The sequence below is a fragment of the Ovis canadensis genome, chromosome 6, assembly GCF_042477335.2.
Source record: "Ovis canadensis isolate MfBH-ARS-UI-01 breed Bighorn chromosome 6, ARS-UI_OviCan_v2, whole genome shotgun sequence".
Lineage (NCBI taxonomy): Eukaryota > Metazoa > Chordata > Mammalia > Artiodactyla > Bovidae > Ovis > Ovis canadensis.
The window spans coordinates 87,789,216-88,340,343 of NC_091250.1; the positions used below are offsets into that span (position 1 = coordinate 87,789,216).

The following is a 551,128-nucleotide window of genomic DNA, read 5'->3' on the forward strand; positions in this document are numbered from 1 at the left end:
TCTTGCTTTTTCCATGATCCAGCGGATGTTGGCAATTTGATCTCTGGTTCCTCTGCCTTTTCTACAACCATCTTGAACACCAGGAAGTTCACGGTTCATATATTGCTGAAGCCTGGCTTGGAGAATTTTGAGCATTACTTTACTAGCGTGTGAGATGAGTGCAATTGTGCGGTAGTTTGAGCATTCTTTGGCATTGCCTTTCTTTGGAATTGGAATGAAAACTAACCTTTTCCAGTCCTGTGGCCACTGTTGAGTTTCCCAATTTGCTGGCATATTGAGTGCAGCACTTTCAAAGCATCATCTTTCAGGATTTGAAATAGCTCAACTGGAATTCCATCACCTCCACTAGCTTTGTTTGTTAATCCTGAGTCCAGTTAAATCAGCTTTAGTGGTTCAGGTGTGGTGGTGCTGGTGCTCAGTCACTCAGTCACGTCCCAGTCTTTGTAAACCCATTGACTGTAACCCACCAGGCTCCTCTGTCCACGGGATTTCCCAGGCAAGAATGCTGGAGTGGGTTGCCATGCTCTTCTCCAGGGGATCTCCCTGACCCAGGGATTCAGCCCATGCCTCCAGTGTTTCCTGCAATGACAGGTGGATTCTTCACCACTGAACCACCAGGAAAGCCTGCTTCTGTGCCTTCATGTTGTCTTTTCTCTGCATGTGTCTATTTCTCTTCACATAATGTGTTCTTTTTTACCAGTACATCAGGCATACTGGATTAGGGGTCCATTCTATACCAGTGTGACTTCATCTTAATCAGTGACACCTGCAATGACTCTATTTCCAAATAAGATCACACTCTGAGGGGCTAGGACTTCAACATATGAATTTCAGGGAGGACATAATTCAACCCTTAACACTACATAGAGTTCTATCACAAAGCACTCATTTAAATTCATTGAAATGCTCTCAGCCAAGAACTATAAAAATAAGAAGAAAGGAAAAACACAATTTGAATAATCTGGGCAGTTTTGCCCACTATTTTATAATACTTTATGCTATCCGGGGAGACTAAGAGGGAAGATGAGACTCTGCTGTTCACTCAGTCAGATGCAATTTCCTTTTACCTCTTGGGAACTCAGCATGAAGTCACTCAGAATATGATCTAGTGTTAAAAAATATGTATTTGATAATATGTGATATTTTCCCTAGAGGCTGGCTTTATTATTTCACTTTTGATGAGAGGCTATTTCGTATTTTGCTGGGCTGCTCTAGTTCGCTCTTCAGGGATGGTAGGAAAATGCTTTTACACTTCATTGAATTCTTTCACTTTTACCTAGACTGCCTCCTCCATCCCTCTTTCACCTCAGTCATAACTAAACAAATAAGTCAAGGTGGAAAGCTTTCAGCTTTTCAGTGAAACAAAGAGGGAGTGAAGGAGGGAAAAAAAGAAGGAAACAAAAAATGAAAAACCTCTATGCAAGTATAAGGCTCTATCGGCTATTTGATACAGTCTTTTGTCTTCCTGCTCACCCAGACTAAATAAAAATGTCAAAAACTAGGAGGATATGGTGGTGTGAATGGTAGCCCCCCCAAGAGATAAGTCCATGTCCTAATCCCCAGAACAAGTAAATGTTACCTTATTTGGAAAAAGGATCTTAGTAGATGTAATTAAGTTAAGGACCTTGAGGTGAAGAGATTACCTGCATTATCTGGGTGGGTCCTAGATCCAATGATAAGTGTCTTTATAAACACCACCCTTATGGCAGAAAGCAAAGAAGAACTAAAGAGCCTCTTGATGAAAGTGAAAGGTAAAAAAAACTGATTTAAAAGTCAACACTCAAAAAATGAAGATCATGGCATCTGGTCCCATCACTTCATGGCAAATAGATGGGGAAACAATGGAAACAGTGACAGACTTTATTTTTCTGGGCTCCAAAATCACTGCAGATGGTGATTGCAGCCATGAAATTAAAAGACACTTGCCTCTTGGAAGAAAGGCTATGATCAACCTAGACAGCATATTAAAAAGCAGAGACATTACTTTGCCAACAAAGGTCCATCTAGTCAAAGTGATGGTTTCTCCAGTAGTCATGTATGGAAATGAGATTTGGACTGTAGAGAATTGATGCTTTTGAACTGTGGTGTTGGAGAAGACCCTTGAGAGTCCCTTGGACTGCAAGGAGATCCAACCAGTCAATCCTAAAAGAAATCAGTCTTGAATATTCATTGGAAGGACTGATGCTGAAGCTGAAACTCCAAAGCTGAAACTTTGGTCACCTGATGTGAAGAACTGATCCATGGGAAAAGACCCTGATGCTGGGAAAGACTGAAGGCAGGAGAAGAGGATGGCAGAGGATGAGATGGTTGGATGACATCACTGACTTGATGGACATGAGTTTGAGCAAGCTCATGGGAGTTGGTGATGGACAGGGAAGCCTGGCCTGCTGCAGTCCATGGGGTCACAAAGAGTTAGACACGACTGAGAGACTAAACTAACTAACAGAGGATTTCTCTGATGGTCCAGTGGTTAAAACTGAGCCTTCCAATGCAGAGAGTGCAGGTTCAAGCCCTGGTTAGGGAACTAAGATCCCACATGCCTCAGGGCCAAAACACCAAAGCAGAAAACAGAAATAATATTGTAACAAATTCAATAAAGACTTTAAAAATGGTACCCATCAAAAATATTAACAAATCTTAAAAAAAAAAAAAGACATGTGGGAGATTCAAATATACAGAGGAGAATAAAAGGTGGAGGCAGAAATGGGAGTGATGTTGTCACAAACTAAGGAAGCCAGAGAATGCCACCATGAGCTGGACAAGGGAGGGAAGGACACCCCTCCAGAACTTCTAGAGGGAGCACAGCCATGACAACACTTTGATTTCAGACATCTGGTCCCTAGACCCCTGAGAGGATACATTTCTGTTGTGGTAAGCCACCTAGTTTGTGATCATGTATAAGGGCAGCCATGGGCTTCCCAGGTGGTGCTGATGGTAAAGAACCCACCTGCCAATGCAGGAGACATAGGAGATGTGGGTTTGCTCCCTGGCTAGGGAAGATCCCCTGGAGGAGAGCATGGCAACTCATCCAGTATTCTTGTCTGGAGAATCCCATGGGCAGAGGAGCCTGGCGGGCTACAATCCACAGAGTTGCAAAAAGTCAGACACGACTGAAGTGACTTAGCATGCTCGTATGCACATAACGGCAGCTGAGGAAGCTAAAGCAGGGAGTAAAAGCATGGAAGGGACAAAATGGACTTAATAGAATCAGTGTCAAAGCCCAGAGTCTAGGAAATCCCTATCTTCCACACCCCACACACCAAGCAAGCAAGAGCCATACACACCAAGCGTGTGTACTACCATGTCTAGAAGCTTTCTCAGCCATCTTTCTCCTTACTATTTGGAGAGGCTCACACATTGAGAGCAGTCAGTAAATAACTTGCTGATGCCCAGTATGAATAATGCCTGTTTGTTTTACCCACAGAGTTTGCTTAGCCTGCCACTGATCCATCCTGCTGTGGACCTGTAATGAAGTAACAAAAGTCAGGAGGCCAAGCATCTACTCCTGGAGAAGGCGAAACCACACAAAACCAGCTCCAGACTGTCTACGGAGCAAGACAGCAGGAGGCATTCTACCAAAACGAGCTGTGCTGTTGTTGGCTCCAGCAGGGCTACCTGGTGCCCCCAGTCCCCGGGCCTTTGAGGTCTCTGCAGAATAGTTAGGTGGCTTCTTCACTTTCCCCACTGCTGGTTGGGATTCAAATTTTTCAAGCCTGAGAAGTCAGTTTCCTGCTGACAACTGCTTGCCAGCCCCGAAATTTTATTGATCTCGTCTCCACTGCTATTCTCTTTGTTCTAAAGCCTTTTAAAACGTATCTTTAAAATTCCTTTATCATCATTCTAGAAGGATGAAGGAGAGAGGGATGAAGAGAAGGAAGCAATGAGGGAGGGAGGAAGGGAGAGAGGCTAAAGTTAACGTATACGTTTAATCTGCCATCTTTAACTAGAATGATGCAAATTTTTCATCTGAAGATTTGTACCTTGATTCAGTTCCGGAAAATTCTTAGCTATTATCTCTTCAAATCTTGCTTCTCTGCTGAGTCGTTTTTTTCTTTTCCTACAGTAACAAGTCACCATAAACATAGCAGCATAAGACAACACAAATTTATTATCTCATAGTTCTGTAGGTCAGAAGTCCAAGTGGGCTCTGCTGTCAAAATCAAGGTGTCAGCAGTCTGAGTTTTTACCTGGAGGTAAGAAAATAGAGGAAGAAATCTGCTTCCTCGTCCATTCCAGTTGTTGGCAGGCACTCAGTTCCCTGTTCCTGGGGCTGAGGTTCACGAGTCCCTGCAGGCTGTTAGCCTCCAGCTCTCCTAGGATCCCCACACTCATCACATGCACCCACCATCTTCAGACCCCCAACATCTGTCAAGTCCTGCTCACACTTGTTTGCTTTTAAGGGTTTGTGCAAATACATTGGGCCCACCTGAAAAATTCAGGACAATCTGCCTATTTTTAGGCCTTTAACAACCTTAATCACATCTGTAAAGTCCCTCTTGCCAAGTAATATAACATATTCATAGGTTCCAGAAATTTGGGTGTGGATATCTTTGGTGGGGAGGTCTGCTTGCCATAGCTGCTATTCCCTCAAGTGCCTCTTTTGAATCTCTCAAGCTAGTATTTGTATTTCTTAATTGTGTTCTAAATATATTTGTCTGCAAAGAAATGGGTTCTTGGTAAATTCTCTGATTCTTTTAACTATAATCTACATTTCATTCCACTTAATAATGTGAAGTTTTTGATGACTATAATTTTAATTTCCAGATTTCTGACTGGTTCCCTCTCATATGCATCTGTTCTTGTTTCATTTAACAATTCTTGTTCTTTCTAATGGCAGTTACTTCTTCCATCTATCTGGACCAGTAATTCTCAACCAGGAGTGGTTTTACCTCCCAAGGGACAGTCGGCAATATCTGGAGAGATTTTTGGTTGTCACAACTTGGTGGATGGTACTGGCATCTAGTGGATAGAAGCCAGGAATGCCACTCGACATTCTACAATACACAGCACAGGCCCTCTGAAACAAAGAATTATTCAGCCCATAATGTCCAAAATGTATTGAAAAACTTTGATCCAGATCACTTTAAATATATGCATTTTAAAAGTTTCATCAGCCTGTTTCATCTAGAGAGAATTCATGGGTTTTAAAATTTTTATTTTTTTATTTATTGTTGGCTGTGCTGGGTCTTTGTTGCTGTGCAGACTTTTCTCTAGTTGTGGCGAGTGAGGGCTGGTCTCTAGTTGCTCTTTGGGCTTCTCACTGAGGTGGCTTCTCCTGCTGGGGAGCATGGGCTTGAGGACATGCGGGCTTCAACAGCTGGGGCACACGGGCTCAGTAGCTGCATCTCCCAGGCTCTAGAGGACAGGCTCAGCAGTTGTTGCGCATGGACTTAGTTGCTCTGAGGTATGCAGAATCTTCCTGGATCAGGGATTAAACCATGTCTCCTGCACTGGCAGGCAGATTCTTTACCACTGAGCTACCAGGGAAGCCCAAGAATTCATGTTTTGATGTTTTATTTTGTTGGCTTATGTTAGCATCAGATTTCTTGATTGTTTTTGGTTTGCAAGCTCGTTTTCAGAGAAAGGTTCTTTTTCTCTGGGGCTTCCCTCGTAGCTCAGCTGGTAAAGAATCCACCTGCAATGCAGGAAACCCCCTTTGGATTCCTGGGTCAGGAAGTTCCCCCAGAGAAGGGATAGGCTACCTACTCATGGGCTTCCCTGGTGGCTCAGATGGTAAAGAATCTGCCTGCAATTCTGGAGACCTGGGTCTAATCTGGCTCTACCTCCTTCTGATTATCAATTTTGAGGGTAGGCCTACCAGGATTGACCCCCAATTCAGGACTCCTGTCCCCTGGTGATTTGGGGAGAGCCCAGAGCAAGCTCAGTTTCTACTTCTTTCTGCTTCCCTAGCCCTGATGCTCCCCTAAAGCCTAGGACCTGGGTGGTGAGGAGCAACAAGTTTAGATGTGCACCAGGGACACTGACCCCAGGCCTTGCAGTCCAACAGTGAACTTGCTCTGGTCTTCCATGTTACCTGGAGCAAAACTGGTCTATAACTTCAGTATCCCACTTACCTTTCAAAATTTCTTTGACTTTGGTTCTTACATTTTCTAACTGCTATGCATTTGGGACAAAGAGTTATCTGGACTGGATGGCCACTGCGTAGTCATGTTGCTGTGATTTTAAAAAAGATATTTGTTGTTCAGGAAAAAAAATGTATTTAAATGTACATCTTCAAGACTACAAAAGCCATCTACAGAGCTTAACTCACTTCCCCTTAGAAATTCCACAAAACAACTTTTTTTAAAGCATGCTGGAAGGCAGACAAGACACAACAGAAACGGTTAAAACAATGGGTACAAAGTATTCACAACCCACAAAGCAGTTAGGTAACATGCGAAGAGCTGACTCATTGGAAAAGACTGATGCTGGGAGGGATTGGGGGCAGGAGGAGAAGGGAACGAACGATAGAGGATGAGATGGCTGGATGGTGTCACCGACTCGATGCACATGAGTTTGGGTGAACTCCGGGAGTTGGTGATGGACAGGGAGGCCTGGCGTGCTGCAGTTCATGGGGTTGCAAAGAGTTGGACACGACTGAGCAACTGAACTGAATATGCAAAGACAATACATTTTCAGAATGAAAGTCCTACTTGCCAGAGCAGTAATCAGAAAGGAGGAAATGAGCTGTCTCTGATCATCCAGAAGTTTTCACGCGAGAAACAGAATTCTACAATTTGACCATGTGTTTTCTGTTTATGAACAAGCTCTGTAAAACTAGTTGATTTGAATTTAATTCCATTCACAAATGTTTATTGCGGTTAGTGCTAGAGAAACATAGCTGAGTAAAATAATCTCTTACTCCAGGAATTCACAATTGGGGACGGCAGGAAGAGACATACAAATAATTACGTTTTGAAGGGATGAGTTATAACTGACGGGATTGAAACATCATGATGTTATATCATCATAGCGGGTTGAGTATATTATAAGGGTCTACACATCTGGGCATGGGTGTGGGAGCAACAGTTAATTGTGTTGCGTGGCTGACAGGGAAAGTTGCAATTGTGCCTGTCGTTGGAGTTTAGGTGAAGGCGTCCCCCTAACGGCTGAAGGCTGATCCGCGGTAGGGACCAGGGCCGGGCAGGATTTTAACCCCGCGCCAAGAAGGTCAAGCGAGGCACGCGATCGACTTGGAGGAGTCCTATCGCCGGCACCCGCTGAGGTTAGGGGTTCGCCGGCCGCCAGGGGGCGCCGCGGCCTCGCGCCGTGCGGGCTGTTGCGTTTCCGGGCACCGGGGCCTAGCGCCGCCATCCCGGTCGGGCGCGTCCCCGCTGCGCGCGGCGAAACGTCGGCCGCTCCCGTTACCGAGGCAACCGCGGCACCTCCTCCGCGCCGGCCCGGATCGTCTCTCCGCGCCATTTTCAAACTGTCCTAGCGCTGAAGCCGGTGTCTGGGCGGAAGGAGCCAGCGAGGGAGGCGAGGCGCGAGGGAAGATGCGACCGCAGGCAGAGGGAGCGGCGGCCGGGGCTGCGGGTGAGCGCGGCGCGGGGCGGGAGGGCTGGGCTGGGCCCGGCGGCGCCTCCGCCTCCCGGGCGGTCCCCGCGGGCCTGGCCCGGGCGCTGCCGGGAGGGAGGCCGCGCGGCCTCGGGAGGAAGTGGGCCCCGGGCGGGCGGCCGGGGCGCGGAGTTCGTGTCGCCTCGCTGCGGACACCTCCTTCCCTTCAACACCCGACAGCGAAACTGCGGCCCGGAGGTCGGCCTGGGGTTGCCCGGGCTCCTGTTTCCTCCCGCCGCGATCGCCGCGGGTCTGTGCGGTTCCAGCAGATCCGCCTCCTACAGACTGATGGGTTGATTTAAAAGTTAAAATATCCTTTCGTATAAGAATCATACAGGCTCTTTGTAAAACAAAAGTGCCCCAAAGCCTAGGACGAGTCATTTATTAACCTTTGTCCAGCACCTTAGTAAACATCCCCTCTTCCACTCTCTACTGTTTTTAGTTCAGTGAGGGAGGACTCGCGAGATAACCTAGTTAATGTTGGTTTGGGGTGTTTTGTTTTTCTAGCCCTTGTGCATATATATTATATACATAGGAGATTACGCACACACACACACACACACGCACAGGATACTTTTGTAAAAATAAGGTGCACTGGCTTTCAGACGTAAACTCCCCAGAGTTAAGCCAGCGGGTAGTTCCAAAAACGTTTGCTTGGAGGATCTCCAAACCTTACCTTTTATGTGGTTCTGCTGGAAACCTTTCGGTATGGCCGCAGTGTTGGGATGATGTAGATGGGCGTGTTGTGTTGGTGGTGAAGGACAGCAGCCCATGCATGGGTGGGGAAAGCCTAATACATGTTTTTTTGTCCTTCCTGGGAGGATTTTAATCTTTTTCATCTGTCGTATCTTTTTTTTTTTTTTTTTTAATACTTACTCATATTGTCTCTCAGAAGGATGTGAGGGTGTATTTGGGGTAACCAAAGTTGGTACCAGACAAAAAAAGAGACATGTTTGAATTGTGAGGCCCTGCTAGTTCTTCGGAGAAGGCAATAGCACCCCACTCCAGTACTCTTGCCTGGAAAATCCCATGGATGGAGGAGCCTGGAAGGCTGCAGTCCATGGGGTCGCGAAGAGTCGGACAGACTGAGCGACTTCACCTTCACTTTTCACTTTCATGGATTGGAGAAGGAAATGGCAACCCACTCCAGTGTTCTTGCCTGGAGAATCCCAGGGACAGGGGAGTCTGGTGGGCTGCCGTCTCTGGCGTCGCACAGAGTCGAACACGACTGAAGCGACTTAGCAGCAGCAGCTAGTTCTTGGTCCGACAGGTGCCCTTCTGACTTCTTCAGGACTTTTTCTAGAACACCCTGCATCAGTCAGGTCCTTCTTGTGGAAGGAACCTAGAAAGAACCTAGTATGGAATGGGAACGTCATTCAGAGAAAAGGCTAACAAGAATGTGGAGGAGAGATTTGTAGGAAGGAGTTATCAAGGAGTGGTACTAAGTTGAGGCGGCATAATACAGAAACCTGAGTAGTGGGTCAGGACTCAGGAGACCTGACTGCCCATCTTCTTAGTGGCCTTGTGATTTGGAAAAAGTGACTCTCTCTAGGCAGCCTTTCCTCATCTTTGAATGTGGAGGGTGTCCTTGACCCTTTTCCCGTCATAGTAGTTGTGAGGATCAAATTTTGCATATATTCATATCCATGCATGTTTTATATAAATTGTGAAGAGCAATACCAATGTAAAACAAAGTTCTTGTTTGATTTAGAAATATGAGTACTAGGATCATATTTACCTGGCAAAGTTAGAAAGGAGCATTTTTTTTAAAGAAGGGATCTTTGGATAACTCCATTTTAGGGTGCATTGATAGATAATATATTCATAGATGTTTAAAAAGATGAGGATAAAAAGATGTCCAGAGACACTTACATGTTAGGGTCTTTCTATTTTAATGTAAATAAAATTTACATATGCTATCTGAAAAGCTTTGATAAATGTATACATTGATGTGGTGTCTGTCCCCATTACCACAATATTTTCATTACCCCCGAAAGCTCCCTCATGCCCTTCCAGTCAGGCTCCAACTACCCCCATGGCCCTGGGTGACAGCTGTTCTAATTTCTATGTACATAGTTTAATTTTGCCTGTTCTTGAACTTCATACAATCATGGCTTCTGTTGCTCAGATAGTGTTTTTAAATTCATCCGTGCTGTTGACATGTGCCAGTTCTGTTTTATTCTTGAGTGATATTCCATTGTGTAAGTATAGTGTACTTATCCTTCTTCTGTATAGTTTGTTTCCAGTTTGGAGCTATTATGAATAAAGATGCTTCAGATATTCTTGTAGAGTCTCTTTGTAGATGTTTCTTTTCATTTTCTTGAGTAAATACCTTGGAGTAGAATTACACAGTCATAGGCTAGAGGTATGTTTAACTTTATAAGAAAGTGCCACACTTTAAAATTTATTTTTAATTGGAGGATAATTGCCTTACAGTGTTGTGTTGGGTTTTTCTGTACAACAACGTGAATCAGTTATGAGTACTTATATATCCTGTCCCTCTTGAGCCTCCCTCCCACAGACTTTTTCCACAGTGATTTCACACTCCTGTAGCAATGTGAAAATTCCTGTTACTCCAAGTCCTTGAAGACATTTAGTATTGTACCTTTGATTTTAGCCATTCTAGTATGGACAAAATTATATTTCATTGTGGTTTAATTTGTATTTCTCTGATGTCTAGTGGTATTAAGCACCTTTTCATATAATTATTCTCATTCAGATATCTTTTGCAAATCTTAGCCTTGCATTTCTTATTGGGTTGTCTTTATTGTTGAATTGTAAGGGTTCTTTCTGTATTTTATATACAAATTCTTTGTTAGATATTATGAATATGTTTCTCCTACTCTTTTAAGTTTTTATTTTGTCAAATAAAAGGATATATTTTGATGAGCAGACATTTTTAATTTGAAGAAATCCAATTTATCAAGTTTCTCTTTTATATTTAAAAGAAAAACTTAAAAGAGGCTTCTCTAAGTATTCTCTGCCTGTCTCAGGCTTGGAAAAATATTCTTCTTTCTTTTTTCTAGAGGTTTTATAAATGTTTTAACTTCTGCATATTAAGTTTATAAGGGGATATTTATTTTAATGCAGCAACATGGGTATCATTAGCATTGGATTTAAATCAACCTAAATATTCTAGAGGGCTGTCTGCCTGAAAAGAAACAAAAAAATAATTGCTTCATATTAAAATAATATTTTTAAAAACAAATAATAATAACTGATAATAGAATCATGTTTCACTCTTTTCTTATAGGATTTTAATTTTTGGAAGTGAATAAACCTAGTTTGGAACACAAGATGACTACAGCTGCAGAAAGAAAGTATCTTAATATTAGGAAAAGATTGGATCAGTTGGGATACCGCCAGACTCTGACAGTGGACTGTATACCTTTGGTAGAAAAACTTTTCAGGTAAAGATGAAAAGACTATTGCAAACCTGTGTGACCCTGAATCCCATTTATCTAGTTTCTGATTGAGCTTCATGCTTTAGTTACAGAAATGGGTAGACTTTTTAAAAGTCCTTAAATCATCTGAAGCTTCTCTCTTCTCCATGTTGCAAAACTCTAGGGTCACCATTCACACTATACTATTTACAGTAAATGTTTCTGAGAGTTTTGTCTGTGAGTAAAAGTACAATTTTTAATGTGATTTTCTGATCTAGTTAGGAGTTCTGTAACTGCTTTATTCACTGGTTTTTATTTTATTGAAATGTCGTTGACATGAGATTATGTTAGTCACTGGTCTTTAATTGCTACACATTTATAATGCTTCTCTAAGGTGGTTGATCATGACTTTAGCTGTTAACATGTTAATTTAACTGAAAGATTCTATGTCATTTTTATTCTTTTCCACATAAATCCTAGTACTGTGATTTGAGGCTAACTAGAGCAGAGAAATGGTCTAGGAAGTTTTTGCAGTAGGACTATAAGTGATAATGATGAAAAGAAGCGAATGGATGAAAGATACTTTGTGGTCTCTAGTATGGCCTCCAGAATCCTTCTTTATCTAGTTCTTGGTCAGCAATTCAGAATTATAGGGTGGAAGTATGTTTAACTTGCCTAGAAACTGACAAGCATTTTCCCCAGTGATTTCACACTCCTTCACCTTCCCTGTGTGAACCACCTAAAGCTCCTGAACACGTGTTCACTCTCACCCTTGGTCTCTCCGTATGCTGTTCTATCTGCCTGTAAAGTCTCTTTCTCCTCTCCTTCCTGCTTTGTCTTTATGCTCAGTTAGCTGTATGGCCTGCAGCTCTCTGTCACATATGCTGCACGTTACCTTAGCTGTTATTATTGTTAGAAATTTGTTTTACCTTCCCATTAGAATGCAAACTCCAAGAAACTAGAAACTGACTGTTTCACTGCCATACCTAGGACAAGCTGAACACATGGTCAGCACTAAAATATTTATTGAGTTTATCACATAGTACTGTAACTTCTGACAAATTGTTAGTAGGATATAAGCTCCATGTCAGTGGGTTCTTTACCATGTTCCCTGCCCAGTAAATGTTGATGTAGTGAATATTGTGTTCATCTGTGTTCTTAGAGGTAGGGAACTGATCCGTGTTTGTTGCGTCCCTGACACTTAGCATGTAGCAGGCATTCAGTAAATGTTAAATTACCAAATAAGGTTCACATATTCCACAGGTGACTAATTAAACATGGGGGATGAGTGAGACCAGGTTGAAAGATGATTCTGCCTATGTGTGTATGCTTTATAACTTAATTATGCCAGGAGAGTTTTGAGACCTTCCTAGTACCTTGAAAGACCTCTCATGTTTGTTTTTTGTATGTCTGATTTTTGATTTGATCTCACTTAGTATTAACATTTAAGTTCTTTTAGAAATCTGTTTTTAGTTATTAAAAGTTAATAGAACGTTTTCTTGTATTTGCATTTTCCATTCTTTAATATTAGTGATCTAGTTCATACAACAGAAAGTCTTCGGAAATCAAAATTATCTGCTGTGAAAGCGGAAAAAGAGAGTGCCAATTTTGATTTTGTATTGGAACCTTATAAACTTGAAAATGCAAGGTTGAATAAGGAAAATAATGAATTATACCTGGAATTAATGAAACTGAGAGAACAATCAGGTCAACATATTAAAGGTAAATTTTTGTGACTTTTGGAATTTTTGCCCTTTTCATTTTATATGTGGGAAATGCTAGTCTACCTTTGAAACTATTGGTTAGAAAATGTGATAGTTTTCCTACTGACAGTTTCTGAAATATTATAGGGTATGTTGCGGAGAAGGCAATGGCACCCCACTCCAGTACTCTTGCCTGGAAAATCCCATGGACGGAGGAGCCTGGAAGGCTGCAGTCCATGGGGTCGCTGAGGGTTGGACACGACTGAGCAACTTCACTTTCACTTTTCACTTTCATGCATTGGAGAAGGAAATGGCAAGCCACTCCAGTGTTCTTGCCTGGAGAATCCCAGGGATGGGGGAGCCTGGTGGGCTGCTGTCTCTGGGGTCGCACAGAGTCAGATACGACTGAAGTGACTTAGCAGTAGCAGTAGCATAGGGTATGTTGAAGAGTTTCCAAAAGAAAAATAAATTTGCATTCCACAATTTATATTCATCTTCACTGAATGTGGATTAAATTTTTAGAATTAAAATTGCTGTAATGGTGGTGGTGTGCGCTCCGTTGTGTTCGGCTCTTTGTGACCCTGTGAACTGCAGCCCACCAGTTTTCTCTGTCCATGGAATTTTCCAGGCAAGAATACTGGAGTGGGTTGCCTTTTACTTCACCAGGGGATCTTCCCAACCCAGGGATTAAACCCGGGTCTCTTGTGACTCCTGTGTTGGCAGGCAGATTCTTTACCAACTGTGGCACCTGGGAAGCCCAAAAGTTGCTGTAGAAAATATTAAATGCTGGTACTGAAGAAAAATGTTCTTGTAACAACTTCTGTGTTTCTGAGAAAAAGCTGTATATCTATTGTTCTGATTCTTTTATACCCTGTTTTTGATCTGGAAGATAGAATGATTTCAGAGGTACTAGGCAAAGGCTAAATTATATGGCTAACTTATTATAAAATCTTCTTGTATTTAGTAGAAAGCCCTGGCTAATACTTGGCATGAATTGATAATCCCTTAGTTTCGTATCCAATTTACTGGATCAGAAGCTCATATTAGGCTCATCACAGAAGAAAAATATAATTCCTTTTTGTGCTTAGTGACTTATTTGCAGTTTTGTTAATGGTAGTAGAAAAGTTATAACCTTCTAACAAATCATATAAGAATCAGGTGGAGCCTTTCTTTAATTATTGTGACTTTTTTTGTTTTATGGAATGGAAGAACTTCTAGATGTATAAAATACTCTTTAAATCTTTTTCATTTTAAGAGTTGAAAACCACGTTGAAAAAGTGTGCACGTGAAACAGCTGATCTGAAATTTCTAAATAATCAATATGTTCATAAACTCAAACTTATGGAGAAAGAAAGCAAAGCTAAGAATGAGAAAATTCAGCAGCTTCAAGAAAAGAATTTGCAAGCTGTAGTTCAAACTCCAGGTGAATCTGTTCCCTGTCAAAACAAATCATATACATCTAATGTTTTAAAGATGTTAAAACTGTTGACTGAAATGGGACTTTGGGTACTCATGCTTTAGACTTTAGTATTTGAAAAGATATATTTGGATAGTCACAAAACCTTTAAAATTTATTTCTGAAGACCCAGCTTATATTCTATACATGTGCTTAGAAACTTATATAACAGTAAACTTCTTAGGTATAAGTTGTCTAACCTCAGTGCCTAGGGTTTTATTTCCTTTATTATTAGTTTGAATTCTTTTTTCTATTATTATCTTAATAATTTTCTATTATTATCTATTATTATCTTATTTCTATCATCATTATTAATTATAAAAATACTTCATACTCTAAAGACTTTGAAAATGATACACCTCTTATTTCTTAGTTTTACTCTTCTTAGCCTTATGCTCAGTAGCTCTCAAGGAAGAAAACAGAAATGATGGGCCATATGCAGAATTAGTGGTTCTCCAGGCTCAGAGTTGATGGAAGAATCTCCCGATCGTGGAGGTGTCTAAACCATGAGACTAAGGTTATGGAAGCAAAGGAGGTGAAGGCAGGTGCTGAACTATGAGACTTGGTAGAGACTGAGGGATTAAAGAACATGGGGAGGACCAGTAGTAATTTGGTCAGAATAAAGATTGCCATCAGAAGAGAGTTGAAGATATGGAAGCTGGCTCAGTTCTATCTGGTGACACAGTCCAGGCTTAATCATATTACTGTGTGCCTGTAGCTGAATGAAGAGGAGACTCTGAGAATTGAAGAATGGCAAGCTGGGAGGCCAGGATCAGGGAGGAATCCGTGGGACTTGAAATGGCAGAAAATAAGCTGGGAGAGGGAGGAGCGTGAGCCAAAGGCAGAAAAGCTGGGGAAATGTGGGAGAGAATCTCAGAAGTAACTAGAAGATTAAGAAAACCAAAAAAGGAGGATAATTAGATTTTCTGAGAAAAGAATGAGCCTAAATCAAGAGTGATTTAGGAGGTGTAATCTCTAAAATTTAGTGATGGATAAATTTAGTAAACTTGGGATGTAGAGGAATTTCCAAATTTGTTTGAAGTGAATAAGTGGATGAATGAGGATATTAATATTATTTCTCTCTTTCTTTTTTTTGGCTGCACCATGGGGCATGTGGGATGTTAGTTCCCTTAACCAAGGATCAAACCTGAGCCCCTAGTCTTAACCATGAGACCATCAAGGATGCCCTGGTACTATTTCTTAAGATAGGGAATATGGAAAACTGAAGTCCACCGTTTACAAAGGGTTTGTTGAGTATGTTATATCCACGGGACCTTCACATTGAAACTCCTAGTATGCCGTGAAATATGTAGATCTATCCTTAGAAATATGGTCCTAGATGGAGATTCACATTTGGAAATCATTGGAATATCCTGAGAATGGAAGCTTTGAATGTGGTAGGAGTTACTAGTGAGATTATGTAGATTGGAAAGAGAGGAGAACCAAAGACAGACCCTAGGAAACTGTCTTTTAAGGCACAGATGGAAGGAAGAAGAGGGTCTTTGAAAGAAACTGAGAAGGAGCAACCAAGGAGGAAAACCAGGAGATAAGGGAAGAAGAAAGTGGTTTACCTTGTTCAAGTGTGTAACTACAAGCAGGTCATTTAAATACTTCTGACCTAGTTTCTTCATCCTCAAAACAAGAGGCAAAGAGTATGAAAAAACTTGTTAGGGTTCTAAGGAAGACAGAGTTGTGGGTTGATTGTTCTTTGCGAGGGTCAGTTAGTTTTCAAGTACATGTCTAATCTGGGCCAGGTACTGCAAAAGGTAAATTATCCTTGTGGTTTGGGCCAAGATGGGATATATCTAGTCATCAAAAGAAATTACGCCTGCTGGTTTTAAGGATAATTAAGAAAATTCCCCATTAATTCAGGATACATATTCTGCTACAAACTAATTTTGATTCCTAAAGTTTCAGTTATCTGCTCCTTTGGCCTTGCTTAATAAACATGTTTATTTTAGTTATCATTGCCTTCAGCTTCTCATTTGACAGTTTTCTGCTGTTGATGACTTCTTGAGCTCTGTTATGTACCACAAGGCACACTCAGCTTTTAATCTTGCCAGAGTTTGCTCCCCATCTCATGAAGGAACAGATTAAATCTGGGCATATATACCAAGCATGCAGAAAATGAAGCTTGCTTTCTAACCATGTCTTGTTGAGGTTTTCAGAAATGAGTCGTTTAGTTAAAGATCAGGTGGGTGTTTATATATAAGGGAGAAAACATTTGACCTGGCTCTTATGTAATAAGAGCTAGAGACATACTTTATAACAAAAAGACTAGCCTTCTAAAGTATTTAATTCTAAGACAGTGTTTTGTTTTCAATTTTTTGAAATACACGTTTGCTTTTTTTTTAGGTGGCAAGAAAAGAAATATTGCTTTCAGGCGCCAGCGGATGCAGATTGATGAACCAGTCCCTCCCTCTGAAATCAGTTCATATCCGGTTCCTCAGCCAGATGACCCTTACATTGCAGACCTCCTGCACGTGGCTGATAACAGGTGCATTAAAGAATTCTCTGTTGGCTTTAGTTAACCGATCACTTGGTTAGCCCTAAGTTTCTTGATAGTAGGGTTTTGTCTTCTTAACTAGCCTATCTCTGGTGTGTAGCACAGAATTTTGCACAAGCATTCAGTAAACGCTTTCTGAATATATTCTGAATATAGAAAGTTTTCACTTGTTTTGAAATTTGATTTCAAGTAAATCATATATCTGAGGTTTCTGTCTATATTTGCTTTAAAACAATTTAGTGCCACCTAGAGCCTATCCAGTAGAGTTGCTTTGACACTCAGCTTTATCACCCAAGTAAATCTTCTACAGACTGTCTGTTACTTCAGATTTTTCTCAAATGCCAATAGCATGAGTAGACTTGTAACTGGCTTTGAAATTTTTGCTTCGTGATTCTCTAGCTTTGTATGTTGGTGTTTCCTTAACTTGGAATCAGATGTAAATTCTATTTTAATTATAACTTCAATAAACTCTTTGGAAAAGGCTAGGTAAGTGTTCTCGGGATGTAAAGATGCAACTTTTGAGAAGCTTACAACCCGGTAAGAAGATGAGACGAGGGGAAATACACAGAATGCCACTGAGAACATCTTAAACGGTGCAGAGGAGTGAGAGAGCACTAGTGACAGCCTCTCTGGTCACGGCTGCAGAAACAGTGTAAAGTACAGAGTACACTCGTGGAAATGGTTAGTGCAGCTAGCTTTTTACTTTGTAGATTATGTAGACAATATGAGAGAGTTTTCTACTTTATTTTTAATCTCTATAGCAGTTAAAAAGAAAGACATTGGTTGGGGGACTAATTAGGGTGTTTAGCTCAGTTATTCTCACACAATATTTTGTACCTGTATTTATACACTTACTTGACTTTACCCATGAAATATTTTGTGTCTTGTTTTTCTGGTACTTATAAACTAGGACTTAGACAATATGTTAGTATTATTTACCGAGTTTTAGAGGGCCCTGTATGTATTCGATTCAATGGACATGAACTTGGGCAAATTCTGGGAGATGGTGAGAAACAGTGAGGCCTGGGATGCTGCAATCCATGGGGTCGCAAAGAGCTGCGCGCGACAGTGACTGAACAACAACATGTGTGTCATTTTCTGTCTTTGTCTTTGCCTTAATATTCTTCTTTTCTATCAAGCCATCATAGGTAGCATTAGTCTCTTGATTATCTTATTTGTTGAATTTGCACATGCACATTTAACTGTATTTAGAGTCGTTCACACATATATGAGTGTGGTTGCACACATACTGCTCTCCTACTCCTAGGTTAGTGGGTAATGTTGGTTCTAGTGATATTAATAGCAGGTACAAGCAGTGTTCAGCCGTGCTCTATCTACCCTATGGAAAAGCTCTCTTAAAATTAAACCTGGCTTCAGGCTTTATTTTTCCAGTATGAAAGTGATTGTGACTTGTTTTGTTAATGCTTGGCAAAGTGTGATGTAGTACAGTACATTTAGGATTCATATAATTCAGATGATTTAGACAAATCTTAATTCTCTTGGAATTAACAAGTTCCAGGAAAGAGTAGGTTTTTTGTTTTGTTTTTTTTTTTTGCTGTAGTTACCTGGAAAATTGGTATTTCTCAGTATTTTTCTTCTCTCTAAGATTATAAGATAGTTCCTTAGAAAATGCAGGGCCATGTGGGGTCAGAAAACATGTAGTCCCTTATTTCACTTAATAGTATTGTGAGTTTGGGACTCGATGCTTAGTTCCCTGAACCTAAGAATTGGCAACAGTACCCAGAAGAATTTGTCCTAAGGATCAGAATGCAGTAGGAGACATAATGTATCAGAGTTTCAGATTATTTACCACTCAGTTTTATATCTGTTCTTATAGAATTAAATCTCTAAGATGATGCACTCTGTGCTGTGGCCTGGGAACCCTTTGGCACAGCACCTCCTGCCTCACTGAGAAACAAAAAGTTGAGGGTTTTTAAAAGAAGGCATCTAATTTCACTTTTGTTATTTTGTATTTCTTATCAAAAATATATTGACATTACTTATAATTTATATGTTTCAGAATTCAAGAACTTCAACAAGAAGTCTGCCAGTTACAAGAGAAGTTAGCAATGATGGAAAGTGAACTGAGAGATTATAACAAGCAGGTAGGATTTTTTTTATTTGCCTAGTTGGGATTGAGGTGAGTGTGCTGTGACTGTAAATAGAATTGGGTTATGTTTAATATTTCTGATAACTGAGTTTTTAATACAGCTTTTCTTTTTAGTAAATTCATTAATAGAATTTATAGATGGAATGGCGTAGATGGCTTCAGAACCTTCAGTCCATTCCCTGCATTATGCATTGAGGTGAATAGTAGTTTTTTTTTTTAAGGCGAATCATACATCTCCCCGAATATTATAACCATATTAACTGTTTCCATCTCAAGAGGTATTTTATTTGAAGTGTATTATGCTTTATAATAGTATTTTAAAAAACTTTTTTTTACCCTTTCTGTAGATTTTATCGTTTTGAATATGTCTTTGAAAGTTACTCTTCCGAGTTACCATGCTTGTTGAATGTTTTCTCTGTAAGCACTAGTACCCCATACAACAGTTTTCTAAAGAAGCAAGGGAATGAATAGATTCAGGGTTACATGAAAACTTTGAACAAGGTTTGTTCTTTTATACTTTCTTTTGGTGTCTTGGCTAAATTCTGATTTGGGTAATTACAGGCTTTCTTTCTTAATATGCTTACTGAAGTTTAAATCAGGTAACATGTTTTCCATATTTTGCACATAACTACGTTTTTTGGAGTAAAGAAATCTGCACATACCAGTATAGATGTAACCTATGTATTGGTATAAGTGCTAAGTTTATGAAGTCCTTTGACGATCACTTGGATAAAATGGAGTTAAAAGGAATTGTAGTAATGTCATCCAAAAAGCTTACTTTATGGAGAGATGTTGAATATATCAAATATGCATATGAGATGAATATTAATTAATATTTTTCAATTTATATTCAGTCATTCTTTCATTACATTTTTTTCTAAGTACTTTATGAACATAAACTGACCAGTCTCTATTGTCTCCGTGAGGTGGCTGAGGTGTTTGAAGAAAATAGCCTAACCATTCTGATTGAAATCACCAATTTAAGTGGTTATCAATCTTGATTGAGTCTACTCTATTCTCTATCAGTTTTTTTTTGTTTTTTGTTTTTTTTTTTGGTGGGAGTTTGTTCTGTTCTTCTCAGCATATATTCCAGATTTTACTGTACTCTTCAAGCTCTTTCCATGGCCTATAACACCCTCCTTCTCAGGATATCATCTTCTTTTTCAGTTTCCTATCTCTGCCTTTAAAATGAGCAGTATTCACAGGTTCTCCTTAAGACTTAATGGGTAGGATGATATTCTTCCTGTTTAAGGTTTCGTGCACTTGGCCCCATTCCCTCTCTTCTCCTTAGGATATTGCTTTAATCAGTTATTCTTTAACAAACTTATATGGCCATTTTAATGGCTATAAATTTTTTTCAGTCTTCATAACAGTACTGTGAGGAGATGCTTTTATCATCATCACTAATACCCCTTAAAAAATCTTTGAATTACCTTTCCCCTCTTGCTAACTAAGGCCTTCTTCTCCCTGATGCATACTTCTCTAAAGGGTGTCTTACTCTTCTTTCTCTACTTCTTCACATCCTGTTCACTTCTTAACCTTCTGTTGGCTTCTGTCCCCCACTATATAAGTTGGTCTAGTTACTGTTACTGCTGACATTAATTGCTGTATCCAGAAGGATACTTTTAAGTCTTCATTTTCCTGACTCACTCTGCAGTATTTGACATTATTGATCATTTTTCTTTGAAACTCTTCTGTGGCTTCATTTTCTTTCGGTTTTCCTTTTCTTGCCTTTTCTTTCTTTTTTTTTTAGCCTCTTATATCGTCTTTGCTCTTTTGTCTGCTTGCTCCCTAAAATATCACCGATCCCCAAGGTTCTTTGACTTCTCCTCTCCATGTTTTCTCAGATAGTCTCGTCTACTCTCTTAGTTTATTACCTGAATATTGATGACTCCCCAATCTCTCAGGCTGACACTTCTCTGCTGAGTTCCATTCTGATATGCCCAGCTTGACACTGGCATTTCCACTTGGATGAATGGTGTCTATACACATATACCTAGTGCTGAACTTTCCAGCTTCTGTCTCACATTTGTTTCTCCTCCTGTATCCTCAACTTTGATTGGAACCTTCAGTATCCATCCAAGCCAGCATTCTGTAGTCTTTATATATCTCATTCTTTGCCTGTCACATACCACTCACCATGTTCTATCAGTTCTTAAACTTACGTATTCTGTTCTGTCCCATCCCACTGTTTCTTAGGCTCTAATCATCTCTTGTACGTTCCTATAGTAGGTCTCCTTGCTTCTGGTCCTATTCTTATCACATTCACCCTTTAGTCCTGAATAATATTTCTCCCTAGTGAAGTATACAGTGCTTACCATAGTTAGTTCCTGCCTAATTCTTTGGACTCATCTCCAACTATTAATTTCCCTTGCATGTTTTAATTCAGTCATACCGAGTCATTTCTGCTCCCTTAAACATATCGTGTTGCCTTGTGCTTCCCTGTCACTGCCTGGAATATCCCTCCTTTCTTCTCTGCCTAGCATATTTTATAACTTTTTTGGGCTTATTTATTCCCTTGACTACTTTGGTACTGTATACCTGTTTCTATTATTATATCATTGAACAACGTATTAAAGCAGTTATTGGCTTACTTTCTTGGTTTTCCTGTAAAGCTGTGTGTTCCTGAAAGTAAGGGATCATGTTTTGTTCATCTTTGTATATTTAGAACTATGCTCAATAATTGTTTGTTAAATTGAATACTTGGTTTTTGTTTTCGATTTTTTTTTTTTTGAAAAGAAAACCAAAGTTTGAAAGTGTGTGTGTTTTTCTAGATTCTTGCGTGGGAATTCATGGTTGGTAGTGATGTTTTTGATTGTATATCTGTTTTTTTCTACATAATAGATAGTAAAGCAAATTCATTCCGGCCTCATATCCTTTTTAATACTGAGTTTCAGTAGCAAATCACTTCCTTTTTGTTTTATATTCATTTGTTTATCTCCCATTTATTTCACCAGGCACTGAAGTAGTTCAGACTCAGTTCCAGGACTTAGTTTCTTTTTGTATAAACATTGCCTAATCGTAGAGGAGAGAAGAAACAAAACATAAAATTGGAAAGAATCGCTTCAATAAAAATACTTATGAAACCTGTGTTGACAATTCTTAGGTTGAGATTTTGTGTATATTTTTGCTCTGTGTAAATGGATCTCATAATACCATTTATGTGTCAGTAACATATATGAGTGTTAATCTTTTGTATACATCGTGGGCCATAAGAACAGTGGAAGTATATTCAAATAAACATTTGTCCAGTGTTAATCATTTCAGTTCAAGACCATATCTTTGAAAATGATAGCACAGCTCTATGCTTTCAGATTGAGCTTAGAGAGCGAGAGATAGAACGGCTGTCGACCGCACTGGATGGGGGCCGCTCCTCTGACATCCTTTCTCTGGAGACTAGAAATAAAGCCAACGAAAAGCTTATTGCTCATTTAAATATTCAGGTAAGGACTTTTATAATTATTTCACTGAGCATATAAAGTTGTAAGTGTTTTTAATGGTCTTTGGGTTTATAAAGGTGAAAGGGTTGTTTAGTTGGGTGTTATCTACAGCAGAAAAAATTTCATAGAGTCAGAGTATCCAAAATTGGGTACAGCGGTTGAAAAATCCTGTTTTTATATTTAATGAGGTGTAGGAATTGATATACCACAGTGTTACGTGTTTAAAAGAAGAGAATAAACTATAGGTAAAAAGTAATCCTCAATTTGCTTTAAAAATTGCGTATATACATTCAAAGAGAGAAAACACTAGAAGAAACTGTGCCAAAATACACTAATAAAGGTTTATCTTTGTGTGGTGACATAGTCTTCTCTATGATTTTCTCAAAAATTTTCAAAATTTTTTCAAAATTTGTATTTCCTTTATAATATAAAAAATATTATTTTAAAAATAAATACAAAAATTAAACGTAGAGTTTCTCTTTAACTCTGTAGTAGTTTGCCTTGCCATGCCTTTGACCTAAGAATGAAAGAGCAAGGGACTTCTGTGAAACATGACAAATGACCTTCAGAAAATTTTTTTTTAACCGAAGCATAGTTAAGTTACAGTGTGTGTTAGTTTCTGGTATGCAGCAAAGTGATTCATTAATCCATATTATATGTGTAATACTTTTCATATTCTTTTCCATTGTGTTTTTTTGTTTGCTTTTAACTGCACCGGGTCTTCTGTGCTGCACATGGGCTTTGGTTTCGACGGTCGGGGCTGCTCTCTAGTGGCAGCATGCAGGCTTCTTGTTGAGGTGGCTTCTCTTCTTGCCAAGCTTGAGCTCTAGGGCACATAGTCTTTAGTACTTGCAGTGGGTGGGCTCACTAGTTGCATTTTTCAGGCTTAGTTGCCCCGTGGCATGTGGGATCCTAGTTTCTGGATGAGGGGTTGAACTAGTGTCCCCTGCTTTGGCAAGTGGATTCTTAACTACTGGACCACTAGGAAAGTCCTTCCATTGTGTTTTATTGCATGTTATTGAATATAGTTCCCTGTGCTATATGGTAGGACCTTGTTTATTTTATACACAATAGTTTGTATCTGCTAATCTCAAACTCCTAATTTATCCCTCCCCAATCCCCTCTCCCCTTTGGTACCCATAAGTTTGTTTTCTGTGTCTTTGAGTCTGTTTCTGTTTTGTAAAAAGCTCATTTGTATTTTTTTTATTCCACATATAAGTGCTATCATATGGTGTTTGTCTTCTTTCTGACTTCATTTAGTATGATAATCTCTAGGTCCACCCATGTGTCTATAAATGGCATTATTCCATTCTTTTTTATGGCTGAATAATATTCTATTGTACACACACACACACACACACACACACACACTACATCATCTTTATCCATTCATCTGTCATGGACATTAGGTTGTTTCCATATGATCTTTAGAAATTTAGATATCACTGCTGCCTGGACTGCAGCCAGAGTAGATTAAGTCCCAAATATTAGCAAAGCTCTTGAGCAGTGCTGTTCAGTAGAAATAGGATATGAGCCACATATGTCATTTAAAATTTCCTAGTAGTCTGATTAAAAAAAGTAAAAACAAAACAACTGAAATTAATTTAATAATGTATCTACTTAAATATATCCAAAATGTTATCGTTTCAACATGTAGTCGATGTTGTCAAATATCATTGGCGTATTGTACTATTTTTTTGTTCTAAGTCTTTGGACTCCTCTTTGTATTTATATCACACCTCTGGACTAGCCATATTTTAAGTGCTTAGTAGATGCTAGTGGCTACTGCATGGTACAGCACTCCAGACTAATATTATCATCATAATGGTAATCTTGTCATATATTTAGAACTCTATGTTGGGAAAAGGTTAACACAAATTTCTTACTTATCCTTTCCTTCCTTGCTTAAAAACTGAAGACATATATATATTTTTACTAAACCACGCATCAGCAGTTTTGCAAATCAAGACAATATAAATTTGAAAATGTAAAATAGCGGGAGTTTTAACTTTCAGTATTTTAAAAAACACAGTATTTTGAAATATTTTGAAAGTTCAGTATTTGATAATTTTCCAATTTATTAACTTATGAATTACAAATTCAATTTAGGTTGACTTTCTTCAGCAAGCTAATAAAGACCTGGAAAAGCATATACAAGAGCTTATGGAAACCAAGGAAACAGTAACATCTGAAGTTGTTAATTTAAGTAACAAAAATGAAAAACTCTGCCAGGAATTAACTGAAATAGACCAGTTAGCGCAGCAGTTGGAAAGACATAAAGAAGAAGTGCTCAAGACTGCTGACAAAGAACTTGAGGAAGCAAAGGTACATCTAGGCTATGGGGGTGCTCGTTAATTCTCCTAGAAAGGAGTGAGCTTGAGTTCTTTTGATATCCTATCCAGGTCCTTTGGTTTGTTTTGTAATTCAAGTTTTTTTAAGTGTTATTTACATGCTCTAAATGTTTGCACTTTGTCCAGTTGTTCGCGTGTCTTTCTGAAGCACATCTATTCTTATGGCAGTTCTCCAGGTTCCTTCCTCTTTTCATTCAAGATTTTCATCTGTCCTTTCTCTGCATTATGAGCAGGCTTCTGAAGTTTGTCCTCTAGCTCATTATATGCTCACGAACCCTTTAAAGGTATTTTTTGAAACTATGTATGTCCTTGCACATTTTTAAGTTGGAAGCTAACATTTTTCATCTTTAAATAGATGCAAAGGATGTAATTTCTAATCAGTTGTAAAGATTGATCTCTTAAAATAAAATTGTCATATTGTTCATATAAATATAGCCAGTAGAATCCATATGACCCTTCTTGAAATCCCCACAAAATTGTATCTAATAAGATACATACATATTTTTTATCTTATTATAACATATTTTATGCTTGAATATCTTTTTATGATAACTATCAAATGTCTCTGCAATTTAAAACATACATGAATTGAAATTTTTTTAATTTAAAAATATCCTGTGACTATAACGTTCAGAATGTTAGCATTTTCCTGTAAAACGTGTTATTATAATTATTAGTAGTCAGTGGATCAAAGTGACAGATGTAGCACAAATGTCGGTAAATACTTATCAAATAAAAAAGTAAAATTGTACTGAAAATACATCTTTTAGAAAGATATAATGGGAGAAAATAGCATCTTAATTAAAGGCTTTGACCAGCCCCAACATTTCAGGTGTTGTCTGGTACTTCAGAAGTTTTTTATATGTAGAGATATAGTATGAAATTAGAAGCTTGCCTTTCTTTTGAAAAATGGGCAAAAGGCAATTGTGGAAGGGTAGGTGGGAAAGAAGAATTCACATAATACCTAGACCACAGGTTTTCAGGTAGATAATTTTTAAGAAGGATATTTGCAAATTAAGAATCCAGATATGGGTTTCATAAAACTGTATGTATATGATAGTTTTGCATAATATTGAATAATCTTTATATTATCCCAAGCATGAGTATAACCTATTAATAATTTTAAGATCACTACTTTACATCAACTAAATAAAATAAATTAATCTTATACAGTGTCATCTCCATTAATTAGTAGAATAGAAAGAAACTACCTCAACATAATAAAAGCCATATGTGAAAAGCCCACTGCTGCTGCTGCTAAGTCACTTCAGTCGTGTCCGACTTTGTGCGACCCCATAGACGGCAGCCCGCCAGGCTCCCCCATCCCTGGGATTCTCCAGGCAAGAATACTGGAGTGGGTTGCCATTTCCTTCTCCAATGCATGCAAGTGAAAAGTGAAGTCGCTCAGTCGTCCGACAACTAACATGATACCCAGTGATGAAAGACTGAAACCTTTTCCTCTAAGATTAGAAACAAGACTAGGATGTCCATTCTCCCTACTTCTGTTCAACATAGTACTGGAAGTCTTGGCCAGAGGAATTAGGCAAGAAAAAGAAGTAAAAGGCATTCAAATGGGAAATAAAGAAGTAAAGTTTTGTTTCCAGATGAGTTGATATGTGTAGAAAACCCTAAAGATGCCAATAAAAAAAAAAAAAACTAATAAATTCAGCAAACTTGCAGGATACAAAATCATTGCATAAGAATCTGGGTGCATTTCTATATTAAAATCCAAAAAGAAAATTAAGAAAATAATCCTGTTTACAATAGTGTCAGAAAGAATAAAGATCTCAGGGATAAACTTAACCAAGGAGGCAGAAGACTTGTATACTGAAAAGTATAAAACACTGCTGAAAGAATTTATAGAGACAGAAATAAATGGAAAGATATCCTGTGTTCATGGATTGGAAGACTTTATTGTTTGAATGTCCCTACTACCCAAAACAATCTACAGATTCAGTGTGATCCCTCTCCAAATCCCAGTGATATTTTTTTTTTTTTTACAGAAATAGGAAAAAAAAATCCTAAAATTCATATGGATCTCAAGGGACCCAGAATAGCCAAAACAATGAAAATGAAGAAAACATAATTAGTGCAATTTTTTAAAATTGTTTATTTTACCAGGTCTTAGTTGTGGCATGTGGGATCAAGTTCCCTGACCCAGGGATCAAACCTGGGCCCCCTGCATTGGGAGCATGGAGTCTTAGCCTTTGGGCCACCAGGGAAGTCTCAATTAGTGGTTTTAATTTTGCTTTTGTGACTTTTAGTTTCTTCGCAGTATTTCTGTTTCTCATTGCTTTCCTTTTCTACTTTCTTTTGCATATTCTGTCATGTGTGCACAACATACTGAACACAATTTCACATGTCACATTGGCAGTAGTGGAGAATGACAACTTGTCTCAGTAAAAGATTCCTGTTAGGTCATAATATTGTAATCCTGGCATTCAGCACTCTTAGTTGCCATTCAGAGGATCCAGGTGGATCGTCTCCTGGATGAGGGCATGGCAACCCTCTCCAGTATTCTTGCCTGGAGAATTCCATGGACAGAGGAGCGTGGTGGGCTACAGTCCATGGGATAGCCAAGAGTTGGACACAACTGAGCGACTAAGCACAGCACAGGTTGATAGTAGTGGGTGGTGAAAGAGCAAATAGGATAGGAAAGTCAGGAAATGACAGGGCCATAAGAGGAATCCTGAAAATCAAGACTCAGGAAAAGTCCTACAAGTATACAGACAGAAGAAGATTTTCAAGGGGCTCTCTTGTTGCACATGTCACAGATAGGTCCCTATAAGCATTCAGGATACCAGAAATTAAAGAGAAACCTAAACTTTGCCTCCTCTTCATTGAAACTGAGGCATAGAGCTGGCTAAAGCTTTAGCTCTCACTGATGACAGGGAACATAAATTACTCAAAAATGACTTGGCCTCATTTTCACTGTCACTTAGTGTTAAGTATTCTTGACTTTTAGGTATGTACCTAATAAGCTTTTTATTCCTAGAAAGAGATTAAAAAAAAACTTTCTGAAATGCGGAATCTTGAAGAAACGATGGGAAAACTTCAGCTGGTGAGTAGGTTTTGTATTGAATTGCCAGAATTTTCATTAAGGAAAATTTTATGTTTTATTTTACATTTTTTTTACTAATTATAATATACCTATCATAATATTTACTGTTTTAAGTGTACAGTCCAGCAGTTTTGGTATAGATACAAAGAAGTGCAGCCATTACTACTAATTCCAGAACATTTTAATCAGTCCAAAAAGAAACCTCATACCCATTAGCAGTCACTCCTCATTTTCCTCTGCTCCACCTCTGACAACCACTAATCTGCTTTCTGTCTCTGTCATCTACAATTTGCCTGTTCTAGATATTCTGTGTAAATGAAATTATACAATATGTAACCTTTTATGTGAGACTTCCACTTAACCCATTGTTTTCAAGGTTCATGGGTATCATAGCATGTGTCATTACTTCTTTTTTATGGCTAGTAATATCCCATTGTATTATATATATGGTTACATTTATATTTTATAATTCTTTTTTATATTTCTAGAAATTAAAAAAAATTTATTGTAATAGAATTGATTTACAATGTTGTGTTAGTTTCAGATGTATAGCAGAGTGAGTCAGTTATAACATACATATATCCACTCTTTTTTATAGATTCTTTTATATATATAGGCCATTATAGAGTATTCAGCAGAGTTCCTTGTACTATACAGTAGGTCCTTATTAATTTTCTATTTTATTTATAGTAGTGTATATATGTCACTCCCAATCTCCCAATTTATCCCTCTCCCTGCCTACCCCCGGCTAACTGTTAGTTTGTTTGCTACAGCTATAACTGTATATCTGTTTTGTAGATAAATTCATTTGTACCCATTTTTTAGATTCCATATGTAAGCAATACCATATGATATTTGTCTTTCTCTCACTTATTTCAGTCAGTATGTATATTTGTATATTTCTTTAATCTCATATATAATAGGTAGCAAGTTACACTCAGATTTGGAAAGCCTGTTAGGAATTTTATATTATTTAAAATGACTTCATGACTCATCAGTTTACTAATATTAAAACTAAAAACTGATAATTACTTGATAAAATGGTTGACCTTTATTTTTAAAAAACTCAATTTTCTTTTAATTATTTTGCTTGGCAGTACAAACCATCTTACTAGTCATATTGTTCATTCTGGTGGTCTTCAAATGAGAAAACTAGTAAGCATCCCAGCAAAAACCTGGATGTAGCCTAACCTAGATATATAGTCTAGAACCGGCAGAAAGAATGTCTTCTGTACAAGTAGAAATTCCTAGGTGGTCACCTGATAGATTATTGAGAATTTTTTAATAGCTTGTTAAGTTGGATGAGTTTCCATTAATATTGGAAACAAAGACTAGTACTAACTTCCAAGTTTTCTCATTAATTATACTCTTTACAGTTTAGTATTCTGGTGGCAGTCATGAGGCAAATTAAAAAGCGAAGCCTTTTGTGATACACTGGCTCACAGTAGGTGTTCAGATACTTAACTGGTTTTTGTATGTTCACTATGAACAGCGTATCACAATGACTTTCTATTTTATCCAACTACTTTATCAGGTAGTCCGTTCAGCTGAACACTGAATAATTAGCTAAACCTGCTAGATACTGTCCACTCTTGAGTTTCATAGATATATAAAATTGTCCCATGAAGTCATGAAATGTAAAGTAGATGTTTTGATGATGTTTTCACTATAGTGTAAGCTCCGTGAGGACAGGAATTTTTGCTGTTTGTTCACTGCTGTTTGTAATGCACACTGTTTGCAGTTGTATGTGATTTATAATATTGTCTCTGAACTGTGACCAAGTTTCAATATTGTTGCCTGACAGCAAGATGTAGTTACTTTCTGACCTTTCTTATTTTTTCCATTGGTATTACATTATATGTATTTTTAAGATAAATGCTGACAATATTATTAGCTAACAGTTATTAAGTACTTGCCATGTGCTAGACACTGTACAGAGTGTTTCACATTCATAGAATCAGCCATAGATGAATCTATAGATGAATCATTCATAGATGAACCCTCAGTGTCTAGGTGCTGGTTTTATCCCCATTGTGCGGGTGAGACTGAGAATAACCCTGTACTTATGTATACCTGTGGTAGTCTTAGAGCACTGTCTTTACTTTTGCTTTTCTTTAAACATAAAAACAGTTAAAAATTTTTTATTGAACAAGTCGTATTCACTTTTTTGAAAGACAGTGTGCTAAACAAATTAAAAGAAAATAAAATCCAATAATTCTACTACTTTAGAAAGGAACACTGTTGAGTTTGGGTTTTATGATGCTTTTAGCCTCAATTGAGAATTAACTTTAATTGAAATGATATATATTTGACTGACTAAAAGTGTGTGTATGTGAATTACTCTTAAATAAATGTGTTTTCATGTTTTGTAAAGTTGCTAGAAATCTTAATTTTAGTATTAAAATTTTCAGGAATTAAGCTTATGTCATAAAGAAAAGGAGAGACTGAGTGATGAACTCCTTATAAAATCAGACCTGGAAACTGTTGTTCATCAGCTTGAACAGGAAAAGCAAAGACTTAACAAAAAAATTGAAAGTTTTGCAGTTACAGGTAAAATATAAAATGTTAATAACTTAAAAAGTATGATTTCCTCTTAATGTTTTATTTTTAGTAGTAGATGATGTTTCTTTTTTATTTATTCATTCAATAAATATTTGTTGAGTGTTTGCTGTGTATCAGAAACCAGACTAGGCACTGAGATATAGTAGAAAATCTCTCTCCCTCAAGGACCTTACCTTTTATATTCTGACTAGTTGGTACAGGGAACCCCGATTGAATATTTTCCAGTGTAAATTTATCTTTCTTTGAGACACATGATAATAGAATCAAGACTATGAGGAACACCATTATGAAATAGTGGGAAATTGAAGTACAGAATCTTTTTAAGTAAATGCAGTTTTATCACCTTCAGGTACACACACACTCTTACACACTTGAAATAGGCTAACTTTCTGCCAGGTACCTTATCCTAAATGAATTGGTTTAAGGAACATGTAAGAATTCATTCATTCATTTGACAAATGTTTATGAGCCTGTAGTGCTGAGATACATAAGGTAAACAAGATACACAGGCCCACTGCTCTTGTGGAGGCTTTAATCTAGTTAGGGAGACAAACTGGTAGCACATAAGTGAAGAAATTAATTTCAGATGGTAAAGGCATTAAATAAAATGGGAGGGTATGCTACAGATCAGCTGATCAAAGGGCTTAGTGATGGAAACCAAGCCATATGACAATCTGGGGCAATTTTCCAGGCAGAGGGGATGGCAAGTGCAGAATCCTGGTGCCATCAAACTCCATGTGTCTGAGGAAGTGAAGGAAAGCCAGTGTGCTATTTTAAGAAGATGCTGTATCCTAGGCTCTTTAGCATCTATGGGATTAACCTGTCTGACCCCTTCTCTGCTTAACCAGCTGTATGACTTGAGCGTGTTACTCAACGTTGCCTCGGTTTCCCTATCTGTGTGGTAAAGATGGCACCTAACCCAAAAAAGGTTGTTATGAGGATTAAATGAGTTCATATATTATTAAAGTGCTTAGGGGATGCTGGGAGGGGTTGGGGGCAGGAGGAGAGGGGACGACAGAGGATGAGATGGCTGGATGGCATCACCAACTCAATGGACCTGAGTTTGAGTGAACTCCAGGAGTTGGCGATGGACAGGGAGGCCTGGCGTGCTGCAATTCATGGGGTCGCAGAGTCGGACACGACTGAGCGACTGAAATGAACTGAACTGAACTGAGGCCTACATTAGAAGGTTTGCAATTTTACTTCCTTTCATGCTATCTCTATCCTGCCATTTCAGCATAATCTTTCAGATACCTGAAACTCCCTTGTTTCTTTGTTTTGAATGCATCCTCCTACCCACAATCCAGCCATGGATCAACTAAAACATTTACTCGTGAGCAGCTAAGCACTGCTTGCATGTGCCCCAGTTGAGTTCAGTTCAGTCACTCAGTCGTATCCAACTCTTTAAGACCCCATGGACTGCAGCACACCAGGCCTCCTTGTCCATCACCAACTCCTGGAGTTTACTCAAACTCAGTTCCATTGAGTCGGTGATGCCATCCAACCATTTCATCCTCTGTCGTCCCCTTCTTCTCCTGCCTTCAGTCTTTCCCAGTATCAGGGTCTTTTCCAATTATTCAGCTCTGCACATCAGGTGGCCAAAGTAGGGGTTTCAGCTTCAGCATCAGTCATTCCAGTGAATATTCAGGACTGATTTCCTTTAGGATGGACTGGTTGGATCTCCTTGCAGTCCAAGGGACTCTCAAGAGTCTTCTCCAACACCACAGTTCAAAAGCATCAATTCTTCGGCGCTCAGCCTTCTTCACAGTCCAACTCTCATACCCATACATGACCACTGGAAAAACCATAGCTTTGACTAGACGAACCTTTGTTGGCAAAGTAACGTCTCTGCTTTTTAATATGCTATCTGCTAAGTCGCTTCAGTCGTGTCCAACTCTATGCGACCCCATAGACGGCAGCCCACCAGTCTCCTCTGTCCCTGGGATTCTCCAGGCAAGAATACTGGAGTGGGTTGCCATTTCCTTCTCCAATGTGTGAAAGTGAAAAGTGAAAGTAAAGTCACTCAGTTGTGCCTGACGCTTAGCGACCCCATGGACTACAGCCTACCAGGTTCCTCCGTCCATGGGATTTTCCAGGCAAGAGTACTGGAGTGGGTTGCCATTGCCTTCTCTGAATATGCTATGTAGGTTGGTCATAACTTTTCTTCCAAGGAGCAAGCGTGTGCCCCAGACAGTAGCAATAGCATTGGAAGTTACATGGTCCCGAACCACAGTGCCCCTTTCAGTGAGGTATGGAGATCTTACTCTATATTCCGTACTGTTTGATCTCCCACTCTGCAGGGAACATATAAACCCATTCTGAGTAGATGATCTTACCTCAGTTTTCCTAAAAGAACAAGCTGTCAGGGAGGCATTCCATGTTTCCTGTCCCCAGATCTTGAACCTGTCCACCCTTATCTTCCCTGTTAGAGCAGAGCCATTTGGCTTTTATGATAGGCCACTGCCTCCATCTGTTCTCTAGGCAAGAGATTCTCCAGGCAAGAATACTGGAGTGGGTTGCCATTTCCTTCTCCGTTTAGCACCTCAGTCCACTCCAGTTTGCTTCTCTCCTCTGCTTCACCAATAAAACTGCTCTCGTTAAGGTCACCTGTCACCTCCATTATGCTAAATACAGTGAATACTTCTCATTCATCAGTTTATTTGACTTACTGTTTAAGGCGTTTGCCCATTCCTTCAGCTCTCTTGCTTTCTTAACCTCTCTGGTCACTCCTTAGAATGAATTCTGCTATTCATCCTCTGGATTGTATTGCATGCTGTTCTTTTGTGACTTGTCCTGCTACAGTTAGAATAATTATTTGACCTTGGGCATGTTCTTCATACTTGTATTCTTAGCTCATGCTGGACATACAGTAAATGCTCAGTAATTATCTGTCAAATGAATGAAAGAAGATTGTAAGTGAATCGGAATATGTCTTGAAAATCACTTCATGCTTTTGAATTGTAAGGAACATCAGTTAAATTAGAGTGAGCTGTACAAAATTGCCAATATTAGGCAACTTTTGGCTTCCCAGGTGGTCCTACAGGTGAAGTACCTGCCTGCCAGTGCAGGAGACATGAAAGATGGGGGTTCCGTCCCTGGGTTGGTAAGATCCCCCGGAGGAGGGCATGGCTACCCACTCCGCTATTCTTGCCTGGAGAATCCCGTGGACAGAGGAGCCTGGTGGGCTACAGTCCGTGGGGTTGCCAGGAGTCAGACACGACTGAAGCGACTTAGCATGCATGCACATGCACAGGCGACTTTTGACTCCTGAAAAGGTAATTTCTATGGTAAACGTGAATGATTCCGCTTGTTTGAGGAAAGACTAGTTGTTTTGTGTATACTATGTTAAATTTAAGCTTAATGTTAAAGTCACACATATTATAACCAGTTTTAACAGGTAAATTTTCTTTTAGTGCATTTTCGGGTCACCAGAGAGTAAGTGCCATGTGATAATTTATTGTTCACTGTGTAGTACTAAATAGTACTCAGACTGTATATGACAAAAGCAGCACTTGACTTACTGGATTTTATTTAAACTTTTAATACCATTTTTGGTTTTTTTTTTCCTCTTTCAGCATTTACCTCTTTGATATTTGGCAGTTGTAGGTGATATGCAAAACAGCTAATGATTTTTAGTAGCTTTCATTGTAAAAATTATTGATATAATTTATTTGGCTGATTGATATAATTTATTTGGCTAATCAACAAAAATGTTGATTAGTTTAATCAACTTATTAAGTAGAACTAAGTGGATAAGTGTCTCAATACTTTTATATGCAACATTGTTTTAAGATTTTATTACTGTAATTTGCAGAAAGAGAACTCACTGTGGAAGTTGAGAGGATGAGACTAGAACACGGAATAAAACGACGAGACAAGTCACCTTCTCGTTTAGATACATTTCTGAAAGGTATAGAAGATGAACGAGATTTTTATAAGAAAGAACTAGAAAAACTCCAACATATAATACAGCGAAGATCTTGCTCTAGAAGTCATTCTACATGTGAAAAAATGCCAGTATTTAAAACACTAGAAAAGGTAATATCTCTTTGTGAGTGTTTGATAAGGCAAGAAAGATCTTTATGAGCAAACTTTTGATTTATTATTGTAATAATGTAATGTTACTCTTACTTATTTTTAAGAAGTCTTTCTTAATTTTCATTTTTGTAGTCTTCTGTGACCTCTGTGACTTAAGGAACACTGCATTAATTAGGAAAACTACTTAAGAACAAAGTATAACGTACTGATTCCTGGAAATTAAGGGAGATTAAGTAGCTAATTATATATATGGGAAGAGTGCAGGGGCATCTGAGCTTCCAGAAACTGAATCCAGGAACTCCTGCTACTGGACACTTCCTCTCTTTCTAATCTTTACTTTTGGTATCAGCTGCATTTTCTCTCTCTGAGTAGAGTGGCTTTGTCTATATGGCAGGCTATGTGGCTTCATGCCATTCCCAGCCTTGAACCCGTCAGAAAGGCAGGCCATATTTTCCAGACCAGGCATCTTCCATGATAACTGTGCAACAGGAAAGGGTAAATGATGGCAGTGAGCACTGGACAGATCATCCCCTTTGTCCATCACAACCACATTTGCAACTTGATGGTCTAAAGATGTATTAAGCTAACGATGATGCATAAGAGAGTAAAGGAGAAGGCAATGGCACCCCACTCCAGTACTCTTGCCTGGAAAATCCCATGGACAGAGGAGCCTGGTGGGCTGCAGTCCATGGGGTCGCTAGGAGTCGGACACGACTGAGCAACTTCACTTTCACTTTCATGCATTGGAGAAGGAAATGGCAACCCACTCCAGTGTTCTTGCCTGGAGAATCCCAGGGACAGGGGAGCCTGGTGGGCTGCCATCTCTGGGGTTGCACAGAGTCGGACATGACTGAAGTGACTTAGCAGCATAAGAGAGTAAAAACATGTCCTCATTTTATGTCTTAATTATTTTCAACATTTTATGACTATCATTTGGGTTCTTTAGATTTTTCTTTCTTTTAAACGTTTGAATTAGAGTATTCCTGGAGGCTTCTATGACCCTAACATTATCTATATACTGGATAAAATTAGAGAAGTTGGAAGTACAGTCATTAAAACTCAGGACATTTGATTTTAGACTTGGCTGCATTTCCCAACTCTGTCATCTTTTTCCTGAAGATCTTCTGCCTACTGCCAAGTGGTTTTGAGACATTTTCTGATTAGACTGCTTTTTAACCTCATTGGCTCGTGACTGAATTTGATTTAGAGTGTTAGTTTAAACACTGTGCTTTGTTATCTGTTAAGAGCACAATGAATTGGTGGGAACATACAGTGTAAGTTAATTTATATATACTGAGTTTTTTTTCAAGCTCCATGTATACTTAGGAATCAAGACAAATAAATCACTGAATTGATCACCTTCATTGTGTAAAACAGTCTTCTTCAAAAATGTTGATTAGTTTAATCAACTTATTAAGTAGAACTAAGTGGATAAGTGTCTCAATACTTTTAAATATTGGATTTGTTTGCTTGGTTGAAAGATAAGTTGAGATACGGGTTAGGTACAGGTAAAATCAGGAGAGGCCTTACCCCCTTCATCTTATTTAGTTTCTTGAAAGTTCTAATGATACCTGACGTAATTCATTTTGTAAAGTTTAGAAAGTTGGGACCTTGGTAGCATTTTAGAGTCCCAGTAGTAAATTTCAGGCGTTGTAGGGAATAATGGGTGATGTACATGAGTGAAATGGGTGGAGTAAATGGGTGTGAGTGCTGTGAACTAAAGAGTAAATTCCAGCCTAAAACTGGGTGTTTTAAACATGCTTAGAAACAGTCGTTGGCAGACAGCATAAACCTCTCTCAAGCTAGATTTGGTACAGGCTGAGTTTTCAACCCCTGCTTTTTATAGCAAATTGTTGGGCAGAGTTTCCTGGGATTGCTGCAACTCAGAAAAAATATTGACATTTTTCATATCAGTGATTTTTGTCAACAAGATACCCAATGGTTCTGTGTTATCTGTGTAGGGACAGCACTGGTCTCTTTGACCTTATACTCACCAGACTTCCAGATGTGAGTTTTGAGTATAGTGTAATGGGAAATGCTTTGGAGTTGGAAACCTTATAGAAGCTTCAGCTCCACACACTGGCTTTATGACCTTAGACAAGTTACCTAACTCATGGAGCCCTGGCTTCCTCATTTGCAAAGTGAGGAATGTGTCTACAACCTCTAATGAAGATTACATGACATAATTATATATAAGGGTCCAACATAACACCTAGTTCCTAGTAAATGTTTTATTTCTTTATTATTTGCTGGTTCAAAGCACGTCTGCTGTTGCTATTGCTTCAGTTGTGTCCGACTCTGCGACCCCATAGACAGCAGCCCACCAGGCTCCTCTGTCCCTGGGATTCTCCAGGCAAGAACACTGGAGTGGGTTGCCATTTCCTTCTCCAAAGCACATCAGGGGTAGGTAGAAAGTTAGGTTTAATTCAGTAGATGTATACTGAGAGCATGCTATGAATGTGGCATCCAGGATACAAGATAAAGAAGACCTATTTCCTATTCTCTTTCTAGCATTGTGGGTATGTGTGCATGAGTTTGGGTGCGTGTGTGTCTGTGTTTAGGAAAAATGGAGTGATAAAAGGGAATTATTAACACAAATACATACATACAAGACATATTTAGAGAAGTGGGGAATTCATTCATTTTACTGAATTACATGCTAACCTCCGAAGATGTGGTGAGAAGGACCTACTGTGTCTCTGAGGGCATTTTCATTTTAGTGGTGGTGATGGTGGTTCAGTCCGTAAGTCACATCTGACTCTTTGTGACCCCATGGACTGTAGCACACCAGGCTTCCCTGTCCTTCACCATCTTCTTGAGCTTTCTCAAACTCATGTCCATTGAGTCAGTGATGCCATCCAACCATCTCGTCTTCTGTCATCCCCTTCTCCTCCTGCCTTCTATCTTTCCTGGCATCAGGGTCTTTTCCAATGAGTTTGCTCTTCACACCAGGTGGCCAAAGTATTGGAGCTTCAGCTTTAGCATAAGTCCTTCCAGTGAATATTCAGGGTTGATTTCCGTTAGAATTGAGTGGTTGGATCTCCTTGCTGTCCAAGGGATTCTCAAGAGTCTTCTCCAGCATCACAATTCGAAAACATCAATTCCTGAGCTCTCAGCCTTCTTTATGGTTCAACTCTCACATCTGTACATGACTACTGGAAAACTAGCCTTGACTATACAGACCTTTGTCAGTGAAGTGATATCTCTCTTTTTAATACCCTGTCTAGGTTTGTCATAGCTTCTTCCAAGGAGCAAGCATCTTTTGATTTCATGGCTGCAGTCACCATCCACAGTGATTTTGGAGCCCAAGAAAATAAAATCTGTCACTCTTTCCACTTTCTCTGTACCTGTTTGCCATGGAGTGATGGGACCAGATGCCATGATCTTAGTTTATTGAATGTTGAGTTTTAAGCCAGCTTTTTCACTTTCTTGTTTCACTGTCATAAAGAGACTCTTTAGTTCCTCTTCACTCTCTGTCATTAGGTCAGTAACATCTGCATGTTTGAGATTGTTGATATTTCTCCTGGCAGTCTTGATTCCAGTTTGCGAGTCATCCATCCTGGCATTTTGCATGATGTACTCTGCATATAAGTTAAATAAGCAGGGTGACAGTATACAAACTTGATGTACTCCTTTCCCAATTTTGAACCAATCCGTTGTTCCATGTCCGGTTCTAACTATTACTTCTTTACCTGCATACAGGTTTCTCAGGAGACAGGTAAGGTGCTCTGGAACTCCCATCTCTTTAAGAATTTTCCGCAGTTTGTTGTGCTCCATATGATCCATACAGTCAAAGGCTTTAGCATAGTTAGTGAAGCAGGTTTTTTTTTTTTTAGTTCTCTTGCTTTTCCTACGACCCAGTGAATGTTAGCAGTTTGATCTCTGGTTTTAGTGATAAAGACACATTAACACCCAGTTGTGTAAATAACTTTATAATCTCATTTATAGTAAGTGTTAATGAGGAAAGAATACGGGAAATATTCAGAATGCTATGAGAGTATATGGAGGGAGATCTAAATTATATTGGAGAATCTGGAAGGACTCCTTACAGAGAGTGGCATTTAAGCTGAGACCAAGACAATAATGAAAACAGACTGTCAAATCCTTATTCATTGAGCTCTTCTTTTCTAAAATCTAGGCATACCACCTCCTTTCTGTAAAAATATTTTTATTTAAATATGGTTAAGTTATAGGTTTTCTTTTATCATTATTTGTTAATTAAGTCCTCACCCTAATTGCTTTTAGCCTGTAATACAGATACGTTTTGTCCTTCAGGGTGTCCAGATAGCTATTCTCATTCATTTTCCCTTGACTTTTCTTGCTTAACCAAGAGGATAACTTATTTCCAAGTGGCAGGTGAAGGATACTTCATGGATATTTACCATTTGCCAAGTGTCTTTGGACATGGCGTGTGCATAGTAGATATTAACATAGATCAGGATGCTTACCAATGTAGCAGAATACCAGATTGTCACTATCTGGGGCTTCTGCATATAGTACTTGAACATTAGTATACCATAGACCCCAAGTATACATTTACCATATTTATTTTCTACAGTAGCTATGAAGTTAATGGGTTTTTTTTTTTTTAAGTTGTAATGGAATAATAGGCATAATCTTGTTTTAGGAATGTTGGAAGTACTTGCTTATTTAGTGAATATCCTAATGTACACCGTCTGGTAGAAATATTTATATTTATCTGATTGCAGAAAAATAGACCTCACATAGGTTTGGTGCTGGGACAGTTGGGGGATGGTATGCCTGAGAAATTGATCTTGGATTTAGTCTCAGAAAACACTGAGGAATACACTAGGCTGTTAGAGTTACTTGTGCTGGGTGAGTGGAGAGGGTTATAAACTAGTGATTTCCAACTCCAAATGAATCAGAATCACCTGGAGGGCTTGAAAAACCAGTTACTGGGCCCTGTCCCCAAAGTTTCTGATTGGGTAGGTCTGGGATATACCTCAAAATTTGCATGCCTTGCACGTCCCCAGATACTGCATGCTTCCGATCTGGGGATTATACTTTAGTTACAACACCAGTATAAACAACTGGGGGAGAATGACAGTTGAAGCATCTGCTGGGATCTAACCAAGTAGGATCAGTGGCAGCTGGGTCTCTTGCCAGGAACTTGAAGGCCTGGAAATTTGCCCCAGTATTGCCAGCATTCTCTCTCCTGCTCTCCTTATAGATTAATAATTGTGTTCCTTAATTACATTAAAGGAAGTTGTGTTCTTTTTGTCTGTTCGCATCTTTCAGTCAGTCTCGCCATCAGCATCCTTGTGGCAACCATGTGGTGATAATTACAACAAATGATAACTTCTGTCTTGAATTATGTTTCAGGGTGATTACGACTCGGATATCGATCTCATCACAAGAGAAAGAGACGAACTTCAGCGTATGCTAGAAAGATTTGAAAAGCACATGGTGGATATACAGTCCAATGTTAAATTATTGACAGCAGAAAGAGATAAACTAAGTGTCTTATATAATGAAGTAAGATATTGATTGTGTAACACCAGTTACCTATAATGGAACCAGTGTATATCCTTTATATTACTGTGGTGTATGGATCTTAGGGATATTCCTTCATAGTTAGTAGTTTCTACTATCATCCTGTTCCCAAAGCAGAGATTTCTATTTTTCTTTTTTTCCTCTTTTCTAGCCTATCTATGGGTCAGGTCACTTTGGGATAATTCCCTATTTCTCAAACTACTGAATGGGTCTCAGCCTGACTCTGAGTCAAGTGTTTCCTTGGGATTCAGTCATGTTGGGTTATGTGTATCTTATAGTGGGTAGCACTAACTAATTGGATACATTGGATATTAAGGACTTAGCTTTGAGGGATAGGGAGGGGAAATTCACTATAGGTTGGATCAGTTACAAGCCTCAGTTGTCAGAAGGCAAGGTGAATCTGAGCAAAGCATGGTGTTTATCACCAAAATTTGTTCTCATACCAATCTCCCATGAAATCCTATTGCTATTTTGAGAGGAAGAGAAAGATATATGAGTTAAAAGGCCAAGTGAAGAAGCTTTTTTTACTTTTGGAGTTTTTTTGGGATTCTGCAGTACAAATTGATCTACTTTCTGGGCTTTTCCTGCAGTTGGCTTAGATTTCAGCTTTCTTGGGTCTGCTTACTTAATTAGTAGTTGTCCATCTGCTATTTGGCTTTCAAAATTTTATGGTTGGCACTTTTCTCCATCTTCTTGTCTTTTTGTTTTAATTATTACTATTATTACTTGAATCCATTTACTCTCATTTTGGTGGCATTTGGGAAGAGAGCAAAAGTAGCATATGTTTAGTTTTCCTTTTTTTAACTGGGAGCATATCCAGTGTTTTTTAAATTATATCTTTTACTACTTTAAGGCTCAGGAAGAATTATCTGCACTAAGACAAGACTCTACCCAAACTACAGTCTCACATAATACTGTTAGTCTTATAGAAAAGGAAAAAGAACTTGCATTATCTGACTTAAGAAGGATTATGGCAGAAAAGGAAGCTTTAAAAGACAAGTTAAAAGTAAGTAATTAGATTGACTTATTTTTAAAAGGTAATTTATTGAGAAAAAGGGAGGTCTTTTTTTATGTTTTCCTGTGATACGACTATTTTGAATCTAGATCAGGAGTTGGCAAACCATGGCCCATCAGCCAAATTCAGAACACAGAACACTGTTTTTATATGGCCAATGTACTAAGAATGGTTTTTATATTTTAAAATCATTGAAAAAATCTAAAGAAGAACATTTCATGACACATGAAAATTGTGAAATTCAGATTTCATTGTTGATAATACTTACTAGTGTGAATACTCATTCATTTACGTGTTGCAGTGGCAGAGTTGAGTAATTGCAGTAAAAATGGTATGATCCACAAAGCCTAAAACATTTATTATCTGTTTCTTTATAGAAAATAACCAAGTCTGATCTCAATAGGAATTCCCTCATATGGAGGAAGGTTATCTTTTTTTCTTTTTCCTTAAAAAAAGCTTCATTGAGATATTCACATACCATAGAATTTACCCATTTAAAGTGTATAATTCATTAGTTTTTAGTATATCCACAGACTTGTTCAGCCATCCCCACAGTCACTTTTAGAGCATGTTCATTACCTCAAAAAGAAACTCTTTAACTGGTTAGCAGTCACTCTTAACATCTCCCAGCCTCCTCAGGCCTAGACAACACTACATTCTATCTCTAGATTTACCCACTCTGGACGTTTCATGTAAATTGAACCATTCAGTATGTGTTTTTTTTTTTGTCTGGCTTCTCTAACAGCATAATGTTTTCAAGGTCCATGTGTTAGGTCATATGTATCAGTACTTTATTACTTCATATTATGGGGTAATATTCCATTGTATGGATAGACAACATTTTCTTTATCATTGGGGTGGTTTCTGCTCTTCGGCTGTTACGAATAATGGTGCTGTGAACATTTGTATACAACTTTTTGTGTGGGTATGTTTTCCTTTGTCTTAGATGTATACCTAGAGTTATACGGATAACTTTAATCATTTGAGCACCTGCCAAGCTGTTTTTCCAAAGTGTTTGTGCTATTTTTAGTCCCACTGGCGAGGGTTAGAGTTCTAATTTCTCTGCATCCTTACCAGTATTTGTTACTATCTATCTTTTTTGTTATCATCATGCTGGTGAGTGTGAAGCAGTATCCTTTTTAATTTTGATTTGCATTTCCCCGATGACTAAAGTGCTTATTTTTATATGTTTATTTGGCCACTTGTATATCTTTAGGGAAATGTCTGTTCAGCTCCATTGCTCATTTTTTTTGAATTGGATTATCTTACTGAGTTGTAAGAATACTTTATATATTCTCAATACAATCCCCTTATCAGATATATGATTTGCAGATATTTTCCCTCCCTCATTCTGTGGGTAGTCTTCTCATTTTTTTAGTACCGTTATTTGAAGCACAGATATTTTAAAATTTTGATGAAGTCCAATTTAATTTTTTTCTTTTGTTTGTGCTTTTGGTGTCATATCTAGGGGCAGTATTTTATTTCATAAACTCTCCAAAATGTTAACATACATAAAGCACTTAACAGTGCTCAGTACATTAAAAGAACTCAATGTTAACTATTACTGTTACTATTATGGAGTCCATAGTTTACTTCCAATAAATATTATTGATGTTTAGAAATTAGTACCTAAAGTTAAGAATAAGAACTTTTAAGTATTATAAAGGTGGTCTTTATGTCATAGATTTTCAGTTAAAGTTTTGCCCCAACAGAGTACTTTTCATTTGAATCTTCTGGAAAATTGCCTTCCAGAAAGTGCTTTTTTTATAAAAATAAGTGTCGCAGTTACCAAATGGAAAACTTCTGTGCAGTATGGCAACTTTTAGTACAAGCTACTGATTTATCCTTCATATCTGTTGAAATGACTAAGGAATGTAAAAGTAGGTTAAAAAAGTACAGTAGTACCAAAAACTCAGAAAAGGTGACACTCATTACCAGACTCTTTCTGGAGTACAGGAGGCAGGATTTATGAGTTTACAACAGATTTTTTATGTAAAAACTCAATTAATCCTCTCAGTCATTAAGTCTCCTCTACTAGTTTCCTGTTTTTTCACTGCCCAGGCATCATCACCGAGTCCTCTCTCCCTGAAAACTCCTCTCTCATTTAATCGCAGAATCCTACTGAGCTACCTTTAATAATACGTAACATGTATTATGCCCTTTCCATGTGGGAAACTCCGTTCTCAGTGCGTTTTACAAGGGCTTTGTCAGTAAATCTTCACAGTTGCCTTTTCAGTAGGCAATGCTTACAGATGCAGTATCTGAGTTACAGTGAGTTTAAATAATTTGCTGAACCAACAGACACGTGAAAAGATGTTCAACATCGCTGATCATCAGAGAAATGAAACTCAAAACCACAATGAGGTATCACTTTTATACCTGTCAGAGTGGCTATTGTCAAAAAGACCACAAAGAGCAAATGTTGACAGGGATGTAGAGAAAAGGGAATGCTTGTATACTGTTGATATTGTAAATTCATGTAGCTACTGTGGAAAACAGTTTGAAGATTCCTCAAAAACCTAAAAATAGATCTATAATAATATATGATCCAGCAATTCTACTCCTGGGTATATGCCTGAAGAAAATAAAAACAGTAATTTGAAAGATATATGTTCATAGCAGCATTATTTATAGTTCCCAAGATATGAAAGCAACTGAAGTGTCCATCAGTGAATGAATAAGGACGCTGTAGTATGTATATTCAATGGAGTACCACTTGGCCATAAAAAAGAACTAAATTTTGCCATTTGCAATAACATGGGTGGACTTGGAAGGCATTATGCTTAGTGAGATAAGTCAGAGGAAAACAAATACTTTATGTTATCACTTACATGTGGAATCTAAAAAAAATGAAACAAGCTAGTCTGAAAGACTCAGACTCACAGATACAGAAAACAAACTAGTGGTTACTGGTGGGGAGAGGGTGGGGGGAAGGGGGCAAGATGGGGTAGGGAATTAGATTTCCCTGGTTGTCCAGTGGTTAAGACTGCACTTTCAAAACAGTGGATGTGGATTTGATCCCTGGTCTGGGAACTAGGATTCTATATGCTGTGATGTGGGCAAATACAAAATTAAAGAAAAAAAAAAGAGGTACTAATGAGTTTGTATAAAATAAACAAGCTACAAGAATATATTGTACAGCACAGCAAATATAGCTGGTATTTTATAATCATAAATGGAGTAAATCTTTAAAAACTGTGAACTATTATGTTGTATACCTAAGACCTATGTAATATTGTGAATTAACTATACCTTAATTAAAAAAATAGTAATAATGATTTGCCCAAGATTACCCAGCTAATGAAGTCAGAAAGACTCTGGCTCCTGAGCTCACAATGGTTTCTCTTGCATCACTTTGCTTGTTTCTATTCCCCTGCTACCATCCTGTTCTGGCCATTATTCTCTCAGCTGCACTAGTGTACCAGTGGCCTCTTAAATCTGTATTTTACACTGAAGTCAGAGTCATTGTTCAAAGATATAAATCTGCGTACTTCACTTCCTGTTTTAAAATCCACTAACTGTTCTCAGGGACTTTTGTGATTGGCCCTTGCTACATCATGGTCAAGCTCAGCCCTCCCTACTCCCCACCCCTCATTTTCTCAACTCCAGGCTTAATGGACTTTCTCATGGCCCTGTCTTTAACATAGGCTATTGAAAACTCCTTTATCCCTTTCAGTCTCCTCACCTGGCTGATTTCTATTCATCCTTTAGAGCCAGGTTAGTCATTTCCTTGCATAGAAAGTGAACTCTGGATCTCTGATTCCCTTCCAATATGTTGCCTTCAAGTTCCTTTTCCTAGCAAAATATTCATGAATTTTATTTTAATATCTTGTTTGAGGTTTATCTTTACTAGACTATAATGTCTATGACATCAGAGACTTTATCTGTTTTACTGTATCCCTCATACGTTACTTGGTGCTTAGTATATAACATGTACTCAGTACTGGCTGAATGATTTAGTAAATAAAAAAAGGCCTACAGCAGAGTGACTTTTTCAATGAAATATATAATCCAAACGTCAGATGTCTTAACTTATTTTTAATAAATAGTAGTCAAAGTGTCAGTTGTGTTCAACTCTTTGTGACCCCATGGACTGGAGCCCGCCAGCCTCCTCTGTCCATGTAATTCTCCTGGCAAAGATACTGGAGTGGATTGTCATTTCCTTCCCCAGGGGTCTTCCCGATCCAGAGATCTGGTTCTCTTGCATTGTAGGCAGATAGATTCTTTACCATTTGAGCCACAAGGGAAGCCCATTTTTAATGAATAACATGGATGGAAGTAAGAATTGGCGTGAAAAATTCTCTCAGAGCACCAGCATTATTATTTGTCCTGGACTTAGCATCAACAAGAGTCAGATAAGTTAATATAACCAAAACTAACAACACTGGTGTTTATATTATTGACCAGCTCACTCTTGAAACTTTGAACTCTTGCGTCACCCTCTAGTATTGTGTTTTTTGTGTCTTCCTGATCCCATCTGTTGTTCCTTTGTAGTCTGTTCCTCTTACGTCTCCTCTCACAAGGGCATACTTCTGGGCTTACTTAATCTGCTGGGTTTTTCCCTTTATGGTTGTGCTAATGGATTGATCCGTATAAATCTTTATAAATGAACCCATATCAGTCTGTGTCTTCTGTCACGGTCACACACGGAGGTAGAGTGTAAAAGATGAAGAACTCTTGTTTTTGTTTTCAACCGAAAGCATTTTTTTTGTAAAATTTCTAGTGATTTTCTTTCTAAAGCATTTCTGTGTTATAAAAAGACAAAATAGTGCTGTAGAATTGCATTGCTTATGAACATCTTCTATAAAATTCTCTTACAGCATCTCCAGGAAATGAGTATTTTTGGAAAATCAGAATTAGAGAAAACTATTGAGCATTTGACATGTGTTAATCACCAGGTAATTTGTCGAACTGGATTTGGGGTATATTTTATTGTATGAATGACTATTTCAATTTTATTTTAATGTACTATATGTTTTTAAAATTACAAGATAATATTTTAGAGAAGCTGTGTATTGGTGACTGACTAGGAGTATGTACTCTGAAGATTGACTACATGGGTTCATATTGATACATCTCTGTCATCTGTTTTCTGTAGGCAAATTTCTTAAACTTTTTATCTGTTAATTTCTTTGTAAGATAGAAATGGTACTCAAACTTATTTCTTAGAGTTTTTGTGAAAATTAAATGAATTAATACACATCAAAAACCTAGAATATTCACTGCCATATCATAAGCATTCATTAAGTGTTAGCTCTGATAGTTGTTTGCTCTTTTGTTTTTTTAAACAAATCATGTAGTATAGGCTTAGAGTAAAAGTGAAATTCTTTTTCATTCCTTATTGCTCTCACTAGAGATACGGTTTTTAACAAATTGTTAAGTGTTTTGATAGTTGTTTTTTTTTTATTCTCACTGTGTTTTCTTTTGGCTAGTTTCCTTTTCCATGTCTTCACTGTTTTTATTTATCTACTAATTCTATCATCTGTTTCAATCAATCCTGGGCCAGTTGATTTTTTACCTCTTTCACTTAGATTGTTATTTTCCTGCTTCTTTGCATTCCCAGTAATTTTAGATTGGATGTCAGACATTGTCTATTTTATTTTTTTGGTTGCTGGAGAGCTTATATTCCTAGAAACACTCTTGAAGTTTGTTCTATGATACGGTTAGGTCAGATGGAAGTAGCTCGATCCTTTTTGGTTTTGCTCTTAAGCTTAATTAGGTGGGACTAGAGGAGCATTTAGTTTTGGACTAATTTTGTTTTACTATTGAGGCCAAATCTTTTTGGGTACACTTGCTACCTGTTGCCCCATGAATTATGAGGTTTTCAAATGACTGATGGGAAAGAAACTATTCCTGACTTGGCACGAGCCCTCAGTGCAGTTCCCTCTAGTTCTTTGATGGCTCTTTCCCTGGCCTTGGGTAGCTTTTTGTGGGCTGCGCTTCTGCTCAGCTGAAGATTCAGGGGTGCACTTTGTAGATCTCTGGAGCTCTAACCCTGTGCTCTTACTTCTCTAGTATCTGCCCTATAAATTCTAACTGCTCTGGCCTCCCTTGACTCTCAGTCCTGTAGTCTGAATTTAGGGGAACCACCAAGTCCAGCTGGGTTCCTTTTGCTGTGCCACAGCCTAGAAATTCTTCCATCAATAAGCTGGAACAGTGAGTGACAGGGCTCATCTCATTTATTTCATGTCTCTTCAGTTCAGTTCATTTCAGTTCAGTCGCTCAGTTGTGTCCAACTCTTTGCGACCTCATGAATTGCAGCATGCCAAGCCTCCCTGTCCATTACAAACTCCTGGAGTTCACCCAAACTCAGGTCCATCAAGTCGGTGATGCCATCCAGCCGTCTTCCTCTGTCGTCCCCTTCTCCTCCTGCCCCCAATGTCTCCCAGCTTCAGGGTCTTTTCCCAAGAGTCAAATCTTCCCATGAGGTGGCCAAAGTATTGGAGTTTCAGCCTCAGCATCAGTCCTTCCAATGAACACCCAGGACTGATCTCCTTTAGGATGGACTGGTTGGATCTCCTCGCAGTCCAAGCGACTCTCAAGAGTCTTCTCCAACACCACAGTTCAAAAGTGTCAATTCTTCGGTGCTCAGCTTTCTTTATAATCCAACTCTCACATCCATACATGACCACTGGAAAAACCACAGCCTTGACTAGACAGACCTTTGTTGGCAAAGTAATGTCTCTGCTTTTGAATATGCTGTCTAGGTTGGTCATAACTTTCCTTCCAATGAGCAAGCGTCTTTTAATTTCATGGCTGCAGTCACCATCTGCAGTGATTTTGGGGCCCCCCAAAATAAAGTCTGACACAGTTTCCCTATCTATTTCTCATGAAGTGAGGGACCAGATGCAGTGATCTTCGTTTTCTGAAAGTTGAGCTTTAAGCCAACTTTTTCACTCTCCACTTTAACTTTCATCAAGAGGCTTTTTCACTTTTTTCCTCTTCACTGTCTGCCATAAAGGTGATGTCATCTGCATATCTGAGGTTATTGACATTTCTCCCGGCAATCTTGATTCCAGCTTGTGCTTCTTCCAGCCCAGCGTTTCTCATGATGTACTCTGCATATAAGTTAAATAAGCAGGGTGACAATATACAGCCTTGATGTACTCCTTTTCCTATTTGGAACCAGTCTGTTGTTCCATGTCCAGTTCTAACTGTTGCTTCCTGACCTGCATATAGGTTTCCCAAGAGGCAGGTCAGGCGATCTGGTATTCTCATCTCTTTCAGAATTTTCCACAGTTTATTGTGATCCACACAGTCAAAGGCTTTGGCATAGTCAATGAAGCAGAAATAGATGTTTTTCTGGAACTCTCTTGCTTTTTCGATGATCCAGCAGATGTTGGCAATTTGATTTCTGGTTCCTCTGCCTTTTCTAAAACCAGCTTGAACATCTGGAAGTTCACGGTTCACGTATTCATGTCTCTTAAGGGTCAATATACATCATTGCCTGATGCCCAGTGTCTTTTAAAACCATTGTTCCATGTATTTTGCCTAAATTTTTAGTTATTAAGGGTGCCTATCACTCTAGCCTTCCCAGAATCTGAAAGCATGACTTAATAAACTGGAAAATATATCTGAAGTACTAGAAGTCATTGAAAAGAGAGTTCAGTTCAGTTCAGTTGCTCAGTCATGTCCGACTCTTTGCAACCCCATGAATCGCAGCACGCCAGGCCTCCCTGTCCATCACCAGCTCCCAGAGTTCACTCAGACTCACGTCCATCGAGTCAGTGATGCCATCCAGCCATCTCATCCTCTGTCGTCCCCTTCTCCTCCTGCCCTCAATCCCTCAGCATCAGAGTCTTTTCCAATGAGTCAAGTCTTCGCATGAGGTGGCCAAAGTGAAAAGATAGTAAGTAGGAGATAAAAAATATAAAATAAGTTTAAAGCCTTAAAGAATAAAGTGAGTGTCCAACATTTATTTAGTCAGAATTCTAGGAGATTATAATAGAATATATTCTATGGGAGAGGCTGTATTTCATGACATAATAACTGATACTTTTCTAGGTATTATGGGGAATACAGAAATCCTCTGATTCAGAATGCACAGTGAATTACAGTAGCATGACAAATCAATATAGATGAAAAGAAAATCCATACCATTTTTATAGCAAGAAATAATACAAGATGCCTGTGTATAATTTTGAAGGATCTTAATAGAAAACATTTTATAACGTTATTAAGACATTAAGGAAGATCTAAATAAATGGAGTGCTGTATCAGGTTTATTAAAAAGGTGACAGTTTATTAAAAAGGTAACAGATACCATGTTTGTAAAAAAAAAAAAGTAAATCCTCCCCAAATTCATCTGTAGAGTTGATGTAGTTTCATCTGAAATCCCAAGAACCTGATGTATGTGTGTGTGAGTGTGTGTAAAAACTGACAATAGATTTAAAAATTTACATGGAAGCAGAGAGTCAGGAATCACAAAGAAATTTTGAAGAAAAATACACTGTGGAACTTGTCCTGCTAGATATGAAGGCTTTAGAGTCAGTATTTAAGATAGGGTGGTAGTGCTCAGGGATTAAGAGTGATAAGACCAGTAGAAAGCAAACCCACAAATTATGGAAATTTGACATATAGAGGACTCAGATCAACAGGATAAGAGAGAATTATTCAGTAACAGTGTTTCTGGGATGGGCTTCCTTGGTGGCTCAGCTGGTAGAGAATCCACCTGCAATGTGGGAGACCTGGGTTCGATCCCTGGGTTCAGAGGATCCCTTGGAGAGGGAATGGCTACCCAGTCCAGTATTCTGGCCTGGAAGATTCCATAGACTTGCAAAGAGTCAGACACACTTGAGCCACTTTCACTTCACTTCGCTTGTTTTTGGAACAATTGACTTCATATATATGTATGTAAAAAAGGAATTGGATCCTACCTAAAATATATACCAAACTCAAAAATCAGTTCAGGGTTACTTGCATCCTTGTGTTCAAGAAATAACTCCAAATTTTAAAGGAAAATACAAGAGAAAATCTTATTTACCTTAGCAGAATAATAATAGCAGTCATTTATATAGCATTTACGGTGTGTCAGGTAGTTTTCTCAACATTTTATATATATTCATACACATATAATTTTAATTCTCACAACAACTATAAGCAGTAAGTGCTAATATTATCCTTATTTCACAGATAAGGAAAGTGAGGCAGAGGGGAAGCTTGCCCAAGATCATACAGCTAGCAGGTATCTGATTCCAGAGTGTTTGCTCCTAAACAAGACACAAACAAGTTTACTCCTTTAAAGAAAACAGATGAATAGGACCACATTGACAGGAATATCTTTATCAGTTCAGTTCCTTTCATTCGCTCAGTTGTGTCCGACTCTTTGCAACCCCATGAATCGCAGCATGCCAGGCCTCCCTGTCTATCACCAACTCCCAGAGTTTACCCAAACTCATGTCCATGAAGTCGGTGATGCCATCCAGCCATCTCATCCTCTGTCATCCCCTTCTCCTTCTGCCCCCAATCCGTCCCAGAATCAGGGTCTTTTCCAATGAGTCAACTCTTCGCATGAGGTGGCCAAAGTATTGGAGTTTCAGCTTCAGCATCAGTCCTTCCAAAGAACACCCAGGACTGATCTCCTTTAGGATGGACTGGTTGGATCTCCCTGCAGTCCAAGGCACTCTGAAGAGTCTTCTCCAACACCACAGTTCAAAATTCTTCAATTCTTCGGCTGTCAGCAATATCTTTATCAAACAGCTATAAATTGAAAAGACAGCAACTAATTGAGAGAACAACTTGCTGTACATTTAATCTAAAAAAATGCAACAGAAGTTGTGAATTGACACTTCATGGTAGAAGAAATTATAAATGGTTAATATAAAAAGATGTTCTACCTCAAAAATAGAGGAAATGCCAATAAAAATAAAAATAAAATCATTTCACATCTTTCAGGTCATCATAAATTAACAAGGTATAGCTAGTTTTATTAGTGAGTATGTGAAGCTTCTCAGCATGCCAACTGGTACCTTTTTGAAGAATAATTTGACACTGTTCTAGGTTGGCCAATAGATTACTCTTATTAGTCAACAAATCCATTGAACCCTGAATCAAAGTCAATAATCTATGGTCCCTAGACTAATCTGGCCTCCTGTCTATTTTTGCAGTAAAGCTTTTATTGGAACACAGCCATGCTCATTTGTTAATACATTGTCTACAGCTGTTTTTGTGTTAGAGTAGAGTAGTGGCAATGGACCATAAGGCTCACGAAACCTAAAATGTTTGCCCACTGACAGAAAATAGAAAACAATCTAGATGTCAGTTGTGAGGAAAATAGATAGAGTGGTAAGTCATACAATGGAGTGTTACAGAGCAGCAAAAATGAAAAACAGTAGGCACAACCATCAGCATGCATGAATCTTACAAATACATTGAAGAGAGCATGCAGGGGCCTCCTTGGTGGCTCAGTGGTAAAGAATCCACCTGCCATTGCAGGAGATATGGGTTTGATTTCTGATCTGGGAAGATCACACATGCCTGCAGAGCAGCTAAACCTGGGTGCCGCAAGTATTTGAGCCTGTGCTCTAGAGCCCAGGAACCACAACTGCTGAGCCCATGTGCTGCAGCTGCTAAACCCCGTGGTGCCCTAGAGCCCGTGGTCTGTAGCAAGAGAAGCCACTGCAATGAGAAGCCCGAGCACCTCAGCTAGAGAGTAACCCCTGCTCTCCACAACTAGAGGAAAGCCCACACAGCAACAAAGACCCGATACAGCCCAAACAAATTATTTTTCAAAAGAAGAAGAAAGAAAACATGCAGTATGATTCCAAAACATGCTCACATAAACTGTATGTTGTTTGGAGATTCATACAGATGTGGTGTGCTAAGACAACCAAGAAATGAGAAACTCAAGACTCAAGATAGTTATTGTGGGCGGGGATTAGGGGATGTGATTGGAGACTGCTCACAGTAGTTTCAAAGGTTCACGTAGTGTTTTTTAAGCCAGGTGATTCATGTTTTTAATCTTTATACCGTGCATGTACTTTTGTTTGTAGTATAAGAATTCTGGAATTTTTAGTGCAATTTTTTTTTTCCTTCTCACTTCCCTATCCCACAGATTACCATCCACAGCTGTTTAACTTGTTTTCCTGGTGTTTACCTCCCTGTTTCTAAATAACTGATTGTGCTATTTACGGATTTAAGATTATTGAGTGAGTCTCCAGGATGGTAGTTGATCGCTTAGCACTCCCCTTTTCTTCCCCCATTATATTAACATAGTTTAATTAGATGTTTTCCTCTCTTTAATAGTTACTGTTTATATTGCTAAGACTTCTCATGGTTTATGACTCAGCCAAGTGGGACAGTATTACTCTTGCCATTTTTCTTGTAGACCACTTTGCTAGAGTTATTCATTGCTTTGTTTTGTTTCATTTTGTGTTTTTATCAAGGACTTTATTTCTGCCACGTGCCTTTCAGTATTTTTTGTTTTCAAACCTATCAGTTCTGGTCCTTTCCCCCCTAAAGACCTTCCTTCTTGAGCTTTCTATCTTCTTGCTTCATTATGGACTATGTCTCTCCATAGCTGTCCTCATAAGACTTTCCCTGTCTGCCCCGCCAATGTCGAACCTCATGTTTCCTTCTTTCTTGGTTTGTTCCTTCTTCTGGCATAGTACCTTCTCCAGCAGTTTCCTGAAAAAGAATACATGGGAGGAAATTTTGTTGCTAGTCTATTTGTTTGAAAATGTCTTTATTCAACTTTCAAATTTATGATTTGGCTTCAGCATATGGCAGTCTGAATTGGAAAATTATTTTCGCTAAAAGTTTTAAATATTGTCCTTCATTTGTCTTTCAGCTTTCTTTGAGATGTCTGATGCTGTTCTGTTACCGAGTCCTTTGTACATGACATATCTTTATTTCTGAAAAGTTTTACAGTTTTCTCTCTCTATCTCCTGTTTTCATTTCTTTGGTAATTTACTATATTCTATTTTCTCTCTCTGAAACTATTATTAGTTGGTTTTAGACTTCCTAAAAAGATCTGATGTTCTTATCCCTTCTTCTTTATTTTCTCTTTGACTTTCTCACTTTCTGGGAGATTGACTCAGCTTTATCTTTTAGCCCTTCTATTGATTTTTTATGTATTTTTGATTTCCAAGAGAACTTCCTAGAAGAGATAACTGATAGAGGAATAAAGAAGATGTGGTACACATATACAGTGGAATATTACTCAGCCATTTAAAAGAATGAACTAATGCCATTTGCAACAACACGGATGGACCTAGAGAGTGTCATACCAAGTACCTGGAATGCTCATATGCACATCCCAGTTATAGACTTGCAGCCAGTCTCCTTGTTCAGTTTTCCTTGTGACCCTCCCCCACCACTTCATGGCTTCATGTGTTCAGCTTCAGTGTAAGTCAGCTGACCTCTTACTGTTATTCCTGACCGTAGTCATTGCAGGTCAGTGATTATCAAGTGGGGTTAGTTCTGCCTCCTAAGAGATATGTGGCAATATCTGGAGAATTTTGTCTGTCACAATTAAGGGGGAAAAGTGCTCCTTGAATCTAGTAAGCAGAGGGCAGAGATAACTGTTAAACAACCTGCAATACACAGGACAGCCCCCCCACAACAGAAAATTATTTAGTGTCAACATCATTAGTTGACACTAAATAATCTAACTGCTTTAGACTGTATTTTTTTGCCACTGTGAACCACTATTCTATCTACTCTTTGTCTTTCGCAAGTTTTTCTTTTTCTTCAGACTTTAAATTTTTTATTTTGTATTCAGGTATGCCTGATTAACAATGTTGTAGTAGTTTCAGGTGAACAGGGAAAGGACTCAGTCATGTATATACACTTGTCCATTCTCTCCCAAATCCCCCTCCCATCCAGGCTGGCACATAACATTGAGGAGAGTTCCATGTCTATACAATAGGTCCTTGTTGGTTATCCATTTTGAATATAGCAATATGTACATGACCTTCCCAAACTCCCTAACTGTCCCTTCACCCTGGCATCCCTAAGTTTGTTTTCTAAGTCTAGGAGTCTCTCTCTGTTTTGTAAGTAAATTCATTTGTATCATTTCTTCTTAGGTTCCAGGTATAAGGGATGACATACAGTGTTTCTCCTTCTCTGTCTGACTTACTCAGTATGACACTCTCTAGGTCCATCCGTGTTGTTGCAAATGGCATTAGTTCATTCTTTTAAACGGCTGAGTAATAATCCACTGTATATGTGTACCACCTCTTCTTTATTCCTCTATCAGTGGGAATGTAGGTTGCTTCCCTGTCTTGGCTATTGTAAAAGTGCTGCAGTGAACATTCCTACAAGTTACTGCAGTCACCAGCTCACCCTTATTTTCTTTCTTGCTCTCTTTGTCCTTAAGAGTATAATATTATTAACCTTGTTTACTGTCATTTTAGCACTGTTTCTAGAGGAAGAGGAGATGAAAACGTGTGGTCAGTCTGCCATCTTCACTGGAAGACTTAAATTTATCACTAGTATTTCTTGGTTTTGAGTTTTATAGATAGATCCTTATTACATCTAGAATTTATTTTTGTATATGAAATGAAATAGAAATCTATCTTATTTTTTGTCTCCAATGAGTGGCTGTCCCAACTCTAGTTTTTAAAGAGTTTATTCTTTTCCACTTTCTTAAAATGCTACCTTTTTAAAATTTACATCAGGGATATGTTTGCTTGTCCACATGTGAAATTCATATTGTTTTAATTACAGTAGCTTTTAAATTTATTTTGCTATCTCATAAAACAAGTCTAGCTGCATTCTTTTTCCCTCCAGTTTTTACTATTTTTTTCCTTAACTTTCTTTTCCCCTAAATAAATTTTAGAATGAAATCTTAAGTCACTTATCTAGTTTAAAAAGATTTTGTTAGGATTCTTACTGAAATTTCATGGAATTTACAATTATTTTAGGAAATTTTAATCCATTTCCAATACTGTGTTCCCCTTCCAAAACATGGTGTGTCTACATTGTCAGGTTGTGTTTTGTGCTCTTGAGGAAAATGTTCACTTTATGTAAGTCTTGCCCATTTTGTGTTGAGTTATAGTATTTTCTGTCCTGATTTTTCTTCCATTCAGTACTATCTACTTTTTTTAGAAATTTTTTTCTGCTGGTGTTTTCCCTTCCTGTTTCATTGCTGTTACGGACATATTCTTTTCTTTTCTTGCCTTTCCTTTTTTCTTTGATTTCAGTGATATTGAAGAGGAGAGATAAATGTGTTTACCTGCTCTTACGTTTAGAACCTAAAGTATAAATACATTAAAACATGATTTTTAATGTATTTTAAAATCTAATTTATTTCCTTAGTTTTCACCCAGAAATATTATTAAAGAGTGCTTAAGGAAAAGAAACTGAGACATATCCCTATTAATTTTTAAAATTATAGCTTGAAAACGAAAAATGTGAATTAAAGTCTAAAATATTTATAATGAAAGAAACAATGGAGTCTTTAGAGAAAAAAGCAAAATTCCAAGCTCAAAAACTTAGCCATGTGGCTGGTGACTCATCTCATCAGAAAACAGAGATGAACTCTCTTAGGTAAGTTTACTGAAGTTTTATTTCACTTCTGAGAATTAGCTTGTGACTATTTATGGTTCGTAACAGTGGTGTTTTGGGCTAAGTCTTTGAAAAGCAGTAGTTCTCAAAGCTGCCCTTACAACAGAATCACTGGGGGAGCCTTTGTAAAGTATGTATTGAGGGACTGATCTCGGGAGGTTTTTATTTACTGTGTGAATCTGGGTAGGTTTTGAGTACCTGTACTTTTAAAGACTCGTAGATTGATATGGTTACAGGCAAATTTTTGTATCTGCCTCCTTCAGACATCTCCCTAATAGATACAGGCATACTTTGTCTTACTGTGCTTCAATTTATTGCTCTGTACCGATGTTGTGTTTTTTACAAATTGAAGGTTTTTGGTAGTCCTGCGTCAAGCCAGTTTATTGGTGACATATTTCCAACAGCATTTGGTCACTTTGTGTTTCTGTGTCGCATTTTGGTAATTCTTTCAATATTTCAAACTCATTATTGTTATATTTGTTACGATGATCTGTCTTCAGTGAGCTTTGACTATTATAGCAATTAACTGAAGACCCAGACCATGGTTAGTATTTTTTAGAAATAAAGTTTTTTTTTAATTAAGGTATGTGCATTGATTTTTCAGATGTAATGCACACTTAACAGACTACAGTATAATCTAAACACAGCTTTTTTAAAATTTACTTATTTTTTAATGGCTTTGAACTTTAATTTTATTTCCTACTGAAGTATAGTTGATTTACAATGCTGTGTTAGTTTCTGGTATACAGCAAAGTGATTCAGTGTACAGTAAAGTGATTTAGTATATATATATTTATATATATACACATATATATTTCATATTCCTTTCTGTTATGGTTTATTATAAGATATTGAATATAGTTCTCTGTGCTATAGGACCTTGTTGTTTATCTGTTTTTTACATACTAGTTTGTAGGGCCTTGTTGTTTATCTATTTTAAATATACTAGTTTTTATCTGCTAATCCCAGACTCCTAATTTACCCCTCCCCCTTTTCCTTTGGTAGCTATAGTTTTGTTTTCTATGTTTGTGAGTCTTAAACATAACTTTTATATGCCCTGAGAAACCAAAAATCCACGTGACTCACTTTATTGCCATATTCTCTTTACTGGGGTGGTCTGGAGCCAAATCTATATTGGGTTGGACAAAAAGTTCCTTGGGGTTTTTCTGTGATATCTTATGAAAAACCCTCACCGTTTTGGTCAACCCAGTATTTGTTCTCCATAGTGTAGAACTGCTAAAATTTTGCTAACTGTATCATTGTTATTCTCATTCTTCTTTCAAAGAAATCTAAAATCAGAATATTTATTACAGAGTGTAAAAGGTGATGTGTCTAAAAAATGGTAAGGAGGTCAGTATGGCCCAGGTAGACGGTATCTACAGGTTGGACTCAGGTTATAAAGAACATACTATGATAACTAAGAGTGAATGGATTTTACCGTATAAACGTGGAGAATAAACAAAAATTTTTAACCAAGGGAGTGACATGAGTAACATGCCTGTTAGGAAGTGAACTATGGCAAAAATAGGGAAGGCGGATTTGGAGACTTAAGAGACTGATGGAGAACAGTGGAGACAATGTACCAGGAGTCAAAGAGTGGCAACGAGCTTGGAGAACAGTGGCCAGATTTAGGAAACACTTGTTACACAAAATCAGAACAAAAAGTGTAATAAGACCAAGAACTTGCTATGTTTGTTTAATTAAGAAATACTATTTAGGAAGAACTAAGGTGGAAACTTCTTTCTCCCCCTCTTGTTTCCTTGCAAGGCACTATGTACATCCTAAGATGGAAAGCAGCCTAAATGGAATGGCCTCTTTTATTCTGGTTCGTGTCTGTATTCAGAAGTTGTTGTATCCAACTCTTTGCAGCCCCATGGACTGCATCACGCCAGTCTTCCCTGTCCTTCACTATCTCCCAGAGTTTACTCATGTCCATTGATTCGGTGATGCTATCCAACCATCTCATTCTCTGTTGCCCCCTTCTCCTCCTGCCCTCAATCTTTCCTAGCATCAGGGTCTTTTCCCGTGAGTCAGCTCTTCACATCAGGTGGCTGAAATACTGGAGCTTCAGCTTCAACAGCAGTCATTCTAATGAATATTCAAGGTTGTTTTCCTTTAGAATTGACTGGTTGGATCTCCTTGCTGTCCAAAGGACTCTCAAAAGTCTTCTCCAACAGTTCAAAAGCATCAGTTCCTGGGCGCTTAGCCTTCTTTATGGTCCAGTTCTCACATCTGTACATGACTACTGGAAAAACCATAGCTTTGATGCTGCAGGCCTTTGTCAGCAAAGTGAAGTCTCTGCTTTTTAATACACTGTCTAGGTTTGTCATAGCTTTTCTTCCAGGGATCAAGTGTCTTTTAATTTCATGGCTGCAGTCACCATTTACAGTGATTTTTGGAGCCCAAGAAGAGTCTCTCACTGTTTTCCATTGTTGCCTCATCTATTTGCCATGAAGTGATGGGACTGAATGCCATGATCTTCTTTTTTGAATGTCAAGTTTTAAGCCAACTTTTTTACTCTGTTCTTTCACCTTTGTCAAGAGTCTCTTTAGTTCCTCTTCACTTTCTGCCATTAGGATGGTATCATCTGCATATCTGAGGTTGTTGATATTTCTCCTGGCAATCTTGATTCCAGCTTGTGAGTCATCTAGCCCAGCATTTCACATAATGTACTCTTCCTTTAAGTTAAATAAGTAGAGTGACAATATACAGCCTTGATGCACTCCTTTCCCAATTTTGAACCAACCTCTTGTTCCATGTCCGGTTCTAACTGTTGCTTCTTGACCTGCCTACACATTTCTCAGAAGACAGGTAAGATGGTCTGGTATTCAGAATATTCAGAATAGGAAGCAGAATTAAAAGCTCACTGGTCAGGATGGTCAGAATCTTGAAGTATGAGGCCATTCTATAAAAACAGGACTTTGCCTTGACTGTTGGAAATAAGTTTTAAGAGAAAGAGAGTTGATGATAGAAAACTGAGAAAAGCTTTAAAACTACAAGGAAACCGCTAGAAAAAGTACAATTAATTTTATTTTTACACTATATTACTTTTTAGGAAGACGGAATATTTTGAAGAAAAGACTAATATATATAATGTAATGCCATTGATTATACTGACAGAGCTTTAAAATGAGAAAGACGCTTTTAAAATAAGCAAACTATTTTTTAAGATCTTTCATTTTTTAAAATGTTATTCCCACCAGAAATAAAGAATCCCATTTGTTTTTATCCACTGACTCTTTAGGCTACTAAATGAGCAACTACAGCAGTCAGTTGAGGATTATCAGCACCGACTTAACATGAAAAGAAGTGAACTTGAATCAGCCCAAGCACAAGTTAAAATACTGGAGGAAAAAATAGGTAAGTGTTCTTAAATTTTGTTTTTGCTGATCCTAATTTACTTTGTCTAAGAAACATTTCTTTTAATTTATAGGTAAACTACACCTCAGGATGACTTCACAGAATGAAGAGGCTCATGTAATGAAGAAGACCATTGGTGTTATTGATAAAGAAAAAGACATCCTTCAGGAGACTGTGGATGAGAAGACAGAAAAGATTGCAAACTTACATGAAAACCTAGCTAGTAAAGTATGGGACTATTAAGTAATATTATGTGCTCTCTGAACAGAAAATCTTATTCTATTTCATATATGCAGTTTTTTTTTTAATTGAAGGATAATTGCTTTACAAGGTATACGGTTCTTATTTCATAAGAACCATGCCTGAGTTCCCAAGACCCAGAGCCATCTCTTCTAATATGTTTAAATTTCATTTTATCCCAATAATTTGAATTTTTAACAGTTCTATTTCTAGAATACAATTTTATCATATATGATTACAGCAAACTCAAGGAACAATTCAGATTCTTAGAGTGGGTAGAAATATGCCAATATTGGAAATATAATTGGTACATGGAAATATCTTTACTTAGAGCCTTCTTTTATAACATGTTGTATGATTGAATTTAAACTATATAAATGTAATAAATTTTAAAATTCAACTGGAGATACTTCTACATGAATGGTTTAGAATCTGATATATTTTTATAATTTCTGTAGGAAAAAACTATTACGCAGATGAAGATAACAGTCTCAGAGTATGAATCCTCTCTGAAGTAAGTAATTGATGGAATGGCATCCAGCTTTTTAAGAAATTTTCAGTGAATGCAGCATTATCTATTTGGGTAGCAGTCTGGCAATAGGAAAATTTCTTTTTTTCACTTTTCCTATTTTGCCAGTGGCAATTATCATTTTCTCAGTCTCCTACATAGAAATTGTTATCCTCTAACTTTCTCCCTTCTTCTGTCATCGACATCTAAACAGTTATGTCTTATTAATTTTTCCTTTACATACCTACTTACTCCTTATTTCTACGGCAGTTATCCTGTGCAGGCCCTAATCATCAAAACAGATTACCTCAACAGCTAGTACTGAATTTATTCCACATATAAACCTTTTTAAGTATGGTTACAAGATTTTACATTTTGTGTCTAGTCTTGCTACTTCAAGAAAAAAAGCACTAATTGCATTTTTTTTATATACCCTTACATATTATTTTGGCCTCCCTCATGGCTCAGTGGTAAAGAATCTGCCTGCAATGCAGGAGACACAGGTTCAATCCACCGGTCGGGAAGATGCCTTAGAGAAGTAAATGGCATCCCACTTCAGTATTCTTGCCTGGAGAATCCCATGGACAGAAGAGCCTGGCAGGCTATAGTCCCTAGGGTCACAAAGAGTCAGATATGACTCAGCAACATATTATATAATAGTAGGGACCTAAAACATTTAAGTAAATATTTACCAATTGAATCGTTTATGTTCTACTAACACTTGAAAATCTTCTGTTTTTACTTTAATTTTATAATAATAAATGTATTTTAAGACTTTTTTCACATAATGATTGGTGGAGATCTAAAATGTCTTCTTCACCTAATTAGTGTCTTAATTCAGTAGTTGTCATTTCTTTTTCTGTTTTATTGAAGTATAGTTGATTTACAGTGTTGCGTTAATTTCTGCTGTACAGGAAAGTGATTCAGTTATATGTATATATTCTTTATCATATTCTTTTCCATTATGGTTTACTATAGGATATTGAATAGAGTTCCCTGTGTTACCCAGTAGGATCTTGTTGTTTATCCATTCTCGATACATTCATTTGCAACTATTAATCCCAAACTCCCAGTCCTTCCCTTCCCAACCTCCTCCCACTTAGCGACTACAAGTGTGTTCTCCATGTCTGTGAGTCTGTTTCTGTTTCACAAATATGTTCATTTGTCTCATACTTTAGATTCCACATGGAGGTGATATCATATGGTATTTGTCTTTTTCTTTCTGACTTATTTCACTTAGCTTCTCATAATCTCCGGGTCCATCCATGTTGCTGCAAATGGCATTATTTCATTTTTTAAATTGCTGAGTAATATTCTAGTGTGTGTGTGTGTGTGTGTGTGTGTGTGTGTGTGTGTGTACCACATGTTTTTTATCTGTTCATCTGTCTGTGGACAGTTAGGTTGCTTCCATGTCTTGGCTATTGTAAATAGTACTGCTTTGAACATAGAGATGCATGTATCTTTTCAAATTATAGTTTTGTCTGGGTATATGCCCAGGAGTAAGGTTGCTGGATTATATGATAACTCTTTAGTTTTTTTGAGGAACCTCCATACTATTTTCAGTAGTGGTTGCACCAGTTTACATTCCCAACAACAGGGTAAGAGAATTCCCTTTTCTCCACACACTCTCCACTTTTATTATTTGTAGACTTTTTAATGATGGCCAATTCTGACTGGTATGAGGTGGTACTTCATTTTAGTTTTGATTTGCATTCCTCTAATAATTAGTGATGTTGAGCCTCTTTTCATGTGCCTGTTGGTCAGCTGTACTTCTTTGGAAATGTCTGTTTAGGTTTTCTGCCCATTTTTCAATTGGATTGCTTGATTTTTTTTGTTGTTGTTATTGAGTTGTATGAGCTGTTTGTAGATTTTGGAAATTATGTGCTTATCACTACTCTTGCCTAGAAAATCCCATGGATGGAGGAGCCTGGTAGGCTGCAGTCCATGGGGTCGCTATGAGTCTGATGTGACTGAGCGACTTCACTTTGACTTTTCACTTTCCTGCAATGGAGAAGGAGATGGCAAACCATTCCAGTGTTCTTGCCTGGAGAATCCCAGGGATGGCAGAGCCTGGTGGGCTGCCGTCTGTGGGGTCGCACAGAGTCGGACACGACTGAAGTGACTTAGCAGCAGCAGCAGTTGTATTATTTGCAAATATTTTATCCCAATCCATAGGTTGCATAGTTGTAATTTCTTGCATTCTTAGTATATTTAATTCAGAGTAAAATAGTTTCCTTTTAAATGAACTAAATTTTCCAAAAAGCTTTCTTTATTATTGCTACCCCCCTCGTGTAACAGCCACCTAAAGGAAACATTGATTAATCGGGACCATGAGATAAGCAGCCTCCGGCGCCAGCTTGATGCGGCTCACAAAGAACTTGATGAAGTAGGAAGATCTAAAGAAATGTCTTTTAAGGAAAACAGAAGATTACAGGATGATCTGGCTACAATGGCAAGAGAAAACCAGGTATGAGCACAGTACATAAACTTTGATAGTTTCATAATACACAGTTTTACAGTATATTCAATGTTTGCTAAATTTTAAAACTCTAAATATTATGTCTTCTAAATTTTAATTATATAAATATGAGCAACAAAAGAAATAACTCTTTAAGGAGAATATTGTTTATAAAGGTATTTTAAAATGTGGCTTAGAATACTGCTGTATATTATACCAGTAATAAACCATCAGACACCATTGTAGGCCTTGTTGCAAGGAATCCTGAATCTGGGAGCATGGTGTTCTCTATGGCAGAAGTCGTTGTCAGTCTACTGCATGAGGACCTCAGTATCACTCCCAAGGCAAAGTTGCTGTGTTTTAAAGACCCATGGTAGATTTTAATTATTTGTACTTCCAGTGGCTTAGAGATTACCTACCTATAAGCTAATTAATGAATATTTTAGAATGGCAAATACTGAAAGGTATTGGCTTTGTTTGTACTAGTTTTTTTAAAGGATCATACCAAGAAAACCAGTGATTTTCTTATTTTAAATATTTTACATTTTTAAAATTACTCATTATATAGAGCACATTCCTGATATATAAATTTTTAAAAATATTAATCCCTGAGCTCTTAGTTTAAGTACCAGATATGTGGTCAGTTATATTGTGGGAGGTACATGGTAATAATTGGTTAAAAAGTCAAGATCAGTCAAAAAAAACATGTGAAAATAATACTTAACAGTTTTCCTTTTTTCTTACTCTCTCTTAGTCCCCAAATTCAGAAAGAGCTGTTTGAACATAGTAGAACTCATTAGGTGCTACATTCATTTTATATTGTCTTCAATTTTCTGATATATAGCAAATTTCATTGGAATTAGAAGCAGCAGTGCAAGAAAAAGAAGAAATGAAGAGTAGAGTTCATAATTACATAACTGAAGTGTCGCGATGGGAGAGCTTAATGGCTGCTAAGGTGAAAAAAACATTGTTTAGGTTGACTTTAAGACTGATTTTGTTTTAACTTTTTCCTGTTTATTCTGTCTCATATTAATATTAGATATTAACATATGAAAGTGGAGATTTTGCCTGTTGTCCTTGTGTATTTCCTTACATGTCTTATTTAGTATAGTATCTGCACAGATGGCTTATGCTTCCTAAATTAAAGCAAAATCGCAATGTGTTCTGTGTTTATGACATGGGTTTTCAGTGAGTGACCATTACTAATTTAGAAACAATTTAACTGTGATTAAACCAGGAAAAAGAAAATCAAGATTTGTTAGATAGATTTCAGATGCTTCATAACCGTGCTGAAGACTGGGAAGTCAAAGCTCATCAAGCCGAGGGAGAAAGCAGCTCAGTTCGACTGGAACTTCTTTCTATAGACACAGAGAGGAGACACCTTCGAGAGAGAGTGGAGCTGCTAGAAAAAGAAATTCAGGAGGTAATATATATATAATATTTTTCTTGTACAGACATAATTTAGTAAAACAGAAAACATTCAGAGGCACTTTATCAAAATGAGGTTTAAACATTGTTAAAATCAAATTGAATGGTAATCTTTCGTCATTAATTCTGATAATTTGCTTAAGAGAGCTCCATTACTTGTCTATTGTAGTAAAATACACATAACATCAAATTTACTATTTTAAGTGCACCACCATCCTTCTTCAGAATGTTTTCAAAACAAACAAACAAACAAAAAAAGAATGTTTTCATCTTCTCCACCTAAAACTCTGTACCCATTGAATGCTAACTTCCACTCACTTCCCCCAGCCTCTGACAACCACCATTCGACTTTCCTGTGAATTTGGCTATTTCATTTAGCCTTAAGGTTCACCCATGTTGTGGCATGTGTCAGAGTTTCATTTCTTTTTAAGGCTGAATAATATCCCATTTTTTGTATATACCACATTTTGTTTATCCATTTATTTGTCAATGAACGTTTGGTTTATTTCCATCTTTAGCTGTTGAGAATAATGCTGCTAAACACGGGCATACAATGGCTATTCAGGTCTTTGGTTCCTGTTCTTTAAGATATACCTAGACGTTGAATTACTAGATCATATTATGATTTTGTGCCTGATTTTTTGTGTATGACTGCCATACAGCTTTTCACAGGGTCTGTACCATTTTACATTTGTCCCTGCAATGTTAGGGTTCTAGTTTCTCCACATCTTTACCAATGCTTGTTTTTTCTGTTGGTGTGTGTGTGGTTTGTTTGTTTTTAATAATAGCCTTCCCACTGGGAGTGAAGTAGTATTTCAGTTTGGTTTTGACTTGTATTTTCTTAATGATTAGTGATGTTGAGCATATTTTTTGTGTTAATTGGCCATTTGTATATTTTTTTGAAGAAATATCTATTTAAATCCTTTGCCTGTTTTTTAAAATCAAGTTGTTTTTTGTTGTTGTTGAGTTTTAGGAGTTGTTTTTATATTCTAAATATTTCTTCTTTATTAGATATGTGACTTGTGAATATTTTCTCCCATCTAGTGGCTTACTTTGTCACTCAATCTTATCCTTAATGCAGAGAAGTTTTAAATTTTGATGAAGTCCAATTTATTTGTTTCTTTTTGCCTGTATTTTTGGTGTCATATCTAAGAAATCATAGCTAAATCCAATATCACAAAGCTTTTCCCTTTTTTTTTCCTATGAGTTTTATAGTGTCAGCTCTTATGTTAAGGTCTTTGGTCCATTTTGAGTTAATTTTTATATATGAAATAAGATAAGGTTCCAATTTCATTCTTTAGCATGTGGATTTAAACAAACTTTTCTCATAAAGAGAGTCTAATAAAAATCTCTTAATAAAATTTTGAGTTGAGTTAAAATATAGGAATCGTTAGTAAGTTAGATTGATGTAGAACTGTTGGTTATTGGTTCTCCTTTCATTTTGTTGGTGGAGTAGTGTAGTTGGTCTTCATTTTTTAGAAGAAACTTGATTACTCGTAGTGTATAGAATTATGTCCCGCGCCCCCCCAACCCCGCCCAATGCCAAATATATTTAGGTCCTAGCTCTGAGAACCTGTGAGTGTGACTTTTGTTTGGAAATAGTGTCTGTGCAGATATAATCAAGTTAAAATGAGATCCTGCTGGGTAGGGTGGACCCTAAACTGGTAACTGGTGTCCTTATAAAATAAGGGCGATTCAGACACAGAAGGCCCAGGGGAGAATGCCACATGAAGACAGAGGCAGATTGAAATGAAGTGTCTACCAACACAAGGAACCCCGCAGATTGCCAGCAATCACCATAGCTGGAGAGAGGCATGGAACAGGGTCTCCCACAGAACCTCTAGAAGGAACCAATCCTGCTGACACCTGGATTTCAGACATGAGGCCCCAGAACTGGGAGGGAATGCGTTTCTGTGTTGTAAGCTAGCTAGTTTGTGGTAATTTGTTATGGCAGCATTAGGAAACAAATACAGACGTTGGTACCAGGAAGTGGGATGCTGCTGTAACAAACTAAAAGGGTCTTTGGAATTGGGTAACAGTTACATTCTGGAAGGGTTTTGAGTGACTGATAGAAAAGACTTGATTACCTTAAAAAGACTGTTGGTAGAAAGGTAGACATTAAAGGTGAGGACTCAAAAAAACAAGAAAGCTGTAGAGATAACTTCTATTATTGACAAAATACGTAAATCATTATGAATGGAAGTTGTCCATACATAAGAATGTTTCTCCCACTGCGGTCTCAGATGCAGTTGAGGAACATGTTTTTGGATGCTGGAGGAAAGGTGATTCTTAGAAAATGGCAGAGGACTTGGCTGAAGTATGGTCTGCTCTTAGGAAAGTAGAACTTAAAAGTGATGAACTTGGATATTTAGTTGAGGAAATTTCCAAGCAAAGTATGAAAGGTGCAGGCTGAGTTTTCCTGCTGTTTATAGTAATATGTGAAGGAAAGAGACAGATTGAGGAAGGAATTGCTAAGCAAGAGAGGAGCCAGGACTCAATGATTTGGAAAAGTTCTAACCTGTACAGATAGGGTGTTTTGGAGGCAGGGCTGAGACTGTGGCTGGACAACCTCTTGATGAAGCAGTTAGGTGAGTGACCCATAGATCCAGCCAGTCATCTCAGCAGAAACACTGTCAGCTTGGGCTGAAAGGGACAGAAATAGGATGATTGAAAGGAAGGCTGAACTCCTTGGATCTTACAAGCAGAAAACAGGTCAGTAGACTTCCAAAGAATAGCAAGGAGAGATAAAAAAGCCTTCCTCAGTGATCAGTGCAAAGAAATGGAGGAAAACAATAGAATGGGAAAGACTAGAGATCTCTTCAAGAAAATTAGAGATATCAAGGGAACATTACATGCAAAGATGGGCTCAATAAAGAACAGAAATGGTATGGACCTAACAGAAGCAGAAGATATTAAGAAGAGGTGGCAAGAACACACAGAAGAACTGTATAAAAAAGATCTTCACGACCCGGATAGTCACATGGTGTGATCACTCACCTAGAGCCAGACATCCTGGAATGTGAAGTCAAGTGAACCTTAGGGAGCATCACTACGAACAAAGCTAGTGGAGGTGATGGAATTCCAGTTGAGCTCTTTCAAATCCTAAAAGATGATGCTGTGAACATGCTGCATTCAATATGGCAGAAAATTTGGAAAACTCAGCAGTGGCCGCAGGACTGGAAAAGGTCAGTTTTCGTTCCAATCCCAAAGAAAGGCTATTCCAAAGAATGCTCAAACTATGGCACAATTGCATTCATCTCACGTGCTCCAAGCCAGGCTTCAGCAGTACGTGAACCATAAACTTCAGATGTTCAAGCTGGTTTTAGAAAAGGCAGCGGAACCAGAGATCAAATTGCCAACATCCACTGGATCATCAAAAAAGTAAGAGAGTTCCAGAAAAACATCTATTTCTGCTTTATTGACTATGCCAAAGCCTTTGACTGTGTGGATCACAATAAACTGGAAATTCTTCAAGAGATGGGAATACCAGACCACCTGACCTGCCTCTGAGAAATCTGTATGCTGGTCAAGAAACAACAATTAGAACTGGACATGGAACAACAGACTGGATCCAAATAGGAAAAGGAGTATGTCAAGGCTGTATATTGTCTCTGTGCTTATTTAACTGATATGCAGAGTACATCATGAGAAATGCTGTGCTGGATGAAGCACAAGCTGGAATCAAGATTGCTGGGAGGAATATCAATAACCTCATAGAGATGACATCACCCTTATGGCAGAAGTGTAGAAGAACGAAGAGCCTCTTGATGAAAGTGAAAGAGGAGAGTGAAAAAGTTGGCTTAAAGCTCAACATTCAGAAAACGAAGATCATGGCATCTGGTCCCATCACTTCATGGCAAATAGATGCAGAAACAGTGGCAGACTATTTTGGGGGGCTCCAAAATCACTGCAGATGGTGACTGCAGCCACAAAATTAAAAGATGCTTACTCCTTGGAAGGAAAGTTATGACCAACCTAGACAGCATATTAAAAAACAGAGACATTAGTTTGCCAACAAAGGTCCCTCTAGTCAAGGGTATGGTTTTTCCGGTGGTCATGTATGGATGTGAGAGTTGGACCCTAAAGAAAGCTGAGCACCGAAGAATTGATGCTTTTGAACTGTGGTGTTGGAGACTCTTGAGAGTCCCTTGGACTGCAAGGAGATCCAACCAGTCCATCCTAAAGGAGATCAGTCCTGGTCGTTCATTGGAAGGACTGATGTTGAAGCTGAAACTCCAATACTTTGGCCACGTGATGCAAAGAGCTAACTCATTTGAAAAGACCCTGATGCTGGGAAAGATTGAAGGCATGAGGAGAAGTGGTCAACAGAGGATGAGATGGCTGGATGGCATCACCGACTCAATGGACATGAGTTTGGGTAAACTCTGGGAGTTGATGATGGACCTGGAGGCCTGGCATGCTACAGTCCATGGGATCCCAAAGAGCCGGACACGACTGAGCAACTGAACTGAACTGAGAGTTACAAACCTCTGTTCTTCAGGAAAAGGGAAGAATAACTCTGAGAGTGACTGGGAGACCAGCAGGGCTGCTCAAAAGCTTGTGGGGCTGTTGCATTACCACAGGCCCAGAGGGCATAGGCCCAGGGGACTGGACTGTTTCCTCCTTGACTCCATAAGGCAGCACCACTGCCCCTGTGGCCAAGAGGTGTGGCTGCCCTCGCAGGCCCAAAGGACAGAGCATCAGGACAGAGATCATTAATTTTAGACCCTTGAAATCTAATGAAATTTGCCCTGCTTGAGTGCAGACTTACTCTGGACCTACTTACTCCTTCGATTCCTTCTGTTTTCTCCCTTTGAGAATAAGACTATTTTATTTCTTCTCCACCATTGTATTTTAAAGGGAGGTAGTTTGTTTTCTAGCGTCACAGATCATGGAGGGAGAGGAATTTTGCCCCATGATGGACCATTCCCAGAATCTTATTGTTCTGATTTATGTCAGATGTTGGACTTAAGAGTTGATGCTAGAAATGTTGGGATAGAATGAATGTATTTTACACATGGGAAGGACTTGTGAATTTGGAGGAGCCAGAGAGTTGCTAGAGTTCTGTGCCCTCTAAATATATTAAAATCCTAACCACCAGTACCTGTGAATGTGGCCTTTTTGGAAATAGGGCCTTTGCAGGTGTAGTCAATTCGAGATGAGGCCATACTGGACTAGGTCAGGCCATAACCCAATGACTGGTGTCCTTATGAGACGAGAGAAGTCTGGACACAGAGTACACGAGGGAGAGTGCCAATTGAAGATGAAGGCAGAGATCGGAGTAGTGTGTCTGCAAGGCAAGGAACACCGAGGATTGCCAGCAGTCATAGGAGTTTGGAGAGAGGCTTGGGACAGATTGTTCCTCAGAACCTCCAGAAGAAGCCAATTCTGCCAACGTCTGAATTTCAGACTTGTACCCTCCAGAATTGTGTGGGAATAAATTTGTGTTGTTTTAAGCCGTTCAGTAATTTGCAGCAGTTTGTTACATCAGTCCTAGGAATCTAATACACTATTTCTGTGTTTTTCTGTTATGAGTATGTAACTAAAGGAATGTTTCTCAACCTCCTAATTCTCAGAAGTTATTCTTTAGCTCTTCTGTTCTTTGTCATTGTTATGTCTTATGTGGTATATGAAATTGTCATATGTATATTTGGGGAAATTTTGACTACTTCATTAATATTTGGAAAATCCAAATATTTTTCTGCAACTGTTGAAATGTATTAAATCTTCACATCACTGCATTAGACTTTTAATGTTGATGATTTCAGTAAATCCTGTGTAATTAATTTTCAAATGTGTAATTCTTCCTAAACTCTAGAAGTAGAGCTTTATATTTATTTTTATTTATTACTCATTTATTGTAATAATTACTAATTTATTCCATTTTAAAAAGGATCATTCTAGGAAAAAGGGTCTTACAAGTATTTCAAATTTTGCTCATTATTTCAGTTATTAAACTCATAAAATTGTATACTATTATTAGTTTAAATTTAATTATGACTTTAGGTATATAATTTTAAAGCAAACTCCATTTTTGAGTTAAATTCAAAATTTAACTCAAGGCAATTGACAAGTGGTAAGTATATATGTTATTGATCTGTTCAGTTCAGTCACTCAGTCGTGTCCGACTCTTTGCGACCCCATGGACTGCAGCACGCCAGGCCTCCCTGTCCATCACCAACTCCCAGAGCCTACTCAAAACTCATGTCCATTGAGTCAGTGATGCATTCCAACCATCTCATCCTCTGTCGTCCCCTTTTCCTCCTTCCTTCAATCTTTCCCAGCATCAGGGGCTTTTCAAATGAGTCGTTTTTTTTGCATCAGGTAGCCAAAGTTATGAAGTTTCAGCTTCAGCATCAGTCTTTCCAATGAATATTCAGGATTGATCTCCTTTAGGATGGACTGGTTGGATCCCCTTGCAGTCCAAGGGACTCACAGGAGTCTCCTCCAACACCACAGTTCAAAAGTATGAATTCTTTGGGGCTCAGCTTTCTTTAGAGTCCAACTCTCACATCCATACATGACTCCTGGAAAAAGCATAGCTTTGACTAGACGGACCTTTGTTGGCAAAGTAATGTCTCTGCTTTTGAATATGCTGTCTAGATTGGTCATAACTTTTCTTCCAAGGAGCAAGCATCTTTTAATTTCATGGCTGCAGTCACCATCTGCAGTGAATTTGGAGCCCAAAAAATAAAGTCTGTCACAGTTTCCATTGTTTCCCCATCTATTTGCCATGAAGTGATGGGACCAGATGCCATGATTTTAGTTTTCTGAATGTTAAGTTTTAAGCCATCTTTTCCACTCTTCCTCTTTTACTTTCATCATTGTTTTAACAAAGAGAATTTATAGAGGAAAAATTTCACTTAAGAGATCCCTATGTTCACAATCCTAAAACAATAATTTTCATCTTTGCATCTTCTTCATATATATGAGATAGTTACCATGATTAATAATTATGCATGATTTATTTTTTAAGCTTTATATAGGCTATCTTTAAATAGCAGAGAACTTCTTGAGTGTATCTTAAAATTGCAAAATTTTTTTAAATTGCAAAAATTGACTATTATAGTTTTATAAAGTGACATTGTAGCTATACAGATTCAAACCTTTAAAATTATTGAGTTACTTTAATTTTGTACTTACTTCTTTTTCTATTTTCAGCACATGAATGCACATCATGCTTACGAATCTCAGATCTCATCAATGGCAAAAGCTATTTCTAGATTAGAAGAAGAGCTGAGACACCAAGAAGATGAGAAAGCAGCAGTGCTAAATGATTTGTCATCTCTTAGGGAACTTTGCATTAAGCTTGATTCAGGCAAAGATATTATGACCCAACAGTTGAATTCCAAAAATCTTGAATTTGAGAGGGTGAGAACTTAAAAAGATTGTCTTGTAGTATACTATTTTATTTAGCCCTACTCTAATTGTTTTACTTTACCATTCACTACCCAATATATTTGTTCCCCTTTAGAGCAGTGACTTCTGACTATAGGATTTTGACAACTAGATTTGACTATTAGATTCATTGCCAAGATTTCTTTGGCAAATATAATAATGAAGTTAGGTGCTATTTTGAAGCAGATGGGTACTTAGAACATGAGTCTTCTAATTATAGAACAGGAACATATCCCACTGTATTTTCTCTGTTTAAGACTTATGTGAAGAATTGAGCAGCTTATTCCTCCCTAAGTGGAATATTTTTCCTGGTAAAAATTTTACTCTGATTTGAAAGTTGAGTAAGCTGGAACTTTGCATTCCTAAACTGAAGCACATTACTTTAAACAACCCAATGAGTATTCTTAAACATGAGTGTTTCTAGTTTTCACTCATTTAGTAGTAACTTTATTTTCAGAGACAGAGAAGCTTCAAAACTGTTTTGGCTGTGTAATGAGAATATATATATTTAATAAACCAGAAGGGCCTCCTGGCTGATAAAGCGGTCACGTTTTAGAGTTTTATGTTAATTACTCTTTCTTGACAAAACAATGCAAAAGAAAATTATATGAGGGTTGGAATGAGTCTTATGGTCAAAATAAATCCTAACTAAAAATAACAAAGATTATTGTGAAAATAAAATGTTGTTATTATACTTAAAAAAGTATTTTAGAATCTTTAGTCAGTACACAGAATAAAGCAACTGGTGTTTGTATAGCTCTCCAGATAATATTTCAGAATAAGTCTAAAATTGTACTGAAGTAATCTTACTTTGTTCTTGTAGGTTACAATGGAATTAGAAAATATAAAATCAGAGTCAGAGCTGTTAAAAAAACAACTGTTGAGTGAGAGACATACAATTAAAAACCTTGAATCATTGTTGGCTACAAATAGAGATAAAGAATTTCATTCCCATTTAACTTCCCATGAGAAGGATACAGAAATTCAGCTACTTAAAGAGAAGTTGACCCTTTCCGAAAGCAAACTGTAAGTGTCATAATTCAACTTATGTGAGGGAAATAGTCTGTCACAAATAATTTTTCAATGTGAATAGTTTTTTGTAGACTTGTAACATAAAGAAAATGATAGAAAAATACTGGAGGAACAAAAAAAAATTTTTTTTTTTTTTCAATTTTTGAGGAGAGGAGGATGGGAGTTGGAACAGTGGTAACGAACCAAAATATTTTGCTTATGTAGCAGCTCCTGTTGGAAATCCAGAAGAGACATCATGTTTGGAGATGTAATTTGTGTATGTTCAGTACAGAAATGGTACCCATGAAAGTGAATGAGTAACCTTTCAAAAAATGTCTACAGTTGAGGAACAAAGAGGAAAATCAGAGACAGGGAGAACATTTCAGAATGGGGAGAGTTGGCTGTTTCATGCTATGAATTAGGGAAATAACTTTGAAAAGCATGAAATTTGACCCTCATAAATATATGGATTACTTTTTAGGAGATTGATGATGGTGCCTTTTTAGGATGGAGAAGTTGGGACATATTTTTGGAAGAGGGAGTGAAACCCAGAATAGACAGTATAAGTAGAGTAATTAATTTTATTTATTTATTTTTGGCTGTGCTGAGTCTTCAATACTTCCGTGGAGGCTTTCTCTTAATTGTGGCCAGCAGGGGCTGCAGCTAATTGCAGTGGCTGGGCTTACTGCAGTGTTTCTCTTGCAGAGCGCAGGCTCTAGGCGTGCGGGCTTCATTAGCTGTAGCATGTGGGCTCTGGAGCGTCGGCTCAGTAGTTGTGCCACACAGGCTTAGTTGCTCCGTGACATGTGGGATCTTCCTGGGCCAGGGACTGAACCCATGTCTCCTGCATTAGCAGACAGGTTCGTAGCCACTGCACCACCAAAGAAGTCCCAATAATTAACTTTTAAAAGGAGTGAGAAATAATACTCTTCCTGAGGTAGGAGTCAAGAAAGAGCCAATAAAAATACTCTACATTTCAGTGTTACAATTCATGTCTTCTCAGATTTGCGTCTCCAGCATTGCTGGAGTGCGTAGCACATACTCGAAGCTCAGTAAATGTTTGTTAAATAAGTGAGATGAATGAAAAAGAAAACTCTGTGATGGAAATCCAGACGATTATGAAATTATTGTTGAAAAGTCTTCTTTTATCCTTATATGTCACCTCCATTTGTTTTATTAATAACAAAAACAAAATTCCATAGTACTTGACTCTATAAAACAGAGTATATGTTACTTACTTGATTTTTTTTAATTTGTTTTTAAGAAATAGTCAAAGCCGGGAAAACACCATGCTCCGGGCCAAAATGGCACAATTACAAACAGATCTTGATGTTCTGAAAAGGCAGATTTCAACTGAAAGATATGAACGGTAAGAAAATATTTTTAACATTGGACAGTGTTTTTATTTATTACCTATATTCTACTCCAAAAAGGCTTTTATATGGCTTATAAATAGCAAACTCTTCTTGGCATTAATATGAAAGATAAATTCCTTTGGTAATTTTTTCTAAAATGGCAATACATGTTGCATAAGATATTATCCCCATAATAAAATAGCAGAGTAGCAAGTATTGTATAAATAAATATTTGCTATAGCATTCCTCAGGGCAAAATCAGGACATTATTTCAAAGGATTTAGTTAGGGAATCAACAAAGTAGTAAGGATTCTACAAGAGGCAAAACTTTATGATCCAACAGGAAATTCCAAATACAAATTATTATATAAGTGATGATCATAGGGCAGTTAAAAAATACATATCATATGCTATGTATGTATCCTATTAACTGTCTAGTATTGTGCCTATATTATCATTAGAAGCTAATGTCACACAAATAGTAAATAGCAGAGCCAAGACTAAAATCTGTCTAACTGTAAACCCTGTGTTCTTAATCTTTACAATATATTCCTTCAGTTCAGTTCAGTTCAGTCGCTCAGTTGTATCCGACTCTTCGAGACCCCATGAATCACATCACAGCAGGCCTCCCTGTCCATCACCAACTCCCGGAGTTCACTCAGACTCATGTCCATTGAGTCAGTAATGCCATCCAGCCATCTCATCCTCTGTTGTCCCCTTCTCCTCCTGCCCCCAATCCCTCCCAGCATCAGAGTCTTTTTAATGAGTCAACACTTCGCATGAGGTGGCCAAAGTACTGGAGTTTCAGCTTCAGCATCATTCCTTCCAAAGAACATCCAGGGCTTATCTCCTTCAGAATGGACTGGTTGCAGGCTAGTAATTTTCACACTCACTTATATGTCAGTTCATTAGCTTTATTATGTTGAAAAATTTAATCTCCAAGTGTTACAAATAGAAATGAGACCTGGTTTAACAGTTAAAATCCAAATCTAATTTGCGAATCAATTTGTCAAGTTAACTTTTCTTCCATTATTCTTTCCTACCATATTAATACCATAGACATCAACATATCTAAGATTTCATTCTTAAGTACTGGTCAGATTGCTTATTTAGATCAACTTTTTGGGTTCTCTAATGTTACTCTTACCCATCTACATCAAAAACTTTTAAATAATATGTAATTTAGATGATAGATGAAATTTGCTAGGAAATGAATATTTATGATTTCAAAGAGAGATGAAGCCTGAGATTGCATCTTTGTCATGAAAGCAGTGTTAATTTCTTGTACTTTAAAAGATCCAGTTTCTGAGCATGCTAAACTGAATGTGTATGATGATTTTCATTTATTAATGACAGTTGAAATTCTCTTCAATTCAAGGGTCCTAAACCAAGCTCTTTATTTCCTTGGGTTAGAGACTCCCCCTTAATTCCTCTCCTTTTTCTTGCCCACGGTTCCCAAAGAAACGTCTACCCATGTAGCTGTGTCTTTCCTTCTCTTTACCATCCAGCTAAACCATGGGTTCTTAAAGAGAAAATATCATTGCCACAGGGGACAATATGGGTTCTTGGGGGAAGAGGGAATGGCAAAAAAACCTTAGGTGTTAACCGTGATTTGTGGCTCCGAAGGACCACAGTACATTAACAGTGTATCTGTGTATTAAAATTTGATGGAGGGTAGGACATCTAAGGAGACATCTAAAAATAAATTTTAGGGGATTATAAGGAAAAAAAGTTTGAGTTCAGTTCAGTTCAGTCACTCAGTTGTGTCCGACTCTTTGCAACTCCATGAACTGCAGCACACCAGACCACCCTATCACCAACTCCTGGAGTTTACTCAGAGTCACGTCCATCGAGTCAGCGATGCCATCCAGCCATCTCGTCCTCTGTCGTCCCCTTCTTCTCCTGCCCCCCAATCCCTCCCAGCATCACAGTCTTTTCCAATGAGTCAGCTCTTTGCATGAGGTGGCCCAAGTACTGGAGTTTCAGCTTTAGCATCATTCCTTCCAAAGAAATCCCAGGGCTCATCTCCTTCAGAATGGATTGGTTGGATCTCCTTGCAGTCCAAGGGACTCTCAAGAGTCTCCTCCAACACCACAGTTCAAACGCATCAATTCTTCGGCGCTCAGCTTTCTTCACAGTCCAACTCTCTCATCCATACATGACCACTGGAAAAACCATACCCTTGACTAGACGGGCCTTTGTTGGCAAAGTAATGTCTCTGCTTTTCAATATGCTGTCTAGATTGGTCATAACTTTTCTTCCAAGGAGTAAGCGTCTTTTAATTTCATGGCTGCAGTTACCATCTGCAGTGATTTTGGAGCCCCAAAAAATAAAGTCTGACACTGTTAACACTGTTTCCCCATCTATTTCCCATGAAGTGATGGGACCAGATGCCATGATCTTTGTTTTCTGAATGTTGAGCTTTAAGCCAACTTTTTCACTCTCCACTTTCACTTTCATCGAGAGACTTTTTAATTCCTCTTCACGTAGAAATCCTAGATATTGAAAAGTTCAAGTCAGAAAGTCTAGTCCAGGCACTCTGAACAACCCACAGTAGAGTTGGCAACATAGTCACTATGCTTTGTGGGACAGACCCAGACATGGGGAAGGAAAGCATAAAAGAAAACAGATGATTTTACTTCTAACACTTGGGCATTTTGACACAGGAAGAAGGAAGGGAGCTAGATTTATGTGCAAGAAGTGGGAGAACTAGGAGCAGAGAGGGGAGCCATTCAGCTTTGAAAAATCTATATTCAGAGGAGCTTTGAACAGTCTCTTAAAGTACATCTTCCTTTAATTGAAATCTTTTATCCACAACTTAAAAATTATATAAAGACACGATTTAAATTTAGTAGAAATACTAATTAAATGAAAAGAAATTATATAACCAGTAACAATAACAGAGCCTTTTATTTGTATACCACTTTTTGGTGTAATCTCTTATTTTGTCTTTCCTGACAGAGAACGAGCAATTCAAGAGATGCGTCGGCATGGTCTTCGCACGCCACCCCTTAGTTCTACTATGAGGTCTCCTTTACATTCTCCTGAACATATAAACTGATTATCAGAAAGGTATCTATATAGCACGAAGTACAAGCAAACTAATAATAATCTCTGGTTAAAAAAATTGCAAGAGTTGTTTTCTGAGTCAGTGGGGAAAAGTAGTCTCGACTAGAAAGGTAGTTGAGAACTTTTGGAAGTAATGGAATGTGCTGTATTGTGGTGGTGATGGTTACATGAGTGTATATCAGTGTAAAATCTCATTGAACTGAACATTTATAATCCATGTGTCTTATTGTATGTAAATTATACTTTAATTTAAAAATTAAAGGACAATATGAAATCTCACAGTATAATATTTCATAGAGTCCCAGACTCAAGGTACAAATAACAGATAGTGAAAGTATAGACAAAGACAGAAAATATTATTTAATATTGAAAGCTAAGACAGATTTTTTAAAATTATACATACAGAAATACATACAGAAAAGTGCTATATCATAGTATATACAGCTGAGTGAATTTTTACAGATTGAACACACCTATGCAACCTGCACTCAGAACAAGAAACAAAGCATAACCTCTCTTTCGGGCTTCCTTCTGGTCATACTTGGCTGAGACAGTAAACAATCTGTGCCTGCAGTACAGGAGACCTGGGTTTGATCCCTGGGTTGGGAAGATCCCCTGGAGAAGGGGATGGCTGCCCACTCCACTCCAGTATTTGGGCCTGGAGAATTTCATGGACTCTCCATGGGGTCACAAAGAGTCAGACATGACTGAGCAACTTGCACTTCACTTCTGGTTGTAATCCCTGCTCTGAAAGTATCTGTTTTGGTTATTCAGAGCATAAATGCCTTTTCTGTGTTCCTGGACATTTTATAAATGAGATATATTTCTGACTTTTCTTCCTCAACAATACCTTTGTGAGATTCATTTATACTGCTGTGTACTTGTAGATGGTTCAGTCTTGTTGTATTATATTCCATTGTGTGAACTTAACCACAGTCCATTTACTCGTTCTGTTTTTGATGAGCATTTGATCATTTCCAGTTTGGGCTATTATAGACAAACATGATAAGCATTCTAGACCTTATAGATACCGTACATTTCTTTGGGGTATACTCTTAGGCATGGAATTGTTAGGTCACACTGGGCACACAAATGTTCAGGCTTGAGTAGTTTTGGCAAGTCAGTTTTCCTAAGTGATTGCAAAGAGCTGGAGTATATTTGAAGAAGAGTAAAAGTGATGTGCTCATATATTGGACATGGGAATGAATGGGTCAGACCCAGAGTTTGAAAGGTAGGTGAAAGGTAGGTAGTCAAGTCTTATCTTGAAGAAGTAGTAAAGTCAATCCTCAGTCCTTTTAAAAATTATATTTTTTGGCCTCTTTCAGTAGAAATAGATAGAAAATAATTGTTTCCTTAGTGACTCAGGATCCTCATAAGAACATTAGTTATGTTCTGTTCTTTAATATACTGATGTCCCATGTCTATTGATATTTGTAAGGCCTTCGTTTAAATGATTTCAGATTGCTGTGCTTTTCCATTTATTTATTTGATTAAAGCATGTGTTTTCTTCTTTCATTTTGAGGACCACTTCCCAGTGCTGGCTGCAATCACTGTGTCCTTAAAACTTCTAAGCTGCTGCATTAATTTGAATGTGATTAGATGGAGCTTCAGCTTTTCATTATAAAGCCTCTTGGCAGTTGTGTCACAAACATTTTTTTGTGCTTGAATCACAGCTGCATTTTAGATCAAGGGTTGGTAAACTAGGGCCTAGGGGCCAAATCCACCGCACTGCCTGTTCTTGTAAATTAAGCTTCATTGGACCATAGCCACACCCAATTGTTTGCATATTGTCTAAGATTGCTATTCTGCAGTGGCAGAATTGAGTAGTTGTGAGAGAGACCCTGGGGCCCAGAGATCTGAAATATTTACTGACTTGCCTTTCACATCATGTAGCCTCTGGAAAACTTATCTGTACATTCATGAGATTATAAGAGTGAAAAAGCAAGTAATTCCCTAGTTTTAAGAAAAGAGGCTTGACTCCAGGGATCTCCACACTATACTTAGAACTACTGATCTAGAACATAGTGGATACCAGCAATCTCTAAACCTGGGATGAATTAGAAAACTTTTTTTTTAACTTATGATAAAATATAAATAACATGAACTTTGCCTTCTTAACTATTTTGTAAAGTGTGCAACTCAGTGGCATTAAATTCACAATGTTGTACAATCATCAGCACTATTTACAAAAATTTTTTATCACCCCAAATAGAAACTCTTTATTGATTAAGCAGTAACTCTCCAGTCTCATCTTCACTTCCCCTGCCCCTGATAACTTCTAATCTACTTTCTATCTCTAAAAATTAGCCTATTCCAGATTTTCATCTAAGTGAATTTATACACTATTTATCTTTTGCATCGGTCTTATTTCATTCAGGGTAATGTCTTCAGGGTTCATCTGTGTTGTAGAGTGTATCAGAACTTCATTCCTTTCATTCCTAAATAATACTCATTTGTGTTTATTCTGCATTTTGTTTTTCCATTCATCAGTTGATGGACACATAGGTTGTTTTTACCTCTTAGCTATTTTGAATAATGCTACTGTGAGCATTTGTGTACAAGAGTCTGTTTTAGTCTGTTTTCATATCTTTGGGAGTACCTGGATTTGCTGGGTCATAAGGTAGCTCTATGTTTAACTTTTTGAATACCTGCCAGACTTTTTCCATTTTCTGTTCTAGTAGATGTAGTTCAGAAAACATCTGCGACCATTAACAAATTCCCAAAGCATCCTAGTGATGTTGTTAATTACTAACACATTTCCATTCATATTTTCTAATGTTGTCACCAGAGCTAATTTTAAGGGGTTTCCCCATGAATACACATAAATGAATAGAAATATTCATATTAAGCCATATTTATAATTTCTTTAATAAATTATATAATCCAGTTTTGCTTTTGCTGTTTTGATTATGTCTAAAAAGAAATGCTCACTGAGAAAACATAATATATAAAAGTATAAAGAAGAAAACCAAAATCACTTTCTTTTTACCTTTTTTTATTGAAGTAAATGTACATAAGATCAAATTTATCATTTTGACCATTTTTAAGTATATATTTCTCTGGCAGTTAGTTAGTACATTGACACTCTTGTACAAAAATCAACTCCACCATCAATCTCCAGAACTTTTTTTTATCTTTCCCAAGTGAAACTGTACTCATTAAATGACTCCTCAGTCTTCCCTTCCCCCAGCCTCTGGCAACTGCTGTTACAATTTCTGTCTCTGAGTTTGACTACTGTTTGTACCTTATGTCAGCAGAATCATGCTGTATGTTTCTTTTTGTGACTGACTTATTTCACTTACTATATAATGTTTTCAAATTTAATCCAAGTTGGGAGTATGTTTTAGAATTCCCTTCCTTTGAGGCTGAATAGTATTCCACTCTCTATATATAACTTTGTTTACCCGCTCATCACTTGGGTTGTTCCTGCCTTCTGGCTGTTGTGAAAATGCTGCTGTGAACCCAGATGTACATGTTTAATACTATAACTCAGAGAAAATAAGCAATTAGCGTTTTGGTATATACTTCTTTCTTATGTTTGATTTGTAATAAACATGCACACATGCATAGTCATACGTATATAATTCTTATAGGAATTATCATCAAAATAAGTTTTTATCAGTTTTTTTGTTTTGTTCTGGGGGGAAATTCTAAGATACTTGTAAAAATATTTGATTCTCCCTAAAACATGCTATTTTAAGACTCAGACAACATAATCTACAATACTTGTTTGTAATTTTAAGCCTAGACATCATATTAGCTCTTGTTTTGAGTGAGTTTTCTCAATTAACATTCTCTATTACCCCATTCTTTTCACTGCATATTATTCTTTTAGTACTCATGCTTTGACATGCTTTTGTAATTTAAGAAGAATATCTTTTAAAATAGAGAACAATACTTCTTAACTTTTAAATATAACTTGATTGTGGGCAAGTTTTTATTAGAGACTGTAATTTTAGTTAAAACATTACTGAATTTGTTTTTCCTGAATGTACTAATTTTATTATTTTTTTCTTTAACCCATCTTTCCTCTCCCCCCTTTTTCAGAATGTTGGCTTTCCGTGAGTTGGAAAGGACAAACAGTAATGAAATATTTGAATTACTTGTTCCTGAAAATCATGAACATTGACACAGATTCTACCTCTGTCAACTTTTATTTAAATCAGTGAATATTTTTGTAAAAAATTTGGTTTAAAAGAGCTGTACTATGTATAAATTTTTATACGTATGACAGAACAGAATATATATTCATAGTGCTAACTGATGTTATATCTGTATTTTTATTATTCCTAACTTAAATTACTCCTCAGAGTGTATTTATACTGTGAATTAATTTATTGTTCACATTATGTTTTAATAGTCTTTTTCTTAGTGAGCCATAATATGTGTATGTAAATATTCTTACAGTGCTTGTTTTTAAAGTGTATTTGGTTTCTGTGTCTGTGTTTATAACCCATATTTTTAATGCATTCACAAAGGATGATCAACTTTGATGCTAGGCTGTCATGTTTAACTCTTTTCTTCTAAATGTGAAATCAATTATTTGCCAATTTGCTGTCTGCCATTGAGGGGATTATATTCAGGTCTATTATAATAGCAGAGGTCTTGATAAAATAATGGTTATCATATATAATTTGTTATTACCAACTATAACTATGATGGCAAAAATACATTCATATATTACATACAATATTATACTATTTTGGCTATCACATGAACTCTTCATATAACACAAATGCTATCAAAATTAAACTAAAAGCTGTATTTAGAATTTTCTATAACAGTAGAACAGAAATTTGGGATATTTTTCAGTAAATAAAATTCCTCACTGTACTAATCTAAAACTTTGAGTGCAAAAGGATATGGGGTAAATACAGTAAAACATTTTGTTAAGATTCCAATATACACTCAATAGTACTCAGTTTTCTGCTTCTAAATCTGTGTGTTGTAATTTATCAGTCTTCCAGAATAGTATGTAAACACTGACCTATTGTGGCATATTAAATAGAAAGCAGCTTTTTACAATCAATTTCTAAGTTGTAACTTTATATATATATATATATAGATATTAACATAAGAACATAAGTAAAAAGATTGTCATACAAAAACGAATCGTGTTTGAACCGTACACATTTGAAGAAAATCCTATTCTTAATAGATTTCATTATGATTTAAAAAGAACTTAAAAAACTAACATAAAATGGAAGACCAATTATTTATGATACATTTTATTTCTTCCTCTGGTTTAATAAAGTGAAGTTTGTAAATGTTTGTGTGTACCTAGGGGTGAGAAGTGCTCTTTTTCTGAAATTAATATTCTCTATATGTTTGGATTATGCCCTTTGCAATAATTCAGTATGTATTGGAGAGTGATGTGGCTTTTCCACCATCTGTGTAATTTTATGTATTCTATCTCCTGTGTGTGAATTCATGTATTATACCAAACTACCATAGAAATGGGACTACTTACAATGTCATAAGAAAAATCTTTTAATAAATATATGTAAATAATATTTAAATATTTGTCCCCTGTTTCCCCCAAAACAATAGCAAGACATATTTTGTTGAATATTTTATTTTTAATGTTTTCTATAATTAAAAATGTATAGCTTGCCATAATTGTTATTTTCATAACCATGATATTACAGTTTTTTAAGTAGTTTTATCTTAAAATACTGAATGTATTTTGTAGATGTTTTTAATTTGTTTTAAAAAATTTTAAATTATGGAGCTTGACATAGATTTTCCAATAAACTTTCCAGTCAATTTATTTTCTCTTTCTTACAAATAATTTTTTATAATGATAGCAATATTCCTAATTCTAAAGTTAAGTACAATTTATTTATTCAAATCAAATTTTATCATGTTGGGATTTGGAGAAATTTCTGAACTCAGATTGCAGGCCCTTTTTTTTAGCTGACTTACATTAATTTCCACTTAGTTCAAAATATAAGAAATGAAGTCAAAGTTTCTGTTTGAAATCCATCTACAAAATGGTTGAACAGGCTTTGTGTGTGTGTGTACAGTTTTCTCTCGTAAATACTGTTTGTTGACTACATTAATTATCATTGAATTTGCCACCTGCTACCTCACCTTATTACAACTTATCAGACATCTGATCTCATACCCCTCTGTTTTTTCATCTTAGAAAATTTTAGTTCGTGGCTTACAGTCTTAACTCCATTACTTCTACCCTCAGTCTTTATGTCAGTATCTTCTTGGAACAGTGGTTATTAACCAGGCTTGCATATTGGAGTTACCTGAAGTTTTCTAATAAAAAACTAATTCCTGAATCCTGCATCAGCCCAAGTAAATCAGAATCTCTGTAACTGAGGTGTTGAGCTCTTTTTTTAAGCTTTAGTTTCTCTAGATGACTCTTATATGGGGCCCGGATTTTAAAATGCCAATTGAGAAACTGACCCACCATATTGACTTCATGACTTATTAATGGGACTCAACCTATAGTTTGAAAACACAGCTCTAGATCTTGTCATTCATTACCTCCAAAACTCTTGTTAACTATTAGCATCGTACTTCCTCCTCTTTCTAGGTAACTCTGTTTATTATGTCTATCCTGACAACTCGTTGACTCTTAACAGGATCTTGTGACAGTTGATTCTGTCAGCTATCCCCCATCTACAAGTCCATCCCTCACTTTCCTCTTTGTATAGCATAGACATTATTTTCCTTGCATATTCTCTCAATTCCCTTGTCCCTGTGAACTGAAAACTCAAATCTTGTGCATATGAAATTACTTTAACTACTCTGCAACTGTACCTAAGTTGCTGAAAATGCCTGGAGAAAAAAACAATAACGCTGACTCTTTTCACTTGAAATATGGCCCTGAAAATCAAGGCCCACAACACCCTGTAAGAATAGTTAAAACATTTTCCTGATCAATTCACACTTTTCCCCCAACAAGTATTTCAGACCTTCTATCCTCCTTCCATCTCACTCTCAGCTTGTTTCTTTTTTCACTGTGTCCATATAACTCCCTTCTCTTGTGTTATATCCATGAACCACCTCAATCCTCTCGCTATTCCGTCTAGTTGTGACCAGTGTTCATTCCTTCTACTACTCGAAAGACTCCTGCAATTAAGCCCTCTCATTCCCAGTCATTTTTGCTCTATTGCCTTGTCCCCACTTGTATACATACCTCTCATTTTTAATCTCTCATTTTAAATCCCTTGCAAACCCTACCATTCCATTTTTTGTACTCTGCAGCAAAAATTCCTTGAAAAGAGTCTTCTGTTATAATTTCATCCCACTTTTCCTTCTTGAACTATTCTAATCACTTTATTCCCATTGCTCCAGTTAAACCGTTCTTGTCAAGGTGCCAACAATCCCCATATTTTCTTTATTTCACTATGACCTTTTTCATACCTAATATTTCCATTAGTGCTTTTTTGTTATGTTTTGATATCTGATACTACTACTATTTTTCTTTGAGGAAGGATTGGGCATAAATAAAGCTTTAAAATAGTGCACTTGAAGATAAGATTGAGGATTCTTCCAGAAGGTATCAGAAAAAGATCAACAATGTAAAAAGACCATTATGGAGGGTATGTACAGGAGTGCCAACATACAGGTAATAATGAGCCTTAGAAATGAAAAGTAGTAGAAAGAAATGTAGAAAACAAATTATTTTACATTATTTTGAACCCCTGAGAAATAATGGAGATAAATGTCCCTAAATTAGGAAAACAGTTTGAGGTCTTCAAAGAGCTCAGAGAAAGCCAAGCAGAGAAGGGAAACACACATTTAGATACAATACTGAAGACAAAATAATTTTGAAAGTTTCAAGAGAAAAACACAAGTCACCTAAAAAGGATTAAGATCAGATTTACATCTGTTATGGACAGAACATATCCCCTGGAATTCTTGTGTGGAAACCCTGTTCCTTAATGTGATGATAGTAGGGGAGGGGGGCCTTTGGGAGGTAATTAGGTCATGAGGATAGGGCCTTCATGAATGGGATTAGTGCCCTTGTAAAAGGAATTCCTCAAAGCTCTCTTGCCTCTATGCCACATGAGGACACAACATGTCAGTCAGTCGTCTGTAACCAAAAAAGCTCTCACCAGAACCTAACCATGCTGGCACCCTTATCTTGGACTTCTGCCTCCAGAACTGTGAGAAATTTCTATTGTTTACCAATGATAAGTTATTGGTAAATTATTTTAGCAATTCAAACAGACTGAGATAACATCAAACTTCTCAATAACTACCCTGGAAACAAGCAACATAGTATTTTTAGAATATATAAAGAAATGAATTGTGAACCTATTATTTTACAGCTAACTGCTACCATTCAAATCTGAAGGTGTGATAAAGATGTTCTTAGTCATATAAAGTCTCAGAAGGTTTGTCAAGTGAAGATCAACATTGAAAAACTTTTGGAGGAAGTAATGAATTAGAGAAGTATGTGTGGAATATGCTGCGAGAGATGTGAGAATTAAAGATAATCAAATAACTTGGTAAAGTCTTACTTTACTAATAAAAGGAAGAGAGACAAAGAAAAGAAAATATATAAAAATTAAGGCTAAAAATTTTAGAATGTATAACACCAATCTTCTGGATGGGAGACAAAAGAAGAAAAGAACATGAGAAGAGGGAAAATACTTGTTAGGAGAAAATGCAAATCTCAGTATTTCAGAAATCAGCAAGAAAGGATAACACAAATACATTTCTTAAGAGGAACTATCCAAAAAAACAGAAATATAGACCAATGGAACAAGATAGAAAGCCCAGAAATAAACACGTGCACCTATGGATATCTTATTTTTTACAAAGAAGTCAGGAATATACGATGGGGAAAGACAGCCTCTTCAACAAATGATGCTGGGAAAACGGGACAGCTACATGGAAAAGAATGAAATTAGAACGCTTCCTAATACCATACACAAAGATAAACTCAAAATGGATTAAAGACCTAAATGTAAGACCAGAAACTATAAAACCCTTAGAGGAAAACATAGGCAGAATACTCAATGACATAAAGCAAGATCCTCTATGACCCACCTCCTAGAGTAATGGAAATAAAAAGTAAACAAGTGGGACCTGATAAAAGCTTTTTCACAGCAAAGGAAACTGTATGCAAGGTGAAAAGACAATCCTCAGAATGGGAGAAAATAATAGCAAATGAAACAACTGACAAAGGATTAATTTCCAAAATATACAAGCAGCTCATGCAACTCAATGCCAGAAAAACAACCCAATCAAAAAGTGGGAAAAAGACTTAAACAGACGTTTCTCCAAAGAAGACATACAGATGGCTAACAAACACATGAAAAGATACTCAACATTGCTCATTATTAGAGAAACACAAAACCACAATGAGATATCACCTTACACTGGTCAGAATGGCCATCAGCAAAAAGCCTACAAACAATAAATTCTGAAGAGGGTGTGGAGAAAAGAGAATGCTCTTGCACTGTTGGTGGGAATGTAAATTGATACAGCCACTATGGAAGACAGTATGGTGAGTCCTTAAAAAACTAGGAATAAAATCACCATATGAGCCAGCAATCCCACTCCTAGGCATATACCCTGAGGAAATAAAAAATGAAAAAAGCACATGTATCCCATTGTTCATTGCAGCAGTGTTTACAATAGCTAGAACATGGAAGCAATCTAGATGTCCATCGACAGATGAATGGATAAAGAAGTTGTGGTACATATACACAGTGGAATATTACTCAGCCATAGAAAGGAACACATTTGAGTCAGTTCTGATGAGGTGGATGAACCTAGAACCTATTATACAGTGAAGTGAATCAGAAAGAAAGATAAATATCATATTCTAATGCATATATTCAAAATCCAGAAACAGGTACTGAAGAAATTATTTTCAGGACAACAATGGAGAAACAGACGTAGAGAATAGACTTATGGACCTGGGGAGAGGGGAGGAGAGGGTAAGATGTATGGAAAGAGTAACATGGAAACTTACATCACCATATGTAAAATAGATAGCCAATGGGAATTTGCTGTATGGCTCAGGAAACTCAAACAGGGCCTCTGTATCAATCTAAAGGAGTGGGATGGGGCAGGAGATGAGAGGGAGGTTCAACAGGGAGGGAATATATGTACACCTATGGCTGACTCATGCTGAGGTTTGACAGAAAACAACAAAATTCTGTAAAGCAATTATCCTTCAATAAATAAATTTTAAAAAGCAACTGTCAACATGATTTATACACACTTATATAGAACTTTATTTTTACCACTTTCTTAAGAGTTTTACATGTATTAAATCATTTAATTCCCACAACCACCATATACTTTTTATTCTCATTTATTCTTTTATTCTCTCTATAATTTAAGTATCCATGGGCAAGTCTTGCCTGTGCTAAAACAATTTAGACTGATAATCATGTAATAAACCACTAAAAAATGTGGGACACAGCTAAAGTATGAGTAATTAGAGGAAAACCTGTTATTTTAATTATGTTAATCAGGAAATAAAACTGTTCACAAATAAGCAAGCATTTAACTCAAGGAAACATTAAATGCTGAAATTTGGTGCAAGAATATAGAACTCAATGAGAACAACATGTGTTAAAGATATTGATGGATAGTCAAATACTATGTAAAGGTCGGGATTTTATTTTAGCTTAGTTGCAAGTGAATGTGTGTGTGTGTGTGTCGCTCAGTCATGTCCAACTCTTTGTGGCCCAATGGACTGTAGCCCGCCAGACTCCTCTGTTCATGGTGTTTCCAGGCAGGAATACTGGAGTGGGTAGCCATTCCCTTCTCTATGGGATCTTCCCAACCCAGGGAACAAACCCAGGTCTCCTGCATTGCAGGCAGATTCTTTACCATCTGAGCCATCAGGGAAGCCTCAGTTGCAAGCTAATAAGTTAACCTATTAGTGTTTCCTAGACACAGAAATTGCCAAAGAATGCTCAAACTACTGCACAATTGCACTCATCTCACATGCTAGCAAAGTAATGCTCAAAATTCTCCAAGCCAGGATTCAGTGATACGTGAACTGTGAACTTTCAGGTGTTCAAGCTGGTTTTAGAAAAGGCAGAGGAACCAGAGATCAAATTACCAACATCTGCTGGATCATCGAAAAAGCAAGAGTCCAGAAAAACATCTATTTCTGCTTTATTGACTATACCAAAGCGTTTGACTGTGTGGATTACAATAAACTGTAGAAAATTCTGAAAGAGATGGGAATACCAGACCACCTGACCTACCTCTGAGAAATCTTTATGCTGGTCAAGAAACAACAGTTAGAACTGGACATGGAATAACAGACTGGTTCCAAATAGGAAAAGGAGTATGTCAAGGCTGTATGTTGTCACCATGCTTATTTAACTGATATGCAGAATACATCATGAGAAATGCTGGGCTGGATGGAGCACAAGCTGGAATCAAGATTGCCGGGAAATATATCAATAACCTCAGATATGCAGATGACACAACCCTTCTGGCAGAAAGTGAAGAAGAAATAAAAGAGCCTCTTGATAAAAGTGAAAGAGAAAGAGTGAAAAAGTTGGCTTAAAACTCAACATTCAGAAAACTAAGATCCTGGCATCTGGTCCCATCACTTCATGGCAAATAGACGGGGAAACAGTGGAAACAGTGGCAGACTTATTTTGGGGGGCTCCAAAATCACTACAGATGGTGACTGCAGCCATGAAATTAAAAGATGCTTATTCCTTGGAAGGAAAGTTATGACCAACCTAGACAGCATATTAAAAAACAGAGACGGGTGTGGAGAAAAGGGAACCCTCCTACACTGTTGGTGGGAATGCAAACTAGTATGGCCACTATGGAGAACAGTGTGGAGATTCCTTAAAAAAACTGGAAATAGAACTGCCTTATGACCCAGCAATCCCACTGCTGGGCATACACACCGAGGAAACCAGAATTGAAAGAGACACATGTACCCCAATGTTCATCGCAGCACTGTTTATAATAGCCAGGACATGGAAGCAACCTAGATGTCCATCAGCAGATGAATGGATAAGAAAGCTGTGGTACATACACACAATGGAGTATTACTCAGCCATTAAAAAGAATACATTTGAGTCAGTTCTAATGAGGTGGGTGAAACTGGAGCCTATTATACAGAGTGAAGTAAGTCAGAAAGAAAAACACCAATACAGTATACTAACGCATATATATGGAAAGATGGTAATGATAACCCTGTATGCGAGACAGCAAAAGAGACACAGATGTATAGAACAGTCTTTTGGACTCTGTGGGAGAGGGAGAGGGTGGGATGATTTGGGAGAATGGCACTGAAACATGTATAATATCATATATGAAACGAATTGCCAGTCCAGGTTTGGTGCATGATACTGAATGCTTGGGGCTGGTGCACTGGGATGAACCAGAGGGATGGTACGGGGAGGGAGGAGGGAGGGGGGTTCAGGATGGGGAACACATGTATACCTATGACAGATTCATGTTGATGTATGGGAGAACCAATACAATATTATAAAGTAATTAACCTCAAATTAAAATAAATTTATATTAAAAAAAAAGCAGAGACATTACTTTGTCAACAAAGGTCCATCTAGTCAAGGCTATGGTGTTTCCAATAGTCATGTATGGATATAAGAGTTGGGCTATAAAGAAAGCTGAGCACCGAAGAATTGATGCTTTTGAACTGTGGTGTTGGAGAAGACTCTTGAGAGTCCCTTGGACTGCACGGAGATCCAACCAGTCCATCCTAAAGGAGATCAGTCCTTGGGTGTTCATTGGAAGGACTGATGTTGAAGCTGAAACTCCAATACTTTGGCCACCTGATGCGAAGAGCTGACTCATTTGAAAAGATCCTGATGCTGGGAAAGATTGAAGGTGAGAGGAGAAGGGGACGACCGAGGATGAGATGGTTGGATGGCATCACTGACTCCATGGACACGAGTTTGAATAAACTCTGGGAGTTGGTGATGGACAGGGAGGCCTGGCGTGTTGCAGTCCATGGGGTCGCAAAGAGTCGGACACAACTGCGTGACTGAAATGAACTGAACTGAACTGAACTGAGACACAGAAATAAAATAGGAGACTCTTGGATCAGAAACAAAAGCCTTTATTACTCATTGCAGCAAGCAGCATAAGCATCATGTTTTCAGTTTCTCCTTACCTCCCCAGGTCTCATGAGGTAAACATGGAGGGGCTCAGATGAGTGCTAAGCATGCAGTTTGGGAACTCTGAACTTAACCTATCTCTTTTATAGGAGTGGGATACCAAGGAACACTTAGGAATGTGCTGAACTTAGTTAACCGGTCTCTTTTATAGCAAGCAATTGGTAAGCCTGTTCTTTGCTCCAGAAAGATACATCACTTCATCCCCCAGGGTTGCTGTAAACACAGTGGGGGAGAAATGGCCTCGGTGAAGATCAATCAAAGCCACCCTCAATAAGAATGAAAGGGACACACAGGGGTCCATGGCAAGTTTCCTCTCCCAGGTTATTCTATCCCTTCACCCCATATATTCTTGGCCAAACGAGTATGCCACTCCATTGACCACCTGCTTAAACTGCCCAAAAGACCCTGGGACCAAACCTGTTCAATGTGCTTCAGACAGCATTAATTAAGGCTAATATCAATAAGATTCCAAAAGTGGAAGAAAGAGGCTAACCAGCAGTACTGACCTCAATCATACCTCCCAGACACAACTAACTGTTAACTATTACAGGGAGCAGAGGGTGTTATTTAAGACACGGAGGATGTGGTCTAAAGTCATTCTATTATCCACTATGAATCATGCAGTTTTGACTGGCTTATCTCTAGTGTCATTGCCAATGGGCAATTGAGGAGCAAAAAACCAACCTTCATCCACAATGGAGAGTACATGGCTATCTCTCCCCTACATAAAAACAGCCCAAAGATCACAAGTCACTCCCATTTGGGGATTGTTATTAACCTTGATTTGGATCACATTTGCTTGGTTGAGAACCACGGGCTCTGTCACTGGGTTGTGGTAGACTTGAGAGTTGTACATACCCAAGGCCGCTCAGCTGCCAGGAGAAGCATATAAGTTTGTATCGATCTCATTTTTAAAAGATTGTGCTCGTCTGTGTCTTCATACATGTACAAGGCAGAGTCCCTGCCTGGGAGCTGCCATCAATGCAAAACAAAATAAATGGTGCAGCAGTGGGTGAGTTTTTCTGTTTTCATAGCACGTGGACAGGGATGACAGGCACAGCAACAGGTCAGATTGCCAGCCACTGCAGTTTCTTGATGCAGGCAGACCATATGATTTTTGTTGCCAGGCTGCAATGTAGGCTCTTTGTAGGGGACAAAGAGAGCATTCATTGCTATTGGTTTGGGCCTCACTCAAAAAATGCTGATTTGTGGGTTAGCTGATATAAAGGACCAAATAGAATGCCCAAGTGAAGCACATACTATCTCTAGCTCCCCCAAAGTCCAAGAAGTGAAATCTCCTTTTTGGCTGCAGGGAGTGGGGAAGTGGAGCAGACACACAGCACTTTTTCCTGGGGTGCCAGAAAAATAGAGGGTTGTGAATCTGCGCATTTAAGTCCAAGAAACTTCACTTAGAAAGCAAGCCTCTGAATTTATCAGCCACCTCCTGGTGTGTATGATAGTCAGTTCAGTTCAGTTCAGTTGCTCAGTCGTGTCTGACTCTTCGAGACCCCATGAATTGCAGCATGCCAGGCCTCCCTGTCCATCACCGTCTCCCAGAGTCACTCAAACTCATGTCCATTGAGTCAGTGATGCCTTCCAGCCATCTCATCCTCTGTCGTCCCCTTCTCCTCCTGCCGCCAATCCCTCCCAGCATCAGGGTCTTTTCCAATGAGTCAACTCTTCCCATGAGGTGGCCCAAGTACTGGAGTTTCAGCTTTAGCATCAGTCCTTCCAAAGAATACCCAGGGCTGATCTCCTTTAGGATGGACTGGTTGGATCTCCTGGCAGTCCATGGGACTCTCAAGAGTCTTCTCCAACACCACAGTTCAAAAGCATCAATTCTTTGGTGCTCAGCTTTCTTCACAGTCCAACTCTCACATCCATACATGACCACAGGAAAAACCATAGCCTTGACTAGACGGACCTTTGTTGGCAAAGTAACGTCTCTGCTTTTTAATATGCTATCTGGGTTGGTCATAACTTTCCTTCCAAGGAGTAAGTGTCTTTTAATTTCATGGCTGCAATCACCATCTGCAGTGATTTTGGAGTCCCCCAAAATAAAGTCTGACACTGTTTCCACTGTTTCCCCATCTATTTCCCATGAAGTGATGGGACCAGATGCCATGATCTTAGTCAGGGACCTTAAAACAAAGCCTTCTGACTTGCCAACCAACAGGGCTTCACCTGCTGGGTGAAAACTTTGAAATCAGAGGGTAAAGGCACCCATGCTAAATCCTGGCTCACCTACATGTGACAAATGATAGGGAACTCATATCATAAGCATGTCTTTATTTTCTGCACTTTTGTGACTGGGATAATCTCCAAGGACCCTTACAAGTGAAAGTGTTAGTCACTCAATCATGTCCAACTCTTTGCGACCCCGTGGGCTATAGCCCGCCAAGCTCCTCTGTCCATGGAATTCTCCAGGCCAGAATACTGGAGTGGATATCCATTCCCTTCTCCAGGAGATCTTCCCAACCCAGATATAGAACCCAAGTCTCCCGCACTGCAGGCGGATTCTTTACCGTCTGAGCCACCAGGGAAGCCCTTGACACTTATAGGTTGGCAGTATAAGCATATAGCGTCTCAATTCTTACTGTTCATTCAGATGTACAAGCAACAGCAGCACACTGAATTAGTTCCACTCATAAGGTCAAATTAGCTTCTCTTCCCCATTGAGATCCTGGCTCAAATCCCATCAGTTAAATCTGAGCATCACTGGACCAGATAGGATGGTGACTTGGGTGCCTATATTCAAAGCTAGAGAAATGTGAGTCTCTTCACTCCTTGAAGTTCCTGGGTATATTTGCGCAGTGTGTAGGGCCTTCAATCCTTCTTGGGGACCATGAGACTGTGACTCAATAATTTGGTTTCTTAGAGTATCAGGACTTTCCTGAGGTCAGGAAAAAGGGCAGGGTCAGGGCACGGTGGGATCAGAGGCCGCAGAGGGAGAGAGCAGCTCCTCCCTGTGGACCAGGAATGTCACGTGCCCCATGACAGTAAGCAAAGGATGTTGTGGCCATCAAGCCATCCGCCACTGTAGTCGCCCTGGACTGTGCACCCTGAGGGGATTCAGGATGGACAAAAGCAGGATGCTGGCCCTAGAGAGCTAAGATGTATATCAAAGGAATAATTTCAGGGAGCCCAGTCTCCTGCATCTCCCCCTGCACAGAAAAGCACTAAATCCCTTCACTTATGTCAGGTTTTCTTAAATTAATAGCAATCTACTGATGTTCCAACTACCTGCTTTTTATTGCAAAAACTTATATATTGTGGCACTTATCTTACCTCTGTGGAGCAATCCCTATGAGTTAAGAGGCTGTCTTCTGGGTGTAAGTCCTCAGTTTTGTCCATCAAATAAAACATAATTCCAAACTTTTAGGTTGTACTTTTTTTTTTTCAGTCGATATCCCCCGTAGGTGAAGCTTTGCACTGACTTCTGACTTCAAGTGGCTGAACCAAAGCTCTGTGTTCTCACCACTAACAGCATTTACTCCAGCAGCTTTAATGTACTGCCTTTGGAGTGGGCCACAGGGCTTGCCCACCCGTTGTCACAAAGACATCTCTTTCTTGTCCCAACTGAGGATGAGAATACCGTCCCACATCTTGTTTCAATCCCACCAATCACTGTGCAGCTTCTAAGTATTAATAGGTAAGGGCAAGCCAGGACTCCCATTTCCTCCCCTTCACCCAGCACTTGGGGCTTCCCTTGTGGCTCAGCTGGTAAAGAAAATTCGCCTGCAATGTGGGAGACCTGGGTTCGATCCCTGGGTTGGAAAGATCCCCTGGAGGAGGGAAAGGCTACCCAGTCCAGTATTGTGGCCTAGAGAAATCCAAGAACTGTATAGTCCATGGGGTTGCAAGGAGTCGGACACGACTGAGCGACTTTCACTCACTTACTCACCCAACACTTGGGTGAGAGCATTCCCTTTGATCAGTTCCTGTGCCATCTCGCCTGTCCCCTAACTTCACCCTTTCTCTTCAGAGAGCCAAGTCTGCCAGCTATCCTTTTTAAAATTTTTTTCTCTTTTGGCTGCACTGCCAGCATGTGGGATCTTTGTTCCCCAACAAACCCGCATCCCCTGCATTGGATAGCGGATTTTTCCAATGGGTCACCAGGGAATCCCAGCTCCCATCCATCTGTTGCCCAAACTGGAGCACCGTAAGCGGTCTGAGACTCTGTTCTGCTCACAGCCTGGTAGTGTCAGAGGGCACAAGACTCCTGGGTCAGGGACAAAGGTCTTTATTACTGCACAGCAGGCAGCGTGAGTTTTATACCAAACCCTCATGTTCCCCAAACCCCCAGGAAGCACGCAGGCAGACCCAGATGGGTATTGCACGTGCAGTGGACAATAAAGCCCAGCTGAGAAATGGGGATTTAGGAAGCCTCTTCTATTAAGGGGCTTCAAGCAAACCCATAAACCTTTGTCCTGGAAGAAGATGTTACCTTCCTTATGTAGTTGTTTAGTTGCTCAGTCTTTTGCAAACCCATGGACTATTTCCACCAGGCTCCTCTGTCCATAGGATTTCCCAGACAAGAATACTGGAGTGGATTGCCATTCCCTTCTCCAGGGAATCTTCCTGACCTGAGGATCAAACATATGTCTCCAGCATGGGCAGACAGGTTCTTTACCACTGAGTCACCAGGGAAGCCCTATCTTCCTCATATTGGATGGAAAACAAAGCTGCCCTGTGCTCTGGGGTGACACTGTTTCTACCATTCAGCCTATACAATCATCCTTGAAAAGACTGTTCAGAACAAAAACTGTCTGTGCCTCAGTGATAAAAGACATGCAGAAATGACAGCTCTATATAGAATTGTCTCCAACACTTGTAATCCTATTTTTTTTTATTCTGGTAAGATACACAGGAAATGTACCATAGTAACAATTTTGAAGTGTATAGTTCAGAGGCATTAAGTACAGTCACAATGTTGTAGACCTATCACCACCATCCATTTCCAGAACTGTAACATTACTTTTAATGCACTGCTGGTCTTAATTTTCTAGTATTAAATTTGGATTTTTTTATCTGGCTTTTAGTCATCTTTTGTGTGAAAGCAGCAATGTCTGGCTCTGAGGTTATAGTTTTTCTAGCTTCCTAGAAGGGGTAGTGAAATTGCCTTCTTCCCATGCCCTGGAAACTTTTGGATTACACGGCATTGTTGGCTCCCTGAAAATTTCTTAGAACTGACTTATGAAATCACCTGGGTAGGTGTCTTTTTTAGAAGAAAACATTCAGTTCAGTTCAGTTGTTCAGTTGTGTCCAACTCTTTGTGACCCCTTGGACTGCAGTACACCAGGCCTCCCTGTCTATCACCAACTCCTGGAGTTTACTCAAACTCATGTCCGTTGAGTCAGTAATGTCATCCACCCATCTTATCCTCTGTCGTCCCCTGCTCCTCCTGCCTTCAATCTTTCCCAGCATCAGGATCTTTTCAAATGAATCAGTTCTTTGCATCAGGTGGCCAAAGTATTGGAGTTTCAGCTTCAGCATCAGTCCTTCCAATGAACATTCAGGACTGATTTTCTTTCTTTCTTTCTTTTTATTTTTACTTTATTTTGCCTTACAATACTGTATTGTTTTTTAAAAATTTTTTTCTTTTACTTTATTTTACTTCACAATACTGTATTGCTTTTGCCATACATTGACATGAATCAGCCACGGGTGTACATGAGTTCCCAATCCTGAAGCCCCCTCCCACCTCCCACCCCTTATCATCTCTCTGGATCTTCCCCGTGCACCAGCCCCAAGCATCCTGTATCCTGCATCAAACATAGACTGGCGATTCATTTCTTACATGATAGTATACATGTTTCAATGCCATTCTCCTAAATCATCCTACCCTCTCCCTCTCCCACAGAGTCCAAAAGTCCATTCTATACATCTGTGTCTCTTTTGCTGTCTTGCATACAGGGTTATCATTACCATCTTTCTAAATTCCATATATATGTGTTAGTATACTATATTGGTGTTTTTCTTTCTGGCTTACTTCACTCTGTTTAATAGGCTCCAGTGATCTCCTTTAGGATGAACTGGTTGGATCTCCTTGCTGTCCAAGGGACTCACAGGAGTCTTCTCCAACACCACAGTTCAAAAGCATCAATTCTTTGGGGCTCAGCTTTTTTTAGAGTTCAACTCTCACATCCATACATGACTAAGGGAAAAACCATAGCTTTGACTAGATGGACCTTTGTTGGCAAAGTAATGTCTCTGCTTTTTAATATGTTATCTAGGTTGGTCATAGCTTTTCTTTCAAGGAGTATGCATCTTTTAATTTCATGGCTGCACTAACCACCTGCAGTGATTTTGAAGCCCCCAAAATAAAGTGTGTCACTGTTTCCATTGTTTCCCCATCTATTTCCCATGGAGTGATGGGACCAGATGCCATGATCTTAGTTTTCTGAATGTTGAGCTTTAAGCCAATTTTTTCACTCTCCTGTTTCACTTTCATCAAGAGGCTCTTTAGTTTTCTTTCGCTTTCTACCATAAGGGTGGTGTCATCTGCACATCTGAGGTTATTGATATTTCTCCTGGCAATCTTGATTCCAGACTGTGCTTCATCCAGTCCAGAAAACATTGGACCACATTTTAAAATTTCTCCTACAAATATTCATCTATTAAAAAAAATTATTCAGCTATTCTGATTTTCTCCCCTTCTCAAATCAGCTTTGGAAATTCAGATTTTTTATGGAAAATCTCATCTATGTTTTTAAAAATCCATACTGTAATTATTTCTCTTTTTTTGTGAAATGCCTATTTTTTGTGTATCTTCACTGACTGACCTTTTCCTAAGAATCTTTTTTTTTTTTTGCTGATCAAATCTACTGTTTGATTTGTTTTTCATTCATTAACTCTTGCTTTCACACCTTCCATCTTTCTGCTTTCTTTGCTTTTATTTGTTTTTCAGCCTGGAGTTATATACTTCAGTTCAGTTCCGTTCAGTTCAGTCGCTCAGTCGTGTCTGACTCTTTGCGACCCCTTGAATCGCAGCACGCCAGGTCTCCCTGTCCATTACCATCTCCCGGAGTTCACTCAGACTTGCGTCCATCTAGTCAGTGATGCCATCCAGCCATCTCATCCTCTGTCGTCCCCTTCTCCTCCTGCCCTCAATCCTTCCCAGCATCAGAGTCTTTTCCAATGAGTTAACTCTTCTCACGAGGTGGCCAAAGTGCTGGAGTTTCACCTTCAGCATCATTCCCTCCAAAGAAATCCCAGGGCTGATCTCCTTCAGAATGGACTGGTTGGATCTCCTTGTAGTCCAAGGGACTCTCAAGAGTCTTCTCCAACACCACAGTTCAAAAGCATCAATTCTTCGGCGCTCAGCCTTCTTCACAGTCCAGCTCTCACATCCATACATGACCACTGGAAAAACCATAGCCTCGACTAGACGGACCTTTGTTGGCAAAGTAATGTCTCTGCTTTTCAATATGCTGTCTAGGTTGGTCATAGTGTACTTTTAATCTTTCTTAAATTTCTTCTAAGAACGCTGGGCTATACCCTCCAAGGTATTTTGTCATTTCTTTTTGTTATTGCTTTCTAAATAGACTCCAAATTCAGTTAAGGATTATTCATTTACTGTGATTATTATATAATTCACCATCCAAATTGGGATACTTTTAGAGTGAAATATACATATTATGTCCAGACAGTAAGTGTAAGCTAGGACTATTTTGGGTAAACCAGAAAGCATGATCACTCTATTTTGAACATGAATTATTTAAAAGGAAGTTTAAAAATTTTCATGTTGGATTTTGTTACAGATTGCTAATTTATTGAATTTTAATCACAGAATGTGGCCTCTGTGGATTTCAGTTTTTGAAATTTATTGAGATTTTGTGAGGCAGTGCTAAAACTTGGTACATTTTTGTGGCTGTGCCAAATGGTTTTGCACAGAAACCATATTTTCTGTTTGTTGGATACACCTTTCTTGATATATTTTATATCAAGCTTGCTAGGTGGCACTAGTGGTAAAGGAGCCACCTGCCCTTGCAGCAGACAGAAGAGGTGTGGGTTCGATCCCTGGGTCAGGAAGATCCTGTGGAGAAGGGCCTGGCAACCCATTCCAGTACTCTTGCCTGGAGAATCCCATAGACAGGGGAGCCTGGCAGGCTACAGTCCGTAGGGTCACACAGAGTTGGACACGACTGAAGTGACTTACCACACACACATCTTTGTCTATGTGATATGTCAATTTCTAAGAAAGGTTTAAAGCTCTCCCACTATTGCTGTAGATTATTAACTTTTCCTTTTCTTTTTCAGTTTTTAGATTAAATAATTCAAAATTTCTATTGTTAGATACAAAAATTTTCAAGAGTGTTATTTTCTGTTGTTTGCTTGTACCTTATAACATTTGATACTTGTCACCTTATAATCTCTTTTGTCATATATTAATGTTAGTTACTCTTGCTTCTCTTTTTGAACAGCTTTATTGAGATATAATTTATATACCTCCATAAAGTACACCTATTTAAATTGTATGATTTGATGATTTTTAGTATACTCACAGCATTGTACAGTCATTACCACCATTAATTTTAGAAACATCACATCTATTGAGTGACTCTCCATTCTCCCCTCTCATTCCCCACCAAGCATGATCTACTACTGTCCCTATAGATTTGTGTCTGGATGGACATTTGATATAAATGGAATCATAGTATGTGGTCTTTTACACCTAGCTTCTTTCATTTAGCATGATTTCAAGGTTTATCTGTGTAGTAGCGTGTATTCGTACTTCATTCATTTTTATTGCCAAATATTCCTTTGTATGGCTAATAACACCTTTCGTTTAATCCATTCATTAGTTGACAGACATTTCGATCATTTCCCCTTTTGGCCATTGTAAGTAATACTACTATAAACATTCATGTTTTGAGTGGCTATATACTTTCATTTCCTTCGGTGTGTACCTGGGAGTGGAATTTCCGGGTCACAGGCAACCTCCACATTTAACATATTTCAGAACTGCCAACTATTTCCCAAACCATTTTATATTACACCAGTGATGTCTGACGGTTCCAGTGTTTCTACATCCTCACCAACAATTGTTATTATCTCTCTTTTTTATTATTGTTATCCTGGTGGTATAAAGTGGTATTTTATTGTGGTTTTGATTTGCATTTCCCTGATGGTTAACAGCATTGAGCATCGTTTCATGTGCTTATTGGCTGTTTGCTTATATTTTTGTCAGAGAATTGTCTGAGGTCCCTTACCCACTTAAAAATTGAGATATTTATCTTTTAAACTATTGAATTGTACAAGTTCTTTATATATTCTGCATACAGGTCCCTTATGTGATACATATATAATTTGCAAATACATGTATCCCGTGATTTTCAAGTCTGATTTATGCCACTTCATTGTATATCAGTACTTGCTTTTGGTGACTGAAAGAAATCCAAAGAGGATATTCACCTTTACAAAAAAAAAAGGCAAAGATAAAAATAACATTCAGTGTTTTTTTTATAGCTAGCTGTTATGGAAAAGATGTGCATTCCAAGCAGCGCGAGTGGCACTGCCAAGATCCTTCCCCAGCAACTACACGCTGTATCTTGGCATCAAGCTGCATGTGAACTGTGTCTGTGATTATCTGTGCTTTATCTTTTTCATTGAAGTATAGTTGATTTACAATGTGTTAATTACTGCTGTACAGAAAAGTGTTGTTATACATGTTAATATATATACATTCTTTTTTAATATACTCTCCCATTATGGCTTATCATAGGATATTGAATAAAGTTTTCTGTGCTATACAGTAGGACTTTGTTGTTTAACTCCTTTATCTTGATTTATCTTGTGCATCCATTAGCAAGATGTGTCCTAAGGTATGTGCTGCTTTGCTTTACACCACTGTTGCATATGAAAGCTTTATAGGAATGCTCTGCTTTCAGATGCAGAGGAAGTCTCTTTTTTTGCTACCTTAAGGGCCATATTTTCACTCTCTTGATATTATTTGCTTCAAAAAAAATTTTAAAAGCTTTTACATTTTGATGCAGTCTAGTTTTATTTTTCCTTTTTGCCTGTGCTATTGGTGTTTTATCTAAGAAACCATTCTCTAACCCAGGGAGGTGAAGATTACTCCCTATGCTTTGTTTGAGCAGCTTTATCCTTTTGGCTCTTACTTTTAGATCTATATTTTGAATTAATTTTTGTATATGGTGAGAGATAGTGGTCTAGCTTCATTGTTTTGCTGGAACATTGTTTTGCTAGAAGTATTAATATTCAGTTGTCTTCATGTGCTTTCTTTTTATTAGTATTTGCCTATTATACTTTGTCATTAGTTTTTGAGCTCATTATAACTTTGTAATTTACTTTTTATTTTATTGAGATATACTTAGTTCCCCAACCAGGGATCAAACCCCTGGACCCTACACTGGCAGTGCAGTCTTAACTGCTGGACCACCAGAGAAGTCTCTGAAATATACTTGATTTACAATGTTGTGTTGATTTTTGTTCTATAGCAAAGCGATTCAGTCATATATATATATATACACACACATTCTTTTTCACAGTCTTTTAAAAATATTTATTTATTTGGCTGCTCTGGATCTTAGTTGTGGTATCCAAGATCTTTAGGTGTGGCATGTGAACTCTTAGTTGGGGCATGTGAGATTGAGTTCCCTGATCAGGGATTGAACCGGGGCTCCCTGCATTGGAATTGAAGAGCCTTAGCCATTGGCACTAGGGAAAGCCTCTTTTTCATATTCTTTTCCGTTAAGGTTTATCACAGGAATAACTTTGTAATTGATGGAAGATATGTAACATGCAACAATTCTCCTCAGTTTTACAGACTTGTGGAAAAGTCTGAAATTAAGTGAATTACTCACAAACTCACGCACAGAACAGAAAGTCAGTAGTATAACAGAGTTGGACATGACTTAGCGACTGAAAAACTATTGATAGGATAAGCATTTTCTAAGTCTCATCCCATCCCAAGTCACTGCCTGCCCTTTGAGTCATTTAAATACGTCCCCCTCATTCACCTTGAACTCTGAATAGTCACAACAGCCCTTGACTTGGAGTGGTCAGGAGGGAATTACTAACCTTATGGCTGACTAATGGAAACTTTCAGAACAATGGGCTGTTGGGAAGATGACAAGGTTCTGAAGAAGTTGCCAGGGGACGATCAAGACACTGTCTACACCACAATATTTCTACTAGTTTAGCTTCTTCCTGTCTTTATTTGTTACCTGTATAAATTTTATTTGCACAATTATTCTCCTATTTATTTCATTGGTCTCCTCTTAGTGAAAGATTTGACTATTGTACTCATTTCTTGAGCATTAAGAAAATTCCATGTTAAAAAAAAAAAGAAAATTCCATGTAAATACACAGGAATAGGGAGGCTAACACAGAAATGATGGAATATGAAATCTTGAGGCTCTGGAAGCCCATGGTCTACCTCAGGGTTTTCAACCTTGGCGCTACTGACATTTCACCAGAGAACTCTTGGTTGTGGAAGGCCGTTCTGTGCCTTGTAGGATGTTTAGAAGCATCTCTGGCATCTAACCACTAGGTGCCAGTAGTAGCACCTGTGAGCCGGTCGTGACAACCAAAAGTGTCTCCAGAAACTGCCTGATGTTTCCCAGAGGAAAAATTACCCATAACTAAGAACTACGGTGGTGTGGTGTTGGAGAAAACTCTTGAGAGTCCCTTGGACTACAAGGAGATCCAACCAATCCATCCTAAAGGAAATCAGTCCTGAATATACATTGGAAGGACTGATGCTGAAGCTGAAACTCCAATACTTTGGCCACCTGATGCAAAGAACTGACTCCTTGGAAAACAAGCATCTTTCCTGATGCTGGGAAAGGTGGCAGGCAGGAGGTGAAGAGAACAGCAGAGGATGAAATGGTTGGATGGCATCACCAACTCGATGGACAGGAGTTTGAGCAAGCTCTGGGAGTTGGTGGTGGACAGGGAGGCCTGGTGTGCTGTAGTCCATGGGGTTGCAAAGAGTTGGACACGGCTGAGCAGCTTAACTGAACTGAGAACTATGGGTTTAACTATATAATTTCATTCTCATATTCTTGAATCTATAATCTCTAATATAGCAGTTAAATAAATGGTTATTTTTAAAATTCTTACTGTTCTGCACCTTTAGTTTGTATTGCAGTATGGTCTCTGAAAATCCACGTGTTACATGTCAAAAGTGGAACAGCAGGCTGATAACCCTGTTTGATGTACCACTCCGTTACTATAGCCCTGAATGTAGTAATTAGGAAGCAGTGTGTTTGAAAAGTGAGGGGAAAAAACAGCACCCATCAAAAGTGGTGCCTGATAGCTTCTGATTTCTGAGGCCCATGAGACACAAAATCCATTAGAGCTAGGAATGCTCTAATATTAGTATAAATTCTCTAGAACGCTTTCAATAATTTATGAATGTATAATCTGGTGTTCCTTGCTCTGCAAAATTAAAATACTTTAGACCAACACTTGATTTATGTAAATTTGAATTTTTATAGCATGTGTATTCATGTCCTTGGCAAGATTATAATATGTCAAGAAAAAGACCTCAGTTATATGTTCTACACAGACTTGGTTTTTGGCTTCTAGTACTACTAGATCAAATCAAGGAGAACCTGCTCAAGCCTTCACAAAACTCTTCCTTGTGCTTATTTGGAATAAAGCAGACATCATTTGGGAGAAGGAAGCGGCCACTCACTCCAGTATTCTTGCCTGGAGAATCGACATAGGATGGTGGTGGGCTGCCGTCTATGGCTTAGCAGCTAAGTCACTTCAGTCGTGTCAGACTCTGTGCGACCCCACAGACAGCAGTCCACCAGGCTCTGCCATCCCTGGGATTCTCCCAGCAAGAACGCAGCAGCAGACATCATTTAGAATATGCAAATACTGAACAATGATCTATATTTACAAAAATGCACAACCATATTCTGGTAGTTAATTAAAATGTTCATCTAGAACAATCCATTTGGATGAGGCAGTATGCACTAGATTTTTCCACTGTCAAAGCTTCTCCTTTAAGTCAGGCACCCATATTAAAATTAGCAGTCCTGTTTTTGGCACTGGGACATCTGACTCAAGATTGAGCACCTGTTCGAATTACCCCTCATCTTCTGCATCTTTTGTCACAGAGGACTTATTTTTTGCTTTGTTTTCAATTTCTTTATTAATAGTGATACAAAATTGTTTTTAGCATCTCTGCATGCATTGTGAAGGAAAGGATCACCAGAAATGGATTTCCAAGTTCCATCGAAATAGTCATAGCAAAACATACGGGGGGGAAAAAAAAAGGCTTATTAGTGCTTCCAGTTAAGCCACAAAAGGAAAACATAGTTTTCTTAAAATATCAAAGTCAATATTTAATTTCATTCTGGCTGGGAACAATAACGCCCAATGTCAGCGTCACTCTGCTCAGATGTACAGCCACTCCGCAAAGCAATTTCGAGCCTTTCTACTTTTGTGTGGCATCTTGCAACTTGTTTGACTTTCAGGAGTCCCCATGCCATTCTTATGGTCGGGGCTCTGCAGGGGAAAACTCCCTAGGGAGTCCAGGTCGCTCCCCTAGTCTCTCGCTCATCCCGGTACCGGGGGCCGGATTTGCACCCCGTGGAGGGTGATAACTGATGGTCCCGAGTTCCTATCCCACGTAAGCCTCCCTGTGAGCCCATTACAGTAACCTCAGACCCCACAGGTCAGCCGGGCCATCCCCGGCGGTGGTGGAGAGGACACTGACCAATCCCACGCCCTTGCCTGTGATCAGCTCCGATTTCTGGGCACCACCACCCCCAGGGGAAGGGAGCCGTCCAGCGGCTTCTTTCCTGGAGGGCTCGAAAGGAAACCGGGCTTTCCAGTCCCCGTGGCAGGGCCCGGCGGTTCAGGGGCGAAGCCGGGCGGGGCCGCGGCGGGCGCGGGTCCGAGCGCCCGAGGCGCGGGCGGAGCATGTGACCACGCCGCGCGGGGCCGGGCTCGCAGTGCCGCGCGGCGGCGGCGGCGGGGAGAGCAATGGAGGCCGTGGCCGCCTGAGAGGCGGGTGCGCTGCCGGTGCTGCTGCGGAGGCTGCTGGTGCCGCGGGAGCGCCGCGGACATTGCACTGGCGCCCGCCGCCCGCCGCCCGCGCGGGATCGCCACCGCCATCTAGCCACTTTCCCATCCCCGGCTCCCGGCCGGGACGTCAGGTGAGCGCTCTCCCGGCCCGCGGCCGGAGCCAGACAATGGGTGCAGCGGGCGGGCTTCTCCCTTTCCCTGGCGACCCCCGGCCCAGGCCCCCGCGGCGGCCCGGGATTCCCGACCTTGCCCCTGCCCTGGGTTAGTGGGCTCGGCTGGGCGGGTCGTGGACTCCGGGGCGGTGTCCCCGCGCGTGCGGCGTGGACTCTCCCCGAGGCACCAGGCGCGTGGTGTGCGCGGCTCTGGATCCCACGCGAGGAACCTGCGGACGGGCTGCGCCCCCGGTAACTTGCCGAAAGCGTGGGACCTTTAAATTCCCTCTGTCCTTCCCGCGCCGCGGCATCCGGTCCTGGGGTCTCCGGCTCGGGTCCCGGCTGTGGCGGGGGTCAAAGCGAGACCTCGCCGTTTGGGATCTCGGGCGCTGACCGGGGCTCAGCCCTGCCTCCCACCGCCACCACCCCCCGCAACTGCATTGCTTTGTTTAACCTCTGCCGAGCCATTTCACACAAACTCTTGTTGCTCCAATTCTGATGAGCCACCAGTTTGATGGCTGAGGCAAGACAAAGGTTTCCCCTGTTTACAAGGGCTGCAGCCGGGACACTGCACGCTGCCAGTGATGTAAAAATGTGTTTTCCTTATCTTCTCCCCCGGGTTCTTGCGATGGTTTTCCTGGTTCTATAACCGTTCTTTCTTGCAGAGCTCTGTAGTGGCGAGATTGGACCTCCTAGCCCTACCGAGACGGTGGGTGGGGAATGGCTTTTATTCCTGCTTATCAGTAAACAGAAGGGCAGAGGGTTACATTTGAGGTGTTCTCAGAATAGAGGCATCGTAATTCTACATTTTAAGAGACAATACCAAAAAAAAAATGTTTAAAGGACACATGGATTCAGTGGATGGGCGGGGTGGCAGGGGGCAGAAAACCTAATAACTGTGAACATGTGTTGTGAAATTTTAATATGGTTTTAAGAATAATGGCCCGGAAACTGATCTGGTGTAGGTGAGGGAGTGCGTGTGTGAGGAGGGGTGGTGTTGCTGGAGAGGGAGTGGTTAGAATACAAAGAATAAGGCAATGTCAGTAAAAGGTTCTTAGTCAATATCCTGTAGCAAATTTTCAGTTCATCAAGTTGTCATTAAATCATCATTCTTCTGTAAAAATCACCTGTAGTAGTTGTTGAATTATATATAAAATGGCTAACAATTATTTGGCATTGTAATGTGACTCAGGAATCTGAAAACAACAGTCAATTTTGAGTAATTTTAAAAAATCAACAAAGGAAAGATGCTTCCACCACTCCCGCCTTTATTCTCTGAGAAAACTGAATCCTGGTTGGATATATTCAACAAAAAATTAACCTGTAAGAAAAAAAAATTTCAAAAGCAGGTTTTTTTTAAGAAACATTTTTGAAAAATGCATCTTACATAAGTGATATGGATGATTTCATTACTTCAACTCAAATATGTGAAGGGAAGAAAATCAAGGCTACTAGATTGCCCTTTTCCAGTATTAAAATGTAGTTTCTTCCAAACCCCTATATTTACAGTCACCTCTGAAATGGAGAAACTTTCACTCTAAAGACTTAGCAGTCACTTAGCACTGAATTTGGAGTTGGGAAGATAATACTGACTTGACATACTTAGGCAGTTGGCTTGAGAAACAAAAGCTTCCACTGAGGGAGGGGATGTAAGTATACTTACGGCAGATTCACCATTGTTGTACAGCAGAAAACAACACAACTTGTAAAGCAATTATCCTCCAATTAAAAATAAAATTTTAAAAAGTAAAAAAGAAAGCTTTCACATAGTTCTTTGCAAGCTATAAAGCACTGTAATAAATGTAAGTTATTATTATTGCTAGATGAGGAAGTTGTATTTTACAATTTTCCCTTACGCAGTTTCAGGAAAATTAATTGAAATTAATATGAAATTCTCCAGGGTAGGGGACTTCCCTGGTGGTCCAGTGGTTAAGACTTGGTGCTTCCACAGCAGGGGCACAAGTTCAGTCCCTCGCCGGGGAACTCGAGATTCTGAAAGCAGTGCACCGTGGCCAAAAAAAAAAAAAAATTCTCCATGGTAAGGGATGGTCTGGTACATACTAGGTGTTCAGTAAATAATTGAAGAAAGAATGAATTAATGAAAAATAAAATGCAAGTGGATAAAATATGCATACAGATTGAGTTGGTTTACTTCTTTTAGTTTAATGAACATTTACTGAAGGCCTGTTGTGTGCCAAGAACTGTATGGACTGTTTGCACATACAGTTTATAAAAGCCTGGTGACTTTCCTGTTTTGATTATGTGTGATTTATGTTTCTATGAAGACCGGGGCCCCTTGGGTCATGTTAATGATCATCTCATATAACTGAATAGCACAGTAGAACATTTCACTTGTTATACCTACAAATACTTTCTCACAATGGCCTGTAGGGAGGCAGGACAGATACTATCATTCCTGTTTTGTAGGTGAGGAAATCCAGACACAGCGAGATTAAATGACTTGCCAGCTCCTCACCACGGAAGCAATAGTGCCAGGGACAGAAGGGGACCTCATGCCTGGTGCTTTCATCTCTGAATCACATTGTCTTCTCCCCAATATGCTGCACCTCGACAAAATCTCCCTTGAATTAGACCTCATGAAAAAGTCTACCTTTTGAATAACTTTTACTTAAGGAAAAGTTATATCTTACCACCCACTAAGTGGAATGGTTGATTGGGAAAGTTCTGGAGACATGTGACTAAATTTGAACTCTGGGTTTACCACTTGTTAGCTCTGCATCTTTGGCAAGTGACTTAATATGTCTAAATCTCAGTTTTCTCGTCTGTAAAATAGTGTAAGTAACTACCTACTTGCCTTATAGGATTTGAGGCAGGATCAAATTAAATAATGTGCTTAGCATAAAGCTTAGCATAATGCTTAGCACAATGTCTAGTAGAAACTAAGCATTCAGTGTCAGCTGATTATTTTTATTCTCATTATTGTAATGAAGCAGTGGCTTTTAAACTTTTTTTTTCGCACAATAAAATGTTTTACTTTGCCATCTGATATACAGATACATTACAGATGTGTTTAGGTAAAAAAGTTAGGTTTAGGTAAAAAATGCTTAGACTTCCTATGTGTGTAATGCATTTTTATATCTTTCATTCTGTTTTATTTAGAAATGCTGGTTGAAATACACTAAATGATTTCACATCCCATTAATGCACCAGGACCTGCAGTTTGAAAAGCACTAGTGTTAAGGATAATCAGGTTAATGAGTGCATTAAAGACAAGTCTTTTTTTGAACCTTTATATTTTTCCTTCTAATTATTTACAACATCTTCTGGAATTTGAATGTTAAATTACACTGAAAACAGATTCTTACACATTTCTTAGTAATTATAACCGTATATTGAGTATTTATTACTGTCTAGATACTGTGCTAAGCAGTCTATTTTTGTACGTTATCTAATTTAGTGCTTGTAACAGCCTTGTAAGAAGGTCTTCTGTTTCCATTTGATAATTGAAATTAAGACTCAAAGAGGTTTTATGAACTTGCCCAAGGTCATAAAGTTAGTGAGAGATGAAGCAAGAGTTCAGGGTTCTTTTTGACCCCAAAGCTCTCTGCTCTTCCAGCCCCAACCCTCTGTTCTCAGGTTCTCCCAGTGATTTCTGAAGATGTGGTATTCCTTCTCTTAGATAAATTTGAATGGCAATATTGAGAACTTACCTGTTGTGGTACATCTTTTGCAGTTTCCTTTGAAATGACTCATTTGAAGAAAATTTTCAAGTTAGTAAGTAAGAAAGCATACTGCATAGACCAGTATTTCATTTTGATTTTGGCTGGTCTTTGATGTAAACATTTTGAAATAGCTTCTCAGGTTTTTATGATAGAGTCAATTAATTGGTCAGTTTTATTGAGCACCCAAAGGTTTAATATATCTTTGGAAGAGACATGAAATAGCCGTGTAACTATAAAAAGACTTCATTACAAATGAATGTCGGCTTTTGTTAAGGCACAAAATGAAGACTTAAGAGCTACAAAGAGTACTTTATAGTATATTGATTTGTTTCAAACTCACCAGGCAGTTAAGTACTTATTTTGTAAAGTGCTTGTAAGAAACCACCACTAACTGTACTATTAATTTTTTTGTTTTTGTATTTCAGTTCCTTGCAAATGTCTCTTAAAATTTTAGTACTATTTTAATTTTTTTGGTGGTCCTGGAACTTTTCTCCTCTTTTCAAAATATTGTGAGAAAGAATTAAGGAAATATATTTTATAAATAGTACTTAGAAACACGTGACAATGGAAAGGCAGATATCATTGTTTCTTTCCCCTTTATGTCTGACAGATTCAGGCTCTTTTGTTGTCTGATTGGATGCATAGGGTTGTAACTTATAAATAAGATAATTACAGGGGCTTAAAGATATATAAATACACGCTTGCTTTTGCAAAATGGCTTCCACATGCATGGAGCTTTAAACTTTCACTGGTATGTTTAACTAGTTTACTTGTTGAATTAAGGTTGGTGTTTTCAAAACTGACAGGTTTTTAAAATCAGTTTGTATAGATCATGATGATATTTTGGACAAAGAACAGCAATTTCGTGGTTTTGTGAAACCGCATATTTTCCTCAACCATCATTTTCTATTAAGATTAAAGTGAGTATATTGTTTCAGTTATTGTTGGACATCAGATTTTATCCATAGACGAACCCTCAAAAATTCCTTTTGCTTCTAATGAAATTGTGTATAATTGTCATAAGCGTATATTTTATGCTTATTTTATTAATTTATTCCTTTTGTGTAACTCTTGATTCTTAGTGGATTGGCATAGTTTTTATTCTAGTTATTGAATGGTCACTAATTTTTTTATGTTCAAGCAGGCAAATTGGGTTCTCATTACATTTTGTACTACTTTTATTCTTGATGTGAACATTCTTAGAGATAAAAAGAGGAACATCAATTTAGATGTGAACTTGCGCTAGTGCCTTCGAGGCAGATACATATGCAAATTTGTATCTACATATATGTATGATTTCCAGTTACATGAGAAGTGCATGGTTACAAACTCTTAATCCATAAATTAAAAAATAATCTTAAGTAACTTTGTGGAAATGAAAAAACTGAGTAAAAACCTTTAAGAGATGTTGAGTGCTGTGTGTGTGTGTGTGTGTGTGTGTGTGTGTGTGTGTCTGCTCCGTTGGGTCCGACTCTTCGAGACCTCATGGGATTTAGTCCACCAGGCTTCTCTTTCCATGGGATTTTCCAGGGAAGAATACTGTAGTGGGTTGCCATTTCCTTCTCCAGGGGATCATCCTGATTCAGAGACTGAACCTGCATCTCCTGCGTCTCCTGCATTGGCAGGTGGATTCTTTACCACTGAACCACCCGGGAAGCGCGTTGAATGCTTTGGTCACATGTTATCAGAAATATTTAAGAAAGCAAATAGAACATCCATATATAAAGCTTTTATGTTGAGTTTGCATGTGGAAAGGTGATTCTGTATAAACTGTCAAAAATGAAGTGCATAAATAATTTCAGTCCGATTTAAAAATCTTCACCAGCTCTTCCAGATGTTTGTAGAGTTTTTGAAACAGTATACTTTGAAGTTTGCGTGGAAATTTTAATAAAGTTACTTCCAAAGCTGGTACTATTTTAAAAATGTGTCTTTGAGGAAAAGATACAGAACCCACATTCCCCAAACACTTTGGGGAATATTTAAATTGGAAGTAAGCACTCAGCTCACTAGGGACAGGTTGTTAGAATTTAGAGTAGATACCAGCTGCTAAGAAGTATTCTCAGTAACAAGAAAGGAGGGAACACTTGCAAAAACAAAAAGGCTTTTTACTAGGGAGGGTAGGAATACCCCACCCAGAGATCCACTGGCCTCGCTTCACTCCCTTGGAGAGGGGTTGGCTGGCACTAACGGGGGAGAAGGGGAGCATGTGGGGTCGCGACGGGCAACAGAGATACTCAGTTATTGTTTAAATCTGAGATAAGCTGGATTCAATAAATAATCTGTGAAAATTCTTATATGTAATTGTTAACCCACAGCTTCCCCCCCTGGGGAGAAATAAAAACGAAAGCCCATGGCCCCAAGACCACTGTTGTTGGAAGAGGAAGCATGAGGACCCCGTTGTCAAAGCCAGTTGTGGTCTCAGGCCAGGGCCACAGCTGATACTCTTAGGGAAGCTTGAGATGAATTCAGCCGAGCTGATCAGACACTGCTGATGAATTCCAGCTGCCCTCAATGACTGCATTTTGTCTTTTCTTCATTTTGAAAAGTTCTTAATAAATGTAGAGTGACTTTTTCTCTACCACAGTATCATTGTGACAGATGCTGTGGGCTCGCTTGGCACTCGTTAAGATGCAGCTGCCCGGGCATGTTTGTGATGGGTTAACTGTTTTCTAGAGTTAATGAGGTCAGGGTCACAGGTTCAATTCCTGGGAAGGCCAGTTGCTTTGCTTTGTTCTCTGATCTCATATTGTGCTCTTAACCCGGACTAGCCATCTGGCGAAGGCAGATCGTTGATCACAAAGGGACTAATAAGCAGGACGGTGTGGGAGGAGCAGCGCGGATCTTCCTCAGTGGATATTGAGTAATTAAGAGAATCAACTACAAAAGCATGCATACTTTTGTGTTTCCTAGCATTGTCTTAATATGTGTAAGATAACGAGGTGGTCACATCATTTTCTTTGTCACTTCTGTTGAACTCCCATTTTTAATAGTTGTTTTTTCTAGTTCTGGGGCTTTGGAAATCTCATTTCAGTCGGCAGGTTTATGTTGTCTTGAATGTTCTTAGCTTCCTTGTACGTTTGTAGGCCAGTGACTCAGTGAGAAAAGGGTAAGGCTAACAGTGGAACAGACCACCTACTCAGTTGTTTGCAGATCTGACCCCATTTGAGTTAAAAATAAAAGTTAAAAAAGCAAAACACCCTTTTGAATGGGAATGAATAGACTGAGAATATCCAGGAAAATACTTTATAGTTTTTCTAAGCATACTTTATCTATAAATCTCTTATGCCCTTTATTAAAATTACATCTAGTGTCAAGTGAAATATCTGAGATCATCTAGACGAGTGCTGTCTCGTACAGTCCCTGGTCCCATGGGCATTTGAAATGTGGCCTGTCCAAATTGGGAGGAGCCCTAAGTATAAAATACACACCAGATTTCAAACACTTGGTATGAAAAAAAAGGGCAATATGTCATTGATATTTTAAAAATACTTTAACATGTTGAAATAATGTTTTAACTATATCAGATTAACTTAAGCATTATTAAAGTTAATTTTACCTTTTTTTTTTTTTTTACTGTTTTGAAAATGTGTTTACTAGAAAGTTTTGTGTTTTGTGTTGACTATAAAAGCTACAGATGTGGCTTGCATTATATTTCTGTTGGGTGGTGGTGTTCTAGACCAGCCCTTCATTTTGCAAATGAGAAGCCCAAGTTCAGAGGTTAAGTAACTGAGCTGAGTTCTTTCCATTGCCTGTAACCTCTCCCTGCTAATAGGTTAGGTGTTCAGGAAGATGGGAACTCTTTGAACCATTAGAAGACCATTTAGTGCCTGACAGTTATCAAATGTTGCAAGGTCTATGCCTGAGTCATTGCATATTTAGGTATTATGCCAGGTGTGTGTGTGTGTAGGAGGGGGGCTTTGTTTTGTTTATAATGCTGATATTTAGGCTTTATTTTACCTTCCCATATAGGTCAGAGGCCATATAGCTTTATTTAGTTCTGAGAAAAACACATTAAATTAGACATTAACAGTTGTAACTCTGGGATAAATAAGATATGGTGATCAGTCAAATGGGTACTTTATTGTGAAGATTTAGATAGTTTGAATGACCCTTGAGGACAAAGCAGCAAGCTTTTAGGGCTGTATTTCTTTTGTGTTCCGAAGGAAGAACTTACAGGCTGTTAGTTTCCCTCTCTTAATTATGGATGTGCCTGATACTCCAATCGAAAAAGAAATAGCCAGGATTGGGTGGTGTTAAGGTTGTGGCCTCCTATTGGGGCTTTCTGTCAGTTTTATGACATAATAGTCCTTAATTGGCAAAGATAGAAAGGAAGAAAACGGGGAAAATTGGAAGATTGAGATTGCCATATACACACTATTATATATAAAATATATCACTAATAAGGACCTACTTAACACAGGGAACTCTACTGAATACTCTGTAATGGCCTATCGGGGAAAAGAATCTTAAAAAAGAGTGGGTATCTGTGTTTGTATAACAGATTCACTTTGCTGTACACCTGAAACTCATGCAGCATTGTAAACCAATATACCCCAATAAAAATTAAAAAAAAAAACAAACCTCAGGACCCAATTTGTTATTTCTAGTTGAGATTTGTATTTTCCTAATCAACATAGGCAGCTCAGATTACCATCTTAAAGAAGTTTACATTATGTAGCTTCAGATCTATTCTCCCCCACCCCGCCCCAGCCCGCTCAGAGGTGTAAGTCACTATCAGTTTGTTATCAGTGACAACTTGTGAACAACAACTTTGTCAGGCCACCTCTGACACTTCGATCACTCTGATCATCCATACTAGGTAGTAATGTGCGTGAGCTTACCCTTCTAATAGGGGCATTCTGGAGTTTGAGAGAAGATACACAATTACTTCCTGAAGGGTGGTTTATAAATGTAATTCCAGATTATCATTTTTCTGTGCTTTTTGTCTGTTACAAACAACCCGGGTAGAGGATAAGTACTAGAATCAAAACAGGATAGCGATCTTTGAATGGTTACCTTGGAGTAGACCAAAAATAAATAACAATGTCCTGCAGTATGAAGTTTAATGAAAAGCCCCATAACCACCAACGTTCTGTGCAGCCTGAGTTCACTGTACAAACTCAGTTGATCTCACGTCAGCAGATGTGTGTTGAGTGTTGCGCCCCGTGGGCTGGGCACTGTGGACTAGGCATCGTGGACATAACAGGAAAAGAACAAAGGTTGAGGGAATACAGGTCACGTGAATGAGAACTTTTGTTGTAGTTTCTAGCTTGAGAAAAGAATGTAGCATTTTAACGTTGCTGCAGAATGAATGAACACATGATGACGTTCTACAAGTCACTAGTTGATTTCACGTGTCGTGTTTGATGTCATGTCCCGTTTCTAGCAGTAACTGATTTTTTTCTAAAGTTTGGGTCATTGGGACAGTCGTTTAGTATGCCAGAAGGCTTGTGGTCACGTTGACAGTCATACTGAACGTGGAAGGGTAGTACATGTCCCCTGTGTTCCTCTTCCTTTCCCTGACCCAGCTGTTCACACCAGGTACTGTGGGGGTGCTAGTGAATATGAATGTGAAGAATTCAGGCTAGCAGAGAAGAAAGACAAGAATGTAAAATGTGCTGTGAGAGAACGTCCCAGTGCTGTGGGGACTCAGATGAAGGGGTGACTGTTTTGGTGAAGGAGGACAGAATGAAGAAAGACAAGAAGGTAGTTTACAGAGGAGGTGATATTGGAGCTGGGTCTTGAAGGATGGGTAGAATTTTGACAGATGGAGAGGGAGTGGAAGGGTATTCCAGAGGTAGGGAACAGAATGAGCAAAGATACAGCAAGCATGAAGCCATGACATGGAGGTGGCAGGAGCATTCAGGCACAGAAGGGAATGGCAGGAGGCCAGACCAGACATGTGGATCAGGCAACATTTGGAGAGATTTGAAAGGCCAGAGAGTACTGACACTTTTTAAGCATCGGGGAGCTATCAAAAGCAGGGAGTGGCATAATTGCATCTACTTTGGAAGAATGACTGGGAGTTAAGCTTGGTTCTAAAGCCAACTTTCCCTCTAGCCTAGTGACCACAGGCAAGTCACTTTACTCCTCTGAGCCTCAAATAATCTTGTGTAATACTTTGGCCACCTGATGCAAAGAGCCGACTCTGGAAAAGACCCTGACGCTGGGAAACATTAAAGGCAAGAGGAGAAGGGAGCAACAGAGAATGAGATGGTTGGATGGCATCACCACCTCAATGGACATGAGTTTGAACAAACTCTGGGAGATGGTTAAGGACAGGGAAGCCTGGCGTGCTGCAGTGCATGGGGTCTCAGAGTCAGATACAACTTAGCAGCTGAACAACAACAACAACAACAAATAAAAGCTTAGAGCAAGAGTTCTCCAGTCAAACAGTAAACAAAGACAGTGCTTCCAAGGGTTTGGTCTGTGCCAGGTCCTGTTGTTGGTGCTGGAATATGAGAGCAGACCTTACAGGCAGGGCCCCTGAACTGCAGAGACATTCTGGTGGGAGAGAGGGACAAGAAGCAGTATGCAAATATGTATATAACAGTGTCAGGTTGCGATAAGTGCTAAAAGAAAGTCATGCTGAGTGAGTGGAGTGAGAAGTTTCTTGACAGAGAAACCTAGAGAACTTTGAATGAAGTGGAAGAAGCCTTGGAACAACATGGCATTTCTTCCAGAGCTCAAATCATCAGTGTAATTAAGTGAAAAGTTAGCTCTTTAACATTGATTAAAGTCAGTTTCCAAATAGATGTTGTTCTTACAGTTTCATTTAGGTCTACCAGTATGGCTCTTGATGGGAAGACTCTTTAGCATTGCATCTTTGAAAAAGCTTGACTAAGCACAGTATAATCTCATTTTAGGAAACAGTTTTCTTCATATTCTGGAAAAAAGCCCGTTGTGTGGGTGGGTAATCCCGAATGTTATCCCTCAGCCCTTTATCCATCTCCAAGCTAGTGGCAAGGGAAGATGCTTGGCATTTAAGCCACTCGATTTAGGATGGCTGTTCAATATATCAAATGACTCTTCTATTTTAATATAAATTAAAATTAAGTGAGAGCCCTGGGAAAGCTCTGTTTTAATTAGAGTTGGAATGCATCTTAGGAGACCATTTCTGCCAGTTATAATCATAACAGTGGCATTATGATTTTTTTTTTAAAGAAGCCTTACTTAATAAGCTGGGTCTTTCCTGAGATCTTCAAGTTTATTTTATAGATGATTTTTGTTGAATCAAGTGAAAGGCAGAAGAATGCAGACATTCTTCTTGGACCCTAAACCTTTTTCTTGGAGATGTGAAATAGCTGAGCAATAATCTGCAGGCGAGGGTGCTTACGACTGGCTTGTTCTTGAACATGAACCATGAGGTTGGGAAATCTGGATTTACCATTTATTGAGGACCATTCACATAGAGGTTTTTTTTTTTTTCAATATTACTCGAGTATAGTTGCTTTACAATATTGTGTTAATTTCTACTGTACAGCAAAGTGAATCAGCTATGCAAATATATACGTATCCCCTCTTTTTTTGGATTTCCCTCCCATTTAGGACACCACAGAATATTCAGTAGAGTTCCCTGTGCTATAATGTAGTTATTCATTAGTTATCTATATTACACATGTCATCAATAGTGTATATATGTCAATCACAGTCTCTCAGTTCATCCCATCCCCCTCCCTTTCCCCTGTGGTCACATAGAGTTTTGAACTGATTTCCCACAAATTGTGTCTACAGAGTTGGGAAGCTGGAGTGATAAACTGTGCCTTCAGAGATGGTGTAAGATGTGATCCCCAGCCTTCTGCTGGCATGGAATCCAGGGTGTTGCTTGTCTCCTTGCCTCATGGTTCACAGCCAGTGAGACTGGCCCCACCTGAATTATTTAACTCATCTTATCCTTAAGATAATTGTAAAGAGTTGTTCTAGAACTAAACAACGTACAAATTTGGGGCTTGCACATTTTTGTCTTTTCCTCATTTTCTTTTACTGAAGATAGAAATACCTCCTGGTCTTTGGTTCTGCCTGCTGATTGCTTATAATCCCTGCTCTGGATTACCTCATTCTGCCAGTCCCTTACAATATGATTTATCTTTTTAAAATTAAATTCTCATTATACTTCCCTATGAATCTTTCTTCCTTAGAATGGCTAGTTGTTTGGAATAGCTGAAGAAAGAGGAAGGAAGGAAAGGAGGGAAAGAAGAAAGGAAATTCTATGTGGACACTGTACTAATAGGTCATGTATATATTTAATTTGCTCATTATATTACATTAATTTTCAATATTCTATTTTTTCCCTCAAATGTTAAAAATATTTTTATTTGGTAAAATATTTACAACAGAATTTACCGTTTTTAGATGTACAGTTTATTAGCATTAAGTACATTCAGAATGTTGGCAACCATTACCATTATCCACATCCAGAACTTTTTCATATTCCAAACAGAAACTCTGTCTCTGTTAAACAATAACTCCTCATCCCCCCGTCTCCTGGGAACCTCCATTTTACTTTCTGTCTCTGATCTAACTCTCTGTGAATTCCGGGTACCTCATAGAAGTGGAATCATACAATGTTTGTCCTTTCATGGCTGACTGACTTCACTTAGAATAATATTTTCAAGGTTCATTATGTTGTAGTATCTATCAGATCTTCATTCCTTTTTATGGCTAAAGAAGATTCCACTATGTGTGCGTGTGTGTGTGTGTGTGTGTGTGTGTATAAAATGTATGTAAAATGTATTCATCTGTTGATGGACGTTTGGGTTGTTTCCACCTTTTGGTTACTGTGAATAATGCTTTTATGAACATGTTACGTAAGTATCTGGTTGAGTCCCTGCTTTCTTGTCTTTTGGATATGTAGGTAGGAGTGGAATTGCTGGATTGTATGGTAATTCATTGTTTAAGTTTTTGAGGACCTGCCAAATTGTTTTTCATGGGGACTATAACATTTTATTTTTTATTGTTTGGAATATTGTTGATCGACATTGTTGCATTCCTGGTGGCTCAGATGGTAAACAATCTGCCTGCAGTACAGGAGACCTGGATTTGGTCCCTGGATTGGGAAGATACACTGGAGAAGGAAACGGCAACCCACTCCAGTATTCTTGCCTGGGAAATCCCATGGAGAGAGGAGCCTGGAGGGCTACAGTCCATGGGGTCACAAAGAGTCGGACGTGACTGAAGCGACTAACACTTACTTACTTACTAACTATACCATTTTATTTTATTTTTAGTTAATTTTTATTGGCATGTAGTTGGTCTATAGTGTTGTATTTGTTTCAGCTGTATAGCAAAGTGAATTAGTTATACATATACATATATCCGCGCTTTAGATTCTGTTCCCATATAGGTCATTACAGAGTGTTGATTAGAGTTCCCAGTGCTGTACAGTAGGTTCTTATTGGTTATCTATTTTATATATAGTAGTGGGAGAAGGCAATGGCAACCCACTCTAGTACTCTTGCCTGGAAAATCCCATGGATGGAGGAACCTGGTAGGCTGCAGTCCATGGGGTCCCTAGAAGTCACTTTCATGCATTGCAGAAGGAAATGGCAACCCACTCCAGTATTCTTGCCTGGAGAATCCCAGAGACGGAGGAGCCTGGTGGGCTGCCGTCTCTGACTGAAGCAACTTAGCAGCAGTAGCAGCAGCAGTGTGTGTATGTCAGCCTGAATTGCTCAGTTTATCCTCCCCCCATTTCTTCTTGGTAATAACCCTGTTTGTTTTCTCCATCTGTGACTCTATCCCTGTTTTGTAAATATATTCATTTGTACTCATTTTTTTAGATTCCACATATAAACGATATTGCATGATATAAACGATACTGCATGATATTTATCTTTCTGTAACTATACCATTTTAATGTTAGAACTATAACATATACAAGTTCCCACCAGCAGTGTACAAGGGTTTCAGTTTCTCCACGGCTTCGCTGGTGATTGCTTGTTGTAACAATTAATATTCTGTTGTATATGTATGCCACATTTTGCTTATTCATTTGTCAATGAAAACTTGGGTTCCTTCCATGTTTTAGCTATTGTAAATAATCCTGCTGTAAGCATGGGTATATAAATACCTCTTTGAGAACTTACTTTGAATTCTTTCGGGTATATACTCAGAAATGAACTGCTGGATCACATGGTAATTCTATTTTTAAATTTTTGGGGGAACAATTTTATTGTTTTCCACTGTGGCTATGCCATTTTACATCCCTACCTATAGTGAACAAGGGTTCTAATTTCTCTACATCCTCACCAATACCTGTTGTCTTTTATTTTTTTATAATAGCCATTCTGACAGGTATAAAGTGATACCTCACTGTGGATTTGATTTGCATTTCCCTAATGGTTAGTTATGTTGAACACTTTCAGTTCAGTTCAGCCGCTCAGTCGTGTCCGACTCTTTGCGACCCCATGAATTGCAGCACGCCAGGCCTCCCTGTCCATCTCCACCTCCCGGAGTTACCTCAAATTCACGTCCATCGAGTCGGTGATGCCATCCAGCCGTCTCATCCTCTGTCGTCCCCTCTTCCTTCTGAAGACTTTATCAAGTGCTTATGGCCATTCCTGTTATCTTCTTTGGAAAAATATTTTTTTCAAGTCTTTTGCCCACTCTTGATGCTTGCTCCTTGGAAGAAAAGCTATGATCAACCTAGACAGCATATTAAAAAGCAGAGACATTACTTTGCCAACAAAGGTTCGTCTAGTCAAAGCTGTAGTTTTTCCAGTAGTCGTGTATGGATGTGAGAGTTGGACTAAAAGAAAGCTGAGCCCTGAAGAATTGATAATTGTGAACTGTGGTGTTGGAGAAGACTCTTAAGTGTCCTTTGGACAGCAAGGAGATCCAGCCAGTCCATCCTAAAGGAAATCAGTCCTGAATATTCATTGGAAGGACTGATACTAAAGCTGAAACTCCAATACTTGGCCATCTGATGCGAAGGACTGACTCATTTGAAAAGACCCCAATGCTGGGAAAGATTGAAGATGGGAGGAGAAGGGGATGACAGAGGATGAGATGGTTGGATATCACCGACTCAATGGACATGAGTTTGAGTAAACTCCGGGAGTTGGTGATGGACAGGGAGGCCTGGCCTGCTGTAGTCCGTGGGGTCACAAAGAGTCGGACACGACTGAGTGACTGAACTGAACTGAACTTGCCCACTTTTTGAATCAGATTGTTTGCTTTTTCATTGTTGAGTTTTGGGAGTTCTCTGTATATTCTGACTATCAGTCCCTTATCAGATACATGATTTGCAAATATTTTCTTCCATTCCGTGGTTGCCTGTTACTGAGCAGATAGTGTCTTTTGATGCACAAAATTTAAAACATTTTCGTGCAGTCTAATTTGTCTATTTTTTCTCTTCTTACCTATGTCATTGGTGTCACATCCAAGAAATCCCTGCCAAATCCAATGTTGTGAAGCTCTTGTCTTATGTTTTCTTCTAAGAGTTTTATTGTTTTATGTCTTAACATTTTGTCCCATGATTAACTTTGAGTTAATTTTTGTGTATGGTGTTAGGAAAGGGTCCAACTTCATTTTTCTACATATGGGTATCAAGTTTTCCCAACAGTCTTCTGCTCTTTTCGCATTGAATGTTCTTAGTGCTCTTGTCAAAAATCACTTGCCCCTATATACAAGAGTTTATTTCTGGGCTCTCTGTTGTATTCCATTGGTCTGTCTGTCTGTTTTTATGTCAATACTACACTTTTTGGACTACTCTAACTCTGTAGTAAATTTTGAAATCAAGAATTGTGAATCTCCCAGTTTTGTTCTTCTTTTTCAAGATCTTTTTGGCTATTTGGAGCTCCTAGAGACATGAATTTTGGTATGAATTTTCTATGTCTGCCAAAAAATGCTGTTGGAATTTTGATAGAAGTTGCATTGAATCTGTAGATGACTTTGAGTAGTATTGACATCTTAACAATATCAAGTCTTCTTATCCATGAACATGGGATGTGTTTCCATTTATTTATATCTTTAATTTCTTTCAGAAGTGTTTTATAGTTTTCATGGTACAAGTCTACACCTCCTTAGTTAATTTTACCATATTTCTTTTGATACTATTATAAATGGAGTTGTTTTTGTATTCATATTGTTCACTATATGTGTATAGAAATACAACTGATTTTTATGTTCTGACTTTGTATCCTATGACTTTGCTGAATTCACTTATTAGTTCTGGTAGCTTTTAGGGTGGGATTTTAAAGAGTCTTCTACATCTAAGATCATATCATTTGCAAAAAGAGATAATTAAAAGAATATTTTTATTTATTTATTTGGCTATACCAGGTCTTAGTTGCAGCACACAGTATCTTGTAGTTGCAGTGTGTGAACTCTTACTTGTGGCTTGTGAGATCTAGTTTCCTAACCAGGGATTGAACCTGGGCCCCATGCATTGGGAGCTTGGAGTCTTAACCACTGGACTACCAGAGAAGTCCCCCGAAGAGATAGTTTCACATCTTTTTTTTCCAATTTGGATGCCTTTTTTTTTTTCTTGCCTCATACTCTGGCTAGAAGTTCCAGTAGAATGAGAGGTGAATAGAAGTGAATCCAGTTGAATAGAAATGCTAAGAGCAGACATCCTTGCCTTGTTGCTAATATTAGGGGGAAAATTTTCAGTCTTCACCTTTGAGTGTGATGTTTGATGTGGGTTTTTAATATATAACTTTTATTATGTTTAGATGGTTTTCTTCTCTTCTACTTTTATTTTGTTGTTGTTGTTGTTGTTGTTTTAATCATGAAAGGGTGTTGGATTTAGTCAAGTATTTTTTTCTCCTTCAACTGAGATGATCTCATAGTGTTTTCCTTTCTTCTTCTTTTTTTGATATGGCATGTTACATTGATTAAGCCTCATATGTTGAATCATCCTTGAATTCTAGAAATAGATCCCACTTGGTCATAGTGTACAGTCCTTTTAATATGCTACTGAATTCTGTCTGCTGGTATTTTGTTGAGTATTTTTGCATCAATGTTCCTAAGAGTTACTGGTCTATAGTTTTCTTTTCTTGTAGAGTCTTTTTCTGGCTTTGGTATGGGTCATGTTGACCTCACAGAATGAATTAGAGAAGTGATCCCTCCTTTTAAATTTTTTGGAAAAGTTTGAGGAGGATTGGCATTAGTTCTTCTTTATATATTTGATACCTGCTACCCTCTTCTCCCTTTGCCTTCAGTCTTTCCCAGCATTAGGGTCTTTTCCAATGAGGTGGCTGTTCAGGTAGCCAAAGTATTGGAGCTTCAGCATCAGTGAAGCTATCAGATACAGGACATTTTATTTGTTGGGAAATTCTTGATTACTGATTCAGAAAAAACTTTTTGGCTTACCCAATAGAAATCAAACAAAAAGTATCGTTACAAACCACTGTTACAATAATACTAGATTTTATAATTGCCTATGTGGTGACCTTCATTGAGATATTTATTTCTCCATATGGCTTTAAGTTACTGTCTAGTGTCCTTTGATTTCACCTTGTAGGACTCTTTTAAGCATTTCTTGCAGGTTGGGTCTAGTGGTCATGAACTCCCTCAACTTTTATTTATTTAGGAATGTCTTAATTTCTCCCTCACTTCTGAAGGACAGTTTTGGTGGATATTGGATTCCTGGTTGAAGTGTTTTTATTTTAGCGTATTGAATATACCAGTCCACTGCTTCTGGCCTCCAAAAGTTTCCCATGAGAAGTCTGCTGGAAATTTTATTGAGGATCCCATGCATGTGATCCCTTGCTTCTCTCTTGATACTTCAGTGTTTCTCTGTTTGTCTTTTGAAAGTTTGATTATAATGCGTCTCTGAGCGCGTCTTCTTGTTGTTCAGTCACTGGGTTGGGTCCAACTCTTTGCAGCCCTGTGGACTGCAGTATGTCAGGCTTCCCTGTCCCTCACTATCTCCAGGAGTTTGTCCAAGTTGATGTTCATTGAAGCAGTGATGCTCTCCAGCCTTCTTATCCTCCGCTACCCTCTTCTCCCTTTGCCTTCAGTCTTTCCCAGCATTAGGGTCTTTTCCAATGAGTTGGCTGTTCAGGTAGCCAAAGTATTGGGGCTTCAGCATCAGTTCTTCCAATAAGTATTCAGGGTTGATTTCCTTTAGGATTGACTGGTTTGATCTCCTTGCAGTCCAAGGGACTCTCAAGAGTCTTGTCTAGCACCACAATTTGAAAGCATCAATTCTTGAGCACTCAGCTTTCTTTTCAACTCTCATGTCCATACGTGACTACTGGAAAGGCTATAGCTTTGAGTATCAAGACAATGTTTTTGCTTTTTAATACATTGTCTAGGTTTATCATAGTTCAACTTACTTCAAATTCATTGAACCTTTTGGAGTTTTATATTGATGTCTTTTATCATATTCATATTCATCAGATTTGGGTAGTTTCAGCCTTTGTTTCTTCAAATATTCTTTCTGTCCCTTTATTTTCTCACTCTAGGATTTCCATGATGCATATTTATTGATATTTCCATTTTGTTGATGCATCATTTTCTTGACTTTCTCCACATCTTCCTTTAGTTCCTTGAGCATCTTTAAGTTAGTTTTAAAGTCTTTGTCTAGTGTATCTGCCATTAGGTCTTTTTCAGGGACAGTTACTATGCTAGTGATTTATTTTTTCCTCTGAATGGACCTTGCTTTCCTGTTTCTTTGTAAGCCATGTTTTTTGCTGAGTGTTGGACATTTGAATCTAACTCTGGAAATCAGATTTTCCCCCTTCTCCAGGATTTTCTATTTTCTGTTACTTTGTTGTTGTTATGATAATGTTGAGGCTGTCCCTGTGCTGAAAATTAGCCTGAAGTGTAAACTCAGTATCTTCTGAGGTCTTTTCTGAACCTTTCCCGGAGTATATATGGCCACTTTCTTTTTTTGCCTGTATATGCAGTTGCTTTTGAATGTTGTAATAGTCTTCAATATCTGGCTCCCCAGAGGAGAAAATGTGAAAAATGGCAGGGGAGTGAGGGAAAGGGCACTGGCCTTATAAACTCCCATAATTTCACTTCAGCCTCAGGGAGAGGGCCTTACAACAATGGGAAGAGATACAACACTGACTTCCGGCCCCTTTGCACTTCTGTGATCAGGAGCAGCTGTCAGCCGTTATAGCACAACTCGTGAGCTCTCAAGTTGTGTACAAGCTGCTCCAGCAACCATACACAGCTATCTGCCATGTGGCTGGGGGGAATGATAACTTGCCATAGTGCTCAGAGCTGAAATTGACTTAAATTAACCATAATTTACAGTTTAGGTCTTCCCCTGGAAATTGCAAGCCTTCAACAGACTCTAGAATTCCAGATATTTATGGCTCACAGATTCTGGCAATGCAGTTATTTTCTAGATGGGGAGACCAATTCTCTGCCATCTTCCCCAGAACCCCTCTTACTTTTGTCCATTAAGTTTTATTTATTTATATAGGCCATGCCATGTGGCTTGCAAAGTCTTAATTCCTCAACCAGAGATCAAACCTGTGCCCTTTACAGGGAAAGTGCTGAATCTTAACTGCTGGACTGGCAGGGAAGTCCCTCATTTGCCCATTTTTGAATTGAGATGTTTGCTTTAATTTATTGTTGAGTTTAGGAATTCTTTATATATCCTGGATATCAATCACTTATCAGATACAACATTTTGTAACTATTTTCTCTTATTCTAAGGGTTGTTTTTTCACTTTCTTGATGGTGTTTACATGTTTTCTTAATTGTAAAAGTTAATACGTGGATGTGAAAGAGGATTAAAAAGCAAACAGCAGACACAAACTCAGCTATTCAAGTCGATGGTAATATTGATGCTGTTTGATGAAGGCTTCCAGGAGAAAACAAGATGAAGTCTCTGCTTCATAGTGTGTGTTCAGGTTCCCTGAGAGTTTGGGAACCAGTTTTCCGTTCTTCTGGAAAGTCAGTGACCAAAGTCATGAGTGAATACTGAAGAATGTAGGCTTCTTACAGCCAGGGCATTTGACACAGGGTGGAGTTGGCTATTGGTCATTCATATATTTTTCCTCCATGTTTCTTCCCAAACCTTTGCTGGTAACCTCATGTTCTGGTTTTCTTTCATATTTTCATCCACTTTGATTCAGCAGTAATATTCTGACCATGGTGTTCACCTGCTTTTCCCTGTAATATCTCCTTCTGTGCTGTTAGGTTGGTAGAGAAGTAACTGCAGTTTTGAACTGTGAATTTTAAATCATTATAACTAGGCTCAAACACATCTTTATTCATCAAAATAGGAACCTTACACTCAACACATTTTTCCCAATGAGAAATAAGTTTGTTAATTTGTGTAGCATAAAAATTCTTGCTTTAGGATTCAACAAATTCTTGGAAAGCATTGTCTGCCTCCTGCTAGTTGTGGAAGTGTTTTCCCTGCAAAAAGTTGTCGAGATGCTTGAAGAAGTGGTAGTCGGTTGGCAAGAGGTCAGGTGAATATGGTGGATGAGGCGGAACTTTGTAGCTCAGTTCGTTCGACTTTTGAAGTGTTGGTTGTGCAATGTGAAGTTGGGCATTGTCGCGGAGAATTAGGCCCTTTCTGTTGACCATGCCAGCTGCAGGTGCTGCGGTTGGCAGTGCATCTCATCGATTTGCTAAGCATACTTCTCATATGTAATGGTTTCCCTGAGATTCAGAAAGCTGTAGTGTATCAGACCACAGCAGACCACCAAACAGTGACCGTGACCTTTTTTTGGTGCAAGCTTGGCTTTGGGAAGTGCTGTGGAGCTGCTTCTTTGTGCAACCCCTGAGCAAAGTCATTAGCAAAAAAAGATAGAGTGAGAGGTGTGCATTAAAATGATGTATAACATAATCACATTTATTTAGAATGTATTCCAATATCAAATGGCAAATTTCAGCAATGCAGAAACCATAGTTATTTTTGTACCAAATCTAGTAACTGTATATTTGTCCTAGTGTCTCTTGTTGGTGAGAGAAAATCTCCCCCCAGTTCAGTGAGTAACCAGAAATAATTCTGGTTATTTCTTTTGGAGATTGGTTTATCCATTACATTTCCACTTACAAGATTTTTTAAATTATAAATCTGTTTGCAACTGCTGTCTCCAACTTTCTCAAGCAGTCAGCCTGTTTGACTGGAACTGTCATTGTTTGTTTACCACCTGAAGCTTACAGTGGTAACGTTTATGGTTTTCATTGTTAAAATGAAGAAAATTGCCTTTATTACTCTCCCCAAACTCATTCTTAGGACAAGGAGAAGAAAACACAATTGTGTCCTTATTGATTATCTCAGTCTGGCAAAGACTTTGGGGTGTTATGTGAGGCTGAGTAGGTAACAAAAAACTTGCAATACATATTTTCAGGATGTTGTCCTTACAGTGTAATAGATGGAGAAACAGCATGAGGAGATGGCATAAGTTTTCAGTATGTGATCCTGTCTTTAAGTCTCGTAAGTAAAATCAAAATAAAACAAATAGTTTGGTTATTAAGTTTAGAATTAGTGATGTTTCCTTATATGTCTCTGTGGTGAGGCGCAGATGCTAACCATTAATTGTTCCATCTTTAATTGATAAGAGGGGTGCACAGAAGAACCCACTTTTATTCATGAAATCAACTCCAAGTATAGAATTAGCATTGACATATAGGTTAATATCAAAGCAGGAATAGATATATCTGTATATCAAATAATCGTGTCGTCTTTCCACTCCCAAGGTGCTGTCTCAGTTCTCAAGAATTTCATATCCCCAGTACTGCACAGATAATTTCACCAGTATGGAATTGGGGGGTGACACTTTTGTCTTTTTGTAAGATTACAACAGTTGTTCTTAGATGCAGTTGAACCTTTATTTTTTCAAAAAGTTTTATGAAACATCATAAAGCTGCTTTGCTAGAATAATTTGAGGGTTATTGAGATTTTTATGTGTATAAATGTGTTTGTACCTTTATATGTATGACTTTGTTTTTATGCAGTCTTATTTATAAATAGTTTCTCCAAGTAGAGTATTTGTTTTTGTTGGTTAGAGAGCCAGTATCATTAAAAAGGTAATAAGGAAACAACTATTTCCTTAGAGGATATTCGGGAGTTTTACTGCGTCGAGTAATGTTTCGATGTAAAAGAAATGAGCCATTTCAGTCCCTGGCCTCAGGTTATAGAATCTTGAAGTATTTTTTGGCCTCCTTCCTTAGGTTGCAGTAATGTGTTAGTATCTGTTCCAGAGCTAAGAATAATTTAATAAAAATTCCAAACCACCCACCAACTTGCAACAAGAGAAGAAGTAAATAGGGACTTGCTCATTCTGAGTAGATTGAAACTTTCGGACGCTGGCCTTAGTGGATCTTATTTTGTGTACTTCTACATATCTTTGTGCTATTTAAAGGGCAGAGACACCTGGGACTGAGGATTGAGCATTGAGCTCATCCTCTCGTAGGGTTCTGAGCACTTGTTGCTCCGAACCTCGTGGATGAAACCTCTTCTCTGACCATAATCTTCTCACCTTTCAGTCCCATTATTTCCCCTGAGTGGTAATCTTTCTTTATTGCCGTCATTCTGAGATTTTCCTCTTTTTAACCCTGTTGCGATTGTCCAGTGCATTGGTCTCCTAGTTTTACCCCCTTTCGTGCCCAGCCTGGCCTCCGTGGACAAGCATGTCATTACGCACTGGTGCTCCCCTCCTGGGATCTGAAAAGACCCCTAGCACCAGCTGTTGCACTCCTGGAGTACTTCCTCTGCCTCCAGCCCTCTTCTCTGTTCTGTAACACATTCATATTGTCAGCCTTGACTGACCATCATTATTTGTCAGAGACATTACTTTGCCAACAAAGATTCATCCAAGTCAAAGCTTTGGTTTTTCCAGTAGTCATGTGTGGATGTGAGAGTTGGACTCTAGAGAAAGCTGAGTGCTGAAGAATTGATGCTTTTGAACTGTGGTGTTGGAGAAGACCTTTGAGAGTCCTTTGGACTGCAAGGAGATCCTACCAGTCCATCCTAAAGGATATCAGTCCTAAAGATTCATTGGAAGGACTGATGTTGAAGCTGAAAGTCCAATAATTTGGCCATCTGATGTGAAGAACTGACTCATTTGAAAAGCCCCTGATGCTGGGAAAGATTGAAGGTAGGGGGAGAAGGGGACGACAGAGGATGAGATGGTTGGATGGCATCACCGACTCGATGGACATGAGTTTGAGTAAACTCTGGGAGTTCATGATGGACAGGGAGGCCTGGCGTGTTGTCAGGTTTCAAAGAATTGGACATGACTGAGCAACTGAACTGAACTGGACTGAACTGAAAAGGTTTCCAATAAAATAATAATTAAAAACTTCAGTCACTTATTTTATTGCCCTTGACTACGTATTTTTAAAGCAGTTATTGCAAACCTTTTCTGTACATATCAAAGTGAAAGTGAAAGTCCTTCAGTCATTTCCCACTGTAGCCCGCTAGACTCCTCTGTCCGTGAAATTCTCCAAGCCAGAATACTGGAGTGGGTTGCCATTCCCTTCTCTAGGGGATCTTCCCAACCCAGGAAATGAACCCAGGTCTCTAGCATTGCAGGTGGATTCTTTACCATCTGAGCCACCAGGGAAGCCCAATGCCTTCCATTTTGGATGACTTAACCTCATGCTTTTCTCAGGAAATTCAGCATGAACTTAATTTTCCTCTCTTTTTCTAAACATTTCAAAACCCGTAACTATCTCACTAAGTTTTCCTGTAGATCTGCTATTTTAAAAAAATATTTATTTGGCGTGTTGGGTCTTTCTTAGTTGCATAATTCAGGGTCTCTGCTGAGGGGCACAGATTCTCTGGTTGTGGCGTGTGGGCTCCAGAGAGTGCTTTCTCCAGTAGCTGAGGCACACAGGCTCTCTAGTTGTCTGGATCCCAGGGGCTCAGTAGTTATGGTTCACAGGCTTAGTTGCCCTATGGCACGTGGGATCTTCCCAGACCAGGGATCAAACCCAAGTCCCCTGCATTGCAAGGTGAATTCTTAACCACTAGATCATCAGGGAAGTGCCTAGATCTCAGTTATTTTAACAGATTTTTTGGTGTGTTTTTGTTTGTTTTTTAACAAACATGTTTTGAATGGCTGCTCTGTTGGCATTTGGTGAAAACTATGACCAACCTAGATAGCATATTCAAAAGCAGAGACATTACTTTGCCAACTAAGGTCCGTCTAGTCAAGGCTATGGTTTTCCAGTAGTCATGTATGGATGTGAGAGTTGGACTGTGAAGAAGGCTGAGCGCCGAAGAATTGATGCTTTTGAACTGTGGTGTTGGAGAAGACTCTTGAGAGTCCCTTGGACTGCCAGGAGATCCAACCAGTCCATTCTGAAGGAGATTAGCCCTGGGATTTCTTTGGAAGGAATGATGCTAAAGCTGAATGAAACTCCAGTACTTTGGCCACCTCATGTGAAGAGTTGACTCATTGGAAAAGACTTTGATGCTGGGAGGGATTGAGGGCAGGAGGAGAAGGGGACGACAGAGGATGAGATGGCTGGATGGCATCATTGACTCGATGGACGTGAGTCTGAGTGAACTCTGGGAGTTGGTGATGGACAGGGAGGCCTGGCGTGCTGCGATTCATGGGGTCACAAAGACTCGGACACGACTGAGTGACTGAACTGAACTGAACTGGACACTAGTGGTAAAGAACCCACCTGACAGTGCGGGAAACGTCAAGAGATGTGGGTTCAGTCCCTCGGTTGGGAATATCCTCTTGAGAAAGACATGGCAACCCACTCCAGTATCTTGCCTGGAGAATCCCGTGGACAAAAGAGCCTGGCGAGATACAGGGTTCGCTAAGAGCTGGCCACGACTGAAGTGACTGAGCATTCACATTCTAATAACTAATGTTAGAAGGGTCAGTACACAGCACAAGGTGCCTGCGTACATGTCATCTCCCTGAATCATTACCCAGGCTCCTCTTCCTTAGTGTTCTGGAAGAAAAACTTGCCTTTTTCCAAAGGCAAGCTTTGTGTTTGTTCTCTTCACCTTATTACCTCCATCTTCTCAGAAACTTTGGTTTCAGATTATCTCCTTTTCCTCACTGATTCTTTCCCTACTTAATACAATATCCTTAGGTCCGGCTTACAATGTGAAACAGTGTTTTAAAACCAGATTCTCGAGACTTACCTTCTCTTTGAGATGCTGTTCTATCTTTATTTCTTCACTCACTCACAGGTTTTCCATAAGTACAGCCTCAAGTCTCCACTTTCACTTTAAAATTTTCCACAAATTCCTTATCTCATGCATTCTGACTTCTTACTCTCATCTTGAATGGAACCTCCATTCTGCAGATTCACCAAAAGTTTAAATTACAGCCAAAAAATTGCAGTGCCCTTTTTTCTGCCATCTGTGTCTGGTCACAGACGTTGGAAGTGATTCTTCACCCTTGAAGGCAACTGAAGTCATCGAGGGCTGGCATCGAGGCTGGGGGCGACCTGCTGTGGTTGTCAGGCCGTGGGTGGAGGACACGAGGTGGACGCAGCAGGCTCCCCAGAGCTCCAGGTGACTGCCTCTGGAGCCTCTCGACACGAGCCTTTATGGTCATGCTGGTGACTAGGATCTGTTACTTTCTATGATGGTTAAGATGGAGAGCCTTCAGTTTGGAGATGATGCTTAAGTCATGAGCATGGATGAAGTGGAGCAGGACCCTGTGGTCTTTGCCCCCAGCCTCATCCTCTGCCTGCCTTGTCTGTGGAAAACTTTAGTCAAAGAATAAGTTTAATGAGAGAAGTGAGAAATGTGGAAATGAAGGAAACCAGTCAAAGGAGCCTCAATGATAGTAATGTAGTCATTGAGCATAGTTAACGACCTTTAGTTCGTTCTCAAGGACTATAGGTAATATTCTGAGCCATATCCTCTGAGCTGTCCTAGAGCCATATCCTGTGAAACCCCAGGTGGAAAAATTTAACTGCATGATGACCAGCCTGTACCTGTGACATAAGCTGCCACAGTTCTGAGAGCTGGTCTCTAAGAAATGGGAACGAACAGACCCTGGGAGTGAAGATGAACTGTACGTACAACAAACAAGATAGCGCTGGTCACCCCATCGATGATCATTTAGAAGATGACTGTCAGAGCTGACTGCGCTGTTTCTGCATGTAGCTCCCTCCGTCTGTCTGTAAAACCTCTTGCCCTACTGATTGCCCGGGGTGCGGGGGGGGCGCCGGCGGAGGGAGAGTGGGCCTTTGGACAGATGTCCACTACCCTCCCCACACCCAGTTACTGACATCTGATACTGACATCTGAAATGAACTTTCCTTTCCACCAATCTGGCCGGTTTATTGGCTTTTGAGCAGGAAGCATCTGGACACCACCACCATTTGGTAACATGGGAGAAATCCCCAGGAAGAATCTGTCAGGAGAAGAGTCCATCGACCAAGTCCCAGGGCTCTCCTATGTGCAGAGCTTGGCTATGAGGGAGATTTAGGATGATCAACTAGTAAGCTCTTTTCTGATTGTGGTCTGGGAAGGAAGCCCTGTATCTTTCTCTGTTTCTGAGTATCAAGGAGAAAAATGGTACATTGACTTAGAGACCCCCTACGTTTAACGTGCTCATTAGCTTTTGTTCTGTTCTGCTGCTGCTAAGTGGCTTCAGTCGTGTCCAACTCTGTGCGACCCCCCTAGAGGGCAGTCCACCAGGCTCCCCCATCCCTGGGATCCTCCAGGCAAGAACACTGGAATGGGTTGCCATTTCCTTCTTCAATGCACCAAAGTGAAAAGTGAAAGTGAAGTCGCTCAGTCGTGTCCGACCCTCAGCGACCCCATGGACTGCAGCCCACCAGGCTCCTCCATCCATGGGATTTTCCAGGCAAGAGTACTGGAGTGGGGTACCATTGCCTTCTCTGTTTGTTCTCTTGTAACCTCAGATATCTTCCACCAGGGAACACTTTATGTCAGAGGAGGAATATTGGATGGGGGACCCTTTACCCTGATAACGAATGAGCCTGTGTAGAAAATGGCCAGAATACAACTGGAGCAACAAAGAGGCTGTGCCTTCTGCTTTCTCCTCTCCTACTCCAAAGAGAGAATATACCAGAATATAAAGAGAGAATACACCTCCTAATATCAAAGGAGGAATTAGAATCAATTAGAGAGGCAGACTCTTTCAAAGAGTCACAGCAGGTTGAGACTAGAAGGGGCTTACTTAATGTGATGGTGTGTGTACAAGTGCAGCACACAGCTCTACATATAATGGGTGAGCGACTTAAACGCTAATTATTATTAGTTAATAGCTGCTTTCTAATCCTAAACTGTCACTTTATAGATAAAGAAATTGAGACTCAGATGTTCAGGAACTAACAGTGATTCCCTTAAGCTACACAAAAAGAGAAATCAGTGAAAAGTCAGTAGCTCGGCACCTAAGGCTCTCTGCTTTCTGGCTGCAGCTCCATTTCCATTCCAGGTCCTTCCCCAGTACTTTTGTTCTCCTGTTGGGCCCTCCGCTCAGTCTCCAGTCACCCCCTCTGTGCCGCCACTGGTCCCTGCCCGTTCCATGCTCTCTACACGTGTGCTCTGCCTGCAGCCCCTTCCACTTCCTCTCTCCCTGTCCAGGTCCTGGCTCATTTTCACGGTCTAACAGCACCTGTGAATTCCTTCCTGACCTGTCTAGTCACATTACTCTCTTCCTCATTGAAATTCTCTAGCATGATTCCCAAGACAATATCTGGGTGCTGCAGTTATGGTGGTGGTGGTAATGGGGGGTGGAGTGCTATTAGCTTCCAGTGCCCCGTCCCTCATCTGCACATGTTTATTGCCTCTGTGGCAGAGCAGAACCTGCTGGATAAATACAGAGGAGAGCAGCCTAGGGGCTGTACGGATGTGTGTGTGTGTATGTGTGTGTGTGTGCATGTGTGCAAGGCACCCCCGTGGGCAGGTGTCCCTTTGGGCTCCCAGGGAGAGGAGAACCGTCTTTTTTGCTTGGCAGTTTCCCTGTTGAGTCCCTGTTCACAGAAGTTGTATGCTTTGTCTGATGTGGCCTGTGTGACATTGTGTCAGTCTTTATTACCTTGTAAAAAGACCTCGTAAGGTTTTAAAGTTGGATCCCTCTCATGTTAATGTCTGGATTAAAATAGCTAGCTAAATAACCTTATTTGTACTGACAGTTTCTAAGAATCATGTAACTTCCTTGGTAAGACTTCTATTCCCCAAAAGTTTTTGCACTAGAATAAACTTAGGATAACCCAGGAAAAGTGAAAACTGATTCTTTGTAAGAAAGATATTGATGACAGTGATGTGTGCCCACTCTGACTGGTATCTTTTCAGATAGACAGTTTCTTGCTTCAAGGTCTGAGAAATACTAGAGTTTCCCTGGTAACAGTAATGAAGGGTCAGTCCTCTTGTATTTACCTTAGCTCTTCGGTCTAAAATTGTATTTACCTTGTCAATAGAAGACCTAGGTGGTTTTTCTCTACCTTAATATGCTATGATGGTAACAATTACTATTAGTGGAGGTTGTATTTACGTATTTCTTTAATTCATATAAAAGTTTCAAAATTGGAATATCTGGGTCGACATAAAGTATGAACTCTGGCTAAGGTTCATAGTATGTTGTTTAGTTGCTAAGTCCTGTCCGACTCTTTGCAGCCCTGTGGACTGTAGCCCACCAGGCTCCTCTGTCCATGGGATTTCCCAGGCAAGGATACTGGAGTGGATTGTCATTTCCTTCTCCAGGGGATCTTCCCAACCCAGGGATTGAACCTGCCTCTCCTGCATTGGCAGGCGGATTCTTTACCACTGAGCCACCTGGAAAGCTCAAGAGACGTAAATTATGCTTCTGTTTATACTTTCATTTTCATAAGTATATATGTTTACATATATATGTTTTTCTATTGGGTAAATAATTTATATTATACTTTGTATATAATGAACATTGTGTGCAGGTTTGTGAGTGGATATATGTTTTCAATCTCTTGGATGTATTTCTAGGAGTAGAATTGCCAGATCATGTGGTAATTCACGTGTAATATTTTGAGGAATGGCCAGGCTTTTCCAAGGTGTTGTACCAGTTTACATCCCCGCCAGCAGTGTATGAAGGTTCTAGTTTCTCTGTGTCCTTGCAACATTTATATTATTTTGAGTGTTTTGGATTATAACTGTCCCAGGGCTATGAAGTAGTATCTCAGTATGATTTTGATCTGCATTTCCCTGATGCCTAATGAGGTAGAGCTTCTTTTTGTATGTTTATGCACCATTTGTATATGTTCTTTGGAACAATGTCTGTTGAGATTCTTCGCCAAGTTTATGTTGGGTTGGTTTTCTAAAAATTATTTTGTAAGAGTTCTTTATATATTCTAGATATATGATTTGCAAATATTTTCTTGTTCTGTGGGTGGTCTTCTCTCTTTTTTTCTTCTCACTTTTTTGATAGTGTCCTTTGAACCACAAAAGTTTTACATTGTGACATAGTTCAGTTTATTTTTTATTTTCTATTTGTGCTTTTTATGTTAAATATAAGAAACTATTGCCTAATAAGTGATCATGAAGATTTGTTCCTGTAGTTTCTTCTAAGAGCTTTGTGGTTTTATCCCTTATATTTTAAGCCTTGGATCCAGTTTAGTCAATTTTTGTGTAAGGTGGGACTCTAACTTCATTCTTTTGCATGTGGATGTGGAACTGTCCTTTCTTTCTCCCATTGGGTTGTCTTCACACCCTTGTTGAAAGTTCACTGACCATAAATGTGAGGGTTTACCTCTGGGCTGTCGATTCTGTTCCCTTGTACAGTATGTCTGTCTCTCGTATGTCAGTGTCACCCTGTCTTGATTAATATAGCTTTACTCTTCTCCTTTTAATCCTCACATAGTAAGAGGGGCATTTAAGTTGTATACAGTGGCATCATCTCTTATTGGATAAGGTAATAAAGCCAGTGGGAGAGACACCGAACAAACACAGGAGCAGTTACCTTAGGAAGGTGCAGCAGTGGAGGTCAAGTACTATTTTTCGTTGGTTCATCGCAGCCATGTTTTTACTCGTTTTTTTTTAGTTGAGCACCAGCTAGAGTCAGCTTCCATTTAGGGGCTCTGCTATTTGCAAAATACTGACCTTTAAGCATTAGAATTTCAGTGCAAATTCACATTTCCTTGCCCCATGCCTCACAGTACAGATGCTCATTGACTGGGGAGCTGGCAGAATTTTTTACACTGTTCATTCCAAGTGTCCCTCCCTTCTCTGCCACCCTTCCTCTGGCTTCTTCCTCTTTCTGCCTGGCTCTCCTCTTCCCTCCTTTTTTCCCCGTCTCCTTCTCTCTTTCTTTCGGTACCCCCATCGCCTCCCAGCACTCCTTGCTGAATTTCTGTATCTTCATGTGGCTGTGATACGACTTACAGCCCTGAATTTAAATGTATAAGAAGTGAACCAACCTCTGTCTCTTATAGTTTTTGTGTGTTTTTAATTTTTTGGCCACACTGCACGGCAGGTGGAATCATCGTTTCCTGACCGGGGATTGCCCCCTGCAGTGGAAGTATAGTCTTAACCATTGGATCTCCAGGGAAGTCTCCTCTAACAGTTTTGATTACAGCAAGGTGAAATCAACCTTGTAGCAAGCACTCAGAGGACAGGCTGTCCTAGATACTTCTGAGGGTCTCCGCTGCAGGTGGCCTGGTAGTGAAGGAGACGTTTTAATCCTCTGATGCTGTTAAAGAAATAAACCCTCAGACTTGTATTTGCACAATGAGCTGGAAAGGGGTTGCCCTTCTTCAGTACTGGCCCCATGTCCCCTCGCCTACTTGTTGAGGACTTCTTTCACAGTTAATGTCCTTGTTCATTTGTCTTGATTTCCCTCGGATGAGGCTCTTTTGAGGGGGTGGGGGCAGGGCAGGAGACCTTTCTCCACACAGCTGTTACAAACAGCTAGAAAGCAGTTGCCATACTTGAACAGCTTTCTAGAGTTTCGATTTGCTCTGTTGATGTTTATTGTGCCACGTAAGATTACTAAGATCTTTGGGAAGATCACTGGCTAGTAGGAGATGAGTGAACAGTTACATAATAAGGAGAGTTTGCTTGGTTTCCTGATCAAAGAGACTGTGACATAATCGTAAGAAATGTATGAAACTCAGAGCTAAGTATTAACAAAAAAAGTAAAAATCATTCATGTAGCCACATTGAGGTCACAAGTTATTTTAGTTCAGAATTACTTACCATCTCGTGCTCTTTAGCTGGACATTGATCTGGTTGTTTTTAAAGGAGTATGAATTCTCAATAGGGAGGATACTGCCTTCAAGGGCACAAAAATTGGTTCTTGGAGAGGCTAAAATCTTGGAGATAACTGTGGTGTGTGCCCTTCCAAAGGGCCAGAGTATATAAACATGTATTTACATTTCGTGAGTGAGGGGAGTGATTAGGGAAGAAAATGTCTTAAAAGGTTCCTTGGAGGGTGCTGCTCCTTCAAATTGATGTGTTGAAGTTCTAATCCCTTGTACCTCAGAACGTGACTAGTTTGGAGATAGGGCTTTGCAGCGGTAATTAAGGTAAAATGAATTCATTAGGATGGGCTCTAATCCAACATGACTGGTGTCCTTATAAGAAGAAGAGATTAGTACAAAGTCAAGCGTAGAGGAAGGACTGTGTGAAGACAGAGGGAGATGATGGCCATCTCCAGGCCAGGGAAGGAAGCCTCAGAAGAATACCCTGCTGACACCTTGATCTGGGATCTCTAGCCTACAGAACTGTGAGAAAATAAATTTCTGTTGTTTAAGTCATTCAGTCTACGCTTTGTTTTGGCAGCCCTGGCAGGCTAATAAAGGGAGGAAGGTGATAATGACAAAAGGTTTGAGACACACCAGTGTAGAACAACCTACTCTGTTTTATGTTCTTTTAAATTTAGATCTATTGTTTCCAATTCTCTATGTTACTGAAAAATTGCAACATTGCAATTTTATAATCTCATTAATAGATACCATTCACAAAGGAATTTATCCTTCCACATCAATATCTAATTTGAACCTCGAAATTGCTCTGTGCAGGGCTTAGGTATTCAGATTCCTGTTTTATAGATGCCTCTGGGCTTTTATACATCTTGTTCCTGCTTCCCGGAAAGACACTTCCCTGCCCCTTGCGTACCTCCCCGCCTCTTTCCTCTGCTAAATTCTTTCAGGACTTAGCTTCCCTCAGGAGACTTTTCTCTGACCCGCTAACATGCTTCTTAGCACTGTTTCCCCACCATGGTGCCAGTCACCTGAACTGTGTTGCCTGTTTGTCGTCTGTTTCCTTTACCAGACTGGCAGCCCTGTGAATGGGAACTCTGTCTCTCATCACTGAATTTTCAGCATCTAGCAGTGTTCTTGCCTGGAGAATCCCAGGGACCGGGGAGCCTGGTGGGCTGCTGTCTATGGGGTCACACAGAGTTGGACACAACTGAAGTGACTTAGCAGCAGTAGCAGAGTGCCAGGATATTTTATTTATGGATGTATCAGATCATATTGCTAATAATTTGGACTTAGTTTTCTAGCGTCTAAATTCAGCTCTTTCTCAACGATATCATGCTACTTTCTCTAAGGATGCATCTGAATTATGTGTTACAATGGGTGTGGTTTTGTCTCTAAGTACAAAAGAATGCAAGTGGGGTCTGCTCTGCATGTGCTGTGGGCCCCTTTCACAGCCTCCCAGTGTGGCATGTATATGTGCGTCTGTGTGTGTGTATAATGGACTCAACCTTGGCTTGTTCCCAGAGCATTTCATGCGACCTGTCACATCAAAAGAGGCTCTTTTGTCCTTTTATAGTTTCCTGGTAACTTCTTGGGGAAGACCCTGATACTGGGAAAGATTGAGGGCAGGAGGAGAAGGGAGCAACAAAGGATGAGGTTGGATGGCATCACCGACTCAAAGGACATGAGTTTGAGCAAACTCCAGGAAGTAGTGAAAGACCCGGTAGTCCATGGAGTCGCAAAGAGTCAGACACGACTGAGTGACTGAACAACAAAGTAGCTTCTTATTGGAGATTGTGATACAACCAGTTTCCTTCTTCCTTTCAGCTGTTGCTGCTGCTGCTTCTGCTAAGTCGCTTCAGTCGTGTCCGACTCTGTGCGACCCCATAGACGGCAGCCCACCAGGCTCCCCCGTCACTGGGATTCTCCAGGCAAGAGTGCTAGAGTGGGTTGCCATTTCCTTCTCCAATGCATGAAAGTGAAAAGTGAAAGTGAAGTCGCTCAGTCGTGTCCGATTCTTACTGACCCCATGGACTGCAGCCTACCAGGCTCCTCTGTCCATGGGATTTTCCAGGCAAGAGTACCGGAGTGGGTTGCCATTGCCTTCTCCGCCAGCTGTTGCTAGCGATGGCTATTGGGTGATATTTATGATACAGCATGAAGCTGACAGAGCTGAATGCAGCTTATATGTACAACATGATTGCAATTGTTTTGTTCCTTCTTTTCACATACAACCTGCAAGTGGCAGGCTAGGTCCTGGGATATGAAGGTGACTAAGGGAAGCCTTAGTCATGAAAACAGATGGATTCTTCAGGGATAGATGAATTCAGCAGGGACAGTGCTTCAGCAGAGATAGGAGGAGGATGCTGTGAGGTCTGACGAGCCCAGAGGATCCTTTGCCTGAAGATACTTTGGGAGGATGTTGTACATGAGCTGAGTTTGAAGGGGGAAGAGTGGGAATTTGCCAGATGAAAAGTGGGTAAGAAATACACAAAGGCATCAACCTATGGAAAGGTCTGGTCCAAAAAATAAATGTGTATATTGCAGAAAATTGAAAAGGAATAGTTGGTGTCTCATGGTTGTGGAATTATTGGTAGGTTTCTTTTCTCCTTTTTTAGAATTTCCCTTAATATTTTTGCTCTTTTCTTTTCATAACTCAAAATAAAATGGGAGAAAAGCCTGTGATGATTGTATCAGACCATTAGAGTGAATTACTTTGTCACTGTCTGTATTTGTACTTAATTTAACATCCAGATTAAAAACCTAGTATTGCCCATTTGACTAAATTGTTATTGTTTTTTTTGTTGTTGTTGTTACTAGTTTTTTTAGGAGAGAACACAGACAAGGATACCATTTGGTTCCTTTTTTTGATAACGGACCCCAAGTTTCTTTTTCCCTTGAGTGTTCATTGTCTGACTCTCATCTGGGCCACGAGGATTGACCTGGAGGGGGTTATTTGCTGAAGTACGTGGGAAAAGTGTCTTTTAGCTTAGTTGGCAGAGAGAGTTGACCCTGGATGCAATTAATGGAATGCATTCAACCAGGAAGGTGAGACAGCAGGGTGGCTGAGAGGAACCTGGAAGAGACTGGGTAATTTTAGTTACAGGGGAAGAATCCACAGATGGAACTCTCAGAGGCACAGCAGGTCCAGGGAATGGAGCAAAAAACACTAGGCAGGTGAAGTCGGGCTGCACAGGAAACGAAGTCTGCAGACACTTGGCTGGTGGTAGAAGGCTCCTTTTACGTGGAGTCCAGCGTGTCTTGCCAGGGCAGGGGAAGCCATTTAAAGGCACCATGCCGGCCCAGTCACCAGGCGCTGGAGCTTTTCCCAAAACAACTTCAGAGTGAGGCTGAATAGACTTTTCAGTGCACAGTGTATGCTGAAGGTTACCATCGACTCTGATGGTCTATACACAGAGGTGTCTTCTTTCTGATTTTATTTGTGGAAGGAAGACTTACAAAAAAGATTTTTGATTACTTCATATTTGAACTATCACACGGCTCCCCCCCCCCCCTTTCAGAGGAAGTAGGAATAGACATGGCTTATTAGGTAGGTGCTTAAGACTTTTTTTTTTTTTTGTCTAATAATTGTTGATTGTGTCTGGGTCCAAACCAAACTTATTTTTCAGGTGCTCCTAATAGCTTTTTCTTTCAATTCTCTTTCTCCTCTTTAAAAAGTGAAAAAGCCTTCACTTTGTGCAGTAGCAGATTTGTCTTTTCCCCAGTGACATAAGGCAAGACAGAAGTTGGTTTACCATTTGAACAGTTAAATACTTTGAATGATTAGAACCTGAACACTGGAAGAATGAGATGAATGGGGATATACGAGACAGGATAAGGAAAACTACGACTCAGAAGCACTGTTTTCTCATGGCTCTTGTCTTATTAGCTGAGTATTGAATATTTTAAATCACCTTTTGAAACGATGTTGAAAGATATGGTGGTAAAAAAAACTGGAAGAAATTATTTCATAATAGTAGCATTTGCTGGATATATGATCATGGGTTCTCACCCATAAAATACTATATATATATCTTCAGAGGTGGCTTAAACAATTCAAAGTTTGATTTCCACAAATCATCTTACATTATTTGTAAGCAACCATGTGTGCTGGATCAGATATTAAATTGCACCAGATTTTCCCTGGTCTTCAGGGCCTGTCATGGCATGCGTCCAGAGATCAGATGTCACCTCTGCCTAAGAAGTCCTATGTACATTTTCAGTTTTTTACAGTAATATTATAACATGCATGCATGGTACCGCATGGGTGATTACAGAAGTCTTGTTTGTCAGGTAATCCCTGCTTATAAACTAAAGTGTGGCTCCCAGTTTTATGGAACCTCCTTTGAGCTGGAGTATGGCGCATGCTGTGGTAGATGGTGGTAGCTTGCCAACTCATTAGTAAGGTCAGTTTTCTAGAAGATATGGTTACAAAATAAAGGCCCCTCTCTCATCAACAGATAGTTTCAGTGGCAAAGTCAAGGTGACAAGACTTAAAATATTTATTACCTTTAAAGGCATCCACCCTTTTATGAGCAGCAACCAGGACACCAGACCTTTATTAACAAAGATAAATGATATGTTTAGAGCAGCAATGCCTTGTCTCTAAAAACAAAATTCCAAAAATGTCTCATTTCTCAAGCTGTATTAGATCTGTACACTTGTTTTCTCTTGCTCCAGTTATCTTGTTATCATAGATCAAATTAAACACCTGCATGATGTCTTCTGCTCAAATTCTTTCATATCAGCACCACTTAATACTTAGTACTATTTTGCTAAAGACCCATCTGGATGGTGTATGGAGAATGTATCACATATAGTTTTATTTTTAATGATCTGAGCACCTGTACAGCAGGACTGCCAGAAATCCAAAGATCTCCTTGTGGTAGAATGCTCAGGCAAAAGGGCTAATTAATTTTCTGACCAAAGTAATTTTTGTTTCCTGCCTCTATTCATTCAACTAGAGGAGGTACATATTTAATATTTAAGTTAATTAATATTTGTGGTTGATAATGGTGACATCATGAAAAGTTAAATAATGTGTTAGTTGAAGACATAAGAGATGCAGCCAAACACGAAGAGTCAAATGAACACTCTGAAGTCATAAAGGAAAAATATCATTTTAGGCTAGAGTGGTAAGAGAGGACTTTGGGAGGACTGTGAATTTTTGTTCATTCATTCAGTAAGTGATACTGGGAAAACTGGACAACTAAATGTAAAAGAATGAAATTAGAACATTCTCTAACACCATATACAAAAATAAACTCAAAATGGATTAAAGACCTAAATGTAAGATTGGATACTGTATAATTCCTAAGAGGAAAACAAGAGCAGAATACTCTGACACAAATGCAGCAAAGTTTTTTTGGAGCCATCTCCCAAAGTAAAGGGAATAAAAGCAAGAATAAACAAATGGGACCTAATTAAACTTAAAAGCTTTTGTACAGCAAAGGAAACCATAAACAAGATGAAAAGGCAGCCTACTGAAGGGGAGAAAATATTTGTAAATGATATGACAGATAAGGAGTTAATATCCAATGTATATAAATAACTCATACAACTCAACATCAAAAACCAAACAGCTCAATTAAAAAATGGGCTGAAGACCTGAATAGGCATTTTTTTTGCAGAGAGGAAATGCAGATGGCCAACAGGCACACGAAAGGATACACATCATTGCTAATCGTCAGGGAGTCGAACGTCAAAACCACAACGAGATAGTACCTCACAACCTGGGTTGGGCCATCTTCAAAAAGAATGCAAGTAACAAATGTTGACGAGAATGTGGAGAAAAGGGTACTCTTCTACATTGTGAGTGGGAATGCAAATTGATGCAGCCACTGTAGAAAACAGTAGAGAGGTTTCACACACACACAAAAACACCAAAATAAATTGCCACATGATCCAGCAGTTCCACCCTGGGTATATATCTGAAAGAAACAAAAGCACTGATTTGAAAAGATACATGCACTGGTGTTCCTGAGTGAGTGAGTGAAGGAAAGTCACTCAGTCTTGTCTGACTCTTTGCGACCCCATGGACTATACAGACCAGAATACTGGAGTGGCTAGCCTTTCCCTGCTCCAGGGGATCTTCCCAACCCAGGGATTGAATCTGGGTCTCCCACATTGCAGGCAGATTCTTTACCAACTGAGCTTCATAGCAGCACTGTTTACAGTAACCAAGATACAGAAGCAACCTAAGGGTACACCAACAGATGAATGGATAAAGAGGATGTGACAGGCACACACCTACTCACAAACACAATGAAATACTACTCAGCTACAGAAGAGAACAAAATTTTGCCATTTGTAGCAACATGCATGGACTTGGGCCAAGTGAAACAAGTCAGGAAAACAAATACTGTATGATAGCACTTACATGTGGATTCTGAAAAGTATAACAAACTAGCGAAAGTAGCAGAAGAGAAGTGAACTGACAGATACAGAGGACAAACTACTAATTTTCAGTTGAGGTTGCAATATAGAGGTTGGGGGTGGGAAACAAACTGTTGGGTGTAAGATAAGATTCAAGGATGTATTGTACAACATGGGGAATATTGCCAATATTTTGTAATAACTAAATGGAAAGTAACCTTTAAAAATTGTGTACAAATATAGGAAAGTTAGAAAAAAAGAAGGTTTATTGAGATCTTACTAGTTCCTGGAACCTCTGTAGGTATTAGGCATACAGTGGTGGACAAGATCGGAGAAGGTAATGGCAACCCACTTGTACTTCCAGTACTTCTAGTACTCTTGCCTGGAAAATCCCGTGGACGTAGGAGCCTGGTGGGCTGCAGTCTATGGGGTCGCTAAGAGTCGGATACGACTGAGAGTCTTTCTTCACTTTCACGCGTTGGAGAAGGAAATGGCAACCCACTCCAATGTTCTTACCTGGAGAATCCCAGGGATGGGGGAGCCTTGTGGGCTGCTATTTATGGGGTCGCACAGAGTAGGACACGATTGAAGCAGCTTAGCAGCAGCAGCAGCGGTGGACAAGACTGACCAGTTCTCTGCTCTTAAAATGCTTAAATTCTGGTGGAAGAACAAGGCAAAAAATCTATTTAACAAGAAATATTTGATAATGGTTCTGCAGAAATTTAATGTAAGGTCGTATGATAGAACATCTTGGCAGATTGTTTTAGATTGTTGGTCTGTAGGCTGCTTGAAGTGGTGGTTTTACCTGAGACCTGAATGACAAGAAGGAAGTAGCCATCTGGGCTCTCTAGTCAGAGGAGCAGCCTGTGCCCAGGCCCTTGGGCAGCAAGGAGCTTGATTTATTTGAGGAACAAGATGACGAGATAAGAAGAGTTGGTAGGGGTCCTAGATCACATGGACCTGTGGGGTTTTTGATAGTTTTGGATTGAATGCTAATTACAGTGGTAAACAGGAGGAGGCTTTTGAGCAAAGGAGGGCCACGAGCTTGTTGCTGTTGAAGAATTTCATTGTGGACACTGTGAAGAATGAATTTGTGGAAGGCAGGAGCAAAAGCAGAGATACTAACTAGGAGGCGACTGTAGAAGTCCAAGTGAGCGACTGTGGTGTCTTCTACCAGAGGGTGGTGAGGGTGTGGAGTGAGGTGGATAGATTTGGGGTGTGTTTTAGGTATAGAGGCTGCAGGATCTGCTGATAGATTTAAAATGGGATGTGAGGCACTACTATATAGAAAATGAATACACAACAAGGACCTTCTGTATAGTACATGGAACTGTATTCTATATTTGATAATAACCTATATGGGAAAAGAATCTGAAAAAGAATATATATATAATATTAATATATATATATTAACCAAATCACTTTGCTGTATACCTGAAACAAACACCACATTGTAAATCAACTATATATCAACTTAAAAAATGAAATTAAATGTGAGGAAAATAGTAATCAAAGATGTCTTATAGGTTTCTGGCTTAAGCAACTGGATAAATGACGATGAACTTTGAAGAAAGGATGGAATTTGGAGGAAAAGAGTCAAGAGTTTCAAACATAGAGATAGGAATAGATAGAGCTTATGGGGTAGGCTTTTATGATTTGATAAAAACCAGTTTTTATCAGTGCTTCTGAGAACAGAGACATCATATTCTATTCAGTATATTTGGGAAAAGTTATAAATGTATTGTTTTTTTCATGTGATGGCCTGTCAGCAGAAGTGGAACAGGAAGTTTGGGGGAAAAGAAGAGTGGAAAATGGTAACAAGAGGAAGAAGCAAGTCGGAGAAAGACACAGGGATGGAAAGATACAGAAAAAAAATTATAGATAAAAGACAGATGCTCAAAATTAGAGACACAAAGGACACGCAATCCCACACAGATTCTGCATTCTACACTTAAAGCCAAAGATGGATGCTGAGGGCAGTTATAAGGAGGCCAGAACATTTTTTCTTTCTTGTAATTAACTGTGGAAGTGGTACTGAGTTACCGACCAAAGGCAAATGAGAACAAATCTTTTTCAGAAGTGGAAGAGATTCCTTTCTTCCATTCTTTGTTATGAGAAAGGGACTTATACCCTGAAGTGTTTCCAGGATGAAAATGTTTTTTACAGTTTGTTATGAATAGAACCTGAAAAATAAATCAGTAGCAATGCACAGTTATTCATTTTGTAAAGAAAAGAGGCTCTCCAAAGGAGTTCTTTCTCCTTAGTGGACAAAGTGAGAAATTAGCTATCAATTAACAGGCTAAGCTGAGCTGGGGGATAAACACATAAACAAACACAGTAAACTCATGCATGCCACGGCATACTCTAAACGCACCTGCGTTTAATTTAGTAAATAGGCTCCATTTAGAATAGAAAACCAATTTGAGATTTTTCTGTTTCATTATTGTAAGGGGGATCTATAGCCACCCTAGATTCATTATTGATTTTCTTAAAAATTGGTTATTGATTAAAAATGTGCTTACTAGAATGCATAAGGACCTATGAATGAATCTAGTCAATGAATCTTCTCTTAGGGAGATAAGAGAAGAGGGTTTTAGATAGGTATGTAAATAGAAGACCAAGATTTGCTATGTGCACTGTAAAAATACATGTTATTGGGACCTTGGGTTTGCTTCATCTGCAAAGACCAGTGAAATTATCACAAATAGTAAAAATACTTCAGAATTTAAAAGCCATGGAACTACATTGGACTGAAAAGTTACGAACTACACTGGGCTGAGGATTTTTCTTTGTATCCCACCTACTCATTCCTTCTTCCTTCCCTTTGTCTTTCCTTCCTGTTTTTTTTTTTTTTTTCAAATTTTTAATATTTTCTTAAGAGGATATGGAAGGATCACTCAGTTAAGATATTATATAATATTTGGATTCTGTTATTTCTGATTATGACCTAGTATCTTTGTGGAAAAAAAAAGACTGGACTAGATTTCTAGAATCTACTTTTACACTCGAAAACAATACTCAGTATGAAATTTGCATTTATCCTCTTGTTCTGGCTTCTTGCCTTTTGGAATATTTATGGTGATGTTCATAATATCGTTACCATCAGGGGCAGCTCTGCTCGGCTCCAGGACAGAAGGAGGCCACAGGCACTGAGAAATGTCTGATGAGATGACTGGGGATGTGTTTTGATTTAGAAAGACAGATAAATTATCACCATCCTTTCTCAGTGAATGATATTAAATGTCTGCCCCCAAGAGGAGTTGTTTATGAATGGCCATTCAGGACAGAGAAGTAGGCCAGAAAATAGTCTGGTTAGTAAGAAAGATTTATTCCGGGGTTGTTACCATGTGAATTTTTCTTGGACGTTTCAAGATGAGTTTTGATCATTACACATAACTTCATCAAAGGTTAGGTAAATGGATTACATAGGAAACCATTTTATGTGTTAAAAGAGAGACATGTTGACCTGAATTAACACTTAAGCCATGCGTAAATCTCTTGGGGCACAGCCTTCACTGAAGGCAATGTGATTGTCACAAAGCTTCACAGTTTGGGTTTATGGGCAAGTGTGGGTGGGTCTGAGTGGAAAGCTGGTGCTTGCCCAAGAGCAAATCCTACTTCCTGGCATAGCTTCTCTACAGACGTTCTTATCCAGGTGACAGAGATTAGATTTCAGGAGGAAAAGGTTAAGTGCAGAAGGGGAAAGCCTGAGGGATGTGTGTTGCCCCTCACTAAATAATTCCCGCCACTTTCACATCCCTCAACCAGGAGTTTTTAAAAAATAGTAGTGGAATCTTGATTTTAACATTTATTTATGTGGTTCTCTTGGAAACCTTAATGTCGCCCCTTTTTATTTTCAGGTGGGAATTACTCAGGTCTGTGTTTGGCCGACAGTCGTATCAGCTCTAGTGTGTGGTGGTTGGGAGAGTGCCTGGGACTTGGAGCCAGGGTTTCTTGTGGAAATTCTCCTGCTGAACAGCTGTGTGACTCCAGCAATGTCTGCTCTGCTGGGCACTGGAGTCTACAACTGTACCTGGGGGACAACCTTTTCCTGGAATGGAGCAGAAAGTAAATATTTTAGGTTTCCCAGGCCACATGTGGTCTCTGTTAAATATTCTACTTTGGTTTTGTTTGTTAGAACCGTTAAAAAATATAAAAAACATTCTTAGCTCCTGGGCCACACGTAAGCAAGCCATGGGCTAAACTCGGCTCCTTTGCTTTAGTTTGCCTACCACCATGTAAATAGAATAGAAAAGGAGCGGGGAGAAGTAAAAGGAGTTTGAACTGGCAGTTTTTAGATATAAGACTGAGTGAGGTACACTGGCTAAAGCACAGATTCTGGAGGCAAGGGTTTTTCTTTTATTTTAAATATTATGTATTTATTTCATGATTTAGTTTCCCTTTTGTTTGTACTTTTCTCAGTTTTAAACGTGATTTCATTCCTAAGTCCTAATCTTCATCTTTCCAAGCGTATTACTGTTTACCCTTGGTAGCTCTCCGCAAATTTCTTATTTGCTCAGAGAAGCAATCTAGTTAGAGGAATGGCTTTCTTTGCAGATGCAGATGTGACCTTTCACTTACAAAAAGGAAGCAGCCATTTTTTTGCCCCTGGAAGCCTAAGAAAAGAAGTATTAAATAGGCCTGACCCCAGCCTCTGAACTTTGGGAGGGAGCGGCTGGCAGGGAGCAAAGGATGGGGGAGGGGTGGAGGGGTGGGCAGTGCTGGTGGTGGGGAGGGGTGGGACAGGGTGGATGGTGGTGAGTGTTAAGAAATACCCCAATTCTTCTTTTTCTGATGGAGTTGCATCCTGTTGCTCACATGTGACCGACAGTCCAGAATTCTATGTATAAAGACCCCTTAGCCCATACTGGGATGTACTAGTGTTTCTGTTTCCTGAAGGACAAGACTCAGAAGAGGGCGCTGTGGATCACACACTCCAGTACCCCTGTGAACCCCAGTCCAGCACCCCTCTCGTTTCTTTCTCTTCTCAGACTACCTGGTTCAGTTCAGGAACTGTCCGGCCGCAGCACTCGCCTGTCACGGCCCGGTGAGTTCTGACTTTCTCCACTGTTGTTACTGGTGGCACAGTGGGTGAATTGGCCTAGCCTCCTTCATGCCATGGGCCCTGAGTATCTTTGGGGTTTTGATTCCAGAACCACTCTGAACACGTACCTTCTGTCCTCAGGCAGGCACATTTAAAGGAGCAGCCTACTATACGCTAATCTTTCACCTTCTTGCTAATAGCTCCCCCTGCTCCACAGAAATGCCCTGTCTCATTTTTTTCTTTTGGAAGAATGACTAGCAATTTGGGCATTGATCCTTTTCATGGACTTCAGCTCATATTCGATCCCTGTCATTATTATTATTGAAGTAATTTGTTTGTATCTGTGTCTTACTTATGGACTGTTCACTCTTCCAAGAGAAAAGAATCCTGTTTGTTCCTCAATGAATCTAAGGGCTTCCTTCTCAACAGTTATGATAACCCTGTGCAGTTGACATTATTGTACCCATTCTAATGGATGAGGAAGCTAAAGCTCCAAAGAAGCTAAATAACTATCTTGCTCAATGTCATAATGCCAGTGTAGCAGGAGAGTTGGGATTTTGTTAGCATTTATACATGCTGGTTATACATCCCAAATGAAAGAATAGTTTGCAGTTGTAAATTTAAGAAATACTTTACCAAAATTTACCTGTGATTTTTGAGGCAGTAGAAATAGTGGCATGAGGGAAGGGGGAATAGGATGAAGGCAGATAAAAGTATACTCGCCGGTTGTAAGATAATACATACTAGGGATATGCTCTACAGCATGATAAATACATACTAACTAACACTTTGTATATTATATATGAAAGTTAAGAGAGTAAATCCTGAGTTCTCAACATAAAGAAAAAATTATTAAAAAAAATTTTTTTTGTGTTGCATCTGTATGAGATGATGAATGTTCACTAAACTTACTGAGGTAAACATTTCATGATATCCGTAAATCAAATCTTTTTTATACTGTCCACCTTAAACTTAGACAGTGCCGTATGTCAATTGTATCTCAATAAAACTGGAAGGAAAAAAAAAAGAACAATGGATTTAATATCAAAGGCCTCGGCCGAAGTATTGTTTTAGCGATTTTTAGCCAAACCGATTTACGCCAAGTTATTTTTTCCCTCCGAGCCTTTGCTCAAACCATATATGGCGTGTGGAAGTGCTCCATGAGGGTTATGCAAATAGGACTTGTTACTTAGTTTTTCACTGGAGGTTACTTATGTGGATAAATCTGAGAGACCAAATTCTGGAGAGTTATTTTTATTGTTTTGGAGGAGTATACCTCAGCCTCTTTACAAATTAGAGATATTTGCCTTTAGTTTTGAGTAGTACATGAATTAATACTTAGTATCACCGGTAAAGTACAACATTTAGAATGCCCTACCAAGTGTGCGTGTCTTGAAGCGTTCACACCTTCATGCTGAAGTAGGATTTTTTGTGCCAGCTAAATTGGGTCACTTTCTAAGTGGAAGGAGCTTGTATTGCTCCAGACACTGGGCTGCTTATCCTTCGTTTTGTGAAGCTGTAAACACGATGCTTCCCTCTCCCTCACTGTTCTCTTGCTGCTTTTGTTACCTGAGGGTTCACTTTGCAGATTTTTTTCCCTGAGCCCTATCACTTTTCTTGATAGAATATCTACTGTTAAGTTGCCGCCTATGGGCACTACTTCCTGTAGGGAGGCTACCTAGCGTGTGTGCAGGAGTCATTCAGACAAGAGTGGTTTTGGTGAGCGTATTAAAGGCTTTTATGGTCTCCAACACTGGATTCCCAATTGAATTGCTCCAGGTGTCTGTTTATAAGGGAGGAGGATTTATTTCATGGGCTGATAGAGTTCCAGTCTATCATTAGTTTGTATGAAAAGTTCCTCACTTGCTACGTGTCTTCACCTTAAAATGTCATTATGAAATAGTTTAATTTATTTAGCAGAAATATATTGGAGGATATCTATGTGCCAGAAACTACTCTTGGTGAAGAGACAGAGACCAAGAACGTACTCACGTATTCCACATTCTTTGAGCTAATAGCATAACCTGAAAGGTAAATGTTAAATCAATAGTTATACTTAGGTATGATGAGTATATAAATGGGGAAATGCAGGATTTAGAGAAGCTGTAATGGACTGCAGTGGGTTTGATGCCTGGCACTCCTTTTCTAGGAGTCACTCTTTATACCCAACCATCCACATGGTTATTAAAGTTGAACCAATGCTGTTGTCACTGTTAATTGTTTCAAAGATGAGCACCTTTCAAATTGGGCCAGGACCTTTTCTTACCCAGGAACTTTGGAAATGGATCAGAGGCAAGAAGACCAAGGAATTTCTGGATGTCTAAGCAGGAATGTGAAAGCCTAGTAGCTTTTAGGGTCACCATAGGACCTGAATGTCTCCCTTCCCTGGTGGCTCAGAGGTTAGAGCGTCCGCCTCTAATGCAGGACACCTGGGTTCGATCCCTGGGTCAGGAAGATCCCCTGGAGAAGGAAATGGCAACCCACTCCAGGATTCTTGCCTGGAGAATCCCATGGACGGAGGAGCCTGGTGGGCTACAGTCTATGGGGTTGCGAAGAGTCGGACACGACTGAGCAACTTTTCACTTTCACTTTCACATAAGACCTGAATGAGGGGAGGAAGCCCGAGGAAGAGAATGGGAGGAAATGAATCTGATACTCAGAGGTGTGGGTACCAGAGATGGGGAGAATTATCTTGCAGTGTTTAGGTTTCTGGTTAGAGTTCTCCATGAGAATCTTTATATTAAATGTCCCTTCTTTGCTTAAGGTAGTTTGGGTTGCATTTCTGTTTGATGACACCAGAGCAGTCTTTTCTAATAGAGACATGTATAGCACAAGGACCTTATCCAAACCAAGGGATTGGGAAAGCCACTTACAACGTACTTTTTACACAGTGTTGTAATTGTTGGTTGGACTTCCAGGATAACATACCCATGATGATGTAACCCATAGTGTAGTTGAAAGTGATTTCTGTTTCTCCTTAGAATGGATTCATTCATTTGTATCGAAGGCCCAATGTGTCCCATGGAACTTACTAGGACCTGGGGAAGTAAAGTGCACTAGGCGTTGGAGGAGCTCTTGCTCCTCCTTCACTAAACCACTTGCTGGTATTATCATGGGCACTGTTATTTTCTGTTAGGTTTGGGTTACATTATGGGTTAAGTAGACTTTGGTGGGCTAGTCTGGGAAACTGACTCCCATATGACATTGTTTCTCTGGTAAATGTATTACCTAGTTGGTAGAAGGAGAATTTGTACCTTTTGGCTATAGCAATTGATGAGTGCACCAAAAAGTTTTTGAATATTTCCTATGTGTCGGGCACTGCTCCCAGCTCTGGAAACAGTGATGGATGATGTGGAAAAGGCTCTGCCGTCACGGAGCTTAAATTTTCATGTAGGGAGATGGGCAATAAACAGTGAACAAATACATGAACAGACAGTTTAGTTAGTAATCTGTGCCGTGAATGGAAAATAAAGATGATATGGTGAAGGAGGGTGGCTGGGGTAGGATGGAGTGTGACTTTGGGGTCAGGAAAGGAATCACTAAAGAGGAAAGTTTTCAGGTGAGAGGCACCTGACCCAGGGAAAGAAGGGAACATGGTGTCTGCAGGGACATGGCCCTCCGTACCACCAGCTGTGAGGCAGAGAGCACTTGTCAGTCCTGGGCCCTGAGGAACAGTCCCTCTGTTTATGGGAATCAGTGTGGTGTAGACCTGGGCTGTCCCACTACGATGACTGCTAGCCACAGGTGACTCTTGAGCACTAAATGTGGCCAGTCTGAACCAAAATGTTCTATAAGTGTAAAGTACACTGGATTCCAAAGACTTAGTATGAAAAAAAAAAAGCAAACATTTCCATTATTTTTTATATTGATTACACAATGAATTGATACTATTTTAACATCCTGGCTTTATAAAATATGTGATTAAAATAAATTTTTACTTTTTTAATGCAACTGCTAGAAGATTGGAATTCCCTCGTGGCTCTGTCAGTAAGGAATCTGTCTGCAATGCAGGAGACCTGGTTTCAGTTCCTGGGTCAGGAAGATCCCCTGGAGAAGGAAATGGCAACCCACTCCAGTGTTCTTGCCTGGGCAATCCAATGTACAGAGGAACCTGGCAGGCTGCAGTCCATGGGGTTGCAAGAGTCAGACACAACTTAGCCACTAAACCACCACTAGAAGATTAAAAATTGCATCTGTATACAAATGAACTTGTTTACAAAACAGAAAAGAGACTCACAGGCGTAAAAAACAAACTTGTGGTTACCAAAGGGGAAAGGGGTTGGGGAGGGGTAAATTAGGATTAACATATATTATAGCAGAGAAGGCAATGGCACCCCACTCCAATACTGTTGCCTAGAAAATCCCATGGACAGAGGAGCCTGGTAGGCTGCGGTCTATGAGGTTGCTAAGAGGCAGATACGACTGCGCGACTTCACTTTCACTTTTCACTTTCATGCACTGGAGAAGGAAATGGAAACCCACTCCAGTGTTCTTGCCTGGAGAATCCCAGGGATGGGGGAGCCTGGTGGGCTGCCGTCTATGGGGTCGCACAGAGTCAGACACGACTGAAGTGACTTAGCAGCAGCAGCAGTAGCGTACTACTATAGAGAAAATAGATAACCAACAAGGACCGACTGTATAGCACAGGGAACCATACTCCATATTTTATAATAACCTATAAGGGAAAAGAGGAGAAGGCGATGGCACCCCACTCCAGCACTCTTGCCTGGAAAATCCCATGGACGGAAGAACCTGGTAGGCTGCAGTCCATGGGGTCGCTAAGAGTTGGACACGACTGAGCGACTTCACTTTCCCTTTTCACTTTCATGTATTGGAGAAGGAAATGGCAACCCACTCCAGTGTTCTTGCCTGGAGCATCCCAGGGATGGCGGAGCCTGGTGAACTGCCGTCTCTGGGATCGCACAGAGTCGGACACGACTGAAGCGACTTAGCAGCAGCAGCAGCAGCAAGGGAAAAGGATCTGAAAAAGAATATATGTTTATATGTATGTGTGTATGTGAAAGTGTTAGATACTCAGTTGTGTCCAACTCTTTGTGACCTCATGAACTGTAGCCTGCCAGGCTCCTCTGTCCTTGACATTCTCTAGGCAAGAATACTGGAGTGGATAGCCATTCCCTCCTCCAGGGGAATCTTCCTGACCCAGGAATCAAACCCAGGTCTCCTGCCTTGCAGGCAAATTCTTTATCTGAGCCACCTGAGTCACTGTGCTCTATGCCTGAAATTAATATGACACTGTAAATCATCTATATTTCAATAAAGAAAAATATAAAATTAAAAAATATATATATGATTAAAAATACATTAAAAAAGAAAGTAGGCCCAAATATAAACAATGTGTCTGTTGCTCGTATTGTTTCTAGTGGACAGCACTGGTATTGATGAGTTAGCCAGTGTTTTGGATTCAGACTGATGGGGTTTGAGTACGTAAGGATTTTGTTATAGTTTCTGTATTTGTTTGTTTTACTATGGACAGTTTATTTGATTTTCTTTGTCCTTTTTCATCTTTCAGATGTGGCTATACTACTACTTTGTAGTGTTAAATCAGCTTTGGTAGAGTGTCTACTGTGTATCAGGCACTGGGAGATAGCTCTAGCCTCTAATTTTATATAAATGTTCATTCCTTCCCTTACTTTCTGATGTGACATAAGTTAGTCATACCTGCCTGTGGGTATTTGAGAATATGTTTGGAACTCAGAGAGTGACTGTGTTGAGAAAGTGCTGTGCAGGTTCATGACACTATTTTAGTTTACATTTTTGTCTTTTTATTTTCACATGAAGTTTCTGAGGTCTTTCTTGTGTAATGAAAATAATTATTCCATTTTACAAATAAAAGAGATTGTTATATCCAGAGTGGTCCTCTAGAGTACCTTAGACATAAAGAGCCTGGCCTCGGGTGTCCTGCAAACAAGGCTACCTTCCCTTCCCTTAAATGCGGTTTCTTTCTCCATAAGGAAGCTGAGTCCTTCCACTGGAAGCCCTGAATAGGAATTCTGGTTCCATGTTTCATGCCAAAGTGATGCCTTATCTTTTGAGTGTTTTTGATACTTTTGTTCTACCAAAGTGACCATAGCAGAATCCTGAAGACCTTGTTTATGCTTCAGGAGGTTAGGTAACCACAGGCCCTCTGTCCCAACGCCATTTTAGATAGTGATTGGTTGGAAGAAAATGCCAATGCCCTTTTTTTTTTTTTTTTTTTTCCTGGTGGAAACACTGAGATCTTTCCTTCCCAGGTGGCCTCTATTTCCCTGCCAGTAATGTATGAACTATGGCTGGCAGTTCCTAGGCCTCAGATTGGGACACTGGCTGTCATAGTAATTTGATTTGAATAAAGACACCTTGAAACTATATCATTTGGAAGACTGAATTTGACTCCTTATAAGGTGAAATCGATTGCATAGCATGAAAAGGTTTGCTTAAATTTTAGTTTAATTCAAGTAGTAGTTACTGAGTCCAGGTTGGAAAAATAGCTTGCGGTTTTACTAAATATCTGAGGGATTTTGAAATTGTGTTTGAAAGAAAACTGTTTGAAATGCATTGAAAGCTGGGTTGGTTTACATATACCTTTTCTTCCAATAACTGCTTGTTTCTTTTGAATCTCTGAGTCTCAAGGAGCTTTCTCTTTCTTCCCTAACAAGTCATAATAATGTTTATGACTTGACTCCATTGGCTATAGCAGTCTTTTAGTTGGAAATGTAAGCATAGGAAAATGTAGAAAGAATTTATATAGTGACTTTATATGTATTCATTTATGTGTATTCCACAACTCCATGTACATTTATCTATATTTAGTTCACAGAATTATCTACCAGAAGCCTTAAAAATTGCATTTCTTATAATAAAAGAAAATAAATATAATTTATTTTGTGTTTGAATATATACATCCACTGGAAAAACAAGAGTTGTGATTTATCTACATCTTTACCACCACTTACTGTTGGCAGATAACTCAGTTTTTACTAATTTCAGGAATATAAAATGGTATTTCATGGAGACTTTCCTTACAGTCCAGTGGTTAAGACTTTGCTTTCCAATGCAGGGGGCATTATGAGTTCAATCCCTAGTCAAAGAGCTAAGATCCACATGCCTTACAGAAGCAATATTGTGACAAATTCAATAAAGACTTTAAAAAAAATGATCCCCATCAAAACAATTATTAAAAAAAACAGCATTTCATGGCTGTTTCAGTCTGCATTTTCTGATCAGCAGTTTGGCTGAGCATCTTAGGATTATTGACCTGTTGAGCCTCCTTTCTGTGAATTAGCTCATCATTAGTGTAGTCCATATTTCAGTTGTTGTCTTTTTTTTTTTATTTACAGCTTTAAGGAAGCCTGTGTATTTTGGATCTTCTTTCCATCTGTCTCTTAGCTTTATTTATGTTGTCTTCAGTCAGGAAAAAGTAAAGCAACTTGCCAGTTCTCTGCTTTATGATCCATACTGTTTCCTTTTAAAGAAATGGCATAAAATTATATTTGATTTCTAAATAAGACATTAAAATGTATGGATAATAAAGAAGAATATTGATAAATTAGACTACATCAAAATTAAAAACATAATATATAGTTTAAATCAGATAATATGTTCATTCATTCCTTCGCTCACTCAGTAAATACCCTATAATATGCCAGGAGCTCTTCCTCACTCTGAGGGTATAACTGTGTACAAGAATCTCTGCTCTTCTGCACTTACATTTTCGTGAAAGAAACAGGTAATAAACTAAAAATCAAGAACAGGTACTTTATCAGTACTGTCAGTACTGCAGTGGTGAAATGGCCTCCATAGAGAAAAATCAGGGAATGAGAATAGAGAGTGCTGTAATCATTAAGCAGAATTGTTAGGGAGGTCTCACTCAGAAGGTGACTTTCGAGCTAAACCCTGAAGAAATTGAGGTGGTAGTGTGCGGTTATAAGGGGAAAGAAGGAACCAAGCTGAGGACGGGGCGTGTGGCGAGGCTCTGAGGTGGGAGTGTGCCTGCCGTGTTCAGGGAACAAGACCCTGTGACTGGAATGGAATAAGTTAGGGGAAGAGTAGTGGGAGAGGAAGTAGCCCTTACCCTCATGCCTGCTGCCTTGTGGGTCACTGCAGAGGCTTTTGCCTTGACCTCAGAGGGGTGGACGGTCATTGATGGGTTCTGGCAGATGGCTAGAACCTGACTTCCCAGGTCACTCTGGCATTTGTGCAGAGAGGGGACAGGGAGACCAGGTGAGAGACTCTTGTTCATCTTGGGGGTATGATGGTGATAGCAATGCAGCAGTGAGAGGTGGGCATGTTTTAAATATGCTTTTATATACTTCATACTTTTCAAAGCTAGACGAACCAGGATTAATGATGTATTGGATGTGGGAGGTGAAAGAGAAGAGTCAAGGGTAACACCAGGGTTTTCCATGTGAGCCGCTGGAAGGGCAGAGTTGCTGTTTATTGAAATGAGGAAGGCTGTAGAAGGAGCATTTTTGGAGGGGAAGACCAAAGGCTCAGTTTTTGACAACCTAAGAGGAAGACTTGAGACTTGCATTCAGGGGAGAGATCTGGGTGGAAATACACATCTGGGAAGCACCAGTGTATAGCTGGTATTTAAGCTATGAGGCTGGATGAAGTAAGCCAGACAATGAGTATAAATCACAAAAGAAGAGGTTCAAGGACTGAGCTCTCAAGCACTTTAGTATTTAAAGGCTTGGGATATGAGGAGTTCTCAGTGGAGACTGAGAAAGTCTCCGGTGAGATAGTGATGCTGGAGTTCTGAAGTCTAGAGGAGACACTGTTTTAAGAAAGGAGGAAACGACCCGCTGTCTCCAATGCTGCTGAGAGGTCAAGGATGATGAGGTTTGCGAATTGGCCATTGGGTTTAGTGATCTGAAGGTATGAAGGCTGTTGGTGACACTGACAAGAGCAGCTTAGTGGAATGGTGATTGCGACATTGTTTGGAATAGGTTTAAGAGGAAAAAGGAGTTGAACTGAAGACAGCAAATAGGGGCAACTTTTTGAGTTAACTCTCATGTGGAACAGAGAAATGGAACCAAAGCCATAAAGGAAAACAAGAGTCAAGAAAGCTATTTAAGGTGGAAAATACAGTGTGTTTGTTTACGTGCTCCCGTATGTGCCAGTAGTTGTCCAAGTAAAGTGGAAATTTAATGGTGTAGGAGAACAGGGAGAACTGCCTCCCAGTGGGTGGATGAGAGCAGAGGAGTTCTAGTGCGCAGAGTGGAGGGCTTGGTCTTAGGTAAATGGACATGTTGTCCATAATAATAGGAAGGAAGAGAGAATACCATACACAGGCCCAGCTCCAGGCAGGTAAGTTGGTGCAGTGGGGAGAGCTTGTGGAAGTTCTCCTCTGATGCCTCAGTTCCATGAGCTGAGAGTGATGGTGTGGGGAGACCCTGTTGGAGTTGGAGCGGGGGGGAAGGTATGGAATGGTTGCCCCAGACAGTGAAGAGTGGAAGGTATGGTACGAGGTTTGGATTGTCTGACCACACTGGGAACTCTGCTGCTTGAGGTTCCTGACCGTGAATTGAAAGTTTGACCAGTCATTCTAGTTGACTGTATTTCTCTACTGCTAAGTCGCTTCAGTCGTGTCTGACTCTGTGTGAGCCCATAGACGGCAGCCTACCAGGCTCCTCCGTCCTTGTATTTCTCTAGCCATGTTCAAAAGCACTGGGACAGTTACGGAAGAGGTGAGGATTGGGTTTTGCTGGGTTCGGTGTTTCGACAGATGAATAGGATGAAATGAGAAAAGGGGCTAGAGAGGTGAAGATGTATGCAAGGATGGTTATGCTAGACCACGGATCAAAACTGACCTAGAGGAATCTGAGGACAAGAAAAGAGTGAATGATGGTGAAAAAGGTATTCAATGGGCTGTGAATACAGAGATGTCAGAAATTGTTGGAGATGTTTGGAGGTAAAAAATGAAGTGACAGAGAATTGGATGGAGGGGTTGCTGTTATTAATTTTAGAGAAGTAGAGTTTTCATTTTTGGTCTGATTTTTAGTTGGCAGTTTAAAGAATTATCTGTTTGACCTAATCTCCCCTCATTTGTTAACATTCTATAAACCAATACTTTTAAATTTCTCCTCAAGAGCCCTAAAATGAAAAAAATCCAAAAGAAGAATTCTAAAATGAAAACATTTTTATGTATGTTTAGTTTTTAAAAAGAAGTTTTTTAAACCGTAAGGGCCTTGCTGGTTTTTGCTGCTTCTTTAAAATATTTTCAAAATGCCCTTTGGCAAATCCAGTGAATTTAGACTTTCTGGTTTGAAGTTCTGGTGCTTAAGCTAGCTTTGCACATTTACTTGACAAATGTTTTACTGCAGCATATGTGGAGTGCATAGTACAGTTTCTTTGAAATTGAAGTAAAATTACCTGGCATCTACAGCCTAATGTGGAAAACAGTAAGGACTCAAGGCTTTTCTCTGGTGGAGCGGTGTGATAGATTTTGCTATGGACAGGTTGTAAAATCTGCCTGATTTTTCATATTTTCATATATGAAACTTTGAAAACTTTTTGAAGGTTTTTATTTTCACATATGATGATGTATTCAGTGGTGTTAACTCTTTATGTCTGCATATGCTTATACTGCTTTGGTAACACTGTAAGTAAATATTATTATGGTCTTGTAGAGTTGTACAAAATGTGATCAGCTTTAAAAAAATATTAATTACTGAGGCCTATTCTGACCCACTTTAAGAATAATTTCAGTTGTCACAGGTTTAGAGCACTGTTGCTTCATTTTTAATATCTGGTATAATTAACACTGCTTCCACTTAACAGCAGTGAGAACGTAAGGTGTCAACAGGATAATTCCCAGGGGTCAACAACTTGTTTCCCCGGCGACCTCCACATTTAAACTTGATGCTGCCACCATTAGCTATTCTTTACCAAGGTGAATAGCGTGAGCTCTCTGCTGAAATTTCCGCCCTGTTAATTATGTTAGAAACAGGATTTGTATAGATCTGGTGACCATTCATTGAGGAACAGGTCTAGCTGTTTAGTTTCACATGACCATATAGGTAGCTGTGGGCCTCTGTCTGAATCATCAAAGTCTGTTTTGAGAACTTGGGCCTTCATCTTTCACGAGTACTATAGGTACCGTTATTGTCACATGGAAGACTTTGGGTCTGTTGGACTTCTATCGTCTACTAGTGACTACCTTATTCAAGTATCATTTTTAGGACCAGAATCTGACATTAATTTGATGTTCTCTGTTTCCTCTGGCTCCTTATTCTTCCAAATGAAGTTGGATCTTTCACATATCTGCTCTTGGAGAACATGTTTTGATGATGTACTCACCTGTCTTTGATGTAAGCTATGACTTGGCCAAAACCACAGTTTCCCCAGATGAAAAATAGACATGTCTGTGGCTTAAGGAATAGTGTCCTTCGGCTGCCCACACTGGCCATTTAAGGTTTTGGCATATCAACTGTTGTGAAATGGCCAGTTTCCATGACTCCCATGGTGTCCTTTGATGGTCTCACCCTAATGAGACCTGGCTCTCTTTCCTGTGACTACAGGCTCAAGAAAGGAGGCTCTGTGTGGGTTAGCAGACATTGAGACTTCTGCAGGCCAAGCCAGCAGAGTTCAATTTGTCACTCACTGGGCTAAATTAAGTGAGCAGGGCGCTGGAAGTGGGACAAACTGGCCAACTGCATATCATATAAAGCCGTATGTGGTGCTGTGGCCTAACTATGAAGTGGTCACGTCTCTCCATTAGAAGAGCCTGTTGAAATAATACACTGGAGAAGTCATATGTGTATGTCATTTCTGGCACCAGGTGTTAGTTCTTGGAAACCAGTTGGGTGATGTTTTTCCAACCAAATTATTTCTAGAAAATGAATGAGTTTTTCTTAAAAGACATAGTTTTTTTTTCTTCTTCTTCTTTTTGGCCACCATATAGTATATGGGATCTTAGTTCCCTGACCAGGGATCGAACCCTTGCGTTCTGCATTGAAAGTATAGAGTCTTAACCTCTGGACTGCCAGGGAAGTCCCCAAAGATAGAGTTTTTCAATTTTAATGTCAGAACTAACCTTGCCTGCATATCACAAATAGCTAAATCTCATAATTGATTTTCTCAATTATGAGCCAGAGGAGTCCTATGTAAAAATTGTCTCCAGGTTAATTTATGAAAATGTGTGACATTTTAGTGACAAGAAGTAAACAGTTGTAGTTATACCAGTTAATAGTAGCTAGCAAATTTAAATTAGTGGCAAGTTAGTAAATTTTTGCTGCTTCTTTCCACAAATCTATCATTAGGAAGATTTACATCTTTCTTGTTGTTATGGGCTGAGTTATATCCCTCACTGTATTCATAATGTTGAAGTCCTGACCCCTACTATCTCAGAATGTGACTGTTTGGAGATAAAGTCTTTAAAGAGATAATTAAGCTGAAATGAGGGTGGGCCCTAATCCAGTATGATTCAGTTCAGTTCAGTTGCTCAGTTGTGTCCGACTTTTTGCGACCCCATGGACTGCAGCACGCCAGCTTTCCCTGTCCTTCACCAACACTCAGAGCTTGCTCAGACTCATATCCATCGAGTTGGTGATGCCATCCAGCCATCTCATCCTCTGTCGTCCCCTTCTCCTCCTGCCTTCAATCTTTCTCAGCATCAGGGTCTTTTCAAATGAGTCAGTTCTTCACATCAGGTGGCCAAAGTATTGGAGTTTCAGCTTCAGCATCAGTAATTCCAATGAATATTCAGGACTGATTTCCTTTAGGAGTAACTGATTTGATCTCTGCAGTCCAAGGGACTCTCAAGAGTCTTCTCCAAAACCACAGTTCAAAAGCATCAATTCTTCGGCGCTCAACTTTCTTTGCGGTCCAACTCTCACATCCACACATGACTCCTGGGAAAACCATAGCTTTTACTAGATGGACCTTTGTCAGCAAAGTAATGATTGGTATCCTTCTAGGAAGGATAGACAAAGTCGGACACAGATGCACACAGAAACAGTGAAGACACAGGGAAAAGGCAGCCGTCTATAAGCCAAAGGGAGAGAGCTTCAGAAGCAACCAGCCCTGTTTTGATCTTGGGTTTCTAGTCTCCAAACCTATGAGAAAATAAACTTTCATTGTTCAAGCCACCCAGTCTGTAGTACTCTGTTTCAGCAGCTCTATCTGACTCATACACATATCAGGTGTGAGCAAGAGAATAAAAATGTATGACTTTATAGATAAATAAGTAAATGCAAGTTTTAAAACCTTAATTTAGAGTACAGATGATCTGAGTGGGGAAAATCAGGACTGCCAGAGCCCCCGTTGAGATGGGGGAGAAAGAGGGGAGTATGGTAGAAAGCCATGAGATTTTAGGTCTAGAAAGGAAGGACCTTAGGCATCATCGGTTGCAGCCTCCTGTTTTCCAGATGAGGCAACTACCACCTGTAGTGCTTCGAGGATGTACCCAGGGGAGCATGGTTAGCTGTGGGCACCTCCATGCCCAAGTCTCTCACTTCCTGGTTCAAAGCTGAGCCCAACTCCTCCTTTTCTTCTCAAGGCTGTGTCTATATATATGTAATCAGGTTCTGCTGTTTTGACACATTTGATTTAGAAAATAAGTTTTTCTTCCTCCCTTTTTTTTTTCCTTATGTTGTTAAACATATTTTCTGTACACAAAAAGGCATAAAGATAACATAATACTGAGTCACGTACATATGAATGAGTTCCGTTCTGAAAGCACGTTTATAAGTCCAAATTGTATGTAACTCCAACAAAGTTAGCGTAGGTACCCCACTAACACAATCGACTATATAGTACTGACTGCACTGTAATAGGTTTATAATACTTTTCACACAAATAATATATTAAGAACAACACAAAAGAGAAAACATTTTTAATCTTACAGTACAGTACCTTGCAAAGTACAGTAGTATAGTACAGCAGCTGGCATACAGGGGCATGTTTGCCTTTTTGAAAGTTCATAACTTGAAGGTTTATATGTAGGCCCACAGGGCTCCTCTGTCCATGGAATTCCCCAGACAAGAATACTGGAGTGGGTAGCCACTCCCTTCTCCAGGGGATCTTCCTGACCCAGGAGTTGAACCCACATTGCAGGCGAATTCTTTACCAGTGAGCCACCGGGGAAGCCTGTATGTAGGGAATTTACTGTAATTATCTTATGTATCCACCACCCGCTTGAAGCTGTTAAAATAATACAAAAGGACTTAGAGCTCTTTCCATAATCATATTTCCCTCCCTTCTCCAAAGGTGACTTGTTTTTCCGTGTAATTTTGTACTTTTATCAAAAATGAATATACTACTATATAATTTTAAACAGTATTTAGTATCATTATATATATATATTAAGCATTATATAAAGATCTCATGTCAACTGTATCCTTTTCAGTTTGTTTTTATTCCACTCAGTTTTGTTGATGAGATTTATCCTTGTTAGTGCAAATTGAATGTGTTTCTCCACCTCATTCATGTCCACTGCTATAGAGTTTTCCTGTTTGTGAATATACTGCATCTCTCTAGCTGAGATTTAGGCTCTTTCTACTTTTTTAGAGAATGATACTGCTATAACTACTCTTATATATATTTCCTTGTGCGTGACTTTCCATGTGTGAAAGTTTATTTAGGGCTGGTGTCTGTGGGTGGAATCGCTAAGTCATGGGCTCGTGTACATTTTCAGTCTTTTCCAGATACCGCCGAATTTGTTCCAAGTGGTTGTACCAATTTACACTCCGATTTAATAGTATAAGTTCCTGTTGTTCCACATCCTTGCCAGCAGTGATTTTGTGCCAATCGAACATAGTTTAATGTCTCTAATTGTGTATTTTTATTAGCATCCTTTTCACGTTTATTGGCCACTTGAGTTTTTTTTAAATGTTATCTTTTTTTTTCCTCCTTTTTCTAATCAGAGTCCCAGAACCAGAATGGACTGGTTAGTCCAGTGCCCACCTCTTCATTAAAAAAGGCATGAACAAAGGGACATCCTAGAGAAATGTAGTGTCTAGTTCATTGTCCCCAGACAAAACTCCTAGTTGACTGTTCTTTCTATCATACCAAGCAGTCACATCATGTATTTGGATGGATGACCTTTTTGGTGGTGTTGTGAACAGAGTCCAGAGCTGAAGTTTAATTGGTGAGTATGTGAGGATTGTATGTGGGATTTTGTTGGATCTGAATTTTCTGCAAACCGGAGTCATCACATCCTGTTGAAAACCCTCTTGGTTTCCTATTGCTTGCTGGAAGGTCCCGGCCACTTAGCTCAGTCTGTTGGGTTGGGCCCCTCCTGCCTTTTCCAGTTCTCCTGGATCCTTCATTGTCTTTCCTCCAGCCACGGGTCTTGCTTTCGGCTTCACACTTGCCCAGTGAGCCCGTTCCTCAGCAGGGCTCTCGGTTCCCTCTGCCTGCAGCCCTCGGCTCCAGCCATCACTTCCTCAGGCAACCCTTCTGGAACATTCCTACTAGAACACATTTCTCCTTTATGCTCTCAAGGCTTGTGCCTCTCATAGCACTCACCACAGTTGCAGATTTACATCTACGTGGTTGACTGTTGATGAAGGTCTCTTTGCCCTGTCTGTTCTTTAGTGTCATGATGTCAGGCCCTGCGTGTGTTTCTGTTCACTCACCGCTATTCTATCCCTTGCTTTTAGCAGGGAACCTGACTGATGGTTGGAACTCAGTAACTATTTGTGGAATAGGTGGATGATTAAAAGGTCAGAGTCTTAAAGAAGTTCATCTTACCTAACTCCCCGGAGGCAAAACTGTATCTAATTGGACTCCTCCATCTGCTTCTCAGCCTAGCCCTGCATTGCATTGGTGAGGAAGAGAGCAATACCAGGTGGACTGTATTAAAGATATACATTCATGGCTTAAAGGATACGGCAATGGAATAAGCAGAAGAGTAGAAAAAGATTAAAAAAAAAAACAACCCGAATTTGCCATTGGGAGGAGGAACACTAGATCACTAAGTACCTAATCAGGCAGCCCCTAGCATGGGGCACTTGAGCCATGCTTGAGGGTTTCCAGCACAGCTGGCTGGCTGGCTAAACTCAAACCCAAGAGGGTCTGGACCACAATAGGATGGCCCACTTGTAGTCCAGAAGCAGGTGTTAACTAACTTACAGCAGGAGACCTCTGAGTAGATCTTAACTGGGCCTTTCCTTCCCAGATTCTGGTTTGAAGAACTCAAAATGAGGGTACATTGTAAGAAGAAGAAGCAGTTTTGTGTTCCTGTCCCCCTAAATGATTGCTTTTACGTGCACAAGACAAATACGGGTTCTGCATGTGACTAATCATTTCATTACATTAATCCTTAAAGAACAACAGAACTGCTGGCAAAGTCTGAGTTGTGAGCTTCCATGTTCAAGTAGAAATCTTGCTTTTAGGTTTTTTATTCTTTGTCTTTTTAAACTCAGCATTGCCTAAGCTAGAAGAAAAGAAGAGACATCTCTACCATTTTGTAGGCTTGTCCATAATTCTTATAACAATCTGTAGCTATAATTCTTCTATGTTATCCTTAATTCACTATCAGAAGAAAGAAGAAATCCTCTTTGGATTGTTCACTTAGCAATTGCAATTCTTCACTTTGCTCACAGCCTTGGTAACTTAGGGTTCTCAGTGGAATGCACTCCTTGAGTTCTGTGTTTTCACTAAAAGCAGATAGCGACAATGATGTTGCAAGAATGCCCAGAGTAAGAACATTGAAACTAACTAAACAAAACTACCTGTTCCCAAGTTATGTCTTTTGCTATAAAATAGAAGATACTTGCCTGGAGTATTATTGATCTTTCAAAGGACTTTTTAAGGTAGTTATTATGAGCATCTAATTATTTTGACTTTTGATAAAGTAAAAATAACTGTAACAGTGAGCCTGAATTGTTTCATGTGCTAGGAGCAAAGTACATAATTAAATCTGTTCTGATATTATTTCTGATATTATTAATAGAACAATTAAATCTGTTCTATTATTTTCTGATAAAATAATAGGACCTACTAAACTGTCATTAAAGGACCTACCTCATATGGTTGTGTGAGTGTTACGTGGGTAATAGAAGTGAGTTTATAGGTTTAGAGCTTGCCTCCAACATAAGAAACTTTATGTGAAGTGTTGGTTATTAATTATTTATTATTATAACTATCATCTGATACCTTTCATACAGCAAACCTAGGCTGTGAAGAGACAGCATCCTTTCTGACCATTAATTCATTTGTCTTCTATCCAAGTTTATTGAGTCTGAATATTAGCTAGAATCCCATTCTAAATGTGGAGTATCTATGATGTCTGTTGGATGTATATTACATCTGATCCTATTCTCTTCTTTCCACTCCTGACACTCTGCAAATCCATCCCCGGAAAATCTAATTCTTTCTTCCTGAGCTTTGGGCAAGTGCTTCTAAGTAATCCTTCTTGTGACATCTGACTTCCTTCAGAATCTTTTTTCCATCCCCAAGCTCTTGTCCTCATTAAAACCCTGGAAAGTTGCTGGGTGTATGTGGAAGATATTATGGTAGACCTTGGTCTCTCTTGAATGATTTGCAGGCTGGGGTGAAATGGCATTTAGGATGTTTTTCTCAGTAGCATCCTTTCTGATCTCCCAGTTGGGAGCCTGGATGCAGCGACTGACTGTTCCTGCAAGTCTGGCTTCTTGTCTTTTTAAAGCTCTATCTCATTTCATTTGTCCCCAGGCCAAACCCTTAGAAATCACACATCTTCAAGCCAAACGCTTTCTGTCCTTTAGACTCCTGCAAGACTTACGAAAGGCCCATAGGATCCTCAGAATTATAAACCATAAACAGCCAAAAGCACAATGAGAGGAGACATGAAGTTCATGCCCCAAGAGTGAATCCTACTGTACAGAATTATAAGACAGAACTCTGGAGACTTCTGGTATTTAAAAGCACTTATTCTCATTGAGGGAGATCTATACTTTCTCGACCTTTCTGACACTGTCAACCTGAATAGTGTATTTGGAAAGTTCCTAGACTGGCAGGATTGATTGATTTATTCCAATCGGCAAACCTGTTCAGTGTTAGCTGTGTGGGAATTTTCTCATCAGCCATAAGAGAGCTGTTTTATAGTCAGAGCAGGTCAGATAGTTTCCTAAACCAAATAGGAGGCTGGCTTATCGGTACAGTAAGAGAAATCATTATTCTTTTTTCCTCCTTGGTTCCTCTATAATAGCTTGGTCTTTAATAATCAGATCTCATTTGGGCTGTGCAAGAACCTGAGAATATTTAATGGACACCATTGAGCTGTGGTAGTTGTCCTTGTGGGAAAGCACAAATACTATATTTGCTGGAAAAGCACAGGGCATATTTAAGACCAAGCTCTGTTTTCTCACTCAGGCTATGCGACTTAAGAGAATAGTGCCTTGGATGGCACTAGAGACAATTGGTGAAACTTGCCAACCATGTTTGTGAACTTCGAATGGAGGCAACAGACATAATATTTAAAGAGCATTGGGCATCCCTGGTGGCTCAGTGGTAAAGAATCCGGCTGCCAGCACAGGAGACATGGGTTCAGTCCCTGATCCAGGAAGATCCCACATACTTCGGGCAACTAAGCCTGTGCGCCACAACTGCTGAGCTTGTGTAGAGCCTGGGAGCTGCAGCTACTGAGCCTGTGCCTCCTAGAGTCCATGCTCCAGAAAAAGACAATCCACTACAATGAGAAGCCAGAACACCATAGCTAGAGAGTAGCCCCCACTCTCCACAACTAGAGAAAAGCCTGCACACTCAGCAACGAAGACCCAGAACAGCAAAAAAAGAAAGATGGACACCATCAAAACTGCAATGTATCAGTATCCTTGGTACAGTGCACTTTGAAGGACACAACATCACTTCCTATTTTTGCCCAAAATGCATACCCTCGATCCAGTCATAAGAAAATATTAAACTCGAATTGAGAGGTTATGCAAAATACTATTGACTAATACTCATCCCAAGTGTCAAAATCATGAAAGACAAGGAAAGACTGAGGCCCTGTCACAGATGAGAGGAGTCAAGTAGCTATAATGTGGGATCCCGGATTGGATCCTGGAACAGAGAAGATTCATTAGGGGAAAGACTGTGAAACTTGAATGAGGTCAGTGGTTTAGTTGATGCCAATGTTAATTTTCTGATTTTGCTAATTGTACTGTGTTGGTATACACTGTGGACATTAGGGAAAGCTGAGTGAAAGGTATGTATGAACTCTAAAATTTTTCAACTCATATAAATTTAAAATTAAGTATTTCAAAATTAAATATGAAAAATACAAAATTAAAATGCTATAGGTAAATTTTTAAATATAATTAAAAGGTTTGAAAGATAAAATTGAAGAAAGCTCCCAGAAAGTAGAGAAAAAAGACAGATAGAAAATAAAGAATATCGGTACTGGAGGCCCAACATCCCAATCACAGGAAATCCACAAAGAGGGAGAAATGGAAGAGAGAGTGTCATCAAAGAAATATTTCAGAACAGTTTCCCAGACAGTACTGGAGGCCATGAGTTTTCATACTGGAAGGCCTATTGAGCACTCAGCACTATAGATGCTGGTCAGCCCACCCTGAAGCTTCCTGGGGTGACATTACAAAATACTGGAGATAAAGACAAAATCTTAAACAGGTGAATAAAAGGAAAGTAACACCCCCAAATGTAAGTTATTTTAAAAGTTTAAAATATTCAGTTTGTCCTAAGAAGTGAATTTTTTATGGTTCTGAACGTCAACCTTAACACAAGAGTGATAGAAAGCAGCTGGAGAATTTATATTTGGAGGAGACACTGACGGTGTGTACCTGACAATTTGCCAATTGTCCTGCTTTCCTAAACCTTCTTCAGAACTTTTTGTTTTCTTCCAGAAAAAAAGACACTCATGAGCTCACAGAACTTGCATCTAAACCATATTGCTTGAAATTTGTGTTTGACACAATCCTTATTCTCTCTATTGGAGAAGGAAATAACGACCAAATCTGGTATTCTTACCTGAAAAATCCCATGGGCAGAGGAGCCTGGCAGGCTGCCGTCCATGGGGTTGGCAAGGAATTGGACATGACTGAGCGACTGAACACAACACCTGCTTTCTCTCATACCCATTTCTTCTGACTGGCTAGGGATTAGGCATAGTGTTTATTTGTATTGAGTTACTGGTTTTTTAGGTTAGTTTCCGTCTCAGTAATTAGACTCAATTACTAATTTTGAAAATGTGTGAGTAAAGGTGTTGGGTCTAAGACCAAAAAAAAAAAAATCCCAGATAGACTTCAGCAGGTCTATCTGTCTACTAGTTTCGAGTCTGATTGCAATATTGAAACCATGGTATTGAGGTCACTGAGATCTTAATGTGGACTTTGCTCTAATAGCCTGATTTAATTCAATAAGTCACTGTAGTAATAAAAATCCTTGTTTGTAGTATGTATTGTTTCAAGTTTTTATCTTTATCTTTTTTATTTGACAACGTTTATGGTCTCACTGTTCTGGTCAGTCTCACTGTTCTGGTCAGTATGGTCTCATTGTTCTGGTGAGTGATAATGAATAAAAATATCAGTTATCTTTGGTTGTTGACCCTTTCAAAGTGCTGAAATAGAACATTGGACAGCCACAATGGCACCAGTTTAAATGACAAATGCAAAGTAAGTGTGATGCAAGATGACAGGCAGCAAGTCTTTTTCCTAGTTTACGAAAAACTATTTGGAGATTTAATTGAAAAAAAAAAAATGAAGTTCTTTTCCATGGGACATTTTTAGGGAAGGGTTTCACTGGAGACCATGGGAAGATATTTCTCTGCATTATTCCATCATAAATAATCCTTTTCAATGCATTTTTAGAGAAGGAGGAGAAAAGTTGCTAAGACACTTGAGCAAAATTTGCTGGTTTTTATGTCTGTGACACTTTGAAAGGCACATGAACCCTTTCTGTCTCATCTTGGTGCCCTCCCAGGGCCCTGGTGGCACCTTCACAGCATTTATCTCGTAATATTGTATAGACCTGTTATCTCTTTGCTTCTTGCACCACATTGTCAGCTTCTTAGAGTTCTGTTCTTTGTGGTATGTTCAGTGACGGGTACTGTGCCTAGGGATGAAATTAATACACAATCTAAATTTTTACAAAACAAAATTCTTTTCTATGAACTGATCACTGTCAGCATTTTCCATACTGGAGATCTCCAAAGCCTTACTTGTATAAATAAAATGTTGGAGGCCCTCCATAAAAAGTTTCAGAAAAGATACTCTTCTCTTTAAAAAAAAAAAACAACTTACCTTCCATGGAAGGTCATTGAGGCCAGAAAGGTTTATTGAGTATGGGATCATTTTGGAATATATTGAACTGTAAATAACCAAAATCCTAACAGTGGCTTAAGCAAGTAAGGATGTTATTCATCTCACATGATAAAATGCTTGCAGTGGACACTCCGTGGTTGATCTGATGGTTTGGTGATATCACAGTGGACTTGGGTTCCTTTTCTTCCACTCCTTGTAGTCTTGTTCTTGCGCCTATGAGTAGGTACCCATCACACCTCCATGTGTTACTTCACATTTGAGACAGGAAAAAGGGGAAGAAGGACTGAGGGGCATGGCAGGAGAATCTGGCGCCTTTTAAAAACGTTCGTAAAGGCACTCCAGTGACCATGTGTACACTTCATTTACCAGAAATGGGTCATGGCTGTGCATAGCTGCATGGGAGCTGGGAAGATAAGTATTTAGCTTTTCAGCATCTGTAGGAAGGCAAGAAATAAATTGTGAATGGCTTTTGGATATGCATTCACTAAAATGGATCTTCCTTTAAACATTTTTTCAATAACTCTCCTAGAGCACTAATTTTCAAACTGTAGGGTGAGATTCATTAGAGTTTCATAAATAGTTTCATAACATAGTCAGTTGCTACCATTATTAAAAAGAATGAAATAAACTAAAATAGAAAAGAATAGAGAATATCAGAATATATCTTAACTTCATTAGGGCAAGTATTTGTGAAACACTTGGTTAATTTATATACAAGAATAGCAGGAGAGATAAGAAAGCCTTCCTCAGCGATCAATGCAAAGAAATAGAAGAAAACAGTAGAATGGGAAAGACTAGAGATCTCTTCAAGAAAATTAGGGATATCAAGGGAACATTTCATGCAAAGATGGGCTCAATAAAGGACAGAAATGGTATGGACGTAACAGAAGCAGAAGATATTAAGAAGAGGTGGCAAGAATACACAGAAGAACTGTACAAAAAAGATCTTCATGTCCAAGATAATCATGATGGTGTGATCACTCATCTAGAGCCAGACATCCTGGAATGTGAAGTCAAGTGGGCCTCAGGAAGCATCACTATGAACAAAGCTAGTGCAGGTGATGGGATTCCAGTGGAGCTCTTTCAAATCCTAAAAGATGATGCTGTGAAAGTGCTGCACTCAATATGCCAGCAAATTTGGAAAACTCAGCAGTGGCCGCAGGACTGGAAGAGGTCAGTTTTCATTCCAATCCCAGAGAAGGGCAATGCCAAAGAATGCTCAGACTACTGCATAACTGGGCACCCATCTCACACGCTAGTAAAGTAATGCTCAAAATTCTCCAAGCCAGGCTTCAGCAATACGTGAACCGTGAACTCCCTGATGTTCAAGCTGGTTTTAGAAAAGGCAGAGGAACCAGAGATCAAATTTCCAATATCTGCTGGACCGTTGAAAAAGCAAGAGAATTCCAGAAAAACATCTATTTCTGCTTTATTGACTATGCCAAAGCCTCTGACTGTGTGGATCACAACAAACTGTGGAAAATTCATAAAGAGATGGGAATACCAGACTATCTTACCTACCTCCTGATATCTGTATGCAGGTCAGGAAGCAACAGTTAGAACTGGACATGGAACAACAGACTGGTTCCAAATAGGAAAAGGGCTATGTCAAGCCTGTATATTGTCACCCTGCTTATTTAACTTATATGCAGAGTACATCATGAGAAATGCTGGACTGGAAGAAACACAAGCTGGAATCAAGATTGCTGGGAGAAATATCAATAACCTCAGATATGCAGATGACACCACCCTTATGGCAGAAAGTGAAGAAGAACTAAAAAGCCTCTTGATGAAAGTTAAGGAGGAGAGTGAAAAAGTTGGCTTAAAGCTCAACATTCAGAAAAGGAAGATTATGGCATCTGGTCCCATCACTTCATGGGAAATAGATGGGGAAACAGTGGAAACAGTGTCAGACTTTATTTTGGGGGGGGGGCTCCAAAATCACTGCAGATGGTGATTGCAGCCATGAAATTGAAAGACGCTTACTCCTTGGAAGGAAAGTTATGACCAACCTAGACAGCGTATTAAAAAGCAGAGACACTTCTTTGCCAACAAAGGTCCATTTGGTCAAGGCTATGGTTTTTCCTGTGGTCGTGTATGGATGTGAGAGTTGGATTATAAAGAAAGCTGAGCACCAGGGAATTGATGCTTTTGAACTTTGGTGCTGGAGAAGACTCTTGAGAGTCCCCTGGACTGAAAGGAGATCCAGCCAGTCCATCCTAAAGGAGATCAGTCCTGGGTGTTCATTGGGAGGACTGATGCTGAAGCTGAAACTCCAATACTTTGGCCACCTGATGTGAAGAGCTGACTCATTTGAAAAGACCCGGATGCTGGGGAAGATTGAGGGCAGGAGGAGATGAGGACGACAGAGGATGAGATGGTTGTATGGCATCACTGACTCAATGGACACGAGTTTGGCTAAACTCCGGGAGTTGGTGATGGACAGGGAAGCCTGGTGTGCTGCGGTTCATGGGGTGGCAAAGAGTTGGACACAACTGAGCGACTGAACTGAGCTGAACTGGGTCACAATGTGAAATATTTCTGTACATTCTATTAATAGTTAAAAAAACATCGAGAGCCATTTTTCTGGAGAATCATTGATTTTACAAGTGTTTATTATTAAAGGCAATATGATGAACTTAAAGGAGATAAAACGAGCGTTTGTAATCCAGGAAGAAAGCTGTATGTGCTATAAAAGTTACTGATAAAAAGTGCTGTGGAAGGTCAGTGGAGTTCGATTTACAGGTATTCTAATGGGGAAGGGTGGGATGAGCAGAGGTCCTGAAAGGTCTTTGAAGGGAGAGTGGCATTTGAATTGAGGCTTGATGGATCAGAGGGTTCTATTCTTTGCCTGCCTTGTAATGTACTGGCCATTGTTCACATCTATGTCAGAGGTGATAGGGCCCATTTCATAACCAAATGTTTTAGAGTTACAAGAATTGTAAGAATACCTCTATTTCACTGTTTAACCCTGGACCTACTCGTTTTGCCTTTTAAAAAATGACTGCATTTCTAAATCCCAGAATAATTAGGGCGGCTTTTGGACAAATCATCTTAACTCTAGGTCTTAGTTAATAATTGCTGTTCTCATCTTATTGGAAAAAATAGGGTCATATATGTGCTCCTGTATTTTTTCAGTGAGATAATGATAAAGCTAGAAATATAAGATTAAATTAAAATATAATTGAATATAAGATTAAATTAAAAATAAATTCTAGAAATATAAGATTGATGTTGCCAATAAAATAAAACTAAAGTTTGTGTACAAATCAAAGCCCTCCTAAACTTGGCATTTTAGCGTTGGAGGATCCTTCAGAGGTAGGTGGCCCAACCTCATCTAACTAATACTGAGGAAATAAAGATTCAAAGAAGTTAAAGTAATGAGCCATAAATCAGGAATCCAACCCAGGTCACTGACTTCCTAGCCTGTTGCTGTATGTTACTATCACCAGTTAGTAATTTTAAGAGGGATGAGGAAGTGAGAACTCAGGAGAATACTCTTTCAGGACCTTCCATACTTGCTAGACACAAAATGATTTCACACTTTGTAAATTATGTGATACCAATGTAGACAGAACCAGCAAAGTCCATTGTTCTCCTCCCCACTGCTCTGTTCTCTGCTCAGCATTCTGTGTCACCGACTGAGTTCTGCAGTCATTAGAATTCCGAGGTTACTGCTGGGGATACAGTGACCCATTTTCAGAATCAAAAACAGCTAATCTGTCTCCTTGCCAGCCAGTGTTAGGTGTTGGCTGCTCCTTGTTTCTGCCGCCTGCACTCCTGAATAATTGCTTTAACCAACAAGCTTAGTCATCTTCTCTGGTGCAGAAGGTGATAAGTTGTACCCTTTCTGTCCTATCAGAAATTTTCATAAATTTTCTTTCTCCTGTGGTATATAGATCTCATCCAGTTACATGAATGACATGACTTCTGCTCTTTGACTCAGAAAGACTGGCACTGATGTTCTGGTTTCATAATAGTATATGGAGAAAGGGACTTTTGTAAGAAGAAAATAAATGGAAGCAATTTTATCTAGAGCCTAGACGCGACAGGATAGACCCTGTAGACAACCAGTGTGAGCGTCATTGTCTTCATATCTATGGGGCAGACATTCTTGTCATCATTTTACAAGGTCAGAATAAGTAATGGAGCTGTAATTCAATCCCAGGTCCTTTGAATTCCACTCTGTGCTGCCCAGTGGTGATATAGGACATAGGAAGGATTCTTTGCTTTATAGTAGATTTCTTAAAAGGCCAGGATATTTGCAGGCTCTGCTGCAGCAATTTTAGTCTTCATCACCAAGTTTGTCAAAGCTCTGCCCTGTCTTTTTTAGCCTCCTTATTGTAAGGAAATGTAAGCAATTAATGTACCATAACACTGTTCTTTTAGGCTTTCTGCAAGTGACTGGGTTTTTTATTTTTAAATTTGTTTTTTCATAAAAACAGCAACAACTAAAACAAAGCCTGTCTTCTGTATCATTTGTTTCTATTCAACTGACAGATTTTCATCATCAATGACAGTGGACATATGAAATGCCATTATTAAAAAGACCCTTCAACCATAGGCTTATCATCAGCTGGACCAGAAGGGAGTGCAGAGACCATCTGGCCCTGCCTCCTTATTTGTACAGTCCAGGTTATCCTTTCTGCTGTCCTGCATGCTCCTGATTTCTTTTGTTTGTTTATTCACTCGTGTATTCATTTATTCAGAACACTACTGAATGCTAAATATTGATTGGGGTCCTAAGATACAGTAATGAAAACAACACGTTTTGACTTCAAGGTGCCTACAAATCTATGGGGAAGAAACATACTCACATATGACTAACTATGGTACAGTTTAGAGTAATGGAGCCATAAACTGTGGAAGTTTTAAAGATACCTTGTTTATTTCTGCCCTAACATTTTCATCCTTTATTGTAGTGGATGATTAGGAAGCTTAGGGTTTTGTTTTATTTTTGTTCATGGATCCTTGAGATGTTTAAAGGTGGAAAGGATCAGAGACAGCAGGTTCTTATTAATACTAACAGGGAAAGATATAAGAATGCAGTTTCTTTGAATTCAGTAACTTCTCAAATAAGTTCTTTAAATAATTGTATGCATATAATTATACAGCCTCTCTATATATACATTTTAATTGAAATATAGTCGGTTTGCAATGTTGTGCTAATTTCTCGTGTACAGCAAAGTGATTCAGATACATATATATGTATATGTATATTCTTTTTCTTATTCTTTTCCGTTATGGTTTATTACAGAATACTGAATATAATTCCCTATGGTCACTCAGTCTATATTTTTATTATATAGTGAATTATGCTTTACTCAAATCAACAAAATACTCTTTATATGAGCGATTCATTGAGAAATTAAAATAGATGTTAAAAACATAGAACAGTACAGCCAGTATTTATTAAGTTCCTCTCATATGGCCAGAGTTGTTGTAAGTTCTGTGGAGGATTCATCATGGGCACTATTATAGTAGCTAACATATATTGAGTACTTCCTCCGTGCCAGACCCTAAGCGAAACACTTTACATGCGTGATCTCATCTGATTCTCACGAAAGCCATAATGGTGGTTACAATGATATCCCTATTATACCGATAAGGAAACTGAGGCCCAGGGAGATTATGAAACTTGCCCATGATCTCCGAGCTCCTAGTGGCAGAGTTAGGCCTGTCTGTCTGAGAATTTATGCTCTTTTTTTTAAATCTAATTTTACTCATTTTTGAAAATTGAAGGATAATTAGTGTATAGAATTTTGTTGTTTTCTGCTCTTAACAACTACTCTGGATAAACAGAGTAAAAGATAGCAACCTGTAGTTTAGGAAAGTTTATGCTTTTTCATGACTAAGTAAAATTGTAAGGAATAATGTGAGACCATATATAATCAAGTTCCATGATTAGTCTTTTCCACGTACACATACTCCCTGTAGCCAGTCTCATCCAGCCTGGTGATTGTAATTCCCATCTCCCAGCTGATGACTTCTGAACCTGTATCAGCAAGCCCCACCTCTCATATGACTCCAGACCTGCTTTTACAACTTCTGCTGGACATTTGCGTTTTGTTGTCCCACGGACATCTCAAACTCATTATGTCTGAAAATAAACTTGTGAGCTGCTCATCCATATCTGCTCATTCTGTTCCAGAATTGTTACTGGCATTGCTGTCTGTGCCCTTCTCCAAAGCACAGGCATCCAGACAATGCCCTGTTTTTGTTATCCTATAGCTGACTCCACTTTAATCTGCCGTTTTCATTGTGCCCATTTGTCTAAAACATTCTGATTTCAGAATGTTGTGATGAATTAATTAAGTAGACATTGCTTATTAAATGGGATTCATGAAGATGAAACTATTCAGCATTTTCACACTGCTTGAATGTGAAGAAAAAGTCCATGCAAAATCAATTTTCACAGTTATATATCTACATATCAGAATTCTGTCTTGATATCAATATTTCAAAGTAGTTGAGCTTTAGAACTTACTATGAGCTAATTCTTTTTGCCCCTGTAGCACTTTGTATGTATCTCTATACTGTCTGAAGGCAATGGCACCCCACTCCAGTACTCTTGCCTGGAAAATCCCATGGATGGAGGAACCTGGTAGGCTGCAGTCCATGGGGTCGCTGAGGGTCGGACATGACTGAGCGACTTCACTTTCACTTTTCACTTTCATGCATTGGAGAAGGAAATGGCAACCCACTCCAGTGTTCTTGCCTGGAGAATCCCAGGTATGGCGGAGCCTGGTGGGCTGCCGTCTATGGGGTCGCACAGAGTCGGACACGACTGAAGTGACTTAGCAGCTTAGCAGCTACTGTCTCACTGGTCATATTTTCATAATCAGTTGTTTATATTTACCATTCTGTTGGATAGCAGAGACTCTGGTTCTATATGTTTTTGAAACGTAACCACCACCAGCAAGCACAGTGCCAGACACAGAACAAATGTTTAAGTAATATTTGCTGTTTGAAGGACTGATTGGCAATAATTTTAAGACCAAAAAATTAACCACAAGTAGGGTAGGAAAGCATAATTTAATCATCTAAGAAGTTATCAAATTGTTCTATAAGCAGTCAATCAAATAGAAAATCTTAGCCTTCTTCACATTAATTCATATGGTACAACGGGTTAAATCTCATAATATACAATGTCACTGCTTAAAAATCTTGAGTAGCTGCTCATTATCTACTAATCTAGTATCCTTTAAACTCTGATTATAAAGCTTCAGCCTCTCATTTCTTCCCTGAAGGATCTTAAAATCTGATGTGAAAATAAGGTAGATAGTATGCCACAGTAACCAGAATGGTTATAAATATTCATGTGTGAGTCATGATTCAGTCATTAATGCCAGCAATTAGTAGTTTGGGTCTTATTTCATATTTCTTTTATGAAAGACAGTTATTTATCTGATTTGAGTTGTCCTGCCCTTTTAAAAAACATTTATAGGGCTTCCCTGGTGGCTTGGTGGCAAAGAACCTGCCTGCCAAAGCAGGAGATATGAGTTCAATCCCTGATCTGGGAGGATCCCACGCAGCTAAGCCCATGCACCACAGCTGTTGAACCTGTGTGCTACAACTGCTGAGCCCACATGCCGTAACTGCTGAAGCCCGAGTGCCCAGAGTCTGTGCTCCACAAGAGATGCCACCACAAGGAGAAGCCCGCGCACAGCAACTGCAGAATAACCCCTGCTCGCCGCAGATAGAGAAAATTCTATGCAGCAGTGAAGACCCAGTGCAGCCAAAAATAACTAGATAAATAATTTAAAAAAATTATATGTGAGAATGTCACAAAATAACAGAGATTTGTCTGTTTTTTTGCATTGACAGCTAGAACATGACCTGTCAGCACTGCTAGTTCTGGTACTTATCCTCAAGGTCTTGGGTTTTTTAATACTTCTAAGTGATTAATCATAGAAAAGACTATCAAAGACAGTAGTATGCTGACTTTATTTAACCTAGGACACATCAATTTTTAATTTAATCCATATGGCATAATTATTTTTGTTAACCAGTTAATATCAGAGATGGTCATTATATTCTATATAATAATTGTTGTAATATCAGTAAATAATCATTTCATTAAACACATGTATACCTATGGCCGATTCTTATTGATATATGGCAGAAACCATGACAGTATTGTAAAGTAATTATCCTCATGATTAAAATAAATAAATGAATTTTTAAAAGAATTACTGTATTCTTTAGTTTTATAAAATGGATTAAAGATCTAAATGTAAGACCAGAAACTATAAAACTCCTAGAGGAGAACATAGGCAAAACACTCTCCGACATAAATCACAGCAGGATCCTCTATGATCCACCTCCCAGAATACTGGAAATAAAAGCAAAAATAAACAAATGGGATCTAATTAAAATTAAAAGCTTCTGCACAACAAAGGAAACTATAAGTAAGGTGAAAAGACAGCCTTCTGAATGGGGGAAAATAATAGCAAATGAAGTAACTGACAAACAACTAATCTCAAAAATATACAAGCAACTTATGCAGCTCAAGTCCAGAAAAATAAATGACCCAATCAAAAAATGGGCCAAAGAACTAAATAGACATTTCTCCAAAGAAGACATACGGATGGCTAACAAACACATGAAAAGATGCTCAACATCACTCATTATCAGAGAAATGCAAATCAAAACCACAATGAGGTACCATTTCACACCAGTCAGAATGACAGCGATCCAGAAGTCTACAAGCAATAAATGCTGGAGAGGGTGTGGAGTAAAGGGAACCCTCTTACACTGTTGGTGTGAATGCAAACTAGTACAGCCACTATGGAGAACAGTGCAATCCCACTGCTGGGCATACACACCGAGGAAACCAGAATTGAAAGAGACACATGTACCCCAATGTTCATCGCAGCACTGTTTATAATAGCCAGGACATGGAAGCAACCTAGATGTCCATCAGCAGATGAATGGATAAGAAAGCTGTGGTACATACACACAATGGAGTATTACTCAGCCATTAAAAAGAATACATTTGAATCAGTTCTAATGAGGTGGATGAAACTGGAGCCTATTATACAGAGTGAAGTAAGTCAGAAAGAAAAACACCAATACAGTATACTAACACATTATATGGAATTTAGAAAGATGGTAATGATGACCCTGTATGCAAGACAGCAAAAGAGACACAGATGTATAGAATGGACTTTTGGACTCTGAGGGAGAGGAAGAGGGTGGGATGATTTGGGAGAATGGCATTGAAACATGTATACTATCAGATAAGAAACGAATCGCCAGTCTATGTTCAATACAGGATACAGGATGCTTGGGGCTGGTGCACAGTGAGGATCCAGAGAGATGATATGGGGTGGGAGGTGGGAGGGGGGTTCAGGATTGGGAACTCATGTACACCCGTGGCTGATTCATGTCAATGTATGGCAAAACCAATACAGTATTGTAAAGTAAAATAAAGTAAAAATAAAAATTAAAAAAATTAAAATGTAGATCCTGAATTTTAAAAAAAAGTAAAAATTAAAATTAAAAAAATAAAAATAAAATAAAATTGATGTATTAACTTGGCACCCTGTCAGGCATGCAATAAATGACCCACAAAATGCTAAAAAAAAAAAATTTTTTTTAACTGTAATAAATTCCAATTATAAAGATATTATTTATATTCATTAAAATGTTTTCTATATAAAATAAACTTTGTATGCTTAGTCACTCAGTCGTGTCTGACTCTGCAACCTCATGCACTGTAGCCCGCCAGGCTCCTCTGTCCATGGGATTTTCCAGGCAAGAATACTGGAGTGTGTTTCCATTTCCTACTCCAGGGTATCTTACTGACCTAGGGATCAAACGTCCATCTCCTACATTGGCAGGCGGATTCTTTACCACTGTGCCACCTGGGAAGGCCCAACCTTTATGCATAACAAACAGAAATATTGCATTTTTCAAGTCTCAACTGTTTTAAATGCAAATTAAAAATGTCAAATGGCCACCTAAATGACAGAGATGAAGAAACTAAAATTCTGTTTCTTCATATGACAGTCACTGGACTATTGTTTTTTTGAATTTGCCATTTCAGTGCAGAAATATGTGATATGGCAGGGGTTATTACATAAACTGTGAAGCCAGACTGAACAATTCTGAACCACTGCAAATTATTCCAAAAATGAAACTTTGTAGCTGAATCTGTTTCCTCGGGTATATATAAATGGGCATTCGCCTACCATGGAGAATAAATGTTTAAGTTACAAAATTAGAAATGTGCTAATTTGAAGCCTACAGATGTATTATTAAAACTTGACAGTGACTGCAGTAGTAATTTAGAATTTAGACTAACAAAGAATTTTGGCAGAGGACTTCCCTGATAGTCTAGTGGTGAAGAATCCACCTGCCAATGCAGGAAATGCAGGTTCCATCCCTGGTCTGGGAGGATCTCATATGCTATGGGACAAGTAAGCCCATGTGCCACAACTGAGCTCCCTTGCCCTAGAGCCCACGCTCTGCAACAAGAGAAGCCACCACAAGGAGAAGCCCAAGCACCCCAACCAGAGAGTAGTCCCTGCTCGCTGCAACTGGAGAAAGCCTGAGTGCAGCGGTGAAGTCCAGCACAGCCAAAATAAATAAATAACATTTTAAAAGTATATCCTTAAAAAAAAAAAAAGATTCTGGCGTGGAGGACTGTTTTGTCACTAACACTGTTTTAAATCTCCAGCGCATGATGATAATAAAACTCACACTGAGTTTAGTCAGTTTATCCATGTTTTAAAATTCTCTACGGACATCATATACCCTTACTGTCTGTACTGGAGCAGACCACTCCTAGTACCCTGAGCTTTGGATACCCGTTAATCAGAGTCTTAAGTTGTTTTGATTTCTCTTGTATGTTTCCATTTATTGTAACCTACACTGATGGCTCAGATGGTAAAGAATTTGTCTGCAATGCAGGGGACCTGGGTTCAATCCCTGGGCTGGGAAGATCCCCTGGAGAAGAGAATGGCTATCCACTCCAGTATTCTTACCCAGAGAATCCCATGGACAGAGGAGCCTGGTGGGCTACAGTCTGGGGTCGCAAACAGTCGGACATGACTGAGTGATTAACACTTTCACTTTCACATTGATGAAAGTGAATTACATATTCTCTTCAGGTGGAGCCTGACCTCTGTCCTAAATTCACTTGTATCCCGCTGCCTGCAGTATCTCCCACCATCTGCCCTCCCCATCTTCATCCCTTATTTCCAGTAACATCAGCAGTTTCACCAAACGCTCGCTGTCAGGCAAGAGGCAGGAGGTCGTCCCTTTTTATTAAGCTTTAGCTTTATTATATTTCAGAATCTTAACAGTAGGAAATGTTATTGGTGAATCAACTCGACTTGCATTTTCCAGCCCTGATTATGCTGTTCTGACCTCGTATCCGCACAGGAATATCAGTGATGTATTGCCTGAGGACAAAATGTGTTTCCAAATAAATTGGTTCGCAGAAGGGTAGCTGGAGTGACTTCTCGCTATTCTGCATCTTGATTTTTTGTTGTTGTTAATTAATATGAAGGAACATAATGCTCCCTCAAACTGTTATAAGCATAGATGTATTACCGCCAAATGCCAAATCCACTAAATATTAGGAAATCTGGAGTGGTATGAAAGTTCTTAATAGCTATCAAAGTAAGACAGTGGTTTTTTTTTATATACATATATATTTTATTTTTATTTTTTACTTTACAATATTGTATTGGTTTTGCCATACATAAATATGAATCCGCCACGGGTGTACACGTGTTCCCAATCCTGAACCTCCCTCCCACCTCCCTCCCCAAGACAGTGTTTTATATGAGATTTTCAATGGCGGTAGAGTTAGAAGTCATAGATTTGCTTTTTAAAATACGATTTTTAAAAATTAGGTATTTATTTATGGATTTTTGCCTGCATTGGGTCTTTGTTGCTGCACATGGGCTTTCCCTAGTTGCAGTGAGTGGGGCTACTCTCTAGTTGAGGTGGTTTTGTTATTTCAGAGCACAGGCTCTAGGCTGTAGGGCTTAGTTGCCCCACGGCATGTGAGATCCTCTTGGGCCAGGAATGGAACCTGTGTCCCCTACATTGGTAGGCAGATTCTTAACCACTGGACCACAGGAAAGTCCTAGATTTACTTTTAATATGATCAGCTGATGAATGTTAATAATAGTTACTATTTGTTGAGTGCTTACTATGTGTGAGGCACTGTTCTAAGTACTTCATATGGGTTTTGCTGAAGTAGGTGCTCTTATTGTTGGTGTTGTTTAGTCACTAAGTCATGTCTAACTCTTTGCAACCCCATGGACTGTAGCATGCCAGGCTTCCCTGTCCTTCACCGTCTCCTGGAGCTTGTTCAGATTCATGTCCATTGAGTCTGAAATGTCATCCAGCCGTCCTCTGTTGCCCTTTTCTCCTCCTGCCCTCAATCTTTTTCAGCATCAGAGCCTTTTCCAGTGAGTCTGCTCTTCACATCAGGTGGCCACAGTATTGGAGCTTTAGCTTTGGCATCAGTCCTTTCAGTGAATATTCAGGGTTGATTTCCTTTAGGATTGACTGGTTTCATCTACTTGTAGTCCAAGGGACTCTCAAGAGTCCTCCAGCACCACAGTTTGGTGATCAGCCTTCTTTATGGTCGAACTCTTATGTCACAACTATAGCTTTGACTATGCAGACGGTTGTCAGCAAAGTGATGTCTCTACTTTTTAATGTGCTGTCTAGATTTGTCATTGCTTTCCTTTCAAGGAGTAAGCATCTTTTAATTTCATGGCTGCAGTCACCATCTGCTGTGACTTTGGAGCCCAAGAAAATAAAAATTTTCACTGCTTCCATGAAGTGATAGGACCATATAGCATGATCTTAGTTTTTTTAAAATATTGAGTTTTAAGCCAGCTTTTCCACTCTCCTCTTTTACCCTTATCAAGAGGCTCTTTAGTTCCTCTACACTTTCTGCCATTAGAGAGTTATCATTTGCATATCTGAGGTTGTTGATATTTCTCCCTGCAGTCTTGATTCCAGCTTGTGAGTCATCCAGCCTGGCATTTCACATAATATGATCTGCATATAAGTTAAATAAACAAGGTCACAATATACAACCTTGACGTACTCCTTTCCCAATTTGGAACCAGTCTGTTGTTCCATGTCTGGTTCTAACTGTTGCTCCTTGACCTGCATACGTGTTTCTCAGGAGATAGGTAAGGTGGTCTGGTATTCCCATCTCTTTAAGAATATTCCACAGTTTGTTGTTATCCACATAGTTAAAGGATTTACCATAGTCAATGAGACAGAAGTAGATAACAGCTGCTCTTATTATTTCCATTGCATACACGAGAGAACTGAGGCTTGGTGAAAGTGAAAGTCGCTCAGTTGTGTCCGACTCTTTGTGACTCCATGGAGTGTAGCCCACCAGGCTGCCCTGTTCATGGAATTCTCCAGGAAGAGTACTGGAGTGGGTTGTCATTTCCTTCTCAAGGGGATCGTCCCCATCCAGGGATTGAACCCAGGTCTTCTGCATTGCAGGCAGATTCTTTACCATCTGAGACACCAGGGAGGCTGTTATTATTCCCATTTTATAAACTGAGGCATGGAGAGATTTAAGCAATCTTCTCCATGTTACACAGTTAGTAGGTAGAAGGCCTGGAATTCTAGTCTGGGCCATTTGACTTCAGATACCACACTATTAACCACTGCAATCCTCAGTAGTACTTAAAAGAACCATTGGGTATCACTTAGTTCTGGAAATGCCAGAACCTGACAAACATTCAGTAAATGGTTACTGAAATAAAATCAAACTTCCCTAATGGCTCTGTTGGTAAAGAATCCACCTGCAATGCAGGAGACTCAGGTTCCATCCCTGGGTGGGGAAGATCCCATGGAGAAGGGAATGGCAACCCATTCTAGTATTCTTGCCTGGAAAATCCCATGGACAGAGGAACCTGGTGGGCTACAGTCTATTGAATTGCAAAGCGTGGACATGACTGAGCAACTAAACCACCATACTGTTAATCCAGAATCTGAACACGTCCAAACTAAAGACATTTTGTTCATTGTTGTTATTGTTCAGTGGCTCAGTTGTGTCTGACTCTTTGCAACCCTATGGACTCTAGCAATCTAGGCCTCTCTGTCCTTCATCTATAACTAGTAGGGCTTCCTTACTTAAAAAAAAATTGTTAATGATGGAAATCTCCAAACATATGCAAAAGTAGAGGGGATAATGGTACAGTGAACCCGTGCAAACCCATCTCCCAGATTTCACATTTATCAACACCTGACCACTCTTGTTTCCTCTATATCTGCCCCCTACTACCCTCACTGGGATAATTTAAAGCAAATTTCAGGCAAGTTTTTCAATATGTATTGAAACAGTATACAAGCCCCTGTGTCCCCATCTTATGAAGTAAATTTCTGACTAACTCTTAACAGTTGGAAAATCTGAAGGTGTAGAAACACAGAATAGCTGTTGGGTTGGGGAACTGCTAACAATTTAGACTGTAATTCCCGCATTGCAGAATCACCAAACCTCCAGTTCCCTGAAAGATATAGATAAAGGCCTGACACACATTCCTGAGTTGTGAGTTGTTTTTATGGGAAGCAGGCCCCCTCCAGATGAAAACTGTGACCACAAGACTATAGACCCTAGAAACCAGAAGGCTGATGAAGCTTGAAACTCCACCTTGATGCCAACCAATCCAAGAATTGTCCATGAACTGATCATTCCCTTCTCCTTGAACACTATAAAACACCTCACTACCCCCTGCAGGGTGAGTCACACAGTCTTAAGGGCATTAGCCCACTTGTGGCCCCCTCTGCCTGGCAAAGCAATAAAAGCTACTCTTTTCTACTTCTCCCAAACTCTTTTCTCCACATTTCTTTTCAGCCCTGATGTACAGAGGCCAAGTTCTAGCAACAGTATTATCCAAAAAGGACTCTGTTAAAAATCACATTAAAATTAATTAACTTGATATCCAACAGCTGCTGCTGCTGCTGCTGCTGCTAAGTCGCTTCAGTCGTGTCCGACTCTGTGTGACCCCATAGACGGCAGCCCACCAGGCTCCCCCATCCCTGGGATTCTCCAGGCAAGAACACTGGAGTGGGTTACCATTTCCTTCTCCAATGCAGGAAAGTGAAAAGTGAAAGTGAAGTCACTGAGTCGTGTCCAACTCTCAGCGACCCCATGGACTGCAGCCCACCAGACTCCTCCATCCATGGGATTTTCCAGGCAAGAGTACTGGAGTGGGCTGCCATTGCCTTCTCCAATCCAATAGCTAGCAGTGTTCAAATTTTCCTATTTCATAAATGTATTTTATTTTATTATTAATTTTTGTCTTCGTTGCTATGCTTGGGCTTTCTCTAGTTGCAGTGAGCGGGGACTACTTTTTGTTGGGTACAGGCTTCTCATTGTGACTTGTTGCAGAGCATGGGCTCTAGGCACACCGCTTTCAGCAGTTGAGTGTGGGCTCAGTAGCTGTGGCGCACAGGCTCTTCTGGGACCAGGGATTGAACCCATGTCCGCTCACTGGCAGGCAGATTCCCACCCACTGTACCACCAAGCAAGTCCCATAAATGGATTTTATAGTTAGTTTGTTTGAGTTAGGATCCAAATAAGAGTCTTGTGTTGCATTTGGTTGATATATTTCTTGAGTCTCTTAATCCATCAACATTCCCTCTCTTCCTTTTGTTTTCCCTCTTAACCACTTGTTGATGAAACATGGTCATTTGTTCTGTAGAATTTTCTGTGTTGTCTTGCTCTACCTTGGAGTGAGAAAGAGTTACTTTTCATTTCTGTAAAGTGTAGAAGAGGAGAGGAGAACAGTTGTGGACTGTGTTATCCCTAAGTGGAACCAATGGCTACTGGAAGGCAGTACAGGACAGCAGCCGCCTTGACAATCCCAGTGTGTTCTTGGGGACCTCTGTCTGAGCAGTGATCCTTTTATCTTTTATATTCATACTGATAATAAAGAGGCACAGAAAGATACAGGAATGCCTTCTGAATTCTCAAATAATTATCAAATGATACTGATTATGTGTTAATTGATTCATTCTAATTCTTTGAAAACTGATAAATTCACAGATGTTTGATAAAATTAATTTCATTAACTGGGATACAATTTTAGAATATGCAATGCTGTATTTATTCTTACAATCTAGAATTAGGAAATGGAAACCTTTGTGTTAAGGAGTACGTTGGGTTGTACTTTGAGAACATGTGAATATCTAATTACCCAGTGATTTTTACATTCATTGATGATCCTTGCCTAAATCAGTTATTATTACATGAGAGTTGCAAAATGGTGATTTTTCCAATTTTATTGTCTTTTCTCTACATTTGTTAGTTGGCATTCTTCTGTAAAGAAAAGCTTTCCTTATTTTTCTCTTTGATGTGCTCTGATTACACATCCTGTTTTTATTTCATCATTTTATGCTCATGAAATTAAAATTTTAATGTTTATAATCTTTTACTGTCACTGTTTGGATGTTCATATTGCTCAGATTTGGCCAGTGAGATCCCCTTTGCACCAAGTTTTATCAGCTTTTATTAATAACGTGATCCATTAGTCTCTCAGCCCTTCCTTGCCCTACAAGCCATCTCAGGACGGCTTCATACTTTCCCAGACTAGAACTCAGCCATTTCTTCAAGGGGTCCTCCCTCTGTAGTGAAGGAATGGTATTAAAAAACCAAGATCTGGGACTTGTTGTCCTCATTGTTTCTTTCTATGCCCATTTTGACTCAGCCCCAAGCCTTCTGCTGAGGATGGAGAGGAGATACCTGGCTCTTCAAACCCACTGAGACAATCCCTTCATCTTGCTCAGATCCCTTAGTATCGTCAACAGACAGTCAGCACTGTTTCTAGTTTTTCCACTTTCTAAGGCTGAAAAGTTGTAGTCTGCTTCCCGAATGACTTGCTTCTCTTCCAGTTTTACCTGCTCTGTTATAGAAGAATCATGGGATTGCAGACCTCAGTTTACAATGTTTTACTTAGAAACTGTCTTAACCAGTGATTCTTTGCCAATTTCAAGTCTCAGACTGTTTTGAAAATCTGATGAAAGTGGATACTAGCCCTGGAAAAATGCTCAAACACAAACATTTTTATATGCAATTTTATCGGGTTCTTGACCTTGTAAAGCTGTTATCTCTATGAAACACACCTTATATAAGATCCTAGTTTGTGCTCTATCTCTGCCATATTATGTATATACAGGGAAGCTTGGGATGTGGGCAGGTTTAGGTGACTTCCAAAAGGCTACACAGTAGCAGAAACAAACTAGAGTCTAAGGGTTTTTGTTTTTTATTCTCATGAAGAACAACTGGTTTGCCCCCACTTATATCACAAAAAGTTCTGCAAGGTAGTGAGAACAAGAACTTCAAATAAGAAGAATGACTTTGTAGAGTGAAGACACCCTAGGAGTGGATTTTTACTTTTAGAACACGAGTCCATAGAAGCTGGGCACCTGAATTTTCCAATTTCAAAAGAATAGAATTCTTTTTTTCTTTTTTTACTGAAATTATGTTTTCTGTAATTCCTTTTTCTTACTTTCTTCACCCTAATATTTAATGTGAAAAGTGGTTGATGTATTTGGAGGCAGGAGCCAGCACAGTATTTTGGGAAATGAATGGATGATGGAACGTTTCTCCTTCTGGGATGATGGAACGTTTCTCCTTCTGAACAGGCGCTTTCTCTCTTGAATAGCACCTACTATCATAGGGTCTTGATAGATAGGTATCTGGGTGTGACTGGTTGGTTTTATGAAGTACTCTCATTGCTCATTGGGCGTCTTCTGTTAGTATCTCTCAGTTGTCTCTGAGCCATGTGCAGTTTTTTAGGATTAATGTAGTTTTTAAGGATTTCTGCAGAAACCTTATTATTCAACACACCCTTGTGACCTTCAATCTGGAAAGCCTCAGTGCATCTCAGCCTTGCTCCAGAGAGCCAAAGCCGGCTCCAAGGCAGCACACATTGTAGCTGTCTATAGGCTTTGTTTGCACAAAGGGACACTTCTATTACAGGCTCCTTGGTATTGCAATGGTGGAAGAGGGAAATGTTAACTGCTTTCTCTCTGGTGTTTTCTTGTAGTGGAAGAGTGACTGAATACAGGCAGTCAGGAGAATTTGAGCAAAATGAGATGGTTCTCATGATGTCTCATCTTATCAATATCTTCTGGTGTGTGTGTATGTGTGTGTGTCTGTGTGTGTGTGTATGTGTGTGTGTCTGTGTGTGTAGGCAGGTGTGGTGTAATGCTGGAAAAATATAGGCTTCTTAAATTGTAGACAAATCAAGGAATGATTTTAACTCAAACAGGCTAGACTGAGAGTCTGTAAAATAATAATGACTTAATTTACTGCTTTTCACAGAGTATAAAATAGTCTGCAAAACATGACCTGCAGACCCCTGAGAACACTGATCACAGAGCTTTTATCACGATACAGCAGACTTCCTGTTTCTCTCTCCTTGTGTGTAAAAGAAATCCTTAGTCACTGCTGGTTCTGGAATTCTTCAGTGGCATAGAATTGGTGCCTGGTATTGTAATTAATTTGTTTACTGGGCAGATCTTTCATCCCGTCCCCGTAAATGCTTCTTGACAAGGTTGACTGGATTGTTTTCTGCTGTTGCGAGATGCAAACAAACTGGAAAGGCAATGACGAAGATGTTTCAACTTTTATTTGTATGAAGTAGATGGATAAAAGCAATAGTTCAAATAAGATTTAAGTAAAAATATTTCTTAAGTTCCTGAACCTTCCATGTAAAATGTTCTCTTTTATGTTAAAAAAAATCAAAGACCATATTCTGTGATAATTGGACAAGTGCTAAAGATACTTTAAAATAAATAATAAACTTGGCTATATTGACTAATGTTATTTGAGTCAAGAGTATTTCAGAGATAAAATTTTTTGAACTAGCATTTATTTTTCAGTAAAAGATATACCAAGCATAGTTATTTTAGGAATCTGTTAAAAAAAATTCTAGCAGTACTGTTGAATTATTTTACTTGTAAAATTTTTTCTTATGATGTTCATGGCAAGTACCTGATTGATTTTGAGAAAACAGATAAGCATTAAAACATTTTATGAACTGGCTTTTTGTTGTATGGATTTATTAGATATTTAGGTGGGGGAAGAGGTGGAGAGCAAGTGGGAAATTTGGAGCATATGTAGGTTTACTGTTATTTTATAGATTTTTAAAAAAATTATTTTATTTTATTATTATTTTTAATTATTTTAAATTAGAGGGTAATTACTTTATAATATTGTAATTTTTTTTCATACATCAACATGAATCAGCCATAGGTAGACATATGTCCGCTCCCTCTTGAACCCCCTTCCCACCTCCCTCCTCATCCCACCCCTCTAGTTTGTGACAGAGCACTGGCTTTGGGTTGCTGATGTTTTAGGCTTGTCGGAATAATTCTCCATGACTGTTTACTTCCTCCCTGCTCTGCTGCACTGTGGGGCTGCTGCCACCAGGTGGATGCTGGTGCCTAGGCATGGCTACACGGTCCAAACTGGAAGGCAGTGATTCAGCAATTTAACACGTGTTTATTGAACGCTATGCAGCAATGTGGATGGACCTACAGATTATCATACTAAGTGATGTAAGTCAGAAAGAGAAAGACAAATACCATATGATATTACGTATATGTGGAAACTAAAATATGACACAGATGAAGCTATCTAAGAAACAGACTCAAAAACATAGAGAACAGACTTGTGTTTGCCAAGGGGCAGGGGGTAAGAGAGGGGTGGATTGGGAGTTTGGGATTAACAGATGCACACTAACTTTACGTATAGAATGGATAAACAACAAGGACCCTACTGTCGTGTACAGGGAACTATATTCAATATCCTATAATAAGCCATAATGGAAAAGAAAAAAGCATCAGTCAATCCTCCCTTTTCTAGCTCTCTGTATCTATTTTATTTATATATTTGTCTGTCTAGCTAATCTATCTATATCTATCTTATCATCCATCAGAATTAAGGACTTCAAGGTAGCTTGGAGTTAAGACTTTGTATTCTATTTAATTTTTGCATTGCACAGTGCTTGTCTTTTTATCTTTCTGAGACAAAATTGACTTTCAGCCATCTTGACTTGCACCCCACCCTCTTGAAGCTGGCTTAGTCAGGTCACCATCTCCTTGTTACTAAATCTCATAGACACTTCTCAGTGCACATGTTTCTTGAAAAGATTATGTCACTTCTCTGCTTAGAACCATTTGTGACCTCACTGCTTTTAGGATGAAGTTCCAACTCTTTAATATGGCCACATCTGACCCTGCTCATGCTTCCAGAGCTTCATCTCTTACCATGCTTCTCCGCTCACTGTTATGATCCCAAACAACTGACCTTCTCTCAGTCTTTTGAATGCACTCTGTCTCCCTCACCTCCAGGAATTGCTCTTTCCTCTGTCCTCTTTCAACACCTCTGCTGCCCACTCCTGTTCATCCCTTCAGTCTGAGTTCAGACTTATGCTTTCCTTTTAAAGAAACTAAACCCCAGTCATGTCCAAATAATCCATCCTGTTTCTCCAGTCTCAATTCCAGCCCCTCTTAATCTCAACAATCATTATTCTGGACTATCCTAAAAACTCCCTAATTGGTGTTTCTACTTCTGCTCTTCCCGTCTGCGTAATCCATTCTCTACATATTCATAAGAATCATCTTTTAAAAATATAACTGGGATCGTGTCACTTTTATTTAAAACTCTCCAGAGGCTTAGCATGTAATTCAACTCAGGTGAGATCAGGGTACCTTAACATTTCATAGACGCAAACTTCACTCTCACCCTTGGTTGCATGCTCAGTTATCAAATAGGCATCCAGGTGATTCAGTATGTACTTACCTAATTTTAAAGAATGTTATTAGAGTAAAAATACAAAGCTGAAAATTTCTTGCAGAAAATGTTCAGACTTTGGCAGCACCTTCCCTCTTTGAAAAAACACACTAGCTCAAGCCTTCCTCTGGCACCTCTGCCCACCTCACCAGTCTGGATGATGAACCTGTTTTCCATACCTTTTTCCATAGGACTCATTTCCAATGATGTCTTTAAGTTCTAGTCTTCTTCTTACTCTAATTCCATCTCTGACCTCTAGTGCTGTGCTTATTAGCTCAGTAAATATTTTTTCAGTTGACTAGTTGAAATCTGACACTTTCCCATACTTGGCTCTGGTTCTCTCCGCTGGAAGACCTGGCATCTCTACTGTTATCATGTACAGTGTTCTGTCAATATCACGCTTTCTGTCATTTTATAATATTATTGTAAATAATTCTATCATAAGAGTAGTAACATGTTCATTTGGAACATTTTTAAGGTTTCAAAAAATGGTGAAATTTAAGGTTTCAAATGAAAATGAACTATATTCTTGCTAATGACATGTATGTGCCTGGCATATGTTATATACTAGTACTAGGGTTGAACTGAATGAGCTAAGTGGATAACTGCCTTTATTACCTTTTAATATTTTTCTATTGTTCTTATAACTATACTGTTTATACTATTTAGAATTCTTTTTAAAAACATAATAAGTATTGGCCAATGTTTCACAAATATAACTTTTCATGGCTGCCTGATACTATCTTCATGGACTAATTACCATATTATACATAATTGGTTTGGAAAATTTTATTGTCTACCATGTGCCATGAGTGTCTAATGGTGAGTAAGACATAACCCTTTACCTAGAGGCACTTCTGGACTAGCACATAGGGAGGAAGAAAGTGAAGAGACAGTTACATCCCCATATTTTAGATGTTAGGTTATTTCCAAAATTTCAATATGAGTCTTGACGTATGCTTGACAAAATGCATTCTAGGTATTATGGCAACGACCTTCCCACCACTGAAAAAGACCTAGAATTCAGAGCGCAGAATAGGGTTGGAATATTCCACATCTAGCTGTGTCTGAGCCTGTTAGTTCCTCTTAACTGCGAGGATTAAGTTCCTAAGTTCCTGTCACATTTTAGACTTGTGCCGTTCAGTATGGTAACCACTAGTCACTAGTCACCACTACGGAACACGTGAGCTGTGCTGTCAGCGTAAAATCCGCACTGGATTTGAAAGATTTGCTGCAAAGAAGGAATGGTAGACTATCTCAGTAATAATTTTTATGCTGGTTAAATCTTAAAATGGTGGTATTTTGAATATACATTTTAGCCTCATCTGTTTTATTTCAGTGTGGCTACTAGGTGATTTCAGGTTACATATGTGACTCACATCATGTTTCTCCTGGGCAGTGCTGTTACAGATCTTCAGTAAATGTTGGGTGAATATCAGCGTCACATACTTAGCTCCTCCTTCTGGACCTTTACCTCCTGCGTGTGTTTCCTTCTTTCCCCCTCCGTCTCTCCCTCCCTGTCTGTCTCTTTCTCCCCCTTTCCACCTCTACTTTCAGGAAAGAGATTAGTCATTTGTCAGTTTCTGAGCCTCATTTCCTCCTATGTAAAATGGAGATGGTAATGCTTGTCTAACTGCCCCATAGGTTTCTTTCTTATAGCGATAAAATAAAGCGGTGCATAAAAAGTGCTCTGTGAGTCATAAAGCAGTGTGCAAATGAAATGCATCATCATGCCTTTGTGTCTGCACTTTAGTATGAATTTAAACCCCACCATGAATTTAAACTCATAAGTTAAATCTGGTAATAAAATGAAAGATTTTATCTCCTGCTTGGGCTTCCACATGGTGAAACCTTAGTAGACGGGTCCAACTTCCTGGTCCGGCCTGATAGACTGGTCCAAGTTATTTACCCTCTCCAAGCCTTAGTTTCCTCATCTTAAAATAGGTGCTCTAATGTTTTGCAAAGTTATTTAATGAGTTGACCTAATGTGTTACAGAACACTTGCCTGACATATTGCAGATGATTAATAAATTGTCCCTCCCTTCCCTCATGCCTGGGCTTCCCTGGTGGCTCAGAGGGTAAAGCGTCTGCCTGCAGTGCGGGAGGCCCAGGTTTGATCCCTGGGTCAGGAAGATCCCCTGGAGAAGGAAATGGCAACCCATTCCAGTTCTCTTGCCTGGAAAATCCCATGGACAGAGAAGCCTGGTAGGCTACAGTCCATAGGGTCGCAAAGAGTCTGACACGACTTTGCAACTTCACTTTCCCTTTCCCTCATGCCTGTTTCTAGAGAGAGCCAGAGGTTGTCTGGGGATCTAAGAGTCATCTAAAAATGGTCCTGAAATCATACTTAGGCATGAGTGGTGGCTTATTTGCCCCTGGTTTGCTCTCCACCCCAAACATAGTGACAGACGTGAAACTGGATATAACAAAGATTTCAGTGCAGTCCTTTGAGTTCGAATTGTATTTCTGTAGAGTGGAGTTTTCTGCAGAGTTTGCTTCTGTGAGCAGGAGATTATGAATTTAATAAATTCAGGGAGATACTCTTCCAAACTTTTTCAAGCAGGACTCCTTACTGTATTGAATAATACAATCTTTTAAAATATTTAGTGCTTTTTCATATTACGAACGGAGAAAGCAATGGCAACTCACTTCAGTACTCTTGCCTGGAAAATCCCATGGATGGAGGAGTCTGGTAGGCTGCAGTCTGTGGGGTCGCTAAGAGTCGGGCACAACTGAGTGACTTCACTTTCACTTTTCACTTTCCTGCGTTGGAGAAGGAAATGGCAGCCCACTCCAGTATTCTTGCCTAGAGAATCCCAGGGATGGGGGAGCCTGGTGGGCTGCCATCTATGGGGTCGCACAGATTCGGACACGACTGAGGTGACTTAGCAGCAGCAGAAGCAGCATATTATAAAAATAATACATTCTCATTATAACAGTTAGAAATGCAGAAACTCTTAGACAGTAAAAACACACCTATAAATTCCATCTCCCAAAACCAACTCCATGGTAGCTCAGTTGGTAAAAAAAATCTGCTTGCAGTACAGGAGACCTGGGTTCGATCCCTGGGTCTGGAAGACCCCCTGGAAAAGGAAATGGCAACCCATTCCAGGATTCTTGCCTGGAAGATCCTATGGACAGAGGAGCCTGGCAGGCTACAGTCCATGGGGTTGCAAGAGTTATACGTAACTTAACAACTAAACCACCACCAAAAGTTAATACTGTAGTTTATATTTTCTAAAATTGTCTATGGACATGTACCTTCATTAACATATGTTAAAGTAGTATATATAATAAATATTTCTTTTACAAAATTTGTATATATATGTATATATAGATAATTAGATAGTTACTTTGCCTTTCTGACTTAGCTCATTTTGGACCTTTTTCCATGTAAGTATGTGGAAAACTTCTTTAACATTCAACAACTTTTAGTAATCTTAGATGATACAGTGAATAAACTGGCTATGAATTTAGTTATATTTTAAAAATTAAAGACGAGTAATTGTATACATCGGAAACATGGCAATATCTTTGTGTGAAACAGTCTGTGTGATGTTTGGAAAATGGTGTTCAGAGCATGAACTTGGTGTTCACATGAATTTACTGGAATCCTTAGAATGATTCCGTATCTTCCACAAATTAGAAACCACTTCATAAGAACAGGCTTAGCTGTAGATAATCTATATGGACTAGTCACCCAAGGGAACCTGGTTTACCTGTAGTTGACATCTTCCAGAAAAGCTTCAGAAAAATGGTAATCATCTGATGGTCAAAATAAATGCTCTGTTCAGTTCAGTTCAGTCACTCAGTCGTGTCCAACTCTTTGCGACCCCATGAATTGCAGCACACCAGGTCTCCCTGTCCATCACCAACTCCTGGAGTTCACTCAAACTCACATCCATTGAGTTGGTGATGCCATCCAGCCATCTCATCCTCTGTCGTCCCCTTCTCCTCCTGCCGCCAATCCCTCCCAGCATCAGAGTCTTTTCCAATGAGTCAACTCCGCATAAAGTGGCCGAAGTACTGGAGTTTCGGCTTTAGCATCATTCCTTCCAAAACACCCAGGACTGATCTCCTTTAGGATGGACTGGTTGGATCTCCTTGCAGTCCAAGGGACTCTCAAGAGTCTTCTCCAACACCACAGTTCAAAAGCATCAATTCAAGCATCAATTCTTCAGCACTCAGCTTTCTTCACAGTCCAACTCTCACATCCATATATAACCACTGGAAAAACCATAGCCTTGACTAGATGGACCTTTGTTGGCAAAGTAATGTCTCTGCTTTTCAATATGCTATCTAGGTTGGTCATAACTTTCCTTCCAAGGAGTAAGCATCTTTTAATTTCATGGCTGCAGTCACCATCTGCAGTGATTTTGGAGCCCCCCAAAATAAAGTCTGACACTGTTTTCACTGTTTCCCCACCTATTTCCCATGAAGTGATGGGACCAGATGCCATGATTTTAGTTTTCTGTTAGGTATGTATAAACTGTGGGGTACCCTTTTCCTGGCCGTACTGATTGCAGCAATTTCAGGGGCTTTTCTAAAATGGGGACCCACTCAGAAGCTGCTCAGGAGAGTCTTAATCAGGTTTGATTTTTGTAACCCAGATCTGTCAATGACTGTTACCTGCTCTGAGCAGGATCAGCTTCAGCGTGGACTTTTGAAAGTATTCTCCTTGCAAGTAGTGTGTAACTTTGGGGATTTACCTCCTTTTCTGCATTCACCTCTACCCATTTAAATCCCACTTTTCTTTCAAGACTCAACTTATCAACGAAACACCCCTCTTACCTTCTCCTCTGTTCTGATTGGCTGTACCATGGTTGCTCACACTTCCTTATAGTCTACTTCATATATAGTGTTGTGAAGTTATATAATGGCTTCTGCATAAGTCAACTATCCTATGGGCTTCTAGAGGACAGACATTTTCTTCCCAGAGAACCCAACACAAGACTGGATGGTCAGTAGTCACTTACTAAGTACACGCTGCTGCTGCTAAGTTGCTTCAGTCGTGCCCAACTCTGTGCAACCCCACAGACGGCAGCCCAGCAGGTTCCCCCGTCCCTGGGATTCTCCAGGCAAGAACACGAGTGGGTTGCTGTTTCCTTCTCCGATGCACGAAAGTGAAAAGTGAAATTGAAGTCGCTCAGTTGTGTCCGATTCCTAGCGACCCCATGGACTGCAGCCTACCAGGCTCTTCCGTCCATGGGATTTTCCAGGCAAGAGTACTGGAGTGGGTTGCCATTGCCTTCTCCAACTAAGTACATACTTCTAAGTTATTAGGCACTTAATTGAGTTTTATTTTCTCTCTTCCCTTTTTTAATCAATTAGCTAATATATCTAAATTTGAGCATCTTAACATCTAAATAAATGCTTAACATCTAAAATAAAATCTATAGTGTTACTGAGCTATTGGAGAAAAATCAAGGGACCTCTACATGTCCAAGAGGCACCAATATCCATTGGTTGTGGATAGTAGAGAGCTCTAGTACTGAACAATTTTACAGTAGCAACACAGCAGAAAGCTATTGGAGGTCTGATTGCCCTTGTAGCTTGCACTCTTTTGCTGAGTCACTATTTCAGAACTCTGTTAGATTGGCTGGATTCTGTTTCTGACATTTTCTTATACCTGCAATGTGAAAACTCTTTATTTCATTAAATACTGATCATTTATAGATGAGAGCAGCCAGCGATGAGGCAAGGATTTTACCTTTTCATTGAGTACTTGTAACAGGTTAGTGATTTATAGGTATGAAAACTCCAAAGCACAATGTGTGGTGTGGGCAAAGGGATAATTTTCATCATTTTAATACTATCTTCAAAGGAAGTGTGTGTTTGTTGTTGATATTTTGGTTTTATTTGTTCTGAAATTTTAAAAGATGACACTTTGATTTTAGATTCATCAGTCTCATCTCACCCCCTCCCCCATAAAATAATCAACCATTCAGTCAACAAATATTTATTAGGCGTGATTATAAACATGTGAGAGAAAATTAAGTTAATTCAACAAATATTTACAGAGCAGTGCCAGTGGAAGAGATACAGCAGTTAACAAGAATTGACTGTCTGCCTCCTTCTTTGAATTTACAGTGTGTCTGAAAACAAACAGTAAACAGGTAATTACAAAGGTGATCCAGATTAAATATGTATAAAATTAAACTGAATTGATACAAAGATAAATATGATTTAGCCCCCTTTCTGAAGGAGCTTATATCTTAAGTGTTGAAAGAGATGTATACAACTTACTAGAATGCCAGGCAAAATAAATCTTGTAGTAGGAGCATAAAAATAGCACTTTGGGGCAAAGATTAAGAAATGATTAATTGGGACCCCAGGAATTATTACAAAAAACTCCATGAATAAGAAGTCAGCCTAGAAGGGTAGACATTTTGACAGTCAAATAAAGGGAGGAAAGGCGTTTTAGATGGTGGTGCTGCTAATTAGTCATACCTCTTATCCACTCCTGTTGGTGATGGGAGTTAAAATATCTCATCAGCTGAACTGCTCATCAAACTGGATTGAGGAATATGCATGGGCCTACAGCATTTCTCCCTCCTCCCCAGTTTCGTGTGTCTACTTCATTCAGAGGCACAACAGCTGGGAAACTTCGTGCTGCCTTCCAGAGGAGGATGTGCTCTGCTTATATACAAGAGACTCTGAGAAAGGGACCAGCCAGAAGCTGTCATGCCTGAGCATTGCCCTTCTCCCCAGTCAGATGGTTTATGTCTCTTGAGGGGAGGAAATATGAGAAATGGTAAAATGAAAACTTCCGCCTTATTACTTTCCTAAGAGAGCAGAACTAAGGGCAGATGTTCCAATAATATAGGCAAAGCTGGAAACTGGAGGAGAAGAATAGAAGAAATCCCTCTGTACTAGGTAAGAAAATGGACAACCATGCGTGATAAACTGCATGACACAAACAAAGAATTCTTTAGAAGGGATGTCAGCAGGTCCCAGAATGGGCAGGGAAGGCTGACTGCATGAAGACAGTAGAACTTGAACTCTGTCTGTGATTCAGATAGAAAGAACAGATTCACACGGGTGTTTTTTTGTAATTTATTATTTAACATGAAATGAGTTTCTGTTACCACCTTCTACCTTTTGAGAGGCAAGTGGGATGAAGGAGAGGGGCTTTCTTCTTCATTGGAAAGTGGACTTCTGTTTTGAGATGTGATGAAGCAGTCAGTGTTCATTCTGACTGTGACTTCCATAGCTTGCAGATTTTTATTAACTTCCCATTCAGAATACCTTAGTTTTATCCAAGCGTTAATTTTACACTCTCAGTTCTCCTTGATCATTTTGATTGCTATTTTCTAGATATTTTCCTTAAAGCCATTCTTAAAAAAAAAAATGTAGTATAGACTCGTCACAGGTTTTTTTGTTCCTTTTTTTTTTTTTGATATAGCACGTGTCACATCAACAGAACACAAGCTGAGTTACGTTTTTGTTAAAAAACCATGTGGCCCTTCAAGCAGTTTCTTAGAACGGTGTGTTATTTGGCAAAGGACGACAGGTCAACTTTGAGAGCTCCAGAGCAATTCCAGATCAGGGAGCCTCAGGTGGATGAAAAGGAACAAGAAAATAACCAGTGTCCACCGGCAGCACCGCTCCACTCTCCCCGTTAGTGTTGATCAGGTGTCTGCTCTATTATCTCCTGACCCCTTCACTTTCTGGTAAAGGAAAACAGGGTCTTATTTGAATAGTATTGCCATGGTCATTGCCATTTAAAAAGGTATTGATTGGGTTGGGATTGAGGAAATGTGAAATTGTTTGTTGAAGGAACAGTGCACAGTTGAATGCTCAGGGTATTTGTGTTGTAACAGTTTTATTGAGGTGAGATTGGCATGAGATAAATGGAACATATTTAAGGTGTGCAATTTCATATTTAAAATGTGCACTTTGATGAGATTTGACATATGAATTCATCTGAACTGTATTCTCCTCTCAGGGAACTTATGGGGAAACTGTCACCACAACCAGGAATATTTCATCGTGCAAAGAATACTCATGCTCCCCTGAAACTCATCCTTCCTTTCATCTCTGTTCCAGACAACTTACATGCTTTCTGTCATGATGAATTAATTTGAATTTTATATAAATCAAATTATACAATATATACCCCCCTGTTTTTGGTCTGACTTTTTTTCTCTCAACATAATAATTTAGATTCATCCATGTTGTGTATATTAATAGTTTATTTCTTTTTGTTGCTGAGTAGTATTCTCTGTGTGTGCATGTGTTCTAAGTCACTTCAGTTGTATCTGACTCTTTGTGACCCTATGGACTGTAACTCGCCAGGCTCCTTTGTCCATGGGATTCTTCAGCCAAGAATACTGGAGTGGATTGCCATGCTCTTCTCCAGGGGATCTTCCTGACCCAGGGATTGAATCTTCATCTCTTACTTCTGCTGCATTGGCAGGTGGGTTCTTTACCACTAGTGCTGCCTAGGAAGCCCAGTATTCTCTAGTATGGGTGTACAATTGTGTGTTTCCACTGTGGAAATTTAAAATAAAGCTGCCATGAACATTTACATGCCAGTCTTTGTTTGGATGTATGCTTTCATTTCTCGTGGATAAAAATGTGTAGGAATGACATGGCTGGATTGTATTGTACATGTATGTCTAAGCTTGTAAGCTGATAAACTGTTTTGTGAAGTGGCTGTACCATTCTGCATTCTCACTGGCAGTAGTTGAGCAGTCCAGTTGCTCCACATCCTCAGCAATAGTTGTTATTGTCAGTCTTTCTAATTTTAGCTGTTCTAGTGTGTATAGTATCTATTTGCGGTTCTAATTTGCATTTGACTAATGACTTTGAGCATTGAACAGTGAATGATGTTTCACGTGCTTATTTGCCATCTGTATATCCTCTTTGGTAAAGTATCTATTCAAATCGTTGGCCTGTTTTCTTATTGGAGACTTTCCTGTTGTTGAGTTATAAGAGTGTATTCTGGATATAAGTATTTCATTGGATAGATATTGTACATTTTCTCCCACTTTATGGCTTGCCTTTTCATCTTCTTAAATGTCTTTTGAAGAGCGGAAGTTTTGTTTTGATGAAGTCCCCTGTGTTGTTTGTTTTATAGCTTGTGCTTGTGTCCTGTTGAGAAATATGTGCCTAATCCAAAATATTTTCTTCTAGAGGTTTTAGTTTTAGATTCTACATTTAGGTCTGTCATCCATTTCATGTTAACTTTAGTTTATGATGTGAGAGAAGGATTGAGCAAGGTTTTTTTTTTTTTTTTTCTTATGCATATACTCCCTGAGTTGCCCTCATACTTCTGTTGAAATCAGTTGGCATATATATATGTGTTTATTCATGATTCTCTATTCTGTTACATTCTTTGTTAGTCTGTTTTTACACCAATATTACTCTGTTGTGACTAGTGTAGCTTTATAATAAATCTTGAAAACACAGTTCCAACTTTGTTCTTTTTCAAAAGTATTTTTTTGCTCTTCTGAGTCCCCTATTTCTATAGACATTTTAGAATCTATTTCTCTTTTCTACTGAAAAAAAAAATTGTTTGCAAGGATTTGAGGTTATGATTGGGGTTATGTTAAATCACTAAATCAATTTAAGCAAAAATCGACATTTTACCAATATTGAGTCTTCCAGTCCATAAGCATGAATAAATACTGTATTTGGTTAGGTCATCTTTAATTTCTCTCGGTAGTGTTTTAGAGCTTTCAGTGTATATCTTGTGTATCTCTGTCACATTTTCCCCATTTTCATATTCTTTTAATACTGTTAACGGTATTGATTTTCAAATTGTAGGTTGCTAATATCTAGAAACGTAGTTTTTCTGTTTTTTTTTTTTAATTTTAAAATCTTTCATTCTTACATGTGTTCCCAAACATGAACCCCCAAGTTCATTCATTTTTGGCTGTGCTAGGTCATCACTGCTACTGGGGCTTTTCTCTAGTTGCTGTGAGCCGAGGCTACTTTTTGTCACAGTGCTTGGGCTTCTCTTTACAGTGGCTTCTCTTCTCGTGGAGTACAGACTCTAGGGAGCAGGGAGCTCGAGTAACTGCGCTCTGGGCTCTGGAGCACAGCCTCAGTAGTTGTGACACATGGGCTTAGTTGCTCTGTGGCATGTGGGGTCTTCTCAGACCAAGGATCGAACCCATGTCTCCCACGTTGACAGGCAGATTCTTTACCACTGAACCCCCAAGGAAGCCCTGATTTTTTCTGCATTGATTTTGCATCATGTAATATTACTATGCATACTTATTAGTGCTATAGGTTTTAATATATTTCTTATGATTTTCTACGAATACAATGTCATCTACAAATAAAGACAATCTTACTGTTCCTTTTCGAACTGTGTGCCATTTCTCTTGCTTGCTTTATTGAACTGGCTGTTATTTACTTGATAGTGTTCTATAGAACTGGTAAGAGCAGACATCCTTGCTTTGTTCATGATCTTAGGGGGAGAAAATTCTGTCTTTCACCATTAGATATGTTGTTAGCTGTAGATATTTCATAATTGTTCTTTATTCTGCTGTTCCTAGTATGCTGAAAGCTTTTATCGTGGGTGAATGTAGATTTTGTTAGCTATTTTATCTATACTTACTGAAATTGTCATGTATTTTTTCTATTATAGTCTGATGATATGGTAAAATAAATTGATTTTTGATTGTTGAAGCAGCTTTGGATTCCTCAAGTGAAATCCACTTGGTCTTTGTATTTACCTGTTTGTATATTGTTAGATTTTATTTGACAAGTATTTTTGTGCATACATTCATGAAGGGGATAGGTAGATAGGGTGTTTTTGCTTGTTTTTGTTTCTTGCTTTTAGTGTCTTTGGTTTTGGGGTCAGTGTAATGTTGGCCTCATGGAATGAATTGGGGAGTGTTCTTTCATCTTCTATTTTTTGAAAAAGTCTTGTAGATTAGTATTATGTCTTCTTTAAATGATAGGTGGAATTAATAAGTGTTAAGTTGCTAAAAGAGTAGATCCTAAAAGCTCATCATAAGAAAAAAAATTTTTTTTAATTTTTCTTTCTTTTTTTTTTTTGCGTTTAAGTAAGATGATAGTTGTTGGTTAAAACTATTGTAATAAATCATCTGATAATATAAGTCAAATCATTATATTCCATACCTTGAATTTATGCAATGCTATATGTCAGTTATATATATTGCAGTAAAACTGAAAGAAAAAGAATAAGTGAAGACAGCTGAGTCTACAATTATTTTTGTGGAAATGGCTTTAAATTTCAGTTTCTTTAATAGCTATTGGGATTTTCAAGTTATCTATTTATTTCCAAAAAAGTTATAGCTTATATCTTTATGGAATTCATCCATTTTATTGAATTTTTCCTTGCCATCTATTAATGCTTTTTTAAGCTATGTAGTGATGTCTCTTTTCTCATTCCTCATCTCGATAATTTATGTCTTCTGTCTGGTTTTTATCTCATCAATCTGGGTAGAGATTTACCAATTTCATTGCTTTATGTTCCCACGGTGTAGTAGAGTTCTCTTTTTCTCCACACTTCTCCAGCATTTATAATATGTAGACCTTTTGATGATAGCCATTCTGATCATTGTGAGGTGATACCTCACTGTGGTTTAGAATTAGTGATGCTGATTATCTTTTCATGAGCCTATTGGCCATCTGTATCTATTCTTTGGAGAAATATATATTTAGGTCTTGTGCACATTTTTGGTTGGGTTGTTCGGTTTTCTGATACTGAATTGTATGAGATTTTTATGTATTTTGGATGTTAACTCCTTGGTCACATCTTTTGCAAATATTTTCTCCCATTCCCTAGGTTGTTTTTTCATTTCACTGATGATTTCTTATGCTCAGCAAAAGCTTTTGATTGTGATTAGGTTCCATTTGTCTATTTTGCGTTTATTTCTTTTGCCTTGGGAGACTAGTCTAAGAACATATTGCTGTGATTTATGTCAGAGAATGTTTTGTCTATGTTCTCTTCTAGGAGTTTTATGGTGTCATGTCCTATATTTAAATCTTTAAAGTATTTTGAGTTTGTTTTTTTAAATGTTATGAGGGAGTGTCCTAATTTCATCGCTTTACATGTAGCCATCCAGTTTTCCCAACACCACTTATGAAAGAGACTATCTTTTTTCCATTGTATATTCTTGCCTCCTTTGTCATACATTAATTAATCACAGATGTGTGGGTTTATTTTTGCACTTTATATTCTGCTCCATTGATATTTTATATATATGTATATTTGTGCCACTACTCTGCTGTTTTGATTACTGTAAATAAAGCTATCTACTTGTTTTTCATTTGTCTCATTTGTTCTTTGCCCTCATTTCTTCTTTTCCTGCCTTAAGTTTTTTTGTTTTTTGGCAGGATTAAGTATTTTTATGATTCTAATTACCTTTACTTATTGGCTTATCAGTTATATTTTTGTGGTTACTCTAGGATTTATTGTGTATCCAAGTAATAATGTATCACCTCACGTATACTATAAGAATCTTACAACAGTATGCTTCTATTTCCCGCTACGTACCCTTGTATATTGCTATCATACATTTTATTTCAACATTGTTTGCTGTTCTAAGCCCTGTAATTTATTGTTATTTTTACTTTAAGCATTAACTTATCTTTTAAAAATACTTTAACTTTGAGAAAAACAAATATTTGTGCTTACTCCCATATTTACTGTTTTTGGTACTTTTTATGTTTCTGTGTACATTCAGATTTTCATCTGTTATCACTTTTCTTCTACCTAAACTTTCCTGTAGTGCTGTTCTGCTGGTGAGGCATTTTATTTCACCTTTATTTTTGAAAGATATTTTCACTGGATATAGACTCCTACATTCAGTTCAGTTCAGTGGCTCAGTCGTGTCCGACTCTTTGCAACCCCATGGACTGCAGCATGCCAGTCTTCCCTGTCCATCACCTGCAGCTTGCTCAAACTCATGTCCATCGAGTTGGTGATGCCATCCAACCATCTCATCCTCTGTTGTACCCTTCTCCTCTTGCCTTCAATCTTTCCCATCATCAGGGTCTTTTCCAATGAGTCAGTTCTTTGCATCAAGTGGCCAAAGTATTGGCCAAAGTAATTCTACATTAGCAGGGTGTTTTTTTTCCTTCAGACTTTACAAATATAATATTATTCTTAACTAGCCTCTGTTGAAATCCATTATCATTCTTTATTCTTTTGTGTGTGTGTGCGCTCCCACGTTCAGTCATATCTCACTCTTTGCGATCCTGTGGACTGTAGCTTGCCCACCCACCAGGCTCCTCCGTCTATGGAATTTTCCAGGTAGGAATGCTGGAGTGGGTTGCCATTTCCTGCGTCGGGGGATCTTCCAGACCCAGGGATTGAATATGCGTCTCTTGCATCTCCTACATTGGCAGGCAAATTCTTTACCACTACCACCACCACATAGATTCAAGGGATTAGATCTAATAGACAGAGTGCCTGAAAAACTATGGATGAAGATTCAGGATATTGTATAGGAGACAGGGATCAAGACCATCCCCAAGAAAAAGAAATGCAAAAAAGCAAAATGGCTGTCTGAGGAGGCCTTACAAATAGATGTGAAAAGAAGAGAAGTGAAAAGCAAAGGAGAAAAGGAAAGTTTATGCATGGGAATGACCCAGAGAGATGTTATGGGGAGGGAGGTGGGAGGGGGGTTCATGTTTGGGAACGCATGTAAGAATTAAAGGTTTTAAAATTAAAAAAATAAAAAACTAAAAAAAATAATAATAATAAAAAGTAAATAAATAAAAATAAATAAAAATAAAAGAAAAAAAAAAAGGAAAGATATACCCTTTTGATGCAGAGTTCCAAAGAATACCACGAGAGATAAGGAAGGCTTCATCAGTGATAAGTGCAAAGAAATAGAAGAAAACAATAGAATGGGAAAATCTAGAGATCTCTTCAAGAAAATTCGAGATACCAAGGGAACATTTCATCCAAAGATGGGCACAATAAAGGACAGAAATTGTAGGGACCTAATAGAAGAATTCAAAAAACGAAGATCATGGCATCTGGTCCCATCACTTCATGGGAAATAGGTGGGCAAACAGTGGAAACAGTGTCAGACTTTATTTTTTGGGGCTCCAGAATCACTGCAGATGGTGATTGCAGCCATGAAATTAAAAGATGCTTACTCCTTGGAAGGAAATTTATGACCAACCTAGATAGCATATTCAAAAGCAGAGACATTACTTTGCCAACAAAGGTCTGTCTAGTCAAGGCTATGGTTTTTCCTGTGGTCATGTATGGATGTGAGAGTTGGACTGTGAAGAAAGCTGAGTGCGAAGAATTGATGCTTGAATTGATGCTTTTGAACTGTGGTGTTGGAGAAGACTCTTGAGAGTCCCTTGGACTGCAAGGAGATCCAACCAGTCCATTCTGAAGGAGATCAGCCCTGGGATTTCTTTGGAGGGAATGATGCTAAAGCTGAAACTCCAGTACCTTGGCCACGTCATGCAAAGAGTTGACTCATTGGAAAAGACTCTGATGCTGGGAGGGATTGGGGGCAGGAGGAGAAGGGGACGACTGAGGATGAGGTGGCTGGATGGCATCACTGACTCGATGGACGTGAGTTTGAGTGAACTCCAGGAGTTGGTGATGGATAGGGAGGCCTGGCGTGCTGCAATTCATGGGGTCGCAAAGAGTGGGACATGACTGAGCGACTGAACTGAACTGAACTGAATAGAAGCAGAAGATATTAAGGAGAGGTGGCAAGAACACACAAAAGAACTATACAAAAAAGATCTTCATGACCCAGATAATCACAATGGTATGATCACTCACCTAGAGCAAGACATCCTGGAATGTGAAGTCAAGTGAGCCTTAGGAAGCATCACTACGAACGAAGCTAGTGAAGGTGATGGAATTCCAGTTGAGCTATTTCAAATTCTAAAAGATGATGCTATTTCAGTCCTAAAAGATTGAATGTGAAAGTGCTGCATTCAATATGCCAGCGAATTTGGAAAGCTCAGTAGTGGCCATAGGACTGGAAAAGGTCAGTTTTCATTCCAGTCCCTGCCGGGGTCCAGCCCTGGTGGATCCAGGGTGAATCGAAGGTTGGGGGACGGAGTTGGCGTCCTTGGAAAAATACATATTTAATCACAGATATATAAAGAGATTAGAAACGGATAGTGTAGTAGGAAGATTAGTGGAGAAAAGGGGCTAAATAACTTGGTCTACGTGGAATAGCATCTATGCTCCAGATGGGAATTCAGCCAGAAAAACGGGAGTAAGAAGGAAGCGACATGGGGGTATCAGTCTTTCCGGAAACTGATCTGATATCTTTATTTTGGGGTTTGCTTATATACCTTTTGTTACACATAGGGATGAATACAGAGTCACACGGGGGTCAGCAGTCCTGACCTTTATCAAAATCAGGTGCTTCACATAAATGTATAAAAAAAGGTCTTAGGGATATTACATCATTTTCTGGCCATGAGTGAGACCTGCTGACATTTTATGATCCTTTCTTTCTGATAACCAAAAAACTTATTTCTTCCAAGGGTGTTTTTTCTTAAACCAGGCACCACCCTCCAAATAAAGTTATATTCCTATAGGGTGAGGGTGTAGTGAGTTACAGTCAAGAAAGGAATTCATTTAACCCAAGGTTAACGATTAATCTTAAGGGTTAATACTTATTTCTCCCATGTGCTTAAAGGTTAATGCTTATTTCTCCTATATGCTAGTTATATTCGTTATAAAGGCAGGGAACATGGAGATTTAGCAGCAAACATCAGCCCAACAAATGAAAATCCTTTCACCAATGTTCCCCTTAAGATCTATTTAGTCTTAAGATAGTGATAAAGTTACATTTTTACATAGCAAGGACACAGTGATTTATAACAAAGCACAGTGATCTATTACAAAAGAGAAAATCCATTAACTCAAAAAGTCTAGTATTGCTAACATCAAAAACTACTATATTTCCTTTTCTATAGTCCAAATACATTGATTAATATATTCCCAGGTGCCTAAGGATATGGAGGCCTGGCGGCAATCATTGACTCAACAAGAAGAAAAAGCCCTATGCTAATTAAGACTTTCAAAATACTCCAAAACTCTCTGTGCTGTTTATGGTTGAGAGGTAGTAAACAATCATGTGGGTAGTAGCAGGAGTATAGATAATCCTGTCACACAGAGGTTTGACCTGAGACATCCTTGTCCCACCCAGAGCAGGGAATTAGCAGCAATTATTGGCACAACAAATGAAAAACCCTTCACCAATATAATTCCTAACCAACCCACTATACTAATAATTTCTAACTCCCCAAAAGAATTTGCCTTTAGTAAGTCTAAAACATCTCGTGCCTCTCAGGTTGGGAGGCTGTAAACAATCACATGTGGACTGCAAAGAGATCCAAACAGTCCATCCTAAAGGAAAGCAGTCCTGGATATTCATCGGAAGGACTGATGTTGAAGCTGAAACTCCAATACTTTGGCCACTTGATGTGAAGAACTGACTCATTTGAAAAGACCCTGATACTGGGAAAGATTGAAGGTGAGAGGAGAAGGGGACGACAGAGGGTGAGATGGTTGGATGGCATCGCCGACTCAATGGACATGAGTTTGAGTAAACTCCGGGAGTTGGTGACGGACAGGGAGGCCTTGTCTATTATTGATCCCATTCAGTGTATTTTTCATCTCTGGAAATTTGATTTGGTCTTCTTTATATATTTTATTTCTTTTCATTATGCTCATACATGACTGTATCTTCTTGAACATATTGAGTGTATGTTCAAGATTCAGATATATTCAGCCTCAGATAAATAAACCCTCAGGCTGCTAACATGTTAACACCCTTGACTACTCAGTTTCTTGTCCATGTCATTTCTGGGTCTGTTTCTCTTGATTGATTTTTTGTCTTATTGTCGGTCATCTTTTTTTGCTTCATCCTAGGTCTGGAAATTTTTATTGGATGCTAGACATTGTGATTTTTATCTTGTTGGGTGTTGGCCTTTTTAATTCCTTAGAATAGTTTTGGACTTCATACTAAACTTAGGATGCAGCTAACTGGGGAACAGTTTGATCTTCTGAGAAATAGCTCATCTGTTCAGATCTTCATATTGGCCTTTGTTAAGTGAGCTCATAACAGCCTTTATTCTTGGGCTCAGTTGTCCCCACTGCTCGGGCAGTACCCTTCTGAGGACTGTACTCCCACCCATCTGTCAGAAGTCTTTCCATTCTGGCTGGGGGCAACATGAGCTATTCATGTTCTGTGTGAACTCCACTTACTGTGCCCCCTAATCGTGGTTTAGGTAGTTTGTTCACATGCATGTGCCAATCGATACTCAGCTACAGACTCAGGGTAATCCGCACATCTCTAGACTTCTCTCTCTCTAGCCCTCTCCTGATCAATACCCTGTCCCTGAATTCTAGGTGACTTGGTTTTCCTAACTCTCAACTCTTATTTCCTCAACTCAGAGAGATCACTGGGCTGCTCCTGGTCACTTTCCTCCTGCACTGTGGGCTGTAAGTTCTCTCCAATCAGTAAATTAGGGCAATTGGAGGGCTTACCTCTCATTTCTCTTCTTCTGGGGATTGCTGTCCTGTGCTGTTATCTCATGTCTGAAAAACATTGCCTCATGTATTTTGTCCAATTCTTAGCTGTTTTAAGCTGAGAAGAAAAATCTAGTCCCTTATACCTCATCATGGGCACAGTTCAGATAACACTTTAAACAGTGAGAAAAGTGGAATGTGGATTTAAAGTGTTGTTTCAGATAATATGTATACGTATACATGACTGTCTCTGATATTATGATTATGGCAGAAAGTGAAGAGGAACTAAAAAGCCTCTTGATGAAAGTGAAAGAGGAGAGTGAAAAAGTTGGCTTAAAGCTCAACATGCAGAAAACTAGGATCATGGCATCTGGTCCCATCACTTCATGGGAAATAAATGGGGAAACAGTGGAAGCAGTGTCAGACTTTATTTTTGGGGGCTCCCAAATCACTGCAGATGGTGATTGCAGCCGTGAAATTAAAAGATGCTTATTCCTTGGAAGGAAAGTTATGACCAACCTAGATAACATATTGAAAAGCAGAGACATTACTTTGCCAACAAAGGTCCGTCTAGTCAAGGGTATGGTTTTTCCAGTGGTTATGTATGGACGTGAGAGTTCGACTGTGAAGAAAGCTGAGCGACGAAGAGTTGATGCTTTTGAACTGTGGTGTTGGAGAAGACTCTTGAGAGTCCCTTGGACTGCAAGGAGATCCAACCAATCCATCCTAAAGGAGATCAGCCCTGGGTGTTCATTGGAAGGACTGATGCTAAAGCTCCAACTCCAGTACTTTGGCCACCTCATGGGAAGAGCTGACTCATTGGAAAAGACCCTGATGCTGAGAGGGATTGGGGGCAGGAGGAGAAGGGGACAACAGAGGATGAGATGGCTGGATGGCATCACTAACTTGATGGACATGAGTTTGGGTGGACTCCGGGAGTTGGTGATGGACAGAGAGGCCTGGCGTGCTGCGATTCATGGCGTCGCAAAGAGTCGGACACAACTGAGTGACTGAACTGAACTGGTGATCTAAAAGTTTAAATCATTGATTTTGGAGATAGATTGATGAAAGAGTGATATTAAATCACTAACACTTCAGTTTCTGTTTCTAAATTCAGACTTTATCTATTAACTATCCTGTACCATGTGATTGCACTTCAACTCCCTGTGTGTAAAGGACAGTTTATCATCCATTATCAGAGGAGTCTGAAACATGAGATTTGGAAAGATTTGACCCTATTGAAGACTAGAAGAAAGTCCTTTTCTAATTTCAAGCCCTTTGACCTAGAAAACGGAAAATAATTTGTCTCTCTTTCAATCAACAGAGGAAATACATTTGATGATTTCTGATTCTCATCCTTTCCTGAAGATTGCTTCTTTTTTTCTCAGCAGATTTCAAAAAGCTCTGATTATTAGTGCTCCAGTAATAAGCATAGTTTTAGTGGACTTCAAAATTAGGGCAGTATATATAATCAATCTTCTCTGAAAGGTCTACTGATGACTTGAAGAAAATTGCTAATTAAATTGTCAATGGCATCTATTTATCAGTGGGTCCAAATTAAGCCAGAAAAGTCATTTTGAAGTTTGTTTTCACTATGGATTCTTCCATATAGTCAATTACAAATATCTTTAAGTGATAAAATCTCTTTTCCTTTTGATACTTGATTTATGAAATAGGCAAACACATAAATAAATGACATTGAAAGTAAAAGTCTCAGCAGTCCTATGCCTTGGGGAAAACAACTCCTGATTCTTTAAGATTTTTTTCCTTCATGTTTAAAAATTTTTTTGTTTATTTTTAATTGGAGGATAATTGCTTTACAATATTGTGTTGATCTTTCCATACTAATTTAAAAGTCCATATGTAGCCTTATTGAATTCCAGTGATTTTTAGATCTATTTATATACTTTCCAGCTTGGTCCTGATTGTTTTTGCTATTCCTGTTTTGGTATCACATTATTTACATTTCAGCATTGTATTTCATTTTACCATCTAATAAGCAGGCCCTTTTTCACTGAATTTCTTTTTCACAATTTTGTTTACATATTATCCATCACTTATTTTATTAAAAGAATTTTAGATTATAGTATCCAATTCCAGGCATAAAGATTTCATTGACTTGGTTGACTTAATAAATAAGGAATTTGTTTGGATAATTTTTCTTCATTTAAATTTTGTACTTTTTTTGTTAAGTATATTCTCAGGGATATTAATTTTTTGTTGTTGCTCTCATAAATGGTAACTTTTTCCTCCTTCATTATACTTTCTAATTAGCTAGTGTGGGAAAATTAGGTCCGCCTAGTCAAGGCTATGGTTTTTCCTGTGGTCATGTATAGATGTGAGAGTTGGACTGTGAAGAAGGCTGAGCGCCGAAGAATTGATGCTTTTGAACTGTGGTGTTGGAGAAGACTCTTGAGGGTCCCTTAGATTGCAAGGAGATCCAACCAGTCCATTCTGAAGGAGATCAGCCCTGGGATTTCTTTGGAAGGAATGATGCTAAAGCTGAAACTGCAGTACTTTGGCCACCTCATGCGAAGAGTTGACTCATTGGAAAAGACTCTGCTGCTGGGAGGGATTGGGGGCAGGAGGAGAAGGGGACGACAGAGGATGAGATGGCTGGATGGCATCATGGACTCGATGGACGTGAGTCTGAGTGAACTCTGGGAGATGGTGATGGACAGGGAGGCCTGGCGTGCTGTGATGCATGGGGTCACAAAGGGTCAGGCATGACTGAGCGACTGAACTGAACTGAACTGGAAAATGTATTAAAATTTCCAATTAGTTCTCAATAGTACGAAGGTAGATAGTCATAAACTGAAATAATGATAATTGTCTCTATTCAGTATTTTAATTGTATCTTTCTTTTTTGTCTTTCTCCCTTTCAGCAACAGTGTTCAAAACAATAATATCAGTTTTCACAGACCTCCAGTCGTAGTCATTTTTGTCTCCATTGACTTAGCATTAAGACTGAATCTCTATCCTCATGATAAATGCTTTATATAAAATTAAATATCTATTTTAAATTACCGAATGGTCATCATAATGAATTTTGACATCTACCAAATATCTGTATTATCTATCCAAAGAATTATGTCATTTTTCTTCTTAGGTTTCTTAATGTTGAATCATCCTTGTAGTCTTAGAGTAAATGCATCTTGACCGTGATATAATATTCTTTTGTTAGATTGCTGGATTTGACTTGATAATGCTTTATTTCAGATTTTCATCTCTATTCGTAGATGAACTGGACCTACAATTTCCTTATGAATGTTATTTTTCTCATCTTTGGTATCAATGTTCAATTTCATTCTCTCAATGAATTTGTATTGAATTTCTATTATGTGTCTGGAATGTTGTTAGGTCCTGGGGATTAAGTGTTGAACAAGATGATAAAATCTCTGATGTCTTGGAGCTTTGTAGTCTGTTGAGAAATAGGGTTAAGAAAACAAGGTATTAAAGCACAGTGTTAAAAATGCTATAGTAAGGATAAGGGGAAAATAGGAGTAGCTTCTACCCCATATTTGGGGAAATGGGAAAACACTTTCTAGAGAGAGTAACATTTAAACTGACATTTAAGTAAGAATGTCCATTCTAAAGAGTAGTGGAGTGGAGAGGAGAATGTCCTTGAGAGATGGAGGGGCCTGTGGGAAGACCTGAAGATGAGGAAGAACATGGTGCTTCTGAAAAAAAGGAAAAATGTTCAGTAGGATTTGAGCAAAAGTGGAGGAAGAGGAGAGCCGAGACATAAGGCTAGAATGCTTCCCGGAGATCAGAACTGACAGAACCTCGTAGAATATGTTCAGAACTTTAGATTCTCGTCCCAAGATTAATGAGGAGTTTTTAAAGGATTTTAAGCAGAGAAGTGGTATAATCAGTTCAGTTCAGTCATTCAGTCGTGTCCAACTCTTTGCAACCCCATGAACTGCAGCATGCCAGGCCTCCCTGTCCATCACCAACTCCCGGAGTCCACCCAAACCCATGTCCATTGAGTCGGTGATGCCATCCAACCATCTCATCCTCTGTCATCCCCTTCTCCTCCTACCCTTAATCTTTCCCAGCATCAGGGTCTTTTCCAATGAGTCAGGTCTTCACATCAGGTGGCCAAAGTATTGGAGTTTCAGCTTCAACATCAGTCCTTCCAATGAATACCCAGGACTGATTTTCTTTAGGATGGACTGGTTGGATCTCTTTGCAGTCCAAGGGACCCTCAAGAGTCTTCTCCAGCATCACAGTTCAAAGGCATCAATTCTTTGGTGTTCAGCTTTCTTTATAGTCCAACTCTCACGTCCATACATGACCACTGAAAAAAACCATATCCTTGACTAGACGGACCTTTATTGGCAAAGTAATGTCTCAGCTTTTTAATATGCTGCCTAGGTTGGTTATAAATATTCTTCCAAGGAGTAGGCGTCTTTTAATCAGATTTCTTGATAGGTGAAAATCTCGGCTATTAGATATGGAGAGAGGATTCCAGTTGAAAAGCTGCTGTGATGATCCTGGGAAGGGAAGATGGTAATGAAAACCAGGGTTTTAACTGTATGCTAGAGCATTAGGAAGCTCCTCTGTTCCAAGAAGAATTAGTGATTTTGATTGTACTTGTGGTGTTTAATCTGTATTTCTTTCATAGTTGTTAAATTATTCGTTCTACCTCTTTTTCAATAAACTTTGGTAATACATATTTTTCTTAAAAATTGTCCATTTTGTATATATTTACAACATTTTAAGTATAAAGTTTATAGGCAGTTCTCTTATTTTTAATCTCTTCCATTTCTACGTTTCACCCTCATCAAGAGGCTATTTAGTTCCTCTTCTCTTTCTGTCATTATAGTGATATCATCTGCATATCTGAAGTTGTTGATATTTTCTCAGCAATCTTGATTCTAGCTTGTGATTGATCCAGCCTGATATTTCCCATGATGTACTCTGCATGAAAGTTAAATAAGCAGAGTGACAATATACAACCTCGTCATACTCCTTTCCCAATGTTGAACCAGTCAGTTGTTCCATGTAAGGTTCTAATTGTTGCTTCTTGATCCTCATACAGGATTCTCAGGAGAATCCTGGTCTGATATTCTCATCTCGTTAAGAATTTTCCACAGTTTGTTGTGATCCACACAGTAAAAGGCTTTAGCATAGTCAATGAAGCAGAAGTAGGTGTTTTTCTGGAATTGCCTTGCTTTCTCTGTGACTCAATGAATGATGGCAATTTGATCTCTTGTTCCTCTGCCTTTTCTAAACCCAGCTTGTACATCTGGAATTTCTCAGTTCACGTACTGCTGAGGCCTAGCTGAAAGGATTTTGAGCATAACCTTACTAGCAAGCGAAATGAGCACAGTTGTATGGTAGTCTGAACATTCTTTGGTGTTGCCCTTTGGGATTGTAATGAAACTGACCTTTTCCAGTCCTGTGGCCACTGCTAAGTTTTCCAAATTTGCTGACCTACTGAGTGCAGCACTTTCACAGCATCATCTTTCAAGATTTGAAATAGCTCAGCTGGAATTCCATCACCTCCACCAGCTTTGTTTGTAGTAATGCTTCTTAAGATCTACTTGACTTCACACTTCAGGATGTCTGGATCTAAGTGAGTGACCACAGCATCATTGTTATCTGGGTCATTGAGATCTGTCTGGTATAGTTCTGTGTATTCTTGCCACCTCTTCTTAATGTCTTCTGCTTCTGTTAGGTTCTTACTGTTTCTGTCCTTTACTGTGCCCAACTTTGCATGAAATGTCCTCTTGATCTCTCTAGTTTTCTTGAAGAGATCTCTGGTTTTTCCCATTCTATTGTTTTCCTCTACTTCTTTTTGTTCATTGAAGAAGGCCTTCTTATCTCTGTAACTTGCTATTCTCTGGAACTCTGCATTCAGTTGTATTTATCTTTCCTTTTCTCCTTTGCTTTTCACTTCTCTTATTTCGTCAGCTATTTGTAAAGCCTCCTCAGACAACCACTGTCTCTTCCTGCATTTCTTTTTCTTTGGGATGATTTTGGTGACCACCTCCTATACAATGTTATGAACCTCTGTCCATAGTTCTTCAGACAGTCTGTTTATCAGATCTAATCACTTGAATCTGTTTGTCACTTACACTGTATAATCATAAGGATTTTGATTTAGGTCAAACATGAATGGCCCAGTGGTTTTTCCCTAGTTTCTTCATTTTAAGCCTGAATTTTACAATAAGGAGTTGATGAGCTGAGCCACAGTCAGCTCCAGGTCTAGTTTTTGCTGACTCTATAGAACTTCTCCATCTTCAGCTGCAAAGGATATAATCAGTCTGATTTCGATATTGACCATTTGGTGATGCCCATGTGTAGAGTTGTGTGTTATGTTGGAAAAAGGGTGTTTGCTGTGACCAGTGCATTCTCTTGATAAACCTGTGCTAACCCTAGGCAACCACTAATCCACCTTCTGTCTCTATGATAGATTTGCCTATTCTGGACATTTTACATAAATGAGATCATGTAATATGAGGGCTTTTGTCACTGAGTCCTTTTAGCATAATATTTTCAAAGTTCATCTGTGTTGTAATATGTGTCAATAATTCATTCCTTTTTTATCCTTAAATAATATTCCACTGTGTGGATATTTCACATTTTATTTATCCATTCATCAGTTGGTAAGCATGTCATTGTTTCCTTTGGGCTATTATAATGACAGTGCTATGAATCCATGTGCAAGTTGTTGTGTGTCTATATGCCTTCATTTTGAGTATATGCTGGAGTTGCTGGATAATATGGCAACCCTGTGTTTAAGCTTTTGAAAACCTAACCGACTGTTTTCCAAAGTGGTTACACCATTTTACACTCCCATCGGCAGTGTTTATAGGTTATAGTTTCTCCACCAACTCTTACTTCTGACTTTTTGATTATAGACAACTGCTGTGTACTTAATTATGGCTTCCCTGCTGGCTCAGAGGTTAAAGCATCTGCCTCTAATGCGGGAGACCTGGGTTCGATCCCTGGGTCAGGAAGATCCGCTGGAGAAGGAAATGGAAACCCACTCCAGGATTCTTGCCTGGAGGATTCCGTGGACAGAGGAGCCTGGTGGGCTACAGTCCATGGGATTGCAAAGAGTCGGACTCCTCTGAGCGACTTAACTTATGTACTTAATTGCCTCCTTTCCCCCTGCCATTTGTGCATTGGCCCCTATGCCCCCACAGTGACTGTGTTAACGATACAGCTTTTAAAGGGGTAATTAAGGTTAAATGAGGTCTTAAGGGTGTGATCCTAATCCAATAGCATTGATGTCCTTATAAGAAGAGAAAGGGATACCAGGATACCATGAACAAACACAGAGAAAAGGCTATGTAAGGACACAGGGAGTTGGCCATTTGCAATCGAAAGGAGACCTCAGGAGAACCGAAACCTGCTGACGCCTTGATCTTGGACTTCAGCTTCCACAGCTATGAGAAAATAGATCTCTGTTGTTTAAACTCTGCAGTCTGTGGTATGTTAAGGCAGCCCTAGCAAACTAACACAACAGTCTAATTGGTGTGAAGTGTTATCTCACTGCACTTTTGGTTTGCATTTCCCTAATGGCTAATGATACTGAGCATCTTTTATATTTGTTTTTATCCATTGCATTTTTAATGTCTTCTATTTATTATGATTTCATGTTTTCCTTTAATTTTCTTTATCTTTTGCTGAGTTAACTTTAATAAGTTAAAATTTTTATTTCAACTGAAATAACATTTATCCTTGGATTTTTATAAATGAATTAAACACATATTTTCTATCCATGGTAAGAATGAAGTACGAGACCCACAGCTATCTTTTTCTTCTCTTCTCCGGTTTTTTGACTGTCAACTCTCCTTCCCATCCCCTGCCACCACACGGTGTTTTCTGTCATCTTAAAACTGATTAGAGTCACACAGAGATAAAGTATATTGCTGGACTGAACTGCAGATTCAGTACAAAGTTCTTGCCTTTTAAAAAGGAAGATACAGTTCTGAAACCTCTTGAATTCTACAGCTTGAGATTGGGAACTCTTTCAAATAGAGAAAAAAAAGATTCCTTCCTGAGCTTCGCCTTTTAAAGTTTCATTTAGATGTTCTATATTTGTTTATTTGTAAATTTTACACTTGGAAATGTAACTAACCCCTGAAAAGTATGTGGGATAATGTTTCAGCAAAACAAAATGGGCAGTTTTTTAGGGAGAAAGACATTACATAAATCCAGAACCAGTAAAGAAAATCAAAATATGATTTCTTTTCAAAATGTAATATAGTGAAATTGGCTCAGTAGAACTTTGTCCAGTAAAAAACTGGTTTTCAGAGTGAGTTTGAATTTTTATGGTTACATATAATTCCTTCAAATGAGCTATGTATGGAATCCTGTCTCAAGCCTACTGGTCTCTTTGAAAGTGAAGTAATGTATTTACATGCATTCTTGCTGTCAAAATCTTGTCAAAAGCCTTTTGCTTTTGTATAAATGCTTTTCTAGTTTAAATAAGGTTTTAAAGACTTCTGCTTTTTATTTTAAAGCTCAGGCTCTCAGCATTGATGGAAGGACTAAACAATATCTCAGCACATTACACAATAGTTATAGATCTATTAGAAATAACAAATTGCTCAGCTAGTCAATAGTCCTTAATCAAGCCTCAGTTTTAAAGCACTGTTCTAAATACTGTGGAAACTTACAGAGAAATCCCTCATGAACCCAAATTCTAAGAACATATCTCAAAAAATAGAGAAAACTCACAGCAGTGCTTGAAAGCACAACTTAGTGGTTAAATTTGCAAGCTCCAAGTCAGCCTTATGTCTGTGTTTGTTAGTGCTGATGTTGGATAACTCGCTAAGCTTCAGTTTGAACATACGTAGAATGATGAGGATAGTAATAGTACCTACCTTATAGACTGCTGCTGCTGCTGCTAAGTCACTTCAGTCGTGTCCGACTCTGTGCGAAAGTTTAAATCGGATAAAACGTGTAAATGTGCTCAATGTAGTAGCTGACACATAGTAAGCATTCACTAAATGTAAGCAATTGTTTTTAATGATTTTTAAATTATTAAATATTATATATATCCAGAAAGGGAGCAAATCATACATACATACATTTAACAAATCATAATAGAATGAGCTCCAATGGAATCACCACGCCAATGGCGAGAAATGGAACATTGCCAACATACAGAAACTGACTCTGCATCTTCCCCTTCACAGCTTATTCCCTCCTTGCTTCTACTCTTTTGACATGTGTTACAATCATTTTCTTATGTTTTACTGCCTAAGCAATATAGGTTAGTTTTGTCTATTTTGGACTATTAAAAATGGCTGTATTTTGCTCTTTCTTTTAACACTATGAGAATCATCCTTGTTGATGAGTGTTGCTCTAATTCATTTCTTTTTTTTTGTTGTTCTTTTTAAAAAAATATAAATTTATTTGTTTTAATTGGAGGCTAATTAGTTTACAATATTGTATTGGTTTTGCCATACATCAACGTGAATCCGCCACAGGTATACACATGTTCCCCATCCTGAATCCCCCTCCCTCCTCCCTCCCCGTACCATCCCTCTGGGTCATCTCAGTGCACCAGCCCCAAGCATCCAGTATCATGCATCGAACCTGGACTGGCGATTTGTTTCATATATGATATCATACATGTTTCAATGCCATTCTCCCAAATCATCCCACTCTCTCCCTCTCCCACAGAGTCCAAAAGAACTGTTCTATACATCTGTGTCTCTTTTGCTGTCTCGCATACAGGGTCATCATTACCACCTTTCTAAATTCCATATATATGCGTTAGTATACTGTATTGGTGTTTTTCTTTCTGGCTTACTTCACTCATTGCTGTATGGTATTGTACTATATAAGTATATAAATAACTTATTGATCTATTTTATTGTGGTGGATATTTAAGTTATTTTCAGTTTTCAAGTTTTAAAAACAGTGCCATCATTAACATTGTGGTGTTCATATTCAAGAAATTCTCTAGCAATGCAGTTGCTGAGTCATATAGGATATATATCTTCAGTTTTCTGAAATCAAACAGTTTTCTCAAATTGGTCTTCCAGTTTTCACTGTCATTAGCTCTGAATGAGGGTTCCTGTTACTTCATATTCTCACAAATACCTGGTATTGGTAAGACTTTTAATGTGTACACTCTGGTATGTAGATAAATTATTAGAACTTGTTTTTAAAAAATCTCAAACTTATAGGAAACTTGCAGGTACAGTACAAATAACCGTTTTTTCCTGAAGCATTTGAGAATAATTTGCCAACATGGTACCCTAATGTCCCAGAATATTTTGGTTTATGTCTTCTACAAAGAAGGATTTTCTTTTATGCATCCATAATATAGCCAATAAAACCAGGAAATTTACTCAATTACATTGTGACCATCCAATCTACAAACCCCATAAACGGTTTCACTAATTGTCAGATGCATGTCCTTTAGACTTCCCTGGTGGTTCAGACAGTAAAGAATCTTCCTGCAATGTGGGGGACCTGGGTCTGATCCCTGGGTGAAGATCCCCTGGAGAAGGAAATGGCAACCCACTCCCGTATTCTTGTCTGGAATATCTCATGGACAGAGGAGCCTGGTGGGCTACAACGCATGGGTTCCCAAAGAGTCAACATGACTGAGCAACTAATGCTGCCCTTTGTGATGAAAGGATCCATATTAGAGCACATACTGTAGATAGTAGGTATATTCCTCTGGTCTGTAGTCTGGAACCATTCCTCAGTCTCTCCTTGACTCTTACAGCCTTAATACTTCTGCAAATAACAGGCAAATAATTTTGTTGACTATCTCTCAGTTTATGATTGTCTGTTATTTTCTCATGATTAGATTCAATTAGGTATCTTTCCAGGAGCATCACAGAAGATGGTCTGCTCTGTTCTTCTCATTGCATCCTATCCAGTGACAGATTATTTTAATTTGTCTTATTACTGCTACCTCTGCTGAATGCTTGATTAAGGTGGTGACCACTGAAGTTCTACATCATACAATTAATCTTTTCTTCTTATAATAAATAAGAAATTTTTGGCAAGTGAGAATCACTGCAAGCTGGCTTCTATCTTTTTCACAGGTTACCCTCTTTTACTACTTCTTTACTTTCTGGCATAGTCTCCCCAGCCGAGGCCACCCTTCCATGGGAATGCCCTCCTTGTTTGTAGGTCACCCTTCCCAGATTTATTGCTTGCTCAGATCTTCATTCTTGAGTTTCATCATCCCTGTCTGTCCAGTGGTCTATCTGGCATTTCTAGTTGGGTATTTTAACAGGCATCTTAAATTTTAAGTTTAGAATGTAATTCTCGACTTCCATAAGACATAAACCAAATGGCTTCCTCCCCTAGGCATCTCCCTCTCATTCAGTTGCGTTGCCATCTTCTTCCTTCCTCAGGCGGAGAAACACAGATCTCAACCTTTGGGCTTTGCTGTTTTCCCCATCATACGCAGCTTCAGGCTGTCAGCAAATTTTGTACATTACCTCCTCAATATGCGTCTTGTCTTCCCTCTTCTTTCCAGTCCCTCTGGGCTCACTCTCTCCTTCCTCTTGGATGTTTACAGCAGCCTCTCCATTGGTTTCTCCATTCTCGCTCTTGCTTCACTCAAATACTTTCCCACACACCTTTTATCTGTGCAAATCAGACCAGGTCACTTCTTTGCTTGAAACCCTGCAATGTCTTCTCATTCTTTCAGAATAAAAGCCAGACTCGTGAAGCTCTGCAGGCTCTGGCTTCTGCTTTGTTTTTCAGCTCTATCTCATGTTCCTCTTTCTCCTGCTGAAATGTGGACAGCAAGGGAAACACCCCCTTCTTTTCAGTTTCTTAAACCTTGAAAGCTCTTTTCTACCTTAAGGCTTTGCCTGAACACGTGTCTTCGTGCCCTTCACACAGTTAGACTTTTCTTAGCCTTCAGGTCTCATCTTAGTGGTCCCCTCCTGAGATGGGTCTTCCTGGATTATCACAAAGTTCATCTCACCCCACACGTCACTACACTATTAAAACACCCTCATTTCTTCATAGCACTTTACATGATCTGAAGGTGTTTGCTTCTTTTTTTCCTAAGGGTTTTTTGTTTGTTTGTTTGTTTGTTTAAATATGGACCATTTTTTAAGTCTTTATTGAATTTGTTACAGTATTTCTGTTTTATGTTTTGTGTTTTTGACCACGAAGTATGTAGGATCTTAGCTCCCTGCCTAGGGATTGAATCCACACCCCCTGCTTTGGGAGGCGAAGTCCCAGCCATTGGACCTCCAAGGAAGTCTCCATTGCTTCTTTCCTTGCTTGTTGTCTTCTTTACCCCGTTAGATTCCAGGCTTAGGAAAATAGTAGCTTGTGCCCAAGCGCAGCATTGTGTTAGAAGAAAGTAACAGTGGTTCCATACTCAGGGCCACCAGAAATGAATGCAGTGCGATTGCCTAAAAGAGGAAATGCATCCTTTTTGAGGTATGGAGAAGAACATTAAGTACCACTGTTAATATAAGAGAATAAAATGATTTTTAGGAGCTTAATTTTTCCAAAACTACAAATGGCCAAGACGGGAAAATCAGTGAAAATCTATGAATACACCATGATGAAATCTGCATCAGGGAGTTCTCTTACCTTTAAAACCAAAAAACCACGTTGTTCTCCAAGGCCACAGAGCTTATAAGAGAGGCCTTTGAAAGCCAGTCTCCCAGCTTCCATTGTGTAACTCATAGCTCCCAAGAAAGATGTCCTGCAGTGTATGTAGAATAGTAAACCGAACTCAGCAGAGATGCTTATCATTATCCATAAGATTTGGTCGGGGGACATAGTTAGTAGGTAAAGGGACAACAAGCCATGGGAAAGAACAGGAACCCAGTCACTCACTGTCCTGAGATTTTTGTAACAATTAGACCCATTCAGATCTGTTGTAAAGATTCAGGATTTTTATGTATTGATTTTTTAAAGTTTTTCAAAGCTAATTTTTTTTAAGTTAACATAGAAATTTAATCCAATAATAATGATGACTGTTTTAGTCAGCAGTTCTTTGGTAACAGCCCCAAATTTCAGTGGTCTTCAAGAACAGAGGGTTATTTCTTGCCCACATTATGTGTCTTTGGCAGATGGGCACTGAACCTACTCCTGGTCCCTGTGTCTTTTCATCCTGTGGTCCAGGCCGAAGGAGCAGCCTCTCTCTGGGACATGATGTGCTTATGGCAGAAGGAGAAGAGCCAGTGGGAATGTGCATTGCCCATTAAAAGTTCTGATCAGGCATTATCTGTGTTGTGTCTACTAACAGGCTTGTGGCCAAGGCAAGCCACATGGACAAGCCCTTCATTGGTGGGTTGGGGATAAAAATCCTCTTAAAGGATCCTAGGAACCACATGGAACCAATGGAGATAACAGGGTACATCCTGTGAATACCTGAGGAACCAGGGAACTGAGTATTTGGAAACAATAGTGCAATATACCACGTTGGCAAATATTTACTGAAGCTATTTGCCAGTTACTTATCCATATTAACTCATTAGTCCCTACAATTATCCTATCAGATGGCTTTTATTAATTACTCCTGTTTTACAGATGTGGAAATTGAGGCGCAGGTCCACATAGCTGGCAGGTATGAGCCAGGCTTCAAACCTGGGCATCTAGTTTTTAAGGCATTCTCATTCTAGGAAATTTGAGAATGAGCACAAGTTGTATTGAAATGTTTGGTGTGTTCTTTTTGAGAACAGTGCTGCATAATAATTAATGTTACATTATACTGGTAGTTATTCTCCTAAGTAGAGTATATTTCCAAGGAACTATAAGGCTTCCCCCATGGCTTAGTGGGTAAAGAATCTGCCTGCAATGCAGGAGACACAGGAAACGTGGGCTCAATCCCTGAGTCGGGACGATCCCCTGGAGAAGGAAATGGCAACCTACTTCAATATTCTTGCCTGGAAAATCCCATAGACAGAGGAGCCTGGCGGGCTACAGTCGGCTAAAGAGTCGGACGCAACTGAGCGACTAAACACATAAACACAATTCAAAAGGATGTTAACTGTGATAACTAGATGGACCAGTCCATTGATCTCTAAGGACCTGAGAATTCTCTCCATTCCAAGTTGCCTTTCATATCACATTCTGATTTGTGAACCTATAGAAATAAATATATTTAGCTTATATATTTATTGAGTTCTTACTATTTGCCTGGCAAACCAAAGTATGACATTAAAATCCTACTGGTTCGCTTAAAGGCACAGCTCAACACCTCTTGCCTTGGGAAGCTTTCCTTGGCATTTCAAGCTAAGTTTGCCACTCCTGCCTCTGATGTGCATTAGAAAGAACCCAGGAGACCTGATGTTGCCATTTAGCAACCATGTGACCTGGGGGCAGGCTCTGTCTTCTCTGAGTAAAAAGGATCAGGATACACATCTCACAGAACGGTCCTGAAGCTTCAGTAATGTTTCATTTGAAAGTACTTTGCGACCGTTAAGGTTTTCTGCAAAAATGTAAGGATATGATTAATCTTTATAACATTCTTCCTGACTTCTTCCCTGACCTTTCTGTCCTTCTCTCGTCTGTTGATTCACCCAACAGATATTTCCTGGACCCTGCTGTTAGGGATAGTCACTGCAGTGCTTAGGGACATGGACTCTGTGACCGACTGGTGGTTTAGTTGCTAAGTCGTGTCCAACTCTTGCGATCCCATGGACTGTAGCCTGTCAGGTTCCTCCTCCAGGCAAGAATACTGGAGTGGGTTGCCATTTCCTTCTCCAGGGGATCTTCCCGATCCAGGAATCAAACCCGGGTCTCCTGCGTTGCAAGCAGATGCTTTACCAACTGAGCTATGAGGGGACCCGACTACTTGAGTTTAAATCCCTGCTCTACTGTGCATTCCTGTATCAGCTTCGTATTTCACCTTCAGTTCAGTTCAGTTCAGTTCAGTCACTCAGTCGTGTCCGACTCTTTGTGACCCCATGAATTGCAGCATGCCAGGCTTCCCTGTCCATCACCAACCCCTGGAATTCACTCAAACTCATGTCCATCTAGTCGGTGATGCCATCCAGCCTTCTCATCCTCTGTCATCCCCTTCTCCTCCTGCCCCCAATCCCTCCCAGGATCAGAGTCTTTTCCAATGAGCCAACTCTTCACATGAGGTGGCCAAAGTACTGGAGTTTCAGCTTTAGCATCATTCCTTCCAAAGAACACCCAGGACTGATCTCCTTTAGTATTTAACCTTACCCTGCCTTAATTTTCTAATCTGTAAAATGGAAGTAATAATAATATCTTTATCTCTTGGCTTATTGTGGGGAACTTTGCCTGATGTATATCATTATCTCCTGGAATATATACTCTCCATGGGACTTTGCTGGCAGTCCAGTGGTTAAAACTCTACCTTCCAATGGAGGGGCACAGGTTCTATCCCTAGTTGGGGAACTAGGATTTCACATGCCACAGAGTGTGACCAAATACATATTTTTAAATGTATGCTCTCTTAAAGGAAATGAACCTTGAATATTCATTGGAAGGACTGATGCTGAAGCTGAAGTTCCAGTACTTTGGCTACCTTATGTGAAGAGCTGACTCACTGGAAAAGACCCTGATGCTGGGGACAATTGAGGAGTAGGGGGTGACAGAGGATGAGATGGTTGGATGGCATCACTGACTCAATGGACATGACTTTGAGCAAACTCAGGGAGATAATGATAGACAGAGAAGCCCGGTGTGTGTGTAGTTCATGGGGTCCCAAAGAGTCAGACACGACTTAGCTATTGAACAACAACAATACTCTCCATGTGGGTTTCCCTTGTGGCTCAGACGGTTAAAAAAAAATCTGCCTGCAGTGCGGGAGACCTGGGTTCAATCCCTGGGTCAGGAAGATTCCCTGGAGAAGAGAATGACTACCCACTCCAGTTTTCTTGCCTGGAGGATTCCATGGACAAAGAAGCTTTGCGGGCTGTAGTCCATGGGGTCACAAGAGTCAGACATGACTAAGCACACACACATACATACTCTCCATAAGGGCAGTGATTTCACAGCCATGATTGAGTGCCAAGAATAGTGCCTAGACACAATAAATTCTTAAATATCTGTTGAATGAATGAGTGAACATTATAAGCCTTGTGGAGAAAAAAATAAAAGACAATGTGAAATCATATGTAGTAAGTGCTTTTTAAAAATCATTGCTCTTATTTTAATCTTTGAATATTTGGAGATTAAATTTTAGCTGATTAGTAAATACACTTATTGGCATATAATGATTAGTCACCACTATTATTGAATCAAAACATCCTATTTAAAAAATTAATTCTATGAGATTCCTGTAGCAAAATAGTATGTTAATGGTTTTAAAATAAACTATCAACACTGTATCCTTTAACCTTAAATTAAGCTACAAGTTAAAAAAAAAAAAGCTACAAGTTCTCTGATTCTTTCATTACACTTTGACGAGATGTCTATTTTCATTGCCTTGAAATTATGTGGGTTGTTTTTTTTTTTTAATGCTTTCAGTGAAGCATGGTAAATACTGTTCTATGTGTCATCCTTTCCAAGTTGCCATGAAGAGTTATAAGCAAAACTTGTAGAGAAAAAGGTCTCTGACAAAAAATACATATATATTTTTGGAAATCAGAATTTACCAAACCATGAGTTCTTCAAGAATTGAGGATGTGTCTTACTGTGCCTTTGAATCCACACAATTAGCTTGATTTTCAGCATCTTGGAGAAGCTTACGAAATGAATGGACAAATGAATGGATGGACAAGTGTGTTCTCTGAAAGACTGATATGAAGAAATGTCATCCATCTACTTTTTTTTGAACTCCTGACTCTTGTCATTCATTCTGCTAGTAAATAACACTGCTGAGCAAAATCACCTTAGTCACTTAAAAAATTCCCTTCACAGAGCTGAGTTTTACTGTTTTGTGCTGTGTTTATTTTTAATCAAAGGATGATACAAGGAAGTAAATAAAATTAGTTACTCCATTTATTACAGAAGTTTTGAGGGCAGTGTCTGTTGTCTCAATTCACTCCCCACCCCCACCCCTGACAAACCTCCCCAAAGAGGATTCCATTTGAGAATTTCCTTTTATAATTTCATGCTAGGAAAATTTTGCTTTCCTGAAGTGTTGTCTCCTTCCTTCTTTCTGCTTGTGAAAATGATGTGACTAATTGTGCCTCTTCTTTCATTTTGACTCCCTAGAGTCCCAAAGTCAAACTTGGAGTATAATTATAGAACGTATATTTGTGTCTTTCATTTCAGAGGTCTGGAATTTCTGCTCTCACTTATGTTCTCCCTGTCTGGATTTTAAAATGTCTATTAATATTTTACTGTTACTTGGGTACACATGTACTTGCTGAAAGCCACCCCAAATCCCTATGGAATGAAGTAAATTATAAATAAACACACACACATGCATTCTTACAGTCCCAAAGCAACTATGTATACAAAGGCCTCTAAATTGGATTGCTTACACGTAGTAACAAGAATCTCATTTCCACAGATGAAATAGAACCCCAATGTGCTCTTTCTCTGTGTTGTCTCTGTGGTTCCTACAGTATAAATAAGTTCTTCAAAAGCTATGGATCAGGTATAGCTTTCTGAGAAGGCAGCATACTCTTGGGTTCTTTGAGTTTGCTAAAGTAGTGCTTTTGCCTGAAAGTCTCTTGGCCCATCCTATAAATAAATGAAAGAAAATTTTTTAACTTCTTCAAAGGAAAGACCAAAGATCATCCAGTAAGTTCTTGCCTTCTTGGGTAAAGGTAGACCATGTTTGTGCTCTGTTTGTTAAATTCTCAAAAAAAGGACATTTGAGGAGTTGTAATCATTTCATGGATGGAGGTTCATGACATTGTACAGGAGAAAGGGATCAAGACCACCCACAGGAAAAAGAAATGCAAGAAAGCAAAATGGCTGTCTGAGGAGGCCTTACAAATAGCTGTGAAAAGAAGAGAAGTGAAAAGCAAAGGAGGAAAAGAAAGATATACCCATTTGAATGCAGAGTTCCAAAGAATAGCAAGGAGAAACAAGACAGCCTTCCTCAGAGATCAGTGCAAAGAAATAGAGGAAAACAGTAGAATGGGAAAGACTAGAGATCTCTTCAAGAAAATTAGAGATACCAAGGGAACATTTCATGCAAAGATGGGCTCAATAAAGGACAGAAATCGTATGGACCTAACAGAAGCAGAAGATATTAAGAAAGGAGGCAAGAATACACAGAAGAACTATAAAAAAAGATCTTCATGATCCAGATAATCATGATGGTGTGATCACTCACACTCAGCTGGAGCCAGACATCCTGGAATGTGAAGTCAAAAGGGCCTTAGGAGGCATCACTACAAACAAAGCTAGTGGAGGTGATGGAACTCCAGTGGAGCTATTTCAAATCCTGAAAGATGATGCTGTGAAAGTGCTGTGCTCAATATGCCAGCAAATTTGGAAAACTCAGCAGTGGCCACAGGACTGAAAAAGGTCAGTTTTCATTCTAATCCCAAAGAAGGGCAATGCCAAAGAATGCTCAAACTACCACGCAATTGCACTCATCTCACACGCTAGTAAAGTAATGCTCAAAATTCTCCAAGCCAGGCTTCAACAATATGTGAACCGTGAACTTCCTGATGTTCAAGCTGGTTTTAGAAAAAGCACAGGAACCAGAGATCAAATTGCCAACGTCCGCTGGATCATGGAAAAAGCAAGAGAGTTCCAGAAAAACATCTATTTCTGCTTTCTTGACTGTGCCAAAGCTTTTGACTGTGTGGATCACAATAAACTATGGAAGATTCTGAGAGAGATGGGAATACCAGACCACCTGACCTGCCTTTTGAGAAACCTGTATGCAGGTCAGGAAGCAATAGTTAGAACAGGACATGGAAAAACAGACAGGTTCCAAATAGGAAAAGGAGTACGTCAAGGCTGTATATTGTCACCCTGCTTATTTAACTTCTATGCAGAGTACATCATGAGAAACGCTGAGCAGGAACAAGCACAAGCTAGAATCAAGATTGCTGGGAGAAATATCAATCACCTCAGATATGCAGATGACACCACCCTTATGGCAGAAAGTAAAGAGGAACTGAAGAGCCTCTTGATGAAAGTGAAAGAGGAGAGTGAAAAACTTGGCTTGAAGTTCAACATTCAGAAAACAAAGATCGTGGCATCTGGTCCCATCACTTCATGGCAAATAGATGGGGAAACAGTGTCAGACTTTATTTTTGGGAGGGCTCCAAAATCACTGCAGGTGGTGATTGCAGCCATGAAATTAAAAGACGCTTACTCCTTGGAAGGAAAGTTATAACCAACCTAGACAGCATATTAAAAAGCAGAGACATTGCTTTGTCAGCAAAGGTTCATCTAGTCAAGGCTATGGTTTTTCCAGTAGTCCTGTATGGATGTGAGAGTTGGACTGTGAAGAAAGCTGAGTGCCGAAGAATTGATGCTTTTGAGCTGTGGTTTTCTAGAAGACTCTTGTGAGTCCCTTGGATGGCAAGGAGATCCAACCAGTCCATCCTAAAGGAGATCAGTTCTGGGTGTTCATTGGAAGGACTGATGTTGAAGCTGAAACTCCAGTACTTTGGCCACCTCATGTGAAGAACTGACTCATTTGAAAAGACCCCGATGCTGGGAAAGATTGAGGGCAGGAGGAGAAGGGGATGACAGAGGATGAGATGGTTGGATGGCATCACTGACTCAATGGACATGGGTTTGGGTGGACTCCGGCAGTTGGTGATGAACAGGGAGGCCTGGCGTGCTGCGATTCATGGGGTGGCAAAGAGTCAGACACGACTGAGCAACTGAACTGAACTGAGTCATTTCGGGTCAATTGGCAATTGTTTTATTAGTGGTTTGTAGAAAAGGATAAAGCTCTTCAGAAGACCTACGACTGGTCTATTTGGTATTTAACAGGAAACAATGACAGGTGACAGCAAAGTGCTGCATCCATCAGGGTGATTTCTCTGAGCTGGCACCGCCATCAATCAGCTTTTTAACGGTTCTAGCTGAATTGTAAATTCACATATTGATGAAAAGTGGAGAACTATTTCAGGACAGATTTTATTTTATTTTTAAAAACTTTTTATTTTGGAGTATAGCTGATCAGGATAGATTTTAGAGCACAACTTCTTTTTCAGTAATGTCATTTGAATTCTAGAGTATATAAGCTTGTACCCTGTTCCTGTGAACTTTTAAATGCTCTTTTCTCTTCTCCTTTCTTGTTTTCCCAGCAGGTAAAAATCTGACTCTTTACATTCGGCCCAAGGTCCTTTCTCTGTAGACCACTGCTCACCTTCAGTATGCAGAAGTAGTTGCATGTTGTATGTTATGTGATAGCAGTTACTATAACACTTTCTTGCGTTGTGGTAGCTCACCATTCTGGGGAAGAATTACTCTTAAAGTCCTGTTATGGAGTTATCATGAAAAAATAAGGAAAATTGTCATTAATACTCACAGAGGAGAAAAAAGATTCTAGCATTTCTTCTATTACTCATATATTTTCTCCTAGTTCTTGGAAGAGCATTTCTTCAGTAAAGCTATACAAAATCCTCCTAAATGTAGTCACAGTGTCCAAATGCTGTCATCACCAATGGTAACTAACTCCAGCCACTTGGGTGAACTGCTCCATACTACCTGTGCTCTTATCTTGACTTAAAAAGATAGTAGACTATTAAAACTAATTTTAATTGGAATTTACCTTTGCATAAATATTAAGGCTTGTTTATTACAGAAAATCTAGCAAAGGCAGCCACACGAGAAAACTCACAGCTAAGTCATCTCGGGTTTTGATATTTTTAACCATCCCATATTTTGAATTGGGAAAAGTTTCATCCTATTTTGCTACCTGCTTTTTAAACCAGGTTACTTATATAAAGTTTGTATTAATATGAGCAAACTCTATAGAAAATATGTCCCCTTTCTGTAGAAGACAAGTGCTACATGATAGATCATTAAGGACATCAAATAGAAACTGTGCACTGAATCCAGGTCTGAATTCTGCTTCTGCTCTTTGTCAGCTGTGTGACTTTGGGCAAGCTACTTAAACCTTGGGAGCCTTCTTTTTTTTTTTTTTTCCTTGAGTAAAATCAGGACAGTTATTGCCTACCTTTTCCAGGCACCATAAAAATGAAATGATTTGATGTGCATACACACACCTGTTACATAATCTTTTTAGTCTGTTCACCTCTACCTACCTGTGGAGCTTTATTGTCACTGACCTTTGCTCCCTGTGCTTCTGCCATTTGATCTTCCTGCAGCTCATCAACTAGACCTGCATATCTTGTGCAGATATACTCATGACTCATTACATTCGGCTGTGTTCACTAGTGCAGAGGGAAGATGTAGAGGAAGATAAAGGACTGGAGACAAAGGCTTTACCTGGAGGTTCTGGATAGAGGAAGATAACTACAGACACAGTCCTTACTAAAATCCTAAATAAGATCTGTAGTCTAAAAAAAAATTAATGTGTATCAAGAAAATAACTAGCTGAGAAGTGTTCCTTATTCCTGATATTTGTAATAACTAGTTCTCAGTCTTTGGATTTGCAGGGCTAACAGCATGAGATGTTTGTTTTTATAGGAAGATCACTTAATGAAAGTGATTCTAACAGGAAGGACTAAAATAGCACTTTGCATTTGCATACATTTGCATGTTTAAGCAATGTGTAAGCCTTTCTGTTTTCCTCTGGCATTTGTGGATAAAAAAAGAGAGCCACACAGATTGATGTGATTTGGGGTCCAAGACTGACTTTATCACATATGCCCACCAGATTCTTCCTATTTCCGGCAACTGAAATCTCTTTTTGAACTATTGATACTCAGCATTCTTTTGGCTGATATTAACCACACCCTAACCTGGGGCAGGTGAAACTACAGATAACCTACTTTATTGAAAAGCACAGTTAGGGATCAGAGTTGTGTAGGTTTTATTTTTTTATTTTTATGATGGAGTTGCCAAATTGAATGCATCATATAAATAATAATTCTTGTTATAAATTTATAAACTCCACTTCCTGCAGCAATCATCTCTGCTGCATGTAACTTTCCCATGCTTTGGATTATTTCCTAAAGTCATAAAACTGAAAACCTGATTGAGAGAAATGAATATGGTTCAAAATGCAAACTGCCTTCCAAACTGTATTAATTTACATTTCCATTAACAATGCATTCATCTTAGCTGTCTCTATGTGAACTCGTTGCTTGTTAATTTAATAAGCAAAATATATATTTTTCTTTTTTGGCCACATGGCATGTGGGATCTTAATTTCCTGACCAGGAATCAAATGTGCATTGGAAGCACAGAGTCTCAGTCACTGAACTGCCAGGGAAGTCTCCTAAGCAAAATGTTAAATCTCATTTAATTGCTTTATTTCTTGATTGTAAGGTTATCATTTTTCTCTATATATGTTAATTAGCCTTTCATTTTTTGGTAAATTGTCTGTTAGTGACATTTGACCTTTTGTCTCATGAGATAACACTGTTTCTCTATAAGTGGGAAAGTTTTGATGTTTATCAATATTTCATAAGGCATCTAGCATTGACATTCTGGAACCCTCTAAGGACAACATTTCTGCTGACTGTCCACCGCTCAGAGAGAGGCAGTGTAGCTACTAAGGGCATGGACTTAGGGAGTGAGTCCGCCTGGGTTTCACCCCAGATTCTGCCACCTTCTAGCTGCGCATCTTTGGACAAGTTACTTGGCTTGCAGGGCTTCAGGTTCCTAAATTTTAAATGAACATGCTAATAATTGCCTCTGCGCTCCATAGTTGTATGAATTCAAGGTCAGCCCCTGTGGCACCCAGCACACAGCAAGCACTTAATACATGTGTGCTGTTTGAAAAACAAAATAAAATGTGTGCTGTTTGCCCTCCTTCAGAACCGAAGCTCCAGGGCAGCAGGGCCTTTGGTCTTGTTTGCTGTTATGTCGCGTGCTTGGGAGATACCCTCCTGGGCGCTCCTTCAGTGCCTAGTCCTAGAACATCACTGAGAGCAGTGATGTGACTGTCCAGGTGTCTGCAGTTGGCACTTTTCTTTTTCCTGGGCAGTTTGAGATGAACATAAGGGTCGGCCGGAACACAGCAGGAAGTGATATGATTTACCTCAGCTTCCTTAACACAGCGGATCAAGAACTTCTCAGGAGTCTGTGAAAAATGGACAGAAACTGCCATCTGGGTCAGGACCTTCCAGATGCCCAAGCTGTTTCTCCTTCCTCCCATTTGCTTTCAGAGATTGGCCTGGCCCTGAGTTGCCCCCTGAACAGTCTTTGAGAGGAAACAAATGAAGTGCTTCTGACCGAAATCACAGTATTAGATCGCAATATTAGCTCCCGTTCAGAATTTAACTTGAAGAACAATTTATTGGAACCTTTTAGACCTAGTCCCCATTTATCTTTGCCCAAGGAACTCTCTGTAGCAGTTTCGTACAGGTTTATTGAGGTCTAGTTTATATACAGTGAACTTCAGCCTTTTTCAGGTGCACTTTGAACAGTGTGACCATATCACAATCAGTAGAGAACATTCCCATTACTCCAAAAAGGCCCCTCTTGTCCCTTTTCATTAGTCCCCTCCTCTTGTTTCAAACCTGGCAACCACTGATCTGAAATATGTCTGTATTGTCTTGCCCTTTCCCATGTCATGTAAGGGGTATCATATTGGGTTGGCCAAAAAGTTTGGGGTTTTCTGTACCATCTTATAGAAAAACCCAAATGAGATTTTGCTCAACTCATTTAGCTTTTGAGTTTAGTTCCTTTCACTCAGCCTAATGCTCTTGAGATTCATCCACATTCTTAGTATTTCCTCCCTTTTTATTTCTGAGTGTATGCTTTTTTTGACCAATTTAGAAATGATCTTCTTTACCCCTAAGAGTAAGTGGCTGACTCTTTGACTTTTTTTGCCTTCTTTTACAGAAGCTCCTTGAGTGTCAGAATGCCTGTGAAGTACACACAAAGGACTTTTATGACTCAGAAAATCTGAGTAACAGGAGGATATTGTGGATGTGTAACTTGCTGAGTACATAGCAAAGTGTTTCTGAATTACACTGATATTTTTGTTCCTGTTCTTTTCCATTGTGCTAAGAAATAAAAGTTTAAAAACTATTTGGTCCCAGTAGAAAATTATAAATTTTAAAAGTGCATCCTAAAAATGAAATGTAGCAATTAAACTAGACAAAATTGCTAGTTTGCTCATATAAGGGGACTCCTTCCTATGTGAGCAAAGGATAGATTGGTTTATTACTCTTCTCCTTTTAGACTGCTAAAGAGCGTGAATCAATTTAACATAAGAAAAAGTCATTCGGTTGAGCAAATCGGACAATGTAAACTGTCTCATCAGTCTTACAACATCTGTGTTGTACGAGGAAATACTATCAATGTTTCTATTTTAAAATGGAGTCATTGATGGAAGTGAAAGTGAAAGCTAGCCACACAGGTGTGTCCAACTCTTTGCTAGTCCATGGACTATAGCTCGACAGGCTCCTCTGTCCTTGGAATCCTCCAGGCAAGAGTACCGGCGTGGGTTGCCATTTCCGTCTCTAGGGGATCTTCCGACCCCAGTATTGGACCCAGGTCTCCTGCATCACAGGCAGATTGTTTACCAACTGAACTAGTAGGGAAGCCCATTGACAGAGGTTAAATGTTTTACTCAAAGTTACATGATCTTTTTCTTATCTTGGAGCTTTTGGAGGACAGAGATTCATCTTATTTACTTTGCAGCCTTGTGTGTGGCTGCATTTATCTCACATGGAGAAGATGCACAATATATCAGACTGGCTGCATGAGGGAGTGCAATAGGCTATCTGTCCTAAAGCAGGAGCCTGTTTTTGGCCCGTTAAATTATTGGAACACAGACACTCCCATTCATTAAAGTGTCTGCTGTGGATGCCTTGTCTCTAAAACAGCCAAGCTGAGTACTTACATTGGGGACCATCTGGCCCCAGAGCCTAAAACATGTACTTTTCCTTTACAGAAAATGTTTGGCAGTTCCTGCCTTAGAGTCATACTTTCCAGGCTCACATCTCAATTCGCCCACTCACAGCGTGATGCTGAGTAAGCTGCGTGATTATTATAAGCTGGAGTTTCTTCCTCTGCAAAATATAGATAATAAGAGTAGCTACCTTGGAGGATACTTTTCATCATAGGGGACTGGAATGCAAAAGTAGGACATCAAGAGATATCTGCAGTAACAGGCAAGTTTGGCCTTGGAGTACAAAATAATGCAGGGCAAAGGCTAATAGAGTTTTGCCAAGAGAATGCACTGGTCATAGCAAACACCCTCTTCCAACAACACAAGAGACGACTCTACACATGGACATCACCAGATGGTCAATACCAAAATCAGATCTATCATATTCTTTGCAGCTGAAGATGGAGAAGCTCTATACAGTTAGCAAAAACAAGACCTGGAGCTGACTGTGGCTCAGATCAAGAACTAACTCCTTATTGCAAAATTCACACTTAAATTGAAGGAAGTAGGGAAAACCACTAGACCATTCATGTATGACATAAATCAAATCCCTTATGATTATACAGTGGAAGTGACAAATAGATTCAAGGGATTAGATCTGATAGAGTGAAGAACTATGGACTGAGGTTCACGACATTGTACAAGAGGCAGTGATCAAAACCATCCCCAAGAAAAAGAAATGCAAAAAAGCAAAATGGTTGTCTGAGGAGGGCTTACAAATAGCTGAGAAAAGAAGAGAAGCTAAAGGCAAAGGAGAAAAGGAAAGTTATATCTATCTGAATGCAGAGTTCCAAAGAATAGCAAGGAGAGAGAAAAAAGCCTTCCTAAGTGATCAGTGCAAAGAAAAGAGGAAAACAGTAGAATGGTAAAGACTAGAGATCTCTTCAAGAAAATTAGAGCTACCAAGGGAACACTTCATGCAAGAATGGGTACAATAAGGGACAGAAATGGTATGGACCTAACAGAAGGAGAAGATATTAAAAGAGGTGGCAAGAATACACAGAAGAACTATACGAAAAAGATCTTAATGACCCAGATAACCACGATGGTGTGGTCATTCACCTAGAGCAAGACATCCTGGAATGCGAAGTCAAGTGGGCCTGAGGAAGCATCACTACAAACCTAGTGGAGGTGATGGAATTCCAGTTGAGCTATTTCAAACCCTAAAAGACGATGCTGTGAATGTGCTGCACTCAATATGCCAGCAAATTTGGAAAACTGAGCAGTGGCCACAGGACTGCAAAAGGTCAGTTTTCATTCCAATTCGAAAGAAAGGCAATGGCAAAAGATGTTCAAACTACAGCACAATTGCACTCATCTCACATGCTAGTAAAGTAATGCTCAAAATTCTCCAAGCCAGGCTTCAATAGTACATGAACTGTGTTCTTCCAGATGTTCAAGCTGGGTTTAGAAAAGGTAGAGGAACAGAGATCAAATTGCCAACTTCTGTTGGATCATGGAAAAAGCAAGAGAATTCCAGAAAAATATCAATTTCTGCTTTATTGACTATGCCAAAGTCTTTGACTGTGTGGATCACAACAAACTGTGGAAAATTCTTAAAGAGATGGGAATACCAGACCACCTTACCTGCTTCCTAAGAAGCAACAGTTAGAACTGGACTTGGAACAATGGACTGGTTCAACGTTGAGAAAGGAGTACGACAAGGCCGTATATTGTCACCTGCTTATTTAACTTTCATGCAGAGTACATCATACGAAATGCTGGGTTGGATAAAGCAGAGGCTGGAATCAAGATTTCTGGGAGAAATATCAATAGCTTCAGATATGCAGATGATACCACCCTTATGGCAGAAAGCAAAGAGGAACTGAAGAGCCTTTTGATGAAAGTGAAAGAGGAGAGTGGAAAAGCTGGCTTAAAACTCACCATTCAAAAAACAAAGATCATGGCATCCAGTTGGATCACTGCATGGCAAATAGATGGGGAAACAATGGAAAAAGTGACAGATTTCTTTTTCTTGGGCTTCAAAATCACTGCACATGGTGACTGCAGCCATGAAATTAAAAGACACTTGCTCCTTGGAAGAAAAGCTATGACAAATCTAGACAGTATATTAAAAAGCAGAGATATTAGTTAGCTGACAAAGGTCCATCTAGTCAAATCTATGGTTTTTCCAGTGGTCATGTATAGATGTGAGAGTTGGACTATAAAGAAAGCTGAATGCCAAAGAATTGATGCTTTTAAACTGTGGTGTTGGAGAAGACTCTTGAGAGTCCCTTGGACTGCAGGGAGAACAAGCCAGTCCATCCTAAAGGAAATCAGTGAATATTCATTGGAAGGACTGATGCTGAAGCTGAAACTCCAGTACTTTGGTCACCTGCTGTGAAGAACTGACTCCTTAGAAAAGACCTGATGCTAGAAAAGATTGAAAGCAAGAGGAGAAGGAGACTATAGAGGAGGAGATGGTTGGACGACATCACTGACTCAATGGACATGACTTTGAGTAAGCTGTGTTGGTGATGGACAGGGAAGCCTGGCGTGCTGCAGTCCATGGAGTCACAAAGAGTCAGCCATTAATTACTGAGTGCCTGAAGTGAACTGAACTGACCTTGGAGACATTAAAACTACCATCTGGGTCAGGACATTCCAACTGCCTCAAGAATTTCTCTTGCCTCCCTTGACTGTCAAATTAAGTAGAAACTTTGCCTGATTATTTTCCGATTGTAAACTTTCTAGAAAATTTTAATCTCCTTGACAGGTAGTTAAAATTTTTTTTAAAGGCAGAGCAGAGGTCTTCAAATTTTCAAGCTTAAACTGTAAATCTTGCAGTGCTAAGGCCCCGTGCTCCCAAAGTCTAACAAGTGTGGGATGGGACCCGGAAATCTGCCTATTTGCCAGGCACCAAGGTAATTCTGGTATGAACAATCCATCCAGACTTTAAAAACACTATCTTAAAAGAACTAAACCAACATAGCTTAGTGGGATTGTGGATAATTTTTTAATATCTTGATTTATGTTTTGTGGTGTAATTTCAGATTTATTTATTATTAATACCTTTATGAATTATTTTAATTTTTTAAGTAAGCCATATTGTATCCATAAAGCTACTAAAAATAAACACACCTGTCTACATGGTACTGATGCAATAGCCTCAGTTGTTAAGGGTAAATAGAAACGTGTAAGACAGTGTGTGTTATATCTAATTTTTGTGTTAAGAGAAAGAAAGAGGAAAAGAGTTGAGGACATACACATATATGTGATAAATACAGAGATTCCTTGGAAAGACATAGAAGAAGTTGGAACCATCCTTACCCACCTTCCTAGAGATCAAGGGAATTTAGGAACACAGAAGAACTTGAGATCCCTCCGGCACTACTGCAATGATGTGGATAATTAATCACAAGAACCAGTCTGAGAGCCTAACACCAATTTATCATATGGCTTTTATAAGAAAAGACCATCAACATTTCCACAGCGGGCTTTTATAAGCCTACATATAAAACCAACATATAGAACAGAGACTGATTTTACAAAGCAGTGTATAAAATCATATTTTGGGGGGTTAAATACTACCTATGTTAATGCCACAATAAAGTCATTACTGAAGCTGGTGAGACTCATCAGGGCAGGAGTGTGGGTGGATCAGTGGAAGTCTATTCCTATTACTGGAGCAAACTAACTGGAGAAAGTTGCTTTGTAGCTAAATCAGGGAAGATTCTCTACTGTGTTCTCAAATCTCATCAAAGGAAACAAGTTGAGTCAAAAAGTACTTTACAAGATGAAAGGAGGTAAAATAGGAAAATTGGCAATTCTGGAGAGCCTTCAAGAAGGATACACACTTGATTGTTGTTTTAGAATTATGTCTAAAGTCTAAATCATTTTTATCATCTGGTAAGGAACCGCAGCTGCTTAGCATTAGTTTAAGCAGTGCTATGTAGTCTCAGAAGGATCATTGACCATCTCTCTCGGAACTCTACCTTTGATACCTGGTGAACAGGTGAACCAATTCTTGCTGCTGCTGCTGCTGCTAAGTTGCTTCAGTCGTGTCCGACTCTGTGCAGCCCCATAGATGGCAGCCCACCAGGCTCTGCCGTCCCTGGGATTCTCCAGGCAAGAATACTGGAGTGGGTTGCCATTTCCTTCTACAATGCATGAAAGTGAAAAGTGAAAGTGAAGTTGCTCAGTCGCGACCCCATGGACTGCAGCCCACTAGGCTCCTGCGTCCATGGGATTTTCCAGGCAAGAGTACTGGAGTGGGTTGCCATTGCCTTCTCCAAACCAGTTCTTGATCCCATACTAAGTCTATCCTCTCATGCCTGAACCCTAAAATTTCCTTTAAGAATATAGGAAATAAAGAGCCATTTATTCTCCAACCAAATATCAGAGAGATGCAGTTTATTCCCTAAGATGTGCTTTTGAACACTTACCTTTTAGAAGCTGCAAATAAATAAATAGATTAGTTTACTCATCTGTATTTCAAACAATCAATAGAGGTATTTATTTGGTGAGGTACTTCCCTGCAAAGAATTAAATGAATTCAGGGTGTGATGCTCAGATTCTGTTTGTACTTTCACCGAGTAGCAGAACAGAACACCTTCCTTTTCTCTGTTCTTCCTCCTCCATCTTCTAATAGAATAAGCTCCTGATGCCAGCTTTACAGACACAGAAGACTTCATCACTTGGCTTGCCACTCCCTATCACATGCATTCTGATTTGCGTGAACTAATAATACTTTGTGGTAGACTCCAGTTAGCCTTGCAGATGGTTGGCTTCTTGTTGGGGGATATATGTGTGCTCTATCTCTGTTGGAAATGGTGATCATGAGTCACAGTGGTAGAGGGAATGTAAAATGGAAGTCCAGGGAAAACAAAGAGTTTTTCCTCTGATGCTCGTTGAAACTAGGGGAGACTTAGAGTTGAGACTCATCCTGGATGTTTGTGGGATGAAGGAACATTAATTTGTCCAGAGCAGGCAATTTGTGATGGGGGTTGGTAGATGTTAGGTAATAGAAACTGGAGTGGGATAGGTTAAGTGGGGCCAGGTTTTGGGGTGAGGGGTCTTGAATGCCAAACTCAGCTAGAAATTTATTCTGAAATAAATAATAGGGAGTCATTGCATGTTTTATAGAAAGGGAATAACAATGCAAGCAGATTTTCCTGAATTAATCTGACAGTAATGTTTAGAGCAGAGCAGAGAGAGACTCAATAATGGGATATTGAGCAAGTCAGGCATGAGTAGATGACAGCCTGGATTAATGGAGAACAGATTAAAGAGGCATCAGGGAAGGAAACAGATTTAAAAAGAAAACTAATCAGGCATGGAGAATGACAGAAATGAAAAAGTAAAATTACAGGTGTTAGAAAAACTGTGTAATATTTTCTTCGCTTTGAAGATTTATCAGTGGAAGGGGAAGAGTATGTAGAGGATTAAAAGCAATCAGGAAGACAGTTTTCAAGGAGCCTAAAGAAACAGACAAATTCAAATAGTGGTGTTCAGTTGGCAGCATCATATACTAGCAGCTGTGGATGGGAGGGTGGTGAGTGTTGAGACGCGTGTGAATTGAGCACAGACTTGTTTGGGACTCGGGTCACTGTGCAGTTTGAGTAGAATGGTGAGATCAGGAGTGGTTTTGGGGGGTTAAGAAAACAATGCTGAGATAAAGGATACAGACCACTTGCCTCTGAAGTTAACAGTGAAAGGAAGGCTATTCATTAAAGTTAATAGTAATAGCAACCTTACAGGTCACCAAAACGTGTAGTTTAGCCACCTGTTTTCTGTGCAGAGGAATTCAAGAATTATAAGATCTGGGAGGGAAAAAAGGTGGATTCCAACCCTTGAGCCTGATTCTTTTGAACAGAGCATCTGTGACAATGTTTTCACGTGCTGATGGCTTTAGATTGTCCTTATTTATACCACACAGCTTTACTTACATGTAGCTTTTGTACCTGTGAATTCCCAGAAGTTCTGTTGGGTAAGGCGAGAGATGAAGGAGCAGAATTTCTATTCTCCTCCTGCTACTGCATGGAGATGGAGGAGAAAGGGAAGGAGGTCACTGAAACCCTTTGTTTGAACTTCACAATATAATTTCACATCTCGTGAAGACTGGATTGTGGCTCTCCTGGCCTGAAGTTCAGATTATTCCTACTGCCCCGTGCTGTCAGGGTGGGGGCCTTACAGGAGCAAAAGGGAGGATATCACTACTCAGGACCTGCTGTCTGCTGAGAGCCGCCAAAACCGGTGTCACGGCTTTTCTTGCTAGTTGCTGTTGATAATGGGCTGATAAGACACTGCTCCAGGTGACTGTGTTGCATCTGCCTGCAAAGCTGAAGCCACTCAGACAAACCTAATTCTACCTGGCCAGGACCAGCGGGGTTCCTGGGCTTCCCTGGTGGCTTAGAGGTTAAAGCGTCTGCCTCCAATGCGGGAGACCCGGGTTCGATCCCTGGGTCAGGAAGATCCCCTGGAGAAGGAAATGGCAGTCCACTCCAGTATTCTTGCCTGGAGAATCCCATGGACAGAGAAACCTAGTAGGTTACAGTCCACGGGGTCACAAAGAGTCGGACACGACTGAGCGACTTCACCTCAGGACCAGCGGCACTGTTACCAGTCTGGGCAGAAACCTTCCAAGATATTCACTCAGCTGCTGTTTCTCTTATAATCTGCTCTCAAGTGGCAGGTCATAAGCATCGTGACTTGAAGAAGTAAATGAATCTTGGAGTTGTTGTGTAAATGAATCCTGGTTCTCCAAGGTTCCCCCTGAGGATGTGAGAAAGGAAGTGAATAGAGGTGGGTTGAGGGTTGAAACCTAAGTTTTCAACTTGGGATGAAAGATGAGTTGTAGGGACTTACCTGGTGGTCCACTGGTTAAGACTCCTCACTTCCACTGCAGTAGGTATAGGTTTGATTCCTGGGGATTGACACCCTGCCGTACTGACTGCTGGATGAGAGCTTGAAATGCAGGAAAGTGATTCTTAGCACTTGTTTTTTAGGGGATAGACCCCACAGCCAGTTAGGGGCTGTGAAACATTCTATGCATGGCCTGGAAGAAGGAAAATTTCCACTTTTCAGTTTGTTCAAAGAGTTTATCTGGAGATACATACTCTGGGTCCAGTGAAGGATCACAGGCAGTCCCTGGAGTATGGTATCAAACATACATGGCCTCGTTATTGCTGATTTTGTTCTTGTGTCTGAAAACACCCAGGTGTAGGAATTTGCAAACTGGTCACATTTCATGGGTTCTCCAAGGTTCCCCCTGAGGATGTAAGAAAGGAAGTGAATAGAGGTGGGTTGAGGGTTGAAACCTAAGTTTTCAACTTGGGATGAAAGATGAGCTGTAGGGACTTACCTGGTGTCCACTGGTTAAGACTCCTCACTTCCACTGCACTAGGTACAGGTTCGATTCCTGGTCAGGAAAGATCTTGCATGCCATGGCCAAAAAACCCCCAAAAGATGTAAATTTCTATCTCCACAGTAAGTGAGCTTCCATGAAACGAGTTCCAGTCAGTTAAAACCTTGCTTGGGGATCATGAAATTTACTTGGAGCTTCACTAAACCCGTTTTGTCTAAATGGGAAGAAGTTTAAGAGAGGAAAACCAGATATCAGACTTGGAACCATACATGCAGTCAGTCCTCATTATTCTTGGATTCTCTATTTGACAGTTTGCCTACAAGTCTGATGCTGGGAGGGATGGGGGGCAAAAGGAGAAGGGGATGACAGAGGATAAGATGGCTGGATCGCATCACCAACTCGATGGCCATGAGTTTGAGTGAACTCCAAGAGTTGGTGATGGACAGGGAGGCCTGCTGCTGCTGCTGCTAAGTCGCCTCAGTCGTGTCCAACTCTGTGCGACCCCAGAAACAGCAGCCCACCAGGCTCCCCTGTCCCTGAGATTCTCCAGGCAAGAACACTGAAGTGGGCTGCCATTTCCTTCTCCAGTGCATGAAAGTGAAAAGTGAAAGTGAAGTTCCTCAGTCGTGTCCGACTCTTAGCGACCCCATGGACCGCAGCCTACCCGGCGTGCTGCAATTCATGGGGTCGCAAAGAGTCGGACATGACTGAGTGACTGAACTGAACTGAACTACAAGTTAAAATTTATTTATAAACTTACATGAGTACTCGTGACACTTTAGTCATCCTTTGCAGACATACACAGAGTGGCAAAAAAATTTCAGTTGTCCAACATACACATTCCCAGCCAAGGTCAAACAAGGCAGTGTTCGGCCTTATTTTTCCTGTCCTCATTGTGTAAACAAGTGTCCTTTTCGCAGTCTGTTTATTGCTGTGTGTTCTCGTATTTGTGGGGTTTTTGTTGGTGGTGGAGTTGATTTTGCTACTTAACCCAGCATGATGCCAATGTGCTATATTTAGTATTACTGAAATGCAAGAAGACTGTAATGTGCTTTATGGAGAAATGTGTGTGTAGGGTAAACTTAAGTCAGTCATGAGTTGTAGGCTGTTGGCCTGAGTTTAATGTTAATAAATCAATATATACTGAATAGGATATCTTTAAACAGAAACCTACCTAAAATGATACACATGTATTGATTGCTGAACATGTTATGAACAGGGCTCTCAGGAACCTAATCCTATATTTCCGCTAGGAGTAGTGGTTTAGTGTTCATTAATTCAGTGTCCATGTTAAGTTTATAGAAAACACCTACTCTGAGAAGCAGCTATACATAAAGTGAGTGCCTCCTTTAGAATGAGCAACATTTCACTCGTAATGTTGGGTTAATGTTGTATAGTAAGGAGCAGGGGTTGCCTTTGCTGGTCAACGCTTGGATCCTTGCACGCCGGAAGAAGGCGGGGATTCTTTAAGAGAGAAGATGAGCTCATTTCTGCATTTGGTGGTTTATGAGAGGCCTTCTAGACAGTACTGCTCAGTGATTATTTAAACCTAGCTCTCAGTTATCACTAATAGAAGGATAAAAAGTTAAGAGAAAGCAAAAATTTTTAAGGACTGCCTTTTTTGCTGCTATCCTCTACTTTCACTGTTTTCCTGGGGAAATCGATATTAATAATTATTCTTGATCCCTGTCGCCCAGAAGATGGCTTTGCAACTTAACTGGTGTGTATGTGTTTGTATGTATGTTTGCTTTTAGACTGTGACTGAGAAAGATGTGTTTGTTTTTTAGTCTTGTTGTAGCAAACTTGAACCAAAATTTAAAGAAAGGGATAAGTATTTGAATTTATTAGAATTTATTTTCTTTTTAGTTGAATTTATTTTAGAACATTAAATACTGTGAACCATTTGAGGTGAGGTGGTGAGGTGAAGTCGCTCAGTCGTGTGCGACTCTTTGCGACCCCGTGGACTGTAACCTACTAGGCTTCTCTGTCCATGGGATACTCTAGGCAAGAATACTGGAGTGGATTGCCATTTCCTTCTCCAGGGGATCTTCCCAACCCAGGGATTGAACCCAGGTCTCCGCATTGGAGGCAGATGCTTTAACCTCTAAGCCACCAGGGAATTACTTACAGCCTATTGATGTCCTGCTAATTTTGAAAGCAAAGATTCTGGATACTTTGTTTCTGTCCTTTTGTGATAATGGTGTTGGGCAGACTGACTTCCAGGATACTTTAGGAAAGCATTCAGTTCAGTTCAGTTCAGTCACTCAGTCGTGTCCAACTCTTTGCAACCCCATGAACTGCAGCATGCCAGGCCTCCCTGTCCATCACCAACTCCTGGAGTTCACCCAAACTCATGGCCATTGAGTCGGTGATGCCATCCAGTCATCTCATCCTCTGTTGTGCCCTTCTCCTCCTGCCCCCAATCCCTCCCAGCATCAGAGTCTTTTCCAATGAGTCAACTCTTTGCATGAGGTGGCCAAAGTACTGGAGTTTCAGCATTAGCATCATTCCTTCCAGTGAACACCCAGGACTGATCTCCTTCAGAATGGGCTGGTTGGATCTCCTTGCAGTCCAAGGGATTCTTGAGAGTCTTCTCCAACACTACAGTTCAAAAGCATCAATTCTTCAGCGCTCAGCTTTCTTCACAGTCCAACTCTCACATCCATACATGACCACTGGAAAAAACATAGCCTTGACTAGACAGACCTTTGTTGGCAAAGTAATGTTTCTGCTTTTGAATATGCTGTCTAGTTTGGTCATAACTTTCCTTCCAAGGAGTAAGCGTCTTAATTTCATGGCTGCAATCACCATCTGCAGTGATTTTGGAGCCCCCCAAAATAAAGTCTGACACTGTTTCCACTGTTTCCCCATCTATTTGCCATGAAGTGATGGGACCAGATGCCATGATCTTCATTTTCTGAATGTTGAGCTTTAAGCAAACTTTTTCCCTCTCCTCTTTCACTTTCATCAAGAGGCTTTTTAGTCCCTCTTCACTTTCTGCCATACGGGTTGTGTCATCTGTATATCTGAGGTTATTGATATTTCTCCTGGCAATCTTGATTGCAGCTTGTGCTTCTTCCAGCCCAGCATTTCTCATGATGTACTCTGCACAGAAGTTAAATAAGCAGGATGACAATATACAGCCTTGATGCACTCCTTTTCCTATTTGGAACTAGTCTGTTGTTCCATGTCCAGTTCTAACTGTTGCTTCCTGACCTGCATACAGATTTCTCAAAAGGCAGGTCATGTGGTCTGGTATTCCCATCTCTTTCAGAATTTTCCACAGTTTATTGTGATCCACACAGTCAAAGGCTTTGGCATAGTCAATAAAGCAGAAATAGATACTTTTCTAGAACTCTCTTGCTTTTTCAATGATCCAGCGGATGTTGGCAATTTGATCTCTGGTTCTATAGTAACAAAGACCCCAGTCTTTAGGTGCCTTACCTCTTCCTTAAATCCAGGAAAGCATTACCTTCTTGATTGCGAGAGTGGAGACTGAGAGAAGGACATGCACCACGTGATGGTGGGTGGTGGAGGGGGTGGGGGTCATGGTAGTAGGTGGTGATGGGAAGAATGATGGTGGTGGATGTGAGCGTTCTGTGTAGCCCGCACGTGGATGTATGTGCCAGGTGCCCGCCCTTTTGTGGTACTTGCCCAAATATCAGTACCTTCAACTCCTTATTCTTTGTGAATTACAAATCCCTGGCCTCCGTTCTCCAGGAATGACTCCCTGGCACCCATTTTTACACACTGTAACTCTGTCTTTCAGATTATAGCAAATTATACTGGATCCCAGTTGGTCCCAATCAGACTCCACTGGAATTAAGAGGTTTTAACCTTAATCTGAGCTGTACTATTAAATAGATGGAGAAGGAAATGGCAACCCACTCCAGTGTTCTTGCCTGGAGAATCCCAGGGACAGAGGAGCCTGGTGGGCTGCCGTCTATGGGGTCACACAGAGTCGGACATGACTGAAGTGACTTAGCAGCAGCAGCAGCACTATTAAACAGAAGAAATCTAAAGTGTGTGGCATGACCCGTCTTCTGCCTTTGGTATAGACACAATACTAGAAAAAAAATGACCTGTAGAGAGAAAAACAAATAGTAGAAACAGAGAGAATGAGATATGAGAAATGGTCTGTAGGTTCAAGTTTTAAACTTTTTTCTGCAGCCAGTCTGTATACTTATTCTAAAAATTTTGTGTAAATTTGTAGGTATAATTATAATAGGTATTAATTATAATAATTACAGTTTTTTTGCTCAAGCTTGCTAAGTCAGTTTCTGTTACATGCAACTAAATGAATCATGACAAATACAATATGATACTATATTATCTTAAAGTTCCTCCCAGTACTTTTATTCTAAAAAATTGTAGATGATCTCCTCCAAGATTATTAATATTAGATTGCTACCAGTGTTTTATGCTGTTAAGAGTTTAGACACAGTAAGAAAAGAAAGTGGAAGACAAGGATTATCTCAAGCATTAACTTTCTGGAAAAGCATTTCCAATTCAGCCTGAGTTAGGTGCCTGCATTGTGGGTTTCCATGGCACAGGGTTGCCAGATAAAATGCGGCAGACCTCAATATTGCATGGGACATACCTATACTAAAAGTTATTTATTGTTTATCTGAAGTTCAAATTTAACTGGGCATCCTGCATTTTAGGAGAAGCAATGGCACCCCACTCTAGTACTCTTGCCTGGAAAATCCCATAGATGGAGGAGCCTGGTGGGCTGCAGTCCATGGGGTCACTGAGAGTTGGACACGACTCAGCGACTTCACTTTCACTTTTCACTTTCATGCTTTGGAGAAGAAAATGGCAACTCACTCCAGTGTTCTTGCCTGGAGAATCCCAGGGGTGGAGGAGCCTGGTGGGCTGCCGTCTATGGGGTCGCACAGAGTCGGACACGACTGAAGTGACTTAGCAGCTTAGCACCTGCATTTTACCTGGCAGCCCTAGATCCATGCAGAGGGGTCCAGAATCAGGAGTTGTGCACGAGGAATTACAGAGATTAGGTGTTGCCGGAACATAAACCGTGTAGAGTTCGAATCATCTTGGTGGTAGTGAGAGCCAAAGGTGTAAGGGAGGACAGAGGCCAAGTCTTTCTTGTTCAGTGACTAAGTTGTGTCCAATTCTTTACAACCCCATGGACTACAGCATGCCAGGCTCCTCTGTCCTCCATTAACTCCTGGAGTTGGCTCAAATTCATGTCCATTGAGTCAGTGATGCTGTCGAACCATCTCATCCTCTGCTGCCCCCTTCTTCTTTTGCCTTCAGTCTTTCCCAGTGTCAAGGTCTTTTCCAGTGAGTCTACTCTTCGCATCAGGTGGCCAAAGTATTGGAGCTTCAGTTTCATCATCAGTCCATCCAATGAATATTCAGGGTCAATTTCCTTCAGGATTGACTGGTTTGATCTCCTTGCTGTCCAAGGGACTCTCAAGAGTCTTCTCCAACATCATAGTTTGAAAGCAACAGTTCTTTGGTGCTTAATCTTGTTATGGTCCAACTCTCACATCTGTACCTAACTACTGGAAAAACCATAGCTTTGACTATACGGACCTTGTTGGCAAAGTAATGTCTCTGCTTTTTAATACACTGTCTAGGTTTGTCATAGCTTTCCTGTGAAGGAGAAAATGTCTTCTAACTTTATGACTGCAGTTAGCATCCACAGTGATTTTTGGAGCCCAGGAAAATAAACCTATCACTGTTTCCACTTTTCCCCATCTATTTGCTGTGAAGTGCTGGGACCAGATGCTGTGATCTTAGTTTTTGAATGTTGACTTTCAAGCCAGCTTTTTCACGCTCCTCTTTCACCCTTATCAAGAGGCTCTTTAGTTCCTCTTTGCTTTCTACCGTGAGGGTGGGATCATCTACATATTTGAGATTATTGGTATTTTTCCCAGCAATCTTGATTTCAGCTTGTACTTTATGCAGCCTGGCATTTCACATGACGTACTCTGTATATAAGTTAAATAAGCAAGGTGACAATATACAGCCTTGACCTACTCTTCCCAGTTTTGAACCAGTCCGTTGCTCTGTGTCTGATTCTAAATATTGCTTCTTGACCTGCATACAGGTTTCTCAAAGGCAGGTAAGGTGGTCTGGTATTCCCATCTTTTGAAGAATTTTCCACAGTTTGTTGTGATCCATATATTCGTAGGCTTTCATGTAGTCAGTGAAGCAGATGTTTTATTGATTACCATTTCAGAAAAATTCCCTTTGCTTTGTGAGAGCACAGTAATTGAATATATATCATTTTTTGCTTTGTTTTGTTGTAACACTGTGTAATACATTTAATGGTGTGGTTGTAAGTTCATTTTATTTTGATAATTGAGTTTTAATAGCCAAAAAAGGTAATTCATAAAGAGGAATTGATGCAAATAGAAGAATGACATCATTGGCTGCACTTAGTAAATCAAAATATATATTTTTTCAATTGTATTCACCAACAATGCCAAAGTTTTTGTTTCAGTTCAGCTAGTAATTGTTATTTTTCCCATGTTATTTTTCCCACTCAATTATCCTTATAAAGCATATTACATTTTTATATTTCTAAGGAAGAGTTCAAAATTCATTAAAATTCATTCAGACGATTTAGAAAATGCTGTTTCCAAGTTTTTTAAGTGTGCAGATATGAAGATTTCTATAAACTCCTTGTTCTTTCTGTATTAGGTATTCAAGTATTGTTGCTAGGCATTGTTACAGTCCTTGGAGCTAGAACACTGAACACAAAACAGACAGAATTCCTTCCCTCATTCAGTGAGAAAGGGAGATGGACAATAACAGATAAGCACGTGTAATTAAAATGTGTTAGATGATAAACGTTAAAGAAAAAGCAAAGCAATGAAAGGGAATGTGAAGTGTTGGGAATAGTTACTGTTTTAGATGGGGACCAGGGAAGGTCACATGGGAAAGTGATATTCCAGTAGAAATCTGAAGAAGGTAAGGGAGGATATCTGGGGAAATATTCCAGGCAAAGGGAGCAGCCAGCGCAAAACCTGAGGTCACGTGTGCCTGGCCTCTTTGAGGCATAGGTCCATCGAGGCTAGAGGTGGGTGTGATGGTCCAATCATGTAGGGAGTTTGTAGACCATTGTAGGGAATTTGGCTTTTAGTCAGAGACATGTGAGAAACCGTGAGATGGGTTTGAGCAGAAGAGTGAGGGTGACTCTAGCTGCTGGGGGCAGTGGTGTAGTGAAGGAACTGGGGAAGTATATACAGGCAGGTCAACAGGAAGCTGCTGCTGTAATCTAGGAGTGAGATGATAGTAGTCAGGACTAGCCTGGGAGCATCATAGCTGATAAGAGTGGTTGTGGTCTTGATGTATTTTAAAGTGTTACCAGTTAGTTGTCAGAAGAGAAAAATTAGGTTTGGAACAACTGTGGGAGGTGTTAGAAAGAGGGGATTCAACAGTGACTCCTAAAGGTGATGACTTCCATCATTTTCATTAACAACAAAAATCACCTGATGGAAAACTCTCCGAACACCCATTTTCAAAATATTCTTTTCAGAGTCAGTTTCCTTGAAAAGTAATTATTTACCACTCATTATTAAAGCTTTAACTGTATCAGAAAAGTAAATGACAACTAGCTTATAACCTGGATCACTGTTTAGAAAAATTTTTGGAAAAAAAAAAGAATAAGCATGTTGTCTTTTTGTTTTTTCACCAAAAACATCTCTTTTGAAGCAAACAGTTCACAGTTGCTTTCACTGGAGCAGTCAGGATATTTTAGATCACATGTTTACTTGTAAAAGAACAAGTATAAGTCAGATTGATATTTGACAAGTTTTTGTGTGGTGGTGTGAAATAACCAAGGAAACACTGTGTAGTATAAAAGATTTTCATGCTCAGTTCCATGTTATGATAAGATTTCACAATGATTCTACTAAATTAACCATGCCGGTGACATTCTGTAGCACTTGGTGCTTTTTTGGAGTCAACCTCTTTTCTGTAATACCTTCCTTGCCTCTGAACCATGCAATGAATGCCTTTCACAGCTGGTGTTATCTTTTCCTGGACTCCTTTCTTTACTCCATCAATTTGTAGAGGCTTTTCATAAAACAATTGTTTTTTTTTTTAATTAAAGAAGTCATTTATTATACAATTCAGTTCAGTCGCTCAGTCGTGTCCTACTCTTTGCGACCCCGTGAATTGCAGCACACCAGGCCTCTCTGTCCATCACCAACTCCTGGAGTTCACTCAAACTCATGTCCATTGAGTTGGTGATGCCATCAGCCTTCTCATCCTCTGTCGTCCCCTTCTCCTCCTGCCCCCAATCCCTCCCAGCATCAGGGTCTTTTCCAATGAGTCAGCTCTTCACATGAGGTGGCCATAATATCAAAGTTTCAGCTTTAGCATCAGTCCTTCCAGTGAACACCCAGGACTGATCTCCTTTAGAATGGACTGGTTGGATCTCCTTGCAATCCAAGGGACTCTCGAGAGTCTTCTCCAACACCACAGTTCAAAAGCATCAATTCTTCAGCACTCAGCTTTCTTCACAGTCCAACTCTCACATCCATACATGACCACTGGAAAAACCATAGCCTTCACTAGACGGACCTTTGCTGGCAAAGTAATGTCTCTACTTTTGAATATGCTATCTAGGTTGGTCATAACTTTCCTTCCAAGGAGTAAGCGTCTTTTAATTTCATGGCTGCAGTCACCATCTGCAGTGATTTTGGAGCCCCCAAAAATAAAGCCTGACACTGTTTCCACTCTTTCCCCATCTATCTCCCATGAAGTGATGGGACCAGATGCCATAATCTTAGTTTTCTGAATGTTGAGCTTTAAGCCAACTTTTTCACTCTCCTCTTTCACTTTCATCAAGAGGCTTTTTAGTTCCTCTTCACTTTCTGCCATAAGGGTGGTGTCATCTGCATATCTGAGGTTATTGATATTTATCTCGGCAATCTTGATTCCAGCTTGTGCTTCTTCCAGCCCAGCATACTGGGCTGTACTCTGCATAGAAGTTAAATGAGCAGGGTGACAGTATACAGCCTTGACATACTCCTTTTCCTATTTGGAACCAGTCTGTTGTTCCATGTCCAGTTCTAACTGTTCCTTCTTGACCAGCATACAGATTTCTCAGAGGCATGTCAGGTGGTCTGGTATTCTTTCAGAATTTTCCACAGTTTATTGTGATCCATACAGTCAAAGGCTTTCGCATAGTCAACAAAGCAGAAAGAGATGTTTTTCTGGAACTCTCTTGCTTTTTCTATGATCCAGCGGATGATGCCAATTTGATCTCTGGTTCCTCTGCCTTTTCGAAAACCAACTTGAACATCTGGAAGTTCACGGTTCACGTATTGATGAAGCCTGGCTAGAGAATTTTGGGCATTACTTTACTAGCGTGTGAGATGAGTACAACTGTGTGGTAGTTTGAGCATTCTTTGGCATTGCCCTTCTTTGGGATTGGAATGAAAACGGACCTTTTCCAGTCCTGTGGCCACTGCTGAGTTTTCCAAATTTGCTGACATACTGAGTGCAGCACTTTCACAGCGTCATCTTTTAGGATTTGAAAGAGCTCAACTGGAATTCCATCACCTCCACTAGCTTTGTTCATAGTGATGCTTCCTAAGGCCCACTTGACTTCACATTCCATGATGTCTGACTCTAGGTGAGTGATCACACCATTGTGATTATTTGGGGCCTGAAGATCTTTTTTGTACAGTTCTTCTGTGTGTTCTTGCCACCTAATATCTTCTGCTTCTGTTAGGTGCATACCATTTCTGTCCTTTATTGAGCCCATGTTTGCATGAAGTGTTCCCTTGGTATCTCTAATTTTCTTGAAGAGATCTCTATAGTCTTTCCCATTCTATTGTTTTCTTCTATTTCTTTGCATTGATCACTGAGGAAGGCTTTCTTATCTCTCCTTGCTATTCTTTGAAACTCTGCATTCAGGTGCTTATATCTTTCCTTTTCTCCTTTGCTCTTCGCTTCTCTTCTTTTCACAGATATTGGTAAATAGTATGTATTTTCTGCTGCCTTTCTTTCTTTAGTGGCTCACTAAAAAGTAGTTCTTTATAGATTGCATTATTGAGACAGTATTTTCATCAATATTATGATCCATTTTGCATCTCAAGTAATTTTTAAATATTTCCTCAAATTTTCACCAACACTTTAACTACTGACTAAGAAATGAATTTGTTTTATTGCCAGTTTTTCATCTGTGAATTATTTAATTATCAGAAAGTTAGTAATACTGTTGGTTGATTTTTGTGTATCATTTATAAAATCATTTTATACAGAGGGAGGGAGAACACAAATATTTCACAGATGCTGTGTGACTTATCTTTTGTTTGAACATAATTATTACTAATATTATATTGAGTATCATAGTGCCTTAGTATCAGGGAAAAATAGATTTGTATTCACATTTTATAGACTTAATTGTAAAATGTCTTGCTAATCACACTGGCTTTATATTATTGTTCATTGCTTTTTTAAGGCACTTAGAATGAAGTTCATTCTTAATGATCATGTATATAAAGCAGTGTTTCAAATACTCATATTGTCGGTTTCACATCTTGGAAGCTGAGGTTTCTTCAGGACACTTGTTTTAACTTCACAGAGTTGCTGACAGAGAGCTCATCTTAGAAATTCTGGAACCTTCTTGTGTTTATTTCTGATTTTCTCTATTTGTTTCTCTGTGGGGAATGAACACAGAAGTCTTACAGGCAAAATAGACCCTGTAACTTTGGGACCAACAATAGGGAAATAAGACTGAATCTGTGTGAAATCAGCGTGGTAGGGAGAAGATTTTTTGGTCATAGGATGGGGGTGAAAGGCTTTGACTCTGCTTTTTGAGGACCAGCTGAAGGTTTAGTGTTACTAATCTTTTTCAAAGAACCAACGTTTTTGCCTGTGTTGATTTTTCTCTACTCTTATTTTCTGTCTAGTTCGTTAATTTTTTTCTTACTGTTTATTTCCTCTTTCGTTGGATTTATTTCTTTGTTCTTTTTCTAAGAACATATCCATATCATTGATATGGATATATAAATGATTGTTTTCTAACCTTCTTTTAAAATATAGCTTATCTTCACTTCATTAGTTTTTATTTGTCATCATTTTTTATTACTTTAGTTAAATTTTTTCTAATTACTCTTGTGATTTCTTCTTTGACCTGTGCTATTTAGATGTGTACTGTTTCATTTTCAAACATTTGCGAATTCTCTGGTTAACATTTTTGTGTTGATCTCTAGCTTAATTGAAAACGTGCTATTGTTGTTCAGTAGCTCAGTCATGTCCAACTCTTTGCATCCCCATGGACTGCAGCACGCCAGGCTTCCCTGTCCTTCACCATCTCATGGAGCTTGCTAAAACTCATGTCCATTGAGTCAGTGATGCCATCCACCATCTCTTCCTCTGTTGTCCCCTTCTCCTCCTTCCTTCAATCTTTCCCACATCAGGGTCTTTTCTAGAGTCAGCTCTTTGCATCAGGTAGCCAAAGTATTGGAGCTTCAGCTTCAGCATTGGTCCTTCCAATGAATATTCAGAATTTATTTCCTTTAGGATTGACTAAAGAAAACATGAAACATTGAAAACATGCTGTAATATATGTCAGGCTTCCCAGGTAGTTCAAATGGTAAAGAATCTGCCTGCAATGGGGAGACCTGGGTTTGATCCCCTGGAGAAGGGCATGGCAACCCATGCCAGTATTCTTGCCTGGAGAATTCCATGGACAAAGGAGCCTGGTGGGATCCACTCCACGGTGTCACAAAGAGTCGGACATGACTGAGTGACTACTACTTTCACTTTAATATATGTCAATTAATCTTCAAGGAATGTTTTATGACAGTTTAATGAGAAAAGGAAAGTCTTTTCAACAAATGTTGTGGGAATAAGTTGGGGGAAAATGAACCACATACTCCTTCCTTAGACCACAAATAAAAATTATTTTGAGATAGGTCATAGGTATAAACATAAAGCTAAAACTGTAAAACTTCATGGAAAAAAAGTAGGTGAATATCTTCTAGACTTTGAAGCAGGGAAAGATTTCTTAAAGGATGCCAAAAGCACTAATGTAAAGAAAAAAAAGATAAGTTAGGATTTATCAGCATTAAAAACTTGAGCTCATCAAAAGACTGTTAGAAATTGAAAAGGGAAACCACAGGCTCAGAGAAAATATAAACATATTTTTACAGAAAATATATGTCTGAGAAAAGACTGGCATCAATACAAAATGAACTCCTATAAGTAATTTTTAAAAATCACAATTTGAAAATAATGGACTAAAGACTTGAACAGACACTGTGCAGAAAGATATGCAAACAGCTATGATTAGCCAACAAAGAAGTGCATATCACAACCTCACACTGGAATGGCACAAACTAAAAGTTTGCCAACACCAAATGTTGATGACTCTGTATAAACTGGAACTCTCATGTGTTACTGATGGGAGTATAAAATGATACAGCTATTTGGGGAAAATGTTTGGCAGTTTCTTATAAGGTTACATTCACCAGTTCTATAACCTAGCATGTCCACTCGTAGGTATTTACCCAACAGGAATGAAAATATTTATTCATAAAGAGACATATAAGAATATAATGGCTTTAGTCATAGTAGCCCCAGAATGAAAACAGCCAAATACCTATTTATGAGGGAATATATTAAAAAGTTATATTTTCATACAGTGGACTTATTGCTTAGCAATAAAGAAGGGTGAACTATTGATACACTCAACAGTGTAGATGAATCTCAAGACATTATGCTGAGTAAATAAAGCCAGTACATACTATATGTTTTTCTGGAACTCTCTTGCTTTTTCCATGATCCAGCGGATGATGCCAATTTGATCTCTGGTTCCTCTGCCTTTTCGAAAACCAACTTGAACATCTGGAAGTTCACGGTTCACGTATTGATGAAGCCTGGCTAGAGAATTTTGGGCATTACTTTACTAGCGTGTGAGATGAGTACAACTGTGTGGTAGTTTGAGCATTCTTTGGCATTGCCCTTCTTTGGGATTGGAATGAAAACGGACCTTTTCCAGTCCTGTGGCCACTGCTGAGTTTTCCAAATTTGCTGACATACTGAGTGCAGCACTTTCACAGCGTCATCTTTTAGGATTTGAAAGAGCTCAACTGGAATTCCATCACCTCCACTAGCTTTGTTCATAGTGATGCTTCCTAAGGCCCACTTGACTTCACATTCCATGATGTCTGACTCTAGGTGAGTGATCACACCATTGTGATTATTTGGGGCCTGAAGATCTTTTTTGTACAGTTCTTCTGTGTGTTCTTGCCACCTAATATCTTCTGCTTCTGTTAGGTGCATACCATTTCTGTCCTTTATTGAGCCCATGTTTGCATGAAGTGTTCCCTTGGTATCTCTAATTTTCTTGAAGAGATCTCTATAGTCTTTCCCATTCTATTGTTTTCTTCTATTTCTTTGCATTGATCACTGAGGAAGGCTTTCTTATCTCTCCTTGCTATTCTTTGAAACTCTGCATTCAGGTGCTTATATCTTTCCTTTTCTCCTTTGCTCTTCGCTTCTCTTCTTTTCACAGCTAATTTGTAAGGCCTCCTCAGACAGCCATTTTGCCTTTTTGCATTTCTTTTTCTTGGGGATAGTCTTGATCCCTGTCTCCTGTACAGTGTCATGAACCTCCGTCCATAGTTCATCAGGCATTCTATCAGATCTAGTCCCTTAAATCTATTTCTCACTTCTAGTGTATAATCATAAGGGATTTGATTTAGGTCATACTTCTATGGTCTAGTGGTTTTCCCCACTTTCTTCCATTTAAGTCTGAATTTGCCAATAAGGAGTTCATGATCTGAGCCACAGTCAGCTCCTGGTCTTGTTTTTGCTGACTGTAGAGAGCTCCATCTTTGGCTGCAAGGAATATAATCAATCTGATTTTGGTGTTGGCCATCTGGTGATGTCCATGTGTAGAGTCTTCTCTTGTGTGTTGGAAGAGGGTGTTTGCTCTGACCAGTGCATTCTCTTGGCAAAACTCTATTTACCTTTACCCTGCTTCATTCTGTACTCCAAGGCCAAATTTGCCTATTACTGTAGGTGTTTCTTGACTTTCTACTTTGTATCCCAGTCCCCTATAATGAAAAGGACATCTTTTTTGCTTTATTGACTATGCTAAAGCTTTTGACTGTGTGGATCACAATAAACTGTGGAAAATTCTGAAAGAGATGGGAATACCAGACCACCTGACCTGCCTCTTAAAAAACCTGTATGCAGGTCAGGAAGCGACTAGAACTGGTCATGGAACAACAGACTGGTTCCAAATAGGAAAAGAAGTACATCAAGGCTGTTTATTGTCACCCTGCTTATTTAACTTCTATGCAGAGTACATCATGAGAAATGCTGGGCTGGAAGAAGCACAAGCTGGAGTCAAGGTTGCCAGGAAAAATATCAATAACCTCAGATATGCAGATGACACCACCCTTATGGCAGAAAATGAAGAACTAAAGAGCCTCTTGATGAAAGTGAAAGGGGAGAGTGAAAAAGTTGGCTTAAAGCTCAACATTCAGAAAACAAAGATCATGGCATCCGGTCCCATCACTTCATGGCAAATAGATGGGGAAACAGTGGAAACAGTGGCTGACTTTATTTTTTGGGCTCCAAAAATCACTGCAGATGGTGATTACAGCCATGAAATTAAAAGATGCTTACTCCTTGGAAGGAAAGTTATGACCAACCTAGATAGCATATTAAAATGCAGAGACATCACTTTGTCAACAAAGGTCCGTCTAGTCAAGGCTATGGTTTTTCCAGTAGTCATGTGTGGATGTGAGAGTTGGACTATAAAGAAAGCTGAGCGCCCAGGAATTGATGCTTTTGAACTGTGGTGTTGGAGAAGACTCCTGAGAGTCCCTTGGACTGCAAGGAGATCCAACCAGTCCATCCTAAAGGAGATCAGTCCTGGGTGTTCATTGGAAGGACTGATGTTGAAGCTGAAACTCCAATACTTTGGCCACCTCATGTGAAGAGCTGACTCATTGGAAAAGATCCTGATGGTGGGAAAGATTGAGGGTAGGAGGAAAAGGGGAGAACAGAGGATGAGATGGTTGGATGGTATCACCGACTCAATGGACATGAGTTTGGGTGAACTCTGGAAGTTGGTGATGGACAGGGAGGCCTGGTGTCCTGCAATTCATGGAGTCGCAAAGAGTCGAACACGACTGAGTGACTGAACTGACTGACCAACTCTCATACTGTATAAGCCCATTTTTTAAAAAAAGCTCTAAAACAGGCAAAACTTATCTCTGGTAATAGCAATGCGAACAGTGCTTGCCTTTGGGATATGGAGATTGATTAAAAGGCACCTGAGGGAACTTTCTGGAATGATGGAAAGCTTCTGTATTTTTATTTTGTTGGTTATTGCACAATTGTATTTCTTTATCAAAATGTATCAAACTATACACTTAAAACCAGTGTTTTACTGAATGTAAATTTTACTTTAACTTAAAAAATGATATTGTTTTTGTAATTTCCTGTGACTCTATTTTACTTCAAAATGATAGGTTCAGAAAAGTACTCTTATCATTTCCATTTGTTGAAATTTCTTGCAACTTTTGTGTTCCACATGTGGTTAATTTCCATAAACGTTAATGTGTGTTCTTTAAGCACTATGTAATCACAGTTGTTGAGTGAAATTTTCGCTGTCTCTTCTTTTCTTGAAAGAGAAATTGTTGCCTAGTAATTGTTGAATGATTGTAGGACTTTATGTATAAGCTTCCCTGATACATAATGGCTCTGTGGGTAAAGAATCCACCTGCAATGCAGAAGACACAGGAGACTCTGGTTCGATCCCTGGGTGGGGAAGATCCCCTCGAGGAGGAAATGGCAATCCATTCCAGTATTCTTGCCTGGAGAATTCCATGGACAGAGGAGCCTGGCAGGCTACAGTCCATAGGGTCGCAAAGAGTCAGACATGACTGAGTGACTAAGTACACACATGTATAAAAAGTCATAGATGCTATGGATGATGGTATCTTTCTCAAGAGGCTTACATTTGCTTCTGATAGGCAGTTGGAGTAACACAGACCTCTTTAATCTAATGAGGGAGTGCACTGATTGAAGGCTTCAGTTGTACTTTTAAGGCCTTCATTCTAGGATGTAGGCTTTTGCTGCTGCTGCTGCTGCTGCTGCTGCTGCTAAAGTTGCTTCAGTCGTGTCCAACTCTGTGCGACCCCATAGACGGCAGCCCACTAGGCTCCTCTGTCCATGGGATTCTCCAGGCAAGAGCACTGGAGTGGGGTTCTATTGCCTTCTCCGAGGATATAGCCCTTTAAGGCATCCTAACTGAAAGCATGGGATATTTACCTGGGCTTTTCCTTTATCAGTGGGCCCTGAACTCTACTTTTCATTCCTCCAGCATCATCGAACTATCAAATGCACTGTTTAACTCCCCAGCCTCTTAGCTGCTGTTTTCTGCTTGGTTTACATTGTCTATCAATGAGCAAATGCTTAGAGAGACAGAATGTGGAGCTTGCTTCTCGGGACTTCCCGTTACTTTGGGTTCTCCTCAACCTTGTCAGCCTATTAAAAGGTCTCCTCACTTCATGTTGTCTATAAGCAGCTGCTTGGCTTCTCAGCAGTTTTGTCCTCTGCCTCTTAAAGATCAGTAGATTTCAGGGGCTTCCCTGGTGGCTCAGTGGTAAAGAATCCTCCAGCCAAAGCAGAAGACACAGGTTTGATCCCTGATCCAGGAATATCCCACATGCTCCAGGGCAGCTAAGCTCATGTGCCACAACTATTGAGCCTGTGCTCTAGAGCCAAGGAGCCTCAACTGTTGAGCCCATGTGCTGCAACTACTGATGTCCACATGCTCTAACTACTGATGTCCACATGCTCCAGAGCCTGTGCTCTGCAACAGGAGTAGCCCTTGCTTACTGCAACGAGAGAAATAGCCAGGAATGAAGACCCAGCACAAAATAATAAGTAAAATAAATAAATTTTTAAAAAAATCAGTAGATTTCTTGAGAGGAAAAGTAGTACTATGACTTCCCTCACTTTTATTTCCCTTCTCCCTACGTCCTTGGCCTCTCATATCCTGTCTGCCTTGGTAGTAATCCAGTACCTTCCAATAGCCTTTAAAAATAATTCTGTCTAGCTTTTCTAGCTGTTTCAGTGAAAGTTGGTCTGATACAAGCTTTCCCTCTTAGCCATCACTGGGAGTCCTTCTCTAAGCCCACATTGTGAACTCCTCCCAATGGCCATTGTCGTCCTGAGAATTGAAGTGATTTCTTTCTGTGTCATTGCCCCAGAATGTTGTCTTGTTTTCCTGGGGTTTCTGGAGGGCATATATGAATCTGGAGTTGTTCCTGAACATTTCCCACCTCCTTTCCAGTTAACATCTCCAGTCATTAAGTCATTTCCCTTCCAGTGTATTTAAAGGGATTGTGTGTGCCCTACCCACAGGGAGCCCATTAACCTAGTCAACCCTGCAGTTGGTACTTGAATAAAAAGGTGCCCTCATTATTTCTAGGGAAGGAAATAGTCTAATGATTACTGCCTTCATGAGACTGAATTTGTGTCTTCTAGCTCCTTGAATTTTAGCTGAATTACCATGAAAAATAAACATGAGAATTCTGTGTATAAGAAGGATAGGAGCCTCAATATTCATGAACATGATCCTTTCAGCCTCTTCAAAAGTGGAAACAGTTTATAATAAGTGCTTTTAAGGCCCTAGAATAAATTTAAGCTGAAGAATGCAAATTTAATATCACTAAACCTAATTGGAAACCTCAAGGAATAAAACAAGCAATAAAAAAACCTCTTTTGTAATGACTTCTGCCAGGGAATGGAAAAGAGATTCATTTTAAAGATGTCTTCAGAGAGAACTGAAGATATAAAGCTCATGATTTTTTTTTTCTCAACAGTTCACAAGAGCAGTGATTCCCAGGCTTTCTCAACAATGTACCCTATTTTTGGGCACACTTACCACTGAGGATAAATTCTTCTTTTTACAAGAAGAAAATTTTGGAGAAGAGCTATATACAAGGAAAGGACATATAGCTATTCAGAGAGGTAAGTCATTTGTTTAGAGGATGGGGAAAGAAGTAGCTCACAAAGAAAATACTAAAGAATATTTCATTTATTGTGAATGGGACTTGACATGGATGATATGCATTTCACTAAATATCAAGTTAAAAGATCCTTGTGATTGATGGTCTTCTAATTCTTGATTTAATTCTTAGTTCTTTTACTCACCATCTGTGTAAATTTGGACAAATCATTTAAATTCTCAGAGCTCTAGTTCTTTTATCTGTAAGAAAAAATTTCATATGAAAATGCTTTGCCAATGGGAGAGTATAATATAAAAATAAAACTTATTGTTTATTGTTAATTACTATTATTTGCTGCTATTATAAAATTCTATGGAATAAGTTAGCGGCCATGTGTCTCATGGTGCATTTGGTCTGTTGAGCTTGGTTTTTTGTATTTCCATACAAATTGTGAAATTTGTTCTAACCCTGTGAAAAATACCACTGGTAGCTTGATAGGGATTACATTGAATCTGTAGATTGCTTTGGGTAGTATACTCATTGTCACTATCTTGATTCTTCCCATCCATGAACATGGTATATTTCTCCATCTATTAGCATCCTCCATACTGTTTTTTCAACTGCAGGTATCTGTCACCTACTTTTTGAAACTTGGAGGAAAGGGTGGAAGTTAAAGACAAGATCAAAGATGAGAAAATAACTACCTGTATTATTTGTTACAATAAGCATTATATTCATGTTGTTTAATGCACACACCAAGCTTTGGAAAGTGAGTGTTATACCTACCGTGACATTTTTTCTCAAGAGACAGGATTCCTTAGGGAATCGCTTAAAAACAGAAAAAAACCATTTTTTTTAATCATGATTTGGGAAATATTGGATGGAAGGAACTTGAAGTTCTTAATTTTTTCTAATGTTTTTGATGATATGTACAGTTTCTATAATGATAAGTGCCTAATTAAAAATAAATAATGGATTAACAAAATCTTTGTTGCGCACCTCTTATGAATTAGGTACTATTCTAGATGCTAATTCTCATCATGAATGAAACAGGTGAAGATCCCTGCCCTCATGGAGCCTATTCTAGCATGGAGAGAAACAAATAATAAATAATGTACACAATAGAGAAATAAATTAAGAGTAATCAGGATATTAGAAGCCAGTAAGAATATGGAGAAAAGAAAAAGCAGAGCCAGGTAAGGGGAAGTGGAAATATGCTGGGTGGGTGGGAAGATAGATTTGAGCGTTAAGTGAGGTGGCAGGGTCTGCCTTATTGAGGAAAGACAGGAATTCTGGGGTTAGCCCTGGTGTGTTCCAATCGGAGAAGGAGCTAATACAAAGCTCCTAACAAGGGAACATGGTGATGTCCCAGACACAGCCAGGAGGCCTGTGAGCTAGAGTAGAGTGGGTGGGAGAGAGAGTAGCAGTGTCAGCTCTAGAGGAAATAATGTCATTTCCTTGGTTTAGATACATAAGTAAAGTTACCTTGTCTTCTTGTCTCTCTGGTTTATTCTAAGTATCTTTCCCCTGCAGTTAAAATACACACATACACAATAAGTAAACTATACCTCCACCACTGTATTAGTTTCTGAGTATTGCTATAACAAAAGACCACAAACTGGGTGGCTTAAAACAACAGAAATTTATTGTCTTGCAGTTCTCCAAAAGTCCCAAATGAAGGTAGGGTCATGCTCCCTCCCATGGGATGGGAAGGTGTCATGGTGGTGGCAGTCATTGGCTGGCGTTCCTTGGCCCGAACTGCATCACTCCACTCTCTGCCTCTGTAGTCATGTGACATACTCCCTAAATGTTTGTATCTTCCCTTGGTGGTCCTTTCTTTTTAAGGAATCCAGACATATTACATTGAGTCTAACCCAGGAGTCCACAATCTCTGGGATCCAATGCCTGATAATCTGAGGTAGAGCTGATATAATAATAATACTAGAAATAAAATACACAATAAAAGTAATGTGCTTGAATCAATCCTGAAACCATCCTCCCCACCCACCATGGTTCATGGAAAAATTGTCTTCTACGAAACCAGTCCCTAGTGCCAAAAAGACTGGGTACTGCTCTAGTATGACACCATCTTAACTATGACATCAACAATCACCCTATTTCCAAATAAGTTCACATTCTGAAGTACTGGGGGTTAGGAATTCAATACATCCTTTGGGGGACACATTCAACCATAATAGCACCTTAAATAATATGTAATAGACATTATTATTCCCGTCTTGCAAGTAGAGAAACAGGCTCAGAAAGCTTAAATGACTGGCCAAGGTCAGAGCCAGTAAGCAGAAGAGCCTGGTCAGTGCTGTTTTTATCATGGACATATCAGTGCTTTTATCAGTGCGATTTTACCAGACTGTGACAGTGATGTAAGGATGGAGGTGCAGAGCACTGCACAGGTCAAGGGCAGGAATCACACACATACACACGTGTGGTCCTCATCCGTACTGCTTACCCCTAAGATAGCTCACAATTAATACTCTACCTCAGCATTCCTGTCAATGGGGAAATAGGTGCCCCTCCATAGCCCACTCCCTGTTTTGCATTTCATTCCATAGCATGATAAACATAGGAAACAGATGCTTTTTCCCCTCCAGGATTTTTTCCCAGGAAAATATTGCTACAATTTCTGTGGCATGTAGAACATTTTGTGACAGGACTGCATGTTTTTTTTCTCACACATAGGGGAAAAAAAAATACGACTCTCTGAGTCAGTTGGCATATTGCAATAACATTAGGGGATTTTGAAAGCATTTAATATATTTTGCTTTCTCATTATATTTAAGCATTTCTTCTTGACATAAAGCTTACCTAGCCATTGGTAAGCCTGAAATCAACTCTGCTGCTGGTGCTAAGTCGCTTCAGTCGTGTCCGACTATGCGACCCCATAGACGGCAGCCCACCAGGCTCCCCCATCCCTGGGGTTCTCCGGACAAGAACACTGGAGTGGGTTGCCATTTCCTTCTCCAGAAATCAACTCTAGAACCTTGTTTATGCTCAGTCTTAAGACTAAGGGAAACACCAAGAAAAAGAAGGATACAGCAAAACTGAACTGAATGCTTTTCCATGATGAGTCACAGTGAGCAGTGACATTGCTGTGGAACCAAACTTGGGTCCACTCACCCTTGTGCAGTAAAGCAAATCTCCTCACACTAGGGTCTCATGAAGGGAAGTACAGCATTTATTGTAGGGCACCAAGCAAGGAGAACAGGCAGCTCATGGTTGAAAGACCCAAACTCCCTGGCAGCTTTTCAGAAGGGATTTTAAAAGCAGCGTGAAGGAGGGGACCCCAGGGTATGTGATCAGCACACAATTCTCGGATTGGTTGGCATCAAGGTGGAGTTTGATTGGTTGGCATCAAGCTTCATTAGCCTTTTGATTTCAACAAGTCTGGGGTCTATGTTCTTGTGGTCAGTTTTCATCTGGAGCTTCCTGTAAAAACAACCTAGGAACGTGTATCAGGCCTTTATCTGTATCTTTCAGGGAACCTTCAATTTGATGAGTCTGCAATGTGTCAGATTTATATTCTAAATTAGCAGCAATTTCCTGGCCCAAAAGCTCTTCTTTGTTTCTATATCTTCACATTTCCTTATCATTAACTCTTGAGTCAGCCTTTAGAGGCTCAAGGGAGGCCTGGAAGACTAAAGCAAAAGCCTTTTACTTCAACGTACAGGTACACGGGGACTTTCTTAGGGTTTCCCCTTTTCTTTGATACTCCTCAGTCTTGAGGGGAACAGGTTCAGGAAAAGAAAGGAAACAAAGTTTTGGATAAAGGGGTTAATCATAAACTCAGCAGAGAAACTCAGTTTTGGGGGGACTTGGTTTCAACATCCCCTGGCCAGGCTGAATACATGAAGTCCTCAGAAGCAGGGGTCCCAGAGGAATGTCTAAACTGGTCTAGGAAATCATATGTTCAAGGCTAAGCAGTAAGTCTAGGAGATGAGACCAAGCCGTGGTTGAAAAAAAGAAGTCATAAGGTCAAAAGTGGAAAGATCAGAGCTATATCAACAAGTCTAGTGGGAGACTAACTGAGTGGTTTAGAAAATTGATTGGGTGAGCGTTTGGGAGGCCTGATATTCTATGGCGCTAACTGCACGGGGCGGGGCCCCAAGAAGGAAGGTGTTGGGTAAGTTCCATACCTGCTTTTCCCAAATATGATCAGTAGCTGTTTTGCTGTTGTTACATAGGCTACAAGTTTCTTTTCAAATTCCCTTCTTTTTACCTCAACTCAGTATTTTAATTCCCCCTACATTCTGGGACTTTTCTTTCCACTTAACAGCTGACTGCTTTGGATCTGTGTGTGGAAGCATATGTTCTTAGTATCAGAAAAAAGTGAGGAAAAACTGCCTTTCTTCCAAAGATGCTTCTACTCTTTGTTAAAATTGATTATCTGTGATCCTGAAAGTGTGTGGAAAGAACCGTGTCTTCATATTTTAATACTATACAAAAATGGCCCCTGGTCTTTGATGTCACCACCACAGAAGGCCACTCCCCAGAGCACTGCTTGGTCACACACAGTTCTGGCAGGGGGCAGAGGGGCTCATTAACACAGGGGCACCCGGTCCACTTGTGATGCTCCAGCCACACAGGTAACTGCAGGTGAACAGTTGCTGCTCTTCCTGCTGTTGCTGCTGACGGTGATGATGATGAAGGACCAAGCAAATTAGGGGTCAATGATTAAAATTACTTCCCTGAAACAGACATTATGGCAAAACACTGGAGTTTCTATAAGAAAGACTAAAGGGTGACAAACATTAGAAATGACTCTTTGCAACCCCCTGGACTGAAGACCGCCAGGCTTCTCTATCCATGGGATTTTCCAGGCAAGAATACTGGAGTTGGTAGGCATTCCCTTCTCTAGGGGATCTTCCCAATGCGGGGATTGAACCCAGGTCTTCTGCATTGCAGGCAGATTCTTTATCATCTGAGCAACCAGGCTCTAGGGTTTTACCTGTTGTAGCTATTTCATATAAAGGGAATCATGCAGTATTCTTTCTGTGTCTGGTGAAGCATTTGTTTTCTGTTACAAGTCATTTATTTCTTTCAGTCTGCTCCTAGCATTGCCCTTGGATAGCTGAAATGCTCTGGGAAAATTAAAATCTCTAATTAGGACCTAAGAAGACCTCTTTGGGAATATCTACTTCACCTTGGTTGCTGGTGAGCTTATGAGACAAGTAACAGTTGAGAATGAAGTTACTGACTTTGCAAGGATATGAAGAATTGGACTTTACCTTATTCACGTCTATCTTGAGGCTCAGTCCCTTCCAGCAGCATCTCCAGTTTATGTCTTGTGTAGTGGTCTGGGCACCAATTTATCCCATTATCCAAATGAACCTGTAATTGATATTTTGGCATCAGGATACTAGAGATTATATTGCTGGCCTGAACAACAAAGCATAGTTTTCCCTCAGGGAGTAAAATGATACTAGCTGTTGAAGACGAAAATTTGAGAAATACTTTACACTCTCCTGTCTTAGGGAGGCTGCTCATCCTCCCTCCTCCCTTCCCTCCCTGATGAAATAGAGGCTGCCCAAGAGGGCTTTGGGATGCAGACAGCAGAACTTGAAATAAGATGCCTCTCTCCATCTGCCGGACGTAATCCAAGATGAGCTGCACAGATGAAGCTGGCAGAGAAATGGGGAACCGGATGGCAGACAAGGTTCTAAGGGGACGAAAATCCTAGCTAAATCCTTTTGTGGGAGCAAAAGAGCCTGTTGGTCTAATAATGCAGATCCAAGAAAGAAATTAATGTAGTGCTAGTGGTTTAGCTAATGAAAGTTTCTTTTCTGTAGACCCCCTGGGGGTGTTACTAATGTGTTCTGGGGATGACAGTTAAATATGGGACAAATGATGACTTGTCTGCACCAAGTGGTGATTATCATTTACTGTTTTATGTGCTAGGTGAGATTGAGTCATTGACTGCCTGCTCTGAAATATCTCTTCTTGGAGCCTGAAAATTCCACTTTAGAGTAGCTGATGGATTTGATAGGGTCCAGCAATGACAGGGATGGGGTGGAGCATTTTTGTTGATTCCTGCTCCCTTCTCTCCCTCCCTCCCTCCTTCCTTCTTCTCCCTCTCCCTCCCTCCTTCCTTCTCTCCTTTCTCCCCATCTCCCTCCCTTCATTAACCTGTAAGGAACTTGATATGCTCCAGACCTTGTGCTGAGGGCTTTTGTTGTTTTTCTTCAGTCCAACTCTTTGTGACCCTATGGACTGCAGCACGCCAGGCTTCCCTGTTCTTCGCCATCTCCCAGAGCTTTCTCAAACTCATGTCCATTGAGTTGATGATGCCATCCAACCGTCTCATCCTCTGTCACCCTCTTCTCCTGCCCTCAGTCTTCCCCAGCATCAGGGTCTTTTTCAATAAGTGGGCTCTTTGCATCAAGTGGCCAAAGTTTTGGAGCTTCAGCTTCAGCATATGTCCTTCTAATGAATATTCAGGGTTGATGTCCTTTTGGATTGACTTTTTTGATCTCTTTGCTGTCTAGCGGACTCTCAAGAGTCTTTTCTAGCACCACAATTTGAAAGCATCAATTCTTTGGCGGTGCGCCTTCTTTACGGTCCAGCTCTCGTATCCGTACATGACTACTGGAAAAGCCATAGCTTTGACTATATGAACCTTTGTTGGCAAAGTGATGTCCCTGCTTTTTAATATGCTGTCTAGGTTTGTCATAGCTTTCTTCCAAGGAGCAAGCATATTTTAAGGGCTAAGGATGTGAAATAAGACCCTGCCACCCAGGAGTTCCTGGTTACTCCCTTTTTGTTTTCTCTCTTTTGCTTCCTGTTCTTCTACTGTTACAGAGAACTGTAAGCAGCTGTGTATTTGTCCATCTCTCATAGTAGGAAGTAGCTTCCAAAGGCCAGAGTCCTTCCTGCCTTTGAGCCTTTGAATCTATTGATAGCATTGCCCTAGCAGAAATTTATTGAATTCAGGTATGTAAACAGATAACTGGATAAAATACAGTTAGTGATATTTGAGCGAATTTTGCACAAAGTGCTTGGAAGCAGATGGGGCAGTCAACAACTGCCAAAGGCAGCCAGCGGGCCTCCCTAAGGTGCCACTGGAACTGTCTTGAAAGATGAGAAGGTGTTTGCCAGACAAACAAGGGGGGTGCCCAGTCTCCTGAGGTCACACCTGTGTGAATGTTTCTTGGAAGGTGATCCTCTAATCCTGCCCTTTTCTTCCTTTAATGAAATTTCAAAGTAAGTGATTCTGCTTGATTTGCCAGTAGCTTTGGATCAAGTCCTGGATTAAGTATGGGTTTCCCTGGTGTCTCAGTGGTAAAGAAAACACCTGCCAAGAGACATGAGTTCAGTCCCTAGGTCGGGAAGATCCCCTGGAGATGGAAATGGCAAATCACTCCTGTATTCTTGTCTGGAGAATTCCATGGACAGAAGAGCCTCTCGAGCTATAGTCCATGTGGTCACAAAGCGTCGGACGTGGCTGAGTGACTAAACAACAACTGGAACAGTACAGGTGCCTTTCCAGAAGGTGACAAAGCTGGTTTCTTCTAGGGCCTAAAGCCCCTCTCCCACCAAAAAAGAGAAAGTCTGTTGATTTCCTCACCCCTAAAATGCGACCTGCTTTCATCTTCCTTTTCCTTATTGAAATATTAACTATTCAAAATTTCATTTCCTAAGTGAGCTTGAGTTGGAGCCAAGATTTCACTCCAATGATCCTTTCACCATCGCAGCAAACACACCCAGAGAATGCCTGCACTGCTCTGGAGTAGAGACTTACAGGGACCCAACAGGGAGAGACTTTCTGCTTCTAAAGAGCCTAATGCCGTGCTGTGCTTAGTCACTCAGTCGTGTCCAACTCTTTGCAACCCCATGGACTATAGCCCGCCAGGCTTCTCTGTCCATGGGTTTCTCCAAGCAAGAATACTGAAGTGGGTTGTCATGCCCTCCTCCAGGGGATCTTCCCAACCCAGGGATCGAACCCAGGTCTCCCACATTGCAGGTGGATTCTTCACTGTCTGAGCCACCAGGGAAGCCCAGAATCCACACCAAGCAAGAAGCGAACATCAGCACAGAAGTATTCCTCTTCTGCCCTTTACTATTAAAGCAGAGTCTTCCTTGCACACAGAGTTGACATCGACACTTTTTGACATAGCTGACTCTAACTAAAGTTTGTAAAATTAATTTATTTTTTTGCTACACTCCATAGCTTGTGGGATCTTATTTCCTTGACCAGGGATCAAACCCAGGCCCTCAACAGTGAGAGGGCAGTCTTACACACTGGACTACCAGGGACATCCCTGAACTGAAATTATAAGTTTCAAGGCCCAGGGAACAGTGAAGAAAGCCATACTCACCACCAGAAGATTTACCAGAAGAGCATCTTTAGTCTAAACTTGACTGGCATATATTTTAAGAAACCTCGGAAAGTCCTTTCTACGCTGAAAAATACCCCCAAAAAGGAGTGTTTACCCAAAAGGAGCATTTATTATTTGGTTATATATATTCATGTATTTTAAGAGCCTCTATCATGTTATTTTCATTTATCTATGATAAATTTCAGTGTTTTGTGGAACTTAAGAATTTTCCTAGGACTAGACCCCAATATATAATTCTGATGATTACACAGGTGAGGATGTCACTTAGCAAAGCTCCTCTTGTCTTCCCCATGTAGTTCCTTTTTAAAAATATTTATTTATCTTTGGTTGCACTGGGTCTTTGTTGCTGTGTGTGCACTTTCTCTAGTTGCTGTGTAAGTTCACTGCGGTGGCTTCTCGAATGTTGCCAAGCACAGATTCTAGAGCAAGGGCTCAGTAGTTACAGCACACATGGGCTTAGTTGTCCTGCGGCATGTGGAACCTTCCTGGACCAAAACTGTGTTCCCTACACTGGAAGGCAGATTCTTTACCACTGGACCACCAGGAAAGTCCCTTATTTAATTCTTGAGTTGGGCAGCACTTGCTATAGGTAAAGTTGCTCACCCAAATTTCCCTCTTCTCTCTTGCTTTTCCAGTCATCAGCCTCGCTGTACTTCAGTTCAGTTCAGTTCAGTTCAGTCGCTCAGTCGTGTCTGACTCTTTGCAACCCCATGAATCGCAGCACGCCAGGCCTCCCTGTCCATCACCAACTCCCGGAGTTTACTCAAACTCATGTGCATCGAGTCAGTGATGCCATCCAGCCATCTCATCCTCTGTCGTCCCCTTCTCCTCCTGCCCCCAATCCCTCCCAGCATCAGGGTCTTTTCTAGTGAGTCAACTCTTCACATGAGATGGCTGAAGTATTGGAGTTTCAGCTTTAGCATCAGTCCTTCCAATGAACACCCAGGACTGATCTCCTTTAGGATGGACTGGTTGGATCTCCTTATAGTCCAAGGGACTCTCAAGAGTCTTCTCCAACACCACAGTTCAAAAGATCAATTCTTCGGCACTCAGCTTTCTTCACAGTCCAACTCTCACATCCATATATGACCACTGGAAAAACTATAGCCTTGACTAGACGGACTTTTGTTGGCAGATAATGTCTCTGCTTTTTAGTATGCTGTCTAGTTTGGTCATAACTTTCCTTCCAAGGAGTAAGCGTCTTTTAATTTCATGGCTGCAATCACCATCTGCAAAGGACTTCAAATCCAAATGCCAGGTCTTTCATAATTCATTCTCTGACACCTCTCACTCTTCCCAGAAGTAGTTTTTTTTCTTTCTCCAAACATCCACAGCAGTATGGTCCCTTCATCCACGCATACACACTCAAAACCTAACATTTTCTACCTGGTTTATAATTTTTTGGTAAATATCTCATACCTCCTACTAAATAATATTTCCCGTGGAGTCAGTGATATTTTCCTTATGTCTTTATATATATCTTATCTCCTCATCCCTCATCATTCCCTCTTCTCTCATCCTAATAGCTGCCTCAACATAAAGCCATCATAGATACTTGGTAATAATCCACTAAATGGAGTCAGTGGATAGAATTTCCATCTCGTTAAATGTATCCAAGAATGTCTACATCCTTTCCAGATACTGTAATCCATAGCATAAATCCTTATACCAGTGTTTCCCAAAGTATGTTTCATGAACAACTACTCTAAAGAATGCTTTAAAAAGAATTCTTAAAATGTCTATGGTTAAAAACTTTTGGGAAATTCTAAACAAAGTTTTAAACAGGATTCTTACTGTGGGACTTCTCACGTTGTATGCATTGAGGAGTTTTAGTTTCAGAGTCTAAAATGAGGCAGTAAGGCTGTGTTTCTTCTGTAAGCTTGAGGGGAGAATCCCTTTCCTTGCCTTTTCTAGCTTTTAGAGATGTCTGCCTTCCTTGTCTCATGGCCCCTTCTTCCATCTTCAAAGCTGGCACTGTAGTATAAGGATGGAAAGCTTTTTGTTTTTCCCTTCTAGATTCTTTGACTAATCTAATAATTAAATTGCCATATGAAAGACTGTTGTTGTTTAGTCACTCGGTCATGTTCGACTGTTTATGACCCCATGAATTGTAGCCCACCAAGCTCCTCAGTCCATGGGATTTCTCAGGCAAGAACGCTGGAGTGGGTTGCCATTTCCTTCTCCAGGGAATCTTCCCAAACCAGGAACTGAACCTGCGTCTCTTCTGTCTCCTGAATTGGCACGTGGGTTCTTTACCACCAGCACAACCTGGGAAGCTATGCTAGATTAACAGAAGAAAAGCAAATTTAATTTTGTATATATGGGGGTCCCGTAAAAATATGAAACTCAAAGAAATCACCAAAGTAGGCAGTTTTTACTACCTCTTAGACAAAGGAACAATAAATTTGTGTAGCACAGACAAAACAAAGAGGTTTGAGCTTAGGGTAATAAATTAGTGAAGAAATAACAAGTTTTCTTTGCACAGCCTTCTTGGTCCTGAATTCCCCATGTCTGGTGAGAAGGATGCCTTCTGTCCCCCAGGGAGGATACCTTTCACATGGGAGACTTATTTCCCATTTTTAAGGGTGACACACGAAGGTGAAAGTGTCCTTTTTGCACTGGCTTTTTCCCAAGTAACTTTAACTCAAAACGATCAGGGCGCCCAGATGGCATATTTTAGGGTGGCGTATTCTGCTTGCCTTCGGTCTTATGTTCCAGTCTCTCTCCCTCTCTGACCTCTGCTTCTGTCATCACAGCTCTTCCTATGACCCCTATAAAGGTACTTGTGTTTGCATTGGGCCTACCTGGAAAATCCTTCCCGTGGGATACTCTTGCCATCACAATGCCCTGAATTTAATCACCTCTGCAAAGTTCCAGTGCACAGAAGGTAGCACATTCACAGATTCTGGAGATTAAAAGGTCACCATCTCTGGGATTCCTGTGTCTGCAGCAATTAGGAGAATAAACCTTTCATTCCTTGATGGCGAACTGGATGGAATACCCACCACCACCTATACCATTATTTCTAATGGAAAGTGTATTCTGAGTTGTGGTACAAAACAAGTTCACATCTGCAATACACAATCATGGATTAACTGTGAACTCTTTGTATAGTAACCTCAGCAGTTATGACAGTAAAAATCACTAACAGCCATCCTACACCCAAATCTTCCTAAACTCTTCTCTCATAGTCCTAGGTATATAGCCCTTGTTTTCACAGTACATCAGACAAATTTTATGATAGAACTGTCCACTAGGATTATTTTTCCCTTGAGAGTTTTTCATGACCTTTTAAACTGTTTACAAATGTGAACCTGTTATACATCATTTTGCAATGAGTTTATTGTCTGTACAGGAAGCTATACTCTTCCGGTAGTCTTGTTTTTAGCCATGTTTTACCCACTGCCCCATAGACTTCAGTAACATCTATCCAGTGTTATAGTCACTAAGTAGGGGTGTGATGCAAATGGTAAACTAGAAACGTGGTACATGAGAAGCTTAATAAGGTTTGAAGACTTGTGGGAAGAGGTTGACTCTGAGGAAGAATAGAAATATACAATGGAATATTACTCAGCCATAAAAAGGAATGAAATTGTGCCATTTGCAAAGATGTAAATGGACCTCACGACTGTAATACAAAGTGAAGTAAGTCAGAAAGAGAAAAGCAAATATATATTAACGTATATATGTGGAATTTAGAAAACTGGTACAGATGAACCTGTTTGCAAAGTAGACAGAGACACAGATGTCGAGAAGAAACTTATGGACACCAACAAGGGGAAAATGGAGCTGAGATGAATTGGGAGATTAACATATATACATGTTGATACTGTATATAAAATAGATAGCTGATGAGAACCTACCATATAGCACAGGGAACTCTACTCAGTGCTTTATGGTTTCTATGGTGACCTAAATGGGAAGGAAATCCAAAAAGGAGGGGATATAGGTAAACATACAGCTGATTCACTTTGCTGTGCAGCAGAAACTAATACAGCATTGTAAGGCAACTATACCCCAGGCAGATGTTTTTAAAAATCAAACTAGAGATTAAAAAGAAAAAAGCGGGCCAAGGGATAGAATTATGAATTGAAGTCTAAAATGTGTCATGTTTTAAAAGACTTTGTGGGGAGTAAACCCATAAACATTGTCCTGTGCAAAGGAAATCAAGTTACCTAAGGAAGCTACTTGATTTCACGTAACTAGAATGAGAATACTTTTCCCTAGTGTCAAAAAGTTGGACTTTCCTTACAAAATACAGGCATGAAAGATCTTTGAAACTCCATACAGAATTACATTATCAGGCATTAAGAGGGAGCAGTGTAAAAATATCAGCCTCTCTTCAGCCCACACAGACAACATTGTCTCATAAGACACCAAGTTCCTCCAAGGCAAGGATATTGTCTCATTAATCTTTGAGTCCCCAGCCCTCACAAGTAATTTGGCATATTGTCATAGTGTATAATTTGGCATATTATCATAATGTTTGTTGATCACCAAGTAAAATGGTTGCAAAGTCAGTCCCTTCCTGTGTGATGATTCATTTTGAGGAAATTATGTTTGAAAAAGCTGACAAGGGAGGGGTATATGAGAAAAGAGAGTGTGGAATATTGAGATTTTCAAAGGAGATGTCTACAGATTTTCTTAATTCCCAAAGTGTTCATTTTACTATAGTTATACTAAAGTATTCTGTGAAAAAAAAAAAACAACATATGCACTATCAATAGAGAACAACAAAAGTATATTGAGATTCTGATGTTGATATTAAGTTATGAGAATCATTCTTCAACTAAATTGCATATGTTACTTGTTGTATATCCACTGTTGCATACATAATCTTAAGGAATCACTTGCAAATAATCAAATTGGCAATTACTAAATCAAAGAATTCTCACAGGCTACTGTGTTTTGCTTAGAAGATTAGGAAGACAAGTTTTATCATTTTTGTATTCCAATTGGAGCATTTTCTATCCTGCCTCTGTTGAGATTATCAATTTTCTGAGGAGAGAATATGACTTATGCCTCTTTTCTCTCCCCAATTTATGTAGTTCAATTTTGTGGGCTTCATGGGCATTCAGTAAATAAGTAGTAGAGGACTTGGATTAAGTGGAAAAATATACCATTGTTCAGTTCAGTTCAGTTCAGTCGCTCAGTCGTGTCCGACTCTTTGCGACCCCGTGAATCGCAGCACGCCAGGCCTCCCTGTCCATCACCAACTCCTGGAGTTCACTCAGATTAACGTCCATCGAGTCAGTGATGCCATCCAGCCATCTCATCCTCTGTCGTCCCCTTCTCCTCCTGCCTCCAATCCCTCCCAGCATCAAAGTCTTTTCCAATGAGTCAACTCTTCGCATGAGGTGGCCAAAGTACTGGAGTTTCTGCTTTAGCATCATTCCTTCCAAAGAAATCCCAGGGCTAATCTCCTTCAGAATGGACTGGTTGGATCTCCTTGAAGTCCAAGGGGCTCTCAAGAGTCTTCTCCAATACCACAGTTCAAAAGCATCAATTCTTTGGCGCTCAGCCTTCTTCACAGTCCAACTCTCACATCCATACATGACCACAGGAAAAACCATAGCCTTGACTAGACAGACCTTAGTCAGCAAAGTAATGTTTCTACTTTTGAATATGCTGTCTAGGTTGATCATAACTTTTCTTCCAAGGAGTAAGTGTCTTTTAATTTCATGGCTGCAGTCACCATCTGCAGTGATTTTGGAGCCCCCCCAAAATAAAGTCTGACACTGTTTCCACTGTTTCCCCATCTATTTCCCATGAAGTGATGGGACCAGATGCCATGATCTTCATTTTCTGAATGTTGAGCTTTAAGCCAACTTTTTCACTCTCCTCTTTCACTTTCATCAAGAGGCTTTTGAGTTCCTCTTCACTTTCTGCCATAAGGGTGGTGTCATCTGCATATCTGAGGTTATTGATATTTCTCCCGGCAATCTTGATTCCAGCTTGTGTTTCTTCCAATCCAGCGTTTCTCTCAGTGTGGGTAGGCATAACAGATCAGAAACACATTTGCATGTATCAACTATATTGATACATTTTCCCAACCCTGTCCTAACATTTCACATAGGTTGGGTAGATTATGCTTCACAGTATCCCAATACAGTCTGTGAAAGAAAACATGTATCAGATTCCAGGTCTATCTAACAGAGGACTTTTGTAAGTCAGCCTTAGAAAATTGCATTCAAAAGCAATATTGTGTCCTTTATAACAATATCACAGTGGTACCAAAGAAAAAAAGTAGTGAAGCTTCAGAATATCCAGTTGTTCAGTGATGATGGAATTTAAGGTTACCTTTAACAGAGTTGTGAAGCTAAGGAAGCAGCTAAGAGGTGCATAAAAGGAATCAAAATTGAATAAAGAACTGTAAATATTATAGCTTATGTTTTAAAGATAATCAAAATGGAAAGTAAAACCATGGGGGATAGAAGTAGTCCTCTGAAAGTGGCTTTACCTCCTCCTGTTGTTTGACCAGCTTGGATACATCTGGACTAGTCTAAGTAGAGAGATGACATTTAAGTTGAGATTGATTGTCTTATCAATAAATTCAGTAACTGTAGAGAGGGATGGAAGTAATAAGTTTAGAGATTCATTGTAATGTTGAGGAAAGGTGTATGAAAAACATTCAGTTTCATCTTTCTACCTGAGATTTTTTGTGAGCAACATGGGTCATGAAAAGGGTATTTTGGGTTTAAGAAAACACTTTATACTGGGTGTAAAAGTAGGGAGGATATTTAACTTGTTTAACACAGCCACTGTGATATGGGAGTTTCAAGGCATAGAAGTGGGTGTAATCACAACATGGCTTTAATATGCAGGGAAAAGACATACAAGTGCTTCATGACAAAATGTTATAAGAAACAGCTGATAAAAACTATACAAAGATACAAAGCTAGAATTTTATGGAAGCACAGAGAAATGAATGCTTCAAAAATGTGATTGGAATTTGAAAAAGTTTAATAAAGGTAAAAAGATATAAATGACATTATGATACTAAGATAATTTAGGTGATTACTTGGGCTTCCCAAGTGGCTCAGTGGGTAAAGAATCTGCTCGCAATTAAGGAGACGCAGGAGATGCGGGTTTGATAAGATGCGGGTTCGATCCCTGGGTTGGGAAGATCCCCTGGAGGAGGGCATGGCAGCCCACTCCGGTATTTTGTCTGGAGAATACCATGGAGAGACCAGCCTGGTGGGCTACAGTCTATGGGGTCTCAAAGAGTCGGACACGACTGAAATGACTGAGAACATACACAGGTAATTACTTATACCAAGTAGAGAGATAGTTGCCAAAGGAACCTGTGGGCATAAGCTAGAAAAACTTATGGAACTTAATTTTTCTAAAGAAACAGAACTTAAAATGGAAATGTGTTATAGCTGGGAAAGTAGGAGGATAAAAATTGACCTTATATAAATGCAAACATTTCAAAAAATGATTCTTGCCTTAGTTTGTCAAGCCAGGAAAATTTTTTCTCTAATATCTCTACAAGGTAAACACTTTTGAATTACTTGAGAAATAATATAGGAATAAAAGAAGACATTGATGGTGATGATGTTTTTTAAACCTATTCTCTTATCCTAAAAATATTATGAGAAATTAGACTTATAATAACAGAATACAAATCTTGGGTATTCATGAGCTTTTGAAATAGAAGAGATGAGATGTGAGAAAGTTGTATATTTGGCAAGATATATTTTTCTTATGCATAGTTTGAAAATTATGTCGTTTTACTCAGAATAAGCATTGACTTTACTACTACTAAAAGAGAAAGCATCCCTGAGCTAATTCTGCCTTTCCTTTTCAGGTATGAGGAATACAGTAAATTTCTCCCTAGGGGCAGGGGTCAGCAATTTGATGGAGACTGTAATTCACTGAACGTGCAGTTTTGTGGACTGTGAAATGCAATAATAATTTCAGGGTTTTATTACAGGTATTACTTTGTCTCCTCCATCTCTTTCATTTTATTACATATCATATTCATCAACATGATGAAAGGTAATGTGTTTTCTTTCACTGAAGTGGAAGACATAGAACAGAATTGTTAATATAAGTGTGGCCCACTGTTTTTTTCCAGTGTCATAAGCTTTGTGCTCATAGTCTGTATGCTATACTTTTTATTTCAGTAACATTTAACAAAATCTTGGCCATGGAGGAACTTAAACTTACACAGAATGTCCATACTGAGTCTCTGAGTGCTGATGTTTCAGGTATGGTACAAAGTGGCTACTCTGAGTTGCAAATTAAAGAGACAGAAGCCATCTCTTCCCTATTGTTTTTAGTGGATTTAACTACAAATCCGTACAATAACCTCAACTGTGTGGGACACAGTGAAACACCCGGATGTAAGTGAAAAAAGCAAAGGCAGCAAAACAGGAGCCATTCATCCTCTAAACTCCTGGGGGACCTTCCTAGTCTTTCCCTCAGCACCTAGTGATTCTCTCTGCATATAATCTTATCATGCTAGATGATCTAATTTCCTATCTCACAGGCACAAGAAGCCATAAATTAGAAAGGAGAAGGAATCATGAGAATTAAGATTCACCAGCCTAATAAGAGGGCTTCCCTGATGGTGCTAGTGGTAAAGAACCCATCTGCCAGTGCAGGAGACATAAGAGACGTGGGTTCGATCCCTGTGTCAGGAAGATCCCCTGGAGGAGGGCGTGGCAAGCCACTCCAGTATTCTTTGCCTAAGAAATCCAATGGACAAAGGAGCCTGGTGGGCTACAGCCCATGGGGTTGCAACGATTTGGATACAACTGAGTGACTAACACACACAACCTAATAAGAAGAGACAGTTAAACACGTGAAAGAAGGAGGCAGAAAACTTATTTTGAAATAGGCACAAAAATGTTTTAAGGCAGAAGAGCCACTGATAGAGACAGACCATCCTGTCTATTTTAGTTTCTCTTCAAGTTATTGCATCTGAGGTTAATAGTAATAGCCCTGAGACATCAAGACATTAATTTATATTCTACACAATATATTGTTTATTAAAGAGAAATTTTCTGTTCAAAATGCTTTAATTTAAAAAAATTTTGATACTGATAGGGATAACATTTACTTAACCTCTTCCTTCAGTCTGCTTTCCTCAGCTTAGTCGCTAAGTCATGTCTGACTCTTTGGGACCCCATGGGCTGTAGCCTGCCAGGCTCCTCTGTCCATGGGATTTTCTAGGCAATAATACTGGAATGGGTTGCCACTTCCTAGTCCAGGGGATCCTCCTGACCCAGGGATTGAACCTATACCTCTTGTGTCTCCTGAATTGGCAGGCAGGTTCTTTACAACTAGTGCCACCTAGGAGGCATTATAATATAGTGCATTGAATGAACCCTAAAATACATCTGTTTTTGTTACTAGTAATCAGAACATTTTGATTTTCAGCTTCCATTTCCTCTCTTTTTTTCCCCTCAAAATTCCTTCAAATGAATTACATGGAAACTACTGACAATTGGATTTACCCTACCTTCCTTGGCAGAGATAAAAATAATACGTGTATACTAGTCCATTCTTGCTGGTTCATGTCCTGGGTGTTCAATGTTTTCATTTTATTTTATCCAGAGCAGTTTTCTCTCCCTTTAAAAAAATTAGTTAGGTTGAAAATAGCATATTTAGATGTTTATTTATTGTTCTCTTTGAGAAAATAGAAATCTAAACCAGGGCAAGCGAGAACTTTGGAAAACATTCTGCATGATGCCTACACTAAACATCCCTTCCTTTTCCTCCTCAACACACACCCTTGGGCCAACATGGCTTTATAGTGTGTGAAACCCTGTCCTGAGAGTACCTTTCTGTGACTCAGACTGTGAAGGTTTTACTACATCTCTAGGTAAATACAAAGTCTATGAGATCTCCCTATTTCTTTATTGTATAGGGTAAAAAAAATTTTTTTAGGACATGTATTTTATTTTTCTTGATCAGGTGACTCAGCTGACAACATTTTTCTTATATTTTATCACTAGAAATCACAATTTCACTTTGCTGTGTGATTCATCTACACAGTTCTACAGTTATTTGTTGTTATCTGGAATATAAAAGGGGCTTCCCTGTGTGGCTCAGATGGTAAAGAATCCACCTATAATGCAGGAGACTCACTCAGGTTCGATCCCCGAGTAGGAAAGATCCCAAAAGCATTAGTTTCTCAAGTTTCTGTTATCTTAACCACAAATAAACCAGGTTCTATTTTTGGATTAGAAAAAAAAAAGCATACATACAACCATATACATAATGGCAGTATACCTCCTATCTGTTTTAAGCTATTATTTCTTTGACATATGAGAAATTGTGCAGCCCATTGGCCATGAACCTCAATAGAAAGATGAGAGAAGGCAATTTCTCCTTAGGGAATTTATACTATTTTTGGTCTTTGACTCTAGCCTTTAATCGGGAAAGAAACAAACCTGTAATGATCTCATTCTACAATTCTGTAATACAGCAAGATATTTCTGTCTGTTCATGGACAACATATGGGTAGTATTTAAAACAGGAATGGTAGTGGTGTAGTCGCTAAGTTGTGTCCAATTCTTGTGACCCCATGGACTGTAGCCTTCCAGGCTCCTCTGTCCATGGGATTCTCTAGGCAAGAATACTGGAGTGGGCTGCCATTTCCTTCTCCAGGGGATCTTCCTGACCCAGGGATTGAACCTGGGCCTCCTGTGTTGCGAGCAGATTCATGGCCATGAGGGAAGCCCAATACAAGAATAGGAGGGAGAAAAAAAGAAAGTATTTGTTGAATTGCTCAGTACCTGTGAAAAAGCAGATATGTGAAACCGTCATAAAAAGAGTTCTTACTCTGTTCTTATTGGAGTTGTTTTGATTACCTGCTGTGTGCCAGGCACTGTGCTCTATGTTACTTCACAAGTATCATTTTTTTTCTTGGAGCCATAGCTTTATTGTCCACAGGATGGAAAGAGACCATTTGTCTATTTCCCATGCTGATTTAAAAAAAAAGGCAGAATGGAAGACTGTTGTCTTTGAAGTTGAAGGGGAAAATAAGTGGCATAGGGAAAATAATGTACTTTAAAATGAGGCCAAAGAGTTACCTTAGGTTGCTAATTTTCATGCTGCTGATTGCCAATTCAAATGTAGAAAAACCTGAGCAGGCATAGATCACTTTCAGTTCACTTCAGTCACTCAGTCCTGTCTGACTCTTTGCAACCCCATGGACTGACTACAGCACGCCAGGCTTCCCTGTTCATCACTCCCAGAGCTTACTCAAAGCTCATATCCATCGAGTCGGTGATGTCATTCAACCACCTCATCTTCTGTCTTCACCTTCTCCTCCCACCTTCAATCTTTCCCAGCATCAGGGTCTTTTCTAAAGAGTCAGCTCTTTGTATCAGGTGGCCAAGTATTGGAGTTTCAGCTTCAGCATCAATCCTTTCAATGAATATTCAGGACTAATTTCCTTTAGAATTGAGTGGTTGGATCTCCTTGCAGTCCAAGAGACTCTCAAGAGTCTTCTCCAACACCACAGTTCAAAAGCATCAATTCTTCAGCACTCAGCTTTCCTTATAGTCCAATTCTCACATTCATACATGACTACTGGAAAAACCATAGCCTTGACTAGATGGACCTTTGTTGGCAAAGTAATGTCTCTACTTTTTAATATGCTATCTAGGTTGGTCATAACTTTTCTTCCAAGGAGTAAGCGTCTTTTAATTTCATGGCTGCAATCACCATCTGCAGTGATTTGGGAGCCCCCAAAATAAAGTCTGACACTGTTTGCATTGTTTCCCCATGTTTGCCATGAAGTGATGGGACCAGATGCCATGATCTTCGTTTTCTGAATGTTGAGCTTTAAGCCTACTTTTTCACTCTCCTCTTTCACTTTCATCAAGAGGCTCTTTAGTTCTTCTTCACTTTCTGCCATTAGTGGTGTCATCTGCATATCTGAGGTTATTGATATTTCTCCCGGCAATCTTGATTCCAGCTTGTGCTTCATCCAGCCCGGTATTTCGCATGATGTACTCTGCATATACCAGCCTTGACGTACTCCTTTCCTGATTTGGATTGGGAATAGATCACTTAGGTTTAGTCAAAAGTTTCCTACATTTTTCACTCAGCAAGTGGAGTCCCTTGTACTTTATCAGCTTCCAGGTCTGTTTTTTGGTGGGCTCCTTCTCAGCTCTTCCAAAGCAGAATGGCATTTTGGGGAGGGCAGCCCCCACAGTGAGAGGCATAGCAGACAAGACAGATCCTAAAGGAAGTGATCTCTAGATGTAGATGCTTCGCCTAAGATACACTGTCTTGGGAAGATGATCTGAAAAAACAGCCTTGGAATAAGGTACTTCCCACAGAAATGTTGGAAAGGTGGCAAACTGAAAGTAGAAGAAATGCTGAATTTCTGTGGCAAACACCGTTTAAATCTTTTTTCATACTTTTGGTGGTATATTTATTTGAAAATGAGGGACAGGCTTGGTTAGAGAGAACCTAACATTTCTTTCTGCCCTTAGTTTGAAGTCTAACCAATACTGGTGGGATTTATCCCTTGTTGCCTAAAAACTTCTCAAGTTTCCTTCCAGAAAGAAGTATTCTCTCCCCTGAACTTCCAAGAACAGATTTCAAGTCACCAAAAGCTAATTGAAGTTTGTAACTTTTAGACTCCCAAGATGGTGGTAGTGACTCTTTCCGGAGACCAGTCAACCATAACATAGAAATATTCTTTTGTTCCCGTGCTTGATCTGGGAATAAAAATGGATTTTATTTTTATTATTTCCTTTCAAAAAGTAGAAACTTTAAAACATGCAGAAGTCTGTTGTTATCAAGTTCATTAGAATGAAACAGTTTCACTTGTATCTTGATGATGACTCCAGCTGCTTGATTAGCATCCTGGATGCAATATTTGTTGCAGGTTCTCCTTTCTTTCTGGCTTAGCATTCATTGGTGGTGGTGGTTTAGTTGCTCAGTTGTGTCCGACACTTGTGACCCCCATGGACTGTTGGAGCCTGCCAGGCTCCTCTGTCTATGGGATTCTCCAGCAAGAATCCTGGAGTGGATTGCCATTTCCTTCTCCAGGGAATCTTCCCGACCCAGGAATCAAAGCCAGGTCTCCTGAACTGCAGGCAGTTTCCTTACTGACTGAGCTACACAGTCATTTAGTACATTCTAAAAGAATAGCCATCCCCCAGAGTGCTCTCATTCATTACATTATGCTAATGATAAATGGAATTAATTTATTTTCTTCTGCTTTTTAATTAACTTAATACTTATGTTTTTTTCCTATGAAATATTTCTACACAGTGAAATTTTCACTAATCATCAGCTGGTACCCCAGAAGGTCAGCCAGAATAGAAAGAGAAGGAATGGCTATCTCTCTCTCAATGTTTTTGAGGGTAGGAGTGAAATAGAATAGTTTTATTGCTTTGCCAGGCAAAGGGGGCCCCAAGGGCTAATGCCTTTAAGACTCTGTGAGCCTTTCTTCCAGTATTAACACTGTTAACTTCTAATAAGCATAATGGGAGCGTGGGTCACTCTATGCAGAATCTATAAGTTGCCTTGGGATAAAAGTTACCCAGATGTTTTTGAATATGCTGACAATCTTCTCACTGATTGTGTAAGAGGCCACTCCACTTGATCATCAGATATTATTATAAAGAACAAGGGGTTACAAAGAGGCCTATCACACTGTAGCTTTTATGTATCCTACTGTCTTCTAGAATTTTCAATGTAAAATTAATGAGAACACAGAGTACTTAAGGTTTTTTTGTTTTTAATATATATTGTATAGAGCAGTTTTAGATTCACAGCAATGTGATATTTTAACTTTAAAATTCTACTTATACAAAAATAACTTCATTGAGATATTATACACACATAATATTTACCTTGTAACTTGTACAATTCTGTGTTTTTCAGTATATTCATGGAGTTGTGTAATCATCACCACTCTAAGTTCAGAATTAAGATTTACTTTTAAATGATGAAATTAAAATGCTATTTAAAAAAATTTAAAGAAAAGGAGAAAAATATCCTTCAGACTCCCCCTTCTAACCAAATTCTTGTCATTCTTGGTGCATTTTATTTTTTTTAGACATTGAGATATTTTTATGACTAATGATGAGAGTGTTCTATGTCATTATTTAAAAATTTGAGAGTAGATGGCTTTGTCTCTTTAAGCTGCTCCCGATGTGATGAAGTGTGCTGTGATTCTTACTGTGGTGTGTGGACATGAAATTATTCAACTAAAGAAATAACTTCATGGCTGTGTATCCTGTGGTGTGATGCTGTTTCTCTTGGTATTTGAGCATTTCCAGCGCACTGTTAAGCTTTAGACTTTTGATCACTAAATGTGAATGGGTGTCTTTTATTCCTTTGTTCTACGGTATGAAAACATTAGAAGCTGCAATGTCCTTAGATGATGGTGTCTCCTTAAACTCAGGGCAGATTTGGTATTGGGTATTGTAAGGGAGTGATTTCAGCAAGCATCAAAGAGAGGACTGGACAGTAAGTATGTACGAGTGAACAATAGGAAAAAGACAGTAAAACATTCATAAACAGTGGATTTAAACACGTTTAAAGAAGTTACAGAAATGGCCAAAAATATGTGAAAAGGTGCTCTGGGGTTATGAATGAAAACCTTTTTTTCTGGAATCAGATTAAGAACAATTGAAAAAAATGGATAACTATAAATGGAAAGGAAGTACTTATACTATGAGAATATAATCATTCAACCTTTTAAGAGGCTAATTTGATAGCATTTATTAAGATTTAGAATAACTCATCTTAATTGGAAAATAGCACTCTTAAGAATTTTGCAGAAGTAATATCACTGTATATAAAAATACATGTATATAGATGTTCATTGAAGCCATAATTCAATAACAAGAAATTGGAAAGAACCTGTTACTTGGCAATAGGAAAATTGGCTAAATGATTTATGGTTCAGATAGCCAATAAAAAGGACAAGATACATATATACGTATTGCCCAGTGCAGATGTGTATGTGAAAAAGCAGAAATATGATAATCCCTCTTTTATTTTTTAAAAGGTGCGATTGTAGGTAAGTCTGTTTATGTGTAGGAAAACAGGGATGGGGGAATGTTTTACTTTTTGTTGTGTATGCTTTTTTTTTCAATTGATTGGATTGTGAGTGATTTTTACTTTCTTGCCCATGTTTACTTTCTTCCCCTTTACCACCCCATGTTTCTCAAATCCAGAATTTGGAAAATTAAGTGACATTCTTATAAGGCTCTTGCAAAGAATGCAATAATTTGAACCAAGCTGTCAAAATATTGCCAAGTAGAATTCCTTAAGGAACCAGCTTTAGTGAATAGCTAACCGATTTCTAATTAGGATATTAGCAGTTTATATGGAAAAAGATGTTTCTAAAGTAGGTGCAAATAGTTTTCATTTAGGTTAAATCTTTTGAAGTAATTTTTATTTTTCTAATCATAAAAGTAAAATGTCATTAGAAAACACTTTGAAAAAATTTTTTAAAAGATAATAAAAATTACCTGTAATTCTTTCACCTAGAGATAATAGGCTAAGTCTTAAAACCTCATCTGTGCCATCAATTTGAAAGTTCAAAAATATTTTATTTTCACAATGAGAGTATGCTTCACCTTAATCACCTTGTCTAATTGCTGAATTAGAGGGGGGATCCATACAATCTTATTGAAGTTTCCTGAAATGTTTCCTATAGAAAGTTAGCTTTGGTAATATTCCACATTATAAACAGAGTTAAAAGAGAAGGGTAGAAATGATGAAAGGTGAAAAAGAAGGGAGCTAGAAAGATAGATAAGTGTGACCAGCAAATCCTATAGTTTCACGTAATTAAAGAAGGGAGTAGAAGTGTCTGTGATCAAACCAGCCAGGAAAGAAATTTCCCTTTGTTTCTCCCCTCCTGCTGCTGGTGCTGGCAGACAACCAACCATCGCTGAGGAGCTAGTGAGAAGGGAAAGGACCATCAGTGAGGAGTACTCGCATTATTCGGTGCGTGCGTGTGTGCTCAGTGGTGTCCAACTCCTGCAACGCCATGGACTGTAGCCCTCCAGGCTCCTCTGTCCATGGGATTATCCTGGCAAGAGCAGTGCTGTGGGTTGCCATTTCCTCCTCCAGGGGATCTTCCCAATCCAGGGATCAAACCTGTGTCTCCTGCATCTCCTGCGTTGGCAGGCAGATACTTCACCACTACGCCACCTGGGAAGCCCTGTGTTATTTGGTACCTGGACGGTAATCATCTGAGGGACTCGAGTCCTCAGGATATACTCATACTTGTTGGGGGAGAGACTGGATAACAGAGTTAACCACCGTAAGCTTCTCACCCCCGGTACTACTCCTGAAGTCTCCTCTTTGCCACGACAGACCCCAATCCCTCCCTGATAATTAGCCCATACATCACAGGCAGGTCTAGTCAGTGGCTTCTTGCAGTCCCTTCATCCCATCACTCCCAAGGCCAGAATCATGTGTTGTGCTGTGCTACCAGAGGCTAGAGCCTTGAGTTCTTTCCAACTCCTCAGCACTTTTACTAGGCCATCCTCACCTTAAGGATGGCCCATAAATTTTGTTGTCCAATGCAAAACAAAAACGTGGGCCCCTTGTTCAAAAAATTAAGAGTTTTACGTCAAAGCATTAGAACAAGTGGGGGCCTTTTGGAACTGCAGGGCGCAGCCCCACGAGGCTGGTTCTGCTCACCTTAGTCCCATCTCCTGACCAGAGGTCTCCTATTACCGAGAGAGGGCACATAGATAGTACCCCCATTTTGGCTCCTTTCCTTTTCTGAGTTCATTTTAGTACTTACTGTCCACATCTTTTTTTGGGTGTTAGTTCTAGACGGTCTTGTAGGTCTTCATAGAACCGTTCAACTTCAGCTTCTTCAGAGTTACTGGTTGGGGCATAGACTTGGATTACTGTGATATTGAATGGTTTGCCTTGGAAACGAACGGAGGTCATTCTGTCGTTTTTGAGATTGCATCCAAGTACTGCATTTCGGACTCTTTTGTTGACCATGATGGCTATTTCAACAATAGATTTCAGCAATCCATTTCTTCTAAGGGATTCCTGCCCGCAGTAGTAGATATAATGGTCATCTGATTTAGATTCACCCATTCCAGTCCATTTTAGTTCGCTGATTCCTAGAATGTCGACGTTCACTATGCCATCTCCTGTTTGACCACTTCCAATTTGTCTTGATTCATGGACCTAACATTCCAGGTTCCTGTGCAATATTTCTCTTTACATCATCAGACCTTGCTTCTATCACCAGTCACATCCACAGCTGGGTATTGTGGCTCCATTCCTTCATTCTTTCTGGAGTTATTTCTCCACTGATCTCCAGTAGCATATTGGGCACCTACCGACCTGGGGAGTTCCTCTTTCAGTATCCTATCATTTTGCCTTTTCATACTGTTTATGGGGTTCCAAATAGGAAAAGGAGTATGTCAAGGCTGTATATTGTCACCCTGCTTATTTAACTTCTATGCAGAGTACATCATGAGAAATGCTGGGCTGCAAGAAGCACAAGCTGGAATCAAGATTGCCGAGAGAAATATCAATAACCTCAGATATGCAGATGACACCACCCTTATGGTAGAAAGTGAAGAGGAACTAAAAAGCCTCTTGATGAAAGTGAAAGAGGAGAGTGAAAAAGTTGGCTTAAAGCTCAACATTCAGAAAACTAAGATCATGGCATCTGGTCCCATCACTTCATGGGAAATAGATGGGGAAACAGTGGAAACAGTGTCAGACTTTATTTTGGGGGGGGTGCTCCAAAATCACTGCAGATGGTGATTGCAGCCATGAAATTAAAAGACACTTACTCCTTGGAAGAAAAGTTATGACCAACCTAGATAGCATATTCAAAAGCAGAGACATTTCTTTGCCAACAAAGGTCTGTCTAGTCAAGGCTATGGTTTTTCCAGTGGTCATGTATGGATGTGAGAGTTGGACTGTGAAGAAGGCTGAGCGCCAAAGAATTGATGCTTTTGAACTGTGGTGTTGGAGAAGACTCTTGAAAATCCCTTGGACTGCAAGGAGATCCAACCAGTCCATTCTAAAGGAGATCAGTCCTGGGTATTCTTTGGAAGGAATGATGCTGAAGCTGAAACTCCAATACTTTGGCCACCTGATGCGAAGAGTTGACTCATTGGAAAAGACTTTGATGCTGGGAGGGATTGGGAGCAGGAGGAAAAGGGGACAACAGAGGATGAAATGGCTGGATGGCATCACTGACTCGATGGATGTGAGTTTGAGTGAACTCCGGGAGTTGGTGAAGGACAGGGAGGCCTGGCGTGCTGTGATTCATGGGGTCACAAAGAATCGGACACAACTGAGTGACTGAACTGAACTGAACTGATCTACATGGGGCTATGGGTGTGCTGATCCTTGGGACAAACCTGTTCTTTGAGAAGAACAGGTATTGTCGGGGAGGAAAAACATTCCTTTTCCTACTGCCCTCTTTTGATTCTTCATCTGGGACCCTGTAGATTGTACTCACAAGGACATATTAACAAGGGGGAAAGAAACAAACGTTTAGTAACCTCTGCAAAACACTTACACATGGGCATACCCAGAGATGGATAGTTCCAAAGAATGGTTAGAGCTTGGGCTTATATAGCATCTTAGCAAGGGAACAATACATTTTTAGAGAAGTGATGAAACAAAGGACTTTGAGTTTCTAGGGGCAGTAAATTGATAGAAAGCAAATATATGGGGAACTAATGGATAACGAGTAAGAACTAGTTAGTAAGAGTTGTTATGTAGAATCTTCTGGAGCCGTCTCTGGGTGGACACAGGTCTAAAGTCTCTGGAGGTTACCCTTGTTCTTCATGGTAGAGAGTTAGAGGGAGGACACCTTTGTAAATTTATGTTCTGCTTTAGGCAAATAGAGGGGCTTCCCTGGTGGCCTAGATGGTAAAGTATTTGCCTGCCATGTTTGAGTCCCAGATTCAATCCCTGGCTTGGGAAGATCCCCTGGAGGGGGAACCTCCTTCTCCAATGCATGAAAGTGAAAAGTGAAAGTGAAGTCGCTCAGTCGTGTCCGACTCTTGCCCAGGGCTAAATGTCCTTTCTCCTTAATTGTTCCTGTGTGTTTGCGTGCTCAGTTGTGTTCTACTCTGTGCGATCCCATGGACTGCAGCCCTCTAGGCTCCTCTGTTTGTGAGATTTCCCAGACAAGAATACTGGAGTGAATTGCCATTTCCTCCTCCAAGAAATCTTCCTGACCCAAGGGTCGAACTCATGTCCCCTGTGTCTCCTTCATTGGCAGGAGCATTCTTTACCACTAGCACCACCTGGGAAGCCCCACATAAAGATCCAAATCCCTTAACTTGAGTACTTAAGCTTCTTGGATTTGTACTCTAGGATATAACTCTTTGCCCTTTTTGCTAGTTGGTTTTGCTCACTTATTTTCAAAATTCTTTTTCTTACGAATAAAAGTCATCCATTATTGGGATCCATCTACTAAGGATAGGTAAACAGATCCATTAGACTCTTTCTGTTCTAAGTTGGAGGGGTTAGCCTCCAACTCTTAAGATGGTATATGCTTAAACAAAGAAAAGAAATGAATGAAATATAAAAAGAGAAAGATGAATTGTTACACTCTCTATAGTATTTTATAATTTATGGCTAGATTTGCTTGAGAGTAAGCCAGGGAAGGGTGAGGACTGAGGTTAGAGAAGAGAACAAAGGAAGTCATGTTCTTGAGAGGGTTGGTTTTTTTCAATTTTTTATTTATTATTTATTTATCTGTACCAGGTCTTAGTTGCAGCATGTATAAGCTTTAGTTGTGCAGAAATTGTAGTTTGGCATGTGAACTCTTAGTTGCAACATGTAGGATCTAGTTCCCTGACCAGGTATGGAACCTGGGGCCCCTACATTGGGAGTATGGAGTCTTAATCACTGCTCCATCATGAAAGTCCCTTGAGAGGGTTTTTTAAAACTGGATTTTGACACGTTAAAAGGATATTAGTTTCCCTTCATTTTCCCGCCCACCAAAAATAAATAATGCATATACCAGAGTTATAGAAGTTGAGATCTATTTATATTGGCCTTTTAAAACCCTGCATATGTTCCTCCCATGAATTCATAATAGAGCAGCAGAAGGGCTGTGCTGAGTTACTACCAGACCATCCAGCTTGGTATTCAGATTGTAGTCATACCCAGGAATGGGACAGGGGAAAATCATCTAAAACACACTAAGCCTCCATGAACTTTTCTAAGCATTTTTATAACCTGTGTAAACATTATGACTTCCGGACGCTGTGTATGTGTGTGTGTGTGAGCATGTGTGTGTGTGAGCATGCATGTGTGAATATATTGAAGAGAGGACTGGAAACTAAAACTCTGGTACTCATTAAATAAAATAAAGTAAAATAAATAAAATAAAAATACTATATTTGCTTGCTTGGATCCTCAGATCTATTTCTGATTTGTTTGCCATTTCTGATGGCAGAAATTCAGGCTGTATGATTTTGGAACAGATTTTAGTACTCCTTTGGCTTGGTATTGCACTTATGAACTTAGAGATATTGTATATGAACAGATTTATAAACAAAGATTTGCCAGCAAAGATCTGTCTAGTCAAAGCTATGGTTTTTCCAGTAGTCATGTGTGGATGTGAGAGTTGGACTGTAAAGAAAGCTGAGTGCTGAAGCATTGATGCTTTTGAATTGTGGTACTGGAGAAGACTCTTGAGAGTCCCTTGGACTGCAAGGAGATCCAACCAGTCAATCCTAAAGGAAATCAGTCCTGAATATTCATTGGAAGGACTGATGTTGAAGCTGAAACTCCAATACTTTGGCTACCTGATGCGAAGAACTGACTCATTGGAAAAGACCTTGATGCTGGGAAAGATTGAAGGCAGGAGGAGAAGGGGATAACAGAGGATGAGATGGTTGGATGGCATCACCAACTCTATGGACATGAGTTTGAGTAAGTTCTGGGATTGAGTGATAGACAGGGAAGCCTGACGTGCTGCAGTCCATGGGGTCACAAACAGTCAGACATGACTGAGCAACTGAACTGACTGATAAACAAAAATGTATAATATGTGTGCATAGGTTCTTGCTCATCTTTTCTCTAGGCAAATTCAGAATTTATAGGAATATGCTGTTCCTGCCATAAAAGTTTGTAAGGCAGACTAGAAGAATATTTTCTTTGATTTTTATTTGAAAGCAGAACTTTTTACTCTTCCATGTTGTTTTGTTTTCTGATAAAGAAACTGGATCACTAGGTTAGTGTGAATTGATATGTGCTTATTCTACCAGTTAGGATGTGAACTTGACCATGAAGACCAAGACACCAAATAACAGAAATATGATGGGAACGTATTTCTTTCTCTTGTAACAGCTCAGGGGTAGATGGCCCAGGACAGTATGGTGGCCCTGCTCCTTAAGGACATCTGGGACCTAAATTCGTTCTCCCTTGTTACTTGGCCATCCTTAGTGTGTGTTCCTCACCAAGGTGGTCCAGGATCGTTTCCCACCATGTACACTTTCTTGGCACCAGAGTGGAGGAAGGGGAGGAAAACGGCCTGTGCCTTCCTTTTAGCACACATCCTGGGAGTTTCCTACATCCCATGAGCCATACCTTAGCCATAAACTTCATAATGGATGGCTAGACACTTCACTGAAAATCGTGGAGTTTGAACTTGTTGAAGGAAGGAAGAGTAGAAACTGGGGGACAGCTATAGCTGTCAGCCTCCATCTCACTCATCTCTGAGATCATTCTGCCCATCACGTATTAAAACCAGAGCTCTAAATGTTATGTGACATAATTAGCTCATTAAGAAGTTAGACACAAAATCTGAGACGAATTGCAAATGGTTTCCATATCGGCAGTCAATTTTGATCATATGCCAGTGGCTGCCTGTGGCATGTTAAGAACTGTGGTTCTGTATTTGCGCTGAAAAGGAAAATAATTACATGATCAATAAGTAAGAAGTTTTTCTCCTATCCTGGGCCTAAGATAGGATGATACGTTCATATGTTTGCTGTCATCTTAATTCAGAGAAGAGCTATTGTAAAGTCATAGATTCTTTTGTCGGTAGCTCTGTTAGAGATGTTTTCTCTTTTCCCCAGTGAGTCATTTCACTGCCACCAAGCAAGCATTTAAGTTGGAGGATGGGGCTGGGGTTTTATATGTAATGGAAATACCACTGACTAGTGGAAAAGCAGGGTCTGTTGAGTGATTGATTGAAATAAAATTTTAAAACACAGAAGAAAACCCGAAGGTACTAAGAAAGGCCACCATTGTGTGATTATATTCAGAAAAAAGTGAGAAACAGATTGGTAAGAATCAGTTAACTTTCTCCTTGCTCTGAACTTGTTTATATGACTGAGTTTGTAGTTTTCAAATTCTGTGTGTGTACTGCCTTGTTTTGCTTTATCTATGTGTCTTCTCTCAACTAACCATGAGGTCCTGAGAAACAAGTCTACATGCAAGGTCTTACAGAGAAAGCGAGAGATATTTGTTCATTGCAGGATTGAAACCATGCACGGCGTTCTAGTTTGCAGTGCTTTTGTGTATTCAAGGAGTTTGCTCACTGCATAAGCATTACTACCTCTGTTTGTCTTCCGGATGCTGAGGTTGATGGTGACTGAGTGAATTGTACCATTCTTCCGATGGTTCTGAATGCGTTATTGATTAGTAGCAGAATTGACTAGCATAAATGGCAGCTGAGGGTTTTCTTCCTCTCTTCTACCTTGTGCTGTTGTGGCAGGAGAAGTGAAAGGCAATTTTCAAGGCTCTCCAAGCTGCATGATAAATAATTGTTGGATAAATTAATATCCTCCTCTAGAGGAGCGCAAAGCAAGGGGTCAGGTCCGGCTGCCCTGATTGTGATTTCCCTGTGCAGCCCACTGGTGGGAGTCGCCTACCGTTTGGTTCAGGTCCCAGCTCCTCCCTTACTTGTCTGTAAGGGGGTGAGTCATGGCAACCTTGCTGCCTTCCTTTTTCCAATTGTTAAAGAGAGATGCCTTTGCCACCAGATGTCTTAGATTGCCTCCGACTCCTGGAACGAAGACCCTCTGGAAGCAGGAAGCATTGTTGTCGCAGTAAATGGGCTCTTTGCATGATAACTGCCTCGTCTTCCCCTCTCCCCTCACCCAGATTTCCTGCTGAGGTAAGGACTGTGGAATGGGTTTGTGTGTTTCTCTTCAGCTTTCAGTTCCTTTTGTGTATGTCTGGCCTTGTAAACGTAGTGAATAAATACTATAATTATAACCCTTTTTGACAGCTCTGTAATTTAATTGTAATTCACTCTGAGCGTCTTTTAAAGACAGTGATGTGTATTGAAGATGCAGCTGTTCCGATCTCATCTGCTAAACTGACAGGAATTGTTGGAATCATTGTCCCAGCAACTGTGGAAACTTCCAATCTATTCAAGGCCAAATATAGGAATATACTGTGTGTGTGAGTGTGTGTGTGTGTGTGTGTGTGTGTGTGTGAGTGAGACCACTTTCTGTACTCTAGTTTGGCAAAAGTAGCTGTGTGATATTTACAGAGAAGTATTAGTTAAAATTTGCCTTTGCATAAATATGTGAATTACATATTATAAAGTAGAAAAACCCTTGGATTTATTTTGTGCAATAAGCTGAGTGGTATACCTCTGTTAACATTCCTCTACCAACCTGAAGTTGATTCCTGCCAGCATTGGCAGGTGGTCATTGGAAACCTTGTTGTTTTTAATCGCTCACTCACGTCCAACTGTTTGTGACCCCTTGAACAGCAGCACACCAGGCTTCCCTGTCCTTCACCATCTCCCAGAGCTTGCTCAGACTCATATCCATTGAGTTGATGATGCCATCTAACCATCTCTTCCTCTCTTGTCCCCTTCTCCTCCTGCCCTCAATCATTCCCAGCATCAAGGTCTTTTCCAATGAGTTGGCTCTTCACATCAGGTGGCCAAAGTACTGGAGCTTCAGATTCAGCGTCAGTCCTTCCAATGAATGTTCAGGGTTGATTTCCTTTAGGATTGACTGGTTTGATCTTCTTGCAGTCCAAGGGACTCTCAAGAATCTTCTCCAGCACCGCAGTTTGAAAACATCAATTTGTCGGCACTCGGCCTTGGTCATAAAATGTTGTATTATTTCCTAGGGCTGCCATAACAAATTATCATAGATTGGCTGGCTTAAATAGCAGAAATTGATTGTTCTGTTCTCTGTGTCCTGGAGGCTAGAAGTCCAAAATCAATGTGTTGGCAGAGTGCTGTCAGAGAGGATACGTTTATTCCTCTTTTGAAGCTTCTGGTACTTTAGGTATTCCTCGGCTAGTACGTGATGTTCTCTCTGCATCTTCACACCATCTTTCCTCTACGTGCATCTCTGTCCAAACCTTCCCTGTTTATAAGGACACCAGTCATAGAGTGAGGGCCCACCCCACAGATCTCACTTTAACTTGATTACTTCTGTAAAGACCTCTCTAAATAAGGTCACATTCTAAGGTACTAGGGGTTAGGATTCAACATAGCTTTTCTAGAGGGGACACCATTCAGCTGATAACAGGTGTCTACTTGAATATGCAAAAATTTTCTTCTGACAATAGCTATGAATAATTTGTGCTCTGAAGACTTTTGGATGATTGCATGAAGCCTCTCAAAAGTATTATTTATTTTATATTGATATTGTTCCTTTTATTTATTTTGGGCTGTGTGTGTATGCTCAGTCACTGCAGTCTTGTCTGACTCTTTGTGACCCTATGGACTATAGCCCTACAGGCTCCTCTGTCCATGGAATTTACCTGACACGGATACTGGCATGGGTTGCCATGCCTTCCTCCAGGAGATCATCCTGATCCAGGGATTGAACTTGCATCTCCTGTGTCTCCAGCATTGCAGGCGGATTCTTTACCACTGAGCCACTGGGGAAGTCCCTTGGGCTATACTACAGGGCATTTAAATCTACCATCTTCCATTGGAAAAGACACTGATGCTGGGAAAGGCAGGAGGGAAGGGTATGACAGAAGGCAAGATGGTTGGATGGCATCACCAAGTCAATGGAGGTATGTTTGAGCAAGCTCTGGGAGATGGCGAAGATCAGGGAAACCTGGCATGTTGCAATCTACGGGGTCACAAAGAGATGGACATGACTGAGCGACTGAACAACAACCTACTGTTTGGCCAAGTAGTTGCAGTGGAGCCTGCCTGCCTTTTGACTTTCATTGCCCTGAATACAATTTATGAATACAAGATATTGTGAAAGAATTGATAATATCAGATCGTGTCAGCACCTTCTCACTGGTAGGAGAATTGAAGATGGGTTCCTCCAATTAAAGCCGAATAACATGGGTCTTTCCCCAACCCTAGTTCTCTTCTTGCCCACCACTTCTACTTCCTGTTACAGAGGTATTTGAATATAATTCAGGAAGATGTTTCTAGTATCAGGAGACTCCTTCATTTGAAGATTCTGGTGGGCTTGATCACAGTTTGTTATGAAACAGAAATTTGAATATAATATCTAAGATTAAGGAAATAAAATGGAACAGATGAAGATAGCTTGATGTGATAGAAATAATGGTCATCTGGGTATTAGGAGACCAGATTATGGTCACGATTCTGCAGTTAGCTAATGTGACCTTGGAGGAGCAAATTCACCTGTTTACTGACTGTACACTGTGGGCCTTAGGTCATTAGGTGACCTTCCAGCTCAAGTCCTGTGATTTCAGGGGGCCACTGCTGCATAAGTAAATGCAGGTAGATAGTAATGATTTCCAAACGTGGTGCTTGGCAAGACCTTAAAAGGTGTTGTTAGAGATTCCACATGATTTGTGAAACATAAATGATTATCAGGTGCGCTGAGGCTTATACTGCAAGGAGGTAAAATAAGGAAATGAACTGGGGAAATTCGGTTGTAAGAAATATGAGAAAGGAGATCAAAGGATTCTATTTGAGTGAAAGCTTTCAGAAGCCTTCCCTTGGCTGTGGTTGGCAGGCACCTGTCAGAAGGGCCTCCTCAACTCTAGCAGCCACACCTGTGTCTTTATTACCACTCAGGTGTATTTCTGAAGCCAAATATTTACTTTCTCCGAATCTCAAATATCCTGAACATGCTAGAGAAAAGTACTCAGATTGCAGGCTTTCTTTGGTTTCTAGGAGATTAGCTCAAGAGTCTTGTTAGGACAACTTGTGATTGCTAGTCTGCTCTTGTGACCAATTTTTGGCTCTCATCCAAACGAGCTCTTTGGACTTCACTCTGCTCCGTAAGAAATGAGACAGTAGGGTTTTAGTTTTTGTGCCTAAGGGAAACTTGCCTTTCTTTGAAGGAGTACATTGTCTGCCGGAGCCTGTTGGAGGAGGGACCCAAGCCTCACTTCAGTTCTTGGTATGCTGTATGAATAATACAGGATGTTGATTTCAAGACCATCTGCGATGAGGATAGGCTAATAAATTCATTTTGGGGGCCTAGTCATTTTTTTTTTGCAAGCGTGGCTTTTGATTTTTTTTAAAAAATTTTGTTCTTTGAGCTTATGACCCTTGAAGAAGGAGTTGGATTGCCTGTAAGGCATGATTATTCATTTATTAAATACTGACTAGAAGAAACAATAATTATGGCATGCTGTGACACATGCTGTATTATAGGTTTGAACAAAGGACTCTGAGCCTAGTGAAAGGGGGAAATTAGTGGAAAGGGAACTCCTGCTTGGAGAAAGGGAAGGCAGGCTTCTTAAAGGATGTAGCGTTTTAGCTGGGTTTCAGAGAAGGCAATGGCACCCCACTCCAGTACTCTTGCCTGGAAAATCCCATGGACGGAGGAGCCTGGAAGGCTGCAGTCCATGGGGTCGCTGAGGGTCGGACACGACTGAGCGACTTCACTTTCACTTTTCACTTTCATGCATTGGAGAAGGAAATGGTAACCCACTCCAGTGTTCTTGCCTGGAGAATCCAAGGGACGGGGGAGCCTGGTGGGCTGCCGTCTATGGCGTTGCACAGAGTCAGACACGACTGAAGTGACTTAGCAGTAGCAAAGGATGAATAGAAAGTAAATAATACCCAGAAGGAAAGGCAGATTGGTAACCATGACCAAGAAAAATGTGCTTGATGTGTTCAGAATCTAGTCAGTAATCCAATGTGCTTCTGTTGAGGGTCTGCAGTGAGGAAGGATGGGGCAGACCTCTGGAAAGGGAGTAGGTTAAGGCTAGATTATGAAAGATGTCAATGTTGTGCCATGCTTGGGAGCTAAACTTGATCCTATAGGGTAAGAGAGATACTGAAAGATTTTAAACATGATCAGATCCACATGTGGCATGGACTGGAAGGCCCAAAATCAGTTAGGAAAATGAATTTGGAAACTATTGCAATACCTCATTGAGAAAAGCAAGGCACAGTCCCTTGGTTCAGATGTTTATTTTTTCTTGTCTGCTGTTAACTGCTACAAGGGCTTCTACTCAGGAATTTTTATCATGATCATTACACGGTTAAGAGCTAAGGCTTTTTCTTTTTTTAAAAGTTCATTGGGTTTTTTAATTTCTTTTAATTTTAAAATAGGTAATGAATTTACATGTCGAAAACACCAAAGTTTAAAAACTAGAAAGTGAATTCTTCTTCCCATCCCATTTTTCATGTCATTTTCTCCCTCCCCAAGGTATCTCTGTTTTTAGTTTTATGTGACTCTCTCTAGAGATTTTTTAATGTATCTACAAGAAGATTCTATTCTATATTCTTTTATACCTTGTAACGAACATGGTTACCAGGCGCACGATTCTTACTGTTTTCACTGGAGTTTTTCCCCATAAGTATCCTGGAGAGTCTCCCACAGTCTGGCTTTGCTGATTGCATCCCTGCAGTGGAGTTTATATGTTCCTCTGTCCTCTAATTTTTTGTAAGTTAGTAGTTTGATCAAAGCGCTATCAGATTTAGATTAGATTTTTTTTCAAGACTGTTTCATAGGTGGTGTATTCTTCCAACAGAAGCAGACAATACCAGGTTGTCTCTTTTTTTGTTGTTTTTACTGTTTCATTTTTTAATCTTTTAATCTTTGCCCCATTTGGAGGTTTTTTTAGTGAATAGTGTGTATATGGTTCCAGCTTTATCCTTTTCCAGTTGGCTATCCAGTAATTCCAACAACATTTACAGAATAAGCTATCTTTCTCCTCTGATTTAAGATGCCACATGTATTATATATTGAATTCCCAAATGTATTTGGGTCTATTTTATGAGTTTCTGTTCTGTTCTATTGATCTGTGTATTCATGCAATCTTTTCATTTTTTATTTTTTTATTTTTATTTTTTCAAGTCTGTAAAATGCCACTTCTTTATTTTTTTTTATTTTTTTTATGTTTTTAATTTTAAAATCTTTAATTCTTACATGCGTTACCAAACATGAACCCCCCTCCCACCTCCCTCCCCATAACATCTCTCTGGGTCATCCCCATGCACCAGCCCCAAGCATGCTGTATCCTGCGTCAGACACAGACTGGCAATTCGATTCTTACATGATAGTATACATGTTAGAATGCCATTCTCCCAAATCATCCCACCCTCTCCCTCTCCCTCTGAGTCCAAAAGTCCGTTATACACATCTGTGTCTTTTTTGCTGTCTTGCATACAGGGTCATCATTGCCATCTTTCTAAATTCCATATATATGTGTTAGTATACTGTATTGGTGTTTTTCTTTCTGGCTTACTTCACTCTGTATAATCGGCTCCAGTTTCATCCATCTCATCAGAACTGATTCAAATGAATTCTTTTTAACGGCTGAGTAATACTCCATTGTGTATATGTACCACAGCTTTCTTATCCATTCATCTGCTGATGGACATCTAGGTTGTTTCCATGTCCTGGCTATTATAAACAGTGCTGCGATGAACATTGGGGTACATGTGTCTCTTTCCATTCTGGTTTCCTCGGTGTGTATGCCCAGCAGTGGGATTGCTGGGTCGTAAGGTAGTTCTATTTGCAATTTTTTAAGGAATCTCCACACTGTTCTCCATAGTGGCTGTACTAGTTTGCATTCCCACCAACAGTGTAGGAGGGTTCCCTTTTCTCCACACCCTCTCCAGCATTTATTGCTTGCAGATTTTTGGATCGCAGCCATTCTGACTGGTGTGAAGTGGTACCTCATTGTGGTTTTGATTTGCATTTCTCTAATAAAGAGTGATGTTGAGCATCTTTTCATGTGTTTGTTAGCCATCCGTATGTCCTCTTTGGAGAAATGTCTATTTAGTTCTTTGGCCCATTTTTTTAAAGTTTTTTTTTTTTTTCCTATGTGGACCATGTTAAAAGACTTTATTAAATTTGTCACAATACTGCTTCTGTTTTATGTTCCAGTTTTTTGGCCACGAGGAGTGTGGGATCTTAGCTCCCCATCCAAAGGGCAAACCTATACCCTTTGTATTGGAAGGTGAAGTCTTAACTACTGGACCTCCAAGGAAGTCCCCATGCAGTCATTTCATACTGTCTTAATTATTCTTGTTGTTCAGTTGCTAAGTCATGTCCTCATGGACTGTAGCATGCCAAACTCCTCTGTCCTCCACTGTCTCCCAGAGTTTCTCAAATTCATATTCATTAAGTCATTGATGCTATCTAACCATCTCATCCTCTGCCACCCCCTTCTCCTTTTGCCTTCGATCTTTCCCAGCATCAGGGTCTTTTCCAGTGAGTCAGCTCTTTGCATCAAGTATTGTACTTGGCCCAAGTATTGTAGTTTCAGCTTCAGCATCAGTCCTTCCAGTGAATATTCAGGGTTGATTTCCTTCAAGATTGACTGGTTTGATCTCCTTGCAGTTGGAGAGACTCTCAAAAATCTTCTCCAGCACCACAATATGAAAGCATTAATTCTTTGGTGCTCAGCCTTCCTTACAGGCCAGCTCTCATATCCATACATGACTACTGGAAAAACCATAACTTTGACTGTATGGACCCCTGTCGGGGTCCAAGTGATGTTTCTGCTTTACAATACACTGTCTAGGTTTGTCATAGCTTTCCTTCCAAGGAGCAAGCATCTTTCAATTTCATGGCTACAGTCACCATCTGCAGTGACTTGGGAGCCCAAGAAAATAAAATCTGTCACTGCTTCTACTTTTTCCTCTTCTACGTGCCATGAAGTGATGGGACCAGATGCCATGATCTTATAGTTTCTTGAATGTTGAGTTTCAAGCTAGCTTTTTCATTTCCCTCTTTTACCCTCGTCAAGAGGCTGTTTAGTGTTAGTGTTAGTTCCTCTACACTTTGTGCTCTTAGAGTGGTGTCATCTGCATATTTGAGGTTGTTGATATTTCTCCAGCAATCTTGATTCCTGCTTGTAATTAATCCCAGCCTGGTATTCGCATGCTGTGCTCTGCATACTTAATTATTGAAGGTCTATGCTGCTGCTGCTGCTAAGTTGCTTCGGTTGTTCCAACTCTGTGTGACCCCAGAGATGGCAGCCCACCAGGCTCCCTCATCCCTGGGATTCTCCAGGCAAGAACACTGGAGTGGGTTGCTATTGCCTTCTCTAATGCATGAAAGTGAAAAGGGAAAGTGAAGTCGCTCAGTCGTGTCCACCTCCTAGCGACCCATGGACTGCAGCCCACCAGGCTCCTCCGTCCATGGGATTTTCCAGGCAAGAACCCTGGAGTGGGTTGCCATTGCCTTCTCCGATTGAAGGTCTATAAAGCATCTTATTGTCTGGTAGAGCTAGTTTCCCCTTGTTAGTCTTCTTTCTCAGAGCATTGCTCATTATTCTTTCTTATTGGGATTGCCTTTGACTTGTAGGTTAAGTTCAGGAGAATGGTATCTTCATGATGTCAGGTTTTCTTGCCCATAGCATGGTATGCCTTTCCGTTTTATCACTTTGTCTGGCCCTTGGAAACGTCTTGATATTTTCCTTTTTCAATTCCTTCACATCCTTATTAAATTTATTTTGTTGTTTTGACTGTCATTATAATTGTCATTATTATATCTGCTCTGTGTTCTCATTGATCCTTACTCCATCAGACCTAGAAATTCTCTTCTGTTTTAGTAGTTTTCGGTTGCTTTTCTTGGGTTTTTCATCATATCGTCTGTAAATAATGTGATTTAACTTATTCTACTCCAGTCTTTTATTTATCCAACTCCTTTCTGTTGTGTTGGCTAAGCCTTTCACTTATTTAGCTGCTAGTGCTGTTTCACTGCAAATTTGCTTTGGATTAAATCCCACTTTTCCAGCACTAGCTGGCAGCAGGTGACACAACTGCCTCCTTTGCCTGGAGCTGGGTGCCAGGTCTGATCAACTGGTATCAGATCTAGGGAGAGTTGGGTGTCAGAGGATGCAAGCACTAGGCCGTGTCTCTCCGTCTAAACAGTAGGCTCTTCACACCCTTATTTTTTTTTTTAAGGGAAATAGGTAAATAGCTCTTCATTTGTGATCTTCTCTCCACAGTGTAATTTTTTCAGTAGACCTCTTGATTAAATCTTCCCCTTCTATGCTAGATTGCCTTTTCTTCTGCTCCGTTTCTCTCTGCCTGTGTGTGTGTGCTAAGTTGCTTCAGGTTGTGTCTGACTCTTTGCAACCCTATCAGCTGTAGCCCGCCAAGCTCCTCTGTCCATGGGGATTCTCTAGACAAGAATACTGGAGTGGGTTGCCATGCCCTCCTCCAGGGGATCTTCCTGACCCAGGGATCGAACCCATGTCTCTTAGGTCTCCTGCATTGCAGGCAGATTCTTTACCAGTAGCGCAATATGGGAAGCCCCTTCCTTCTGCTTCTCTGGACCCTTTTCTTCTTACCTCTCTTTTATTTCTCTCTTCTATTTTCCTCTTTCCCCAGTTCCCCATTATTCTCTGTATTATATTTGATTTTTGAGTCTTGGGGTAGTTAAATTCTTCTTATAAAGAAAAAATCGTATAGCTAGACTTAGCATGCTTTATTGGGTACCAATATTTAGGACTTTTATCTTTGTCATTGTGAAGCTGAGTCACGATGACAGGTTAGAGCGGCAGGAGCCTCGTGTTGGAGATTCCCTAATGTCTCTTGGATCTTTAGGAAGTGATTCAAGATTGTTTTAAAATTATTCTTTGAAATATTACTGTGTATTACAGAGAAACCTCCATTTTTTGAGATAAAATCTATTCTTGGAAATACATCTTAAAGCTCTTGTTGTGAGTTAAAGTCCTGACCATGAAAAGCGAGTGTTCTGACTGCTCCTGAAGTTTCTCAGTATCCAGGCAGACATGGGTGTATAAGGAGCAGCACGTCAGCCTTGCTGCTGGGCTACTCTCACTGTGGACTTAGTTTCAGGGTCGGGTCCCTACCCTGGAGCCCTCCTGGCACTCTGGCTCCCCTAAGACTGACATCCTGCCTTATCCTCTAACCCCAGTCACTGCAGTGATGGTGTCCTCCTACAACATTAGGCACTTTATTGAAACAAAACCAAGATAATCACCTTTTGTTGCTGAGTGCCCATCCTGTGCTAGACACTGGTACATGTCCATGAATCAAAGCATATGCTGCCTCCCTTTGTTGCCAAAGTGCTGTGCTGTGTGTGGATTACCAATGGAGAAACAGCTCACACCCAATTTTAAGAATCTGCAGTAAGACTTTATTGAACCTGTACCCTGATGCTTCTTTGTTAATACAAATGCCACCTCCTGGTCATTATTATAAACCTCAGTTCTAAAAGAATGGTATGCTATTTTCTAAATAAAGAGAAGCTTGCCCTTTCATAAACTCAGCTAGGGAAAGGCATGTGCCAGAATTCAGGAGCTCCTTGTCACTCCATTGCTTCCTTGGATATCTCTGCTGTGCGCTTTCTCTCCAGCTGTGTTATTCCCTCTCTCCAGTACTCAGTTCCTTTATTGATAGAAAAGCAAGAGACAGGATAAAACTTGGAGCCAATGTAGTAATAAAAATTAATATAGCAATGACAGTATTTCTTGGACAACAAAGAAAGGCATGCCCTCGTGTTTGCCCCTGCACTGTGGAGCTTACTGCTTATTATTTCTTTGTGTCTTTTATCTTCCTTTTAAAGCTTGAAAATAGTCCACTTCCCTTCCCATCTGTTCACCACATTAATTGCTCTGGGCTGTAGGAGTTTCTTCAATATAGGTCTTCTTCCTGCTGTTGATTTTAAGTCCATTACATAACCCCAGCTGATTTATTGTTTAACTTCTTAATCTTCCTCTTATTGGTGTTGGGAAATGTCCTTGGTGCCACTGAATAGATTAGGTTTGGAGACGGAAATGGTCCCTAGTTTCTTTATAAAAAGCATGTGTAAACTTTTTGTATATGTTTCACCTTGGGTGGTGATCTGGCCTTTTCCAATTGAATAGCAAGTGTGTATCAATTGTTTGATTAGAAAAGGTATTCTGAGTACTGCCGTCTGTCTGTGCCGGCCTGAATGGGAGACATGGAGATGTAAGACATTGCTTCTATAGTTGGAGAGTGTAGACTCCACTTGAAATGCAATCTAAAGTCGCTCAGTTGTGTCCAACTCTTTGTCACCTCAGGGACTATACAGTCTATGAAATTCTCCAGGCCAGAATACTGGAGTCGGTAACCTTTCCCTTCTCCAGCGGATCTTCCCAACCCAGGGGTCAAAACCAGGTCTTCATGTTGCAGGTGAATTCTTTACCAACTTGAGCCACCAGGGAAGCCCAAGAATACTGGAGAGGGTAGCCTATCCCTTCTCCAGTGGATCTTCCCAACCTAGGAATTGAACCAGGGTTTCTTGCATTGGAGGTAGATTCTTTATCAGCTGAGCTACCAGGGAAGTCCATGGTGGGTTGCAAAAGATTAGACTCCCAAGTCAAAATATCTACAGCTATCTTGTTTTATGGCCTTGTTTTGGCTTTTTTTTTTTTTTCCTCTAGAAAATGAATGGATTGAATTGAAGACGCTTAGGACCATCTTACCTTAGAGAGCTAAGCAAGTGGGCTCTGGTTCCCAAGGCTTCTACCAAATGCTCCAAGTCCCTCACTTTTATGTATTAGCTTTCCATATAAAATGTTTTTTAAAAAAAAGGCTTGAAGAGCTAAAAGTATTTGAAAACACCTCTTCTAATTTTGATTTTTTTTTGTGAGTCCAAGACTTTGCAACAAAATATAAGAACATTTACAAAGCATATGCTAAGTGTGTGACATAGAATTCTCTGTTAATCATTCAGCTTTCACTAGGTTCCTTGCAGATTAGAGACTATTGTAGCTTTTGAACACCATACTGTTTTCAGTTAGGTATGCTGTGGACTCAGATCAAAACTTATGTGAAATTTTATATGGCTGGTAGTCCTAGAAAATATAAAAAAAGTAGAAAAAATTGTTAATAGATCTTCCACTTAATAAAGACAATTATTCTTATGTTGCTGACTTATTTTTCTTCCAGGTTGTTTTCCTGTATACCATGATATTTTAACATAGTTCTGAATATATTATATATATATTTATATAATACACACACAAGCACACGGTTTTATATTCTGTGTGTGTATACATATATATATATACACACACACACAGTTTTATATTCTGGCTTTTTATTTAATCTTATAGCAGAAATGTTTTCCTGAGACCTATGAGGCCAAAGCCAGTAAAAAACAATGCCTGGCTAACAGGATGTGCTCAACAAATAGCAACTAATCAAATTACTTGTTAAGTTAATTCCAAGCAAATCTGAAAGTTCTATTTCTGCCTATTCTGTGATATTAAAAGCTCCTGTTGCCTATTTCTAAAACTGAATGTATACATACTGTAGGATCCACCAACTCCAGTCCTAAGTGAATATTGAATAGAAATGCATACACATATTAACTAGAAGATATGTTTTAGAATGTCATAGGAGCAATGCTAATAATAGCCCTAACCTAAAAATTACCCAACAGTCTGTAAACATATGTTGAGATAAATCTGTGGATTCACACAGGGAATGCAAAACAGCGGTGCTAATGTGCAATCCACAACTAGACACAGAGCCAGACACAGAAGAATTCGTGCTACATGATTTCATTTAAAAGTTCAGGAAAAACCAATCTATTCTGTTAGAAGCCCGTGTAGGGAGCATGGAGAAGATTTCTGGATGCTGGCCCTGTTTGATTTCTTCTTCTGGGGGCTGATTACATGATTGTATCAGTTTGCCAAGGCTCATCATGTTGTATGCTTAAGATATGAGTGCTTTCTGTATGTTTATTATACTTAAATATAATTTAATTTTGAAAGAACCTATTGTTTGCTAAATTACAGATGATCCAATATAATAATAAAGCACTATTAAGTACTTTAAGGATTTCATAATATATTCATTAAAAGGTAGAATGGACTCTCTTATGCATCTATTTATCAAGGTACCCCTTGGACATATTCTGATGTCAGTTTATAGTTCCCTGTACTTACCAGGGTATAGCACATAACAGACTATATTTTAATTGCCTATTTTTCTCTTCTCCACAGTAGACCTTAACTTTTCTGGGGTCAGGAACATTGTCTACTTTGATCACTCTCATATCATCAGCACCCAGTAGGACTTAAGAACTTACTGAGTGGATGGAATGAATAGGCCACACGAGGAAGATCTGTGAATAGGGGCACTGTCCTGGGTTCCTGGTGGTCATTCTGGTGTCTTATTTATGATGTTCTGCAAAGTTTATGTCCTTATCCTGAGTTTGCACACATTTTGTACAGGAGAAAACTGCAGTTAAAGGAATGAGCTCTAAATCCCTTAAAAATAATGCTGCAGAACCATAGTTGGAATCATATCAGACCAAAACTCTATTCTGCCCTTTGACAATCTTTTATGGTTTGACTCAGATCACCCAGTAATTACATATAACTAAGTTATATAACCTTCCTTTACATTGGTGTTAGTGTTAGTCGCTCAGTCGTGCCCGGCTCTTTGTGACCCCATGGACTGCAGCCCACCAGGCTCCTCTGTCCATGAGATTTTCCAGGCAAGGATACTGGAGTGGGGTGCCATTTCCTTCTCCATCCTTTACATTGGTAATATATAATTAATATGGTCCCTATATCAGTTAGGGGACTTCCCTGGTGGCTCAGTGGTAAAGAATCCTCTTGCAGTGAAGGAGACACAGGAGACATGGGTTTGATCCCTGGGTTGGGAAAAACCCCTGGAGGAGGAGATGACAATCCACTGCAGTATTCTTGCCTGGAAAACCCCATGGACACAGAGGCCTGGCAGGCTATGGTCCATGGGGTCGCTAAGAGTCAGACATAAGTAAAGTGACTGAGCACTGAGCGCTATATCAGTTAATTTTAAATCTACATAAAATATATTCATATGAAAGTAAAGAAAAAATAAAAGTATGTTCTATATACACATGGGAAAAACAATTAGTGAATAGTAATATTGCATGCTGGGATTATAAGGCCAACAGCAGCAACTTAATAAGAGGCCCTGTCAAGCCTCTACATAAGCTACACAAAGACAATATCAACATATATACCTACATTGTATGGTAAGGTGATAAAATGCCAAATTATTCAATACAAATAGAAATATATATTAGAGTGTTAATTGTGTGCTATACTTGGTGCAAAAAGAGCTAGAAGAAGGAGTGAAAATGGCTAATAAGCAAATAAACAATAAAAAAGTCAAATTCATTGATAGATTATTGTTGTTGTTCAGTTACTAAGTTGTGTCTGACTCTTTGTGACCCCATGGACTGCAGCATGCTCGGCTTCCCTGTCCATCACCAACTCCCAGAGCTTGCTCAACTCATGTCTATGGAGTCAGTGATGCCATCCAACCATCTCATCCTCTGTCGTCCCCTTCTCCTTTTGCCCTCAAACTTTACCAGCGTCAGGCTTTTTTCCAGTAAGTCGGCTCTTCACATCAGGTGGTCAAAGTATTGGAGCTTCAGCTTCAGTCTTTCCAATGAATATTCAGGGTTGATTTCCTTTAGGATTGACTGGTTTGATCTTGCTGTCCAGTCTTGAAGAGTTTTCTTGAAGAGTCTTCTCTAGCACCATAGTTCGAAAGCATCAGTTCTCTGGCACTCAGCCTTCTTTATGGTCCAACTCTCACATCCATACATGACTACTGGAAAAACTATAGCTTTGACTAGACAGACCTTTGTCAGCGAAGTGATGTATCTGCTTTTTAATACACTGAATAGATTTGTCATAGTTTTTCTTTCAAGGAGCATCTTTTAATTTCATGGCTGCAGTCACAATCGGCAGTGATTTTGGAGCCCAAGAAAAGTCTCTCACTGTTTCCATTGTTCCCTCATCTATTTGCCATGAAGTGATGGGACCAGATGCTATGATCTTAGTTTTTTGAATGTTGAGTTTTAAGCCAACTTTTTCACTCTCCTCTTTCAACTTCCTCAAGAGGCTCTTTAGTTCCTCTTCACTTTCTTCCATAAGGGTGGTGTCATCTGCATATCTGAGGTAATTGACATTTCTCCTGGCAATCTTGATTTCAGCTTGAGCTTCATCCAGCCCAGCATTTCACATGATGTACTCTGCATGTAAGTTAAATAAGCAGGGTGACAATATACAACCTTGGCTTACTCTTTTCCTAGCTTTGAACCAATCTGTTGTTCCATGTCCAGTTCTCGCTGTTGCTTCTTGTCCTGCATACAGGACAATAGAAAAATAATTGCATATTAAAAAGAAGACTGAACATTTTCATCAACAGATCAGTAGTAGTTATGTATGGATAAATTATGGTGGAAAAAAAATATAAACCCACTTAACATTTGGCATCTTTTAAAAATTTGCCACTGTATAAAAATTGTTAAAACCTGGCTGTTCTTTGACCCAGCAATTTAGTTTTTCAGACTTTACATTCAGGCAGCTATACATTTAATCCTCCAGTGATTAATTCACTAAAGAACATTTATTGAATATATACTTCGCATCATAAAAGAACAATACAGGTGAATAATGCTATTTTGGCATTTTTGATAAGTTTGATAATTTTTGATAATGTTTATGGCAGTTTTGGTATGTTTACAAATATGGACAAAAATGAAAACAACCCATCTCCAACAGCAGAGACATAACCCCTTCCTCCATCCCCATTCCTGTTCCCCTACCCCCACCCTAGGTAACCACTAATCTGCTTTCTGTCATATTGTATTAGTTTACATTTTTAAGAGTTTTATATAATGGAACCATACAGTATGTTTGTTCTCTGTCTGACTTTTAAACTCAGCATAATTCATTTGAATAACTCAGATTCATCTGTGTATAGCATGTATAAATGGTTCATTCCTTTTCATTGCCCAGTAGTATTGCTTTGTATGGCTGTGTCACAGTTTGTTTATCCATTCATCTACTGATGGACATTTAGGTTGTTTCCCATTTGGGGCTTCGATGAATGAGTATTCTAGTATAATAGAATACTCTTTTGTATATTTTCATTCTCTTTGGTATGTTTTCATTTCTCTTGGGGAAATTCCCAGGAGTGAAGTGGCTGATTGTATGATAGATGTATAGTTAACTTTTAAAGAAAATGCTGCTGCTGCTGCTAAGTTGCTTCAGTCATGTCCAACTCTGTGCGACGCCAGAGACGGCAGCCCACCAGGCTCCCCTGTCCCTGGGATTCTCCAGGCAAGAACACTGGAGTGGGTTGCCATTTCCTTCTCCAATGCATGAAAGTGAAAAGTGAAAGGGAAGTCGCTTAGTCGTGTCTGACTCTTAGCGACCCCATGGACTGCAGCCTACTAGGCTCCACCATCCATGGGATTTTTCAGGCAAGAGTACTGGAGTGGGGTGCCATTGCCGTCTCTGTTAAAGAAACTGCCGAAGTATTTTTCTGAAGTTGCATTCCCACTAGCAGTTTATGAATTACATTTCCTCCACATCCTTGTCAGTAATCCATGAGTTCAGTCCTTATGATTTTAGCAAATGTTAATAGGTGGGTAGTGGCTTAAAATGGGTTTTCCCTGATAACTCAGTGGTAAAGAACCCATCTACCAGTGCAGAAGATGCGGGTTCGATCCCTGAGTCAGGAAGATCCCCTGGTTCATGGCAACCCACGCCAGTATTCTTGCCTAGGAAATCCCATGAACAGAGGAGCCTGGCAGACTGCAGTCCATGGGGCTGCAAAAGAGTCAGACACAACTCAAAGTCTAAACAACAATAATAATATTTTACTACAATAGAAGGGAGTAGATGTTTAGTCAGTGTTTATTGAATGACTAAATGGTTAAATAGTCAATGGGATTTGATTGGGTAAACAAAAGGGCAAAGGTGACTGCAGGATTTCGAGTATCGGTAGTACCACTGACAGAAGTTGGGAAATGGTAGGTTGATTTGGTTTTACTTGACTTCATTGTATATGACATGACAAGTGGAAAAGTTTTGGTAGACAATTAGAACTTGGGTGGACGATTACGACTGAAAATATAGACTCAGAAATGACCATAGTAGTACAGTTAAATCCGAGGGAGCTCTCTGATTTTCCCCAAGCATCAATAGGGAATTAAGTACATACTGCCCTCTGCCCCACCTTCCTATCTTATTCAGAGGATAACATCTTATTTTGTTTTAGATCATGTTTTCAACAATTCATGAACATTTGTAGACTTATAATAAAATTGAATTTTAAGGTGTCTTCATGCTGTGGATTTTAAAAGAATTAAAATACCTCACACTATTTTCACTATAAAACATAAGATTATGTCCTTCAAGAAATACAGTGGGAGTAGGGGAAGAATTATAAAATCTCATGAACTCATATCTGGCCAGATGCCATAAAGCAATAAATCTTAGGGTATTTGTCAAGTCAAGGCTTTCATCAGAAGCAGATAAGACATCTAAAGCTGGAGCTGCCTGGATTTGCATAAACCACTGAAAGATTCTGTTTAGGAAAAATTGTAGAACTTAGAAACTTGCATTTTATAAAATGCCTATGGAAAGATTATTTTGAAGGTTATTTTTATTCCCTTGGAAGAACAAGAAATATATTAGCATGCTTCGTATGCTATAAGCACATTAAATACCAGCTCACATCCCATCAGTAAAGCTTAGTTCATTGAGGAATGGAATTGCTCTTTTTTGAACAAAAGTATCAGACAAACCACTTGTCTAGAACCCAGGATCACAGAAGTATAGGCTCCCTGAACGGTGGCAGCAAAGTATTAACTGAAGGTCAGACTTCAGTGCCCAGTGTAGAAAGGACAGTCCTGTCCAGATGAGTCTATTCAGTGGCTCTGGCACTTGCTAATGCTAATCATTAACAGTGTTTTTAGCTCTTAAAACAAAGGTCTAAGCAACTATAAAGGAAAAGATTGAGAGATTTGACCATATAAAATCTGACAATATTATAACATCCGTGCTACAAAACATGCCATGAAAACAGTTTAAAAACAGACAGAAAAAATATTTGTAACATATGACAAGAAGTTTATATCCTAGATATATAAAAAATCGGACTGTTTTCTACCCATGAGAGAGAGAGGAGACGGAGGGAGGGAGGGTTAGTTGCTGGTGATGGTGCATGCAAATATCCTTTAATATCTTTGTATGAATAAAAAAATTTTTAAAGAGCCAGGCATGAGCTACTGATGAATATGATTAGTTTTTTACACCCAAGTTTCATTTATTTGCATGTAAGTTCTTATAAAAAACTGGTAAGAAAAATGGACTTTAGGCACAAAGAATTTGATTAATTATAGTTTTTGATTCATAACTCACTATCTTGTCGGCAACTGCAGCTTCATATTATCACCTTTTTGTTGGCTACTTAGTAACTGATCATATGAATATAGAGAAATATATTTAATCATTTGCCTATTGCCAAACATTTTAGATGGCTTCAAAATATTTCATTTTATGAATAATGCTACAGAGTCATTTTTGCATAGTTTCTAAGTATTTTCTTAACATAAATTCTTAGAAATTGAAAAAAGATATCTATATGTATACACCTATATATAGATAGGGACTTCCCTGGTGGCTCAGACGGTAAAGCCTCTGTCTACAATGTGGGAGATCTGGGTTCGAGCCCTGGGTTGGGAAGATTCCCTGGAGGAATGGGAATCCACTGTAGTACTATTGCCTGGAAAATCCCATGGACAGAGGAGCCTGGCAGGCTTCAGTCTATGGGGTTGCAAAGAGTCAGACACGACTGAGCGACTTCACTTCACTTCATATATAGATAGATAGACTGATATGTAAATGCAGGTGTATAAATTATATAGCTATCATTAAATGCAGTAATATATATTATAGTATATATTAGCATATATACAATATATAGTGTTCTAGTTATCTAGTACTATATAAGTACTTCAGAACTCTATCTATATATCATATATGTATGAATATATATCTTTTAACCTAGTAATATATATAATGTTTTAATTATTTAGTGCTATATAACAAACTACCCAAAACTTAGTACTTCAAATGTCATTAATTTTACTCATGAATCTGCAGTCTGGACAGGGTTCAGTTAGGGTGGCTTATTTCTGTTCCATTTGACGTTAGCCAGGAGGCTGGACTCTTCTGAAGGCATTTACTCAGCTCTGTGGTGCTAGGTGAGGAAGAGTTTCATACCTGGGGTGGGAACAGCTGGAACTCCCCAGCATTTTTCTCCATCTGTGTGTCATCTCTTTAGCCTGTCACTTCAGGGTAGCTAGGCTTCTCACATGGCAGCTTAGGGCTCCAAAGGCTTGTGTGCCACTAGAGCACTGGAAGCAACGTGGTCTTTTCTAACTTGGCCTTGGAATCCATGTGGCATCACTTCCACTGTAGAGGCCCATGCAGGTTGGGGAAGATACGTAGACTCCCACCTCTTAACAGAGCAGCATCAGGACCACGTTGTGGGAAGAGCATATTGGGATAAGGGGCTATGTTGTTGTGGCCATCTTTGGAAAATATAATCTGCCACCTTGATGCTGGTAAAGATTGAAGGCAGGAGGAGAAGGGGATGACAGAGGACGAGATGGTTGGATGGCATCACCAACTCGATGGACATGAGTTTGCTCAAGCTCTGGGAGATGGTGAACGATAGGAAAGCCTGGCGAGCTGCAGTCCATGGGGTTGCAAAGAATTGGGCATGACTAAGCAACTGAACAACATATGTTTTTAAGACATTTTGTACATAGTGCCAGATAGCCACTTCAAATATTGTACAGTGATGAAAATTATTTTTCTGAAATAGGAAGTGCTACACAAGAGTCTTATTGTTTTTCACTTTGGCCAATCTGATCAGCAGAGATGGTGCTTCATTTTTTTAAATTAACTTTTTTGGTTACTCTTGGCCATTTTTATTTATCTTGTGAGCTGCCTGTTCTCATGTTTTCCAAAAGTAATAAGATAGTCATAATATCTTCTTTATAAGTCTGAATTTTAATTAGAATTTCAGAGGGCAGTTTCTTCAAACCCACTCCTTTTACTGATAGGAAAACTGAGTCACAAATAGCCCCCAAGTTCAGAGTTCCATGAACTCGTGCAAAGCTTATGTCAGGTAATCCAGCACTTCAGACTAAAACTAAACACTGGTTGAACGTGGCTGTGATTGAAAATAATTCATCATATGGAATCGTGGTGGGTTGAAAATAATGTCTTGGTAGAAATTTTGTGAAAAGGAACCCTTCTCTATGAAGGTTCTTCCTATAGATGATAAATATAATATAGCGCTTAAGAAAGATTTCAGTACTGCTCCAGAGGACATCCCCAACAAAAGCGTGGGTGCTTAACAAACACCTTGTTGCTTTCAACTTACTTAACAGGGCTTCCCTGCTGGCTCAGTATGTAAAGAATCCACCTGCAGTGCAGGAGACCTGGGTTCGATCCCCAGGTTGGGAAGATCCCCTGGAGGAGGTCATGGCAACCCACTCCAGTATTCTTGTCTGGAGAATCCCCATGGACAGAGGAGCCTGGCAGGATATAGTCCATGGGGTCACAAAGAATTGGACATGACTGAGTGACTAAGCACACACTTAACAATGAGTCAAGCAGTATGTTGGGTCCTGGCTACGCAGTGGTTGGTAAAACAGATTCTCTGCCCTCAGGAGCTTTTCCTCTGCAGGTAACAGTGGACATGAAACAAATATAAAATTCTAAGTTGCTATGGATGTTGTGAAGGGAAAGTGCAGGGTGCATGAAACACCAAGCAGGGGGTCTGTTGAAGTGCTGTTGAGGCAGTGGACAGTTCAGCTGAAACTGAAAGAGGAGTAGGAGATGCTGAGGCAAGAGTTAGGGGAAGAGTGTTCACTGAGGAGGCAAAGACCCAAAGAAAGGAGGAGGCCGAAAGGAATTATCAGTGTGCCCCGAGGGGAGTGAGCAAAAATGCATCTAGAGAGGCAAGCAAGGCGGTAGCTGGTGAGCCAGCAGTACAGATTCTGGCCCTTATCTGACCTACTTTGTTAAAAGATCCTCTGGCTACTGTGAAAGTATGAAAGGGCTGGAGTCGGTGAGCATGTAAATGGATTGCAGTCATTCAAGCAAAAATGAGAGTGACTTAGACAAGGTGCTGATGGTGGATAGGCAAAATGTGACAAGTATTTTAGGCAGGGCTAACTGGAATTCTGCTTCACACTTCAGTGCTGTCTTTGGTTCATTCTGTGTCCTGGGATCCTGGAGGGCTCAGCCTTTATTGACCATGGCCTTTTCTGAATCCATCTCTAACGTGTCAGAGTGACTTCACTGTGGCCCCGTGGTGCCAGAGCTGTCCAGAGGGAACTGTGGGTTTCTGATTTGATGCTCCAGCAGGCAAGGGAAGAAAAGACAGCTTTTGACATGCTTTCTGACTCCCTCTTTGGCTTCCCCTCACCTCCTGAAGCAGAGGAGAAATGGCACGATGAAGGCCTTGGGTTTCTCAGCAGAAGAGAACTGAGTGGGGTTGGAGCAACTGGAGCAGCTTAGAGGAAGCAGGGAATAGCATCCAGATCCTCTGTTTTTCAAACTTTTCGTTCCCTGCTATTTCATCAAAACTTTCTGTTTTCTCTCTGGCAATCCTCTGAGAAAGAAATTCTTTATAAGAAAAGTTGCCTTCTGTGAGGGAAAAAAAAGAAAAAGTAGCATCTTTGGACTTGAATTCTTATTTAATTAAATTGATTCAGATCCATAAACATGGACCAAGAACCTGCAGTGTCCTAAGGCAGGCACTGTAGTGAACTGACATCAACTTACTTATCCCTTCACTGTGGCCTTCGGAGAAGGATGTCCCTGTGCTCAATTTACAGATATGGAAGTGGACCTTTATGTAAAACATCAACATCAAAGAACCGTCAAAATCTCCCTTTTCTCCAAGTTTAGCTGAAACGAGTAATGACCTACATGCCATCTAGATGCATTTAAGCAGAACTAAACCTGCAGCAAATTCAGGTCATCTTTGCACCTGGAAAAAAAAAGTGTCTAAATCTAGAAATAGGATGGTTATTGTCAGCTTAAATCGACCGTTGTGAAAACAAAATCAGCCACCATCAGAGTCGATTAGTCCTCAGCTTTGTTATGAACCCTACCCAGACTCCCTGCACTAGTCTCCTCTGTATTTGAAGACTGACCATAATAAAGTTTTGTCTTATAAGTACCTCCAAACTTACAGACTTCTGGAAGATGAACAGATGGATATCTGCCCTGCTGATATTAATGTATGAAATCAGATGGAAGTATTAAATCTATATAGAACTTTTAAAAAGCAATTAATTTCCAGATGTTTTCATTTCATTCCTGATTTTTAAAATTGCTCATTGTTCTAACATGACCCAGGTGTATACTAGGCTCCAAGATTACAGAGCTTATGGCATAATATTCATTTATTAAAAGTATCCCCTTAGGGGGAGGGAGGCTCAAGAGAGGAGGAATACATATATAATTATGACTGACTCAGGTTGTTGTATGGCAGAGAGCACCACAACATTGTAAAGCAATTATCCTCCAATTTAAAAAAAGTATACCCTTGTTCATACCAAAAGATATATGGTATTATCCCCAACCTCAAGACGTGGGGAAGACTGACAAGGATGCAGATGATAAATATCCTGGGAGAGATATGCCAGAGATCTCCCAAAGCACAGGGTGGCTGGGGAGGGAGCACCTATACAGACTGAAGTCGGGGGGCAACCCCTGAGAAAGAGTCCCTGGAGGAGTAAATAAACTGCACAGAAGTCAGCACAGTCTCGCTGAGTATATGTGCTTTACACTTGCTCAGTTTGCCTCTCTCCTGGCTTGCTTGGTCCTGGGAGACCAACCACGACTTGAAGCAGGGGGTCGGAGGTTAGGCTTAGTCACAGAGGTGCTCTTGCATTTAGCTAGGTGCACGCCTGATCTTTGGTCTTCCCCGGTAGCTCAGACAGTTAAGAGTCTGCCTGCAATGTGGGAGACCCAGGTTCGATCCCTTGGCTGGGAAGATCCCCTGGAGAAGGAAATGGCCACACACTCTAGTATTCTTCCCTGGGAAATCCCACAGACAGAGTAACCTGGCAGGCTGCAGTCCATGGAGTCTCAAGAGTCGGAGACGACTGAAGCGACTAATACTATGTCTGAGCCTTTAAAAGAAGAGTCATAGGTTGTGTCTGCTATTCCTCCAGCCCGTTCCTGTCCACCTCAGGAACTTATTCTGATGTAGCCCTTCCCCCGCCGCAAGTCCCATCAGTGCAGCTGTGAGTCTGCCTGCACATCCCCCGTGAGTTGGGAGACATCCCGCATGACGGATGGGCCCATGTCACGGCAGCTGCAGTGCATGAAGGCAGTAGAGAAGCTCAAACCTCGCAGTCAGCTGTTCAGCCTAGAAGTCAAGATCCACACTAGGGCAGTTGCTGTTTTCTTCTATGTATCTAGTTGACATATGGAAGAGGGAGGACTATAACCTAAGTCTGCTTGGGTTTTATTTCTGCTCATGAAATTTTCCTTTCCTCTACGGCTCTTCTCTCTAGTATGGCTGCACATTATAGGGCTTCTGTGTTTTCTGAGTCCATAAATCCCCCCCACTTTAACCTGCCCATTGCAGTCAAAGGGGCTTGACTAAGACAGATACTCAAAGCCTACATTTATGCATTGTTGTATCTGATCAGCAATCCAGTGGCTTAATTCTCCAAGATAAGTTTCTCTTTCTAAAATGTCATTGAATTGAGTCTTACAGAAGATGTTTTCTATGCTTGGCTCAGATAATACTGAGCCATTGAGGGAATGAGTGAATGGAAGTAACCAAAGTGAATGATCCCTCCTGATTCCTTTGCCCTTCATTTCATTGAGCGACTTTTATTACAGTTAGAAGCCAGGATTTCTTTTATTCCTTCAATAAGTGAATATATAACCAGCAAGTGCTATGTTCCAGGCATGGTTTATAGGCGCTCGGAATGTGAAGATTAAATAAGATATGGACCTTGTCCTCCAGAAGCTCACAGTTTAGTGGAGGAAAATGACAAATAAACCAGGGATTACAATATGGTAAATGCTATTTAGGGAAGCACTGAGTGATACAGAAACACAGGGGCAGCACTTGATCAGCCTTTGGAAGAGCTCTGGGAGGCAGTCAAGACAGGCTTCTTGTAGGAGCTGACACCTGAAATGAGTCTCGAAGAATGAGCACGAGTTAGCCAGAGAAAGAAATTGAAGAGGGTGTACTGTGCACATAATCTAACATAGCAAAAGTAGGAAAGTAAAAGACATGCTAAATTATAAAGTTTTTATATAAAATTTTGTTCCTCAAAATTATCTTTCAGGATAAAGAGAGTTGCCTTATATTAAAGTCTTTAAAACCTTTTATGTCGTAGGGCACTCTGTCAATTACTTTATTTTGAGCCACAAAGAACTGTTTAGGAAAGATGCAATAGCCTAGAACTACCTATGTCACTGCTGGTTTGTATGCTTATAGAGGTCATTTGACCAAGGAAGCAAAGAAATTCAATATAGATTTAATAAGTATTTGGGGGCAGGGATGGGGAATGACTTTTCAACTGCAAGTCTTGGATATCATTGCAAATAAGCCTTTTAAAGATCACTTCAAAATGAAATACAATTAGTGGTTACTTTGTGGAGATCATGAGTGTACACCCACAGGATGAATGGAAAAAGAAAACTCTTCTTATTTTAAGCAAATGGATATTTGTGGCTTAGGATAAAATTTCCAGTGATAATATCATGTACAAATGAAAAAACTATTTCCAGTTTCAAGATGGAGAAGGAAAGCCATTTTCACATCTTTCCCCTTTTTCAGTTCCCTAAAATAATAAAGTGAACAAGAAACAGAAATTCAGACTTCACTTTTGATGACACTAGGAGAGATATATGTAACTTTGAACTAGAATTTTTAAAGACTGAAAAGTGTCAGAGGGATGGTAAGAATGGTAAGGAAAGTCAGACAAGTTCCTGCAATACCGGCATTCAAAGAACACCTGAAAAAATAAAGGCATTGGGGACCACAGGAGAGGGGTGGGGTAGAAGGCTGAGAAGTAGGGGATTTAGAAGAAAGTCTGTCCAAGGGGTCATTGCACCCCAGATCGCCATCCCCATTCCCCTCAGACAGGAAACCAGGCCTCCACTCCTTCCCCTCCTCACATAAAACAAGAAGTTTATCCCCTGGAAGAAGTAAACCAAAAGACTGCCAGACTCAGGCATAAGGCACAGAGGAGATGGGCACGAGAAACACTTGAGAGAGAATGCCAACAGGCTGGATATTGCAAGGAGGAGGTTGGACGATCCACCTCTAGTGAGATCCTGTCATTTGGGAGTTCGTAATTTGGAGCGGGCTCTAATGCCCCCGCCCCTGTCTCTTTTCCCTTCTACCCTTTTTACTAATAGAATACCTGCAAGTTTTGGCAAGGAACATGGCTGCCTAGGCTGCCGCTACATTTCCCAGGTGCCCTTGCGGTGAGGTGTGACTGCTGACTAAACTTTTCTGAGCCCTGTGAGGAGCCTCGACTTCTTTCTCCCCTTTCCCTCAGTCCCTTCTAGGGTGGGATGTGGTTGTGGTGCTGATAAGGAAAGGACGACCCTGGGAGACAGCGGAGCAGCAGAATAGAATAGAAAGAGCAGCAGCAGCAGCCCGGACCAGCCATCGACTATGAAATGTTAAGAGAGAAGGATGTGAACTCTTGTGTGAGCCACTGTATTTGGGGATCTCTTTGTTGAAACAACTTAGCTTATAACCTAACTAATACACTATGTAGTAAAAAAAAAATTAACCTGACTTTTTGCTGAAATACTTTATCGTGAAGTCTACCAGTTCATATGCTAGCTTCAAAATAGCTTTTTCATGCTTCATTATTAAATATAAGTAGATAGCTAAGAATCACTCAACCTTTGATTAAAGTATCTGGCATGAAAGACGGAGACCAGAGTGAAGAAATGGGAAAAGAGAACTCAAAGACATCAGAGCAATGCAGGGAGCAGAAGAAAACTTCAAAGAAAACAGTTAAATCCTCAAAGATATAAGAGAAAGACACAGCCTATGTGAAAAAAGAGTAGGAACCTATTCATTCAGAGAATAAGAAAGAACTCTTGGAAATTAATCATTTATGAAGTAGATCGTTCAGTAAAAGGTTTGGAAGATGAAGCTGCAGAAATTTCCAGAAAGATAAAGGATGAGCAGTGGTGAGAAAAAAAAAAAAATTTAAGAAAACTGGAGAATATTCCAGTAAGACCAACATATTACTAATATGAATTTCAGAAACAGTGGGAAGAGACATAGTGAGAATTCTTAAAGAAAAATTATTGAAAGCAATTTATTATTGATTGATAAAATGTCAGAGTTGAATAACAGAGTATTTCCAGATTAATATATTACTTAATTTAATATAGGCACAATTAAACTAATGTATTTGAAGAACATGTTTGACTATATTTCAACTGTATCCCTAAAATGTTATATAAGGTGATCAGAAAGTCAGGGGATAGGAAGATAGTCTTACAGGGAAAATGCCTGTGATTCAGGACTACCTTATGTTTGATATGTTCTGGAAATTTTAGAAGGTCCTGGAGGCAGACATACAGTGTGAGAGAGAGGGTAGCCCTGGCTCCCATCAAAATTCACATAATGATGGTTCATCCGAACTAGGAAGGTGGTTCATGTACTGACAATGATGTTCTAGGCCTGGTAATGATTCCCACATCGTGGCATGAGTGCCTGAGGAGTTTATGACGCCATTCTCTTAAGTGATCATAAGATGTTACATGTTTAGGAAAGAATACGATGAGGTTAGTGTTAGACCTGCTGAGTTTGAGGTATCTATGGGATACCCAAGTAGAGATCCAGTCCACAGATCTGAAAAACAGAAGCTTCAGTAAGCCTGAGGCATGTATTTATTTATTCGTCTCTCTCTTATTTATTTCTCTCTCTTATTTATTTGTTGAACCTTAGAACTGAAATTCGGCTAGCATACATGGGGCTGGTTGTATTAGTTGCCAAGGTTATGAAATACTCTGTACTCATTGGTAAATGGTCACCTCTTTCACAGCCCCCAGTGCCACTTCTCCCCACACACTAGCTTCCTAACTCTTCCCATCAATCCATTCAACCCTTCACAGCAGTGAAAGGGCCCAGAAGTGGGCTGTCCCAGCCCCGTAGCTGTCCTGTCTGCTCTAATTGTTAAGTTTTTATTTAACTGCTGCTTACAGCTTGTGAAGGTTGAACCCATTTCCCACATATCCACGTGTTTAGTCTGTGTCATGACCTTCCACGAATCTGCCCTGCAAATCTGGTAGCTCTCCTCTCTACATCTCCTCTGCCTCTGACTACCTGAATTACTATTCACTGCTGCTGGACTCCGTACACTTTCTCACCTCATCTCTGTGCTCATTATTCATAAAAACTTCTCCCTGATTTCTGAACATTCCACATTTTTATTCGGCCTTTAAGATGAGTTCATTATCCCTACCAGAAAACCTTCCTTATCTAGAAATGATCATTCCCACCTTAAAATAACCATCTCCTTCCCATGTAGCATACCATTTCCTGTCTTATGCTGGTGATACTTTAATCCTTGCTGTAGAGAATTTTTCATAGTGGATAGGCAATAGTAACTGCTGGGTGGATTAGGATATGAATCTAAATTTAAGAACTCTACCAATTATCACTGGTATATAGTGGCTAGCAGTTTCCTTATTTCTTTTGAATATTCATGTAGTATAATTTCAGCTTCTCCCCGGATCTCCTTGGGCCTGATTTCTGTAATATTATATTTCATAACATGCCAAAAAACAAAATAAGACAAAACAGCAACAACCACAAACAGATGCAGAAATGTTTGCTGATTTTCTGAACTGTCAAGTTGTGTTGTGGTCATCCCACTTTCATGTGAAAGGGTGGTGGTGGTTTTCTGTTTTCTGCACTGAATTTAATTAATCTTTCAGAAATGCTAGAGCGGAGCTTTTCTTCTAAGGAGCGTTTGCTCTGTTTGCTCTGCTGCAGCAAATCAGGCTCCTGTTGTGGCATTGGCAGCGGCAGATGAGTCATTGCTTTGGCTGGGACGAAGTGTATCCTGAAGTCAGATACAAGAGCAGAAAAACTAATGGTACCTCGCTACCTGTGATCTCTGTCACTCACTCACTCTCCTATTGCCCTGTGTAGAAGTGAAGTAAAAATCAAACTTCCAATGTTTGGTTGAGGTAGCAAGTAATGGGTACTTAAGGTCATTGGTATATTAGCATACATGTAATTTCCTTTTTTCCCTCTCTTCTTTTAAATAAGATTCAGGCAAAAGATAGACTCTGATGTGTTTCTCACATGATGCCTCAGTCTGTTTTGCTCAGAGGCCATGTCTGGTATTTGCTCTAGGTAGATGTGATGGAGAGGAGGATTGGCAGAGACCTGCGGGTAGATAATGGCTGTGATGTCCAGCCCCTGTGCCTGGCCGCATCTCGTGTCTGCAGAGCTCAGAAAATCTTTATTTTGCCAGACATAGGGGAAATGAGGAGAAGGCGATGGCACCCCACTCCAGTACTCTTGCCTGGAAAATCCCATGGACGGAGGAGTCTGGTAGGCTGCAGTCCATGGGGTCGCTGAGAGTCGGATACGACTGAGCGACTTCACTTTCCCTTTTCATTTTCATGCATTGGAGAAGGAAATGGCAACCCACTCCAGTGTTCTTGCCTGGAGAATCCCAAGGACGGGGGAGCCTGGTGGGCTGCCGTCTATGGGGTCGCACAGAGTTGGACACGACTGAAGCAACTTAGCAGCAGCAGCAGCAGCAGCGGGGGAAATGAAACTTCCTTGACATCCACTTTCCTGTCTTCTAACACCAGGAAATGCTGAATGGAACCAAAATATCTAATCTCTTCCCTCTCAACTCCCTTACTTTATGTGATTTATTTTATTTTTGGCCACACTGTGAGATCTGTGTTCCCTAACCAAGGGTCAAACCTGCACCCCCTGCTTTGGGAGCACGGAGTATTATTGCTGGACTGCCAGGGAAGTCCTCAACTCCCTTATTTTAATGAAAAGATTTTATATATATATATATATATATATATATATATATATATATATATATATATATATATATATATATATATATATATATATACACACACACACACACACACACACACACCCCTTTCTTGGGGGCCATGCGTGGGAGTGAATCTAAGTGAAGTTAGTTGTTGTAGAAATAACTAACGTGGACACAGTAGCATGGAGGACAGTTCTGCTGTTTCACACAGGGTTTCTTAGAGTAACTGTCAGGGGCAGAATCCTGAGTTGAATACTCCATTGGCAGTTTTCTCCTTACTGGAATTAGAACCATCTCAGAAGCCACCCCAAAGGTACCTGGACCTAACCTGAGTCGAGCTGTGGAAGGTCTTATCCTAACACACCATGCACCCCCCTCATATTGCAGTGTCTCTGACTGGAATAACTTGCTGGCTGGGAGAGTCTCGTTTGTTTGATTGGGAAACTGCTGGCTTTAGTTAGTTCAGAAGGTAAGTGTGTGGAATGTGAAGAGAAGGCCCTGGACTTGCCCTCTGAAATTGGGAAATGGGGGAAAAAAATAGGCAACCAGTGTCAATCCTGACTGGCATCAGAGCGTGGCCTCCATGGCAGCAGTTTTCCACAGTGATGTATCCCCTAAGCACTCTGTGATTTTTATAAGGAACCTGAGTTCTCGAAAGAGTTCAAGTGCATTCCTGGTTAGCCCTCTGCAAATCATCCTACTTGCCTTCATTTTAATAAACTTTGTTGCATGTGAGAGAACAGGGTGCATTATCGCTAGGTCAGGTAGTTACTCATAATCCAGGCTTTGTGCTCTGTGACCATCGCCTGCCATGGGGCTTGTGGGAAAGGCTGAAAACCACTGTGACTTGACACCATTTTTCAACCTAGTCCTCTCTTTCCATCTCAGTAGCTGAGAGTCAAGACCCAGATGGAGTCAGTATCTTCTGCCACTCCCAAGTCTCCCTTGCTGGATCCATACTGTATGATGAAGCACTGTCCTCGTGGCCTTGGCTCACCTGGCTTTATTTCTGTGTTGGCAAGCGAGCAATAATGTATCGGCCACTTTTCCAGCTGTGTGATCTGGTAGGTGTTGAGTGGGAGATGATGGTAACTCAGACATTTAAAGAAAAGGGCATTTTAGTTTTCCAGAGTTACATATGGAGAAGGCAATGGCACCCCACTCCAGTACTCTTGCCTGGAAGATCCCATGGACGAAGGAGCCTGATAGGCTGCAGTCCATGGGGTCACTAAGAGTCGGACAAGGCTGAGCAACTTGACTTTCACTGTTCACTTTCCTGCATTGGAGAAGGAAATGGCAACCCACTCCAGTGTTCTTGCCTGGAGAATCCCAGGGACGGGGAAGCCTGGTGGGCTGCCATCTATGGGGTCGCACAGAGTTGGACACGACTGAAGTGACTTAGCAGCAGCAGCAGCAGAGTTACATAATGGATCTCAGCTTCTCTCCTCTCTCTCCGGAGTTGGGAGCCTTCCAGTTCCTAACTGGGAGAGGAACTCACCAGAGAGTTCTGTTGTGAAATTCGGGAGGGGATTTCGAATCAGATGTCTCACACTTACAGCATCCCACAGTATTTTCTCATGATAATAAAATGGGGGAGTGGATTCTGTGAGGCTAATTCTGTAGGTACCCCTCCAAGTAACTAAGTAAATGAATAAAACATCCCAGTAGCCCCAGATGTGGAATTAATCTTCCAAGTGACAGCAGGGCTGTGGGATCACATTAGAGAATACTCAGCTGGTGGTCCTCATGCAGCCTCTTGTTGCATACAGACCAGGAACATGATTGTTTCTCACTCAAAAGTCAGAAGCATCGCAGAGGGCAGTCCAGTGCAATTTGTTTTCAGAGAGCTTCTTTCACTCAGGTTATTAGAAAAATATTTATTGAAATAATTCATCCTGAGAGCTGATGCCTTACTAGGCAAAATGCACATTTAAGGGACCTGGTGTTGTTCATACATGAAAGACTCTGTTTTAAACTTTGGATAATTCATCTGCTCTGTTTCAGGGAGCTAGAAGTACAGCTCAGCCAGGAAATATTTATTAAGTGCCTCATTCTTCCACCACCATTAGGTGCAAGGAAGCAGAGGGCCCTGCTCTCATGAAGCTTGCAGTCTGTTTGGAGAGAAAACAACAGCATGGATTTTTAAAATTAAAATGTAGTCAAGGCTCAGTGCATTATTTAGAGACACTAAATTTTGTCAAAAGCACCAGGTCCCTACCTTGACAGTTGTCTTTCAGAGTCTGCTAACGCCTCCATTTCCACAAAGTCCTCTTGGATTGTGTTGGAGGGAGGAGGAGGAGGATTCCTCTTGGAACGTGTCTATTTGCCTTTTACCCCAGAGCCTGGCAACATCCTGGAGTTAGTGTAATTGTTAGGATGTAGGTTGGTTTCTCGGAAGAGGAAATGGCAACCCACTCCAGTATTCTTGCCTAGAGAATCCTGTGGACAGAGAACCCTGGTGGGCTGCCGTCTATGGGGTTGCACAGAGTCGGATACGACTGAAGCAATTTAGCAGCAGCAGCAGCAGCAGGTCGGTTTCTACCCCTCCTTGAAAAAAAGAGAATGCCTCATGTCGTGGTTATTTGAACTCTAATTTTAAATTGTGCATGTGTCTGTTATTGCCTGTGTTGCTGATATATTACAAACATTACTTGTTTATATGTTTATCTAGAACTGTAGGCAGCTGGAAAGAGGGTTAGCATTACTTTCTTGCTATCTGGAACACGGCCATGTGCCAGTGAGATTAAATATGTTCTGGGATTGGAGTGAGATAGGATCAACAAGCCTTATTTACATCTTCTGAATAAGTCTGAATTACTCTGAAAAATATCTAAAATTAAACTTTTTTCTCATTAAATATATCCTTACATTCTCTTTTCCTCTTTATCTTCTTCTTTCTCCCATTTTGCATCCCTATTTCCCACTCTTCTCCTTTCTCTTCCTCATCTCTTTTCTTTTTTTAGTAGCAACTAAGAAATGGTACTTAAAGGTCATAACATATCCATTCATCAGTTCATTGAATTTCTTAATACTATAATTCCTATTTTTTTTTGAATACTTACTATATGCTCACATTCTGCTAAATGATTTATATGCAGTATTTAACTCTTAAAAAATCAGTAAGCTTCATCTAACATGCCACCTATGTACTGGCCTCTAGTATTACTGTTATTCGTGGTTTATAGACAAGAGAACAGAAACTTAGGAGACTGGGAAACTTGCCCAGAGTCTTATTTCTAGTGAGTAAGTGAATTGAGACTCAAACTCAGGATCTTACTTCAGAGCTCATCTGCCTCCTGTAGCGGGAGTGTTCAGTCAAGAAGCATCACCAAGACGCACATTTGGAATGCAGCAAAAATGGTTGAGATCATGGTATTTGGAATTAGACAGACTTGGTCTGAATCTCAGCACTGCCACTGATTAGCCATGTAACCCTGGAAAAATCATTTCACCTCTCTGAGCCTCAGTTTCCTCACCTATAAATGTGAAAAATAATAACTTACTTTGTGGTGGTGAGATATTACATGTAAAACTTCAAGCCTGGCACATAGCCAAAGTTTAACAAAAGTTTGCAAGTTTTATTCTTTATGGTAAAAAAAAAAATACCATTTACCCCTCTGCTAGCAACTTCATTTCCTTACAATTATATTTTGAAATATTCTTTTAAGGGTCCTCTGTAACCACTGGGAATTTAGCATTAAGAGTATCTAAGATTCCTTGAATCCATTGATACCTGCACCTGTGTGATTCTAGGGGTTAGTGACAAGTTCTGAAATTTCCCACATGACTTGTGAAGGAGTCTAATACAGTTCTTCTGTTCAGCAGTTCCAGAATGATCTCCTTCATTCTTTTGCCTAATATCCTAGTGCTTCATCAATACTTTGGGTATCAGTCTAGGAGAGGAATCCTGGGAAAAGTGATGGAGAGGAGCAGGATATTCCTCAGTGGTCCGTCTTCTGATCAGAGTGCCTCCCTGGCTAGATGGCTGGACATCAGGCTCAGAGGCAAGAGACCTGATTTCTTCACTCACTTGGCATCTGACCTTATTCAGCTAACTTCTCAAGTAGTGACTTAATTGTCACTCCCAGCTCCTTGAAATTGTTCTGAGAAAGGAATTTGAAAAATAAAGTGATGTGATTCAGCAGAAATGAATCTTGTGCTAGCAGATTGGATTTCCTGCATGAAATTTTATATTGATAAAGAAGGTACAAAAGGTGAAACATAATACCTTTTTAAAAGTTGTTTCCCAAATTAGGAGTTTTTAAGTTATGCTCCAAAACCGAGCTCAGCAGCCACAAAGGCACAAGTTTAATGAAGCTCTCTTCCTTTTTTAATTCAGCAGTGGAAGATTTTATAGAATGATCAAAGGCAGAGCAGAGTGTAGTATGAACATCAGCTTTGGCTTTGGCAGTGTCAGGGAGCTTATTTAATTGCTTTGGCAGCTCTTAGCTTGTTTTTGAATGTATTACTTTCTCTCATTTAGCCAGCGTGCCTACCACATATGCAATGGCTTGTGTTGATAAACAGTTGTTGACTCTTGCATTGAAATGCATGCCTGGTTTACTGGAAAGTGTGTTAATTTTTTTTATTAGCATTTCTCAAGTATTTTTGACTTGATCTGGAGCAAGAAACACATCTTATATCAGAACATATCTGTGCACAAAGTTGTGTATACCCACAGACATAAACACACGTATATAAACTAGAGACAAGAGTTTTCTGAAATCGTACTCATCCTGTTTTGTATTTTATTCCATTTTCTTCTCTTCTTTTCTGCTTAGTTTTAAAGGATTCTGAATTCTACTAAACTGAATTTGGAGTCTACTACTAAGTGGGCTATCACTCACTATGTATAGGACACTGGCCTTAGGATTCCCTTCATCCAAATTTCCCTAGCATCACCAGCCCCTGAGGGAAGACTTTGTATCTTCTTTTCAGCTGACCCATGGTACACACATACCACCATCACCACTGTCAATAAAACCTTTGGACCATCAAGTAGGGTAGTGTTAGTCGCTCAGTCATTTCTGACTCTTTGCAACCCCATGGACAGTAGCCCACCAGGTTCCTCTGTCCATGGAATTTTCCAGGCAAGAATACTTGAGTGGGTTGCCATTCCCTTCTCCAGGGATCTTCCCGACCCACGGATCAACCTTGGGTCTCCTGCATTGTAGGCAGATTCATTACCATCTGAGCCACCAGGGAAGCTCAGTAGAGAGAGCCCTACAAACCGTTACCAGGATGTTTTCTTCTAGCAGGTCTCTACCATTTTTCTCATAGGAGACCAGAATCTTGAAAACTTCTTGAGTTTTGAAAAACAACTTATCCTCCTGCTAAATTTTGAGTTCCTATTAGCTGGTGTCAGGAACTCAAGAATTCCTGTGATATGCCAGTGCCAGCTCGGTGCTCTGTACCCAGTAGGACTGCAGTCAATGTGGTTGATCAGTCAGTGTCCCAGATCTGCACTCATCACCATGGAAAAAGGACTCTTGCAGAGGTAGCAAGGACCTGTGCTAGACAGAATAACACTGCTTCTCTATAGATGGGCTGAGTTGGTAGACAGGACATAAAGTTGTAGTATTATTAAGTGCAGTAAGAATCCAGATAGGGCATGCTTTCCTTAATATACAGCTAAGAAAAGCAGACAGGCAAATGCAAGTCTAGCAGAATCTGAATATTGTTGTTCAGTTGCTCAGTCGTGTCCAACTCTTTGTGACCCCATGGACTGCAGCATGCGAGGCTTCCCTGTCCTTCACCATCTCCCAGAGTTTGCTCAAATTCACGTCCATTGAGTTGGTGATGCCATCCAACCTTCTCATCCTCTGTCGCCTCCTCCTCCTGCTCTCAGTCTTTCCCAGCATCAGGGTCTTTTCCAATATACTGGGGTAGAATTAGTCAGCAACTAGAGCTGTCTCCATTTGTATCTTTGGCCCATAAATCTGAGGTTGTCTGGGACCCATTTGACTTTGTCCTTCAGAACTTAACAGGAACCCTGAGTGCCTAATATAATCCCTGAAATCTCAGAAGTGTGTCTGAAGGTAGGTCCCCATGTTTTGCCCAGAGTTGAGGCTCACATTGGTCACTTTTCTTAGAAAACCTCACTAAGTCAGACCCAGGATGGCAGTGGGATGATGGGGTTGGGGATTCAGGATTGTGACACTGTTTCTTCCCCATCAGCATTGGCATTCCTAGGAATGGGAACCTGGATTCTGACACAAAGAAATGGAATGACTTGGCTCTCTTTTTGCCGACTTGCAGACTATGTTATTGCTTCTTCCAAACCCTGAAGGTCCTTAATTTTGCAAAATAAGTATGATGGTAACAAAACCAGTGTAATTAGGAGACAAACCAGGAATGGAGAAAATATAATGAATATAATTGACAGATAACTTACGAAAAGAGAGGTTTCATGAGCCAGAATATATTCTAACTTCACCAACGTTTTTTTAAAAAAAGATTTATTTGTTTATTTTCAGCTGTGCTAGGTCTTCACTGCTACACGTGGGCTTTCTCTAGTTACATGTAGGGGCTGCTCTTTGTTGTGGTGCATGGGCTTCTCATCGTGGTAGCTTCTGTTGCAGAGTGCAGGCTCTGGAGCATGGACTCAGCAGTTAGGGCACCTGGGCTTAGTTGCTCTGCAGCATGTAATGTCTTTCCAGACCAGGGATCGAACTGCTGTCCCTTGCATTGAAAGGCAGAGTCTTAACCACTGGACCACCAGGGAAGCCCCTGAAGTTCACTAACATTTTAAAGAAATGATTGTTAGAGTTTTAAAACAGGGAGGGACCCTCGTATAGAGCTTAGGTGCTTCATTTTGCAGATGTGGAAACTGAGGTCCCAAGAAGCTAGAAAATGGCAGCGGTGACCAAATAAACCCAGATCTTCAAGATTGGGGGGCTTGTTTCCCCGCATTTACATAACCTCTTGAGATGAAGAGCATCTCTCCTTATTATTGAGAAATAGTAGGCACAAAAATCACAGGTTTAGCCACTGTTAGACTTGGTGATGCTAAAACAAACAAACCAAAAAGCAGCAGTATTTGCCCAGAGGGCTGTGTTTAGGTAATAAAATCAAAGCCATAACGTTTTTGGTTCAGGAGTGACCTTTGTGTTCACAGTAGAGCTCCTGTGACTCTCCTGGAAGGCTGTGCACAGTGAGTTATGTGGGAAATATTTGCATTCTCTCCAGCTTCCGCATCACATGAACCGAGGAGTTATTAGTCAAAGAGATAATACATCCCAGACACTGGAGGAAATTTAAATCACCTTCCCTTGGACTCTCAGGATTGGGCTGTCGTTTTTTCTACCAGTATCTGGTGCACGAACTAATGGAAAGTTTCTATAAAACATAGTGGTTGTGTCTTTTTTGTCTCTCCAGAATAGGACATTGCCAGAGTGAATCTATTACCTGTCTGAGCTATTGTCCAAGGTTTAGTCTAGGTATGAGAAACCTGCTGGGAGGGCAGTGATTCTCAAAGGACCGCCTCATCCCTACAAAATGCTCTCCAGGGAGAACAGAATAGAATCAAAAGAAATAAACGTGGTATTGGTGCAAAGGAAGGGGTTCAGATCAAAGAAGAATAGCCTGACAGGACTGTCTGACACAATCTGGACCACTGACACAGACTATATAATTCCATTTGAAAATCTTTTAAAACAGAATTTTTTTCTGTTTCCAGAAATGATATCAGAGTAGTTCTACCCATAGATGCTTCCCTTGTGGCTCAGCTGGTAAAGAATCTGCCTGCAATGTGAGAGACATGGGTTCAATCCCTGGGTTGGGAAGATTCCCTGGAGAAGGGAAAGGTGACCCACTCCAGTATTCTGGCCTGGAGAATTCCATGGGGTCGCAAAGAGTCAGACGTGACTGAGTGACTTTCACTTTCACTACCCATAGGTAGGCACAGAGGACCTGCCTCCATCATGCAAAGAGCAGCACTTTATTCTTACTAGAGCAGACATTCTGGAAAAAGATCTGCCTTCTTTGCCTGTGGTGCTTCTGTCAAAACTATCATTCATGCACTTACAGACTATCTTAACTTCTATTATGGTAGTTTGGGGCTTCTCTGGTGGCTCAGATGGTAAAGAATCCTCCGGCAATGTGGAAGACCTGAGTTCAGTCCCTGGGTTGGGAAGATCCCCTGGAGGAGGGCATGGCAACCCACTGCAGTATTCTTGCCTGGAGGATCCCCATGGACAGAAGAGCCTGGCGGGCTACAACCCACAACATCATTTTTAATCAAGGAACTTGAGAGGCCCCGGCTTGTGGAATTCACTGGTCTTGTCTGTGCTCCCCATTATCCTGTAGCAGTTGGCTTGATATCATACTGCAGTGGCCTTTGAAGACTCAATTATATAGTGCTAGTGACATAGCCAGAGAAGCCAATGGCACCCCACTCCAGTACTCTTTCCTGGAAAATCCCATGGATGGAGGAGCCTGGTAGGCTGCGGTCCACGGGGTCGAGAAGAGTTGGACACGACTGAGCGACTTCCCTTTCACTTTTCACTTTCCTGCATTGGAGAAGGAAATGGCAACCCACTCCAGTATTCTTGCCAGGAGAATCCCAGGGACAGGGGAGCTTGGTGGGCTGCCGTTTATGGGGTCGCACAGAGTCGGACACGACTAAAGCGACTTAGCAGCAGCAGCAGCAGTGACATAGAGATACCTTGTGGGACTGGGACAGTGTCTTCTAGGTTATGGTATATGTTCTATGTCAGTGTCCAATATGTAGTAATGTCTGTCTCATAGCTAGGCTTCATTGGTCTAGGAATCAATGGGTGGAAATGGGAGTGGCTTCATTTTCTGTGATCCACTAGGAAAATTTTTCTTCCTGTTCCCTTGACCTCAGTTTCTGTTTGTCTAGAGTTCTTAGTTACAGTAGGAGGATTATTTCCACCAGTAGACACAGCAGTGATTCCAGGAGACAACATAGTGAATTGTTGAGATTCACGTGATCCCTGTGGGTTCCTCCTGCTTCTCATTCAATGGGCAAGGAAAAGAGTTACTGAATGGGATGCAGTGATTGACTCTGATTATCAAGGGAAAATTGCTGCTACTATATAATGGAAGCAAGGAAGAGTATGTCTGGACTCCTGGAGATCCCTTAGGCCATATTAGTATTCCCACATCCTGTGGGGTAATCAAAAACTACAACAGCCCAGTTTGGGACAGCTAATGGACCAGGTGTTTCAGGTGTGAATCAACTCACCAGGCAAAGAACCACAACCAGCTGAGGTCCTTGCTAAGGGCAAAAGCAATGGGTAGTGGAAGAAGATAGCTATGATCAAACCAGTATTGTAAACCAATCATCAATCAATTAAAAATAAATATTAAAAAAGAAGAAGATAGCTCTGAAGACCACATGACTTTGCAGAAACAACCCATACTAGTAATGGGTACTTCTTCCTTATTTTGTTATGAATATGTTTCTCTGTATAGTAAAAAAAATATGTTTTCCTATCTCATCATTGAACATAAGATGTTTTAATAATAACTTTGTATTTCAGTGGGGCTTCCCTGTTGGCTAAAACAGTAAAGAGTCTGCCTGCAATGCAGGAGACCCAGGTTCGATCCCTGGGTCAGGAAGATCCCCTGGAGAAGGGAATGGCAACCCACCCCAATGTTCTTGCCTGGAGAATTCCATAGATGGAGGAGCTTAGCAGGCTGCAGTCCATGGGGCTGTGAAGAGTTAGACACAACTGAGCAACAGACACTTTCACTTTTCACTTTATATCTCAGTATATAAGTTATCGGCAAAGTGTGAACATTGCCCAAGGACTTTGAACTTCTGCGGAATGGGTGTTTTCAGATGTACGTAGGATAGTTGTATCATGTCAGTGAAAGTATGACTTTGTTATTGGCTTTATTTGGAAATGAAGTGTGGTGTGAGTGTGCATGAGAGCCAAGTTGAGAGGGTGGAGTTGATGATCATTTTGTTGCTGTGTCAACTTGGCTAGGGTATACTCCCCAGTTATTTAATCAAACATAAATGTTGTTTAATTAAACTGTTGCTGTGAAGATATTTTGTATGGAATTAAAGTCCATAATCAGTTGACTTTAAGCAAGGGAGATCATTCAGTATAATCTGGGTGGGCCTGATTCTATACATTGAAAGACCTTAAAAAGAGCTGAGGCTTCTCTGAGAAAAGAAATTCCACCTGTGAACCAGCAGCAGACTCGAGCCTGCCCTTCCTAAGGAGTTGCCCTGTGGGTTCAAACTTGCTTAGCCAGCCCCCACCTGGCACAAGCCAATTTTTTGCAATAAATCTCTTAATGGATCTTACATGCACACACACACGTACACATGCACACAGTCATGAGTGCCTGTGTAAATGCACCTCCTGCTGGTTCTGTTTCTCTGTTAAACCCTGACTGATACAGTCTTAGATGTCCCGAAAACTTTCTTTACTCATTAGTGCTGCCAGCTGGGCCCCATGCACATCCTACAGGTGCTGGGTGTTTAGTTAACATGTGTTGAATTGAAATGAATTTAAGGTGTTCAGCCCTTGGGTAGCGGTATCCTTTGCTGAGGTAGTTTGCTTCTGCCCTAAATTGCAGAGCAAGGTAGCAGGCAGCTACCCTCACCAGTATTTCCCTCTCAGAGTTGGGTGTTGATTCACAGCACCCTCTGAAACTCAAGTGACAGAAATTGGCAGTGAAAAGAACCACCACCCACACATCTTCTAGTATGTGGGAGAAATGTGGCCAAACACTGAGGCTTCACATTAAAAATGATGTCTGCCTCTGTAACTGTTTCTCAGTATTATTTAGTTTCTCTTGTGAATTATTGTGAAATCTATAAAAGGAAGTTCTGAGAGTCCAATGGGAAAAACTGGGAAAATTAAAAATTGGGTTTTGAGAAACAAAGGACCCAAGAAGCAGCCAAGAAGTTACATTTTCTTTGGTTGGTCCTTGCATCGATCTAATAAGTACAGTACAAACCTATTTCAGTATGTTTTCCTTAGTATGTACAGTGAGTTCTACTATCACGTGACATATGTGTTACTAAAAATCAATGAGCTATGCTGAATCACAAAGGGAGAACCAGGGACCCGCTGGAAAATGGGAGAGCAGCACAACACAAAAAATTATCCGTGCCATATTTAAAAGGATAGGCACTAATAAAAAAAAAAGGTAGCACAGTTTTACACATGTTAAATGGTCATGAAATAGACCAATACTGTAATGTATATGGTATTCTACCTTGAAAACGACCTAGAGTTTTCTTGTGGATTGGAGTGTTGGAGGGCTGCACCTTGGAAGTTGCTGTGAGGCTGTGGAAGGGAGGCAGAAAGCCGCAACATCACGTGTACATGGTTTATCTCAAAGCACAGGTGGCCATCTGGGGAACTGGTAGATGTTTGAGGTATGTGTGGGTGGAGGTTTTGTGTGTTCCTACACATCTCATTTCAGCAGAGTGCAAGCAATTTTCCAAGCACTCACCTGCCGCTGGTCATGGATGAGACAGCACGTGTCAGTCACATTGGAACAAATTTGCATTTTCAAAACAAGTGTGATTGTGAGACTGACTGTACTGCCTAAAGAGATCATCACCTCCTATCTGTACTTTCAAACTCCCAAAGGTTCTTTATCAGTTTGGTGCAAAATTCATTTATTAACACTAAGATGAATATAAATGTTTTCCAGAAACACTGCATTTGATTGTAAAGTACTGTCACATACACCCGTAGGGTTTTAACACGCCTCTATACAATCTGAGGAGCCTGGTAGGCTGCAGTCCATGGGGTCGCTGGGAGTCGGACACAACTGAGCGACTTCCCTTTCACTTTTCACTTTCATGCATTGGAGAAGGAAATGGCAACCCACTCCAGTGTTCTTGTCTGGAGAATCTCAGGGACGGGGGAGCCTAGTGGGCTGCTGTCTATGGGGTCGCACAGTCGGACACGACTAAAGTGACTTAGCAGCAGCATACAATCTGAAAACTTCTGATTTCTAAAGCACATCTGACTCTAATGGAGCAGTTGATCTGTATACCGAGTGTCTGTTTTGTGTCAGGCATTGTGTTGTTTTGTGTCAGGCATTGTGTTAGGACACAGTACACAGCAATTGCCTGAATCCTGTAATTTTTCTAACTTAAAAGGAATCCTGCAGTGCTTCTCTTAATTCTGGAACATCAGAATACTTTAGAGAAGAAGCTATAATAGTTTAAAAAAAAAAAAAGACCACTAGAGCTACACTCTAGTAAACTCCTGTTTACTGAGCAGTGTGCTCTGGAATTTAGGGGAGAAATTTAGTGTATGAGACTTTGGGACCTAAAGAAACTACAAGACATTTGATAGAGAGAATGAAGACATTGTTTCCCAGTGTATTCAGAGGAGCGCCAGTCATGATGGATGTTCAGAAAGTCAAGTTTGGGCAGCACTGCATATTTGCTGCTCTTCTGGAGCACAATACTTAGTATCAGCATATTAAAAACCCTGAAAGGTCCCATAGTGAAGAAACAAGTTTAACTTTGTTTCACATGGATTCTCAAGTGGACTGGTCTTTGAATAAGAACTTGGTACTGACCCACAGAGCACAATCTGAGAAACTCCAGACTAAGACACAATGTTCTAAATGAACTAGGAGAGGAAACTGTTTCTCATTTGGAAGGGTGTTATATAAATCTAATGCAGAGAAATTGTATGCTTTTATTATTTTAGGTTTAGAAATGAAAATGTAAGAGTTGCATCCTCATGACAAATGGAAAAATGAATCAGATTTGCTTGACTTGCCCAGTGGTTTTTAATTTTTAGAGTCTTCTGTATAAACTAGTAATTATACTGATGTAGCCATCAAATGGTATGTAATTATATCCATGAAATAATAGATAGTGAGCACTTTTTTGAATGAAAAAAAAATCCCCTCAAGTAATTATTAAATGATGAGAGTAAATTAATTCAATTCAGTACTTAAAGAATGAAAATTATTGTGATCCCTGAAGCAGTGTATATGCAGATATAGGTTCTTTCATGTGAAAAATTATGGCAGAAAAATGCTGAAATATTAAGAAAATGTGATACCCACTGGTTTTTCTCCTATAAACTCAGTCTTACCATTTTAAGATGGTAGATATCCACAGAGGCTGGTAAGCAGATGTTTCATAGCTAGCAAGACATGGGATCAGGATTCAGGCCAACTACATGCACTATCATCTCTGGGGCCCACACACTTAACCCCTAACTAGAGCCGCAGTCAGTAAGAAAAAACAAATTTACTAGAAATGATACTTATTTCTTCTCCTTTCTCTCCTTTCCCCACTGCCCTAACCACCCAACAAGAGTAAATTTCTGTGGTAAAGCTATAAAATGCCATCCTAAATATTCTAATGTTAGAGAATATTTTGCTATGTCCTACTCCTTCTGTGTGACGGTCGTATTTTGGGAGTATTTCATAGTAGCATTGCAGAAGTTGTCTGTTTTGCCACATTGTGAAAACTGCTTTGATTTTTTAGGCCCATCTGTACAAAAATATTTACAATAACAATTGGCATTATTTGTCAAGAAAAGAGCTGCTAGTGATGACCACTCACTTAATCCAATTAATTCTGTGGTGGAGACAGACTGTTGATACAGCTGCCAAATCATAACTTGATCATAAAAAAGTTTAATGAAGGATATGTACAGACGTATGCTCAGGTTTTCATGAAGGTTGTTGTGGTATAGAATTGCAAATGCTTCATAAAATGTAGGTACTTGCCTTTTTGATATGGAAGATCTTAGACCTGAACGTTGAGAATAAAACTGGGGAGTCAAGTAAATAAGAGTATAACTCCTTACCTGATTTATAAAATTTTATTCCCTATTAAGATTGCTTTTTCATACTGTTCACACCTAGACAGCGTATTAAAAGGGAGAATGGGAATTCTAACATGTATACTATCATGTAAGAATTGAATCGCCAGTCCATGTCTGACGCAGGGTGCAGCATGCTTGGGGCTGGTGCATGGGGATGACCCAGAGAGATGTTGTGGGGAGGGAGGTGGGAGGGGGGTTCATGTTTGGGAACGCATGTAAGAATTAAAGATTTTAAAATTTAAAAAATAAAAAAACTAATGAAAAAAAAAAAGCAGAGACATTACTTTGCTGACAAAGTCCATATAGTCAAAACTGTGGTTTTTCTAGTAGTTTCATGTATGGATGTGAGAGTTGGACTATAAAGAAGGCTGAGTGCCGAAGAATTGATGCTTTTGAACTGTGGTGTTAGAGAAGATTCTTGAGAGTCCCTCAGCCTGCAAGGAGATCAAATCAGTCAATCCTAAAGGAAATCAGTCCTGAATATTCATTGGAAGGACTGATGGTGAAACTGAAGCTCCAATACTTTGGCCACCTGATGCAAAGAGCCAACTCATTAGAAAAGACCCTGATGCTGGGAAAGGTTGAAGGCAGGAGGAGAAGGGGATGACAGAGGATGAGATGGTTGGATGGCATCACCAACTCAATGGACATGAGTTTGAGCAAGCTCCAGGAGATGGTGAAGGACAGGGAAGCCTGGCATGCTGCAGTCCATGGGGTTGCAAAGAGTCAGATACCACTGAGTGACTGAACAACAACATTATGGTTGCTTGGTCATAGTCTGCTGTCTGAATACTGGGTGGGCCTAACTGCTAGTTGCAATTACTAAGTTTTCTTTCTAAAGTTAATCTTGGAAAATTAGTTAACTTCCGCAGTCAATAATAAAATAATCATAAAAGTAAACTTTTGAATTTTATTTAAAATGTAAAGATATTTCTAACAGGAACATTAATTAATTGTGGAAATGGAGATGGGGGAAATTTTGTTTAATTGAGATGTCACTAAACACTAAGACTTTGAAGCAGACTTCTAATGAAAGCTTCTGTATTATGATTCCTCCTCGGAAGAAAGATTGGTGTTCCTAGGATTTAGAATCTTTTTTTTTTTCGTGGTAAGAGGAATGGTTATTGGTTGCAGAGTTCAGGTAGGTTTTACTGTTCCTTTACCTTTCTGGTAGTAAGTAAGGCATTGATGAAATAGCCTTTGCTGAGTAATTCAGGAGAAGGGTGCTATCTGACATCTGGACTTTGATACGTCTTTCACGATGATGTGTGTGGACTCATGCCAAGTGATTACCCATATAACATGCAGCACAAAGTGCTAGGCTGATTGGTTTACAAACAGTCCTTAAATAGCCAGCTCTGCAGAACAAGTCACCCGAAGGGGGCCTTTCTGTGTTTGCATGAAGCCCACCGAGTTTTCTGAGCTAAGGCTTCCATAGCCTGGTGTCCTCTCCCAGACTGATCGCTTTCTGTCCTCCCCATCAATATGACCAATGCAGCCAATATTTTATATGGTGGCTGCCACCATTCAAGACACTGAGGCATTACCAAAGCCCTCATCAGCATTCTTGCCTGACCATGTAGGCCAAGTCACCCACCAATTAAATAACCATTCAAGAAACTGTCATTTAATTTGCCTTTAATTATAGATAACTCCCTTGGTTCCAGCTCAATTGAACCCCATCAAATCCACCTTAACTTCAGAGCAAGGGATGACTTTTTTCCTATCAGTAAATTCTAACAATCTTAAATTCTCTGCTTAGCTTAAAAGCTTTATTTGTGGACCCAGGCTGGGGGTAATAATGTCATCATAACTGATATTTTTTGAACTCTACTGTGGTATTTTAGAAATGGCAGCCTACTCCAGTATTCTTGCCTAGAGAATCCCAGGGACGGGGGAGCCTGGTGGGCTGCTGTCTCTGGGGTCACATAGAGTCGGACACGACTGAAGCGACTTAGCAGCATGGTCTTTTAGAATATTTCCAATTAGAAAACTTGAGGTTAGGTATTTCTACAGTAGGAAGAGAAGCAATTGATATAAAAGGAGAATTTTACCTCCCAAATAAATGAAATATAGCATAAATTGCTGTTTGACCATTTACTAATGCAGTCGACCTAGAAATTAGATGTGATGTCAGTTACATATTTTGAACTGTGGACAGTCATGGAGAAAGTACTGTACTCATTTATTTCATCAGGCAGTGCCAAAGACCAGTTATATAGTAATGTAATAATATTTGTGGTACCTTACAGAATGTTATTAGCTTAAATTTTTAAATTGACTCATTTTATATACAGTCAATTCTTTTTTTAAAAAAAAAAGTTTATTTTCGGCTTCCTTGGGTCCTAATTGTGGCACACGGGATCTTTTGTTGGGTCTCAAGTTTCTCTCCAGTTGCAGTATGTGGTCTTAGTTGTCCAGCGGCATGTGGGATCTCAGTTCCCTAACAAGGGATCCCCCCCAGAATCCCCTGCATTGGAAGGTGGATTCTTAACCACCAAGGAAAACACATGAAGTCACTTCTTCTAACACTTACCTAATGTTCTGTGATGGTCTTCAAAATCTACTGATTATAATTTTTTAAATTAGCCATTGGAGACTTTACTGATGGAAACCAAAAGTAGGTTTGTGAAAATCTCTGACCTATATGCCTGAATAATCACTGAAAACATTTTGAAATTAAACCCTCCCATTTTTTTGTTGTTTTTACCGTTTTTAAATAATGTTATCTCAGTTATATTGCACATTTCCTTGTCTTTTAAGCAGTTTAACTCTTTTTGAGGACTACATGCCTAACAGTGCTTTATTTGCTATGTTATCAATCTCCTTTCCTTTTAAGGGGGATACAATATGTTATTTCAGGGATCGATGAAGTTTGAAGGTGTGTTTGCATCTATACTAAGGATCCCAGACTGTTATCTTTTTGTAATTGGTAATTATTCTTTATGCTTCCTCACTTTCTCTCACCACTGCTTAGGGCAAAGTAGTTTAAACCACTTCTTCCTCACATCAGATTTTCTGTGAACTCTTAGTAAGGCCAGAACTGCAGATCGCGAGAGGAAATGAGATGACCATCTTGAACATCATTAGCCTTGTTTTGGGACACAGATCTCTGGGCAGCAGAGGTCTGGGGACTTGACACCCAGATGAGGGCTCAGTCCTGTGTGCATTGTGCAGGTACTTTTCCATACATATGATGAACGTTCATCTCTCCTTTCCCCTCAAAGCTCCTGACTCCAGCTTTCAAGATATGTTTCCCATGACACAGACAAGTAATTTCATCTCTCAGGGCTCAGGTTTCTCATCCAGAAAAGAGAGATGTTTGCAGTATCTACTTCCCAGGTAGCCTTGAGGATAACTGAGGTAATATCTGTTGAGTCCTTACAGCAGTCATACGTGTGTCAAATACATGCACGCTCAGTCATTCAGTCATGTCCGACTCTTTGCGACCCCGTGGACTATAGCCCACCAGACTCCTCTGTTCATGGAATTCTCCAGGCAAGAATACTGGAGTGGTTGCCACTTCTCTAGGGGATCTTCCCAACCCAGAGATCGAACCTGCATCTCCTGTGTCTCCTGCATTGCAGGCTGATTCTTTACCTACATACATAGAGAGGGCTAAATAATTTAAAAAAAAAAAAAAGATTGGCCTCTGGATAAATGACTCTTTAAGCTTTTGAAAGGAAAGATCTGAGAGGAAGCTTCTGCTAGTAGAGGTTGATTTACACTTGCTCTTCTGGGGTGTAGGAGTGGAGAAATTTAGAGAAATTTGTATATGAAGGAGCAGAACTGAAAGGTATTACCTAAAATATCTGTAGAAAGTGCTGGCAGTAAGACTGGGTCCTGACTGGATCTAATAATATATGGAAAGATGTTCATAACAGCTCCTCTGGGGCTCTTCATAGTATGTCTTAAAAGGAGACAAGAGGAATAAACTGCAAATATATGGGGATGGAGGGAATTGGGGGCAAAGCTTATGCCAAGAGTTAGCAGTTATCTTCTATTACCTAATAAAGGCTGAAAGAGAGTGATTCTCAGGGAAGATTATGTGTTTATGTGTGTGTGTGTGTATATATATATATATATATATATATATATCAAGTTATATGTGTATCTATCTTACCTATCTATATCTATATATAAAACCTTTTAACCACCTGTCTAACTTAGGTGTTTTTCTCAGCATCTCCCATGGAAAGGGGCCCCAGCCATCTGCTTTGTTAAAGAAAGCAGGCACTGGCGTCATGTAGCACACAGGGGATGCCCTGCTGGCCAGCATGAAGCTTGGAAGCCCTTGGTGGTGCCCGCGGGGCAGAAGACCCTGCCCAGGGGCACGTTGCCCCGGCAGCTGTGTGGCCCTGCTGCCTGAGGACCGTGCTGGCGCCAGGCCAGGTGGCTGTTGGCTCCGACGGCCGCCCTTTGCCCCGGCTCACAGCCCCGGTCATAATTCGCTCTAGGCTCAGAGGTGCAGCCTTGTCCAGCTGCAGCGTGTTTATCTTGTAATCCACAGACAAGAAGAAAGGAGGCAAATTCCAGCCTTTTAGGAAGTTGTTCGGCAAAAGGAAAAAGAAAGGCACGTCGGTATCCCAGGAGGCGTCTGCGGGGCGCAAGTGTTGCTCTCCCCAAAGTGTCAGCAATGGAGCCTTCTCTTCTGACGAGGAGACCCTGGAGAGCAGTCTGAGGTAATCACTCACACTTTTTACCCCCAGACCTTCCGCGGAGTTCCAGGGAGGGGAGTGGAGTCCCAAGGGAGGCAGGGCCACCTCGCCCGGGTTCCACCTCTGGGAAGGTGGAGGAGCGGGGTGCATGGGGGGCTTGCTCTACGCAGACGCAGATGCCTCGGGGAGCTGGCACTCGAGTCTCACTTGCCGGGAGAGCACTGGAGTCTAAGGCTCCTTCTTGCTGCCCTCGCCCTGAGGAAAGTGACAGCTCACTGCCTTAGCTCAACAAGCTTTCTTGGATTGAAGGAGACTGTGTCCCCTGTCCCACTGCCTGGCAAGGAGAAAGGTTTCACACCCATGTTGAGTACACGGACTGCTGGGGCACAGGATGTCACCCTCATACCCATGGCCATCTCTTGCAACTTCCAGAACCTGCCTCCCATGAGCTTTCAGTTTCTGCTCCTTGTTCTCTCTCCACCTGTCTCCCCTCTTCTCTGCTCTCCTCCATCCCTTCTCCCTCTCCTCCTCCTCTCTCTCCCCCTGTCTGTGCTCTCTCCTCCTTCTCTCTCCCTCCCCATCTCACTCTCTCCTTTCTCTCCCCCTGTCTCTGCTCTCTCCTCCTTCTCTCTCCCTCCCCATCTCTACTCTCTCCTCTCTCTCCCCCTGTCTGTGCTCTCTCCTCCTTCTCTCTCCCTCCCCATCTCACTCTCTCCTCTCTCTCCCCCTGTCTGTGCTCTCTCCTCCTTCTCTCTCCCTCCCCATCTCTACTCTCCTCTCTCTCCCCCTGTCTGTGCTCTCTCCTCCTTCTCTCTCCCTCCCCATCTCACTCTCTCCTCTCTCTCCCCCTGTCTGTGCTCTCTCCTCCTTCTCTCTCCCTCCCCATCTCACTCTCTCCTCTCTCTCCCCCTGTCTGTGCTCTCTCCTCCTTCTCTCTCCCTCCCCATCTCTACTCTCCTCTCTCTCCCCCTGTCTGTGCTCTCTCCTCCTTCTCTCTCCCTTTCTCCTCCTCTTAGAGCACAGACACTATGTCTGGCTGTGACAGTGTCAAGAACCTAGACAAGCAGGGTCAGGCAGTACTTTCTCACCGGAGTGCTGGGAATTGAAGTCAGAGTCAGAGATGGTTAAGCTCTGCTCCTGACAGCTCTGAAGTCAGCTCCTCTGAGAAGCCCTTTCCCACTACCAGTTCTGGTTTGTTTGCCCTTGACAGCATTCCTCCAGCATTGGGAGCCTGGCTCCAGCAAAGAGCTTGTCGCTTTCTCTGGATGTTATTGATGGGCTTGTCTGTCTCTCTCACTCACCTGTCAGTTCTGTGAAGTCAGGGACTTGGTTTTATTCAGCCTCATCTTAGGCTCTCAGAAAGTGTTTCCTGTGAATGCTTGGCAATGCATAAGTACGTGTTGATGGCATAGATGATGTAATCTGTGATATTCTTATTGTGTTTCAAGGACAAAAACAAAAATATCCTCAGTGGTCTGTCTGTGGGTATAGTGTTGTCAACTGCAGTTGAGCCCAGATTACAGAATCCTCAAGCAAGCCATCCACGTAAGCTTTACAGTGCCCACAACATCTGTTAGTTCCGAGTAATGCCAACTCCTTTTCTCCACAGGCCCCTTATTTGTTTGCCATTGTCTTTAGTAAGGAAACTACTGACCAAAGGAAACGATCTCACTGAAAGAGAACACAGCTAGCACCAAACTAAACCCAACTGTTGGAATGTCAGTACTGATGTAGAGCTGAGTATTGTTCAGCATGAATCAGTTTTGATTTTACTTCAGTTTCTTCCTTTGCAAAGAAAGACTGTGAAACTTTTTGCTTCACACATCAGAATGAGGTACAGATGCTAAAATATGACCGACTAGCGGTTTAATGCAAAATCTGAGCTCAGGTCTGGAAAGTTCTCCTATAGAAGGACTGTCCTATGAAAGCACAACTTATCCTTTTTATAGCTCTGTCAAGTCTCTGATTTCTTGTTGAACTAAATTAGACTCAGAAGACCCTAGACTCTGGTTCTCATCCCACTTAATTGGTATTCCAGTTACCCTTTAGGTTTTTCCTTAAGGTTTAAAGTTTTACAAAGCCTTGGGGAAATCTACATTGAAGCTAACAGCTACATTTCCATTAAATATATGTAATGTTACCTGTTCTTATTAATAAACCTATATTTATGAAATATATGCTGTATTTTAATTGTTTAACACATTTGTATAATACAGGAAGCTAGAAGGATAAACTTGGGCCAGTGAGTTTTAAAATGGCTCATTAAATATCTTTAAAATTTAAAAAATAGGAAAATAGAAGTTCCTTAAAATATATATATTCCTGTTTTCATCTCAGAAATTTTTTTTAAAAATTATTAAATTATTTATATATTTATTGCTGCTTTGGATCTTTATTGCTGCAGGCAGGCTTTTTCTAGCTGTGGCCAGCAGGGGCTGCTCTTTGTTGCGGTGCCCAGGTTTCTCATTGCGGTGACTTCTCTTGCTGCAAAGCACAAACTCTAGGTGCTCGGGCTTCAGAAGGTGTAGGCGCTTGGGCTTAGTTGCTCCGGGGCATGTAGAATCTTCCCAGACCAGGGACTGACCTTACCCCTGTGTTGGGAGGCATATTCTTATCCATTGTACTACCAGGGAAGTCCCAGAAATTTCCAATTGAAAAATAATTCCACCCATGAAGTAAATATTACATGCATCATTTACAGTATAGCTGAACTTCTGATTATCTGCCCTATTTACAGAAGGAGAAGATGAAAATGCTGCTTCTAACAATTCTTATTTTCAGTTCACTGCTCAATTAACAGATACGTTGTGTAGGATTCAAAAAGTATATATATACGTAGTGTATTTTATTTGTTAATCTCCAAAACGGGCGGCTAGTACTAAAATACAAAGCTCAAAATTCTGTGAACGTGATCTCAGGTGGAGGCTCCAAGGAGGCAGACTTCAGCCCAGTGTGAAGGAGAACTTCATAATTACTAGAGCTGTTTAAAAATGGAGAGGCTGGGTGTATGCCAGGGGGATTGGAACTGATGAAGGGCAATTTCTGCACCGGGTAGGAATTTAAAGGAGCTGAACTTTAACATGCTGTCAAACTCCAAGAATCTGTAATTCTAGAAATGTCTCCATGGCCAAAAATAGCTCATTATTGATCTGCTCCTTCTGCCTGAAATTTCTCATTTCCTTTGGGTCTTAAAGCATTCTGTTCTTTCTCTAGGTTAGAAGCCTTTATTTCTCCTAGGCTGCTACTTTTAAATTATACATGCCAGTGGGAAAAGCAAAACAGTAAAACATGATCAGTTTTTAACAGTTTAATATGACTTCCTTTATTAACTAAAGACAGCTAATACGGTGTTTCCCAAAGTGTGCTAAATAGATTTTAAATTTCAAAAGAGGGAGAGAGTCATTTTGACAAACAGCTCTGGGAAATCCTGGACCGAAACGAATTAAATAGAATTCTTTACATAGGTAAAGAATTTTTACCTATGTAAAAAGCTTTTACCAGGAGCTTTTACTCGGAGCTTTTACTATGCCATTGGGCCCTGGGAATTTCCAAGAAGAGAGCTGTCGTTTGCAGCATTTCCAAGATTCCTTTAACCACAATTTTTTCCCCCTCAGAGAATATCCATTGGCGTATATTAAAGTTACCACGTGTTACACTTAATACAAATGTGTTTTACGTAGGTGAATTCATGTAATATTTACCATGACTCTCTGAGATTGACATTATTCCTCCCATTTCAAAGATGAGAAAACTAGAGCTAGAGAATGACTTGCTGGTAAGTCACTGAGGCACTGTGCAAACAGTAGTGAGTGCACGCAGAACCATCCATTGCTCTGCTGGTCACTGGTAAGTCACTGAGGCACCATGCAAACAGTAGTGAGTGCACGCGGAACCATCCATTGCTCTGCCTCTGTCCTGCTGCAGCTGTGCTAGGAGCTAGTCACGTGGCCCCAGGTTGTCCTGCTGGCCCTGGGTCACTAAGCTCGGGTATCCTTTGGCCCTCAGCTGCCTGACGGAGGTTCTGCTACTTAGAGGGACAGCATTTATCCTACTTCAGTTTCTACTTAACACCTGGCATTGACTATATCACACACAGCTACAGCACTTTACAGTAAGTGCCAGCTGTAAGCATGTTAAGAGCTGAAGGGACTCCCTGGAGGGTGAGCTCACCCTGGGGCTGGAGCAGGACAGGAAGGGGCTCAGGCCTTGAGCTGTCATCTCCCAACAAGCGATAGGACTTGAAGTGGCTGAGAGACAAGGCATGGATGTTTCCAGTCAGAGATGGCATAAGCAGAGGCTTCCACTTGAGAACAAATGTGGCAAATAGGAGGAAACTTTCTAGCTCATTCTGTGAGGCCACTGTTACCTTAATACCAAAACCAGGCGAAGATATCACAGAAAAAGAAAATTACAGACCAGTATCTCTAAGGAATCAAGACATAAAAATCCAAAACAAAATACTAGCAAACTGAACCTTAACAACATACAGAAAGGATTATACGGCATGACCTAATGGAATTTAAGCCAGAAATACAAAGTTAGTTTTAGGTCCAAATCAATCAATATAATACACTATATTAAAATAAAGGACACAAACCACAACATCTCAGCTGATGGAGCTAAAAGTAACAAAATCCAATACCCTTACACGATAAAAAACACTCAAAATTGGGAGTGGAAAGGAATTTCTTCAACTTGATAAAGGACAGTGATGAAAATCCATAGCCCTGGGATTTCTTTGGAGGGAATGATGCTGAACGTGAAACTCCAGTACTTTGCCCACCTCATGCGAAGAGTTGACTCATTGGAAAAGACTCTGATGCTGGGAGGGATTGGAGGCAGGAGGAGAAGGGGACGACAGAGGATGAGATGGCGGGATGGCATCACTGACTCAATGAACGTGGGTCTGAGTGAACTCCGGGAGTTGGTGATGGACGGGGAGGCCTGGCGTGCTGCGATTCATGGGGTCGCAAAGAGTCAGACATGACTGAGTGACTGAACTGAACTGACTGAACTGAACTGAATATTTTGCTTAATGGTGAAAAAATGTGTTTCCCTTGAGATCAGGAAAAAGACAAGAATGGCTTTTTAACACTGTACTTATTGTAGGTTATAACTAGGACAGTTAGGCAAGAAATAGAAGCTTTAATTTTGGAAAGGAAGAAATAAAGCTATCTATCTGCAGCTGCCATGATCTTATATATAGAAAATCCCAAGGAATCCACAAGAAAACCATTCAGCTAATAAAGTTGAGCAAGATTGCAGAATACAAAATTCAGGTTTTCTAAATGTCCATTGACAGAGGAATAGACACAGAAGATGTGGTGCAGATATACAGTGGAATATTACTCAGCCATTCAAAAGAATGAGATCATGCAATTTGCAGCATCTCTCTGTTTGGACCTAGAGAGTATCATACTGAGTGAATTAAGTTAGATAGAGAAGGAAAAATATCATATGACATCCCTGATATGTGGGATCTAAAAAATGATACAAATGAACTTACTTACAAAACAGAAAGAGATTCACAGACTTAGAAAACAAATTTATGGTTGTGGGGGTGGGGTTGGAGGGGGCTTGGGGGAAGGGATAGTTGGGTAGTTTGGGAAGGGCATGTACACACTGCTATATTTAAAATGGATAACCAACAAAGACCTAGGTATAGCACATGGAATTCTGCTCGGTGTTGTGTGCCAGCCTGGATGGGAGGGAGTATAGAAGGAGAATGTATACGTGAATGGCTGAGTCCCTGCACTGTTCACCTGAAACTACCATAACATTGGCAATTGGCTAAACCCCAATACAAAATAAAACATTTAAAGTTTGGGGAAAAGAAGAAAAAAAGATTAGGGTGTTATATTTCAGTGTGCCCACTACTCCTAAGAAAAAAGTCCAGGCTTCCCAAAGCCCTCCTGTTAGTCCCTCTGACTGGCCCTCCAGCCAGCCACCGGGGCTCGTCTTCCCTGCATTGGACCCTAGGACTGGGGTACCCAGGATGTGGCTTGAACCCCTCACTGCCTAGGCAGGATCTCTGCCCATATAGTCTCCATTTCCTTCTGAGTCCTCTTCCTGGGCACAGGTTCTGACCTGATCACTTCACATCCATTAGGAAGACTGTAGTAAAAAAGACAGAGAATAGTAAGCTTTGGCAAGGATGTGAGAAAATGGAACCCTCCTACTTGCTGATAATGTAAAATGACGCAGCCACTTTGGAAAGCACTTGGACAGCTCCTCCAAATTGTTAAACAGAGACTTACCATATGACTCCAACTCAGCTGGTTTTGCACATGGTGATTCTTTTGTCTGGAAGACCCCACCCCCCACCTCTACCTCCTTCCTCATCTAATTCCTCTTCATTCTGCAGTTTTCTGCACAAATGCATCTTCCTCCAGGGAGCAAGCTTTCTCTGACCCCCTGAGCCTAGATCAGCACCCCCTGCCCTTGTTCTCACAACTTTCTTTACTTTTCCATAAAAGTAGGCCTGCACACCTTACCTTTCATCCGATTTCGAGCCTCTAGCACTGTGCCTAGCACATATCGGGCATTCAATAATTATTCATTGAATGAATGAATGCATGAATCCTCCCCTTTTTACCATACTGACTCTTCCCACTCACTGTACCAGTCAGTATTCTTGTAATTCATCCTTCGGTTTCCCACCATGGTGAGGAAGATCTCTGTCCCTTTGACCTGCTGGAAAAGGAAAATTATACGGTTGGTGTAGTGAGACAGCGTGTCACCAATGAAATTACAGTGAAGCTCAGGCTCTCTGATTACCGTGTGTGCTTCGGTTCCTTGGCCTTACTGCTTTTCAAAAGATGAAGTCAGAAAAGACTATTTTACTTGATCATTTATCCTCTATCCATGAGAACCTGGGATGTGCTAAAATTGAACAGAGAGTAGAGAAGAGGTGCAAAAAGCATTAAATGCATGAAAATTAGGATGAAGCAGGAGAACTCATAGGCCTGGGCTGAATAAGTCTAGGAGAAAGAAGGTTGATGATCAGTTTCAGTAATTATTAGAGATACAAAATGTGGAAGGGCAGTAGATTGGAAGCCAGGATCCTCTTGTGAATCCAGGTGTTTTCAGAGCTGTGTGACCTTAACCAAGCCAGCCTCTTGATCTGTTAAATGGATATGCTGTCTTCCGGGATAATTATGAGGACAAAAAAATGCATGTGGGGGCTTCCCGTGTGGCTCAGTGGTAAAGAATGTGCCTGCCAATGCAGGAGACATGGGTTTGATCCCCAGTCTGGGAAGAACACACTTGCCACTGAGCAGCTAAGCCTGTGAGCTGCAGCTACTGAGCCCGTGCACAGCAATTGCTGAAGCCCATGTGCCTAAGACCCTGTGCTCCACAACAGGAGAAGCCACTGCAGTGAGAAGCCTGAGCACCACAACAAAGAGTAGCCCTTGCTCACTGCAACTAGAGAAAAGCCCAAGCAGCAATGAAGACTCAGCACAGCTGAAAATAAATCAATCAAAATTATTGTAAAAATTCATGGGACCTGACACTATTTGCTATAAAAAAGTACTTTCCAAATGCAGGGTAATATTACTACTGAGATGAAGAGGATGTTGATAACTAGTTTTCTATTTCCAAAGCATAGACCAAGACTAAACTGATTCCCACGGTGGCTAGAGAGGTTTATGAAAAGACCTTACTCCAGGTGGGACACCTGAAGAGTGGAACAGGTAGCGTGGAAGGCTGAGGAGTCCCTGCAGAATGTTAGAGGCAGGCTGGATGGTTGATCGTCCTACGTAGACCGGGGACTGAGCCTAGAGGCTGGAGTAGATGGTCCTTTGACTTCCAGTTCTCAGTGTCTGTGTTTTAAGACTCCAAACTTTCTTCCTCTTCCTTGATTTTTTATGACATACCCTGTTGCTCCTATAATTATAGGTGATTCGGTACCCTTTAACCTATTGAGAACTGTGTATTTTCATAGAATGTCAGAGTCCAGGATGAGTCTCCAAGATGTCACACAAAATGTAATCTGACTTCAGTCTCTTCCAGCAACTCTAGTTTGTTTGATGATGATAGTTAATTGCTCTTCAGCATTTCATTTAAATGAGACTCACGGCTCTGTTTAGGAAGAAAAGTGCTGATCAATTACAATTGCCCCTGTTGTCATGGAAACAAGCTGCAATTGGACTATAATTATATTTCCTTATTCCTGAAGTGAATCCCTAATCATTGCCATGGTAATTACCCAATATCTATGGTCCCAAATTACATGATGCTTGTCCAAAAAAGACAAAGGAGAAGGAGTAGGAGGGCTGGCCTGAGACATGTGTTAACTGTGCAGCTGCAGAGAGCCTTCTCCTTTTTTGGGTGGGGAGAATTTCCCTCTGTAGGCTCTTACTCCAAGGTTAGATGATGTCAGTGAGTCTTAGATGTGCCCAGAGTTTAGAGTAGTGGCTAGAAGACTGTATCAGGCATTATGAGTTAACAGAAAACACATCTACTGGTATCTTTCTGCAATGGTAATGAAGTATATTTTCTGATTCCTGATAGTCTAGACGACTTTCCATGTTCCAAGGCCCATTGATGCAGCAACCTAGCAACATAATCAAGATCCAGTCTGATTGCTTTTCTTCTCTGGCATTTTCAGGGAGTATGGCTATCCCCAGGCTTGTTTCCTCATGGCTCCAATATGGCTGCCTCTGTTCCAGCTATCACATGCAGATGACACAAACCAGGAACAAAAGAAGAGATCATCCCTGTCTTGTGTCACATTTTATTCACAAGGAGACTTTTCCCCCAAACACCTCCACCAGCAAACTTTCTCTCCCTTTTCATTGTTCCTTTCACACCAGACCCCGCTGGAAGCAGTAGTTCCAGACAACACAACTTAAAATGGAGATGGCTCTGCTTGAGTCCTCCCTGTGCTGCTTAGCACTCACTGCCCAGTGGGTGAGGGATGCAATGGTATGTCTAAGGGATGACTTTGTTTTATTTTCCTTCTCACCTATCTCTACTGTCCCTTTCTAGGGCCTAAGCCACAGGCCCATCACGCACCCTCTATCTGATCTCTGCCACTTCTGCAGTTGGGCATGGGCATAGGGCACTGGAGCTAGGTGTGGACATCCAGGAGCATGGGGTGTGGCATCCTTTATTCTCAGGTCACAGCATGGGCCACCAAGAAGAAAGGCAGCTTCTTGGAGGACAAGTGGAATCCGAACACCAGAGAGCTAGCTGGTCAGATGACTGGTCTGTGTGGATGGGCTGAATGGGAGATGAGAATCAAAAGGGGATCCCAAAGCATAGTGTGGTGGCTGGTTTGGGTCATTCAGCTATTAGCTTCTGGTTCTCCTTCTCCACAGGCCCCAGGTTTCCTTTCAGGGAATCAGTTTTGCTCTGTGCCCTTCTGACAGAATTTGGTGCCTGCTTCCTAGGACAGAAGCCAAAAGGCCCGGATCTTCTACTTGCCCTCCTGCTGAAGCCTGGCTGAACATGTGATCCAGCCTGGCCAATCAGCCTTTGTCTCCTAGGGCTTTGACTGGGCAGGTGGATCCAGGAAGTAAAGACACAACCAGGAGAGCAGGCTGTAACTGGGCTCTTCGAGCGCTGTGTGACAGCTGCTGTGGTTCCTGATGCCTTGACCTCTAGAGCTCTCTTCACCCCTGCCTTTCTCCAGGCTTTCACTCTAACTTTCATTGTCCTTTGAGCCCTCACTGTTCATCTAGAAGCTTTTCTTTTCTTTTCCTAATTAATTTATTTATTATCATTATAATTTTAATTTCTGGCTGCACTAGGTCTTCGTTCCTGTGGGCAGAGGCTATTCTCTCTTGTGGAGCATGGGCTCTAGAACTCTGAACTTTGGACAATGAGTTTAAAAATGGCTCTTTAAATATTTTTAAAATTGAAAAAATAGGAAAATAGAAGTTGTTTAAAATATATATTCCCCTTTTCATCTCAGAAATTTCTTGTTAAAATTATTTATGTATCTATGGCTGCACCTTCATTGCTGCACACAGGCTTTCTCTAGTTATGGCAGGCGGGGGCTACTCTTCATTTGGTTCATGGGCTTCTCATTGCAGTGACTTCTCTTGTTGCAGAGTACAGGCTCTAGGCACTAAGGCTTTGGTAGCTGTGGCACTTGGGCTTAGTTGCCCCCATGGCATATAGAATCTTCCCCATCCAGGGATCAAACCCATGTCCCCTGAATTGGCAGGTGGGATCCTAACCACTGGACCACGAGGGAAATCCTAGCAGCTTTTCTCTTGGTTGAGTGAGACAAAGTTGGTTTCTCTCACTTGCAGCTAAGAACTATAAACTGACACAGAATGAAACCTGGAAAACTTGGTGAGAGAGAGATGGGAAACAAAGCCAGATGCAGTTTGCTGGTTTGAGTTGAGAAGGAGGCCTAGAAGGAACCTTTGAAAATGCTGATCATCCTAACTTGCCCACTTTTTGCCTTCTCAGGACTTTGACTCCCTCAGTGACCTCTCCATTGAAAACCCATCTGATGAACTCCAGTACACTGTTAATCCTTTACTCATCCACTGAAAACAACTCACAGCTTTTATTTTGTAAAGTGCTGTGGGAGAAACTGGGCTTCCACTTCCTTGGTATGGGCTTCCCTGGTGGGTCAGATGGTAAAGAGTCCGCCTGCAGTGCAGGAGACCCAGGTTCGATCCCTGGGTCAGGAAGATCCCCTGGAGAAGGGAATGGCTACCCACTCTAGTATTCTTGCCTGGAGAATTCCATGGATAGAGGAGTCTGGCAGCCTATAGTCCATGGGGTCACAAAGATTCTGACACGACTAAGCGGCTAACACTTTCACACTTTCATGGGAGAAACAAAGATAACAGTTATGATCCCTGCCCTCATGCAACTCCCAAGTGCTCTAGTGAAAATATAATGATGCATTTTACAATGTGAAAGCACTTTTGTTTTCCTTCTCATTTAAGGCATGATTTTAGTAATCATAACATAAACATGTATGTAACGAGAAGTGCATGCATAGGACTTTCTGAGGGAGAAAAGATCCCCTTCTTCCAGCAAAACAGGCAAGGCTGTGTGGGATTGATAAGGTGTCAGTTGGACTTTGAAGGATAAAGTAGGACCTGCACTGAGAGATTGGCACTGGGCAGTCAGTCATGGGGAGGAAGAGCCCATGCAGCAATGGAGCCAAGAGAGGGTATTTCGGGGACTGAATGGTTGGCTTTGCGTTTCTGGATGTTTGAAGTGGGGTAACACTTGACAATAATAGGTAATATTTATATAAATACATCACTCCAAGGTTTTTACCAATGGAGGCTCAGTTAATCCTAAATAAGTTCCGCATGCTGTGCTTAGTCTCTCAGTCATGTCTGACTCTTTGTGAACTCGTGGACTGTAGCCCGCCAGACTTCTCTGTCCATGGAATTCTCCAGGCAAGAATACTGGAGTGGGTAGCCTTTCCCTTCTCCAGGGGATCTTCCCAACCCAGGGATTGAACCTAGGTCTCCTGCATTGCAGGCAGATTCTTTACCATCTAAACCACCAGGGAAGCCCTAAGCTGCATGAGGTAGGTCGTATTATCATCTTCATTTACAGATAAGGAAACCGATGACCCTGGAGGTTTAGTGACATGCCCAAGGCCACACAGCTGTAAGTGGCAGAACCAGGTTTCATAGAGAGGCACACTGGCTTCAGTCTGAGTACTAAATCCCTGCATTGCAGGGCCTCTGCTTCAGAAAGCCAGAGTGCTTTAGGGTCCCTAAATGCAATCATGAAGAGCCTTAAGTGCCAGGCAGCCATTGCAGCTTCATCTGGTAGAATTTGGCAAAAAAGGAACCACTAGAGGTTTCTGAGCTGGCAAATTAACTCCTTAAAGATGAATGTCAGGTTTAAGAGGAAGTGGAATTGGAGGAGACTTCAGCTGGAGATCATTTACAGATGTCAATCGTATTACAGGAAATAAGCAGAGGATCTGCTAAGGGCAGTTGAAGGGCTAGTGAGCATTATTGTCACTGTCCCTCCTGGTTTCAGTTCTTTTAAAAAAAAAAAATGTATTTGGCTGCAATGCATCTTAGTTGCAGCACATAGGATCTTTGATGTTTCTTGCAGCATTTGGGTTCTTGTAATTGCAGCACGTGGGATCTGTTTCCCCGACCAGAGTCAAATCCAGACCCCCTGTGTTGGGAGCACAGAGTTCTAGCCACTGGACCACCAGGGAAGTCCTTCAGTTCTGTCTTGATAAAGCCTCTCTGTTTACCTTTGGGGCCTCAGCTTCTTTGTCCAAAAGGACAAATCATGCCTTGGTGATCACAGAGTCAGCAGAGACTGCTGGCTGGCAAGAACTGCTGCCGCCCTGGGTTCGCAGCTCTCTCTCCTGGTGCTGGTTTCCATTAGGGACCCACTGGAGATGGGGCACGGAGCTCTCCAGGACTCCAGGCATAGCTGTGGAGGACTGTGGCAAGCAGAATCCAGTGCAGGTTTAAATGGGTCCCAGAGCTCAGGATTTGCAGTCTTACTCATTGATTTCAATATTGTTTTTGAAGGATTTCTACCTGTGAAAGGGCAGATAATGTTACTCATTAAGTTATTCGGTACAATAACTTGCCCCTAACCTGGATCTGACTTCACTTACAAAATATTATGGCACAGAACCTAAGGGATGATAGTAACAAAGAAATAGGAAAGATTGGAATTTTGTGGGAAACGCCTAAGTTTGCTTTCGTTTGTGTCAAATTTGTAGAGACAATGGGCTAGCCAAGTGGTAGGGTCCACTGTAGTATCAGTCCAAGTAGTAAGCTTCCCTGGTGGCTCAGTGGTAAAGAATCCGCCTGCCAGTGCAAGAAACACCAGTTCAATCCCTGGGTCAAGAAGATCCCCCTGGAGAAGGAAATGACAACCCACTCCAGTATTCTTGCCTGGGAAGTCCCAGGGACAGAGGAGCCTGGTGGGCTACAGTCCATAGGGTTGCAAGAGTCTAACACAACTTAGCGACTAAACAGCAACAGTGGGGTCCACTGGTGTAGCTGGAGACAGGTGGGTAGAAGAGAGTGTAGTATTGGAGTTAGTTATTATAAGTGATTATTGGGACTTCCCTGGTATTTCAGTGTATGAAAATTTGCCTTGCAATGCAGGGGACATGGGTTTGATGCCCAGTTGGAGAGCTAAGATCCCACATGCCAACAAACTAAGCCTGCACGCTACAACTACTGAAATCCTCATGCGCTGCAACTGGAGAGTCCGTTTGCTGGAAAGAACCTGCGTGATTCAGCTAACCTGACAAAGCCAAATAAATAAATAAATAGTTTAAAAAAAAACTGATCGTTAAGGCCCAAAGAGTAGTCCCAGGCCATTCTACTGTCTCTGCCTTTGGAAGGATAACCAAAGGAGTCAGTAAGACGTTGAGGGGAAAGATGAACAGTGGCCTCCATGAGCTGATTAGAAGCTTCTGATAGATGTTTGGAATCCCAGTCTCTCTGCGAATAACAATATTCTCAACGACAACAACAAAAAACCAGAACAGAAATCTAGAGATGAGAGTTGCGAGCCCTTTCTTTTTCTATAAGGCCCCAGGAACTTCTCTGCTCTTTGGACCTCTAAGTCCAAAGGGACCATTTTTGTGGCATCTGTATAAGTCACGGCTCAGTGATTCTTCTCTAAGCTTATGAAAACGGTTCCTCAGGGCCCAGTGTTGTTCTAAATTTCCCAAGTGGGCCTCTTCCTGTCTTTCTAGAGTTTGCTTTTCCCCCATGCGCTTTACATTTGACTTCAGATCTTGCTTAAGTTAAGATGACTGTTAAATGACTGTATTGATAATCTTTCAGTTAGACGTTAAAAATCTGGGGAGTTTTAGACATCTTTATACATCTCACAGTTGATTAAGAGAATGCTAGGTATTCTAAGCATCACAAGAGAAGATTGCCACAGCAGGTCCGATTTCTTCCATTTGAACAGATACTCCGAGGGTAAGTTGCAGCACGGAGGCACAGAGACCCTTCGCCTCTTGGCTCACTCTTAATAAACAGAAGGGGGAGAACTGGCCTACTTTGCAATCAGTCATGAAAGATCTGTAAATGTCAAGAATAAAGAAGTCCAGATGAACTTGGCTAAGGTGCAATTTGTGGTAAATTGCCCCTCCACCTCCTAATCACGTAATTCATAGTTCCCAGCTGGTTAAGGACAAAGATCCCACCAAGCTCTTTGTTCATTAGAACATAGTTTCAAGCTGAGATCTCTGCACGTGGGCTATTCAGTTTCCAGTCCAGCCCTGTCTCAAAATCTGGAACTTTGGACAACATTCTTACCCACTCTTTGTGTCAACTTCCTCTTCAGAGAAAAGAAAATAATCTGCATTGTAGAGTTGTTTGGAGACAAAATTGGTAACCATGATTACCAAAGAGCTAAAGTTACACAAATTGCCAAGGATGTAATGTTAAACTCGTGTTATGTAAAGTGAATTATCTAGAAGAGAGTGTTCATTAATGTTACTAATAAATCAGTGACCTCTGCCGTTCTCCTCTGCCGTTTCTTCTCGGGGCTTTAAAAAAGGCACAAAAACAGATACGAGAGAAAGGTACGAATGTTTTTCTTCACTTTGAAAAGTAGGTATTGTCTTCCTGCCTGTGTTCTGGGAGGCTGGATACCCACACTGGAGGACTCAGGGCATTGCCAAGTGACTCTTTCCTTTTATGTCACAGCTGCTTCTGTGTTTATCCTCAAGTTAAATTTTGGAATTATCATACTAAAGGGCAAAATAAACTAATTTGTGTAACAGAAAAAGTAAAGTAATTCTCATAACAGCAGTGGCCATATCAAAAAATAGATTCTGAAGTGTGTAGAAACTTAATAAATATTAAAAAAAATAGTTCTTTCACTTTTGTATGTGATGAAGTAGCTTATAACAAATCAGTCCTCTCACCAAGAACAACTGAAAATACAAATAACATATTCTAACAGGGATGTCTGTTTGAAGGTGTCAGATTGCTGCCGGGGCACCAGACTTGAGCAGTGAGATCCTGGAGAGAAGGGAGATCCACTGAGTTGAGCCATAGTTTCTGCATATTGCTTCTTTCCAGTGGGCATTAGTTGACTCTTGAGTACAGGCCAAGAGACCAAAAATGTTCAGGGTGGCCACCAAGAGGAGGAGAAGGCCGAAGAGCTGTAAGCAAACTCATGGGGCTGGAACACAAAAATTAGAGTTTGAGACTGCCAGGACAGCCAGCACTTGAGGGACTAAATTCCCCAAGAGGAGAGAAGCCCAGAATGAAATCTAAATCGAAGTAACAGTTTTCCTTTTGAGGCGTTTGTTGGTAAAGCTGCACAAGGATGAAGGCTGAAAAACAGCAGAATTTTTGGCAATCTTTGGTGCTGGAAAGACAAAAATTGTAGTTTGAGATTGTTGCCAAAACTCAGCCTCTGTTCACTGGTGCCACATAGAAACGTGGAGACAGAGTTTTGGGTGATGTAGAAAAGAGCTGTTATTGCTTTGCCAGGCAGAGGGGGCCACAGTGGGCTAATGCCCTTAAGACTGTGTGACTCACCCTGCAGGGGGTAGTGAGGAGTTTTATAGTGTTCAAGGAGCAGGGCATGATCAGTTCTTGGACAATTCTGGGATTGGTTGGCATCAAGGTGGAGTTTCAAGCTTCATCAGCCTTCTGGTTTCAACCAGTGTAGGGTCTGTGTTCTTCTGGTCAGCAGTTTTCATCTGGAGGGGGTCTGCTTCCCATAAAAAACAACTTAGGAGTGTGTGTCAGACCTTTATCTGTATCTTTCAAGGAACTGTAAGTTCGATGATTCTGCCATGTGGCAGAATTTTAGTCTAAATTGTTATCAGTTTCCTAGTCCAACAGCTGTTCTTTGTTTCTACATCTTCACACATCCCAGTCGTTAACTCTTTTTTAATATAATTTTACTCAATTTTTTCTTTCTTTTTAAAATAATTTTTCTTATTTATTTTTATTTTTGGCTGCAGTGGGTCTTTGTTGATTTGCGGAGCCTTTCTTTAATTGCAGTGAGCGGGGGCTGCTCTTCGTTGAGGTGCGTGGGCTTCTCGCTGCCGTGCACAGGCTCTAGGTGTGGGCTTCAGTAGTCGCAGCACGTGGCCTCAGTGGTTGCCACTTGCGGGTGCTGAAGTTTGGGCTCAGTAGTTGTGATCCAAGGGCTTAGTTGCTCTGTGATGTGTGGAATCTTCCTGGACCAGGGGTCGAAACTTTGTCTCCTGCATTGGCAAGTGGATTCTTGTCCACTGTGCCACCAGGAAAAGTCTCCAGTCATTAACTCTTGAGTCAGCATTTTACTTCAAAAGACAAGGACAGAGGGGTTTGTACACAATTTCAAGACTCACCAACCTACCAAGGAGAAGGACTTTTAGGAAATAACCCATGTGGTTTTTTTTTAATTAATTTATTTTAATTGAAGGATAATTACTTTACAATATTGTGGTGGTTTTTGCCATACATCAACATGAATCAGCCATGTGTGTACATGTGTTCCCCCATCCTGAACCCCCCTCCCATCTCCCTTCCCACCCCATCCCTCTGGGTTGTCCCAGAGCACTGGCTTTGAGTGCCCTGCTTCATGCGTTGAACTTACACTGGTCATCTATTTTACATATAATAACCCACGTTTTTATTTGAGACTCCAGGAGGCCTATATGCTAGAAGCAAGGACAAAGCAGAGGTAGCCTGAGCCTTACAAAGGTTGCTAATCACTGTGATCATCCTGATTGGATTGATGTGATCTACTCCTTTACTGCTTGCTAGAGGAACCAGCAAATCCTCTCTAGAAGGAGAGGACCCAGCCATTTACAATTTTTCATGCAAATATGTTGAATTCAATAAAAAACTACCAGGCATTTAAGAAACAGACTATGAGGAAAACAAGATAATAGAAATAGACCCAAGCCAAAAAATAAAAATAAATATTTTTTCTTAAAAAGGGACTTTTTTGGTGGTCCAGTGGTTAGGACACTGCTTTTACCTCAGAGGGCCCAGGTTTGATTCCTGGTCTGGTAACTACGATCTTGCATGCTGTGCAGCAAAAAAAAAAAAAAAAAAAAAAAAACCCAAAGGGACTAAAATATTGCTTTTTCAGACAGAGCTTTTCAAATAATTGTAATTAATATATTCAACAAAATAGTTGACAAGATGGATAATTTCATGAGACAACTGGAATCTATTAAAAAGAATCAAATGGAAATTCTAGGTCTGGCAAATGCTACTGATAGTAAGAACTCAGTAGGTAGTTTTAACAGCAGACTAGACACCGCTAAAGAGAACATTAATGAGCTGAAAGTTAGGTGAGTAGAAAAATCCAGACTGAATCATATTAATTAAAAAGAATGATGAATACAGAAAAGACCATGAAAGATGTGACTTATACTGTAAAGGTCTAACATTACAGGATCAGAGGAGGAATGGGGAAAAATGGGGCAGAAGCAGTATTTGAAGAAACAATGGCTGAGACTTTCCCCAAACTGATGAAAGACACCAAGCAATGGGTTTGAGGAGTATTATGTACCCTGAGCTAGATAAATCAGAAGAAATTCACACCTAGCCACAATAGACAATAACTGAGAAAACCAAAGACAAAGGAAAATCTTAAAATCAGTTGTAAGAGACACCCAGTGGACCATAGCACAACCGCTTCTCTGTCCACGGAATTCTCCAGGCAAGAACACTGGAGTGGGTTGCCATGCCCTCCTCCAAGGGGTCTTCCCAATCCAGGGATCAAACCCACGTCTCTTATGTCTCCTGCATTGGCAGGTGGGTTCTTTACCACTGGTGCCATCTGAGAAGCCTAGCTAACATCATAATTTATGGGAAAATATTGAATGCTTTTTTGGTCAGTTTGGGAACATGACAAAGTCTACCATCACCACCTCTGTTTAAGTTCCTGAGAAGATCCTAGCTAATTGCAGTATGGAAGGAAGGAAGGGAGAGGGAGATTGAAAAATGAACAAATAGGGTCTTCCCTGGTGGCTCAGATGGTAAAGCATCTGCCTGCAATGCGGGAGACCTGGGTTCAATCCCTGGGTTGGGAAGATCTCATGGAGAAAGAAATGGCACCCCACTCCAGTACTCTTGCCTGGAAAATCCCATGGACAGAGGAGCCTGGTAGGCTACAGTCCATGGGGTTGCAAAGAGTCGGACACGACTGAGTGACTTCACTTTCACTTTCCCTGATGGTCCAGTGGTGGACTCTGTGCTTCCGCAGTAAGGGGCCCAAGTTTAATCCCCAGTCAGAGAACAAGGCTCCCACAAACCATAGTGTGGCCAAAAGAGAAGAAAGAAAGAAAGAAAATGAACAAATAAAGCTGTCTTTTGTCACAGATAAAATGATTGTATACATAGAAAATCCAAAAGAATCAACAATCACATTATTATATTAATAAATAAATTTAGTTAAGCCTAATTATTATGTCAATAATCAATAACCAAGTGATGCTTTAATACTCTTCCAATAAACAATTAGAAAAATAAACATTTTAACCTATATTATTTATAATAGATTCAGAAACATCAAATATGTAGGACTAAATCTATGAAAATATGTAAAAGACCTCTATACAGAAAACTACAAAACTTTATTGAGAGAAAGTAACGAAGATCTTAGTTTTCTGAATGTTGAGCTTTATGCCAACTTTTTCACTCTCTTTCACTTTCATCAAGAGGCTTTTTAGTTCCTCTTCATTTTCTGCCATAAAGGTGGTGTCATCTGCATATCTGAGGTTATTGACATTTCTCCTGGCAATCTTGATTCCAGCTTGTGCTTCTTCCAGCCCAGCATTTCTCATGATGTACTCTGCATAGAAGTTAAATAAGCAGGGTGACAATATACAGCCTTGACTTACTCCTTTTCCTATTTGGAACCAGTCTGTTGTTCCATGTCCAGTTCTAACTGTTGGTTCCTGACCTGCATATAGGTTTCTCAAGAGGCAGGTCAGGCGGTCTGGTATTCCCATCTCTTTCAGAATTTTCCATAGTTTATTGTGATCCACACAGTCAAAGGCTTTGGCATAGTCAATAAAGCAGAAATAGATGTTTTTTCTGGAACTCTCTTGCTTCTTTGATGATCCAGCGGATGTTGGCAATTTGATCTCTGGTTCCTCTGCCTTTTCTAAAACCAGCTTGACCATCTGGAAGTTCACAGTTCACATATTGCTGAATCCTGGCTTGGAGAATTTTGAGCTTTTCTTTACTATTGTGTGAGATGAGTGCAATTGTGCGGTAGTTAGATGGGGAAACAGTGGAATCAGTGTCAGACTTTATTTTGAGGGGGCTCCAAAATCACTGCAGATGGTGATTGCAGCCATGAAATTAAAAGACGCTTACTCCTTGGAAGAAAAGTTATGACCAACCTAAATAGCATATTCAAAAGCAGAGACATTACTTTGCCAACAAAGGTCCATCTAGTCAAGGCTATGGTTTCTCCAGTGGTTATGTATGGATATGAGAGTTGGACTATAAAGAAAGCTGAGTGCCGAAGAAGTGATGCTTTTGATCTGAGGTGTTGGAGAAGACTTCTGAGAGTCCCTTGGACTGCAAGGAGATCCAACTGGTCCATCCTAAAGGAGATCAGTTCTGAGTGTTCTTTGGAAGGAATGATGCTAAAGCTGAAACTCCAGTACTTTGGCCACCTCATGCGAAGAGTTGACTCATTGGAAAAGACTCTGATGCTGGGAGGGATTGGGGGCAGGAGGAAAAGGGGACGACAGAGGATGAGATGGCTGGATGGCATCACCAACTCAATGGACGTGAGTTTGAGTGAACTCCAGGAGATGGTGATGGACAGGGAGGCCTGGCGTGCTGCGATTCATGGGGTCACAGAGAGTCGGACACGACTGAGCGACTGAACTGAACTGAACTGAACTGAAGACTCATAAAACAGCTATAAGACTTCCCTGGTGGTACAGTGGGTAAGAATCCACCTGCCAGTGCAGGAGACACTGGTTCAACCGCTGGTCCGGGAAGATTGCAAATGCCGTAGAGCAACTAAGCCCTTTCGTGCCACAGCTACTGAAACCCACGTGCCCTGGAGCCCTTGGGAGAAGCCACTGAAGTGAGAAGCCTGCACACTGCAGTGAAGAGTAGTGTCTGCTCACCACAACTAGAGAGAGCCCACACACAACAATGAAGACCCAGAGCAACCAAAAATAAATAGATAATCTTGGGGTGGGGAGAAACTTATAGTAACTAAGACAGCATGGGATTGTTACTATGAAAACAGACAAATAGACCAGTAGAACACAGGTCAGAAACAGGTTCACACATATACAGTCATTTAATTTATGGCAAGTCGCTGTCTTCAAGCCTCAGTTTCCTCATCTATAAATGGGCTTAATAATAGTTCCTATCACATAAGCTTTAAATAGTGTATATCACAAGGATTGAGATGTTATATTAAAGAAGTTATCACATATGGAGGGGACATAGCAAGTACCCAATAAAATTTAGCCAGTATTAATATTACTACTTTGACTACACTAGTATAATTATTACTGCTACTCCTATTACTGTTCATTTTCTCTATTTTGCAATAAGATCATCTAGAAGTGGGGAATGTGGGGACATTAAATCCTGGCTAGCAGCAAGGAACATTTGGGACAAACACAGAAGAGCAGGAAACTGTTGGTTCTTAGTTTTTCTGGAAAAAAGGAATTGGAGCTAAGAGTTAAACTTCATGATTCAAGGACTTCCCTGGCGGCCCAGTGGTTAAGACTTGCCTTCCAATGTAGGGAGTGTGTGTTCATCCCTGGTCAGGGGCTAAGAACCCACGTGCCTCAAGGCCAAAAAACCAAAACATTAAACAGAAGCAATATTGTAACAAATTCAATAAAGACTTTAAAAATGGTCCACATTAAAAAAAAAAAAAAAAAAAGTCATGATTCAGCCAGACGATTGACTTGGAAACTGCAAGAGAACTTGGCCTTCCAGTGTCTGCCTATTATGTGCATACAACTGTGAGACACTATAAACATTTATTAAGCATCTAAGTTGGACTTGTGTATATATGTGTTTATGAGAATATCTGAGAGCCTATGTGTATACATAAGCCATTTGTAAAAACACTGTGTAGAAAATGAAGTTAGTTACCTCTTCTTTCATCTGAATCCTAGCCAGGGAATCTGAGAAAAAAAATTTAGACAGGATATTAAAAGGTTTGATTCCATAACTTTGAATGAAATTTTAATTCCTAGCATCTTTGGGTGAATTTGGAAGTTCATTTTGTAGCATAGGTCACAAAGTTTCTGAGGAACGAGGACATAATGACACATTTAATTTCCTCTCATATTCATATGCTAAAACAGTGCCTCATTTTTCATAACGTGGGTTGCTACTCCACAGTGTTTTGTGCCATGTAGCTGAAGGCTCACTGATTATTCCAGCTATTTAGTATCTCCAGCCTTCCCATATTCCAGCCCACATGATGCTGGCATCCTGTATTCCTCTCCCACTGCTCCGCCCAAGGGAAGGACTACTAAAGACCTTCTACCACTTTAAAACACTTCAGCTGCCTGGCCTGGGATTGTGTTCAGCTGTTCTGAATCCTGTTTCTCATGCGACAGCTTCTATTTAGGTGACTTTGCCTACTTGTGTACTAAGTCGCTTCAGTCGTGTCCAAATCTTTGTGACTCCATGAACTGTAGCCCACCAGGCTCCTCTGTCCTTGGGATTCTCCAGGTAAAAATACCAGAGTGGGTTGCCATTTCCTACTCCAGGGGATCTTCCTGACCCAGGGATCGAACCTGCATCTCTTGTGTCTCCAGCAGTGCCAGCCAGATTCTTTACCGCTAGCACTACGATATAAGGCTATTTACCCCCTGAGTTTTATTTGCAACGATAAGTTGGTGATGAGATCACTAAAGTAAAGCTTTCAGCACAGTGTTTTCATCAAAGTCGCAATTGGTAGTTATTATTGTTTTTATTATCACACAGCCAGGAGGCTTATGTCCAAGTCTTTTGTCTCTAAACTTCATATGCTTTGTTACCATACTGCTGGTAATTTGGCCAATTTGATGATATAATTTGGTACTCAGTCTTCCCAAGAAATTTCGTTGGGACCCTGCCTGCAGCATTTCTGTAATTCAGCTCAGAGGTACCAGCCAGCGACCCCTTTCCCCTAGTACTGGCTCTTCTTTCCTGCCCTTGATCACTGATAAAGCCTCCCGATGGGACTGCTTTCTGTGGGGGAGGGGAGAGGGAGAAGTAGAGCTCTCAGCTCTGGGATAGCTGCCTGTGTGCCTGGCATCATGGAAGTGTGCCTGTCTAGCCTTACAGAGAGTGTGTGATTCTGTCCCTGCGTATTCCTTCCCAGAAATAGCTTAATTTCCCTGATCAAGTGAGGATCAGTTGGCATCTGCTGCCCCGTCTTCCTGCAGTTCACCCAACCTATACCTCACAGTCAGGTTAGAAGTCTAGAATTCCTCTGAAGTCCAGCCTTTCAACTGAAGCGTTCTTATTGTTAGGAACCTACCACTGTCAAGCTGCCCAATGCATGACGCCCATTTAGAGTCTCCTTAGCACATGTGCCCCCACCCCTCTGAATTCCTGAGGAGTCTCGACAGAGAGACTCTTTATTCCGATAGTGCCCATCAGCAGTTCCAGTCCTCATCAAGTCTTTGTTTTAGATGTATGTATTTTTCTTCCCAATGTGATTATGAGAGAGAGAAATTCTTGCCTCATACTTCGAGATCTTCATGTTGCTTAAAAAGGACTGCTTGACATACTTGATAGCTCATCAGGAGGAGGGCTCCTGCAGCTAAAATTTCTGCAGTGCTTTCTGTCCTGGGTCCTCCACAAACAGGTAGCAAGCATGTGGAGTTCTCCCAGTGAGTGGCTCTAAAACATGCTGTGTAGGAGACAGGCTCTTTTATTCCCGAGGGACACTTCTGTCTGCCCAGCTACTTGGCTGACCCCTCGCAGAAGAGGACAGCGGGCTGGAAGCACTTTCTGAGTGAGATTGGGGATGTGGGTGGAGTCCCCTGAATCAGGAGGAACAGGAGATGGAATTGCCAAAAGAAGTCTTATCATCCTAATAAAATGAAGCACATGATTTGCATTCCAGGTCCTTCAACTATTCTATGGGAACCCGGGCATTTTCCCATGACAGTATTTTTATCCCTGATGGGGGAGCAGAAAGTGAGCAGACAGTTCAAGCAATGTCACAGGACAACATCCTGGGCAAAGTCAAAACTCTTCAGGTAAGACAGCTTGAAGGTCAGAGGCATAGGAAGGGGGAGGGGGGCGGCCATGGAGGGAAGTGGGAAAGGTCCCTGGCTTGGCCTTGAGTCATGGATTGGGAAGTCCAGGGGTAACTCCCGGTGAGAATGTTTGCTTTCTCAAACCTGGCTTAGTTCTCTGGAAGCTTCTGTGCACCCGTGAGAGGTACACTGTCATGTTGTACCCACCTTCAGAACACCCCCTCTCCTTTTCTCTCAAGTTGTTCCCTCGTTTTTAACTGGACTTAATGAAGACAGATACCCTAGAGAAGCTGCAGAAGTTGGGTGGGAGGAGAGCACTCCTTACCACTGAGTGTTGGCCGTAATCCCTGAGCACAGGGTTCACAGTCAGCTGAAGGCATGCACAGCAGGCTCACCCTCTCTGAGTCTCTGTACTTGGACAGTGAATGGCTGTCACGGGTTCTGTTGTGTTTCTGACCCTGGCTTCCCTGAGCCACCCTGTCCCAGAGGGAATCTGTGAAGCTCTTCCGCTTCCCTCCTGTTTGTGCTGCAGAGGTGGGCAGTTTTCCTCCATAAAACTGACTCAGGTGGTAACTCCTTTAATAATGAAGATAAAATAATTCTTCACTGAATGAGATTGAAATAATGGGAAATCCAGGAAAAGCAAGGGCAGCGAAGACCCCTGGGATCCAACAACGTAGGTTTCCCGGAGTGCTCAGTAGAACTCACTCACCCGGCAGAAGTGCCTAAGCAAGCACTTCTCTGAGCTTGGGTTGCTTGGAGGCGATCCAGACTGTGTACAGGGGACTCTGGTGTGCTGGTTTCCATCTGTTTGTAAGTCTGCAACAGTGAATGAACAAATTAATGAATGAACCAAGCAAAAAAATAATAAAGGAGACAGCTGGCTTGAGTAGCTATTGACATGATGAAGCACGGTACTCAGAGTTTTCTGCTTGCTTGAAATATTCTTGTTTCTACTGAATATTAAGCTATGTATTTTGTGACCTGTGTTTGGTTACATATTCCACATGTACTCAGCTAAATATAGCATATGGCAACTGGGAAATAGCCAACACCCTGGAACCACACCCAGACTTGCCTAGATCTTTATACCTACCAGCTCACTGCCCAAGGCCATAGTCCTGCCCTCAGAACTAACCTAGGCACTTCCTTCAAATTCCAGCACGTCTTGACTAGCTCCCATTGTTGGTTCTTGCTGGCCGTACTGCTACAGATTTTATGGACTCAGAAAGGAAAGTTAGCCTTAGTCGCTTCTCTTCAGTTGGAGAAGAGGAAAGGACAGTGATGGCCGAAGAAAACCTTAACCACCGCCCCCCCCCCCCACCTTTCCTTCTTGAAGTTTCTGGCTCCTGGATATTATTCCTAAGAAGCAATGAACCCTCATAATATTCCCTTTCTAAGGGGAGTGACCTGCAGGTCTCGGTCTACAAACCAACTGTATTTCACAAGGGCTTTCAAGGAGTTCTTTACAGATTAGGTAATAGTCTGTTGTCTTAAACGGTAGCACCTGTGTTACACCACACCACATGCCAGCACCACTCCATGAAGCGGATTTGGAGTTGTAAAAAATAGATAATTCTGCAATATTGAAAATGTAGAAACTCAGTAGAAACATGTGAATGCCTGTTGTTTGTGTTAATGATGTAAGGCCTAAGTTTAAAGAATCTGATTTCATAATTAATAAAATGTCAAACAACTAACTTCTCCGAAGCAACAGTTCTGTTAATGCAGGAGGAGAAATGTGCGGGAAACAGAATAGCTGTCTAATTGAATGCTCTCCTCTGGATGACATGTACTCACAGGAGGTCTGCCTAATTTTGCTTCCGCTGCATGGATATGCATAAGCTTCCTTACAGCTCTAATGCTATGTTTTGAAACAATATAATAAGAGACTTCTGCTTTTCAAGGAGGGAAATGGGGACCCTTATCATAGCAAATGTGATTTTTAGAGTGCCATAAGATATCACTGTATCACCCCCAAAAGACTGTGCTTTATTTTTCAGTCGACTAAGCAGTATGTTCCTGGTAAGTCATAGAAATAGTAGTTAACTTATTAACTTGCATGAATGCTTTGCATTTTTCCATAAAAACGTTATGCTGGTATTGATGCTTAGTAAGCAGCATAAAAGACCACCCCTTCGTAGACTCCAGCATGGAATGAGGGTGTTTATCTATGTCAGGCGCATGTATGTTTTTTATGTCTGGAGTTGTCTTTGTGTATGTATGTATGTATGTATGTTTATTTTAAAAAGAGAAGTAGTGGATAACACCTATTGACAGTAAATGTCCTAGCAAGCTAATTTGCCACCATTATTAAGACATTCTTTTGAAATGAGATTTCTACTGGAATGCCATTTAAAAAAACAAAAAACAAAAGTGTTTGTTTTTTTTTCTGGCTCAAGAAACTTCCCAGCCCATGGAAACCAGAGCTGCGCCTGTAATGACTGCATTTGGAAAGGTTGCCCCCTAGTGTCCACATGTAGTCATCTCAGCCAGAACTGTCCTAGGTTGTACCAGTGATGGTTAGTATCCGTCCGCTGAGCACAGAATGACTGAATAGAGCATAAATAAGCCTACTCTTTCCTGAACAGTGTGAATCTACCACCTGCCAAAATTTCTGTAGCAAGCGATTGAACCTTTAGAAGAAAAATTACCTTTTTTTCCCTGAGTATAAAGATAATGCATGTGCATAGAACTGATTTTAATATACAACATAGTTATAAAGGACAGAAATAACAGTAGCATCCTTTTTAAGGACCCTATACATAACAGTCAGTTGTTCTGTGGCCAGTAAGTGAAATAAAAAAATGCCTGACAGGCCTCTGCCATCACCTGGCTTTGTGGCCTCAGGGCAAATCATTAAAGCTCTCTGACCCTCATATTCCTCATCTGAAAAACAAAGAAGATGCGTGTGATGGCTGATCTGAAGAGCCCCTCCAGTTCTTAAAGTCTGCCATTTATAGAAAATCACTGTTCATCTGCTAGAGCACGGAGTGGCTTTGTAAGCTTTGCACTGCAATGCGTTGGACTACAGTGACCTTGATGTTCCCAGAGCACATATCAGGGAGGTGCCTATTTATTTCAGAGCAAACCAGGCTGTGAAGTATGTATGCACCTACTGATGATAGGAATCAGGAATATCACGGACCAAGCCCGCAGGTGATTTTTAGAATAATACCGGAGCTTTGTCAGAAAAGGCTCAGTCTATTAGTCCACGGACTGTTTAGCTCAGGAGGAAGAACCTCTGTCTTCAGTAGCTGCTGTCTCCTGCCAGGCTGGATTTCACTTTAAAATGCCACAGTGTCTTACCTTTGAGGATTTGAGCACCTCGTGCAGCTGTCAAGGACACAAAGAATAAATACCTGCTCTTCACCACTTCTGCACAGAGCAGATGTCTTTAAATCTGTGTGTGTTTGATTTTGCTCATTCTCTTAAATTCATTTTAACTGTGGGAGTATCTGGAGTTCGCTCGAGAAGACAGCAATTTTATTTTCTCTCTGCCTTGTTCTTATAGTCGTAGCATGAAGGATGGCTATGAAAAATCTGGGGAAATCTAAATTGGCAGTGTGAGAGCTACAGAATATGATGTGCTTGGAATTTCTACACCATAGGAAAAGAGCCTCATAAATATAGATGTGCATTCCTATAATATCATTCTCCAGCATTCCATTGTACAGCCAAATGGCCAAATTTGAATGAATAAAATATCGCCCCTTTAGCTCACATTCGAGTCTAACAGTAACTCCATTCATTGCCATAAGTAACACGGACTCAGTTTAGGCACAGAGGTTCCACTCTCCCCTCTGGTTATTATCTCAGTGCATATAAAGAATCCGTGGATATGTAAAAATATACATATCTATTAAAATACATCTGTCTACAGATGGAAGAAGTGGTAATAGTTTATTTCCCTGGAAGCTTAAGGGCAAGCTCATCTTAACGGTCTGGTTTTGAGTGACTGCTTGTGTCACAGTTCTTCCCAGGACAATGCCTGAGTAGTGGGCAGAAAAAAAGTCACCAAAAAGCCATATTTATCCCTGTATTCAATTCATTTGACATCTGAGATGGCAGATAGGTTTGGACAGTCATCTTTTAGATGTCAATAAATCAGACGAAGTATCCAGCAGCCTCGTCCCCTCTGAGTCAGCTGAGGGAAAGATTTGGAGCGGGAACCACAGATCAGGTACAAGAGCCTTGCCCTTGAGAGCCTGGGGCTCAGTCACCATGGCCTTGGCCCTGCAGCCCTGCCCTGGCCTGTAACCACTGCAGGGTGTGTCTGCGAGGACAGGCCTTTGTCTGGACAGAGAGGCTGCCTTCCTGTCCCTGGATGGTGGCTGTCACTTTTTGCATGACCTGGGTCCTCCCCTCCTCCTTCCCTCGCCCTCCTCCCAAGCTCCCTAACCAGCAGCCTGAATTTGGTTTCTCCGGAGGAATTTTAAATCAGCTGCTTTATGGAGATGCTCATTGTCATTCTCAAAGGCAACAGCATTGTGTTTCTTTTGCCAGGATGAACGTATCCGTGGCATAAATCAACCCTCAGATACACACACATTCTCATTCCCTCCCTCTCCCTCTCCCTCCTTTCCAATCTCCTCCATCCTGCCCCCGTCAGCTGTTGTACCTGCCATCAGGGCTGCAGATTCTCCTCCCTGGGCCTCCTGTCTGCCCCTTCACCCTCCTCTCAATTTTCCACTTTAACTCTCAACTTTGTTTCTTAACGTCATGCTCTCCATTTCCCCAGCTTTGTCCCGCGTACCTTATTTCACCTGTTCTTATCACATCTAGTATTTTTCCCCCATTTTCTCTTTCATTTTCCTTTGGTAGCCACGATAACCATCCCATCTTTGGAGTTTATTTCAATATAAGTAATGTGAACTTGACATCCATGTTCTAAAAAGGACTCTAACAAAAACAAACAGAAAAATCAGCACGTTCATTCTTTTTGTGATGGTGGCCAAAATCCTAACGAAAGAGCATTAATGTATTAAGCTTAGTCTCCTTGGGAACTCATTAAAGAACTATTCTTTCCATTCTGAGTAGAAGAAATACCCTCATTTTAGATATTCAAGAACATTGGTAGATGGCAGACCCTGACACAGGAGGCCTCATTCTAGGGTGATTGGATAAAAGTTTTTAGCTCTTTACCAGCACACTCAGAGAAGAGATAACTGGTCAACCAAAGGCTGGGCTGGGAGTTGCAGGGGGAGCCCCTGCGCAGACTGTGACTAGGATGCGGGAGCTCTTCCTGCCCCTCCTGCCCAGGCCCCCATGCATCTCCCACAGGGCAGCAAGAGTGCCACAGGGCCTGTGGCTTTGTTACACCATGTCCTCTTGTCTAACACCATCGGCTGTTCTAACTGTGCCTGCTTATTGATCTGCTTAGAGTAGACACTAACTGCCGCTTCCTGCTAAACTCATTTTAGAAGACACCCTATTGCAGCCTTCTCCTCCCTGAAACCCCTTTAGGCTGTTCAAGCTGTACTTCACTGGCTGAACTTGGGCTTTGGATGTGTGTTCCCTCCCCGTGGTGTCAGGGGGAGCCGGGTTCAGGCTGAGATACAGCAGATCGAATCCGAGTCCTTGTCTCTCTGTGCCCCTGACTTGGCATGCTGGGGTGCCCGGGGTGCGGGGAGGGGACCTGGGGCTCATCTCTTTCATGTCTCTGCAATTTCACCGTCCGCCATGTAAAGCCGAGGGGGAGTTGGGTGAAGGTGGATTTGATACTCTTGAGTTCAGAGAGAGAAGGGGCATTTTCCTCAAGGGAGGCCACCTTCAGTAAGGTGGTAAAAATGCCAGATCCTCTCTTTGAATCCCAGTAAGAGGAGGGAAGTGCAGTGTAAATTTATGAGAACCAGTGGAACACAATGAAAACAGCACTGAATATGTTTTAGAAGATATGGATTCAGGTCCCTTTGGTACCACTCATTCATTCCATAAGCTTGGGCCAGTCACTGGACCTTGACTTTTTTTTGTAAAACGAGGGGTTCAGATAATGTGATTGCTAAGGCTTTTTGCAGCTTTGTGGGATTAAATATTAGCCACATTAAAGGTAAAGATCAGATGATGTATTTTTTTTTTTCTTTTGAATCATAAAAGACCTAGGTGTAGAGCAGAAGTTCTCAGCCAGAGGCGATCTTCCCCACGAGGGGACATTGGACAACACCTGGAGGCATTTTTTTGGTTGTCCAGACCGAAGTGAACAGGGGTTGCTGGTATCGTCTGGTGAGGGGTAATGCTAAACAGAGGGCAGGAGTGATGCTAAACATCCTATGATGCGCAGGAGAGCTCCCCACAACAAAGAATTATCAGGCCTCAAATGTCAGTCGTGCCAAGCTTGAGAATCCCCAGTGTAGATAAAGGCAGTAATTTCTACAATATATTTGATTCATTACAGTCTTCTTTCAGATGACCACAGCTTACCTCTTTTTCTTCCTCAATGTCATTCATTTTCTATTAAATATTTTATATCTAATTTATCAAGCCCATTAAATATTTTATTAAAAACTATTGTGTTTATATATTTTAAAATAATTCCCTTTTTAATCCAGCTTTTCTTTAATTCTAAATACTATTTTTCTTCCTAATTTCTGTCTTTACCCTCCTGCCACTGTCCATTCAGCTCCCTCCCACCAGCGATCAATCTCTCTCTGGCCCTTACTCCAGCCTCCTTCTCTGACCCACTGTGTTCCTTCTGGCCTGTGGGTCACAGCGGGTAGCTGCAGCAAGGCAAAGAGGACATCCTAGTGGCAGAACAAGATTGCTTTCATCTTTTCCGTGTGTTTAGCATCAATCATGGAAAGACTTATTGGCCTGGGCCTTCTTCCCTCTGGCCGTGGTACCCACTGTAACCCAAATAGGATGTTCAAGTTAGGGGCTGGTGAAGAAGGTAGATGAAATAAATATTCAAGGGGAATGTGTCCAAAAGGGGCTGGAGGGTTCCTTTGTTTGTGCAGCCACAACAGTCTTGATTTCCCGCAGTGGTTCTTGCAGCTCATGAAACTATTTTCTATATAATTTTTGTACCTTTCAAGTACTTTTGTGCCTTTGAAAGACTTTTGATTTTTTGACAAAAATCAAAAAATTTCTGTCATACCCAACTTTTTTGATCAGAAATATGATCTCTCTACCCCCCTTGGAAATGTTGGCATCTCCATGAAAGAGGTGGCTGGATGAAAAGGCTCATGGCTCGAAGGTGGGAAAAAAAAAAGAAATACTGGGAAGGAGACTCAGTAATTACAGGACTGCATCAGGGCTTTCTGGCTTGGTGTCTAGTCTAGAAACCAGACATATAGAGAATATGCCTCAGTGCCTGCTAGCTATGCTGGGGAACCTGACCGTGGTTATTGTGAGCCGCTTTACCGCTTCAGAACGTCCTTCTTTTGTTTCTCTCCAGCGACAGTTGGGCAAGAACATCAAGTTTGGGCAGCCACCACCCAACGCCATTCCCATGAAGAAGGCAGACAGTGGCGAGGCTCGCTTCGAAGAGGACCCATTCCTCACCAGTCCTGTGGAAGTTGTGACTCAGCAAGACCTCATCCTCTCAGACACCGAGAACAAAGTAAAGCTCCTCCAGGGAATGACTTGATTGCTTACAAGGCCGGGAGGAGGCTGGGCAGTGGGAGGGGGCGTCAGTAACCCCGGGGTCTGCAGGGTGGGGAGTAAGGTGGAAGAAGCTTTCCTGATGAGTAGCCCAGCACCTCCGTTACCCCTTGAGCTGCAGGGGGGCCAGCCAGGAAGAGGGGAAGGCGAGGGAGACACGCCTTTTGCACCCCCTCTTCCCAGAGTCTTCCGCTTAACTCTTTGGAGACTCGGGCTGCCCTCACCCCCGAGCTGCACCGTCCCCTCTCTGCCGTCAGTGTGCATCCTGAGTGTTTCTTACGTGTCTGCTCTGCATCTGTGACCATATAACTGTTTGTTCTCCATCTCCAAACTGTTGAGCTCCTTGAGGACAGACTGGATCTTACACATCTGTACGCCCAGGATAGCATCACTGCCTACTTAGGAGCTCTGAATAATTACTTGTGGAACTGGACTGACTTGAAATGAGAATGAAGTAGGTGCTGCACAAGCATAGAATATTCAAACCGACCAGCTTGAAGTTTACTTAGTGTGGAAAGTCACATCGATCCAGCACTATCCTGTCTACATTTTGTCTCTCTCTCTCTTTTTTTAAGTTTAGTTATGGTTGTGCTAGGTCTTTGTTGCTGTGCATGGGCTTTCTCTAGTAGTGGCAAGCGGGGGCTACTCTTCGTTGCAGTGCGAGGGCCTCTCACTGTGGTGGCTTCTCTTGTTGTGGAGCATGGGCTCTAGGCACACAGTCTTCAGTACTTGCAGCACGCAGGCTCAGTAGTTGTGGATTGTGGGCTCTAAGGCTCGGACTCAGTGTTTGCGGTGTACCGGCTTAGCCCACAGCATATGGGATCTTCCCAGAGCAGGGATCAAACTCATGTCCCCTGTATTGGTGGGCAGATTCCTATACACTGTACCCCCAGAGAAGTCCATTCTTTTGACACTTTGAAAGAGACACTCTGAGCAGATCCTGAAATAAAAGTCCCTTTAGCAGCAAGGCAATGGCACCCCACTCCAGTACTCTTGCCTGGAAAATCCCATGGATGGAGGAGCCTGGTAGGCTGAAGTCCATGGGGTCGCTAAGAGTCGGACATGACTGAGTGACTTCACTTTCATGCATTGGAGAAGGAAATGGCAGCCCACTCCAGTGTTCTTGCCTGGAGAATCCCAGGGATGGGGGAGCCTGGTGGGCTGCCGTCTATGGGGTCACACAGAGTCGGACACGACTGAAGCGACTTAGCAGCAGCAGCAGGAGTGCCTTCGGGCCTCTTATGGGAAAAGGAGAAACAGTCCTACTGGTAGGTAGATAGGCGGTTCTTAGCTGAGGCTCAGTCTTCCCATGCTTACAAGAAAGCATTCTCTGTGCTATGCCTACCATGGTGCCTGAAATGATGTTGGGTGTTACTAAAGGGCCCCTGGAAAAAGTCATACTTGTTATCAGCTAATGCATCGTAAGAATAGTAAGAAAGCTAAGTGCTCTCCAAGTTGTAGAGCAAAAGAAGGAAGGAGATAAAAGACGACAATCTCCTTTGTTGGCTGTCTCTGCCTGGGCCCAGCCCTGATGCCTCCTGGTGCCCATGCCTGTGGGTGGTAGGTGAAGCAGGCACAGGGAGGGCCCCTCTCTCTTGGCTGATCCAACAGTCCTCATCTCCAGTCTCTTGAGTGCTGGGCAGGAACATTAGCCATTGGCCTTGATTCAGGGATTCCTGTGGACCAGAGCAACTATCTTCCCTGTCACTGAAGATCTGATAAGCTCAGGGCACAGTGGTCTGGGGGACAAGGTGGGTCGTTTGTTCAGTAGGTGCTCAGCTGAGGGATCACAGTGTAAACACAGGACTGCCTTAGTGCAGTTTACATTCTAATGGAGTGTCACATAACAAACAACTCAGCAAATAGGTATCATAATTTTGGATTAATAAAAATGCTGCCTAGAAAATGAAATGGTGACACAAAAGTGAGCAATGTGGTTGGAGAGGGCTTTGCTTCTTTAGATAAGGAAGTCAGATGGCCCTGAGAAGGCGTGGAGGGTGGTCTTGGCGCAAGGAAAAACAAGTACAGACACCCAGAGACGGAATTCAGTGTGTCCTGAAGGAGGCACAGAAAGCAGGCTAGTGTTGGATGAGGGCGAAGGGTGGCTGTGGATCACAGTGTAGACGCTGGGCCATTTAGACCACGGGAGAAGGGGCAAATTGTTTGGAAAGTGATCGGAAACTGCTGAGAAATTTTTGAATTTATTTTTATTATTTTTACCTTAGTATCTTATTTTCCTTTTTGACCGTGCCATGAGGCATGTAGAATCTTAGTTCCCTGACCAGGGATTGAACCCTCGCGCCCCCGCATTCAAAGTGTGTAGTCTTAACCACTGGACCGCCAGGGAAGTTCCCCTCTGAGTAGTTTTCAGCAGGGCAGTGATACAATCTGACTTATGTTTTCTAAAGATGCTTCTAAGTGTGGTGCAGAAAATGGACTGAGGTAGGGCAAGATGATGTTCTGGATCCGGAAGGGGCAATGAGACCCTTTTGTAAACTCAGGTGACAGGAGGCAGAAGGTATACCTGGCGCACGTGACGTGATATGCATGTACCCAGGACCTGCAAGGTGACTGGGATGTGAATTGTTAGCCTTTTTCTTCCTCCTCTTCCTCTTTTCCTCTCTCCCTCCCTCCCTTCCGCCAGAGTTTTCTCGGCTCCTCTCGCCTCTGTGTGTGCCACTGGAAGGGCCCCCTTTCTTTCTCATGGAGAAGAGGTCTGGCAGGTGAAGGGGGTGGAAGGCAGCCAGCCAGGCTGAAAGCTGTGAGGTCAGAGTTCTGCCTGGCTGGCGACAGGGCAGTCCCTGATTCTCTCAGCAGTGGGGAAACACATCAGGGACTGAGGTTGGAGCCCACCCAGATGGGGAATGAGTTGAACTCTAGGGAGAGGGGAGTGAATTCTGAGCCTCCGGAGCCCTGGTGGAATCTCGACACGGCAGAGTCTCCACCGTGAACCTGCCAGCGCTCTCTGCTCAGGGAGGGGGTGGCCCTCCGCACAGACGCTGGCTGCATTTGCCCAGGACTTCCTGTGCTCCCGTTTGACTTGAGCACTCTCTCTGCCGTTCCAGTCCAGTGAGACGCCAAGTTCTCCAAGTCCTCTGAATCTGCCCGGAGCCAGAAGTGAGATGGAAGAGAAGGTAACGTGATTTGAACTTGTGTTTGTAGCTTCCTTACTCTTTAACTTCTGTTTTTCTTTTTGTTGGGCGAGCTGCTGCCTCATTTTTCCATTCATAAATGCTGCCTTCATCTATTACTTTAAATCCCTTCAAAATGCAACCAGTGGTAGATGTTGGCATCTGTTTCCATGGCGATGCAATGGCTGGAACTAAACCCTGCTCTGAAAAACTGCCACGCTCTCACCAAGTCTGTTTGGAGTCTCAGATGTCGGTAGTTTTCCTAAAAACATCATGTATTAATACTTCAAGACACTGGTAAGCCATTGAAAAAGACATTCAAGGTGAAGAGTCTGTAAGGAAAAGAGTATCCTTCTGTTTGGTGGTGTTTAGTAGCTAAAGTGAAAGTGAAGTCGCTCAGCCGTGTCCGACTCTTTGCGACCCCATGGACTGTAGCCTACCAGGCTCCTCCATCCATGGGATTTTCCAGGCAGTAGTACTGGAGTGGGTTGCCATTTCCTTCTCCAAGTCTTGTCCAACTCTTTTGCGAGCCCATGGGCTGTAGTCCGCCAGGCTCCTCTGTCCATGAGTTTTCCTAGGAAAGAATGCTGGAGGGGGTTGCCATTTCTTCCTCTCGGGGATCTTCCCAGCCAGGGGATGGAATCCACGTCTCCTGCAGTGGCAGGCGATTCTTTACCAATGAGCCACCTGGGAAGCCCCTCCTCCTATTTAGAGATGCCCAGGAAAGATCATAGCATTTCTTCACTTATGTGTATTTCTGGTTTTTAAGTTTTCTGCATTCCACTGAAACCTGGGATATTGCCTAAGGAGCCCTGTGGTGATCACGGGCATCTCTTCAACAGGGGAGTGTCCCCAGGTCAGGGAGTGGCTCAAGACAGTCCCACCACCCAGATGCAGAGGCCCAGCCTGAATAACTAGACATGAAACACTGCATTTAAATCTCAGCTTCAAATGCTTCATCTGTGTCTTCGGTCTATCACATTTGGCTCTAACTCCCTTTATTCATGCATTCATTAGGGTATAGAAATGTTTAATTCCTGTCTCTTCAACAGAGGTTTAGAATTTGACGCCTATCATAAAGATAACCATAAATAAATAAAGTCTTAGGAGACCAGTGACTGGAATTATTTTTCCTTACTTCCATGCTTCTTGTAATAAATTATTATTTACTGAACATTTACTTTGCTCTCGGAGCTAGCTATGTCTTTTATCTTTGTACATAAATATGAAGGGTAATTGCAAAAAACAAAGCCATTGGCTAAACCCACCGACTTTGCACTTAGCAGCACAAACAGTCAAACAGGTGAACCCTGGCCTCCACGGATGCTGCGGAGGAGAAACATAGGGCCGTGCGCGCCCCCTGCTGCCCGGTGTGGCCAGGAGCCCTTGCCTCCCTGCCTGCCTGTGAATTCTCTGAAGTGACGGGCCTGGTTTTGGCTCAGCCTGGCTTCTGAGCCTGGGTCTCTCTGACCTACCTGAATGTTTACGATTGGTCTCAGGTTGTGGTTTTTAAGTGACCATACCTGCATTAACAGAGCCGCAAGCAGTTCTGCCGTTCATCCTTTGAAGAGCTGCCCTTCACGTTCTCACCTGGGGGCCTCCTCCTTTTCCCTTTCCGTGCGCCAGTGCCCCACGACTCTGGCATGATTGTGCCAAAGCATTTTTGCCGATAACACATCGGATGACCTAGGTGGAGAACTTATTGTTCCTTCTTTCAATAAATATTTATTGACCACTTAACAAGTGAGATTTGCTACTTGGGCATAAAGAGGATTGACACAAAGGTGAAAAAAAAGATGCTATGCTATGCTAAGTCACTTCAGTCGTGTCCGACTCTGTGTTACCCCACAGACGGCAGCCCCCCAGGCTCCCCTGTCCCTGTACGTCCCCTCTAAAGTAAGAGCTGAGGCGTGTACACGTCTGTGGCAACGGAAGGCGCTCAGAGTTACAATGTTCTTAGCATAGCGATGAGCTTGTCCAGGGCTTAGCAAACTACTGCTTATTTTAGGCCCTGTGGCCATAAAGTTGCAACTACCAGACTCTCCTTTGTTCTGCTCTTCCTTTGTAGTACAAAAGCAGCCACAGGCAATGGTGTTGCTGTGTACCAGCAAGACTTTACCCAGACAGGACCCCTGACTATGTCTTACTGACCCCTGATCGAATCTAACCCACATATCATTCACAGTAGGAAAATTAGTCCCTGAGAGATTAAATGGCCTTTACCAGTTAATACGGATATCACTGGTGAAACAAATGCTCAGTGACTTTTGGTTCTAAAAGCAGTGCTCACTTCACTATGCCCATGAACCCCCTGCGCTTGGCAGCATCTCCTGGGCCAGGCTGGGCCAGGAGCAAACTCTAACAAGGGCCGCCATGCTAGATTCCCTGCAAGCTCTTCTCTCAGCTGGACTGACTTCATATTTTCAATCTCCACTGTAGGTTACTCCAGTTAAACCGTCCCGGCCCAAGAGGCACCTTTCTTCCGCTGGCACCATTGAAAGTGTCAACCTGGATGCCATCCCCCTGGCCATCGCTCGACTGGATAACAGTGCCGCCAAGCACAAACTGTCCATTAAGCCAAAAAACAAGAGGGTGTCAAGGAAGCACAGGCGACTTGTCGGGGTATGTATGGCCTGGCAGACATCCTGATGCTGCCTAGTGGGGTGGTGCTGTGAGGGGCCTATGGAAGGAACTTGGTTTCTCCCTGTTGGGGATATGGCTCTGTTGCTGGCACAAGAGTGAATGGGCCCATTTCTCTTCCACCACCCTTTCTGACCTGTTGCCCCCCATCAGTGGCTGGTAGACGTCAGAGAGAGAGGCTCCTTCCCGAGGGGCTCCAGACATTTTGCTTTGCAGCAGACAGATGGCTCCCTTTCCTCTGCCATAGCCTGAGTCAAAGGTTCTTCAGTTTGATTAGACTTCTGAGTCATAAGTTTCAGGGGACATTGATGACGTGCTCATCTTATTTTTCCTCACCTTTCTAATGCTGGGCTACTGGTTTTCCTATGATTACACATGTGTATTAAGAAAAAAGAATTTGAGGATGACATAGAGAGAGGAAACCCAATGGCTGAAGTTCTTCCCTGCCTGCGGTGACCTGTGTCTGTGGTGGGAACGTGGTCCCTCTTTCACAATGAGGAGGGCCACCCACATCGGTGAATGAGATCGTAAATAAAGGTGGCCTGGGCACAGGGAAAGCTAATTCTGTTTCCCTTACCCACGTTAGGATCGACAGAACGAGCACGGTGGCCTTCTGCATCAGCTGTCCCTGGACCAGAACGGACACCCTGGAGAAGACAAGCCAATCTGGCAGGAAGGAGAGCCGGAGCCGCGGGACTCGGAGGAAGAGAAGCGACGCCAGGAAGAATACTGGCGGGACCTTGAGGCCAAGTGCAAACGGCAGAAGGCCGAAGCTGCGGAGAGGCGACGCCTGGAAGAGCAGAGGCTCCAGGCTCTCGAGCGGAGGCTTTGGGAGGAGAATAGAAGGCAGGAACTCTTGGAGGAAGAGGAGGAGGAGGAGGAGGAGGAGGAGGAGGGAGAGGAAAGAGAAATACAGCTAGAGGCAAAGAAGAGGCAGCCCGAAGAAGAGACGCGGAGCCTGGAAGAGCCGGGTTCCCAGGGCCCAGAGCAGAGGGAGGAAGAGGAAGGAGGACTCCCAGAGGCCGAGGAGCCCGTGTGCCCGGAGGAAGAGGCGCAGCACCTGGGGAGATGCTTGGTGCAGGAGGAGATGGAGGCTCAGAGCCGGCAGGAGGCCGAGAACCTGCAACGGGAGGAGGAGGAAAGAGAGTTGGAGGAACTCCGAAGACTGGAGGAGCTGGAGGAGCAGGGGCGGAGGGCAGCCGAGAGGCAGCGGCTGGAAGAGGAGGAGAGGCAGCGGGAGCTGGAGGAGGAAAAACGGATGGAGGAGCTCAGGAGGCAGGAGGAGCTCAGGAGGCAGGAGGAGCTCAGGAGGCAGGAGGAACTGGAGGCCCAGAGATGGCGGGAGGAGGAGGTGAGGAAGAGGGAAGAACTGAAGAAGAGAGAAGACTTAGAGGCCAAGAGGAGGCCGGAAGTGGAGAAGAAGCTTCAGGAAGCACCGAGAGTGGAAGAGGAGAATCAGCCGCAGCTGGACCACAAAAGCGGCTTGAGGAGCCCATTTCAGAGCGACTTAGCAGAGAAAGCAGAAGACCAAGATCACCCGAAACTTGAAAAGCTGAGAGAAAACTCCGAGAAACCGAGTATTTGGGTGAAGCAGAGCCAAGAGGCCACTGAGACATCGGGGGAGCAGCCCAGAAGGCAGGAGGAAGTTCCTGGGGATCGTGGTTGTGGACGGCAGGAAATGAGGGAAGAAACCAACATGCAGCCTCCCCAGAAGCAAGAGGCCCAGGTGGAAGAGATGCTGGCGCCAGGAGAGAAGAAGGAAGCTGCCACTCCAGAAACAGACAGAAAGGTGGAGGAACTCAGATGGCAGGAGGTGGAGGAGAGGCAGACCATGCCCAGACCGTACACTTTCCAGGTGTCATCAGGAGGGAAACAAATTCTTTTCCCCAAAGTCAATCTGAGCCCGGTGAAGCCCATGAAAGATGAGGGGCTCACCTCAGCTCCCCAAGAGCCCAAGGCCCCCAAAGCCAGCCCAGCCTCCCACGCCCTGCCCTCAACCTTGAGCATCCCCCACACGGCCATCCTGGTCACCGGAGCCCAGCTCTGTGGCCCGGCCGTCAACCTGAGCCAGATCAAGGACACTGCGTGCAAATCTCTCCTGGGCTTGTCGGAAGAAAAGAAGCTGGTGGATGTCCCAGCCCTGGAAAACCCACCCCGAGCCCTGGGGGAACCCCGGGCAGGCAGTGCAAAGACCAGGCCCCCACCAGAGTCTCCAGGCAGCACAGCCGCGCTTGCTGAATGGGCTTCCATTCGATCCCGAATCCTGAAGAGCTCGGAGAGTGACCAGCGTGGTGAGAGAGAGCAGTCTCGGGCTGGGGATGAGCACATGCCCAGGGGCCGGTGTGATTCCCGTGGAAACCTCCGGAGAACCCCGCCCGTAAATGCCAAATTCTCCATTAAACCTGCCTGGCAAAAGTTCTCTGATGGCGGCGGGGAGGGCTCCAGACCCAGCACGGAAGGGGAGAGCATCAGGAAAAGATCCGGGCCGGGACCCAGCGAAGAGGCCGTGCCCCAGCCCCCTGCTGCTGATACTAAAGAGGCCCTGAAAGATGCAGAGAAACCCAGGGTGCACCAGGAGCCAACGGACACCACAGAGGGATGCAAATTTGCCAAAGACCTTCCATCTTTCCTCGTCCCAGGCCTCCCTTACCCTCCACAGAAAGCAGTGGCCCCGGTGGAGCCCGTGACCACTTCAGATGGCCAGACCACAGATGGAGCAGGAAAGTCAGAGTCCACGATGCCAGGTGGGGAGGATAAAGCTTCCCTTTTCGGAATAAAATTGAGAAGGACCAACTACTCCCTGCGCTTCCACTGCGACCAACAGACAGAACAGAAGAAGAAGAAAAGGCACAGCAGCACAGGGGACAGTATCGATGGGGCGCCGTCGGCCCCAGGGAGCGCACGTGGAGAGCCAGAGATGGAGGCTGCAGCCCCCAAGCCTGGCCCCTTGCTCCCTGCAGAGAGGAAGCCAGCCCCAGCCCCCTGGAAGGACTCCTCTGAAAGCCCTCCCAGCCTCTCTCCTCCTGCGGCCCAGCCCGGGCCCCCACTGGCCGGCAGCCAGCCCCCGGCTCTGGAGCAGGACAAGGCGGCCAACAGGTTGCCCCTGGCCCAGAAGCCAGCCCTGGCTCCCAAGCCCGCAGGCCAGACCCCACCACCCTCCCCGCTCTCCAAGGTGAGCAGGCCCTACTTGGTGGAGTTGCTGACTCGCCGGGTGGGGAAGCCCGAGCCGGAGCCCAGCGAGCCATGCAAGGAGGGCCGGGACAGAGGCTGGCCGCCCTCGCCCCCACCGCCTGAAGAGAGAAAGGAGCAGAAGCGGGATAAGGAGGAAGAGGTGGAAACTGAGAGGAAACCCGCTTCCCCCGTGCCATCCGCTGGGCAAGAGAAGCCTGCCCCAACGCCCGAGGCGGGGAGGAAAGGTGCGTAGTTGTAGATCTCAAAGCTCTGCCCCTGTCCAGCCTCCTGAGTCACAGCTAAAGGCACAAGTGCCCAGGGCTGGAGGTAGCCCCTGGAGCTGTTGTTGGAGCACTTCCCTGGTGCCCTGTTCCCCAAGGGCCGTGACTCCTGAGTCAGAGTGAGGCTTTGTACTTGTCTTTACAGTTTTGGAAATGTGGACTGACTTGTGTGTCTGCAGCTCACACCCATTAGTGATCCTTACTTACACAAGTAGTAAGTTAGAGGTGCTGCACAGACTGATATACTTTGGGTTGACAATGAAATTGTTAGTCGTGTCCAACTCTGTGGGACCCCATGGACTGTAGCCCACCAGGCTTCTCTGTCTATGGGATTCTCCAGGCAAGAATACTGGAGTTGATTGCCGTACACTTCTCCAGGGGATCTTCCCAACCCAGGGATCCAACCTGGGTCTCTGCATTACTGGCCAATTCTTTACTGTCTGAGCCACTAGGAAGAAGGTGTCATTAATCTTTAGGAGGGGCCTGTACAGTGATGATAAAGACTGGTTTCTTACCCCAGTGTGTGTGCTCTGCTTCTGGGCAGTAGCGACAGAAACTGAGGAGGTGGGACCTCAGGGGACTTTTAACTAGCCCGCAAGGAGCCGCAGTGTGCATAATCAACTTTGTCTGTTTATGCTCAAGGCCCTGGGCCCTGGCCCCACCAGCTTGCTACTGTGAAGCCCTCTGGTAAGGAAATTTTAGGGCAACCCTTACTCCTGGCTGCCCCTCGTGTTTCTTCATACTGGATGTTTGGGGCAGTGTGGTGATCACTTGGTTTGACTTTGGGGCCCCAAAAACCTTCATCTGATACTTTTTGGTTTTGCAGAGTAGGTGGTCAGGTGTGGGTCATAGCCCAAAATTTGCTCCTCAGGTTTTTGTAGGGAAAGTTTAGGTAGTTGTTTAGATTTGGGGTGGGTTTTGCAGAGATAACTCCCTCAGGGACACTGGTTTGGCTACTTGCCTTACGGAAGACCCTGTCGTCCTTTTTAAGCAGGCTTTCCTTGGCTCCCTGGCCTGGCGCATTGATCAGCAGCACCAGATCCTATCTCCCTATTGGTTTCTGTTTGTCCTCCCGAAGAGGAACCCATCTTCAGGTGGTGGTGGTTTTACCTGTGTGCTGGGCTCTAGGCATTAACTGCAGTCAGTCCCCACAAGGCTGTTAAGAGCTGTGCCTTAGATTGCCTAGGGTCTGTGGACGTAAGCCCCATTGGATTTCAGAACTAGGTGTTTTGGGGGCTGGTCACTGAGGTAGAAGTCTTAAACGCTGAGGTCCAGAGGTGGGGGTTCAAATCCTTTGCTTCTCAGAGAGAGAGAGGGCGTTGCGCTGAGTTCCCTCCTGGTTGTGGATCACTGTGCCTGGGGACGGGGTTTATGGTGAGATTGTGTCTCAGCCTCTCCTACCCACTTCCATGTATGGTTTTGTTTCTGTTCCCCTGATGTGCTAGAGTCAGTCAGCTAGTTTCTGGATCTCTTTACAAAGGAATTGTTCCGCGTGTGACTGTGAACGTGGTTGTCTGTGGAAAGAGTGGAGTTCAGGCTCTTCCTGCGTCACCGTCTTGAAGCAGAACCACTGTTTTTAGTTTGGACTCTAGCTTTTGTGTTGTTCCCTTTTGTGGTATCATCAGCGCTCCTCTCACAGCTGACCCACTCTCTGATTCTCTTATCTTCTCCCAGAGAAACAACGTCCTGTTTTCTGCTGCTCTCTCTTAGAGAGATTCTTCTAACTTTTACCAAAACCTGTTGCTGCCCCTGTTTTCTTTCTCAGTGTTGAGATTCTGGGCTGACAGTCTCTGCTAATTGACTTTTTCTTTATTTGGTAGAAAAGTGTGAGAGCAAGGACCGCATGGTGGTCTCTACCTGAGACCGTTGGGGTTTTAACACTACAACTCCAGGCCTGGGCTGACCAAATTCTTTAGCTGGACACCTATCTGGATAAAAGTATTAAGCCTGGACCTCCAACTTACTTGTTAATTGTATGTATATAGTACCATCATTAGCTAAAACCGATGGAGCACCACAGGTACTGAGGCTGAGATTCACTGAAACAACAATGGATGTAAGTCCACATTGCAAATCATGGTGCAGATTTTTATTTTATTGGGCCAACTTCTTGTCAGATCTGATTTCTTCGTGGAGTATCAGGCAAAGAACGTGACAGCTTTGCTGTGTTCTTATGCTTGCATTATTGGTAGTATGTTTAATCTGTTTGTTTGCTGGAATTTCATTATACCATCTGTCCATTTCATAAGAGATCATTTGGTTCAAAGAAGGTATGTCCTAAACTCACTGAACTGCAGATCTTCAGTACAAGTGAGCAGAGCAAGTGAGGACACGAGTACAGGGCCTCTCCCTGCATCACATCACAGGGCTTCCAGCTTCCCCTGAAGCTGTCTTTATTTTCTATTCTTTTCAAAATTGAAGTGTAGTTGGTATACAATATTGTGCCAGTTTAAGGTGTATAGCCTAGTGATTCATTTTCTGTGTATTTTGTTTGCAGATTATATTCCATTATAGGTTATTACAGGATATTGGGTATAAATTCCTGTGCTGTACAGTAGATACTTGTTGCTTCCATATTTTCTGTACAGAAGTTTGTATCTGTTAGTCCTTCTAATTTATCCCTCCTGCCTCCCTCTCCCCCTTGGTAACCATAAATTTGTCTTCTGTGCCTGTGACTGTGGTTCTTTTTTGTATAGTCATTTGTGTTCTTATTTTTTTTAGGTTATGCATATCATGTAGTATTTGTCTTTCTCTGACTTTTTTCACTAAGCATAATATTCTGTTGGTCCATTCATGTTACTGCAAAAGGCAACATTTCATTTGTTCTTATGACTGAGTCATATTCCACTGTGGCTCCTCTTCCATAAGACAAACAGAAACCAATAGGGACGTATGGTCTTTACACTGCTGATAAACATGCCAGGAAACCAAGATGTGGTGTGTGTATGTATATGTATGTATGTGTGTACATATGTGTGCTAAGTCACTTCAGTTGTGTCCAACTCCTTGCAACCCTATGGACCGTAGCCCGCCAGGCTTCTCTGTCCAAGGGGTTCTCCAGGCAAGGATACTGGAGTGGGTTGCCATGCCCTCCTCCTCTATCCCAACACAGGGATAGAACCAGCATGTCTCACATCTTCTGATTGGCAGGTGTGTTCTTTACCACTAGCGCCACCTAGGAAGCCTGTGTATACGTGTGTGTGTGTGTGTGTGTGTGTGTGTGTGTGTGTGTACTGTGTGAGCCCATATATAAACATACAATATATACACACTCCACATCTTCCTAAGTCAGTTATCTGTTGACAGGCACTTAGGTTGCTCCCACATCTGGACTATTATAAATAATGCTTCTATGAACATTGAGGTGCCTGTATCTTTTTAAATTAGTTTTCATTTTTTCCACATATATACCCTGGAGTGGAATTGTTGGATCATGTGGTCATTCTATTTTTAGTTTTTTAAAGAATCTCCATAAGTTCAGTTCAGTTCAGTCGCTCACCCGTGTCCGACTCTTTGCAACCCCGTGAATCGCAGCACGCCAGGCCTCCCTGTCCATCACCAACTCCCGGAGTTCACTCAGACTCGCGTCCATCGAGTCAGTGATGCCATCCAGCCATCTCATCCTCTGTCGTCCCCTTCTTCTCCTGCCCCCAATCCCTCCCAGCATCAGAGTCTTTTCCAATGAGTCAACTCTTCGCATGAGGTGGCCAAAGTACTGCAGTTTCAGCTTTAGCATCATTCCTTCCAAAGAAAGCCCAGGGTTGATCTCCTTCAGAATGGACTGGTTGGATCTCCTTACAGTCCAAGGGACTCTCAAGAGTCTTCTCCAACACCACAGCTCAAAAGCATCAATTCTTCGGCGCTCAGCCTTCTTCATAGTCCAACTCTCACATCCATACATGACTACTGCAAAAACCATAGCCTTGACTAGAGGGACCTTAGTCAGCAAAGTAATGTCTCTGCTTTTGAATATGCTATCTAGGTTGGTCATAACTTTCCTTCCAAGGAGTAAGTGTCTTTTAATTTCATGGCTGCAATCACCATCTGCAGTGATTTGGGAGCCCAAAAAATAAAGTCTGACACTGTTTCCACTGTTTCTCCATCTATTTCCCATGAAGTGATGGGACCGGATGCCATGATCTTTGTTTTCTGAATGTTGAGCTTTAAGCCAACTTTTTCACTCTCCTCTTTTACTTTCATCAAGAGGCTTTTTAGTTCCTCTTCACTTTCTGCCATAAGGGTAATATCAAGGGAACATTTCATGCAAAGATGGGCTCGATAAAGGACAGAAATGGTATAGACCTAACAGAAGCAGAAGATATTAAGAGATGGCAAGAATACACAGAAGAACTGTACAAAAAGGATCTTCACGACCCGGATAATCATGATGGTGTGATCACTCATCTAGAACCAGACATCTTGGAATGTGAAGTCAAGTGGGCCTTAGAAAGCATCACTACGAACAAAACAAAGAACCTCCATAGTGGTTCTTTATAAAGTTCTCCACAGTGATTACACCGATTTACATTTCCACCAACAGTGTAGGAGAGTTCCTCTTTTTCCATATCATCTCTGATATTATCTATAAACTTTTTGATGACAACCATTCTGACCTGTGTGAGGTGGTGTCTCATTGTGGTTTTGATTTGCATTTCACTACTAATTAGCAATGTTGAACCTCTTTTCACGTGCCTGTTAGTGACTTGTGTATCTTCTTTGGGAAAATATCTATGTAGGTCCATTTTTTTTTAAATAAAATTGGTTTATTGAGATAGTGGATACAGATAGATACATAGAGATAGATGTAAACATAAAACAGATTTAGATTCAATGTAATCTCAATAAAATTTACATATATAAATATAATTTGAAAAGCTGGTTCTTTTTCTTTTTTCTTTTTTTTTTTAGTTTTTTATTTTTTAAATTTTAAAATCTTTAATTCTTACATGCGTTCCCAAACATGAACCCCCCTCCCACCTCCCTCCCCATAACATCTCTCTGGGTCATCCCCATGCACCAGTGTAGGTCCATTTTTTAAAAAAATTTATTTGTGGCCATGCTGGGTCTTTGCTGCTGCATGTGGCCTTTCTCTAGTTGTGGTGAGCAGGGTCTGCTTTTCATTGCTGCTGGCAGGCTTCTCACTGCGGTGGCTTCTTTTGTTGCGGAACATAGGCTGTAGGTGTGTGGGCTTCAGTAGTTTCGGCTCGGGGGCTCTAGAGCTTGGACTGGGTACTTGTGGTGCATGGACTTAGTTGCTCCACAGCACGAGGATTTTCCTGGACCAGGAATCAAACCCATGTCCTTTGCATTGGCAGGTGGATTCTCAACCACTGGACCATCAAGGAAGTTCTTCGGTCCATTTTTTAATTGGGTTGCCCTTTTTTTCCCCCTATTTTTTTGGCCATGCTGCATGTCATGCAGAATCTTAGTTCCCTGACGAGGGATCAAACCCGTGCCCCCTGTAATGAAAGCATTAGTCCTTTGACATTTAACATAAAGTAATTATTGATAAGTATGTACTTATTACCATTTTAATCTTTGTTTTCCAGTAATTTTTATAGTTCTTTGTTCATTTCTTTTTGTTTTTCCTTTCATGGTTTGATGCTTTTCTTTTGTAACATGCTTCAGTTTTTATTTTTGGTTTTTGTGAATCTATTATATGTTTTTGATTTGTGGTTTTGATGGAGTTCATGTATGTTGACCCATGACTATATCTGCTTGCTTTAAACTGATAGTCATTCAAATACATTTTAAAAGATGTAGTTTTATACTCTCCTCCCTCACGTTTTGTGATTTTGCTGTCCTATTTTACATCTTCATGCTTATCCTTTTACTATTTATTATAGTTATAATTGCTTTTACACTTTCTTGTTTGTTTTTTGATCTAAGTACTGGATTATTTGGGGGGCATCCCTGATGCCTCAGTGTTAAAGAATCCACTTGCAATGAAGGAAATACAAGAGACTCGGGTTTGATCTCTGGGTCGGAAAATCCCTGGGGTTGGAAATGGCAACCTGCTCCAGTATTCTTGCCTGGGAAATCCCATGGACAGAGGAGCCTGGTGGGCTCCAAAGGGTCACAAAGAGTCGGATGCAACTGAGCACACACACTGAAGTATTTAGGTGATCTTCAGTTCTTATTATAGGTTTGCCTTTCCTATCATGATTTTCCCTTTCCTAGAAATTCTTCTTTTCTATTTAGAGAAGAAACTTCAGTATTTCTGTTAGAGTAAATTTATTATTGCTGAATTCTTTTTAGTTTTTGCTTGTTTGAGAAATTCTCTCTCCTTCTATTCTAAATGATCATTTTATTGGGTAGAGTATTCTCAGTTTCAGGTTTTGACCTTTCAAGACTTTAAATGTATCACTCCACTCCCTTCTGGTGTCCAAAGTTTCTGCAGAGAAATCAGCTGACGACCTTACTGGAATTCCCTTGTAAATAACTGTTTTTCTCTTGTTGCCTTTAGAATTCTCTCTTTAACTTTTGCCATTTTAATTATAATATGTCTTGTTGTGGTTCTGTTTGGATTCATTTTGTTTGGGACCCCCCCCCAAGCTTCTTGTACCTGGATTCCTGTTTCCTTCTTTAGCTTTGGGAAGTTTTCAGCCACCGTTTTTTCAAATACATTTTCAATCTTCTTTCTCTTTTCTCCGTCTTAGAACCCCTATTATACACAGGCTTGCAAGTTTTATATATACCATAGACCTTGTATGTTGCTTTCATTTTCTTTTTGTTTTTTCTGTCTTATGTTTGATTGGATGGTGTTCATTATTCTGTCTTCCAGGTTGCTTATTCTTTGTCTTTTAGCTGGCTATTCATTGCTCTTAGATTGCTTTTTTTTTTTTTTTTAATCTTGGCAGTTGAGTTATCTATTTTTGATTGGTTCATCTTTACACTTTCTAGTTCCTTGTTACAATGACCTGAATTTCTATTAGTAATCTTTCTTAATTCAGTTAGCATTTTTACTGTCACTGTTTTGAACTGGGGTTGGGTAGACTGGTGAGCTCTGTTTCATTATTTCAGGGAATTTCTCTTGCTTTTTAAATTGGGAGTAGTTCCTCCGCCTTTTCATTTTATTTTATGAATTTAGGAGAAACATTATCTGTTGTGGTCTTGGAGTATTTTTACATGGGTGCATCGCTGTATGGATTATGTGTGCCCAGTGTCTTTGGTATGAGGGCTGGGTTGATACGGATGCCAGCCATGTTTTCCCTCAAGTTGTGCTGGCCATTATCACCTTGAGGAGGGGGTGTGTAGGGGGATCTAAAGCCTATGCGGGGTGTGAGATGGGACTTCCCCTCTGCCCTGTGGCTGTTGCTACACTTTCAGCAGGGTGCTCTTATCCCCAGTTGTTAGAGTAGCCTTGTGGGTCAGGCTTGATCAGGCTCTGTTCTCCTTGAGTGCATGCTCTGCTCCAAAGGAGGGGATTGCCAAAACAAGTGAAGCCTGTGCATTCACAGAGGACCTACACACCTATGTAGGTGCGCTGCTCATACTCAGCCCAGGGTTCTGTCCCTTCCTCATTGTGTTCATCCTAGATCTAGTGTGTGGCTGTGGAGTGGAGAGACTGTGGCTGCAGGAATTGAGATGTCCACACTGCCACCAGAAATCTGGCTGCCTCTGTGGCATTTTTCTTCCAGGGTAGTCTGCTCCAGAACAGCACTGAACTGCAGTGAGAAGTGGGTGGGGCTTTCTTGCTTGGCCAGGAGACAAAACTGGGGCAGGCTTCTGGGGGGCCACCCAACGACATGCTGACAATGGCCACCACCCCATCCAGATCACATCCAAGGGCCCCCAGTCTGTCTCTGAGTAGCTAGACTAAGTCTCTTCCCAGGGGACAGTTGGCCCAGGTCACACGCCGCTGTGGTGTAGAGTAAGGCTGAGGAGTTCACCCAGCTCATACTGGAGAGTGCAGCAGGCTGGCAGCCACCAGTGCAGAGCTCTCTCCACCTTGATTGTTGACAAGCCAGTACATGCACCATCTTCATGAGTAGGTCTCTGCTTCTCCAGCCCTCTGTCCCAGAGGTTCTCCCAGCAGCCAAGGGGACTTGTCTCCTCCACAAAAGATACTAGGACTGGGGTGCCCAGTCTGTGGCTCAATCTGTTAGCTCCCCAGGGTGAGGGTCCCTGAATAGGGATCAAACCCATGCCCTCTGCAGTGGAAGTGCAGAGCCCTAACCACTGGATCACCAGAGAATTCCCAAGAACACTTACTTCTGTAGAGCAGTTCAGTTCAGTTAGTTGCTCAGTTGTGTCCGACTCTTTGCGACCCCATGAATTGCAGCATGCCAGGCCTCCCTGTCCATCACCAACTCCCAGAGTTCACTCAAACTCAACGTCCATCGAGTCAGTGATGCCATCCAGCCATCTCATCCTGTTGTCCCCTTCTCCTCCTGCCCCCAGTCTCTCCCAGGGCATCAGAGTCTTTTCCAGTGAGTCAACTCTTCACATGAGGTGGCCAAAGTACTAGACTTTCAGCTTTAGCATCATTCCTTCCAAAGAACACCCAGGGCTGATCTCCTTTAGAATGGACTGGTTGGATCTCCTTGCAGTCCAAGGGACTCTCAAGAGTCATCTCCAACACCACAGTTCAAAAGCATCAATTCTTCGGTGCTTAGCTTTCTTCACAGTCCAACTCTCACATCCATACATGACTACTGGAAAAACCATAGCCTTGACTAGATGGACCTTAGTTGGCAAAGTAATGTCTCTGCTTTTGAATATACTATCTAGGCTGGTCATAACTTTCCTTCCAAGGAGTAAGCGTCTTTTAATTTCATGGCTGCAATCACCATCTGCAGTGATTTTGGAGCCCCCGAAACTAAAGTCTGCCACTGTTTCTACTGTTTCCCCATCTATTTCCTGTGAAGTGATGGGACCAGATGCCATGATCTTCGTTTTCTGAATGTTGAGCTTTCAGCCAACTTTTCCACTCTCTTCTTTCACTTTCATCAAGAGGCATTTTAGTTCCTCTTCACTTTGTGCCATAAGGGTGGCGTCATCTGCATATCTGAGGTTATTGATATTTCTCCCGGCTTCTTATGCTTCTTCCAGCCCAGCATTTCTCATGATGTTCTCTGCATATAAGTTAAATAAGCAGAGTTGACAATATACAGCCTTGACAAACTCCTTTTCCTATTTGGAACCAGTCTGTGGTTCCATGTCCAGTTCTAACTGTTGCTTCCTGGCCTGCATACAGATTTCTCAAGAGGCAGGTCAGGTGGTCTGGTATTCCCATCTCTTTCAGAATTCTCCAGTTCCACACAGTTAAAGGCTTTGGCATAGTCAGTAAAGCAGAAATAGATGTTTTTCTGGAACTCTCTTGCTTTTTCCATGATCCAGCAGATGTTGGCAATTTGATCTCTGGTTCCTCTGCCTTTTCTAAAACCCAGCTTGAACATCTGGAAGTTCACGGTTCATGTATTGCAGAAGCCTGGCTTAGAGAATTTTAAGCATTACTTTACTAGTGTGTGAGATGAGTGTTACTATATGCCAAACACTGTTCTAAAGGTTTTCACACCCAAGACCCCTTTTAATCTTCACATCAGCCTGATGAGGCCTGTGCCATTATTGACTCTAGTTTATGGATTAGAAAATGAAAGCTTGGAGAGGTTAAGTAGCTTTTCTGGGGTCACATAAAGTCAAACTCAGGTCTGCTCAATTCCAGAGCCCAGTTACTCAACCTCTGATCCTCTCCACCTGGGAAGCTTGTTGCCCCAACTTGCACAGGCAAGACAGTCCACCATGGTAAGAGCGCAGACTGGAAGTCAGAAGTCCTCGGCTCAGGCTTCAGCTGTGCACTAAATGACCATGGTCACTGCCCTTGACGGCTTTGGACTCAAGTACTCACATCTATCAAATGAGGGCAATGGGCCAAAACCACCGTTTCTCACTGTCTTCCTCCAAGTCCTGGTGCCCTTAGCAGCCCCACTAAGGAGAGCAGTGCCCCCTTTTCCTCTTTTATACGTTTGGTCCACTTGTTTCGTCAGGGGACAGTGTGGGGTTGGGGCAGGGGGAGGAGGAAGTTCCATTGAAAAAATAAATTTTAAAAAGCAATAAAAAAAAGAACAATCAAATAACTACCTGGGTCCTCTGTAGGCCAGATGTTTTTTGACAGTGGAGACGATTTTTTCTTCCATTTTGAGGAAAGAGAAATGCTCCTGTTTTTTTCCTTTGAAGATGCTACTTTCCCACCCAGAGTAGTCACTCGGGCATTGGCACATTGTGTGTCAGAAGGGGATAGCTGACTGTTTCTTGGGCTGATTAATATGTCACAGTTTTAGGGGATGAGGGACTGAGATGAATGAGCAGTTAGTTTCAGGGCAAACCTGCTTTTTGTCTTGACTGATTCTGTTGCGGGGTGGTGGGGTGTGGGTCCCACATAGCCAAGCTGGTGTCAGTTCAACTCAGTTCTGATTCTCTACTGGAGACATCATTAGAGTCCACAGGTTATGAGCTCAGTCCTACCAGACTGCCCCCAAACTGGATGCCAATTGCAAATCCGCATTGTTCAGTTAGTTTGCTAGAGGATCTCACATAACTCAGGGAAACATTTTACTTACTGGGTTATTGGCTTAAAGTTTATATGTATGCTGTGCTTAGTCATTTCTGATTCTCTGTGACCCTTTGGATGGTAGCCCACCAGGCTCCGCTGTCCATGGGATTTTTCAAGCAAGAATACTGGAGTGGGTTGCCATTTCCTTCTCCAGATGTTCCTGACCCAGGGATCAAACCTGCATCTTGTGTGTCTCCTGCATTGGTAGGCAGATTCTTCACCTGCTGAGCCATCAGGGAAGCCTGTGTGTATACACACACACATGCACGCACACATACATAAAAGTTTATATATATATATAAAGAATATAACTCAGATGGAAGAGATGAAGAGGGCAAGGTATGGAAAACGGGCATAGAGCTTCGATACTTTCTGAGCTAGTCACTCTCCAGCACCTCTGTGTGTTCTCAGCTCAGAAGCTCTCCAGACTAGTCCTTTTGGGTTTTTATAGATGCTTCATTACAAGTTGTGATCAATTAAGTCATCAGCCATTGATGACTGAACTCAGCCTCCACCCTCTTGCCCCTCCCTAGAGCTTGAGGGTGGGACTCAAAGTTCTAACCCTCTGATCAGGTGGATACTGCCAACCAGACTCCATCTTTACATGCTTCCCAGGAATCACCTCATTTAGCAGAACAAGAAAGACCTTTATGCTCTCATCAGCTAGGAAATTGCAAGGGTTTTAGGAATTCAGTGCCAGAAACAGGGACAAAGATCAAATATGTATTTCTTGTATCACAATATCAGTCTTTTTTTCCCCATAGAAAAGCCGATGCTTCAGAGCAGATACTCCTTAGATGGCTCCAAACTTGTGGAGAAGGTTGAGACCGCGCAGCCACTGTGGATAACACTGGCGCTGCAGAAACAGAAGGGGTTTCGGGAGCAGCAGGCAACTCGGGAAGAGAGGAAGCAGGCCAGGGAGGCCAAACAGGCAGAGAAGCTCTCCAGAGAACATGTAAGTAGCCTGGTCTTCAGCTTTCACTCTGAGCTTGGCTCGCTGTCTCTTTTATTTTTTGAGCACCACAAAGACTCGTGGGGTCTTAGTTCCCTAACCAGGGATTGAACCCAGGCCCTGGCAGTGAAAGTGCCAAGTCCTAACCACTGGACAGCCAGGGAACTCCCAAGCTTGGCTTTCTTTTAGTTCACAGGATTTAAAACAACAGTAACGAGAAAAGGCTGGCTGGGAATGGTGGAAAATACTTAGAGTAGAGCAGTAAATCAGTTGACTACTGTTAAGCCAAAGAGGTATTTTCAGTTAGAAATTTGATTTGGTTTCCTTATGCTCTTGGGTTAACCTGATTTGGCAGAATCCTCGCACACAACAATTATATGAAAAATACGAAAATAACTTTATTTTAAGCAGTGGGTCGAGAGGAAATTAGGAGTCTTGCTCTGTGGCTCTGATTGTATAGTTTGATGGGACTCTTCCGGGAAAGCATGTAGCATCCCCTCTTTGGGACATTTGACTGAGCTTCTCCTTGGCTGGGGGCCAGGGTTGAGCACACACTGCTTCTTGTGCAGTCTGGCTCCTCCTCTGGGAGCAGAAGATGCGGGCCAGCTGGTGGAAACCTCCAAGCAGCTTTGCCTTGCATGGTCAGTCCTTCTCTGCCTTTAGGATGGATACATGCTTTCCCTGACTTTCTGTCCTTGCAGGTCAGTGTCACCCCACAGCCTGGAAGCAGCAGCGTCAGCAGAGCTGGTTCCCTGCACAAGCCCACCACTCAGCCAGAAGAGAAGAAGCCAGAGACACCAGTGTCCAGGCTTGAGCGCAGAGAACAACTCAAAAAGGCCAACACTCTTCCTACATCAGTGACAGGTAAGAGAGAACAGGTCCATTTCTACTTATGTGTACTTAACGGTTTTTTTTCCCTTAAAGCATGTTTTATTTCCTCCAGTGTAAAAACTAGCACAGCATTTTAGGCATTTCAGAGCACAAGCTGGCTTGCCACCCTATTCATAAACTTTGACATGGATAAATATCAGAAACATACCAACTATCAGTGGGGTAATGATACACATTTAAGAGTCAGGTCTTCAGGGATTGGAGATACCTGTGATTTGTAGTATTTGTCCTTTTCTGTGGTGTAAATACTCCCAGCCATGGCTAATTTCAAACTACCAATGTGATATCAAGTGGCTTATTAAATTCCTGAGCCTTTAACAAGGTGATATGAGCCTTCTCCGCCTCCACTGCCTGTGGTCCAACAAGATGAGGTTTTTTGACTTCCTGTAGCAAGAAAGACTGCATACCCCAAGAACCATCTAAACAAAAGAAGAGACAAGATTATATTAGGATGTGGGGAAAGGGTGAATTTTAGGTAGAATTTAAATGGAGCCAGTGTTTTTTGATAGTCTCAAAGCCAAGTAGTTGACATCAAGCCTGAGCTGAAAAGCAGATTCAGGAGCCTGTTTCCTTTGATGCCACATATTTAAGACCAGTGTGAGAAAGCTGTATGAGAAATCCCCTACCTGGAGCTCTGCCCTGGCTGGAAGTGGAAACTGCTTCTCTGAATCATGGTGATCCAAGTGGCTCAGATGCTCCAGGCAAAAGTGGGCTGGCCCCTTCTTACCGATGTGATTTCAGATAGCTAACTTCTGACCCAGGTGTGACATTACAGAGCACAGTTGTTCTGCTCTAAGTCCCTGATGTTAATGAACAACAGCAGTGTTTATACAAATTCATGACATGTAAGAGATACGGGCAAGTTTTAAAAAAAAGTCTTTATCCTGTTAAAAGATAAAATGATCCAGTAATGTTTATGACTTTCCTTATTGCAAGTCACTTGGAGGATGGAGAGTTTGAAAGAGCTTCCTCTCAGGGGCTGTTCAGTCAGTCAGTTCAGTTGCTCAGTCGTGTCCGACTCTTTGCAACCCCATGAATCCCAGCACGCCAGGCCTCCCTGTCCATCACCAATTCCCAGAGTCCACTCAGACTCACGTCCATCGAGTCGGTGATGCCATCCAGCCATCTTATCCTCTGTCGTCCCCTTCTCCTCCTGCCCCCAATCCCTCCCAGCATCAGAGTCTTTTCCAATGAGTCAACTCTTCGCATGAGGTGGCCAAAGTACTGCAGTTTCAGCTTTAGCATCATTCTTTCCAAAGAAATCCCAGGGCTCATCTCCTTCAGAATGGACTGGTTGGATCTCCTTGCAGTCCAAGGGACTCTCAAGAGTCTTCTCCAGCACCACAGTTCAAAAGCATCAATTCTTCGGCACTCAGCCTTCTTCACAGTCCAACTCTCACATCCATACATGACCACAGGAAAAACCATAGCCTTGACTAGACAGACCTTAGTCGGCAAAGTAATGTCTCTTCTTTTGAATATGCTATCTAGGTTGGTCATAACTTTTCTTCCAAGGAGTAAGCGTCTTTTAATTTCATGGCTGCAGTCACCATCTGCAGTGATTTTGGAGCCCAAAAAAATAAAGTCTGACACTGTTTCCACTGTTTCCCCATCTATTTCCCATGAAGTGATGGGACTGGATGCCATGATCTTCGTTTTCTGAATGTTGAGCTTTAAGCCAACTTTTGCACTCTCCTCTTTCACTTTCATCAAGAGGCTTTTTAGTTCCTCTTCACTTTCTGCCATAAGGGTGGTGTCATCTGCATATCTGAGGTGATTGATATTTCTCCCGGCAATCTTGATTCCAGCTTATGCTTCTTCCAGTCCAGCATTTCTCATGATGTACTCTGCATGTAAGTTAAATAAGCAGGGTGACAATATACAGCCTTAACGTACTCCTTTTCCTATTTGAAATCAGTCTGTTGTTCCATGTCCTGTTCTAACTGTTGCTTCCTGGCCTGCATACAGATTTCTCAAGAGTCAGGTCAGGTGGTCTGGTATTCACATCTCTTTCAGAATTTTCCACAGTTTATTGTGATCCTCAGAGTCAAAGGCTTTGGCATAGTCTATAAAGCAGAAATAGATGTTTTTCTGGAACTCTCTTGTGGGGACTGTTAGGGTCCCTGTTTTCCCCAGTAGGCAGCCCTGTCTGTTCCTCAGAGGACACCCACCTTCTAGACACAAGATTTTTTTTTATGCCTTAAGAAATACCTGCTAACCGAGGTCTGGAAATGTAAAGAGGTCTCACGAGGAAAGCTATATTTACTATTTGGTGTGGAGGAAAAAAACTTTACATTTGAAAACCACTTTGGAAGATTTTCTCAAGGACTTCGAAGGGACTTACTTCATTTGATCTTATACCCAGGAATTAAGGATTCTAAACATCGTATTGATAAGGGTCAAGAGAGAATTCTTTCAGAATTCTCCAAAGTCAACAACGAGATCAACCTTTGCCTGCCTGATTTCTTAGAGACACCAAAGGGTAAATGCAGTTCAGAGTTGGCTCCACCTTAATAAAACAAGCCTTCTTCTGAAGTTTTGTCTTTCTATTATTTCCAGAGTTCTGCATAACTGTAAGGCCACTGCCATAGGCACTACATATGACCCGAAGATAAGATGGGAGCCCTCACCATACCAAGCCTCTGAGGTCTGATAAATAGTGATAGGAGGCAAAGGAATTTGTTAGACAAGTCTGAGTCATAAGAGCAGGCAGGATCCATAGGGTTTGGAGGGAGGAGGGACGCAGGGCATGCTTGGTGAAGGAAGTAGCTTTTAACCTTACCAGCTAACAAGTTCAAACTTCAAACTGAAAGGTTGTTGTTGAATTACAATGCCGGGATTCTTGGCCTCCGGAGGAGAAGAATTCAATCCAGGGCCAGAGATGAAGTTTGCTCGCTCAGAGCTTTTGTGTAACAAAGTTTTATTAAAGTATAAAGGAGACAGAAAGCTTCTGACATAGGCATCAGAAGGGGGCAGAAAGAGTACCCCCCTGCTAGTCTTCAGCTGGATGTTATATAGTCATCAGCAGTCTGTTAATGAAAGAAAGGAATGTCTCAAAACTTAGAATGGCACCAGGCCCCTCACCCATAAGATGTATTTTGGGATAATCTTGGCTCCAAATGGTTCATCTTGGGCCATAAAAGGATTAACTTGAATCTTGAAGAAGGGCAGAGCACCATACAAATAGTGTTATTTACATAGATTAGAGGAACAATATCGGAGTATAACATACTGGTTTATCCAGTAGGTTCTGAGCCCAAAAGGCGGAACCAACTTGAAGACAGAGTTTGGGGTACATGCATAGTACATTAGCATAGCTTAAGATAAGCATTTCCGTAAGAAAAAGGCATTGGTTAACTTCAGGTGGAACCAGGTGTCATGGCAACACAGAATTTTAAGAGAAACCAGCTTTTAAATTTGTATAGAGAAGGAAAAAAAATATCGGTAGTTTGTTTCTTCCTGCCGCTTAAGGGAGATAAAAATGTCTGACACTTGGAGGCTATTTCCTCCATTTGGAGACCCCTGGCCTTCCTGCCTGTTACCCTCTCAAAACTACTGGTTTAATCTTTTTCTTCATCAAACTGACTAGTTGCATGACTTAGAATCACAAATTTACCTATTATCACTATTATTGTGCAGGTATAGCTTCTGTGCTCAGAGAAAACTGGGTTTCTAGAAATTCTTTGAAATTAAAATTGACTGCACTGTGATCACTGTAATTCTGTATGCAGCGGTTAGGATCACGTAGGTTTCTTTCCCTAATTTCTTCTTGCCAGAGATGCTCAGTACTTCAGTGGGTTTTGCTTTCTTAATCTCATACTTGTGATAAATCAAAAAAATGTGGCTCTGACTTACATTCTTTTCTCCTTTTCCTTCAAAATCTAGTGGAGATCTCGGATTCAGCTCCCCCAGCACCACTGGTGAAAGAAGTCACAAAGAGGTTCTCCAACCCAGATGCTGCCCCCGTGTCAACAGAGCCAGCCTGGCTGGCTTTGGCCAAAAGGAAAGCCAAGGCCTGGAGCGACTGTCCGCAGATTATTAAGTAAAGAGTGACTCTTATCCATTCTTATTGCAGTCATTGGCTCTTCTCTTGCCCTTTTTATTTATTTATTTTTTATATGAGGTAAAGAAAACCAAACTAGGAAAAAGAAGCATGTTTTATAGGCTCTAAAATAATGTTTAGAAACTGAACTGGTGGTGTTCCTTGTAAAGAGTGTATTTGCACAACCCTAGGTCCTGGTGCCTTGAGCTCCTCCTAGTTTTGAAGAGAAAATTCCGTCCGAGGGACCACATGAAGTAAAATCTCTCGACTAAGACCTCACAAGAGCCTGCCATGGCCCTTCCACACCCACACACCCACACACCATTCAGAACATGCCCTTTTGCCAACCTTTGTAATATTAATGGTTTTCTTGATTCTTTACTCCAGTTTCTTTTCTCTGAACCATTTATTTACCATGTGCTTGGGGATTTCTACCCTTTTCTAAAGTCTTAGTGAAAGGACAAGGATGCCTGTTCTCCTGAATGCAGCCACTGGGAACAGCAAGTTAAAAGTCTGGTTTCCAACTCTGTGCCCGTCTCTGCTTCTCATGATTTTGCCCCGGCTGGAAACTAACACAGCGAGTCCGTTCACTCTTCTGCTGTGCTGTTGAGCTACGGGCCCTGTTAGACCAGAACTCTCCTTAGGGACATGTTAACCATTTGGCCCAGCTGGCTCCTAGGGAACATTTTTATTTAAATGTTTAAATAATAAATGATTTTTAAAAAAAAAAACAACTACAAATTCTCTGTCTCTGAGAATCCCCATTTAGTATAGTTGTTCTTAACAAGTTCAGACTCTATCCCAGACCTACTCAGAGAGCCTGTAAGGATGGGGCCAGATTGTGTATATTCTGGTAAAAACTCTTCAGTTAACTTCTGATATATCACAAAGGGTGAGAAGTGTTGGATATACTGCTTCTAGTGCTACCTACTTTTTAAAACTCGGAAGGGGAGGCTCACTTCACCCAAAGCAGCAAAAGTGAGACAAGAAAAATAATAAAACAACCTCCAAACCATCCATTTATTACGGAGTATAAGAGCCTACGACATTACATGTCTGAAAATCTCTGAAGTCGCTAGGGAAAGTTAACAGTAAGACAAGCTTTGAAGCCTTTTGTACTAAGGACTTGCTGTGGGGAATTTCTTTCTTTACCATAGCCAAGTAATTCATATTTAGAGTCAAATGTTCAATAGCACTAAAACATCTCAAGAGTTTTAAGTGGCCTTGTTATTATATACATGAGATTTTTTTTTAAGGTGTGGGGGGGGCTTGGCAATTTAAAAGCCACATATATTCACTTTTATTTCCCTAAATTTGCTTTACATGAAACACAGAGCAAACCCACACATTGCTAGTACTTAACTTACATTTCATGATGTTGACATATTCCCTTTTTCCTCAATTCTGACTTCAAAATCTAAATACAAATCCTTTGCTTAGTGCAGCAGGGGAAGGAATTACACCCATTTTTTCTCTCCTAAAAAACCACATTTTATTAGTATTTTATTAGTATCATTTTCCTTTATGTTTATGCAATGACAATGTGCTGTTATTCTATGTATCTTAAAGGATGAGTGCAAAAATATTTACCATATACAAGGCATTTTCTTTCTGGAAACAATGGCTCAGCCTTATGGTAGTACCTGGCATGTGTGGTGAAGTGGATAGTTGTACTTTTGCAAGCTGGAGTTAACATATATAGTGGACCTTCAAACTGTTAAGAATCAATGGGACGTTAATTTTTTTAATGGCTATGAGACGCAATTAATATTCCACTGCACGTTTTCCACACTGTTCATTTCTAAATCAAATATGTAGGCATTTGTTACCTTCGATGATTTCCTCACAAATATAACACTTTCTTAATAAGAATCTTTCCACTTACAGCCCTAGAATTATAGTGCTACATTAATTCTTCTGCATTGACTTTTTCTTTCATGCTGTCAGCTTTGAATAACAATCACAGTAGTGGCAGAGAACAGGTGAAGAAATCAGGTCATTGACGAAGAATGGTAGATAAGTCAAGTCTGTACTGGCTTACCACTGAGTCCATGCAAAGGAGGAGAAATACCTCAGTTAAAAATTTTCCATCAAAATCTTTAAAAGAAGAGTATACTGAGGAAAAGACAGTCATAGCACTTACTTCCAACAACTTCTAAAGGCTACATGTTTAATACTTCATGTAAAAATTACTCCAAATTTGCACTAAATACCAATGAAGTGTTATTTTTCTTTATTGTGTTGCAGTCTTTTCTGATCAACAAACTATGGGGGAAATTCTGTAAAGCATATAAGAATTCAAGACTTTTAAAAGAAATGAATAATTGCTAGTTACATACACAAGCTTTTTTTTTTTTTCTTTTTTAATTTAAACAAACATACACTTCTGGCAAGGTTATAGATGATTAACCTCTGTTCATAAGACTTAAATATACAAAACTAGAGGTTTTTTTGTTTACTTTTTTTCAAGTGCAATTGTTTCTTATACATGTTACTATTAAATTATCATTTTAGCCAGTTATTAGCAAATTGTAGTATGTATTGTCTCTTCTTGTGACGTTTAGTTTTAATTGCTTATTTTAAAGCAGAAACATTAGAATTACAAGTGTCTGGCAATATTTTTATCAACAATAAAATGAAGTAGACTTAACAATGAAAATACCTTTGTGTGATTTTAATATTATTTTGAGATTTTGGTTGTATAAAGTTTTAATGTAAAATGTCCATTATTGAAGGAAAAAGACCTTTCAATAAAAAATACCCACAAGAACTTTGGCACTGATGGAATTTCCTTTTCAAGGTGAAGTTTTTACTGATTTCAGTGACCATCTACAGAGAGCTCATATTTACATAGCTTTTGTTAAGAAAGATAAATTTCAAGGCATTTTATAGGGTACCTTATTAATTTTTCATTAGATATTTTTGGAGAAAAATAATGAGTAGGGGACAAATAAAATGGGCTTCCCTGGTGGCTCAGATGGTAAAAAAAGAATGCACCTGCAATGCCAGAGACCCAGGTTTGATCCCTGAGTTGGGAAGATCCCCTGGAGGCGGGAATGGCTACCCACTCCAGTATTCTTGCCTGGAGGATTCCATGGACAGAAGAGCCTGGTAGGCTGCAGTCCATGGGGTCGCAAAGAGTCAGACACAATTGAGCGACTAACACTTCCACTTTTTCACTTCAATGAGTAGGGAACAAATGTTTATCTGAATCCTAAATTTCAATTGGTCTGTGTCTCAGACACCAAAAATGTACTTATCTTCATCCCATACGTTCTGCATCGACTTCAGAGGTTGAAACACACACTGATATGGGAATGGCAAAACGCTAACAGGCTTGCACTTGTGTGAAAAACACCAAGTTGAACTACTTCCCGACAGCCCAAGCCTCTGAGGAGATGGCCAGTTTTGCAGCGGAGGCGGTTGCTAGTCACAGTGTATGTTCTAGGAATGAGTTTTTGCCCTTCATGATATAAAGGTGTTATACCTGTGTGACCACATGGTAATGTTTGATGTTGAAATGAGTAGACCTTTGTCTTACCTCACAGGATTCTTTGGAGGGTTAAATTAGACCAGTATATAAAGTGCCACTCACCACATTTACACAGAGAAGGCAATGGCACCCCAGTCCAGTACTCTTGCCTGGAAAATCCCATGGACAGAGGAGCCTGGTGGGTTGCAGTCCATGGGGTCCCTAGAGTCGGACACGACTGAGCGACTTCACTTTCACTTTTCACTTTCATGCACTGGAGAAGGAAATGGCAACCCACTCCAGTGTTCTTGCCTGGAGAATCCCAGGGACGGGGGGAACCTGGTGGGCTGCTGTTTATGGGGTCGCACAGAGTCGGACACGAGTAAAGCGACTTAGCAGCGGCAGCAGTGTCTCAGACAAAATGATCTTACAACCTCTTTACTCAAAGTATGGGCCATGGAACAGCAGCATGGGCACAGCTGAGAGCATGTGAGAAACACAGCTTAGGGCCCCAGACCAGACCTAGTGACTCACAGGGCCAGACGAGGGCAAATGGAGTGATGTGCGCAAGGCACTTGCCTTGGGTGCCAAAAAAGTAATCGAGAAGTGCTATTTTAATGTAATATTTTTTTTAACGATTAATGGAAATTCTATGATGAGTGAGTATCAAAATTTTAAATAAATACAGGGTCAGTATTACTCATTTTCCCTTTTGCCTTAGGTCCCAGTGTGGCTCAACCAAGCCCCTTCCTCTCAACTGGACTAGGCATTTAGCAACAGCTCCAGGTGGTGAAAACAGTAAAGGTGAAGCAGCATGGATCTAAAACCTGGCAGAAGTTATGTTGTTCTTTTGGGCTGACCATGCCCTCAATGCCCTTTCTATGTTTGGGGAAGTCTCCATCTTGTGGGTCTTGGTAGAGGGCAGCACTCACCTCCTGTTACTGCTACTGCTAAGTCACTTCAGTCGTGTCCGACTCTGTGTGACCCCATAGATGGCAGCCCACCAGGCTCCCCTGTCCCTGGGATTCTCCAAGCAAGAACACTGGAGTGGGCTGCCATTTTCTTCTCCAATGCATGAAAGTGAAAAGTGAAAGTGAAGTCGCTCAGTCATGTCCGACTCTTGGTGACCCCATGGACTGCAGCCTACCAGGCTCCTCTGTCCGTGGGATTTTCTAGGCAAGAGTACTGGAGTGGGGTGCCATCGCCTTCTCCTGTAGTTGAAATGCCTGTTAGGTGCTTTCCTGTACTCTAGTGGCCATGGCAACATGTGTCATCTCAGATTGGAAGAGACTGTGGATTGGGAGCAAATGACGGAAAGACGGGGGAACTGTGAGGAAGTCTGGTAGTGATAGGGAACAGTGTCTGGTGTTAGTGGGGTCAGCCATAAAGTAAGCATTTAGTTTCAAGGACAGCAGCTGTCTTCCGCCCAAAATGATATGATGATTTTATGGCATTCCTTATTTCTGGCTGTATAGCTCTAGCCCTCTATAATTCTGCAAGAGACTTAATATTCTTTTAAAAATTCACTCTGGAGGAGACTGACCAAGATAGCAGTCAGTCATCTTGAAAGACCCTGAGCTTATCTCCTTTCATAGGCACACCAAAATCACAACGATTTCCAGAACAACACTTGATGATAACAACTGGAACCTACCAAAAGATCTTACACAACTTAAGCATAATGAACCACAACAAAATGGATAAATGGTAATATTCAAGATATGGTCAAGTCCTATATCTTCGGAAAGAAGACCCACAAATGGGAGAATAATTATATCGGAAAGTTTCTCCCAAAGGACTACGAGGTCTGAGCCTCAACACTGGGCTCCCCAGACCAGGGGTCCTGCACCAGGAAGATAAGCCCCCAGAGTATTTAGCTTTGAAGGTCAGTGAGGTTTACTTTCTGGACTCCCAGAGAGCCAGGGGAAATAGAGAATTCATCTTAAAGGGCACACGTAAAATCTCACATGCTCTGGGACTCACGTCATAAGAGATAATTTGACAGAAGCCTAGGTCAGACCTACCTGCTGATGGTGGAGTCTTTCAGAAGCAGGAGGCAGCTGCAGCTCACCCTGGGGATGCAGACACTGGCACCAGCCATCCTTGGGAGTTCCTTCTACCACATACACACTGGTAGTGGCAAGGGCCATTGTGGAATCTTCCTTTTAGTTTTTAGCCCCATGATGTAGCCCTGCCTGGCTCTACTGTTCAGGGAGCCAGCTCCAACCTCTGGACCGGCCTTACCCAGGCCAGACACCAGATGCAAGATAGCCACAGTCCTGTAGCCTGAAGTCCCACCAGCAGCCCAGGCCATGTCCTGGGATGACATGGGCCTGGGTGCTTGCCTTGCCCACTAGCAACCCAATAAAAGCTTTGGGATATCTGAGACCCTGTACCCAACTGTGTCAGGAACAGCCCCTCCCCTACCCCTCCTTCCCAGCAGTGATCTGAAAACAGTTCCAGGACCCCCGGCCTTGCACCTGGACTCCAGGACCTGTCTCTGCTTGTCAGTAGACCAGTACTAACTCAGGACTTGACCTCACCCACCACAGAGTGGGCAATAGTCTGGAAGTCTTCTAGACCCTGACTACCCACCAATGAACCAGCACTAGCCTTGGGCCCCCTGGGGTTCTACAGTCAGCTACCCTGTGACCTGGTCCTACCAACCAGGGGCCAGTAGCCTCTGCACAGGGCAGGGCTTAGCAACTAACCTGACCAGTAGCCAACCAAGCCTACCAGACAGCCCACATAATTTGCTCAGTACAACAGAAGGACCCACACAGCAGGGAGCCATCAGAGCATACAGCCTGGGTGACGAGAGGGGAGTGCACTGCTGGGACATTAGGAGGTCTCCTACAGAAGACCACTTCTCTAAGGCTGGAACACATAACCAACCTACCAGAAACATAAAATACAAACAGCAACTTAGGCAAAACGAGGCAAAAGAGGAACATGTTCTAGATGAATGAACAAGATAAAACCCTACAAGAAGAACTAAGTGAAGTGCAGAAAGGCAAATACCTAAGAAAGAGTTCATAGTGATCATAAAGATTAGAGAATCTGGGGGAAAAATGGGTACACAGAGTGAAAGTTAAAGGTTTTTAGCAAAGAGTTGGAAAATATAATGGATAAGGAAATGGCAACCCACTCCAGTATTCTTGCCTGGAGAATTCCATGGACAGAGCAGCCTGGCAGGCTCCAGTCCTGGGGCCGTAGAGTCAGACATGACCGAGTGACTATCACTCATACTCACTAGAAAATATACATAATATCCAGACAAAGATGAAAAATAACTGAAATTAAAAACACACTAAAAAGAATCAACGTAAACTAAATGGTACAGATAAATGGATCAGTGACCTGGAAGACACAGTAGTGGAAATCACTGTTGCTGAAAAGAAAAAAAGAAAAAGAAATGAGGACAGTATAAGAGACTTCTGGGACAACATCAAATGCACTAATATTCACATTACAGGGCAGAAGAGAGAGAGAAAGGGGCTGAGAACATATTTGAGCCATAATAGTTGAAAACTTTCCTAACCTGGGAAAGGAAACAGACATCCAAGTCCAGGAAAGTGCAGAGTCCCATACAGGATTAACCCAAAGAAGAACACACTAAAATACTGTAATTAAATGTTAAAAATTAGAGAATATTAAAACCAGCAAAGGAGAAACAACAAATAACAGAGAAAGGAACTCATAAAGGGCTATCAGTTGACTTTTCATCAGAAACTATGTAGGCCAGAAGGGCAACATATTTAAAGTGATGAAAGGAAAGCCTACAACCAAGAATACCCTACCCAGCAAGGCTCTCATTCAGATATTATGGAAAGATCAAAATCTTTTCAGACAAGCAAGAGCTAAAAGAGTTCAGCGCTATCAAACCAGCTTTACAAGAAATATTAAAGGAATTTCTCTTAGTAAAAAAGGCCACAACTAGAAAAATGAAAATGACAAAATGAAAAAGCTCATTGGTAAAAGCAAACATTCAGTAAAGGTAGGAAATCACCCACGCACAAAGCTAGTAGGCAGGTTAAAAAACAAGAATATGGATGTATGGACCTAAGAGTTGGACCATAAAGAAGGCTGAGTGCTGAAGAATTGATGCTTTCATACTGCAGTGCTAGAGAAGAGTCCCTTGAGAGTCCCTTGGACAGCAAGATCAAACCAGTCAATCCTAAAGGAAATCAACCCTGAATATTCACTGGAAGGACTGGTGCTGAAGCTGAAGCTCCAATACTTCGGCCACCTAATGCAAGATCTGACTCACTGGAAAAGACCCTGATGCTGAGACAGATTGAGGGCAAGAGGAGATGGGGACATAAGAGGATGAGATGGTTGGATGGCATCAGTGACTCAATGGACATGAGTTTGAACAAGCACTGGGAGATGGTAAAGAACAGGGAAGCCTGGTGTCCTGCAGTTCATGGGGTGGCAGAGAGTTGGACACAACTTAGAAACTGAACGACAAAAAAAAGATATCAAAAACAGTAATTGTGACAGGAGGAAAGTACAAATGCAGGATTCTTAAAGTCAAGAACTTAAAACAATCTTGTATAAATAGATTGTTATATAAATACCTCATGGTAATTACAAGCCAAACATCTATAATAGATACACAAAAGAAAAGGAATCCAAACATTAAAGATAGTCATCAAATAACAAAAGAAGACAGGAATAACAACAAAAAACCTACAAACACTACCCCAAAACAATTAACAAAATGGCAATAAGAATATGCATAGCAATAATTACTTCAAATGTAAATGGATTAAATGCTCCAAAAGACATCAAGTGGCTGAAGGCAAAAAAAAAAAAAAAAAAGGAATCCTGCCTATAGGAGACTCAGATTTAAAGACACACATATATTGAAAGTGAAGGGATGCAAAAGGTATTGAATGCAAATAGAGATAATAAGAAAGCCAGAGTAGCAATACTTATACCTGATAAAATAGATGTTAAAATAGAGATTGTTGGAGGAGTCAAAGGACACTACAAGATGGAGGCTAAACAATATGCTACTAAAAAAAAAACAAAAAACCAATGGATTACTGAAGAAGTCAAAGAGGAAATTAAAAAAGAATACCCAGAAACAAATGAAAATGAAAAACAATGATCCAAAATCTATGGGACACAGCAAAAGCAGTTCTAAGAGGGAAGTTTATGGTGATACAAGACCTCAGGAAATGAGGAAAATCTCAAACCACCTAATGTTACACCTAAACCATAAAAAGAGCAAACAAAACCCAGAGTTAGTATAAGGAAACGTATCATAAAGACTAGAGCATAAATAAACTTTAAAAACAAAATTATCAATGAAACTAAAAAATGCTTCTTTGAAAAGATTTTAAAAATTGATAAACCTTTAGTTTGAACTCATCAAGAAAAGAGAGCACAAATCAACAAAATCAGAAATGAAAAAGGAGAAGTTACAAACACCACCACAGAAATATGAATCATCAGAAGAGATTACTACAGAAAACTATATGCCGATAAAATGGACAACTTAGAAGAAAGGGACAAATTCCTAGAAATGTACAATCTGCCAAGACTGAACCAGGAAGAAATAGAAAATATGAATAGATCAGTTACCAGTAATGAAACTAAATCAGCAATTTAATAACTCCCAATAGAAGTCCAGGATCAGATGGCTTCACAAGTAAATTCAACCAAACATTTAGAGAAGAATTAACACCTATCTTTCTCAAACTATTCCCCAAAAATTGCAGAAGGAATGCATCTGAATCATTCTAGGAAGGTAGCATCACTGTGATACTAAAACCAAAGATACTACAGAAAAAAAGAAAAAATTATAGGCCAATATCGCTAATTAAGACAGATGCAGAAATTCCTCAACAAAATACTAGTAAACTGAATCCAACAATACATTAAATGGGTTGTAAAACACGATTAATAGGGATTTATCCCAAAGATGCAAGGACTTTTCGGTATCTGCAAATCAATCAGTATAACACTACATTAACAAACTGAAGAATAGAAACTGTGTGATCACCTCAACAGATGCAGAAAAGCTTCTGAAAATATTCAACATCCATTTATGATAAAAACTCCCCAGAAGGTATGTATAAAGGGAACATACCTCAACGTAATAAAGGCCATATATGACAAACACACAGTTAACATCATACTCTAAGGTGAAAAGCTGAAAGTGTTTCCTCTAAGATCAAGAATAAGACAAGGATGCCCACTCAAGGTACTTTTAATCAACACAGTATTGGATGTCCTAGTCACAACAATTGGACAAGAAAAGTAAGATGGTTGGATGGTATCACCGATTCAATGGACATGAATTTGAGCAAACTCTGGGAGATAGTGAAGGACAGGCAAGCCTGGCATGCTGCAGTCCAAGAGGTCACAGAGTTGGACACAACTGAGCAACTGAACAACAAACTGGAAAGGAAGAAGTAAGACTGTCACTGTTTGCAGATGACATACTACACACAAAGTATCCTAGACACCATCAGAATACTCCTAGAGCTCATCAATGAATTTAGTAAAGTTGTAGGATACAAATTAACAAACAGAATCGGTTCCATGTCTATCTACTAAAAATGAGTAATCAGAAAGAGGAATTAAATATATAATCCCATTTACCATTGCATTAACATGATTAAAACATCTAGGTATAAACCTCCTTAGGGGCAAAACACCTGTACTGGGGAAACCATAAGGCACTGATGAAGGAAACTGAAGACAATACAAACAGATGGGAAAATATACCATATTCAGAGACTGGAAGAATTAATACCAAGGAAATCTACAGATTCAATGCAGTCTCTATCAAAATACCAAGGGCATTTTTCACAGATATTTTTAAAATTTGTGTGGAAACACAAAAGACCCTAAGCAGCTAAAATATCCCAAGAAAGAACAGATCTAGACAAATCAAGCTCCCTGACTTCAAACTACACTGCTGCTGCTGCTGCCAAGTCGCTTCAGTCGTGTCCGACTCTGTGCGACCCCAGAGACGCCAGCCCACCAGGCTCCCCCATCCCTGGGATTCTCCAGGCAAGAACGCTGGAGTGGGTTGCCATTTCCTTGTCCAATGCATGAAAGTGAAAAGTGAAAGTGAAGTCGCTCAGTCGTGTCCAACCCCTAGCAACCCCATGGACTGCAGCCCACCAGGCTCCTCTGTCCATGGGATTTTCCAGGCAAGAGTACTGGAGTGGGGTGCCAATGCCTTCTCCGTCAAACTATACTACAAAGTTACAATAACCAACAGTGTGGCACTGGCAGAAAACATCAACAGAACAGAATAGAGAGCCCAGAAATAAACCCACACATTTACAGTCAATTAATCTATGACAAAGGAGGCAAGTATATTAAATGGAGGGGGAAAATCTCTTCAATAATTGGTGTTGCAAAAACCAGACAGCTACATGTGAAAGAATGAAATTAGAACCTATATACACAAATTAATTCAAGATGGATTAAAGACATAAGACTGGAAACCATAAAACTCCTAGAGAAAAACAGGAACACTCTGACACATACTGTAGTAATATTGTTTTGAATCTCCTAAAACAAAGGAAATAAAAGCAAAAATAAACAAATGGGAACTAATTAAGCTTAAAAACTATGTACAGCAAAGGAAATCAACAAAATGAAAAGACAACCTACTGAATGGGAGAAAATATTTGCAAATGATATGGCCAACCTGGGGTCATAGCCAACATATATAAATAACTCCTACAACTCAACATCAAAAGAAAAAAACCTGAGTAAAAACTGGGCAGAAGACCTGAACAGATATTTTTCCCAGAAAGGAAATGCAGATGATCAACAGGCTCATGAAAAGATCAACATCACTAATCACCAGGGAAGTACAAATACAAACTACAATGAGATATCATGACTCAATGATACCGTGGTATCAATGATATCATGACAGGTCAGGATGGTTATCATCAAAAAGACACAAACAACAAATGATGGTGAGGAAGTGGAGAAAAGGGGAAGCCCCTGTTGAGGAGAAAACGTAAATTGGTGTAGCCACTGTGGAAAACAGTATGGAAGTATCTCAAAAAAAGCTAAAAATAGAACTACCATATGACTCAGCAATTCCACCACTCTTGGATATATATATCTGAAGAATAAAAACAACAACAAAAACACAGTTCAAAAAAATATATGCATCCCAATGTTCGTAGCAGTATTATTTATAACTGCCAAGATATGGAAGCAATTTAAGCGTCCATCAACAGATGAACAGATTAAGAGGATATGGTGTATGTATACAATGGAATACTACTCAGCCATAAAAAGAACAAAATTCTGCCATTTGCAAAACGTGGATAGCCTTGGAGGGTCATTATGCTAAATGAAATGAGTCAGAGAAAGATAAATATTTTGTATGATACCACTTTTACATGGAATCTAAAAAAAAAACAGAACAAGCTAGTAAATATAACATAAAAGAATCAGATTCACAAATATAGAGCACAAACTAGTGCTTACCAGCAGGGAGAGAGAAGGGAGGAAGGGCAAAATAGTGGTAAGGGATTAAGAGGTACAAACTATTGTGTATAGAATAAATAAGCTACAAGGATATATTGTATAACACAGGGAATATAGCCAATGTTTTAAAGTCATATAACATTTAAAAACTGAATTTCTATGTAATAACTTATATAACATTGAATATCAATTATACTTCAATCAAAATAAATAAATACTTTCTACTTAAAATAGCCCAAATTTAGCTTCTATTGCTTGCCACCAAGAACTCTGGCATGTTCGATATTTGAGATTCTACTGGTGAATGGATGAACAAATGAAATGATACTACAGTTGTCTGCAGAATTAGGGGAAAGGTCATCGACACAGCGTATAGCTGGAGTTGGCTGGAATGCTGGGGCCATACATTGACTGTCAGTGTTCACTGGCTCCCTTGGTTCTTCTCAGTGTAGTCTTAGCTCATGGCTCCCTCATTACACATCTTCTCCAGTAGACAGCCAGACTGATGCGGCTGCTCAGGGCTCCCATGGCTATAAAAGCAGGAGCTACCCAACTTCTTAACATTTAGGCTCAGAAAGTGGCATAATATCACCATCACTGCATTCTCTAGGTTAAAGCAAATCACAGGCTTAGCCAGGCATAAGAGAAGGGGGAAGCATAAAGGGCACGGCTTCCAGAGAGCGTACAGTTCACTGGGGGCAACTTAGCACCCGGCAAATGGAGTCTGTATAAGCAAAGTGCTATGGGACTGAAAGAGCAGCATTAAGTATTATGAGAATTCATGACACTTAAGAGTGTAAGAGGTTTTCTTCTTTCCTGCTTTTTGCTGTACTCCCTACCTTCAAACTACTAACAACAAAATCAGCTGTTATAGTAGTAAAATCTAATAAATTGAAAAATATAGGTGTAAAAAATATTAGCCAATGTTCATATATCAAAAATTAATAAAACAAGGTATATCAACTTGAAACAATACAGAGTATATATATATATATATATATAATTCTACATTGGTACTGTGTTCATTTAAAAATACTAAATTAAAGAAACTAATTTGATAAGTAGATCCTATCTTTGACAACATTTTGTTATGATTCTCAGTATAAATGAGTGAATGGTGTTAATGTTAATTACATCACAGACTAAGTTTTTAACCCACCAAGTATATTTTGATCTTTTTTCCCAAAGGTCTTTTATTAAAAAACCACAAGTAGGACATCTACAGAAATTAGAAGAACATCGATATTCCTTTAATTAATAATTATAACAGGCATTAGGATGTGTTTTGTTCTATAATTCCTTGTAAAAGCATCTGTTGCTCCTATAGGAAGTAAAGTATGGCTGTTTTCCAATAAGTGTAATAGACAACTTTCTTAAACAAAACATAATCTTTAATATAAGACTATCCACAAGCTCAGTAATATAAAATATTTTCAAATATCTCATGTATATTCTAAGGACTGCACTTCATTACCTTTGTCACCCAATAAATCCAGACAATAAACATAATTATTTCTACATCCAATAATAAGCATTGATTCCCAGACCACAGGAGAAGAGAAAACTTCTCCAGGAAGTTCATACACACTTTGCAACTGTCCACTCTTAGATTCCAAGATCCACAGTTTGCCATCAGTAGATGCTGCTGCCAGTAACATTTCATTGTTATGGTTGTGGTTACGGAAAACAAAAGGTGTTGAATACACTCTTGCGGTAGTTTCAAATTTCCACCGGAGGTGACCTTTCATACTACAACAGTAGATAAAGCAGTCATGAGAACCAAAAAATATTTCTTGCTCTGATGCTGAGGTACATGGGGATGAAAAGATTGGTTCATTGGTAGAGAATTGCCAGACCTGAAGGGGGATAAAGGCAAAAACAATTCATTCATCTCATTTCAACAATTCTGTAGACTAAAGCTTTATGAAATTCTTAATAAAATGTGAGAGATGTAGTAGGCTGCTGAATGGTAAATATAGAAAAAATAATACCTTTCTTTGAAAAGTAGCACCCTCAGATTAGACCTCTGTCCCAGTGGTAAAATCTTAACAAAAAACACCAGTGCGCTTATACATAAATCACCACTATGCATAATATAAATTCATTTCAAACCTCATCCAAAAGTTATTACTAATATGTTCAGAGACAATGATTTCTAAGATAAAACTGCACTGAGTTTCCAGTGTATCTTATTAAAAATTATATCTTACTCTAGTCTCCTGATATAGGAAGAAGGAGGAAGTTAGCTGAAAAGTTTATGTGCAAGAAGTTGAACTAAAGCTTTAATCAAAGAGCTATGAGTTGTGTGTCTACACTGTAGATACATACTATTTGCTTATTTCAAAGCTACTATAGATTACCCTGTCAGCCAATATTTTAAAACACACAGGAAGAAGAAGCCTAAGTCTAAGGTAATGTTCACAAATCCATATTGACATTGACACTGAAGTCGCACGGTCGTGTCCAACTCTTTGCAACCCCGTGGACTGTAGCCTACCAGGCTCCTCAGTCCATGGAATTTTCCAGGCAAGAGTACTGGAGTGGGTTGCCATTTCCTTCTCCAGGAGATCTTCCCAACCCAGGGATCGAACCCGGATCTCCCGCATTGTAGGCAAACGCTTTACCGTCTGAGCCACCAGGGAAGCCCATAGTAGCAGCAAAATTAAAAAAGTGGGTATATTCATGATACACGGTGTGTAATCTCAATTTTCTTCCCGACTTGGACAAAATTACTTTAATCTTTCTTTGGCTTATTCAGAGAAGAAAAAAAAAAGGAGTAAGAACCTTTGCCTCTTCTAACTATTTAGAAATCCAAAGGTGAGAATATATACAAATTACTTTCTAAATTAAAAATATTAAGTGAACTTAATAAAAGATTTCATCACAGGACTTCGCTGGTGGTACAGCAGATGAGATTCTGCCTGTCAATGCAGGCGACATGGACTCGGATCCCTGATCTGGGAATATTCCACATGTTGCAGGCAACTAAAGTCCATGCGCCACAACTACTGAGGCCGTTCTCTAAAGCCCTCACATCACAACTACTGAGCCCCTGTGCTGCAACTACTGAAGCCTGAGTGCCCTAGAGTCCGTGCTCCTGAAGAAGAGGAGCCACTACAATGGGAAGCTTGTGCTCTGCAACAAAGAACAGCCCCGCTCACCACAACTAGGGGAAGCCTGCACGCAGAAAGGGAGACCCAACAAAACCGAAAACTAAAACTATTTTAAAAGTTAAAAAAAAGACTTGAAAAAAAAAGATTTCATCACAAAATAACTGTCACACAGAACAAAAGAAACTGCTAGTGTATAAGGGGCGAAAACAGAATAAAATGCACCCAGAAGCAACCATAGCCGTCAATGGGCTCACTTATGCTGGAGCTAGTACACTCAAGTCCACAGAATAATCCCTCAAATCAAAAACACAGACATTGTGCCACAGTCCCTTGTGGGTGAAGAAGTAGAGATTATTATCCTAACGAAAGATCAGGAGCCTACCCTGCTACCCTGATCACTACCCTGATCATGAAGTTGAAGACAGAACCTTCACACAAAGTAAACTGGGTTCTGTAACAGATTTTGGTTTTCATAGAAAAAGCAGGGGTTTATTTCAATGTTCACAACCTGAATAGAGGTTATAATTAAGTTGGCTAAAAAATGGACAAGGAGGATGGCAAAATTAAAACAATGTTTGGATAGAATCTTTTAAATCTATTACAGCATCATTCAAAAATTTAAAAATCCACAGGGCTAACAATAAAAACAGAACTAGCTTTCAACACAATGGGTCAAAAAATGTTGTATAAAATTTTACTTTAGTCGTCATCGACTACTATGCTTTTGACAAAGATAAGTAAAACAGAACTAGACATTTTTTACCTGTTCTCCAAAGTGAGTAAAGCAGAGTAAATTTCCATCTACACAGCCAATAAAAATATACTGTAGGCAACACCGTGGAGAAGAAAAGAGTGGCTTTCCACAGGAATGTTTCCAAACTCTGTCCCCAGTGGCCTGGCATGGGCAAAACGTAATTCATAGCATTTAAATCATTCTACTCATCAATTACTTCTATAAAACAAATTCATAAACCTCCCAGAGGTAACATCAGAAAATGCTACAGTAGCATGCTGACTATTGTAAGTGAAGCTTATATATTATAGCTTGATTATAAATGAAGCTAGTGTACATATACACAGCTATAGAATTAATGAGTGTTATTTATGAGAACTGAGCTAAAAACCTGCAATAAATCCAGGAAAGAAATAACTAGCACATAAACTCTATCCTTAGAATGGACACAAAGTTCTTGATAGAACTGAGAACATTCTGCCGATTTAAAAAATTGATAAAGGACATAACACAGAACTTAGATTTTTCTCATCACTCTAGACTTCATGTCAATCATTTTAGTGAATTCTGATCCAGTACTGTGTGGACTGTATCTAGTTGAGATCTACTTTGAATTTTCAGAATTCTAAGCAAAAGTAAAAAATTAAAGAAAAACAGGTAATAAAATCAACAAATATTATTTTATGCCTACAGGATTTACAGCCAGTAAAAGTCCTCCCAGTGTAGCAAAATACAAGTGAGATGGAATCAGGCTCAAACAAGGAGAAGAAAAAACAGTTCCTCCACATTTCAACTTCCAAACACACTTCTTTTTCTGTAAATAAGAAAGCAAAATTTTAAAAGAGCAAAAAAGAAAGCAAATTAATTGGTTTCTGAGGGTGAGTCACAAAATCATATCCTGTCCCTTTTAAAGTTACATGTGTCTAGTTAATATAATTTTTATTTTTAGTATAAAAGTAATACATACTTACTGTGGAGAATCAAGTTAGTATAAAAAGAAGGCAAAAGGCAATACCCAGAGATTACTACTAACATTTTAGCATTTTTGCCTTGTGATCTTTTTGGCACACACACACACATATAGTTTAATATACCTGAGATCATTCTGAATATCATACACTTTGTATATAATTTAGTTCACTTATTCTGTAAAACTTGTTAAATATTACATTAATGGATTATATCCCATATGAACATAAAATATTCTCTCTCTACCCTATTTGTAATTAATTTCTTGGTAGTATAAATAACTTGGAAATAAGATATTCTGGTGCTTACAATTTGTCCATGTTTCTGATTATTTTGCCATGATAGATTCCTAGAATTTTACTGAGTCAAAGGATATGAAATTGTTACCTATTCAAATTGTCAAACTGTCTTCCTTAAAAGCTTACCTCCCACAACTCTCATCAGCATTTAATGTTACCCTCTAAGCTAATAACATTTGCTTCTCTATCTTTAAAGTTTTAAATTTTCATTCCTTTGATTCTTATATAAATTTATAAACATTTATTAGCGATTCCTTCTTAAGGGTCCTCTCCATTTATATCCTTTGTTGAATATTTTTCTATCTGGACCTTTACATTTTTCTTACAGATTTATATTTGCTCTTCATTTCATTTATACTTATGAGCTTTAACTATGTCATATTTGTTTCAAAAATTTTTCCCAACTTAATTCTTTTTTATAATTCTTAAATTTTAAAATTTTATATAATCGAGTTCTTATATAAAATATCTTATTGATATTTTTGTGATTCTCTTCTTTCTATTGTCAATGGTAAATTCTAAGTTCTTTATATTTCAAAACTCTGAGCAGCAAATTTGTGAAAATTTGGTAAGGAAGTTAAAAATATCTTAAGAGATTAAGGCTGTTAATTAATCCCTTAATCTTCCCAGATCACAAACTTGGAAAATGGTTAATACCTGCTCCCCTAGTCAACACCACCTGATAATTTCACGCTCTTCCATTTATGCTTATGGTGTAAAGCTGACAAACTGAATTCTTACATATATATCCAAAGCGTATGCATGCTGGTCATGAGATCCAATGTAAAGAAGTCCTGTGGTAGGATCCAAGGTTGCTGAGCTTTTGACAGCATTCTCAGTACTAAACATCCAGTATTTTTCTCCACTATTACTTTTCAGAACATAAACTAACCCATTATAACAGCCTGTTGGCAAACAAAATATTAAAGATGAGATTTAGACATGTCACTGGAAAATAATTCTTTGGCTTAAATCATGACAACATATATTTGATGCTCTTCATGTGTACTTAGGCTCTATGTTTGGCTCCGATTTACATTTCAGCAAAACAGACATGAACAGTAACCACTTAAAACCTTTTCAGTAAGGACACCTTACATTTTCAAGGAACTAAGAAGTGCTTCACTACCAAGAAAACAATGGACATGAGTAAGCTGCAGCAGAAGAGGCTGTGACAGACCTGGATTCAGATCTCGTCATGGCCGTCCTTTGGGCTAATCATCTAGCACTGCTGGGCCTCAGATTATTCTTCTGCTGAATGTGGCTACAACTACATCCAGGGTTATTGTGATAATCAGGATCAATGCCCAGTACATAAAAGTGTTCAATAAATGCTAACATTGGGACTTCCCTGGCAGTCTAGCCAAAAGAAAAAGAAATGCTGGGTTCTCTGGTGGTCTAGTGGTTAAGAATCTGCTTGCCAATGCAGGGGACACAGGTTCCATACCAGGTTGGGGAGGATCTCAATACCACAGAGTAGCTAAGCCCATGAGACACAACTACTGAGCCTGTGCTCTAGAGCCTGGGAACTGCAACTACAGAAGACCGTGTGCCCAAGAGCCAGTGCTCCACAAGAGAAGCCACTGCAATGAGAAGCCTGCACACCTCAATTAAGAGTAGGCCCCGCTCACTGCAACTAGAGAAAGCTTGTGTGCAGCAATGAAGACTCAGTGCAGCCAAATAAATCAATAAATCTTAAAAAGAAATGCTAATATTAACAATATGAATATTCACTGGAAGGATTGATGCTGAAGCTGAAGCTCCAATACTCTAGCCACCTAATGTGAAGACCCGACTCACTGGAAAAGACCCCGATGCTGGGAAAGATTGAAGGCAAAAGGAGAAAAGAATAGCAGAGGATGAAATGGTTAGATGGCATCACCAACTGCACAGACGTGAGTCCGAGCAAACTCCAAGCGATAGGGAAGGACAGGGAAGCCTGGCGTGCTACAGTCCATGGGGGTCACAAAGAGTTGACCACCACTCAGGAACTTAACAACAAATGTTTATGACCTTTTATCTTATGGAGGGTACTACTGTTAGAATTTTATTCCTATTAAGTCATGTAATCCTCACAGTGAAGTGTGACTATATGAACATTTTATAGTGGACAAAATTGAAGCACAGAGAGTTAAGTTATAGGAGAGTTATGGGCAAAACTACTCAGGCAGTTAAGTGGCAGAGCAAGGATTTGAATTCAAGAAGTCAAGCTCCAGAGCCTATTGTCTTGACAATTATAGGAGACTGATTTTTCCAAACTGCTGCTTGGATGAGAAGACAGAGCAGGAGTCTCTGACTTGCTGTGGCCAAAAACACCCTCCAACTGGAAGTGGGAGTGGTCAAAACCTACAAAGTAAAGATCACTCAAGTTTCTGGAGTGCACATAAGTCAGGGGAAGTGAAATCTAGGCATTGGCCCAACACTTTGGGTGGTTCCACCTATGGTTATAACCACTGCTGCCCACTTGAGGCTCAATTTCCAGAGTATCTACTGTGCTTTCTTCTGGCAGTAACTGCTCAGAAGGGAAAGGACAGCCTACTTAGTGAAGATGAAGAGAAATGTCCTATATAGCGGAGTACACCAGGAACAGCTGGGTAATGAGAACGTTCTTTCAGTTTGGCTCCAGAAGAAAATGTTTTGTGACCTTATGTTAGGCAAAGATCTCCTGGATATGACATTAAAAGCAGGATCCCTAAAAGAAATTATAAAGTAGACTTCATTGAAATTAAGAACTTCTCTTTGAAAGACACTGTTAAGGGACTTCCCTCACGGTCCAGTGGTTAAGACTTCGGGCTTCCATTGTAGGGGGCATGGGTTTGATCCCTGGTCAGAGAACTAAGATCCTGCAAGCAGGGACAAAAAGCAGATCAGTGGCTGGTGGGAGGGATAGGAAGAGGAATGACTATAAAGTGAAACACAAATTTTCTGGAGCAATGGACTCATAATTGTGGTAGTGGTTACATGATAGCATGCATCTGTCAAAATACAGAACTGTGTACCACTGTATATAAACCATACATTAATAAAAAAATAAAGTACTAAGGGATAGTTACCAACACTGAATTGGATATTTGAAAATTGCTGAGAGTGAATCTTAAAAGTTCTCATCCCAGGAAAAGAAAACGCTAACTGTGTCAGGTGATGCAGGCTAACTAGACTTACTGTGGTAAGCATTTTGCAATATACACACACATCAAATCATTATATTGTATACCTTAAACTAATAAAACGTCATATGTCAATTACATCTCAATAAACCTGGGAATTTTTTAAAAAGAAAAAAAAGGACTAAGTGACCACCATGTGCCACAAGCTTTGGGTAGACACTTGGGATGCAAACAATAACCTCAATGAGCTGACTTTCATGGACTAGGGATTACTCATAGTCATATGTGTAACTGAAAGTTTCTTGTAGAAAAATTCTCAAAATATAGGTTTTCAATAGGAAAGGATCAAACTTAGACTCAAGAAGATCCTAGCCAGGATAACTTAAGTAGGGAGATATATTCCTAAGTATTTAGACTGAAAAGCTTTGGTAAACAGATTCCATGAGCACTAAAGTAAAACTTAGTATAGTTTGGGGAGGGGTAAAAAGAAAGTGATAGTCAAGGAGACATTATACTTGAACCCCCATATCTTTGTAAAGTAAAAGTCACCTGCACCTTAAGGAAACAGAGTAGCAGGTAATAGCTAACACTCAATGAGCACTTAGTCTGTCCCTGAAAAAGAAAGTAAAAGTGTTAGCTGCTCAATCTTTTTGCAATACCATGGACTCTAGCCCACCAGGCTCCTGTATCCATGGAATTCTCCAGGCAATAGTGGAGTGGGTCAGCATTCCCTTCTCCAGATCTTTCCAACCCAGGGATTGAACCCAGGTCCCTTGCATTACAGGGAGATTCTTTACTGTCTGATCCACCAGGTATGTACTAAAGGATTCACAAGCAATCATCACATTTAATCCTCTCAGAAGCTCTATGATCATTGTGGTAGTTTTAAAATATATCCACATATTCTTTGATACTCTTCCTTTCAAGAGGTGGAGCCAATTCCCCTCCTTTTGAGTGTGGGCCAGACTTAATGATGTGCTTCTAATAACAGAAGAAAGCACAAATGATGATTTACAACTATAGACACTAAAAGTACTGCATTTTTCCTCACTCATTCTCTTGGGTCACTCAGAGAGAAGCCCATGGGGCAAGAAACTGAAGCTTCCTGTCAAAACTCAGCAAAGAACTAGTCTTGTTTAGCCGCACTGTAAGCCATCTTGGAAGCAGATTTCGCCAGCTCAAGTCAAGCCTTCACATGGTTGCAGCCACAGGAGAAACGCTGAGCCAAAGCTTTCAGCTAAGCTCCTCCTAAATTTCTGATCCACACACACTGTGAAATAATAAATGTTTATTGCTCTAAACCATTAAAGTTTGGGAATAATTAGTGATGTAGCATCATGTTTTATTTATTATGCCCATATACTCATGAGAAAACTGAGTTCTAGGGAGTTCCACAACTTGTTGAAGGTCACAGAGCGGGTTAATAGCCTTAGAGCTAGGTTCAGACCGAGACACTCTGACCCAAGGCCCACACTGTGAATCAGCATGTAATTATTATTCTTTGACAGAAACCAAACCCACTATACACAGGTTTTTTAAATTTAACTAGGCTCTACTGGTATTTTCATATGGTAATTCCAGTTAACTCTATTAACCTCAAATTCAGAAACTTACCCACTACAATAAAGTTTCCACACTTAGATACACATGCTGAGGATTCAATGCGATCTCCTAAAATCTGTTCCCATTTCACCTTTCCAGAGTAAAGATCAACTGCTATCATTCTATGAGAATGGGAGCCAATGTACACAGTTGCAGATGACTTATCAAGAGCTGGTATTACAAGCAGAGGTGAAGCATCCACACATTTGCCTGTGTCTGACCTCCACCTCACACGAAACTCCATTTTCTCAGCCCTAATCACAGGTGTGTCCTCTTCAGAAACTTCTACAACACAGGATGGATCTTCTGACTTCCCAACAAGAGGTGGAGTACTTAGGCTTTCTCTATTTTGAATGTCAGTCTGTGAATTTAAATCAGAAGAATAGGTTGAAGGGCAATGTCCCAACTTAGTTAAATACCTATCAGTATTCAAAGACAAAATCTGGCTCCCTCTGCTCAGTGCAATAAAAGCATTGCTCTCATTGTCACAATTTAAAGGCACGACAGCTTCCTGATGTAAAGATTTTCCACTGGCTTCCTCTTGAGTAGCATCGCTGAATTTTCTTTTCATGGCATGATTCTTGCTAACTGTCAGGTCTTTATCTGAAAACACTGTTTGAAGGATGTGATTGTAAATCTCTAAAATAGAACTGCTGAGAAGAATTTCCAGAAGCCCAGGTACTGATGTGCCAACAAGGTTTTCAATCTCATTGAGGAGCCGTATGGATTTCAAGGAATCTCCACCACTATTTAGGAAGAGTGACTCATCAGGAATCTTCAAAGCATCTTCTGAGAGACTCAGAACAGACTACAGATTGGAGAAGGGAGAAATATATTGATGTTCAAGGCCTAAAATCAGCATTTACAGTAATATAAGTGACAGTACATACATTAATGAGATGAACACAAAACACACAAAATAAATTTTAACATGATTTTCTATATAGTAAAGGAAACCCTCATCATCCTACCAACAGTGTGACAAGCCTACCCTAGGACTGCAAATTATACTTCCCTTAAGAGCAGTTTTCCTACCCACACAGTAAGAAATGAAATTATAAAAACATCTGATTAACTAATTATAAAACCCACAAGATAATAACATCTGATATTTCTATAATATAGGGATAGTTATTTTCATTAGCTTCACATATATATATATCAGAATTATTTTCCAAAAATCTAAAAATGAAGTAGAGAATACTTTTATTTAGATACCCTCTATTTTTCAGATAAGACTATACAAACACATCCTTCTTTAAGAAAACTCCATATTTTAAGAAAAATTATACTGACCTATAAATCAAAGGTAAATACATATATTTCAAAGTTTTTGATTGTTTTATATATATATGTGTGTGTGTATATATATTTATATGTGTGTGTGTATATATTATATATATAATATAAATTCCCTTAAGCAAAAACATACACATCATTGAAACTTCTGGAATAATGATGTTAAAAGCCTTTATACCACAGGCTGTGGTACAGCAAGATTGGGCTATTTTTTCTACTCTGACAAGTATAACTGTATTCAACTACCTTGCTTAGGGAAAACTTACGGCAAGAGAAGTTTAGTCTATTTGCGCCTTTTATGACTACTACCTCACTTCCTCACTCACTGGAGAAGGAAATGGAAACCCACTCCAGTACTCTTGCTTGGAGAATCCCATGGAGGGAGGAGCCTGGTGGGCTATAGTCCATGGGGTCACAAAGAGTCGGACATGACTGAGCGACTTCACTCACTCACTCACCTCACTTCCAATAAATCTCTATATAGGGAGCTTAATCTAATCTTGCATTACAGAACCTAACTTTTATTTTAATACAAATTGAATAAACAAAGCTATGCTACTTAACATCTGGACAGCAGTTAACATTCTTAGAAAATTTTATCAGACTTATTAGGATGCTACATTCCCTGAAGATATACAATGACTTCTTTATAACAACAAATTTGTATCTTAAAAGTTGTACCTTCCACAAATGGTGTAATTTTTCCCAAAGTTCCTCTTTTCCACTGAGCTTACACTCAGACTTCAAGTCTCTGTAGTTTAAATATATCTTATTTAGCTCAGAAACATCAATTTTGCCTTAATATAAAAGAAAAAAACAACTTTTAAATTTCAGCTTGAACCCTTCATATCTTCATTAGTCACAATAGACACATTTTTCATTGTTAAGGTTAGAAATCCCATAGAATAGCTTGTCATAGATAATCAATAATAAAGAAAGCAGCCCCATGCTATCCAGAATGTAGTACCAGATAAGAAGAAAGGAGGGGCTAATGTTCATCTCATTTAAAGAGTTAAAGAAATAGTACTATTTACTAAGCACTTACCACATTTTGAAACAAATATTAAAGATGAAATTGGGAAAGTAATAGAATTTGGTGATTAAGAGTACATGTTTTGAAGTCAAACAGTTCTCAATAGAATTTCAACTCTAACTAGCAATGTGATTTTGGGAAAATTACTTAAATCTCTTAAGACTTATTTTTCACATCAGTAAATGGGAATAATACTACCTACTCACAGGATTTTCTGAGATAAAATGAATTACTTTTACAAAGTATTTAACAGAGGGTCTACCACAATATATATTAGTATTACTTATAACAATAAGGATTTAAGTGGTCTTTAAACTAGTTAGGAACACAATTACAATCATTTGGCACCGAAACAAAGCAGCTTCAAATTATTTTACCATGAGATGTAAATGGCAGAGAATTAATTAACACAAGCTCATCTGGGATGGCATGACTTGGAAGATGTTTCTGCAGTTCTTCAAAGATGTAATCCTTTACTAAATCATTTTTAGTCACCATGAACAAAATCAATTTTTCCTGGTTATACCATGTAACTGCACAAGACTCCACTTGTTGAAGACCTTCAGCAATCTGTGAGAGAAATTATACAAATCCGCCAATGAGGACATTTAAAAATAAACTTCCTAAATGCTCTGAAATCAATAAATTAAATTCTGGAATTCCCTAGAGATTTTTAAAAAACTGTTTCCTACCATCACTATTACCAGCACACAGGGTTCTTAATGTTTTCCAAAAGTGATACCACCCAGAGCAAAATAAATTTACTTTCACAGTTATAAAAATCCATTTTGTCACTTATTAAAAAAAAAAAACAACTCTTCAACCTGAGAGTAAAGCGCACAATGAATTATCCATGTCTTCTACTGTAATTCATCATTAATACAAAAGTCTTAAGTCTAAATAATACTGATAGAGAACCCTGGCAAAGCAAATTAGTTATGGCTGCCTCTAATACCTATGTATGTTAATACATATTTTAATATTTGAACATTTCTACCTGTTGTACAAGTTCTATGTTAAGACGTTTGCCATGACGTTTGATCTGACTGTCCTTTCGTCCCAAGAAAAATATCTCTCCATCTTTTATAGTTACAAAGTCTCCTGTGGCTCTCATTGTGCCAAGTGGTACCGTCATTTCGCCATCAAGAAAACATACTCTATTTCTGCCACCTTCATAAGATATAAACACCAATGTCGTAAAAATATTCAGGGAAAATTAAAACCATGAAATCAGAACATTTTCAAAAGCTCCATTACTAAGTTTGAAAGTGTTAATATATATATAAAATCGGGGACTCACTTTTAAATTTTATCTGATAAAATTATATATAATAACAATCTTAGTAAAATAAGCAAAGTGATAAAATTTATTTCTAAAAATATACATGTGATTAAGAACATTTAAAAAATAATTTTAACAATTTAAATATTCTAATTTAATAAAATTCAGGCTATAAACAGAAATACAAACAACCAAGTTACAGTTCCCAAATTGCTTTTCTATCTTCCCTTAGAGTATTAGACCCAGTTATCTAAAATAATCATGTAACTTATTAAGTGTTTCATTGACTGTGATGATGAGATTAAAAATTACCATCACTGAAAAGAATACTAGATTTAAGAAAAACTGAGGAAAGAATAAAATTAACAGACTTTTTTTTCTTGGAAAAAAAAAATCATTCCCAATCAACAAATGTAGAACAACCTAAAAATACTTGGCCATTGCCTTCTTGAATTGTGAAACCATTAGTATCTCTGACTTCAACTACTGTTCCAAGCAGTGGAAATCCCAGTTGTACAGGCAATTCACATCTATGAAAACACAACAACCCAAACCAAATTTTAAAATTTTCACTTGAATAAAATATTCACCAATATATTTAAATCACATTGTACCAAATGAAGAAAAAAAAGTTTGTTATAATTCAAAGACTGCCAAGTGGAAAAGTTATCTGTTTAGTTACAAAAAACTTTAGCAGAATCTGTAGTATCAGTTTTCTGAATTCCCAGCATAGAATTCTAGACAAAATAGTGTTTCTAAAATAATGACTCCAGTGCCTATCAAAAACACTATTTGTGTTTAGATACTGGAAAAATATCCTCTACTCTTCGTAGTAACTGAAACCCATACTTCAAAGTAGAGTTAAGAATCTTCTCTGGAATCCTGTAGAAAGTCGCCCAACTTGATACCTCTGTGATGCCATAAAGATTAAATATTTGTGTTTTATTGCCTACTCCTCTCCAGCTTTTGAGAACAGTTAATGATGGAAATGCTTCACCACCAAGGGCCAATATGCGAAGAGAAGTATTGGTGGATAAAACAGTTGATTTGATGAGCTGAGATCCAAATCTTCTAAGCAATGTCGGCGTTGCCTGTAAATACATCAAAAATAAACTATTTTTCCCCCTTCACTTCTTTAAAAAATAAATTGTAGTAATTAGTTCAAAGTTTAACATTGGGAGCTCACATGGAAATTAAGACTGTGTTTACTAAATGGCAAATCGTATTCGGAAACCTACTGAAGCACCATTACCTTTTTAATGTTGATATAAATTTTGCTTTAGTAAAAAACTTAAGCACGGTATTGTTTCATTATGCAATTTATAGACAAAAAGGTTTAAAGATAAAAACAACAAAATCTATAAAATCAATTTACATTTCCTCTTTCATTATTTCTATGTAGAAAAAGTATATAAAGTGTTTTTAAAATGTGCTTAAGCAGCACAATGAGTAAAGACTTTAAAAAAGAACTTTATTAAGATAATACTGACATAAATTATACATGTTTAAAGTGTACAAATTTTGAGATATATTGTTGGTGAAACCGTCACAATCCAGATAATGAAAATATCCTTCAGCCCTAAAATTACCTGCTGCTGCTGCTAAGTCGCATCAGTCGTGTCTGACTCTATGCGACCCCATAGACGGCAGCCCACCAGGCTCCCCCGTCCCTGGGATTCTCCAGGCAAGAATATGGGAGTGGGTTGCCATTTCCTTCTCCAATGCATGAAAGTGGAAAGTGAGAGTGAAGTCGCTCTATGTACCATTATAATTCTACCCTCCAACTGGACCCCTCCTCCAGCCAACTGCTGATCTATTTTTTGTCACTTACGGTCAGTTGACATTTTTTAGAGTTTCATAAAATGGAATCATACAACAAGTATTATTATAACCTGGCTTCTTTCATTCTGTACTGAGTGCAAAGGCCTTGTGATTCATGATATACGTATCGATAGTTCATTCTTTTTTGTCTCAGTCTATTCAGGGTGCTATGACAAAATACTATAGACTGGGTAGGATATAAACAACAGAAATGACCCACTGACTTGTCTTATACATGCAGATGTGGACTATGTAAACTACCAATATGTCACTTCAATGTGTAACTTTTTGTCTCAAAAATGTATCTAACTGTGCTTTGACTTCTAACAGGCAGAATAGTCCTCAGATCTTTCTGAAATTGTCTCCAGGACTATAATCCTCAAGCTGGCTCAAATAAAATTCTGTTTCTTAGATTGACTAATTTTTCATCAACACATTTTATATTTCCTGAGACACCTTTCATTGCCTAGCATACACTCTATCCTAGGAAATGTTTAATTTACGTGAAAAGAATGTGCACTCTGAATTTGGTGGATAGTGCTCTGCATATGGAATTTGGCTGAGAATGTTCAAGTCTTCTTTATTATATATGCACTGATTTCTGTCTAGTTTTTCATTTAATTACTGAAAGTAGGGTATTAAAATTTCAAACCATTGAGTCAATTTGTTTTTCCTTTTAGTTCTGTCCATTTTTGCTTCATGTATTTGGAACCTCTAATTTTAGGCAAATATCATCTTGTTTATATAACAATGTACTTCTTGATGTACTGACCACTTTTTATTGTTATGAAATGTTTTGTTGTGGATTTTTTGTTTGCTTGTTTGTAACTTGCCAGGCTAAATGTGAACTCTGTCTTCCTTGTGATATGTGGCCACTAATGTTGCTGCTTAGATGACTTTTAAAATATATATTCAGGAATTCCCTGGAGGTCCTGTGGTTAGGACTCAGTGCTTTCACTGCTGTGGCCCAGATTCAATCCCTGGGGGGGAAACTAAGATTCCACAGACTGTGCAGTATAGCCAAAAAATAAATAATAAAATACATATTCTTATTTTCAAGTCTTACTTCCTTAGGGTCACCTTGTGTCTATATAGCTCAGAAGGCAATTGGACAGATCGTCCATACAGATGAATCTGGGAATAGACTGATGCTGGTATTCAGTCTCCAAGTTGTGTCCGACTCTTTGTGAACTGCGGAAAGCCAGCGTTCCCTGTCCCTCACCATCTCCTGGAGTTTTCCCAAGTTCAAGTCCATTGAGTTGGTGACACCATCCAACCATCTCATCCTCTGTTGCCCCCTTCTCCTCTTGCCCTCAATCTGTCCCAGCATCAGGGTCTTTTCCAATCAGTCGGCTCTTCACATCAGGTGGCCAAAGTATTGGAGTTTCCAGCTTCAGTATTGGTCCTTTCAATGAATATTCAGAGTTGATTTCCATTAGGATTGACTGGTTTGATCTCCTTGCTGTCCAAAAGACTCTCAAGATTTCCAAGTGTGGAAATGGCTATTTGCATCAATTTTCTCCAGCTTTATAGTTGCTTTTTGGGGGAGAAGATTTGCCAGTCTCCTCACCTGGCCATAGTTACAGGTTCCATGTGAGTATTTTTAAATGGCTTCTTTCAATAAAAGCTAAAAGGACAGCCTGAATTTTAACTCAGGGAGGTTATTTAAGGTTATGGCATGTCAAAATATTTAAGTAGTAGGTTGACCCTACATCCCAGCATGTACTTATTGTTAAGTCAAGTTCTTAACTGTCCCACCAAGAGTCTTATCATAAGGAAAATCTCCTGTCAAAATGATGGCTGAGGGCTTCCCTGGTGGCTCAGTGCTAAAGAATCTGCCTGCCAATACAGGAGACCTGGGTTCAACCCATGACCCAGGAATATCTTACATGCTGCAAGGCAACTAAGCCCACGTGCCACAGCTCTTGGGCCTGTGCTCTACAGCCTGGGAGCCACAACTACTGAAGCCCACATACCCCACAGCCCATGCTCCGCAACAAAGGAAGCCACTGCAATGAGAAGCCCATACACGGCAACTAGAGTAGCCCCACTTGCCACAACTAGAGGAAAGTCTGGCAGCAATGAAGACTCAGAACAGCCAAAAATAAAATCCTAAAAGAAAAAGATGGCCAAATGGTTCTGTTCTCCATTTTCAATAAGGTGAATCTGAAATATTCTGGCCTAACTTCTAGTGTTAAGTATAATGTCAACTTTGAACTCTATAAATAAATGCACAACTATCAATATTTAGCAAGGTAAAAGCACAATAACACTTTTCAGATACTCATATAAACAGAAATTATGAATTTAGTGGCACAATACAACTCGATATCCTTTGCAACCAATCGTCATAGGCATAAGAAAACAGGACTTAGCAAATGACAGGGGGAAAAAAGCAATTAGAAAATGTTACAGTTTCTTCTAAATTGTCTAGTAGAAATTCATGTAAAAATGAAAAACACTTATAGTGACAATTTGGTAGCTAGAAATCTAAGATTCTGCTCTAACTAAAATGTTTCACTTTTAAAAGGCATCAAATTTAAATAATGTAACATTGTTACCCAGAGTATGCAAAAAATGCCCAAATATACTTTAGGTTTGTGAGAAACCAAATACTGAGCCTTTCTTCACAAGAGAGAACTCCTTACTCCTGAAATAAAGAGGTTCTTAATTTCCTCAAACACTCAGTCCATCTCACTTTAGGGCCTTTCTCCCCCACAATAATTCAAGATATTTTATTTTTTCAAATTTTTAAAACTTTAATAGCATATATTCTCTTTGAAAGCTTTTAAGACCCTTGCTTAGTATTCAACTAGATTTGGACAAGGTTATTAGTAAATAAAATCTGTACAAGGAGCCCTTACAAAGTCAAATGTGATCTGCTAATAATATTTCAAGTAAGTATATACTGTGAGTTATATCAAATCACAATGAAGTTATATGTGAAAACTGCTGTATTTTGGGAACAGAGTTAGTAAGTATGTATCCATTTCTCAGAAGGATCTATGATCCCAAAAAGGTTAAAAACCAATGCTAAAGTAAATTTATCTGAGATTGTGCTAAAACATTAAGCATGGGGATCAGATTTAAAGAGGCATAACACACTGACGACATACAAGGGAAGTTTCCTTTCTCTAAGTAACTATCACTCAAATCTATTAAGGAACTAATTATATTTTTTATGTCCCTTGAATTTTATAGGAAAATAAAAGCTATATTAAAATCTTGCCCAGGTTCACAGAATAATTCACCAACAGATGAGAAAATTTATATCACTGATACCCAGCAAGCCACATTCCTAAAATGATTTCATTTATGTATCTATATCTATACTTATATACATAAGATTTTTTTTAATAGGATGAAAAACACATTGCCCAAAAAGAAAGTCAGCATCAAATTTTGTCTCTGGGGAAGAAATTTAATGTCCTCTCAAGTCTCATTTTTGAAATTTTTTATTTATCATGATCTGCATATAATTCTATTAATTAACCACTTACAATGAAATAACTTAAGGCTAGTGTACCAGTCACATGAAGTGAAGTGAAGTCGCTCAGTCATGTCTGACTCTTTATGACCCCATGGACTGTAGCCTATCAGGCTCCTCCATTCATGGGATTTTCCAGGCAAGAGTGCTGGAGTGGATTGCCATTTACTTTCAGATATATTTTTAAAATCTTTAAAAATGACAAATTTAAAAAATATTTGTTTTTTTAGGTTAATATAAATATACTGAGGTAAAAATCAGAAAATCTAAATTTCTAAGTCAATTATAATTTAACTTACTTAAACCAATTTTTAGTGGGAAACAAAATAAATTCAAAACTTTAAGAAAGGAGAGGCGTATCTCGATAGGTTTGAATAAAAGTCGAGTTCCTTTAGTTATTATAATATGTACAAATTGCATAGTAAAAGAATTTTCTACTAAATAAACAGAACTGATTTTTTTTTTCATTCTCAAACAAAAAGTGATATCATCAGGTGACAGCCCTTGATAATCTAACTAGATTACCATGAATCCACTGTAAAGAGCTATAGAAACACAAAATATATTCTAACATACTTACAATATTGAACAATGATAGACAAAACATTTTATTTGCTCATAAAATGTACCTGTAAAATAGTCACTCTGTGATGGGAAAACAGAACAGCAGCTAATTTTGATGGGACCATTTTGACAGAAGTTGGCACAATAAGCAAAGAGGCACCACTTGACAAAGCAACAAAGATTTCCACCACAGAAGGATCAAAGGTCAGAGGTGAAGCCAGAAACAAAACATCTTCATGAGTGATTTCAAAAAGCACCCTAAGGCAAGACAGAATGTAATTACGAGAAATGCCTAACATTTAGTAAACATATATCCTAAAAAAGTATTTATGATCACTAAGTTTCCAGATAATAGCCAGATTTATTTTTCTTTCTTAAACAAAACAGTGCTATTAATTCTAGAACTCTCCTTTATAAATGTAAGGGTTAAAAGCCATTTTAAGCAACATCTACTTTTTACCATAACATATTTTATGCACTTAGGCACTATTTGAAGGGATTTTGTAGATATGATTAAGGTTCCTAATCATGTGACTTTATTCAAAAGGGAGGTTATCCTGGATTGGCTGGCTTTTCTCAGTTGAAAGGCCTTTAAGAGAGTGTTTAGGGGACTCCCCTAGTAGTCTAGCAGTTAAGATTTTGCGCTCCCAATGCAGAGGGCGTGAGTTCAATCCCTGGTCAGGGAACTAAGATCCTGCATGCCACATGGCATGGCCAAAAAAAAGAGTGAGTGACTGTGTTTAGGCTTTCTCTGAAAAAGAGACTCCCTAGAGCAGCTGGGTCAGCAATTATTCTCCCTTTCCCCTGGATTCTTTCCTGACTTGCCTGTGGACAAGCACATGCCCACTGGGTTCAGTCTATTCACAATCACCCTTTCTAACTTCAGTCTTGATAGCCAGCCTCTACAAGTATAAGTAAACTCCTTGTAAGAGATCCCTGATAAATCCTCCTGGTTCTGCTTTTCTGGTAGAATCTTGACTTACTCTATACTACATCTTCAGTGATGATCAATAGAGCCCTCTGATTCCCTTTTCTCATTATTTGGCATTTTTTCTCAGTATCTCAACAAAGAGCAGAACAAAATATATGTGGTAAGGATATTACTGAGCATGGATGGTCAGTGATGAGACGAAGACACTGCTTGAATTTAAAGACAAAAAACTGGCAATTCTCTGGCAGTCCAGAGGTTAGGACTCAGTGCTTTCACTGCTGTGGTTGGGTTCAATCCCTGATGGAAAACTAAGATCCTGTAAGTCACTTGGCACAGCCAAGAAAAAAAAAATTAGCAACAAAAAACTCACTCTATCTAGAATTAGGAATTACCTTCAAAATATTACCTTCAATTAATTTCAATATATCTTAAAATATGGTATTTGTGGGGACCCACTTGGAACCCCAGAGTTGGTATAAAAATTATTTCAAGCTCAAGACATTTTAGCTTCAACAGATGCAGAAAGAAGCCTCCTTAGAACTTTCCTTATCTGACTGACAGCAGAAACCTCTGAGGAATGAGACTGCTATAAATTCCGTCTTCAGGGTGACTTTTACTCCCAGAAAGTGCATCAAGAATAAACCTACCATAAACCCCCTGTACCCTCTACAGGGGACTTTTATGGCCCTGAAGATGATGAAAACTATTCTCATGTGCACAGGTCAACATTACCACAGTTTATCTCCTTTTGTCTTTCCTAAAGAAACCGATGTGTATTTCCCATAGAAGCCTTTTCTTCCCCTCCCTTTCCCCTACTGTTATGTAGATAAGCTCCAATTTTAACCATTTCTAAAGAAGATGTATATCCACCCAGTACTTTAAATATCATTTCTTCCTATCTCATAGCATCTTACTCCTTTACCATATTTCTTCTACTTGATTATCCAAACCAATCCTCTCCACCAATTCTTTATGTCCAGCCTACAGCTCTCCCATCTAAAAGCAAAGGAAAAAAAAACAACACTTTCCCATAATTCTTTCATTTCTATTAAAAATAGTTTCTAGAAAATAACACCTTATTTTTGCTGTTTCCATATCTTTATCCCTCATTTTCTTACCTCTAGCCTGTACAATCTTCAGCTCTGGGCATTAGAAGCAAAAACTCTTTAAAGACCAGAACTGTCAATTACAGCGGACACCTCTGCAGCATTTAACCATTCCTTCCTTTTAGATCTGTGCATAGAATATGGCAGCCACTAAATACCTGTGCCTACTGAGCACTAATAATGTAGCTGCTCCATACAGAGATATGTAAAGTGTAAAATACACTCTAGAACTTGAAAATAACTGGTGAACAAAAAAGAATGTAAAATACCTCACTAATAATTTTTATACTGATTACATATTAAAATGATAGTATTTGGGGTATATTGAATAATATTGTTAAAATTAATTTCACTTTTTACTTTTTAAATGTTGTTGCTAAAAACTTTTAACTACCTAAAACTCACAATGACATAAAATTACATATGTGTTTCATGAGGTTTCTAATTCTACTTCTGTTTCCTCCTTCGATTTCCTAAGACTACTTCTCTCTGATCTGGTTCCCTTCCCCCTCTATTTTCTTCTTTCTGCAAAAGTTGAGAATCTCAACTTTACAGAGATCACTCATCTCCCAGCCATAACAGTAAAACCAACTCCACAATGCTACAGGAGTAAACTTAATGAAATGCAAACTTTTTAATGGTTCCTTGTTACCTTTTGGATTAAGTTCCAACTTCTCAACAGAGGATATCAGACTCCTGCCCCTCAGGTCATAGGTCTCCTACTCTTCAGCTCAGACCCAATACACTCTAGCAAGCCAAACTCCTCCTTTCTCCCATACCCCTGCCAGTACCTCTGCTAGGAATGTTTCCTCTCTTCTTATTAATAATTAAGAAGCAAATTTTCCAAACATATCATTTGCTATTTGGCTCCAGGTCTGGATCAAACGGGTAAAGCCCTACTCTGCAGAGAACTGAAGTTCAGATATAGCTGAAACAAAGAGACCCAGGTTACTTAGGACTGTCTATAGGAACAAGAGTTATAAAGAACAGATGGTTCAAAACTCATTTTTTCCTTTAAATTACAAGTTCTGAAGAAGGATTCTAGGAACAGAACTTACCGAAAATGCTGGATGTTTGGCACTATACATGCATGAGGGACTCTGACAATCTTAGGTATCCCTGTAGTGCCTGACGTATGGAGAACATAGGCCAAGCAGTGCTTTAGCCTCACATCCATGTGCTCTTCTGACTTTTCTTCACTGCTGCTCTCAGAAGTCATACTCTTTGTCATCATTCCTTTTTCATATTTCTCTTTTCTATCGTTTGGCACCAGGCTCACCTCAACATTTTTCCAGTGAAGTCTGAAGAGTACTAGGTCATTATGTTCTACTGTAAGCATATCATAGTTCAATAATGCTTCATAGGAAGACTTGAATTTCTGTATTAAATGGGGAACAAAGTTTATTATTACATAGTTTAATATTATATAGAAGATTAAGTTTAATATTATATAGAATACTGAGTATTCATTTACTGATTTAGCACAACCTTTTTTTTTTAAGTATACCTGACCTTTGAACATGGGTTTGAACTGCACTGGTCCACTTATATGTGGGTTTTTTCCAGTAAATACGTAAATTACTCTATCTGAGTTAGATGAATCTAGGGATGTGGAATTACAACTGTAAAGTTATGGGCAGATTTTCCACTGAACAGGATTCGGCACCCCTAATCCCCAATTTGTTCAAGGGTTAACTGCACTTGCACTTTATCCAGGAATAAAAAGTAAAATGAGAAATCTCCAAGAGTAAAGTGCTACCCTTACTTTAAAACTCACCTTTAACATAGAGACACAAAAGCACACATCTGCAGTGCAATGTGATGTGGTAATGAAACATGCTTCAAATGTGAATGAAAACAGAGAAGACTGAACTTAACTTGCCTGGAAGGGCAGAGATTGATTCTTGGTATGTAATGTCTGTGTTATAAATAGCCATTCTCCAAATAAAGAAAAGGGGTATTTAGATAATCAATAAACAGTACCTGAACTGACAATGTTGGTGTTAGAACAGTAAGCATTCCAATAAACTGCAGAATTGGGGGAGAGAGAGAAGATGAGTAGTGCTGTTGACCAGAGATGAGCTGCTAATCCTTAATAACTATATCCTCAAAACCAAGGAGTTTAGATCGTAATCTGTGATAGGATCCAAATGAAAGTGGCAATAGCATAGACTAGACTTTGCTTGTCAAGAAGAGAATGATATGCAATTCTATAAGTGAGTGCCTTTAATGAACTTCCATAACAATTCAGATATGCTTACTCCTTGGAAGGAAAGTTATGACCAACCTAGACAGTGTATTAAAAAGCAGAGACATTACTTTGCCAACAAAGGTCCGTCTGGTCAAGGTTATGGTTTTTCTAGTAGTCATGTATGGATGTGAGAGTTGGACTATAAAGAAAGCTGGGCACCAAAGTATTAATGCTTTTGAACTATAGTGTTGGAGAAGAATCTTGAGAGTCCCTTGGACTGCAAGGAGATCCAACCAGTCCCTTCTAAAGGAGATCAGTCCTGGGTGTTCATTGGAAGGACTGATGCTAAAGCTGACACTCCAATACTTTGGCCACCTGATGCGAAGAGCTGACTCATTTGAAAAAACCCTGATGCTGGGAAAGATTGAGGGCAGGAGAAGAAGGGGACGACAGAGGATGAGATGGCTGGATGGCATCACCGACTTAATGGACATGAGTTTGGGTGAACTCCGGGAGTTGGTGATGGACAGGGAGGCCTGGCATGCTGCAGTTCATGGGGTCGCAAAGAGTCAGACACGACTGAGCGACTGAACTGAATATCTGCCTGAAGAGTCTGCTGCAGCAGAAATGAATGGAAAGGGCCTATGAACAAAGAATCAACAGAGCTTGGTGACTTTCTAGACAGGGAGTGAGCCTAAGATTGCTGAATTTCTGGCTCAGTTATCTGGTAGATGGAAACAGATTAAAACAGAAGTTTCCCTCGAGTATATCTTTTTAGATTGATAAATAGCAGCTTAATGAAGTATAACAAGTTTTCACAATAAAGAAATTAACATAAATGAGAGGAAAAGGTCACAACTCAGGAGCCAGCAGTGTTTTCTGTTTGTACTTGTTTTGTTTTTATTAGGTAGAGTGTAGTATGTTCTATAATGTAAAAAAAAAAAATTTAAGGCCCACATATTCTTAAGACCAAGCTCAAACACTGTTCTCCATTAAAACTGTCCTATCTCTACTAGGTTATGTATACTTCGCTTAGGGTGATATCATACTATGTAGACCTTGGAAGTGCTAATCTTTTCTCTGCAACTATAAAAGCAACTGCCAGGCAGGAATCCTGTCTTAGGTTACTTTCAGATACTAATAATATCCTTCCAAACACCCTGTTCTAGTGCAGGCTTTCTCAGTCTCAACATTACTGACATTTTGGACCAGATAAACCTTTGTTGGGGTTGTAAACTGTTGGACTTTGAGCAGAATCCCTGACCTCTACCCATTAGATGCCAGTACCATCCCCTTTCCATCATGATCATAAAAAATATCTCGACCTGCCAGAATGTTTCCCGGCATGTAAAATCACGGCCAGCTGAGAACCACTACTCTAGGAGATCCTAAGCATACAGTAGATGCTCAATAAATACTTCTGATTGCTCTTGTGTTAAGTGACAGAAGACCACTTACACCATCACGGAAATTATGGAAGAGGAAGCAAGGTACTTTTTACGGGGTTTGCTACGTCTCCAACTCCTTCCCATATGCAGTTATAAAGACTAACTTGATACTGACAATTAATTATTCACCCAACCACCCCATCTACAAACCATTCACCCAAGGCTGTTTAAACAACTGAACCTCACACTCTCATTTTAGTTTTGCTTGTGTGCGTGCATGCTCAGTTGCTTCTGTCATGTCTGACTCTTCGTGACGCTATGGACTATAGCTCCTCTGTCCATGGAATTCTCCAGGCAAGAATACAGGAGCAGGTAGCCATTTCCTTCTCCAGAGGAATCTTCCCAGACCCAGGGATTGAACCTGGGTCTCCTGCACTGCAGGTACATTCTTTGCCGCTGAGCCACCAGGGAAACCCTTAGTTTTGCTTATCAACAAATAACCAATTTGAGGAACAGAAAACTGTGGTCAGACAACCATACATGTATATTCAGAAAATATTTATTTACCAAATTAATACTGTCTCTTTCTGGAGGCCCTACTTTATTTAATACCTATTATTCTATAGGAAGACCCTCATATGCCTGAAGCTCTTGAATTGTCTTCCTGATGTTATGTTACAGATACAGATGCATATATACACAAATAGGTGAAAGGCATTTAAGTTACTCTCAAATATAAAATGATTCATATAGGAAATGGTAGTAATAGGCTAAATTGAATATATTTTCTATAATTTTTCTCCACGGTAAAACAATATTTTATAAACAAAAAATGAAGAAATAATAATAAAACATGGGCTGCCCCTTGCTTAACATATAATACCAATTTTGCACCTAAGGCAGTGTTTCTTGACTAGAAGTGACTCTGGCTGGCAGTCACTTAAAAATTTTAAAAATAATATATTTGGTTTCCCAGAAAGATCTGGCCTAAGTGCCAATCTCTTTCTCAAAATCTAAGCTTGGATACAGTTCTTTAATGCTGCTGACTCCTGTAAGTTGGCATAAAGATACAAAGATAAAAGTATCAAGTATTGGGACTTCCCTGGCAGTACAGTGACTCCATGCTTCCAGTGCAGGAGGTATGGGTTTAATCTCTGGTCAGGGAACTAAGATCCCACATGCCACATGCCAAAAAAAAAAATATCAAGTCTTATAAATGTTTCCTTTGGAAACTTTGGAAAGAGAAAGTAAATTCAAGGCAATTCACAATTAATTATTATGAAGGCAGAAGATATGTTCATGTCATTGAGCAGTGGTTCTCAATGGAGCATGGATGGTGGAGGGTACCTCCAGGAGACATTTGGCAAAGTCCGAAGAAAATTTTGGTTGTTACAATTGAGGGGTGCTACTGACACCTGTTAGTTGAGGTCATGGGGTTACTAAACATCTTACAATGTAAAGGACCCTCCTCACAACAAACAATTACCCAACCCAAAATGTCAACAGTGCTGAGACTGAGAAACTTTGCTGAGTTAGTGAATTTAGAAATCAAGATGGGGATGGGACTCCCTTCAACTGAAAAGTAAATAAAACACATTAAAAAAAAACTTAAATAGCCAAACTTACACTTATATGTACTTTTTCAACAAGGATATACTTCAGATTACATTTTTTCATAAAATGAATTGATAATGCTGGCGGTGAATCTGGATCAACAGGTGCATAAGCAGCAGGGACTTGGAGAATTCTAAAGAAACAAAGGACAGCGTCAGCACAGGATATCTGTTGAAAATAATCTTACTTTAAGATATCAAATTTTCAGTTCTAAAAAATCTTACCCTAAAACCCAAGAGGGTAAGTTTATTGTAGGATGGCAGTAGAGACCAATTTCCCGAATTCCTTGAAAGTCACAGTGTAACAGCAGAAAATTCGATAATGCTGAAGCAGCATTAATCACAGTCTTGTAGGTATAGTAAACTGGAGGCTGGTTGTTACATTCATCAAAACACACAGCTATTTTATCTGAATAAAGGGAGGCAGCCTGATGCACCAATTCCTGAAGAGTCATTTCACTGACGCTTATCTGAACATCACCGGTAGCAGAGAACTCTACCTATATCAAGAAATGTTAGGGGAACAAGGAGTTTCACGGAGTTTGTTGCTGGAGGCGGAGAGGAATGTTTGGAGAAAAAATTCTATACAATCACTCCTCATAAAAATGACTATATCAAAGACACAATTAAAGAATTGCTGAACTATGAACTGTCTATGGTAACTTTGCTGAGAACAACAGGGTTGAAATTTTGATACAGTCAAGCTAATTCCTGTCAGAACCGGAAGCAAATACGAGAGGGCAATGGTATATACACAGATGAGGATGAAACAAGCAGAAATGCAGAATTCTCTAAAAACAGACCACAAAGTAGAAAAGAAATAATAATAAGTAAATTATTACCCAGTAAAACCAAATTCAAAATACCATATGCTTAATTTTTTCATTTTTCTTGTTACAGGTTGATTAAAATCATTAAAATCCTGTACAGTAACTTTGAAAAAGCTAATTCAAGTGAGGTCTGCTTTTAGGAACTGAATGAAGGTGAAAACAAAATCAATCTCTGATAGAAAAAAAGAGAAAAAAAACCCTTACATTTATCTAATTTTAGTCCTCTCTATATAAACTGTGCTTATTATTATTATTAATATATAACACTTTTCAAAGGTCACAGCAAGTCGCTTTTATAACTGTTAAGAACTAAGCTCTTCATACTCTAGTTTGAAATATATATAACATATATACTATACACACACACACACACACACACACACACACATATATATATATATATATATATATATATATATATATATATATATATATATATATTGCAGGATCTTAGTTCCCCAATCAAGGATCCAACCCAGGGCCCCAGAAGTGAAACCACAGAATCCCAACTACTGGGCAGCCAGGGAATAGCCTCTAATTTAATTTTTAAATTGCCAATAAATTCATCTAAATTTAGACTCTAAAATATTACAACTCAATAAAGTATTGTATCAATACAATGTTCTTTGTGATTTTCAACGCAGGTCACATAAAAAGAAAATGTGAAGCTGTATTTCATAAAAAAAAAAAAAACCTTAGGCATGACTGAATAACAACAAAAACCTCACAACTGTCAGTATTTGAACTTATTTCCCTACTGATTCATCCACATCATTTAATCAATATCAATTAGAGAAAATAAAACATTCCTAAAGAGAGCAAGGGACTTCCTTTGTGGTTCAGCTAGTAAAGAATCTGCCGGCAATGCCGGAGACCTGGGTTTGATCCCTGGGTTGAGAAGATCCCCTGGAGAAGGGAAAGGGTACCCACTCCACTATTCTGGCCTGGAGAAGTCCAGAGTCAGACAGGACTGAACAACTTTTACTTCACTTCAAAGAGAGCAAAATGAATAACTGGTGACATCGATAAGGTTTGGAAATACTCTGATTTCTAAACACAAACTTTTAAATATAAAATAACTTTCGTATTTGCAGTATTTTTAATAAGCTTTTCTACAAATACTTGCTTTCTCTGATGCACAAGATAAAATGAATTTTTTAAAAGCCATTTTTATGACAAATTACAACATTCCCTATACATATCTATACAATTAATATGTTTTTTAAACTTTCAATTACCAATTTTCTCTTTAAGAGAATTAAGGCCAAATCTATTCTTGTTGTCTAAGGTTCTCGTTTTCATTAACTGAATCATAAATACATTTGTTTCAATAGAGAATACTAAATGGATGTCCAAACATTTCTGGGACCACATAAGGGGGAAAGAAATGGAAAATCTGGTAAATAGATTATATATGTAACGCGATCATTAAGTTTTAAGATACTTGCAACTTTATATCAAGAGAGGCTGCTATTGAGTCATGAGAGGTTAGGCACTCTTCCTAGGTTACTGGTTATTTTAAATACTGATAAAGAACCTAAAAACTTTATTTTCCCTTGTCCACCGGCTTCTTAACGTTCATGAAGCGACTACGATTAATAACAACGCACTTTTTACCCTTCAACACGTTTTTCCAATTGCTTTTCGAAATCATGCTATTAAGAAAAGCTAACTTACATTTGAAATAAGGTGCAGAGTCTAATGCAGGGTGAGTGGAGAGAGCACACGTCAAGTTTAATCTTTGCACCACTCCATCCCGCCAGACACTACTAATTCAAATCCGAGGCCAACTGGTGGCTAGCCCGGAAGCTAAGCAAACCTGTGGGCAGGCAGCCCCAGATGTCGCCGTACTTCTCCTCCCTCACACAGGTCCCCACTGGATACCGCTTCCTGTCGAGACCCACTCAGAAGGCCTAGAGGTGAGAGGGTAGCGGGGAGGTCTGAGCCCATCCGGACCTTCTCCCGCCAGCCCAACCCCAAGGCGTCACACACAGCGAATAAATCAATAATTCCCAAGGTTTAAATCCAGCCTAGCCTTCCGAGATCTGAATGACGCGGGTTCACCCATAATCTTCCGCGTCGCCTTGCTGACGTCACACGAGCGACCCGGCGCAGATAGCGTCACTCTGCTCCGCCCCGCCCCTTCTCCGAGCTTCGGAGGCCACTGCTGAAAAGAATTGGCGTTTTGCTGATTGTTCTCATTTCAAATCTCCACTCCAGTCACGTTGGATTTTGGACAGAGTTTGCGAGGACTTTGGAGTTGACCCCCTTGGAGTCGTACCCTTTCATACTTGCCAAGAAACTCTGAGCGAGAAACTTTAATTCGAAGCAACTGGCTCCTCGTTCAACATACGGCTGGCTAGAAAGAGATCGCTTGGAGTTGATGCTGCTGCTGCTAAGTCGCTTCAGTCGTGTCCGACTCTGTGTGACCCGACAGACGGCAGCCCAGCAGGCTCCCGTCCCTGGGATTCTCCAGGCAAGAACACTGGAGTGGGTTGCCATTTCCTTCTCCAATGCAAGAAAGTGAAAAGTGAAAGTGAAGTCGCTCAGTCGTGTCCCGATTCCTAGCGACCCCATGGACTGCAGCCTACCAGGCTCCTCCGTCCATGGCATTCTCCAGGCAAGAGTACTGGAGTGGGATGCCATTGCCCTCTCCAATCTTGAGCTAACTGAATACTAATCAACCAGTCGGATGACTGTGTGTGAAGTTGCTCAGTCGTGTCCAACTCTTTGCTATCCCGTCGACTGTAGCCTACCAGGCTCCTCCATCCGTGGAATTTTCCAGGCAAGAGTACTGGAGTGGCTTGCCATTTCCTTCTCCAGGGGAATCTTCCTGACCCAGGGATTGAACCCAGGGATGGAACCCAAATCTTCCCCCATTGCAGGCAGACGTTTTACCATCTGATCCACTAAGGAATGCTATTTTTGACAACATCATTAATGTACTAAAATTGCTGTTGCAGATATATATATGTACTTGTACATATATAATGTAGGTAGGTATATCATCAATAATATACAAATTCAGGTTGTTTCTCCAGGACAAGATGAGCTCACAGACCTGTATCACTGGGCCAGAGAATTGTAAACTGCAGACAACCTGACTCACAAAACCAGATTAAGAAATGGTGGGACTTCCCTAGTGTCTAGTGGTTGAGAATCTGTCTGCAATGGAGGGAAGGTGGGTTCTATCCTGGTCAGGGAAGTAAGAGCCCACATGCCATGTAGCAACTAAGCCTGTGTGCCACAACTATAGAGTCTGTGCACAGTGAAAGATCCCTCCTGCCGCAACTAAGACCCAGTGCAGCCAAATAAGTAAATATATTTTAAAAGTTAAAAGATGGTGATTCATCCCAATTTCTTTGTTCTTACCCTTTAAAACATCCCTAACTTAAAGACCAAGATGGGGTGCATCTGACACCTGTCTCCCATGCCCTTGCTTGGCACCCTGCAAATAAATCCTTAACTTGGCTACAAACATCTGCTGTCAAAGAGTTTGGCTTTCTGAAGCACTTTCCCAGTTACAAAATGATCGGGGTTTTGGTTTTGTTTTGTCTAGGGGAAGGACTGAGGAAGCAGCCTGGCATCAACAAATGATGATATAAAGGAATGAGAACACAGTGTTCTTGTGTCCTTAGGCATTGGTGGCAAGAAACTGTAGCAGTAATCGAAGTAAGAGATACCTCCACTTGCCCATGAGTATGTACCACTGGTCTTTTATTTGGTGTGTGTGTGTGTTGGGGGGTGGGGAACAGTGTCAGATGTGTATCTTTGCTTCTATATTTGGCACTGACACCATTATCCACCCAGTGAGTCGGGGAGAAAAAGCCTAGATACCCACCCCCACCCAACTTTTTACCCTGCTGTGTGAAGTTAGATCCTCTGTCCTGCTGTCCCCAGTCTCTAGACCACTGCCCAGCTGGCCATGTAACACATTCCAGATTCTTGAATCTCCAATCCAAGAGGTTCTGAATTTGTCATCTAGTGAGGGAGGGGCCTACAATCTGTATTCCTCCCCTGCCTGCCATCTGCATTTTTAAAATGCTAACTTCTGCTCTCTTACTTCAGGTGCTCTTGTTCAGCTTTTCCCTTAAGCCCTTCCAGTCTTTCGTGGCTACAGTACGACAATTTAATTATCCTACTGCTACCTGCCAGGGTAATTTAATTCTGATATTAGTGATAGCTTGTTTGAGTTTTTCTTCCCCTTTCAGTCTCTATTTCTTCTGTTGCTTTTGGACTCTTGTTAGAGGCTTCCACAGGTGTCTGGTAATAATGATTACTTAAAAGTGGGACATTTAAAAGCTGATTGAAAGTTCTGAGTCCGTGGGATGTTTTTTGAAAACCAAATGAGAGAAAAGGGCTGCAGAGGTTGGGAGGAGGTCTCAGAATTCAGTATAAAAATTTCCAACTGCTTGATGTCCTCTAATACAAGGACTCTCTGTTTTACTCTCTCTCAAATAAAAGGGCTTTCTGAGTTAGGCTTTTAGGTTGATGGGTGGTATCATAAGGGTATAATTCATTCCCAAGGGAATTGCCAATCCTTTTAGTTACCCTCTTTATCCTTACTTCCAGAAGCCAGTTTCTCAGATTTTTAGGGCCCTGATGTCTCAGTGGTAGGGAAGAAAAAAAAAAATGCACCTGCCAACGCAGGGAGGGTTCAATCCCTGGGTCAGAAAGATCCCCCAGAGAAGGAAATGGCAACCCACTGCATTTACTTGCCTGGTAAATCCCACGGTCAGAGGAACTTGGCAGGCTACAGTCCATGGGGTCCCAAAAGAGTTGGACACAACCTAGCAAAACAAAATGATGTAAATAGTATTGCTTACTGGCTTTGCTCCCTGCTGGTTTAGTCTTTCAGTTCAGTTCAGTCGCTTAGTCGTGTCCAACTCTTTGCGACCCCATGGACTGCAGCACGCCAGGCCTCCCTGTCCATCACCAACTCCCGGAGTTCACCCAAACTCATGTCCATTAAGTCGGTGATGTCAACCAACCATCTCATCCTCTGTCGTCCCCTTCTCCTGCCTTCAATCTTTCCCAGCATCAGGGTCTTTCCCAATGAGTCAGCTCTTCACATCAGGTGGACAAAGTATTGGAGTTTCAGCTTCAACATCAGTCCTTCCAATGAACACCCGTGACTGATCTCCTTTAGGATGGACTGGTTGGATCTCCTTGCAGTCCAAGGGACTCTCAAGAGTCTTCTCCAACACCATAGTTCAAAAGCATCAATTCTTTGGCGCTCAACTTTCTTTAGAGTCCAACTCTCACATCCATACATGACTACTGGAAAAACCATAGCCTTGACTAGACAGACCTTTGTTGGCAAAGTTATGTCTCTGTTTTTTAATATGCTGTCTAGTTTGGTCATAACTTTGCTTCCAAGGAGTCAGCGTCTTTTATTCATGGCTGCAGTCACCATCTGCAGTGATTTTGGAGCCCCCCAAAATAAAGTCTGCCACTGTTTCCCCTTCTATTTCCCACGAAGTGATAGGACCAGATGCCACGATCTTAGTTTTCTGAATGTTGAGCTTTACGCCAACTTTCTTCTTTCACTTTCATCAAGAGGCTCTTTAGTTCTTCTTCACTTTCTGCCATAAGAGTGGTGTCATCTGCATATCTGAGCTTTTCCAAATCATCTGAGCCCTTTGCTTTTGGTTTCAGAATTTTGTTATCACTTTCTATCCTTGAGTTTGTGACCCTAAAAAATCCTTTTACTGTCATTTTCAGGGGGTCTAAGAGGAAGCAAATGTACAAGACTATGTTTAAGATACCATTTTACCTGATAATCTAGACTGATCATTCTAAAACATCCATCAGAGCAGCCACAGCATTCTTAAGAAGCTTCAGTGGTCTCATTGCCTACATGGCATTCAGACTCTAGTAAGGCAAGTGAGATAGTTCATTATCTTTCTAGCCTAACCTCTCACAATTAACCACTGCTTCCTCAGCCCACGCTCCACAGTCCCCACACCTGGTACTGTCAGATCCAGCTATAATAAGACTCTAGTTCTGGGAGAAGGCAATGGTAACCCACTCCAGTACACTTGCCTGGCAAATCCCATGGACAGAGGAGCCTGGTAGGCTGCAGTCCATGGGGTCGCTAGGAGTTGGGACACGACTGAGCGACTTCACTTTCACTTTTCACTTTCTTGCATTGGAGAAGGAAATGGCAACCCACCCCAGTGTTCTTGCCTGGAGAATCCCAGGGACGGGGGAGCCTGGTGGGCTGCCGTCTCTGGGGTCGCACAGAGTCGGACACGACTGAAGCGACTTAGCAGCAGCAGCAGCGTAAGTCTTCTGGGCCTGCCAAACCCTTATCAAGTTTCCACACCTGTGCTTCGGCTGGGTCACAGGCTAAAAACCCTTTCTCTCTCCACACTGGCTCGATGAACAGTTACTCCTCTTATGGAAACACAGCTTCAACATCGCCTTTCTTCAAACTTTGTTTGAGAATTTAGCTGTCCTCCTCCAACCCCCATCCCATGAACCTAGCATACTGCTGGGAGCAATTGGCCATGGACCCCGAGTGTCCCTGCAAATTCTTACCAAGTATGCAAAGAATACAAGGTACTGACTGCTTAGAGTGCTCTATCTTCAGAGCTGAGGTAATGTCTTCCCCAAGTAGCAGGCTTGCTTCCACTTATTGTAAAAAGAATGAATCCCCCCAAACTTAATACTCTTTTCCTGTAACACTACCCAGTTTGTGTGCAGACATCCATTTGTGTCTACCTCGGTCACCCAGGGGGATTTTGGAGGCTTGGAGAGCCATCAAACGGGATGCTCTGGCCACGAGTAATGAAATTCTCAAGTCTTTAACCCAGGAACCTCATGTGCACTGCCATGAAACAGTAACAGGTTACCTTATTAGCTTTTAAATAGGGCCCAAGCCTAGACCCTTCCCAAACTGTGACTTAACACTTGTGTGACTTAACACTTGTCGTAGAATCTATAGCAGCTGCATTGTTTCCAAGTCTGACCTAATTTAATCCCTCTTGACAGCAGTGACTCATGTGTTTTGCACCTGTTTCCTGAGTATCTTTTTATTCTTCTCCATTTACTACATGGTTCCCATTCCCGATAATCAAATACATACCCCAGTATTTTGGGGATCCTTTGCACATTTATTGGTACATTCTCATTTTACTGTTCCTCTTCACCTACTTCCCAACTCTTCTCTCAGTTGTCAATGTCATTGTTTCTTCTGAAAATAAAAATTATTTCAAAACTAACTTTCAAAGTCCTTGATCCTACCCTGGAGACAAGGTTAGGTTACAGGGCTATAACCTGTAGCATCATAGCCCATAACACGGTTGGGACTGTGTTGTATGATTTATTCTGAGGGAGCTCAGCTGCCCAGCTGAAGGCAGAGTAAAGAGTGACGGGTGGTTGAGTTCATTCAGGCTCGGCACATTTCCCTGGCAACGGAAAAAACTGGGAGGATAAGGGAAGTCAGGCTGTCTGCAAGAGTGAGCCCACTAGAGTTCTCTAGAGAAACAGAACCAGTGGAATAAATGGAGCTTAAGAAACTGGCTCAAAGAATTGTGGGGGCTGGCAAGTTTGCAACCTAGGGCAGACCCAGAGGCCAGAAATTCAGGTTAAGAGTTGATGCTGCAGCCCTGAAACAGCTTGGAAACTGGCAGAGTTTCTAGGGTGCAGGCCCAAGAATTCTAATTCAGGAAACTACAGTCTGTTCTTAAGGCCTCAACTGACTGGATGAGGCCTACCCACACTATGGAGGGCAATCTGCTTTACTCAGTTTACTGATTTAAATGTTTATTACATCTAAAAAATACCTAGACAGGTGTTTCAACAACAACTTGGCACCAGAGCCTAACCTAACTGAAACAAAATTAACCATCACATCTAACATAGCCATCAGTGAAGCCAAACAGGCAATTTTCAATGATTGAGGAAGGGTGCAAGGACCAACCCGGGTCTCCTTTGTGTCATCGTTTTCTGTTTGACACAGTGCAGTGAGAAATTCCAAAACGGTTAATCGATTCCTGCCATCCAACCACTGAGCTACATAAGAAGACAATTTCTGCACACAAAAACAAGCTTACATTGCATGCTGCTGTTTACTCTGAAGTGTCTGTGCAGTTCTACTGTTGAGGGGTCTGGATTCTCTCTTTGATCAACATGAGGGCTGTTTTCCTTAGAGAAGTTGACTATACCTACTTGAAACCCAAAGAAAGGCATGAGAAACTCACCTGATGCTCTAGGGCAAGATTCTGAGAGGCAATGATATTAATATGATTAAGTGGATTAAGTTTGTCAAGCACACTTTGCTAGATTCCAGGGAAGTAGAGATAATATCTCTTGCCTGGAGAATCCCAGGGACAGGGGAGTCTGGTGGGTTGCCGTCTATGGGGTCACACAGAGTCAGACACGACTGAAGCGACTTAGCAGTAGCAGAGATAATATCTAAAATTGGTACAGTAAGTACTATGAACTAATTATTTAAAACATACAGAGATTAATGACAGAAAAAATATTAAAAATGTGGATGCACTATAGAAGCCTGGAGATGGCCTCTGCTTTCTTCACTTTAACCATATGCATCTATTTTTATTTTTGTTTTTTAGAGGTAGGACCCTGGTGTCTTTATTTTGTGATTTTTTTTTTCTTTTTTGGCCATGCTGTAAGGAATGCAGGATCATATTTCCTGACCAGGGATTAAACCTGTGCCTGCTGCAGTGGGAGCTCGGAGTCTTAACCACTGAAGACTGTAAGTCCCCTGGTATCTTTATTTTTAAACAGACTGTTTTTAAAGCAGTTTTAGGTTCACAGCAAAACTGAGCAGAAGGTACAGAGTTCCCATATGCCCCCTGTGCTGGGCTGTGCTTAGTCATATCCAGCTCTTTGCAACTCCATGGGCTGTATCCCACCAGGTTCCTCTGTCTATAGGGATTCTCCATGCAAGAATACTGGAGTGGATTGCCATACCCTCCTCTAGGGGATCTTCCCAGGGATCGAACCCAGGGGTCTCCTGCATTGCAGGTGGATTCTTTACCAGCTGAGCTACCAGGGAAGCCCCCCATACGCCCCCTACCCCCACATATAATAACCTCCATTGTTATCAATCCCCCCCCGACCCTGAGTGGTCCATTTGATGAACCTACACTGACACATCATTATCACCCAAATTTTCTAGTCTACATTAGGGATCATTCTTGGTGTCATATGCTCTATTCAGTTCAGTTCAGTCACTCAGTCGTGTCCGACTCTTTGAGACCCCATGGACTACAACACGCAAGGCCTCTCTGTCCATCACCAACTCCCAGAGTTTACCCAAACTCATGTCCATTGAGTTGGTAATGCCATCCAACCATCTCATCCTCTGTCGTCCCCTTCTCCTGCTGTCAATCTTTCCTAGCATCAGGGTCTTCTCCAATGAGTCAGTTCTTCACATCAGGTGGCCAAAGTATTGGGAGTTTCAGCTTCAGCATCAGTCCTTCCAATGAACACTCAGGACTGATTTCCTTTAGGACTGACTGGTTGGATCTCCTTGTAGTCCAAGGGACTCTTAAGAGTCTTCTCCAACACCACTGTTCAAAAGCATCAATTCTTCGGTGCTCAGCTTTCTTCATAGTCCAACTCTCACATCCACATATGTCTACTGGAAAAACCATAGCTTTGACTTGATGGACTTTGTTGGCAAAGTAAAGTAATATATGAGAACCCGATATATTCTATAGGTTTGGACAAATATATAATGACATTTATTCACCATCATAGTAATACAGAAAATAGTTTGACTATCCTAAAAATTTCCCCTGTGCTTCACCTATTCAACCCTCTCTCCCCACCAAGGCCTGGCAACCACTGATCTTTTTATTGTCTCCATAGTTTTGCCTTTTCGAGAATGTCATATAGTTGGACTCTCATTTATCTACTTTATTTTTATTTTAAAGAGTACTCCATTCCAACAATGCACACAGTTTGAAAATCTAAGCCTCCTCTTCTGTGACACCTTCCCTGTTCTTGCTAGTGTTTCCCAGAACTTGGCCACTATCACAGTGCTTACTCAGCACTGCATTTCTAATTACTTTATTCACCCCTCCTACTCCATCAGCAGTTTGCCTGGTTCATAAGAGATGCCCTATTATTGAAATGCCTGAATCAGAGAAGTAAGATATAGGTGAAGCCAAGAACGGATCCTGAGTATGACTGTCACTGTGCTGTTCACCATGATGCACTACCTAAAAATCTCTATTTAGAAAAAGTACACCCACATATTTAAATGTACTCATTACATGTATTTGTCACCAATGCATCACAAGGAATTCACAAAAAGTAGGCTTAGTTTGGTTCACAGTACAGATTCTGTGAAAACATATTTCTCATTTTCTCTGCAGTTTACCATACCTATATAAATTTAAAGCAGCTAAACAACATTTGAGATTACACTGATATAAAACTGTAATTCACAGTTCAGAAACTTGTGAAATAAAAGGTCATGGTAGAGAAAGAGTCAGAAATCTGTAAAAGTACTAAAGTGTCACAGTACCATTTTCTTTTCTAAAAACACCTCAATAAAACCAAAAACTATGGAAAACACAAAAGTCAAATCAGAGATTTTGGTTTAGTACTTTCCCTGAGTCTCTTGTTTTATTTTAAAAAATCAAATGTAAAAAATGTAAGTAAGGCTAGTTTAAAAGCGACACAAAGGTCTCGCCGCCTCCATGGTGCCACAAAGAATACATTTAAGACCAGAAGCTACACACACAATGGTCCCAGGGCGGCATTCAAATGCCAGTGTGCTTGTGTTCCCACCACATGGTTATGTGGCCACTGCTGCCTGCCACATCTGGGCTTAAAGAGCTGTCAACAGTTTCTCATGCCTGCCATGACACAACATATGAAACTACTGAACAAAGAGAAAAAGACTATGGTTATTAATAAATATTATAATTCTGGGTGGATTTGGACACTATGTACACCATATCAAAGTAATGCACCTAAAAAAACACTTTTATGTTTTAAAAATCTTACATAAGCAAGGGCTGAGGGTAAGTCACCTCAGATGTTAACAGTTAAAAAAAAAAACAACCTGAAAAAAATGCCATTATTTAGATCTCTGTAAAGTAAAACAAGTGTTTAATGCTTGGAATTAGATGAGTACACTAACTGGAAAAAGTTGTTGTCTCCTTGTTCCTTAAAATTGGCCCCTACAGTGTTTCTACTTGATCATCTCATTGCATACACATTTGCAAGTGATCAAGTACTTCATTAAAAGGCATATAATCCAATGAAGGATAAAACGTTTGTTTGGATCTAAAAAAAATGTATCTTTTACTTCAAATGTACTAGGTTACTTCCTGTGCTTCTACCATAAGGGCACTAAATAGTATGGATCATATTAACACTTTCTGGTCAAATGTAGGAAAATTTTTTGCACAGACATCTTTTTACAATCAGGGCATTTCAAAGCTAGGTGGCAAACTATGTCTCCCTTTTGAAATCTTGACTGCAGACCAACAGCCAACATTTCAAAAGCTAATTTACTGTCTTAACATTGGGAGGTGGAATGATGGCTCTAACCACCAAAATAACTGCTAGTTATTGAATTTAATAATATAAACACCTCATCGCACAGGTGAGGAAAGTGAGGCACAAAACGTATTTTTTTTAAGAGAACTCTAGATGATAGATAACTTTGGGGTATAATGGATTCAAGTTTAATTGAATATGATATATTGAATTGTATGATATATAATGAACAATGAACTCACAGGTCCTGTTTGCATCACAACACCTTAGTCTAACCTCTTGCAAACTCTTTAAAGCATGGACCTGGCTTCATTAACCACTTGTCTTTTGACCATTAACCACTTGTCTTCTCTAACCAAGCTAGCTAATGCTTGAGTGAAAAAAAAAAAAAACAACCACATACTGTTGTATTAAATGCAATTAAGCTAAGCTAAGTCACTTCAGTCGTGTCCGACTGTGCGACCCCATAGACGGCAGCCCACCAGGCTCCCCCGTCCCTGGGATTCTCCAGGCAAGAACACTGGAGTGCGTTGCCATTTCCTTCTCCATGAAAATATTCCATAAATGAATTTCAGTAACTCTTAAACATTCCACAAAATTTCCTAACAACCTGTGAGAGTATAATACCTGGCAATCCTCTCTAAAACAGAAATTCACCTATCTGCTACATTACTGCTGATAATCTGAAATGTACATGATCTCTAAAAAATAACAGTACTGAATAAAACTGAAAGGATCATCCAAGTTCCTATGTAATACCAAAGTATTTATCCAGGATTACTGAATAAATCATAGCAATTTGGTATCCTTTTCAGAAAAAAAACTCAGAACTTACAAGCATGTGGCATTTCACACTGTACCAACTGAGTAACAGTAAATGAAGGTATAACCACTACAACTTCTTCACCAGCTTTTGTGTCCTGAAATATGATGTCTGCCCTGGCAGCTACCATTCCAGTTCCACAGGGTATTTTCCAGTCAGACAAGCTGTACAATGATCATTCTTTTCAAAACATTCCAGACCATTCCCATTTTCTTGAATCATAATATCTTCCTTTGTACAATGACCATTGTTTTCAAAACATTCCAGACCATTCCCATTTTCTTGAACCATAATGTCTTGCTTTTTCACTCTCTGTTTTTTCAGTGTTATTCCTTCTTGTACAGATGAAACCAGTCCTTCTACTGACAGATATACAACACTGTTTGCTCCTAAAGGGGGAAAGAGGGGAAAAGGTCATGACACTTCCTTTGGAAAGGAAGAACTGCCTAACAGAGAATAGTTACAAACAGAAAAACATAAGCCAGAATAAAAATGTCTCCTTTAGCCTTTCTTTTTTTTTTAATTTATTTTTTTAAAATGTCAATTATTTACTTATTTATTGGCCATGTGGCTTCTGGGATCTTAGTTCCTCTACCAGGGACTGAACCTGGGCCCTCAGCAGTAAGAGCTCATAGTCCTAGCCACTAGACTGCTAGGGAATTCTCTCCTTTAGCCTCTCTTTTAAAAAAAAAAAGGAGGGTGGTGGTGGTGGCTGGAGCATCAATAAAACACAGGGTCTTTATTATTTTTTTAAGTTTTAAATTGGAATTTAAGGGATAACATAATTTAAAATAGCACTGGAGAATTTGTGTCTAAAATGGATTCAAAAGGCTTCAGGAGTCCCGGTTCTCATTTAAGCTCAAGGTCATTTACTTTTCCCAGGTCTATATTTTTCATCTATCAGATAAGGGAAATACTAACTATAGCATTTTCATAATATCATTACAATAATATAGATGTGGTCCTGGCAAAGAGTGAGTGTTCACAATGTATCAGTTGGGTAATGTTCAAAATACTTAACTGGTAAGGTACAGACACAACCAGGCATGACCAGTCAAGAGAAACACCAGCCGTAAACAGTGAATGTGGTGGACATACCACACATGGATGAACATGTAGATGATATTTATAGTTTATACCTCACCTGAATTTGAAAGGTAAATGTCTTCTCAGGCTGACCTCCATCTGCAAGTCTTCTGACCTCATTGTTAATGATGAGTCTACACAAGCTTTTCACTTTGATTTGTACTCACATCCAAATTGTTTTACTAGAAATCTGTGGTTAAAGTACTTGTTTTTCTTCTGATCTGAGCTTCGGGAGATGTGAACTGATAACACAGCTCTCTGCTGTGAAAGCCCTTCTTCCTTCTCCTCCAAGCTCACCTGGCCTAGCTCTCTTATCACAGCACTCACTATGGTGTCCATCTACACCAGGCACTCCCACTGTTTGTCTGCTCAACATACATAACATCTTTTAACAAATACTGAACACTGGTTTTCATTAAAAGTGTAAAGATTGATAAGCTTGGATTTTCTGTTAAAAAATGAATAAAGATCAAAGTTTATAGAAATTTTGATACCTACCTAGATAATCTGAAATATGCTCAAATTCTGGTTTATTGGCAATAAGCTCTTCTTTTGTTGGTATGTTTATTCCCATGAAGCATGGATATCTAATTGGTGGTGAAGCTACGCGAATATGTACCTTGGAAAGAAATCATGGCATGTGTTCATTAGTTCGACATTCACTGGAAGAACAATTATGCAAATTCTGTCACTGGCAAATGCAACATAAAATTGTTTTACAGAATGTTTTAAAAACATATGGGCAGCAAAGCACACTACAAAATTTCTTTCAAAATAATAGGTAGAAAAAAATCATGTGATATTACATACAGACCTCCAAGTGTTCAGTCAGAATTACTTTTAGAATTAACTTAAAGAACAACCAAGAATCCTACAGGAGCAGCCCTGTTCTAGACCCTAAAGTGACCTGGGCACGAATTTTGAAATGTTAGCCACTTGTAAAGGGTTCTTTATACAGAGCTGTCCATTGTTTCTTTCTGTCATCTACTGACAAGGATATGTCTTTCTTCTGATCTCTCATTTCTCATTTATTACATTCCTAGGACCATCTTCATTTTTCTCTTCTAACACTTGAAAGGAACTTTTGCCTACCTCTTATTTTACCATTTTATTAGTAAAAAGAAAATAACACCTACCAGGATATAATTTTAAAAAAGAAAGCCTTGCTATTACAAAGAACTATGTTTGTCTACTTTTTTTAATCTATCATTATTTTCTGACTTTTGTCAGGAAAATTTACAAAGCTATAATCAGTGTCCACATTTACTTTTTACCTTTCTTATAACAGCAAAGATTTCCCCATGTTTAGTAGTCTTTATAGTTTTTAATGGTTGCATTGTATTTCATCATACTGATGTATCAATTTACCAAATCATTTCCTGCTGGTAGATATATAAGCTATTTCCAGTTTCTGTATTTATTTGTGTCTTATTCTTTTTAGTATGGGTGCTGAACTAACTTTACACTTCTTTGTCTTCATTACATGACTTTCACTGAATTCCAAAGAATATCATAATCATAACTAGTCATTAAAAAAGGCTAGAAATCTTAAGCATAATTATCTTAGACTGTCATATTGCTTTCTATATCATTTTCTTCACAGTGGATTTTATTTCTAAATCTGATCAACTATTAGTAAATGACACATCTCATTTAGTAATATGAATTACTGAAGTATTTAGTTAGAATAAGCTTTGTGATTTGATAATATAACCCACTGTGTCAAATTATTATAGTAGGACTGCTTCTACATCTTCATAAAAAAGTAATCAATATCCTACAAATTTAAAAGTATTCTATTTTGTGATTTGCTAGTTTTAAATTAGGTTTATAAAAATTTTAACATAAAATTTTACCGATTTTTATCATATTATAAATTATCGGTGCTTTAGGATAGGTGTTTTAATATTACTTACCTCTTTTGCACCAGATTCTTTGAGTAACTTGATTATGGGTGAGATGGTATTGCCTCTCACAATTGAATCATCTACAAGAACAATTCTTTTTCCTTTAAAGTTGTCTGACAGTACTCCAAATTTTTTCGCAACACCAAGTTGTCTTAACCTCATGTTTGGCTGAATGAATGTTCTTCCTACATACCGGTTTTTACATAGCACCTCCACGTATGGAAGCCCACACTAACAGAGAAGGAATAAAAGGACAATGAGCAGCACATATATGGAGAACTCAAGGGCCCTGTTTTCTCTGGGTCATGCTTCCATTAGAACATGTATGTAAAAATTTTAAATGCAGTTATAATTTTGAGCTCTCCATCGTCAGATTACAATTTTCTGTCACTAGCTAAACTGTCGGGAAGACAAGGCAAAAAGAAAAATTATCAAAAGTCTTCTACTTAGTGGGGAAACAATTCATTTTACTAGAATTTGTAATGTTTCTTACGTATTGTTATTTCTCTATCTTAGAAGGAAATGCTAAGAATGTGAACACATGACAAAGAATAAATCACTATGAGAAAAATCCACATATTGTATGCATATTATTTCTTTAAAAAGTTCATAAACTGAACTTCCCAACACAATGAATGTTGGGTATTAAACCCCAGAATCACTATAATTATATAATCTACTCAGTTATGAAAAATGCAGTTAAGCATAGTACTAAGAACATTATACAAAATTTTTAAAAATAGCTTTACTACTAACCACACTCAGCAAGAAACAATACACCAGTGGCTTATGAGGGTACTTTATAGTAAGTAAATATTACCACTAAACTCAGTATATAGTATGATGTTATCTTCCTAAAATGAGGGGATCATTCTCCTACTCTTTGGGTGAATTTTTTGTGGATCTACTAAAAAACAGTGCCACTAAATGAAAAGGCTGAAAAATAAGTAATTCTTATAAAGAAACACTGTCTTTCTCCTTACTCATAAATTGATGAGTTTCTCTTTATATACATGAATTTCTAATCCCAGTGCTAAATAAGCAATTCACTGTGTGTTAATGAAGAGAAAATACCTTTGTTGCATAACCAAGAGCAGCAGGTGTAGCGGATTCTGGGACAGTGCTAACCAAATCTGCATCCACGGGGGCTTCAATGGCCAGCTGCTGACCACAACGATATCTTACTGTGTAAACCATCTGGTCTAGAATATTTGGAAAAGGAAATAGATTTTTACTTAGTATAATATAGCCCAGCATATCATTATTGGAAGAAACTAGCTTGTTAGAACTCTATTAGAATTGAGTACCAAAAGAAAAGCAAAACCAAAAAACATTAAAGTGGAAACTCATAAATCAGGGGGAATTCACTCTAAAAAAAAAAAAAAAAAAATTAACCTTGGGATTTCCCTAGTGGTCCAGTGGTTAATAATTCAACTTGCAATTCAGGGGACAATGGTTCAATCGCTGGTCAGGGACCTAAGACCCCACATGCTGCAGAGCATCTAAGACCGGGCGCTCTGCAGCCTTCATGCCACAGCTAGAGAGCCAGGTTGCTGCAACTACTGAAGCCACAACTAGACAGCCAATGTGCTACAACTACTGAAGCTGGTGTGCTACCCCTAGAGAGTCCATGCACCACCACAAAAGATTACATGTGACATAATGAAGATCCGAGGGGCCACGACTAGGACCCAAAGCAGCCACATAAATATAAGTAAGTTAATCAGTTAATTAAAAAAAATTAACCTTAATACATAGCTAAAAATCATAATCTTTACTCCAAAAAGGAAAAAATCTGACAGTCAGAGGAACTGTGATCTTTTTACAACATGTAACTGTGCCTTCAAAGCCTTTGGGCCCAAGCACTTTCTTGTTTTAATGAGATAACAGATTTACATCAATATTTAAGAGATATTTTACTTACCTTCAAATATACTATCTGGTCTTGCAAAATAAACATATTCAAAGATACAGAAAGCCATTGCGTTTCCTTCAGACCTTGGTATAATGTCAAGAGTTTGGACTTTATGTCTGGATATTTCCACAATTTCTCCAGGCAAGACTTCACGGTAATATCTTGGGAAACAATGTTAAAGGAGACTTTAAACCAGTCCTTAAGGCTAATTATCTACTATAAAGTGCACAGAGTCCCTTTCCTTATAAAGGAAAAAGGGTTCAGTTTAACATAAAGTCTATTGGCTTAAAAAAAAAAAAGTATTTCTCCAACAGTAATTTCTATAAATCTGCTACCCTACACTTGAATTTAGAATTTTAAAAAATAAAAGTCCTGCATTTTATTGATTTGCAGCAGAATGAAGGTTAAAGAGAACATTTTTATTCTGGCTTAAATTTTTTTGCTCATAACTATTCCTTGTTGAGGAGATTCTTCCTTTCTAAAATAAGTCTCACGGTATTTTGAAAACAAGATCCGAGTTCCAGGATGAGAAGGTACTACTGGCATGTTAGGGTTTCCCTAGTGGTTCTGTGGTAAAGAATCTGCCTGTCAATGCAAGAGACATAGATTCAATCTCTGGGTTAGGAAGATGCCCTGGAGAAGGAAATGGCAATCCCCTCCAGGATTCTTGTCTGGGAAATCCCAAGGACATAGAAGCCTGGTGGGCTACAGTCCATGGGTTCACAGAAGTCAGACATGACTTAGCAACTAAACCAAGACATTAATGTTAGTGCAACTGCTGAGCACAATGCACAAAATAAACTGCATTTAAAAGCATGTGTTCCTGCCGACATCAGAAGCAAAACTTTCATGTAAAAATTTTTTTAATTGACATGGAAAAGTTGTTACGTTGAATGATACAAAATTTACCTTGCACCGATAGATAAAAAGCTACAAGATTCTGAAGACACCACCCATCCTTCCGTTTCTGATGTTTTTTTTTCTGTAAATCACAAGACAATCAATTAATTCAGTTATTGAATTCAAGAAATTTAAAAGGGGCTACCTATTTCAGGAGAACAGTTAAATACCAATTTTATAAACAAAAGAACTCATACACTATCCATGACTATGACCTTAAGAACTCTTCATTTGACTAGTACCAAAGATAAGATCGCAAGCTTCCTTCAAACAAAATGATTTCATGGCTTGAATAAGACATCTGACAAGTCAAAAAGAAAATCACTGAAATCATACTACACAAATGAAAAGCTGGGCAAAGGATATGAATAGGCCATTCAGGCAGAACCAAACAGGAATGCCCATTAAATATATTAAAAGTGGCTCATCCTCAGAAATATTCAAGGAAATATACTTTAAAAACTAAGTGCCAAGACTTCCCTGGCAGTCCAGTGGTTTAAAAGTCGGTGCTTCCAATTCAAGGAGTACGAGTTCGATTACTGATCAGGGAATTAAGATCCCACGTCCTACCTGGAGTGGCTAAAAAAGAGGAAAAAACTAAGGGCCACTTTTTTCTTTTTTACCTAGCCTTTTTATTCAATAAGTTCCTAATACCTAAAGATTTCAGGGTGTGCCAATAGTAGGACAATGACTTGGAAAAGCATTATGAGATTATTGTATTTCTTTTGAAGTTCATTACCTTTATCATTTATATCAGAAATAGGAATAAGACGACCAATGCATAGAGGACGATTTCCATAGGGATCTCGGACTGCATAAATCACATCTTTGTGCATTATAAGCAGAGAGTATGCTGTGGGTGCTTCCTTCATTAAATTTTTAATCCTGGAATCAATTAAATAATTCAATGAATAATTTTCATTATAAACACATGCAAGACAAAGGTCTCATTATCACAGCTGCAAGCTCAGTCTACTTTTACAATTACCTTGCTACCCAGTCTGGGGTGTCATCTTGTTCCTGAGGAGGGGTATAAGCCAATAGCTGGGTGATCATTTCACTATCAGAACTTGTTGACAGACCAATACCATGACGCAGAAGCTATTTAGAAAGGAGAAAAGTCATAACCATTAGAGGGGAAGCACCAACTCAACCTTCACCCAATAGCCTGCCATCACAGAAAGAGATCAGATATTGTGTGGATGCTGTTATGGAATCCTGCATTCTACCAAAGGTGAAAGAAAGTGAAAAGTGAAAGTTAAGTCATTCAGTCATGTCCGACTCTTTGCCACCCCATGGACTGTAGCCTACCAGGCTCCTCCTTCCATGGGATTCTCCAGGCAAGAGTACTCGAGTGGGTTGCCACTTCCTTTTCCAGGGGATCTTCCCGACCCAGGGATCAAACCCAGGTCTCCTGCATTCCAGGCAGACGCTTTAACCTCTGAGCCACCAGGGAAGCCCACCAATGGTAGGTATATATATCTAATAATATACTAATAATAGACTGTATATCTACTGCTGGAGGCAATGGGAAGTCTCTGAAGCTTTTCAAACAGGAAAAAAAAAAGTGCTTTAGGAGGTATACAGGAAAGCCTTTGAAAACTAGGTCTGAAGGAATGTAGACCTGCAGTAGGTAGGTGGGGAGGCAGCTGGAGACAGCATGAGGGTTTGGGATTGTGGTTCTAACTTTTTCAGTCCACTCCTGACAAACAGGACACATTCCCATAAGAGTGGCACACTGCAGCAGGGACTTTTAACCCAGGTTTGCTGGTGGTGGTGATGGTGGCTACCTACCATCAGCCCTGATGCAGTGAAATGTGCTGAGATGAAGCTGAGTGCCTGTGTAAGGGGTTAGGTCTAGAAATAATGTACAAGGTATTGTTTGTAATTGAACTTTTGCTGGTGATCTCTAAATAGTGAGTTTTAAAATAATTTTTACTTCATACTTTTGTTTTCATTTGGTAGCAAAAAACTGTATTATCACAATGACAATGCCAGAGCCTAAGAAAAGGGTAGGACAAAGTTCTGGGAATAATTAAATCAATTTTCCAAATCACTATTCCAAAATAATGCATCAGAATCACCTCAGGAGCATATTACACTGCAGATTAAGCCACCTCATTCCCACCTCAGGCTCTGGGGAGAATATCTTAGAATTTGTAATGAGAAACAAGTACTCCAGGTAATTCTGTTACAGTTGTTCTTTGCAATTAGGTAACAGGTGGCAACAACAAGCCAATACACTTTACCAAGATCCGCCATACTTCTTTTCAATAATTTATCACAATCATGAAAAAAGCATTAAAAAAAAAAACTTACCTTTTTCCTTAAGCGCGCAGCATTAACTAATTCGCCATTATGTGCCACAGCTATTTTTCCATGAAGTGTTTCAACAACAAAGGGCTGGCAATTTTCTAATTCACAGTTTCCTGTAGTGGCATACCTTGTGTGTCCAATTCCAAGATTTGAAGTATATAATTTCTTCAAATTGTCTTCAGTAAATACATGATTTACAAGACCCATTCCCTTGCAAAGTCAAAATAAAAGCTCATCTTAGGGAAAAAAACACTAGTAGCACTTTTATAAGCTTCTGCTCAGACAATTCCAAATTAGAAAATGAAGTTCACTTAATTTCCCTGTGCTTCAGAATTCTAATCTCAAAAAAAAAAAAAAAAAAAAAGACTAACCTAATTGTAAGAACTGTGAAGCGCTAAAATATATATCTGAGGTGGAATTCATATAACAAAATTAATCATGCTTGTTTCGTAAGATTGTTGTTTAGTCACTAAGTTGTGTCTGACTCTTTTGCCACCTCAGGCTCCTCTGTCCATGGAATTTTCCAGGCAAGAATACTGGAATGGGTAGCCAACCCCTTCTCCAGTGGATCTTTCTAACCCAGGAATTGAACCCGAGTCTCCTGCACTGCAGGCAGATTCTTTACCTACTGAGTCACCTGTTTCATAGGATACTTCTTGATAAAACATTGAAGAACAGATGTACTAAGAGGTAACATTTGTCAACTATGATCAACTAAATTATAATTTAAAATTCAAAATATGTTAAAGTATTCAAATAAAGGATAACTTATCTGAGTCAATCTAGCAAATTATCACTGGGAGAGAAATGCACTGTAGAAGAACAAATAAAAACGTTGACCCTTGAACAAAACAGGCTGGGACTGCACAGGTCCACTTATTCATGGATTTTTTTTCCAATAAATATATCAGAAAAAAATTTTTGGAGATTAAAAATGATATAAAAATACAGTAAGCCATGTAGCCTAGAGTAAAAAATTTAAGAAACTGAGTATGTCATGGATGCATAAAATATTTGTAGATACTAATCTATTTTATCATTTATTACCATAAAAATATACAGAAACCTATTACAAAATGTTAATATTTATCAAAACTTATGCACACAAAAAACACAAACCATAACTGGTGCTATTTGCTTTTTTAAGAAATGTAAACAAGCATAAGGGTGCAGTCTTAAGTTACTGCATAAAATGAACTGTAGTCCATACTGCACTACTGAAATTATTTTGGAGCCACCTCCTGTTAATACTGTGGGGAATTCAAGTGTTCCAAGTATCCACTTGAATGCAAGTATGCCATCTGATGTTAATCACCTCTGGGTGAGCCACTCATCTCTACATCAGGTTGCTTATTGCAGTGAAAAGTCTCCTCTCCCAGTTATTGAGTATTTTTCTTCGTGTTTAGCGCAATACTGTAAACCTTGAGTAACACCATGGGACTCATACAAAGTGACACCAGTGACACTGAAAGTGCTCTCAAGAAGTAAAGCCATGACTTTACAAAAAAAAGTTGAATTGCTTGAGGTCTACTGTAGATTGTGGCCTACAGCTGTGGCGGCCCTGCCATTTCAAGATAAATGAATCCAGCATAAAGACCATTGTAAAAAAAAAAGAAAGAAAGGGAAACACATGAAACCATTGTTGTAGCTATACTAGCTGGCACAAACACTACGTACTTTTTGTGAAACGCTCTTTTATCTCATATTGAAAATGCAGCTCTTAGGTGGGTTCAGGATTGCTATAAGAAAGGCATACGTATTTAATAAGATTTGAGAAAAAGTGTAGTTATTTAAATGATGACAATGCAAAAGGAAGGTGAAGGATCTAAAGCTGGAGAATTAAATGTCAGTGAAGAATGGCTGGAGATTTTTAGGGAGAGGTTTGGCTTAAAAAATATCAAGATTTAAGGCCAGAAAGGATGGACTAACTCTCTGGTTTTATGCAAATGCAGTAGTGTTTATAATTAGGACTGCCCTTAACTACAGGTTTCGAACCCCTGAACCTTGAAGGGAGAGGATAAACAGCAGCTGCTAGTCTTCTAACTCATGACTAAACCATAAAGCCTGCACAACATGAACTCTTTTTCTGGATTGGTACCATTCATTGATGCTTTATTCCTGAAACCAGGAAGTACCCTGCCAGTAAAGCACTGCTTTTTAACGTTCTTTTGATATTGGGCAATGCCCTTGGCTACTCAGAACCCCATAAGTTCATCAGTGTTGAAGCCAAGTGGTTGAAGCGATCTGCTTGTTCCCAAACACAACATCTCTAATTCAGCCTCGATGTCAGGGGATCATAAGGACTTTCTCATTACACATGGTACTCTATGGAACAGACTGTCAGTGCCATGGAAGACAACCCCAACAGAAAGAACAGCCTGAAAGTCTGAAAGAATTACACCACTGAAGATGCCATTGTTGTTACTGAAAAAGCTGTAAAAGCCATCAAGCCTGAGACAATAAATCCATGCAGAGAAAACCATGTCCAGAGGTTGTGCATGACGTCACAGGATTTACGATAGAACTAATCAAGGAAATCATGAAAGAGATTCTGGATATGGCAAAAATTTAAAAATATCTGATGGAGACGAGTGCTTTCGAACCAGTGCCAGGTGATGAGGAAGAAAACATGAAGAAAGCAGTGCCAGAAAACAAACTGACATCAGACAGTCCAGCAGAAGGGTTCTGATTGTTTAAGACTGCTTTTGACTTCTTTTACGATATAGGCCTTTCTATGGGCACTAAGCTAAAGCAAAGGGTAGAAGGATGGTATTGTACAGAAACATGTTTAGAGAAGTAAAAAAGCAAGTGAGTGAGACAGAAATTATGACGTATCCAGCAAGTTACACCCAGTGTGCCTGCCTCTCCTGCCTCCCCTCCCACCTCCACCATCTCCTTCCACACCCGAGACAGCAAAACCAACCTCTCCTCAGCCTACTCATTATGAAGGGTGACTACTAGGATGAAGAACTTTATGATGACCCACTTCAATTTAATGAACAGTGATTAATCATTATATTACACAGTTAATAAAGTTTTCTTATTGTGGATGTGTGAGAGGCTTTGTGTGAAAATCTAATAACTATATGGTGAAAACCATATGGACATTTCTGTGTCAGTACCATGACTGTCACCTAGGCAGTCAATGTGTAGAACAATATGTGCAAGACTGGTGTTAAAGTGGATAGCCCATCCTTACATTGGCATAAAGTAATGATATGTTATAACAATTCACTTATTAGTGTATAGGCTAGGCAACCAAAAAGCAATCATATTGCTATTTCTTTGTTATCGATGCATGAACTGTTATACCCTAAACAGGAATTTTTTCACATTATCTTTTCATTTTCGAGGTCTATGTTAGCAATACGTATACCATCTACAGTGTTCTGTACCAACTTAAGACTATACTAACATAGATACTGACAACTTACATTATAAAAAGTCAACAGAAGCTTATTGTATCAACAAAGACAGTACTGTACTATAATTTCTATTCCTTATGATTTTAATATTTTCTTTTCTCCAGCTTACTTTATTGTAGAACACTATATATAATACATATGACACACAAAATATGTTCCTATACTGTTAAAGGATCAACTATGCTTCTACATACAAATTATTTTTATTCAAAGTGCCCCCCCCCCCACCATATACTAGCTGTCTTCTGACTATTGTTACTTTTATCATCAACGCTTGTCAATGTTTAAATATACCTTGTGTGTTTTGAATGTGGGTATCGAATTTCCATCACTGGTCACAATACCAGCACTCTCCTGACCCCTGTGAATATAAAAAGGTGTCAAACTGTTAAATTTACCCCATTGATACATTTCTTAATGAATCTTATGGAACATACTTTTCTCAATCACATCCACGAACTCAGTCTGACAACAGATTAAATGCTACTTCTACTCATGATGATGACAATGATTAGAAGAGCAGATCAGACTGAGTTATGACTAATAAGCCAGGCACTGTCTTAAGCATGCATATGAATGATCCAATTTATTAGGCTTTCAAAACAGTCCAACGGAATTAGTAACTATGATTACTATTCACATTTTATAGATAAGGACAACACTAGAGAAACAAAGTTAACTCATCCAGTATCACACAGAGAATGGCAGCATGGCCAAGATTAGGACACAGACAACCCGACTTCAGACCTCGTGCTTGTAACCTCTGTAATAGGTGACCTCTAAATAAGGTTGAGTATGTAGATATAAAAGCCCCCAATAAAATAGCAGGTAAAATGTTTGTGGGTACTGGAATCATAAAATTTGTTTGTTTTGCTTTTTTGCACTTCCCAAGTTTCTTCTGACATATAACTATCTCTTTTTTCATCAGAAAACAAATGCTGCTTCAAAAAGCCCTAAGCTGATCAGGCACTCTGTATCTCATTTCCTGACTTAGTGCTATTAGGTAAGGATACAGAGAAAGCCAGAAGCTAGGTTTCTAGCTCAGTAGGGTAACACACTGGTAAGACTTTAAAGGATCTGCACCACAGTGGAGTATAAACTCAAAAGATAAACTAAAATCTCCACTGCTTAACAATTTTTAGTAGTTCTGAACAAGTGCCATAAATACTAGATGTTTGTTAACAAATTTTTGTTCCAAAAAATATGTATCAATGTAGAAATAAAAAATAAATCTCTACTATATATGTATATATATACATTAACAATTACTAACATGATTTATTTGGTAGAAAGGATCTTTTCTAAAATTATAATAGGCATTTGAATGACAAGAGAAACTACAACATTAAATGCATTTGCAACGTAAAAATCTAGAAAATTAAAAGTGAAGTAATTTTGCTAAATTACCAATGCATTAAATACTATGAACTATTATGCTGAAAACAGACATACATAATACTATACATCCTATACAACTGAATAATTTGTGACTTAAGATTAATTTATTTGGTGAAATCATGTGGTCTTTGGTTAACCAATGTCAGAAGAACTAAGTGATTCATATCAGAGGGGAAAAAATAACCTTAGTCACAAACCTTTGTGGCAGAAAGAACCTCTGCCAACCATTTCCAAAACAAACAAGCAAAAAAATCAACAATGGTATAGTAAATTAGAAATAAACAAACACTAAAAAGGTTTTCTTTCCCTTTTGTCTCAAGGGTAATTTGTTCTTTAAAGCTGAAATGAGTAACCTTAGGGATCTTTTAGGTCCAGGCTTCTTTAATCAGGAAGCCTGCTTATTTGGCAGTTTCTCAAGTTACTCCCCTAGGGCAGCTTGAACCAGTTAAACTAGATCCTTTCAGCTCTTCACAGCTTATTGACAACCAGCCGTCTGGTTTCCTAGGAAACAAAACCTTGGCTAGAAATAGTGAATCATTTCCAGGTCACTTTCAACATGGAGAGTGGAGCAGGAAAGCACTGGACTGAGGAAGAGGTTAAAGCTTTGCTAAGTGTCTGGGCAGAAAAAAATATACGAAAACAACTTTATGGAACACTGAGAAATAAAGGAATATTTATTTACATTGCTAAAAGGCTGCGAGCACTAGGAGTATACAGAGATTGGAAACAGTGCCGGGCAAAGTACAAAAATCTGAAATATGAATACAGAACAGTTAAATATGCCCACAACTCTGGAGACAGCTCTAAAACTATGAAGTTCTTCCATGATTTGGATGCCATCCTGCAGTATGAATCTGCCACACCATTAACAGAGGAAGATGCAAATGACAGGTGCCTGGCAACGCTGAGCCCAAGTACAGCCCCAGTGACCACCGAAGGTAAAAAGAAAAAGTACCATTCTTTTGTTTTTACCTAACAAACCGTAAGAGAACCAGACTTCTGAGTCCATATGATAAATATAGCCTGAAATAGCAAGGTTGAGAAAAACAACTGACCTGTATGTATATGCTATTTTGCACAAGGTAAAAATTAATTTTAAAAAATAATTGAAATAATGCCACCGTTCAAAAGATGTGTAAAATAAAAAACAAACACATTAAAATGGTACCAACTATTAATGCCAACTGCTCCTTACTCATGTCTGATATGGTTTTTGGAAAATGGATTGGGTTCTGAAAGTATTTTTAATCTTAATTTTATGAGTACTGAAAAAAATATGTATGTATTGCTCAACTGCTGTTTTCCCAGCGCCAAAATAAGACAGAACTTTCTGCTCTATATTAATGTTCCCACTTTCCTAAATTTATAAACAAAAGCACTAAAATACTAGTAACTGATAAAAATGTCATTAGTAGTTTGGAAGAACATCTCCGTTTTAACAGAAAGTAAAACAAATAGATTTGATAGGTTAAATTATTTATGATTAAATGATTTAAATACTGACATATCTTGAGGATATTGTGTATTGGGTTCTAGATCTCTGCAATAAAGCAAATATCCCAACAAAGCCAAGTCATACAAACTTTTTGGACAAGGAAGCCTGGCGTACTGCAGTCCATGGGGTTGCAAAGAGTCGGACATGACTGAGAGATTGAACTGAACTGAGTGCATATAAAATTTATATTACACTATACTGTAGTCTAAAAAATTGCACATGCCTTAATTAAAACATACTTCAATGCTACAAAACACTAACCATCATTTGAGCTAACAGTGAGTTGTAGTAGCTTTCATTAAAAAAAAAAATTTATTCATTTATTTTGGCTGCACCAGGTCTTATTTGCTGCACTCATTATCTTTGATAGCTGCAGCATGTGAACTCTTAGTTTCGGCAAATGGGATCTAGTTCTCTGACCTGGGGTAGAACTCAGTCCCCCAGTCACTGGACCACCAGGAAGTCCCAGAGTTGCTATTTTTAAGGGCAGAGTTGTTCAGTTCAGAATTTGTGCTGTTGTGTGTGCCGAGTTGTTCAGTTGTGTCAAAATCTGTGCTATCTACTGTCATTTCCCTCTTATATATGGTATAATCTACTCCCTCTTCCCTGCTGCACAGCTTGTGGGGTCTTAGTTCCCGAACCAGGGACTGAACCCAGGCCCCAGCAGTGAAAGAGCCAAGGCCTAACCACTGGGACACCAGGGAATTTCCTACAACCAAGTATCTTTTATCCAGTTTAAAATTATCCCAGTAGGATAGACTATCAGAAGTTCAATTTCTGGTCAACATGTGGGGTATGATTACTCTGAAACATTACTAAAGTAACTTCTTTCCAAAAGAACTGTACTTTAACAATGAAACTGTCCCTTTTGTAGAACGGTGGGTGGGAGGGGGAGACTTTGCTGATTTAATAAATAATGGAGTATGCTAATCTGGGGCTTCCCTGGTGGCTCAGTGGTAAAGAATCTGCCTGCAATGCAGGAGACAGGGTTCGATCCCTAATTGGGAAGATCCCTTGGAGAAGAGAATGGCAACCCACTCCAGTATTCTTGCCTGGAGAATTCCATGGACAGAGGAGCCTGATGGGCTACAGTCCATGGGGTCACAAAGAGTTGGACACAACTGAGCGACTAACACTTATTTACTTACTACGCTAATCTAATAAATACATAGTCACATATAACAGTGTATGCAATCAATAACTGTTTATTTTGCATTTGTTTAATTAAAAGTGCTGCGGAACATTTTTTATATATTTATTCAACTTTATGAACTGACGGTTTATGTCAGTTAAGGTCTTAGAAAAATTTGCATGACGACCTTTCACCTTAAAATTTTGGCTGATTTTTATTTAACCCACAAAAGTCAAAAGTTTTAACACAGTCAAACAGCTTCTTTTCTAAGGCTTTAAGTGAAGTGAAGTGAAAGTCCCTCAGTCATGTCGGATTCTTCGTGACCCCATGGACTATACAGTCCGTGGAATTCTTTAGGCCAGAATACTGGAGTGGGTAGCTTTTCCCTTCTCCAGGGAATCTTCCCAACCCAGGGATCAAACCCAGGTCTCCCACGTTGCAGGTGGATTCTTTACCAGCTGAGCCACAAGGGAAGCCCTTCTAAGGCTTAGAGAGCTCTTCTTTCTCCAATTCTGATTCATTTATGACATCTTCTGGTTTTTCTAAGGTGGAACCAGCAGAATTTTTATTGGTGTATGGTAAAAAGAAGGCAAGGAAGTGAATGTGTGTCTTCTACTGTTGGGATCAACCTGTTTCATGCAAGGGGTCCTCTTTCAAGGACAGAGGATCTGGTCCCTTTCGTTAGGCAGCAGGTAGCCTGACTAAGCCTTGGGAAAGGACTCTAAGAGGCTTCATCTTCTAAAAGCTACAATCATCCTCAATCTCAGAATACCTTTGGCCTACTGCTGCTGTATCACATTCCTTCAGTGACCAATTTCCACTCTTTCCCTTTTCTTACTGTATACCAATACATTAAGAATAATGATTTAAGGGTTTCGATTGAAAATTTCCACCATGTGGGTCCCCTGAGTACAATTTTGGGATTCTTGCTAGGAATGATCAACCTGAGGGAAAAAAATTTCCTGAAGAAGGTGGAGAGAGAGATTTCTTTTTTGCCCCCACCTGTATGTGCAGCTCTAAGACCTTTTCAATAAACAGAAGCAGGCCCTAAAGCAGATAAAAGAATAGTAAGCCCTACCTTTCCTTGCTGTTCTCATCAAGCTCAGTCGATAAATTACCTGAGGATGTCAGTATCTTTTCTTCTTCTCTCTAAAGAGAGTTCTTATGTAATTTAAGATTTTTATTTTCCATATTCCCAACTAAATCAAAAACATTCCTTAACTGCAACTTAGCCTCAAATAATTGTGAAACTCAATTTTAAAATGACAATTTTTAAAATTATGTGTATGTGCTTTGTGCTAAGTTGCTTCAGTCATGTCTGACTCTGTGTGACTCCATGTACTGTAGCCCACCAGGCTCCCCTGTCAAATGGGATTCTCAAGGCAAGAATACTGGAGTGGGTTGCCATGCCCTCCTCCAGGGGATCTTCCCAACCCAGAGATTGAACCCATGTTTCTTATTGTCTCCTGTACTGGCAGGTGGGTTCTTTACCACTAATGCCACCTGGGAAGCCCTTTTAAATTTATGTAACTATGCCACTTTAATTGAATTATGGGCTTTCTTTGTAGCTCAGTCGGTAAAGAATCTGCCTGCAATGCAGGAGACCTGGGTTTGATTCCTGGGTCAGGAAAATTCCCCGGAGAAGGAAATGGCAACCCACTCCAGTATTCTTTCTTGGAGAATCCCACGGACAGAGGAGCCTGGTAGGTTCCCAGTTCATGGGGTTGCAAAAGTGGGACACAGCTTAGCGACTAAACCACCATGCCACTTGAAATCATTGAGACTTCCCTTATTTTTCACTTTTCTCTTTTAATATAAGAATCCCCAATATAATCTTTAAGATGATAAACAGTATTCCTTTTCTTATTCTTTAGTGGAATACCTTGTAATTATAATGGTAAATAGTGATTTTAAATGAATGTTTATGATATTAAAATCATACCTAACATTTGATCTCATTCATGTAAAATATAATGCTAATTCTGTTACTCAGTAAACAGCATTAGAAAAACATGGTAGAAGGCAATGGCACCCCACTCCAGTATTCTTGCCTGGATAATCCCGTGGACGGAGGAGACTGGTGGGCTGCAGTCCATGGGGTCGCTAAGAGTTGGACATGACTGAAGCAACTTAGCAGCAGCAGCAGAAAAACATGTAAAAATGATATAATCAAGGAGGGATATCTTTATCTTTTAAGGTTGGCAGGGTTCTTTTATTTTATCACATTGCAGGGTTTCTCTTTCACATTACTAGTATTACTTAAAGGGCCTACTATGTTGAGGCACCTAAAATAGAAAAATGAAAAAATATCTCACTTTAAAGACATAGTTTAACTTGAAAACTAACTGCGACCATCCTCAGAAACTTCAATGCTAGGGGATGCTCAACATGTCAGAACAGAATGGAGGAAGTTAGATTTCTCTTTATATACATAGATACTTAAACCATATTATACCACTATTTTAAAAAACATCTATCATAAATCTATGATCCTTCATGAATATGATCATATTCAACTAAAACTATTAGCGTTATCAGCTGTTAATCCAATTTTAATTTTCCTTGGCACTTATTTCTAAAAGGAATTCTCTCTTTTCAGGCAAAATGTCAGTTACATCAGAAGACAAGGAAGACATCTCCGGAAATCCTTTACTTCTAGTTTCTCAAGTCAGACCAATGGAACTAGGTAGGTATGGTACAGGCTGCTCAAAAATATAATGAAAATGATCTACATCAAATCGGAAAGTAAGACTGATATCAAATCTGAGAAAATGGGTGATTTTTTCCTGGTAGAAATACTTTGGAAATATTAGCTTCAAATCCCCAGTCTTTACGCTTTAAATATAGTAAGGAATCTGATGGCCAAAATTACACATAGTAAGTGTGGTACTTAATATTTAATGAGCATATGACTTCAGCTATCCTGGAGGCTAAGAAAAGTAGAACTTTACATTTGAAAGTAAATAATGAAGTCAAGGATGATTTTATTCAACAAAAAGTCAACATAAGTCCCATTCTTGCTTATAAATTCTTACTGAAAGTTAATGCAAGTGAGGAAAAGTGCTCAGTTGATTTAAGATGAAAAAATCTTAAATTTAAAACTTAAAAAAAGTTTTAAATAAGAACATCTTTAAATTAAATTAATATTTAAGATGAAAACCATCTTAAAACAAAGACATTAAATACAGCACAAAATAAAACACCTCCGTACCCAGGTAAATACTATGGTATTTTTTTTTAATGACTAATGTTATAGATACTGAGGTCCAGACCACCTTTTTATTAAACATGAAATCTGAGTAAAATAATATGGTTGTGAAATATCCAATATAATGTCAAGAAATGACATTATCGTAAAATGAGTTGCAAAACTGTGAGATCCAACACAAAGTTATTAAAGGATTTATAACTAAGTGGATACATTCTGCCTAATGCATTAAGAAATTTCTGGCACATTTCTTTTCATTAAAAGGATATAATACTACACTTAAAATGGCATTTGGTCTTTAACCAATGGGACAGCTTTCATTTGCACAAAGAGTTAAGAAGCACCAATTATTAATGTGCTTCTTCTAAACCCTTCATTCATGAATAGTCTTGGCTCTCAATCCTGAATTGCACACTAGAATCACAATCTGGGGATAAAGGATGGGGGGCAGTGGTTTATAAAGGCTTCCCCAGGAGATTCCGAAATGGAGCAAATGGAAATCATTAGATACAGAAAAGGCATGGGGAGGAGATAAATTGCTCACACTTACGGAAAAATTGTCTTCAACAAGCTGTTTTATACATAATTATATTGCTTTAAAGAAGTAAATATTACAAAATTATATATTCAACTTTCACTATACACTATATAATGTGGGACATTAATCCCACATACTAAAGGAGCAGAATGGAAGAGAAAGAAATGCTAAAGAAGAAAGATGAGCAAGATGTAACTAATTAAAAACACAACTTTATTAAAGTCAGTCACCATCACAATAAGGAACAGATTCATGTTCTGTACTTTCATTTCCCAACTAGTTTAAGACAAAAGCTATATTACAATTTGCATTCCATCTCCCATAGAGAAAATTACTGTCTTTAGTAATATTGCATCCAATTATTTATCTTGTCTGATATATGTAACCCATATATCTCTTTCCCTCCCCACCCAATACAGGTGACTCTACAGCAATAATGGAACCCCCTAATAATCCAACTGTCATTCCAACTGTCGCAAATGAAGGAGGAAAACACTGGACTGTGCCAGAAGTCAGGGCTCTAATAGGCATCTGGTCTGATCAAGGAATACAACAACAACTAGAGGGAACAATGAGAAATAAAAGGATATTTGAACAAATTGCTGCCAAGCTTCAGAAACTTGGAATTGAGAGAGACTGGAAGCAGTGCCGAACGAAGTACAAAAACTTAAAGCATGAATACAAGATTGTAAGAACGGCTAGAGACCTAGGCATGGCTAAAAGCATGAAATTTTTTACTGAGTTGGATGCTATTCTGGGAGACAAGAAAACAGAAAACTCACAACAGGAATCCCAAAATGAAGAACAAGCCACAGGATGTGCCCATGTAAAGATGGAAGAGGATCAGACAGGTAGGAAAGCAAAGAAATCTTAACATCATGCCACCACATAAAAAAATGTCAATAACCTGAATATAGTCTAAGGTAAATGGCAACTCACTCCAGTACTCTGGCCTGGAAAATCCCATGGATGGAGGAGCCTGGTGGGCTGCAGTCCATGGGGTCGCTAAGAGTCGGACACGACTTCACTTTCACGCATTGGAGAAGGAAATGGCAACCCACTCTAGCACTCTTGCCTGGAAAATCCCATGGATGGAGGAGCCTGGTGGGCTACCATCTATGGGCTCACACAGAGTCGGACACAACTGAAGTGACTTAGCAGCAGCAGTCTAAGGTAAATAGGTTTTACTAAATGAGACTCAACAAGCTAACTGCTCAATTTATCATGAAACAGATTTCATGCAAATTTGATCAGAACACAGAATGGTACAGAGTTATATAAAACAAGGAGAGAAAACTGGATTTCTAGAAATTTAAAAAGACCAATTTTACAGAAGCAAAAATAAAATTCTTGATGGCAGAAATTATTAAAAAATGTTCATATCTGTTGTGGTAAAATTGTGAGTAAACAGAAAAAATGCATTGAAAAACTCAGAAAAATACAAAACCTGTGAGAGAATGTGAGTTCTCCTACGACACATCATAAAATTCTTCAAAATGAGTTTAATCTAAAGAATTGAGATGCAATATACACAAAGACATGACTGCATGAAATAAACTGCATGAGTTCTAGGCCAGGAGTCAGGAAATACAAGTTCTACCTCAGTCTCCGTGGAACTCTGAACTCAGGAGTACCTCCTTCAGACTTGCTATGTAAAATGGTGGAATGGAAGAGATGTCATTAAAGACCTCGAGTGGTCACAATGTTTCTAGATCTTAATATCAGCCTTAAATGATACAGTCTTAATTCTTTTTATTTGTATTCTTAATTGGCGGATAATTACTTAACAATATGATGATAGTTTCTGCCATACATCAACATGAATGAAGTCCCAATTCCTAAAAGAATGAGTGGGAAAAGAGGGAAATGACAAAGAGTTAGGATTGGGAAATGGTGGTGAGAAGTCCTAAAATGTTTCACTAGTAGACAAGGAAAGAAACTGGTCTGCTGGAGAACTATACATCTCCCCCACTGAAATTAAAATGTAAAATAACTAGTGATCAAGTAGCCCAAAAGCAATGGCATGACTGTGTTCATACAGTAACTACTGAGATGCAGGTGAACATAACCTTGTTAGTCTTATGTCAACACCTAGCTAGAGACTTATAACACCAGATGTTTAGTGACCTAAGACTAAAATATGTTTAAGGATGGGCAATCTAACTACAGAAAAATAAACAACCACAGTTTTTAGTATCAAGTTCACTCTAAAAGGGAAAATACTATATTAGAGCTTAAAATATAGTTCTAAAAATAAAAAAACATACCACCATATATCCCACTGTATTTATACAGTTATTGCTGGAGATGCAGCTGAAGATGACTTGGTCAGTAATATGTCAGAAGACCTAAGAGAGACAGTTATGAGACAAAGCCCTTGCACAGGTAAAACAATATTCTTGTTTTTATGTGTGTGTGTATGTAATGAAATACATGTTATTATAAGATGCTGCTACAGACTCAATTGTGTCACTCCTAAGCTCATATGTTGAAACCCTAATCCCCACTGTTACTACATTTGGAGATGGGGCCTTTGGGAGAAAATTAGGTTTAGATGAGGTCATAAGGGTGAGGCCTGCAGTATTATGATGGTTTAATATACTTATATACATTGGGCTTCCCAGGTGGCTAAGTGGTAAAGAAACCGCCTGCCAGTGCAGCAGAGGCAAAAGACGTCGGTTTGATCCCTAGGTCAAGAAGATTCCCTGGAGGAGGGCAGGGAAACTGACTCCAGTATTCTTGCCTGGAAAAATCTCAGTCAGAGGAGCCTGGCGGGCTACAGTCCATAGTGTTGTAAAGAGTTGGACATGACTGAACGCACACACACCCATTACATACATTATATAATAGCCATACATCTAACATTGTTATTATAAGAACATACACAAGCATGTTATAACATTATACAGTATTGTTGGATAATATGCACATTTCCAAAATGCAGAAATGGAAGGTGGAAATTATTAATGACAGTGAAGTTCCCTGTGGCTGCTGTTCATAGTAGCATCGGCATCACCTAGGACTCATTCAAAATGCAAATTCTTGGGCCCCCTCCAGAACCAGAAATGTGGGGTGAGTTCCAGCAGTCCGATATGTATTTAAGGTGATTCTGATACATGCTGAAGTTTGAGAACCACTGCCCTGTGGTACAGGGCACTTAGGGAATGCAGAGTGTGCTTCCTCTCTGATAGTTTGCCTTTTAGATAAAACTGAGGGAAGAGGGGTGACCAAGCTCCTAAGCAGAAAGCCTAGCCATCATAGTCCTTGTGCTAGTCTTTCAGTCCAAAGCTTCATGCAGCACTGAAAAGTTTAAAAACCAATTCTGATCCAAAAACCAGGTGCCCCACAGTCTTGGCAAACTTCACATTAAAAAGCTCAATGGAAGGAAAGGAAAGCGGCTAGAACACTCAGTGACAGGTGAAAATGGAGAGAAATTAAGGAGACTAACCAGACAGGAATGTGCAGCTGACTAGTGAGACAAAAAAGGTAAACAAAACTCTGTGCTCCTAAGGATTCTAAAGGAATAACTGCAATGACCCTTTGTCACTGGAAGTTAAAATCAGATTACCACATACAGAGTTTAATAAGAAAGAAAGATTTCCATGAAAAAAAGTTTTAAAACTTTAGAATATTTTTTATGATTTTTAAATCTTAAAAAAATTTTAAAGATTTTTCAAAAAAATTCAGAAGATTAAAGCTCATTAAGTCCTCTGGAGAACTCACTTAAATACACAATACCTCAGTATAACTTCTTTTATGTAAAAGGAAAATATTAAGCCAGATGTAAACTGACAGGTTTTAAAAAATGGTACGTTTACATGTTAGTATGGAATATATCTAGAAAATATGAAACAGGATGTTTACAGTCATTTTAGAAATAATGGTATTTTAAACTTTCAAATGAATATAAAAGTAAAGGTATAAACCCACATAGATCCCAGCAGCTAAATATGTAAGCAAACACTTTATATATACTTCATGGTGCATAAGTTGCTAGTCCACTACTTGGAAGACTGCTATGTTAAGCTTAAAGACATGGATATCTATCTTTAGGAAAAAATCAGGTCAATAGGTAGAGGTCAGCTCATTTTGTTTTTATGTGCTTAGTTGCTCAGTCATGTCTGACTCTTTGTGACCCCATGGACTGTAGCCTGCCAGGCTCCTCTGTCCATGAGGATTCTCTAGGCAAGAATACTAGAGTGGGTTGCCATGCCCTCCTCCAGGGGATCTTCCCAGCCCAGGGATCGAACCCAGGTCTCTCTCATTGCAGATGGATTCTTTACCATCTGAGCCACCAGGGAAGCCCATTTTGTTTTTACAGATTTTACTAATAAATATTGTTATCGGAATTGTCATTGCTCCATATTGTTAACATTCACACTTGGTCATAAAACTGATCTCCCCAAAAGTAACACTTTACTTTCTTAAAAGTATACTAAGCTGTTGCTTCTTCTTTTTTTGTTGTTATTTCAAGTAAAAATCCAGCTAGAGCTGTGGACCCCCACATTCCGGATAACTAATTAGTTTCCAACTTAGAACCCCTGGAGATTTTGGTTTAGTATTATGTTGTAGAGTGGATTCAAGCTCCTGTACTTTTAGAGAAGATCATCAAGCATAGCCAAGGTGTCATGATTTTAGAGAATAAGACCAGCAGAGGGCTGAAAAGAGTAACACATTAGATTCAGTTTGATTCCAGTCGGGAGAAAATTAGCTACTTCGAGTAAATTATCACTTAAAAAATGTATGACCAATGAAATATGAAGAAGCTAATCACTGGGAATTATCATAGAACACTTAGGCTCTATTATAATAAGTAAAAGGAAATGATATCTTGGTATCTCTAACTTTCTTGAAGAGATCTCTAGTCTTTCTCATTCAATTGTTTTCCTCCGTTTCTTTGCAAAGTGAAGGCTTTCTTATCTCTCCTTGCTTTTCTTTGGAACTGTCCATTCAGATGGGCATATCTTTCCCTTTCTCCTCTGCCTTTCTCTTCTCTTCTTTTCTCAGCTATTTGTAAGGTCTCCTCAGACTACCATTTTGCCTTCTTGCAAATTTCTTTTTATTTGGGAAGGTTTGATCCCAGCCTCCTGTACAATGTTAGAAACCTCCATCCATTGTTCTTGAGGCACTCTGGCTGGCTATCAGATCTAATCCCTTGAATCTATTTATCACTTCCACTGTATAATCATAAGGGATATGACTTACGTCATACCCAAATGGCCTAGTGCGTTTCCCTACTTTCTTCAATTTAAGTCTGAATTTTGCAATAAGCAGCACATAATCTGAACCACAGTCAACTCCTGGTCTTGTTTTTGCTGACTGTATAGAGCTTCTCCATCTTTGGCTGCAAATATAATCAATCTGATTTCAGTGTTGACCATCCAGTAATGTCCATGTGTAGAGCCATCTCTTGTGTTGTTGGAAGAATGTGTTTGCTACAATCAGTGAGTTCTCTTGGAAAACTCTGTTAGCCTTTGCCCTGCTTCAATCTGTACTCCAAGGCCAAACTTGCCTGTTACTCCAGGTATTTCTTGACTTCCTACTTTTGCATTCTAATCCTCCATGATGAAAAGGACATCTTTTTTTGGTGTTAGTTCTAGAAAGTCTTGTAGGTCTTCATAGAACCATTCGACTTCAGCTTCTTCGGCTTTAGTGGCTGGGGCATAGACTTGGACTTCTGTGATGTTGAATAGCTTGTGCTGGAAATGAACTGAGATCATTCTGTCATTTTTGTGATTGCACCCAAGTACTGCATTTTGAACTCTTTCGCTGACTATGAGGACTAACCCATTTCTTCTAAGAGATTCTTGCCCACAGTAGTAGACATAATGGTTATCTGAATTAAATTTGCCCATTTGTTCACTGATTTTTCAATTACTAATTGATTCCTAAAATCTATTCCTAAAATGATTTAAATGAAGTAGAATACTTCAATACCTTGGTAATCAGGCCAAAGTCACTGCTTTCTAGTATAAGACAGTCACAGGTAGATCAACTCTGGCTCCAAGCGGTGGTTTGTTGTTCAGTCAGTAAGTCATGTCTGACTCTTTGCGACCCCAGAGATGGGCACATATATTCTATTAGAGGCCACCCTTATCATCAGTCCAAAAATCCTATGTGAAAGGCTACATGGCTCTTTTAAGAATAATTAAAAGGAAAAGAGCTTTATTTTCCTTTTGGCTGTAGTAAAATATATTTCCAAAATGAAAATATTCACTATCCTGGCAATTTAACAAAAATTAGCAACATGATGGCCAGCAGAGGGCATTCAAGTATCTATTGTTAGTATCTCAGGTGTGCCAAGCATCTTGTTTTCTCCAATTCATTTATTTCTTTTAATAGACTGAAGATTCATCTGTAGTTTTCTTTAAAATGGAATATTACTTCTGTGTATTTTGCATACATTTGAATAATCTTAGGAGTAAAACTATGCTCACTTCGCAACCCCATGGACTGTGGCCCGCCAAGCTACTCTGTCTATGGGGTTTTCCAGGCAAAAACACTGGAGTGGGTTGCCATTTCCTCCTCCAGGGGATCTTCCTGACCCAGGGACTGAACCTGCGTCTCCTGCATGGCAGGAGATTCTTTACCACTGAGTCACCCAGGATGCCCAGCACTAAAATTATTATATAAATTAATGTACCTTAGTCATATGAAACAATGTTGAGAACTTTTAAAAAATTAAAAACCTCAGACATAGGTAAGCTGATTTAAACAGTCTACTTGTTAATTTTAAAAGTATAATTTCTATAATTCTTACCGTTTATACTTTTATAATCTTTAAAAAAGCTGTGACAAAATAAAGCTTATGGCTGGTCTTTGCCCCTAGCTCCTGGCACAGAGTTTCAAAAACCTTTGGAATTTCTAGTGGTAGAAGTGTCTTTTTGTTTTTTGTCTTAACAATAGAACTTAGTACATACTGCAAGTGCACACACACACATTCATAGATGAGTACAAACAAGATTCCTAAATCATAGTGGGGGATTGTACCAATGTACCTTTGGATTAACAGAATATTATGGTTTATAAAATGTTGTTGTTTAGTCACTAAGTCATGTCCAACTCTTTGCAACCCCATGGACTGTAACAAGACTCCTCTGTCCATGGGATTTTCCAGGCAAGAATACTGTAGTTCATTGCCATTTCCTTCTCCAGGGATTGAGCCCATGTCTCCTGCACTGGCAGATGGATTCTTTACCACTGAGCCATCAAGGAAGGCAAAGTGTAGAAGGGATCGTTATTATTTCTTACAATTCTATGTTAATCTATAATTATCTCAATAAAAATTTCAATTAAAAGACAAACAGTAGATTAGGGAGCCCCCAGTTGATGAAGCACAAGCTGGAATCAGGATTGCCGGGAGAAATATCAATAATCTCAGCTATGCAGATGATACCACCCTTTAGGCAGAAAGTGAAGAACTGAAGAGCCTCTTGATGAAAGTGAAAGAGTTGAAAAAGTTGACTTAAAACTCAACATTCAGAAAACCAAGATCATGGCATCTGGTCCCATCACTTCATGGCAAATAGATGGGGAAACAATGGAAACAGACTTTATTTTTCTGGGCTCCAAAAATCACTGTAGATGGTAACTGCAGCCATGAAATTAAAACACACTTGCTCCTTGGAAGAAAAGCTATGACAAACCTAGACAACATATTAAAAAGCAGAGGTATTACTTTGCCAACAAAGGTCCATCTAGTCAAAGCTATGGCTTTTCCAGTAGTCATGTATGGATGTGAGTTGGACTATAAAGAAAAGCTGAGCACCAAAGAATTAGTGCTTTTGAACTGTGGTATTGAAAACTCTTGAGAGTCCCTTGGACTGCAAGGAGATTCAACCAGTCCATCCTAAAGGAAATCAGTCCTGAAAATTCACTGGAAGGACTAACGCTGAAGCTGAAACTCCAATACTTTGGCCACCTGATGGGAAGAAGGGACTTATTTGAAAAGACCCTGATGCTGGGAAAGATTGAAGGCAGGAAAAGCGGACGACAGAGGATGAGATGGTTGGATGGCATCACCAACTCAATGGACAAGAGTTTGAGCAAGCTCCGGGAGTTGGTGATGGACAGGGAAGCCTGGCGTGCTGCAGTCCATGGGGTTGCAAAGAGTCGGACACAACTGAGCTACTGAACTGAACTGAACTGATATGGCTCTAGACCACAACCTGTCATTTGAAGTCTTGATATTGCTAGAAGCTAAACTTCGTCCTAGTCTCCTGGTCCAAACATGTCCTCTGTAAGAAGATGAGGTCCTACCCTGATGTACATCTTCACACACCCACTGCGGCAATATGCTTATAGCCCTCTGTCTATACTTTTGCCTCAAGGTTATTAATATAAACCATTGTCTAAATTATAGAATAATCATTGCAAGTAACTATATAGACACCTATACTTAATAACATAGAATTCTTTTTAAAAAATTTTCCAGTGTATAGGGAAGTACAGCTGAGACAAAAGAACACTACCATAACATTGTGATACTTCAACATAGCAATCCAACATACATATATGAGGAGGAGCTTTCCCCAAATTACCAACAGCAGGGTTGTAAACATCCTGAACATATACGGGTCCACCAGGACAAATTCCTGTTACATTTACCATGCTAAGCATTTTAAGTTCCTTAAAATGTTAATCACTGTCTGCTCAATATGAAGACTGCTAAAACCACTTTAGAGTCTTTTATTCTTTTACATGTATTGCAATAAGGATTATTCTGAGTTACAATGAGGACTGAATGAAAAAAACAGCTGTAAGAGCTCTTTGCCAAGCATTAAAATGTAACAGTGAAAGCTGTTAAGCAAATTAGGTCACAAAGCACTTTCATACTTTCAAACCAAGCTTCCTGCCTTGTGACTTTTAAGGCAGACTACTCTCCAACATTGTGTTGGTGGTGAATCCTCTAAGGCCATCTTCACATCTGGTTCAAGATGGCAAATGTTTTTGGCTTTGAGGTTACACTTTTGATGCTGGGATCCAGAGTTACGTTTTCAGTGCAGTCTTCACCTGCCGAAGTGCATTAGGGTTCTGTGAACAACACTGAAATTACTGCTGTCTTTGTTTTCTGACAGAGGAAGACACTGCAAGTAATGCCTCAGATGAGGTGGGCGGCCCCACAGCACCTCATGGTATCCCTGGGTCAGGTAAGAGATCTAAATTGTTGAATTTTAAATGTACTTTTGATTTTTAAAGTCTAATATGTATACCAGTTGAAGTAGTTATAGGGAAGATGTCTACTATAGATGATCCCAAATGCCTCATTATATTGAATACCTGAGTTGGTAGAGTATATGGTAGGGGAGTAAAGAAATGTCTATTCCTACTTCTTACTAAAAAAAAAAAAAAAATCTGTAAATACCGAGACACTCTGTATTCATAAATATGCAATCAAGGATACCTGTTGATGAAAAGCAGCTAAATTATTCTCACTAATATTGGGGGTTAATCTGTCTTATTTTAAAATATTTGAATATGAATGTATGAAAAAAATTTTGATCCTCACATTGAAATTCTCAATCCAGTTTGCTTTAAATGAATGATACTGAAATATAGGATGTATCTAAGTTTGAATAATTGTGAATCACATTGATTCATAGGAAATCATATTCCTTTAGAAGATGCTAAAAGTCATTTACAGATTATAATAGTGAGTGACACAGGCTGGAAAACACTGGTGTGACAAGGAGGTCAGAGCACTTATAAACATAAGGTCTCACGAAAAAATTAAGCAAATGCTTGAAGGGGCCACAAGAAACAAAGAAATATTTGAGGAAATTGCCAGAAGATGAATGCAGTTTGGAATAGACAAAGAGACTGGAAACAATGTCATACCAAATACAAAAATTTTTAATTATGAATATAGAGTTTTACAAAAGAAAAATGTCAACCCTCAAAGAAAAATGAGATTTTATGAAGTTGATGGCCTCCTAAGACAACCATCTCTCAGAACTGCCGGAATTAGACTTTTTAAAGTAAAAATTCTATAAACTTTCCTCTTTGCATTTAACTTAGCAAAAAATTCAATAATAAATTCCTAATACTATTTTATGTTCAAATGGTTCCCTAAATTATTATAAACCACATACCTATTAAGTCAAGAATTTCAATTTCTTTTCAAGTCTTTCCTAAAGATTTAGCGAAGATTAGTACCAAAATCTACCCACTCCAGTGTTCTTGCCTGGAGAATCTCAGGAACGGGGGAGCCTGGTGGGCTGCCGTCTATGGGGTCGCGCAGAGTCGGACACGACTGAAGCGACTTAGCAGCAGCAGCAGCAGCAGTACCAAAATCTGAAGAAGGCAATGGCAACCCACTCCAGTGTTCTTGCCTTGAGAATCCCAGGGACGGGGCAGCCTGGTGGGCTGTTGTCTATGGGGTCGCACAGAGTCGTACACGACTGAAGCGACTTAGCAGCAGCAGCAGCAATACCCAAATATTCCTAATTCTTAAACTCTTTCATCTGTCCAATCACTTAAATATTCTAACTGTAGTATATTTGAATGCGTGAAAACTGATGCACTTTTAGACGATGTCATATAATGACTCTTTTCCTATGTTCTCTTGTTTAAGAATTATTTGAAAATCATACCAAAAACCCAAGAACTTTGAGCATCAAGAGAAAAGCACTTGAAGATGGTAAGAGTCTGAGATACGCCAACTTTTCCCACATTGATTAAAACTTCTGTAGCTTTTTCCTGATAGATGTTTATTCTTGTCCTTGACAAATCAAAACTATTGTTTATGAGCTGTGTGAGAGCAAAAAATGCTGAAAAATTATTTCTTTCATAGCTTATTAAGAGTGAAAGTAACAAAGTAAACAGAAACTTTCCCACCTCAAATTTCTACACTTTTCTGTGATTGCCATTAGAATACTAGGATGTAAAAGGAAAACCCCCACAAACTAGTAAGTTCTGAATTTTGCTTTTCTACAAAGGTAACTAACAATGGCCATAACTTTTTAGTAATTCTACAAAAACTGAGAAGCCAGCTAATTATGAAGCCGTCATTCCAAACTGACCTATTATAAGTAACAGAAAAGGTTACTTATAATGTGGGTGCATGCTAAGTGTCTTCAGTCATGTCTGACTCTGTGTGACCCTATGGACTGTAGCCCACCAGGCTCCTCTGTCCATGGGATTCTCCAGGCAAGAATACTGGAGTGGATTGCCATGCTCTCCTTCAGGGGATCTTCCTAACCCAGGGATCAAACCTGTGTCTCTTACATCTCCTACATTGGCAGGCAATTTCTTTACCACTAGCACCACCTGGGAAGCCCAACCTAATATAATATAGCATAAAGAAAAACACAGAATATAAGAAAAGGCACTGGTCTGAGAAACAGAAAACCTAATTTTTCTAGTTTCTCTTTACCCTTAAAATTCAACATGGAGCAAATGACTGCATCTCTCTAGATCGCTAAGATAATCCAACTTTAGCATTTTATAGATTTATAATTGATCTAACTGTCTTGAGTTCACATAAATAGTTGAAGACGTCAATTTTTACAAAGTGAAGACACCTGTGCACCTACCACTCAAATCAAGGTATAAAACACTACCAGCACCATAAACACCCCCCCCCCACTTCATTAATTATCCTGTTAGCCCCCATGCGTCCATGCTAAGTCGCTTCAGTTGTGTCTGACTCTATGTGACCCTATCGACTGCAGCCTGCCAGGCTCCTCTGTCCATGGAATTCTCCAGGCAAGAATACTGGAGTGGGTTTCCATGCCCTCCTCCAGGGGATCTTCCCAACTCAGGCACCGAACCTGCATCTCTTACATCTCCTGCATTGACAGGTGGGTTCTTTACCACTAGCAGCACCTGGGAAGCCTGTGAGCCCTCGGAAAAGTTATCAGTGTTCATTACCATAAGCTAGTTTTATTAATAGAATCATACAATTGTCCTTTCCTTTAGTATGTATTTTGTAATGTCAAGTTTCTTTCACACAGCATTGTTTGAGAGTCATCCATGATTTTCCTTGCAGCAGGGGTTTGTTCCTTTTTACTGCAATAGAATATTCCATAATAGGAACATACATCCCTCTACCTTCTCTATCCAATGTTCCTAGATTGGGGCTACTAAGAATAATGTTGCTATACAAATTCCTGTGCATGTCTCCCAATAAACATATGTATGCATCTCTGTTGAGTACACACCCAGGAGTGGGATGCAGGGTCACAGGGTATGCATATATCCAGGTAGTGTTCTAAGCAGGTTATATATTAATACATTTAATCCCTACTACAACTCTATGAGGTAAGTGATACCATTATCCCCATTTACAGAGGAGGAAATGGAGGCATGAACAAGTCTGCTCTGTTGAACCAGTTGCTCTACTTGCCTCTCTGTGGGGGCAGGGACCATCAGCCTTGTGTAGTACAGTATTCCTATTGTCAACCACAGGGCCTTGCATACACACAGGAAGAGCTCAACAAATATTTTTCGAGTAAAGTATTAGAAAATAGCAGGACTCCACTGTTCCCCAACCCTGCCCAACAACACTTATATCTCATGAAAGCTGAAAATTTTATTCTCCATTTTTTGACATAAATTACAAATCAGATGAGTTGCCTCATGTTTTCCTTCTCTCAATGCCCTTTAATGGATGTGTGACTGAAAAGGGAAACTGCTAAGGATTAACCACATGAAAGTATCATTCCCAATGCACTGAATTTGTGCACCGGACCTTTAAAATATACAAGTCTAGCCCAACAGGTGAGAAACAGAGTCAGAAATTAGGAGACTTTCCCAAGATCAAACTATTACTAGGAAACCTGGTAGACTTCAAGTCTTACGTTAAAGAGGCTGTTCCCAACACTCGCCAGAACGACAAATCAGTAATACCTTAAGATCCTTTGGGGGATAAGTCACTTTTCCAACTAAGGGAATGTAAAACACTAGAGGAATGTAACATGTTTGGCTATTATTTCTAAGAGAGAAAAATCAAAAAAGTTAAACCCAGCCTTAATATGGCAATTCAAAGCAAGTTCTCTGATAATCTACTCCTGGGTTTCCCAACAAACTAAATGAAAACAACTGGGAACAAATTCCATAGGTTTGTCTGAGTGCATCCCTCCCCTCTACCTCCCAAGTGCCTTTCTAGTGATACATTATATACTTTTTACAGAACCAGCATCTGTATCTCTTAAGAAAACTGCTTCTGAGACGGCTGCAAATCAGTTTCCTCAAAGAACAACAGAGCCAAAAGATTCTTCAGAATATTTTTGCAGTCAGGAGACTCCCTACGTGACCCAACTTCATCAGGTAAATGTCATAAATTTTTAGAAAAGGTATGAAAATGTTTACCAGTTATAGGGTTCAGTTCCTAACACAGGAAAATGATAATTCACTTGAAGGGCATTTTCATCCCCTAACTAACTAAGGAAAAGCTAACTAGCTGATTCATGTGGTAAATGTCTGAAATTTTAGTAATTCCTTTTATGGAATCTTCAAATATGTCCATGTCATTCTAGTCTCCATTAACTGTGAGAGATCTTTAAAGATAAAGATTAACTGTGAGAGATCTTTAAAGATAAAGATAAAGATCTCTGATCTACAATGGGGTGTATGGTTTGTCCCAACTCTGCAAACCTCAGAACTCATTGATGTTTTCAGGCCCGAAAAAGTACTTGATTATATTTATCTGGCATGAACAAGCACACACAGCTTTATAGCTGAAGAGGACAACCAATTAGCTTAACACTGAAAATTCCCCCTGACAGAAAGCAGAGCTATGGTATAAATCTGCAAATAGCCAAACTACTAAAAAAGGACTTCTGGATGAACCCATCTGGATTAAGCATCCAGTGCATGACTATCTGGTAATTGATATTCCATTTGTTTTTATATATAAAATACATAACACCACAACATTCAGGGGTTCTGTCATCCCTGACACTAAATATCTATGCCTAAGAGAGAACCAAAAACCATGCAAAAGTGATAGACATTTCAGTTTCTAGAGCCTTCTGCAATAGACCACCACCTGCCAATGTACACTGTATATAACTAATTCTATACTAAATTATAACAACCCATCTAGGCTTCAAATTTTGACATTCCTTGATTTACTGTCGAATGAAAACATTTTTTGAAAATTTATTTTATTGAAGTACAGTTGACTTACAATGTTAATTTCTGCTGTATAGCAAAGTGATTCAGCTATATTTATAACAAACATTCTTTTTCATATTCTTTTCCATTATGGTATCACAAGATATGTAACATAGTGTCCTGTGCTATACAGGAGGACAATGTTGTTGTTATCCATTCTATTAAAAACATTCTTTCTTAATCTTTCATCCCTACAGCAGCAGATTTCATCTTCTAGACATAAAGAAGTTTCATATTCTTAGAATCAGTTCCCCTAATGTGTGAGGACTTTTGCTAATTTAAAATTGTGAATTGGATAGGATTATGGGCAAGAACCAGCGCTCTCAAAGAATCTTAATGATTCTATGCCTGCTGCTGCTGCTGCTAAGTAACTTCAGTCGTGTCCGACTCTGTGCGACCCCAGAGACGGCAGCCCACAAGGCTCCCCCGTCCCTGGGATTCTCCAGGCAAGAACACTGGAGTGGGTTGCCATTTCCTTCTCCATGCATGAAAGTGAAAAGTGAAAGCGAAGTCGCTCAGTCGTGTCTGACTCTTAGTGACCCCATGGACTGCAGCCTACCAAGTTCCTCCATCCATGGGATTTTCCAGGCCAGAGTACTAGAGTGGGGTGCCATTGCCTTTTCCGGATCCTATGCCTACACAAGGCAAATTTAAATGGTTTTCCACTAATACCTTTCTTCTCCAGAAGCTATTGAGTTTTTTGCCACTATTACTGAAAGTATCACAAGGTCAATCTTCACCACCACAGTTTAGCAAATACTTGCTCTGTCAAATAAGCAGCCTGATAGAATCCATTTAGTTTTCTCTATCATCATGTAGTAATCACATTTTTATTGCCCTTCAGTTCAGTTCAGTTCAGTCGCTCAGTTGTGTCCAACTCTGTGACCCCATGAACCGCAGCAGGCCAGGCCGCCCTGTCCATCACCACTCCCGGAGTCCACCCAAACCCATGTCCATTGTGTCGGTGATGCCATCCAACCATCTCATCCTCCGTCGTCCCCTTCTCCTGCCCTCAATCTTTTCCCAGCATCAGGGTCTTTTCAAATGAGTCAGCTCTCCACATCAGGTGGCCAAATGATCTCCACATCATTACTGCCCTTAGCTTGTATCAATATTATCTAATTTCATTAATTCTTTCAATTAAAAGCAACTGTAGAAAAGTGCATGTAATTAGGAATAAAGTTATTCATAAAAAAATTACCCTCCTTTTCTTTATACACACATTTAAATAGGAGATCTTGGGGATGAACTTTCTGAGTTAACTAAAAAAGTAAATAGTTAAAAAAAAAACTCAAGGTCAGTTTCATATCTTCCTCACAGACCACCAGGCAACTCTAAAGACCCCTTGTGTTTGTACACCTCTTCCCATGACAAGATATCCAAAATAACTTCGCTGAAGAATGTTATAAACTCATGGTGTTATAGAGTACCATATGAATAGCTTTTAGTTTTTCCTTGGATTATATATATATAATCCTTAAATAACATAAATGTATTTTAAAATAAGATTTCTATTATGGTCAACCCACAATTATCCAAAATTAATTCAAATTAAAAATATTCTTTTTGATTCATCCTAGAATTCTAAATTACTCTCAGCTTTTAATAAACAAGGAATATACAAGATGTGAAACTCAAACCCAACTATTCTGGATCCTGAAAAAAGCAAAAAGCCTACTTCTACTTTAAGTTTGGTGGAGGGAAAGCTAATCATTTGGAATGCATTTATACATATTTCTCCCATATTGCTGATAAGTGCTTATCACCAAGTTCCTTAACTGTTGTAGAAGTTGTTGCTGAGGTATCCTCTTATAGAAACTGTAATACTTTCAGTGATGTCAGACTTAGGTTTATATTTCTTACCCTTAAGAAAACTGTTTATATTAAAACTTAGTTCAGTTAGTAGGAAATGGAAAGATCACAGAAGCAAAGTTATTTTTTAACTCAAAGGATCTATCAGTTTTTCAAAGTCAGTGTGTATCTTGTCATACAGGTTCTCTCCCTCTTTTAAAGAAGGGAATTGTTTTGGCATTTCCTTACTACTAATCTTTTCATTCATTATCTAAAATGTTTACCGAAGAATTTTTTGCACATTCACTATTCCTCCGTGATTAATTATCTGTTGGAATTATCTATCCAGAATACCGGATCTAGAACCGGTAGTTTCTTTTGAACATTCAGCTTCCCCGGGTTTGAATCCTTGCGTTCCCATAGCTATGACTTCGTTCAAATACACCATCTGCCCAATAGCTCTGCTCTTGCAAACAAAAGCTTGTGGTGGTTGCAAGCTCCCCGCGAAACCTCAAAGTGTATTGTAGGTCCAGGACTAGCAAACACCCCACACAGTTCTATCATAAGAACAGCTTCAGGCTCTGGGAGATCAAAACGCGCAAGCAAACAAGGAAAAACCCCGACTGGGCTAGTCCTGCCCACTGGAGCCTTACAATCTGGTCAGATCCAGGAAGGGTGCACTATTCCGCGAGCGCGGAAAGCCCCTAAAGACCGTTAAGGGTGGCGAGGGACAGGCTGAAGTCCAGGGAGACAAGAGAGCCCAGGCGCACGCCTTGGCAATCTGGTGGATGCCACAGGAAGGTACCAGTCCAGGTAAGAGAGAGGTCCGGCCCCTGGTTCTCAGGCGCCCGCGAGATCTCCAACTCCCGCCGCGAGAAGCGGATCCGGCAGATGGAGAACACGAGCCGCCATCCCCACCCCTCACCCAGTCGCTCACCGGTGCTGCAGCCCCACGAGTCCCAGAGTGATCACATGTGGCACGTCTAGCTGCGTGGGCCACTCTCCTGAGGCGATGCACCCGAACACGCCACATTCCTCTCGGATCCCTAACTCCTCCAGCTCCATGTCGCCGCCGAAAGCACGTGGTGGGACCCGCCGCCGCGGCAGGGGTCTAAGCACCAACCAGTAGACTGCTCGGCCTGCAAGCCTCCGAAGCTCCGGCCGGAGACAGCAGCTTCCTTCGCAGCAGCTCGACCCTCGCTACTGCGGCGGCGCGTGCTTTCCCCTAAGTGAGAGGGATGTGTCGCCCCCCGCCCCCGCCACTCTGCCCCGCCCCTCCGGGCCCGCCAATGAGCGAGGACGGAGGGCGAGGCCCCGCGGTTGAGGGGAGGAGTCACCGGCCCTGTGGGGGTTGAGCTAGCCCTCCCCCTGAGCCCTGAGGGAGGGTAATTTTTCCGCAAGTGCAACTCTCCGTTATTTTCTAGCACCCAAGACGGAGGTAATGGAACTAACGGGGTTAATGTCATTTCTCTCCCAGAAGATATATACTTTGTATGTCCCTCCTCATATGCTTTCCTCTGAACCGTCACTACTTGGTATGCTCCAACTTCTGAGCTGCTCTCTCTCGCGAGGAGGGGGCCCGGTCAGCAAGCGGCAGTAAAGTGGGGAAGGGCCGCCAGTGCGCGCCATTTTTCTTCTTTCCAGGAACTGCGCCCGCGCGGGGCGGGGCGGGGGCCCGCGTCGTTGCGCCTGCGCGGCGGGAAGCCTTGCTCCGGGGTCCAAATTTCTCTGGGTAGGTTAGGGACCCCCGAAGTTCCGTGGCCGCAGCGATGTTCGAAGAGACCCGGAGGGGGCGCTATGGGTCACGCGGCCCTGCCAGGGGCGTGTCTGTGGGCGGTGCCTCGCTCCCGCGCCCCGTGAGCCTGTCTGATCTCTCTTCTTTTTCCAGAGTCCTGCGTCTCTTCCCAACGCGGCCGAAACCCCCAGACCACTCCGGACAATGGCGGCAGTCGAAGGTGAGTTAATTGGCGTCCGCAGGAGTTGGGACTCCACGGTCTTCCCGCCTCTCTCACGCTGGCCTGTGCGCTCTCCCTGGCTCCCCACGGCATCCTTCCCCGGACTGTGCCCAGTCTCCCTGCACCCGCTTCTCTAGGCCACTGCGCGGGCACGTGGTCCTGACGCTGCAGAGCAGTGCGTTGGAAACAAAGCGCTCCGGGGCCTCCGAACTTTTTGTAACATCCAGAACTTCTCATGGAATGAGGAAAAGGGGCAAAGGGTCATTGGAACGAGAGATGGCCAGAAGCTGGAGAGATACCTGCAAATTACGTTTGCAATCAATAGGTATTGCAAAACAAACGCAGGAACATCTAATGTTGATTCCCGAAACCAAAGTCTTGCTTTTCCCTTTAGGTTAATAATAACCTGTTTCAGAAAGTTAATAACTGAACCTTCTGAAAAATTTTCTATTTCCTGTCGAGACTTTGTTTTTAGCCATTTTATGCCAATGACAGTTTCAAAGCGAAGTGAAAGTGAAGCCGCACAGTCGTGTCCGACTCTTCAAAACCAGGCAAAAAAAGTTTCCTGCTTCACTTTGCATTTATCATGTTACATATTTATAATCGTATTGTTCATGCGTAATGAGGATCCTCAGGAAAGATAGTTTGTGCTATTTTTACTGATAAACTACATCCAAAGTAGTACCATTTCAACGCATAATCAATATAAAAATTGTGATTTTTGTGAGTTTTAAAAAAAATATTGAAATCCACTGTGTATTTTACACTTACATCATCTCAATATGGAGTAGCCACATTTCAGATGTTTCACAGGCACCTGTGGCTAGTGACTGTCCTTTATTGGACAGCACCATCCTAGATGGTGCACCATCTTATCTCTTGGCATAAGTTCTGTAGTTTTCAGTACTCTTAAATTTCAATTCCATGAATTATTCTCAGTCCTCATCAGCCTCTTCTGAATTCATCTATGAATTTATAGCAAGCATTTTGGCACTGGTAGCAATTGTCTTCTATGATGTTATTTCTATTAATGAATAGAAAAGCAATTAGGTAATAAATAATGATTCAGGGGATTCCCTGATTGCTCAGTGGTTAGAACTCCATGCTTCCATTGCAGGTGGCAGTTTGGCAAACTAAGATTCCACAAGCCACAGTGGTATGGCCATAAATAAATAAATGCCGATTCAACTAAATTGAGAGGGAATAGCATTGGGTACAGACTTCTAACCTAGGCACCATCCTTAACTTTCCATATTTCCCATATTGAATCAAATGTTATTAAAACTTTTACCTTTTAAATAGCTTGAGTGTGATCCCACTTCTTTTTTCTTTAGCCCAGGTTATTTGTCACCTGGCTTGCTGCTGCAGCATCCTAACTGGCCTGTCATTCGGTAGTTTTCTTCCACCCACCCCTGATTCATCTCATTCTCCACATAGCAGCCATTAAATGGTCTTTGTAACAGACATCTGCCATTTTACTGCTGTGGTTAAGCTTTATGGTTGTTCTTAGGATAAGGTCTAAACTCAACCAGGATGGCTTGTGAGACCTGAAGGATGAGTAGTGGAATGGAAGGGCAGGAAACAGTGTTTGGGGCCTTTGGAAGAGCATGTCAGAAGCCTGAGAGGAGGATTTAGAGATTACAGGAAGTTAGGGTTCTCAGTTCAGTTCAGTCACTCAGTAGTGTCCAATTCTTTGCAACCCCATGGACTGCAGCATGCCAGGCCTCCCCGTCCATCTCCAATGCCTGGAGTTTACTCAAACTCATGTCCATTGAGTCGGTGATGCCATCCAGCCATCTCATCTTCTGTCGTCCCCTTCTCTTCTCGCCTTCATCTTTCCCAGCATCAGGGTCTTTTCCAATGAGTCAACTCTTCGCATCAGATGGCCAAAGTATTGAAGTTTCAGCATCAGTCTTTCCAATGAATATTCAGGACTGATTTCCCTTAGGATGGACTGATTGGATCTCCTTGCAGTCCAAAGGACTCTCAAGAGTCTACTCCAACACCACAGTTCAAAAGCATCGATTCTTCCGTGCTCAGCTTTCTTTATAGTCCAACTCTCACATCCATACATGACCACTGGAAAAAAACCACAGCTTTGACTAGACTGACCTTTGTTGGCAAAGTAACATCTCTGTTTTTTAATATGCTCTCTAGGTTGGTCATAACTTTTCTTCCAGGGAGCAAGTGTCTTTTAATTTCAAGGCTGCAGTCACCATCTGCAGTGATTTTGGAGCCCAGAAAAATAAAGTCTGACACTGTTCCCACTGTTTCCCCGTCTATTTCCCATGAAGTGATGCGACCAGATGCCATGATCTTCGTTTTTTGAATGTTGAGTTTTAAGCCAACTTTTCACTCTCCTCTTTCACTTTCATCAAGAGGCTCTTTAGTTCCTCTTCACTTTCTGCCATAAGGTTGGTGTCATCTGCATATATGAGGTTATTGATATTTCTCCTGACAGTCTTGATTTTAGCTTGTGCTTCATCCATCCCAGTGTTTCTTATGATGTACTCTGCATATAAGTTAAATAAGCAGTGTGACAATATACAGCCTTGACATACTCCTTTCTTGATTTGGAACCAGTCTGTTGTTCCATGTCCAGTTCTAACTGTTGCTTCCTGACCTGCATATAGGTTTCTCAAGAGGCAGGTCAGGTGGTCTGGTATTCCCATCTCTTTCAGAATTTTCCATAGTTGATTGTGATCCACACAGTCAAAGGCTTTGGCATAGTCAATAAAGCAGAATTGATGTTTTTCTGGAACTCTCTTTTTCAGTGATCCAAAGGATGTGTGCAGTTTTGATCTCTGGTTCCTCAGCCCTTTCTAAATCCACCTTGAACATCTGGAATTTTCATAGTTCATGTACTGTTGAAGCCTGGGTTGGAGAATTTTGAGCGTTACTTTACTAGCACGTGAGATGAGTAATCGTGTGGTAACTTGAGCATTCTTTGGCATTGCCTTTCTTTGGGATTGGAATGAAAACTGACCTTTTCCAGTCCTGTGGCCATTGCTGAGTTTTCCAAATTTGCTGGCATATTGAATGCAGTTAGGGTTCTAGGAAGGGAATAAAGAAATCTGAATTTGGAGCACTAAGCTAGTGCTACATCTTGGAAGGACCTTTTAAACCTTGTCAGCGAATCAAGACATCACAATAAGAGGATGGGGATTCATCCTCTGAATTATGTACCCTGCAGATGCAGCCATTGAACTGAGCTGTAACTGTTTGATTTAATGGTTATCTTCACTCCCTGTTGATGTGACCTCTGCCCCTTCTTCAGGTTTATCTTCTGCCTTTCCTTTCGACTTCTCAGCTGCTGCCCCCAGCCCTTTCTCTGCCTGGCAGGAGTGTACACACACGCATTATTGCAAACTTGCTGAAGTTCTGCTATGCACTCTCACCCCCTGGTCTTCATTCACTGCCACTCCCTACCCCTTGACCGTTCCTCAGATCTCAGCCTAACCCTCACTTTGTTCTAGATGACAGAGGTTAGGTTAAGTGGTCCTGCTGTGAACCTGTGATCCCGTAGTCTATGTATTTCTCATATTATACTTATTATGATGGTTAATTTCAGCTTCTCTCAGACTCTGGCCTCTTGAGAACAGGAACGTGGTTTACTGGTACATCCTTGGTACCTGGCACATGGACACTGAAAAATTGCAGATGCTGAGAATGAGTCAATGTTTTGGAAGAATGAGGGGTGGTGATTTCTCCTCTTGGAAATTTTAAGTCCTTAAACTTCCATTATCCCTGATCTTCATCAAAATCATTCTTTCTAATGACCAACGTCTAATGACCTGCATCAGTTGGATGCTCTTGTCCTTACTTCTCACAGTTTTCTATAACTGTTAGTGAGGAGAGGAGTTCAAGGGTGGGGGTAGGGAAGCAGGGAAGCAGGATTAGAAAAATAGAAGTGCTTCCAGGTCGGTTGACTGCAATGGATGGAGGTCGATCCTCTCGCACATTGACTTGAAATCAAGAAGACCATCTGGCTGGACTTGCCCATTTTGCTTGCCATGGAAAACAGAAGTCGGGAAAAATACAGCATTTTTCCTCCTGCAAGCTATTTTAGTTAATTGTATTATGAGTATATATATGAAATTACTAGTGTTGTCACATTAATTTTAATGTATCTTAACTAATTCTACTTCAGTTCTACTGTGAGAGACAAATTGACAGTAGAAAGACCACAACATACCATTAGATATCAGAAGACTTAAGGTTTTTTCTGGCTCTGCCATTTCTTAACTATGTGGCATCTACATTTTTGGTACTTAGTTTCCTAATCTGTATGATAATTTGCATAATTGTAATTCTTGACAAAATTGTGTGGATGAAGTGTGATGGTGCATTGAAAATACTTTGTAGGGTATAAGGATCTATGCAGATGAGTTAATTTTTTATTAAAATTATTGGATTGCTCTGTATGCATACTGATTCATCATTCTAGATAATTTAATCTTCTCGATTATCTTTTACACGACATTTCCTGAAATCTGATGTTTCCATTTTATTTCCACAGTACTGAAGATTGGTAAGAAACTCTATGAGGGTAAAACAAAAGAAGTCTATGAATTGTTGGATAGTCCAGGAAGAGTCCTCCTGCAGTCCAAGGACCAGATTACAGCAGGAAACGCAGCCAGAAAGAATCACCTTGAAGGAAAAGCTGCAATCTCAAATAAAATTACCAGCTGTATTTTTCAGTTGTTACAGGAAGCAGGTGAGTGGCTCTTCCCAGTAGCCTCCCTCTTTGTGGTCTCTCTCACATATACTTACTGGTCCTATTTATTGGGAAATAACATTATTTGGGCTAATAAGATGTTGATTACCAGTAGATTTTTTTTTTCCGGTTGTTTTAGGAAGCGGGTAAGTGACTCACCGGAGAAGGCAATGGCACCCCACTCCAATACTCTTGCCTGGAAAATCCCATGGACGGAGGAGCCTGGTAGGCTGCAGTCCATGGGGTCTCTAGGAGTCGGACACGACTGAGAGTGACTTCCTTTTCACTTTAAACTTTCATGCATTGGAGAAGGAAATGGCAACCCACTCCAGCATTCTTGCCTGGAGAATCCCAGGGACGGGGGAGCCTGGTGGGCTACCATGTCTGGGGTCGCACAGAGTCGGACACGACTGAAGCGACTTAGCAGCAGCAGGAGCAGCAAGTGACTCACCTCTCACACACACCACTCCGATCTCTTTAAGGAGGTTATTTGGATTAACAATGTGTTTGGGGATGCCTCACGTGCTACACTTATTTAAATTAAACCAGAAATTTAAATACCACTGTAACACTTTGCTTGGTTTGGAATTACTAAGTAGTATCATTTAGTTGAGAGGAATTTGAACAGTTTGCTACAGTTTTTGTCTGGAATGTATGTCTTCTCTGCAGCTTTCCTCTCCTAGGACGTCTTAGGAAAGGCTTACCTATGAAGGAACTTAAGAAACTTAACCTGTGAAAGAAGCATATTGTGGTGTTTGGCAGCTCTGATTGGTGAATTTAATCACTAAAATTCTGTGTGCATAAATTTGCTCTGCCCCTTGGAGATAATACAGAATTTCAAATCCCTCTTCCACTTGAAGGGGCTTCCCTGGTGGCTCAGAGGTTAAAGCATATGCCTCCAATGCGGGAGACCTGGGTTTGATCCCTGGGTCGGGAAGATCCCCTGGAGAAGGAAATGGCAGTCCACTCCAGTATTCTTGCCTGGAGAATCCCACGGACGGAGAAGTCTAGTAGGTTACAGTCTATGGGGTCGCAAAGAGTCGGACACGACTGAGCGACTTCACCTTCACCTCACCTCTTCCACTTGAAAGCCCTGAAAAGTAATTGAAGACTACAACCACACCTTCTCATCCTGCCATTCCCCACGTGAGGGATTTGGACTAGATCAAGATCTCCAGGGTTACCTCCTACTCTAAAACTGAGTAAAGACTGTTTCCAATAGTGAAATCTATTCGAAAGATGAAATCCAGAACAAAACATTCTGTGGAGGGCAATTGGAGTGAAAGAAACAAGTTAAATACTTTCCATCAGCATGGAATAGGTTCTTGAGTACTTTTGCCTTTTCCAAAGTACCCCATTTCCCCATTTTTAATTACTGTGACAAAAAAATATGTTTAATTGCCAACCTAAATTATCATCCATATCATAAATCGCTCTATACATTGAAGGTAAAAATATTACATAATTTTAAAGCACTTCCTTCAGTTCTTAAATAATGTAACCCACGATTTTTACTTCAAGGTTTCCTTGAGTGGTGGTTTTCCAGTAATTGAGTAGATTTCGAGAGAGAGCATCAGACTAGTGTTAGGTTCCTCTTGCAGTACAGATAAGTGATCCTTTGATCTTTTTTTAACCTCACAATTTTTTATAGTTGCTTAACGCTATAAGTTGTTAACAATATAACTAGCTTCTGTGTCCCCACAGTAGTATGTAGCTATGGGATTAAAGCAGTAGAAGATATGTACAGGCCCGAGTTCTTTCATTTGCTTATTTAATACGACACCATTCAGTGTGCTTGCTGGGGCTTCAGGAGGGTGGATTAAGGTGATGCAGTTAGAGTCTGAAAGGCCTGCATCCAGCTGGGAAAGTTGGTCACACAAATGAAGCACTCCAGCAATTATCTACTAGCACACGGAACATACCTACAAGTTACTTGGTTCACAGAAAGTGTGGAAAGGTGCTTTCCAGGTTTTATATACTGTGAAATTAAGGCAGATCTAAAAGTTTTTAAAACTCATAATAGATTATTGGTTTTAGGGTACAGATTAAGAGTTCTTTTAAGCCTTATTTATGCCATTTTTACTTGCTAATAGTTAAATGCTATGTCTAGTTGACCATCAGTGGTCTGTTTAAAACTGCTTTCTTTATAACCGTGGATATGTTCCAAATTAAGGTATTTCTGGATACTTGAATGAGAAAAGCACCAAAATGAGAATCAGTACATCAGGATTCTACTTTTCTCTTTGTCACTCATGAGCAAACTGTAAAAGATAACACAAATAATAGGTATAGATATAGGAAATAACACTGTACATGCTATGTAGTGAAATAACACTTATATAGGAATGTTGAAGTTCCTAGATTTAGCTTCTGTACTTTAAAATCAAAATTTAACCTTTTATGTTTCAGTTCCTTCTTGCACAGAAACCCACTGTGGTTACATTTAGATGTGATAGTAATGATATGACTAATAGTCTCACAGTTGTTTTCTGTGAGATGAAAACACAATTGGGGAGCTTGGAACCTTAATACAGAGATGGTGCCAGGATTAGCTGGGCTGATTAGCTGTCGTACTTGGATGTTGTAATTCATAATGTGAAGTGACGTTTACATTTTCTTAGTAGTCTTGATAGGAGTTTTGAATTTTGTAAACAACTGAGACTAATGGGGGAAGTTCTTTTGTGTATGTGTTAGAAGCAATCATTATACCATCCAAACTGAATCCCTTTTTGTTAGAAGCAGGTATTTTTTGTATGACTACCATTAGTTGATTCTGTGTAGTTTTGATTCCCTTAGATACAGGGGAGGACTTTGCTCTGCGTAACGATAACTATTGTTTATATTTAAGCAATAGATTTGGATACTAGTCTGTAAAGCTTGATAGACAATGAGTAAATATGACTACTGGGTAAAAAGAGCTCTTAGACCTAGTTATGTAGTTACCACCTCAAGTCAAGGATTGGTTTAAATTCCTGACTGCCCATGAGCCCAATCACTTGTTAAAGGTTAAAGTGGCTGAAGTATTTTACATACACTTTTAACATTCTTTCCCAGAGTTCCTGTCTACATAGTATACAACAGTTTATACTTTTCCCTATTTTAATTGAATCTTCCTGGTCAAACCCAGAGGGAATACAAAGAAAACCATACAGGTTTAAGAACTGCACAGTGCATTTAGGTCCAGGCTCCATTACTTACTAGCAGCATGACCTCGCTATTAAATTATTTCTGTGAGCCTCTACTTCTTTCACTGTAAAATGTGAATGATAGCAGCTAGTTCAAAAATTTTATGTATGGTTAAATGAGATAACATGTAAAAAACACTTAGCATGATGCAGGGTTTCCATAAATGTAGGTTCCCTTCACCTGTGGATACTCAACATACATATGTAAGATCAAAGATCTTCAATCCTTTGATGATAACAATTTGATCTTATTAGAGGTTTAAATTGGGATTGGAGGTACTAATATTATAGCCTAAAGATGAGCATAATTATGTTAAACCCATGCAGGTTTCCCGGAGATATTTTAATTCACATTAGTGTGATGATATAATAACACCTCTAGGAGAGTATAGCATAAAGCAGCCTACAGAGAGCCTACATAACTACTGTGTCTCAGTGTTACCTATTTCTTGGGAAGATCATCACACCTTATCAGGTATTATGAGGATTAAGCAAAAAGAAACCGAATTTATAGTGCCTGACCTAAGGTAGGTCGTGCAAACTGTGGTAAAATATACACACATAAAATTTACCATGTTAACTGTTTTTAAGTGTACAATTCACTGATGTTTAAGTATGTTGACAGTATTGTGCAACCCATTGCCACTATCAATTTCCAGAACTTTTTCGTCATTCCAGACTGAAACTCTGATCCATTAAACAATAATCTCCCCAGGTAACCTCTGTCCTACTTGCTGTCTCTATGAATTTGCCTACTTTAGGTATCTCCTCTAAGTAGAATTATAGTTTTGACCTTTACTTAACTTAGCATAATGTTTCCATGAATCATCCAAGTTGTAGCATGTATCAGAAAGTCCTCCTTTTTGTAACTGAGTAGTAGTAATTCATTGTGTGTAAGCTACGTTTCGTCTGTCCACTCCACTTATCTCTTGTTGGACACTCTGGTCCTTTCCTCCCTTCTGGTTACTGTTTATACCCAAAACATCCTGAACATAGTGAACAGTGGTGTTCAGATACCTGCTTGAATCCCTGCTTTCAGTCCTTTTGTGTATATGTGGAATTGCTACAACATACAGCTTATGATATATTGTAACTGTTATTAGAGAAGTTATTTTCCAAGGCCACCACATAAAGTAGCCCCAGTCCCAAACATCACAAGGCAGCTGTTTATCTTAGTTTCCCAGTAACAGTTTGAGAAAGAGAGAGGAGAGGAAGGACAAATATTTTCTTTGCTCTTAGCCAGATTGGTCACTGTGTTCCTGCTGGTATCTGTTGAATGCCTTTTTCAAGGATTATTTGCTTTAAATATTAAGAGAAAAATGCTGTCCAAAATTTAGGGCTGTATCTGATTGTGATAAATTAGTATTTTACAAGGCCCATATAATACTGGGCCAATGAATGTGACAGTCCTGCCACCAGATCTGATTTAGAGATAATTCAGTGCCATTTAGGTATTTACATGCCTTGTGCATTTAGGTGCACAGTGGTAGAGAAGACACTAAATATTTTTTGAAAGAATGAATGAAGAGACACTGGAACTTAGATTTTTAGAATCAGTATATAATTTGCCTTGCAACATGAAATATTCCTAAATATTTTGATAGTCAGTAGAAAGCCATATTAAAATTGTTTTCCTACTTCTGCCTGTTTTTAAAAAATTATATTTATTTTTGATAGTGCCATTTAAGGGTAATGCATTTGGCTATGCAGGGTTTCTTTTTTTTAATTGGAGGATAATTGCTTTACAATATTGCATTGGTTTCTGCCATATATCAACATAACTCAGCCATTGTTATTGGTATATCCCCTCTCTCTTGAACCTCCCTACACAGTTTTTTTTTTCTTTTTTATAAAGGGTAGAGTTTTATTATGCCTCAGATCTAACTTTTTAAATATAATTTAATGCTTTTTTTTTTCTTTTTGTCATCAATATGTAGGTATCAAAACTGCTTTCACCAGAAAATGTGGGGAGACAGCTTTCATTGCACCTAAGTGTGAAATGATTCCAATTGAATGGGTTTGTAGAAGAATAGCAACTGGTTCTTTTCTCAAAAGAAATCCTGGTGTTAAGGAAGGATATAAGTTCTACCCACCTAAAGTGGAGATGTTTTTTAAGGTAATTATTTTATACCTCCCTGTCTTACTGTAACTGAGCAACAAGTTTATCACAGAGTCAAAAGATTTAAATACTATTTAAGCTTTGTTTTTTTCTATTTAAGTTTTTGATACTAAAATTATCATTCCAGAAATATTTGTGGAGAATGTGCACTTCAGTTAGTAATGATAATTCAAAAATTTAGGAGAAAATGTCTTTGGAAATCTGTTTATCTTACATTGGAACAAGACAACGAATAAAAAGAACAAATTGAAATTAGCAGTTAGGAAGAAGAGAAAAGGAACAATTCAGTAAATTTTAAAATCTACTGTTGAAGACTAATATGAGGGACTTTTTATAGTCTAATACAGAATATTGTTGTTAATGTGTCTTATAAGCAGAATCATACAACAAAAGATGTTGTGTGAGTCAACAGTTATGAATTTGTATTGGTTTTCTTTACTGAAACTGCTTTTCTCTTTTCATCTCTTTTCATGCTTTTAAGAATATTTCTTCTATTTCAGAAGCAGTGTCATTGTGCATCAGTGAACTGCACAGTTTAAAGCATTTGTCTTATGATTATAATTATACAAATCAAGAATCCATAAAAGAAAAACTTCATGTACAGTTGGGACACTACTTAGAATAAAATGAAAGTATTTTATTTTTTTACCAATCTCTCTATATTGTATGAAGTCTCTTGAATTATCGAGTAACATTCTTGAAGACTTACAGTCTTGTATAAATTCTTACCAAAAGTAAAGTCAAGGGATTATGAAAGTTGCATTCTGGAAGGATTTTGTTCTAGTAGGATGTGTTTTGGTCTTCTTACCATCTCTCTTGACTGATTAAGAAAAAATAAAAATCATAAACTTCTATTTATTTATATAGAGAAAACAAATTCTTTAAAATTACTTTATGACTTAGAATAAGTTATTCCAAAATACTGAATTTTAAAGTAGCTATTGAAAATAGAAAACTTTAAAATGATTGTTGTGAATTAAAGGGTATTTTAAACAAAATTAAATCTTTAGCGAAAATGAATGTTTCTGAGGAATTCATCATGCTCAGTTTATCTGAAAATTTCAAATATTTTATATTTATATTTAAGTTTCTTGTACTCCTATACTTTTTTCTCAGGATGATGCCAATAATGATCCCCAGTGGTCTGAGGAACAGCTAATTGCTGCAAATTTTTGCTTTGCTGGACTTGTTATAGGACAAACTGAAGTGGATATCATGCGTCATGCTACACAGGCTATTTTTGAAATACTGGAGAAATCCTGGTTGCCCCAGAACTGTACACTAGTTGATATGAAGGTACAAATAAAATGGAGATTTGAAAGTAAAGATTATAACTGAGAAATGTCTTTAGTAGTATAGTTTTGAAAAACTCTTTGTTGAATTGCTGTTTCTAGATTGAATTTGGTGTTGATGTAACCACCAGAGAAATCGTTCTTGCTGATGTTATTGATAATGATTCCTGGAGACTCTGGCCATCAGGAGATCGAAGCCAGCAAAAAGACAAACAGGTAGGTAATACTTCAGGCTTTCTTTAATCCTTTGCAAGATCAGGCTGGGATAGAAGAGAAAGGGAAGATGCGAGGAAAAGGAAGGGCAGTTATTGTTTCTGACAACATGAGCCCTAGTTGTTGATTGCTATTTATTTTTAAAGATAAATATCTTCCATGTTTCATATATCCTGGAGAAAAGGATAGGAATAATACTTTACATTTATGAAGCAGATTTCTCATTTATTATCTCAGAGCAAATATTATCCTTTTTTGATTAATTGAAAACTAAGGCTCTAAGATGATAGATATCTTCACAATTAACAAGAGTAAGTGACAAGGCTTTTCTGATAAATGGCCTGACCTGAGGTGACCTCTAAAAATGGTTTGCTATTTACTTGAGCCAGAGAACTCTACAAAATTATGCAAATCAAGGGGTTCAAATCTTCATGTTAAGAACACTCATGAAAATGCCCAGGGTATGCATATTTGAAAAGCCATCAGTCTGAAAGATGTCCCTTTATGGAAGCTATCTGTGTCATCCATCATTACAGTGGTGGAGTTGGTAGGTCTGCCGAGGCCAAACAGTGGGGCTGGACGCAGGGTCAGTGGCCCAGAAAGAGTGCTGAATTTTTACTGCACATGCTCCAAAATGCAGAGGGTAATGCTGAACTTAAGAGCTTAGGTGTGGATTCTCTGGTCATTGAGCACATCCAAGTGAGCACAGCAGTCAGATCATCCCATACATGAGCTCTCCCTGCCACACTGAGATGATCCTTCCTGAAAAAGAACAGATTGTTCCTAAACCAGAAGAGGAGGTTGCACTGAATAATTGCTGCCTCCCCCCACCCCCCAAAAAAGGCAAATAAAAGGTTTTAAAAACGAGCAAGTGGCAGATGTGGAACTCTATCCCAGGTCTTAGAGATCTTACCAAACTCCAATTCTGTTCTTTTCTATTAAAAAAAAAAAATTAGGGCAAGATCTTCTGTATACTTAATATGTAAGAATTATCAGGGCAGCTAATTTTAATTGCTTGTGTAGGAAGCAGTTATCTTTGAATGAAACTGCAAGAATTCATCACTATCTGAACTTTCTGTAGTCTAATTCAAGAAATTAGTTTGTAGGTTCAGATATATTTTTCAGATATATCTTTTGCTATGCAAACTTCATAATCTATACCCTAAACTCAGAAACTAAGTCATTTCAGATAGGAAGAATATTACTAGTAGAATACTTTACCCAATCTCCTTTTCAGTCAAACTCTGACTCTCTGAACTGACTTGGGTGTGGGAATTGGGTGTGAGGTCATGAGTCTCTATAATGGTGGCTCAAATCAACCCTGTTTGCCGGATGTAGTTGCTGGGTGTTTGGGGTTGGGTCTCATGCATGTCTGGTATTTATGTTCTAAGTTTTCTTATTTTCTAGTCATATCGTGATCTCAAGGAAGTAACTCCTGAAGGGCTACAGATGGTAAAGAAAAATTTTGAGTGGGTTGCAGAAAGAATAGAGGTAAGCCTTTCATTGTCTTCTGTATTTTTCTCCAAGAAAATTGTGCTTCAGAAAGAAACAAAAATGAGAGGGTGCAGTGCTTTTCTTTTTTTCCAAAAGGAGAACAAAAGGAGCACTTAAAAAAAATGTCCCAGCTGAACTATCCTCACTGGGACACTGGAACCCCCTGCAGTGAAACTGGCCAATCTGCTTCTCCCAAATACGACTGGGAAACCTGGAATCCTTTCCTCCTTGCCCCCTGCAGGGGAACCTTACATTTCCTACTCGCCTTTCTGTTGCTACTCGGAGTCCCTAGCAAGAGTATAGAATTGGAACTCCATGTGACATTAAAATGTCACTTTATAAAGTTTATGTTTTTATTGTTGCTATAATTCCATGGAAAATGAATGGGGTTTATGGTTATCCAAGGATAATAACTACTTTTTAGAACATCATTTCCATGGGAACGTGCATTTTGAATTCCATACAACTAACTTAAACAAAGATTTATAACATGACTTCTGTCTTGGCTGATTATGTCTTAAAACGTGTTAAACAGAATGTACTAAAACTCTTCGATGAACTATTTTACAGCTTCCTGAATATTAATTGTTTTTTATTATAATAGTAAACATAATTTATCTGATTAAAAATCTTACTCATTAGGTCTTAATTAGGAAGGCCGCTTTCTTTTATATAGAGAGGTTATTTTGAAAAATAAATCCTCTATCATTTTGTTCTGCTTGTCTTAAATTCGGTTTCTTAAGGAAATACTGTGTCAAGTTGTAATTTTACTGTAAACTGTTCTTATAGCACTCATTCCCATATTTATCCATTTTTATCTTTGCCTTCTTTTGCATATTCATATTTTTCTTTTCCAGTTGCTTCTGAAACCAGAAAGTCAGTGCAGGGTTATAGTATTGATGGGCTCAACCTCTGATCTTAGTCACTGTGAAAAAATTAAGAAGGCTTGTGGAACTTTTGGCATTCCATGTGAACTTAGGGTCACCTCTGCCCATAAAGGACCAGATGAAACTCTGAGGATTAAAGCTGAGTATGAAGGTAAATGTTGAATAAATAGTGCATTTCAGGAAGTCCTCCTGATTCTGCCCCAAAATTTTATGTTTAGACTAATAATGCTGAAAAATAATTTTCCACATTTCCAAGGGAAAAAATTTTAAACTTTGATGATGTTTGCCTCCAGAATTTTTAAGGTGCTCTAGGAGCTTATAATGGAGAAGGCAGGAGTTTATAAAAGAATGGATCAGGGAGAAAAAATTGAAAATGCAAGCATGGGAGGAAAATGAAGACTAGAATTAGTCCTTACCTAATCCCCTCAAGCGCTATTTCTAGTACCCTGTAACAGAAAATAGACCCCAATTACAGAAGAAAGGGCGAGGTTGAAGCCGCAGGTCCTCTCAGGTATCTCTAATGGTTGGCCTTTCCTGGGAGACAGTCAGACATGAAATGAAGGAACAATTTCAGAATATAGTATATAAAAGAATGTCTTGATGGGATAGCATCTAAAATAAGGAGCCCTATAGACTGGAATGATTCTCAACTGGAGAAAATATTGGTTGTATATTCCTTCTAAAGGTAGTTGGTATAAGAGTATAGTTATTGAATTTTTAAGACTTTTTTTGAGGGGTGGTGGGTGGAGGTCAGACCCCTACGATAAGCTAATAAAAACCAGATTTCTTGTCTCCAGAAAAATGCAAACATAACATTTTGGATTCCAAGTAGACTGCTGTAGGAAACAGAAATAACTTATGAGTTTATGAAAGAATAAGATGTTTATGAGATGTGATAAAAAAATTTATTGAAGAGTGTTAAATATTTGGGTACTCTATTATTGAATTTAATTCCTCAAGAAGTGTCACTCAACCTCTAGTCTCTATTAACTGTGCGTCTCCCATACCCTGCTGGTTGAAGGACAGCAAGATAGATGCTGGTTCAGGTGGTGTCATTCTTTGTTTCAGTGAGCCAAAGCAGCAATAGTAGAAGGGGCCTTTGAACATTCCCACTCTCATAGAGTGAAAGTGAAGTCGCTCAGTCATGTCTGACTGTTTGCGACCCCATGGACTGTAGCCTACCAGGCTCCTCTGTCCATGGGATTTTCCAGGCAATAGTACTGAAGTGGATTGCCATTTCCTTCTCCAGGGGATCTTCCTGACCCAGGGATCAAACCCAGGTCTCCTGCATTGTAGACAGACGCTTTACTGTCTGAGCCACCAGGGAAGTCCATACCCGTGTGTTAACACCTCCTTAATGCTACAGATCTCAAAGATGGTCAAAACTATTCTTGCTACTTCATTACTTGACATCCAGTAAGTGGCAGGATGAACCTTGTATTTTGAGTATATTTAATAATAGTAACTTAATATAGTGTTTTATCTAGAGACTACTATTAAAGGAACTCAGGGAGTTACTATACAGGGACCCCTTTTTTAAAAATTACCTTGAAATCTGTTTTGAGTGCTTAGTGTAATTATAATTTGTCATTTACCTAGGGGATGGCATTCCTACTGTATTTGTGGCAGTGGCAGGCAGAAGCAATGGTTTAGGGCCGGTGTTGTCTGGTAACACTGCATATCCAGTTATCAGCTGTCCTCCTCTCACTCCAGACTGGGGAGCTCAGGATGTGTGGTCTTCTCTTCGATTACCCAGTGGTAAGATAACTGAATCTTCTAAAAACTTTTATTCACAAGCTTCAAATATGCACAATGGTAGAGAGAATAACATAATGAAATTTTACATACCCGTCAACCAGCTTCAGAAATTCACATCTTGTTGCATCTGTAGCCCTCTCCTGCTGCATGATGTAAAGCATATCTGAGACATGATGGCATTTTATACTTAAATACTTATTTTCTAAGTGATAAAGACTAATTTTAAAATCATAACCATGATATCACATTCATAACTGTCCTCTGACATGTTCCCATAGGGACTGACTTTTCCTAATTTGGCTGATATTAGTTATGTAGTAAATAGTGGATCTATATAAATTGAGTTATTAATACAAATTAAATATCCTTGTGATTTATACTTGATTCTTATTGGAGATCATGAGAATCAAAGAGCCTGATGAATTCCAAGAGTATCTAGGGAAACTGGAGCTTTTGGATCTATAACCTGTCTAGTCCTTGACTCTAATGACATAATAGTTCCACCTCAAGAAACTCTGCCTAAAGAACTTGCTTGGTTACCAAGGAGAGAAGGAGGGTATGGGATGAGTTGGGAGGTTAAGCTTGACATATATACAGTACTATGTATAAAATAGATAACTAATGAGAACCTACTATATAGCACAAGAAACTCTACTCAGTGATCTGCGGTGACCTAAATGGGAGGGAAATCTAAAAAGGAGATACATGTGTATGTATGACTGATTCACTCTGCTGTACAGCAGAGACTTACAGTACATTGCAAAGCAACTATACTCAAAAAAAAAAGGCGGGGGGCCACCATGGCTTTAGCTGAAAAAACCGAAACTCTGCCTGAGCAATGTGTGGCCCCCTAAGAAGTTACTTACTCTACTGTCTTATAGATCTATTAAATTAGTATTGAGTGTATAACCTAGTATTTCTTAAAATTATTGTGCGGATTTGACTTTTATCACTTCTTAAAACTGTTAGAATGATTCAAGTGCAAAGACAAAAGGAATAGCTAGAAAATTACCAAAACAACAAACCTCGAGTTTGTCTAAGAACAGATGATTCTACCCAATTAACCTCACGCCTTATTTTATTGTTTCTGTTGGCCTTTTACCAGGGAGTTAAAGGGATAGTATATATAAAAAGAACTTTACAAAAGGTAAATTTCTTTGCAAGTAGATTCAGTGAGAAGAGTGATAGTTGTATATAACATACCTGTTCCTAGCTGATGAATATTATTTATCACTCCAGATAGTAAAGATGGAAACTCCATCCACAGATCCTACTTTAGAAAAGGATAATATAGTAGCTTTATTGTCTGTGGCTGGTAGGGCTTCTGAGAGTATAGAATAGTTTGCTAGGTGGTATTTTCATTTTATTAATTTACAGCTCAATTTTCCATCTTTTCTGAACCAATAGGTCTTGGCTGTTCGACCATCCTTTCTCCAGAAGGATCAGCTCAGTTTGCTGCTCAGATATTTGGATTAAATAACCATTTGATCTGGGCCCGACTGCGAGCAAGTGTATTAAATACATGGATTTCCTTGAAGCAGGCTGACAAGAAAATCAGAGAGGCCAATTTATAAGAAAGAATATCACTGCATTTTTTTAGGAGGAAAACTATAATTTTCTAGTTTAGCTGCCCCCCCCCCCCCCAAATCAAGATGAAAAGATTTTAAATCATTGAGAGAAAAATAAAATTTGTAAGTGAATAAATGCTTTTCTCCATTCATGGAGTAGTAAAATGTGTACATATTTATTAATGTCTCTTTATAATTAGTGAAATTACATTCAAAATTAATCTCTTACCCACATATGGTCATTATTAGGTAGACAGTATAATTAATTATATTTATTAAATGCTAATAATGTCCTATTACAGAGTTCTCTAGTTATTACTTGACTTTCTACATCTCAGCCCATCAGTTTTAGAAATGTAAAATGGTTGTATCTTAGGGTGGTTAAGCACAATATAGGCCTTTTTCACAGTCTGATCTTAACAAAATTCTAAGGGCATGGTTTTTTATTTGCAGTCACTATGTCAGAAAATGATGTATTTAGCTATAGCTAGAGATGAAGTTTGGGTTTGATATTGCCTTTTTTTTTGACAAAAGCCAAGATTGTTGCTAGGGCTAGGAAAGACAAGATGAAGGGGCACTGAGTACGCCATATAGAGAACTTCTCTGTTAAGTGTTAAGGCAGTTTCCAATGGGAAAAAAAGTAGTTACCTTTGCCATTGCAAATGAAAGATTTAGTAAATCTTAGTTGGCTCTACTGCTACTGCTACTGCTGTCACTTTAGTCGTGTCCAACTCTGTGTGACCCCAAAGACGGCAGCCCACCAAGCTCCCCTGTCCATGGGATTTTCCAGGCAAGAGTACTGGAGTGGGATGCCATCGCCTTTCTTTTCATTCTAATATATATTGTAGTCAGACTAACAATTCCCGGCCTACCATCATTTTCAGAAATTGGAATCTCCCAGTTAATGACCATAACTAGTTTCTTTCTTGTTAATAGTATTAAGCCTAGGCAGTATACCCAGCAAAATGTACCTCTAAAGGAAGTCATTACTGAGAAGTATTGCAGTTCATCATGAGTCTATAAACCGTATTTGGAAGTCAGTATTATATTATGCAGCCTTGGGAATTTTAAAGATGGTTTAAAGTTTTATCCAAGTGTCCACACAGCCCTTAAGCTTGCATGTAAAAATTTATGTATATGTTCACTTGGAAAAGAGGGCAGTTTTTACCAATTAATCTGTGTCCCTCTGTCCCTTCCCACCCACCCCACTCCCCAGCCCCCAATACTGAGTCTCTGCTACAGATGAAATCCTGAAAACTTTGCCGCTGGCCTACACTGTCTGCGCTTTTTCACCTTCCTGTTAACTGTTAACAACTAGCATCTTAACACTTTAACATGATCTCTTTAGAGTAATAATTGACCTGATTATTCCTTTTCTTGGGCTAGACACCAAATTGTTCCAACCTCAGTCTTGATCATTCCTCAGTCATGATCATTCCTCTTTCATTTAATTATTGGTTTTTCCTGCTGTTCAGTCCATTGTTTACAAATAGTGCTAGAACAATCATCTTTATAGTGAATGTCTATAGACTTGTATTTTCAGCTTTCCAGTTCCCTCTGAGTGCTCCAAACTTAACCCATCTTCCAAGCCTATAGCTGGCTATACTCACTGTCCCAAATCAGAAGCTTAATTTTATCCCTGATAGTTTTCTCTGGGAGAAGGAAATGGCAACACTCCAGTGTTCTTGCCTGGAGAATCCCAGGGACGGGGAGCCTGGTGGGCTGCCATCTATAGGCTTGCACAGAGTCAGACACGACTGAAGCGATTTAGCAGCAGCAGCAGTTTTTTAACTCATCACCAAGTCTTGAATTTACCATTTACCCATCCTCTACAAAAATCTCAAGCAAGGGTCAAATTCTGTTACTAGCCTGGTCTAGATCTTCATTCTCAACCTAACCTTTTTGAAGATTGTCCAAGGACTTAGAACATAAACTCTTAAATAAGCTTCTTTTGCAACATAGACTCCTTTGAAAATAAGAACACTATTGATCCTCTGTCTAGAAAATTGCACAGAATTTTTCAATGTGTTCCACTGGTTCCTGCTCTCCCTTGAAATCTGTCCATAGCCTGTAGGTTAAGAATCACTGATGTAACCTATCAAGGGAACTTGCTTTTCCCATAGTTTTCAGACTTAGAATGTCCTCGTGTCATTAAAATCGTGTTACTAGGGCTTCATCTTCACTGTCTCCATTAAACCTTCCCTAATAAACCTTCCTCTAGCAACAATGACTACAAGTACTTTCTCTGTTGGATTGTAAGTTCCCAAAGAGGAGAAAATAGAGTTTTACAGTTTATTTGCCTTATGCTCTGATGTGCTATGCCTAGCTATCTGCTAGAAATGGGGGGAATTGTAAAAATCATATCCTGCTTAGTTTTCTATCTTAAGTTAGATCACATTAGATCACAAGAACAATTAAAAAGATTTGATCTTAACATCTTTGAACTTGGGATTCTTAAGGTCTCTGAATAGTTGTTATAGTTGTTGGCTGCTATTTCAGCTCTTCTCTCCCCACCTAGCAAAAGCTCTGACTGTTTTTGTGCAGTACATAAAAATGTCAAATATTGAGACTGGTGGGCAGGACTGACCTTTATTAATGGTCGTCATAATTTTCACCATTAGTTTCTTAATAGAGTACATATATCCTCAATAGTATAGGTCATCAATGCTAGAGTAAATACTTGTTTAAAACTATTTTAACTGTGTTCTAAAAAGTAACTTACACAAACCTACCTGGTTTGCCATCTTTGGATGTTTATACTTTGTGGGCTTATAGTTAAAAAGAGGAAGAAAAACTGTGTCCAAATAACTCACTAGTTTATATCATAAAGCCACACTTAAAATTGCTTTGCTTTAATGCCTTCTGAAATGTAAACAATGCAGCCAAATAAAAGACAAACATAAGCTCTTGTGTGAAGCTTTATTCATTTATCCACGTGTGAAATACATGTTTTGCCTGATTTTATTCTAGGTCCTAGGAAAGTAACAGAGACGAGGCCTTCAAGCTCACAAAATTTACATTTTATTTGGGATAACCATAAAAGATAAAGCAGATAGGTTCGAGGAAGTATAACTGCACATGAAGAATAACCAAGGTGAGAGGACAGTGATTGGGTAGGAATGTTTTTGAGGCAAGCAGGGCAGGATGTAAAGAGCAAGCCATGCAAAGATACGGGGAAGTAGTTTCCTAGACTAAGGGAACAGAAAGTAAAATATCTTTGCCTTTTTGAGGACCTGCAAACATGCTAATACTGCTGGAGCCCTGTGAGCAAGGGAAGGGTTAAGAGTGGAAGGAAATGTTGATGGAAACAAAAACTAGATCTCAGGGTCTGTGGGCTACCCTAAAGTGTGACAGGAAAAACTATCGGTAGATTTGAGCAGGAGCTGACATAATGTATTCAACAGGTTTCAAAGCATTCTCTGCTGTTGTGTGGACTAGAGATTGGTTAAGAAGTTAACTGTATCCAGTTATCCAGTTGAGAAGATGTGACTTTCAACAAGTTAAATTTTGTGCCTCTATTTCCTCATGTGTAAAGTGGGACTAATACTACCTATCTCAAGTGACTGTGAATTAAATGAATCAATATATGTAAAGTACGTCCTAGCACATGAATGCATCATATAGAAATTCCATTTGGCTGACTGTAGAGGATAAAATAACTGGAACTGGTTCCATGAAAATTACCTTGAATTTGATATCCCTTCAGCTGATTTAATCTCTTGAAAATAGGAAAATAAGCACAGAGCATGATGAGACTTAAATAAAACATGACATGCCATCGAACATTCACAATTTCTCCCTGCCATCTTCTGCCCAGCAGTCCTCAGAAAGCCAATGAAAACTTACTTTCAGTGGAGCTTTTTGCATTTAACTTCTCATAACTTCAAACAGTTGAGGAAGAGTTGTTAACCTAGCATGGTGGTACAGTAAAGATAGCAGTGGCCATGAGCTGGACATAGTTTCTGTTCACAGGGAACTCAGATCAGGGGAGAAATAAGCAAAAACTCATTCAGATAAAAAGTTGAGTACCAACTATATGCCAGGATGTGGGCTAGATACTAGGGATGCTACAGTAAACAAGGCAAATATAGTCCATCTGGAGAGAGGTCTTAAACAATGAGCAGTGCTCAGAAATAGAGAACTCTATTAGAGCCTGTAATGAGGAACCTTGGATAGTCTGCAAAGACAAAAGAGGTAACTTTTAACCTAGGACCGGATAAGATGAACAGAAATACCGAAGGATGAAAAAGAATGAGCTAGATTGCTGGCAAAGAAAGGGCAGGGGAGTGGCAGGAACTGGTAGAATCAGGGCAAGAAATGACTGCAGACTAGGCGTTCAATAAAATGTTCAGTCATTCTCATCAAGAGTACCCAACAAGGACTTCCCTGGTGATCCAGTGACAAAGACTCGATGCTCCCAATGCAGGGGCCTGGGTTTGATCCTGGTCACGGAACTAGATCCCATACACCCGCAACGGAAACACCGGACACCCCCACTCCTACCCCGCCACAACTAAGACCTGCCAAGGTCTTACATGAATAAACAATTTTTTGTGTGTATATGAATAAACAAATGTTTAAAAAATAACAAATATTAAAATATTCAATAGTATTCTGTCCTGACATTCAGTACTGTTGCCTGGAAAATCCATGGATGGAGGAGCCTGGTAGGCTGCAGTCCATGGGGTCACTAAGAGTCGGGCATGATTGAGCGACTTCACTTTCACTTCTCACTCTCATGCGTTGGAAAAGGAAATGGCAACCCACTCCAGCGTTCTTGCCTGGAGAATTAGAGGGACGGGGGAGCCTGGTGGGCTGCCGTCTATGGGGTCGCACAGAGTCGGACACGACTGAAGCGACTTAGCAGCAATAGCAGCAGCCTGACATTCAAACACATCTTTAAGTCTTACAAAAACTTCACCCCGCCCCGATGTCTACTTGAGTGCTTACTATGCCAGGAGGCATGAAGTATCGTTTATCTCTGAAACAATGATATATTATCCCTATTTTTACAGCCGGGAAAACTGGGACTCTAATAATACGGTCACAAGCCAAATATCTAGCGAGTCACAAAGCCAGGAACTGAACCTGGGTATTCTCACCTCAAAACAACTTTTCTTACTGCTAACTGCTCTCGAAATGCAAAACAAAAGATAGACAAAGGGTTTTCACCAAACTGTTTTGCACTTGATTCTTTTCTTCCGTGCGTCTCCTCATATTCGCTTCTCTGCGTGAACTTGACCCAGAACTAACCCGTTTTCCTAATCACCTTTCAAGATCCCCTTCAAATACCAATACCTCTATGAAGTATGCCCGAGCAGCAAGAAGCCGTATGTCTCTTTCTCCCCTTCTCTCCTACTCTTTCAAATGGCTCCCTACAGTTTGTAGTTGGTATTTTATCATGCCATAGACCTTTCTTTCATTTCATCTTCCACAGACTTCGTCTTGCTCCACCTTTAGGACACTTCTCCGCCCCCAGCGGTCGCCCCGGAAACGCACGCTACTTTTAGCTGAATCTGTTCGGTGAATCCTTTTCAACCTCCTCCTGGGGTCCGACGCCTCATTCCCCCAGACCCGCTTCATATAAGGTGTACCAACTCTATCTCCGCAAATTTCTAGCTACTAGAACTAAGACCGCTGTCTTTAACGCTGACTCCGGGATGGGGACGCTTCGGACGCCGAAACGCTTAGCAACCACCGGCTTCCGTCTTCTCTTGCCACCTCCGAGATCCTCTTCCGGGGCAGAGGTCGGCTCCCCTCTCCTCCAAGATGGCGAGCGGCGGCAGTGGGGGGGTTTCGGTGCCTGCGCTTTGGAGTGAAGTGAACCGTTATGGCCAGAACGGTGACTTCACGCGCGCTCTCAAAACCGTCAACAAGAGTAAGTGTCCGCATAGCGCCGGGCGGGTGGGAGGATGCAGCCCCCTTGCGACGCGCGCGACCGTCTCCGAGCAGATGCGGGGAGAGGAGACCCCAGCCGCCCGCTAGGGCCGGAACGTCCAGCCGGCGGGGGTCGCCGTCCATTTGTTCAACCCGGCCAGCTCTGGGTCCTGGGTGGCTTAGAGCCACGTGTACTTCCCTCTTTAGCTCCCCCCAGCGAGAAGCGAGGGAGGGATTTAAAGAGACCGCAGCTCCCAGCGTCTTCTGTAAACTGTTTTTATTTTACTCCGTTGATTTCACGCCTTATTTCGCAAATACTCCACGTTGCCTTCTTTTCGCTTTTCTTGTAGTGGAGTGATCAAGACAGTATTGCTAAGGGAGCTTTTTCTTTTGGGCCGCAGCGCGGGGGAGGAACCTGCCTGGGACACGTAATTTGAAAGCTAGTGCTGACGAAGTGGAAGCTGTACAGACTCATGGTAGAGGAAAGGGCTGGATCTGGATGTTAGGCCTGTCATTCCCACAGATAGAATCCCTCCAGCGTCCTGGACAAGAAAATGTGTGTGTGAAAGCACTAACACTTGAAATAATGTTGCAAAAAAGAAAGGTGTATTGTTTTTTGTCCAGTAACTGCTCGTTTTTCGAGTAAACTATCTTCGATGTGACGTTCAATTCATTATATTCTTTTATCATTTACTACCTAACTGTAATATAGCCATGCTTTTTAATGCTCTCTGTCGTGCTAAATTATTTACTGAAGATATTGCCTGTATTTGTTTGGTTTGGAAATGTAATTACCTGGACAGGGTTTGACTGTTCAAAGCAGTAATAACACACAAGATGTTTCTGTAACATAGAAGTATGGATTTTCAATAACCTATTGCTGAGTTAATGTGAAAAGAAGTGATTATGCCCACAATGCACTTTTTGTGATTTCACACATTGAGTAAAATAGCTACTAATGAGCATTGTTTGATTCTTAAACTTGTTTTGAATTAACTTTGGCCTTTGGCTAGGCCTGCAACCAATATTAATCAGCACTGTAGTATTTTGCAGGCATTCTTTAATCAGCAAGGACTGTCAGTTTGTTCTCCAGTATATATTTTCTTAATTGATAGAAAATACTCTGATTCTTAGACTGGGAGTTGAATTCCTATAGTTGCCCAAAAGCACGAGGAATGATCCTAGTCATTTTGACACTGAACAGCTGTTTAGCATTGACACTTGGCCAACTGAATTCTTCCTTGTATTTCTGGTTTAGTTATATTAGTCGAAAAGGGAAATTTTGAATGATGCTTGGAAATATTGCCAACAAAATAAATTGTATATTTTACAGTATACAAACTCTTTATACAGAGTATTCTCATGTAATTTTCTTAATAACCTTGTAAAATAGGTAGTGCTTTCATATACATTTTGCAACCAGAAGGTTGACATTTGGCAGTCAAATGACTTGCCCAATACCTCAAGGCAGTTAGTGACAAACTTATAATCAAACCTGTCATTTGCTGCTAAGTTCTATGTGAACTTTTTTCTTTCCCTGTGAAGTAATGAAATGTGTCGGATATACCATGCATCCCAAGATGACAAAGCAATAGAAAATAGCTTCATTCTTTATTTCACTGTACTTTTTTTTTACATGCATCTTGAGAAGCTATCTCACTGGAAAGGCTAACTAGCTCTTCTTATTGTCACTTCTTAACTTAAAGATCAGCCGTTTTAAAAATATTTTGACCATTCATTTCTGCTGCAGTAAAATTGTTGTAGCTTCCTTAGGTGGAAATGTGCAAAGCGAATGGATCTAAAAATTGCTTCCCTAAAATTGCTCTCTAGTACTGCAGATCAACAAAGATGATGTTACTGCCCTGCACTGTAAAGTGGTATGCCTTATCCAGAATGGAAGTTTCAAGGAAGCCTTGAATGTCATCAACACTCACACCAAAGTGTTTGCCAAGTAAGTGATTTAATTAGTTGCTTGTGCACATTTACCACAGCTATAACCATTTCCATGTTTTCCCCCCATTATTCAGTGATTTTTTTTACCTTTTTCCTTCCTTTCCTCTTTTTTCCTCTTGCTTCCCAGTGGTGTTTCTGAAACTGGAAGGAGCAGTAGTAACCTCTGTTCTGTCATGCCTTAAGGAGCCTTTTCTTTACACCTATCTTCCCTTTGAAGGGAAGGGAAGAAGAAGGGATACTCTGGAGGAGCATGGGCCATACATAAGAGTCACGAGAATTCTTGAAGGATGTAGGGAGAGCAATTCAGCAGAAGTTTAATTTGAAAAAAGGGGTGGGGGACAGAGGAGGGCAGAACATGTAGGGTAGGGATGTGTAAGTCAAGGTCTCTAGGATGGTTTGGCAGTCTTAGCCTGACCTCTGTGCCTGTCTCCTTTGAGAACTGTTTAGGTGAGTATGATATTAGGCCAAGATCTTTCAGAGTTCTTTAGCAGTCTTTAGAATATATAGTCATTTTTAATTTATTACTGTTTATTATTATTTGGGGGTTGCGCTGGATCTTTGTTGCTGTGCAAGCTTTCTCTAGTTGCAGCCAACAGTGACTGCTCTGTTGCAGTGTGTGGGCTTTTCCTTGTGGTGCCTTCTCTTTTTGCAGAGCACAGGTTGTAGGCACACAGACTTCAGTAGTTGCAGCGTGCAGGCTCCAGGATGTGTGGGCTTTAGTAGTTGCAGCGCATGTGGGATCTCAGTTACAGGACTCGAGATCGATGAAACCTGTGTCCTCCTGCATTGGCAGGTGGATTCTTATGCACTGTACCTACCACCAGGGAAGTCCAGCAGTTTTTTATTGTTATTTCATTTTTCATTTCATGAAATGTGAACCTAAATTCTGAATTGTTACTGTAATTTCATTTTCGTTAGTTATGCCTAAGCCCCAAATGAAATGTGTATTGAAATGCAGGTTGTATCATATTTATTCTTTAATGTCTATAAGGTACACAATAGTGTATTGTATACTTCCTTCTGTATAAGGATATAAGAATTTCTATGTGTATTTTTTTGTATTTGCAAAGACAAACACTTGATGCAGAAGCAATAAATAAAAATAATCACTTGTAGGAGGTGAGGGGAGCATAGTAGATTTGAATAACAGTGGAAGTAAAACCTTTCAGTGCATACCTTTTTGTTTTTTTACTGGGGCCAACTGCATGTATTATAGATTAAAAAAAATTTTTAGACTTTATTAAAAATAAAAGGGTTATCAAAGGAAGCCCCAATAAAAGGTATCCTGTTTTCCTCCAATAAACATGTTTATACTAAAATTCAGTGTTTTGATTTTGGGTGATTTTGTGGGGGGGGGGGGAGTTTTCAAATAGTATTTTGTTAAGTCTAGGATATTGCCATCTGCTTGATAGTGGTTTTTTCCTCATATATTATGGTTGAAACTTCAAAATGAGTTTCATGTGTGACATTCATGTAGATGAATTCTTAAGTCTATGTGCATAAGTAGTGTTCTGTGTAGTTGTGTGTTTACCAGTTGTTTAGTTACAAGTGCTGTGCTCTTTTAAGATTTCTAGTTACTTTTTCTTTGCTAATTATTCTTTAACAAGTTAAAACAGCATTTTATGGCTTATTATTTGATTAATAGATTTAAGAAACTTGTATAACAACACATTTAAAACAATGTTGAGATTGTCTTTATATCTAAAACAGTTTTTAGCTAATTCAGAATTTTATTCTTGTATATTTGTTTCAAAAGGCCAGTAATTCTAGTAAGAATATCCATGAAAACAAGAGAGCCTCGGGAAATGAATGTAGTATTTTCTATCACTTTTAAGCTGTCTGATTTTAGACAAGTCACTAGCATTTGTCATCTTATTAATGATTAAATAACTTAATATGTATCAAGTGTGCTTAGAGCAGTATCTGGCTTATAGTGGGTGCTCTGCTAGCTAATAATCACATATTGGTTTTTGCTTTTTCAGTAACTCTCTTTCCTTTGAGAAGGCATACTGTGAGTATAGGCTGAACAGAATTGAGAATGCCTTGAAGACAATAGAAAGTGCCAACCAGCAGACAGACAAACTAAAGGAGCTTTATGGACAAGTGGTAATTACTGCTTTAAAATCCCTGTTTGACAGTCATCCTAAGTGAATGAGATTCTGCCTAGAGCAGGGAGTGGGGATGAGGAACCCCAGCCCATCCTGATGCTCCATTAAACTTGCCACCAAACCAGTTCAACATATTCCCTCTTCTTGATCTTCGTATGAGCAACTGCATGTATAGTGTTCTATGAACAAATGACTTCCTCGGGGTAGTTGGGAAATTAAGAACTATCCTATGAAATCTGAACTTTGTAGTTGGAAAGATGAAGGCCAGTAAGTTTATATACTATAGTTTTGAAGTAGTCTTTATAGTTTTTAACTGGTATTTTATTCTAAGTGTAAAATGAAGAAAATCATGATGAATAAGAATTTGGATGAATTCAGATGGTTCATGAAATCTCTGGAAATACCTTATTTTCAAAGAGTTTTGAGACATACAAATAAGCCTATTAAGGTTATTTATGATAACAAAACAAATGTTTTACTAGAACTAGCAAAACCCTCTTAAAATATTTTAAATTGTCAGTTTAGGGCAAATAATGTTGTATTGAATTATATATTGTCCCTAAAAGGTGGTGTTAGTTTAACAAAGAAAAATTTGGGCACATTTATGGATTATAGGTCCATAAAACACATTTCATGTAAGCTGGGTTAGTTTAGGGTGAATGCCTGCATTTTGGTATTGATAAAGGGTACCTGTCTTTGCATACATGGTAGGCTAATTGACCCAGAGTGGCAGTTCTCACTGCCCTCTGAGAACAACTTGAATGGAATAAGCAAGAATTATGTTGTGTACACTTGATACTACCCAATACAATAGTTGGTTTCTGGGAAGGAGTAATGAAGATGAAGTATAATGAACCCCTAGAAATAGTAAGCCCTTGTGTTAATATCTAATGTTGTTCCTGTTTACTAGGGCTTAGTAATCTTCTGGGAAATTTTTTTTTATTGTTGAGTCACACTTAGGTAGCAAGGTTGATTTCTACAGAATGATTTTCTTTTACAACCCACTTGGACATTTACCTAACCTCAAGATGGGAGTTGATACAATGGCTTTTCTCACTGAATCATGCCTGCAAATATGCAGTATAGTAGAGATTCATTGCAGGTAACTTTTGGGAAGTATTAGTAGCATGCAGAACTAATTGAAAAATTGTAAAGGAAAAACAGTTAATTTCCCACATTATGTTGAATTAGGTTTCTTATATAACAGTTCCAAAAAGGGTTTATATGGGGTTAGGGATATAACACAATACTTCTCTGATTTTTGATCTGCTATTTATCTCTTCAGTTATACCGGTTAGAACGCTATGATGAATGCCTGGCTGTATATAGAGATCTTGTCCGAAACTCCCAAGATGATTATGATGAGGAGAGAAAAACAAATCTTTCAGCAGTTGTTGCAGCTCAAAGCAACTGGGAAAAAGTGGTTCCAGTGAGTATTTCTGTATGTGCATACAGCCATGAAACGTTGCTCCTGTCTGGTGTTTGACTGGTGTTTTGCTCTGTGGCAGGAGAACTTGGGTCTCCAAGAAGGCACGCATGAGCTATGCTACAATACTGCGTGTGCTCTTATAGGACAAGGCCAGCTGAGCCAGGCGATGAGAATTCTGCAAAAAGCTGAAGGTTGGACACTTGTTAAAATTATATGTAAACGTAACATGCATATAACTTTGCAAAGTATTTCCAAAACCTACATTTGGTTTCTGGGACATTTTTAAGTGGAAATTATTGATGCAGTGGAAATTTCTCAGAATCCATCTAGCCTTCACTTGGTATTCTGTGTCTCTCTCTTGGTTTCTTATCCTTAAACCAGTCTACTTGTCCATACTCAACCATGCCAAAACCTAAGTTTGGTTAGTAGGTTTTTGAACAAGTTGCTGTGAATTTTAAATGCAAGTTAACAGAGTTAATAAACATTTGGTAAATGTTATAATTATTATTGGTATTAAGTACACAAGTACAGTGTGTGCCTGTATGTGTGCCTGAGTATACACTATATTTGTGCATTGATAACACTATTCAAGCACATTTTCATTCCACTTAGTATGTTTCCATATACAGTACCTATATACTTGAAAGCTGTTACTAGAAAAAGAAAATAATTTATTAGAGAACTTAATGACTGGTCTCAACTCCTGAAATATTTCAACTTGCTTCTGCATACATATTCCTTGGAAGCTATGAAAGTGATGTTGTAGAACTGCAGTGAATGATAGGAAGGAAAAAAAGATGAAATAGGCTCTGGTTTATTAATACTGATGGTTAAAACAAGGGCCAAGGTTAGAGCACCATGAGGTGAAAACTGTGTGTAAGAATTATGATTTCTGGATCATACCTAGCATTGAAGTGGTATGGAGGACACCCTCATACATAGTTTGAGGTTTGAATATAAAAGTAGTAGAGGCTTTGCAGTGGGCAGTTTGAGGCAGTGTAGCAGATTTTGAAATTTGCATACCCTTTGATCTAAGAATTTCATTTCTAGAAATTTAAGGAAAAACTGGATACATTCATATATATATATGTATGAATGTTCATAAGAACAAAAATTAAGAAACATGCGTTTCTGTCCTATTAGAGGACTAGGTAGTTTATTATAACCATAGAATAGATTACCATGTGGTCATTAACAGTATTCATGTTAAAAATAATAATGTAGATGTATCTGTTTGTAAAGATGTCCATAGTATATTAATGGGGGAAGGGAGGTTTCAAAATAATAGAATATCCCACTTTCGTTTAAAAATGCAACTGTGCATTTACATTAAAAATGATAACTGAAATGCTAAAGAGTAGTTACTTCTGGGCGGCAGGAGTATTGTCTTTATACTTTTCTATAACTGATTTTTTGCAGTCAACGTTTGTTGCATTTATAGATTTTTAATTCCCTTAAAAAATTTTTAACAGGGATTACAAGTAAAAGAAAATGCCAAAGAGCAAGAATAATCAAGGATTGATATTTATGTAATGTGTTTGATGCTAATGATAAATCTCAAGTTTGCTTGTTATCAAAATTATCTTAAATCTTCTGCCTAAGAATTTTGTTTTTGCTCATTGGAACATGAAAGAAATGAGAGTTACCCAGCAATGTTAATTTTAAAAACATTTTTTCCTATAGATCTCTGCCGCCGTTCATTTTCAGAAGACTCTGTAAGTATTCCACTGTGGTTAAGCCCAGATATTATACTGTAGCTAATATAAATTTGTAGTAGACTTCTTTGTAGTATTTATTCTTTTTGAAATGATGCTGATTCATTAAATAGGAATCACAGAAACCCTCTGGAATCTTATTTGATGGAATAAGATCAACAAAACCCTTAATTTGAGGGAATCTCTTAGGGTGAGAAATTATAATACAAAAATTTTATATGCCTTATGCATTTCATTTTAAAGTCATATAAATATAAATTAATTCTTAGGTTTTAAAGAAGAAATGATCAGTGAATAATATTCCTGAACTTGTTACCATGTTCTTCCAGAATCTTTCTTTTTGCCATTCTCATTTAAGCTTCCCTGTTTTGATGGCAATTCCTAAATTTAACAAAACTGACTCTATAGGAAAATTCCTGAAAATTATATATTTTCTTTCTGTTTATATAGTCTTTTTTATATGTGGATCAATTTGGAGAATATATGGGGAAAAAAATTTTTTTTTTTGCTTAGGATGGGACTGAAGAAGACCCCCAGGCAGAACTGGCCATCATTCATGGGCAGATGGCCTATATTCTGCAGCTTCAGGGTCGTACAGAGGAGGCTTTGCAACTTTACAACCAGATAATAAAATTAAAGTAAGTGAGTTATAAAAATGTGTCTTTTATAGGGGATAAGGTTTCTTTTTAACGGTCTCTTCCTTTTTGACTGTTACTTTTTGTTCACAGACCAACAGATGTGGCATTGCTAGCTGTGATTGCAAATAACATCATTACAATTAACAAGGTATGGACTATCCATGGTTTCCCTACACTTATATCTTAACACTAGAAGCATATTACCCCAGCCTTGTTCTAGGATAGGCTTTTCCATGACAAAGTCCAGTTGCAGCAAAATCACAGTGAGTGAGTGAAAGTTGCTCAGTCATGTCCTACTCTTTGTGACCCCATGGACTGTACAGTCCATGGAATTCTCCAGGCCAGGATACTGGAGTGGGTAGCCTTTCCCTTGTCCACGGGATCTTCCCAATGCAGGGATCGAACCCAGGTCTCCCGCATTGCAGGTGGATTTTTTACCAGCTGAGCCACAAGGGAAGCCCAGGAATACTGGAGTGGGTAGCCTATCCCTTCTCCAGTGGATCTTCCCGACCCAGGAATCGAACTGGGATCTCCTGCATTGCAGGTGGATTCTTTACCAACTGAGCTATCTGGGAAGCCCAAAAATCACAGTGGAGAGTGTTATTTAACTCTCATAATGATTCTGCAAGGTATGTTCAAATAATAGAACTATTTTGTAGCTATATACACTGGACTTTAAAATCCTACCCTTTTCCCATTATTTATTAGAATTATCATATTCTATATGATTATATTATTATTAATATAGCTATAATATTTCCCATTATTAACATTATATGTTGAATATTTGTTAGAGAAGTAAATTGCTTAGACTTTGATTTCTTCATCTAATAAGTCTGAATGCAAGTTTTCTCTTTATAGTTTTTGTCTTTCCAGTGGTTTTTGTTTTGAGGGAGAAGAGCCATGGGCAGGTTTTCTCTCTTTCTCCATCGCCCTCCTCAATCCAAGCCCTGAGTAAAATATTACAAGCATGTATATAAACAATCCTAATGAGTCCTGTGTGAGTCAGATTAAACACCTTTTGGAACATTGTTTTAATGAGAAGATATTTCAAGTTCAGATTTGAAATTCAAGTCAATAGAGAATTAGAAAAGTAACAGTTGGTTTCTTTTCATAGGCTGTGTGATTTTCCAAGCACCAGCTTATTTCATCCTCACTGTTACCTTTTTAGGTGACAGTACTTGTCTCCAATTTATAGAAGTATAATCTGAGGCTAAAAGGAGTTAAATGATTTGTATAAGATCACAGCCAATAACAGGTAGAACTTGGAGTCAGATTCTAGTCTCTGACTCCAAAGTGCTCTCCTTCTAGCCATGTATGGTATCTCTCACCTCATTTGGCAAAGATTCAGAGGGTTCACATATGTAGGATAGTGGCATTGAAAGGTAATAATTACAGGGTGTTGCAGGCCATTGTCATGGTGTAGGTTTCCAGAAATTGATGCTGGCATTTGATTCTTAGCAGCAAGATCTACCTGCTTACGTTCATGAACAATTTGAAATGCTGCTGCTGCTAAGTCGCTTCAGTCATGTCCGACTCTGTGCAACCCCATAGACGGCAGCTCAACAGGCTCCTCTGTCCCTGGGATTCTCCAGGCAAGAATACTGGAGCAGGTTGCGATTTCCTTCTCCAATGCATGAAAGTGAAAAGTGAAAGGGAAGTCGGTCAGTCGAGCCCGACTCTTAGCAACCCCATGGACTGCAGCCTACCAGGCCCCTCCGTCCATGGAATGCTAGTGAGGACAAATTGTTTTTAACTGATATATAAATAGTGAGGAGGAGTGTGTGTGAAGTACTAAATATCTCAATCCATTAGATTAGTGCAAAAGTAATTACGGTTTCAGACCCTGAATTTTAAATCCTTGTAACTAGGCTCAAACACATCTTTATTAATAGGAACCATTACAGTCAACACATTTTTGCCATCGAGAAATAAGTTTGTTTATTCCTATAGCATAAAAATTCATGCTTTGGGATTTGATGAATTCTTGGAAAGCTTTCTGCATCCTGCTTGCTGGTTATGGAAGTGTTTTCCTGCAAAAAGTAGTCGAGATTGTTGAAGAAGTGGTAGTCAGCTGGCAAGAGGTCAGATGAATATGATGGATGAGGCAAAACTTTGTAGCCCAGTTCGTTCAACTTTTGAAGCATTGGTTATACAATGTGTGGTCAGGCATTAACACGGAGAATTGAGCCCTTCCTGTTGACCAATGCCGCCTGCAGGCGTTGCAGATTTCTGTGCATCTCATCAATTTGCTGAGCATACTTCTCAGATGTAATGGTTTCACCTGGATTCAGAGAGCTGTAGTGGATCAGACCAGAAGCAAACCACCAAACAGTGACTATGACCCTTTTTTGGGTGTAAGTTTGACTTTGGGAAGTGCTTGGTGCTTCTTGGTCCAACCACTGAGCTGGTCATTGCTGGCTGGTGTATAAAATCCACTTTTCGTTATATGTCACAATCCAATCGAGAAATAGTTCGTTGTTGTGTAGAATAAGAAAATAACACTTAAAAGCAACAATTTTTTTGACTTTCAGTCAGCTCATGAGGCCCCCACTTATTGAGCTTTTCCACCTTTCCAATTTGCTTCAAATGTCAAATAACCATAGAATGGTGGGCACTGAGTTCTTGGGCAACTTCTCATGCAGTTGTAAGTGAATCAGCTTCAATGATCCTCCCAGTTGGTCGTTGTCAACTTCCAATGGCTGGCCACTGTGCTCCTCATCTTCAAGGCTCTCGTCTCCTTTGCAAAACTTCTTGAACCACCACTGCACTGGATGTTTATTAGCGGTTCCTGGGCCAAATGTGTTGTTGCTGTAGTGAGTTGTCTCTGTTGCTTTATGACTCAGTTTGAACTTGAATAAGAAAATTGCTCAAATTTGCTTTTTGTCTACCATCATTTCCATAGTCTAAAGTACATATGAAATAAACAGCAAGTAATAATTCATTAGCAAAAACTATAAAGCAAGAAATGTGCATTAAAATGATATATAACATAACTGCATTTATTTAAGAATGTATTCAGTATCAAATAGCAAAGTTCAATAATATGAAACCAAAATTACTTTTGCACCAACCTAATAAATATATACTGAATTTTTCTTCACTCAACATTCCTGAATTTTTCTTTAGTGTATTGCTGAATCCATTCAGTTCAGTTCAGTTGCTCAGTCATGTCTGACTCTTTGTGACCCCATGAATCGCAGCACACCAGGCCTCCCTGTCCATCACCAACTCCTGGAGTCATGTCCCAAACCCATGTCCATTGAGTTGGTGATGCCATCCAGCCATCTCATCCTCTGTCGTCCCCTTCTCCTGCCCCCAGTCCCTCCCAGCATCAGGGTCTTTTCAAATGAGTCAACTCTTTGCATCAGGTGCCAAAGTATTGGAGTTTCAGCTTCAACATCAGTCCTTCCGATGAACACCCAGGACTGATCTCCTTTAGGATGGACTGCTTGGATCTCCTTGCAGTCCAAGGGACTCTCAAGAGTCTTCTCCAACGCCACAGTTCAAAAGCATCAATTCTTCGGCACTGAGCTTTCTTTATGGTCCAACTCTCACATCCATACATGACCACTGGAAAAACCATAGCTTTGACTAGATGGACCTTTGTTGACAGAGTAATGTCTCTGCTTTTTAATATGCTGAATCCATTAGGTAATGCAAAATAAATATGAAACATGGTCTTAATCATTATGTAAAATTAAAAATCTCATTCTAGTGTTCAAAAAATTGTGCACATTTAAATATCTAGTCAGATACTTCATAACTGCGGTTTTTGGTGAGGAAAAAAAGATCTCTGAGTTGGCTAATTTGAGCAGAGCCTTGCAGGAGGGATAGGATTTGAAGGTTAAGCATTTCCCATGCCTAAGCATATGCAAATGACTTCTGAGGGGACAGTGAGAGTAAAAGATAGATACACGCTAGCTAGTTTCAAAAAGGTTTCGATTTATTGATGATCAAGGTGTGGGAGTCCTCAGAAAATGTAAAATTTTATTAAGTGCCATGATGGCAAAGTTTAAGAGAAATCTGACAGTGGCATGCATGGTGAATTTAAGTATTAAAATAGTGAGATAAGAGTACCAACTAGAAATAGTTTCTTAAAGATTTATATGTTTCTTACTGTATGTTTAAAATAATTTCACATTGGATTGAAGCTTCACCCTCAGAAAGTAAAATTTATTTTAGATTTCTTCTTTGCCTCCTTTTAGTCTTTAGTAGAAAACCTGGTTTTAAAAGCACAGTGATAACACATATTTGCAAATATTTAACAACGCTAGAATGCTATGCTCGTAGACACTCAGAGATCTGATTGGCCTTCTCAGGGTGCAGCATGACTTAGTCCCTTCCGTTCTTCAGTTCAGTTCAGTCCCTCAGTCATGTCCGACTCTTTGCGACCCCATGAATCGCAGCACACCAGGCCTCCCTGTCCATCACCATCTCTTGGAGTTTACTCAGACTCAACGTCCATCAAGTCGGTGATGCCATCCAGCCATCTCATCCTCTGTCGTCCCCTTCTCCTCCTGCCCCCAATCCCTCCCAGCATCAGTCTGTTTCAGTGAGTCAGCTCTTCGCATGAGGTGCCCAAAGTACTGGAGTTTCAGCATCATTCCTTCCAAAGAACACCCAGGGCTGATCTCGTTCAGAATGGACTGGTTGGATCTCCTTGCAGTCCAAGGAACTCTCAAGAGTCTTCTCCAACACCACAGTTCAAAAGCATCAGTTCTTTGGCACTCAGCCTTCTTCACAGTCCAACTCTTGCATCCATCCATTCCATTTGTTTATGTATGACAGTATGTCAGAGAGGAGTAAATTACGTTACTCATCGGTCATCTAAATTCTTGAGATAGTTTGTAGAAATTACAAATTTAGGTATCTTTGTAGTCCTGATTTTCACTGTAAGATTTGTGCAGTCCCTCTGTACTTTTAATCAAAATGCTAAAAACAGGCCATTATTAGTGGAAAAATAAAATCAAGAACTCAAGCCAAATTTATATGCATCATAGTAGCATAGGCACCCCAACCAAGTATATTATCTTCCAAGCTCTCTTGTTGTCTTAACGTAAAATAATGCCTTGGAGTGTTGAAAGAGTTGAAGTCTAAGATTGTTGTTAATGATGAGTGATCTTTTCTTTGTCAGGACCAAAATGTCTTTGACTCCAAGAAGAAGGTGAAGTTAACCAATGCAGAAGGAGTGGAGTTTAAGCTTTCTAAGAAACAACTGCAAGCTATAGAATTTAACAAAGCTTTACTTGCTATGTACACAAATCAGGTAGGTAACAGAGCTCTAGTCCCCCTGACTAAACCTTTTGGAGTATGGTACATGATCCATAATGGTTATATCAGTCCAGTCTGTATTTTCATTTTTTGTCTTTAATTCATGCATACTTCAGAATGTCATGTATCAAATTTTGACTGTTAAATAAGTAATTTGCCCAATTCTTTGTACAGGTGTGCAGTTGGTGGCTTCTAAGAAGAAGACACTGTTCACAGCTGTAAATGAGATAATTTTCTCATTACCTTATTTCTAATTTCTCTAAATTAAGGAAAAAATCAAAGGTCATGAGCATAGATTTAAGAGCCATCTTTCATTATAGTTTGTGCATAATCACCTCAAGCTATAAATGAGGTCGATTCTAACTCTCATGTGTGTAAATTCTAATTAAGTTATGATTTTGTACTCTTCTAGAGCAGGAGTTTTCAGTGGGCTGAGAGGCAGTAACGTTTTCGTTATTTAGAGCTGAGTCATATTGTTCTTAAATACTTCAGCAAGAAATACCTGTACATTTTGTTGCTTTGAAGCAAAGGGTGACACTTGATATGTGTGTGTGTTTAAACAATATTCTGGAATTAAAGCATCCAAATGAATATTTAGGACTTATTCTTCCTAAATGCTTTTGGAACCTATAGTTTATATTCAGTAAATGGAAATCTTTTTTTTTATAAGAAAAAATTGAGGCTACTATAAACCACCTCTCTTGACCTAAGTGGTTCTTCACCTACAATTTTGTTTGAACTGATTTCCTTCCACCTCCCCTATGCTTTTCCCTTTGGTCATTCACTTAATGTTTGATTTAATTAACCAGCTTATGGGTGGGGTGGGGTGTGAAATATTGTCTTTTAGGCAGAACAGTGTCGCAAAATATCTGCCAGTTTGCAGTCGCAAAGTCCTGAGCGTCTCCTTCCTGTGTTGATCCAAGCTGCCCAGCTCTGCCGTGAAAAGCAGCACACGAAAGCAATAGAGCTGCTTCAGGTAAAAGAATTTTGAGTTTTTCATGAGCTGTCAGACGGCTGCAGCCTTGCTTCATTTTCATTATGTTATAATAATGTAAGCCTTATAAATTTCATGGGAAAATGAATAAGTATTGATAATAAACCACTAGATACATGCCAGAGTGTCACTTCAATTAATTCTTGGGCTGCAGCTTTCTTTATATAAGTTATTTGAAGATCAATTTAACAGTAGTTAATGATTTGTTAATGGAGAAGGAAATGGTAACCCACTCCAGTATTCTTGCCTGGAGAATCCCATGGACAAAGGAGCCTGGTGGGCTACAGTCCATGGGGTCACAAAGAGTCAGACACAACTGAGCGACTAACACATATACACACACACAATGGTTTGTTTTAGATTTAAAATACCAATAATGTATTCTCTAATTAAAGTCCTGATCCAAAACATCAGTTACAGAAATACTGACTTGATTTTTAATTAACCAGAGTGAAGTGATAAATCACATTGAATTCCCTGAGAGCAGACCACATTGGAAAATTGGATAGTGTAAAATTAGGACCATCTTCAGGGGAAATGTTCCTGAACAGGGATAAGGAGTTAAGAGTCATAATTTTTTTTTTTTTTAGTATCTTAGAAAAAAAATCTGCATAGTAATCTTAATTATTATTTTTCTGCTGGTGACTTCTTAGAAACTTGATGTTATTGCACTTACTTAATAATTTTGAAGTCAAGAGCATAATTTTGAAGCCAAGTGGGTATCAAATAAAATTTTTTCAAATTTAAACATTTGTTCTGAAACAAGAGATTTAATATTTTAAAGCTAGATTTAAAATTTAATAAGGCTGAAATAAGCAGTTAGAATATGTACACTTAGTTGTGTAAATTAAATGTGATTTCCCCCCCTCCCCCAACTATTTAGGACTATTCAGATCAGCATCCAGAAAACGCTGCTGAAATTAAGCTGACCATGGCACAGCTGAAAATTTCCCAAGGTAGTCATGATTATTTCATCATGATCAAAATAATCATGTTAACGGAAATATATGGTTGGAATGATTCTGAAGTATTTGTAGACTATGTGATTTTTAAAATTTTTGCATCATAGTGAAGCATAATCCTGTTCCATATATGAAGCTAGATTGTATGAGCTCCAACAGATGTAGTAGTGAGTTTAGTAGGCCTTTTCTTGGGTTAATTCCTAAACTGTTAGAATGTTTCTCAAACTATGCCTTGAAAGTCTGTAGAAGCAAAGAATTCATCTGTTCTATACTTAAATTTCCTGGATATGGATGTCTGGTATAGAAATGCTTATGTCTATCATGTGGTAGTGTTTGCATGAAATAAGTGTGACTTTGCATCCTAGTTTTCAAAATTTCTTATTTAGTCCTTTATTCTTCTTTTATACTTCATAACCCATATCTTTGGTAGAAAAGAGGCCAAGAAGTTTAATGAGAACTTAATGTTTTTGAATCTTAAAAGAAAACTAGTAGTTTTTTTGTTTATGGTTTTGAACCAGTGTGGAGTGAGTGTCTAGAGCTGTGTTGTCTCTATTTGGTAGCCACTGTCCATGTTTAAGTTTAAATTAAAATTAGACAATGTTTAAAATTCAATTCCTCAGTTGTGTTGACCACATTGCATAAGTTTTGTACCTACATGTGGCTGGTTGGACTGCACAGATGGAGGATGTTTCCATCATCACAGAAAATTCTGGCAGACTGCTGTCAGACAGCTCTGGTGTCGGCCATAAACCAGGAGGTGTATTCTCAAGGGGCGGGGGGGGGATGATTGGTTTGGTGGGAGCAGAGGATTGAAAAAATCTTTTGGATATTATGATGGCTAAAATGAAAATTTTATGGGTAGAAGGGAGGGGAGTTGGCAGTTAGGGAAAAAAATGTCTAAAAAGTCTTCTTATTGAGACCAGCTTCCCTTTTCTCAAATTTCTTATGTTAATCTTTTGTTTCCTTTTCCTTTTCCCACTTCTTGTTTTTCTTTTTCTTGCTTTCCCCTTTAATCTTCTTTTCTCACCCAGTTTTCAGTTTATTTTTGTAAAGATAATTTATCGTACTAATTACTGAGAGTGAATGTGTCATGGTTTTTTTTGTGGAAAGTGTAACTTACTGAGGTTTGCAATGAATAGAAAACTAGCGTTTCAACATTGTAGGACTACTGTCCAGCACGCTTACACCTACAGTAGCAGTTTCAAGGCCTTTAAGGAGGGATTCCTACCTTTAAGTTACCCTCTGCAAAGAGAGAAATGGAATTCAACAGGCTGAGAGTTGGGAGACTTTTCAGATAGCAGTTCTGTCATTAACTTTGTGGGCACAAGCAAAGTATGTTGTTTCATTAGGATTTAATTTCCTTTGTTGGCAAACTGAGTAAATATTGATAGACTACATTATTTCTGAGGCCCCAAAGCTTGAGTATTTAGAGATGTTCTAAAATAAGACTCTTAAATTTTCTGTTTTCTTTTTTTCTCCATGAGATGCTTTCTTCAATGTGATGCTGATTTTGTTTTTGTTCTCTTAAGGTAATATTTCCAAAGCATGTTTGATATTGAGAAGCATAGAGGAGTTAAAGCATAAACCAGGCATGGTGAGTTTATAACTAAAATAGTTTAAGACTGAAAAAGTAATGGCATTAATATAAGTTCACGGTGTATCTGATATTTCTTTGTTTTCACTTTAGTTTCTGCCTTTTTTATATATATTCATAATATAGAAGTAGTATTTCAAATAATAGCTTTCTGGTGTAAATTTAATTTCATTTTATGCTCTGCTTTGCATTGACCTATTATTAAATCAAATGTGTCAGGAACTATTTAGGCCTTGTATTACCACTGAAAGCCAGCCTTAAATAATCTAAGACCATATATAGGAATTTCTTAGCCTATTATTTTATCATATCTTCACTTTTGATTTCTTTTGAGTTAAAACGATTTGGTAATAGTGACCAACAAATTTAGGTTTTAGTTCTCTGAGTATTCAAGCATCACAGGTTTAGATCACTAGTATAGCTGTGAATACATCTGTCTCAAAGTAAAGATTAATTCTGTAGTGGTGGTATGTGCATTTATTGTACAGGGACTGTTTCATTCTACAGCACAGCTTGTTTACAGATAGCACTCAGTAAATGTATAATAGTATTATAGTAGTGTTTTCTCTTGAAGAATCTTACTTTAAGACTGGACTGTGATTACTTTATGTTAGAATCAAATATAATATGTGGCTGAAAATAATCTTTAATATCTGCAGGATATTTTGTTTCTGTTATCTTTTTTTCTAATTAGTCTAGCCAGAGGTTTATTGATTTTATTGGTTTTTCCCAATGATACAGCTTTTTGTTTCTGCTTCCTTTTTGTCCTCATCTCCTATTGCTGCTTCCCCTTCACTCCACTCCAGCTTCACAAGCCTCCTTGCTGTCCCCCCGGCACACTAGGCAAGCTTTCACTGGTTTTATACGGCTTATCATGGGAGTTTAACCATGCTAGTGTGTTTATTTCCATGATCGTGTCTTGAATGTCTTGGCAATGTCTTATACTATATAAACTAATTTTCTAAGTGCTTATCAACTTCTGTATTTACCTTGTTGTGGACTGGTAACAAACCATTTGTCAACTAGTCTTAGAGGAAGTATTTTTTTTAATAGGTAACCACCTTTGTATTTGGAAAGCCACATTGTTCTTGATGTTTCTAGTTACGTGCTAGCAATTTTTACAATGGATTAGGTACTAGCAGAGAGCCTACCAACCTTTATTTGCCCTTTCTTTAATGTTAACTCGTTTTCAAAAAGTTTATTCTGAGAGAGACAGAGGAATTCTGTTCACTCACTTATACCTTTGACTGGGTAGGTGTCTGCATTAGTGACGATGTACAGCCATGAGGAAGATATTGACAGTGCCATTGAAGTCTTTACACAAGCCATCCAGTGGTATCAGAACCATCAGGTAAATAAATGGAGTAAAATGTTACGAGGGTACATTTTTGCATAAGAATAAAAAGCTGTAGTAATGATTTCATACTTAAGGCAAATTGAAACATTTCAACTCACTGTTTAAAAAGTGGAATGCTATTAGACTATCATTCAGTTTTTAAGTATACCAGGTCCAAATAAAGTTATTAGAAGTAAGAAATGGCTGCAAAATAATTTTTTTTTTTTAAGCACAGTTATATTTTGTGAAGCGCCTTCCTGAGTGTATGTATGTGTGTTTGTGTCTGTAATCTCAAGAAATAAGAATAGTAATTGTACATGACTACATATAAGAGAGTTTATCTTTAGTGGCTGTCTAGAGTAGAGCCACTAAAGTAGAGCCCATGGGTGGTAGTAATGGATAGAACAGCAGTACATGAATGATTGTGTGTCTCTAATAGGAACATCTTTGTTTTTTCCAGTATGGGTCTCTGCATAGCAATATCTAATACACACAGGTGTACATACATACGGGTGACATGAATACTGTTAGCAGTGAAGAGAGATCAGTGTTCTAGGAAGTATTATGTTAAATTAATGTTTGAGAACTATAGTGAAAAACTTTTAAGATTTGATTATGCAGTAATACTTCTAGTTGTAGACAGTTTAGATGGAGATGGATTGTATCCCAGATTCTTAAATTGGTCTTCACTTGTACTCATTTATCTGTCCCACTGTGTGTGTGTGTGTGTGTGTGTGTGTTATTTTGTGCATTCAATAAAACTTAAGATGAGAAATCTAATGGATAGGTCCATTTTAAAGCTCTAGTGAATAAAAACTTCATTGCCTTGCTAGATATGTAGTTTAAACTTTTTCTTCTTTCTTTATTGAACCTATAGCCCAAATCTCCTGCTCATTTGTCCTTGATAAGGGAAGCTGCAAACTTCAAACTCAAATATGGGCGGAAGAAGGAGGCAATTAGTGACCTAGAACAGCTATGGAAGTAAGCTTTGAAGGGTGGAAGTGTAGAAATCCAAGTTTTATTGCTCTTATTTGACATGTGGGAGTTACTTTGCTTGTTTATATTACTTTCTCCAGTTTTATAGACTGTTTAGTGACTTTTTCTTATTTCTTCTTTTAGACAAAATCCGAAAGATATTCATACCCTGGCGCAGCTTATTTCTGCTTACTCACTTGTAGATCCTGAGAAGGCAAAAGCGTATCCTTTTGATTGTTCCAGACCTCTCTCAAGTAGTGCACTAGATCTCTTCCCTTACCTGTTTTGACCAGGGTCTTTTTGTTATAAATTTCAACAAATAAAACCCCTCCTCTAACTAGTAAAAGCAAAAATGAGAATTTATTAATCACTGTGACCTAAAAATACAGTAATATTCAAATGGGATACAGTTTGATTCATAAGCAAAAATGCAGTCAGCAAGATGCAGCTTATATATCTCCAGGTTCAAGTAGAGTAGGAAAAAAATAAGAAAAAGCATATTTTATTCGGTGGTTATATATGATTCTGAGGTAGCATTCTGATTAATGCTCTTAGGTCACTTGCCCATCTCAGTTACTGATGTAAGAGAGGATTTAGTGCCCTGATTGGCTGAGTTTGGACCCTGTGTGTTACTCCAGTATGGGTGATCCCAAAACCAACGTGGGGATGGTGGATACTAACCAGCCACAAGTCTAAACTTTGCAGTGAGCAGATCTGTTTTATAAGCGTGATAACTGTTTTGGAATAGAGTTTTTATTAAGCCACCACTTTGAAGTACATTACCAAGTTAAGGAATAAATGATTATGACTCCTTTCTCAAGTTCTCCTTTCACAATATAGTATCTATAATTGACCTTATGATCTGCTGACTTGTTATTCTATAGAAGACTTAATATTTTTTTGATGAAGGGAACCCAAAAAAAGACTGTTTTCCTACTGGCATAGATACATTGGCAAAATATAAATGTATATATAGGTATTGTCTTCCTGAACAAACTCTTGTTCTGTCGTAGTCTTAGTAAACACTTGCCCTCATCGGATAGTATGTCTCTAAAAGTAGATGTTGAGGCTCTTGAAAATTCTCCTGGTGCTACATACGTTCGGAAGAAGGGTGGAAAAGTTACTGGAGACAGTCAACCAAACGAGCAAGGGTAATGTGTTTTATTATAATACTCACTAATGCCAACTTTAAGTTGTATAAGGGATAAATAAATGCAATCTTATAAAAATTCCATGTGAATAAAGTTAAAGTCCCTTTAGTTTCTTTTCTCCTTTGCTGTGCCCAGCTTTTTGTCCTTGTTACCCATCCCCCTTCCCCACCCAGCATTTACCTCTAGTACTAATTTAGTATGTATACATCCAGATCTTTTTCTTTGTGTTTACACATGAAAGTGATCTTGGAATACTTTTCTTAGATTGGATTCTTTTCTGTTTTTTTTATAGAAACTGGATTATATTGTATTTAACTGTTTTTGAACTTTCTTTAATAAGTCTTAGAGATTTTTCCATATTATCAATGTAGACATATTTTATTCTTTGTGTGCATAGTACTGGGGCTTCCCTGGTGGCTCAGATGGTAAAGAATTTGCTTGCAGTGCAGGAGAACCAGGTTCAGTCCTTGGGTTGAGATGATCCCCTGAAGAAGGGGATGGCTACACACTCCAGTATTCTTGCCTGGAGAATTCCATGGACAGAGCCTGGCGGGTCACAAAGAGTCAGACATGACTGAGCGACTAACACATGCATAGTGTTCCATAGGCTAGATGTGCCCGACTTAACATTTATTTACCTGTGGGTTATTGATGTACATTTAGTATATTATTTAGAATTTGAAGCCAAAGTTCAGATGAGGTTTATTTTGCTGATTTGGAGGAAACATTAGCCAGCTTCAGTAACTTATAAGAAGTCAAATTCTGATTTTTTACTTGTTCCCATACATTGTCATCTCAAAAATAGCAGAGGCCTACTAAACAAAATGTTCCCTTAAGATTCTGTTTTTGACTCAGGATAAATAGAGAATGAAAGAGATACACCATTTTCCCGATTTTGTGACTTTCATAAATTTTCAGTATTTTCTCTTTTGAATGACTTAAACTATAATTTTTCATAACTTAAAAAAACATGTATCAGCAACAGTATATGAGTGACCTCATCGTGAGCCCTGTACTTGTTCCTTTTTAACTTAAAAGTTAAGTAAGGAATTGGCGTCTCAGTGATAATATTGTTTCAGATTTCGTTGAATCATTGTCCCAATTTCAAGCCTTATCAAGAACTCCAAAATAATAAATTCAAACCATATCTTGGGGAATTTGCATATAATGCCTTTTAAAATATTTTCAGGGGGTTTTTTGTTTGTTTTTTCTTTTTCAAAACAGGGCTGGGTAATTAGTAAGAACATACAGTTCTTTTCTAATCCTTTAATCTTCTTTGTATTTTCCCTTAGACAGTTACTAAGATGTTCATTGACTCAGTTTCAGCACAGTATTTTCATTAGGCATTATTAATGCTTTTTTTTTTTACTTTATGTTGACTTTTTGATAAAAAGGATTAATTTCTTTTGAAGTTATATTGTGTTGCTGACAGAAAATAAATCATTGTCCTTGCCCTCAAAAGAACTTCAGTCTAGAAGAAAGAAATAAGCAGCAATTGAAAATAAAGGTTGCATGTGCTATCATTGTGCAGGCTAGAGCAGTACACCAGAGGAAATAGTCAGTCCTTCCTGGGAACAATGGGAGTTTAAGAAAGGCTTCCTGGAGGAGGTGACTGTGTTGACTCTAGAGGAAGATGAGGATGAGATAGGCAAAATGTGAGCAATAGCAGAGAAGTAAGACATGCAGAGACTCTGGGAAATCGCAGATGCGGTTGTGGAGTGTAATTTGTAGAGAGACAAATCCCTATCTGCCCTTTTCCCACCCAAGGCCACAGCTGATGTTAACTTACCTTGCATATCCTCCCAGAAATATTCTTTGCCTGTATGATACTTGTGCATATTCTCCTGGCAAAGATTTTAGATTACATATTTACTAGTTTTGCCAAATATAAACTGATGTACCACAGAACTGTAGATATTTGTGCTCGTACAAATTTCTTTTTGCATAGATTTAATATGTGCTAGTGTAAATTGTATTTCTTCTGTGAAAACAGTTGTCATCCATTTTCTAAAGCACCTTCCAAAAACTATAGTATTTGACACTTGATTAAATTTAACCTGAATAAATATCCAAACTGTTTCATTAGCTTTGGTGTGGTGACACCACATCTTAAACTTCTTCATGATAAAGTACCTAGCTCAGTCTTTTGCACATGCTTAATGCTCTGTAATTATTTTATCACAGTGATAATGATTTTTCTTCTCTTTGTAGACAGGGAGATTTGAAAAAAAAGAAGAAAAAAAAGAAGGGTAAGGCTTTTTTTTTAATCTTTAGATTTCTTTCTATAAAATAAAAGCTTAAGGTTAGCCTTCCATAGAAATCTTCAGAGATAAACTTGGCCTCTCATATCTTTGAAATTGAGTTTTGATTTGACTGTGGCTAACATTTATTTTAAATTTCTAACTTTTAAAGAGTCCAGTTCTAAAGTTTGCCTGAATTCAAATTGTTGCTCTAGTGACATTGCTCTTTTGCTGTGACTGTGAACAGGCTCTTAACATACCTTCCTGAGTTTTTCATCTGTAAGATGAAATATAATACTGCATATAAAAAGCTCTTAGAACAGTGCCTGACACACAGTAAGCTCTTACACGGTAGAATGCCTTTGGCTACAAGTACCGTAGAAGTCCATCGAACTGGTGTAAGACAATTCACTGTTTATGAAACCGACAGTGTAGAGGAAGGTTAGCATTGAGGTAGGTTTATCCAGTAGTCACTACCTTTCTGTTCTCCTCTACTGTACATAAAACTGAATCCCGTTAAGAGTAATCAGATGTTTATTGGAAATAGGGCCACATTCTTGTTATCCAGAAGGACAAAGGGAGCCTCCCTGAATTTGGCAAGTCTTTCCCGTTAACCTGACTGGGGCAACATAGGTCCATGTCCAGCCCTGGTACTGCCAATTAAATTGCTTTGTACAAGGACTGTACCAATACCAGTATACACCTTCTGCCAGTTTTGTTTGTTTCCCACAGTCTCATCAACACTGGATATTCTTCTTCTTAGAATATTTTACCCTTTAAAATTTTTTCTCTTTTTTTTTTGGCTGTACTGCACAGCTTATGGGATCTCACTCAGTTCCCTGAACATGACCCGGGCTGTGGCTGTGAAAGCCAAGAGTCCTAACCACACCAGAGAACTCCTGTGTCCTTTTTATTTTTAATCAGTGAGGTCAAGCATCTTTTCACATGGTTAATGACTTATTTCTCCAGGCTTACTCTAATTACAGCTATGCCCATTTTCTATATATGATTTACCTACTGATTATCAAAAACTAATTCTGTATTAAGACTGTTAATTCAGTTACATAGTATTCAAATGTTTTCTTGTTTTGTTTCTTTTGAAAAGTATCTTTTACTAAATGAGAATTAAAATTTTTTATACGGATACACCTATGAAATATTATTAGGGCTTCTGAATTTTGTGTTATGGTTAGAAATAAGGCCTCTTCTGCTACTAGATTATATAAATAAAACTTTTCTCAGATAAATCTATTTCAGTTTTAATGTTTAGTCCTAAATTTGGATACAGTGTTTAAACAAACTGTCTTGAAAACATTATGCACAAATCTCTCATTTCTTTATCAATTAATTGTTACACAGGAAAACTGCCTAAGAATTACGACCCAAAAGTGACCCCAGATCCAGAAAGATGGTTACCAATGCGTGAACGTTCCTACTACCGAGGAAGAAAGAAGGGTAAAAAGAAGGATCAGATTGGAAAAGGGACCCAGGGAGCAACTGCAGGAGCTTCCTCTGAACTGTAAGTCACTGTTCCCCAGTTGAGCATAGGTTACTTCTTTCTGAGATCGACTTAAGGTCATTAGTAATAAATTTTCAAAATATATTTTCAGTATGAGAGTTATAGTCTTTAATAAATGTTTTGTAATATGGTTATGTAAAGGAAAGAAAATGGGTTGTTTCTGGTTTGGTTGTATTGTAAATACTAGAATTGTAGGATTGTATTGCAAATATTGGGATTATATTACCTTCAAAAAGAAACTAAATACACTGAGTAATTCAACTTACTAAATATCTAGATAAATAATTTGACTAGAAAGCAGAATTTAAAATGTTACTAAATGAGTTTATTTCTACATAGGATTATAGATCATTAAAAGGTGTTTTTTTTTTTCCTAATCTTTCTAAAATTTGACATGTACCATCTATTACATTTTAAAATTAAAAAGCAGTAAAAGTTGTATTCAAGGAAAAATGGACAGGGAGTTGAGGAACACAGTTTAAAAGAAAACGTGTGTGGGGACTTGCCCCATGGTCCAGCTGTTAAGGCTCCACACTTCCACTGCAGGGAGCGTGGGCTCGATCCCTGAGCAGGGAAGCAAGATCTCGCATGCCAGGTGGCACAGCCAAAAGAAAATGAAAATACATATGGGAGACTGTGAGGGGTGGTTTCCTTTGTTGAGTGTATAAATGACCAACACTTTCCTGATCTGATGATTTCAGGGATGCCAGTAAAACTGTGAGCAGCCCACCCACCTCGCCAAGACCTGGCAGTGCAGCCACAGCGTCTACATCTACAAGTAATATCATACCCCCACGACACCAGAAACCTGCTGGGGCTCCAGCAACAAAAAAGAAACAGCAACAGAAAAAGAAGAAAGGTGGGAAAGGGGGCTGGTGATTAGAACAGTCTTGTTGCCATTTTTAAACTAGCCTCAGTGACACAAGGAACATAAATAAAGGTAACAGCAAGAAGCACAGAGCTGCTCCCTCTCCCCTCCCTACATTTTCATGAAATTATTTTGTTGTGCATCAAACAGAAAAGCATCTTCCTTCAAACTCTTGCCTAGTCAGACTTGGCCTACTTGTACCACCTTGCTTCGCACAAATGATGAGGACGCAGAACAGTTGGGCATTTACCCACCTGATATCCATTGCATCCTTTCTCTTTGTGTGCTGATCTGGTGTTGTTTTCAGTTTCAGAAACAAGGCATGTTATCCAATGTTTCCTAGGATATAAACAGAAACTACTTCTGTTTCAACTGGAGTCCAAAGATGCTTGTTCCTTCAAGTCCCATTTTATGTCTTAGGAAGCCTTAGGAGACTGAAAGTGGAGTCTTCTGAGCATTCCAAATATCCGCTTAGAAATAGCATGTAATAAAAGGGACCTTATTAATATACTGGTGTTTTCACTTCACTACATGAGTGGCCACAAGAAAACTAAATTAAATGTCTTGATTATTCATGAAATTCTGTCATGTGATAGTGGAATATGGGCTACTAAATATATGTGGTAATGAGAAGTATGTGTATGTATATACATATATACACACAGAGATATAAAGTAGGACTTCTTTGTGCCCCCCATGTCATTTTCAAATTATGATAACATTATGCTAATTTAGCACTGTCAAAGATATCAAGAGAAATACATCGGTGTTGCAAGAAGTTGACACTTAGATGCAACGTTCTGAGGTCAGACTTATTTGGACCCTCTTGGTCAGAAAGATTTAAATGGCCCTTACCAAGCATGAACATTGACTTCCAGCAGAGAGAGGCAATCAGTGCCAGAGTTGAGGAGTCGGCAGTATTAAAGCGTGAAAGAACTGTTTGGCCCAATTAATAGATCTCAAATGACTCCTCTTTCTAGTTGCGGGGCATGACCATTCATTACCTTTCTCAAAGTAATGAAAGTCAGTCCGTGATACCGGTGTCACTTTGTTCTTGCCTTGCTTACAGGTCACTTTCTTCTTAAACAGGTGTGAGGCAGACACACTGGCATGCCTACCCAAGTTAGTGTTCATTTTATGCTGCCCAAGATAGCATTCAGTTTAGACTTACAAGTATTTCTTGTGATCATATTGCTCTGTCCTTGTTAATGAAGTGCTGCTGTGTTTAAACATACCTGCTAAAACTTCACAGGGTTTTCTGAAAGTTTTTCCTCCTTTACCAGAGTAAGAAATGTGGTGCTGCCTTTCTCTAACATAATCTGTGGTGGCATCTAAACAAGAGACCCTCTTCTATGAATGATTTATTATGGCATTATACTTTTTGAACTCTCAGAATAGTCTTTTGGTAAGAGTGACAGATATTTATTCCTTCTGAATATAAATCCCCACTACAAAAATAATTGTTAGTAAATTTATGGTTTTAGGATTCTGTTAAATTTCTATAGTGAAGGATAATCAATTCTTAGGTTACAGAATTTTGGTGAAATTTATCCATCAATGAAAATTTTGACCCAAGGCACAACAAGAGAAATTTCCAGTTCTCTATTTAGTCATTGTAATTGCTAGCTAGTTGTTGTTATCATCAATCAGTACTAAGCAACTGAAACCTCAGTTCAAATAAATTGTCATTGTCAATGAAGCGTAAACACTTATGTTAACTTCCTAGTAATTTCTTCTTTTGGACAGGTCTTTAACTCATGACATATATACTTTGTGTATATATGCGTGTGTGTGTGTGTGTGTGTGTGTACATTTATAACAAACCAATATGGATACATCCTTCACTGTGGCACATTTTAAAATAAAAGAATCTAGCAGTGAGTATGGATTAGATTAAGATGTTTGGGGGTATTGGCATTTTGCAGAGGCATCCTGCTAGTACATCTAAGAATTTTTTAAACTGAGCATCTAAAATTACCTCTTGCCCCTTCCTGCAAAGCCAGAAAATTAAACTAAGGTATTGAGAGAACAAATTTTTCACTGAAAATTCATCATGTAGATACCTGTACATAACCAAATTGAAGAGTGAACATTTTTTAAGTTTTGGCTTTTGAGGAAAAAAAAAGCTGACACCTTTATTGCCTTTGAAGAAGGGGATCACTCAGGAGCTCTGTTGTGCAGGCTTCGCACTGTGCAAATGGCACTGGCTTAGCGGATGGCACTCCCAAGACTACTTCGGAAACTGCTAACCTTAAAAACAAGCTCTCTGAAACCTGTTCATTCATTTCTTTTAAACCTGTCCGAAACTTGGATCTGATGAAGGAAAGTCGGCTTACCACATTAAGATAGTTTTATTAGATTGTGGACCATATTAAAGAGTGCTGCTGCTGCTGCTAAGTCCCATCAGTCATGTCAGACTCTGTGTGACCCCATAGATGACAGCCCAACAGGCTCTTTTGTCCCTGGGACTCTCCAGGCAAGAATACTGGAATGGGTTGCCGTTTCCTTCTCCAATGCATGAAAGTGAAGTCACTCAGTCATGTCCGACTCTTAGCGACCCCATGGACTGTAGCCTACCAGGCTCCTCCATCCATGGGATTCTCCAGGCAACATACTGGAGTGGGTCGCCATTGCCTTCACGAAAGAGTGCAGTTGAACGAAACAATAAAAAGGACCATCCGTATACTTCTCACACCACCTTTGCAGAGCCCCATGGGTATCTAATTTACTATGCATTTGATCATTGGGAACAACAGTTTTGTTTCAGTTCAATTCAGTCACTCAGTCATGTCTGACTCTTTGCAACCCCATGAATTGCAGCACACCAGGCCTCCCTGTCCATCACCAACTCCTGGAGTTCACTCAAACTCATGTCCATTAAGTCGGTGATGCCATCTAGCCATCTTATCCTCTGTTGTCCCCTTCTCCTCCTGCTCCCAATCCCTCCCAGCATCAGAGTCTCCAAATGAGTCAACTCTTCACATGAGGTGGCCAAAGTATTGGAGTTTCAGCTTCAGCGTCAGTCCTTCCAGTGAACACCCAGGACTGATCTCCTTTAGGATGGACTGGTTGGATCTCCTTGCAGTCCAAGGGACTCTCAAGAGTCTTCTCCAACACCACAGTTCAAAAGCATCAATTCTTCAGCACTCAGCTTTCTTCACAGTCTAACTTCCACATCCATACATGACCACTGGAAAAACCACAGCCTTGACTAGACGGACCTTTGTTGGAAAAGTAATGTCTCTGCTTTTCAATATGCTATCTAGGTTGGTCACAACTTTTCTTCCGAGGAGTAAGCGTCTTTTAATTTCATGGCTGCAATAACCATCTGCAGTGATTCTGGAGCCCAAAAAATAAAGTCTGACACTGTTTCCACCGTTTCCCCATCTATTTCCCATGAAGCAATGGGACCAGATGCCATGATCTTAAGTTTTCTGAATGTTGAGCTTTAAGCCAACTTTTGCACTCTCCTCTTTCACTTTCATCAAGAGGCTTTTTAGTTCCTCTTCACTTTCTGCCATAAGGGTGGTGTCATCTGCATATCTGAGGTGATTGATATTTCTCCCAGAAATCTTGATTCCAGCTTGTGCTGCTTCCAGCCCAGCGTTTCTTATGATGTACTCTGTATATATACAGCCTTGACGTACTCCTTTTCCTATTTGGAACCAGTCTGTTGTTCCATGTCCAGTTCTAACTGTTGCTTCCTGACCTGCATATAGGTTTCTCAAGAGGCAGGTCAGGTGGTCTGGTATTCCCATCTCTTGCAGGATTTCCCACAGTTTATTGTGATCCACACAAAGGCTTTGGCATAGTCAATAAAGCAGTAATAGATGTTTTTCTGGAACTCTCTTCCTTTTCCCTTGATTTAGTTATGATTTTAATGCCTGGTTTTAACAGTAGCTGTGATCCTGGCAGACTAATCTCCAGAGCGATTTTTTAAGCGAAATGTAACGTTTAAAATAAGGGAACCAGTCACATTCCTTTTTTCCTTAAGCCTCCTGGATAGCGGCTTTAGACGCTGCTGGTGGACTTAAACAGGACCGGTGAGGAGGGGAGAGAGATCCAACTTCACCCTCCAGACTTGTTACTAACGAGGGGAAGGCAGGAAAGCCTGGGGCTCTCAGGACTCGGGCGCCTTCTCCAGCGTTCTGGTCGGAAACACACGGGCTGGCAGGAGGCCGGGGAAGTGAGACGCTGAGATGGGCGGACGAGAAAGGCCTTTCTGAGACACCCTACCCAGTCCAAGCGCATCTCGCCGTGGCGCGCGCTTCCAAGGAAGCGACACCTGGGGACGCTTTTCCTGTTGCTCCGGTCTTTCCCAGCTCCTGCGGCCGGGTCTCCCGGGTCCCCTGGCCTGGCCTCGTCCCTTCTCTAGCTCCCACGTCTTACTCTCGGTTCGGCGAATCTGCTGCGCGCAACCCGCTGACTGGCGAGCGAGCGCAAAATGCCCAAGGGGCAGCCCGGGGCCCTGGGGTGGGGAGGGGCTGGCGGTCACCGCGGGGGCGCTGTACGCCACGTGGACCTACGTCTCCCCCGGCGCTGCCCCCACAGCGGCGACCACTCCGGCCGGAATCCCACCCGCAGCTCCGGCGCGCGGGCGCGCGGGAGGAGGGAAGCAAACCCGGGTGGTGGGGATGGAGAGGGGGAAAGTAAAGAGGGAGAAGGGCAAGGAGCCGGAGAAAGGGAAAATTCAGCAAAAAGGAGAGGAGAAAAACAAAAAGGTGGAGAAGGAGAAAGAAAAGGGGAAGGAGGAGAAAATTAAGGAAAAGAACGGGAAGGAGAAAACTGAGAAGGGGAAGGAGGAGAAAATTAAGGCGAGAGAAAAGGAGAAGGAGGAGAAAATTAAGGAAAAGGAGAACGGGAAGGAGAAAAAAAGGGGGAAGGAGGAGAAAATTAAGGAAAAGGAGAATGGGAAGGATGAGAAAAGTAAGAGAAAGGATGAAAAGAGGCAAGAGCGGGAGACAGAGAAAGAGAAGGAGCAATTCAAGGAAAAAGAGAAAGAGAAGGACAACAGCACGTTGATAAAAATCCCGCTGGCGCCGCTGGTAAGAGACCGCTGCCTCGGACCCATTGTCCAGTGTTTCGCCGGCTCTGTTACGTGCGAGACCCCCGGTGGGTTCGCGCCGGAAGGAATCCGGTCTCGTTTGCTGGCTTTGTATCCGCGCATGGAATCGGAATGTGTCAAGCATCGCGAGCCCCTCCCAGCCGCTCACCCCTAACCCCGACCCTGTGTCCAGGTCTAGTGTTGAAGAAGACACCTTGCTGATGTTCACAGCGGTGCTGGGAATAGCCTTTTTTCCAGCCCCATCTCTGCCCGGCGCCAAACACTAGCCCCCATACCCTCACCACACGTGCTCGCTCTGTTCCAGTCTTTTCTGTTTAGTGTGGGGGGGTGGGGTGGGGAGGGGAAGGTGTAGGTTTCTTGAATTTATGCAGCTTGTGTTTGGGGACTGCCTGGACCTTTTCTGTGGGCGCTCTGGTTACTATTATTTACATTGTTTTCAGATCACCAGCACCCAGGAGGGTCACAAAGGTTTAACTGAGAGGCCTCAGAAATCAAACTTTTAGTCATAAAAGGACAGATACGTATGATTCTACTAAGGTGGTTTACCTAGTATATTCAAACTCGGAGTCAAAGAGCAGAATGTAGGGGGATGGTGGGGTGAGGAGTTTAATGAGTACAGTTTGTTTTACAAGATGAATAGTTGTGGGAAGTGGTGATGGTTGCACGGTATTATGAATGGAGTCGATATCACTCTGGGTTTGAAAATGGTTAAGATGGTAAATTTTGTGTTGTGTTATGACTGTATGTGACCCGTGGATGGTGTTCCGCCAGGCTCCTCTATTCTCCAGGCAAGAATACTGGAGTGGATTGCCATGCTTTTCAAAACCAGGGCATCTTCCCCACCCAGGGATGGAACCCACATCTCTTTTATCTCCTACATTGGCAGGTGGGTCCGTTATTACTAGCGCCACCTGGGAAGCCCTTTATGTTGTGTACTTTGCCACAATTTAAAAATTGGGGGAGAAGGAGAAAAAAAACAAGCATTATTTGGCTCAACTTAGTGAGCTCTGTACTCCTGGAGTTCCTGAGCTCAGAGCTGCTTTCTGGTTCTAAACAATATGAATTATTAACAGAGATTTGATCTCTGGTAAAATAGCCAAAGAACTGATGCTTTCAAACTGTGGTGTTGGAGACAACTTTTAATTAAGAGTCCTTTGGACTGCAAGATCAAACCAGTCAATCCTAAAGGAAATCAACCGTGAATATTCATTGGAAGGATTGATGCTGAAGCTGAAGCTCCATTACTTTAGCCACCTGATGTGAAGAGCCGACTCATTGGAAAAGACCCTGATGCTGGGAAAGATTGAAGGCAAAAGAAGTCAGCAGAGGATGAAATGGTTATATAGCATCACCAACTCAATGGAAGTGTTAGAGCAAACTCGGAGATAGGACAGGGAAGTCTGGTGTGCTACAGTCCATGGGATTGCAAAGAGTTGGACACAACTTTGAGACTGAACACACAAAACAGGCTATATAGATTCACTTATAGTTAAAGGAATAACTTTTAACAAGGAACAGTGGTGTTGAATCATATTTCATGTCTGAACTCTTGGTTTACAGTAACCCCAGCTTTTCTTAAGAGATTATAAATGTGAGGAAGCTTGAGTTTTAGACTAAAAAGTAAGCTAAATGTAAAGCATCAGTGACTACAAAATTTCTAAATAGGGTCAGGTTGGTGGCATCCATGTGATTGGAAAGGGAGTAGGGAATGGATTTTATTCACAAAATTCATAAGATCCAAGATGCTATTATTTTAGGTACCACAGAGAAAGGAAAAAAAAAAATGCTTCCAGCCAAAATATGCCCTCATTTCAGAGATGTTAAAATGTGGAAAAAGAAATCTTGAAACTGATAAAATATGTTGGAGTAGCCCAAGTGTGGGGCCATTGGTGGAGATAAAGAGGGGACACAGTCTACATCTTGCAGCCATTTCTTGGTCACCATTGCTTTAAAGCATTCAATTAAAACCATCCAATGACATCCCCTTAGAGCAGCATCTAGTCCCTTTTCCTTACCGTGACTCTCTGAGAATGACACTATAACATTTAGATGCAGATGTAAGAGAATGGGGAGGAAGTAGGGATGGATATAGGAAACACCTATGGAAGTACCATTTGCTTTAAGAGCCATCAAGAATTCATTCCAGTAACAAACAGTTACTTTAAAAAATTCTGTTGGTCACTAGACAGGTTTCATAAATGATTCCCCATACATAAGTCTCTATTACAGCAGACCTTAAAATATCTTATTTTTGCAGATCTTCTATATTACAGACAGGAGGGACAGGGATAGATGTATAGTGCTGTTAAGGATCACTTTTTTTTTTTTTAACAGAAATCTAGTCTAAGTCTAAGGCTTCCCTGGTGGCTCAGACGGTAAAGAATCTACCTCCAATGTGGGAGACCTGGGTTCGATCCCTGGGTCAGGAAGATCCCTTGGAGAAAGAAATGGCAACCTACTCCAGTATGCTTGTCTGGAGAATCTCATGGACAGAGGAGCCTGGTGGGCTACAGTCCATAGGGTCACAGAGTCAGACGTGACTGAAGCGACTTAGCATGCAGTCTATGTCCAATGTCAACATTTACTGTTCAAGCAGAAATGTATAGGATTATTATTTTAAACCAGTGGCCTTGAAGATGTGTACAGGTTTTTTTTTTTCCCCCATATATGAGAAACCTCTTTGGTAAGCTGTTTGAGAAATAGAATTCCTATGAACAGTCTAACTGGGTTGCTCATTTATTACTGTTTACATTGAAGTTTGTATGCTAAAAGCCACCTTTCTGAACACTCTGAACTTTCTGTTTCTCTCGTCATACCAGTCTGCCCTTCTTGTCCCTCAAACACTTGTCATAAAGATTTCTAAGGCGGGTATGCTGGTAGAATACTTCTTCCCAAAGTTTACAGTTCTTGCTCACCAGGTTTTAGCATGAGAGTTTAACTAGTTTAACAATTTTTATAGTCTTTGCCTTTTCATTTAATAATATTTATATTAAAAAGTACAGAAGAGAGTAACCTTGCCCTAAGAACTTTTAATCTATGATTCAATTTGGGGAGACAAGACAGATTAATAATATGAGACCTTAGATGCTTACATGCCAAGTGGCAGAGTCAATACATAGACCAAGAAAGTCCCAAGACCCCAAACAACAAACTGAATTCTCGTGCAGTCTCCAATGGACATGAACTAGGGAAGCCAAGTGAAGTGTGAAAACTGGCACTGAAAATATGGCACCTCCTATAAATCCTGATATATATAAAGTATTTATTTGATAAATTGACACAGGAGTTGGAAGATGGAGAGAGGGTATGCAGTTAATATCACATAAGTAATGACTGATTATATAAAATACAAACTGAGTAGTACAGTTTGTTCTAGACCTATTAAATTTTTTTGCAAAGTTTTATACAATTTCACAAATATTGGCAAGCGCACTTCCCAGAGCCAAGAAAACAAGGCCCTGATAGCATATTATTGCCTTATCTTTTGTTTCACAGGAGAAAAATAAGCAGATCCTAGTGCTGGGCCTGGATGGGGCAGGAAAGACCAGTATTCTCCACTTTCTAGCTTTAAACCGAGTCCAGCGCAGTGTGGCCCCCACCCAAGGTTTCAATGCAGTGTGCATCAGCACTGGGGACCACCAGATGGAGTTCCTGGAGAGTAAGCGCTCTTTCTCAGTGGTTCTGGGGGTAGCTAATAGCTTATATAGCCACATGATTGTCAACCCTTAAGCCAGATGCGATGTTGTCAACATCACATGGGTCCTTGTGAAATGAATGATAAAATGAATACGAAATGGATGATAGGTCTTTATGAAATGAAACGCTGGGTCAAATTTTCCTAGACTTTTAAAATGCGTATGTAGATGAATGCTAGGGTGCAATGTGGGTAAAATCACTCTCTGTTCTTTTTATTTTCTCCTTTTTCCAGTGGTGGTGATAAAAGGGAGTTGAGAGGAAGGCTTTAGCACCCTCTCCTTTAACAGCCCCCCTCCTCCTTACCACCCCTCCATAAAAATCCAATCTAAGTAAATATAGTGTGCTTCCTTCTCGAAAATGCAAATATTCACAAACCTCTTATGACCAGATCACAACATATATACTCTTGTAATCAGATCACAACCCAGAAGCCCCTACTCTATAGTAATTCTGGAGTCACTGCCTCTCAGAATATTGCTGTTTCCCAAAGTTGTATCAGATCCTCTTGTCTTCTCTTTACACTCTCCCAAATTTATCTATCCAGCCAAACATACCCGAATGCCACCTGACATGTCTACTTGGCTGTCTCATCGGCCTCTCAAACCTAACATTGTCCAAGCAAATGCTTTATATAGCTCCACATCTGTTCCTGTCCCTGTAATCCACTGATCAGTAAATGTCTCCTCACCAATCAAGATGCTCAAGCCAGAGGACCGTGCATTTTCTGTACCCCCACCTCCAGTATGCAAGGAAAATTCTATGAATTTTTGCTTTCATCCAGTTGTAAAGAGAAAATGGTGGGCAGAGAAACTGTTAAACCTATAGGCAAATCTTTCTGATAAAAGTATTATTAGGAATAGAGATTTCAATTTTCTCAGAAGCTATAGAAGAAATAATATTTTTAATGAAATAGATGGCTAGGAAAAGAGTCTCAGAATATAAAAAGTGAAAAAGGACGGGGGTGGGGGGCGGTGGGAAGGAAAGGAAAGAGAAAAGAAAGGAAGATAGGAAGAAAAAAGATTCCAATTAAGGGGCGAAATGGACAGATCTGTTGGAGTGAGGAGTTTCAACATATGTTTGTCAATTATTAATGGAATCAAGGAGAAAAAAACTGCAGAGAGTATATAATGTTTGAACACAGTCAACCAATCTGATCTAATGAACAATATAAAATTGTCTAATTCTTCTCAAATACCCATGGAACAGTAAACAAACACGGACCACTTCCTGGGCCATACAGCAAGTCTTAATGGAGTTTTCAAAGAAGCATCATATAAACTGTGTTCTCTGTTTTACCATTAAATTAGAAGTTTGTATCTAGGGACTTCCCTGGTGGTCCAGTGGTTAAGAATCTACCTTCCAATACAGGAGATATGGGTTTGATCCCCGGTCGGGGAAGTAAGATCCCACATGCCACGGGACAACAGAGCCCATGCGCCATGACTACTAAGCCCAGGCTCTGGGGCCCTCACTCCACCGCTGGAGTGTCGCCTGCACGACACAATGGTGATCCCCCCACCACAACTAAGACCTGATGCAGCCAACAATAAGTAAACGGATAATTTTTTTCCAGTCCTGCGCCCTCCCCAACTAATATTTTTTTAAAAAAAGAAGTTAATAACTAAAAGATAACAATTCCTATTATAGATGAAATGTGGTGTTGGCAAAAAAAATGGAAATGCCTGTTTAAGCTTGTATGTTAAAGGATATGAATTACTTAGATTACATTCTTTTAAAAAATTAAAACACAAAATACTTCAAAGAATGACCAGCCTGGCTCTCTGTACAAAGGAAAACAAAGGAAAGGCAAATAAAGTCCCTTTCCTATTAGTTTTTGAAATGTTTTTGTTAAGTGCCCATAACAGTGGTCTGCATACTTTTCCTGCAAAGGGCTCGAGAGTAGATAACATAGACTTTGTGGCTACATGATCTCTGTGCTGCTGCTCAATACTGCGAAAGCAACCCAGAGACCCTGTGTGAACAAACCTGCACGTCTGTGTTGTCACACAACTTTGCTTGTACTGAAATCCAACTGAAATATAATGTTCATGTGTTACAAAATGGTATTCTTTTTTTTCTCCAAATGTTTAAAAATGTAAAATCCATTTTTTGTTCACGGGCTATACAAAAACAGGCAGTGAGCCAGGTTTAGACTGTGGGCCATCGTTTGTCAATTTCTGTCCCAGGAGAAAAATAAAAACTGAATTCATTGTGTCTGGGAAGCTTTCTTCTGGGAAGCATCAGCAGAATGAAATAACCCAAAGATATTTCTTGTCTGAGGCAAGTATTCTTGAATACCCATAGGACCATATTAACTTTTAGTGCAAGATTAAAGAAAGGAAATTAGATTTGGGGTTTTGACAAAGGAAAAAAGTTGTGCAAGAGAGGCTAGCCAATGACATTTAAATCAGTCCATCTAAGACATTTTAGAGAAACGTGTTTTAACCCACCACCCTGAATTCTTTCAGCAGACCACTCCTGTTTGCTGATCCATACTTGATAGACAGGCACTGCTGGCATGACTGCTCTGTATAACAGATGCAGAGGCATCCACGGTGGTACAAGTTTGCAATGTAGGACACCTGAGTTTGATCCCTGCCTGGGTTGGAAAGATCCCCTGGAGAAGGAAATGGCAACCCACTCCAGAATTCTTGCTTGGGAAATCCCATGGACAGAGGAGCCTGGCAGTCCGTGGGGTCGCAAGAGCTGGACCCGACTTAGTGACTAAACTACCACCATGCTGGGCCTTTGTGTTCCAGAACTTAATGAACCACTTGTGGAGGGTAAATATCCCCACCAATCATTTCCCCGGAAACATCACTCTGCTTGTTCTCAGAATTGGGTCTAGTCTCACAGTGGACTTTTATCAGAAGACCTGCCAGTGTTCAGAAATTATCAAAATGTGCCTTACCTGGCTGCCTCGATGGACTCTTCTGAGATGTGTGTGTGTGTGTGTGTGTGTGTGTGTGTGTGTTCTTCCTTTGCTTTTCTTTGTAGTTGGCGGCAGCGAACCTTTCCGTTCCTATTGGGAAATGTACCTGTCCAAGGGCTTGCTGTTGGTATTTGTGGTGGATTCAGCAGATCACAAAAGATTACCTGAAGCCAAGAAATACCTTCATCAACTAATTGGAACAAACCCAGGCCTTCCTCTGGTTGTGTTTGCAAACAAACAGGTAAAAATCTGTGCAAATATAAAGTGTACTCAATATTTTTTTTATTAATGCAGTAAACAGAAATGTTTACTTTTTGAATTTGATCTTTTAAATTTATCTTTAAAATTGGAGTATAATTGTTTTACCATGTTGTGTTAGTTTCTGCTAACAGAAGTGAATCAGCCCTAATACACAGATACCGCCTCCCTCTCCTGGACCTCCCTCCCAATCCCTATCCCACCCCTCTAGGTCATCACAGAGTGCTGAGTTGAGCTTCCTGTGCTTTATAGCAGGTTCCCGTTAGCTATCTATTTTGCACATAGTAGTGGAAATTTGTTGTTGTTGTTTAGTCACTAAATCGTGTCTTACTTTTGTGCTACACCATGGACTGTTGTAGCCTGCCAGACTCCTCTGAAGGGATTTCCTAGGCAAGAGTACTGGAGCAGGTTGCCATTTCCTTCTCCAGGGGATCTTACCCACCCAGGGATTGAACCCGCGTTTCCTGCATTGGCAGGTAGATTCTTTACCAGTGAGCCACTTGGGAAGCCTGGTAATGTATATATGTTAGTCCTAATCACCCAATTCATCCCACACTCTCCTTTCCCCTCTATGTCCACAAGTCCATTTTCTCCCTCTGAGTCTCTATTCCTGCCTTAGAAATAGATTCATCTGTACCATTTTCCCAGATTCCACATGTATGTGTTAATATACGATGTTTTTCTCTTTCTGGCTTATTTACTCTGTATGACAGACTCTAGGTCCAACCACATCTCTGCAGATGACCCAAAGAAACATCTGCTTTTAAGAGCTAAATATTCAATAATATGCTGTATGTTCATTTCAATTAATGCTATTAGGTCTACTGGAGTGTATTATACAATCAGCCCTCCTTATCTGTGATTCAACCAGCCGTGGATCAGGGGGAAAAAAAATTCCATAAAGTTCCAAAAAGTAAAACTCGTGTTTGCCACATGTGAGCAACTGTTTTCATAGCGTTTACCTTGTATTAGATATTATAAGTAGTCTAGAGATGATTAAAGTATATGGGAGGATGTGCGTAGGTTATTTGCAGAAATGACACCATTTTATATAAGGGGCTTGAGCAGATTCTGACATCTTCTGATGTCTTCTAGGGTCCTGCAACCAATCCCCCCACAGATACCAAGTAAAAGTGAAAGTGTTAGTCGCTCAGTCGTGTCTAAACACTTTTCAACCCCATAGACTGTAGCCTGCCAAGCTCCTATGTCCATGGAATTCTCCAGGCAAGAACACTGGAGTGGATTGCCATTCCATTCTCCAGGGGATCTTCCCAAGCCAGGGATGGAACCCAGGTCTCCCGCATTATAGGCAGATTCTTTACTGTCCGAGCCACCAGGAAAGCCCACAGCTGTAAATTCGTTCAGAACAGAGACTGTCATTCACCTTTGTGTCCCATGTAAAACCTAGTATACCATGTTGTATATAGTAGGAATTCAATAAATATCTGTTAAGTTTAATTAAACATTTACAGACTGTTGAATTGATTTCAACAAAATCTTTAAGTGCTTACTATGTATCATGGACTTTCCTGGTGGCTCAGATGGTAAAGAACCTGAGAGACCTGGGTTTGATCCCTGGATCAGGAAGATCCCCTGGAGAAGGGAATGGCAACCCATTCCAGTACTCTTGTCTAGAGAATCCCATGGATAGAGGAGCCTGGCAGGCTACAGTCCATGGGGTCGCAAAGAGTCAGACATGACTAAGCGACTAACACACACACACACACACACACACACTATGTGTCAGTATACAGAAGTAGTTTTAGATTAGCTGGCCTGACCTGAATTTCACACACATGCATTAAAGTATTAAACACTCATGAAGAAATGGAAACCTTGTGCAGTGTTGGTGGGGATGTCAAATGGTCCAGCCGCTATGAAAAACAGTATGGCAGTTCCCTACGAAATTAAAAATAGAATTTTCATATAGTCCAGCAGTTCCACTTCTGGGTATATTACCAATAGAATTGAAAGCAGGAACTCAAACAGATGTTTGCACACCCGTGCTCATAGCAGAATTATTCCCAGTAGCCAAAAGGTAGAAGAAACTCAAGTGCCCATCCACGCATGAACGGATAAACAAAATGTGGTGTATACGTACAGTGGATATTATTCAGCCTTAAATGTGTCAGGAAATTCTGACACATGCTACACCATGGATGAACTTTAAGGACAGTATGCTAAGTGAGATAAGCCAGTCACAAAAGGACAAATAATGTATGATTACACTTTTATGAGGTCCCCTAGAGCAGTTAAGGGCTTCCCTGGTGACTCAGATGGTTAAAGAATCCACCTGCAATGTGGGAGACCTGGGTTCAGTCCCGGGGTTGGGAAGATCCCCTGGAGGAGGGCTTGGTAACCCAGTCCAATATTCTTGCCTGGAGAATCCCCATGGACAGAGGAGCCTGGCAGGCTACAGTCCATGGGGTCGCAGAGTCGGACACGACTGAGCGACTAAGCACAGAGCACTTAAAATCAGAGAGACAAAAAAATAGTAGTTGCCAAGGGCTGAGGGAGGGAGAAATGGGAAGCTACTGTTTAATGGGTACAGAGTGTCAGTTTTATAAGTTGAAGAGTTCTGAAGATGGTTTACAATAATGTGAATTCACTTAACTGTACACCAAACTGTACACTTCAAAATGGCTAATATGGAAAATTTTGTTATGTGTATCTTACTATGGTAAAAGAAATTTAAAAAAACATTAAACATCTATAGCATTGTGCAGGCATACCTAATTTTATCGCACTTCACTTTGTTGTGCTTTGCAGATATTGTGATTTTTACAAAGTGAAGGTTTGTGGCATCCCTGCATGGAGCAAGTCTATAAGCACCATTTTCCCAACTGCTTTTTCTCACTTTATGTCTCTGTGTTGCCCTTTGGTGATTCTTGCAATATTTCCAACTTTTAGAATTATTATATTTGTTATGATGATCTCTGATCAGCAACCTTTGATGTTACTATTATAAAAAGATTATGACTTGCTGAAGGCTCAGATGATGGTTAGCATTTTTTTTAGCAATAAGGTATTTTTAAATTAAGGTATGTACATATTTTTAGACATAATGCTATCACACACTTAATAGATTACAGTAGTGTTAAAGTAACTTTTCCATGTACCAGGAGACAAAAAAAAATTCATGTGACTCGTTTTATTGCAGTATTCACTTTATCACAGTAGTCTGGAACCAAATTTGCAGTATCTCTGAAGTGTGCTTGTAATGCTGTAGCCTCTCTCTCAATTGCCAGGCTTACCAGTCATAAGAGAGCTCAGTTCCTACCCTTTCTCCCATTCCTATGAGTGAGTGTTAATGGAAGTAAAATAAATCATTATAATGATGATCTAAAAGTAGGAGCCTATATTAAAGTCCAGCATAGCTGGAGCTGCTAGTCCAGCAGCTGCTAAGTCGCTTCAGTTGTGTCCGACTCTGTGCGACCCCATAGACGGCAGCCCACCAGGCTCCCCCGTCCCTGGGATTCTCCAGTCAAGAACACTGGAGTGGGTTACCATTTCCTTCTCTAGTGCATGAAAGTGAAAAGTGAAAGTGAAGTCGGTCAGTCATGTCTGACTCTGTGTGACCCCATGGACTACAGCCTACCAGGCTCCTCCGCCCATGGGATTTTCCAGGCAAGAGTACTGGAGTGGGGTGCCATTGCCTTCTCCAGCAGATTATTTTTTTTTAAAGGCCGGAGTTTTTTGGGGTTTTTTTTTAGTGAGCATCTTAAGTACCACAAACTATGACGATTTAGAAGATCATGGTAAATGTAAGTGAGCTGTATAGTATTGCATTGCATGAATATACCACCACTTTACCATTTTCTTGTTGGGCATTTGGGTTATTTCCAATTTTTCATTGTTGTAAAGAGTTCTATAGTGAATCTTCATGTATGTGTCTTTTAATAGATGTGTACCAACAGTTCTCTAGTGCGTGAGGAATTGCTGGGTTTAGGGATTTGTACCTTATGGCTCAGCTGGTAAAGAATCCGCCTGTAATGCAGGAGACCTGGGTTCGATCCCTGGGTTGGGAAGAGCCCCTGGAGAAGGGAAAGGCTACCCACTCCAGTACTCTGGCCTGAAGAATTCCAAGGACTGTATAGTCCCTGGGGTCGCAAAGAGTCAGACACGACTGAGCGCCTTTCACTTTTCTTTCACATATTCAGTCTTACTAGATATTACCAAGTTGCTTTCCAAAGATATTGAACTGGTTTATTCTTCCTACCAGCAGTATATGACAGTTTTTATAGCTCTACACCCTTGTCAATACTTGGTTTGTCAAACTTTCATATTTGCCAGTCTCATGAGAATGAAATTTTATCTTATTATTCTAATTTGCATTTCCTTAATTACTAGTGAGCCTGGACATTTTTTTCAGATGTTCACTGGTTATTAGTTTCAAATTAGTTTCATTCTTTGAAGCAAATTTCCATATCTGTGAATTAACTTTTAATATCTTTCCCCAAATTCCTATTGGGATGTTTATCTTTTCACATTTGAGTTGTAGGAGTCTTTCATATCTTTTGGAAAAATCATCCTATTTCTGTTACATGCAATACAAATATCTTCTCTAGCAACCTGTTGCAGAGAAGGCAATGGCACCCGACTCCAGTACCCTTGCTTGGAAAATTCTAGGGTCGGGGGAGCCTGGTAGGCTGCCATCTATGGGGTCGCACAAAGTCGGACACGACTGAAGGGACTTAGCAGGAGCAGCAGCAACCTATTGTTAACATTTTACTTTGCTATGGTTCTCTTTTTAATACACAGGTTTTCATTTTTAATAGTCCAATTTATCGATACTTTCCTTTGTGATTTATACCTCTTCATCAAATTGAATAAATAGGACCATTTGGTGTCAGATTTATAACTTTTACTGGAGTTTAATAATAAAATGTTTGGATATTCTCAGACAGTAAAGAATCTGCCTGCAATGCAGGAGACCTGGGTTCAATCCCTGGGTCCGGAAGATCCCCTGGAGAAGGGAGTAGCAACCCACTCCAGTATTCTTGCCTGGAGAATTCCATAGACAGAGGAACCTGATGGAACACAGTCCCTGGGGTCACAAAGACTTGGACTCAGCTGAGCAGCTAACACATATTCTAGTTTAAGGTCATGTTGGTTATTACTCCTTGATCAAAGTAACTTAAGCTTTTAGATGACTCATTGTTTCAAGTTATTACATAAATATTTTTTAAAAGTCATCTTACTATCGTTATTCTTTGAGTGATGACATCTATTAGGGCACAATTATGTGAGTGTGGAATACACCTGATATTTATCCCTGATGTTCTTTTATCATTACAAGGAGCCCCTCCTCCCTTCCAACACCCTTTTATTTTCTTCCTCTCCAATTCCATTGGTGGCATTTCTTTTAACTTGAGACATCGTCCACATGTTACTAGATTCATTAAAACAATTGCAAAATTCACTACACGCTCTAAGACTAAGTGAATTCAGGTTTCAGACAGGCAATAAAGTGGAAGAACCAGAAAAGGTAATGATACCACATGAAGAAAACCTCACAGACTTACAAGAATTTGATAGGTTCATATTGGTACAAGAAAAAATGACAATATTGTACTATTTTAAAACTTTGGGAGAACACCGTGAAACAAAAAGCCAATTACAAATTCAATGTTAAGAGTGAAAATGCTTAAACTTTTGCAGAAGACTTAAAAACTGTAACTGAATCTGCATATGTATTTAGGAGAGGGTATATCAGAGATTTTTTGCCATAAATAATTCTTGATGTGTGAGAGGCAAAGAAATATGTTTTGATCTTAGCATGCAGCATAAACACATGCTTTTTGTCTCCTCATTTTAATCTCTCCCCTCTCTGCTTCTTCGGATGGGTTTTCCTCCTTTAAGCCTTCCCCACTTCTCCATCTCATCTTGTTTCCCTCCACCTGTCCCTTGCCTCTCAGCCTTCTTCACCTACTATGCCATTTTCTAAACTTATTCTGTCCCTGATCCCTTCTCTACCTCCCTCCATCCCCCCAAATTTGATGTAAAACTTTTTGTTCAGTAGAAATAATTTTTGCAAAAGAAAACTTAACATTTGGCAAATGTTATAATCAATAAAATATTATATGGACAAAAACCAATTAATGAATCAAGCTTCTATTGTAAAGACAAATTAAAAATAATCTTGGAGGGCTTCCCTGATTCTTCAGTGGAAAAGAATCTGCCTTCCAATGCAGAAGACACAGGTTCGATCTCTGATCCGGCAAGATCCCACATGTCGCAGAGCCATTCAGCCACAAGTGTTGAACCTGGGCTCTAGAGCCAGGGAGCTGCAATTGCTGAGCCCTTGTGCTGCAACTACTGAAGCCCAAGCTCTACAGCCTGTGTTCTGCAATAAAAGAAGCCACCACGATGAGAAGCCCAAGCACCACAACTAGAGAAAAGCCCCCGCTCACAACTAGATAAAAGCCTGTGCAGCAACAAAGACCCAGCACAGCCAACAATAAATAAATCATTAATTAAGTTATTTTTAAAAATTAAAAAAATAAGTCTTGGGAAAATTCAGACAAAATTGGAAAAACAAAACTAGAAGCAGATCGCACTGGTTAGGAAATTGATTAAGGTATTATATTGGCTTAACTTTGTTCCAGAAAATACTCTTTTGATAATAACTCATAAATGCTGATATAATTCCGATGAAAATCTTTATATTCAAACGGCCTTTAGGATCCTAGTAATGGGATTTCAATATCCTCGATATTATAATGGAGGTGCAGTCATTGAGAGTAATAAAGGTATCTATCCAAAAATGTTGCAAAATAACCAACTTTTTCTCAATTCTTTTTCCATTCTTGTGAAGGATCTTGAAGCAGCCTATCACATTACAGATATCCATGAAGCTTTGGCATTATCTGAGGTGGGAAATGACAGGAAGATGTTCCTGTTCGGAACCCAGGTGACTGAGAATGGCTCAGAGATACCTTCCATCATACAAGATGCCAGAGACCTAATTGCACACCTGGCTGCAGACATGAGTGATCAGGCATAGCCCACTGCGAGACTCAATTTGGATGTCACCAGGGAACGTGACGTGGCAGGCTGGAAGCCAAAATTTCCACTTTCAAATAAAAAATAAGCCATTTCCTATTTTCTCAATGCACGACACATATACACATATAAGATAATGTTAATTGATTAAAAGGATCTCTATTTAGATTTTGAACTTTAAAAGTATTGGTAAACAATGTGTTTGGAGGGATTTGGATTTTTAATCAACAAAATTAAAGTGAAAATTAGTAAGCATTCATCCCGTTTGTAGTTTCTTGGTGAAATGAGATTTACATTAAAATATTCTAATAACTTTCCTCTTTTCGAGTAAATCCAGGTGTCTTTCCTTTAAGTGGATCCATTTAACAAATGTGGGAAAAGAAATCAGGATAGGGCAATAAGAAAAGTAAACACTATCAAAGTCACATAGAAATACAAATTAACAGCATTCAGAAAGATTTAGGAACGGCTTCTTTCTAAGAAACTACCACTAACAGAACACCGTAGGGATTTGTGTTTCAATTTCTTGATATTTTATTTTTTTTATATAGATAAGCTTTATCTTTCCTAGAAATATTTAAGAGTGATAACTCTGCTTACCTACAGATATGATACAAATCCAACTTTTAACCTTAGTGTCTTCTGATTTCTTTTTTTAAAAAGACTTCCAGCTTCCAGTCCAGCATGTAAGAAGCTTGGAAGCCATGAGCCCGTTCTAACAAGTAAAAAGCTGAACAGACTGAAAGGTCAGCATTGGAGAGACTAACGGAACACAGAGAATAACAGTTTACCAGAGCAGAGGCTCATAATGGGAAACTCCCCATGGGAACCAGTGCCTGCCTGTTAGTCACTCGATTGTGTCCAACTCTTGGCCACCCATGGGCTGTAGCCCGCCAGGCTCCTCTGTCCATGGGATTCTCCAGGCAAGGATACTAAAGTGAGTTACCATTCCCTTCTACAGGGGATCTTCCCAACCCGGGATTGAACCTGAGTCTTCTGCATTGCAGGCAGATTCTTTACCACTGAGGTACCAGGGAAGCCCACTGGGAACCAGTGCCACCATAGAAAAACCAGAACTATAACTGATAAATTGCTGGTTGCTCAGACTACTCTGAAAATTAAAAAATTCTAGGGGAACCCAGTCATAGGAAGGCCTCCAATTTTTTGAGATTTACCTCTAAGACCTTGACCAGATTCCCCCAATAAATATTAGAGAAAAATCCCCTGGTGCTTCCAAGGGAGGGGAAAAAACCCTTTTGAAATATGCCAGAGCATTCGGTTGTTCTTAACGAGGTCTGCCCTCAGGGGAAACTAGTTAACCAGTGCCTAGCCTGGAGTCGGACACTGAAGCGACTTAGCAGCTGCAGCAGCCTGCTGGAGTATTGCTGTGTTCATGTGTGCTTGCTCGTGTCCTTGCAGCCCCATGGACTGTAGCCCAGCTGGCTCCTCTGTCCATGGGATTTCCCAGGCAAGAGTACTGGAGTGGGTTGCCAGTTCCTTCTCCAGGGGATTTTCCTAACGGAGGGATCGAACCTGCTCCTTCTGCATTGGCATGCAGATTCTTTACCACTGAGCCAGCTGGGAATCCCACTCTGGTATTACCAGAGAATAACCAGAGCCTAACTGACCTGGAGGAAAGGAAATACCCAACTCTAGTCCACTCCAGTCATTCTGTTCCACCTAAGAGGGCAGAAAACTAAGACTTAAGTCTGTAGTCCAGAGGCACAGAGTCTCTAAAAGGCTGAGACCTCATCATAAGACTATAGAATATTCTCCCTTCCCCTACCCCCACCTCACCAACACATTACTAAAGGCCTGTTTACAGAAGTTCCTTTTACCCAATACATCATGCCTGGCTATCAGGAAAAGCCAGAAGACATACTAAAAGGAAAAAAACACAGAAAAGACACAGCATGCACCGTACAGAAATGAAGAATGTTTGATGGGATTGTTAAAAGACTGGACACAGCTAAGGAAAGAATCTTTGAGCTTGAGGATATCTCAATAGAAACTTCCAAAACTGAAAATCTAAGAGAGCAAGGACTAGAAAAACAGAACAGAATATGTAAGGACTGTGGGACAACTATAAAAGTTGCAATATGTTTAATGGGAAACCAGAAAGAGGAAAGAAAGGAACAATAAATATTTGAAACAGTGACTGAGAATTTCTCCAAATTAATGTCAGACACCAAACCAGAGATCTCAGAAGTGCACAGAACATCAAGTAGGATAAATACCCCCAAAAAACAATACATAGGCATATCACTTTTAAGCTGCAGAAAATCAAAGATGAAAAAAATTTAAAAACCCAGAAAAGAGTCAGAGGGAAAAACAACTTACCATGAAGGATCAAAGATAAGAAATACATTAGACTTCTTAGAAACTATGGAAACAGGGAGAGTGGAATAAATATAGCATTGAGAGAGAAAGAACAATCAGCCTAGAATTTTGTACCCTGTGAAATCCTTCAAAGGTGAAAGGGCTTCCCTGGTGGCTCAGTGGTAAAGAACTCTCCTAACGTAGGAGACATGGGTTCTATTCCTGATCGAGGAAGATCCCACAGGCCATGGAGCAGCTAAACCCGTGTGCCACAACTACTGAGCCTGTGCTCCCCAGGAGCCGCAACTGCTGAAGCCTGGGTGCCCTCGAGCCCGCAACTAGAGAAGCCACCACAATGAGAAGCCTGCACAATGCAACCATAGTGTAGCCCCCACTCACTGCAACTGGATAAAAGCCCACACAGCCACAAAGAGCCAGTGTAGCCAAAAATAAAAATTAATTAATTTAAAAAATTCTAAGTGAAGAAAAAAGAATCTCTGAGACAAAAATTGAGGGAATTTGTGGCCAGTACTTCTGCATTGCAAGAATGATTAAAAGAGAAGAAAAATAATAGAGTTCAGAAATTTGAATCTATATGAAAGAAGAACACTGGAAAAAGAATAAGTGAGGATAAAATTAAAACTTATTTTTCTTATTCTTAATTGATCTAAGAGATTACAGTTTCTCCAAAATAATCACAGCAACCACTATATTTGACCATGTATGTCTATGTGTGTGTATAAATGTTATGACAGCAGTGATAGAAGGAAAGAGAGGAAGGAATTAGGATTTAGTCATCATAAGGTTTTCACACTACTTGTGAAATGGTATAGTGTTATTTAAAGTAGACTTGGATTTGTTGTTAATATATATCGCAAACTAAGACAGCCACTGAAAAAATAAAGTTATAACTGATATGCCAAAAAAAGAGAGAAAATGATATCAAGTAAAATGCTCAAAACCACAAAAAGAAAAAAAGTGGAAGGCAAAAAGAGAAACAATGAACAAGGACAAATAGAAAACAATAAAAAATATGGTATCTATTAATTCAACTAAATCAATAATTACTTTGTAGGTCTAGGGTCTAAATGCACCAATTGAAAGACAGAAATTGTCAGGGTGGATTTAAAAACAAGATCCAGCCATATGTTGCCTACGAGAAACTTAAAGTATAAAGAGACATATGGATTAAAATTAAATGAATGGAGAAAGATATAACACTAATCAAAAGAAAGCAGTAATAGCTATATTAATTTCAGACAGAGAAGAATTAAGAGTAATGAAAGTTACCAGGGATAAAGAGGGCAATTATATGTAAAGCACAACAACAAACTAAAAAGCCTCTACATAGCAAAAGAAACCATCAACAAAATAACAGCCAATGGACTGGGGAAAATATTTGTAAACCACATATCTGATAAAGGGTTAATATTAAAAATATATAAAGAACTCATACACTCCATTACAGAAAAATATAAAGGACAAAGGACCTGAACAGAGTTTTTTCCCCCCAAAGAAGTTCTTTTATAAATAACAAGTACATGAAAATATACTCAACATCACTCATCATTAGGGAAATATCAATTAAGCAATGAGATATCCCCTCAAGCCTAGTAGAATGGCCATCATCAAAAAGATGAGATAACGAGTGCTGCCTTGGATGTAGAGCAAAGGGAATCTTTGGTATTGTTGGTGGGACTGTAAATTGGTACAGCCACTGTGAAAAACAGTATGGAGGCTTCTCAAAAAGTTAAAATAGACAAGGGAAATAGCTGGGGAAACAGTGGAAACCGTGTCAGACTTTATTTTTGGGGGCTCCAAAATCACTGCAGATGGTGACTGCAGCCATGAAATTAAAAGATGCTTACTCCTTGGAAGGAAAGTTATGACCAACCTAGATAGCATATTCAAAAGCAGAGACATTACTTTGCTGACTAAGCTCCTTCTAGTCAAGGCTATGGTTTTTCCAGTGGTCATGTATGGATGTGAGAGTTGGACTGTAAAGAAGGCTGAGTGCCGAAGAATTGATGCTTTTGAACTGTGGTGTTGCAGAAGACTCTTGAGAGTCCGTTGGACTGCCAGGAGATCCAACCAGTCCATTCTGAAGATCAGCCCTGGGATTTCTTTGGAAGGAATGATGCTAAAGCTGAAGCTCCAGTACTTTGGCCACCTCATGCGAAGAGTTGACTCACTGGAAAAGACTCTGATGCTGGGAGGGATTGGGGGCAGGAGGAGAAGGGAACAACAGAGGATGAGATGGCTGGATGGCATCACTGACTCGATGGACATGAGTCTGAGCGAACTCTGGGAGTTGGTGATGGACAGGGAGGCCTGGCGTGCTGCGATTCATGGGGTCACAAAGAGTCGGACACGACTGAGTGACTGAATTGAACTGAACTGACCATATAATTCAGCAACACCACTTCTGAGACTATAACCAAAGGAAATGAAAATACTAACTCAAAAAGATAACTGCACCACATTGTTCCTAGCAGCATTATTTACAATAGCAAAGACATAGAAACAACCTAAGTGTCTGCTGATGGGCAAATGGATAAAAGAATCTATAGTGTATATGTATGTATTATACATACATACATATGGTGGAGTATTATTTAGACGTAAAAAAGGAAATTCTATCATTTGCAACAGATGGACCACGAAGCATTATGCTAAACGAAATAAGCAGAGAAAAGCAAATATTATATGATTTCACTGATATGTGGAATTTAAACAAAACAAACACAGATTCCTAAAAAGAAATCAGATTTGTGGTTAAATGGATGGAAGGGTGTGGCCCAGGGCAGGGTGGGTCAAGGAAAGTGGACAAAAGATACAAACTTCCAGTTATAAGTTAGTACCAGGGACAGAACGCACAATATGATGATTATATAGTTTACACTGCTGTATGATATACAGAGAACAGGGAGGCCTGGCATGTTGCAGTCCATGGGGTGGTAAAGAGTTGGATACAACTTGGCAACTGAACAACAATAATATACAGAAAACTTGTTAAGTGAGTAGATCCCCTTAAGTCTAGTAGAATGGCCATCATCAAAAAGATGAGATAACAAATACTGCTTTGGATATAGAGCAAAGGGAATCTTTGGTACTGTTGGTGGGATTGTAAATTGGTACAAAATTTTCAACACAAGGAAAATTTTTTTCTATTTATTTTATCAATATGAGATGATGGATGTTAACTAAATCTATTGTAATCATTTCATGATAAGTGCAAATCAAACCATCATGCTGTACACTTTAAATTTATACAGGGATGTTTGCCAATTATTTCTCAGTAAAACTGGAAAAATAATAGTTAATAATAATAGTTAATAATAATAAATAAAATATAGGGTTTTTTTTAAAGAGGGGGATTACATGGTAAAGAGGTTAACTCTCTAAGCAGATATAATGATCCTAAACGCAAGTGTATGTGCTCTGAAACAGACTTCAGTTCAGTTCAGTCGCTCAGTCGTATCTGCGACCCCATGGACTGCAGCACGCCAGGCTTCCTGTCCATCACAAACTCCCAGAGCTTGCTCAAACTCATGTCCATCCAGTCGGTGATGCCATTCAACCATCTTATCCTCTCTCGTCCCCTTCTCCTCTTGCCTTCAATCTTTCCCAGCATCAGGGTCTTTTCCAGTGAGTCAGTTCTTCGCGTCAGGTGGCCGAAGTATTGGAGCTTCAGCTTCAGCATCAGTCCTTCCAATGAATAGTCAAAACTGATTTCCTCTAGAATTGACTGGTTTGATCTTCT

The 551,128-nt window shown here is 39.9% G+C and overlaps 7 protein-coding genes across 31 annotated transcripts; 5 read left to right on the top strand and 2 right to left on the bottom strand.

Annotated features, from left to right (window-relative positions):
• Positions 1-7,262: 7,262 nt before the first annotated feature.
• CEP135 (centrosomal protein 135) lies at positions 7,263-81,310 on the top strand. Its single transcript, XM_069593108.1, has 26 exons — positions 7,263-7,536; positions 10,811-10,967; positions 12,472-12,662; positions 13,899-14,066; positions 16,455-16,596; positions 18,626-18,710; positions 22,030-22,158; positions 24,265-24,480; positions 27,502-27,567; positions 29,979-30,117; positions 33,944-34,167; positions 39,511-39,663; positions 40,535-40,687; positions 45,517-45,594; positions 55,035-55,186; positions 58,449-58,564; positions 58,638-58,792; positions 59,263-59,318; positions 61,611-61,779; positions 62,615-62,725; positions 63,008-63,193; positions 70,360-70,569; positions 71,420-71,622; positions 72,872-72,976; positions 75,924-76,034; positions 80,079-81,310. The coding sequence occupies exons 2-25, from the start codon at positions 10,855-10,857 to the stop codon at positions 76,021-76,023; spliced, it is 3,420 nt and encodes a 1,139-aa protein (XP_069449209.1). The 5' UTR covers positions 7,263-7,536; positions 10,811-10,854; the 3' UTR covers positions 76,024-76,034; positions 80,079-81,310.
• Positions 81,311-103,060: 21,750 nt separating this feature from the next.
• CRACD (capping protein inhibiting regulator of actin dynamics) lies at positions 103,061-392,179 on the top strand. 2 transcript variants are annotated; one of them, XM_069594149.1, is made up of 11 exons: positions 103,061-103,275; positions 254,886-255,033; positions 332,857-333,028; positions 356,012-356,147; positions 363,541-363,705; positions 366,812-366,880; positions 369,317-369,499; positions 370,104-372,933; positions 384,289-384,479; positions 385,178-385,340; positions 389,253-392,179. In XM_069594149.1, exons 4-11 carry the CDS (start codon positions 356,028-356,030, stop codon positions 389,411-389,413), a joined length of 3,882 nt encoding a protein of 1,293 aa, XP_069450250.1. In that variant the 5' UTR covers positions 103,061-103,275; positions 254,886-255,033; positions 332,857-333,028; positions 356,012-356,027; the 3' UTR covers positions 389,414-392,179. The 2 variants fall into 2 exon arrangements, with proteins under 2 accessions (XP_069450250.1, XP_069450251.1); XM_069594150.1 differs by lacking the exon at positions 356,012-356,147 and having other exon boundaries at positions 103,071-103,275.
• A 10,404-nt stretch (positions 392,180-402,583) lies between these two features.
• Positions 402,584-430,838, bottom strand: AASDH (aminoadipate-semialdehyde dehydrogenase). 9 transcript variants are annotated; one of them, XR_011257771.1, is made up of 15 exons: positions 430,405-430,838; positions 428,123-428,397; positions 427,911-428,031; positions 423,764-424,083; positions 420,734-420,926; positions 415,646-415,887; positions 415,220-415,326; positions 414,512-414,684; positions 413,892-414,084; positions 413,163-413,278; positions 411,195-411,990; positions 407,131-407,378; positions 405,897-406,019; positions 405,236-405,367; positions 402,584-403,215 (listed from the first exon to the last, which is right to left on the bottom strand). XR_011257771.1 is itself a non-coding variant. In XM_069594151.1 (15 exons), the coding sequence occupies exons 2-15, from the start codon at positions 428,350-428,352 to the stop codon at positions 402,802-402,804; spliced, it is 3,324 nt and encodes a 1,107-aa protein (XP_069450252.1). In that variant the 5' UTR covers positions 428,353-428,397; positions 430,405-430,838; the 3' UTR covers positions 402,584-402,801. The 9 variants fall into 9 exon arrangements, 8 of the variants coding, with proteins under 8 accessions (XP_069450252.1, XP_069450257.1, XP_069450253.1 ...); XM_069594151.1 differs by having other exon boundaries at positions 407,215-407,378; XM_069594156.1 differs by lacking the exon at positions 415,646-415,887 and having other exon boundaries at positions 407,215-407,378.
• A 17-nt stretch (positions 430,839-430,855) lies between these two features.
• On the top strand, positions 430,856-495,622 carry PAICS (phosphoribosylaminoimidazole carboxylase and phosphoribosylaminoimidazolesuccinocarboxamide synthase). Of its 15 annotated transcripts, none has more exons than XM_069594166.1 (17): positions 430,856-431,512; positions 432,287-432,399; positions 459,214-459,300; positions 460,780-461,211; positions 462,656-462,745; positions 469,438-469,509; positions 470,934-470,999; positions 473,493-473,629; positions 478,158-478,224; positions 482,744-482,941; positions 488,064-488,242; positions 489,362-489,541; positions 489,640-489,753; positions 491,158-491,241; positions 492,102-492,282; positions 493,731-493,889; positions 495,297-495,622. In XM_069594166.1, the coding sequence occupies exons 3-17, from the start codon at positions 459,219-459,221 to the stop codon at positions 495,461-495,463; spliced, it is 2,208 nt and encodes a 735-aa protein (XP_069450267.1). In that variant the 5' UTR covers positions 430,856-431,512; positions 432,287-432,399; positions 459,214-459,218; the 3' UTR covers positions 495,464-495,622. The 15 variants fall into 15 exon arrangements, with proteins under 15 accessions (XP_069450267.1, XP_069450269.1, XP_069450265.1 ...); XM_069594164.1 differs by having other exon boundaries at positions 430,866-431,512; positions 432,287-432,426; XM_069594168.1 differs by lacking the exon at positions 462,656-462,745.
• On the bottom strand, positions 437,449-478,411 carry PPAT (phosphoribosyl pyrophosphate amidotransferase). 2 transcript variants are annotated; one of them, XM_069594178.1, is made up of 11 exons: positions 477,207-478,411; positions 452,884-452,950; positions 449,168-449,374; positions 447,837-447,949; positions 447,588-447,733; positions 446,858-446,930; positions 445,958-446,109; positions 445,108-445,235; positions 444,043-444,264; positions 442,625-442,745; positions 437,449-441,429 (listed from the first exon to the last, which is right to left on the bottom strand). In XM_069594178.1, exons 1-11 carry the CDS (start codon positions 477,332-477,334, stop codon positions 441,164-441,166), a joined length of 1,623 nt encoding a protein of 540 aa, XP_069450279.1. In that variant the 5' UTR covers positions 477,335-478,411; the 3' UTR covers positions 437,449-441,163. The 2 variants fall into 2 exon arrangements, with proteins under 2 accessions (XP_069450279.1, XP_069450280.1); XM_069594179.1 differs by lacking the exon at positions 452,884-452,950 and having other exon boundaries at positions 477,207-478,332.
• Positions 495,623-498,468: 2,846 nt separating the features above from the next.
• On the top strand, positions 498,469-527,796 carry SRP72 (signal recognition particle 72). Its single transcript, XM_069594177.1, has 19 exons — positions 498,469-501,335; positions 503,165-503,285; positions 505,270-505,393; positions 506,681-506,824; positions 506,904-507,015; positions 508,508-508,539; positions 509,053-509,177; positions 509,268-509,325; positions 514,315-514,446; positions 515,299-515,427; positions 516,329-516,401; positions 517,937-518,001; positions 519,257-519,352; positions 520,215-520,318; positions 520,457-520,534; positions 521,326-521,463; positions 523,675-523,712; positions 525,063-525,222; positions 525,924-527,796. Exons 1-19 carry the CDS (start codon positions 501,227-501,229, stop codon positions 526,099-526,101), a joined length of 2,016 nt encoding a protein of 671 aa, XP_069450278.1. The 5' UTR covers positions 498,469-501,226; the 3' UTR covers positions 526,102-527,796.
• A 958-nt stretch (positions 527,797-528,754) lies between these two features.
• ARL9 (ARF like GTPase 9) lies at positions 528,755-545,305 on the top strand. The gene is made up of 4 exons (XM_069594188.1): positions 528,755-531,135; positions 534,651-534,813; positions 537,849-538,024; positions 544,859-545,305. Exons 1-4 carry the CDS (start codon positions 530,725-530,727, stop codon positions 545,045-545,047), a joined length of 939 nt encoding a protein of 312 aa, XP_069450289.1. The 5' UTR covers positions 528,755-530,724; the 3' UTR covers positions 545,048-545,305.
• Positions 545,306-551,128: the final 5,823 nt, after the last annotated feature.

Excerpts from the sequence above, each read along its gene's own strand:
- CEP135 (XM_069593108.1), top strand. The coding sequence starts at position 10,855 with ATGACTACAGCTGCAGAAAGAAAGTATCTTAATATTAGGAAAAGATTG. Across the intron at positions 12,663-13,898 it reads ATCAGGTCAACATATTAAAG|AGTTGAAAACCACGTTGAAA; the intron begins GTAAATTTTTGT and ends TTTCATTTTAAG. Across the intron at positions 18,711-22,029 it reads TGAGAGATTATAACAAGCAG|ATTGAGCTTAGAGAGCGAGA; the intron begins GTAGGATTTTTT and ends CTATGCTTTCAG.
- CRACD (XM_069594149.1), top strand. The coding sequence starts at position 356,028 with ATGGGAACCCGGGCATTTTCCCATGACAGTATTTTTATCCCTGATGGG. Across the intron at positions 366,881-369,316 it reads GAAGTGAGATGGAAGAGAAG|GTTACTCCAGTTAAACCGTC; the intron begins GTAACGTGATTT and ends TCTCCACTGTAG. Across the intron at positions 369,500-370,103 it reads AGCACAGGCGACTTGTCGGG|GATCGACAGAACGAGCACGG; the intron begins GTATGTATGGCC and ends TACCCACGTTAG.
- AASDH (XM_069594151.1), bottom strand. The coding sequence starts at position 428,352 with ATGACTCTTCAGGAATTGGTGCATCAGGCTGCCTCCCTTTATTCAGAT. Across the intron at positions 428,032-428,122 it reads TTACCCTCTTGGGTTTTAGG|AATTCTCCAAGTCCCTGCTG; the intron begins GTAAGATTTTTT and ends TTGTTTCTTTAG. Across the intron at positions 405,368-405,896 it reads TTTTACTGGCTGTAAATCCT|GCCACTGGGGACAGAGTTTG; the intron begins GTAGGCATAAAA and ends TGCCCATGCCAG.
- PAICS (XM_069594160.1), top strand. The coding sequence starts at position 454,544 with ATGGAGAGTGGAGCAGGAAAGCACTGGACTGAGGAAGAGGTTAAAGCT. Across the intron at positions 459,301-460,779 it reads AGTCAGACCAATGGAACTAG|GTGACTCTACAGCAATAATG; the intron begins GTAGGTATGGTA and ends CACCCAATACAG. Across the intron at positions 493,890-495,296 it reads TTCTCTTCGATTACCCAGTG|GTCTTGGCTGTTCGACCATC; the intron begins GTAAGATAACTG and ends CTGAACCAATAG.
- PPAT (XM_069594178.1), bottom strand. The coding sequence starts at position 477,334 with ATGGAGCTGGAGGAGTTAGGGATCCGAGAGGAATGTGGCGTGTTCGGG. Across the intron at positions 449,375-452,883 it reads CCACATTCAAAACACACAAG|GGAATGGGTCTTGTAAATCA; the intron begins GTATATTTAAAC and ends TGACTTTGCAAG. Across the intron at positions 447,734-447,836 it reads ACCCCAGACTGGGTAGCAAG|GATTAAAAATTTAATGAAGG; the intron begins GTAATTGTAAAA and ends AATTGATTCCAG.
- SRP72 (XM_069594177.1), top strand. The coding sequence starts at position 501,227 with ATGGCGAGCGGCGGCAGTGGGGGGGTTTCGGTGCCTGCGCTTTGGAGT. Across the intron at positions 516,402-517,936 it reads ACAGCTGAAAATTTCCCAAG|GTAATATTTCCAAAGCATGT; the intron begins GTAGTCATGATT and ends TGTTCTCTTAAG. Across the intron at positions 525,223-525,923 it reads GCAGGAGCTTCCTCTGAACT|GGATGCCAGTAAAACTGTGA; the intron begins GTAAGTCACTGT and ends TGATGATTTCAG.
- ARL9 (XM_069594188.1), top strand. The coding sequence starts at position 530,725 with ATGGAGAGGGGGAAAGTAAAGAGGGAGAAGGGCAAGGAGCCGGAGAAA. Across the intron at positions 531,136-534,650 it reads AAATCCCGCTGGCGCCGCTG|GAGAAAAATAAGCAGATCCT; the intron begins GTAAGAGACCGC and ends TTTGTTTCACAG. Across the intron at positions 538,025-544,858 it reads TTGTGTTTGCAAACAAACAG|GATCTTGAAGCAGCCTATCA; the intron begins GTAAAAATCTGT and ends ATTCTTGTGAAG.